The sequence below is a fragment of the Neodiprion virginianus genome, chromosome 4 (assembly GCF_021901495.1).
Source record: "Neodiprion virginianus isolate iyNeoVirg1 chromosome 4, iyNeoVirg1.1, whole genome shotgun sequence".
Lineage (NCBI taxonomy): Eukaryota > Metazoa > Arthropoda > Insecta > Hymenoptera > Diprionidae > Neodiprion > Neodiprion virginianus.
In genome coordinates this window covers 40,206,547-40,640,734 of record NC_060880.1, presented here as the reverse complement: position 1 = coordinate 40,640,734, position 434,188 = coordinate 40,206,547, and the positions used below count along the sequence as shown (strand labels likewise).

Here is a 434,188-nt window from a genome sequence, read left to right as displayed (position 1 = left end):
TTGTATCCACATCAAGGCTTCTTCGAGGTTCAGTCCAGTGAAAGAGAACGGGCATCAGTCAGCCATTACACCTGGAACTGGTATCTCTTCCTGCGGTGTCGGCCGCACCAATGAAACACTTTCACCTGCCATGACCCTAAACCCCCGTCTAAGTGTACCTGATCAGTTGAAACCAATGGGAAAGCCCACGGAAAGATAGCAATGGAGTCGGCTAATCGTTGTCGTTTAGACACCGTAGACCTCCTAATCGTGAAACGCAATCGAGGCGCCGAAACCGTCATTGGCATTTGACAATTCAGTCGCGATTTTAGTCAACTATCGTGCGATTACAGGTGTATAATTGTTGTGATAGGTGAAGATGGCGGTCAAGAGGAGGAAGTTAAAATTAAAAAGGGAAAAGGTAAAAATGACACAGGAGCACTGGAACAAGGAGATGATCTTGAGGCGTCGGTGACAACCGACGATTACACCTATACTTAATTAAGCAATATTTTACAACGCAATCAGCGTGCAATCTGCGGGCGTATCCACGTGGTGTTGACACAGGAGGGCTGCGTGTTGTTCGTTTATTGAGGATATAAATTTTACGAGGCCACGTGTTTGGTAAACATCGGTTTATAAACACTCCCACCTATCGGCCCACTCGCAATCGGCCCAACGTACCAACGGTTACTGACTCACTTTCTCTCTCTCTCTCTCTCTCTCTCGTCGATCGTGACTTTTGCACGAATCGAGCCTTTCGGTTTCACTTCCTTCCTCCTGCTTCTCTCTTACAATTAATCCCTCCAGCTCCTTTGCAGATTTGGACTTTATTCGCTATAGTTGTTCGCATGTATATTCAGGTACCATTCTCACAACGTCCTCTCTTCATCCAGACATTCACTATGTACCATTATCGATTAAGAGATGGTCGCACTAACTTTCCATTTGAAATCAGTCGAGAAAAGTTTAATATCTAGCACGAACAACGGCCGTTCTTTACCAATATATTGTTAATTTGATTTATGTAATTTATCACGACCAGAACACGATTTTTCAGTCAATAAACTGTTCAATATAATCACTGTATCGAAAGGGGTATCCAGTTGGTATGTACGAAAGGTTTAAACGTCTACCGTGAGTGTATACATTACCTGATAAAACCGTGAATTCGTGTACCTCAATCAACGCATCGTCTGGTAGTTGGTCTGCAGTGAAACATTAAACAACTCTTGCAAAACTATTAAGACGACGATAAGAGAAACCCCGAGGGTGAGAAGTAACTTGCAAAATGCGTACGCGATACAGTGTAGATACGTGCATTACAATACCTTCGTATATTCACTTTATTCACGATATGGACGAACATGGAACGGAAAGGGGGAGGAGGTGGATTTAAAACAAACACCGAGAAGGCTACTATAATCCTTTCACGATAAATAATCTGAACTTTATTGTATACCCTTATCGCTAATTTATAAATGGCTGGCGGTTGCGATATTACATGTCGTATGAAAAATGTTTAATTTTTTTCTATATGTTCGTTATGTTGAATGTTTGTAAGTAACTGCATCTGACGCAGACAATAATAACTATTTAAACGATGAATGAAGACAAGAAACATTTCCTAGCATGCGTTTAACGGACGCGTCTATAACGATAACATAGATGATTGTGTTAGGTTTTACTAATGTTAACCCTTATATACTAACGATTTCAACTTAATTTAACGTTAACGATCATTCCAGCTGCGTCGTCATGTGCAGTATCTTTGATATTACGTTACATCACGTATAACAACATCGATATCTCAGTGTGATTGAAACGATTACGATGTGAATGACGTATTATATTCTATAAATTTACATTTATACTCCAACTTATCGTTAATCTAACAGTTTTCTATTCGGGATACGTCGGATATATACGAGATATGAAATCAGCCAAGGTGAAATTCACTGATTTTTATTTGATGTTAGGTAATTAGCCTTCCTTCTCCATAACAACACTGATACCCGACGATCCTCAGTATCAAACCCATTCTACTGCTCAAATATTATACATTCATATACAATAAATATACACACATTACACGTAACAGGATGACCACGGGCGAGTCGCATCTTCTCAACACCTGATTGGCCAAAAACTTGAAATTATCCCTCGAGTCTTTTTTACTTTTGATAAAACATAGGTGTCACGCCTCTTGGTTCTTTGGAATAGTAGAACTTATGTATAGATGGAAGACAATTCGTTTGGACCTAACCGTGTCGAAACTGACCAAGAAACTTTTCTTCGAATGAAACGGATCTGTTGATTACGTTTATAGGAAATGAGAACACAAATTTTCCGATAAATGTTCAATGATGTAGACTCACCGGGCACCGACTCAGGGATGCGAAGACGCGCACTTCAGGAAGAGCAAACGCAGTGCCACAGGCAGACATGATTTAAAGGACCTTTTCTCATCTGCAGGCCATACTAACTATCCTACAACTTATTACAATACGGACGAAGTGCATGTGCATTAGTGATATCTATTTCTTACGTTATGACTTACATGTATAGTGGTTACGTTGGGGTCTACAAGTTCACATGAAACACTTTTGACGGGACGGGAAGTCGACCCCGGTAAATCCCGAGGAGGAGACGCTCGACGACGTCGACGATCCCACCATGCTTCCGCCGACGCCGACCGTCCCGACGCCGCTAGACGTCCCCGTTGTACTGCCAGGCTCCTCCTTGACACAGACTACTGAAACACCGCAGGGTGAGAAAATTTATAAACAACATATTTATTTGTCTTTCATTCCATTTCCGAGTATCCAAAAACCGACGATTCAGAGACATGCTTTCCCAGAGTTCGTAGCATGTGTAGAAATTGGTGGTGTAAGAGCACTGAATCTAGTACGCTAGGATTTTTTCCATTAATGGGTACCTACCATCCGGCCAATAGGGAGGATATCTGGTGGACATGGGGTTGGAGGTCATCCCCGTGTCGTGCCTCCTGACGCAAGCGGTGAAGCTACTGCCGAATGAACCACCTCCAACGGATGATGGAGAATTTGTCCCGGCGCCTGGAACATCCAGGTAATTACCTTCGAGGATATCTAGTAACAGCTTTGATAGACGATCGAGGAATAAAGTGAGGGTCAACTGGATCGGGGTAAAGACTTACTCAGGGAGGAACTAAGCTGGCTGTATCCGTTCATCGTCGATATCTGCATTGATTGGACTGGCTGCAGTTGCGGCTGAAGCTATAAAACACAGAACGGATATTTTTTAGGTAAAAACGAGCGGGATGGAATTGAAGAAACGATGTGGTGGCGCGCGAGTAGCAAGGTTGGGATACGACGAGATGGTTCGAAATGGTGTATTCTATTGGGATTCAAGATGTGCCGCTAAGGTAAGCGTACCAGTTATTGACCCTGTCCCAATTATTGACCTTCTTTGGTTGTATCCGTTTGATTCTGATTGCAGTGCCTGACACTCTAGCGATTGGTTTTAGTCATCGAGAAATTCGCAATTTGTTTCGTCAATGTATAATTTCGGAAAATAAGATGGTCGATCATTGGGTCTCAACGTGTCAGTAACTGGTACACTTACCTTAAATGGTCACGACGAAGATAAGCGATATCCTACTTACCGCCTGGCAGGGGGAATACGATAGCTGAGGTTGTTGCAGACCCCACGCAGCACTGTAATCAGAGAAACGATGCTCGTAAGAAAATTTTCCTAATGATAAAACACTGCCGTCGGCTACAACGCACATTACTGTGACGAAATCGAACTCTGCCATTCAGTCCGGATAAACAATGATCCGAACCACTGAATCATATTGGTATGTATATATATTATGGATGTGATCACAGTATTCGAATTACAATTGCGTCCCGTCACTTCGGGTGATGAATGCGTAAAAGAACACGTTATCAATGATCACCTCAACAACACTTTCGAATGAACTTGGAGGACATTATATACGACATTCTGGTGCACCTTACCTTGGATCGTAACGCGTGTAGGCTGGTGGATACGAAGGGGGAGGATGAGCGAAAAGATTTCGCGTTGCATCTCCAACGTGAACGTGAGTAGGTGCGAAGGGTTCGCCAAAAAGGGTTTTATGGTAGGGTGCGCTACGGTAGGGTCGCTTCATTCTTCGTCGCCGTCGGTAATTCCCGTTCTCGAACATGTCTTCGTACTGAGGATCTGAAAGACATATTTTATCCTGATCAAGTCTTCCGATCAATGCGTTGATCCCAGTTCAAAGAGACCCTCGAATGACTTTTAATTTGATTGATTATGTCAAGATTTCGTTATTGAAGTTTTACAGACAGACATCAGACGACTGATCCATTTCCGAAGACCATCCCAAAGATCTTTGACTTTGAAGTTTGGTACATCGAACAAGCGAAAGAGACAAATTGAGTTCTCAATGAGAAGAACAAAAAAAAAAAAAAAAAGGTAAAAGAATAACGTCCGTCTTGAAGAGGAGATGATTTAACGGAGAGAAGATGGAAGCCGACTCGTGAGAGACGGATACAGCGAATGTCTGTGAAACAGGCATGAAGCAATTTTCTTGAATAAATGAAACTTCGAAATGACGGACGATGAAAGAGCGATTCGAAAGTTGAAAACGGCTGACGCAACACATACCCAGGGTCCAATAGTTTCCTTTCCTTTCGCCACCGCCCTCCCTTGGTACCTTTACGAAACACTCGTTGAGTGACAGATTGTGCCGAATGGAGTTCTGCCAGCCCTTCTTGTTTTTCTCAAAGTACGGAAACTTGGCTGTAATGTAGGCGTAAATCTCGCTGAGCGTCGCGCGTTTGTGAGCGCTGTGCTGAATGGCCATGGCGATAAGGGCGACGTAGCTGAAGGGGGGCTTCGTGCTGGTACCTGAGGCGGATCCGTTCGACCCCGAGACCGTCAGGGAGGCTTCGGATCCCGTCGTCGGGGTCGAGGGCGCGCTGGGCGTCGATACGTTGCTGTTCGTCGAGCTGAGCATGGCCCCGGTGGGCGAAGAGCCCTTCTCGTCGAGGTGATGATGGCTCGAGTGCATCGCAACCGCCCCCGACGTCGGGCTCGAATGGTTGTGCTGGCTGTTGGTGTGATGGTGGTGGTTATGGTGGTGCACGTGATGCCCGTGGTGCAGATTGTGACTCCCGGTGTGGTGGTGGTGGTGGTGGCTCTGAAGCCCCGGCAACGTACGGGACAAACTCGACCCCGAAGAATCGACCTCTTTGCCCGAACTTCCCATGCAACCGCTTGCCAAATCCGACACGAAACTGTTCACTGTCGACGGAGAGGATAATCGGGGTGAGGATCATATTGTATTTAAACATTTTTTAGAAAAAATTTTGATGCGAATGATGTTTCAGTCCTCGTGGGGGGGTTCATACGTGAAAAACAGGCATCGGCTGAAAAATTTGAAAATATGTATCGTAGGAACAAACAAGGTTGTAATAAGCGCTGGGTCGTCGTCAGAATGTTGAGAGTGAAGACATTTTATTTATTTGGTGTTCTTTGGGAAACATTTTATTGTACGGTGATTAATCAAAGATTGGATTAAACGGGAGGAAAAATCCGTTGACGCCTTTTGCGAATCGGATTGGCGACGAGGAGAAGAGACGTTACCTTTACATACGTTATACGAGGTTGAGAATAATCCCCTTAAAAAAATTCATTATATATCCCTGATTGATTAATTCGTGTCAGATTTTGGGTAGGGGTAAAAAACTAGAATTGCCGATTGATAAAAGGACTAGAATATCGAAAATTGTGTTCGTGTAGAATTTAAAAATGTGGAAAGTTCAAGCATGGAAAAATGAAAATATAGAAAGTTGAAGTACAGAAAAACAAAATATAGAAAGATCAAAACATGGAACAGCAAAATCGAGAATCTGTATACGATTTTATATTATCGAGAGAAATTCGGACGATTCTACAGTTTGGCATTTTATGTTCTGGCCTTTGAATTCTAACATTTTACTTCTCCATACTGCGACTTTCAACATTTATACATTCCATAAATCGAGTTTTCCGTTCTTTGAAAATTCGATATTTTTACCATTTCCATTCACCATTCCTATTCAATAACGTAGCTTAATAATTTGCGAATGTTTTTCACGGTATCCCAGATAATAATAACACTTTTCAATTTTCAATGAGAATATTTTCGGATTTCCAAAGAAACTTTGGCAAATTGTCAGGCTTTTTATTACACGTATGTACCTTGCTTTAAACGGTGTCGCAGCTTTGTTCGCATTTAACGCGAAAAAGAAAGTATAAAATAAGAAACGGTACAATATAGCCTGTATGACAGAATTCTCGCGTTTCCCGGAACTATTTAAGTATATGTAATAAATTGCTTTCTTTTATCTTATTTTCGTATAGTAATATAACATCTGCAGACACAAATGCAGCTGCGCCTCTTCGGAAAAAGGCGTCTTCGCGTCGCCTCGCCTTTTCGAAGACTGCCGCCATAAAGCTCAAAGCTCGTCCACCCCCCTATCACGCTGAAATTCAAGGTAGGTCGCTCGACTTCTCGCTATTTGCGTTTTGTTTTTCTTTTTCTCTTTAGCCGACTGTAACTTTTCCTCTAAACGGTTCCATTCAACGGTCCCGAGAACATGACAATGGCACCAACTGCGCACTTGTTTACCGCATTCACAACCTACTGTACGATTCGTGCCGTTGTACACACATGTACCTACACGTATTGGAACATGACTACGATCCTCGGTGGCATTTATCATATGAGACACGGAAGATTAAGCTGAGGATGGAAAGCGAATGCGCGTGGATGGAATCGCCCAAATCCTATTTAAAGAACTGGTTCCTCATATTTCAGGAGATGCCTTTGGGCGGGAAGATATTATGTTTCGATTTCCGTCATGTACCGGTGTGTTTTTCGTTCTCGGAAACGTGCAAATGTAACGAGTGACCTGAAACCAATTCGTTGAGTGTACTTTGAGTACGGCGAAAATTTTTTATGAAAAATCGAATTCTTTTTTGATACGCCGCCGTTTTGTTGAAAATTAATATTTTGCTTATTCCTTCGATCAAAGACCAGATAATACCTTACATCAACTCAATCTTTTTTGTTTTTTCATTTCGGATGATCCAGTCCAAAGGCATCTCGCTCACCGCAAGACGCCGTTTTTTTAGATGTGTTCCCGGAGATCGGTTATAACAGCTTTAAAAATCATTATTTTGGCAAATGAAAAATATCAGAACGAAGTTGAACGCTACCCCAAGATGTGTATAAATTTTTACATCAATAAATTTAACCGTCTCTTGATGAAAAATCTTTGAAAAATCAATCTTTTTCTCGGCCTCCTGACCAGGCATAACCCCTTAAGCGGCTTGTAGCTCGTTTTGAATGATCGATCGAGCGCGGCAGGGATACGGATATACGTTTTTGGACACCGTTTCTGAGAATCCTCCGTACGGCATAAACAATTGGGGTGGCTAACGGATACACAGGATTTTACACACCGCGTCTCAGAAGTCGTTGGCGTTCGGGCCCACCGACGGTGTTTGGCGTATTAGGTTTGTAAATTAGACGTTTGATACTTGAACGATAAGGAACTCGCCGCGGATACTTGAGCTCGATAACAAAAACAGACGCTAGGCAACACGCTGATTTCGACTCTTGATGATCGGGCCTTGAGCTCAGGACGCGAGGAGTAGAGGGAAAAAATTAGCGAATGAGAGAAAGCGAGACGAACATCTGAAACGAACGGAGGTATTAGGTACGAATTTATGAAAAAGATATTTGAAAAATTACATCACGTAAATTTTCTGAGAATTTTTATTTATTTTTTCTTGTTACCACCAGAGTTAACTTTCAATTTCTGTGTTGATTGTACGTATTTAGGTATCAATGGTAGTATTGATATTTAAGGCATATTCAGAGATACGTAAGTGCAAGAGAAAAAAATTGAACAGGAGTTTTGAAGAAATTAAAAAAAGATGTGACAAGTATTTTTGATTTATCTAGTCTCTTTACGTCTTGTTTAAAACTAATACTCTTCATTTTAAAACTAAGCTTTCAGTTTTATACCAATTATATTTTAATTTTTCATAAAAATAGTAAAAAAATCTGTAAATATGCATATCTTCCATAAGATTAAACGGGTATCTTTTAAAGTTCCCTCGATTGTCCGAGATAAAACAAAAAAGCAATTCTGCAGAGTCGAAACTCGATCGAGTCGCAGGATTGTGGAAAGATTAAATATCTCTGTGCAGTGGTTATTTTATTGGATCGTTATTTCTTCGTACGATTCACCGAGTGTTCGCTAATTTACGAAATATGGTAAATTCATGTCCGACTTACAGTGAAACGAGACTGCCGGATTGCTCGTCGTCAGTAGCGCTGCATTGCATAAAACGATTACGTATATTTCTTCAGTGATCCACTTATGGTGCGAACTCAGCAATACATATAATAATTATTGTAATTATAGCTGGCGTGTGTGCAGATGAGTTGTCGATGTACGTTGTATAATATGTGTAATTTATACGGCGCATATTGTTGTATAAACATTTATAACAATATATGTATACCTTCTGGAAGTCGATATCGCGCACTCTGCCCGATTTACTTATTGCCGGACCACATGACGACATCCTGCACTAAACTATAAAGAAGAACCGCACGTGGAGTGCGAGACATTAACACAGGTATGCAACAAAAAAATTGCGCAGCTTTTTTATACCGTTTCTAATGGATTTTTACTAACTGAAACCGGGAAGAATACTCGAAAAATTTCGTCACGTCAGGTTTTTACTCGAACTCGCGTTTGTAGTTTGATAAAGAAATTGTTTGTTTAATTTTATAAGTAATATGGTTTAGTTCGGTGTGATGAAATGGTAGTTTTTTCATTATTGTTATGCTTTTTTATGCAAACGCCTTGTATTCCGCAAGAATAATCTACGCGATGGAAGGAAACGGAAATCATTTTTGGACTCAGCACGATCGAAAACATGTTATTTACCAAAAACATCCCATTCAGCTGAAATAAGATATTTTTCTTCGTACCTGTGCAATCAACGAATTGCGCGGATGATTTCGAAAAATACTTTCGCAGAGCTGGTAAAATAGATTTGTACTCGGTGAGAAACATGTTCACCGCCTTATTTTCTCTTCACTATACTATACACAGGCACACCCACAACACTCTTCTCTCTTCTCTTTTTCTAAACTCATCGTCATCCCAGTGATGTTCGGTACGTTTTACGCTTTTACCAGCGTATAAACAAACGGTCTAAGCTCTACCTTCCTTCCAGTAAACACGACCTGTTCACTTCAGGACAAAAAAGATACAACAGAAACAGCAATTACGACTTGCTACTTCTCGTTCATCGACTCGAGCCGATGTAACATCGATTCCATTATCGCTGTAACACGTCTTCAGGCATGCTGTACTCCACGGGACAACAAGATCTGATCCTCAACTTCGAAAAACGAAGACTCGTCAACTGTTACCAAGTATTTGAAATTCTTTTTACGAAAACTGTTGATCGCTTTAAAAGTGTGTATTATAAAAAAAAAAAAATCTCCTGTAAAATTTTTGTAAATCTGATATTTACCACTTTATTGGCGAAAAAATGAAGACGGTTCTATCGCTGACAACGTGATAAATATTAGATTTACGAAAATTTGACAAGAGATCTTTTTTGTAGAGCATTAAATTTTCTACAAAATATCCGCAAGATTTTTTTATTTTTTTTTTTTTTTAGAGTCATCTCATTTGAGTAATCGGAGTAATATTTTCATGAATTATTCTTCAAAATTGGTTCTGATTTGCTCTCCAAGATCTGTCGAATCTGGTTGAATGAAAAAATAGTAAGAGCTGTAAAATCCTACATCGTCACCGGTGAGTTCGGAAAACAAATTGAATGCGTTGTATTACAATAATCTTGATAATTTTTTCGTATACCGTATGCGTGTATACAATTTAACCATGTTCAACACCGCCGCTAACTTGTTGAACAATACAATATCGCAAAGTTTGTTAAATATTCTCCTTGTATTTACAATACATACAAGTTATAATTGTATCGTAAAATAATTACATTATAAACTCGCGAAGTAAAACCGCGGATAAGACTCACGATATGTGCCTATTATATAATCGGCATATCATATTGTTTATAAAATTTGTTTTAACGGCGAAGGAAAATAAATGGAATAACGACAACAAACAAGTGATCAGTGTTGAAAAAATCAAAGCCGTTTGCGATATATCGGTCGATTTTCTCCGCACTTTTTCTTTAACAATAAACAAACGGTAAAAAAATGTGAAAAAAAACCGCGGTTATCGGTCTTGCAAAGATCAGGCTAAGAAGTCGCCCGAATCGAATCGAGCTGAACTTTAATAAGAAAACTTGACCGTGAGGTAGCGTGGCACCGTAATTATATTTCTTTGGTGAAACAAAGCACCGATCAGCGAAACCTGAGCTCTGCGTCCAACGTGACGTCATTTCACGTCACGTCACGTAAATTCCAGGTGCCGAGGCGAAAAGAGTCAGCTCGTATTGTCGTAATGGGTATACCACGAAAGACACCGACAGCTTGGAGTTTACATCATCGTCCGCGCACCGTTAGAAATTCGAAACGAAACGACGTAGCAATTATGCAGACTGCAGCTGATGGAGTCAGTCTAAAAATCGTTGAAATCGTTGCGATGCCGATATTTCCTGCATGTGTGAAATAACGGACTCGTTGTTTTAGTCGTATTGCATATTGAAATCTTCGGCCCTGATGTAGGAATGTATTATGGGAAGACGTTGAGCATTAATGTTGAAATACTGTCATCGTAATCTACGTAAATGTAATTATTTGAATCAAGGGGTAACACCACTCTAACCGCCGAAAAAATGGCACAACTTTGACGATTTATTTTGGGAGTATGGAAAAATTTTGTTGCAAAATGGTGGCGACATGGCCAATTTTTGAAAGTGCTTGTTTTTTTTAAACTCCTTCACGGAAACACGGATTTCTTATAAGGTGTAAGACCTGGAACGACAAAACAAAAAATTTTATAATCTATATACTACTGCCTATGGAACTGCGTAGTTTTTTTTTTTTTTTTTTTCAAAATTTGTAGAAATGGTGCACTTTTGAAAAAATGAATCGATTTTTGGTAAAAAAATATGCAGTAAATTGTTGATAAAACAAAAAGTTTTCATTAAATAAAAAGACGGCTACGCACTTCCACGGAGAATGTGATTGCGAAGCTACTGTCAAAATTTCAAATCGATCCAACGGTGTTCAAGTAATCCGTCCTCCAAAATCGAGAATTGAACCTTTTAAACATTGTTTTTTTTCACTACAGGACCAACTGGATATCGTTGTTATGACCCCAAAAATATTGTTTAAGCCCACAAAAACATTGAATTTCCCAAAATCTTAGAGTAGGATTACTCCTTAAATTGTTACAATAGCAGATTAAAATCGTTAATAGTTTTTCCTAATTAATTTTTTCCTTTTTCAATTTCTCTTACAATCAGTTCACAATTCAAGCCCATACAATGCTTCGCAACTCCGGACATATCTAATTGTGTGTTCGATTTGCAACATCGGTTAGTGTAATAATAATAATAATAATAATAATAATGTTCATGCGTCGAATCGTAAAGTATTTTGAAAGAATTCAGGGTGTAAAAATGATAAAACAAAAATAATTTATTACACGATTTGTATCTTGCAGATTCAATAAAATATACAAGAAATCACACGGTGAATTATAAAAATACGAATCATCGGATATGCTGGATCAAAAATGATACACCGTTGGAAAAATCACGGTGTCAATAAAAGTCCACACCGATTAGTGTAAAATTAAACATCGTCGGTGTAAATCGTTGGATTCTTGACACCAAGTGGTCTTAAAATCAGCACCAAAATCTCGTGGACTTCTATACAGTATTTTCGGTTATACATTCAACACCGCATTTCTTGTAACAATGTATATATCACTGTATAAATATAGTTGACAGTATGATTTATGAACTAGTGTTGCTGACGATTCGCGCCTTCGTAATTTATTAGGTAAATTTCTTGTACATATATTTCGTCGAATTTAAGTGATGAATTACTCGACAAATAACATGCTTAATTCTTTGAAAACGGATCTCACGATTCGACACACGAATATTTTCAGTAGACTCGACCTTGGGTTAAACGGTGAATATAACGAGATTAAAAAATGCTACAAGTACAAAGCAACTTCTGTATACGGAATATTCAAAACAATACAATACAATAATACTCCCCAGATGGATTGGACACGTTGGTGTCGCATGGCTTGCGTCTCCGATTGCGGTCAGGTGTGAGTTTGCAAACCGTTTCGTTCTCGCTATGCGAGAGGCAATAAGTACACTGTACAGGCTATCGTAACAAGTAGGTAGGTAGGTGTAAGTATTCGCGAGGCGTGAAGTCAAACACACCCACCATACCTATAATTATATCATATATATATATCATATATCACATATATATATATATATATATATATATATATATATATATATATATATATGTCTACGTACACTCATTTCAGATTATACCTTTTATCGCGTTGCTCGCTCCATGGCTGCTTACTCGACGTCCCAATCGCGACGACGAGGAGGAGGAGGAGGAGGAGGAAGAGGAGGAAGAGAGGAAGGATAAAAATATAATACGAGAGAGAGAATGAGAGAGTGAAGTACCAACGGCCGTAACGCGATAGGGCAAGAAGATGGTTCTGCGCCCTGCAGCTGTAATATAGCTGGCTCTAATCAATTAAGCACCGGAGATCGGATGGCACGTATTTCAGCAAGCCGATAGCTTTTCAGGGGGCAGCAAAAGCCGCGCGTGCGGTCTTACGACGTGCGCAATTAGCCTCCGACGATGCAGGGTGTGTGTTTAAAGGTGTTTTGTTTCTTTGCGAACGTACCGAGAGAACAAAAGAGCGGATTTTGTCCTCAAAACCGTGCTACCCAGGAGAGGATGGACATGTCGGGGGTTTTTTTTTTTTTTTTTTTTTTTTACTTTACGGAAACGGTGGAAGCTGGACTGTCCGCGGACTAAAATCTGCAACGTTTGAGAGTAAAAGAGTATAATTGACGTGGGTATTTTTTGAGAAAGAAAAAAAAAAACATGACGAATCCCTCTTTTTACCGCAGTTTCGAGTAAAACGCGCTGTTCTTCTTCTCTCGCAACGGTTTACCGCATATTGTACAGGTATGGATGCATGGGTCGATGATATCGCGATGCGCGGGATGGTGGAACGTGCTTGAAACGAGCCTCTCTCATGGCGATCTCGATTGGAATGCACAGCTGACTGCACCGATCAGTGTATTTCCATCCCTTCGGCATCACTTGCTGCGGAAGAAAATGTTGGAACTACTGCGTCGGACTCTGTGTATTTGATGAAAACCTGCAAGATGTGGCGAGAAATCCTGCACATTAGGGTGGTTCACTGTTCAACTTTTTTTTTGATTTTTTCAAGGTGCCACCCGAAATATTTGTGACATGTAGCGTAAAAAAAAAAAAAAAAAAATTATCGTAAAACCTGGAGGTAGGACGAAAATATTTAGAGGTCGCTACCAATCATGTAAGGTGTACACGTATAAATAAATAAAAAATATTACGTTAATTGGTGGCAACTTCTAAATATTTTCCTACCTCCTCCGGGTTTAGCGGCAAAAATTAATTTTTTCGGTATTTGTCACAAATTTTTCGAGTGATACCGTAAAACCAAAAAGTTTAAAAACGAACCACCGTAGTGCAAATCCCAGAGAATATCCGGAGGCATGATCGAGGCGAACAAGGGACCAGGAATACCGTTGCGTATTGACGATTGTTGTTCGGGACGCGGTTTTTGGTTCTGTACCTGTAAATGCCTCCGGCAGCCTCTTGACGAAGGGACCGCGCTGCATTTGCCGCGTAATGCGACACCGTCGCAAAATGCCAGTTAGTTCCTTTGCTCGTGGCTAACTTCGGGCTACAGAACAGCATCGCTGGCGAAAAGTTTTTTTCGACTTGCGAACCCGGTGTCAAGATTGTAAAACTATAGAGGATCGGTACAATCTTCGAATTCGCAAATCGGCCCAGCATTTATTTCAAATTCAAAATATTTTTGAGAAAATAATTGGTTATCCCGATTTTCGCTCTCTGTTTGCAAAAATAATTATAATAGGTAACACTGGTCAACTAAAATTCACTTTTTGTGTGTGACGTGAAAACTTTTAACTGATTATGTTAGGAACAAGGTTCAGTATAATGGAATTGATGTCAGAATATTTTTTTGTACGAATAGGTTTATTGTGATATGATATTTTGTAGTTTTTTCCAAAAATACAGTTTTTATGAACAAAAATGAGGTTGTAACGAGGAAAGTGTTCATTAATTTTGAAATACTTATGATCTACCCTCGTTGTAAAACCATATTTACTTTCATTCGATCTGGTCTAGCTTTTGTGTTACAGCTACTACGGGTAAAATTGAATGTTTCTCGTTTCGACTTGCCTTTTTTGATTCACGGTGTTTTGTTTCTTATAATAAATATCTGCAAGTTGATTACAATAAACGACAAATCACCCCGAATAAAAAAAGGTCAATACCAACGTGGAAAAATTAAAACTTTTTCAGATTAAAAAAACTAGTGTCTTCGCGATTGGTTTTCTGATTTTTTTCAAATTTCACCGGTGGCCAAAATATACTTGAAAAAAATTCGTTACCTTTTAGTGTCGACATAAACACGATGCTAAAAAATCATTAAAATCCAAGAAGTTCACGTACATACACGAACATGCCGTTAATTCGCCGCGGAATGCCCCGTATACACGTGTATCCTGTGTAAAACACAAACGCCAATGAGAGCTACCGATAAAACCGCGGCGTAAATAAAGACGAGCGATGCGCGTTAATAGCGAACGTCTCCGCGGCTGTAGGAATAAGCAGGGTGATGATCTATTTGCCGGCGAGGCGCCCGGCGTGTAACCCGGGTCATCGGGTGCAGGCGATAGGGTATCGGCCCGTATCTCCGGCACTGGCCAATCACAGCGCGGTATCTCGACCTCGGCGTGACGTCAGCGCAGGGGGGCCAACGCGTCACAGAATCGCCTTAACGCGAGCCGCGCGAATTTAAAACCCGCTATCCGTCGGCCGACGGACGGCGTAACGTCGCGGTAAAAAACCACGGCGATAAATCACGATTCAGTTTTTGTCGCTTCTTGTAATATATGTACATATTATCGTTATCATGTTTACTATAAGTGTATCATACGCGGATAAGGTATAATTATACACTGGGTGTGTGCGTCGTTTTCACGCGGTAATTCGCGGATTGTAAATAGCGTGCGTGTCGAAGAGATGCCGATTTGAATGAAGGGAACAACCTTATTTGCGGGGCACGTATAGTCAACTCTGCGATCACCGTGTTGCAGTATTTACATTTTTTCATTTTGCAATTTTTTTACTACATTATTATTCGCGATCAAATTTAATTGGTATAGGAAAAAGAAATAACGGTTAGAGACAAAAGGGTATAAGGGGTGGAGCTGGAGTTACGAATTTGAAAAACTCCGAATTATTTGGCGGCGAAACTTGAACGTAAAGTAAGGAAACTTTGAAGAAACGATAAAGTTTCGAATGGTCGGAAGCTCGACGGCTCAAAGTTCCGAAATGCAAGATTTCGAAAAGTAAAGTTCCGATAGAGAAAAATTGTCAAAATTAAAATACACTCACACAGCGTAGTTTGCTCGGCGAGTGGGTGTGAACAATGAAAAACCGAAAATCAGAATGACCAGGATTCCGAACGAAAAATATCGAAAATCCAGAACAAAGAAAGATCGAAGTCGTGAAATTCCGCCGAGCCAGAAATTCACGGAACTGAAAATCTTGGATCATTCGGAATTTCGATGTTTCAGATGTTTTAATCTTCTCATTCTCGCACTTTTGGAACTTTGACTCGTCGGAGTTACGCCCTTTCGGTGTTTTGTCGATTCGCAATTTTGCGCTTTCGGAACTTTGAGCCTCGGGCTTCGGACCACTCGAAACTTTGATGTTTCGTCAAAGTTTGATTTCTTTACTTCAAGTGTCGCAACCAAGAAATTCTGAATATGGCCTTTTAGGAACTTTTCAAATTCGTAATTTCAACCCTACCCCGGTATAAGTGCATGTTTGCTCAATTTGAGATATTAACGTTAAAAATGATTAAAGCTTTGAAAATGCCTCGCAAGGATGGGAGGACTTTTATACATTGGAATGTATTGAAAAATAGTACACTATTTTATACAAAAAATTCTGTTTGTTCGAATAATTGAATCATATTCACAATGCCTTGAACTTATACCCTTTTTACACCTTTTTGCACCAAGCGATTTCAACTTTTCAGTGACCGACTACAACAATGCTCACATAGATGACGCGGTCGAACTTTACCTGACACAAACGATTGTTTCTCTAATAGAGGACAGATATAAAGTACGAAACCCTGCTTAGCTCCGATTTTTCAAATTTATCACTTATAGACGGTTAGCAAAAATGTCCCAGCAATTCCACTAAAATTTGTGATTTAAGCATTTTTTAATGCATCACTAACGATAAATGAAAAAGAAAGTACAAATTAAATGTTAATACGACAATTTAAATATATAAATTATAGTAATTAGCGTCATATTTACGAACAGAAATTTAACAAATAATACCAATATAAACTAAACCTGCTGGTACATTATGTTTAGTTAAAGTTTTCTAACAGTGTACCCATTTTGGACTAGGCCTCTGAATCGCGGTGTAACAAAATCAATTGAAATATTATTTCAACGTTTTATAACGTTTTGATTATATTTTCTTTCGCTTATTTTCGAAAATTTTATGCAACTTCCTGGAATATTGAATTCAAATTTGTGTTCGTTGAACATTGAAGGTGGTGCAAAAAGGTTGGCAAACGATGAAACAAAATTTAGGCATGTTTCCAAAATGACTTGACGAGTTGCTAACTTTTCATAACAACATAGAAGTACGTTTGTCAAATAAACAAACCGAATGAATAGAAAATAAATAAACAAATAGATAAATAGATACGTGAATAAATAAATAATCAATTAATTAAATTAATTAATGAGTAAATAAATAAATAAATAAATAAATAAATAAATAAATAAATAAATAAATAAATAAATAAATATAATATCGTGCAATATGATTATTGCGTGGCACTCGCGTATCGCGGGATGTTTGTTACAACGAGAGAGAAATTGTGTGGCAATATCGCGGTCCGTGACGGATATGTATAGAATGGTACCGAGATACTGGTTCGCGGAATGAATGAATTTCCTAACCATCCTCGACATAAGCAGCTCTTTCCGTTTGTGCGTAAATCTACACATGATCCACTGGAATTGTCGTGAGTATAAATGTGAAATTTTATCCTTTTCAGTAGTTTAAGGGTACGGTAAAGCGACGAGGGAACTCTACGATAATTACGCGATTGCGTACCTCCTGAGTTTCAAAAAGTCACTCAATTTGAATCCAAGTTTTCGGAACACATCGAATCAGATCAATAAGTATATTCGTTCGTTGTATCAGTGTCGTTTCTGGATCAGCGAGATAGCAGATATTTCCATGAATCTAATCGTTCTAGAGTCCCAATCCGTTTCAGTGTACGTCATAATCAAAATCTTGTTGATTGTGTTGAAATATAAATTGAACGTCGATATTAGTTATATATATATATTCTGTTTATGTCCATAGGTAAGAGTAGGTATAGTACGTATGTGTGTGTGTAGGCTGAGCAATAGCGTACCGGCAGGTAGATCGCCCCAGTGCGTATTGCGGGTTAGCTCTGAACCCAGCGTTTGCTTGACAGCCAATATTTGTATTCAAAGTAATATTAGTAAAGATCCGGGTCTTAATCAAAAATAAACTGCAGTATAAACAAATACCCTGTGTACCTTTTTCATTTTACTTCCACAACCTATATCAGGTTATGGGCCCAGTTACGAAGGTTTAACGCGAAAAGTCAGTGATTAGCTCATCGACGCTTTATTCAAAAGTGAAAAACCAATATGGCAGCCAGTACGTCGTTGAGCGGGCTTCAGACAATCGAAAAGTTGAAAGGCCGCGAAAATTATGATGATTGGGCAGTGGCAATGGAAGCTTACTTGACCCACGAAGATTTGTGGGATTTTATTAATCCCGACAATGCAGCGGCAGTTCCTACCGACCCCCAGAAAGACAAGAAAACTCGCGCCAAAATCATCCTTGCGGTCGAGCGGCAGGTATATGGACACGTAAGAGATTTGAATACGGCCCGTGATGTGTGGTTGGCTCTAAAGAAAACCTATGCAGATACAGGAGTGACCAGGGGTCTGCAACTGATAAAGTTGGTTACAGACACGAAGCTCGAAAATTGTTCGTCCGAAGAAAATTATATTGATACAATTGTATCGGCCGCTCACCAGTTGAAGAGTATCGGCTTGGAGTTCCCGGACAAAGTAATAGGAGCAATTCTGTTGAATGGTCTTCCCGAAGTATACAAACCCATGGTCATGGCTCTGGAAAGTTCCAAGATTGATCTAACGACAGACTTGGTGAAGACAAAGATTTTACAAGATGTTAAGTGGTTTTCAACGGAACAAAACAATGACTTGGCATTCTTTTCGCGCGCAAACGCTGGATACAAACCAAACAGAGGTGGAAGAGGCGTTCAGAGAGGCAGATCATCATTAATCTGCTATAGATGTAACCGTCCTGGACATTACGCAAGAAATTGTCGTCGAGTTAGTGGTAATAGCAGCAACTGGAGTCAAAATAATAACAACAGCGGTAACAACAGGAGAGATGGGTCTGGTGCCATGGCAGCTCAAGGCGGTGATGAAGAAGACGAGTACGAAAGCGCCGAGATTGAGTATGCGAGTGTGTTGCTGATAGCGATGGGCACATGTAGTAGCGACTCATGGATGATAGACTCAGCTGCTTCGAGGCATATGTGTAGTAATAGAGGTATGTTCGAGAATATGCGTGATTCGAAAATCAAAATAATAATAGTAGCGAATAAACAGAAACTCAAGGTATGCGGAGAGGGCGATGTAAATCTGTATACGCACCATAATAATAAGAGAGTATTAATTAAGTTAAAGAATGTTTTGTATTCACCAGAGTTGGCTTCGAATTTATTATCCGTAGGTATAATGACAAAATCGGGTTGGAACATTGATTTCAAAGAGAAAGATTGTAAGATCTTTAATAAGCGTTCAGATATTGTTATTGTCGGAAATAAAAGTAAAAATGGTGTGTATGTCTTAGATATCAAGAATGATAAAATAAATAGTTCTAAATCTATTTTCAGTTGCCCTGCAGTAGTGAAGAAGGTTCAAAGTAAAGGGGAAAGTTTGGAATTATGGCATCGGAGAATGGCTCATTTAAATGTTGATGCTTTGAAAAAATTGTTAAGTAATTATGTAGATATTCAAGTAGTAAATGATAAAAATTTTTTCTGTGAGATTTGCCCAATGGCCAAGCATCCAAGACATTGTTTTAAATCCAGCTTCAATAGAGCCAGTAAAAAATTAGAGTTAATCCATTCAGACGTCTGCCAAGTTCCAACTTTGTCTTATGATGGATACAAATATTTTTTAACTTTTATAGATGATTACAGTCGAAAATCAGTAATTTATTTCCTTAAATCCAAAGATCAAGCTACTAATATGTTTTTGCAATTTAAATCTTTAGTTGAAAATGAAACGAGTAGTAAAATTATTAATCTAAGAATAGATAACGGTACTGAGTATTTAAATAAACAATTTAAGGATATTTGTATTAAAGCAGGAATAAATATTCAAACAACGATTCCAGGTAATCCTCAGCAAAACGGCCGAGCGGAAAGGCTAAATCGTACGTTACTAGATAAAGCTCGTTGCATGTTGATAGATGCGAATTTGTCAAGTAAATTTTGGAAAGATGCCGTAGCGACGGCCGCTTATTTATATAATAGGTCCCCTCACGCGGCACTTGAATGGAAAACTCCCGAAGAACTTTGGAGTTGTAAACTTCCGGACTTAACAAGCGTTAAAATTTTTGGTTGCAAAGCGTTCGCTCGAGTGCCGTCGGAGAAAAAGAAAAAATTAGATCCTCAATCTGTAGAATGTAAATTTATAGGTTATTGCCCGAGTCAAAGAGGTTTTAGACTTTGGGATATTGTAAACAAAAAAATTTTAGTAAGTAGGGATGTAATATTTGTTGAAAAATCTGTAAATTCTAAATGCTCTGTTGATAATGTTCAAAATAATTCTAAAAATATCGCTTTACTACCTATTCAAGAAAAGTCAGAAACGATTGATCAACCGAATCTCGAACGAAATCAAAATCGCGATAACGTGGACGAGATGGGTGCCAATGAACAGGCTAAACAACCGACTGAACCTGTGATTAGAAGAACATCTACTAGAGATAAAAAACGTCCAGCATATTTGCAAGATTACGTTACAAATTTTTCGTCGACGTCTAGTTCAAATCCATTTTCAGCGAATAGTACTTTAGAAACAAATCAATCAATTGATAGTAATAATTCTTTTGATGATTATCAAATGGTCCAAATCGATTCCACTCCTGCAACATACCGAGAAGCGATAGAGAGTCCTGAAAAATCTTCCTGGATCCAAGCGATGGATAAGGAGATGAGCTCGATAAATAAAAATAATACTTGGACACTTGTAGACTTGCCTATCGATCGAGAACCAATAACTTGCAAGTGGGTCTATAAGAAAAAGGTTGATGAAAGAGGTAATGCTTTCTGTAAAGCGAGACTCGTCGCTCGCGGTTTCGACCAAGTTCCAGGAATAGACTATAGCGAAACGTATTCGCCAGTAGTGCGCTATACGACTTTACGCGTGTTGTTCGCCTATGCAGCTAGAAAAGGTTTGGATATTCTTCATTTCGATGTGGAATCTGCATATCTTCACGGTGAGTTGGATGAAGAGATTTATTTAACTCAGCCGGAAGGCTATGAACAACAGGGTATTGAAGGAAAATTCTATCTATTAAACAAGGCACTCTACGGTTTAAAGCAAAGTGGCCGAGCATGGAATAAAAGGATAGATGGTGATTTAAAATTGATGAATATGACGCAGTCCAGGCAAGATCCATGCGTATATTTTTATATCGATGAAAATGTCATTTTAATTACAGTTATTTATGTCGACGACATTCTTACGTTCACAAATAGTATACATTGCGTAAAAACTCTCTTTGATAATTTATCTAAGAAATATCCCATAAAGAATTTAGGTGAAGCGAAGAGATTCCTAGGAGTAAATGTAAGTCGCGATAAAGAAAACGGTTGGATAAGCTTAGATCAAATGCATTATGTAGAATCCCTTTTGCACAAGTTCGGCATGAGTGATTGTAATTCAGTGTCGACTCCAATCGAAACAACAGATTTTCCTGCACCAAGACAAAAGGATACGCGAAAGCCAGCAAACATACCTTATCAATCAGCGGTTGGTAGTCTCATGTATTTATTACAATGGACAAGGCCTGACCTTGCATACGCTATTGGTGCTGTTAGTAAATTTAATTCCAATTATACCGAAGAGCATTGGGAATTAGTCAAACGAATTTTTAGATACCTAAAGGGCACAGCATCATACAGACTGTATTATTTCAAATCAGGGAATCAGGATTTGTTTGGCTATAGCGATGCTAGCTATAATCAAAGTCTGCAAGATCCAAGACCAGTCGTGGCTTATGTTTTTATTATGCAAGGAGGCGCAGTCAGCTGGCGTTCCACAAGAAAAACTTTAACCAGTATTTCGTCGGAAGAAGCAGAATTTGTAGCAATGTCAGACGCAACCCAAGAAATCATTTGGTTGAGAGAATTGACCATTGAATTAAACATCATATCAAATAGTCCTATCCATTTAAAATCTGATTGTCGACCAGCGATTGATCATATCAAAAACGCGAATTATAGTTGTAAAACTAAACACATAAATGTAAGAATGTCTTTTGTCAGAGATCATGTACTTCAAAAAACTATCACATTAGATTTTGTCCCAACGAACGAAATGGTAGCTGATGCGATAACAAAAGCTGTAAGAATTAATAAATTAAATTTTTTCATCACCCATACAGGTTTATATAATACTTTTTTGTAATATATATATATATTTCTTCTTGTAAGTGGAGTTCAATTTAGGGGCAAGTGTTGAAATATAAATTGAACGTCGATATTAGTTATATATATATATTCTGTTTATGTCCATAGGTAAGAGTAGGTATAGTACGTATGTGTGTGTGTAGGCTGAGCAATAGCGTACCGGCAGGTAGATCGCCCCAGTGCGTATTGCGGGTTAGCTCTGAACCCAGCGTTTGCTTGACAGCCAATATTTGTATTCAAAGTAATATTAGTAAAGATCCGGGTCTTAATCAAAAATAAACTGCAGTATAAACAAATACCCTGTGTACCTTTTTCATTTTACTTCCACAACCTATATCAGATTGTAACAAGAATATACACATGCATGTAAGTCACGTGCGCTGTATCGTACGTATGTTACAAATTCATTTGGAAACTAGCGCATATAGGTATGTCGTGTATACATAATACCCACTTGAACTCGCGTGAATGTAAATAATGGTAAACAAGAGCACAGTTTAAGGGCGATCGGATATTATTACGTCAAGAGATGACGATCTATGAAAAGACCGAGAGTAGGGTTATTACACATATATAACATAAATACTTTAATACAGATACCAGTGTAATCTGACATATTATTATGATCTATGCGACAATTGATACGTTTTTAGTCCTCCACGCTGTGAACAGCCAGTTGACCCAAATTTACGTAATGTTGTGAACCAAATAACTGCAGCGCGATGCTTGTGTGCACGCAGACTGCGATTAGAGGGATCGAGCGAAGAGAGACGAAGATTAAAAGATGAGAAAAAAATGTGCCGGGTTAGGGGGAGAAGGATGCAAAAGGATCGCCCTCGAGGCTCTGAAAGCTGGCGCGAGACGATCCGTCAACGTCGTCGGCAAGTCAAAATACTCGAGAGTCAGACTGCAGTCTCCTCCCAGATTAACCCGGACCCAAGTTATAAGAAGACGCGTTCACTTTTACGCAGGTTTCGCCTACAACCTAGGGCGTGATTGCTGATGCTTAGAAATTTGAAATTTTTGATTTGAAATAAAAAACAAGGGCAAGAAACAATAAAAATGATGAACAACTTCTGTTGCGTTAATAAGTTACACGGCGATACAAAGGCAAGCATTTGTCACAAAATAGAGGGATGCAATATGCAAGGAACTTGTGGCGTGTTTATGACCACCGGACTCAAGCCCCTTGTTTGTACCGCCTCGTGCATCGGATTATTTGGGGTTGATTTTGCATCAACGTGCCCCGAAAAGGCGGCACGCACGCCTGGAACAACACGCGGTTCCTCCTTCTCAGTTTTGCCCCGATTTCGCAAGGGTTGTGTCAACAAACTCGCGGCTTGAAGTCAAAATCTTCGATTTCCTGCGCCACAACCCCCCGAAGCTAATTGTAAAATAAATTGAGGGAACACGGGACGGATGAGAGGGGCGAGTCGAAAAATAAAGTTCACAAATAAACGGGGAAAACGTGACCGTCGACTGATTTGAAAATTGTCAAATTAATACACGTTATCTTTTACACTGCGGTGCAGGAAGTCAGTTTTGAAGAGTATATATATATACTGAAGTAGATAACAGAAGTATATTAAACCCGCGATTTTGCTGCGTATAAGAAAACAATTTCATCTACCGATGTAGGAGAATTTTTCTTTGTCAGACGGTGTCTAATTATCGAAGCTGCGATCACAACCAGTGCTGCCATATCTACAGTAGAATTGTATTTTTCTAGTACATTTCAACCGTTTTTAATACATACACAGCTACAGTTTTATGATTATTAGTACATTTAGTACGCTTTGATGATTTTCGATACAATTTTTGACACGCGGTTTTTCTAGGCAACATTGACTTTCCAACTAACACCACATCGATGTAGTAACATGCTGCTTATGCCAATGTAATATCCTACAATTCCCTATAGAACACACTGTAATGGTCGTACATTTCCCTCCATGCGGTTCAACATCATAACCTGAGCATCTAGACGGTATGTAACCTAGACGAGGCATGAACCTGCCGAAAGAGACCTTTCACTGACAAGTGCGAAGAAAACAATGAAGGCACTGCCTGGCAGCAAAAAAACATAACCTCACAATAGTTGAACTCCAGTCGGTACATTCTACTAGCTATTTGGTACATGTTGTATTTTTGCTCCTAGAGTTGCTACATTCTCAATTACCAGAGTGGCAACACTGATCACGAATCGGGCATGGTCGAAAGGTGTGTATGTAATACATCACCGTGCTACGCGCGAGGCTCGTATCTCCCGGCATTCTCGTGGAACGATTAGCGAACAATAACACGATGAAACGCGACACCGTCTTCGCCTCGGTTCGTTCTACCTCTCTTTTAATCTCCGGCTCCTATCGCAGCTCCACTCGTTTTCAATTCGTGCGAGATAACTGCGTCTTTGCATCTCAACCTCGCCGTTCGAACTAAATTATTCACCTTGGACTGACCTTCGGACCAATAAAGCGATCCTCGCTGACCAAGCTTGAACCTTGAAATGAACCACGAAAGTCTTTCATCGAGGATGAATAATCTTTTTTCGAACGAACTTTGCCACTCAACCATCAACCAGGACTCCGAAGGGACATTTCCAGAATGAATAAGCTTCAAGTTGTATTTCGAGTTCAGGCGAAGAAACACTTGTCGCTGACACGTGTACAACAGCCAGGGTGAGACACTCCGACACTTCAAAGCTGTGTCGGGGTGTCTCAGCCCATAATGGTTAAAAGGAACGATACATCAGGATGGTCATCATTGCAGAAGTGTTATGCAAAAGTCAAAGTTTCCATACGTCATGGCGTCACCGTGAATCAAGAACTGTAAAGTAAATAGAAGGAGGTCACTCTTTAATGGACGACGTGTTCAAAATGTGGTCAAATTTCTTAGGCAAATAAGGGTACATAGAATAACCGACCTGGCGCTGATGGATATACTAAACTGAATGTAAAGTTTGCTAAATATGTATATCAGTGTTAGTTACACGTATGGAGTGTATAGAGTTATATAGTTACACGTACGGAAAACTTACGTTTGACAGCGCCACCCTTATTTCCACCAAAAATGAGCTTTCTTTTTATAACCCTAAGATGCTCCTCCTTCGTACACTCCGTATCAAGGACATGCAAGCCTCGGATACCGGACGGAACTAGAGCTTTGATCCCCAATAGGGAATTTGCATGTTTTTTAATTTTAATTTTATTCGAAAGTAGAATGAAAAGTAATGAATTCCCCAAGACAGTTTTTTTTACGAGCCATATTAACGCCAGAAAATTATTTTTCGTCCTCTAAATTTTCTCGGCAAATTTGAATCGGCAGCCATTTTGCTGGACCCCTCTATCAGCGCTGCCAGGTGTCACGTTCGGGAACTATGCTCGGCTGTAAACACTGTCTGCTTCAAGCAAGCCGGAATCCTAACTTTATTATACACCATGTAAATGTAGTTTGCATCGCACCAAGCCTTCCGTTTTAATACATTATTTGGCACTCGGATAAATATCTTTTCTGGAGTTGAACTTGTTGTATTTTTACAAGATGGTACAAAACAATACATGTACGAATCTAAATTTGGTTGCGGAGCTGATGGATCCATTGTTGTCTTTTTATTTTAACCAAACTAGAAGTTTGGTTAACGCCACCTATGCTTCAGAGCTTCAAATATTAATATTGCAGGTTAGGATTCCGGCTTGCTTGGAGCAGACGGTGTTTACAGCCGAGCACAGTCCCCGAACTTGTCACCTGGCAGCGCTGATAGAGGGGTCCAGTAAAATAGTTGCCGGTTCAAATTTACCGAGAAAAATTAGTGTAAAAGAAAAAATTATTGCAGCGTTAATGTTGCTCGAAAAAAGAAGCTGTCTTGGGAAATTCATTATTTTTCATCCTACTTTCGAGTCGAATAGAGGAATATAGAGATTTCAGATGCATGCAGGTTCCCTATTGTGTTCATGTAATACAACGGATCGGTCTGTTTTAGGGGAAAGTAGACTACAGGGTACCAACTAATTCATCCATCGCTCACCCTATTATTTCCTATCGATCAGTGATAGGATTTATCTGATGGTACGATATTGGGTTTGTCATTTTGCAATGCGTCATCCGCTGGCAAAAAAACAGACTAAGGCAATCAGGCTGACAGCTGACCGTTGACCGTGTTTTTTCTTGTGTAGATACCAGAACAGGTGTATTATTCATTATATTTAACTAATTCATGTGACACGAATAATTTAAAATCCCAGGAGTTACGATTTGCTTCCATTAAAATAGAAAACTTAGGTTATGTGGTGATAAAATGGCGCCGACAACCAGTCTCTGAGGTTACGAGGACATTTTCAATAGCTTGTTTTTCCCTAAAACGTGGTCCAAGCTTTCGAATGGTTGGTCGAGTTTTTCACCGTTTCAGTTTTCGAACCCTTCGACCCCCGGTATTTTAGTTCTCGCGTCCTGTTCCAGGATCCTGGATCAACGGGATGGGGGCTCGGGGTTTGATCGAGAGCGTGCTCGTGCAACTCGACGGTCTGAGAGGCCTGAACCAAAAGCGCAGCCTCCGGCTGTTTATCACCCTCGCCCCGCCGCACCGTATTCAGTATTATTAGAACAGCTTTTACCCGGCTCTTTAGAGCATTGCGACTTAAGAGGCCGCCTCCTTCTCTCCGCAGCCCTTCCTCACGGCGTCGCGTCGTTACCGCCTAGCTGGGATAACCAGATATGTAGAAGAGAAAGTGCTACTTCTCCTTACCGAAAGTCATAATTCTGCATCCCCCTCTCGAATACTTGATAGAAAAAGTTTCCCACCCCTTCCGAATCGTTCGAATCATGGATAAAGTTTGAATTCAGTCTTTACAATTGCGAAAACACTCCGGCACTATGTTGTCGTGACCTTAAGGATCCCGTGTTGCTGATGGTATGTTTATTTATTGTTCATACAATTTAAGTGCAAGCTGATTTCCGGTGCAGGGAAATTTCCTGCGGACGCATTTGTGCCGCATATGAGAGGATGATCACCACTCGTTTCTCGAAAGAAATATGTGCGGAAACACTTCAAGTCCGCCGAAGCCTCTTCAAGTGCTACTCGGATGGCCGTTTTAACCGTTTGTACACTCTGATGGATGCAGCATGATATAATTGAGCGAGCAGCGAAGGGAGATTTTTATACCAGTAATGTAACGAATATTCGCATATTTCTTGACATTCGCATTTGCAACCATATTCGCAAAAATCGTTCGAATATTTTGCGAATTAAACCGTCACAAATGCTTTATACTTTCCTCATAAAAATGGCGAACGTAATTCGTAATTAAACAAGACAAGAAACATTAGTTTCATAATAATCTTCACGTTTGAATCACACTCTAACCTCAAAATTAATTTGTTTCCATTATCAATTTGTCGTTGAATAATCAAACAAATAATCGGTTCAGTTCGGATCAGCTCGGCAAGTTCCGCAAAAAAATGCAAGCGGTGCTAATGTGTGCGTGCGACCTGCACTGTGTACCTGTCAGTCAATCGATCGTCGAGCTTCCGTCATAGAGAAATGGCGCCAGATTTAAAAATGTATATTCACATTAGCGAATTTCGATGACAAATATTCTCATCCGCATTTTCATCCGCGAATGCTCAAAAATTGGCATTCGTCACGTCACTGTTATGTTGTACCGGTTTACCTTGGTGAAGCGGCGGAAGCGCCGAGGTGGGAGACAACTGGAAGGGTTCCTGCTTTATCTTGAGAGAGTGCGGGGATTCCTGGCCGTGCAGAACACTCGCGCTGAGACCAGCGCCTCCCAAATTCCCGCCGCCCTGTTGCAGCTCCTTGAAAATGAAGAGTAAAGTTAACGGAGGAGAAGTTAGACGGTAGAGTAAACGATCAAGTTTGAGCATAAACGTGTGAATAATATAAAAACAAAAGAAAAAAAAAAAAAAAGAAAATAAAATCGCGGTTGGATTTCGCGGGGTGAAGAAACTCGATGTAATTAACGGCTTTTCTAGTCCATCGGAAAATAAGCAGGATGCAGGTGCAAGTCTGTGTGTTGAGAGTTTGTGAAAACAGTTTTGGCGGAGCTCGGTATGTTTGAAGTCTCGTCTCGGCGAGCTTACAAACAAAAGCTACGTGTTGTGACAGCGCATTATGCCAACGAAAACTTACGGTCTTGCTAGATCGTTAATTTGCGATCCGCTTTACGGCCGCTCCTTCAAAACACCAAAAATCAAATTGCTGCAAGAATTAGCATAACAATAATTCGAGTTCTAAAATCAAACCACAATAAGCAGGTTGTATAGAAGTGGAAAATGATAATTGCAACGCATCATAGTGAAATGTGACCAGGAATTCAACGAGACTCCAAGAAGTTGAAATATCGCGGTGATCATATTCGGCTTATCCTTGCTGGGAATACGATTTGGCTAATCGAGTACGTTTGCTCGGATCATGGTCAGAATTAGCCGTAATTTGTTGCCGCCGAGAAGATATCTGCGCACGCTGCCGTGCAGCTGGAAATTCGCCCGGATTATATACTTCGCCGCTTGTATTCGCGTGCTAAGTATTTTTAGCGGCAAGAAATATTAATCGCTTAGCAGTGCGATACGCGAGCTTTTACACGTGCCGCGATCTCGTTTAAACTTTCGAGCATGGCTATCGCTCAGCCTCAGGCCCCGGTTTTTCCTACCGATGATACAGATATTATATGCCTGGCGATACACTTTTACCTCTAGCCTTAATTGCTAAACACGGTGTTAAGCCTGAATTAAGAAGTATCAAAGTCGTAATTGATCAGGAAGCTTAACATAAAATACACAGGTCTGCGACTAAACGACTGCACAGATTTTGTATACTGTTTGTCATAGATTTTCACTCACTGAAACCAGGAAAAATACTCAAAAAGTTTCATCGCGTCAGGTTTTTATTTGAACCCGTGTTAGTAGCTTCATTCAAAGTGAAACTCCCGTTTAACTCGAAATCTGGTATCCTATTCCTGATTCTAAAAATCCTAGCAAAAGTGATTTCTTACTTTCATTCAATACGTATCAGAGTGAGACTCGAGAATAAATACAAACAGGGAAACGGAAAATGGAAAGCCGAGGCGTCTTCGGAGAAGACTCAAAGAGAAGAAGAATATGTTTCATAAGCAAAAAGAATGAATACGGAGTTTTGAGCACATTTCATGAGGAAATTGTTTGTTTAATTTCATAAGAAATGTTGTTTAGTTCGTTGTAACGAAATGGTAATTTTTTCATTATTGATATACTTTTTTATACAAAAACCTTGTATTTTGCAAGAATACCGTACGTGATGGAGGGAAATGGAGGTCATTTTTGGCTTCAGCGCACTCGAAAACATAATATTTACATAAAACATCCGATGCAGCTGAAATAAAATATTCTTTTGCAGGCCCGTGATATTTTCAGCACCATTTTTCCCAGTTTCAACTCTCGCATTCCGTCAACTCAATTTCCAACGAATCTAGCCGACTTGTAATTTGAAAGTTTCGTTAAACTCCAAGAGAATCCGACATACCCGCATTGTAATCAACACACGCGTGTCGGTCCCTGAGATCGTTGTGGATCGTTGATAATCAGCCAGTTCTTCGGATATATATAGTGCGCCTTTCCGAAGTCGACACTTGTTGCCACGGTTTATCATCCGCGTTTATTACATCGCCACTTTATCCTACGTAAATTTATACAACGCCGTTTTAACATGTATATCAGTGTGTACCGCGTTCGTATAAATCGATGTAACTTATCGCTATTATCGTTATTTTGGCACGCCGCATCTCATCCGTACGCGGACACGTTCGTTATATTATGTATAAAGATATAATAGTTTCGTTTCTCACCGCTCAATTTTTATCCTTATGGAGTATAATTTTACTGTATATCTCATAGATGCAGAAATAAGAAAAAAACTCCGCAACACACCATTTTCCCTATAATTGGATGTAATTAATTGCGTAGTACCAGGATTATCGCATTATTTACTCCGAGTAATTTAGATTTTTTTTTTCCCCCTTATACTCCGACAAAAGAATATTAAAAAGTATAAGTGCGGGTTGTAGATTATCGATCGTTATGAATAATTACCGATCAATTTCCCTACGATACAAGTTTCAAGAATTATTTCTTATCGCGTTCGAATTTTCCGCCAAACGCTACACGTATGGATATATTATCGTGATTGTATTACTTGTAAATAAACCAATCGAAAACTCCGGAGAACTGGAAAATTACAATTTTATACAACCTGATCGAGTTGAGACTTGTAAAATAATTGGGAATCTATTGTCACACGTATATCAATAAGGTATTTATTATACGATAATTTTCAGAATGAATATTGTACAATACCAGCGATAATAATATTAAACTTGTAATAGAAAAGTAGTTCAAGGTTCGTTTCCTCCCCCCTCCCCTCCACCCCCCCTCTCATACACGCGATATTTATTCTCCTTTTTTCCCTTTTCTATCATTCCCTCTTATCTTTACCGAAGAGTAACTAGCGTTACTGCAGCGCTCGTTTACGCTGCTTCAACATCGCCATCCGTGTCAAGGCTTTAGGTTATTCTAATACGTCTAAATAGCTGCACGCTTCGACTCAGAAATCGGTACGAAAATCGTGGGCGCATTGCAGAAAATAATCATTTTAGTACGCACAAGGAGGACAAATGTTCTACGATTGTAGAAATGGGGCGGGGTTGAAGTTCCGAATTTGAGAAAATTAAAATGTACTCACACGGTGTAGTTTACTCAACTAGTGGGTGTGAGAAATGAGAAAAATCGGAAATCAGAATAACCAGGATTCCGAACGTAAAAATATCGAAATCCCAAAACAAAGAAAGATCAAAGTGGTGCAATTTCACCCAGACAGAAATTCACGGGACTGAAAATATTGAATCATTCCTAATTTCGATCTTTCAAATTTTTAAATTTTCCATTTTCCGCACTTTCGGAACTTTGACTTGGCGAAACATTTCGTCCTTTCGAAACATTGATGTTTGATGCCTTTACTTCAAGTTTCGCGACTGAAATATCAAGAATTTAGCGCTCTCGAAGCTTTTCAAATTCGTAATTTCATCCCCGCCCCAAAGAAATGAGGTGAAATGAGAAAATGTCGCGTGCAAACTCACCCCGGCAACCGGAATCAGGTGGGACACCATCCTCGTCCTGTCGGCGACCGAATGCAGTCCGTAGTTCATAAATATTGCATTGACGCGGTGCTGATGAACAACGTCGCCCCAGTAAGCAGCCAGGCCCTCCACTGCAAACGATTCCTCTCGCACCCTTGCAGATATGCCTTTCTATTTCCTCCGTCTCCTCCTCCTCCTCTCCTTAGTATTTCCACCCTTATGCAAGTAACTTTTCCACACGCGCACCAAAGTTCTTCTTCACACTTTCTAGCGGCGTGTTTATTCGTACAAAAATGATACACTCGAAATTTCAATTTTCATCTTCGGCGTTAAACACTTGAAACTTTTCACCCTGACGACGTAGGATTAAAGAAATAAAATGCAGACCGATAATTCCCACGATTTTTAATCCAGTCGACAACTCGGAGGCAGCAAAATTCTTCTTCTACTGACTGATTGTTTAACAATTATCAATTGCAATACATTCGCACCATTATTCAGATCATGTGGAATAAAAATGATCGCACAACTCCGGCTCGTTGCTCTGTTTTAACAGACTTGCGCCGTTTTCACGTCTCGTACGGAGCACGTGATGAATTCGGGAATGTATGAAGACCTGTCGATGATCCTTGGGCAGAGATTTGGACCGGATGATTAGCTGCAGCCTCCGGAAATGGAATCTTCGCATACGCTTCGCGAAACGTAGAGATTTAATTCTCTGAGCCAGTTTACGTTTCATTTGCACAATTCGTTTTCCTTCGGTGCTCTTCTAGTTTCCTCGAAGTTTAAAAAGATGTCCGCAATCCTGCAGCTCAGTTTCGATCTTCGCGTCCGCGTCTTTCGCCAGTCTGAAACACGGGGAACAAAAAGAAAAAATTATCCTGTGATTTATTGAAAAATAAGCTAATCGTCGTGATTTTTTTTTTTTTTTTTTATCTCTCCGCGGATATCGCGTTTTCGGTATAATATCAAATTACCATATTTCACGCGCAACATAACTGACTCATGATTTACAACACGAGTTATAATTGCTGCTACGGTTATACAGTCATGCTGCACAGCTTTCTCGTAAAATTTTTTTACAGCTCAATTCACTGTGTATTATATTAGGGTGGAAAAGAAGACGTTTAAAAAGTTCCAAACGTCCGCGATAACCGCGGGGCGGTTATATTTTTACTATCTTTATTACACGTGTTATTCAAATTTATGCGCCGATGCTTCGGTAAGCTCTGCGCTTCTGTAAAAAAACATCATAATTATACGTTACAAATTAATATAAAAACTCGTTGTAGCCGAAGTTATATCGATTCTAAAATGAGGTTTTGAAAAAAATGTGATTATGTGAACATTCTTCGAACATTCGTACAGCGACGTATTTTTCCAAATACTTTGTTTCGAGTTAGAAGATCGAAAAAAAAACATGAAATCTGTCATAATTTAGACGTCAAGTTTGGCGGAAAAACTCACGAGATTGATACCATTTAATAGGCATTACAGATATCGAAAATTGGAAAGAATAGTACAGGCTCCAGTAAAAACCGTAAAACAAAACCAAGTCTCTAACTCGATATAAAAACGCATGTGTAAAGGCGGGAAATTTGAAATGTGCGCAGTTAGAATGCGCAGAAGTGATTACACGTGAGACCGAGGTAATAAATCGTTTTGACCTTTCCGACGACCAAAATTTTTCTAAGCATACTATATAGGTATGTGCCTGATATATTAGGGTGTGCATAAAAAAAAAAAACAGCCTACAAACATTGAATCATCTCAAATATTTCTCAATCGATTAGAGTTAGGAACATTGTATTTCGGTATTTTTTTACAGAGCGTGAAATTTCCTATAAGGATCTGTATTTACGATTAGATATTTTATAAGTCAAGGTGTTTGCGAAAAGAAAAAAAAAACAATCTCCGATATTTTTTCTTTCACGTGTTATTTAAATGGATAATGGATAAATACTAAAATAGGCACCTCTAAATAATAACATTAAGAGCTCATATTCGGCGTGTAAGATATTTTATTTGAGATACTCTACCGAAATATCGAAGCGCGTTTAAAAAAATATATACATATACATATACGTATAAAAATTGGATAACGGATTCGAACTGCGATCTCCAAAGACAGTTTTACCGCTGTGTCGAACAAATTACAGTCGTTGCAGTGTTATGAGCATCGGTATGGTTATGATAGGTTTAAGGCACGCATCGGGAGAAAGGGATTCCCCGGGGATTCCTGGTTCCTTGGAAGTTCGAGGGGCAAAGGGAAGCCGAGGACTGCAGAGCTTCAAGCCGTTGCGGCGGGGGTTGAAGATATCACGGGGCGGCGATTCAGACAGCGCGTGTATGTATCGAAACGTGGGTTTAATGTGTTTTAAATGACAGTGACACACGGCTCGGGGCTCCCGGGTTTCTGTCGCTGCACGTCGAAAAAGCGCCGCCGCTGCAATCCCAATGACAAGTATCCAACAGCTGAGCACTTAGACGCTCGAAGGGGAAGAAAGGGGAAGCCGCGCTGCTCCCGAGGGAGACGTCGACACTTCCGCCGGCCTGTTGCACCGTCGCGACGCTTTCTGTTCCCGCACCGGCCCGTCGGACTCGTAAATTTATCCCCCAACTAGCCCTGATTATATCCAAAACTCGTTGTTCGATATTAATCGAGACAAATTTTAACGCAGACTTTTTAACCGCCGGCTATGGTTGTTGGAAATCTTGTGAGTCATATACCCTGGTGAAAATTTATACCACGAAGAATTTTCACCGAAATCGTAACATTTGGTATTATATTTTGTTTTTTAAATTGTAGAATTGAAAAATTTTTTTTACTGAAAAAAGTACAATTTTCATGAAACTCTACAAGTTTTTGTGAGAAACTACGCATATTTACCTACTATTTTCTACGAAAACAATTTTTTGCATGAAAACTTTTACCAAATGTTCCAATCCTCTAACGATTCCTAGAAAATCGTGGAAATCATTTTCACCAGGGGACTCACAGATTTATGTAATTTTTTACACCAGACAGTTACGTTGGCAACACAGATAAGTCTACAGCGCCACAGTCGGCCGAGCGCGAAACTAACTCGATCTCAATAAACGTAACGTAACCCCTGACCGTCGAATCTAACCTAAAAATACAAAATTCGACGGTTATGTGTTAGGTTAGGTTTAGAAATATTGAGCCTGTTTCGCGGTTGATCGCTTGTGGCGCTGCGGGCTGAATCTGCGTTGCCAACCTAACCGACTTGTCCATGAAATTACATGACTCAGAAGCACGGACCCCACTTCTACGATCATTAAGCACATAGCTTGATCCCAGGGAAAAAAAAAATCATATCTACGCGGATCTAACGCATGAGATCTATGTAGATCTAGAGTTTGAAATAGATCTACGTACATCTGCATTATGCACTCTACTACCGGGCTAAAAATCTTTCGTATATAATCATGCGTACTAAAATTATGTATGAATATTGATGAAATATATGGCTGTTAAGCAATTTGCGGGAATTGAAAAAATTTTAAAAAATAAAACCAGATACCCAAGGCTGAGATTTAAGTTGATAAAATTTAATAAAATCGATCTAAATACTGTATATACGCGGTTCGAAAAATTTTCCCTCTCGGGAATACAACGAAAAGTTTTGCTTACAAACAATAATTACTCGTCATGTAACTATAGATGTCATACCGTCAGTGGATACACATAATGGATATTCGTGTATGTAACTCCGATACTCGGTCTCATTCAAAGCCTAAATGCTTCCGAAATCACGTGTCGTATGCAGACCTAGACGCGTTATAAAATTTACGAGGATAGGTCGAGGCATGGCAGGGATGCCAAAACTAACGCGACCCCGCACGTCTAATAAACTTCTACAAACGACGGGGGCGAAAGCGGAAAAAAAGTGAACAAAAATTAGACGCCGGTTATAAAAGTTTTCGGATTATACAGATAGGAATGTTTTTCAGAGTTTATTACTATATTACGTCTTACCGAGAGAGTCCAACCTTATTATTATTATATTAAATATAAACTTATCTGATAGGGGGGAGGATTTTTAATACCGATCACTCCTACGATACAAATCGGCAGTAATAATACAGATCTGCAAAAAAGTATTTTATTTGAGCGGTATGGGATGTTTTTCGTAAATATTAAGTTTTCGAGTGCGATGTATCCACAAATTACTTCCATTTCACTCCATCACGTACAGTATTCTTGCAAAATACAAGGTGTTCGCATGAATAAAACATAACATTAAGGAAAAAACCACCATTTTATTACGATGAACTAAACAATATATTTTTTCAAATTAAACAAACAATTTTTTCATGGAACGTACTTAACATTCCGTGTTTATGCTTTTTGCTTATGAAACCTTGTCTTCTTCTCTTTGATTCTTCACCGAACAGCTTCCGCTTTCCATTTTCTGTTTTCCTGTTTGGATTTATTCTCGAGTCACACAAATTGCCGTTGCATAGGATTTTCAGAATCAATAATATGATACCAGATTTCGAGTTAAACGACAGTTTCACTCTGAATGAAACTACAAACACGAGTTCAAGTAAAAACCTAACGTGATGAAATTTTTCGTGTATTCTTCTCGTTTTCAGCGTATTCATGTTTCAGGTATAAAAAACCTATGCAGATTTTGGTGTCAGACCTGTTTAATTCTTCTCGCTTTGGCTGTGACGAATGAATCGTGAAATCCAACCGGTGCGACGGCTGCACTGCCGCAAAAATCAAATCCAAGATACGCTGCACATGCAATGCATTTGATGATTTACGCGATGTGAAAGAAACTGAAATCGTTAAATTTCAACTAGCGTAAAGCCAAAGTTGATAATAAAGTCGAGAATAAATACAAACGGGGAAACAGAAAATGGAAAGCGGAACCGTCTTCGGAGAAGTATCAAAGATAAGAGGAAAAGTTCTCATAAGCAAACAGAATGAGCACGGAATGTTAAGCACATTTCATGAAGAAATTGTTCGTTTAATCTTATAAGTAATATCGTTTAGTTCTTTATAATTAAATGGAATGGAAATGGAAGTCATTTTTGGCTTCAGCGCACTCGAAAACGCAATATTCACCAAAAACCATCCCGCGCAGCTGAAAAAAAAATTATTTTTCTGCAGACCCGTGTTATATACGACGGTGAACTTCGCCGAGCTCTGCAGAATCTCGAACAAAGCAATGCGAACCAATGTATACCTATAATGGGTACATGCATACCGAGTCTGGTGTCGGGTTGCATACAGTGCCGAGATGCAAAGGGTCACCTGAACAATTTAATATTGCAATACAGTAGAACCTCCATTATTCGAACCGATTGGGACCGAGACTAGTTCGGATAATCGAAACGTGGGTTTTTTGGGACGAGATCAGAAACAACACCTTTTCGCATAAGAACAGTACATTACATACATGTATATTAAAATTTGACACACATATTAACGTTGAAATATAGGTATATATATACATATGTGTGTATTTTAAACACCTGCAAAAGGTCGAATGCCTTTTTTTATTTATATATATATATTTTTTTTTTTTAAAATCGTCAATTTTTTGTTGACGAATGGCTGTAACGCGTTTTTGCATGCCCGTGATTCTCGCAAATAAACATTGTTGCTCACGGCGTTGGCAGCGAGCAACAATGCATCTTTCGCGCCAATGTTCGGATAAACAAAGTCATCGTTCGTATGATCGAGGTTCGGATAATCGAGGTTCTACTGTAACGTCTTACTCTTCGCGAATACGAAGCCCCTGTTTTCACGCACTCGAAGAGTATCGGCGGCCAGAGAATTGCGGTTCAAAAAAAAAAAACGGCTCGGACAATTTTCACAATTTCATCACCACTGCACTCGGCCGAAGAACGATGTATATAAATACTGTAATCTGTATAATGAAAAATACCGTCAAGCCGAACAAAATAATGCCGTTAAATTGCAAAGTATAAAAAATAACAAAATTACACGGTACTTAACCCGAATTCCGTTTAGCGGTTCGACGCTGATCGACCGTCGCTTAGCGGAATTTTCATTACAGATCTAACACTGATCGTTGAAGAAAAAAATTCGACTTTTTCAACATTCGTGAACGTACTTGGTATATCATTAAACGCGTTTGATTAATCCGTTCAATTCGTTTGTTGCACGAGCCACGACGATTATGACAAACGATCGATCCGACGATTCGCGGCCGTCGCGCGACGAGAAGTCAGATCACACGTCTCGATCTTTAGCCGCGCGTGGTTCTCGATCGGTAAGTACAAAGGGCGAGAAAAGTTATAGTTATCGATCAAGAATTACCTGGATATAAGATATCCGGCGAGTCATGGCAGCTGGCACAGCCAGAAAATCCTCGATCCTTTTTTCAGCCGTTGTTAATATTTGGACGGAGAACAGAAGCTAGAGGACAATTCTCGTCCCGCGAAGCACTAAATATTCACTTCAAAAAATCCCTGTTCCCAAAACTTTTCCCTTCGACACGAATTACTGCCAAGGTATAATAATAATAATGATAATGATGACGATGATAATAAAATAATAATAATGCGAACCGCTGCGCACCAACAACGAGCACAATATTAACCGAGTACGTAAAAACTTTGCCTGTAATACACTGTGCGCAGAATTGTGTAATCGATTATCGCGTGTAATTTTTCCTGATTTATCGCGACGTGTTTTCGAATTTGATTATCGTTTAGGAAAATTTCAGGTGAGCGCCGGAAGTGTTCGCCGCAGCGACGGCGGCGCGCGAATTCGAAAAGCGCGGCTTCCTCGAGAGTGGAAAAAGGTCGGAACGGGACGCAAACAACCGGCGTCAATTCTAACTCGGCGAAGATTGCGAGTCGAGGTCGCGGTAGCCGCAAGCATCGAGAACCGGCGGAACAGCGTGGGGGATTTTACGTGGCGGAGGAGAGGATGCTTCGGGGCGGAGCTTAGTTCTTCGACATCTCGTCCCCACCGAGGAGAAGTCGGAATCGGGAGAGGCGAAGCGACGCGTGCTTGCTTCGACGTCTCGTTCTCTTGGTGAAAGTAATTCTATCAATTTCCGCGAATATTTCTAGGATTTTTTTGGGAAACTTCTGTGCAAAAGCGCAGATTTTGGAAGGATTCATAAGTTTTAAACTTGTGATTTTCGATGTTTGTCGTAGTTTTTCGCAGATCGTAATATTTGAGATTTAACAGATACGGTTCGGACGTAGAAACGAATTTTCCTGGGAAACCTGCTGAAAATAATTCTGGCAATTTCGATGAATATTTATATGAATTTTTCAGAAAATTTTTATGCAAAAGCGCAGATTTTGGAAGGATTCATAAGTTTTAAACTTGTGATTTTCGATGTTTGTCGTAGTTTTTCGTAGATCGTAATATTTGAGATTTAACAGATACGGTTCGGACGTAGAACCGAATTTTCCTGGGAAACCTGCTGAAAATAATTCTGGCAATTTCGATGAATATTTATATGAATTTTTCAGGAAGTTTTTACGCAAAAGCGCAGATTTTGGAAGGATTCATAGTTTTTAAACTCAAGATTTTCGACGTTTGTCGTAGTTTTTCGTAGATTGTAATGAATGAGATTGAATAAACAACGTTCGGATGTAGAACCGAGCTTTGCTAGGAACCCTGCTGAAATTAATTCCATGAATTTCTATGAATATTTCTAAGAATTTTTCAGGAAATTTCTATGCCTAAAGTGAAGGATTTCGGCAGATTCATAGTTTTTGAACATTTATTTGGTAACAATTCGTGCTTTTTCGTAGATTATAATACTTAAGGTTATGTTTAAGATTATAATCTACGATAAAGCTACGAATTGTTACGAAATATAGAGATCCGAATCAGTAAAGATCCGTAAAAGCTGTTGTAGAATTTCATGGAATTATTCTCACTGGAGTCCTTGGTTTAATAGAATAACATGAACGTAAGTTTTCTCAAAACTCACCTACTAAGATAAGGTGAGTTCAAAAATAAATGTCAGATCCTCTAAATCCGTCTAGATCATGGAAACTCTGAATCAGAAAATGAGAAGATCATTATCCGGACTTGGATCCCAGTTTTGCCAGGAGCTTAAGTTTTCTGCAACAAGTTTTCCTTGTGAGAGAGATGCGACATCTAGCGGCGGTTCAAAAATAGTATTTCGTACTTTCTCGTACATGTTCCTAATCTTACCGATCTAAAGTGAATTCTAAAATTGTTGATCATCGCAACAATTCGTGAAAATTCGTACAATATTGTACAAGATGTCTAAATTTCCCTAAAAATTCGTCGAAAATTCGTTGCAAAGTAATTTTTTCGCGTACAACGTGAACGTTTACATTTTCCTCGAAGAAGCTGTGATAACGAATTAATTGGTTTTATTAATTGGTACGGAGCCCCATAAGAAGGATAACAATCACGTCGATGTGTACAAATATCAGAAATTTAATGTACGTATTAGGCAAAAGTTTGAATAATTCGCCGCTGTTGCAAGACTTTCGGAAAGTGTTAAGCTTTTTTAAATTCAGGTGGTCGGGCCATTTTGCAATCGGAAGTGCAGAGGGTAATATGTATGTTTAAACAGGTTAATATACAAACAGTACAAATTTCGTGCGAATCGGTAAGGAACTTTTCCTGCATACATATGTATATTGCATACGTACGAGCATTCGGATTATTATACGAAGGTTACTTCGTCTTAAAAATATTTAAGTCAAGTGCTAAAATAATGTAGGAAATTAACTTGAAAAGATAACCGCTGTTTTCAGCTTCGCAAAAGAATTTTAAGAAATTCGCAGTTCAAAATTGCGCGTCGTATAACTTTAAATTTACTACTTTTCAACTTTGAATTACGCAAGCGTTGAATGAAAGTGGGAAAATGAACGAAATCTGGATCAGTGGATCAATTAGCTCGAGCAAAATGCGGTCACCGATATAATTAGGTAATACAGTAAATTGTTGTATATGTATGGTAGTAATTTATTGCAGAGGTATATACACATATATATATATATATATATATAGATAAAAGTCAACGCCTGCATTTATGCAGAAATCGTTGTATATATTATTTAACACCGAGGGATCCACGTGTCCGTTTTACATACACCGTTAAATTTTGTACACATGGCAGTATTTTAAGTGGGTATATTGTTCGGACACGGAACAGTGAATTCACCGTAAATTTACCGTTCATTCAATTCGGAAATACAATAAATTTACCTGCACAGAATTTTGGTAAATTGAAGTTACTTTTTCTGGTATTTTTCTCATAAATTTTAGTAAAATCAAAAATATTCATCGCAATGATTATCAACATAAATTTTCGCAACAGTTGCAAGAAAATATAGCAACGGTGATCGTAATGAAAAAGAATAGCAACGGATACTAGAAAACTAATTTTCATTTTCAACCTAGAACTATATTTTTCGATTGTGGTAAAAAATGAAAATAGTTAAGGACCGAGCGGTAACCGGAACTGAAAATTTCTCTCAGTGCAAAGTCTTTTGTACGGTAAATACACAATAATTTTTAACCGTGTGCATGTAATACCCTATATTATATACTTATATGATGTAATTAAGCGGCAATCGATACAAGCACACACGTACAAGCCGCAAGCAGGTTATATATTGTATATTATACATATATATATAGTAATATTGCTTACGGATGCAGTTGGCGCATAAAATTCCGGCGAATTGAAGTTGCGCTTATTGTGCAACGAGTGTTTTCATTGGTAAATATACCTACGCGGCGCGGTACCCAGAATTTTGCAGAAAATTATTCAGGTCAAGAACGATTCGCTTTCGGTCTTTTGCATCGTGTACCTACTCCTGCAATCACATTATTACATGCCCATCGCGCCGATGGAATAAATTGCACAACGAAGTTCCGCGTGTTGTGCCTAAAACGATTAGTAATAACTACGAATGACGCAAACGATAAGCCGACGAAATTGAACCGCGCAAAGTAGATGCGATAATCGCGTTTCATTTCGACGGAATTCGTTCTTTCCTATCAATATCCGCACGCAGGCTTTACAGGAACCATTCCATACGTATAAATCGGGTCTTCCCTGCAACAGGGGTGAAAAAATTTTCGGATGAAACGAGCGGATTTGCAGCGACTCGGATACAACTGATTGTGAAATTAGAGATTCGAGCTACGGGGGTTGTGGGAATTACTATATCGAGAACCGGTTCGGATGGAGAAAGTGGGGAACGGAAACGGACGCCATGATGGGGCGGCGGCAAACTCGCCTCGGTTCCCAGGATTGGACGCACCTCCGATGCCCTCGACGACGGATTCGAAGCGACGCCTGCCTGCCCGCCCCCGCGACGCCCGGCGTCCAACTTTTCCCGATCCAATTCGCTTGGGTTCATCGGATATGGAACGACGCGGTTCGATCGCTGTAAAGATGCTCGATACGCGTAGCTTTATGGTGCTCCTTGCTTACTTCGAGAGAAATTTTTATTTCCGGTTACTTTGAATAATTAAAAAACAATTGTCAAATTTTCGTCACATTTTTACCTCAACCGTAAGATCGTAGAGCTTTGCGATCGAAGTTTTTTACGGAAATAATTAAAGAATAACTTTTTTTTTTTTGTTCAGTATATATTTTGTTGCGAGAGTTATAATGTTGGAATGAAATTCACGTCATCGTATCAGGCAAACTAGACGAATTGGACTTTCTCGGGATCACAAGAAAACTTGGATTTCGAGGGTGTGCAATTCGTCGAGATTGCCTGATACGATGATGTGAATTTTTTTTGAGATAGCATCACTAATTATCACTAACACACAACAGTTAAAAATTTTTTTTCAACGTTATTGCTCGTACAATAAAATAGATACTGAGAAAAAAAAATATTTTTTTCATAGTAAACTTCGATCACAAAGCGGACTATCTTAAGAGTTGAGGTAAAAGTCTAAAAAAATCAGTCTTTGAAATGTTTGAAGTTGATTTTTGTGTCATTGTCAACGTATTCGTTTGGGATAAATCATAGCGAATTATAGTCTCAAGTTTACATACATATGTATACATGTGTATGTATGTAACGCATTCTGAAGATACATTATGCTGACAGAAGATAGAGAATTTTTTTTACAGTAAATCCTATGGTGTTCTGATTGTGTTTTACGAGTTCCATCAGATCCAAATTCGTCGGAACAGGATTTCGAAAATTTATTTTACGAGTTGAAGGTTCTTGTTTGCGAATATTGTACAGTCGCTAAAATACTAACAAAGAAACTTGCCGATCAGGTAGGTCCCTAACTTCGATATTTTGCAAAACTTTATTGCAGCACAAATGTTTCGGATCAGTTTAATTTCGACACATGCTTCTATCATCTTGATGAGACACCTTGTCCAACGAGAGTTACTAGAATTTATGCGCAAAATATACATATCGCATGAAACATCTTATTATTGACGTGCATTGCTCTAGGAAAGTCGGTTTGATGAGTTCTGACTTGGAAGTAGGAAGAAAAATGGACAGTACTGAAGTCATTTATACTCTGCGATTCGAAAAATTACGAATCACTGCACCGAGATCTATAAATTCCTCTAAATTATCCGATTACTTGATCATTCGTCAGCCGTGTAAACAATCGTTTGTTCTCTTTCTAAAATTTTTATTGGACAAACAATTTAATATATATTTTATAATGACCGTTTCCTATAACGAGATTGTTAATACACTTTCTAAACTTGTATTTTAGGATAATGACGAGTGTGAGTCAGTTCGAAAGGCGATAGTTTGGCAGTGCAGGGTTGAAAATGTTGACTGCAGAACAACGATCAGCTGAGGATCTGATTGCCTCTTCAGGCTTGACGTAAAAAAAAAAAAAGTAACAAGAGTGCAGATCGGCAAGCGTCAAGAGAAGGTAGAGAAGGAACCTGTACAATCGATATCTTATACCAAATATTCTTGGAAATGTTTTCAAAATATGTTATCCGGCACCTTGTCGCGGAACTCGAGGTTGTTGATTCGGTTTCGCGGATTGTAAGTAGCCGGACGATCAAACTACGAAACGAACTTACAGATGGTTGACATAAGACACCGACATCCCACACCGTGTTTACTATACCTACTAGAGTCAGATTCCTCCTGACAACGTACGTCATTGTAGTAAACTCTCATGGATTCTCAACCCTGGCATAACTGAAATATATTGCAGATTTATTTGAAATAACCTTGAATAATTTTGGAGAAATTTTTTCGCAACTTTTGCAAAGGCTTGTTTGAACTTCACGGAAGTATTTTCACCAGGGTTCCTGGTACAGTTGGTAACATGAACATTGTTAACGCGAACGTAAGTTTTTTCCTAAGGCTCGGCTGTTGAGATAAGGTGAGTTCACGAGTAAATGTCAGATTCCCCAAATCCGTTTAGATCATAGGTTCTCACGATCGGCAAATGAGAAGATTATTCTCCGGACACGGAACCGAGTTTTGCCAGGAAGTTAAATTGTCTGCAATAACTTTTCCTTGTGAGAGAGATGCGACATCTAGCGGTGGTTCAAAAATAATATTTCGTACTTTCTCGTACATGTTCGTAATCTTACCGATCTAAATTGAATTCTAAAATTGTCGATCGTCGAAATTATACGTGAAAATTCATACTCCTTTATCAGAATACCTGAAGTTTACGAAAAGTTGTACTTTTCAACATTTCGAATTCCAAACTTAGATATTCGCAGATCGTCCTACTTTCGTCTGCTTAATAGAACGAACCTATTCCGTTCGACTACGGTGGTAGTTTTTCGTAGACTTTCTATTTTATTTTCTCTAAATGTATGCGGAACTGTTTGAAATTTTTTTTTGATGTACAGTACAAATTAGTTACCAACCTTCAGATGATGAATCTCTAATCTTATTTGAGGGGGGCATCAAATAACTATCGTTTGACTACGATTTTTTTAAACAACATAATTTGTCATTTATAGTTTATAGTAAACGTAATTGGTACATACATGTATGTACGTACATTAGGGTGGTCCTCATTTAAAATGTTGACGAATTTATTCCGGATCACCGCACCAAATCAACTATAAATAATTCGAAAACAATTCACAATTTTTTTCAGATTTTTATATCAACTGTAACCCATGCCTGTAAGAGAAAGGATTTCCGAAATTTAAAATACACGTGTTTCGGACACGTTCTTAGTATATATTTTACTGTAAGAGTAATAATGTTAGAAAAAATCCATGAATGTGAGGTTCTAATGAGCATTAGTGCTACTATCTGAGAAAAAATTCACATCATCATACCAGGTAATATAGAAAATTGTATTTTTTATAAATAAAAACAAAAAGTCAAACTTCTAGGGTGTGCAATTCGTCGAGATTGGTTGGTACGATGATGTGAATTTTTTCTCAGATAGCAGCACTAATACTCACTAAATCTTCGCAATTACAGATTGATTCGAACATCGTCACTCTTACGATAAATTACATGCTGAGAATGTATCTGAAACAGGTGTATTTTAAATGGCGATATCCCTCCATTTACAGGCACGGGTTAGAATTGATATAAAAATCTGAAAGAATTAGGAAAATGGTTTTTGAATTACTTATAGTTGATTTGGGGGGTGGTCTGAAAAAAAATCGTCAACACCCTAAGTAAGGATCACCCTAACGTACACGTAGTAGGGAAATTTCGATTCGTCATTTGATACGTAAATATTATGCGCAGTGGTAGAATATGGCGATAGGCAGCAAGTCAGCGGCCAAGCCGGATATTTTTCAACACGGTCGGATAACTTGAGAGCTCGCAGATTGTTGACAAAAAAGCTGCAGTTACCCTCGGCAATGTTGGCAAGAACGAGGGGCATTGTTAGTCTCGCACAATGAGCGTGTTTTCCAACATGGCCACTCGATTGTTCGATTGTTTCTCTCCACCTTATATTTAACTTTATTGTTTATACGCTTCTGCACTCTCGGTTCATGCACGCACCAAGCCATTGTGTTTTACCCATACGGCAGCTTCAATCCGAACCTCTCATCTTTCTTGCCCATTTCTTATCCGTTCTGCAACCCTTTTCCTGAGATCATTATTTTCATTTTTTATTATAGCGTGTAATACGGGATTGAAAAGAATTCAGCAAGTGATCGACGCTACCTTTTACTTGATTGTTTTACGGTGAATTTTGCGAAATTGATGGATTTGATCGGCTTTTCACACCTTCTTACTCATGTTATTCAGAAAAATTACATTTCCCAGCGTTATTTATTCCTCCAGACTGAACCACTTATACCGGTAACCTATAATAAGCATGAAACGAAACACGATAAATAAACGCTGACAAAAAATTCGCCAGTGTTTAATACCCTGTTTAAAAACTGCCCTAAAGTGTTATTATTGCAATGCATTAGCTTGGCATGTAGTTCAAACAGACAACCGCAAGTTTCATAACATACTATATGTATCCCAACTTGATAAATCATTTAGCGGTATACGTGTACAAATATATTTTGACCCGTACACTTTGTTCCATCCATCCTTCCGCAATTTTTTTAAATGCTTGCTTGATTTTGTTTCGACTTACAGTTTTACGCGCATTATTTCCACGCGAACGCCAGTGTATTGATTGGAATGAAATCATTAAATTATAATTCTTGGTTACCGGTTAAAAGGTCAACGAAACCGCGTGATACTAATTCCTTTCGAAATTTCATGTTTAAATTGTTCGTCTTCTGGTGTAATGGATTTGATACCCTACGGGATACACTTTTTTGTAAATCCAAGACCAAGAGCTACCGCATGGGTTTGAAAGTCGACGTGTAAGGCAATATCGTTCGATGGTCGGTCATTCGAGGAGAACCAAGAGCAAGAGCATTGTTAGCTGCTCGAATGCTCGATGTGGGTGTGGGTTTCATAAACGTGGCGACCTAAACAGCGGCGCCTTAATTTACGAGCGTTTTTAGCTAAGGCGGTCGTGCCGTATTAAGTTTTCGGTTTTAACTGCGGCATGTTCCGACTCGGGAGTCTAACGGAGACGGGATTAAGAAGAGTATAAAACGCGTACGTTGTACAAGAAAAATATAATGTATAATCCGCGTACATTATAATGCATTATATAAAAAACGTTGTAAGAGTTAAAAAATTATACCCTGGACTAGGGAACACTGACTTGAAATATTGTAGTAGTTTGTCTTGGTTCACAGCGTTCAACCGTACGAAGACTTCTATAAAATATTTCATATTTCAGTAGATAGTAGAATGTTTTCCGAAATCATGTGACGGTTCGATGGCTGTACAATTTGGAAAGATCTGCGTGTAAAACCTTTCGCTGCAGCGAATTTATAATCCTCTAGTATAATCGCGCCTAATATAAGTACCATGGGAACAAACGAAGAACCATAAAATAGCGATAAAAAAAAATTACGTAGGGCAAAGAACAAAGAAGAGGATGAAGACGGGGTGAGAGAAAATATACATGGAGAAGGAGGATAAAGAGAGAACTCAGGACTCGGAAACGTAACGAGAGCGGCAGGACTATCACATTTTTAAATCAAAACAACTTTTTGCCGCGTTCGCGAAGTCTGATCACACGCTTACTTTTTACTCTCGAGCTGAACTTTGTTCCCAGCTTTTGAGTGGAAAAGTTTTTTTCTTGTCTTATTTTTGCAGGATCTAATAGAGGTCAGTTTCTAAAATAAATATTATACCTAGAGTCGTCTCTGACATGGACAGTCCGGCAAAGAAAAAATCTCAGTGACGTCTAAAAATACTTATCGAATAGACTTTGTAAGGAGCATCTTTGTAGATATTGATTCCAATATAATAAACAATAGATTTCGAGTACCGCCATTGCAATTTTTTTAAAACATCGTGAATTCAGCGGCAAAATGAGCTAAACGAGAAACTAACTTTCTTAATTTCCAAGATTTGGGTTATAAATGAAGATGTTAGCCAAGATTGTTTAGTAGCGTAACGTCCTCTGTGATTTCTGCGCGGGTCAGTTGGTAAAGGAAAAATCATCACTGTCGATCATGCCGGTACTCCAGAGTGCATCCTGACCGGCTCTCCTCTCTCAAGAGAGTCTTCCGACTCTGTGGAACTGTAGTTACTGAATGAATACCGTTCGTCAGTTACTGACCACAGTAGCCTTCGCTGCAAGATTTCCGAATAATCGAAAATGGCCATGCTGTGTAAAATTTTGTGAATCGTTGGTCAATCAGATGCATTTATTCAAGATTGGTTTCAGGAATCTGTAAGCTCGTCTACTTTGTCGGCATTGCAGTTATTCAGTAGCGCCACCTGTGCAGGAATTGTGAAACTCGGTATACCCGGCAGGCCCGGTCTCCGAATATTTCCGATTTCGTAACCTACGATACTCAGCAGAAGACTTGGAGATAGATAATACTTCTAGTGCCGTAAGAAATACTTGGGCTAATTGTAATTTTGAAAAGTTCAAAATGGATGACGACGGCGATCAAGATAATGTGATCGAAGAAGATTTTTACACTTTTCTGAACGTACCAAGAAATGTAAGAATTGATCATTTTACGTCTCCCAAGTCCTCGCTGGAGGCGAATCAATCTCTGCTCAAACCCCCACGTGATTTTCAGATTTATTGCATCAACCCGGGTAGTTTTACATATTTTCACTGGAATTTAAATTCTGAATTGAAATTAAAGCAGTCCTGATAACTTTTGGTGCTAATATACAATTAGGAATTTTTTTTTGAAATTTTAAACGTTTGACCGTTTATTCACGAAAACAACTCAGGCATTCCAAGCACCTGCAATTAAAAGCCATAAGAATATTTAAAATGCAATGTTTCAAAGCTTGAGATTTTCTGTATGGGATAAAGTTTGCATTCATTTTACAGAATTTAGTATATAACAAGAATAATCACTCAAATTTTATTTCGTTGATGACCAGATCTTGAGATATGATTTTCATTGATCGTAAAAAAGGAATGCCTTGTTTAATTTTCTCGGATTTAATATGTAATATTCTCAGGCAACTGCCGAGGAAATCAATAATGCGTATCGCAGACAAAGCAGGCTTTATCATCCCGACAAGCACGTCGATCCAGTCCTGAAAAGAGAAGCCGAAACTCTCTTTACTCGTACGAAAAAAGCGTACGAAGGTCAGTGCTGCATATTATGATATTCTTAAATTACAAACAATTTAAAGAGAAGCAGTGGATAAAATTCCAGTGATGTATAGTTAAAATAAAATTGATATTAAAAAACATTCTACATTTTTAAAATAGTGCTCAGCGATGCGCATCAAAGAGCAATTTACGATTCCCTTGGTACGCGTGGTCTGGAAACTGAAGGTTGGGAAATAGTCCAAAGAGCTAAAACGCCCCAAGAAATAAGAGAAGAGTATGAACGTTTGGCGCGAGAAAGAGAGGAAAGGAGGCTTCAACAACGGACAAACCCAAAAGGAAATGTCACAGTCAACATCAATGCTACGGATATATTTAACAGATATGACGACGAATACGACGACATGTTTGTACTTACTTGAACATATTCACATTACTTATTAATTATCATTCATTTCACTTAACATCCTTCCATTTTCAACAGCAGTGACCGAATATTTCCAACAATCGAGGTCAGTGGGATGTCGTTCAGCCAGTCTATCGAGGCTCCTCTCACCCTTAGAGATACGGTGACTATGTCGGGCCAGCTGGGTACACAGAATGGGACAGGAACAGGGTCTGTGAATGTTTCGGCAAGACGATTAATATCATCAAAGGGTTGGCTTGAGTTGGATGTTGGTGCGGGTAATGGGCCGATGTTATCTCTCAAGGGGTTCAGAACGTTAACAAAAAGGCTGTTCTGCAATGGCGCCACTATTCTCCAGTTCACGGCTCATGGGATAAGGCCCGGTCTTGTAGGAAGTGAGTCGATCAACTAGCGATACCCCAGTTATTTCACCCGTGTTATTTTCGATAATTCCGCGTAGGAATGAGGGTTTATTGTATGAGAATTGTTGTTTACTCGCAGCCTTAGCAATGCAATTGGATAAGCATGCCGTTGGATATCTCACGTACAGAGCTGGAATACAAAGCGCGATGAGCACAATGATTGTGAGAGACACGTCTATGTCTCATACATCATTTACAATGCAGTTTGGGATGGTTCACTCTTACATCAGTCTCAGTTATACCTATAAAATGGAAGAAAGACAGCTGAAACTACGTGGATGTGTTAAGTAAATGTCTATTCCTATTGTTCATTCATACGCTACATTCATTACATGTGATACTTTTTTTGATAATGTCCAATGATGCAATGAACTGATCCATACAGAATTGATAATTTTACAGAGCTGGTACCTTTGGGGCTTTTCTCGAGTACGGTGCTGAAAAAAAAGTGTCCCAGCACAGCTCTCTGTCAGCCTCTGTCTCAGTTGGCGTACCTACTGGAGTGATATTGAAAATAAAGCTGAGTCGAGCGTCACAAACATATTCATTTCCCATACATTTGTGCGAGGAAGTTGTACCTGCTCCAGTTTTTTACGCAACTGTAGTCCCGTTGATAACTTGGACTGTGATTAAAAAGCTAATTATAGATCCTGTTGTCCGAGAGCAAAAAGAACGAGACAAAGAGAAGCAGAAGGAATTGAACAAGACTAGGATGCTCGAAAAGCAACGCGAAGCCAAATCAGCTATAGATCTCATGAAGGCAACTTTTAGCAGAATTAGATCAGAGGAGGAAGCCAAACGAGGGCTTGTCATTACTAAAGCACTTTACGGAAGATTTGTCTACCCACAAGAACGCGCTCCAAGGGATGACGACAATGGGCCCAGAGACGAAGTCATAGATGTTACTATTCCTCTTCAATGTTTAGTCAAAGACTCTAAACTTGTACTACACAACGCGTCCAAGGTAACATTTCGGTTTACTCTCGTTTGCCTGACAAACTTCGATAAGAAAAGAACAAACTATGACGATAATTAAGCCTGAAATTGAAATACAAGGCCCATAATCGTGCTAACAAAAAATGTCACTGCTACAGAGTCAGCTACCAGGATTCTACGATCCTTGTGTTGGAGAGGACAAACAGCTCTTGTTGCAATACTTATTCCACGCTCAAACACATGAGTGTATTATAAAAGATGCTGAGCCTCTCAGAATACCCAAACAATGTGAGTTAAAATAAGTTATGTTAACATGAAAGTATTTTCTCTTCTTTGTCCTACGTAGACAACTATTGTCACTGAAAAAAATAACAAATTTTTTTTCTACAGCGCACAGAGTGAACACCACATGACGCAAAAGACTCCAACGCAGAGTCAAAAAAAGTGACTGTAAAGCTGGGTGGTAATGCACGTTAGTTTCTTGACATTTTGTTGATACTGACAGTTCAATTTGCGAGAAACAGAGTAGCGTCATTGAATATTTAGTAACGATTCATTAGTAACGCCTTGTATTATAATTCAACGTTCCTTTATTCAATTCGAAGATCTAATCTTATATTTGACGTTTACAAGCCTGGAAGATTAATTTTTTCTAATTTCGCTAGAGACAACTAACTTTGTTCACTGGCATATGAGGCGATGAAATAATATAAATTGTACTTCCATGAATGAATTGATCTTTCATCAAATTTTTATGCATATTTTACATAGTCATCACTTGTTCCCGAGTAAATGAATAGGAAAATATTTTTAGAAACTGTTAGCTTTAAATTCACACCAATGTGTGACAATTGCAGTGCTGTATAGTTGATCAACGACGCACGCGATTATGGAACACAAACTTCAGTTCACATTGCAGGACATTGGTGTGTAAATTCTATAAATAGTTCTTTAGAGCAAGTTATAACGCATACATTGTTAGACTGCCACCAGGCAGAATGTTATGAAAGGAACACTTGTTACTATACAAAAACGACTGTTTCTTGAAATGAAAATACATAATTGTTAAAACATCAATCGATGCTGCATTGATGCCACATTGGCGGTGAGTGCATCATATATTTATAGACAAATTAATATTTTACCGTCACATTTCATTGGTAATTGTAATAGCTGATTAAGAAGTCAAGCAGAGGTCGGTGCTTGTTCCAAGTACTAGAATATTCTCAAAGACGAACTCCGAGACTAACATTTTTTTCTGGTAAAGTATCAGGAAAAAAGATTACCTTCGATAATCTTTACATGAGGCTAGTTATGCTAAACGAGTACGTTTCTCCAAAATCAATTATCTATGTTCATTCTGTTAGGATCATCAGTTATTGAAAAGGCCTGATTTGCATCTAAAATTTTATGAATCATGTGCAGCTCGTCATCCTTGCTTTTCATCTTTGAAACCGGTGTCCATGACTGATCATGCTCCAATCTGTAAGATCCTTTGTAGGAATGTGGCGGACCGTCTCCACCCCATTCCTGGGAAAAAAAATTAGTTTAATTTAGACTACCAAATTAAATGAAATACAAACGATTAATAGAATCACAGTTCTTATAGAAATGCCATCAATCTTTGAAGTGAGGAAGTTTGTCCTACCTCTGGACTTAGCATAGAGAAATATGTCTGTTCAGATTCTCTCATATAAACGTGGTAAATGTGTCCTGGTTGCTTTCGAAAATTACAAGCTGCGTGATGCAAGTACGTATGCTGTTTCGCCTCCAATAAAACATTCTCGGCTTGCTTTTGAAGAAACTTCATTTGCTCAGCGATTATTTGTAACTTGTTGCAGGCGTTAGCCTTGACAAAATTGTCCGCCTGTTAATAACGTACATAAATTATTACACAGAATCTTGATCGTATTCTAATTAGCGCCTTTTTTTGAATAATGTATCTTTAACATCGATGTGAAATGTAGTAAATATTCACTATTGTAATGCTGGATATATTTTGCAAAGCAAAATGATTCAACAACAAATTATGATGATATGACACGCATAGATTAAATTACCTTTTGTATCTCCAGAGCGAGCATCACTAAATCATTCGGTGCTTTTTTTGCAATAGCCGATGGATTAACCAATGTAACTCCTTGAGGCGTAACATTTCGTTCCACAAGACGAACTGCACAGTAAAGAATGACGCAGCTATAGAAAATATGATTCCCATGACTTGAAAAAACATATTTTTATATTATATATTACTGATGGAATTGATGTCATGTAAATATTTGCATACCTTTGGACGATGGAATGTTACTATAATTTTCTAGCTCCATCGCGGCGTGAACACGTTTCATGCGTTCAGCGGAATATAAAAATAGAAAAGGTCATATAGAGTGATAATAACTATTGTGATTATTGTTCACGAAATAATTAAAAGCAAAAGTGGCGCGATAAATACGCAAAATTAACATGTGAAAAAAAAAAACAATTTCCGGCCGCAAGTTCTCAGCGACTGATTTTTACCGCATGTGCTGAAAATCTTAACCTCAAATGAAAATATCTGTACGATCTGTACTGAACGCACTCGCGTATTTCATAAAATGTCGGGGCCTTCCAACCACTGATTCCAACTAAGATGTGACAAATCTTATCTAAGGATTCGTCGAACAACTCTTATTTTCATATATTCACTACGGATAAGTAATTATTTTGTGCTTGAGTCATCGGTAACGTCTTCATTCCCCCGATCGGTAATGTCATGGTCGTCTGTTAAAGTGCTAAGTGCAGAAGTGCTTCCAGAGATTCGAGATGCGTTGATCCGCCGCCAACTTCACTCACTACCCACGAGCGACACTCAGTGTCGCCAATTTAGTGATTTTGTCGTTAGTCTGGAGCGTCTGGAGTTTTCGAAGGTTTCTCTCTGCTTACTGTACTGCAAGAGAGAGGGATTGCAATATTTATTTACATCTAAATTAACCTTTTTCATCTATCCACGATAATCTTACCCTCTAGAAATAATTTCATGCTACTAAAGCCACAACTTGTAACCGTTTTTACGAGAAATCGAAACATCGTTCGTTACTAGAGAAATTGCAGCGGCTCAGATTTAACGAAATCTGAATTACGGAAATGGCAGAAGGTTACGGACGAGACACACCTCCGATATATTCGGGAACTAACGAAGAACCTCGATCAGCTGGGCAACCTTTATCCGATTTTCTACTGCAACTTGAAGATTATACTCCGACTGTACGTAAGTCGCTGTATGATATTGGAAGAAGTTATATCTTTGTAAAACGAGCAGTTTATTTCAGGTTCCAGATGCGATCAGCGCTCACTATCTCCATACAGCTGGTTTCAACACGACTGATCCAAGAATGTAAGAGTAAAACGAGAATTATTCGTTAGATATTTTATTATTTATTGGTTTGTAATTGCTCATGGAACAATTCTATTCTCTTTGTTTTAGTGTCAGGTTAGTTTCCTTAGCGGCTCAAAAGTTCATCTCTGAAATAGCTAACGATGCGTTACAGCACTGTAAGACGAGGGGAGCAAATCAAAATACTAAGACGAAAGGAAAAGATCGCCGCTACACGTTAACAATGGAAGACCTGACACCAGCTGTTGCTGAATATGGCATAGTGGTCAAGAAGCCGCACTATTTTGTCTGATTTATAATAATGAGTCCCTTTATCAGAGAGAAACTTAATTCTACACTGTATCTGAATGACTTCTCAAAGGTGTGGATTTCTAAAAAAATTCTTTCATGCAGTTTGCTTAAGCTCAAATGATTCACTCTTAAATAGCCGGTTGCACAGATCTGGAAAGAAGAACGTTTTATTGTTACTATTCTTTGTAACAACTTAAAATCCCTTTGAATAAACTGTCTTAAAATATAAGAGTCTCTTTCTTACCCTTTAGACACAATTGCAAAGAGAAATTAATTCCATTCAGATTTATAGTACTACAAATCGATACGATGAAAATAATAGCTGTTTTCGATTTCAAAACATATTCCGTAAATCTGTCGGTATCAGTTGAAACTTTCTTAAATTTTTCCTAATTTTTACAGCCAGCTTTAACCATATATGGCTTTAATCAGAAGTCGGTTAAGTCAAACAGTCGGAATGGTAACATAACTTGGTCGGTTGAGATGAATGTCTGTGTTGGAAAGTAATATATCAGACTGATATTTTCGTCACAGTTGTAACCTACATTAGGACATAAGTAAGTGGAAGGATTAAAATTGATGATATAATCTGTCAAAAAAAAATTGATAAACAAACCGGAGTTGGGTTGAAATGAGTTCCTATGTCTGGGTTTATTTTACTTGCCACATTTCGAAAACAAAAGAGTTGAAGAACTCGGTAACGACTCGGTATTCAAAGGTCAACCAATCTGCAGTTTTTTCTTCAAAACTTTCGTTTAGGCAAATAAAAGGTACTTTTTAAAAGCAGGAAGCAAAAGATCTTCCGAGGTCTTCCACTTTCGTACAAGTGGCGCCTTGTACGGGGATTTGGGTTTGGCTTTAAATCTCTGATCACGTGACAAAAAACACTACGCATGCGTTCAGCGTTCTATCTCAAAAAACCCATCGGCCATATTGGTGTGTTGTTTCATTCGCCCAATAATTCCGAACCCCAATAAGGTATTTCAATAATTTATATAGCAAACTAGACGCTACTGGCAGTGAAATATTGCAACAAAAGCATTGGTGACAAACTTTTATCAAAGAATATGATGATCCGGTGGCATATCGTGATTTCTACAATCGAAAAAAGTTTGGTTAATATTGCCACCTTGGCTGCTGTGGGATACTACATGCATACATACCTACGTAGATTCTGCTCCGTCAAAAAATATGTCGTAAATAAACGGGAAGAATATTTCTGTTCTCGCGTCTTTCGATTCTGGTATTCGTTCCTTTCCGCGCAACGATATCGCAGTTTCATTTTCCGCTGCTCGACACTTTCGTGACGCTAATTTCGGCTCCTCTACGTTCTCCAGTCTGTTGCATCTATTGTATATTCTAGGTATATTCTAAATCATCTGTTTCGTGTTCTAATTCATGAATCCTTTCAAACTCGAAATCATCCCAATACGCGAATTACTCGAGCTTTAACCGCGTTATCGAATGTCCAGGGTGTAAGTAAAACAGAAATTGAATAAAAATTCTCAAAACGTGAAGTAACAGTTAAATATTATATTTTTACAATCCGGATAAAGACTGTTTATTATTTATTATTTACTATTGTATTTTTTCTTTGCTGAACGTTTGTGCCAAACAAATACATGTATTCATGCTACTTTATCTAATTTTTCAGCTAACTTTGCGAGATGACGGAATCAATGAGATTTGGTCCAGAGTGGTAAGTTATTCCCTAAAAAAATTTCGCTGGCGTTATGATTTGGTAGCAGATTTTATCGTTCAGAATCTAAATTTTCATTAACATTTTGAGATACTATCATTTATACAATTTTAAGAAATAAATTCTGCAAACAGATTCTTTGGCATTTAAAAAATTTTGGTAATCTTGTGATTGGTATTTGAGAAATCTAAGTGAAAAATTTCATTTTGAAGCGATGGTTTTATAACTATAAATGAATCTTTCAGTTACCATTGTCTGACATTTGCTTTCATTTATATGATGATTTTTAGATAACACTATACTTTGTCATTATTGAAAAGCCGAAAGTAAAGGTATTTACTCATCATAAAAAGATAGTGCATTTCACACTTGACATTTTTACTATGCAAAGTCAGTTGGAGACCTGAAAAGTACTTTAAAATCCACTTCCACTAAAAACTAATAAAGCATAAAAAATTCGTAAGATACTCTGAAATTTTTAAATATTTACAATCAAAATTTTTGTGTACCATGAAAGACAACACCATCAAGTGAAAAAGTATATTCTGTCATTTGCGTAACAAAACGAGTTTCTTTTTTTCTTTACTCTTTTAGTCGCATCATTACGAACAACTGAATCTGAAAAATAATAAATAAAGTAGCTAAGGGATTAAAAGAGGAAGAAAGAATTGAATCTGGCACAATTTTATAATATATGTAGCGCATAAGTTATAGTTATCAATGTCTGCATGGTAAGCTATTCTCTGTTTCCCTGTTTTTTCCTTTCCTCACATCTCTCTGACAAAACTTTGCCATTGTACAGGTTGCGCAACTTGTCAGGAGACGGTTGCAATACCAGCGGAGGAGGGGGAGGGCCTAGTATCCTGACCACCCCTCGTTACCAGCTAGCTGAGCATAGATACGGTCGAGAAGAGATGCTAGCTCTGTTTGACCGGAATTATAAAGCACCCGAACCACTCGCTTCTTTTCCTGCCCTCTACATTATACAAGCTCAACAACCTCTGGCACTCACACCAATGACAGAAGAAGAGGCGGTAAATGTGGTTGTTATTACTATCATCATATTTTTGATAATTTCTGCCCGTTCCGCACATATACCTACTTTATTTCCTGCTCATCTTTTCTGTCCCAATGACTCGTTTCCTGTTAGAATCTCTTCTCGAAATTGAGAATCAGAAATGAAAAAAAAGTAAACACTAAGGTTACACACCATGCCAATGCATCTCATTGCAATATGCTTACTAGGAATATTTGCTTTGCTATCATTTTTGAAAATCTATCTTCGCTATGTTGTGTCTTTTGGAATGTACAAGTACAACTTGAATCGGTCTGATGGTTATATCTTTAGAAAAAATTTTACAAGTAAGCAACTAAACTTTACGGGTAAATAGTAGAATCTTCGTATAACTTTAACTTATGTTTCATTCAAAGTAAAACCTGGATTCATTATAATAAATAAAAGTAGATCTATTAACTTTTTTCATTATAGAAAAATGGTGATAATTATGGAAAATGTATATACATATATATGCGCACATTTTCCATATTTATCAACATGTTTCTGCAATGCAAAAAGTCAATATATCTACTGAATATATATACACCCATGCACACACACACACACACACACAGACGCACACACACGCGCACGCACGCACACGCGCACGCACGCACGCACGCACACACGCACACACACACACCATATACTATGAAATATTGCTGTGCTTGTGGAAAATTTGATAAAATCATTTACAGAAAACATCGGAATGAATTGTTCAAAAAAAAAAAAAAAATAACAACAATGATACATGGCGATAAATGGTAAGAAATGTAATGTTCAATGAGATTGAATTTGGTAAAAAGAATTCTTCTAATGCATATAATGATGTGTGACGTAATATTTAACATTCCATTTGCGTATATATACGATGCTAAATATTTTCAAACTCGATATGACCTTGAACTTTGAATCACGGTATTTGTATTTGAGCAAACAAAATGTAGGTTGGATAAAATTGAAATTACGATTTTATGGATAGTGCTACATGGCTTGGAAGATGTAAGAATACTTTTATTTCGAATAGATCGATATTTGACTAAAATGTAAGTAGAGATAGAATGCGATTCAATATGTGCACATACATATATTTTTGTATCGTCTTGTATTAGTGTCGTATCTTATATTGGGAACTGTGTCATTCTTGGTCGTGTTCTAAAAATATACAGCCACTCTCTGGAGCCCTTGCGCCAAACTTCCTGGCTTGTATAAGCCTCTGCACTTCAATTGCTTGGCCTTCCCTTGTCGTGAAAAAGATTCATTTCTATTGCGGTAATCGATATGTCCGTAGCCGAAGTTGATCAATTTTTATTCTGTAGCAACGAAGCGTTTGTAAGTTTATTACATAAAATCAGTGATAATGTGATAGTGAACCGCTGACTGCTACCGTTAAAGAGTTCACAGTTCTATATCGAAGACTCAGTATTATTAGAAACTTCTGCAACATACAGAGCTATAGGAAAAAATATTCAAATCGACTTTTTGAGACTATTCTATTTAAATACTTCATTGCAACAAAATCCTACTCAGTCTTACTCGGCCCCTTGTCGCTACTGGATCATGTTTCTGGATTAAAGAGTTTAAAAAACATAGGAACAAAACAAAAGTATATTATTAATCGCTTTCTCCAAAAAAAAGAAAAAAAATATTGCGTACATTCTACTCAACTCCGGTAGACTATCATGCAGCTAACAAAACCAATACCGAAAGTAAACCCTTTCGTTATTCTCACATTCTTTACCCGATTACCAAAATAGTGTTGGAATGCTCTGATAGACTGTATCCGTCATTTCAGCGCTCCTGGAATAGTGGTTTAACAAACAATGGGGGCAGAGGGAGAGGGGGCAGCGTTGATCGTGGAGGACGGGGCAGAGGTGGGAGAGGTGGCATTTATCCGACTCATTACTCCCGAGGAGCCATCTTTGACGAGCCAGGCGATGGACCGAGAATTGAGCCACAACCTTTTCCGGTAGATCTCAGTTTTATTCTTAACAGAATAAATGAAGGTGTGTGACAGTTCGGTAGCTGTGAACAAATGCCAATGATAAGAGAATTTAATATCAAGTGTTTGCAACCTTCTAAGCTTCGAAGCAGTTTCATGCCACCGTTGATCTCAATTCTCAGGGGAGAACTAGACCGTTCGACAGATCACAGAGTGAACGAGGTTGGTCGGAGAGAAATGGCGGACCTGAACCTGGAGATTGGAATGGTTCTACTAGTCCCAGAAAAGAATTGGGACGAGGTGGAGGCGGCGGGTCATTCGTGGAAGGGAACTGGCGACGGCAGCGTGCTGGCGAAGACGACGATGGATGGAGAGTGGCTTCTAGTAATCGTGGTGAAAAATGGGGTCAGTAGATATCTTATGCATTCAAATAGATTTCTGCAGTTCAAAATATTGTTCAAATTGATTAACGTTTTTGTATTTACTTGCGCTTGAACAAAATTGTGTACATCTGGAGTTATCTAATTATTTTCAACATATTTAATAACACGCGATAACAGTATTCATGTCTTATCTAATTTCGTTATCAGTTTTTCGATGATAATCTCTACGGAACTGTGTTATATTGACACCTTTGAACCTAATTGCAACACAAAAAGTAACATAGATCATACTAGGCTTTCGACCGCCAAGACTCACACTTTCTCAGTTTTACTCACTTATTTACCGATAATTATATTTTACTATTTTTTACTTCCAAGAACAAAAAAACTTTACTTTTTTTTGTCGCTTGTATCGAAAACCGTACTTATCGTTTTAAAATTTTATACTGTTACTAATTACACTGCCATTGGGAAATTAGTATTTAGTGTGTGAAGAAAAAACAAAAATATAGATTTCAATTTCACTGTCTTAATACTCTCTATTCAAACACCACATTTTAGCGTTACTTTTTGTTTTTAAGAACCAGCTGAGAGTTCTGTGTCTGTAAGTATCAATCAAATCATAGCACTTGACAGACCAGAATACTGTATTGGGAAGGAAATCCTGCTCTTTGGTACAGCATCGCATTACAAAATTTGATCAATAAATAATGCTTCCAATACTCCTAAGAGTAACGCTTTCTTTTGAAATGTTCCGGAGGATCTTAGAAAAAGATTAGAACAGAGTCCAACAATTCTGGTTTACAGGTCGACTTGTGATCATGTAAACAAAGTAGATAAAAATAAATCATTTAATTACAATTTCAGTTAGAAGCAGTTGGCGTGATGGCGGTGGCTCGGAGAGGGGCGATCGACTGGAACGACCTGATGGCGTGGAGGGAGAAGAGGTGAGAAGTGGTACACGTTGGGAGCACAGGGCTAGCCACAGGTCCTCTCACGAATTATCTCATCATCCACCGACTCGAACTCTTCGGACTTGGGAACCTAACCATCACGACAACCATGACAACCTACCTGAGTGGTAATTATCAAGATATTCAAAATTATTCGGGGACTTGTTTCTTTGTTTCTGTATGAGACCAGCCAAGTAATTTGCAAAAAAAGCTCCTATCTGTGATGACTACTTAGCCAAAACTTAACATTCGGTTACCGGTTTGCAATTCTGCAAACTCAGTACCTTGAGTGTTATGACTACAAAAGTAAACGAGAGCGATTCATTCTGTCTGAGATTATGGAACTTGGCAGTGTTGTTATAAACTGAATACGATATAAAAATAATTCACAATTTGCATGGTTTGCTTGGGTCTGGCGCAAAATGTCAACGTTTGTCTTCGGATCATTAAATGAAATGACTGTTATTTGAAATGTGCAATTATAATGAACATTGTACTTGAAGGTTTTTCATATCGTAAAGTAAATATCATCGAAGAGTAAAATTAGGAAAGCTTTGTGATAGCAATTTGCCCTTAATAAATCGGTCCTAATGCAGCCTCATTTAGAAATGATGAAGGTCTTACTCTTGCAGGGCAACGGAGAATCCTAGCGAGAGCGGCGGAAGCTTCGACGCGTCGGGAGCATTTCACGGAGGGATGTATTCGGACGACGACGAAGACGGAATAATTAGCGCTGGGGGTAATCGAGAATCGAGGATCCGTCACATGTCAGAAGGAAATAATTTAAGCAATTCTAAACCATCCTCAAAACCCTTGCCTATTAACCACGGACAAACTCCCCAAACTTCCAATCGTCGTGCTAACATAAATGCCAGTAGTACTGGGATTAGAGAGCGACCAAAATCCCTTCAACCTTTTGAGGACAAAGAGAGTCCTGAGGTGCAGGATAAACGTAGCGTATCACCCTCAAAACCACTGCCTACTCAAAGTAATACTCCGTTGAAGGGTTCATCGCCTGTGGTTAACTCGTTACCAAGAAAAGTTCAAAGTGCCACCAATTTAGACAAAGTTTCGGACAAGAATCCAGTTATGCAAAATACACGAAACTCTAACAAAATTCCTGGGGATACACCACTGGCCAAAGAGGCTAGAACGGACAATACGATAAACGAATCATCCGTTGTGGGTAACAATGACAAGCCAGTCTTACATTCCGGTTTAAAAAAGAGTAAAAGTACTTTAGGAATGATGTCTGTCACTAATGTTAGACAAAAGTCTGAGGACGATTTAGATAGGATGAAGGAAGAGGCAGACGCGTTAGTGGCTAAACTAATGGCTGATGAAGAAACCCACAAAGATCAACGATCCAATGTTCCACCTTCGGCGAACAACCCAGTTCCCGGTATCGCGTCGGCCACTCAAGAGAAATGGTTCTACCGAGACCCTCAAGGTGAAGTTCAGGGACCATTTTTGGCTAGCGAAATGTCGGAATGGTTAAAAGCTGGATACTTTAACGTTAATCTACTTGTAAGAAGAGCCTGCGACGAAAGGTATTCCATGCTCGGTGATCTCATCAAAATGTGGGGCAGAATACCATTCATACCTGGTCCACCCGTACCTCCTTTAAAGGTATTTAGAACTGGCTTTAAAAATTTTTGCTCTCATACATGACACGTGATAGCGACAGTATTAACAATTGATAGCGAGCGACGTTGCACTTTGGCCAATACAATTTACGTCGAATTTCACGTAGGTAACGGAACCAGTCGCAATTCCAGTACCCGTCGCAATTCCTGGTGCCCTTCCGAAAGCTGGAATGGAGGATCCGTCGGTCCTGTATCAGTACCAACAAATGTGTTTGCTTCAAAATCAACTGCTTTTTCGACACGTGCGCTCAGCAGTTATAAACAAGCTGTCACAGTCTGAACAATGGACTTCCATGAGTCCTGCAGACCAAAACCAATTAATACTCCAACACATGCTGCAGCAACCTGAGATGGCAGAAATATCCCCAATGACTGTTAATCCATTTGTACCTACGCTCACTGCCCAACCAGCAAATCCCATAATGCAATTATTCACACAGATGCAACAGGTAATGACGATTAATTTTCCAAATTGCGTTATAAATATACAAAACTTGATGAATCCACAAATGCCCACATTTCAAATGTTCAGGCAAAAACTCAATCTGAGAATCACCTCCCGCCAACTATGCATCCGACGACGCCAACCCATCCCGGAACGATAGACACCGTCCAACAACTTATGCAACAAATGAGAGGCATACAAAATTTACACGGCATTCAGCAGCCCAGCATGACACCTACCCCTGCCAGCACGCCTGAAGATAATCCCATCAAATCGTTGCTGCGACAGCTCAATGTTAATGGACACCCACAAGCCACACAAATCGAGTCTGTCTGGCCTCATCCCCCCCCACCGCAAATAGCACCACCTCAATTTGGCAATCCGAATTGGCAATCCCAGGTGAGGAACAAGTTATGCCCAAGCGAATTTGCTAAGTGGAATTCGAATTGTTTCGCTGTTAGCGGAAATGGACGTTTCTTTATCTCTGTAATGAATTTCAGATGGGCCCTATTCCTGCCATGCCCCCTGGCCAATTGCCTAATTCACTTTGGGATCTACATACTAAAGAAATGAAGACTGAACAACAGATACTAGTGAGTAAAGTCTACATAAGGTAATGAAAATTGGTAACAAAAAAACTCCCTGGTTAACTATCACTTCACAAGTGCGCATGTTTTTTTGTTTTATTTTCCTTTAAACTGCTGACGATTTGGCGTTTGTATCAATTCACCGAATGAATAATATGAACTTTTAGGTAGGTAGGTTTTTACACAGGCTCTATGAATATGTACATGAGACAAGTGTTGTCTTTGGTTAGTGATTTGCAGTGAAGCTCTAGCAGAGATGACTTCAATTTATTGTTTTGCATAACGATTTTCATTTTTGAAATGTACTGTCAAACTGAGGTCACACTAAGTGTAACTACCACGTGTTTCAGGAGGAGCAAAAACTTAAAATACAAGAGGAGAAAAAGAAAGCGCAACTCAAGAAACAGGAAGAATTGAAAAGACAAGCGGATGAAGAAAGTGCTAAGAGGAAACAAGACGAGGAGGCAGAGAAAGCAAGATTGGCTGAAGAGGCGGCAAAGCGTACGGAAGAGGAGAGAAAAAAGAAAGAAGAAGAGAAGAAACGAAAGGAGGAAGAGAAGCGCAAGCAAGAGGAGGAACTGAAGAAGAAGGAGGAGAAAAAGCGCAAAGAGGAGGAGAGAAAGCGGGAGGAAAAGAGAAAACAAGATGAGGAAAATAACCGTAAGAAACAGGAGGAAGAGAAGAGAAAGAGGGAAGAGGCTAAGAGACAAGAAGAGAAACAGAGAAAGGAGAAAGAGAAGAGAAAAAAGTTGGAAGAAGAACAAAAACGTGAAGAAGAAGAACGAATTAAGTACGATAGCCGTTTATAATCGAACTAGATTTAATTAGAAGTTCTAATTTATGCAGAATTCCCGAATGAAATTGACTCGTAAGTTAGTCAATTTAAGTGGTTATGATTATTGTAGGAAAGAGGAGGAGGCCCGCAGAAAGACAGAAGCCGAAGAGCAAGCAAAGCGAGCCGAGCAACGGAGGCGGGAAGCAGAGGCACTTAGAAAATTGCAAGAGCGCAGCAAGGCTCCTTGGGCTCAGACTCCTCACGCTCCAGCTCCATCTTCTCACGCGTCACTTGCTGAGATACAAAGGCTTGAACGAGAAAAGAAGGCTGTAAGTTTTTTCATTTTATGTCTCTGCATAAAACTCTTTACCACATAATTCGTGGAAAGTAGTGTTTACGATTTGTGCGAATATGTATGTTTACTACCTTTCTTACTTTCTGCTGTTTACAGGAAGAATTAAGGGTACAGCAACTGATGCAACAACAAATGGCCCAGCAAAGAACTGCAGAAGTGGCCCAGGATGCAGCAATGGCAGAAATATCGAAAGGTCTGCAACTGAAATGGGCAGAAAAAGCAGCTCCGGTCTCAAAGCCAGTGGTAAAAAGTTTAGCGCAGATTCAACAAGAAGAGCAAGAGCGTCTCGCCAAGGTAAAAGTAGCTGTTGTGGCAAATTGTTTTTTTTTTTTTTTTTTTTTTTAAAGCAGCTGCCATTACATACTAAACTGTTTAAATTTGGAGTATTTTGGAACTTTACAGCAATCTATAAATTACGGAATTTGGATCTATCGGGACCAGCTAATCTTGCGAGGTTTAAATTCTCTTGATTTTCCGAAATATTACGTAGAATTAAGTCATTTCTGTATTTCAGCAGCAAGAAAGGGAAAGACAGGAAAAGGCTGCGCAAAAGGAACCGGTAGTGCCACTACAAAGCGCCGGTATCTGGGGCACTGCTGCCCAGTCTTTGAACTGGAACAGTGCTACGAACGCTAACAACCAGGCCTGGTCTAATAGCACGAATACTACCACTGGCGGTTTCTGGGATGATCCTATATCAGCGAAGATGAATCCAACACCAAAACACTCCGCTAAACAATTGGCAACCATCAAAGCCCCTGTAAATACCGTTCAGCAACCTCAACAACCACAACAACAGCAGCAGCAACAAAATAACAAACCCACCAAAAGTAAAAACAAAAAAGAAGGGGAATTGGTCAAGAAAATCTTCGAACAAAATACTGCCAAGCCAGACGACTTCACTCAGTGGTGTAACAAAGCCTTGGGCGGCCTTCAGGCGTCTGTTGATAGTAAGTTTTCTAATAGAATTACTAATTCCGTAGTTATATTATTTGTTCACGAGGCCCCGAATATCACGTGCATTATAATTGATGTTGTCATCCCAGTGAAAATTAGTAACAGGGATGTTGCAACATGGAAAAATATTGAAAATTATACCAAAACCAGGAACCTGGCGAACTTTACGATTTACACGGCGTATTAGTGGTTTGACAGTCTAAGTAGAGAACAATACGTTACTTTTGCTAGCTGGGAAAAGTCAGGCAAGTTTCAAAATACCTCTGTGAATTTTATAAGATTTTATACCTTTTCACAGATCTCGGTTACGTTAACATTGCGTAGATAATTTTTATATAGTGAAAGAAAAATTTGTGATTCTTATAGACTGATGTGTATCGAAGGATTTTTTCAGCAATACAATCTTACTACAGCAGCCTAGAGCTGAATCACAATCTTTTAAATGCCCTCCAGTAAAAATTTTGTAATCAAGAAACATCGCCTCACTAAAAATTATTCAATATAATACTTTCTGAAAAAATTCATAATAATAATAATACTTTCTGAAAAAATTCTATCGAAAGACACAGCGGATAAGAAATATCGCTGTTTAAAATATCTCGCATGGACTAATCATGGTGCTTAAGACAAAAAAATTAATTTTGAAAAAACAAGCAGTATTGAACGTTATTAACTCCCCCAATTTTGCATCACTAATAGCAATGGGCTGTCCTGGAAATAAGAATCGGTAATCCGTGTAAGATTCACCATGAGAGTGTTCGTTCTGTTTGGAAGCAGTTTCGTCTCACAGACACTTCGTCTTAGAAGTCTTTATCACAGGTGAAATACGAAGTTCCTCCACATGAATTATCGCGAGAATTGGACCATTTTATAACGTCTTACTCAGCCTCACCATCAGGCAATCCAGTGGTTAAAACTTCAGATACGAAACCCAGATTCGAAGTTTGGACAGCATTTTATTTGCATTTACTTTTAAGGAATAAGAAAAAATTTAGTATACCATTTACTCTGGGTGAAACCAAGAATTAATAATTACCTAACCAGAATTAAAAACATGATGTAAATTCTAGAATTATTCTTGTGTATTGATCTTGAAATTGATTCTAACAGTGTTAATGAATAAGACGGGGACACAAAACGCTAAAATAATAATCTAATTTGTTTAATCGCTTATGAATTGTCAAATTTGTTCTTGCTAATTGTTCAAATATGTTTATTTAAAAGAAAAATCATTTTGAACATGCTTAGTTCCGACATTCGTTGGCTTCTTACGAGACATCGAGTCAGCTTACGAGGTGAAGGAATACGTTAGATTGTACCTGGGTGACAATAAGCAGTGCAGCGAATTTGCGAAACAATTTCTCGAGAAGCGTAGCAAGTGGAGATCTGCTCAACGTCCTCATCCTCAAGCTGATGATCTCTGCAAGCCTGCTCCTGCTGTCAACCCTAACGCGACAGCGACCGAATTTCAGGAAGTCAAGGTATATTCTTGGCTTATTGATTGGTATTAAAAATTACTTTAAAATTAACCATACAATTCTATTTCTATTCAATGTTTCCCTGTTGAAAACTAATATTCGCTTCTCGTTCCTGCTTTAACTACATGCTAACATGTCCACAAGTGTATGAAATTGTCCATATACATTTTGTAGGGAAAAGCAAAAAAGCCAAAAAAAGGAAAAATGTACAAAGTGGACAGCACGATCCTTGGTTTTAGCGTCACTGCTGCACCGGATCGCATCAATGTTGGTGATCGCGACTACGGAGAGGGCGTTTGAATACGACGTCATCTGAAATCTGCTAATTATCAATTTTATACAACTTGAGAGGAAATTATGCCGCACCTACAATTGTTCAGCAGACCGTTATTTATTTATTAGGTCCATCCAGTCGGCTTCTAGAGCATTCGTTAAAAAATATTTCGATTTATGTATAAATTAAAAAGGAAAGTTTTCTACGAAATTGATATGAGATTTTTGAAAAACGTCTCGGGTGATTTTATGTTTTTAACGAAAGTTTTAGAAACATTCATTCAACGTTGTGCAGCCTCGTTTTCTCTGTAGTTGATATGTTCAGCTTGTATGAAAAAATACTTCTTGGGACAAAAGTGGATGTTGTAAAAACTGAGGAAAGTAAAGAAAAAAAAAAACGGTAGTGTGAAATTATGTCTTCTGAAAATATTGTAATCTTACGCAAACAGTTTCTTAAATCTATCAGTTCTTACTTATTGTACACTTGACGACTTGGATATAACTCTTGGATACGATTATTCCATTAAATATCGCTTACAGATATATAAATACATCGGGGGGGTTATTTTTTTCTACTTTACAGTTCAAAGCGCAGAATAAGAACGACCTTTTCGGTTAGCATAATATTCTTCTGATCTTTGATACCTATAATTTATGAATCACTAAATCATTTCGTCTACTTGAACTTTCTTTGTACATTTTTTAAAAAATGGATTGTCCCATTGAAATGTATAAGAAAATACTCAATTTTTCGAAATCCTCGTTTCAAAGTAGCTGAGTTTTCGTCTTTTGAAAATGCTACGATTTTAGAAAATCTCTCTAACAGCACCTTGCAAGTTTTTTATTTCCGAATAAGTTGATGACTCATGAATTGCGTCCCAAAAAATAATTTCTAGATTTTCTATGGTCGTTTAAGTTGTGATTTGCAAAATTGCACATTTTTCTAAACGTATTTTCTGCGTATGAAACTCATTTAGACGAATGTGCCCCTTTTGAGAATTTCACAGCTGCCAAATGTGAGTATACCCATTCGTGGAATATCTTAAGAAACGGTTGAAAACTCTTCATATCTGTAAATTAAAAGATGTGACTTTGTTTGACTATGATGGTTGAATGATACACATGAAAAATACAGTAAAATATATTGACTGCGGTGTATTATAACATATATGTATTTGTGACCTTTTCACGATCAATTCCCGACTGTCCGTGCTTATTTTCGTATCCGAGACACACAAATTTGAACAGATTGAAAAGGATTTGATACCTGATTTGACCAATGTCATTAAGAGCATGAAACACAACTCTGACAAGCTTTGATAAGGATAATAGCGCCGTCAGTTTCGATCGTTCATAATAATGTAAATGTTGTTAACCGAGGGTTGACGGACTCCAACTAACGTGTGAAGCAGCGAGAAAAATGTCGCTTTAGGAGGAAGTCCGATGGCTCTTATCTGAAAGATTTATATATAACTAGGAATTGTAAAATAATACAGTGATGATTAAAGAAGCGAAAAAAAACCAGAATGATTGATATTGTATTATTACTATTACAATTGTATCTAACGTACAACATAATAAAATAAACATTACTATATTTTCAATTCAGACTTTTTATTTTTTTTTCGGCTATAGTTGTTTTAATTATGTACTAAAAAATTCGGACGAAGTTGGATTCGGTTGCTTTCATTTCGATTCGTTTATTTTTTAAATGTTTCAAACACTTTTAAACAATATCAAATGTTGCTTTTAGAATCATCAAATGAATAAATTGTAAGATAAGTCATTAATCATAGCTGGGAGTGCTAAAAAACCTGTTATGTAGATCGACGTATATCGTAAAAACTTGTGAATATTCTTACTGTGTTTAGAAATTTTCTTAGGCAATTCTCTTCGACATAGGTGACTATTCCACCATATAGCTTGGATGTGTAAATACGCGATTCACGATTTGCTTCTAGCATATTGTTACAAGTTGATTTTAGAGAGGATGTTTTTGTACTAAATTATGTAAACGCACTGTAACCGATCAGCGTTTCAACTGATGTATAGTAAGAGAAAATAAGCTCGTGAAAATGTATGAGGGAAATTGTCTTGGATCGATTATTCTTCTCACATTTTTCAAAAAATTATTCGGAAAAAGTGACACGAAAAACGAAACGGTTTTAACATATTGAAATAACATTATAGTGTTCTTGATACGAATTACAGAATTTTTAAATTTTTTAAAAACTTTTTACACCCAAAAATTTGTACGTGTTAGGAAATGTTACTACATCTTATTACTGATAGTATTACTAATATTACTATTACGTACATAGCATACGTATGATAATCTGCATTAAATGTGACACGTATTGTGAAACATATTTCGATACGTTATAGTGAAATTTTTGCGCAACCACTACATCTTGTAAGAAATATCCTCTCCCAAAATTCATTACAATTCACATTATCTACTCGCATTGTTGACAGTAAAATTTTCACAAATTCTAACTATGAATTGAACATGCTGATTGGAAATAGTAGTAACGTGTGGAATAGATTAGAAATTGAACACACAATAGGAAGTTTTGTAGTACGTACATAAAATTTTTGTAGCATTTTCGATGTCCAGTGGATTTCAGTGGTAGATACGTTATTTCCAACGTACTTACGTAAAGGTGATAATACGAGTTTATTATAATCACAATGTAATGCTGATAAACAGAGAGGCAATTTCAGTGAACCCAGAGTCAAGTGTATTTGTAATTTCGTATGAATTCTTGTGATGTATAATTCATTATCCATCGTTATGCATGAAGTGTTATATCGAGCTGTGAGTGTTCGGAAGAGCTGTACTCACCGCCAGCTGTTTCATACGCATAAAATACATGCGGGTAATTGGCGATCCAAAGATATACCTATGTATATTTAATTTATCGTTGACTGGTTGTTCTTAAGTGACCAATTAATCATATCGACAATGTAGGTCTACTGTTACACAAATTTTTCTAGGTAAAATACAAATATCCATGACAAAAGTGGAAAAAAAAAGAATATCTTTGGTAGTTGAATCTATTTCGAAAGGTCATCTCCTGGTAAAAAGAAGAAGAGGAAGAAAAATTGTATTCGATACAGGACAATTTTTTTTATTTAGATATTAAATGTTGTGTTATAGTTGCCTGAAAGGTATAAATTACCGAGTTGTGAGATATAAATTAGTAGTAATAATAATAATAATAATAATAATATGCAATGAAATTGCATACACCAGAGAGCAAGTATCAACGGAACTGTGAGTTGATTCGTGTGAGAGTCTGCGATGTTGATGCTGTGCACGTTATAAATATTATAAATAATTGCTGATTCTCATGACTTGTATATAATAATAAAAAAAAAAACAAAAACAAAAAAACCTACCAAATCAATGTAAATGGTTTTAAGTAATCTGTTATACCAGTGATGGAATAAAGTTCACGTTTTCTCAAATATATTTCAATAGCAAATCGGATTCAGCATGGAAAAAATTACCACTGAGAGGTGGTTCTCTGATTTCGACACGAGAGCTGAAGCATAATAAATATTCTAATTTTTGTAAGGGGTGATAAGCAATAATTAGGTATTTAGGTTTCGATTAAAATATTGCTTTTAATTATAATTACATGACGTATACATGTATTTATTATTTGTACCTTAGAATCTCACGAATTTTGAAAATTCGCCGAGACTTTATAGACTTCTTAACACGTCAACAAAGTTATTTGTCTCTTATAGTAAAAATAAGCTATTGTTAATTGTACGTAGAATATCCAGACATTATAAAATTATATTCATTATATTCATGTATCATATTCATCTCATTCATTGTTATGTTGTTATATAATAATACCATCCCTATGTATAAACCTTTACACTACAAGCTGGTTGTCAAGTTATGTGTAAAACTGTAATTGACTAGCGTTCTGTGAATCGGTGGGGCAAAGTTTCCTCGTCGACACCAGACCCAAGTGAACGACAACAATGAGCTTCTACTGTATAAAGAAATTGAATTAGAAAATCTTTAGCTGCTTTGAATTTGTACAAAGAATTTCTCTGGTTTTCTTAATAGTTCACGTTGACCGATGATTAATAATATCGCATTAAAGGGGTTGGTAGCAAAGCGCCGGTAATCATATTTCACGATACATTTTCTTGCTCATATTCTGTTTGCGCCGAATTTCATGGCATTCTGGAAAACTTGTGATGTGCGTTTCAGCTGCCCAAAAGCTAAGTTTATTCGATATGGTATGATCGTCAGAGCGCATACACATGCATGCACACCCTGTTTACATTCATATCATATCACAAAATAGTAATACAGACTGTTATAATAGTGAGACTACCTTATGCACACAGTTGATTTAATTTTGAAGGAAGGTGTTCAAAGTCTGATCCCTTCATAGATTCATAGTTGAACTTTGTATTTTCTTTACACAATTATCAAAATAAAAGTAACAGAAACATCCTTCAGGCTTGTTTGAAAATAAAAGTATTAAATTATAGTTACAAAATACTGTAAAATCTACTTACAAGTTGGTATAACACAATAAAGTTCATCAAATACAAGCGCTTAATAAATACTGTAATAGTTTGGCGCTTCGCAAATGACCAGTATTGTGTTTCAATAAATATTTGAATGAGAAATACTGAAAATAATCGAGTGTCACACTATTATGGTGTCACACACAAGTGACTATTAAATGTTACACATGATATGGTCTTATGAATAATTTGTTCGACAAAAACTTTGTATGTTCACTTCAACAATTATTGGTACGTATTAACAACATAGACACTATGCATTATTCATTATTTTGTATCACAATTACATAAGCTGCACATATTCTTGTTACCACACATTCTGTGTAAAAAAAAAGGGAGAACAAGAAACTTTAAATTATATATTCCTGTTTCTGAATTCTTCTGCAAATGCTCAAAATCATTACCTAACTCACTATACAACATAGTTTTCTGTACTTCACTCATTGTCTAAATCAAGTCAATTGTACAAATAAATTAATCTAGTAGCTATAAAAAACAAAAATAAGAATCATTCTTTAAACTTGTAATTGAAGCAATGCCTCTGATATTCCAGAATTTAGCCACAAAATTCATATTATCAAAATTCACTGTAGACTACATTATACGAACATGTATCGCCAAAATGACTGTAAGGAACGAAGAATGATTAGCAGTAGTCAAATTTGCTATAAAAAAAAAAAAGAACGAACAGTAAATGTATTCCTAAAACTATTTGTTGAATTTGTTTTTGGAAATAATTTAAATGAAAACAACATTGCAAGATACAAAAAGTCCAATTACATAAAGCGAGTAAAGTTTCGCAATAAAATTCAAGAACTCTTATGCAATCCTTCAACCTTTACAAAATCTTTAACATCGCCAAGTAACATTACAAAACCTTTTTTTCGCGATGAGCTAAAAATATCAAATATAAAATTTCAGACAAATATGCAAAACAATTCAGGCAATAGGAACTATACTTCGTTTCTTTTTTTTTTTTTTTTTAAGGCTTAGCATGGTTCTGAAATCTGGATACTTCGGTAATAAACTTGATAAGGCGAACGTTTACAAGTATAGAAATTTGTAATTTCTTTGGTAAACAATGGACACAACAATCAGTGTAAGCATACTGATTTTTAAGAATCAGAACATAATACTAGCGTCATGAATTGCTGCCTCTCTTCTTCCTTGGCACTTTGGTGTGAACATGTGGTTCGTTCTGTGATTGTCCGTAGTCTCGCGCCAAGTCGATGTACTAAAAAAAATGTATATATTGCATACGTGGTAACTGATACTTTTTTGGCACATGTTAAGTGACTGATGAACATACCTTTTTAGGCACAAGATACTCCAGAATGTAGAGAATAATATAGCACAATGAAACAACTAGCAAATATGGCCAGACACCGGTTGGAATGTAGCTGCTCAGCTGTTGTCCAAGATTTTTCTGCTTCTCTTTTTCAACCAGCCCGTATACAACTTCCGTCCGTCTGGTAACGTCGAACCAGTTATAAAATGAAGCTATTTGCTTGTGCGCCTTGAAAGGACACATCTGTTTGCCAGTGACATAATCAGCTATCGCAGAATCAATGCCTTGTACCAAAGCAGGCACTGTTGGGTCCACCAAATATATCAAGTCGGGTGGTAAAACTTCTGGTATTCCTCCCACTCGTGTGGAAACAACTTGTAATCTTGAAGAAATTAAAGAAAACATTAACTTCCAATCTGAAAACTTGGCACAAGTAAATCTTTCGAAGGTTGCTTTACCCGCAAGAAGCAGCTTCCACGATTGCCATACAGTAGGCTTCTGTTAGGCTGGTGTTCAAAAATATGTGCCCTTTGTTTAAAACATGTCTCACTTGCGAATGTTCGAGACTACCGAGCAGCGTAACTCGGTGTTGGAGTAAATTCCGTTCTCTAATCTCTTCTATCAGCCACCGTTTTGGCCCGTCGCCTCCAATCAGGAACTGTACATTTTCATACTTTGCACAAATTTCGGGAATAATATGGGCTAGGAGATCCACCCCTTTTCGATAGACTAGCCGGGATACTATAACTATTGTAACTGCAAAAAAAGCTTTGATTCACTGCATGTGCAAGAAATTGAAAGATTCAAATAACCACCTTGCATAAAAGCATCTTGCAACTTGTATGAAGCCAAAGTGTTTTCATCTCTCGAGTGAAGTATCTAACAGCAAAGCGGACTAATGAATGAAGCAGCTAGACATTGCTTGTTATAATATCGAAAAATATATTCACTAAAATCATTGTTCCTCTTGCTAACGTCAGGTGTAAATAGCGCAGTGTCAACTGCGTTTGGAATGACTGACACCCTCTCTATTTGTACTTTTGCTCTTAATACGGTATTTTCTTTTCCAGTGTGCGATACGCATATGCAGTGATTGCAATCTGACAGTGATATCTCTATGAATTTGTTGGTCAGGATAGCAGATGCGTCAGCAAAACCAAATAATGAATGGTCTGTGAATACAGTCTAGAACAGAATTCGTACAACAGATTTAACATAATTCAAACTGTTTTCATTGCTAATTTCATTTATTGCTTTTCCAGGCCTCTCAGTTACGTGACATAGTATGTCCGACGAATATCTCAAGACACCTGGAAATGCGACCGCAGTTTACCTTCAGTCCCATCAGCCTCCCTATCAACATCCCTTCATGGGCTAAGGCAGAGAATGCCGAATGCCCATGGATTATTTGGATCTGTTCCCGTATGAAGATGTATCTGATCAATGGGAGAGAACATATCATGGTGGGCAGCACACATTGATTGTAAAATACTTTTATTGGCAAGTAGTAGACCTGAAATGTATAAAAAGTAATATATTCAATGGTAGTGGTGAGTGGGAACACAAAAAGTTGATTTAACACTACAATAAGAAGTTACTCGTAGATTTTGATGAACTGAGTGACTTGAAACAGTGTTTTTTCTATATTTTTGCAGAGGAATTAGACCCTGAATGAGCATCCAGGATTAAAAACAAAAAATTTGATCACAGGGCAAAGAAGAGTATGTACTTTCAAGCCATTCGTCATGTACCGTATTCCTACTCTATCACCATAAGAGTGCGTCAGCACTACGACTTTGTGTCCTCGACCCAATAGGCACTGGGACAAATTGAATATGTGCTCTTCCACCCCACCCATGTTCGGATAAAAGAAGTCGGAGACCATACTGAAAGAAAATATCACGTTATGGCATTGTAACTTGCTAAAATATGAATAGATAAGTTCATTCCAAATGTTATCTCAGTTTGCTGTAGTCAAGGTAGGGTATGTTGCAAAAACAAGATGGATAACGAGTTCAAATAAAGGAAACAGATGTCACTTCGTAATTACAAGTCATTTGCAAATAATTGATATAGTTCAGCTTGACGATAAACTTTCACTTTGCTTTTGTATCGGAATTTATAGGTTAGAATAGTCGAAAGCAGTGGGCATCGATATAAGGATATTTTTACAAATAGAATTAATGCTCACCATATCTTATGCCGGGTTTGTCCCATCTTGACATCTGAAACCGAGTTGTTTTCTTTACACAATTACCTCGATTTAACCTGTTTCACCACCCCCGTGTTTATCAACGAGTATCATTGTGGATTTTGACCAGATTATTGCAGACGATAACTGCCAAACTGAATTCCCTCAATTGGCTGATGACGTGATGACGTTCGGTGCGATAGGTGAAATGAAGCCTTTTCATTGGCTTGAAATGATAAACCCCTCCTACAAGGTGGGACCTGGTACATCAGAACCAATCATTCGGGCGTATTTTTCTCGTCGCTAGCTGTCGCTAGCACCGAGTGTCATCCTATATGCTTCGATTAATCGAGTTCCAAAAAATAATCGAACATGACTCAATTGAATCGGTAAATATTAATCGATTAATCGATTATTTCGTATTTTTTTTTTTTTTTTTTTTGAAACGATGCATATGAAACCAAAATGTTGTAAGTGAAAATATTCATATACGCCTTTCACTTATTATATCAAGTAGGTGCTGGGTAAGTAAGACAATGCCAATTGTTGATACTTTAATCATATAGATTGATATTGTATTGTAAGGTTTCTCTTTGTATTGTATCATTCATATGGGAGTAAAAATCAAAAACCGATTGTAAGGAAGAACAATCGAGTCGGTCGATTAATCGAGTTTAAGAAATAATCGATTATACTCGATTAATCGGGAAAAAATGATCGATTATTTTTACGATGGTTTGGTTGGATTTGGTACGCGAGACGACGTGATTGGATATCGGATACGGGGACCTCGGGGTACGAGGCCCTGCTGCTGCTGCTGTTGTGTGTACATACACAAATGGCCGTAATGTTTCACCAAAGATGCGGGGAGCGTGTTAATTTAATAAATGACAACTGTACCGCCGTCCGAAATTTCTCTGTATATAATTACGGGCTCGTATTAAGCTCCGAACCGCTCAAGGATGACGAACTCTTCGAAGTTCGCATCGATAAAAAGGTAACGATGTGCACCACTCGACACGTTATGCTGCAGTTCTCCATGCTCGTACCTGTCGCCCACTGCATCTACTCGCCGAACTGTCAAATCTCCGGGATTTAGAGGTTTTCATCACGCTTTCGTCGCCCATGATTTTTGTGGACAAACCTTGGTTTTCCCATCCGTATCTTTCACGCAGTTTCTTAATTGTAACGCCGTTTCCTGCATTTCCCGTGCTTGCATAATGCCCTCCTCAACTAGGCAAGACAATATTCTTCGCTTCGTTACTTGTCTATCAACATATCGTTTCTACTCTTTCTTTGCCTATTTGTTTCTTCACGCTAATTTCTTTCAGATGGTATCGTGGAGCGGAAGCATTGAAATCGGAGTGACATCATGTGATCCGGAGAGTATGGAGTTACCGGCATGTGCCAATAAGCTTAGACTTGGATCATGGATAATGTCAGGTTCTGGGATTATTCGTGACGGACAACCAATTGTAGAACTGTACGGGACAGATCTTGAAACGTTAGAGGAAGGAGATTTTCTTGGTGTGATGAGGACCTCAAATGTTAGTCTTAACTGTGTATTTGGTTCATTTCTCTTTTTCTTGTCGATGACTTTTTTATGTGTAGCACCGAATCTTGAACCGAGCAGAATATGAAAAGGCCAAAATGTAGAATCATCTAACTGTTTGAACTTATTCTTTTTCTTCACCTACTTTATCATTAAAAATTGATTAACTACACACATTTTAAGAGGATATGTTAAGAGGATTTTGTTACCAAACAAGAATTTTAATAACAAAATTAGATAGTAATTGACGATTCATCGTATTTTCATTATACTTATTTCAAAGTTTGAGATCAAAAGAACAAAGTAGGACAGCATTTTCTTCAAATTTCATCACTGGCTTCGTCTTGTGCACCAATTCTCTACGAATAGATGCACAAAAAAAAAGATAACTTAAATTTTATTGGATAATACAACTAGCTTAATCATTTAACAAGGTACGCACCTTTCATGAATTGCTTTTCCACTTGGAAATTACATTTAGAATTGTCTGATTTCCATGCATCCGTCACTTGTATGTTACATGAATAAACTTTAACATCTCTTGGAATGGAAGAATTATATTCCAATTAGGATTTTATAAAGTGATAAAAATAATGCAATGTTTCTTCAATACTGTCTCTGTCATTTTTGAGAATCGTTCAATAATAAACTCCCAACCGTCAATGTTTGTCAAAAATTGACCAGAGAAGATTTAATGAACTCCATTATTTTTTGATATTTATAATCCAGTCATTGAAATTATGACGACACATTTTAAAATTGAACAAACTGAAATTCATGTATTTGAAACAATTATTAGTCAAATAAATATTTTGTTTCATTTTCAGAGCGAACTAGTGTTCTATGTAAATGGAATGTCTCAAGGTGTAGCAGCTACAAATATCCCTTCACGAGTATTTGCAGTAATTGATATGTACGGTAACTGCGTCCAAGTAAGCGTCTCTCAGCCGAGGCCAACACTTTCCATAACAGACGTAACAAATGAGACAGAAATCAACAATGATCACGCACTTGCACAGACGTCAAATTCTTCAACGACAAACTTAGTTACCAATCTGAACGTTAACGTTAATGTAAATATCAACCTACCTAAGAATCCAAGCGCAGCTGCTATACGGGAGGACAGATTAAGGTTCCATGAGCGAGTCGGAACCCTCATTAAATTGTCTAACAATGCTAGAACGGCAGAGAGACGAAGACCACTTGATGAATTTAATAACGGTGTTGTAATGACGCACAGAGCATTAAGAGATAACGAGCTTTTTGAGGTAAGACTTTTCACACCTTGGCTTACCGCGATCTAATATTTTAAGTTTTCAAGTTGAAAAAGTATTTGATGTGTCATACACTGTGTTGAGTTATACTTTGCCTCAGCGAATCGATTGATTCATTAGCTTGAAGTTTGTAGTAAGGAATGTTTGCAATCTAAACAAATTTTTCAAATGTGAACCAGATTCGAATAGACAGATTAGTGGACAAATGGTCAGGAAGTATCGAAGTAGGTGTTACTACTCACAGTCCGACAGCACTAGAATTTCCCGCAACGATGACCAACATGCGATCTGGAACAACTATGATGTCTGGCTGTGGAATTCTGACCAATGGCAAGGGTACTCAGCGTGAGTACGGAGAGTTCAATTTAGACGAGTTGAGAGTAAGTTTAAATCCATGGCATAAAATGAATTCAGTGGAGCAAGGTATTGCTTGCAAAGTTTGATATGGATTCCATATTACAGGAGGGTGACAGGGTGGGAATGATTAGGCGAAGTAACGGAAACCTTCATTACCTTATAAATGGTTTGGATCAAGGTATCGCCGCCAAGGTTCCTTCGGGTATTTGGGGTGTTATAGATCTTTACGGGATGACTGTTAAAGTAACCATCGTCGACCGGGATGAGAGAGAAGAACAAAATTTAGTCACTAGACGAAACACTCTGCATCTACAGGGATTAAATGGCGAAGGTAAAGTTCTTCTATTTTTCAGCATACTTTTTCTATCGACTGCTTCATCATTGTGTACTTTAATGGTAATTAAACTATATCCAGTTTTCCTTATGACAAAGTAAACTTATCCTTTCATTTATCTGTAGAAATGATAGACGATGATGCGATAGATAGACTGATGTTTCACGTTTGTTGTGGGACACATGCGGATGTAATTAATAATGGAAGAACTGCTCATAGACCCAAGTAAGCGTATAAAATGAACAATAGTATGATTTCTCAGTGATGTTGCGAAACAAGAAAGGAAAAGAAAAATTTATTAATCCAGATCTATAATGGCATGAGAACAAACCATCGTATTAATAAAAATACGTTTGCAGCGCTCTGGATGATTTCAACAATGGTGTTGTACTGACTTCTCGACCGTTGCGTCCAAATGAATTATTTGAAGTTAAGTTAGACAAGATAGTTACAAAGTGGGCTGGATCGATTGAAATTGGTGTCACTACTCATTCTCCGACTGAATTAGAATTTCCTTTCACAATGACTAATGTAAGGTATGTTGTCTGTAAAGAAGAATTAACTTCTACATACTTATTACTATATTCTATTCTTCCACTGCTGGGAGTGCAAAGTGCACCGTTTTAAATCAAATATACAAATTTCATTTGATGGTACAAAATCGTTACTTTCAGGTCTGGTACATGGATGATGACGGGACAAGGCGTGATGCATAATGGCACAACGATCATAGATAAATATGGACAAAATCTGGATCAGTTACAAGTCGGCGATCGTGTCGGGGTAATGAGAAACGACGATGGTTTGTTACACTTTTATATAAATGGAGCTGATCTTGGCACAGCTGCCACAGGAGTGCCAGAAAGAGTTTACGGGGTTATCGATTTATATGGGCAGGCAGCTCAAGCAACCATAGTCGATGGCACAGATTTTTATAGCCCGACAACAAATAATTCCAGCTTTAGCAACACAACGTTATACAGGTTTGTTCAAGCAACCATATTACCTAATTGCAGGCACCTATTGTCATCTACAGAAATGCTTATAAGTAAATTTAAGTTTACATTTCACACATACATTGTAAACAAAACTGTACCAAAGTTTTTGGACTCACTATTTGCATTTATTACTTTAGTGACTAATAATTGATCTTCTAACAGTGATTTACGATTTCATCATATACATGGAAAAAATGCACGAATAATGAACAATGGCTTGACAGCTGCTAGGCCTCGTGCTTTAGGAGAGTTTAACGAAGCAATTGTTATTGCCAATAGGGCGTTACGCGATGGTGAAATGTTCGAAGTCTCTATTGATAAAATGGTTGATCGATGGTCAGGTGCGATTGAAGCAGGTATGCAAAACGGATTCACGATTTTGACTAAAACTTGCACCCATAAGAAGCTTCCTGTAACTCTTCATGAATTCTTTACGCATCCTCAATAAATATCTGTTGACGTTATGATTTAATTGACAAATTTACAGGTGTAACAGCAATAAGACCAGATGAACTTGAATTTCCCTCAACAATGACAGACATAGATCACGATACGTGGATGTTATCCGGTCCGAACGTAATGCGAGACGGTGTAACATTGCGCAATAATTATGCTTGCAACTTAGATACACTCGTAGAAGGAAATCGTATCGGTATAATGAGGCATGCCGATACGAGCTTACGCTATTACTTGGATGGAGTAGATCAGGGAATCGCATGCACTGGACTACCACTACATGTATATCCCGTTATTGATCTCTATGGTCGATGTGCGCAAGTAAGTAATCTAAATATTCTAAGATAAGTTTTACAATTGTAATGTTGTACGTGAAATTTATTTTCTAACATCAGTAAAAATTTTTTAGGTAACTATCGTCTTGCCTGAGCGCAGAGACACGGCGACACAGCAATATTTACCATCCGAGAATAGTACGAGCCAGCAGCCTACCTCGGTAATTCAACCCCAAGCCCAGGTCGAGATAATTCACAAATTTCACGAGTCTGTCGGTGCAAATATTCAGCTGAATTCAGATCGAACTGTCGCTGCTCGTTGCCGAGAATATTGTAATGCAATATTGCTCAGCGAATGTCCCTTGGAAAGTAATGAAATTTTCGAAATTTCAATCCAAGAAGTTGCTCAAGAGTGGTGCGGCTCGTTGAGAATCGGTGTAATGACCAACAACAATGGGAATTGGTTTACTTCGATGAACTTAGTTCCTGGCATGACTTCTATACCAGAGGATTCTTGGTATTTAATCGGTGAGTATAGGAAACTTGTAGGAAATCTTGATGAAATTCAATACTACATTTAAATTGCTCTAATTATTATTAAAGGGAACCAAGTTCGACACAAGGGATACGTTTTGTCTTCAAATTACTGTCCGAGTCTGGACTGGCTTCGATCTGGTGATAAAATTGGTGTGAAACGAACGCATGATGGAAACTTGAAGTTTTATATAAATGGCGAAGATATGGGAGTAGCTGCTACAAATATTCCCGAGGCAGTGTATGTCGTCATAGAATTATTTGGCAGTACTCTTGCCGTCTGTGCAACAAGTAGTAAACAGCAAAACATAATCATATCGCCAAATGCTAGCCTCAGACTACAAGACTCCTTAGAATTACTCTTGGATCCAATGCCACCAATTATGAGAAAGTGAGTAGACAAATATATCTTCACCGAAATTGTCCTATAGTCAGAGTGTTCTCAAATCTGGTTGATATCGAAGTATTTGTTTCATGCAAGTAGACATTTCACCTATCACTTGTTCAATGTATTCAAATAGTGATGCCGGGATGGATACCTCGATAGACGTTTCGGAGGGAAAGCTATTGAACGAAATGGTACTCACGCCGACACAGCCGATTACCACGTCCACCGGTGATTCGGATTGGAATTATGAGTTCCACGAAAATCGTGGAAGAAATATTGAACTTGAAAAAAAAACTACAGCTCGAAGAGTCGCCAGCTATAATCAAGGTAAGATTAAACAAGATAGATCTATTACTCGTATTGATAGGCAAACTTCGATCAACTCCGTTAATCGACTGTTAATCAATCATTGTCTTGTTAATATTTAGGTGTAGTAATGTCTCATCGCCCGCTAGTCAAAGGAAAACCGTTTCAAGTGAGAGTGGAAAAATTGAATGATCGCTGGGTATCGGGCATGCTATGCGGAGTGACTTGCATCTCTCCAGACAAAGTCAGTTTTCCATTAACTGCTCTAGGCTTCAAAAAACATTCCTGGATCATGTGTGGCGATTGGATATCGCATAACGGTGTGAAAGTAAGAGGAGAATTCCGAAATTGAGCGTAATCAAACTTGCAATTCTTGTTCATAGATTGATTGAACAATTTTCCGTTTCAGGTAATAACGAGGTATGGAATGAATTTAGAAAACCTTCAGGTAGGAAGTATCGTAAGTTTATTGATAGACGAAGACTCAAGACTGCACTTATACATAAATGGTTCCGATCAAGGCATCGCAGCTACAGATTTACCTCCTTATGTTTACGCTGTCATAGACTTGTACGGCCAATGTGAACAAGTTTCCATAATTGGGCCAATTTCAGAGGCAGCGTCGTATGGTAATAACAATACAAATAACATGGCTATCTTAACAACCGTTGAACAACCAGAAACGGAGATAGAGGACATAGAGAATTCCAGAGAAAAGGCTGACTTGGAATGCCATGAAAAAGAAAATGCCATTCCTGCGACACCCTCGAACTTGTCGTTGAATATTCCAAGTCAGAGTAATCTTCATCCGGCAGAGAACGAGAGCGCTGTCAACATACTCAGCCCGATTTCATCTCAGAGCAACAATGATTCAGGTTTAGGGATTAACACGATTCAGAGCAAACCAGGCATGTCGAGCAGCATCAACTCGGAAAGTAATAATTTAGAATCCTGTCCAGAAATAAGCAGCGAAGCGAAGACCAATCAGTTAGAAAATAGTAAGGTAAAGAATAACGCCGTTAATGCGAATAATGCAAATGAAATTAAAGCGGCGCCGAATCACTGTGTTCAAAATATTGAGAATCTCACAAATGATGAAAATAATGATGGTGAAAGTAACGGCGTTACGAATATGCTCAGTATTACTAACGAATGTACAAACGTAGAAATAAACAATGCAACGAATATTAATATTAAAAATGGATGCGCCGCAAACTGTAGCCACATGTCTAATTTAAGCACCGCCATCACTTCTACAAATGCCAATAACGCAATAAATGAAAGCATCGCTTCCAACAGTTCGAACCAGAATAACGTGTCCAACAACGCCTTGAGTATGTCACAGAACAGCGTTACACCAACCTCTCAAAACCATCTCTCGTCAAGTTCCCAAGTTAACGTGTCGATGAGTTCCCAAGACAGTAACGCAAATCAAAATCGTAATAATCAAACGCAAAACAATATTGTAACGAATTCATTTGTCGCTAACACGCATAACGAAACTCATCATGTTGTTCACAATTCATCTTCATTTTCATCCTTACCAATCACATCTCTGCCGTCCAGTCCACTAGCGGTGCACATCACTTCGGCGAAGAAATGCGAGTACCTGAAGGCCTGCCTTAGGTTTAAAAAATCCCTCGTATTACCAGAGGAATTTTTTACTGGTGAAGACATTTCATGCTATTGCAGTTCGTGTTTTAAAGCCGAAGGCGACGGAGTGATATGCAGGAAAGGAGAACCACCTTCCGAATTTGCCTTTCCAGTTGGATGGGTCAGATTTCCACTAAAGCCAACCATCAATGCCATCCAAATACCACAGAACACTCTGGATAAATGGCATGTCGCCTTCTACGGGACACGATTAGATGCTGTTAGGTGAGAAGCACATCTCAATCTATTCATTCAGCTGTAGAACTTTTAATGATCTATCAAAAGCCTGTGAGTCCTGTACGATATCGCCGGGTGTGATCTGATTTTCTAACGTTTTTGTTTTAAGCTTGTATTTTCAAAACTGCAACAACTCTCAGACATGCGATAAAAGTTATTCTCGACAACTCATTTCTAATGTAAATTTGTTAATTCTTTTTAGGTGGATACTGGATAGGGGAGAGCTGCTGACCAAAGAGCAATTAGACACAAGCAATCTAACTACGACTATAAATAGCGATGATCAAAATCCTCAAGTTGTTTTTTCACCAAATATTAAATACGCCGCTTCCAAGGAATTTGCAAGCAAATACGCGTGAGTATACAGCATTACTTGCAAGAATGTCACGGGCAAATTCAACTGCGTAGAAAAAGATATCACCGTGCCGTGTTGATTTATTGTAGGTACATTGATACGCAATCGAATAAAAAACTGAACGCAACCACTGCATTCCAACTACTGGTCAGGCCCGGTTCCTATACAATGGGCCCAGGAAAAGATTGTTCCGAGCCACAGTTGGAATCGACAGAATGGGCAACCAAGGAGGGAGGTGCCACAGTGATCATAGCATTTCTTGTACACCTTGACGGATTTTAGAAACGGAAAGAATATTTCTATCTGATTTGTTATCATTTATTTATTTCATTTTCTGTCAATTTACGTTTGTTGTATATATATATATCATACATCCTCTATGCTTCTGCATTTTGTTCTTTGCATTATTTTTGTAATTAAAGGGTTTCTCGTTGCTGTTAATCCTTTTTAAAAAGTGGACGGTATATTTTGATACTCCCAGCTGAACCGTTACTCTTTAAAAGTTCATATGAAAAACTATAATCAGCTAATTTATCTTCATGTCACCCATTGATCGACGACAAAAATGAAAAATTGTATAATATTGAACAGTCAGTGCAACTAAAAGTTTCTTTTTGAAAAAAAGGAAAGAATTTCAGACAAAGCTTTCGTTAACTTTTGATAATTTTCTGAGAAAAGTAAACATTTTCGAATTTTTCTTTCCAAGCTTCTTATAAATTTGATGTTGTACTGGATTTCTTTACGAAATGCCGGATATAGTACATAATTGTACATTCAAAATTTCGTTATTGATTTATGCAAGTATTGTATGTACTGCAGTAATAATCTTTACTGATTTATTATATTGATATCGACAAAAATTATACATATAATACTGATGCTTGAAAACATTGTACATAATATAATATAATACGTCTTTTGGAGTTCTGAGAAGCCTACTTATCTGTTAATATTTACGCATTTTCTGTGATACCTATACATATACGTTATTTACATTATATACATAAATTTTACTGCATTTTAGCACAACATGTTGGCCAACTTCCGTTATCATCACACCATCGAGTTACTTAAAGCTGTATTTTTACTCATGACTGCGATAGGAATACCTTGTTTTCTGTCTACTTGTTTAATTACCATTATTTTATTACTTTATTATCGATATTGATTTCTACAGTTTGCTAGAGTAATTATTCCAAATTTAGTTTTACACCTTATCATTACGTGTATATGCATGTGAAATTTAATCTTCACTTGAGATGGCCTGCAAATTTTTTTAGATATTAATTGAAAGACTTATACAATTTAATTAGCGATATATTTAGACACTATACTAATTTGAATAGACTTGTGAAAGATATAGGTATGTAGCATAGATCACATCTAGTCATTACAAGTATGTATCAGAAATTGAAAAATTCATTCAAGCCATGGCAATTGCATGTACGTTTACATATTTCTCGGTGGATTTAATTCAATTGAAGATGAAAAACGCAAAATAGGACAAAGTCGCTCGTCACACGTCTACTTTGTATTGAAATATTTAATGGTCGTTAGCGATTGCCTTGGCTAGATCCGCCCTTAATTATATTTATGTGTAGTGATTAGAAGAAAATATTATGCAAGAAAAGAAAATTAATAATTTATAGGATAGAACCAGACATTGTCGATTTCCGTGCATACTATTAGTGCCGGAGTGCATTTAACAAGTGTTTACAATATGTCTATTCGATTTCGGCACAGATCTATGTTTCAGAAAGTGGCGTAATACCAAAAATAAATTCGGCGTATGAAAATGGTTTTAGTTTGATATTCAAAATTAGTACTCGTAATCCTCATGAAATTAATTTAATTTTAACAGAATATGCCTAAATCGGATTGACAGTTACAATAGAACCTCGATCGTCGGAACTATGGCTCACTTCATTTCAAGGTTTTGTTATCGGAACGAAGACTTGATATTTTTTTAATAAACAATCACTCTGCTAGGAAAAAAAGTGGATACGGCCCATTCGCAGTCCCATGTCGAAATTATTAATATTTTATTCAATTTCGCACGTAAGGTTAGTTGGAATGATGCGAAGTGTGCTAAAGCAACACATTATGCGTGTGAAGGTGGCATAAAAATATTTGCGTTATGTTTATAATATTCTTTATCATGCAGCATCATTTGATATGACATTACTGTTCCATTAATTGAACTAGGCTCAGTCCTGATCGATTCGAGTAATCGAGGTTCTACTGTAACTATATAAACAAAAAATACTTTGAACAAGCCGTTTTATGGTCCAAATATAATAAAATTAATATTTTTCGGAATTAGATGAATAGTTGTTACATTTACCGGCTAATAGAAAAGTACTAGAAGAAATGACAGAGGTCAACGTTGTTGACACAAAATAAAAAACGTCAGAATTATTGTTTTAGTTAGATAATCGATTTTCAGGAAATGACAATTCAATTTATAAATTAGTGCAAATGCTTAATCCGGTATTGTTTCTAATATTGGAATCGAACATAAATTCAGCTCGCATTGATTTATATCATAGATAAAAAAAATTGTAGGTACATTGCTTAGGGGAATATATAAATTATTGTTCACCGTTATAGTGATTATGTGATATTATTGCAGAATATTATACCATTCGCATACAACTCACGGCATGTATGTATGTACGTATGCTGAATACACTATATGTATGGATAAAATTATTTAAATTCAATTTTTGGAATATCGCTGATGGGGAGAAAAAGGTAAAGATAAACAAAGACGGGGATATTTTTCCATAAGCTGACAAAACACAGAGTTCTATTATTATACGTGTCAGAAAATATTAGTTCGTGACTATGTCACGGCTGAATAAGATATATATTATGGTCGATATTAAATACGGAACTAGGAATATAATACAATTTTATAAATGAACGTGTGATTTGTAAAAAGTACATACGGATTGTATTGGAATATACTCGGGTCGTGTTAAGTTTAAGATTCATTCATAAAAAAAAAGTATCCCCCAATTAGAAATTTGATAATTATTAAATGGTTTGACAATTGGGATCATTATAGTCTTGATTTGTTGTTGTTATACTTATATATTGTTAATGAAATGTGATCGTTGATGTAATAGCTATATCTTGTGACCATTATTATTATTTATTATTATTATTATTATTATTATTATTATTATCGTCATCTTTGAAAAAGAAAAACTACTCTGATACCGATATAAAGGCCATGTCATTATTATACTGATTTGAACAACGCATTTGCATCGCTACATAGATATACCTAGTTCGTAATTCTATAAACAGCACTTATGTAACAATATGACACAATGATAGTTGGTATTCAGTAATAATGACGACCATTTCATCAATAACAAATTGTATAATAAAAGTTATTACAAGGGATACCGTAAAGTATTAAATCCGTCGTCGTATTTAATGGGATTACCTTAGGTCGGATATACGAGCAGGTATAAAAAGATCAAATTCAGCTGCCCGCATGCTTGTCTAGAAAAAGATGTTTGTTTAGTACGTAAATTATATCATATGCGTGTAACACTGATCGATCAAATGCCCGCTATTTATTTTGCGTTATTTGTAGAAAAATGCTACGTATGTACGATCTATTTTATTTTTTGTTTTTATGTATTTATTTTTTTTTTTTCGACTGCCATGGCGACGGCTAAAATAGTAATTTGTTCTATAACAACATTATGTATGCTACAATTGAAAGGAAAGATGGGAAAAAGGTGAAGATTATTCATCATGAACGTAAAGTTAATAATTCGAAACTTATTTATCTCGGATCGAAAAACTAATTTAATATTTCGGTCATGTGACGAATAATTTTTACTTTCTTAGTTTATATACAATACATTCTACTAATTATGTAATGATCGGAAACACGTCGATTTAATTGATTCATCACAAAATACTGACTACGAAATATCCTTTCAGGGTGAAGATCAGGGGATGATGCGATAGTAAAAATAGACGAAAATAAGAATCTGACATCTTGTGGGTAAAAGTCGTTCGGATCGAAATTTTTTTACACCCAAACTCTGACGTGCTGATCCCAAGAGCAGCTCGCTATGGCCATTCCACTTCCGGCAACGCTCAGCGATGTCACTCTGTTATCGTGTCCCGCCAAAACGCCTGTGAATATTACATTCATATTAATTAAGAATATTTTTTATTTTCGTGCCAATGATGCAAATTTCATATTCTGTTCGAATCCAACGTGCGGGAAGTCGCCATCTGGTGGCAAAAGGTGCACTACTCCAAGTGAGTCGTATTTAACAACTAAATTCGTTTTTTCGAATATTCCTCACCCCGCATCATTTCAACGTCACAAAACAAACGAGTAACAACTTGCACGAGTTAATCTGTACCCTGATATTTGTGTGATATGGTTAAAATGATCAGCTGAGAACCCAAGAAAGTTTCCGCGCTTTTTCACTCGAATCTGTGTTCTCTTTATTTGAAACTCGTTAAATTGTTATACGTGTGAAATTTTTCTTTTTTCTTTTCTTACCGTTGTGTTGAACCTTCAGGGTGTCCCATATGTGAATGGAATTGTCGTCGCTACCGCAGAATATGAACCTCCCACTCAGCGATAATCCGCAAGACGTGAAACCCGGATTAGTGTTTGGCGGTTTGAACGTTGCTAATTGTTGGTCCGAACGGAAGTCCCAAAGACGCGCAGTCTTGTCCTCGGATGCCGTCGCGAAGGCCTGTCCAGACGGATGGTACTGAAAATTCGTCACATGTTTAAGTATTTCAAGTATAAAAAACATCAGACCTAACAATTCTACCATCGTAGCATATTTGCTACAATGTCGAAACCAGAGCTATTTTTATAAATACCTTCTTCAATTTCAATTTAGATATCCTGGAATAATTTGAAAAATAGTAATGCACTCTGAAGAAAGTTTTCACTGAATAATTTAATTTCAAAAACTTTTCTATTTAGGCGCGTAACAAACATCTTGATTGAGAAAAATGATTTTTTTTTTAACGGAAAAGAGGCTTGGTCGTTAAACGGTTAAGAACTCGATAGTTTATTTGTTATCTAACCATTTTTCTTCGTTCACAACTAGACTCGTTCTTGCGAATGGTACATAGTATACTTACGCAAACGGAATTAACGTCAGCCTCGTGACCGAAGAAAGTTTGTCTCGCTTTTTCTTCCCGCATATCCCATAACTTGCAAGTTTTATCAACAGATCCGGTAACGTATGTCTGACCATCGGGTGCCAGGCTTATGCTAACCACGTCACCGTTATGGGCATTGAAATCTGTTGTCTTCTTTCCTGCTTCCAGATCCCACATACATCTGTAAAATACATTTATCATCGTTGTTGTATAATTTGACGGACGTTAATTGGTGATGTATATTTAGTTACTGTGTGATTACATTTTCATGTCCCCTGATCCAGTGATGATGGTTTTGTCGTCGAGAAATCTACAAGATGAAAGAAAACCTTCGTAGCCGAGAAGCTCGCGAACGATTTTCGCGGCCCCGGTAGCGTCGCGATTGTTGACGTCGTAAACGGTGCACATGTTGTCCATTCCTCCACAGGCTACGTAGTTACCCGAGGGTGCAAAAGCCACGGACATTACCCACGCAGAGCGCAACGGAATTACCTGCACCTTGTTTCCGGTCCAGGTATCCCATATTATCAATTTTCCATCCAACGATCCCGTCACGCAATGTCTTAGCGTTGCAAGGTGAGTGGAAGTCATAATAGGAGAAATATTTACGAAAATATTACGACGTGTGTTACTAATTACGCAGGTCAACGAGAAAAATGATTATTTTTTTGAGTTTCTATTGACAATGAGATGAATAAATTTCGATTCTATACATGGAATAGTAACCAAAACCTTTATTTGTTACTCATAAAGTTTGTTTTTGTCATTTTTACATTGATTAATAAGTCGTGACGTTTTTGGTTGATAGATAATACGGGTGCCTATTCGGAGGAAAGACGAAAACGTTTTCACCAAGATGTGATGGACTTTATCGTTATTAACGTTATCAGGGGCGGTATAATGAGGGCACGATGGAAGATTACGTTTGGGCTTTGATCCGAGAAAGTTCTTACGAAAATGGAAGTATGAAAAATATTCTTTTTTAAACTTTGTTTATCACTCTTTTACATTTTCAGTTTATTATTAATCATTACTTTTGAATGAAAGTTATTTAAATGCAAAACTGAAGTTTCTTTAATTGTTTTTAACAATAAGTGTTTGAGAAAATAGGTAATTTTTCTTAAAGTCCGAAACATCGTTCTGGTTTTCACAAAAACAAACTTTATCTAATAAAACTATTTGTTAATTTATTAGTTACGTATAAGAAATCAAAATTTCACATCTAGAACCCAAACCGAAAATTCGTGTTGACCGGTGTTATAATCATCGATTTCACTGTTATGACATTCGGTCAACTAATTATACTCATAATATTCGCAGAGAAATTTTTTTCACCGACTGACCTGCTGTCTCCACTGAAATGGACAGAATTGACCTTGTTGATGTGACCTTTAAGCAGCTTCTTTGTGGTCAGCTTTACTTTTGGAGCGTCCGCCAATCCGCTGCAAGTCTCTTCTAGAGTTGCGTCTTGCTGTTTTTTTTGGTCTTCCTGCAGCGTATGAGAGGATGAGGAACCGTGTTTTTGAAGTGGTGCAGGTATAATTTTGAAGCGTATGATTGACGTAATAAAGGGTGAGTGATAAACTTTTTTTTTTTTTGTGCAACCTACTTTGCATTTGTTGATCAAGTCCTCGAGTTCTTGCTTCAGTTTTGTAGTCTCTGCGTCATCTTTGCCCATTTTTTTAACGTTTCACAAATAAACTTTATGTAAAGCGACTTCTCTGAGGCACGTAAAAACTCGACTCGTTGGATTTGAAGAAATTGAAGAAGGACGGTCTGATGATTAACAGAGACTGACCGACAGTTTTTGCTGGAATGCGAAAGAAACCTCAGCAGAACTGCTGCTCTAGTAATCACATTAAACCTCGGGCTTGATCTTGTTTGCTTGGCATTAGCCCGATACCAGCCGGTATTCTTAATTTAATTATTCTCTTATTATAAAAATTCTATAACGTGAAACCGCGATTCGGGCAAACAGCCAATCGAAAATAGGCCAGATTTCGCTATGCAGCCCCAATGAGAAACCCAAATTTCGATTTGTACCGACCTTCAGTATTGAAAATAGGGCAAACGGAAGCCATGCTGCACCCGTCGATGCCTTCATTTAACTTTCCCTACCACAGTATTGGGGAAAAATTACTGCACGGTGTTTTTGCAATTTATACAGTTTAGCTACAAACCGCTCGTCTAATGCACCGATTAATTGTTATGTTTGATAAAGATCTATGCGACTAAAATGATTGTCTTAAGGGGGGTAAGAACAGCTTGGCCGGTCTAAAATCGTACCTATTTTTAGAAGTTTTTTGTTTAAAGAAAATTAAAACACTTATATGCGCCATGTCGCCATTTTGTTATTAATTTCGAAACAAAAATTCTAAAATGTTCTTGAAACTATAAATAATAAATCCCTCAAACTCGAATTGCTATCAGTGTTTTCATTTTCTTTACAAAAAAAAACTCCTAAAAATAGGTATGATTTTAGGTACGATGTGGTGAAATTTTTACCACCGAATCAAATGTATCTTGCTCTGATGGAGCGTCAATTATACGCATTGATCCGTGAAATCCTCGCCGTTCAACGACGTTTGGTTTTGGTTTTGCTACGATTTTAGCGGAAACTAGGTACGCTATTTCTTGCATTATTAACAAAACGTTCCCTTCCACCTATTCTATTACAACTTTCACGTGCTTGATTCTTGACGTTTAAACGATCGAATTTCTCCGTAATGCCGTTATTGTTGTTTCGGGTTTCGACGAGTGCGCTGCATCTAGAAGCAAAGTTTAAGCGTGACAACGGTTTGAGTCTCATTTAAAAAACGAATGATACATTTACCGTGTAAAAGTATCCAAGTATTTTTGTGAAAGAATCTTAAAATCAAGGGTGTTTAATTTTGGCAAGATTCGAACACGTTGTTTCTAATTTACGCTTGCTTTTACTCGCTGTAAGAAAACATGGGGGAAACCGTAAGAAAAATATTTCAACCAACAAATTGTAGGTGCAACTTGAGCGCCTATTTTAGCCTTTGCTTTTTACTACTGGGATTCACGGTTTCCTGGGTTGACGGCAAAGATCCTGAAGTATATACTGACGCCTGTGCGATTAAAGTGCAACGTTCGCGAAACATGTACCTGAGCAACTACTCGAAACATCCTGGCTGCGAATGTGATATCAGTTCAAAAATTGCCGCCCGAATGTATACCCAAAACCAAAGATGTAGAAGCACGGCGGACGTCGATGTCAATGGTACGCGTGCAATCCGTCGGTGTTTTTTCACATCACTAAAATATTATATGGGGGGAGGGGTGATCAAAATTAGACAAATATGTCATTAGAAAATTTTATTAACCGTTACTTACATGCTAAATTCGTACAATAGATGTATGCCTGCAGTGTCGCAACTTATTCGATAAAAATGCTCATCTGATTCGAACTTATTTGAGTTATATATTTATAATTTCATTCTACGCATACGTGCAGATGAAGGGCGCGTGTTCGTTCCTCGACAATCTCACATATTTTGACACTCTGCGTGAGAAAGATCTTCGATCAAAAAAAAAGCAAACTTAAATGTCAATAATTGTAGCCGGGAAGCAGATCAATTTTCTTAAATGAGTTAATGATTGATTAGCCGATCAAGATTGTATCATCGCTTTTATGCAGAAAACTAAGAGCATGCGCGCGGGACTGCGTCTACGCGTCTTAACGTCTACTGTAAACCAGACTTTAAGCCGAACATGCTTTGTGGCCGAATGTTTGTAAGACGAGTAATAGTTCTGTTGCCCGAGATGCGTGGTTCTTCGTAGAGTAAACACGGCACGCAAGGAATAACCAGCTGAAGTCAGAGATGAATCTGATTGTAGCAAGTAGTCTCTCGTGGTACGTGAATCTCAGTCGGAGCTACATGCCGGTCGAAATCGCAGTGGTCCGGTGTTCGTTGTGAACAGCATATTATCTTATGCACGTTTCTCGAAAAAGTCATTATTGAAATTTAAAGGAAAATGACCACGCTGCTCCAGTTCGTACTCCTATTTTATTTCCTTCTGGGTGCGGTCAGCTCGGCCGAAAAAGACGACGGTAAATTAATCGCACTTTCATTTGTATTACCGAATATTAATTGTAATGCAATTATCGAATCGCGACTATTCCATCGCTTATCCTGATCCCATTCCACAGAAGTTATGCGGCCTGGATTCTCGATACGTGCAACTCTAACAACAAACAGAATCTTGAACAGTTTCGAAAAATTTAGGAATAAATTGTAAAGCACTAATTGTTAAATATACTCAACTATTTTGATTCGTCTGTCGCGCTTAAGTCAAAGACTTATGAGGTTGAAGTTAATAGTTACGTTACTTTAACGAAACATTGGGAAAAAATCACTACTTTCTTATTTTTACAATGATTTTTAACAAACTAAAATTGAAAAATATGAGTAGGTCTTGTTTTATTACGGTTTACTGAATTTCAAACTGTTCCAAAATTGCGACATAACGGTTCTTCCTCACCATGAAATGATACAAGACTTGCGACTATTGTAATGAGCGCTTATCGTTTGATCGGAAAATTTGAATAGTTTATCAACGAGGATTATCGTTTTTTTCGGAAATTCCATGTTTACGGTATCTTACTTATTATACATGTATCAAACTCTATATCATTTGACGCGAAAGTATCTGGACGCAGTCATCTAGAACTCGAATTTTCTCGTCGTTTTTGCGATCGATCACCGAGAAATTCGTGCAGCCACACAATGAATCAGTAATTCGTCGTGCGCGACCTACTCGTTTCCGGATTAAGAAAGTGAAATCGAAAGCGAGGAAACCAATTTCTAATACATAACAGAACAATCGAACGAGCGTGAAGTACGATTTTGCCCAAAAAGAAAAACAGATTTTTTGCGAATCTACAGGTGTTCGTAAGTCTTTCACTCTCGTCGGTTGCAAGTTTTGAACTCCTTGCGGGTATCTACGTGAAGCTAAAATATCCAAGTATTTCTCATTTCCTGATTTTGTACTCCATAGAAAAATCATTTTTCACATCATTATCGTGGGCTCGGTTCAAAAGTCGACACTGTCTGATTATACTAATGACCGAAATACTGTTACGCGCGTAGATTAGTAATCGGACCGTAAAGTTGATTGATCTTTTCTGAAATAATCTTGTGGCTGTTTCTTCAAATATCTCATTTCCTATGCTATACCTCGACAATCTCTCTTTCGAATCTGCGGTTTTATCATTCAAAATTACGATTGTCGTGCCTTGATATTTCGCCTCCTAAGTATACGCCGTTCGCTCCGAGCAGCAAGAAATGATTGCCGATACGATTTTACGCATTACTCGACTCGAGCTTCGATTCCCCTAATATTACATCAAGTTTTATAAAATTATGGGGCTACAGAAAGGTGATGCTGGAACGTTCTCGCGCCATTCACGAACATCTTCTCGCTTTCGACGTGTACACCAGACACAGCATAATGTAATCTTTCAATTCTTCCGGTCGTGATGCGCGATGCATAAGAGATAAAGAAATACACGCAGAGCGCAGATAACTCAATTCATTCAAGAAGGATCCTCCGATAGCCAAAATCTGAATACTTTCGGTATTCGTATCTATACCGCTAATTATTAAAAGAATTAAATGCAATTTGCTGTGTTTTCGAATTCATCGTATAAAATATCCGTAGCCCTGCTAGCATCATCAATTCGCTTCACCATTGACTTGGCATTCTTTCGTTTTCAAAGTACTTTCGCTGACTCGTAAATCGTAGGCGTAGTAATCTGCATTCGCATTATACAAGGTTGAAGTTAGTAACGTTATCGTAACGAAACATCGGGGATAAAAAATCACTATTTTCCTGATTTTAAAACGCTTTTAAAGGAACTAGGATTTCTAAATATGAGTGTGTTTTGTTTTATAACGATTTACTGAATTTCAAATAATTCGAAAATCGTGAAGTAACCGTTTTTCCTCGGCAAGAATCGTTACGATAACGTTACTAACTTCGATATGATCACATTATAGCTACCAGTTAATGTCAGCGTACCTTGTAGTTGGAATTAAGACGCGTGTCGATATAAGTAATCACAATATATGTGTAAGGAAAGCGCCGGGACGCAGAACGGCGCTGAGTCGTTCGGCGTTTGAACCGAGTCACAAGAGAGCCGCTGTATTCTTTCGCGGGATGACATAACGTTCACCACGTTTACAATATTATTCCTCCGCGTCTCGGTGCCCGGATGACGTCAGCATGCATTCTGGTCTTTGCATCAATAATTAACTGTTTTACCCTTTATGACGTGTAGCTCTTACAGCTCTGCGATTATCGCCATGCAGTTGATTGATGTAATAAATCGAATATAGTTTATCCCCTGTACATACGATATATAATTGTATAATTTTGGCATTATAATCCTGTACTTATATTACATGTTATCCACGTTACATATAATTGTTATATAGACACTATTCGTACGGTTGTTGTAATTCTAATTACCCTTAGTTGAAATAAACGTCTAGATTCGCATAGCAAAAATAGAAAACCATATTGAAAAGTACAGAAGCTTACACGATTTCAATGCAAATTTGTACGTTTCAATAGCATTTCTTCTACTTTCTATCCTAGTCTATATACGAAATTTTATAAAGGGATATGGTTAGTTATGTTAAAACATAGGGTAGATACAGTAATATATCTTGGACACTTTTATCAATCATACATCATACTTTGTTCGCATTGCGTATAATACATACAATCACGACAAATCCGATAAATGTACGCGAACTATTTGAATATACAGTAATAATTACTGCAATCATGTTATACATACGATAATTTATTCATAAACTATAAATATTTACAAGTTTATCAACAATTTCTTATCCCCGATAACTGAATGAATATCCGTGCGTGGACTTACATCTACTATCATATTAATGTCCTCCTACACAAAATGCACGTGGATTTATATAGCTTGTGCATGTGCTGTTGTTGTTGTTATTATTATTATTACTATTGTTATTATTGTCATTTCACTGAGGGTACATCTCAATCGTGATGCAATTACATTATTACAGCATCTGTTTTATTGAGTCGTTCACGACATTATGTCGTATTCGATTTTGTAAAAGTTCCCGACTAAACTTTCATACCTAGTAGGACACGCAAAATTGAATTTACCATATCGACAAGTTTTTTACTTTAACATATTTTAATCTATTCTTTCAGATGTCCTTGTATTTACTGTGGCAACCAATGAGACTGATGGTTACAAGAGGTATATTCGATCAGCCGTTGTCAACGGCTTTCGAGACAAGATCCATGTGCTTGGATTAGGTGAAACATGGAAAGGAGGCGATGTACATCGCACTGTCGGTGGAGGATTTAAGGTCAATTTATTTAAGGAACAGCTGCGCCCTTACAAGGATGATAAGGATAAAATAATTTTATTTACGGACGGGTAATTGTCAATGAAATTAAACAATTTACTCACCCTGTTAACAAACAAACGAATCAATCATCCAGCATATTATTTCCAGGTATGACGTTATATTTCTCAGTAGTCTTGAAGCTATCGTGGAAAAATTCAGGACATTTGGTGCCAGAGTTCTCTTTTCTGCGGAGGAGTATTGCTGGCCTGATAAATCCGCCGAGTCAAGATATCCAAGTGTGGGTCGTGGTAAACGGTACTTAAATTCTGGTGGATTTATTGGCTACGCATCAGATATTTACGCAATTTTAACCAGCTCCAAGCTCAGCGACGGAGATGACGATCAAAGGTTTTATACCGAATTGTACCTAGATCGTGACTTCAGGGAAAAACATCAAATGAAATTGGATCACAGATCAGAAATATTCCAGAATCTGTTCGGTGGAGTTGGTGAGCGTCGAACTTAGCATTGTAACATTAGCTATCGTGAGAAACAAGCAAAAGACAGAATAATTGAAATGTTGAAAAATTATTCATCTAAATTATATTTCAGCTGACGTTGAGCTGAGATTCAAAGGAAATGACGCTTATCTACAGAACGTAGCTTACAACACTGTGCCGCTTATTCTTCATGGGAATGGTCGCAGTAAATTGGTATTAAATGCTCTTGGTAATTACTTAGCAAATGCTTGGAGTCCCGAAGAAGGATGTTTAAACTGTTGGGACGAAATGATCGAATTAGACAAGGCAAAGGTGGAGAATTATCCTGTGATAATGATCTCTATATTCTTGGCCAACCCAACACCGTTTTTAGAGGAGTTTCTTGAGAAAATTTATAAACAGGCCTACCCTAAGTCTAAGCTTCATTTGTTCATATACAACAATGTTCCTTATCATTCCGAACTTATTAACGAGTTCGTTGAATCTTACGCACACGAGTACAAAAGCGTAAAACAAATATTACCACAAGATGATATATCCGAAGTCAGAGCTAGAGATTTCGCTTTGTAAGTATGCATAAAATATCTCACTTCCAATATTCAATACTTTTTAATCTCTTTTTATTCGCTAAATTTATATTGATTTGCAAATGTAAGGGAATCACAAATTTAATTTACATTCAACTTATTTTTTGAAGAACCCGAATTTGCGAATTGACGAAAACAACCAATGATATTGTCGAGGCTCAATTTAAAATCTTACAGAGTTATTTTTAGTAAAGTAAAATGAGACACAAATTTTGATAAGAATAAATGTTCTATTTTGCCATTTATGTGAAGAGATAAAGTATTTAAGTGCAATTTATTTTCTGGAATAGTGAACACTGCCTGCTTAAAAAATGTTCTGGATTACTTTCAATCGACTCGGAAGCTCACTTGGACAACCAGAATGCATTGAAATTATTGGTAGAACAACAGCGAGGAATAGTAGCGCCGCTACTCGTCAGGCCTTACAAAGCTTGGAGCAACTTTTGGGGCGCTCTTACAGACGATGGCTTTTATGCCAGAAGTTCGGATTACATGGAAATCGTACAGAACGAACGAAGGTAAGACTCTCAATATACACACATTTGATTGTAGACGTGATAGAGGTGATGAAGAGGAAAGAGGAGATAAAGAATTACGTCAATAGGAAATAAAATTTGATTAATTGGACAAGGGATGAAAATTAATCCTCGTACGTTAATATTGTTAGAAACTACGATACATTTGTATTTTTGCCACATTCTGCATACCGGTGAAGATCATTGAAAATATTTTCTTCAACGTAAAACGTGACGAGCAAGTGACACATTACATAATTCCACCTTACCCAAAACTTTAATCAAATGCAATAGAAAAGTCAGTCTTGAAGGATCGTCTGTCGATACTATACATGTTATCTGCTGTGCATTCGTAAACCCCGGCATCCATTTGCGTTGCTGGATCGATTTCCAGTTTTGATTTTACTCTGTCAGTTCCTGTTCGCCATTCGTGTATCTAAAAGTAGAAAAGTGTTGAACGAATAAAAATTTTCACTCTAACTTCAGTCGTCGTATTAATGTATAGAAGATGACAACTTCTTTATACTAACGTTCATGTATAGGTGAGTGTAAATTTCTGTACCATCCTTGAACCATGTAATGTGGGGGCGCGGAGTACCTCGAGCGGAACATACAAATGCGATTTTATGCCCCAAAACGTATTCATAGTCAAAATGCGATGACGATAAGATTTTGGCACCCTGAAATAACGACATTATGATCAATTCTTACTGCTGACGTCGAATATACTAATGGCAGAGTATGCATCGATCCGATCGCTGTTGTGCTCGACAGCCTGTCAATTTGAGTGCGGATATATTCTAATACGCACATTGTTGTTGTTATAATATTCATCACTTTCTCGATCTCGGTATTTTCCGGTGATCGGCAGTCCAATTTGAACTCGCGATTTACTTCTGCCTCTTCCTCGACCTCTTCTTGCAGATATTTCATAACAATGTAGAAAAATGATTGCTAGTAATATTACAGCTTTTGAATAATTCATTGTATCCTGTAAAGTGATAATCGTAAGTTGAATGTTTTATAAGTGGCAGATTGCCGAATAAATTAACAGGATAAAGAAAATGGAAAATTACAATGGGCAAAAAGCAGTTTAAAAAATCCTATAATACGAGAGCAATTAATCATTATAGCAAACTCTCACCCGCTTAGGTTGAATGTTACGATATTTTTTACACCACTTTAAAGCAAATAGTTAGTGGGTCGGTAAATATCTACTCACTGTGCCAAAGAAACGTTTAGCGGTGGTACAGAACAGCAATGCAACTGACAGCCACTCACCTACTCATTACTCCCCTAGTGTCCTCTCCTATCTATTACATACGTATTCCAGATAGTATCTAACTATATTATGTGCATAATCTCTGCTTTGGTCTTGCATAACATTCTTCTCAATTAATAATCATGGTAAAATTGAATGCGGCAGCGAAATTGACCGTGTTCATTAATTCAGAATTGGTGAAATGATCTCTCGTTACTGGGGGAAGAAAACTTTTGTCTACCCTAACTTTGAATCGCTCGATATTGCTCTAGGATATATCATTTTTCAATTACATATTCCATGACATTGTATTTTACAAAAATTTTGACTACTTTGTACGAATTGTTCGTCGCGGAACAAAAAATTGTTCTGGAAAATAACTGAAACAAATCGTCGGCAGCTATACTCGCTCAACTGTTCAAGTTGTAATGATATCATCCTCATCCAGGCCAATTATTTGTTAATAACATAGGAATAGGGGGACCTATCGAGCAACAGGAATTGGTGTGTCCTATAGCTACCGTTTGTAGAACTTGGAATTGTGAGAATAAATATTGATAGGATTATTTTTGTTTTTTACAGTAACTGCTTGAATTCTCAATGTCAATAAGGTCAAGAGAATAAAGTAACAATTGTTTGATTACAGTTTTAATTATTTAAAAGTAAACAAATGCAGCTGGTTTATAGTATTTGCAGTACCATATTTTTGAATTGTTTGAATAACGTACATTACATATAATTTTTGAATTTGAATTATGTTAACAGAGTTTAATCACATTAACCACAGAAAATACAAATTAACTGTAAATCAGATGAAACACTTTAAACACGAATAATCTAGTAATTGGAACGAATCAGTCTTACAAAATTCAATCATTCTCCACACGTCGCAATTCTGTATGCGCGTCTATCTCACGTAGGGCAATTTTTCTTCATTGTGCGAATTTTGAAACAATATGTATTTTGCCTCTTGGGTCACTGTAATGCAGAAATAATTTATTTTCTTCTCTTATACATAAATTTACTGTTTTTGAATATAAGCCAAAATGTACGTACAGATTCAGGAACAGAATGGAATATCGTCATTTGTACACATGTGTATGTATAATAATATATATAACTAAAATGACTAGGTTCCAAGAAGTATCGAAGTGAGCTATAAATTTCGAAAAGCATTGTCTCGGCGATATTCACAAATCTTTTTCACATAAATTGGCTTATACTCAATAAATAAATATATTTAGTAGGTGATCATAACATAGTCTGTTCTGAATCCACGTCTGTCAACGGCATACTGATTATCCGCTTGGCATTCGTAGTAACCGGCATCTTTCTGTGTCGTAGGATCAATTTCCATTTTTGACTTCATCGTGTCATTCCCCATTGGCCATTCGTGCACCTTAATCGGGATTCAGAAACAAATTACTCGTCAAAAACAACATTTTTCAAATAAACTCTCGCCTTATACAAACGCTCAGATATAATACAGCATAATAATTGGACAACGTATACTAACAGATCAAAAATTACATTAGATTGTAAGATTATGCATACTACTGGGAAGAAAAAAAAGGTTCAAGTTACCTGGAAGAATTTGTGGTGATAGAGCTCGATACCATCTTTGAACCAAGTTATTTCTGGCCTTGGGAAACCCCTCGCCATGCAAAAGAAAGTTATTTTTCTTCCCAGCATGTAGTCCAGCTCGAAATGCGAAGCCTTCACAATTTTAGCCCCCTAAAATTCGAGCAGATTACTATTGTTCAAGATATTGCAACTTAGCTACTAGAAAATACCCACATCTTTGTTCTCGTAATAATTAGTACTGGCGGTGTTTTGGTGTGGAATTAGGATTGGCATACGCGAACCGTACAATCTTCCACGTCCCCTGCCGCCCCTTCTTCCACCACCACCTTTCGCCGCGTTCAAGCCTGGAGTACAGGCTGTCATCAATAGGAATAAATGGATCAACCACCATTTCCTCATTTGACTGCTGTAATTTGAATTACACAACTAAGTAATTCATTACGATAACTGATGTTGAATTTGAAATTGCTTCACTCCCCGACGTAAACATATTTTACCACCTTTACCAGTAACTGTTCTCGGAAAATATTATTATTAATTACATACACTCTTCAACTTCAAGTTCATAAAGTTTTATTTATTCAGCAGCATGCTTGATCGCATTTCAGAAGGAATATCCTATCGTAACAAGATATGAAAATTTTTTAAATTAATGGAATTAAGGGAACAATTAACCGTATGTAAATAATAATCAGATATACCGGAGATTTCCTTACCAGAAAATTTGGATACTTTTAAGCAGACTGTATGTTAATCCCTTTGGAGAAAGGTTCTCTCCGCCTCTCCAGCCAAAAATATGAATGAACCAGGCGCGATAGACTCGCGGTCACCGGAGTGTCAAGAGTTATGAATCTCAATTGGATAATTATGTATTAGTTATCACCAGTAACTCCATTGGCCAATCACGGTATCAGGGCTGCTGCCCGCCAAAACATTAAATAACGTCCTGTGAAAAACAGAGTAATAGCTGTCTGTACTTCTCCATATAAAAGCACTCTATGATCGCACGCACACACTGTTTATGACTATTTCTATTTTAAATCATATGGAAAACAAGCCTTGCAGATCCTCAGAATTTATGTCATGAGCATCCATCGCACGATCTCAACGAGTCTGTTGCCAGATTTTTTGAGGAACAACTTCAAAAGTAAATACTTTGACAGGGATTTTTTGTACGTTTTCAGAGGCTTGTGGAACGTACCATTTGTCAGCAACTGCTACCTGATAAATGCTTCGCTTATAAATAATAAGGAGACGCGGCCATCATACTCCGTGGGAGATTTGGACGTGAGCATGTCCTTCGCTTACAGCAACAGGGAGAAAGATATCTTCATGTATGTTAGCAACAGGGTTGAATTCGGGCATCTAGTTAGTCCTGATAACTTTGATACCAAGCTGACGAACCCAGACCTATATCAAATATTCGATAACAAATTAGACTGGCAAAAGAGATACATTCATGAGAATTACACGGAAAATTTCAATCCCAATAAGACTCCAATCCAGGTAACACCAAAATTCTTCATGCTAGTATTTTTCGATCAATTATAATCAAGATTAAAACATATTTCATTTAAACGTCTATTACGTCTAAACGTCTGAGGGTCAATTTGCTCTTCGAGTGAATAACTTGTACTCTTTTCTACTAATCAATTCTGTTTGTTTCACATAGCCCTGTCCCGATGTATTCTGGTTTCCAATTGTTACGACTCGATTTACAAAAGAACTGATCGAAATAATGGAAGCATTTGGTCAATGGTCCGATGGTACAAATTCTGTAAGTTAAATCAGCTATTTATTTTACAATTACGTAAATAATATACTTACAATACTAGATTTATTCAATTTCCAGTATGCGAAAGTGAAGTTTACTTTCATTTTTCACTGATTATTGTTCTTGTATAAACTTTAGGATCCCAGATTATCAGGTGGTTATGAAAATGTACCGACAAGGGACATTCACACAAATCAAGTGAACCTTGAACCCCAATGGCTGTACTTCCTTAAGGAATATGTCAGGCCGTTACAGGAACTCGCCTTTACAGGATACTTCCACGACGTAAGAATACGTTTAACATGTTACATATTTTTAGGACCCACGACTCGATGGGGGTTACGAGGCTGTGCCGACACGTGACATTCACGCAAGTCAAGTTGGTCTTGACGAGACGTGGCTAGAGTTTCTTAAGGAATATGTCAGTCCCCTCCAGAAAATGGTTTATCTGGGATATGAGGATTACGTAAGCGATAGGATATTAGGGACTTGCGGTTTTGGTTCTACTGGTGAAATGGATTCTGGGCTTCTTTGTTAATTGTGATTTAGTAGCTAGTTACGCATAGAATTCAAAGATTTTACTTTGTAGGCACTTGTAGGATTAGTGAAAAACCTGGCACATGCACTCTATTGAAGCACCATTCCCTCTTTAGTGAATCTAATTACATTTTATCATGTAATATACAGCCACCGAGGTCCCTGATGAATTTCATGGTCAGATATCGTCCCGACGAGCAGCCGTCACTGCGTCCTCATCACGATTCTTCAACTTACACAATTAACATTGCTCTGAATAGAGCAGGAATCGATTACGAGGGAGGTGGCTGCAGATTCATTCGTTACAACTGTTCCGTAACAGACACAAAGCCTGGATGGATGTTGATGCATCCTGGAAGACTCACGCATTATCACGAAGGTTTGCTGGTAACTAAAGGTACAAGATATATTATGATATCTTTCGTCGATCCTTGAACATATCGAATTTCTATCATTATTAATTACGAAGTATGATTATTCACACCTATGGAAAAGATCTGGGAAAATGATGATATTAAAGGAAAACTGTTTTTCTGTTCGTGATAGTAACTAATTAAACCTTCGATTCTCAAGTATATCATCCTGGATGAGCAACGAATGGTATAGAAAAATATACGATTAATTATTTGATAGCTAAATAAAACGTGAAGAAAATACTCCACCTACGAATTGATATTACGGTAATAATATCAAGTATAAACTTGACCAGTCTCAATATATTATTTTTATATTTATATGCATTTTGTATCAAAATCTACAAATCTATTGACCCAAATAATTATACAATACAGACGTATATTGTAAATATTAAAGACACCAATAAAACTAAACCGAAGGATGCGAAATTTGGTTTTTTATAGTTCAAGTTGGGTGTCTGTTGAACCTACTTTTGTAAGAGAAATGAATACACTAGTGAGTATAAATAATCGTTTATATTTTCGGAAATCCTAGTATGATACAATTATCACTAAAGATTTTCAATCCTTAAAGTAGACACAGCAATGCAAGACCAATGTGAAGCATAATGCGTGTTTCAAGAATGCACATTTTTCAACTCAACATAAGCTCACGAACCAGCAACTGGTGTTGAAAATTTTATTACTTTTGAACTATCAACACCACTTGACTGGCCCTATGACAGAATTTCGATTGCAGCATAATTCGTCTGTATGAGTGCAAGTTATTTATAGACATATAATATGCAGTGCTGTTTTAAGTTCAAAAAAATAACTGAATACTATCAAATTTTTGGGATGATCATTATCAGTTCGATGTAAGTAATGAAGGAATGAGTCACCTGTTTTACGAGTTGATTAATTTCTCCGAGTCAATATCAATTAACTTCACTCGATAGACTAGATATGAAATGAGTATATTGGACGAATGAATGCTGCTATCAAAGCTCCGTGTCTTTTCTGTGTTTCATCTTGACGTCTGTCAAAGCAAGGTTTAGGTTTTTTTCAATCTACATGTTTTAACATTCTCGCATTAGCCAATACTATTACAATATTAGGAACATTTACAAAACCAGACGACACAGCGTGTAATGCAATAAAATTGACTGTATGTATTTCATGATATTTACGTAGTAAAAAATACATTGCAGGCCATCGCCAAATCACTTTTCAAATTAATTTGATGTTCAAATTGATGGTTATGACATTGAGTCAAATTAATTTGAAACCTATCACATGACATGATAACGTTCCTTCTGTAGCACATCGTGTGTTCGATAATTTTAGAATTATTTTCGATGCTAGTAGCAGCACTGACAAGTATGATGTATAGTATGTAAATGCAAAATTTCAAATTCGCAATTATCATTTAATTTAACTAAATATTATGTACAGTTCATTGGGTTAGTTAGAAAAACGGAATTTTACACTTTTGTTAATAACATTGTTAGTAACCAGCCCGTTTCAGTTCGTTCAATTGGTGAGCTAACTTTTCTTCCTTAGTTCGCCGTGCCTGTCCAAGCTTTCGACATTCTACGTAAGTGCTCAAAAAACGTTCGACATCAATTTTTCTGTTCAAAAAATCTTCCGCAATCGCTTCACTCTTTTCATGGCTTTCGTCAGCCGCATGTTTTAAGCAGTTCTTTATGTGATCTGGCGTGAACACTTCTGATAATTTATTGTACTTCTGATTAAGCTGGTCATATCTAGCTTTTAGAATCGTTACTCTTTCCGCTTTCTCTGCTACTTGATTTCTAAGTTCTTCGAGTTCAGATTCCTTCAGCAGATTTCCCCCTGAGTAACAATTCGACAGGTTATTAATATTGACAGTCTTTAATCCAAATACCTATAAGATATACCATTAACTGTATTATTCATTCCAACTTACTGGCTGTATTTTCGACCCAATCGATGGCGTCTTCTACTGTGGTATTGAGATCCTTAATCTGGGAATGCTTTTCCAAAAACTCGTCTAATCTATCGACATTGTCACCGAGTTTTTGCAGTTCCTCTGTACTCAGATCGTTTAATTCTGGAAATTCCGAGCACTGAGGTGTTTTTGACCTGACGTTAGTCTGCGCCGTTTGTCCATAATTCGTGCCGCCATAATGCGAGTTGAGGTAAGGGGTGTTGGCATATTGATTGGAGGAATAACACGGAGCTTTAGTACTGTGCAAAGAATTGCTGGTAGAACTCGGCGAATAAGTAGAAAGATGTGAAGTCGAAGCAAAGGACTTAGCTTGACTCTCTATCGCATATGTGTTACCCGAGTTTTTGTAGTTATAATTGTAACCTGTGTTGTTCGTGTTTGTACTTGACGACGAATATTGCGGGTAGTGGGTGTTGTAATAAGAATTATACGAAGTCGACGGTATCTCAGGGTATTGTTGTTGCAGGGCATAGGACGGCGATACTCTATCATTCAAATCTGTAACAGTATTGTTTTTAAAGTTTCACAATTTATCACTGCCTTTAAAGATTAGACTACTTCATTTACTTTTGGCCTTTTTCTACACTATAAATAGAGACCTTTATCATACATGCATTGTTTGTTAATCTAATCAGTGCTTTAACGCTATTGTTTTTGATTAGGTACCAAAGAGTTGAATTGAAAGGGTAACAGTGGTGAATGCATTCATGCAACGCAAATTCGTAACTTAGATTCCAAATTGGTGCTAAGACATGTACACAAACCTCTGTGGCATACGGAAGAGACCGGCGGTGGACTATCTTCGATAAGCTTTGGTGGGTTTTTACTGAACTCTCTAATGATGGCTTGGACGACCCTGCCAAGGTCGCTGTGTACCGTAAACTGGATAAGAGACAAAAACAGTTTAATTGTATTCAAAGCTTAATTCTTAATATATTAGATGTAAAAGTAGCAGTTTATAATTTACATTTAATAGTCCCGGAGCATTGACGATTTCATTGTGCTCGTTGCACCATGGATGATTTATCGGAGGAGATACTCTGAGAACAGGTTTTTCTAGGGGAAATTCAGGCGAGAGCGAGACCATGATAGCCATTCGCTTATCCCCTGCATCAAACTGAACTTGGTACTCCACATCCTCTCTCAGTTCGACTACGCTGAAAATTCGCAATCTCAACAATTATCCCAACAACTTCAACCAAGGTTAAATATATATTTAGACTTTTATTCAATGAACTGAACTCAGCATGTGCTGATAGGCGAACTGATTACTTTAAGCAAACATTTTCGCTTATGATTAAACAATACAAGCTATGTGGACACAAAAAGATATTGATGATAAAATTCAATAATTCCACATACGAAAGAACAGGGACTAGAATTGAGAAAATCGGATCCAATGCATGGATAGACTTTTTTGATCTAAAAACGAAATTCAGTGGTTTGACATTACTACTCGTGGTCTATCCCTATGAAATTTTTAATGCCTATAAATATAGTTGGACTGCTGAGAGAACCTTTTGTTTGGGTTTCAGTTACTTTTTATTTAATTATTTTCAACCATTTTTCATAGGAGGTATGTCTATCAGGATAAGATCAATTTACAAAGAAACGGAATTAGAACAAGTTGAGCTAGATGCTGCAATATAATTCATAGTTGAAATCGATTGATGAATTGAAAATTTTTTAGCCAATTACTGAAACAATGAATCAATTGGAATGACGACTGGCAGGTAGGTGGGGACATGAAATATTATGGGAATTAAGCGATACTCGGAAAATGATATGACGAAGGAAATGGAAGTGTTGGAATAAAGTTATTTGGGTAGTGATGGCAATATATCGTAATAAGAGGTTGCATTATATTGTTAACAAAACGTAGCGGATGATCAAAAAAAAATAATAGATGAGGTTAACCCGAGGTTACTTTATTTATCTAGTCAAGTTTTCTCTTACTTGTCGTTAAAAATTTTCAGGGTGTCAATTTGCCGCTTTCTCTTAACAGAGGCATTCTCATTTTCTCCACGGAATATTCGCGATAACATTTAAATGCTTTGATATCGGATAAATCATTCGCTTATCCGTCAATCCCACTGTCAAAACCGTCAAACCAACCATCCGGAACATATGTTTTGTAATGGTGACCAACTTCACCCCATTAGGGTCTGTCGAATATCGATATACACGTTTCGAGTTTCATGACATCAGGAGATATGGTTGACATTGGTTGACAAGGTTTCTCTCTGGTTGACAATGGTTGAGAGCAGAGATCATCTCTGCTTTTAACAGCGTGCTTCAGGGGGCTGGTTTACAGTCTGTTTACAGGTCTGTTACTCTGGCGGACGCATTTTCGTCCCGTTCTGCGCCGACCATACTAAGGCCATTTAGTAAATTATCCCGAATGTGATTGGTTCAAAATCCAGGATGGCCTTCATATGGTCGGTTCTTGGAGATTGGTTCTTGGAGATGGCTGCGCAGAAGCGCACCTTATGTCTCGAAATCACGGTTGCGGAGTTGGCGGCGTTCAAACGATCCAAACACAAACCAAAACATAACCTCACGAGAAGGTGATCACAATCAGCGAATGAACATTTTGAAACACATATACAGAAATTATATTCCGTGTATGGACAATATTGGTTGAGCACCATACAACAGTTATGCCAGTTTTTCAGGAATCATGTGCTGAGGTAAGTCGTCTACATAACCGTTTACGTATTCGAATGTGCATGACGGTTTTGTTACAAATTTATTATTCCATAAGAGAAAAGTGTGAAGTTGATCGTTATATCAGAAGATGTTCTACTTATATAAATTAGAAAATACCAAAAAACCCATTTTTTATTGCCATAGCAAATACAGGCGCAGACGATAATAATTATCCATCCAGGATCGATGAATCTTCGCATGGGGCGAGCCTCTGATCTGAATCCCAATGTTCTCCTCAATGCTGTCGCGAGAAAGAGGCTCCAAGGAGGATTGGAATACAAAGATCCCATTCTTCCATCTCAGGTTCCTAAAGTAAGTTATCAGCTCTGAAACGAATTACTAGAGTTAAGTTTATTTGTGCAAATTAAAATTTTGCCTTGATTACATCGTAAAAATGCTGTTTACATTCAAAGAGGCTTCGTGTCTTTTGTTCCTCCTTGTTATATAACAATTTCTGTGACATCAACTAAAACTTCGCCTATCAATGTTGAATTAGAAATTAATGAATTAAATGTACATTATTGATTGTGTAGAATGTATTGATAACAGCCTCGACTTTACACTGTCTTGAATATATCTGTTATTTTGGAGCTATAAATTACTACCAAGACTATCAATAATCTATTCAGTATAAGCGTTGTCCATTTTTTTGTAGACGAAAGAGCTCACGCAAGCAATGGAAGAATCTCGCCTTCAAGTTTCTCACACTTTACAATCCTGTTTGCAATCTGATGGAAGAAGAAGGTACGCAACACCTCCACAGCAAATAGCTGCTTTCAATCGAAGATCGAATCCGGAAACCCTCTCACCGTCCGGTGGAGAATGGATAAAAACTGATGAAGAAGTGGTTGTGGGTGATGATATACTATCCCTCAATCCAGAGGCAGATTTCAATATTCATTTCCCATACAAGAGAGGTGAATTAAATGTTCACTCGGGACCCGGAGGAAGTCTTAGAGCTGTTTTAGCAAATCTAAAGATAATCTGGGAACATGTTTTAACGAAAAAAATGAACGTCCTCTTGAAAGACCTACGCCATTATCGAGCAGTGCTCGTTGTACCCGATATTTACAACAGACATTACTTGAAAGAACTGACAACCCTTCTGTTGTGTGAAATGGGCTTCGGAGGATGTTTTCTGTTACAGGTTCTTATAATTTCAGTTTGGCATATGATATGAAAACCCATTTATGTACGATTTTACGACTACTCAGAAGTTATTTCATCATTTAAGAGCTTCCAAATGTTGCTAGGATCACGTAGCGGCTACGTTTGGCGCTGGTTTAGGATATGCTTGCGTTGTTGATGTTGGAGATCAGAAAACTTCAGTCTCCTGTGTAGAAGATGGAATTTCTCACAGAAATACACGAGTACGGATGGACTTTGGAGGCGCAGATATTACACAAACGTTCTTCTGGCTATTACAAAAGTGTGCATTTCCATATAAAACTTGCAATGCATCTAACAGACTCGATGCATTGCTTCTAGACCAATTGAAAAAGGACTTTTGTCACGTCGATTTGAATGTCTGTGGATCCCAAGAGAAGACATTCATTGTTCGACAACCTCAAATCCCAACCGAGAAGTACACATTGCAGGTAATATGCAAAAAAATGTTGGAAGAATGTATCATGTTATTGTTGTTTGCATGGTTAAAATTCCTTCTGAACAAATATTTAATCATTCCATAAATCACATTATAGGTTGGCGATGAATGCCTGGTGGCACCTTTGAGTTTATTTCAACCAGAGTTGTTTAAAGTTACTGGAATGCACACTGTTCATACACAAAAACGCTCGATGGGAGATCCAGAAGATCCGCATGATGAAAATTATTTACGAGAGACAAGCGTAAGCAAGTTGAAATGTCATATATATTGACGTGATTTGCTTGGCACAAATTGCAAGAATGTTTGAAGATAAGAGCCAATTTTCAAATAAAGTATAGAGTAGTACCATCCATTTACAAAATGTCTGTTTCAACATATTCACCTTATTTAGAGACGCGGAGCAAAGGAGAATTTGGAGCAGACATTAGAGCTGCCTGAGGAAGTTGCTACACCAGCTGTGACAGGCGAGGAAGAGGTAGTCGTTGATGCCGTTGATTCAGCACCCATCAGTTTGGGAATTCGCGACTTAGATACCCCACGCGATTTCGTTGTTGGTCCCCAGCAACTATTAGGGCTCGATCACGCTGTTCTGCAAAGTATCGATCGATGTCGTACGTCTATAAGTACTTGCCATAAAGCATATCTAGCAATTGATTTTTTTCAAAATAATACCAGTGTCTTTAATTTATCGAAAAATTTCATTTGCAGCGACTGATGACTTGAAACGTAAAATGTACAGCTGCATATTGGTCGTTGGATCCGGAATGAAGTTCCAGGGAATAGGAATGTGGCTGCATAACAGAATATCCTTGCAAATTCCGTACATGTACAGGGCTGGTGAGTTACATTACAAACATTTGTCTTCGAATTTCAACATTCGGTTTCAATAATTGTTATTCTTTTGTAGAGCAACTGGACATTATAACACAACCCAAGGAAATGGATCCAGGGATGACAGCCTGGAAGGGTGCAGCAATATTGAGTTGTTTAGAATCAGCACAAGAGTTATGGATTGGTCGTCAAGAGTGGGAGCAAATTGGTGTCAGAATTTTAAGAGAGAGAGCCCCATTTATGTGGTGAAAACTTGTTACTGACCAATGGAGTTCGTTCTGGTAGAAAAAGTACCAAAACACGACATCCATACATCAGCTGAACAGTTATTCTGTTTGGATTCAACTAATTTGATTGAGTCTGTGATAAACATATTCGTTTTTATAAAACGTTGTAAATATTTACGCTAAGTTTATGTAAGCCTTCCACTTGTTACTGACCACTAGTTGTGTATAAATATTTGACATGCTAGGTTTACCCTTCATACTTTTTTGTTGGAGTAATATTGGAATACGTAGGGATTGCAATTCTCTATAATTATGACTATAGTAATATTTGTTAGATCTAAGAAGTGAACGTTACTGGCCATTTGAGTTAAGCGAAAATTTTGTATTTAAACTTTTGTGTTGAGTTGGAATATATACCAATGTATCAGGGGTTAATCGAAGATGAAAATAATTTAAGATCACATACAGGTCAATAAGCCTAACTTTATTTTCATCATATCGATGACGTACAATTAAATCTGCTTCAAGCAGAAAATTAGCCGCATCTGCAACTTCAGGTAATAAATCTACATATACGTTGTCACCGCTGGAAAAATACGCAGAACACAATTCCTGAAACGTATAAAATCAGTATTATTCTTTCATGGTTAGATAATAAACTATATTGACATTATTTGATAAAGTTGAGAATATTACTGCTAAAAAATTCTTCACATGGTCATTATCTGGAAAGATCTCTGCTACGACTTGTTGCTGTAATATAAAAAAATCGTCATTACTTGATAATACATCTGTGAGAGTTACAGAATGACTAATCTATTAGAAATTATGCTCACCGTTTCCTGTTTAACTTCCTTAAATATCTGCTGTGTTATACGAAGTTCTTCTGCCCAAGTTTTACTGGCTATGATGTTATTGGCTGCTAAACAGGAATTTTTCATTTTTTCAATACCTTGCTTCTTTTCCTTCAATCTGCAATTTTATAATTGATATTCTGTCTAATATATTTTATACATACATATGACACCCTATTGAAATATTGAAAACCTGAGTGAAATTGAAAAGACTGTAAAGCAGCCTACCGGCTAATTTCTTTCTCCGTACGTTCTAGGTTTTCAGTGAGAATTTTAACTTGTTCTTGCGCATTCTGGACTTCTTGAGTTAATGCTGCAACAGTGGTTGAAACCATATCCAAAGTATTTGGAATGGGATAATCGTCAGGTTTATCATTGGATATCTGTTTTATGAAACTCGATACGTATTGACGGCGTTTTTCTGAGATTCTCGATTCATCGATCGAATCGAAAAGCTTGTTATTTATTTGCACATCGTACAATTGTTCTAATTCCTGATCTCGTTCCGATTTCAAATCCATCAATACTCCCAACGTATCTTCCAAAGTAAAATCCTGGGGGTTTGCATTGTGTAATGAGAAATCCAACGAGCTACTTGATTCATCCTGCAGCAGTACAAGTAAATTCATGATAATAAGTATATAATTCCGCTTTGTATTAAAGTTGTGGATAGTCAAACGCAGCAGCATTTCTAAGATATTCAATTATTATAATTCACTATAGCGTGGTTATGGTAAAAATATTATGGAATTGTATTGTTGTGCGTTCCATTTTCGGTTGCTGTGCGCTTACATTCTGAAAACACACGCTTTAGTTCGTTGCAATGTGGTTAGTAAGGTTATTTAATGAGTAATTTCATACCATGGCTTTATATGCGATCCTGTCAATCTAACGATTAATCTGGCGTATTCAATAATTTAACAATAAGTAAATTGGAGTAGCGTTATACAACTTGTGCGGTGTTCCCGCCAAATACACGCCAAATACGCATGGCGCACACATTAAAACGGAACATTGAACGGAACATGGTCTTCTAGCCGTGATCTGACTGAACATTTTTGAACACGATACGCCATGAAACGATAGTATGGCGATAGGTCGAAATAGGTCGCTGTTTGGGCGATCTTTGCGGGCACGCTTGCAAGTGACAAAAAAATAAGATAAAATAGGGCTTTTGAATTGAGAGAGAAGGAGGTAGATTTTTCCAAGCACTATTAACGATTTTTCCCAATTATGGCTTCCCCGAAAGTGGATTGGGCCAAATATACCGACGAGCAAGAAAGCCTTGCCTCCAAGGTAACGTACGAATATTTTCAATAACTCCGGCATAACCTAAAAACCCATTATTTTGCTTGACAAAGATTTTGTTCCGAAACCCGGCGAAGTAAACTTTCGCAACTAATGCATTTCTCCTGCAAATGCTTTTGATAATATTGTCTTTCGTACAAAATAGTTTCACAATGGGTATTCGCAATGTTTTATTCGCACAATTCCATGAGTCTGTTGCATATGAACTATTTTTTGTCACTTTGTACTTTATACTTCGCCCATCCGGTCATCCAAGTATACAATTATTAACCACGATTCTAAATGCTTGAACTAGTAGGTGTGAAGGTCCGACGCACAAACCTTAGCTAATATCTGATGACAATCTAGCCGCTCAGTTGCCAGAGCTTCAGTGTCATACGAATATGCAAACTAAAGTGCTAAATGTTAAAGGAACTGACAATTTCACTGTTGAGTAATTTTACTTCTTGTCAGTTACTTGGAATAAAATGCTTTTTTTCTCTTAGCTTTATTTTATATATTAATCTTATTTTTACTTATCATCAAGGTGACAAATTTGGGTATATCCCAGCCTACTACAACACCACAGGATGGAAGCGAATCGTCGAAAAGCGATGAAACCGAGGATCAGATATCACCAGCAGAAAAATCACTGCTGCAGAAGATTATCAGAAAAGGGCTGGTTGAGACCACCAAGGATCTAGAGATTCAACGAAAAGATCCTACATCCCCTTTGTACAGCATTAAGACCTTCGAAGCACTCCATTTGTTAGTATTGTTTGGTATCCATCTCTTACATGTTGCAGTTGAGAATATGTACTGCGTAGTAAAGTCGATTCTCACTATTAGAGTAGGTATAATGTCAAATGCCAAACTACCATGTTGAGTAGTTATACTCGCATACATGATACCGCAAATAACTGGTAACTTGTGGTTTTTCAGGAAGCCAGCACTCTTGAAAGGAGTTTACGCAATGGGGTTCAACGCGCCTTCAAAAATTCAGGAGACTGCTCTTCCAACACTACTTGCAGACCCGTAAGTTTCGATAAGTAGTCTAAACATGCGAACTGGTTTTTCAATGGAATAAAGAATTGATCAAGTTTTTCTTATGTTTCTTAGACCACAAAACATGATTGCGCAATCACAGTCCGGTACCGGCAAGACTGCAGCCTTTGTTCTAGCTATGCTAAGCCGAGTAGACCCCAACAAGGACTATCCCCAAGTTCTCTGTCTATCACCTACGTATGAATTGGCCATTCAAACTGGCGAAGTTGCAGCAAAGATGTCTCAATTTTGTCCAGAAATTAAGCTGAAATATGCTGTTCGAGGAGAAGAAAGTAATTTAGAATCTAGTATATTCTTGTTTCAACTTGGTCAGTGAATCTGCTAGTTACATGAAATCTCTACATTTTTATTTCAGTTGCTCGAGGTACGAAAATCACCGACCATATAATAATTGGAACTCCGGGAAAAGTTCTGGATTGGGCTATAAAGTTCAGATTTTTCGACCTGAGAAAAATCTCGGTCTTTGTTTTGGACGAGGCAGATGTAATGATTGCCACTCAAGGACACCAGGATCAATGCATCCGGATCCACAAGTAAGATGACTAGCCAGACCTAAAAGACATTCCATCTATTATTTTGACTAAATTTATTAGCAGAATTCTCTCTTGTATATTTTAGGTTGCTGCCTCGCACTTGTCAGATGATGTTTTTCTCTGCGACGTATGAAACGGCAGTGATGGAATTTGCTGAGATAATCGTGAGCAATCCGTTGATAATACGTTTACTGAAAGAGGAGGAAAGTCTGGACAACATCAAACAGTACTACGTCAAGTGCAAGAACATGGACGAAAAGTACACAGCTATCACCAATATTTATGGCGTGATCACCATTGGACAAGCTATCATTTTCTGTCACGTAAATACATTGTGTACACATTTGCATTTCACTTTTTTTTACGTTGGTTATGTACTATCTTTTCTAATCATGTTCCTCTCTTATCAAGAAATATTCACTCGACAATTAACTTCAGCTAAAATATTCTATATAAATATTCTCAAATTTAAATATATACTTGTATAAGTTTGTATTTCATGCAGACGAGAAAAACAGCCGGCTGGCTAGCAGAAAAGATGAGTAAAGATGGTCACGCTGTGGCAGTTTTATCTGGTGACCTGACTGTCGAGCAACGCATTGCTGTTTTAGACAGGTTTCGAGCGGGTCTTGAAAAGGTTCTCATCACCACAAATGTCTTGGCTAGAGGTAAGAAAATAGAAACGCCCTGAAAGTCGTCATATGTATTGCTTTTGATCATGGTAAGACTTTGTTTCATGTGAAAAATTGGTTTTCAATGTTCAGGAATTGATGTTGAGCAAGTAACAATCGTTGTGAACTTCGACCTACCAATTGACCAAGACCGCCAAGCAGATTGTGCAACTTATCTGCACAGGATCGGGCGCACGGGCAGATTCGGAAAATCTGGTATCGCCATCAATCTAGTGGATTCATCGCACGCGATGCAAGTCTGTCAAGATATAGAGAAACACTTTGGAAAAAAGATACACTATTTGGATGCAGAAGATGCGGAGGAAATTGAAAAAATCGGTGCATAAAATATAGAATTACGTGTATAAGGTGTAATAGCTCATAAATATTATCCTACTTGAAAGACTATGGTCGAAACTTTTACACTTTGATATCAGGACGGTACTTTGTTATAATTTGAGACTATTGAATGGTGAGGAATGTTTCAATTTTACCATTATAACATAACTATAGGTTACAAAAGGATTTCTAAACAGTAAATACTTACGATACGGCGATGTAACGTCACGGGCAACGTTTAATTTTGTGATAAGTTAGTTACGCTATAATTCAAACAGTTGATTCAGTTGATTGTGTGATATGTTGTGCGATACGAATATTGTAGGTGTATTGCACACACGTACGGGACATTAGGTTTATATTATTTATATTGTTTTTCCAAGTTATTACACTGATGTATTAAAATTTGAAAAACAAGCTGTGCTCCGGAATTATCGTTTTGTAAAAGTTATTCCAGCCTTAGCATGTCGGATCTTGCAAGCGATATCATAAATTTATTTACATGAAGTGTGAATTCCGAATAAAAGAATAAAGATATGTTTCGTAAACAATGTTTATTCCTGAGTTTTTTGAACAACAAATCAGTTACGATGAACAATGGGTCTACAACCCACAAGTAGTATTCGAGTAAATTAAAGGCACCAAAGATTTCTATGATTTTTACGTCTGAATTTGAAATGCAATAGATTCTTATCCACTGTACCATGCGTTTTCATGGATGCGTACCATAAGGTCTAATCTGAGCATGTACTCTAAATTGAACCCTGAGGAATGCAAAAGCAAAACCAACAAGAGCGTAGGACCAACGGCAGAGGAATATTACGTTTATCGGTTGTAACTCTTGAAACGTGCTGAATCGTTATACATGTAAAGCATTGAAATGAATCAAGTATCGACATCTTTTTTATTATTGTTTATTGTCCAGAAGAAACGCCCTGGACACAACGAAATATTTTTAGTATGAACTATGCATTATGGTAATAAAAACGTATGAAAAGGCATCTTAATTGTGTACGAGTGCACGATTCTGGAACAACGAGAATGAATTAGACTTTCTTACCTTGAAAAACTGCTACCATTTTATTCGATTTCCTTCTCACTTCTTCATTTTCTCAGTTTGTTCACACTTCCTCGATCAACAATCGTAGATTTTTCAATTCTTAGGATAAAAACCACGATTCATTTCAGCGAATGATCCAATTATGTCTTATCAGTCGTAGTTTATTGAAGGAAATGAATGACAAAATCATTGTTAAATTTGACAATGACACGATTTTCTTTATTCGTTGTATGTAAGGTGTGTTTTTAGTATTGATGACAGATGCGCATCAACAATGCAATGTAGTGGTTATTAATTGATTATTTTATTATATATTACTTACAAACATTTACAAATGTAACAAGTCAATTCATATTTGGCGTATATGATAGTCGGAAAAAATTACAATGCATATAATCATTATTAATTATACGATAGAAACAACAAATCAATACGAATATGAGCAAAATAAGCGAAAAGAAAAACCTTCTCTGCTTATTACGTAATGTTCGATCGCTTATTAATATTTAGCTAATTACTTGAAACTCACAGGTTCGTGTGAATACCTGCAATAATCTTCCGATAGCTTGATGTCTCGACATAAAGTGTTTACCAATAAATAAACGGAATATAATTAAATACAATGGTTGGGGATTGGCCGTGTTTCGAGGAGCAAACAGGCATGCACCAGAAATTAGCTTTGTACAAGTTAAATATCAATGAATAACGAGTGTCTAAATTGAAATATTTTACAATTTTCATACAGAGAACCAAATTAATCAAATACCCATATTTTTTAGGTAGCTATTATTATACATATTAATACGCCGGATTTGTTCATCAATATTTGTTACAACTGCAGTCAACTTCTTCAAGTTGATGATTATGTTATCAACGATCTTAACGATTCAACGCCGATTGATACAGAGGGAAATTTCTGATAACGACGAATAACGATCAGAGAAACATGAAACATAAAACGTTCAGCTATGATCCTCAAAGTGAAAAATGAATGATTGTGCACTACGTATAGGCCTTTCAAATAAAATTAATCTTACTACGCTTGTACGTATGTATAATACGTTATTGTAAGTTCGGTGACGGTGTTCGTTTTTTCAAAAAGAAATAAATTCAATGTTTTGACAATGTCAAATGCTTCGTTCTCGTTCTCCACTATGAAAAAAGACTTTGAAATGTAAATTAATTGTAAATAATATAAATCTCGAGACTTGGATAGCTTTAGATTTTGTCCTTTTTTCGATTCGTCGTACAAGTTTAAGCGCTTTTAAGTTGCTCAGGATTTATAATGAAACATACGTATTGTACATATAATAATTTGACAATTTTGTGTAACGTAACCGAATTGCATAACATTGCTAATAGTATTATAAATACCAAAATTAATAACGGTTGTAACAAATACTTTAAATCGTTAAAAGATGTTTAAAAATGTAAAATATGAATTTTCATTCGAATTAAACTTCTTACCTAAAAACGTTTTTAAATTCTGTAACCAGTATACTTGATTATATATTATCATGCGATTCATTGCATGTAATTAAAATGGCCTTTGAGAATTGAGCTAAAAATTTGCCTACATATATTTCTTATCCGTTTTTGTTTTTTCGTTTTTCTTTTTTTTTTTTAAAGTTTTTTTAATTAATTTTTTTATCTTTATTATTATTTTGCTAAAAATTAATTTCGAGTAATTAATTGTTCTATGAAAATTTCATTCATATACATGTTATGTGTTTTTATGTATAATACAAATTAGTGCATTCAACGACAGTTAATAATTCTGTATATTCATGATACGTGATACTTGCGATTTCGCGGTGTGAAACTCTGATGTATACATAGTATAACTATACTTAATTTACCCGAAATGACGAAAGTTCATCCGGTAAATCTGCAGATTTCACACATATATTAATTCGTCATTAAACATACATAATCAATAAATTCGACGAGCGATCTCAATCATACATACGTGTAGGGTAATTATATATTATTATAATACTTGCTGCGTTTCGGTTGTTACTTTTATTGAGCAAATGCAGTTTTGCCTATTTATACGCAATTTATTGTTTGACGCTCCCAGGACGACTCGTCATGAATTATAGATATCGTGTGATCGATCATGGTTTGCAATAGAAGTGTACGTGCTGGATGACAAATGTTATTTAAAGTCTAGCGATTAAAGAAAAAGAATAAAAGAAAAAAAAGAAATAAATTAAACGGCTACAATATTGTTATTGTTTAAAAAGTATTTACAAGCTTTACTAGCTATGACAAAACCATCATGAATTGTTCTTTATCCCACGTGTTCGTACAATTTCCATGCCTCATTCCACATTTGACAACTGTTATGAAAACGAAGACAACGCCTAAGTTTATATTACGATACAGTTAAAGCTAAATTTTCACTTTCTTTACTCATCAAATTTATTTATTAGTTAGGAAAATTTTCAATTTTTTCCCTATTGCCTTTGAGTAGATCCGACAGCAATAGTAATTAAGCTCATCGCCAAGATGCTTGGCTGTAGACCACGTTATTAAACAGTTGGAACTGATCTCTCTGACGATGAATTCTTTCGCAGAGTTCTTCTGTTATCCAAGATGATTTTCAACCTCCAGGTAGCAATAGTCAGAGAAATTTTACTGATTTATTTTCGAAGAAATGCTGTGAAAGATTTTATACTATAATACATGTATGTAAGTCCGGTTTGGCAAAATTTTTTCTCAAACGATTCGACGCACCCACAACGGTTTTCACGTAGTAGTCGTAAGTCTTTTCAAACAATCAGTAACGCACAAGTTAATAATATATTTCAATTTGCATGAAAAATGCATGTGTAAACCTAAAGCGCGCTCAGTCATCAATTGTAATATGTAAATGTATATTATAAAGTCGCGATTTTGACAGTGTAATCTATATGTATAATTTGTTTTTATATCAATATTTATAATATTTATCTTAATTGTCCTTAATTTAATATAATTATGTTCTCTATAACATAAAAAAAAAAAAATCGCGAATGTATCAGCAGTTTGTGATAACAGCTATAGAAGAACTTCGATAAACAAAAGAACAAAATTAAAACAAAAATATAGAATAATATTCTTGGCACAATAGGACTAACAAATGACGGTCAATATACTTAAGTGTATAGGTTTTCATAAAACTGCCGAAGAATTCTTTTCGATACATCGAAAGTGTGGTGTGTATAGATTTATAGGTATATATGTATATAATATATCTATAACTCTCGAATTGCGGTTGCGAGTTCACCGATCTATAATTTTTTTTTTTTTTATTTATTACCTAAATAAATATTTTTTTTCAAATATTACCTAACTGCGGATCAATTTTTTTTTCGTTTTTCATTCTTCTTCTTTTTTTGAATTTACTTAAGTCAGTGGGATTTACTTTATCAAATATCTTCTTCTTTTTTTTTTCTTTTTTTTTAATAACTTTTAATAAATGTATAGAGTAATAATTGTAAACTTTTAATAAAATCTGTATATTTTTTTTTCTCTCATTTCTTTATTTTTTTTTTTTTTTTCTATTCCTACCGAAGTGAGATTGTTGTTGAAATTAAATGTTGCGGATGTAGACAGAGTTTTTATCTTTTCTTTTAAATGTTTCATCATTACCTCGCAGCTCAGGTTGCGCAGTTATTATTTTATACGTCAACAAATACAATGAAGTCATTAAGTAATGTAGCATCTTCTAAACGTTCGTACCTTAAACTCAAATCACAATTAAGAAATGTACGAAAATTATACGCGGTTATTGTAATTTTTATTTATTTGAAAGCTGAACAAAATGTAATCTTTCTTTGATGCGTCAATGTTACGAGCAAGTCCATTCGCTTTAGCACTTGGAGAAATATTCTTGTAAGTATCCTCGTTGATATTAAGACACGGTATCATGAACTCATATGGGATAATGTTTTAAAAGAATCAACTCGTTAATATGAAACACGTTCTTTTCTGTTCATGACATATATTGTATCATATGTATCTAATAATATAACAGCCAAAACCGAGCAATATCTCTTTGCGATGGTTTACACTAAACACCTTACGTTTTTTTTTTCTTTTTTGTTATTTTTTTGACTTCTTTTAAATTCGTTATTTAGAGTTACGATTACTGTGTATATTAAATATTTCTAACTTGTTTCAATTTCATTATTAAGCATGATCTGCTAATTTCTAGGGTAATTATAGAATTCTTGTGTATAATGTGTATGTGCTTTTATTATTTACGTGAGGAGTGTTTTGTATAATTAACATCAATATCAATTTGATATCGGAATTATTGATCGCGTATTTCAACGTGTTGGCTCATTATATATGTATAATATATATATTTATGTATTTATTATATTTATATATCATTGCATCAATTCCAAATCTTGAATCTCAGTATCCAGTCGTCTCTTTCAATTTTAATAATACTTCGCAATATCAGCTCGATCGCCATCGTAATGTAAACGCTTATCTCGTTTTATAAATTTAAAATACTCGTGCACAATTTTAATGTTATACTCGTAATAAAAATCGCAAGTCGACTATTTGGCATTCACCCAACTGTCAATATAATATTGCCTCATGCATTTCCACTCCGATTCTCACACACAAGTTTTACGCCTCATTGTCAGTTTGAACAGCGTACAGCCATATTTCTCAACAGCGCGATGCCTAGTAATAAGCACATGAGATATATACATATAAGTAAAAAATCAACTAATCATTGTTCCATAGATTTGAAAATTTACCTTCACGACCACAGTGTTCTGAATTAAAACCTTGGCACGGTAATATATTCAGTCATTGTTTTCCGCGGTATGGTTACCTGAAGATAACGGATACAGTGCGTTCCAGTTATCAATCTCCACTATTTTACATCGCCGTGTCAAAGAAGATCCGAGATAAGACATTTTTCACAGCTCAAGACACTTTGAACCAAGCGTTGGGAAACAGTTTCAACCGATATCTAGGACACGTATACATATGTTACATACGCGTGTACATAAATATATATAAATTTATATAAATAAATAAATAAGGACAACAACGTTGCCTCGTCGTTAACTGCAGGACTACCATATTTTTCTTAAAAGAGAAACACAACATTATCACGCGAGAGAATTATTTAGTATAGCGATGTTAACTTGCAGCTGCTCCTCCCGAGAGTATACATTCAAGATTCTTTTCGAACGGAAATATCATATTTCTCGGTCACAGAATGTCTGTCTCGTAAATCTTGTTTGTTGTTGTCTGATTAGCAGATGCATTCGGTGCCGGAGCGGTGCTCAATTCTGGTCGGGTCGCCAGACTGGTGAGCGAGCCAGAACTAGCGGTGCTCAACCCAAGACCCATCTTAGCTAACAGATTACTTTCGGAGCCGGTTTTCTTGAGAAGATCAGGAGGCGCCGGTGGGACTGTCGTCAATCCCGATGCATTTCTCTGCAGTTGTTGCAGCCTGGCGTATTGTTCTTGAAGCGCTTTTTGTTTTCTAAGGAGCTCTTGGTGGCGTTGTTCCAATTGTTCCTGCCTCCCCTTTTTGTTCTGCAAGCCCTCCTGGGAATTAATACTTTCGCAAGAGCTAGAATTGCTCGCCGATAATATGTTATTGGGAGCCATTGACGGAGGCTGTTCACCTTCATTCGCATTCGACGGCAGTGCCATAGGTGGTTTTCCGCTCTCCTTCAAGTTGCTCCGTCCTCTGCGCAACGTACCCGTAGGATTTCTCGGTGGCAATTGAGGACTCGTCGGACTTGCAAGAGGGGATCTTGAACTAGTTCTCGGAGGCGGCGGTGGAGGAACTCGTCTCGCAGTAGCCAGCTGAAGTAGTTCGGCGTTTCTTTCCGGCACTGGAGGCTTCTGAGATGGTGGCATCGAGCTGTCGGATACTTGTAGCCTGGCTATGGGCGGAGAGGTATCCGTGTCGGAACTGGAAGGATAGGAGTGTAGCCTCCTGAGGGTACTCGTGTGTCCAGGGGTCGTAGCGATGGATAAATTCGTCGACGAATCTATGCTGCCTTTCCTACCGATGTCCGACATGCTGGGGGTATGGCTCATCTGCGATATCTGGCTCGCCGATCGTCCGATATCGGTTAAATTTGGGGTAAAGCCGATGCTGGACGTTTGGCTAAGCTGCGACGCCGGCCTCGAAAATGTTTGGAGTTCATCTAGCAGAGCGTCGAGTGCGTTCTCCGGACGCTGCTGATAGGAGGCGGATGAGTCGAGAGCGTTGGACCCTCCCCCGACGACGCCCGCTGCCCCCATGACAGTGCGTTCCGCTGGCGTAGGGGTAGTTGTCTGTTTCACAAAAATCCAAAACGTTTTCCAATTTTTTCATACAAGAAAACTTATTATAACGATAAATCTGCATTAGCCTTCATTTTATTTGATCATTTTTATTTACCACCGTTAGAGGCAAAACATTTCAACAATTTGTCAGTTTCAATATATATATATACATATATATATATATATATATATTGATAATAACTTTTTGTAATTTTATCCTCCTGTAATAGATTTAATTGTTACTTTGAACCAGTGCAAAACATATTATCGAAGATGTGCCTCGCTCTCTACTATCAGCAAACTTTTTACTACATATTTTGCCCCTGAGGTAATTTGTGTTTGCGATAAATAAAAGACTACGTTTTAAGGCAATTAATTTAGTGCTTATTCTTAGCAAGTTTCTCAAATATATTTTGCTTCGTGAAGTGAAATATTGACAACATCTTTTATGTATCGCGGATTTTTTTGTTTTTGTTATATGGCAACATTTTAATGACCATGCAAGAACAAATTGTGTGCAAACGCACATGCATCAAAAACGGAGGCAGAGTTAGAGAAATTAGATAAATTGTGAAATTAATGGTTTGCTTATATCGAAAGGAATGGAGAAAAAAAAATAAAATAAAACAAAAAAAAACTATGCATGGAAAAAAAAATCGGTTAGATAGTTACCTGTGGTACGTTATCATGTTTTGTGTGTTGTGCGTGTTACAAGTCAGTACTCATATGGTGCTCTTTTACTTTTGGCATCGATTGTGGTCCGGTATTAGTCAACTTAAAAAATGAAAAACCAAAAAACCAAAATTAGAATAACTCGAGTCGTTTTTAAAATATAATTGTAAATCCCCAATTTTCTATATTCAGTCATATTAAATTCAGCCCTACAATATTGTCAGTCGGTGGTTTTGTGAGGAATTAGGGGTTCTCATTTCCAGGGCATTAATGAAAGACGCACGATATAGTAATTAGCACACTTGTTAAATTTGCCTGGATTGAATCATTTCAACCGAGCGAATTACTAAATTGTTCTTCATCCTGACCTGCAATGTATAATTAAAATACGAGGTCAAAGATTAGATGCTATTATCTTGATAATTTGAATATCATAATCTCGCTGATCTTATAACAAAACATAAAGTAGATAAGAGGTGAATTTGAATAGACGCATTGTATTAGTAGCAAAGAAGCCTGAAGACAGATGAAACTTAATTATAAATAGATGTGAATTGTCGAACAAGTGCGACGGATCAGATAATATTGAAAGAGTCTTCATTGATACCCTGTAAACATTGTTAGAACGAAACCAATATTCCTGTCATTAACTTTTACATGCTTTCGATACGAAAGATTTGCATGAAAAACAGAATGATAGATATTATACGTTCATGCCGAGGTAATAACGAACTATCACTTTTTCACAACACAACAAAGAATACTAATTCTAGGTAGAAAATACGACATGCTGTAACAGACATGCGCAAAGTTCGTCAATAACTGAATTAAATTGAAAAAAAAAGATTAATTAAAAAAAAAAATATTAAAAAAAAAAAAAAAAATTTGCCAACATAAAATGCATAGACAAAACCTTCAGTCCAATCCTTATAGTAAGGCAGTAGTTATGGAATTAGAGAGAGAGAAAAAAAGGAGTATATAGTACATATTAATCGAAATGAAAGTGTTACGATGTATAAATACATATGCATACGAGTATATGCGTATGTATTATACAATTAATTATGTGAAATAACTATTACTTGTTGTTTGCGACAGTTACTTGAAAGACGAAAATTTTTATATATATATATACTGCGTAAATAAAAACTGACAAACTAATATACAGGTAGGTTTGTAATTATATATAAGAGTAAAATATACACAAGAGTTACAAGGAAAATTAAGTGACAGTAGTAGTACATAGATACTAACTGTAAATAAATGAACCACAGAGAGTGGATTATGGTGAAATAACTGAGACATGAGAAGCTATAAAAGAAACTTAAGGAAATAATAAAAATCATACAGGGAAATCAATCAATTAACTTTACAAGATCAATTAAATTATTAATCATTAATCATTAATCACAATAATTTATACTATTACTCTACAGCTTTACAGTATTTATTCATATAATAATGTAGAATAGTTAGATACGTTTTCTTTTTGTAACAATTAGGGTGTGAACAGCAAGAAATATCATCGTTGGTCTACTTTTTTACCCGATGGCAAACGACGTTATTTCCATTAGCCACCCATTTGATACTTTCATGTTAATCATCAAGGTTGTATAATACGTCTAGTTAATAATGCCAATTTTTTCTTTCTTATTATTGTCTTTTTTTTTGGTTTGTCAATGAGAGCACAGATATACAGAATGGATAGAAGAGAAGGAGGAATACGTAGTTTCGGTATGAGAGATTAAAACGCATCAATAATAATTGATAATGTAATAATAATAATGGGATTTTTGCCATTAACTTGGGAAATCCAATGTAAACCTTTAACGTCCTGGCACCTTACTATAAGAAGTGGATTGGAGCGTGTGTCTTAGTGAAAGAGCATAATATAATGTATACTGATTTTTGGTGGTGGAGGTTCTTCTGGATTGCTAAATGTGATAATATTATGAAGAATGTAAGAGATAATGGATATGCGCATAGAACTGCACACCCCATTATCCAAGTTCCAGCGATCAGTGACAATCCAGAACGACCCCATTTTCGGTTGATCGATAACAATGCTAGGTTATAGAAATCAGGTAAAGAATCGCCAACTAGCAAATTAATATCATAGAAGTAATAAAGGTGTGTGTAAAAAAAGTGTTGTAAGTTGTATATAAACGCACGCACTGATCAAGATGTAACAGTTGACAGCGAAATGGAAGAGATAAATTGTGTTTTTTTTTTTTTGTTGTAAACAGGCCAACCAGGAGAGATAGCAAAAAATTGAAGATGTTGCAAAGTATAGAATTTTGGTTTCTTTTTCTTATAGACATATATAAAGTATTGCGTGAAAGTAGATTATAAATAGCGAACATTTTTACCAAGAAATTTTATATGCACATTGGAAAAAAACTTTGAATCCAAGAATCAGCGCAAATGTTGCCATTTAATAAGTGTTTATCGCTAAATTCGACAAGTAGCTTCACAGTTCGACTGTTCCGTAATGCAATGTGTTACTATTCTAGTTATTCAGACAGTTTTTATTCAAACGGCAGCATTCGTCGCTGCGATATGATAAAATGCTTGTGTTCAGTAAACGAACTTTTCAGTATATATATATGTAGTAAAGCGATATCGAGAGGATATTAATTGATACAAAAGTTGAAACATTATTTGATTATTGGATAAATTGATAAGAAACAAGAAAGACCTTTAGAAAAGAAATTTCGGAACAAGCAGGAATAATAAATGTAAAGATATGAAAATAACTGCAGCATGTGTAATGTACAATTTATTGTAAAAAATGACTCAAATCATTCTGTTAAATGGGAGATGATGCTTAAGCTGATAATTTTTTTACTCGGACAGTCAAATTTCAATTACGGACTTGACATTATATTCACAGCATTAGTTGCAAGTAAAGGAAATATTAAGTACGGTTCAATTTGTAATTTAAGCGTTTGTTTCGTGTTTTTTTTTTTTTTTCATTGGAAATAATGACGGAAGCTGATTCGTCTTTTTTTTTTTTTTTGAGCAACAGTAAAAATAATCAGACAACTACAGCTGAAGCTGATATTAATTTGCGATGTGCGACGAAGTAATTAAATCGAAGAGGTTCGAAAGTTCTTTGAAGTCAATTCTGTAACGTATACTGCGAACTGGATTCAACCCATTAGCCAGAATGGTTTGTATATATGAGCTTACGAACGATGAATCATGATTTCGTATATGATTTATGAATCAGACATATCGAATGATGAGAAGTATATATATAATATATATAAAGAGTAGTATAGAGTAATAATAATAAATTAATATGAATTATTAAAGATTACTCGTGACTGGTCTGTATGGCCTCCTTGAAGTTAGTACTCCACATCCAGCCATACTACAAAAATTAACAAACGTTCATGTACCTCGTTTGTCTGCCATAATTGGATTGATTCGAGTTTATTAAATTATTACACACGTTAAGGTTTCTTTAACAATCCGGTATATGTATATATAATATTGTTTCATTACATCTCTGCATCATATAATTGCCATATTATACTGTAATACAGGCTGATCGATGATCGCAGCAATAGTGATTTTGCGTTATACAAAAGCGCTGTTGCTGTTGTTTTTGCTGCTGCTGCTGCCGACGATTAGGTCTTAGAATGTATTACATAGATTAAATTTTCAGGGGGGGGGGGGGGGGCACAACTAACACAGACTGATTTGACAAAACATCCGGCTTGCTAGTCCGCAGTAATTAGTAATTACTCAAAATCGTTTTCAATGTAACAGAATCTGTACTTTTAACGTTGATTGATCTGAGGGAATTATATTTTTTTCAAACAATAAGCACCTAGACACAAATATTCTCTCTTACACTCAGATTTATCAATATGACAAAACAATTGATACAACATTAATGACGATGAATATCGTTTGAGGTATGTATTATATTCAGAGTAGAGATAAGTTCCTTTCAATTAATACTAAATTTGATCGATGAAATATTTTGTCAAATCAAGGGCTCTCAGATAGCAAAAGCGGTCCCGTTATAAATACGATGGTCAAGAACTTTGAACGACTTTACGATGTCTTGGAGACATGAAATCTGTTTTGGGCGTCATAAAACGGGGCGGAATATCATGTGAAATCGTTGGCAGGACATTTTCTGATATTTTGCTATCTGAGCCAGGCGTAACATGTCTATTCTATCGGGGAGACAGCAAACACTGAAACTGGTACTCAGAGGTATGAGGGTGGGAAAGTTGACCGAGACACAAGTTGCAGGAATTATCGAGACACCAACTCCACTGGGTAATAATGAAAAAATAAGGTCTTGTATATTCTCTCCCGATATGTGGAGGTGTGTAAAAAAAAATCCTTAGATAGTATAACTGATGCAGAAAAGGTGTGAACGTTCATCGCAATTATTGTTTACGAATAACTTTTTGACCTAGAGCCAAGTACGCTACAATGTATAATATAAATAAGAACGGCTCCATTACGATATTAGTCACCTGTACACCAAACGTCAGTAATTTCTGGATTTTCAATTTCAATTGTGTATTCTACAGGGTTTGCTCATCTGCTGCAGATTAGATTAAATTAAGTGGTAGCAGGTTCATATTTACATGTAAACGCTATTATTCAGGATAGGCTTTACATATATTTAATGGCGGGGCTAAGCGGCAGCCAGGTAATTAAATAAGATTTGAAGTAAAACATAATGTTAAAATCTAAATTTGAATGTAACGGATAATATAACTGTGCGTAATGTGCCCAATCTTTGCGATTTGATCTAATGGGGAGGGAAATGAAAATAAAAAATTCTTAATCACAGGGGATTTCATCTAAAAAGGTTTACATTAGATTTCGTATTTATGTATTATTTATGTTAAATAAGATAAAGTGCTAAATAATGCATGGGATAAAATTAAACTCAATCAATACACTATGAAGTTACTCGTCGTTTAGTTTTAAATTAACCAAGTATGAGGTAATAAACGTTCCATCAGAATCATAATTCAAATATTACCGAATATTTAATAAAAATGATTCAAGTACATATACATCTGATCCTAGTCTAACAGAATTATTATCTTTACGGGTTGCAGAGGTTCGATATATAATTCCTGCTTGTATGCGTCGCTTATTCATACCATAGATAATTTACACGCTTTGTCCAATTGCATAGAATAACAATATCTCCAATGTAAACCAAGCATTTTTTTCTTTTTCGCACTTTCTTCCCTTTCGTCGTGACGGATTTGAACTTGTTACGTTACTCGCAAGCAACAAAGACAGTGAGAAAAGTTACAGGAAAATTCACCTTTAACTACTCATTTTACGAGTTACACTTTCAGGAAACTAGCTAGAGCTTACGAAATTTCTAATATTGGTAAATGCCAGGTGTTACATTGTGATACAAAATAGATACGGATCGGATTTACCCGCATTTTTACTTTTTTTTGTTCATAATTTAGATGCGAATCGTCGCGTAATATTTAATAAGGTATCATGCGAAAATAATCGGGGATCTCCTCATGATTACATTACGATAGTTTGTTTTATACGAATGTTGAAACTAGAAACGTGGATTAAATATGGATTCTGATGTATTGTACTGACAAAGACAAAGAACACACGTACGAAACGGAAATTTGGTTCCATTATTAATACTTCGGTTCAGGCTTATTATTATAATATGATCAACAGCTAAGCAGGGTGAAACAATCAGTGCTTCAGGCGGACTACTTCGGAAATGAAATGAAATGAAATCTGCGATTATGAAGATTACTGTACAATTTTGTAAGTATTGGGATATGCTATAAGAAAAGAATTATGGCTGGGAAAAGTTTGATACAACTTTCCTCATAATTTTCATTCAGTGATATGAAAGAGACAAGTTTCGTATTTTTGATTATTGCGAAAGTAGCCTTTAAAATTGTTGTAAAACTTGATGATCTAGGGTGCGATATTAATTGCAACTGCACGCGGCATTTTTGGCCGATATTTCGATAATATACGACGACTATAACATTGGTAAAACGAGTATAATATATTGCTACGATTTTTACGGTTAAATTTTGATTAAAATTTAAGTTGATTGATGTGATGATAAGAATCCCAAGCGTGACAATGATAATAAAAATGTTCTCATATTTAACGATATGCGAGATACCTAATATTAGGTGTGTATAAAAGTTATGCGTGTAAGACGAAACGTAAAACATATACCTACTTGAAGAAGAATTACTTACGTATTAATAACTGTTTTAAAATACGCGATAATAATTATTGATTTATAGCATTATTTTGTACGTGATAATCATAAAACACGGTGACAATATACTTATTTACAATATAATATTAATGTGTCTACATAACTTTATCTGAAGCATCTTCATTAGATAATTATTAGTGAATAATTAAGTGTTACGCAAGCTATCGGAGACAGGATCATCATCATGCAACAAGGTTCTTGCACACAAGGAATTAGCGAGGCGTTGGGTGTGAATAGTGGGTTTTTAGGATAGCAAGCAGGGCTTTCGATTACCTTAGAATGTTGCCCCGATGTTGGTGTTATTGGCGGGGTTTCTTCAGCCTCCGCGCTCGCTGCGTTCGGTAATCGCTGCTCCTGCACCGACGCCAAGCTGGAGGGAAATGCAAGACATTCATTTTCACTCTGAAATTTCACCCTCAAGTATCCGTCAATTATTCTGCAATCGCTGAATGTTTTGTTACTAATGTTCAGAACAGAAGAATTCGTCAGCTGTATTATAGGAAAATGTATTAGTTGGAGGAAATGCAAAGAGATTTATGGGAAACATGGTTGTAAACAATTCTCCTACCGTTTGAGCGTGACGAGGGTTCCTGTAAGCTTCTTACAGCGCCTGAGTGCAGATTCTAGTCGTTCTGGTTCTTCCTTTAGGAACTTTTCTTCGCGTACAACTTTTTCCATTTCGGAACTCAGGAGGCCCTTCATGCCTTCCTGGAGACTCGGGAAGCGGACTTTTAGATCTGCCACTGTTTTACTAGAGCGTTGCAATGAAAAAAATATACGTATGTCAGTACAGCTGTCTCTGTTACGTCGTAATCAGACACAGAAATTTTGTAAGACAAAAAAACATAACAACGGAAACAAAAAGAGAAATAGCAGAAAAGTTCAGGAATATTATCAATTTTTGAGTAAACTCTGTTCAGGAAAAGTATCGGAGAGATGTTGATGAATCTTCACGTTAGATTACACAAATGTGATTTAACAGAACGATTACGCTCAGCTCACAAAACCTATCGCAATAGAATATCTGACGAATGATTACCTTTTTCCTAATTTATATTCAATAAATGCAGAACAGTACCTGGATTTGTTCAGTATAAGCGCCATATTTTCTACATCGGACATGTTTACTCTAGTTTTTCGGTTTATGACATTGCCCCGGAGCTCCTCTACTGTGCTCTCTAGCTCGCTGTGAACATTTAATTCAATTGAATGTATTTTGTATCCGCGTGAATTTAAATATACATATATTTGTAACTGATTACACGCATGACGCAACTCGTCTCGTGTAATTCAATATGCGCACTCACGTGAGATCTTTTTCCAGCCTAATCATTTCTTGCTTGTAGAGGTCTTCTTCGCGGTTCAATCTTGCTTTTTCTGTGTCTCCGGCAGCCCAAGCAGCGTCGCCGCCGGACAGCAGCACAGCCCTGGAAGAAGCGAGGCACTTGTAATGCAAAGATAATAAATTCACGCGGATTGAAATCAATAATGAATTACCTGATGGTGATAAATGTATCCCTGATAGTCTCTCTGACTGTGTGCGCTTGAGCTTGGGACATGCGTCTAAGGTTTCGAACTTCTTGGCGTAGATCCTTTGCTTTTTTCTGCAGACCTCTAAGTTGATTATACATTTCAGGAGTGAGAGTCAAGTCTCTATAAACGTATTGACCAGCTGCCAGAGTAGCTGGTTTTGGCGGTGGCGTCGGCTTATGCCTTTCCCGTTCTGTAAATATATTTTTAAAAGGCAGTGAGATATGGGAACATTGTAAATTTCAATTCGCTACAAGAAGCAATTATTATCCCGTAAATTGTCTGCATTGTAAACCGTTTTGAAGTGCAGCATCAATTGACTGTTATTAATTGTTTGTAAAATTCAAGTTTTCATCTCGTATAGTCATTGGAACGATATTTCGTGACAGTATAGACAAAAGCCCCGAGCATCCAGGAAGCATAAGAGAATGAATATGCATCAATTTGCAGAAATCCATTTTATACACATTCGAACTATTCCGATGGGTAATCGGTACCATTTGTAGCTCTATAGTTGTGAATTTTCTAGAAGTATTAAGGTGAAAGCAAACACTTGATCACGGATTTTTCTGCAGTCTTGGCGCAAGTCCCTGGCAGCTTAATTATTGTTTGAAGATGAATAGTGACGAGTGTTGATACAAAATGTTGAATGACGATAAATCAAAATGATGCTGTAACAAATTTGGTAAATACATGTTACCTTGTGATGACATCCTTGGCAGTGTGGATGATTTTATAGCTGGTTTTGTAGGCTTTGTGTCCGCTAGTGTGGTAGCATTGCACACAATCATACAACAGTGTGTTAAATATAAAATACAATTTACAATTGGCCGCGCGCAGTGCCACAACAAAATTTAATACATTTCAAAGGTTTTATACATAGTCATTTGTAGCATTTAATACGATTTCGATTACTACGGTTATGCAATAAGTGGAAAGTAGCAGATATTTGGAGAAATGAATCCATCCTCTTTAGTTAAAAAAGGAAAATATCTTTACCGATGATGGAAGGCTAACCGCAGGGATGGGAAAACTTGAACACAGGTTCCGAATAATGATTTGCTACTTTCCCATTGAAATGAAGGTGATTTAGACTAGTTAGCGATGAAAAGCCGGTCAGTTTTTTTACCTGCGTGTTGCGGGGAATGTTGTTTAGGAGAGTTCATATCTGGTGGCTCGTCACTGAAGGAGACTGACTTTTCAAATGACACCGACTTGTCTGGAATAAATTTTGAAGACTATTTTCTTTGGGAATCTTTCTCTTGCGCATTTTGCGATGGTTGATTATTCAATATAAAATCAACAACATCCATATTGTGCTTTGATTAATGTGCCATAAGATTATGAATCAAAGAAAAAAATCAGGTGTATGTCGACGTAGATAAGCTGCAAGATGATCATGCAAAAAAAAAAAAAAAAACAAATGTATAACGAAAGAAAATCGATGTAATCAATGATCAATGAAAATGTTGAATTGTGCATTGTTCACATTGACGGTACGACAATTATGTCTGTAGTAACAGGATTTTTTAATTGTGGATTATAAGTCGTATAAGAATAAATCGATGCAAAGAAAAATTAGCTGTTTCTATTGCGTGGAAATTATATTAACTGGAAGAAAGAAACAAAATTTGAAACTCTGTCTGAAATTATACCATCGTCATGCTCAAGTAGAGGGCGTAATTCAATTAATTAAATAACATATCGAAACATGAACACATATATTTAAGCTGAACAGATCGGGGGGGTGGGAGGAAAAAAGTTGAAAAAAATGTTTGGATTTGGAAGAATGATCATGCTTACGCAGAAAAATTTTGTAAGCGAACCTTTGCCTAATTTTGGCGGCTTAACATCAGTCCTTAAGTATGAGTCATCTGTAATGCGATGTGAGACACACTTATTGACAAAAATACATGACGGTGATACTAATACGTATGTAATAAGGTAGCTATGATGATGATAAAGATATGGTGACAGAACAGGGTCTTAGAGATTAGAGACACACCTGGCAATGAGGCGGAGCTGGAGCTAGAATGTTTGTCGAACTCGTCTCCTGCGCCTGGTGTGCGTTAGTGGGAATAATAAAGCAGTTGTACAGCAGGGTATTAAGAAGGCTTCGCCCAAAGAGCCACACTATCGTACGCTGGGCAGTTATAGAGTGACAAATAAAAATATACCGTGTGTTAATGCCTCAGCTTAGTTAAGTTCAGCTCTTGGGAAGCTGAATATTTTATAGCGAGGAAATTCCGTATCAATTATTACAGGCTGTGGAAATATCTAAGATATGCTATTAAATTAAATTGTGATCTGATTCGAGATTTAAAATGTCAATATTTCATTTATGTACCTCTATCACATTCCCCTGTATTACTGAATTTCACATCGGCAAGTAATCACGACGAAATGCGTTCTAGATTGTACAGTAAAATTTTTTCATACATATGTCACTCGGTGTATCTACACGTCGATTATCGTTAACATTTTTTGTTTTCGTTTCTAACTTTCTCACGTGCATGGTAAACAATGTTTGTATAATTTATATATTGAATTGCTTTGTGCTCAAGATGTGTAGAAGCGGCCATTGTCATTTTAAAATGCAAGCCAGGAGATATCATCTCACTAATTATGAGCTACTACTAATTACGAGTGTCTAATCTTGATATTGCAATGAGTGGGGTAGATTCAAATTATTCAACATGCTTTCTCATTCATCATCTTTCGCTTCGACGATCACTTTGAAAGGATCGCGAGACTCGTGAAAAATTATCTTTGTTATCAGTTTTGTCAACAACTTTGCGCTATAGTAATAGTAATAGTAATAGTTATAGTATGTATCGATACGAAATGATATCGAACGGACCCATACCTGCTGTTCTGTAGGGATCGCGAGGCGCGGGGACCTGCAAATAGTCCCTCGGCGAGGGGCTGGCGTGTGGAGCATGAGTCAAAGCTTTCTGCACAAGTCCGGTCAAATTAGCGAGTTGTCGTTCCATGTGCTCCACCCTTATCCTGTTGAAAATCGGACGTTGACTTACATAATTGCCTTTGCATAAAATGGCGGAAAACCTATTTTGTACATGCGTTTTCAAGTCACGTTGTAGCATCGTCCATGAATATTTTTTAACAATAAATTGTAGAACTGTAGCAAATTTAAGGCATCGATCCGGGCAGTCATTATCACATTACATTACGTACAAATGCTTATAGTGGTACATGTGTGATTACATGTACGATGCACATAGATATATTTTTGCAAGCTGGCTAAGCACACACTAAAGATGCAAACTCCCTCTTTTTCCATGTAGGCTAATCAAGGTTTCGCTAAAGTTTCATACGTTTCGATTCATTGATGGTCGACGACGCACCTACACTTTGTAAGCTTCCAGATGATTTTTGCCAATTAATTTTACGCAATTTGGGAAAAGAACAACGTCTATAATGCACAACAGGCAAAGTTAAATTAAGTTCGCTGTGGAGTTACTTTGCGTAATTGGTTTTGCGATTTTTTTGTCGATGTTACGTGTATGCGTCGTCATATATTGTGAATAATAAGGAGGTAATTATTAACAGTAAAAAATAAATCCCATGCCATCTTCGAACGAAAAAAAAAGAAATAAACCAACACAAGAGCAAAGCAAGACTATGCTTTTTTTTTGACGTAATAGAACAAGTAGAGGTAAATGTTAATATTATGCAACAGGCACAGACATCATAGGCATTGCATATAATGAGGTCATTTGTAAGAATCATTGTACCGGGTAGCGTCGTAAGGCTGTCCACCGGGGGTCAGAGCAGGTGCCCCGGGGGGAAATGGGGATCGTGGGGGGCCAGTCGGAGGGCGACCAGGTGGCTTCACACCGTAAAGGCTGTAAGAATCCTCCAACAGCTCCGTATCGCTGCACCACCCACAACAAACACACATCCATACTATCAGCTATCAAGAGTTCCAGAAGTAATCCGTTTTCGCTAATATTATGATCATCCAGGTGATGCAGAAAACTACTGGAGGTGATGGCTGTTGTTTCTTTTTTTTTTCTTCTTTCTTATTTGATCCTTTACCACCACGATTACGCGAGGGATATAGGATTAGATCTCGATATTATTCGTCGAAAATCTACTCGATTGTTGGATAAAAATAACGTCTTGCATATTTACTTCGGGATCCGATTACAGTAAGTTAATTTTGCCAATTTTCTAATTCTGAAAGAATTACTGGAGTGGTTTTAGCGAGTGTTTCGATCCTCATGCATGTTTACTTTGTCTTTCTGAACACTTCGAACCCAGAGTAATAACGCCGTGGCTAACTTGGAGCGTGCAATTTTTGGGTGAAGCGAAAGCGAAAAGGTATGTGCATATGCATGCCTCGTATAGCCATACCGGACAGTTTTAATCAATGAACTTCAATACTAAAACAATGCGTCTGATATCGACGGTTGATTAAACATTTAAAGCCACTCGGCGCGGTGTGTTGTGCGTTATATGATGATAATCCAGTATATAATGCTGTTTACTGTCAGTAAAATTGTGGTTAGCAGAAATTCGCATCAGCCTACCTAGCTTCTTCGTCAATAACTGGTGTTACGGTTCCAGAATACTGGGAGTAGTATGGGTCTTCATAGCTGCTACCTGTGCTGTACGGCCCCGCCGAATACCTTCCAGATCCAGCACCGACTACACCGGTCCTCTCCGGACTACTCATGTATCCGCTTTCTCCATGGAGTCGATCTGCAGAAATATTTCATAATAGTAGTAAGAGGATGTTATTCGTTTTCTGATGGGTTGTTAATATTGATAAATTTCAACTATTTGTTTCCTCTCGATTTATTTTTAACCAGGTTTGTTGAAAGTGTCCGATTATGTACCAATTTTTGGCACTGTGGTATTGATTATAAGTATTTTTGAAAGTTTCAGATACTAGTTGTCCAAATACCGATGACTTTTACCTGTATCCCATTTGCCTGTTGATACGTGCCATGTCCGTGTACATGTTTAACGAAAGAATAATATGTTTGTTCAAACGTGTATTGAGTAATTATATCTAGGTATCGAATTATCTAAACGAAAAGCATGTACAGGAATTTTGGAAGACTTACAAAAAAATCTACGTTAACAAGTGTGTAAATATCACTACTGTCTATATTTATATATTTTTACCGACACCAAAACAATAATAATCATGATGTAAATAATATCCATTGTGAACGTGCACAAAAAATAATAATGAATAAATTCCAATTATCACACAATGATATTGTATACAATATACCAACAAATCATGAAGAATCAATTGAATGTATGAATTTTTTATATCAAATTATAACGTATGTCCTGATCGTTGAAGATGATATAAGATTTATTATATTAAATCGCGAATCTAATTTCTCGTTCTTTGTCAGATTGTTTCCTCATTTGAGCAAAAGTCAAAGACGGCAATTATACGGGATCTTAAATCCTATTAGTCGTTTGAAAATATCTTTTGGCAATATAAATTATACCCTGTTACACTATTACTGGCTGTTAATGTAGGTTGGCCAAGGAGATGAAGCTGTGCATGGTTTTCAGAATGTATTGAATTAAGTTGCTTGTAGCCTGTCCTTTGCCATCGGGATACAAATAAAAACTGGATAATATTAATTCATCATAGTCGCAGACAGCGATAACTCATTTCCAATATCGAGCTTTGATTATAGATTATATTAGTGATCTGATGGGAATAGCATATCGGTAATTGAAATGTTAATTTTAATGGGCGTTAAGTCATAGGAACACTTCAAGCCGGTCGCTGTCCTAGGCTAAGGATTTCACTGACCTGGTATACTATAGAGGGAGACCGAGCTGTCTCTAGAGAAGCGTGCGGAGCCCCCAAGGCTGCCGAGGGGACTCTTACCACATTGGTAGCTGCGAAGCGGCTTTGCAGGTGGCACTCCGCCTCCACCTAGCCAACCCATCAAAACCAAAACCATTGTATCCAATAACCGTCACCCAAAGCTCAGTTATTTTCAATATCAGGACGGCTACATTCTGGTTAGTCAAGGATTTGTTACATCACAATCTGCTTTCCTTATAGGCGTATACTTCTCAATCAATATTGTCATCGCCAAGAAAATGTCTGGCGTAGCCATAGATTTATATTGAAATTATGAACCTGGCACAACGGTTTTCACAACAAATTTTATCCAAGAATTCTGCAACCTGTACTAGAATTAAAAAAAATATCAAGCCTTACGGGAGAAATTCCGTAATTTCTTGCGGTAGATTATTTTGAAATGAGAATTTGGTATTTTTAACGAATCAAGATACACAAATTGTTGATGAATGTCGGAGTAGCCACATATGGCACGGTTTGTGGAAAAATATGTAGTTTAGATGGCTTCAAAGTTCTTACGTACAAGGTATATGTACAAATTTAAAACTCAAAATTATAATATACAGCTCAATGTTAGGGAAACAGCGGTGTCTAGGGATAATTTTAAAACAATATTGTTGATTCTTTATTCTAGACGTTGGCAGTCAATCGTAGGCAACCCTTACACACACGTACGTGCAAATTTTCAAAGTCGGATTCTCATTTTCTAAGTTCTCTGTGCAATTGGAATTTTAATGAAATTATCCTTGCCGCAATTTTGTTGCTTGTAAAATGTCGTTCATTGGCTGTTGAGCGCTGATAATGTAGTAATAGTGAAAATAAAGTCCGAAGCGGATCGCGATGGCGGCCATGTTGACTTTTGTGCCAGTATTTGAGTTCGTTTTTGAAATATTTGACGAACCTTGTTTCTTGTTCATAACGTTCGTCAAGTTTTCATTTAAATATTTAATTTCACTTCGTGTCACCAAGTTTTGAACAATGTGTATTTGTGTTTGTGGGAAATTGAGTACATGGTTCACTCGGAATGAACCAAATGGTCCAGAATTCAGGTTTAAGATTGCTATACGATGTTCAATGAGAATTCTAAAACCGACTTTTCAGGTGATCCTTTCATGTCGCGGTTAATGGCCTGCAAATTATGATGTAAGTATGGGGCATATGAACGAGAAAAAAAAATGGCAATAAACCTAAACATATGTTTAACATCGCGCGCTAGAAACTGAAAAAAAAGTCTAAATAAAATAAAAACAAGCGGGTATATTCCTCATATTTTTTTTATTTCTAGTGAACCTGCTCAACGTAAGGTTACATCCGATTACCAGGCATGCGTTTTGGGTCGTTTCATGCAAAACTGACTAGAATTAATTAACCAACTCGATCTACATAGGCACAAGACAGTAATTATCAGTAATAAAATGTTACGACTAATTTAGTTGCAACGTTTAGTATAACGGCGTTATTCGTGTTGGAACAAATCATTTAGATAGGCAATCACGCGTATTACGTTAATTGAAACCGTTATGAAATTCAGCTGAAAAGTGTTAAAATTCTTGCGTGTACCGCGTGTAGTGGATTAACACTCCTTTTGTTTCTACAAAATCACGTATGTACGTACAAAGCTACATCATCTTTACGTAAGTGCAGAAGTAGGTAACTTCAGCTGAGTTACGCGTCATAACGAAAAGAGTTCGTTATAGTTAACGTATTGAGGTCAACATCAAAACCGACGGAACATCAATCACTTCAATTTTGTGCTCTAATTGCACAGTGGGCTTTATATCGCAGTCTAAATGGCGTAAATAGGATTAACTTGACGTCAAAATAGTCTAGAAATTTCTCAAGAATTACTACAGACGCGATAAAGTGAATCATCATGCAGTTGAGAAAAAAAAAATTTTTACGATCTATTACGAAGTTTAAATTAAATTTTTCTACATCTTTGTTAATAGCTCAGAACAACTGCAAAGTTGGATGTTTGAATTTTTTTACATCCAATTAAAGTTAAGTAATTGCACTAAAGATAGTGTTTTGGGGTTTACAGCGGCAATAAGGTGACCGTACAATATCCTCGTTTCCAAATGAAACCGCGATAAAAATTATTGATAACGTCATACTCGGTGTAAATTCGTACGGAATTAACTGGGTGTAATAAGTGCCGCCGCATTAATTGCGTCACGAGTCTGTATTTCTCACCACCGTAATATAAATTGCCTTACATGATCAGCCTCCGTAATTTTCGACTGTATAAAAATTAGGTGTTCGTAAAACACGTCATGCACACCGAATTGTTACCTTACACGTGGATTTAGGAACCCGCAATGAAACGATCAAGACCGTCACTTGATCATTGTGTAGCCTGAAATACCGAGCGGTCTAATTAGACCTTTCATTGAAAGTTTCAACAACCATCCCACCTGCCAAGATCAAACAAATTAGCGTAACGGTGTTGGTGAACCATCAATCTTTGCCACGGTTAGTCAACGGTTAATTATATTGTGCGTTTCAGTTTAGTTCAGCTAATTGGCGAATTACCGGCGTTAGCAAGGTCGATAAATCGTTAAATGTATAGCATATTACACGAACAATAAGATTGTTTATAAGCTATTATCGAACATAACTATCAAGAAAGAATACCCGTTCAATTGCGCAAAACTAGTTCAACGCCGTTACGGAACGAATTTCTAGTGAAAGTTAACGCTCAACTGCGCATGCGTAAGATGTTGAAATCCAGTTGGTGGTTCATTTGGCCAACGGGATGCGAGAAACGTGGCGACTGCGCACTAGAACGGTTTACCTCAACCCCTGAATTCAGCGTTGCCAACCTCTCAGATGGATATTTCTTTAAATGGCGTCAAAACCATTCTTTATATTTATTATTTAGATAGCCCCACAATAATTTTTCATATTTCTCAGTCTCAGTGATGTTTGACCGCATTGAAACTCAATAAGTACAGAAATACATAATATATTTCATCTTTTCGCTTTATAACATGGACCATTTTCATCGAAATATATAATGATAATTACCGATCGAGCTAACACAGAATTATATTCTTGAATCTGAATTGTAAGTATAAAGATATGAGAAACTTTTATTTAAATAATGTATCTTTATTTTTAATATTTAGGACCACCAGCTTGTCAAATAGGTGCGTTTGAAAATTGCAGACGATAACTAATTGGTGCATATTTTCTCAGGAACCTTACAATGGATTGATTTTTAGTCTGCTGTATCGATTTCACAGACCATATTTATTAATTTTGCTACCGGTTTTGAAATTTCGTCAGAAATTTTCAGACTTTCTTCATATTCCGGCTTAAATGACAAAATTTCTGATTAAAAAAACATCTTTTTCTCTTTCTTTGAACGGACTCTACTATCTTTAGATCCGAAGAAATTTCATTAGGGTTGGCAACGATGCGGTATTGATATAAGGTTTTTCGGCGGGTTCGTTACGTCAATTTTCCGAGTAAACATGATTGTATGATGTTTCGAGACGTTTTCTTTTTTTTTTTTCTTTTTTTAAAAGCTGCCAGAAACGAAACGGTGTTGACTATTATAATTGCTACACGTCATGGCAAATGTCATACAATCCGCATGCACGCACCATGGTTGTAATAATAATAAAATATAAATAATAAAACAGCAATATATGTACGTCGAAGCTTAGCTGCCAGCAACAAGATCACAAACGGCCTGTAATTTAATCCAAAATACGCGGATAATTATACCTGGAGTTCCTAGGGCCTTCGACTGCGTTGAATTCGCATTGGGGCCTGAGACAGCTGAAGAAGCAGCAGGGCTGTAGGCCCTCAGCAAGGGTCCCCCACGAGGCAGAGTGCTGCTGCCCCCCATGTAGTAGCCCCCGTTACCGGAAGTAGAATTTTTCGCAGTCTGAAACAAAGGAGGATAAATAAATGGCAGGTTAATTTGAAGTGACCGATTCCCAGAGAGATCGATGAATGGAATGCAGCTTTTTCTCTCCGCAAGGCTGCGTGCATGTAAAGCAACACGTTGTAAACAAATTATCATTCCAGATGTGATTATCGAAATAGAACTAATTTGGTAACAGGATGTGGAATTTCGGAGGTGTGGTCCGTGTTCCCGCAATTTCGTGCGTATAACAAACCTTGACGAATAATAAGTACCCGGCTAATGTTTCACTAATTTCATAATCGTCAGTTCTGACGAGTCAAGGATTAATATCACGGTTGTGATTTGAGTTTATTGATAGGTTAATCATTGACATTCTAGGTCAGACTTGTCATTAGTTACTAAAATTGACTTATTCCCACATTCCATCAGTCAGTCACTGTATGCATCCATCTGTAAGTAGTTCGCAATTGTTCAAAGTTATTACGAAGAAGAATTATTATACTTTCAACCAATCAATAATCTGTTACATGATTTGTTGACTGATCTCGGCATAATTTTAATGGGCTGATAAAAAGGTAATCCGGGAAACGCGTGCTAACTTTCCATGCTTCAAGTATACACGCATTAATTCACAGTGTTTGCGTTGCTGGCCTCAGACACGCGACTTACGTTCACTTGTTGTACGATACATTAGTTAATTAATACGTAGTCAGGGTCAGGGAGCAATTCAACGCGATAAAATCACGCCTGTGTATCAATAATAATTTGTCAACGTTAACAGCTCAAGCATATGATCGTTGTTGATGCTGCTCGACGATAAATCATACAGAAACACGAATACGAGTGATACTGGAGGGTAATAATTTATTTTCTGAAAGATTGATATTAATAAATATGTGGTGGTATATGAATTATTGGTTCCCGTTATTCAAACTATTCGAAATCCATCGCAGCACACTGGAGATTTGACGTATATGCTATTAGTTAATTACATAAGAGTAAGCAGTTCCACTACCTAATATATTATTCACCGTACTTTCTAACTCCCGCATTGAATAACTCCCAATCGCGCTAAAAAAATTTTTGTAGAATAAAATATACTTAGTGTAAATCCGGGTCAAAAACTCTTCTGAAGTTTTCCTTATTATTCATCGACGTCTGGCTTTTGTATTGCAATTTGCGATCATATCGCGTGGGCCTGAGACAATTTCTCACGCCAATGACGAACGCATTTTCTATTCAGATGAAATCTAAACTATTGTGCCACGTCGGTTAAGTTTTGCAATAAATTCGAGGCAGCATAATACGTATTCCTGGATAATGTTCTGATGGTTTGTTGCGCAAAAGTCAGTAGATCACGCGACTAATTGCGAGTCGACGATCTCCGAAAGCAAAAAAATTCCATCCCGGAGCGTGTTTCTTCTTTTTTAATGCGCCGATTTTTACCGAGTTCAGCATTGAAAATATTGAGCAATCGTTGAACTTGATAATAAACTTGGAAACATACGTTCGCAAGTGACGTTTGTTATGCCCTCGAAAGTCGAAATGGAAGACAAGTCTGGTATTTTGGGTTTGCATTTTACAGGTCGATCTATACAGGCTCGTCAACGCTTTCGTCTCTTACTCGAAACTTGGCTAATTGGTTTTTCCCCTTTTGCACTTCGTCAACCCTCCGCACTATGACCTGAGTCATAATTCGATCTTATGATCGCGGCACTGCATAGCTCAAGGGGTACATTATTTGCGATGCAATAACTCCTCGCGCAAGTAACGACCCACCCTTCGGGATTGAATTAGACCCAGAAAGCCTTTACTAAAATTCTCCATCAACATCTTTAAAAATATTTAAGCAAGTCAGCAGAGTTGTCGAGTTCCTTCGAATATTGACGGTACGGAATCTACGATCTTCGCGTTACAACAATGCTTTCGAAGCTTTCACAGCTACAGAATAATCTCAACGAGTGTCGAGAATGCTAAGACTAATAGAATGCGCGGAACGAAACGATTATGCAAAGTAATGTCACGTTCAGTAACTCTGAGACCAACAACTGGCGTAAGAAGTATACTGGATATGCACCCATCGGCATCATCATTTCACACCACTTCATAAAAGGTCGTTTCTCCAAAGTCAGACTCTTGCAGACAGTCGATGTAGACACACTCACATTACCATTTAGTTTTCTGTTAAATGACAGGACCATTCGGAAGAGCTGGAAGAGCTTGGCTCGCAACCAAAGTTGTCCACTTGACAAGCTTTCAATGTTACTCGTCAAATTATTATATATTATCAGCAAATATCATCTCGTTCAAATTTTCTCCTTATTTTTTTTTCACCATAGCACGTTTATAAGGCGAAGTGGTCGAACCCCACCACTCAAGTCGTTGGTCATCCCCGGCGAGATAGTCGCGGCTAATCCACGAAGTCTCGAACCTTGGAGTGTCAGACATGGCCTAGACTGTCGAGGTTGAACCACTCCTGTCTTAAAATTGAGCCGTTTAGTTGAAGAATAGCTCCGTTATTCGACGGAGGTGAAAATCGGGTGCTCCGAGTTAGTGCGTTCACGTGATCGCGGCTCTACTCGTCGTATGAACGAACGAATCCATTCATCGTGTCCGTTTGCCCCCCGAGAAGAAAGCTGCACTGCGCATATATTGAGATTTGAAAGGTGAGATTATCCAGACAAATTGCATACCTTTTGGAATCGGAATCCACGGTTATTGATCAATATTTAATAGAGTTCAGTGTCATTGTCGCGCGGTCGGATATCTTTCTATCTGCATTCGCGACACCTCTCGATTCCATTGTCAATGTTCTCCGGTCGTTGATACTAGCTACCCGGTCGTACTCTGAATCCTGTTTCACGTTTCAATAATTATTTTTAACTCCGCAGTTGACGTATTCGGTAAATATCATTCCAACAGAGAAACTATTATCATGTTTATTCTCTCTCTGACATACACGCTTGTACATATTTTTTATCTGCAACCTGTCAGTTTTAGCGATATTATAAGTATCATTAACCATTGACCGTGGAGCAGAAACGACGAAGATGTTGTACTTGCAAACGAATTTTAAATAAGTGTAATGATGTATTAAATTTGACCAGGAAATAAGATTATTATTATTATTATTATTATTATTATTATTATTATTATTATTTTTATTATTATTCTTGTTTTTTACCATTACTTACAACAGTAATCTAAATTCTAATAATCCTAACACGAAAAATATTAGGCTACAAGTATATAAGGAGCAGGAAAAACGGCTCAACCATTGCGAAAATCGTATGTGGATAAATTTTTTATCACTTATTTCTTGTCTCTCGGCGAAACTGTGTAAGTGTAATTGATAAACATGAAAAAAAAGAATACGCTGCAACGATTTTGTCGGATTGAAGTGCGTTCGTCAATCTTTAAAACGGTCCATTTATTTTGTGCTTTCATTATATTATTGTTACAAGTTACATATTTTTCTGAGAATTACGGAATATGGAGAGGAGATTTGGATGTTATAAGACAGATCAACCGAGCGTGAATAAAAATTAAGGTATAAAAGTTGACGGCTGATTGATGCGGATTATGTGACCTGACGTTTTGCTAATTCTCTGGCGTCATGCTCGCGAGTTTAAAACTCCCGCCGAATCGGGACGGCTTGATTTTAGCGCGAAAATGATTTTACCGACAGAGAATAGGAATATTATTGGAAGTTGGAAAGGAGCGGCAAGTTCAAAATTTTAAACAGTATTCGAAATAAAAAACACAGAATTACAATAGAAATTGTTTACTCGGCTAGGCGGAAGCGTCGTCATAGTTATATTATACTTTCTAACTGTATATAACAGAGAATAATAACGAGCCCGCGACGTTGCGTGAGTAGATAATTTTTGTTTCGAGAGCAAGAGCAAGGCTCGTTCAATTCAAGGACGAAGAGCAAAGTTTCGGAAGACCGTATAATCCAGGGTGTTACGCTTACGAGATCAAGCGGATAAAATTTCACTTTTTTCACGCTAATATGAGCTCCGCGGGGCATTCGGGTTTCATATAATTACACAATGTACGGCCCGCTGCATGCGGTCCCAGATTACCGGTTACCAGAACTTTACGTAGGTATGTATGTATGCACGAGTTGTTTGTACGAGCAGGCGGCTTGCCAATTTAACGCTCTTGTTAGGAAGGCGTAATTACGATCGGCTCAATCGTGACGGAGAACCGAAGTCTGTTGCGATCGGTGCCAATTATCAAATGATATAAACTACTATTCGCACAAATAGAACCCTTTGTGGATATACCGCCGTTTTAGAATTTCGTCACTCAGTTCGATTACAAATGTTGCAAAAACTTTTCGACATAATTATGGGGCATTCCACGTCAAGTCAGTAATCGGTCGACCGTTAAAATTTTTTAATTCGACCACAAGGATTATTCCTACGTTAGTACGATCCCTGAACGCCTTCCAACAAAAATTTCAGTTGATACAAGTGATAGAAAATATTTGAAACTTTTTTTTGGAAGCTTTTAAGGGATCGCAGCAACGTAGGAAAAATCCCCTTTTACGTACCCTGGTTTTTCTCACCGAAACACGGTAATTTGAAACAATGTTTGTCATTTCTTCCGTGAGGCGGAGCGTTCCGATGATCGATAACCTCGTGATGAAGGGTCACCGCGTATATTCGCATACTCCCAAAGCGATACATTCAGGTTATTGCAAATCGATTACTTCCGTCCACTGATCTGTTGATGTCAGACCGATATTGCAATCTGGTCGAATCGATCGCCGTTTACAGGCATGTAATCACTCGGCCGTTGCAGCAGGTCTCGATTCCGCAGCCTCCGGCACTTTAGCCGCGAGTTATCGATTACGGCTTGGGACACGTCCCGCTTAAGTGGCTAATTTGCGATTAGAACGCCTCGATCTTGCCTTGTTCGATATACGCGTATCCCTTGTCATTCAAACTATTTCGGCAAGTATTTTCCACACCGAAATCGAAAACCGATCGAATCAGTGTCGAAGCAGCGTAATGGTGCAACAAAAAAAAAGAAAAAAAAAAGTTGGAAATCAGCTGCATAACCCGGCACTCTGTAATAAAAATAAACAACAACACGGAGAAGAACGTATAAGTATGTGTGCCTTCGGTTCGTTTTACTCGCAACTGGTTTTCACGCGAATCGAAGGTGCGAGTGAACCAACGGTGAAAAGTGGACTCACTTCAGACGCAGTGTGAAAACGTCTCTCGTTAAAGTAGGTAAACTTTCGTTTTTGGAAGACGGTTGAAACGGTATTTAAAAAAGTTTAAAACATTGTTTCATTTTTGTCAAAACAACGTATAACAGTCGTAGATATTAACGCGCGTTTGTATCGTAGACGGCATTTCGTCGTCGTTTACGATCAGAGACTGGGTCGAGGTGTTTAAGAGAGATTTAGAAAAAAGTTGCGTAATGTAGCAAAGGGTCGCGGCTTGATCGAACTGGGAAAGAAATCGCGCAGTATTACAGGCGTGAATCGAACAAGAGGAAACAGCAATGTCGAGTTGTTTTGCACCCGCGTTGCGCGAGAATCAAGCGGCTTTTCCGTGTTCCGAAACTGAACCTGGAATTCATCTGGCCCACTTTCGCCAACTTCGGAGGATTTGAAAATCCGTAAGAGATGTAAAGTCCCCGGTATTCGCCTCATTTCAACCCAATAAATCCTGACTAATTAGGGAAATTGCACAATCGTATACTGCAAGAGGTTCGCGATATATCACAAGATTTGGAAAGTTTAGGCGGATCGATTAGGTTTCAAGAATTATCCGGTACATAATACATTGACTTTCTTTTTCTCCTCTTTTATGTCAAAACATTTCACCGCGCCTTCATTTCTTTGTGCCAAAAATATGTCTGCGAATTTCGAACAGAGGAAGAAATTTACCTGCAGCGGTTCACAAAGAAAAAGATCGAAGCGATTAATTTATACTGGTTAAAAAATTGTCTCCAGATCCCAAATTGTATCCCGGACAGTTAGTTGATCATAAAAATCTGTCAGCGTTAGCAGGAAGAAATGTGAATAAAAAACTTGAAATAACATTGAGTCTAATTTTGATCCCCAAAGGTACTAGGGTGCTTATTTTTTTTAATGGTACCACTGTAAAAAATTTTTTATAAAACCTGGAGGAGGTAGGAAAATATTTAGAAGTCGTTGCCAATTATTGTAATATTTTTCATTTATTTTAGCATTTATCACAAACTTTTCGCATGGCACTTTGAAAAAAAAGTTAGAAAAAGAACCGTTCTAATGAGTAAGAATTTCGACATCAACGTACACACGATTTGACCTACGACCCCTGTCGACCTCCCCCCAGTTCCCACGACCCCAATTCGGCCACGCCTTATAAAATTGCTCAATTTTCGAATCGATGGGATATTATCGAAAATCAAGGCGCCGTGATCAAATTCCGTCGATCGGTTTCTGACCACGGTCATTTTTCAAGGTCCGATAGTAAATGATCATCAGACGGGCTTCGCAGAGCTCTCGTAACCTTAGAAATTTGATCCCATACCAAAGAATTGTTAGGTTCGCAATTCGTTGGGGAGTTGTAAATCTCTTCGGTAAACCGTGAGACCGGAAACCGGCGCCTCGAGTTGCCGCAATTGACAAATCGACCAACATCCGATCCCGATTCGTAACATCCACCTCCTTAACATCCGTCATTCCAGACGTATTCACCATATCGTGACCGTGTCTCAGTTTTCAACTCAGTGTTCCAACAGGTGATCAACGGTTAACTTATGGACCGAATGACGGAGAGCGGAAATAATTGGCTGGCCTGACGTAACGTTCCGGAAAAGGAGTTGACGTGCCTCGAGAGTGAAACGAGAATATCCAGCGAAGATAAACAAGGCTTGGTTCGTGCGTTGCATACGTAAAAAAAAAGAACTGGGACGTGAATCCGACTTGAACAGGACTAAAAATAAAACAAGGCCTTTGGATCCTGATTACGAAACGACACTGAGATAAATTCCATCGATTATTCTATAGAACCATCAACGAGGTGGACGATGACCACTCGCGAGTGGATATACATTATATATCAATTATGAAGTAGATGTTGACATATCGCCGTTGGTTTGTGCAAATATAAGGAAACGAATCTGGCGAAAATATAACGTCATAAATAAATCGGCGAGTTCAAATAAGAAGAAGGAAGAAAAAAAGATAGACTTATTTTCACTGTAGACTTTCTAGGCAATAGAGAATTGGTGATATTCGGCGATACACCGGGAGTTCCGGCCGCGATTATAACAGCCGACTCTCGAGCCCAGTTTTATTCCAAACTTGATTGGCCACGAGTGTTAACGGTGCTTCGTGTCGTCGATCGGCAATATTTAAAGTGGACAAAGGATCGAATCAACAGTGTAAAAATGCGAAAGTTTAGTATCGCCGGTTGGCTTCTGCGGTTGCAGACCTTGATCGTGATCGTCTCCTATCCAGCCGCGGGACAATTCGACCACGTTTCCAGCCCGTCGGTAATCACCGACGTTTTCACGGTTGGCCTGACGAAGCGACAAACGCCTATGCACAAGGTGCTCTTCACCCAGAGGGGATACATACAGGTGAGCTGTTTGATATTCGTACGACGAAAAAGAAATAGCGGGAAATCCGTCGACGATGATGAGAGTAACTGCAGCGAGAGAGCCGACTGGGCATTATTCTTCGCACGATTTGAACGGAGTTGTGAAATTTGAATGACACCCACGTGTGTACTCGGTATACACGGAGAATACGGGTGACGATTTTTATCTTTATAGATGTGGACTTGGTGTTTTGAAACGAAGCGAGAATCGTGCCCATCTACTCGAAACTCATTAATTGACTGTGCGAGGGCGTTTATCTGATTCAAAATACGCAACGGCTTATCCTTCTTATCTCCGGTCGAGTAAAAACGTTCATTACTCTCGCACGCTGAATTTTTCAGTGTAACAAAAGAATCCATTTGTTTTGTAACGCGATATCGAGGTACGAAAAGTACATAACTCAAATAATTTCATTCAGCAGTAATTATCTCCATCTGACATTTACGTGTTGACGATTTTGTATACTTTCATTGTATAAAGTAAACCAATTGTAATGTAATTGCAGTTCTTACGCTGGGAGCTTCCGGTACCAGAAATCGAAGAATTTACCTTTTGTTTGTGGGTCAAGTCCTTCAACTTGACGTACGCTCATTCGATATTTTCGTACTCAAGTAAGTGGTAAAATATATAACACATGTATTATTGGTTACTGTGAGTCACTAATCGCAAAGCCTACCAGCCGTTCGAATGGAAAACGAGTCGCAGCGGAAAAAACGCGTCGAGACAAGAGCAAAAGAAAGAAAAGAAAAAAATGATAGTATCAGGACTTAACGGTATTTGATTAGCTCTCCTTTAGCTCTATCGTTAATTCAAAAAGAGCAATTTGCCTGCGTCGAGTAAGCGGTGGTACAGTTAGACAGCTGAGCTCATGAGCTTAGCGAGGAATTAGAGGGGGCCAAAACTAGATGACGAGATTTGCTCTAAGGTGATTAAAGAGAAGTAACTTACGCTCTGTTTCCAAGCCCTGACCTCGCGTGGGAGTCGGGCAGTATGTGGTAACAGTACCTTTTAAGTCCGGCTCGAAATTGCTTAATATAAGTGCAGCCTTGACTGACAATGGGCACGAACAAAAGGCCAGTCAAACATTTTTGGAGCACGGAGTTCGCGTTGTTGCAATTTCGTGAATCATTGACGAGGAAGGTATCGCGGGTCGGTATCTCCGATTTAATTTATTTTGTAATATGTTATAGTTGACTAAAAACTAACAATAAGTGATACGTATTTTTTTTTATCCGTCATTAAACACTTTAAGAGGGTGAAACCACCCGTCAAAGTAAGGCATGTCAAGAAGCGATTTGGCAGTTTCTTGGATTGTTTAAAAAATATTATGTTCTTTTAGGTGAAGCTGCCAAATCGTCCCTTGACAAGCCTTACTTTGGAAGGTGGTTTCACTCCCTTAAGGGTTTTAATCGCAGATAAAAGAAAAATACCAGTCGCTTGGTTTTTAGTCTATTGTAACATATTGCAAAAGAAATGAAATCGGATAGATCGACCTGAGATACCCTTCCTTGCGAGAAGCATATTTATCTCCTCACTGTGTACACCTTGTATTTTCTCCGTCAAAACAGAGGACGAGTCAGAGCGGCTGGTGCGTTCTTGGATATCGCCGTTTGGTCGCAGCATCCACCTCGAGGTCGGGGGAGTCGAGATAATGGCGCATCCCACCCGCTTCGAGGAGCACCGATGGTACCACGTCTGTCAGAGCTGGGATAACCAGATCGGACGGTACGCGGTCTGGATCGATGGGCAGAAGGCGACCGAGGGCCAAGCCATTGAGGTCAGCAGACTCTCCGTCCATTCGGGTTAAGCTCTTCCTCCTTCGAGTCGTCGTTTTAGAACCCGGCGAACTTAGATCCTTACAGATCAGGGATCAAAGGATCAGTCGAGTGCGATGGTGCACTTCAGATCCGAAACTTTGACGCCGAGGCGTTAGGAGAAAAGCTTCGCCCCGCAGTTCCGAAGGGTCAGTTAACTGTCTCGGGATGCTTTTCGTCCTGATCTCTGTAGGCGTAAAAGTTGGTCGGGTTCGCAGACGTTCCCAAGAATCAATCTCTCGCTCAGCTGGTTGGTAAACTGGCATGACTTGGCAGTGTTTGTACCGACTGCGACAATGTCGGAAGTCCCATCATCGGATGATCTGGAAGTATAATGTTTTTCTGTTTTCGTAGCTGGCCGGTCGTGTGATACCCAGCGGCGGTGACATAGTCGTGGGTCAGGAGTACACCGACTTCGACAAGGGACTGGAAGAGGGAATCGAGGGCGCGGTGGTGGGCTTCAATCTTCTCCTGGTCTCGGCTTTCGACAGACTGAAGGGTTTTCACAACGGGCGAGACTCGATCCTGTCGTCTTCGGGTTATAGAATTGACGCAGAATCGTTGAACTCGAATTTCGCATTCAAGAGAAGTCCGGAAATCAATCACTTCCGGCGGACCGGAGGAACCGGTCAGACGCTGACCGCAAAACCGGCGGCAAACCGGTTTATCGACTATCCGAAGAAAATCGTCAACGAAAGACGCGAGGGGGCTTTCGAAAGCACTTTGAGGGAGTATCTCGGAGATCAGGGAGGGTTTGGTGGGACCCTCGTGAAGACGGGCGACGAGCAACGGCCAGTTCTGGCAGTGAAAATTGTTCACAGGAGTAAAAGGGACACGAGGCAAACGATGCGGAGACGAACAAAGCGACGTGGAGGAAAAGAGCCTCTCGGCTTACAGCTGATGCACTTGACTTATAGTCACTGCGAGATCGGCAGAGGTAGTCCCTTCATCGGAGGATCAAAGATGTTGATATCCTGGACCAGGACACCGGTCAAGGTTTTCGGAGGCGCGATTGTGAAAAACGCGAAGAGCTCCTGCGGGAACTTTTAACACGACAAACCCAAAGGTGTTTTTGCAGCTACCTCAAGAAATCGGCAATCATTTTCAGGCAATTGGAATAGTCAGATGATCGCTTTGACCGTTATAGTGGATGTAGTATTTATACCAGTGAACATTAGATTCTTTGCTTCTTTGTGCATCCTTAACGATGCCATAGATTTTGTACGCCTTGATAATTTATACTTCGTTATTTGAAAAACGATACTTTACATATTTGACGAATTGTTGTAAATAGTTAATTAAGGAATATAATTATTCTTGTACTTAGCATGTCAAACAGTACTAATATCTTAGCTGTAATAAAAGATTTTATACGAAGACTCCGTTGGTAGTAGTTAATTAATACAATCCACAAAATCCGGTTTCTTTTCATCGCATGCAGCATCGAATCTGTGACAAATTTGTATCCAATCCCAGTTCTGCGAAAAATAAGAAAAACTCTGTGGAGTTTTCTTGATAGTTGGAAGACGGTATGAAGTTTGATATTTCGTACCAAAAAAGTGTAAGGTTAGTATTTAGAGAATTTTCCTTTACATTTTACTACGACATCGAAAATGTGGATTGTTCATGATATGCGAAAACGATTTGCATCGCTCCGGTTCCCTTGAATTCCTCCATCGACATTGTACATATAATCATCACAGTGGGACACGTATGGTTATTTAATTACAGACAGTTTGATACTTACTGGTTTAACGCCGAGTTTCACGTACGCGCCTGTCGTCATGAACCAGTGACTCAAGTTTATGCAATCGACGTGTAAAGAAAGTGTTTTATTTACGGAACAAGCGGGCATTGTCCTTATATCATCGAGCCTTTCTCGTTAGTTTGCCAATACTTTTCACACCCGTTCTTTTCGCTGTTACAGGCCGATTGCTTGCCTTCGTTGGCTCATCTCAAGAGTTTATTGAGTTATATTTGATAATCATTACGCGGACAAGTGCGCAATCACTTTAATTAACACAGTTTGTGTTCTTTTTTTAACTAACGTAAGGTCCAGTGTAAACGAGGACTACATATTGGAGAATGGTAAAAGTATGATCTAAACGCCCCAAAAACACCATTGGTGCAAAAACCTTTTGCCAAGTACATTAAAAATGTCATTATCCACAAAAATTTTACTTTTTCTGATCAAAAATGTATGCGCATAATCATTGCATACAAAAAAATATTCAAACCAGATGATACCGCCAAGTACATGTTTGTTAATTCACAATAATAGTATGATTGAAACTTGACCCGTAGCCTCCACATTTTTCTCTGGAATCACACTGCTGCCACACTGGGATCAGACTGACCCCAAACTTATTCAATTATAAATGACAATTAAGTATGAATAAAAAACATAACAACTCGTGCATTGATGAAAATGCATAAAAAAAAAAAAAAAAATTCAATTAGTGCGTGGTACTTGAGGAATAAATCAAATTCTATTATCATCGTTTCATGTATGCATCATGCCTTGAAAGGGGCTCGCGAATTATCACTTACTAATTTAATTTTTTTTTTTTAGAATTTCATCAAGGTATGAGTTGTTTTATTTTTTATTCATATTTAATTGTCACTTGTAATTGGATAAATTTGGGGTCAGTCCGTCGTGTGACAGAATAATTTTTTGAGTTGAATCAATTTAAATGAATTCATGTAATCCAACTTAATTATGGTGTTTCAAATTTTTTCTTTTCCGATTCGGATAAATTTCTTTAATTCCAGTTGATTCGTTTCGATTTACGAATTTCAATTTTTTTTGTGGATAATTCTCGATGATTTAATTTAATTCAAGTGACTCCAAAAAATACAATTCATTCTTTTGTATTTCTTGTTAATTTAAATTAACCTCCGTTAATTCGTGTAATTTTATTTTTATTTCAATTGAATTATTTTTTCCAAATAAATTTTAATCAACATGACTTAATTTTCTAATTCACTTATTTATCAGTTAATACCGATTACTTCATTACATTTTGCACTAACCAAGTCAATTCGCAATTATTTTTTGGTAAATTTGGACACAAGGATCAAACATATCCAACCAAAAAAGGTCAATAACTGGGACTATCACCTTGCAGAATCTCAAAGCAACGAATTATTCTACAATCGAACCGATTACCGCTTCGACAAAACGAAAGAAAAAAGTTACGGACGATTTAGTGGACCGGATCGCGTAGTCACAACAAGAACCATGAACTAGAATCTCGATGTCTGGGACCAAATTTTTTAAACCCAGTGACGGGCGGATCGTCATCAATATAAATTGAGGCAAAAAGTTATGACGGAATTCCGCAAAGTCGTGAAAATTCTTTGTGGGTCAAGTCTGTTGAGTCAATGGCTTGAAGAACACTTCTGGCCATTGCGAAATCCCGTCAGTTTCTTTCGTGAATTTATTTTCGTATTAAATATTCATTTCAGAATTTAAAACACCTTTCAACTCCGGCATTGGCCGCCAGCACGAACCTTGGCCATTATTTACATGTTCCAACCTGACCATCTAAACTTTCCAGAGCCAATCCAAGATCACGGTAAAGGTCAAACCGAACGTCGAGTCAGCGTCGAATCTTCACTCGGCGAAAGATCGGAACTTGAAACGAGAGGAAGCGGGTAGTGCTGTTAGTTTCGTAACGGATTTAAGCAGTCAGGAAGAAGTCGTGAGAAAGGTTTTCCACACGCGAAATGCTTCTTAACGGTCAATATTTTTCCCCAAAGACTCCGATAAACGTGAAACAGTTTTTACCGAGGAAAATGATAAACGGGCACATTCCTACGAGCACTCAACGCCATTCGAGTCTGCCGATGCGGAAACGGGAGTGAAAATTCGTTGAAGAGATGCTAATCGATGGGCGAGAAAGTGCTCGTAGATCGTATACATAAAGATGCATGACATGAGCAAGAATATTAATACCTGTACTTAATGCTTGTTGGAATCGCTTGCCTGTAAAGTAGACAGCTTACCTCGCAACTATGAGCAATGTCTTTAACAGTCGACTTGTTGTTCAGACTTCACTTCACGCTCCTCTGCATTTGCCCGAGAAGTTTGCCGTGAATTTTTCTTCTCCACGCGTTATTCCAAGGGAAAGAAATTTACCGACCAAACGATTTCACAGATATTTTTTTTCATCCAGACCAAGGACAGGGACAGTTTTCTTTTTTTTTTTTTTTTTGGTTTTTTCTTTTTTATAAAAACCTTAAAATTTTTTGATTTATTTTTATCGACACTATGTTCCGTAGGTTGATAATACGTTGCGACGTAACATCCGGCAGAGCGGAGCTTCGATTTTCACTCACTTTGATTTCGGACAAAGTGGAGGAAGTGAATAACTCTGGGATGTCCGGGGTAGAGTCGAGTAATCTGAAGCAGCCAATGAATCTCTCGAAAAGACAAAAGATGCGCACTTCCGTTCAAAAGATTGGGGGCTGGTTGTTTTGGAGTTTCGGACGTTGTAACGGTGGAAGGAGCGCCGGACGCAACGGCGATTATGAATCCAATTTGCGTGACAAAGACAGTGAGAAAGAGATGGAGAGTGAGAGGGGGGGAGGGGAGTAAGATAAAAACAGCTGAAACAGCTGGACCTGATTGTGAAATATATGTATATAATATATTTGGAAGCGTCGAATAAAAACAAGTTTAGAACGGATGATCGAGTCTCTGAATATCGTGATTAAACTCCGATCCATTCGGCGAGTGGGGACGGATGATCGAACGATCAATTAATATCGTGGAAAAAGCCAAAAGATCCACTTTCTCCCGACGCTCTGCGATTATTGGGTTGTCATTTTCTTCGACTCGTCTTCGAAGATAATTCTCACGACGTGACAATCGCTGTCGCATACTTGTCGCTACGTTGACATTGTCCTTGAGAATATATCCCGGCGCTGGATGAAGAACTTGACATCGTTGCAAGGGTCGAAGTAACGTCCTATAGAGCGATGGTTCGTCATGGGCGATGACCCGTCCATCTCTTATTATGCGGTCATGGGGATAGGCCTCAATTTCACCGCAAGATGTTGCAGTCTGGTGGCCGGATGACTTTCACCAAAAAACATACCTCCGATTTATGGCACCTTCTTGTATACCGAACGTGCAATTTTGTTTTCGTGAATCTTGGATGAGATTCCTAACGAAAATTCTATCTTCCGAATGGCTGGAATTTGTGAGGTTTTGGAAATATATTGCAGCTCTCGTTCGGGTGTAAAACGCTATTAACCTACCATGGAACTAGTAATTGTGGGCACACTTACAGAGCATGTCAGGTAATTCTTAAATATTTATGCAGGATCCACGATTCTCTGAAATAATTGCTTGGGAATTGAAGAAATCGTTTCTTCGATCAGCCCAATTTATTATTTTTTTTTTTTTTTGGGCCGATAAAGGATAAAGAGAATTTAGAAATCATCGCCTATGCGAACAACACTGAATTCCATCAGCACGATTATAGAGTTTCACCAACTTCTGAATGCAGCTTTTTAACGACCGCAACTTGCTCTCGGCTGCGAGTCGAGCCAACGATTCTCAACGGATCATATTATTGGCCGTCTATGATTATTAATCGCGGATATCTCGTGGTAAAGATGTCGGTTCAAGTTTTTCGAAAACGAAAGGTCACCGGTTGTGATCCGATCATTGCCGAACGTAAATAATTCAGTTACCAAGACTCACCGCGTACGTTTTCGATTCGACTTCCAAACCAAGATCATGTTCCACCCGTTCTCACTCTGTCTTATCTGGGGGATTTGAATTTCTGAGATTCGCGAATTGCGAAAAGCTTTGCTCGATTGCTTCTCTATCGTCTCTTCAACCCTCTCGACGAATCCCTTAAGACTGGAAATAAAATCGAAGCTACAAAAGCATCGAGACGAAAATTACCGACTAATCGTCAGCCTCGCAGGCCTGTAAAGTGGCTCTGGATATACGTCGAAACATCATTAATAACAGTTAGGGTATACTCATAGATATTAGTTTACATAATCCACGGTTACGACGTCATTAAACCGTCCCGTGAACTGATCGGACCGATAAAATCGTCGGAGAGCGATTAATCGTGGTTGTTTTTATTTTTTTCACTCCCAACTGTCTTATCCAGATCTGACGATCTCGCAACGACTCGACGGTTGTCATCGAGCTCATCGCCGACGCGTGCGAATGTTGAAACCGGCCTTAAATAAATTGCCCTGAAAGCTAGCTGAGCTGGTCGAGTTCTGTGTAAGTCGCAGGTGTACGTACAACGCATAAATATCGATTATCAAAGTGTCAAGCGTTTGACTGCAGGCGGTTATAACGTGCCGGCATACACGCGAGAATGAATAAATCGATACAGGCGAACACGCGTTTCGGTCCGTTATGCAACGCAAAGAAAGTTACGCGTGCACGAAACCGGGTTAAAAACGAACGGTTTGTCCGCGGGGTTTGAAGTTGAGCAACAAATTCAACCGCTCAGTTTCAGCGCCAAGCCAAGTGCATAATTTGACAGGTGCATTTAACGTCGAGTCAATGCGCGAATGAAAATCTGACGATACGCTGGAGGTACGAAGAGTCAGAGCATCTAACTACAGTTGTGTCGTTATTGCGTGAGAACGGAATTTTTATGGTGGATGTATTTATCGGTTAGCCGAGAATCGATCATCACGTGATGAGAATCGCGTATCAGAGTCACGATTAATTACCGGATCGTACGGAAAGAATTGAACGAGTACATACACGACTCCAAGATCTCGGTGTTTTCAACGTCGTGCGGTTTATGACGAGAAGAGACTGTGAAGGCGATCGATCAAACGTGAATGAAATGTTTAATCGTCGAACCGTGAGTCAGAGCAAAGTAGTAGAAGTTTTTCCGTAAAGGGGATACGTAAAAGCCGAGGGCTCGGGGTTGCGAAACTTTTTCAACGACCGTGGCAAACTCTTTTACCGAAGCAATTCGGGGATCGGACGTGGGATGAAGATATTAAGACACCGCAGTCAAGTACCATCTGTAAACGAAAATGCGATCGCTTCGTTGGTAGTTTTTGTTTCACGAGTTAAAAAAATGAAAGAAAAAGCAAAATTTCAATTTTTTTTCGCGTATACAGATTAGTTAAGCGATCATGATTATCCTAGTTCACGCTACAGATATAGGTATGATAAAGATGCTGGAAAAATTTTAGGAGAATCGGTCAAGTACTTTTTGAGATATATAACGTCTACACTTTTTGTTACATACGATCCTATCAGGCAGCATACATTAGGTTATATTTGATATTTCGTCTGTATGATAAAATTCATATAGTTTGTTTAAATGCCGATAAATAAAGCGTGAAAATGACGAGAAATTTTATTTCAATAGTTTGTCTTAAAAAAATATTGAAAAAACCTTCAAAGAAACAGCCTTTACACTAGACGACCCCCTTAAGTGAGAACTTACAACGCGTTAAAACCGAGATACGACTTGAAGGAGATAAATGGTCTTACGTTTTTCACAGCGTATATCCCCTGGCGAAAGGGACAGTATTTCTGCGGAGGCGGACCGAAGTTCGAGCCTTTCTCATTCGGCCGCCTCAGAAACCGGTAATTGAAATGTTTGGAGCTCGGAGTGAGAATGAAGCAATTAAACTAGGAGCCAGAAGAAAGAATTCTAATCATTTTTCAACGACCCTTTTCCGGACTCTTCAGAGTAAACGAAAATTTTTTGCCGTTTTTGACAAGAGTCAGAGGATAGCAAAGTGTCCAAAGTTTTTGGGCAAGAAAATTACACGATCATAAAGCTTGTTCCGATTTTAACTCCGGCCTTTCGTTCGCCGTTTGGTATTTTGTTGCTTTGCAGTTCGTTACACGACTCGAGCCTCCGGGAAACGAGAGTGTTATATTTATTAAATTATACGGATAGAGTACGAGCTGTGCGGTGATTGTTCCTTACACTGTACGATTCGCAAAAGAGAGTAAATCAAGCCTGAAGTCAATGCGAGAAGCAAATCGGAGCGACGAGATGCTTGCGAGTCGTGAGTACAGGAAAAAGTGAAAGCCTCTTGGGAGTTTGATGTGTACGCGTGTACGCACAGTCGACACAGCGAATGGATGATCGCCTAATCCGATCAACGTGTTCGTCAACGTAGCTCGAATTAATACAATTTTGTTATTTAATCAGAGGATAATAAAACAGGGCAGCGCCTCGAAAAAGTAAAAAGGAAAAAAAAAAATGAAATGGAGAGAAAGAAGATACGCAAAAAAGTTATTTTAACCAAAGTGGCGCAATGTTGGGGAACTGTGACTGAACATTTTTTTTTCTGATCGAATAATAATGCCGATAAATACGAAATGCTAGTGTTTGAATATCGAGATCCGCGATGAAACTGGTTTCAACGACCCGTTTGGCGGCCGGTTTGGAGTTCCGCTGCGTTTCTGGTGCATGAATATCAAGTGCAAGGTAACGTCAAGTTGTTAAGGCTTGGCGGTGTGGAATTACTACGGGTTGCTTATACAGCGTAGGCAAATATCGCGATCGCGGTTAAATTCAATTTTGCTACGACGCGGCGCAGTTCGTTAATAAAATGAACAAAGGCGTTAGCATCGGTTTGACTTATTCACCGAAATTCTTTTTTACGTTCTAACAAGGAAGGTATCACAGGTCGATGTTTCCGATTTCATTTCTTCTGTAATATGTTACAGTAGACTGAAAACTAAGTGACAGATATTTATTTATTTATTTTTTTCATCTGCCAGTAAACATTCAGAGGGAGTGAAACCCCATCCTTCAAAGTAAGGCAGGTCAAGGGGCGATTTGGCAGTTTCTTTTTATTATTTTTTAATTGAGAAAATGACATTTTTCATTTCTTGTTGTGAGAAAACTTTTCCAGTTGCATTGGTTAAAAAGTATTTCACGTTCTTGTGAGTTCAACGTGCCTTAATTGGAGGGTGGTTTTACCCTCTTCAAGTGTTTGATGGCAAATAAAAAAAAAAAAAAAAAGACGTGTCGTTTAGTTCTTAGTCTACTGTAACATATTACAAAAGAAATTGAATCGGAGAGATCGACCTGTGACAACTTCCTTGTCAGTCATCGGTTCGCGGAAACTGGACTTTCGATCTCACCAAGTGAGTTGAAAAATCACGGCAATTAAGCGTTTTAAGTGCAGAAATCGCAACGACCGCAGGCTCTTGAATCAGGATGCGAGAGATCGAAATTCCGCGTACATAGTTGCGATATTTTTACCGTTATAAAAATCTCGTCGAACTAGTTGCAAAACATTTTCAAGCTGGATTAATTAATCAATGTTCGTCAGCGCTGGGTTACTCAACAATTTATAAGGGAAACGGTTTTTATCTACATCGAATTCTCGAGCTTTGTAGAGCAAACGAACGTTGCGTCAAGTTGTTGTATTTTTTCAATCCAATTTTTCGAATCTTTCAGTTCGTTCGAGGATGTAAAATCCGTGTGTAAATTGTGGATATAAAATCCGTGTATATATCCAAGATGGACATACGTAACGGGATATCGACTATCATTGTCAGTTGGAAAGGTGATAAACGATAGAGGAAAAAGTGACTCGAGAAAATACTCACCTCGTCCGCAACAAGTAGTACAAAAATATCGACACGTGGTTGATAAGACTCACCTGAAAATAGAGAGAGAAAGAGCAATCAGAATTTTGCGAGAAATTCGCTGACATCTGGATCGGCAACGGGATTAAATTAAAATGCGGTTTTTCGTGACACTGCGCGTTATATTGACATTTTTTACAATGAAACTGAGCAAAAACGGGTAAAAAGTTTACAGACATCTTTGACACACGTCAGTTTACGTAATCGACAAAATTACATATTCCTCGGCTGGATATTGAGGCCTGATCAATCTGCTCTGTTACGTGATAGTCTCGTGATACAATTTAAATATTATTTTCCACATCGATTAGATAATAAGAGGTAACGCGAGTCGGTTAGATATACGTAAGAATTTCAGGCATTGCGTAAAGAATTGCAACGATCGAAATACGATCGGCGAGACATTGACGTGAGATTTAAAAATAATTTTAATTCCGCAGGGGAATCGATACCTAACAGTGGAAAACTTGATTCCGTTCCTCGTATCGCCTTCGAGTTTGCGAGCGTAACACAAAATTATAATCGGTTTATCATTATCAGCCTTGCAATTGACAAGGCTATTCGATCCCCGAGGGGAATTTTGCCGATTGGCTAATTCAGCCGCCTGAATTGCCATTGGACAAAGGAAGCGAAAATCGCGTCGATAGCCACGTGCGTGGATTGGAGGACAATGCGATATTGATAAATTGTTCGAGTTTTAAAAAATGGTGAAACGGGCGTAAAAGAATCGTTAGAACCGAAGTAGAATCGGTCCGATACTTTTATCGGTCTGTTCGTTGAACGTCGAATTGTTTGGGGTTGGGCAACAATCCTCGATGCAGGTCAGCTTTTGAGCTACGACAATGTGGCGCCGAGATACGGTTGCATATCGTAATTCAGAAATGGTTCATACCTATAAATATACCCGCCTGTCTACCTTGCGAAACATGTACCTCAAAATCCACGCATGGTTTCTTTCGAGCTGATACGCGGTTACGCCAAGTGCCAATCACAACGGCTGTATATGTATATAAATCCGTTCCAACGCAAGCACGAAGAATTTTTTCCACTTCGTCAATCACGGACGAAGTTCAATTATTCGATATGGCGAAGAGCCTCTGAGACAAAGACGCAACCCGATGAAATGCTGAGACTTTTTTATTCTTGGTCAATAAATTGTGGAAACTGATTATATTTCTTTGCTCTTTTTTTCTTATCTCATCACATTTCATAATCTCAGAAGAACGTGGCGAAGGATCGATCGAGTCGTTGTCTTTGTCGCGACGGATCGTTGTAATAATTAGGTACACGGGTACCGGACAAAGATTTCCGTGGCTCGATTACCCGATTGCCGATTCTCGCGGTAATCGAATCCCCTTCACAAGGCTTATAGTGGTTAATTTGACGCCTCGGGTGAAAAAGGCACTCCAAAGTTTTCAGTAAATCGAGGCGGAACAGTGACGCGATCGGATCTATCGCGTCGTCGAGGAAACTGGGAATTAGTTTGCACGGTCAGGGTAGAAAGAAGTTGGAAATCCGCGTCCGTATTTGACTAATAAATCAGCCATGTGCCGGCTGTTGTTTAACCTTCGGCCGACAAACGGGAGCGCAAACTCTTTGATTCCGCCTTCCGCGGTCGGGGTGGATAAAAAACGAAACTACGGGTACCAAAGTGAACGAAAAATATGTCTGGGAGCGGCTTTCCTCGTCACGGACATGGTGGGGGTCACCTAACGCAGGCCTGAGAAATACAACTTTTAATTTCCCCCCAAAAGCAGTAATGCTTTTTTTTTTAAGGTATTTAGGTATGTTGAATTAAAATGTAGCGCTAGTTTTTTTTACACTACATCGAGATTTATTCTTATGCCAGATACGCGTATTTACAGATTTTTTTTTAACAATTTTTATGGGAAAAAATATATATAATGAATACAAAACTGAATGCTTAGGTATAAAATGAACAGCATTAGTTTTAAACAAGACCTTAAGAGACTGGATGAATCAAAAAGACTTGTCATGTCTTTTTCCATTTTCTTCAAAAACCTTGTTTAATCTTTTTCTCTTTTAGTTACGCAGCTTTAGATATGCTTAAAATCTTCGTAAACAACACGTAGTGAGGGTAGATGAATATTTAAATATCAACACAGTCATTGATACACATAATTAACACAGAAATTGGATGTCAATTCTAGCAGTACTAAGAAAACAGAAAAAAAAACACCCAGAAAATTGACGTTATGGAATTTTTTCAATATATTTTTTCCATACATCCGTACCTAATACCTACAGAAATTGCTACTCGGTATTGCAAAGGGAAACCATATCAGGCCTGTCTAATCAGTGACACTTTCAAAAATCAAGATATCGAACAGTTCATCGATCTTCGTCATTTTACTTTCGCATGTTTAATATTTCGATATGTCGGCCGTTGCAAGTTTTTACCCCGATCCACGGACATTCCCGCGAGCGATTGATCATCTATAGTCGAACTTTTTCCTCCGGGGAGGGAATTAAATCCACGCGCAGGGTGTTCCTCGAGACTCCGACGATGATCGAGGGTTCCAATCGATTCCCAGGGTTGGATAAACAACCGGTACAATTATACGCGATAAGACCTTGCAACGGCTTTCGATTTCGTTCGGCGTGCCGAGTGACTCTCGGTAACTCGACAACTCCACATCGCGTTTTTCGAAACGCTGATCTTATAACAGCGTTAATTCCGCTCCAATTTAATCCCGATTATATCGCGTGGCTCTCGGCCGTTGTCATCAGCGGTTCGCCTTCGCCTTCGAGACTCACCGAGCACGAGCTACCGAAGTGAAAGCATTTGCCTGTACGTAGTTACTCGGAGGAACTCGACGCACCGTCCAAAGTTGTTCCATCCGATGGAATAATCAGCCCATGTTCGATTTGCAGCCTCGAATGTGTGCTGTAACAGTTTTTTTTTTTTTTTTCTTTTTCTCTTCAGGAAATATCGATCGATAGTCATTTGCAAGTAATTATGCGAATGGAATGCGGTTCTCACCAGTCTCCGGGCTTATTTATGTTGACAAAGTTAGCAGCGTTACCGTAACGATGCATGTTTGAGAAAAACCGCTACTCATAATCTTTATTAATGTCCGAGATTTTGGGTAAACCAGTTTAAAAAAAAAAAAATAAATGTACTTCAATTAAGTTAGGCCAATTCCTTGAAAGTCATTTTTGAATTGTGCGATACTGATGCTTTTCCACACCAGGGAAACAGAGTAGGTAATATTTCCGCAGGGACGAGGATCCAATCTTTTGGCTTTGGTGGAATTGAAACAGTTACATAATTACCGCCGCATTTTGGGTTCACAGAAACGATCGGTGGTTTTATTCTCTTCGCGGTTAACGTTCACTTCTGGGAACCTTCGCCCGTCAGCGTCAACCTAATAATTAATTTACGCTATAAAAATTCCGGTTTTACTAGCCGACGGAGAATGCAGAATTGAAGATTGCAGGCTGCTGCTGGACCCCAAGGGTGGGTGGTAGGAGTAAATGAGAAAGGAGGGTGGAGTGGAGTGGAATGGAGTGGGCCGTTCGAAAGGAGGAGGGAGAAAGAGGTGTTCTCTGCTCTCCGAAGGAGCTTACGAGGCGTATGCTTAGCGAGGAGAATAGACAGTTGTATTTTCGTCCGGACATCGCGAGGACCTATCCTTAATATCGTATCGTGCTTACGTATTCATCGCCGACGTCGGTCTTGCGCCAATTATCAATCCGGGGTAAGTTTCACGCCTTGTTGTTCGACGATCCGAAACAAGAATTTTCCCCTTCCTTCGTTGGGGTGTTTTTTTTTATTTTTTTTATTTTTATTTTTTTTATTTCTTCGTCATTCAAAATTTCGTGTGAAGGGTTCGAGTCGGGAGTTTTTACATTTTCACGTTACGTCGGGGATTAAATAACAATTGGAACAACACTGAGTGGGGTAATTTATTTCTGGGGCGTAATAATAACGGTAATTGTTTTCGGTGTTCTTGTAACTCTAGGCTTGTATGGCAATTATGGAATATTTATGGTAATTATTATTATTATTATTATTATTATTTGTTTTGATATCGAGTTTCATAGACGGTGAAAGCCGAGCTTGATTTTGTTATAAAATGGCAAAGTGAGAGTAGAACAATACGTATAGGTAATGATGATACCTAATACCAAAACCTTGGGGTATCCGGTGTACTAATTAACGATTGAATAAATTAGAGCCGCGTGCGAAGAACCGGAATATAACGAAGCGGAAGGAGGACTTTTTTTTCTTCGAGTTTAGTTGAAATATTTTCGACCAAAATTTCGATTTTCGAATCACAAATGTGACAATCTACGAACGATCAGCAAGATTGTCTATCAATAAAATAGTATCGACGTAAAATTGTAAAATTTGAGGGAATGATTCGACGTGCGAGCCAATTATAAACGAGTTTCATGAACCGTTGCGATGTTTACTCGAGTAAACCGCCCGATAACCCGGTGGAGGAAATTTGCTTTGTACATCGACTATCGATTTGTATGAGTTGCCGGATGTTCGCGCTCTCGAACTCCCTGCAGGTATGTACAATGTACATATGAAATCACGTTCCTTCGATCGATCGGAACGCCATTACGCCTCTGACAAATAAATACGTGCCGCGGGGTGTAAAGCAAATTTCAAACGGTTATTTGGCACCGAAATAAACGGGGTGCTCTCCCTCCCACCCCCGCCTTTAAATTCACACATCGAATCGAGCGTTCATTCGTAGACAACGGGGAGGATTCAGTTTGCAAGCGGAGATCTTGAATGGGGCGGATACGGGACGAGTTATGAGAAAAATTTCCATTGTATCTGCAGGATCTTCCGTAACAGCTCGACGGAGTAAACTATGAATATCTGTCGCCTTTGTTCACGGTTCGCACATTTCTCACTGCTCTGGCATTATTATAACTGCATGATTACAGGCCGTTTAATCTATATCTATAATAAATCGAGCGTGAGATGCGCGAGAAAATAAAGGAAAAGTAAATGGATAAAAAATTAAAAAAAAAAGAGAACCGGCAGTTACGCACGTATGTATCTATATGATGGTAAAAAAAGCCGGGTTCGGTTATCTTCTCAAATATCATATCAAGATTGCGCGCCGAAAGTAACCCGGGCTTCGTTTCTCGATTCGCACTTCCGCCAGGCTCTTGGTTACGCAATACTTTTTGTCCTTTTGCGAAAACGAAAGTAAAGTGTTCTCAGTTGTACGTCGTAGACACTCGGATCGGAAATAAAAAATGACAGACCGTGAAGTTGGTGTGAAAATTTCTTGAAATATTTTTCTCACAATTTCAATGTCGTTTATCGACAATTTTTGAATTTTTTCTAAATTTCTTATACATTCTTTGACACGTATAGTTGCTATTTTAACATCGTCGAGTTTCTCTCGGCACCTACACAGAAGAAGAAGAAGATCCGAATGAGAATCCCGTCCGAAACGATCGTCTACATATCTATCTATGTAAATTCCTCTGAACGGTGTTGTGAATATCCAGAGAAAGTGTTGAGTTTTGTACGCAGCGTGGACGAGAAATTTATAGCGCGTTTCAAGATTTGATTATCTCGACATAGCGTATATACGTCGGCGCATTTTCAAAACACTATTCATCATCGCTCAAGATGCTTTGATAACCTTTCGCCCGTTCATGGTAGTAACAATTTCCGCGGGTATAAAGTGATTCGATATACCTGCGGTCCATAAAATACGAATTTAATCCAGTATACTCGGAGTTTTTGCCTTTCTCATGAATATTTTCCTCGTCAATACCGCAGTTTCGTTTATGTATGCGTACAACGTGTATTCCTAAGGTGAAATTCGTGCGGTGAGATGAATCTACGGACGCAGTTATTCCCGAAATAAAATACCACTCTCAAAGTTGATTGTAGCACGCGTGTGATAATTAGCGCAAGGCAATTTAACGGCCGAATCGAGGATCCGGTAAGTAAACTGACACGGCCGTAAACTGACGGTAAAGGACAGGAAGTGAGAAGAAAGGTGGAGACACTGCAGGAGAAAGAGCGTTGTAATCACCGACGATTAGATTGGTAAAAAGTAAATGACGAAATGAAATATCCATTAGCATGAGAATAAAAGTAGAGCGAGACAGAAAGAGAGAGAGAGAGAGAGGGAGAGAGAGACGGAGATTGGAAGAGGGAAAGCATGATAGCGGAGTCGCAGGTATGATGCAAATGACGCAAGTAATCAGGCAGCCGAGTCGACTGAATTGTAGCCTGTTCGTGCCTTATAAGCGGTCTATATACACGCTAAATTCAATGAGCAACGCTCGGTTTGGTTACTATAACTCAAGTTTTTCCTCGGGTTACGATACGACGCGACAACGAAGTTGCGTTAAGTGAGATTTCACGCACCCCGAACCCATTGCGCAATAACACCATTGACTGCTTCAATTAGTTGCGTGTGAACTGCATAGTTGCAGCAGACACCTGTCTGTCTTTGCGTGAGCTGGAAATTTCGCAAATATATGATTGTGATACGATGTGAAGGCGAAGGGAAAAAGGAAAATAGAAAGAAACTTGAAAAGAAGCGTGTAATACTAGGGTGGTTGATTGTTTGATTTGTTTTTTTTTTTTTTTAAATTGCCTCTAGCAAAATTTGAGACAAACGATGAAAAAAAAAAAAAAAGAATTGTAATCAAACCTGGTAGAGGTGGAATAATATTTAGAGGACGCTACCGATAATGGTATTATTTTTTGGTTTTTTTTTTTTTTTGTGTACACCTTACGGACTTATATATGTATAATTGTTTGTTCTTTTTGTATCGTGGTTCGATTAATCGTTCGTCAATCAACAGCAAACTACGCCTAACAATTCCGCATTAACGGCTGATTTCGTCTTTTATCCGAAAGATTAATCGTCTCGGAGAAATTTGGATAACAGTTTTCTTTTTGTAACGAAAGAGAAGTATCACATCACCTTAACGTTCCTGTTTCGTTTTCAGTATTGATTTTTAAGAACAATGATTAATTGGATCGCGATGCGAAAAAAATAAACTAATATATTTATATAAGTACGCGAGGTGTACACGTAAAAATAAATGAGAAATATTACAATAATTTTTAGCGACCTCTAAATATTTTCCTACCTCCTCCAGGTTTTACGACGAGTTTTTTTTTGAATATTTGTCACAAATTTTTCGAGTAGCAACTCAAAAAAAAAAAGAAGTTACGAAATGAACCATCCTAATGTATCAGGGTTCGCACGCATTTTGCAATTCGAAATTCCCGGTAACTTTTCCCTGAGTTTTTCCAGTTTTTCCCGTGCGTACTGTTCGCGTTCTCGCGTCTTTCACATGCATTTTTAATGACACGTTTCTTGCCAAGTTGTGCAAATTGCGGATGAAAATATTATTTCCGATTCTGTATGGACAAGCAGGTGGCTTGTGACTCAGCGAATTGGCGGGCACTGTATTTACGGAACGGTTTCCACGCAACTCAGAGCGTAAAATCTTGCAGACATACCTGCAGGTTTTCAAAGATGGAAAGCGATCGTCGATACCCGATCGGCAAGAAGGTTATCCAGTCGTTGCATGATCCGAGCAAAGACTTTCCTCTGTAACAGGAGCTAACTTAGTAGATTTTCTAATCGCGAAACCGGCCGCTTTGCTAATCCGTATAATAATAAGATAATAAGAATTTTCTGTAAGTATGCTGGAAACGGATAACTGGGAGAAAATGCGGCTCTGATTTCTGTAGCCTGTAATTTGGTGTCAATCCAACTTCCGAGTCGACGACAACGATTTAAACGCGACAATTTTTTACATCATTGTCCGGCAAAGAAAATTCAAAGGTACATGTATAAGAATCTTTTTTTTTCTTTTTTGGACATAACGGTTACCGTCAGGTGAAATTTATCGTTGATCCTTTCAGTCGCACATTTTTTCACCAAGCATTTTTTGCCCGCATTTTGTTACTCGCGGGATTTTGGGGTCGCTGATCACGAATCTGAAGTCTGAATTTGATGATTTCCGAATCTGAGATGTTGAATCCAATATGGCGGATATAAAATCGAAAAAAAAACAAGCATGATTCGATGATTCAGGGCGAAACTTGTTACGCGGGGGTTTTTGGGGTTATACGAAGTAACGATGATATTTTCGATGTGAGGCGCCGTGTATTCCACTGTGACTGAAAGGGTTAATACTTGTCACGCTTCGCTTTTCAGATCCGCTCCGCATCTGGATCAACATGAAAAGGAACAGGATGCTGTTTCTCATGTGCGCCCTCTTCTCCGGCTCAATGGCCATATCCAATTCCTGGACTCCGGTCGTTCCGTCTCACGGAGGCGGAGGCATTCTGCAGCAGGAAGCTGCGATCTACAACAACGAGTCACCCTTTCTCCAATATCCCCTGAGCCAGGACTCTGAGCCAGTTTCGCATCCCTTGGCCCAGCAGGAACAGGACCAGTGCGCCTTGTACAAGGTCTCGATGAATCAACAGCTCTACTTCGAGGTAAGCGTCACTTTTCCGACGATCCTCGTGACGCGAGGAACGCAAGGTCTGAAACTGCTTCGACTTATTTTAGGGATGAAAAGATCGATACGTGATAATTGATTTTCCGGGCAACTAATTTATTTTCATGCCATCACCAGCTAAAGGACAAGTTCAGAGTTGCTTCTTCTTTGTTAACGCGCGAAATGACCGCACGGCTTTGTTCCGATGTATAGTTAATTAGTATTCGCGGTTGGTTCAACTTTGGGGTGACAATGCGACGCTTCTATTCAAATAATTGGGTGAATCTGTTGCGAGACCTCTTCCATCGGCATTTCGCAAGGATTTAATAAATGTATCTACGTTTGGTGCGTGAGAATTACCACAGCGAGATATCGACTCGCCAGATGGATCATTGAAGGAAAATGATTGACGATACGTCACACATAGGTATATTCGATTCTCGGTGCGTCGAAGACGAGATTGTCCGAAGAAGCAAATTACAGTATTACGAATCCGTGCAGTTAATATTATACCTCTTGACTTAACGTCACGCGCAAAACGTAGACTTATCCATCTTTCCATCTTGCGTAACGAAATTCCGTGATTCACACGAGCTCGTATATCCTGCAGTGCTGCAGCCTACGCAAAACGAGACCTCTTTTTCTTCTCGTATCTCGATTTAGGTCAGGCTTCTCTTGCTCGCCCGGTTTCGCCACACCCGTTATTCAGACAAAGGATTAGATCCATGTTCACTTTAGACTCGTGGTAAATTTTTTAAACACAAGTATCTGTATTTTCCAAACAACGTACCATCGTATTTTGGACACTCTTTTGCACCGAAGTGATTGAACAACCTGAGCAGTCGTTATTGAGAGTGACCTAGTCTTTATACAGTCCTCGGATTTTACTACCACATAAAAGTAACGGCTTGATCACCGAAAGTGCTGCAATCAAGTTTAGGGACAAGAAATATATTTCATTGAAGCAATACAGCTACCGGACGGTATTACCTGGAACGTACAATGACGCGCATAATTTAAGCACGTCTCGAAGATGTTGCTTGTTTTTGTAAACGAATCCCCATTTTTCTAACTATGGTGTAATTGAATGATTTGACGCGTCTTTTGCAGGGTTTGAAGATATTTTTTACAAGAAACTCGAGCGAGACTTCTCGGCCGGGATAATAATAACAACAATAAGAAAACACGCATAATCGACGCACGTCGAAAACGAAAGTTGAACAACAACGGAACGTTTGAAATCCTGACATGGATTTATGTCCCGTTTCATGTTATTCTGCGATGCTTTCGATGTAACTTAAAAGTGCATAGACAGGTACTGCAAAAGTAAGAGTTTAGAATTAAGGCAGTGGTCGCTTTGTGTGTTCGGCTTGGAATCGGCGAAGATTCGAAGAGCTCGACGCGAAACGGATGGCAAAAAGCCAGCTGTTAATGAAAGTCGGAGAAAACACAGGCCATCACACCTATGCGGTCGACCCGTCGTACGTCGTACGGAAACAACTCCTGCGTGCTTTGCAAAACGATAAATATATCCGACTAGGTTCCTACATGTATAATGCATCAACGTGCGTGCCCGTCGCTTTAAACGTTGGGAGTGAAATCCAGCTATGAAAACCGTAATTTCGTTTACTGCAGAGTAAAACACGACGGTTTAAAAGTCTTTGAGGGATAGATTAGATCGTCATGGGCGAGCGGTAGAATTTCTTATCGAGAAAACCTGGTGCCGTAATTTAATTTCGAAATAGTTACATACTTCGTCGCGATTGCGAAGAATTTTTTAAAACTAAACGATGAACCAATCGTGACTGCAAATGACACTGACGCGCGTACAGTTTCGTTATCGGTGTACCAAAAACGAGGTTAAAAAGGAACGTGTCGCTTGGCACAAGTGACCTGAACTCGTCGTTCAACTAATTAGCCAATTTGTTAGTGCAGCCGAATACACGGTGTTATTATAGCTAAAAGCAAATCACTTGTGCAAGCGGATTAAGAATTTTATTTTTGGAGGTTATACTTGAGACGCGCGAGATGCAGGTTGGCCAACCGTCATCCTCGAAACATTCTTTTTTTAGAGAGGCACCGTGTGCGATCTACGTCCCGTTTAACCTTATACGAAACCGTAGCCCATCAATCACTCGGTGGCTGCACGCGTGAAACGTGAACGCGAGCGATCGTAAATAATTTGAAAACATACCCACCGAGGCGTTTGAAATATGGGACTAACGGAATGAAGTATGAAGTAGAATCCATGCGGAGCCACCGTCAAGGCTTATGCATCGTAAATTCGTATAATCGGCTCAGTTACACTGGTTCTTCTCGTGCATTCCATACATTTATCCGATTCGGGGAGGATAGATATGAGATTATTGCCAAGGCCAAGTCCTTGTGTATCACGGTATAGCACACGTGGCGTGACGAGGCATCAACTGGGCTCGTGTAAAATCAGCGGTGAAAACGTTCAGCTAGAGAAGAGAAAAAGTTAGCCCTCGATAAAAGAGAGAAGGAAAAAAAATACATAAATAAATAAACAACAACCAAGAAAAAAACAGAAAAAATAACGGCATACGAGGCGAAAGTCCGTTCCCGGCTAGATCGATAGTAAATCAGGGAAATTTTAGTAGAATTTACCAGGCATTTCTGACCGTGGGACGAGAGGCTGACGATAAGTATTAATGTACACATACTTCGTTTACTCCGTGTGTATGGGTTGTAAGGAAGAAATTGCAGGAGTTCCAGAATAAGCAGGTAGGCACATCGTAATTTGCGCTGACGTGATTCTCCTTGTACGGGTATAATGGCGTAAAGGTATACAGGATGGAACGAGGCAAGTGCTCGTTGCACGCTGCCGGGCATCAAGCGTGTGTTCGCGTAATCACAAGTCTCACTTTCTTTCTCAAGTTCAACGCTCGCTTCCGGAATCCACGAAGCTTCTTCCATCTCTTTTGACTTACTTCTCGCAGCCCGTTGATATTCCTCAATGAAACAGGCGATAATTAAGCCTTATTGCAGTCATAATTAATAACCAGTGACTAATACACGAGGCAGCCATATACGACTGTGCGTTATATTAACGCTAATTATTTGAGAACTAAATGTTCGTCAAATTGATTGAACGCTTTCCGATGGCTTCATGATTCACCTGATGACCGCGTAGATGAGAATTATGCAAAACACAAGGAGCTCCCGACCCTCGCGGCGGTTTCAGCACTCGCCTTGCAATTACACAATCAAGTGGGTAAAAAATTATACCGGAATACAACATATAAACTCGGCCAACCGAACGATTATAATCACGCGATCCTCCTCAGCGGCTATAGGCATGTTGATTACGAGTAGTAGGAGAAATGTTCACTACACACTTGAATGTAACAAACGAAACACAACACGCGACAGTTTTTTCCCCCCCTTTATTTTTCAATTCTTTTTTTTCAACACCATTTCTTGGCCAACGTACGACGTTAATGCTAATCGGAATACTAGACATAGGCCGCCTTATAAACTCGTAAAGCACGCACATTAACGGCAATGCGCAACCTTAACGATACGGTTTTACAATTAACGAACGAACCGTGGCAATAAGTCACGTGAGCACGTGCAGTCAGTAAATTTCGCAAGGTAAATTCTCGGTTCTTTGAATTTTTTCGAAACTGAAATCATGGTTGAATTGTTCTTGCCGTAATTATCTGTGGCGAGTTATGTCACTCGATTACTAGAAAATCCCGAAACAAACTGTACAGTAAGAATTAAATTCGAAGCGCGCAAAGGGTAGCCATGTTGATTTTCCAACAGATGTTGAAAAATTCAGATTTCAGGAACGACGGAAATGAACCGTCGACAGAAATTTTGCATTGCTATTCAGTGTTCAGCAGTAAAGACTGTGAATGAAGTAATTCGTTTGGATTCTAACAATTTTATTTCATCTGTTTGCAGTATATCCACTACAAAATCGATCTACCAGACATGAAAGAGTTCACGTTGTGCGCATGGACGAAATTCCACAACCACACCAACGACCATCCGATCTTTTCCTACGCAGGTATGATTATCGTCTAAACAAAATATCGTTGTAAACTATTTGCATGTTGGAAGTGCCAACATTTCATGTATCTAAAAGCTACCGAATGTCAATGGAAACGGTTTTCCGTCCTTCTAAGTATATCTAAAAGAATTTCACGAGATAAACGGTCTAAATTCAAATAAGATTCAACGGGACGCGTCATTTGCAATGCGTCTAGGTTCATACACGTCTGAGCGTGTAATGAAATGCGGTTTGTTGCTACTGGAAAGTGTTTCCTCTTAGGTAAACGTTACAGCCGAAAGACACGTGCTCAATACTCATGCGTCAAGCGTCAAGTTACCAGGACGGTTCCCGGCAGCAGCAAGCTGCCTAAAATAGTGAAAGAGTAAACACGGCAAATGGCATGATTCGGTATTCTCGCATGGGATAAATCTCCATAATGTGTTATACAACGAGTTCCCAACAGTTTCTGCAATCCGTGCATAAATTATACGTCACGTATGTACCTACTTGCAATGATATATTTGAGCATGAAAAAATAAAAAAATAAACAAAAAAAAAAATGAGAAAATTGCAAGGAAGGGGTGATGTTAGAATGTGAACGAAGAGAGGTGCAATAGCAAAATTGAAAGCTCGTCAAGGCCGCGTTTTACTGTGACACTATAAGCTTGTTTTTTCAAACAAGCTGGTCATTCTCGGGGCTGGCCCGGAACGGGGGATTTTCTACTTCGTCGTGAGTCGTTAGAGCTTATAACGCTGTACCTACGCGTATCCGGGTTCTTTTGAAATTAATCGTTTCGGACGATTTATTTTCAGATTAATGGTCACGGCCAAGCGCGGTAAAAAGGTTCGGACACAACTTAGAACTCCAGGGTTTCAGAAAAAGAATGACCATCCTACGCGGAGATATTACATAAATATAATTCAGTTTACGGGCTATTAGACAAACGCCGCTGGGGTAGTTGAATGATAAAAACATGTATATTATGCACAGGCAATATTCACACAATTTCAATTTAATTATAGATACACGTGTAGCTCGAGCCGGTTAATTATCGATCGTTAATATAGTTAGGCACAAGACATGTATAATTAACGATTAAACGTCGACGTTGCAGGCTGCGGCCTCCTTCGAGATTATCGTTGGAGTGAAATTTAACGCATGCACCATAGGGACATAGGTACATGCGGTTATATCCCTCGGCTGGAACTAACTAACGAGTGAAATTGTATCCGCATTTTTTCCGGCGCTTGTTATTACCATTTTATTTAATAAATTGGCAAGGCTTGTTTTGCTCTGTTTTGTTTTTAGAAATTCTCGTTTTACCGAGAGTTTCGTCTACTCCTGTCTGATACTTTGATTTGGAGGAGAGCGACGGTAACATAAAAGAAAGCAAGTCTCGTAACTAAATTCCACGGAGAGTTGAATATATGCGCAGAAATGGAACCGATACTAATCAACGAAAACTAATATCGGTTGAACATGAATTTGACATGGAGAGAGTCGCGAGTCTTCAAACTTGTCACCGAGAACTTCCCTTCAATTTCATACACATACTTTGCATAAAAATCTGTCATGATGAATTGTCGCACGCCTTTTCATTTCTCTGGATCACCAATGGCTGCGAGCAGTGTAGGAACAGCACGAAACCAAGCATACATCATGCGTTCCACTCGAGAGTTAATATAGCATACAGAGTACCTATACAGCGTTTTTGTGCGACAGTAGAAAGTTGTTCACTATGCACGGTCCATTATATTCATTCTTTGTCGCAGCACTTTTTTCCATCCAAGTTGTATATATTTTTTTTTTTTGTCGTAACACTTCAGCTTGTTGTCAGCAGTGAAGGGAGTGGGTATAAACATGATTGATTCCGAGATAATCTTTACATGCACGAGGATTACGAGCGTTCGAATGAAAGTCCGTTATAAATTACAGTCGATGGTCAGCCACGCGGTATACTGATCTGGATCGCGAACACTGCGAGGAGTTCGTACTTCATGATGAACATAGACGGTCACAATTTGTTCCGACTGAACTATCCTCTCAGATTGAACAAGTGGTATCACAGTTGCCAGAGCTGGAACGGTGTCACCGGCGAGTGGCAAATATGGGTAAACGACGAACGCGTTGGACGAGGATTCAACAACAGGGTAAGTCGAAGTTGTAAGCCCCACTTCATTTGATCCAAGTAGAAGCTAACGAAACTTTTGTACGTAAAGTTGGTAGGGCACGTCATCAAAGGAGGTGGAATCGCTATTTCCGGACAGGAACAGCGCCAACTTGGTGGTGGATTTCTGGAGGGTGCTGATGCACCGGAAGGTGGGTTGAGAGGACATCGATTTAACTCAATTGAATTTAACGAACCGAAGTCGCAATCGGCGAACTCTTTCGTTTGGCCTGACATTGAGGGTTCAAACAAGAAATGCATTCCCTGGCAAATGTTTTTTTCAATAGTGTTAAAGTTCCAAAACTGAGCGATGACCGGTTTAATGGTTTCACCGTTCGCAGGGTCCGGTGGATTTTTGGGTGAGCTGACGATGCTTCAGCTTTACAGCGTCGCTCTGACGGCCGGAAAGGCGCACAAGGATCACAAACATCATCACGCCCATCACTGGGAGCACGATACTAGCAACAACACCCCGAGACCGACGACTCAGGCGCCAGTTACCGGACGGCCGCTTCCCCAGAGCCCGTTCCTCACCGCAGGGCAAATAAACCACCAGGTAGGGGTTGATTTTAGACTTCAGAGAGGCCTGATGGCCGGAACTCCCTGTTAACGGTGGCTAAAGTGCAAGCATAAAGGTGTCGGCTTTATTTGACAGGTGAAAATCAATACCGGAACGCCACTTCAGATCAATCAGAACGGAGTGACCTTGAGGCATCCGAACATCGTTCAGTCGCAGACATCCTTCCAGCCACTTCCTCCTGTAAATCAGGATGCGGCTGGAGTTTCCGGCGGTTTTGCTTCCGCCCTGGACGCATCCCAGCTCCGTAGGACCACTCAGTATTTCGGTAATCAAATCCCGCAGGTCGCCCAACTTTCTCAAATTCAGGCACAACCGGAAGCTGGATTTTCTTACGTCGACGAACAGTATCCGACGATTTATAAACGGGCGGCGAAAGTGAGCAACGAGGAATCGGAAGGGACGAGATTCGAGGACATTCAGAAGACTGTCGCTAAAAGGGAGGCTCAAATCCCCGACGACAAGGTGAGTGAATAATTTTTATACGAGAGCGAAAATGTTCGGTCTTTAACGCTGCATCGAAGTGTCGATAAATTTCGATTTCGATTTAATTGGGAAAGCTGAAATCCGCGAGGAGTTTTTATACAGGATCTAAAAAAACAAGATTGTCGCAGCTTGATATACGAGGAGAGAGAGAGAGAGAGAGAGCGAAAAAAAACTTGTTCGCATAACGGATAACAAGATTCGTTTGAGGAATTCACAGCCGTGTTATAATGAAGTCTTTTTCTCCCTCTTTTGAAAGGTCTCCTTTGTCACGGCGAAAGGCGAGGCGAGTCTCTCGCCGTCATCAACGTCGACGGTTCGAAAGGCGCTACGAAAACGCGATTCCGAAAAGAGGAAGCGAGGTCTGATTCAGCTGGCTGACGGATCGATTTTAGACGATGCTTTGCTCGGCGATCAGGGATTGGAGAATAATTATTTCTCCGGGTTAACGAGCTTTGGGATTCAGCTTCCGGTTCACCACACCAAAGACGAGGAGCGCGAACCGGCCGAAGGCGAAGTCAGACAGGTGATGAACGTTTGCGACGGTTGCGCCGATGATCCCTTCGAGAAGGTCCTAATCCTTGGTTGGAGATCGGTGCCGAAAAAGCTCTACTCCGGCGCTCTGTATCTGCCCGCTGCCCAGACGTGCAAAGCATTCTAGATCCTTTTGCAATTTGACGACAGTTCTTCCCTAGATTTCCTTATTCTCATCGTCAGAAGATTAATACAAGAGAGAAGAAAGAAAGAGGGCAATAAAAATGGGGTCCGAAGAATGGAACGGGAAGTCGAAAGATATTAGATGTTTCTCAATATGCTCTCTCGATTCATTGCGAGCGAAAACCTCGAGATAAAGACAAACGGAGAAGGTAGTTAATCAATACTTTCGCCAAAAACTTCCGTTACACCTGACGAGTGACTTTTTGATGTCGAGAATATATATTAATACTCATAAAAGTTCGCGATGACGTTTTTTACCACTGTTATAAATTTTCGTCACTGAAATATTCTCTGTCGAGAAAAAAAAAAAAAAAAAAACAATAAAAAACAACGAAAAGAAAAAAGAAAACAGACGTCGCCGCGGACCGCAAGCTCAAAAATCAATAGTTATTATTTATATGAATTATTATCGTTCATCATCCGCCGTTTTATATTGTGTAAAGATAATTATATCATACTTCGAGTCATGCGCACGAATAATCATCCATCTATGCAATTGTAACCAGTGTAATATAAGATAATTCATGAATAAATTTATATGTACATGTTACCAGAGTCGTCGCAGTGCGACCACGCGTAATCATTTTTGCCGAAAGCCTCAACTCCGAGGTGACTTTTACGTTTCTGAGCTGACGTTTCGACAAAAATCGAGATGCTTCGTTGCGTTTTCATTCAGTATCAATACCGTACCGAAGAGCCCGTCACACCGGATGTCCGATTAGCGAGTCGAGGGTTCTCCAAATTTTAAGTAGACAACTACTCAACATCGAAGAGAGCCCCTGACATTGCGTGTCTTCGGTTAGAGTTTCCGACGAGCAAAACTTTGCCGTCCCAAAATCTTCCCCGTTTACTCTAAACAACGAATAATTTTCGACACGAGGCCATTCTATTACCCTAATTATTCACCCACCTTGCTTTTGTGGATGTGCTGATGCTGGTACTCGCTGTCAAACTCCGGCTCGCTGAAGTAGCTCTGATCCTCCCAGTGGGGCGGGAGTCCTCCCCCACCTCCAGGAGCTCCCAGAGGTCCCGGCATCCCGGCGACCCCGTCGGTGCTCTCGAACAGTCGAAGAACGCTCCTGTCTCTGATGTCTCTGAGGTGTGACCTGGAGGAATAAACGCGTTCCGACGTTTAGACGGGGCTTTTCCTCATCCCGTCTTCGTTTCTAAGTCACGTACAGCAGTACTCACCGCATGTCTTCCAGCTCGTAGAACATGTCCTTGTTGCTATCGTGGATGTAGACCTTGACCAGCGGACTGTCGAGATACTCCATCGTCAGCTGCTTGGGAAAGCTCCTGACGAAGAGAGCTTTCACTGTATCTATGCTCGTTATCTCGTTCGGAAGCAGGGCTCGCTTTGTCTCGTTCCTGTACTGCAGGAAGACCAGTCCTAGGGATGCGCCCACAGAAATTCATTGTTTTGTCAGAGATCAAACATCTCGGTATCGCTTCGGGTCACTACGCATACTCAAGGGACTACACTACGACCGGAAGACAGGGCGAATCCGAGTCCAGCGGTTGGGAAATCAAGAGAGAGAGCAACCGGCAGTGTCTGCTTGTTTTCAGGGGGAGTAAACAAGAAGGACTTTAATGAGTAGAGTATTTTAATGAAATCGAGACCGTTGTCAATCCGTACAAACCCGTTACCCTCACCGGGCCACGAAGCTTTCCAAAATTTCAGTCAACGTATCGCATGAATTAAAGGACGCGTAAGTAATACGATCGATCGTAAGTTACCTAGTGGACGCTCCAGGGTCTTGCTTGGTGTTCTGACGACGGGGAGACTGCTTCGCTGTTTCCCACCTCGACGGAATCCTGTGCTGGACGTTTCCACCTCGGACATGATGCCCGGGTCGTCGTCGAAGAGCATGGCCGTTGACGGGGGAGGATATCCTCGTGGCAGAGGCGACTGAAAAAGCCGATCGTCAAGAATGCAACGCTCGTGAAATGCAAAGAAGCGTGAAAAAGATAAAATTTTTGGAATTGAACAAAGTGTAGTTCAGTTTTATCCTGATAATTCTATGAAAGTGTCGGGGTTCAAGGTATTTTACAAAATTTGGATTTTAGGACTTCACTATCTTATATTCGAATGCACTTTATAACTTTTGGCAGTTGATTATTGCTGCTACCTTCAGCCTTGTGGACAAAATTTATCCGAATATTGGTATAAAGAGTCTTGGAAATATTCGACATACACGTAAAGAAAAATTTGCACAGCATCAGTAAATTGTCCAAAATTCTTTGACAAGTGTTACGTGCACCGTTTGTTTCACAAATATTTATTTGACTAAGAATCGGAAATTAACTCGAAGGAATTGTAAATATAAGGAAATTAAGGCATTCTATAATTAGTAAAAAGATCGTAGAACCTCAGGGTTACCTTTCTCTGGCGCGACTTGGTCCCCATCTGTTAGCGTGGATCACGAAAACACACACAAATAAATTGGTTAGAGTTTGCATTAGCAGAGAGGCGGTGATCAAAGCTTGACAAAACATACGCGGAGTTAGAGTGAGCGTGAGGAAATCACAAACGGGAACTTTCAAGCCGTAGTTAAATCGAAGTTTAATGTTACCCCCATATGTACATTAATAAATTGAAATGTCTCTTCGTAAAAAATCCATAAAAAATTGCTTTCTTTCAGCCTCCTCACTAGATATGACCACATAAAGTCGTTTCAACGGCTGTCGTACCTTAAATTATTTTAACTGCTATCGCAATTGAGCCGAAGCGAAGCTGTGTGCACACAGGTTTTACGAATGTCACATCATAAAACTGGGCCATTCTCGTATTCGCTGGCGCGAAATTTCCCAGCCGCTGAATAATTGCATAATTGCTGAATTGTGTCATCCGTATAATTTCAGATCCCGTTCAGGGATTCGCGTTAATATCGTTACAACGCCCGGGCAAAGTTTTCTAAAAATTGTCTAAACGAAAACTCGAAGTTATTCGATTCGAAGAATCAGAGCTATTAAACCGGCGCAGGGTGACTCTTCCAACTCCTTTCCATAACGCGCTTAGCATGTTTCGTACCGTAAAAGATGTCGGAGCGTGCGGAGGATCACAGATGGTTTAAGTTTATTTAGCTTTGCGGGTAAACATTCTACCTCCTCGAAGCGCCGACTTCTGCATGATAAGTATAAATCAGCCCTGCGCGTTTCTCGCCTCCGCCCTCCTGGACGCACCGTGCAACCTGCACTGCACGGGGTTGCAGGTAATGAGATTTCCGCCCAGCTTCACTTTCCTCGTCCAACAGTTTGACCCACTTAACATGCTCGATTGCTCGATTATCGACGAGCCATATTATGCCTGGAGGGCTGAACCAATCACATTGCGAACAATCTCTTCTCGCCTTCCTTTACGTGCGCTTTTCATCACAGATACTTGGACGTCGGGCTCGTCGGAATTGTAATTTAACAAACCGGGGTATAAAAATTTTCAATCCAATGAACGCGGGAGGTGAGAAAATCGGACGATGCGAATTCCGCATCGAAGAATATCTAAGAGTAAAAAAAATTGTAAAGTAGAAAAAAAGCAAAGATACAAAAAAGAAAAAAAAAAAAAAAACTGATGGGAATAAATTGAGAGCTGAAAGTGTCTTTCGTGGCTTCTTTTCGCCCCAGTGAATGCTAGGGTGAACGGTAACCCAGTTTTCCTTCGTTGAATTTCATTTGTCGGAGTAAAGTAGTGTAGAAATGAGAAGATAAAAAGAGACATGGGTATATACATATTTTTCTCCGTCGCAGTTTTCTGGATAATGTATGGAGACCGGTGAATCGAGTGTAAACATGAGAGAAAAAAATATTTGTTTCTCGTTTGTCAGCCGAGAATTTTATGCACGGAGGAAATATTTCAGTGTGTACGGAGTTTAGAAAGAGTTTAGTTACGTAAATTATATACCCATATCTACGACTGTGAAATGAATTTTGTTCACAAGTTTTAGTTTAATTAAATCAACTCGCGCGGAAGGATGCGATGGAATTGCTGTTGGTTTAAATTGCGAAATTCTGTAAATACTTTTAGACAGCTTAGCGTATGTTCAAAACAAGCATTAATATGATAAATTTAAACAGTTAATTTTTCTCTCTATTTATTCCCCCCTGTATTGGCTACGACAGTTTATGGATGAAAAATGAATAACCAGTTCTTGCTGAAAGCGCGGATTAAAGAATTTCGGCGGAGGAATATCGGATGTGCAGGGTTTAAAATTACACGTAGATACCCGGAATAATGAAATGAAGATGGCGTTACGTTTTCGGTTATGGTAGATTGAAGACCAGAAGGTCAGAGTTTGCTCACCAAGCGAATACGAAAATGTTTTCCCAGAATGATTTATTTATATATCTATACTCATCCGAGAAGCATCCCAAACCTACGTTTCGTGGTTCGAAAATCTGAACGCGAGCTTTCTGTAATCCCGTCGGTTATATTACTACGCGAAATAATTAAGTCATGCTATTTAATTTGCTAAACATCAGGGATATTCTAATTGTGCTAATTAAGGAGTAACACGACTCTACGATTTTGCAAATTTCAATTGTTTTTTAGGCTTAAGCAATATTTTAGGATCATAAAAACGATAGTCAGTTGGTCCTACGGTGAAAGAAAATGCGAAAAGTGAAAATGCTCCAATTTGAAGAGACCAAAAATTTCACGGATTTAAGTACTCGTGAAACTTTAAATGCATTTTTCTTGAAATCACTTTTTTCAAATTGAAAAAAAAAAAAAACCCTACGCAGTTCGATAGGTAATATAGTATATAGATTATAAAAAATCTTCATTTTTTGTTCCAGGTCCTACACATTACGAGAAATCCGTCCTCCGGTGAAGGAGTTTTAAAAAAAGGCATACTTCAATATGTGTCAAATAAATCATCCGAATAAAATCCTATTCCTCTTTCCATACTCCGCAAATAAATGGTAAAAGTTAGGACTTTTTTCGGCCATTATTCGTGGTGTTGCCACTTAAATCAAAACACAGTCTTACACTTAACGAGAGTTGAAAAATGGTGAACGTTTTCGACGATTCGTCAGGTCAACGTTATACCGACTTGAACGTAATTTTTTCTAATAGTGAACATGATGTTGCAGCGTGAATAAAGGATAAGGAGTGTAAATTGTTTTCGACCAATTTATCGTACCTCGAGGTCCATGGTGGTCGCGTGTCGATTCGAGGGCCCGTATTGGCCGTGAGGTGGAGGCAGATGATGAGGATGAAGCGGGTGAAGCTGAGAGTTGAACTGCTGGTGATGGAGGGACGGCTGATGGTCGCCGCTGAGAGTGTGGCGACGAGGTTCGTCTCGCGAACGGCCGCCGCCGCCTCCGCCGCCCCCTCGGGCGACGCCTCCGCCGACCCCGGCGACGCCGAGACGCCTGCCGCCGCCTCCCGAACCCGGAAGGTCACCGGCACCTCCCTCACCTTCGCCCCTTCCGGAACCACCTGTAAAATCGAGACGTCGTTAGCTCGCAGAGCCGCGAGGTGAGAAGACAGCGAAGGCGCTGCCGATCAGCGAGTAAATCCTTCTGGAAATTGGCAGGATTTTCAATATGTTACGGTACACATCCTCCCGATCAAAGGTTGTCATGGACACATGAACACAAGATACAGGCTTCGGAAGAAAGGTGTAGAGTTTTTTTGATATCCGCGGATTTCGTGATTTTCATGAATTATAAAGCTTCAAGGGTACTTGAGATCAAACAAATCACTCGAAAAACTGCACGGTTGATTCTCAAAGATAGGCAGGAAGCTGTGACTGATTCCATCGATGCATCGATTTCATCCATTAACTCGCTGGTTTACCGGAAGGAGGTGCAACGTCGGATTTTGCGTGAAGAACGAGACCCTCCAACTCTCGCAATAACAGACTTGTTCTGTTTTTCACGCGTCTGCGGAGTCTCTGTGAATCGGCTGCGCAGTTTTTGAGTGACATATTTGATTGAAGCTTTGTAATTCATGAAAATCAAGAAATTCATTGATGTAAAAAATCTGGACACCTCTCTTCCGAAGCCTGTATCTCGGAAACTAGTGATTTTTGAGACTTGTTTTCATGACAACTTCTTCGTCTAATTTGCGATTGCTACTCATTTATTTCTTTATCTACTTAGACTAGAAAATTTATCCGGAATTTTGTGCGATTGAAAAGGTTATCAAGATCAGTGATGTATGAAGGTCGTTCATTTATACAGCTGCAAGAATTTGGAAGATCGTATTTTGAAAAAGCATAACCATTGTTATAAATTTCACGCTCAGGAAAATGTCTGGCAGTTGGAAAACTGTTCACTAAATTCTTGGGTTAACCACGTTAGTTTTTCACTGTATGGAAAACCGAATATTTGTCATAAGCAAATTGATTGATCAATGACTTGTTGTTGAAGAAAACAAATCGTTCGTTGATTCCAAGATAGGTGTAATGTTGTATTCCAACGAATGTTTTGTTCGGTCAAATACGGTAATTTCGTAGAATTCGTTTCAAATGTATTTGGTTTTATACCTGACGACATTATATGTACAAGTAAATAATTTACACGAGCCAAACATCACATTCTTAACGTAAATAAAACATCCATTCGATTTCGAATGGTTCAATCAATTTCGGTAAAATAAACGCATTAAACCGTAACGTTTAATTCGAGATTAAACGAACAAGTTGTGTTGTACCATAAGAATAAAGAGATGATCGCTCATAATTAAAGGTTGTAAAGTGATGGGAATATCCGCGAATCCTTCCACCTACACGTATAAAGATTCGAAAGTAATAAAAAAAAAGAACTTCAAAAATAAACACCGAATAAATATGCCGGTGGTATAACTACGTCGACACTTCCGGTTGTAAAATGAAACCACGCGTTAGTTACACTGACGGTAAGCTGCACTTTAGCCGACTTATGGAAGACAGACTTTAGGCTAGTGAGCAGCTCGGCCTATTTGGCAGAAGGCTTACCCAGTCGTCCAGAAATAAACCCTTCGCGGAAGGAGAATACTGAAATAGGTTTGTCGATCGTGTGTTGACTGGTTTGTTTACGCCATTCCTATATTTACTTGTAATGCTCTGCCGGTTTGTAGATACCTACATGCCCAAGTTCAACCCCCGGAAACTGAGAACAGCAATAAAGTCATCGGGCAGACAGAGACAAGCCAGAAAGAAAGTAATAACTTTGCGAAGGTTGGTTTGCTCAAGGAAGTTGATCGTGGTCAAGGCAACTAAAAGGACAAAACATTTTGAGGAAGTTTCTGTTTCTGTTTCCGATCATATTCTGTCGCAGCTTCAAGCACCAAGTTTAAATATTTTTCTGTAAAAAATCTTCCCAGAGTTTGACATCTGATCAATTTCGGTACACTTTTAAAATAAAGTGTGAATTTGTGACCAGAGTTGGGTGCCGGAAACAGCAGGAACGTTGACTTAATCTAGACTTGACAGATTCGGTGTCAGTAAAGAAGAACAGCCACCACCGATTCTGGTTCTAAAAATAAGCGACTTACTCCGCTCCTGACGTCTATACGGTTCAGATGATAGCATACGGGTTAAACACACCAAGAGGCACTGGATTTAGGAGTTTGAGGGTCAGAGTATCAGCAGCAACTCCAAGAACCCTCCCGATTTCATTACCGATCGAGTCAAGATTCAGATGCGCAAATGACGGCAATTGACCTCTCGAGCCATGGAGAGTGAGTGAGATTCACGAGTTTGAGACGTTTGGAAAGCGAGGAGCAATCCATTCCCGGCAGAATGGAAGTTCCTGACGATTGCGCGAGGGATGACGTTCGATCGATTAGCCTGACCAAGAAGCTGCGGGTAGATAAAATCAACCTCCTTGACGAATCCAGGAACGACTCTCAAGTGTATCTCTTCTACAGTTGCCACATGTCGATCAGTCGTTGACCCCAATAGTCGACGATTGCTTCGTTTGATTGCTTGGAATGAAAAAAGAGCTATCTGCAAGGAAGCGCCAATTCGAGAAACACAATCATGGTCCGAAATTGTTGCATATAGAAGTTTTTTTTTCTTCCGCAATTCCCTTTCATGTCCTAGCGTTTCACCACCGAATGAACACCCCTGCAATCGCGGCCCTCTAATCTCGGCCTCGAAATACGTCTGGTCGTTTGTCATTTCCTGGTAGGTATCAAGTTTTAGGCGAGGAACACGTCAAAAGGTGAAAATTTGAGTACCTACGGAGAGTAAATCAAGTTTTCAACACCCTGGATGAAATTCGGTCAACCTATTCCGAGGCTAATTCCAGGCGGGCGTTAGCCGATAATTTCCGGCGCTCATCTCGTTAAAAATGAGCGTTAATTAAACGAGCATGTGCCAGCTATTCATGCAAGCGGGGTCACAACAATGCAGGGGAACAGAAGGCTCGACTCGACTGGCGTTGGTATCGGGGCTGCTGACCTACTTCTGGCATCGCATTCAGGGTAATATTAGATCGCATAGATCCAGTATCATCAAGCCATTGAAAATACTCTGGTCAGCGTAGCAGCTGATCCGACTGGTCTAATATTAGAGAAGACAGTGTGACGTGAAACCCGCACGTCGCACTAAAATATAAAACTGAAATCGTCGTGAAATCATCGCCAAGCCTTCGCAATTTTCTGAGGAGTGAAAAATGTTCCAGCTATGTTCTGACCCGTCTATCTCACAGGTTCCTTTGGTGTTTCTCCTCTTCATACTCGGGGCGTGGATTAACCAGTCCAAGAAAAGTAATCGCGGCTTGGTTTTGTTTTTTTCATCTCCATTGCCTGCAACGTTTTAATCTTTCAAGTTTCAGGGCAGAGCCGAGGATCGAGCATGGCGCATTCCGCACGGTGCCTGAAGGGCGTGAAAAATATAAATATACCTACACCGTTCCTTTTCCATCTCGCTCTCCGGGCCACAAGCCTCTCTCTAGCGGCTCTTCTCGCATTTTTCACTTGAGATAAGGCGATAGAAAATTGATTGCGTTTTACGATCCACCAATCCCTTCTCATCCTCCTTCCCATCCACCCCAGAAAGTTCTGCGGGCCTGCGTGTGCTCTGTTCCTAATAACGATTCTCGGGTTGAATCAAGTTCAGTGTGTGGATTCTTAAAACTTATTTACGATCCTCTTGCGTCATCGTCGTACGTTTCATCGATTACCGAATTACGAGGGAATTGCTCCACCCACCGCGTACCGTTTTACATATTCCTTACTTTTCGACCCGTTCCATCTTTTCGTAGAATGTAATAAACGATGTGCTGCGGTGAGCGATTTACCGCCTGGCGCTTTCAAAAAAATGGCGGTGGATTAAACTAACAGCTTTCGCATGATCGTGCGGGTGAACGTCTGCTAAAGTGATTTAAAAATATCGTTCGCACTTGTAAATATCTGGTAATTGTTTTGTAAAGAGAGCTTCCTGGATTGTACATTCGGGTGAAAAACTGCTGAAAACTTTTTTTTTCTCTGAAACCATTACCGCGTAAGCTCGCCTTCAAGATTTAGCTATAAGCATATAAACGCCAAGAGGGCGTTCTTCACGGTCTTCGGAATGAATCACAAGTCAGAAAGTATTTCAGTTCGATCGTTGAGTTTATTTAAGTTTTAAGATCGGACGCAGGCATGTAAAATGCAAGGTATTCACGCGGATTTAGAACTAGTTCGCAACGTACGGTTAGGTACTATGCGAGGCATTCCATACCACTGCAACCTGGGTCTGACCCCTGACCTCATGGATTGGGCCCGCGACTTTGTATATGATTGCTCTCACTTTGGAAGGTACTCATTTTTTTTTAAAGATTTTTTCGATTCGACTTGTATTTTTTATGGTTTTTTAAAAGGATTTTATTGATCCGACACAATTCAAAAGTCTGAAAAAATTAAGTGGCGATCATCAATAAAATCGTTTTAAAAAATTATAGAAAATTCAAATAAAGTTAAAAAATCTAAAGCAAGAAACCGAGTGCTTTTCAAAGTTAGAACAATCATATAAAAAAATCGCAGGCTCAATCCGAGAGGTCAACGGTCAGACCCAGGTCGAAGTGGTATGGAAGGCCCCATACATATACGCTGTAAAAATGCTTAAGGTGGAATTCCCGGACCGATGCATAAGCCGGACGAAGCTCTCTGTGAGGTTCTAAAGCGCATTGCGAAGAAGGAGCGGCCCGTGGCTTCTTGTCAGATTGAATTTCTTTTCCATGCAAGGCGTTGAGCGGTAATTACAGTTTCCGCTTTCATCTCAGAATCAATTCCAGTATACTTTTCTCCCTGAACTCGTTCTCACCCTACTCGAGAGGGATGTGATTCGCCAAGGTGGATCAGTGCAGTGCAGCTGAGGCAACGGGTACGTATCGTTGGGTTCGTCGAACCGTGACTAACGCAAATTCGAATAATTGCTGTGCTAAGAAGATTAACGAATTAACAGACGGCAAAGACAAACGCAAAATCCGGAAGGCAAATCCTAATCAACTCGGACCAGTAGCTACGCCGAGTCAATCAAGCTGCCGTCGTAATGAACCTCGTGTTTGCACATACTGCCACAATTCCACATATGTATGTCAATTTACTGCGTTCACGTATGACATGGATGACACTGAGCCCAGACACTGCTCGATCTAGTCATGTTGCTAATGAATCTGCATAACTGCTAGGCAATAAGTTGACTGATAAGCGCAAATTACAGCAAAAATTGTAGTACTTGAGGTTTTTGTAAGGCTCGAGACGCACACTGATCAACTGAAAAGTTACAAACTAAGGTAAGTGTACCAGTTATAGACACATTGAGATCCAATTATTGATACTTTGTTTTTGAAAAATTAAAAGTTGACGGTACAATTTGGGAACTTCTCGACGACTAAAACCAATTGCTGTAGGGTTAGACACTGAAAATTTATTTTTTGGTAATTTTAGAACTAAGGATCAAACAGATGCATCCAAAAAAGATAAATAATTGGGATTGGGTCAATAAGTGGTGCATTTACCTTGGGGGATTTTTGTAGATAGTTATACCTTTCCTCCGATTCAAACTTTGCCAAGACAATGAAATATAATCAGTGAAGGCAAATCCTGTTAGAGGATCGAAAGTTAACCGGGACTGTTATCAATCGGATCGTGGTCCTGGGATAAGTTCTCCTTGATTCATAAATGCGTGGTTTCGTCTCTCTCAATAAGACTTGAACCGTAAGTAGGTTTAGTCTTGGAATTTTTTACTCTCGGGGTGCAAAGTTGAATTCTGCGAATCGAGTATGAGTAAGACTCGATTTCATGCCAACGATATAGTTCGGAGGATCGTTTAACCTAAGCATAGTCACATCTCTACGTGTATGCGAAGAACCTTGCGGCCCTTCTGAAAAATGAATTCCACACTGGGCCTCCTCTTTCTCACAAAAGAAGATAAGACGCAACCGTTAAAGTGTATATATACGAACGTGTACATAATCATCGATAACGCTTATCGAACCAGCTCTACGGCACAGACTATTCACTATTCCATGCGAGTGATCGAACAGGCGATAGAGACGAGAATTGAAAAGTGGTTCGGTTCATGATCTGGACGTACGTATAGTGAAACGCTTTTCAGATATCGGACTATTATATGATCGGAGCTACAAGCAGAAATATGCGCAGATAAACAACCAAGAATTTTACTGTTTCAGAGAAAATTATCCGATATGTCTGCGTCTTCTATGATTTGAACCACTTGATGACACCGGTACAAGAATCATGAGGGTGAAAAGTCAGGTTGTCTAAAGCTTAACTCGGTTTGTTCTCGTTATTTTTACCACATTCAACGAGAAGCATCTCAGGCAACTTTGCACTCTTCTTTAATATACACGCCGTGTTCGTATTGTACACAACGTGACGTTGGGTATTGAAGAAGTGTCGAAATCTGCACCGTCAAGGTCACGACAGAATTTTCCCTCTGCATCTGTTCGAGCCGCATGCATATGCCAACTACGCGAATTCAGCATCTGGATGACAACCAGTATAAACAAAGCAGTCTTGGGTCATAGCCGATGATCGTCAGCACTCCTCGTTATAAGAGAACCAAGGGTAAGTTCTCTTATAACCAGATAGTACTGTAGAAAAATATATTCAATCGGTTAGTCTGAGTGAGAATAATGGTGAGGTTCTCCTCTTCGTCGTTTAAATCAATGTCGATGGCCATGCGTCGGATAGTAGGAGAGCCGAATTGATATTGGCTTGGTTCCCGCAAAATTTGAATGGGCAATACGGTCGACGGCCCGTTTCCCTGCAGAGTATACATATTGCATTAGATGCAGAATGCGCGTCTTCCAGCAGTTCAATTCCGATTCTTCCTGTTATTTGCAGAACCGTTACCGTCAGAGCGTCAAAAGCTGCACCGTGTGACGCGTTGGCAAAGCGAGGTACGCGGTTTTTACTCGTTTCCCAAATTGTCGTTAAGGGTGCTATAATTAGATCGGCAATTCACCGTCAACAAAACCTAGACGTTGCGATCAGCGCTGCTCGGTTCTTGGACCACTCCGTGTAACAAGCACCAACGAAGAAAGGTCACTGGCACGATGAGTCAGGCAATTACACATGCACGCTTTGCTGAGAATCCCGGTTAATATTCCTCCAGTTAAACGATCACAAGTTATACCACTTACGCTCGAACGTACAGCTGCTCTCCCGCAGTTTTACGGACCATCAAGTTTCAGGTCGTAGTGGATCGACTATCCCTGAAATACGGATGAGACTTTATCTCCAACGATAAGATATATCCCGATTCAATTCACTATCCGCACCGACTCGCGGCCCGATTCTCCTCGTCATCGAGCTTTGAGCATCACCAGCCGCGCATTTTTCATCCTTACACTGACGGGGTCACTGCGGCCGGAGAAGAGCTCTGCTGATAAAAATGGGTAAAAAACCGTAGTGGAAGAAACACTTCTTCCTGCCTTGTGCTCTTCGTACACGCTTCGTCACCGTTTCCTGTCCTGCCCGTATCTCCTCTTCGGTGAGACGATTGGACTCGAAAGACGTTCATGGTAGGTAATGCAACAATCTGTACCAGACGTTTTACCGAATCAGCGGGAACCTTTCTCCTCGACTTTGCTGCGGTGGCGTGAAAGGACGTCCTTTCTTTCTCCACATGAAGGAGGTAGGGTGAATATTCGGATCCCTTTTATCCCGGCGAGAGTTGATGTCGGGTATCACATATGCCTGGTTACAAGTGTTGTGTCCACACGGAACACAGGTCGAGTTGTCGTGGCGCATTCGGTCTGGGACAAAGCGAGGCTAGCACACCCTCTGTGCAAACGCGGTGCTCCGGAAGATTGCTTTTCCGGATGCCACGAGGGCTCAATAGAATTATAATAACAACAATCACACTCTCAAGCATCATCCAGATACTTTATTCATGGAGGAGTGCGCGTCTCGCCGGTATGTCCGAGACGCGACGGCCAGTTGTTACTCCTCTCTGTGAGAAAAACGTGGCATATGGCTGATGCTGCGTATTAATCTACCTAACAAGCCAACGCCGCCGCCTCGGTGAGGGCGCGGTCGACGTTAAACAATTGTCCGAATCCCCCTCGAAAGAGGTGCTGGCTCTTGCGACGGTTGCTCCGCACGTCGTCCTGCCGCGTTCATTCGATCGTTTAAGTATTGTCGGATTCGGCTGGGACATCGGGGGGAATTCTAATTGGACTATTGTTTTCGAACTGACACTAAATTGTCTCAATGGGCCTTGCAACGCGCTTATCGATTCGGTTGATTCAGTGCAGCAGTTTCTCTCTCTCTCTCTCTCGGCTTTTCAGCCCTCCTGCCACTTCCGACTTCACTCCAGCAGAATTCTGCCTCTACAGCTATAACGATATATTGACTATCGACTATCGGCGCGTCTAACGTCAATGACACATAAATCGACATTCCCTGACGTTTCCCGATTTTCCAGACGCGAATAGACATTTTCCAGAACTTGTTTCAACCTAACTTTACTAAAGAAAAAAACAAAAAACAAACTCACTTTCTTTTCATGGAAATTAGTTAACAATTAGACGTTGGATAACGTTTTCATCGTAAGTTAAAATACTTGGTACAATTTTTCTTTCACTTAAATTTTGCTTAAGCTCGATTATCGAATACACATCAATAGACACTTCAATTTTAAGAAACTAACGGGAGATTAGGATTAGCCATTGTTTCGAAACATGAAGGTGGAAACATTAAACTTAGAGTATCAACTGTTTTTAGTAATTGTTTATATTTTTCACAAATTTTACACAGTGGTCAGCAGCAATTCATAGATTCTTAAAATTTCTCCGAAAACCATATTTTTCGTCGCTTATACCCTTTTCACACTAACCTCCTCAATTGTTTCAGCGAGAATAATTTTCTACGTTTCAAAAAATCGTTCACTAGCGAGGAAGAAAAAAAAAAAATTCTGGCAAATGCCCGAATTCCCTGACATTTTCCGGTTCTTTCAGACGCGTGCAAATTTCCTGACAATTTCCGCTTTTCCAGATTTCTGAGAAGTACCTACTCGATTTACCGTTCGTTAAACTAATTGTAGAAAAATAATACTCAAATGTATTTACATGCCTGGCAGAAACATTTCAAATCTCTCTTTATATGCTTTATTTTATAACGAATTCATAATTATCATTTTTTCCGACCATGAGGTGGGACGACAATTTGAATGAGGAAGAAGAAAGGGACATCCAGCGACTGCCGAATTATTCATGTATACGTAAAATGTATATGTAAAATGGTTCTTTGCAGTGGAATAAATTTTCACGACTGAGGACTAAAAAGTGTTTGGTGTTTTTATTTTAATTTTCCCCGAGATTCGCAGAGTGGCTGAACTAAACCCACTCACATCTCTCTTTCACATTCCTTTCATAATTCCTCAGAATTTTAGTGTCAAACTTTTTGTTTTCCTTTCCTTACTCTTTCCTCAAGTCAAGTTAAATTTGTGTACCGAAAAAGGAAGGCCGAAAAAAAAAGAACAGCAAGTTGGCTGTAAAACGGAACTGGACGTGACTGAAATCGGGGGGTGAAAATTAAGAGCATAGAACGAACCGTAAAGTTGGTACCACTTGCAACGGAACGAATCAATTTACCGAAGGTTTGAAAATACACTCGGTTGTATGAAAGCCCGTTTAAAGTGGCAATGACATATAGAGTTCAATTGTTCACACCGAATAATAGTTTCAGCTGCACCGGCACGAAATTCTCGGCATAAAACCGTTGGGGGAAATAAATCGCAAGACACGAGAGGAAACCGGGGACTTCGAAGCGGGAGTCGAATGGAAGGAGAAAGAAATCCACTCGCGTTAAAGTGATTACCAAATCTTTTGAAAGGCAAGGTAAAACGTATAATATACGGGTATAAAAAGCAAACTTTCTATTAACTTCAATTTTCCTTCCGTAGGATTCGACTGTTTAATTTTGTTGAATCACAGATTTCTGATTCGGTTGGTAAAAGCAGCAGGTGATCAGGAATTTCCGGTGCCTCGCAAAATCTGAAGAAGCTTATTTTTATTCAAACTGTTTTAAACTCGGGAAATTCGATGGGGCGAAAAAAGTAAACGTAAAACACGAAATATCCGGGCTGACATTTGGGAGAGAAAACCTCGTACGTCGGGCGAAACGAGGCGAGACGAATTTGCTGGTTCGACGGGACGGTTCGAGGGAGGGAAACTTGAAGGGACCGAATTATTGGATGAAAATCAAGGGTGAAGCCACGGGGCGGCTGGCAAATTGAAATGACGAGAGAGAGAGAGAGAGAGAGAGAGACACAAGATTCTGTTAGTTCTCCTGCTGCAATCGCCGTCAGAGAAGAAACAGGCGTACGGTTTTTTAAATCTCCATTAAACCTTTTCTTTTTTACAACTTGTAAGAAATAGTCACGCACGTGAGAAAAATGAAGCATTGAATTCGAGAAGATTATTGTATTTTTAGATTATTGCGGTAGGTTGAAAAAAAAAAAAAATCAGGATTCAACTGGCGTTTTTCCGTTTCCCTCAGAAATGTATATTGAATGTAAAATTAGCGTGAGTCTTAAAAGTCCGCAGTTTATAATTACTCGGATATTTCGCCGCTTACAACGATCTCTTTGCTCGCTTGCTCCGAGAAACGAGGATGTCGATAAGGGCTTGCTGCGCGAACTCAAAGGACGAGTGATGGACGCTGAAGAGATGCTATTTATTGTTGCCGGTACGATTTACAACCCTCGATAACGGAGGAACTTATTTCGGACGCTTTGCAACGTCGTCGAAGGAAACCGAGATACGTTTTATCAGAACTGAAGTTCCAGAGGCTTCGTAAGGCACGTGTGATTCTTGAAAGCGTGTTTTTCACAGGATAGCGGTAATTGTTTGAAAAAAATCCACTCCCTTTTGCTTACTTCACTAGTAATATTTATTTCCAGTTTTCTTTTGCATTCGATTTATAATCAATTTGCACGGAGTTAAGAATAAATTGACGAGGAGAGCGATATTCCTTGTTCGAATATCAATACAACATTTTACCAACTCGCAATCAGTTTGTCATTATATTTGTCGCGGCTTTCTGAATTTATCAGCACTTTGAAATTTTTCAAATTCAATTATTCAACGAGAATCGGAGTAATATTTATATTTATATAAAATTTGTATTCATTTATGGCATAAAGTTGACAGTTTGAGATTTAATCGTTCATGGATTTTTAGTAATAAAATTAAAATAAAACACATGTATTATCTATAATTCTATATATATCTATTTCTCACAGAGAGAGTCTCGAAGGTAGAAAAATCGTTACGCCGAAGATGCTTCTCGTGAAATATTTATACACACATTTATATACTGCAGGGAGTAAAAGCGTCGGGGATAGACATGATTCTATCAATACTTATAGGTCAGTACCACCGTCGGAAGAAGTGTAGACACATATAATATAATCGATCGCTGTGATAGATCATTAGTAATTCAAACGGTTTCGACGAAAAAGGCGAACGCTGCTACGGCTCGTCCGCTCTAAGCTACGCTGTAATCGTTCAAATTAAAACTCAAGGTGTATAAGGAAGAGAAAATCGAACCTACAATATTTTGCTCAGGAGTGAAGGAATCACCATTTTTTAACAAATATTCGAACAAAATTTAATACCGAATTTATTCATTCGATTCACCTCATGTTTGACTATGAACCATATTTTAAACCAGATACCAAATACGATGAATTAGTAAAACTGTGACGTAGGTTTGAATTATACACCTTCGTCAAATTCGATAATATAGAGTGGAAAATTAGCTGATGTCAGTCTTACAAGTCTGATAATTTTTATCTTTACTTGCGATATTTCGGTATCAAACAGTACACGATATATGCAAAATGATACCCTAAAAAGGCAAAGAGCGAAACGTAATGAGGCTGAAGTTAGTAACGTTAACGTGACGGACCATTGAGAGGAATGATTACTATTTTGCAAGCTTACAGTGGCTCTGAAGTACTCAAGTCTTCAAAATCCTCCCTGCAAGTCTGAAATAACGATTTTTCCCAAAAAGTAGATCACTACGATAACGTCGCAAGCTTCAGCCGCATGAAAAGTAAGCAAGTCAGCAAACAAACATAACAAGCAGACAAAAATAAGCGGGAAGAATGAAAGGAGAAGGCGGAAAAAAGCGTGGAACACAAGTGAGGCACAAGATGGAAGAAAGGAATCGGTCCTCGATTGGCAGTTTGCCACCCTCGCGAAATCGGGATGTGAATTACGACCCCGAGGAGGGAGTCGAAGGGCATGACGTATCGCTGAGCGAAGGCATTCGGATCAGTCAGACCACGGCTACAGCCACAGCCACAATTACTCGCAAATTATCGGCAGGAACAACCCGAGCAGCGAGTCCCCTTTCCTTCCCGTTGCGAATAAAATCCGCTCTCGAGCCTTGGGAAGGTCTCCGAATTATTTTACCCCCGTGTCCCCGGGGGTCGCAGGCCTGGGTCGAAATCGGAGCGGGTCGTCACCCTTAGCGCTACACGCATCCATCCATCCATCCACGCGCGAGAAAGAAGACCGCGAAATTCCATCGAAGAAATTCGAGGATCGTGAGCTGATTTTTTTTTTTCGTTTTTTTACCCCAGCTTTCATCCGCGCAATCTCCACCTTGCCCTGTGGTTCTTTTTTTTTTGCCTCATTTTCTTTCATCTTCATTCATTGCCGAATAATGAGAGAAATACATACACTGTGTGATTTTTGACGGACGACAATTTTTGGTTTTGCAATTAGTAGTACTATTACAGACTTCAACGTTCATCTTGTTCCATATAATAATCAATTAATTAAACATGGTTGCGAATTGATAGGTGTCTATATACTATATATGTGTATAGTAAAGTTGTTTATATACTCACATTGAAAGGGAAGAGGGTGGTTTATTCCAGTGATAATAAGTAGTAATCTAAGAGTACCGTCGTGAAATAGAAGCCGTCGAAACGAATCGACGAATCGAAACAAACAATTTTAAGGAAGAAAGAAAGAAAGAAAGAAAGAAAGAAACTAACAGCTCCGAGTATCGGGGATCGAGGTTCAAACGAGCGACACTTGTGCCTGCGATGATGATCCACTGACCGGAAACGCGATTATAATTCCACCGAGGAGAGAAGAACCGAACTACCGAGCGGAAAGCAGCCGCGTGCACTGCCGCCGCCGGGTAGAGAGTGAAAAAAAAAGCACCTCACGGTTTTATAATCAATATTAGTCAGGCTAAGATCCGTCTGGTGTCGCTGCCGGTATCGGGAAAATATCGTCTGCTATCGAAGCTCTCCACGAGATGGGTTCCGGAAGAGCGAGCGTCGCCGGTTATACTTGTTCGACGATTAAAAAACTATCCCCGATTCCCTCGAGTCGTTGTTCCCTCCACCGCGATTTTTTTCCTCCATTCTATTCAGTTTTACTCCGTTCTTCCGCCCGAGCGTTTTCCTCCTCGAATCCTTTCCGCGTTTCTCGGGGCGACGCGACGCTGGGTGTGGCGGCCTCGGACTTTAAAAACACACCCGAGTACCGCCGGCGTCCGCCAGAGGCTGATTCCGCGAGGCGCTGGCGACATCTGACACCGGAGCTTTCAACCGACGTCGCCCTTCGACACCTGGTTAAATATTGACCAGCCGGGCGAGACTCGCGCCCTTCGCCACTCGGCCGGGTTCACTTTTCACGACAAAACATGTTCGAACCAGTCGGAGCTTTTCACTCGCTTGCACGCGATTCCTGAAGGTTGCCTCCGCGTGGGGGAACGTCGAGTAGTGAAGGACTGTGCGTGTCGGACGGCCCGTGGAGTGGATACGGTCACAGAGGCGGTTTATTGCAGGGTGTTTAATTATCGATCGAGAGTCAAGGGGGCTGCTGAGTTCGAAGTCACGTCTTTTTCAAATTTTATTTACAACAAATTGTCGTGTATTCAGTACCTTCGCTGAGAATCGAGTTCATTTACTTTCAACGAACGTATATATTTGGATGCGGGGTAATAAGTGTTTCCTTATTGTTATTATCCAATTTTACTTGGGCGAAATCATGATCGATAGAATTTTGTTAATGTTTAGCAAATCGTATTTGGTTGAACTGAAATTTTTTAATACATAATGACGAAAAATTTATTTCCAAATATACGTTTGTTCGCAGTAAATAAACTCTTTTCTCAGTGGACTTCCAATATAAATATATTTGTGTGATACGATAGTTCTTCTGAGAATGCGCAAAAAATAAAGGAAAACATTTAAATAAACAACCAGAGTTAATACATTGATTTTTCATTTCAAGTCACTTTAAAATGGTTAAAAATCTCGCAGACTTGGTTCAATGAACTCTCATGGTAGTTTCTTTCGGAGAGGAAACTATTTTCCACAAATCAATAAAATACATTTTTTTTTTTAAACTCGATTCAATTTCACGATGTATTGATCAAAACTAATATTAGTGTCATATTGAAAAATTAAATCATCCACGATACCAAGGTGATGAGAATAAATATTTTGCTGAGATTGTAGAGCATTAGGGTCTTCTAAATAAAGTGAGTAATTGCAAAAAGAAATCTAACAAAAGTATAGAACTATGTTTTTTGTCGTTTTAGAACGAACTTGAAATGACACATGGATATTTAAGCTCTGGTTTATATCATTTTATTGTTTAGTTTTCGTGAATTTTTAGAAAAACCAACGTGGTTTACGAACACCTTATTTTGAAAGATACTCAATGTGCGATTATCTCGTGATGAAATTGATAAGAAATGATTAATTTTAATGCGCCAATATCTTTAAGTAGGAAGAAACAACACCTTATTAATCCTAATTTATCATTGATATTTTTGAAGCTCCAATCGTGTTATTTCATAAGTTTACGGGTCTGAATGGAAAACAAAATAAAAATTACATATCAGCAAAGATTCAGCACATTCGCCTTTGAAGCTTCCAATATCTCCGGTACCAAAACGTGCAAACCATTTGAACTTTTGCACAATTGATTTGATTATTTTTTCGATCAACATCGGACATTGTCGAAGAAATTTATTTCGGTAAATTCTTTCTTAAGCCACAGAATTTTTCCTACTTACAAGTAAGAATAAACGCTTTTCGAGATGCTTTCGTTTCAGATATGCTGAAATTTAATATATTGAAGTAACAACTTGGCAATTGTTCATGCGAGTTTTTTTTTCAAATCTATGTGAAACATGTTTGTAACCTACTCCAACATTTCAAAAAATTCAAAATTGACCGTCATATCACGCAAGAAGAATAGTTTGCGATCGAGAATTTGAAAAAATAAATCTCTTCCTAACTAACAATAAGTTGCTTCCACGGCATGTGCTGCAGGACCAGAGTATAAATAATGCTATCGCGTGGAGTCGCGAGAGTAAAAAAAGGGACAAGCAATCCGTGGCACGTGTACATTTACCATATATTACGCACATGCGGTGCGCTGTGAGTAATACAAAAAATTTATAGGTCCCGCATGATAGGCGGCATCCGCATATTTCGACGTATTAAATAAAACCGGGTGCCTAACGTCCATAAATCCGATAAAACGTCGGGATAAGCTTGACAATATTGTCTTGTTTTTAGCCGGTGCGAAAAGACTAGGAGAGAAGAACCGCGGTGCATAGATCATCATGCGAGAAAAGTTTTCATTACGCACACCGACATATTATATGAATACGCATAGGTAGAGGTACTACGGAGAAAAGTTGTTCTCATAAACAACACACTTTAATCTAGTATAGAAATTTTATCCACATAAACTAAATCTATGAAATTTACAAGTAACAATTTGGTTCAAATCATATTATTCTCATCACTTTCTTCCCTCTCGTCAATTTTTATCACTAAAGAAAAAGAGGTAAAACAGTACGTCTGTAATGTTGTCCATAACCGATCTCTTTCCGTGCGTAAGATTCGTTGATTTTTCATCTCTCTCCATATTTCGTGGTCGTTGATTTAATCTGATTCAATTTTACGAAGAGCAATGTTTAATTCGTTTAGTGTTGATCTTGCGATTCTTTCGATCGAACAAATACTTTCGTTCGGTCATTGTTTCGACTGGACTTTAAGGATGGTGAAATTAAGCAAGTTTACTTCTAGACCCGTCGAAATCTGAGATGGTAAGGAAGTCCGCATCCTCCCGAGGTACACGCGTGTCACATCGACAGAGCACGCGAAGCGTAGAAAAGCTCAACGAGAGATGGCGGCACGCTGTCATTCATTCATCATCCCTGCAACCGGACACCGGGTCCGGATATTACGCTACTCTCTGCCCCAGGATCTCGGAGACTGGAACGGAAGTCGCGATCCCGCCTCCGAAGCGCGAACGAACGGTTCTGATTGAGCAGGATTCCGGGATTCGAGGAATTCGGGAGTCAAAGGTGATCAAGAGAGCTGAAAAATGCCGAGGAAACTTGAACGGATAGCGGAGATTCCAATGTAGAAAACGATTTTCCTTACCTTCAGACGGTAAGGCGAGACATGGGCTGAGCGATAATGAGCATAAATTTCTTCTCACGGCGAGGGAAATTTAAGCTGCTGCTAGAATTGCAACCGTGCGAATGTACCGTGAATACGTGAAGAATTCTAAGGAGCAGTCGAGCTTCCGATACGGAAAACAATTTTCTTTACCATCAGACGGTAAGGCGAGACACGAACCGATCGATAATGAGCATAAATTTCTTCTCACGTGGAGTGAAATTTGATCTGCTGCCGTAATTGCGAGCACACGAATGTACCGCGAATACACGAAGCTCCTGCATACTAGTAGGGCAGGTTTAGCTCGGTGCCGGAAATTACACGCAAAGTGGTAAATCACGGGGATGATGTTATTGATTGCATCGGCGGTAGACAATTTTGGGCTGGCGGTAACCGAAGCGAGCATAAACGGAAGTGGAAGTGTAAGAGGAGAGTGGCCGTGTGCAGCTTTGAGGAAGAGTTCGAACTTCGGATTCTCTCGTGATTTACATCGCGCGGTGTGTAAACTTCCCACGGGGCGTGATACACAGCCCTGTCAAATCAGCTAGACTTTGACGCGAGATCAGCCCACCGTGATATAACGTATTATGCGGAACGGCCGAAAAACTCACTCGACATTTTTCATCAATATCCGAAAAAACCGAGAGCCCAACTTAGTTTTCTTATTCCATACTTGAAATTCCGACGGGTTCTGCCCTCAAGTCGTTTTCACCCGACGCTTCGAACTTTGAGAATTCAAATCAGGCTCTCGGTCAGTCATGGAAAAACTTGGATAATTCTTTGCGAGACTGAACTTGTAAAATTCATCCGAAATTAGATGAAATTGTTTGATTCAAATATTGACTTTGGTTCTGGTTAAATCTTTTGTATGAAATTCAATTTTCGGGTTTACAAAAGAAGGTTCCTCTCTGTTTCTCCTGATTTTCCAAAGGAATTTCAAGTGCCCCTATCATTGATACCGACGATTTCTAGATTTTCCATCCTCAAAGGACGAAATTCCGCGACAAAGCAAAGGCGAGGCGAGGTGACACAGAGGCCAGAGTGCAGGAAGGAATTCATAGCGTTCGGAGGAAGGGATTATCGAGGGGGATGTAAGGGCTCGTGGATGTCGCACGGTATCAATTACCTACCTGAGAGGGGGCGAAATTTAACCCTCGAAACCCTGCAACGACCTCGCTGATTCGAGGGGTTAAGTTAAGCTCATAATAAGTAAGTTCCTACGCGTATACACATGCATATAGGCACGTGTATGTTTTCTTGAAAAATAAAAAAATAAGGAAAAAAAAGGGTAGCCGTAGTTGTTAGTTACACTAAACATTGCGACACTCGACACCCTGCAGACGGCTCGACGACTTATCCCCACTTTTCGTCGCGACGATATCGATAAAATATTCCGATTCCGTTTCACTGACGCGTGTCATTTCATAATTTCTATGACTGGAATGATTGAATAGGTCTGAAGTTGCGTTCGAATTTCCGCTTGGGTCCTAATTCATGGTTCATTACTTGGATGAAATTGAGAGGAAGAAAATGAAGAGGTACGAAATAAAAGAAGCGGGAAAAGTCAATTGGACTAAAAGCACCCCCGCTTTATGCTCTCCGCTATTCCCGGTGTTTGCAAAATTTTGATCATTTTAAGCAAACAATATTTAATATTCCCGCGAAAAACTCGAGAGATTGTGCGAAATTGCTTGGCCGATTTTTTTGAAAATCTGACCAGCTCCGAGTTTGAACGAAGACAATTAAAGTGGGCAAAGTTTCCCGTAATATTGTCAGACAAATAAATTAACATTTCTATAAATAATTCAGGAACGAGCAGCCCGGGGAAATTCGTTAAAAATGATGAAAATCCGTTTATACGTTCTGTGGAAATGACCGGAGATGATTTTTCGTACCTTAAAACGTCGAGATCCAGCAAAAGCTTGAATTTTAATTTCCGGAGTGATTAAGTACAGCAACTTCCCGTCTTGTCCGAATACAGTTCATAAGCGATAAGTTAACAGGCATGTAAGTTGGGAACGTTGAACGACCGGCTGCAGGAAGTGAAACGGTAATTTTCGAAGTTAATATCCAAGCTTCTTCCGCGGTTTTAGTCCGCGAGGTTTTACGACGAAAAAAAATGAAAGAGAAGATGAAAAAAGCGGAGATAAGTGAAAGACACCAAAAAACCCGGAAGCGCGAGCTTCCTTTCCTGACAATAAAAACGACGAAGGCCATAAATCGATAGTCGATTAAATTCGCGTGGGAAAAAGATAGAATAAAAACAAAAAAAAAAAATTTACCGAGTTGTTTTTTCTCCCTCTCTGTTGCATCTCTCCCTTATTCATTCTCTTCACCAGAATTTACACAGCTACGTCCGTTGGGTAAAATGTCAGCGTTTCACCTGCGGATTTCGTCCGGCGTTACTGGTGGTGCAAACTCGGTCGGTTTTTCCGTCAATTCCAAACCATTTGCTATTGAATTAGTTCCGACCGAACGGTGAACACTGTTTATTCGATAAAACACGCCTCGGCAGATTTGAAAAGCCCGTAATTCGCGGTGAGGATAATAATCGAAGGAGTTTAAGTGAAACGAGCGTGGGTAAAATAAAACGAGCACAATCGCTTTGGCGAACCGTGAAAGCTGTGTACAGAAATGATAATTTTAATGTTATTAAAGTTGATTATCACGTGTTACATCCCGAGTGAACGAATGTAATCAATAAAGTGCTATACATTCGTTAGATCCGTCTTTCAATGATCCTTTGAAATGATCGATATAGAATAGGAGACGAGAGGCGGTTGACAAAGTATAAATTCGAAAGTCGTAGATGTCTGAAATCAAAGCGATAAAGTAAACGGGGCAACAAGCCAAAGAAGGGATCCAGAAGCCTGACAACGGCTCGTTTTGCGGTAAGATCGCCGGGATGAAAAATCAACGGTCGATTCGCGGTGTAACAAGCAGAAATCGAATCACGAATCGGGTAGGCGGTATGCAATTCGAATCGCAGGCGTGATTCACGTCGTCGCGTCGTCTAGCTTATATATATATATATATATATATATATATATATATATATATATATATATATATATATATATATATATAAATATATATGTATGTATACACATAGTAATATATATATATATATATTTTCACCCTCGTCGCGACGAAGAAACGCGAAAATGCGGAAAGCGGCAAATATTCCGGCAAGGGATGCGGGCTCGAGAAATTGATTAAAATTATCAGGCGTAATAAACGGCATGGCACGGGGTCCAATAATTTTTACACCTCGTAACCCCGAGTCCCTCAATTCCCCGGCTGACGTGCAGGTTTGCCGATTAATAAGACCGTCTATTCCCCGTTTTTAATTATAATTTTCACCCTTTTCGCCCTTCGCCCTCTGTGATTAGGGCCTTCATCTTACAGCCCTGCGGCCGTAGCGATAAGCAGATGTTCCTCCGTCTCGCCCTCACTTCCGGATTAACCGCGAATTCTTTATCCGAGGGTGTGAGAAGCCGGCGTTAGCCATAATCTTACCGGGCCGTAAAACGAGAGCAGCCCACGGACGAGGTAAATGAAGAAAAATAACCGCGCGAGGAAGGCGGAACGAAAAACAAGGAGGGAATAATCGCCACCCGGAGTCTAGACGACGTTTCTGCAGTCTAACGAGCTCAAATTTCTCACACGCCTAATCCCCCATGGATCAAGCTCAGCCTCTCCTAATCGCGATGCGTCTGCGGTTCTACGAATTTCTCAAAACCCATCAAATTTACACTTAAATGCGAGGGAAGAAACGAAGGACGGAATTGCGGAATAATCCGATGTTATCTCTTCCTGTTTAATATAATTAACCCTTTGAAGCATATATATTTTTCCTTGCAGTCAAGTTCCTTGAAACTGGTATGTAAAGGTTCTCAAGGTCACCGATTTCGAAGATGGCGTCGGATCTGAGTTACAAAATTCAAAAATTCGAACCGAAAATTGATCGGAATGGCTCGAAAATGCACACTCAGGGGTTTTTTGGGCCTCCAAATACGACCCCGAAAATCCCCAAGTAACAAATTTCAAGCGAATAGGATCTATTTTTAAATATTTAGTCCGCCATATTGCATCTGCTATTTTGAATTTCAAAATTTTTACGTAAGATTCGTTTTTAGCGACCGAAAAACCCCAAGATTACCGAGTTCCACTTTTTTAGTCCCCCCATGAACCTTCCGACAATTACATTTATTCTCTAAACACAAGCATTTTCAACACTTCGTTTATTTATATCGCTCACTATAGTTGCAAAATCATCATGATCCCTTTTAAAACATGAAAATCAACATCTTAGGATTCTTGTTATGCAAAAAAAAAAAAAATTGAATGTAAATTTGGAACAACCGATTCAAAAAAGGTGTCTCATATGAGACGGTGTGTCGCAAAGGGTTTGAGCGTTTTTGCATACGACGTGAATATGAGCTTTTCTTTTTTCACTTCACTCACCCGTGTCGTTCGATTGCCGTCCTTTGCCATCGGGGTTCCACTCTTCTTCTGTAACAGAAAAAAACAGAAAAAAAAATGTTTAGAGATCATTCGGACACACATTTCTGGATCTAGATGGTAAATTGAGATAAACGTTGATGTTGTTTTTGTTTTTTTTTTGTTTTTTACTGTACTGCACGTCTCGTACACCGTAAGAAATCCGACTTCGAGTCCCCAACTTTTTCTTCGCTCCCCCCCCCCCCCCCCCCCCCCCATCACCATCCCCTTCAGGCAAACGGTTCAATTCACAAGCAGAAAATCGTGAAACTTTAGTGCAGGACGCGGGTGCAATGTAAACGCTTGAGATACATTAAACTCTGCTAATTGTCGGTTTTCAAAGACACTGCGTAACTCGTTTAATACTGAGTTTTTACCTTACGGAAAGAAAAATTAACGGTCTGAACCGTCTGGAAGGTACTTTACAAACGGGCGTGTTTAATTAAGAAACGAAGCAGCGCCGTCGGTAAAATACACCGTTTCGAAAGCAAAAAGTATCGGGATTAAATCTAACCAGCTAGCTCTGCACGAGTCTTAACCAGTTGAGGTTTTCGATCCTGGCTGTTTTGCTTTTCCGCTTTTTCCAAATCATTCCCAAATTCCGCTGGAAAATTCTCGAATTTGTTAAATTCGTTCCGTCGCTACCGACAGATGTTGAAAAATGCGGTTACTGATCGAGCGAATAGATCGAAAGCAGGACATTCCCTCTGGCCCGCTCTACAATTGCTAAAAAAAATGTGAGATTCCTCTACATTCAACCGATCGAAACAAGTTCCCGCGGGAAATTTCCCTCGGCATGCTGCAATATCTGCAGCAGCATTGTTCCGGGAAGCGTTGAAACTTGCGATTCTCGCACGAGGGAAATCCGAACGAATAATTTTTTAAATTATACCAGTTTCGATTACTCTATACATACATACACATATCTATCAGAGTGTTTCAAATGAAAATAATTTTCGATTTTTCTACGAGCAGATGAAGAAAATTTTTTCTCCCAGTGTCCAGTCTTTTCGAGGCTTATTTTTATACTGGGACCAAGCATATTCCTTCATCTGCTTGTAGGAAAATTGAAATTTTTCTTTCATTTGAAACACCAGAATATGCATACATGTGCTACATAAGTTTAAAATATTGTTGGATTGTAGCAAAAGACGTGATACAAGTATCTCATTGTTGTGATTACAGTTGTCAATACTAGATTTTCTGGCTATCACAACACGTTAATGTTGTCCGTTTGTCAAGTTTGCATTTTCCCAGTCGAAAAAAGTTTCAGCTTCACTTTGTTGTTGCACAAACGTCGAATTAAAATTAAAAAAAAAAAAGAAAAGAATTTAGTAACCCAATATTATTGCAAAGAATCATATTTTTTTTTTTTTTTCTTGTTTATGAGGAAGGAAATGAAAAATAATTAAAGACTGTATCTAGTAACTTATAGACTACTAAGAATTATTCTGAACGTAGAGCGATGAAAAGCTGAAATTAAAAGATTATCGAGGCGTGCAACTTATATGGGTTCGTTAAAAGCTCGCGGTGATTATCGGACGTGAAGGCGAAGGGCTCGGAGGGAAGTAGGCTACGTTAAAGGGCGAAATAGGCACAGATTGACGGTGCATCGGACGTGTACGGGGAAAAGTGATGGCTTGTACGAAAAGAGGAGATAAAAATGACGAATTGTAAGGGAAAATTCCCGGTTCCGTTCTCGGTCCCGAAATATGCGACAAAAGAAAATCTCTCTAATGGCGGATATCATATCTGCCGCGCATCTTTTTTAAGGGATCAATTCGGTTCCTGCGGGAATAAATTTCTCGAAAAAAGATATTACTACATTTTATTCGCTGTTGACGTGAATCCGAGTCCTCGTTATTCCGCGGCATGCTCTTCTCTCTCTCTCAAACGCTGTAAGATATAAGCTGAGACACCTGCTTTTTTATCAACTTTCATGCGATGAAGTGGAATTATTTGAACACTGGTGACCATTTTTCTATAATCGAGTTATAGATTATTCAACCGTACAGTCAAATATCCCATAAATAATTACATCGAATCACGACATTCGTTCAATACAATACATCGAATGCTCGAACAAATATTCAGGGATCAAGCAATTCGCTAATATTAAATGAAAATTTGTCCGATACAGCAATGTGCTTAACAGTTGATTAAAATTTTCCCCGATCACATTTTATCCTCTGGACGATCTCGTTCTCGTTTCCATTAACCGTTACGAAACCGAGACGAAGAGGCAAACCGGAAAAGGTTTACTCAGAGCACCGTGGAGAATAACTTGATACAAGTGAATAGGAGAGGTGCGTGAAGCTGGGTTGTTCCCCGATATGCAAGGAAGGCAAGCAGGCAGGCAGGCAGAGGAACGTGATCCGGTTAAATAACCGGAATCAAGTTACAGGAACGCGGCTTGGCGCAGCGATTGTTTCGTATTAATTACCTGAAGGGTCAGAATCGGAGCCGGGCGTAGGACTGGCATCCACGCTATGCCTAGAGCCTTGGCAACACTCGCTGCACTTGCTGCACATTTTTTATCTTTTATTATTTTGTCAGTCTACACACGCCTCGGGTTTTCTCACCTCACGGTAAAAACCAGCTCGACGTTTGATCTCAGCAGAGTTTCCGCCAGTTTCTAAAAATTTATTTTTCTTTCGATTTTAGATCGTTGAATAAATATCGTTATTTTGATTTTGTACCACAAATTAATCACCAGTTTATTGTAATCGATTAGACTGCTAATTTTTTCACCACAGTTTATTGTCACTTGATTACTTTCTTCGTGTTTATTATACTTATGCAGTCTTTATTAACGTTACATTAGTTTTTACAATGATTCATTGCTTTTGTTCGGAGTTTTGCCTGGAAATGGGAAAGAAAAGACGGGAAGAAGTTAGAAAAGAACTACTCTCCTGGAATCGCAGATGCACTAATCCATATTACCATAGGTGCACAAAGTATCCGGTGACTAATTGGACTAGAAGTAAAAAAGTAGAGTCGAGTTCGCCCGCAGCGTGATGTGGAATGGAAATGGAAGCGGATCCCGGTAGTGTTGACGCGAAACGTCATAGAAAAGTAATATACACAATCCCCTGAGGATAGCAGCCAGCCTGCAAACACGGCCTTTTATTTTTGCACACATGAATGCGTGCAGCTGCTGCTTTTTGATGAAAAAATAAGGAAGACTCGGTTGCCGAGAATCAACGGGAGAGAAAATGCCTCGCGTTTGTCTTTAATTGAACTTAAAGTTGTCCGTAACGCAATATTCTCTAGAGTTTCCTAAGCTGCATAATTTTTATCGTCACTCGCGAATTGAGAGTAGGTAGTTAGCCATGAGTGGGAAGAAAGGAAAACGGCAAAACGTGTCGATGAAAATATACTCCTATTTATTGTTAGATGAAAAAGATTCGGCATGTCGAGATCAACGGATAAATAGGGACTGATTTAGATCGGTGGTGAAAAGGCACGGAGTGATCGTTTCGTAAAATTACCTGTACCTGTGGGTACGTGTGGTTAGATATTTTTCGATCAGGGTATTTTCTACGATATTCAGCGTTGACGTTACAACGACAGGATGAAAATGTGGATCGCTGCCGCGTGAGTTACTCGTCCGATACTCTTCGAATGATCGCTATAAAGCGTCGAATTGCGGTATCGGGAAAACTGATCATTGAACAGAATTATGGAGTTCGTAAAAAAGTAAAAATTCTCTAAAGGGGGATTCTAGCCAGAGGGAAAAACGGTGAACGTCTTCCGTGTTTGAACGAGAAACTGACACGGTCATCGAACAAGGCCAGGGCCAGCAGAGGGCTTTGAACTAATTGCAATTACGCTTAAGCGAAAAGTCACTCGGCATTAGACGACGGTCAATGGGCTTCTGACCCGTGGAAGAGCAGCTAGCCTGACCTGGCACGACGGAACGGAAAAACGAAGCAATAAAGGAACGAAGGAATAATGGAACGAAGGAATAAAGGAACTAAGCAACGAAACAACGAAGCAACGAAGGAACGAAGGAAAGAAGGAACGATCGAATTAAGGAACGATGGAACGAAAGTAGTCAGGAAGGAACGAAGAAATAAAAGAACGAAGGAATGAACGAACGAAGGAACGAAGGAACGAAGTAACGAAGGAATGCAGGAACACAGGAACGAAGCTTCGCTTCAACTGTAGAGTTCGCAATTCGCTTCATTTGCCAAATATACACAGGGGCGAATCTCGATTGTTCGCCTTTGGCGATACGCAAGCTTTTGCCGACCCAACCATCCCCAGCTAAAACGTACTTTATATGCGTGTACTGGTAATGTAACGAACGTAAATTTTCAAGTAATCGAGAATGCGGATACCGATATGAATATTTGTCATCGATATTCGCCAATGCGAATACAAATTTTGAAATCTGGTGACATTTCTCTATGGCTTAAAGTCGACAATTGATTAACTGACAGGTACATCATGCAAGTCGTAGGCGCACATTAGCGCTGTTTGCATCTTGATTCGAACTAATCTCGAATGTTTGTTTGATTATATAACAAAAAATTGATAGCAGAAACAAATTAATTTTGAGGTTAGAGTGTGAGTCAAACGTGAGGAGAAACTTTTGTAATAAAAATTTATTATCAAACTAACGTTTTTTTGTATTATTTCATATTATTTTCTCAATTTTTATGAGCAGAATATGAAGTATTTGTGACAATCACATTCGTAAAATATTCGCACGATTTTTCCGAATGTGGAAGCGAATGTCATGAAATATGCGAATGTGAACGCGAACATCACTGGTCTGGAAACCCGTGGAGGATCCGACCGCAAATATTTTCAAATGGTTTTTGTGGCAAAACTATTAGACACAGCCATATGCTTTCCCAAACTTTTTTCCAGAGGTTATCGAGACCTTGGAAACTCTTGAGCATAACTTTCCTCCGTCTGTAAGAGTTTAGTCAGCGTTCGCTTAAGCGTGTCATCTCGTTCTGACTTGGCTTACAAATATCGTTGTGACACCAAATCTATTAAGCTGGTTGCAAAGAAATATTGCCTAAAACCTAGCCAGACCTTCTTTCTAGCTACCCTTAGTAAAAAAAAAAAAAACGAATCCAAATCGATTCAGTAGTTCTGGAGTTGTAAACGAACATACGGACAGACAGACAGAGAAAGGTTGAGTTTTATAAATGTATGTATAATAGAGGAGAAAAAAAGCAGAGGGAGAAAATAAACGCTAGGAGAAAAATGTTTCCGACGATTTGCAGGGATTTAATTTATTGTAATGAAAAATTAGGTAATTTTTTATTTCGAATCGGACCGACTATACGAATTATTCTTCGAAAAGAAAACAAAATTTTTGACATTTCTCTGACTTTGTTAAAACTAAAATATTCACAGTCGGGATCGGGCGCATAAAATTTTTTTCTGAGGATCACAGAGCCATTTTTTGAAATTAAATTCAACTCGATTCTTCTACACGTTTAAAAGGTCCGTTTTGTCGCGTTTTTGTTTCGACGCATGTTTGACCAGGCTGTACGTCCATAAAGCAATTCATTCCACGTTTTCACCTTTCGCTGTATTCGCCTGACGATAATGTTTCAGGGTAAGATTGAAAAAAAAAAGAAAGAAAATAATTCTGAAACTCATTCTTTTCTTTTACACATAACTAAAAATCTATCGGTGAATTCGTTTACAAATGATCGCGACGAGAACAGAAAGAATCAATAATAAAATGTTCGACAATTAATAACTCGGGTGAATGTATAATAAGTAATTAATTAATTAATTAATTAATTAATAACTCTCATGTCAGTAACCGCGCGTGGGAGTCGCGACTGCCGGATCCAATGATCGCCTTGAAGTTGGCCTCCCACGTTTGAAATCTCCCTTAGCTGCGGTTATCCCAAACACGTAGAATATACATACACGTATATTATACCTATCCTAGATTTCCAAATTTCCAAAGCTTCTATTTAAGCTCCCCTAGGGATGCTTCGGCGGCTTTGCCCCGCCCGGCTGCAGAACTGTTAACTAAACGACCGATAGCCGGAATGCGGGGGTCGATAAAGCTCCCGTTCAACCCACGGCTATTTGAATCTATCAGCGAACGGTCATCCGCCAATTTGGTCGTTCCATCCATCCATCCAGCCAATCGCTTTGGCGAGATGGTCAATGGTACGGATTTTATAGGATCGTTCCGCAGCATTTCGAAGCTTTTCGTTGAGAAAAATTTGCAACTGAACGTAACCGTCCGCGAAAATTGGAAAAGGGAGTTACAAAATGGGGTGTTAAAACTGTTTTAAAAAAATTTATACGGAGCAAATGGATCTTCGAAAGCAGTATTCGTCGTAAATTGCAAATCAAATATTATACGTCAAACTGCCGTCGCAAGAAACATCGCGCTGAAGAATAAAAAGGTGACAAGATTTGAAATGGGTAGAAAAAAAAAAAATAAATAAATATTATTATGCGCGGAGATAACTTGTCAATCTGGAATTGGATCGTCGTGACAAGCGACGAGAAATGTTCAGCCACGCCATATTCTATGTAATACTGAATATTTGCATACCGCAATCGCAGGTCATTCAACGTATTGCAAAAGTATAAACTTTGCGTCATGAAAGTATTTTCTCATAGTTCGCAGCCACACAGCGGAAAGAGTTGGAATCGCAAAGAATCGGTGGATCCTCTTTTGCGAAAATTTTCACCCATGACGGGTGAATTCCGAAAGTTTGATTAAAGCGAATATTTCAGGTTGAATACTTCGAGTCCTGGATCAACGGCGGCAGTTTTAATCCTGATCCGATAATGCAACTCGTCCTTCGACTGAAAAAGGAGCGGCCAAGTTATTCCGCGCCTGCAGCTCGATACGGCTCATTTCTATTATCCTTTTGTCAATGAGAACTCGGATGACGGGACAAGAGAGAATTAATTAAACTTTCCGAGTTGAACTGTTTGACACCGAGCCTTTCAATATAATTCACCCCACGAATGAACGGCGTATTGGCTTCGCGGCCCGGGAACGTTCAACATTATTGGAGAGTGCGAAACGAAGCGAAATTGAACCACTCTCGCAAATTGTTCATTTTCCGATCCTCCGTTTTCTCTCCTTTTCAGTTTTATGCCACACTTTTCCGACATTTTTGTCCTCAATTTCTCGACAGCTTCATCGGCTCAGACCGTGTACACGCTTAATAATTGAAGAATTGCAGTACTATCCGACTCGTATCTTGTTTATTAATTCAGTCGATTCGCGTCGAATCGATAGCCTCAATCCAGTAAAATCATCGGGCTTCAACAGTTGCAGAAAAAACCCCTCTTCCGCAAAGTTACAATCCCGAAACATTGGAATCGGACCAACATTTCAACATGGAATGCCATTTTCCTAAAGAAAAAAAAAAAAAAAGAAGAAAAAACAACCGATCACGGGCGACACTGTATAATTAATTCGACCGTTAAAAGTCTGCAAATCTCGGTTAAATTGGTAACAATAAAATTCTCGTTGCAAAAGGGACCGGGAGGGTGGTAAAAACGAAGGAAAAGCTCAAGCTTAGGCGGTGAAATCTTTTCCAAACGACGCCGGCAAGACGTACGGAGCTCCGTTGAAGTCAACGCAGCTCAGCTTTTGTCGTATAGTCGTCATGACTTTGGTGAAAAAGGTGAAAATAGTGGTGAAAAGAATCGCGCATAATATGCTACCTACCGCACGTCGAGCAGCGGGTTATTTGTACGGGTGTAAGTAGGTTAAGTCCGTCGAGGCCGTCCCGTCGCGAATTGAGGTTTAATTAACATTATTAAAGCATTTCTAATTAGAGAACCTTGCAAGATTGCCCCCCTCCTCCCTCCCTCCCTCCCTCTCTCTCTCTCTCTCTCTCTCTCTCTCTCTCTTTCTCTCGACGTCAAGCTCTGCCGAGCTAATATTTACTATCATAACGTAACGGGGGACGAACTTTTGTTGTTTCTCGACAACAGTTTACGTGTAGGTACCTATGCATATGCATCCGCGCGTTTTCCTGAACATTAGCTTACAGGAGGCGGTGGATCCGCAGGTGCGCGACGCCTCGGAAGCAGGAGGAGGGCGTATCTTCCTTAGGGAACTTAGCAAACAAGACGCGTATGAATATATGTATATATGTAACTCGGTTATTGTACATTATGTACTATGCCCCACGGACTTCTTCAAGTTTCCCTGCTTGCTCGGGAAAAGGAAAACGTCCGCGAGTCTTGTTACGGGGTTTGAGGATCATCGGTTAGTCCTTCTTAGTTTACCGATCGCTGTTCGATTACGGTTGGTAAGGCAGACCGCGAATTTACTAGTGTTTTTGCATTTCCAGCGATGCCAGTAAATTTTCAAAAATCCTCGATCAAATAATGCAAATCAGTAACTATACGATCGGGTGATATTTCTCATAATCTGACTGAAAATAATCGGAGTTCAATGGATTTGAAGCGTTTCGGAACACCGCTGGACTACGCGAGGAAAGGAACGTTGATAATTCCGGTCGCAGCATCACCGACAATTAAGGGCGTCGGTAAAACAGGTGATGGATATAGATCATGGCGTCATAGACTGCGTTTCCTATACGTGCTGCGAGTGCAGAGAGAGAGAGAGAGAGAGGTGGTGTAAATGGAAGATGCATCGTCCGTCGCACAGCGTACGTCGTACGTGCCTTGAGCCCGGGATTCTATCCTTCGCCGCGAAATGTACACGCCTTTATGGGAAGCGGGTGGCTTTGAGAAAGTGTGTGCAAGTATTATACGTGGTATGTACATGTGTACATATCGGTTAACACGGCGTACATTCTACGCCCACAGCTAGGATCGTAATTTCTCAAGCGAGAACCTGTACCGACATTATATACCTATAGGTATATGCCTACGTGTGTGTGTGTAACATCTACACTTTGCGCCTCGCCTACTTAGCTCGAATTCCCAAGCTTTTCACTCAATTTTACAGCGAAATTTACCGTCGCTCTGCATTCTGCACAAATCACGTTACAGGTATACATGAGCGTAATCGTCTGCTTGCACTTGCTGACGGAATTGTTTATGATTATGTGTACAATAACGTTGTTGTGTATACTGTACCGAGATTGATGATGGGGTCAAATTTTACTTTCGTTATTAATTTTCCTCGTGGTTTGTAATTAGTAATTAGCACAATATTCACCACGAAAAGGATGAGGTATATGGTATGCGTTTAGAAGGCGCTCAAATTTTTTCTTGTCAAGGTTTTCGAGAAAAGCCTGTGTTATGTATAACCCTGACTTACAGGGACGAAATTTTTGGCATTTTCATCCTGAAGATGCTGACAGGTCGAAGCAAGCAAACGCGTTGACGGTGGATCGAGGCGCATTGGCTTGTCCTAATTTATTTGAGGTGGCGTGGCTTTCTACGTGTTCTAGATTTCGGAATAATGTTCGAAATTTATTCGACATCACGGTTCCGTCCGTGTTACATGAGAATAGCATCCCTTTAAAGTTGCACGGTACTGTGCAAAGCTGCTTCTAGCGGAGATTCATCCATGAGCAAACACCGGAGAGCAGAGGTACAAACGTAGAACGTCCAACGATTGAAAGGTCACAATATTGAAAATTTATAGAACAATTCAAAACGTTTTGTGCCGAATTTTTACTTCTCTTTTTATTAGACGTCGCACGGTTGAAAAATAAAGACAAGTAAGCACACAGAAATTGTAGGTTGATTTTTGCATTCCCATGTTTTTCTCTACTTCTACGTTTATATTTTGCATATAGATTTTAGCCATTTTTTAATACTGCCAATTTGATTTCCGCGTGTTTGAAAATTCCCCCTTGTATCAGCTCACTTTTCGATATCCGCTCACAATCAGACTCCTCGAAACAACTTCAAGCAGAACGCATCGCTGATTGCTGTTCAATTTTTTCCTCAAACGTCGTTTCGAAGTATTTCAAACACCGTTTGGCTCGGCTGTAGAGGCCAAGAAAGAAAAACCTTCGTTAAACTTGCAGGAGATGTTCGTTGAGCCGACCGAGGTCTATTCATTACTTCTCCCCGCAGCGCGAAGAGCTTGTGAAAACGAAGCATACAATAAACAAAAAGAATCCAATTCGAAGACTGTACACGGAGAGAAAAATCTGCTGTTACTATAATCGCGATGTAAAAGACACCTGATGCGGTTTTTACCGTGCTGCATCAGAAAAATGCGTCGTCACATTTTAAATTTTGAGCTGCCGAAATACATAGTTTCTAAGCAAGGTAGTAATCTTTTTCATAAAAACCCATAATTTTTCTAACATGCATCAATAAAAACTGCATCGGGTGTCTTTTACATTGCGATTAGTAACAGCAGGGTAATTTTTCTCAGATTTTTCTCTCTGTGTATGGGAAAAAGCTAACCCGAATCTGAAAGGCTCGCAATAAATAAAATTCGAATGCAGCGTAGATCGGATGTGAGTCAATCTCGTTGTCGGGGTTCCAGGCCGACATGAGCAGCGTCTTTTTAGAAGCATCTTCCTCGTCGAAATTAGAAACAAGACTATCGGGATTGTTCGAAAAGCTCGACACGTGTGGTAATGCATGGCGTTCGAGGGGCTGACAAGACCGGGATAGATTTTGCCCCGACGTCTCCTTTTCATCCCCGGGGATTCGGGGAGGATGGCGCGTGGACCGTTGCATTATTTACCAGGTTCGCCTTCGCGAAAGCTCCGCGCAAGCTCCAAGGTAACCCGGAAGAAGCCAGGGCTCGGTGCTGCCTTGCAGCACTCCACTATTTCAAACTGTGTTTCAAACTGCTTCCTATTCGAGGCTCGATCCCGCGTCAACATTCGGCTAAAGTGTAAATGTTTAACTAGCGCCTGATGACCCGGTCGTGGCGAACCCGCCTCGGGATCGTAGGAGAGCCAATTTAACCCAGCTATAATAATACGATGCTTCCGCGAGGTCCAGAATTTTCGAAACAAGGAAAAGCCACGCGGCACAAGAACATTTTTTTTCAAAGTATAAAGAAATAAGGGACGCTATTGTGATTATCCCAGAAAATGAAAGTTGGGTTTTTACTGGATTCCGACGTCTCAAGGTCAATATGAAAGTCAATGTTATTTTGAACATGGAAGAATGATAATCAACGAATTTGATAACGAATATAACAATGCATAAAACACAATGAAGAAAAAAAAATTGAAATTTACATTTAAAATTTTTTATCCTCTACTTATATTTGGCCAATATGCGGGGATTGGTGAAAATTTGCTCAGCTATCGCAAAGGTAGCTGCTTAGGAAGCAATGTTTAATTTATACATTTTTCTCTCTTTCCATCTCGTCATTCCGTAACAACTCGGGACCGTTCAATTACCGAGCTATATTTTTATCTCAAATCCTCGCCTCGGGATGAATAAATTGACGACAAATTTCACCGGCGTATTAGCGGCTGTTTTTGGGGACTCCTTCCTCCTTAAATGGCGATTAAAACGCGGAGCAATTCAGTTATTCGAGTCAGCAACACCGACGGCATTTTCCTACATCTAAGAAGCTTCACGCGGTAGTTTCATTGGCTGGGCGATCTGACGAGGATCAACGGAGAAATCAGCCCACGGCGTTTCGACAAGGACCAACTCCTTGGAACCCTCGAAACTCCCGAGAGATACGGTTGGTTGTATCGACTGAACGATCCTTAGCTGGAAGAGGAGAGGAGATAAAAGAATATAAAAGTAAAAAAAAGTTAAGAGGTGAAGTAGACGAAGAATTGGCTTATGGTTTGCGAGCGACGAATACCTGCAAGACATCGGTATACAAAAAACGTGCACAATGTATGGCACGAAATGTATAACGATACGACAACGAAGATCCAATTAAAAGATTTCTTTTTTGATGGATTGAAGCTTACATACATATACGTAGATATCAAGAAGAAGAAGAAGAAGAAGAAGGAGGAAAAGAAAAAGTCCCGTCACGCAATGCTTGACGGCAGAGGAGAAAGGACGAAATAATCCTGGTGGAACGGATAATTTTAACAAGATTTTGTTGAAAGAAATATCATGTTTCGAATCGGTTACCGAACGCCCGCACCACATTACGGAAAGGAAGACAAGCAGTGAGGGATCCTTTCACTCGGTTAAATTACCGCATCCAGAGTTGCAAGTTTCAATGCCGAATCGTGCCGGCGGTTCGTTAAAGGTAAAAAGCCAAAAAAATAGAGGAAAAAAAAAATATGGAAATGAAGATAAAAGAAAAGGGAAAAAAGAAATTCGGAAAAAGCAAAAGCGCGGAGAGAAAGGGAGAGCACTTTGATCCGGACGTTTCACACCCCTGAAGCAAACTTCGCAGCACCTCTGGCTAAATAAGGTTTTACTGACTCGGGTGAATCCGAGGTGGTGTGCAAAGATAAAACGAGCAAGATTATTCCGGCAGAGTGTTTTTCAAGCCCTCCCCCAACCACGAAAGTTTTTCACCACTAATTCTTTTCTCCGGTCCGCGCGCGTTATTTCGTTATTATGTACAATCCTCGACTGTAACGGCTGCGGTTGTTCAATACACGAAGCCGACAACAGGGATTGACGATAAAGGTTGACGAAAGCCTTTTTTCTCTCCGCAGGGTATCCTGGATCACCCTCTCCGCACATATTTCTCTACAAGATGCCTGTAGGAGCCGGAGGAAAGGCCAAATCGACCCGGACCAGGGGCGTAAATGGGATCTGTTTGAAGACCATTAGTCGAGTACAACTTTGAGGGCGAAGGACTGCGCAGCCTTGCTCCTCTTTTTCGCAACATTCTGTACAGGACATGTATATTATACACTTCCACGCTCCCAGAAAGCACATCTCACGCGACTTCTAACGATGAAATCACCACACGAAACTCGACTGCTGGCTACCATTAGTTTATAATTAGCAACGAGGAGCTAATCACGTAATAGTTATAGTTGTGGCAACGAGCCGCGAAGCCACGAGTCTGACCGTGTTGCAAAACATATTGAATTTCGCAACAGAATACAGTGAAACTCCTCTTAACGGAGAGTGTAAAAGTCTCCGGCACCAAAATTTACACGTTAACGTTGTTCTGAATAACGGGCACTCCTCAATGAGAGAGAATATTTTTAGTCCTGAAGGTGTCCGATATTGGGAAGTCTCACTGTAAACAAGTGAAATTTCAACGGAGTTACGACGAAGCAGCTAGAAAATGGGAGTAGTAAAAGTCTTGGGCTGCACGTTTTCGCACTCTGACAAGGCGATCGGTCTTCATCAGAGCTGGTCTCACTTCAACCGGTGGTGAAAAAAGACGACGAAGAAGAAGCTCGCGTATCTATCCCATCGGTTTTCGAGACGTGTAAGTTGGTCAGAATGTTCTCGATGTTACGGTTCCACGAAAACGGCGGACCATTCGGTTCGTCAAGTCAGGGTGGCCTCCCCAAAACCGAGTGGAGATAAGCAAACTGGGTTGCCGATAGGCGTGTATGCGAAGAGCAAAGGAAACTCCCCGTTCCATTCATTCCCCAGTCACCGCATCCTCTCTCCCATGGAGTGGATCCTAAAGAAACATCGATCAGGTTCTAGCTTTCGTTAAGCTCGGGCAACAAGAATCGACGAAAAATCGACGTCCTCTTCGTCTCGGACTAAGGATAAGGGATGAGAGGAACATTGTGGACCAAGTAATTGCCGTGTATCCCTTCTGCCTGGATCACGATCGACGGAGAAAAGAACGGACCACCTTCTTATGTCTCAGGGATAATTTCCTCTCTCTCTGTTTTATCGGTTATCATTATCCAGGGAATACGACCCAGCGATTCAGACGAAATACAAGAATTCTGCTCAACGCGCTGAATCAAGGTACCAGTTATTGACCCTGTCCCAATTATTGACCTTTTTCTGGTTGTATCAGTTTGATCCTTAGTTGTAAAATTATCAAATAATAAATTTGTAGCGTTTAGCCTTCCGGCAATTGGGTTTAGTCATCGAGAAATTAAGAATTAGTGCCGTCAATTTATAATTTTGGAAAATTGAAGGGTCAATGATTGGGTCTAAACGTGTCGATAACTGGTACACTTACCTTAAATGATCTGATAAAATGCGATCGCGTTATCAGTTGGCATGTATCGATATTCGCTCGTTTCTATTTCGGAGCATTCGTCGTTTCTCCGGAAGCCAATGAAAGCCGGAAAAAAGGTCCGTGAGAGCCATGACCTATTTTCGTGGTAGGAGATGAAGCTTCAAGTTACGTTCGCTTCTCCTACACGGAAAAAAAAATTCTGTTCGGCGAGCTGTATTCTACAGCTCCAGTAACTATACGCACTCTACGGTCTATCTTGTAGTTACAGCAACTATATATTAGTCAGCTCTGATAGCTGCAAGTTGTTCAGCTCTCACAGCTGAATGGTTTTGCTCTAAGAGCTGTAAGTTGCGCTGTGCTCTGGTGCGTTGACATATTTCATAACCTTCAAATTTCATGAGTATGATTTAAATACAGTTGATAGATAATTGTTTAAATAGTCCATTCAAATATGTAAATGACACTGAATAAATAATGATAATAATGATGAAAAATAATACTAATAGCAATATAATTGTACTATTTAATAATAAGCGCTGTGAGCGGAGCCGAAAAATTCTGGTCTAGCTCTTCGAACGAAGCTGTTTAGCTGAGAGAGCTGAACAACGTACAGCTAGGACAGCTGACTAACAGTCAGTTATACGAACCATGCAGTGCTCTTCCAATAACAGAACGTTTAGTTCGACGAACTGTTTACAAGTAACTATCTAATATTTAGTTCCACGAGCTGAATTTTTTTTTCCGTGTATCGTCGAATAGCGGAGCGTCATTTTACTTGGTGATTCGGTCGACGAATGAAAAACAAAGAAGAAGAAGAAGAATCAAAAGGACATGAGAATGAAAGGATCTCTATCCGCAACATTTGCGTCCTCTTACATGCAACTTCGGGTCGATTTAGCCCGATGCGATATCAAATCCGGATGAACCGTGATAATCGACGCTCGAATATTCCGCCGCAGGCTGCAAGACTAATTCTCATAGAAACCCGAGTCACGTAACTTTCTCCCCACTACTTAAGGCGGGGGTCTTATATCTTAACCATATCATTCATTCCAGCCCCAACTTTCCTAGTCCTTACGCATCATGCCATCAGGAGCAGAGCGCGATTCTCTCGATTCTCCGAGCTCGAGACAAATTGGTCGCGTAATTTCAAGAGAAATAAGAAAGGAGACGAGGCGAGCAGCAAACAAGACGCTTCTCTAAACAGGTTGAATAAAAGCGTTTCTTTAACAAATCCGGCACACGTGTCACGAGCTTTCATGATTGTTTGTTCCTTTCTTTTTTATTTTATTTTATTTTTCTTTTTGGCGGAAAAAGAAAATCTAATCACGCATATGTACGTGATATAAAACATTCAAATCTCGACAGCTGTAACGCGAGACTAAATATTCAAAAGCTCAATTAGGAAGTGAGGCAAATAATTCCAGCAGGGCGGACAATTACTTCTTGTACCGTTAACGTTTCTTTCTTTCTTTCTTGTCGTGTTTCTTTGAATAATTTACTCTCTTGGTGATTTTTCTTTCTTTCTTTTTTCTTTTTTTTTTTCTTTCTCTTCTTTCATCCCGTACCTGGAAGCGACAGGAAGAGCAGGTGAATTGTGCAACTGAAGCGGGCGACTGTTTCGTTTCCAGGAAGAAGAAGCCGTAGGTCAGTGTGGCAACGGAAGCTATTACGGAGCTTACCTACACGTTTTCGTTTCGCTCTCGTCGTACAACACACACAGGTATGTATATATATATATAGAGTGTATATAAATGGTTTATACATTATGTACAAGTGTATATAGAGTTTAGAGGAGAGTCGCGACCCGCGCTGTATGAGTTATTGCTCGAGGGGTCAAAGGTCACCGGTTTTACCCCCGCTGATACGGGTATAGCACGTTTGCCAGCTTGCTTCACCGCACACTCGATGCAAGCAATATTACGATACGTGGTATTCATATTCATATACATATATATATATAGGTATATTGAGTTTTAATTTAGTTTGTAAAATGACAACATCGAATAATTTGCAGTCATGTTCGGTCTGTAATCGCACTTGTTGTGTATAATTAATAATATATACCGAAGAACTCGAGATTCGGATAGTTTAGCGATATTTTTGAGTAATTGGTACAGAATTTTTTACGAACCAAGGTGATCATTCGGTTCTCATGCTATCGTTCATCGGACATTGGGATATATCGTATAGTTGTATAATGAAAATATCGTTATATTTCAACTTTTGCATCAAGTGTTTGAAATTTCGGAGAGAAAGAACAAGAGTGTTTTCTCGCAGAGAAAATTTAATCGGACAATTTGACAGCGGAATTCTCAACTTCATTCGCAACCCAGAAAAAATCTTAAGGCCTTTGAGGCATCCGCGATTGGATTCTGAACAAGACGCAGCTTCATCATCCCGGTTAGACAGATGCCAATTCTCTTGTTGAGCAAAAAAATTTCTTCTAACAGATCAATTTATTTCTGTGTCTGATGATTAATTATTAGAATATCGATTTTGCATTTGTGCATCAAGGACGTTAAATCGACGACGACAATTAATCACTCCAAATACGCAGGCGCAAAAAAATTAAAAATAAAAAATAAACACAGATGCGTAATAATAATATACATGATATATGTGACGCGTAAAAAATGCGACGTTATAGTTTCATCTCGCAATCTCGATCATTTCTGATATGCCTATATTTTTTTCTTTTATAATTTTCTTCTCGTCAAGGATTTCAACAGGAGTTGCGGAAAACACTGGACGGCGAACACTTCCTCCACACTTAAATAACGAATGGTTCACTTTCAGACACGCCGATACCTCGATGACCGTCGCGTCTTTATTATCTGCAGGCGACCAGCGCCCCTCGTCACCTTCGACGCGTAGCGACGTCGAGTCTTCCTAGCAGACTGCCCGCCCTTTTGGTCTCGGCGAGCACTGCGGCTCCCCCCCCCCCCCCCCCCACCCCCCTCCACCCCCACCCCCACGCCCACTCTTGACGTTGCACGCCAGCGCCGTAAAGCGAGACCCGACGGCGAGCGGTGTAAGTTGGGGATTCCTCGGAATATACGCGACACCTGCACGGGGTTGCCTCCTCTGCCTTCCCCCCCCCCCCCCTCCCCCTTCCAGGACCCTTCATCCCTCTTATGGCTTCTGCTCGTTTTACCCTTTGCACCGAGCTTCGTTAATTTCCCGGTTTCAGAGTTGCGAATTTCATTTTATTATCGTGCAGGGATACTCTGTTATATCGAATTCGCTTCTTCTTCGGTGGGAAAAATTTATTTACATAAACGCGAGCACGTTTTACTTTTACACGATTTTCCCACGAGTGTTTTGCGTGAACGGAGTATCCGTTTCTACGACGGTAGAGTGAGTCGGCGAATTCGCATGCGCGAAGTATTGAAAAAACCAGTTTCAAGTCCTGGAAGTTAAAAGTGGTTTTTTCTGTACACCGCGCATGCGCAGTCGCGAAACAATCGGACATCGCGCGACCCTAACCTCAATTTCGCGCTTCGTGAAAAAACGCGCGACATAATCCTGTTGTACGGGGAATCGCGTGCGACAAGGAGGCAAAGGTCTTTTCGCCTCGCGTAATTGCAATATTCGTCCTCGGCTCACCTACGACTCGCATTGCAAACTTACGCTCGGTCCGAAAAGACCGAGTTTTCCTCCTTGTTACACAATGTACTATTCATACAGGTCAAGATTTCCATGCAGTCGGAAACAATGTTCGGACTAAGTACCGAACAAATGTTGCTCAGGTTTATTTAGTCAAGTTGAATAAAAGAGATTTCCTGTTCCCTAAATTTGGTGAAATGACCAGAAAAAACTAAATAATTACAACGGATTTGAACGGAAATAGCTTAGTTATCAATAACTTTTTATGCATCGTACCAACGGAAGAACTAACTTGTCTAACATCGTGTCTCACACTGACCTATTTCGATGAGAATTCGTGGTTTTTAAATCTTTTCCGTACCGAGGCGATAGTTTCCCGATCAAACTTATCAGAATTTAATTCAGCGCTTACTTCTAAGCTTCCGTTGCGTGATTCTTTTAATTTGACACGTTTACGAATAAACTGTACACCCGATAAATCTCACTTAAATCTATCTATTTATCCAGTGACGGTAACTTGAACTCGAAAAAAATTGAAGATGAATTTTTATCAGACTCGATTAGTACAAAAATAATTGAGGTTTGTTTACCCAGCGTTTTTTTTTCCCTCTTCGCCGCTATTTCAATCGTCTTTTTCTGTTATATTTATCTCCAGGTTTGATATTTCGCGGAATACATCAAGCTTCTCAATAACGATCAAAAAATATCGATAACGAGGGATTAGCGAGTATTAAAACTCTCTGTCAGTGTAAACCAGAGTCAGTGGAACGCTTTTGACGTCATTTGGAATCCCGAAAATCTTTTAAATCGTTTAATTTTTTGCCAGAAGTCATCTACAATTCGTTTGGGGATCTTTCGCAATCGTCTAACAATATCGTCCTTAGCTGCGGTAGATATCGCATCTGCGACGATAAAAAATAAACACAGAGCAATAATAATAATAATCAGTCCCCATAAAGTCGAACGAACTTTGACCGTTTAAAAAAAAATCGAGGACCCTATTAACTGATATATCGCTGCTTGGTTTGCGATCTGTACCGAAGAGCTTTTCGGCGCTGCGAAAATTAGAAGCTTTCATCACCGCGATTTATATTACTTTCGCGGTTAAGGAATGTCGTTTTTCCTCAATTTAGTTTTCCCCTCATTCCGAAACTGGTACTGGATGATAGGATCCCGACAATTTTTGGAATCGCAGGCTGGTGATTGGGGCGAGCAATTAGATCGATTTAATTGAAATCCAAGCGAGGGGTTGACTCGCGGGAATTGCGGATTCACCCTCCGAAATCATCTGACCAAACTTTGGTGCCATTCACAGTTTCGCCACTTTGAAACTCGCAAGTTGACCAGGTTATCCAGGCACCCAATAAACCAGCTATTTTCAACTTCGTTCGCTGGCAAACAACCATACTACGAATAAAGTAATACCAATTTTGCAGGAATATTCTGTATCGAAAATTGTCCCCGTAATACGATGGAAATATTGGGAATTTACTTTGTTGCGTCGACCTGTATTGCAGCGCTGCAGAGAACAATCGAAAAAGTGCAATTTAATCGAGAGGTGAATTGAAAATTTGGCTACCTAATAAACGTCGAGAGACTCGAGCAGCTCTTGCAAATGTCTGGTATAAACGATAATCGATGGGGAGGTCGATCGCCGAAGGGTAATATACCCCAGCAGGTCTTCGGGGTGAGAAGCAGTTGGGGTTCATTTTCTTCTCGAGCCCTGCACGTGCATCGGAGTTTATAAAATCATCCCCTGCACTGAACAAGTTTTTCAATTTCTAAGGTGAGGGTGAAAATGTATAAATATCAAAGTATACGATAGAAAACCATAATATAGAAACGTCAGAGTGACTTAGAATATATCAGAATTTTGACGATTCTATGTTCTGATTTTCCGTACTTCATCGTTCTACATTTTGTTTGTTCTATAATATTTCAGTATCCTGTATTTGAAACATTGTACAAAACAGATTGTCAGGTTTTTATGAATTCTACAATGTGACTATTCTACTTGTCAGAATTTCTACATTTTTAATGATAAATTTTTCCAGGTGAGTACAAAGTTCAGATTACACCGATCACGACACAAATTTTGAGCCTGGGTTCTGGATGTGAAATTTTGATTCCTTCTGAATAATTGATGGATGAAAAAATATTTTTATTACATAAGTTTGTTTTTGTCGAAAATAGAACGATATTTCAGATTTTAAGAATAATTATCTATTTTCTCAAGCATTTACTGATACGAAATAACAAAGAAACTTCAGTTTTGCACTTGAATCACTTATATTCAAAAACAATCATTAATAATAAACTACAAATGTGAAAAAATTGATAAACAAAGTTCAAGAATGAATATTTTTCTTACTTCTTCTATTTTCGTACAGACTTTCTCGTGTCAAACCCCAAACGTAATCTCTCATCATTCTCTCATTACACCGTCCCTGATAACGTTAATAGCGATAAAGTCGATCACATCTTGGTGAAAACGTGTTCGTTTTTCTTCCAAACAGGCACCCATATTATCCATCAACCAAAAACTTCACGACTTATTCATCGACGTAAAAATGACGAAAACAAACTTTATAAGCGACAAATAAAGCTTTGTTTTTTTTTCCACTTTAAATTTATTTATCCGAATAAAAAAAAAAAAAAAAAAATCTTTGTCGTTGACTTGTGTTATATGTGCCGGAAAAGGCAAGCTTCGGTGTTTTGTCGACTTTCCGACCAGTTTTTGCTGCGGGCTTTTTTGGCCGGCTCAATTTGCCCAGGCGGGGTAATAATTGGGAATTCGCCTTAGTGACAGACTTGTCGACGACGACGACGACGACGGCAACGTTCTTGCCAGGGAACGAGGAGGAGGCGGGATCCTCGAGACGTCGAGACTCACTTCCTGGGGAATGCGCCGTCACTCACCCCTGTATCCCCCGCCTATCCAGCAGCCCCTCTTGCAGCTTGTAGAACGTGCGAACATTATAACATTTTTTACGCTTAATAAAAACTCCCTGCAGGAGCCGAGGAAACCGACAATTATTATACACGCGTGAATTAACGTCGCGCACAGACGACGACGATTTTGTACTTTAATAATGTAATTGATACGTAACATGCGTGACGAATTGAAATATTCGCTACGTTGCAATACGCATAATTTCAAAAATACAATCCGATAAAAAATATCTGTAACTCCGCAGGTCGAATTTAGCTTGGACAAGTTGTAATTGGTTCATTTATTACCGCTTATGATATTTCGCTACCCCGAAATGTTTTCTTTCTTTCTTCTTTTTTTTGTTTTTCATCACACAGCGCAGAAATTTTTCGTGCTCAGTATAAGTATCACATATTATACGAACTGTGAAATAAATTATATTATGTCAGGGTGTAACGAGACACGGACAAACTGTTTCGGTGAAAAAATTTCGTGAAGAAGCTTGAAATAGAAAAATAAGCCGGACGATAAGAAGAATAAAGATAAAACCTGTTTCAACCGTGGCAGATAGACGTCTACGGTACTCAGGTGAAATCCAGTTGGAAAAATAAATCGGAAAAAAGGATGAAGAAGATAGGAAGAGATGTAAAAATAAGAAAAGAGGGGGCGAGCTTTTTCCTGCTCTCGGTCTGATTTTAGCGTCAACTAACTCTCACATCGGCGTTGCACTTGGTGCTCGTAAATTTTCTCGCTGCGAGGGAATATCGTAGTAGTAGTAGCTGCGGAGGAAGAGGAAAAGGAGAATGACGACGAGGAGGGGGTGAAGAAAGAGGCGCGGAATGGGGTGTCGGTGCGTAAGTGGCGCTGTGACGTCACTACGCGTATAAGGATTCCATTACGCCCGGAGGCAAACGAGGGAAGAAACACCGAGGCTGTACATTTTTTCGCGAGATAAGGGAAAGGGAGAAGTGTTACGTAGGAAGAAGCGAGAGAGCAATAGAAAAAAAAAAAAAAAAAAAAACTTCGACGACGTGAATTTCGAAATAAAATTTGCCGGTTAATTCTTTTTCCTTTTTTTCGCTCTAGTGCAGAAATCGAATTTTGTCGATGAGGGTATATCCGAGAATTCTCTGGTTTTTGTACAACATAATGCGAGGGAAAAAAAAAACGAAAAAACGAAAACACAACGCCAGCGTGTCATTTTCCAAAAATCGAAAAAATTGCAAGTCAATTCCGTAACTCAAGATGAATGAGATTTTAAAACAATTTCATACGATTCGTTATATTCTATTTTAATTAAAGGCTTTATCAGTTGAAATTTACTCCAATCGATAGAATCATTCTACACCATAATACCAACTGTGTGACGTAATTCCAATTTAGAGGTATATTTTTCTCTCTCGACAACCAAACGTTTGAAGATTCGACTGTGTGGATATCTGCGTATAAAAAATAATTTCTTTGTTATACAGGTACCGGGGCAGAGAATAATATGCAAAATTATTGGAAAAAAGTAATGCGGTAGAAAATTTATTTAAAAACAAAAAAAAAACAAGGGGAAAAAGATGTTTATCCACGTTTAAAAATCTACGAAAGTCTTCGCGCCCAAGATCGCCGTTAGTAGGGGAAAAACGAAGGGCGACATTTGAGTTTTCGTATTTCTGGCGTCAGCCATTTTACTCGAGGACATCAAAACTCGGTGGTGGTGGTCCCTGATCCGGCGAATAACGAAGAAAACTAACAACGCGATGGGCAGAGAGATTTCCAGAGTGGTTCCTACGGCTGCAGAGATTCTCGAGCGCGTTTGGTATTAACTCGAAAGTTGGATGCGGGCCAACTTCCGCCGGTGGATTGGGTATCTCTTCCTTCTCCATTCTCGCCTTTCTCGCTCTACGCCTTCCGCCCACTTTTGTCCGATTCTTTGCTTCTTGGTCCGCGCCCAACGCGTGCAGCCGACAACGCAGAGAACGAAGAAACGCAACGAACGTAAAATATTAAATGTTCCCATACGTGTTTAGTACCGTGTATACAACGTACGTGTAACGTGATCCAGAGGAAATGCGGACGCCGAAAGGTTCCCTGGCACGGCATCCGCACGACACCCTGTTTAAGGATGTATAATAATGCGGTGAACAGTCAGCTCGAAAAACTCGAGAAACCGAGAGGTAATGAAAGAATCCTACGAAAAGTCTCACAAATCTTATCTAGTTACGTTCAAAATTCAACTTGATTATCTTCATCAACCCTTTCAGGGGCATATTTATTTACTCAACATATTTATAAAATCATAGGTGATCTATAGAGTTTCGGGGTCGCTGACTACGGTTCTGGAGATCGATTCTGTAATTTCACTTTTCACGTTTCCCACAATCCAAGCATTCTGATTGGTTGACTAAAATTTGCAAACGAATCGTAATGCTTGGATGGTAGGAAATGTGAAAAGTGAAATTACAGAATCGATCCCCTGAAGTAAGAATTACGAAATTGAAAATGGCGGTTTCAATATGGTCACTGCGTTGGGCTAACTTTGCGTTTTTTGCGTAATTTACAAAAAAAAAAAAAATGAAATTTCCTTTTCCGAAACTTCCAAATTTTTTTTTTTTTAAACTAGTGTACGGACAGTTCCGAACAAATATGTATATTATAAAAGTGTACATGAAGAATATATAAAAAAAAATTTCAAAGCCTCAGCTATATATATTACAAAAAAAAAAAAAAAAATGGTTTTTGTTAGACAAAAACGAGCTGTTTCACGATATTTTTTTATAAAAAAAACATACAAATAAATAAATTCTTGCAATTTTGCATAAAATTTCAATGACTCAGGCACCCAAGAGCCTAAAAACTGTTTATGCGCATATAAAAAGTGCAAAAATATACACGTATACGTCCCACTGCCCTTCAAAGGATTAAACTTCTGTTTCCTTGTTTTTTTTGTTTTGTTTTTACAAATTTTTGGCTTGACTGTACGTCCCGTGCGTCCTTAATGCTCCTCGCCTACTCGGCGCCAACGAAGGACGGTGTTTCTTTCTCTTTTTCGGCAAAATCGCAATACGAAGTGCCCGTTAGTAGATTTGTCAAGCAGAACAACTTCGTATTGGTGAGAAAAAAAAAAAGAAAAAACAAACGCATTTCACGAATGACAAGTTTGTTTTCCATCGTACGACCATTTTCAAAAACACATGCTGTACGATTAGCGAAATCTGTAACGTCTGAGGTGAACTCTCCGCGTGCAAGACGAAATTTTCGTAGACTAGTCAAATTAGTGTCTCTGATTTGAAAAGAAGACCGTCGTTTTGACGCTGAAAGGAGAAAAGGATCACGAAAGGACGGCGATCGAGTAAATTTCCCCGCTTTTCTTCCCAGCATCTTCAATACCGCTCCGGAAGTTTCGGTCGGCGTCAAAACTGGTAAGAATCGAACCAAGGCTGGAGTCACGTCTCGAGGCTCACGGGGGGCACCGACTTTCTACTTTTGGAAGCCAGGGGTGGAGGAGAGGAAGGCTCAGGGTCTGCGTCGTCGTAACTTTTATCGCGATTTGTCAAGCGAGCTGCAGCAGCCGAGCTTCGGTGCGACTTGAATGAAACTTTGGTGAAATAAATCCTCACACCCTCCGTGAAAATCGTCCTGTTAAATCGGTCGCGATGATGTAGATCTATACAACGCGTTACGGACTCAAGTGACTCGGCGTCTGTAACAGGCACACAAATTGCCGATAAATTTCCTGTCTATCTATCGTTCTCCTTATTATATTACACCTACTCTCGTCTGTTTCGTTTACGAAAAATCGGAGAAGAATCTTGTTGTTACATATTTCATAAATTTGGTAGAGTGGCCATCATCCTGAACAATCAAAGATCAACTTGCAAGTACGACTAGTCATGTTCCGATAAGACGAAGAAGAATTGAATTTTATCGACATCTTGTATTACGATGAATAGTTTTGGATGTAAAAAATAAAATGCCGTCAACAATCTGTAATCGATAACATAAATTGTGAATTGTATAAAGTCGTTTTATATTTTGTCCTAAATCGTGTTCGCGGGCTAAGATTTCCCATGATTAGAATCGAGTCACTTGATGCTTCCAAGATGAAAATTGATTATTATTCGGGTTAAAGTAACGTTTTTTCCGAATGGATGACAGGATGAGTGGTTTATGCTCAAGAGTAATAGCTTGGGAGGGTTTTAAAGCTGGGACGGTATAATGCATACCCATTTTTACGAGTTTTATTTTTTTTTTTTCTCAAGAAAATGAAGTCACTTGAAGCAATTTCAAGAACAGTATACAATTTTTTCATTAAGATAATTAAGAAAATGGCGGCACAGCGCATATAAGTAGCAAACGACTCCGAATTCGACGGTTTTTGCGGTGGCGCATTTCATGACATCACTGTCCAAGCTTGTACCTGATAGAAGAATTTCTTGAGTTAAAAGAACCTTCTCGGGTTCAAGCTCGTAGTCCAAATATTGAAAATTTTTTCTTCAAATATATACGATTATGAACAAGAAATTTCATTTGTCGACTACAAAATTGTAAAAAAAACTTTATAAAATTTTGTGACGTGAAATTCAAAAATCTAGTTTGTTTCTAAATTTCTTCTTCTTCCAAAGAAAGGAATCTACGCCACCACATCGAGAACGTGGTCGTTCGCTACTTACATGCGCGATTCCACCATGTTGTTATTTACTTCAATGTAATAACTCTACAATGTTCTTGAAAATATAAATTACAAAGCCCTCAAACTCAAATTGCTTTAAGTGTTTCCAAAAATTCCTAAAATTAGGGATTATTTTATTCCGTTCAAGCTGTTTCCCCCCCCTTTAAGGGTGGAATGACGGTGACCGTAAGTAACCGAATCATCCTGAATTTCGAGTCAACCTTCGTCTTTATTTTTCCGCATCTTTATTCCTGTCTAATCGTAGATAACGCGGGTTGTTTCCCGTTCGGCAAGCAACGATAATTGGAAGATGGTTTCCCGTATCTATTCGGGTCTGCAGTGTTCCTCCTCCTCTTTCGCTGCTGCAGAAATCGCAGCGATTGTTATCGCCCTTTTTATTTCTCCTGCTCTTGTTTCTGTCATATATCCGCTCGGTCGTATGAGAAAACGAGAAAAATTCCGTGCAGGACCGGAGGCGGAAATCAGACATACATGAAAGGAGAGGATTCTATGAAGCACTGCATGTCTGCTCGACCAGGTTTAAGCCTTGTGTCATTTTCAGTTTGATATAAGAATTTTTTGAAACCCGATTGAAAAAAGTGACAAATTTATTTTCTCATTCTACATAATTTTATCATGCTTGATAATGTGAATTTCAAAATACCTGGCGAAACTGTGAAAAAATATTTAAATATTCGTGACTCAAAACCGGCCGTACGAAAAAATGTGAAATAAAATAATCGGGGATTTTACGACCTGTTTAAGTTTCAACTTATACAAAAATGGTGAGGTCGAATACTGGTCGACTTGGCACGGAATGCCTCATATGCGGAGGAAAGCCGTCGTTTCGTCCCGAAAAACTAGGGATTCACCGAAGCCCCGAGCCTTGCGAGAATTGCAACCAGAAATTGGTAATCCTCGCGGAAATTCGCGGAGATTAATCAATCCTCCGACCCATCTGCACATCGTGTACGTTATATACATGTATAAAATATATCTACGTGTATACAGGCATATACATACGTGCGGACGTAGATATTGAGGGTGGTCTGGGCGTATCGAGTTTTTTGGATCTGGCGAAAATTTCAGTTTGTTATATTTACATACCTGAAGCGTTAACGATGACGAGGACGAACAGAATTTCCGGAGTAAAGTTTTCGACAAACTTTTATAATGGAATAAAGCTTCTATCAGTATGTAGGTATGAGGCAGGCATGTTGTAGTTATAATGTAGGCGGGAAAGTGCGGGTAACGCGAATGAGAGAGCCGGAACGCGGAAATAATGCAAAGTTGAAATTAAGTTCTTCGACTTGCAACGAGAGAAAAATATACATACACAAGACTCTCCGTAATTTCATGCTCGTCGACCCAATTTTTTATAGAAGTTTTTACGGACGTATTTCATTATCGTCACTCCTCTATACTCTAGCCAGATAGTAATATACGATTATAATTGTCAATGGACAGGAGAACCGCAGGGATATGGCGTAATATCAGAAATATCAAAGGAGTCGAAACGGGGAGCGATATTATAAAAATAAAGAAACAAGGCAAAAGCACTGCGGCTGACAATCGAAGCTGAAGTTTATTAAACCAGCGTCTATAGATAACTTCGGGAAATTTATCTGTACAGAGTCAGAAGTCGGATCGAGGATGGCGCTCGTGCAGCCAGGCAACAATAACAGAACCGAGAAGCATTCATCCCGGTAGACAAAAGTTCGTTTTGTGCTCGGCTGTAGCAGCTGAGTGAAAATAGGTATAACAGGTTGAACCTCGCGGGTAATGCAAGTAAAACTTTTCCCGCGTCTCGAACTGCGCAGTCACGAAAAATTGACAATAGCGGCAAAGAAAGCCGCAGTTAATCTCCTGAGCAGCCTGCAGGGAGAAATGAGGGAATCAAACCCCACCAACTGTAATGCAGACTGAATAAATACTCCCGAGGGATTTGAAGAATGTGAGGGGGGTGGGGAGCGGGGGGCAAAAAAGTTGCCAAGTAATTTCGTGGAATTAAAAACTGTACAAATTGAACCGCCGTTCGAGAGCCGATCCCCTCCTGACCTCCATCGCTGACCGAAATGGAACTTGGTTTATCTAGGATGAGGAGCTCGGCTCGAAACAAACTGACATCACGGGTCGCGGCTTGCCGTTTGCACTGGTGACCCAATTCTTTCACAGTGCGGAAAAGCTTCGAATCAGTTCTTGGCTACGGCAGGCAATAAGACGAAGAGTATACTCGTATTCGAAAAGCATGATCGGATCGCGAAACGTGGCGTGGAATTTGAAAATTATAGAAATTTAGAATTGGGTTTCGAATCCTGTTGGAAATTGAGGATTAATTAATCAATAAAAACTCAGTCTAATTCTTGGATGTCTGGAATGCTTATCGAATTGCTTGATTATTTATTGATTCGCAAGCTGCAGAAATTGACGTGAAACAAAAATTAAATCGTGTCTTTTTTGGCCACCCTAGTCGGAAGTCATGGATTTGATTAGAATGGAGTTAAAAGACCCGCTAGACACCTCTGTGTCAGTTTAACAGGTGGCCGGATCGGGGTTAGGACCGATAAGCTTCGGAGAAGATAGAGTGATGAAAAAGCATTGAAACTGACGAGGGTCAAGACGTTTGGACTGCAGTAAAAACGTGATCATTTTTTCTTCACGATGGGACAGGTTGAGTGATAAAATGAAAAAAGGTACCTACAAGAAAAATCGAGAAGCCATTCTTTCGCAGCATAAAATCAAGGAAACAAACCAAAGCAGAAAAAGGAAAGACGCAGACGTCGCACTTCCGCCAATTACAGCTGCTCGAACGAGAGCCTGAACAAAAGCATCCGACTGACTCTTCTGCAGCTCGAGAATTATCGTGTCGTGCAGGGATTCTGGATGACGCCTACTTCTGCACGGCCGTGTCTCATATAGCGAGCGGGCGCATCGACGCTGAACTCGCGACTCCGGGTTCCTGGATGGCGGGCTGGGAGGTCGATAGCTGGTGGGCGTGGCTCGGCCGCGAGCCCCAGCGTCACGTGACCGCCGAACCTCGCCGAGCGCCGGCGAGCTGACCCGAGTCTGCGCCGAGTTGGTTGCGCACTCGTCGAAAACGCGCACTATGCGCGCATTCCGGAGAGCAACGCGGGGTAGACTGCAGGTACAAACTTCGCGCGGCGGAGTTATGAACTATCAAATCAAGATGCTCCGGCGAGATATTTGCGATTAAGTTCAGGGGTCTTACATTAAATTCGGAGGAACTGGACTCCTGCAAATGAAACACATGTTGTATCCTTCCCGAAAAAAAAATGTCGGACTTTGTCCTCTCATATATTTAGCTCACTTTAAATATCGTAGATTGAAACTTGAGGATTTACTACACACGATAATACATAAAAGCACTTCATCTACGGTCGTTATTGTTATAGATGCAAATGAATGTTTTATGAGTTTGAATCAAATTTTCCACATTTTTTGCCTTTGTGGTTACTGTGTAATCCGCAATAATTTCTCGTTTGAAATGGAGCCTTGATGTAGATCCCAAATGGGCGAGCGGCTTCGGTTCGCTGAAAATAAAGTTTAAATGGGGAAATAATAGGAAAGAAAAAGGTTGGAAAAAGTAGTCTGGTATAGGCACATATGCACAGCCTACAGGTGTGCAATTCCCGGCAGGTAATATAACGCTTTGAATGCGTTTTAACGGGGTCAGAGTTTTGCATATACGTCTGTATGTTATATTTACGTACCGAACAGTGTGTGCTATGCATACTTGCAAACTAAAACGGGTGCGCTGCATCATTGCGCTTGACATGTTATTTTATTCTCTCAGAGCAAATGTGTACAACGATCTGTCGAACCGATAGATTTAACCCGTCCAAATAGCTATTCGTGTCAGTATCAGGTATATGTAATATGGTCACTGAAATTTCATTCGCAGTAGCTAGATATATGTCGGTTTTGATTTTTCAGAACAATTGCGCTTATACAGTAAATGAAGTTGAGGTGAATCACGTCTGTTGTAGAACCTAACCGAACTTCAATACTTTTAGTTGATTTCATTGGATGATAAACCCACGATGAGTATTTATGAAATTGATTTATTCGTAAAAGCGAGAAGAATAAAAATACTGAATTTATGAACAAGAGCTGGGATTTAGAATTTCATCTCTAATCGCTTTTGATGGTAAAAAATCCAGCAGATTCGTTTGAGTTACTTCACGATGATTTATGTGTTTGAGATAACGATTTTTCACAGATTAACTAACCCAATTTTTTAATTTTAATACAACCAATTTCTATAATTGCTTATTGTTGATTAAAATCAATACTAGGGCAACCTTTGAATATTGAACATTCAACGACATCAACGTGATAAAGTAAAAGTGACTTAGTGAGATTGTGACAAATAGTTTTCTGAGCAAAATTAGTCACTGCAAAGTGAGATCAAACGAATATATTACACTCACAAGCATTTTAAATCGATCGAAATAGAAAAATCGATATTTGGGATTTTGGTTAAAATTTTAGAATTTGTTATTCCTGAATTTGTTTAAAAATTGAACGTGGTTTAAGAATGTATAAATTTGTTGTATACCTACTCAACGAACGTGTTACGTTGCACAATAAAATTATTCAAAGAATGTATTGATTCATCATTCACCACATTTCTCAATCTAAAACTACCACATACAGCAGAAGCAATTTTCTGAAGCAGGGAAAACTTTTTTGCAGATATTGTTTGATAACTCCTGAAAGTAAGCCTTATATTGGCTGCGTAAAAATGCCACGGTTTGTTCGGTCAAGTAGAATATTCAGCACTAGTCAGACCCGCGTGGCTGTGCGGAGCCGCTGAATCTAGTGAAAAATGATGATTCGTATTCGGACAGCAGTAGTAGCGGCCGAGCTGTCAGACAGATGAACAGCAGTAGAAGCAGAGCGACAGGCGCGCGCCCTGCTTGTCAGACTCTAGTAGTTGCGTTCAGTGAGAGTCAGACGAAAATTGCAGTCGGCAGGCGGACGCCCACAGCCCGTTTACGTCATTTTATATGGCGTATCAGATTTCCTGACGTTTATAGATTTCACTTTTCTCCACGATACTTTTCAAACCATTGAATTCAACTACTTTTATACATACTTATCGATCAAGGTAATTGAAGTATCATTTTTTTAAGGTCTTATTGGACGGATATTCCTATACAAAAGCGAGTCTCGGTGAGAATATTGAACACTGCGCGATGAGATAAAAATCTAATGAAAATCAATCATAAACAAGTTGCTAAGATAAGTCGTTTTGAATAATAATAATGCCAAAAAGTTGTTTATAAACTGTTTAAACAAAAATTCGTGTTACAAATATGTAGTGAAATTTTCTTAATTTTATGTCAAATGAATTCATTCTGTATGAAATAAACAAATTTCACTAGAGATTTCTGATACAAATTTTTGTTTAAGCAATTCATTGACAACTTTTCGGCATTATTATTATTGTTCAAAACGAATTATTTTATCAACTTGGTTATGATTGATTTTTTTCAGATTTTTATCTCATCGCGAAGTGTTCAATATTCTCACTGAAACCCACTTTTGGTTGGGAACATCCGTCTAATAAGGCCTTAAAGAGTAAATACAAATATTCTCTTTACAGGCATTGATTTTTATAACTGTGAACTGTTCAATTCCAAAAAAAAAATACATTCTCTTCCTATTATCCAGCAATGAATCACAATGGTATAAATTATGAAATGTATTGAAGTAATTTGACGTTCCAGGGTCCCACAGATTTTGACATATTCCACCTTATTTTTACCTTACTCGTTAATAAATGAATCCATCAGAATGATGGACTTTGTCAAAACATCGATTTACATATGTCACAATGATTTTTCCTTCTCTGTATATAAAACTTCCCTTTCTCCGTAGCATAAAATTCTTGAACTTTTCCAGGATTCTAACTTCCAAGGCTCCGACGAATTTATTCAGTGACATGTGTGGTGAAATATGAAAATTCGCAGTAGGCCAAGAACCAGTAGTGAAAGCAGAGTTTGGTCAGCCGTTCATCTCGCGTCGCGTTGAAAGCTATGCTTCGAACTACCGGCGCCCGGCAGCGGTGCCGTCGGTAATGTAGGTGTCCTGTATTTACCACAAGAGGGATCTACCTTACCGATCCGCCTGCTGGCAGTTTCTAACGCGTACCTACTTCTTGTTCTTGCGGTATTTCGTCGCGACAGCGAAACGACTCCTCTGGGGATTCGTTGTTTATTACCATTGGGGTGATCCTCGGCTTCTTGCCAGCGTGCATCAGCGCTGTTCCGTGTAAAATATTCAACCGGAAAAACGATGCGCACACCTCTCCCGACCCAAGCTTGGCCCAACCCTTTTTCGTGGGAATAACGGGTCCGAGTCAAAACATTCTTGAAACATTTTTGAGTCCATCAACGTCTCAACGAGCGGACGAATGTATCACAGAACTTTACGGGTTTGAGGATTTAATTCACAAGGGTAAATCCATCGCGAGTGAACCGCGCTGAGGATGAACGCGAGGAAATTCACCGTGAAAGAGATTTCGTACTTCGTATACCGTAATTCTTCCACGACACGCAGCGTCCGAATTTCCACGTTAATTCTCATTGTTAGAGAATAAAATTGATGGGCAAATAGAGTAACAATAGAAAGGCGACACACAAAAGAAAATACGACCGTACAGAACGCGGTTGGGTTCTTTTTTTCCGATTTGATATTCCCTGCAGCCTGTGAGGTATCAACGGAGATAATGAATATTTTTCTACTTTAATTCTGCAGCGCTGTTTTGGTAGATTCCGTAGTTGTTATTTATTTTTCCAAGAAAAAGCTTGAGTAAAATCATCACAGAATCGTGTCACGCTGATCAACTGCTCCGTCGATTTAGCATGTTTCACAGTGAAATTAGATTTGATAGGGGTTCGATAGATCTGTTCGAAAACTTTTTAACCCCGATTCCGCACAATGGATCTCAAACTGAAACGTGTTCTTCGAAGATCCATATGTTTCTTGAAAATCAGGAACCAACCTTGTTTGCCGTAATCACATGGCTCAGTTTCGTTCAAATTCAACCCTTGGCGCTATTGGCAGTTGCTAAAGGTTCATTCAAGGATATGATTCAGTTAACAGCATTATCAATCATTACCGGAAAGGTAAGAACGTGTCAAGTGAGGTGGACGAAGTTTGTTTGTCGTAGAAAATAACATCACATGGTCGATGTTCGATGAACGCATCGGTGACAAAATTGTTTACAGGCACGTGCGTAGATGCTTGCCATCAAAAGGATCGTGGATTTCAGGTTAATTACAGTCTGAGGCTAAAGGCGTAGCCGTGCAGGATTCGTAGACAATCTGCTTGGTGGGCGCACTCGAACCTACGTATAGCCTGCGAACTGACTGGGATTAGGAAAACAAGTTTACCGCCTCCATAACAGGCAGCTGTGCTCTGATGCGGAAATGTTTTCGCGAGGCTGGTAGCTTCTGCTTCAGGGGCGGATCGCCTAGCTCCTTAATCTCGTGACTTCTGGCCTCGCCTAACTTCCTATTCATCCTAATTGAAAATGTTCATCGAAACTTTCCGCGTATATCCCCGGCGTGCTTTCACCCTTGAGTTAGTTTTACCGTCACTTATAGTTTCGTCGAATATATACATATATATATACATATATATACGGGGCATTTCATCACGAATCGGCAAAGACCGGTCAATGATATTTTAGCTGTTATGTAATATTTCCCATAACATTTCACTTTCTGAACTATCGAGTCCCATGATATTTGAGGATTTTTTTCACCGTGCGTATTTGAGATATAATCACATTTTGTACACCCTAAAACAAACGCTCGTTTGAGAAACGATATTTTGAAGCATTACTCGAAAACGACGATTTCGTAACAGCGAAACTAAAATAATTGGATTCCAATGAGAATAATCGATTTTTTCGGATATAAAAGATTGCAGAAATAGTTTAGTGAATCTAAAATCTAGAAGATAGGTCATAATATTTAATTAATCTACATTATTTTCGAAATTGATATTTTAAATCTTGGTTCTCATCCATGTTAAATGTAATGAATAATAAATTTTCTTGGGAACTTGGACAGAATTGATCAGATTCAATTTATCAAAATTTGCAACGTTTCGTTGGTTTTATTTATTTTCCAACTTCATCAGGCAAGCTGTAACAAATATACATAAACTTTAAAATTAAGTTGCATAAAACAATAGACATGATACATGTAAGTTACAAATTCAGAAATAATAAACTAAACAAAATTACAAAATATTTACTTTTGAGGTTAAATCATCGTTAAAATCCTCTGGTCCATAACATCAAGTCAAAAATATGTTTAAATAAGACTAGACAGATATATACATTTTTTTTTTTTAATAAAATTATAAATTATTGTGCCAATAAATCAATTTAAATAAAATAAAATGGACAAATATGATGGACAAATACACATGTCAATACACATGTTTTGTTTAGTTTATTATTTCTGAATTTGTAACTTACATGTATCATGTCTATTGTTTTATGCAACTTAATTTTAAAGTTTATGTATATTTGTTACAGCTTGCCTGATGAAGTTGGAAAATAAATAAAACCAACGAAACGTTGCAAATTTTGATAAATTGAATCTGATCAATTCTGTCCAAGTTCCCAAGAAAATTTATTATTCATTGATATTTTACTTCTATGAATTTTCTATCTTCGAATAGCGCTCCAGTATTTCGTTCCACTTTTTTTAAAATAATTTTCTTAAATTTCCTCAGATTTTACGTAGTGGATGTTTTTGAGTCAACAAGTTTAATTATACTTCATAACCACTTGATGGTCGGAATCTAAAAAATAAAATGGTACTTTGGTTTTAAACAGTCATTATTCTGCACAATTTTTTTGGACAAAATCTAAACCCAAGTCGATCCATTTTGATCGTGATATCATGGAATGCCCCGTACACAATAAACGTTGAAAAATGGTGAAAGGGAGACCCGAAATATTACCGTATCGAATTGACCTCGGCGAAATTTCACTTACTAACTAAATTCCATTACCTCATTCTTTCCCACCGAAAATCCTCTTGCAGGTTGCGCAAGTTTCGTCACCCTAATTGAATAAAAATCGATACTCTTCCGCGTTCCCTCATTAGTGCCCCAAAAAACTCATCCCTACGTTCCGCCCCGCCGCCCACAAACTCATCGGAGACCATGGGGTGAGTCGACGCTGACAAATGGGTAAAATCGGACGACACTAAAGAAGATCATTTGCTTATTTCCTATGTCCGCGAAACTATCGTCGTAAATGAAAAAATCAGGATGGCCGCAAATTTTTGGGGAAAAAAAGTTCCATGACGTTTCCAGACTTTCCAGGACCTAGCATCTAGTTTTCCCTGACATTTTCCCACTTCTAGTAAGTTACTACTGCATACTCTGTTCATATTCAATTTGATTTGAAGAAAAATATAATTTACAAAAAATCAGTTTAAGCCAATTTGTTTTCTCCATGAAAAAAAGTAAACTTCTTACCTGAATAAATCATTTCTAAATCCCTTGATAGAAAACTCGTATTTTTTAGTTTTTTCCGTGACCAAATAAAAAATCGCCAGCCAATATCAGGTTTTCAAAAAGATCACCGGCACCTACAATGATCTGAGAAATACTTAAATTTTTGAAAACGCAATAAGTACACATTTTCTCCCCATACGTTCCGCAAATGCCGACTCCCCGCACCGCAATATTCCCTCCACGATGTTCCGTTTACCCCGTGACGCAAGCAGGTTGCGAAATGGAGCAGAAACTACGTGTGGGATGCAAAAGAGGGAGAATCGAGCGTCGATGTTCCCGCAGGATCGCGCCGCGACTTTACGCCGACAACCTTGTAAACCAGGAGTGAAGAGGAGCTTCGGGAAGCCGAGGATCATCGAGGAGAACGCGGTTCGTATCGTGTTTCAGGTGCACCAGGATACGCGAAAGCAAATCGGAAGCGTAGGGTGGTTTCCTTTCCGCGTGTACGCGGCCTGATTACCCGATACTACAAACATCCGGCTTCTGCTTGACGGGCTCGATCAATTACACTTTAGAGTTCTTAGGTGAGGTTGAAGTTGGTAACGTTAGCATGACAAAACGTTGGGAGAAGCAAAATGAGCAAGCAAGATTGTCCTATTTCACGCTATAGGAATAGGTATAATTGAGATGCTGTAAAAATTTGAGCAGAATCGATCCAGTGCTTTTTTAGATATCACGTCTACACTTTTTTTTTACACACGTTCCTATCAGGCAGTATGCATTATAAATACTTCGTCTCCGAAAAATTCATAAAGTTTGTTTAAATATCAATAAATATAATGTGAAAATTTTCAGAAATTGTATTTCAATGGTTGGCGTTAAAAAAAAAAAAAAGAAAAAATACCCCAAAAACCTTTGAAAAACAGCATCAACAAACTCAGATTTTGTAAATTCAACTTCTTCAGTTATTTAAAAAGTGCAAAACAGTAATTTTCGTTGCAATGTTTCGATAAATTAACGTTACTAACTTCAGCCTCGTGTTCTTACTCTTATCTTCTCTCCACTTCATCCCAATTCATTTTCAGAATTATGCTTTCTGTGATCGAAATATCGAGGGTAATTCTTGCCGGACATTTTCGAATGACCTCCAGGAGCTTCAGGCTCGATTCTTCGCCTCGTTTCAGCGATAAATCTTGCTATCACCGTACAAATGAATATTCGCGCGGTATAATACGGGGGATAAAAATGTTTCTCTCGTTGTCGAGGATTTGAAATTTCACAAAGCCTGTTATTGTTATAATATACTGCGCCATACAGCAACAACGCGGCGGATGTGTATGAAACATTTACCGGGGAAGAAAGCACTTTGGAAAATTATATCCCAGGGGAGGAGAACATTTAAATATTTAGGCAGATTTCACTCCTTCTTCTCCTCACCTGGCAACGGCCGCACACTCCAGGTGAAGCGGAAAACGTATTTCGTAAATACATCAGGCCTGATCCTCGTTTTCGGCCCGGGCTTCCAAACTCCGCAAGAATTAATTTCTCAACATATATACATATACGTACAAACACGGTCGTATTATAGCCATGCCTTGTACGATAAAAAAAAAAAAAAAAAAAATATACACGGATATTATTCTATGCAGCTGATGAAGAGGCGCGAAAATTTGACGCACTATTAAAGGCAAATATATGCTTAGAATGTATACCTACATGATACGAACAAGGTCAATTGTATTTAGACGAGACGAGATTTTATTTTTCATTTCCATTATTCATCCAATTCTCTTAAAAGAATCGTTTCCGCGTTTTCTTTGCAAGTTTCGATCTTGCGACGTTGTGAATGCTAGCAATTCAACTTTTCCAAGTTTGCTTAATGAAACACAGCGAACGAGTTTCTTTTTGGACCGTTACCTGCGAGCCGACTTCTCCCCTTCTTTTTCCTCCTCCGCCCTCTCACCCACTGTACAGGGAGGCTTTCGATGGCAAAACGAGAAGAAAAGAGACGAGTAAAAAAGGGGAAAAGCTTTGTTGAAGAATTTGAATAATATAGCCTCACAACATGCAGCGAGGAATATTCATTATTCGAAACTATAATACCGCGTATAAAACTATCTCGAGTTTGTTCGAGTTTCGCAAAAATTTCACCGTCTAACTATCGGTAAGATTCGATTTTTTTTTTCAAAGATAAGGTTACAAGAATCACGATTGAAATATTTGACACATGAAATCATAACATATTGCATGCATTGTAATTGAAGTAAAAAATGAGGAGATAAACAAATTACAACAAGAAAGAAAAATCGATTGGTATAAATAAAGCAGTCCTAAGGCTTCGAGCTATTCTCGTTATGCACGAAGATAAGAATTTTTTACAGATAGATTTAAACGTTGGAAAAAAATGAGCGATTTCGGTCAAAATTTGATAACTTTTCAGTTGAACGAGGTAACACGGTAAGAATCGAAGTTTAAATTTTCGCAAACAACTCGTAAATAGCTCAACCAATCTTAAGATTCATAGAAATCTATTGATTCGTTGTCCAGCCATCGTAGGACAAAAATTGAATCGCACTCTAACCTCAAAATTGATTTGTTTTCGTTACTACTTTGTCATTAAATAACCGCACAAGCAATCGGCTTGGTTCGGATCAGCTCGGCAATTTCCGGTACAAGATGCAAACGGCGGTTAATGTGTGCCTGCTACTTGCATGGTGTACCTGTCAGTCAATCAATCGTCGACTTCTAGCCATAGAGAAGTGGCGCCAGATTTAAAAATGCATATACGCGTTCGCGAATACTTAAAAATTTACATCACTAGTAACTTCTAGCAAAAATTGCGTCATGGTATAAACGATCGGGGCAACGATGCAGGTGAAAGGACATTGTGGTCATGAACATCCATCGAATGACGTTGCGCCGAGGCAGCGACAAAGTTTCTGGGTGGTCTACTCCGCGAAAATAGAACGAGCTTTCCGCCACGTGGGCATTATGGGTACCGCGTCATTGCAGAGTGGTGCTTCATTAGTCTCTTGTTTTGAACCTCCCTCAAAAACTTTGCCCTGACGCACCAGGAAGGGTGCGTCTCACTTTTAGGGTTAAATTTAACGCCCGACTAATTTCCAACACCATCGGCACGCCGTGGCGAAACATCACCATTCCACGAACGCGGTATGGAAAATATCGGTTATTCAAATTCCGGAGTATGGAGGGTTGGTACTTTACCGGCAATTTGCGGGTTCGTAGAAAAACTACGCCCTACTCCATAAACCGAGGACAGGAAGTAACGGAGAGTTTGTTGCAATCGCTTTCGTGCAATGCGTTTTCCGAGTTTTCAGGACATCAAGGACATCAAGCGATAGGCGATACTGATTGATATTTCAAAGGGATACGTAATTTACGGGTTTTTTCGATTTTTTCATTACGACGTCCATTCGAAGGCCGATCATCGAGTATCCGTCAGAGGCAGATCGCAGATTCTGCTTCACCCTCGCAATCGCATCGACATCCATTTCGGTCACGTACTAGTAATTCGCATTTTCACCGATTCTTTGAAGTATCTCAGTTATTGGAAATTGAGGTAGGTGCCTTATTGTTAGGGTGGTCATTGATAGGGTTGTTTTTTTTTTTTTTCTAATTTAATGCTTAAACACTTTTAAATTGATGAAATAAAAAATCCCTCAACATTCGATCTCTCTATATAAACTCTAAGACAGTTGATAGATACTTTGATCACAATGCAGACTATCTCAGAGTTGATATAAAGAACTAAAATTTTCGGGAAAGTTTTGTCGATTTAATTTCAATCAACTTCAAAGCGTTTAAACCCCTGAGACTATAGAAATTCAAAAACATCTCTGTCAAGTCAAAAAGACAGAATGAACAAAGTGCAGAAGGAGATAAACCAGAATAAGGGATAATCACCGATTCCTCTTTTTCTTCGTTCTGTTTCGTCTTACGGGTTCCTTTTCAAATGGTAAAAATCAGCAGCTAATAGATAACGCAGGACATCAAAGTACATGAAATCGAAACGAACGAAGCTTTTATTTCTCCATTATACAGCCGAGGCTACAGTGCAAAGGAAGAGGGGTGGTTTTCTTGATTAGCTCCATGTTTCGTCCGGTTTTCCCACGCGCGTGTAGTGTAGAAACCCCGAGGCGTTATACCTGTACCTACGTTATACCTTGCTAAATGTTTTAATCATTTAATTCCGCACCGCTTTCTTGCAGGGGTTCTTTTCCACTTCTTGCATTCCCACATCCCTTGATAGCACTTTCTCTTCCCTTGAGCTTTTACCATTCTTCATATCTCCCCTACATCAGAGCTTAAGAATTTAAGGATCTATCAGGTGTACAGTCAGACAGGAAATAATGTCCAAGCGAAAGAAGCGCAAAGTGCAACCTAGGTTAGCGAAGTCGAAATATGTTTACGCCATCAAAAATCCGTATCTGATTATTTTTCCGAAATTTATTTGCGAAAGAAATAAGCTATTGCACAGGTCTGCAACAAAAAACGGCACAGTTATTTTTATACTGTCTCTTGTAGATTTTTGCTCACCGAAATCGGGAAAAATAATCAAAAAGTTTCATCGCGTCAGGTATTTTCTTGAACTCGCGTTTGTAGTTTCATTCTGTGTAAAGCTCCCGTTTAACTCGAAACCTGGTATCTTATTTTTGATTTTGAAAATCCTATGCAAAATTGATTTCTTCTGCTCATGTAAAATGTATTAGAGTGCGACTCAAGAATAAATACAAACAGGGAAACAGAAAATGGAAAACAGAAGCGTGTCCGGAGAAGTATCAAAGGGAAAAAGAAAAGATTTCATGGGCGAAAAGAATGAACACGAAATGTTAAGTACATTTCATAAAGAAATTGCTTGTTTAATTTTATAAGAAATATTGTAATGAACTGGTAGTTTTTTTCATTATTGCTATGCTTTTTTCATGCAAACACCTTGTATTTACCTTGAAAACGTAATACTTACCAAAAACATTCCATGCAGATGTAATAAAATATTTTTTGCAAGCCTGTATTAAATTCGTTAAAATCGGACGAGTTAAAAAAAAAAATTTCACTGACAAACGCTGGTCTATAATTTTCCAATTCACCTGAGATTATAATTAAACTATCGCGCTGAAAATTCACGGTTTTCACTTGTCTTATATGCAGAAGTGATATTTTTGCTTTGCCGCTTATCAGAGCTTGATTCAATTATTACACGTAAGCCTGTGTATAGCAATGTTTCTCTTTTGACACTTTCTCGACTGGAATGTACACCTGATATGTATCAGCACTAGAGGATCATTAGAATTGATGTAATGAATAAGAGCATTCGAAAAAAGCGAAGTTAAGGAAAAAAACGTAACAGTTGAGCTCGTCAATCACGCCCACGTTCGTATTTTCTCTGAAAATTGAGTCCCGGAACTGTGAATGCCAAAGATTTACTCAAATAGATAGATGGACCGGAATTTCGGGTGGTATCGGATTCAATGAAACAACGACGAGCAGAACTTGATCAACAATCGCTCGAATTCGGCAAAACCCTGATAAATATAAACAGAAGTTAGAACGTAACTCGCGACGGATGATCAAGAGATAATTGCGTTGGCTTTTAATCATCGTTCCACTTTCTAAGAATTACGGAATATCTTTGCCATAAATAGATCGATGAACGCAGAACCGCGTTTTTCAGGGAACTGAAGCAAGGAAAAAGTTATGGCAGATGATTTTCATTCGTCAATTTTCAAGCCATTGCCAGTATCACTAACAATAATAATAACAATGACAACAATAATAACAGCACAATTATCGAAAATGCAGAAAAATCTCCGCGAGTAACAACAGTTTCAGGAAAATTGATACTCTGATCGAACGAACAGTTTTTGATACTCGACTTGCAGAGCAGAAATAGCACATGTAAACAAATGCTCGAACTTTGTACTTTTCCACAAAAAAAGAAAAGTATTTTTTGCCAATCTGCCATGAAAATCCGAATGCCAATTTTTACCCAAACTTGATACACATAAAAATATTTGACAGATTTATTTTAAAATTTTTCTTGTTTTTCCCGGTACACCATATTGGATCCGCCATTTTGAAGTTTCGAATTTCGAGTTCAGACTCGTAATCAGCGTCCCGAAAAGTCGATGTTTGCAAAATTTCAAGTGAAATCACATGTAAGGAAAAAATGTACGCACGAAAAGGTTAACCGAAGACGACTAAAACAAACTTTCGGCATAAAAAGAAGAGCCTGGAAAAATCTAGCGATTTCTTGAATGAGGCAGTTGCCTTTGTTTTCCATCCTCTGCCATCGAGGTTTGTTTTAGTACCCTCTTTTTTCCATTTCACTTTTACTATATCCATGTACATATATTCGTGGAAATTTTAGGTATGCCGGATTTGACTCTGAATGTTCACACATTGGTTTTTATCTCTTTCTCACCTCCTTTCGGGATGGAATTACAAGGATAAAAAAAAAAAAATCAATAAAGAAAATTAGGAAAAGTGTCACGGGGAGAAACGCGTGGGAATGAAAAAATAAAAGGTCTAGAGAAAAATATAAAAAAAAAAAGAAAAAAAAAAATTAATATAAATTGGACAATTGAATCGTAAAGGAGACTTTGCTCCGCGTAATGTTACCCGAGGCATCGGGCTTAACTCGGGATATTTTCGCGGAAGCCCCCCGGCGGGGCTCGAGTGAAATTTCGGGGAAAAAAATACCGGTATAACCAACGAAAATAGACCTGTAGCCAATTCGGGGAAAGAGTCGTGGGCATCAAATATTTAAGACAGGTGGCAAACCCCTCCCCTCCCTCCTCTTCCCTTTCGTTCCCGCGGGAGAAGCTCGTACGGAAAACGACTGGTCGTCGAAAGTATCTATTCTCCATGTTTCGACCCGGGGTTTTTTACTCCCACACCCTCCGCGGTTTTTTTGTAAAAATACGTGAAGGCAGGCACATACGTACGTACGTACATACATTATATATATACATGTAAGGGCGATGGTCGTATAAAACGCGCGTGTAATATGCAATACTCAAAGGGTTGACGCCCACCGCAGCAGATACTTTTCGGAAAGAGAGATTAGCATGCAGAGTCCTTCCCTAAGACTTGGTTCGCAAACATTTTCGGGCCGATTGATGTGTTCGATTTCGCATTTATTGGAAACAGCGCGGAGGTGGTGGGTTCATTTTTTGGATCAATAATTCGACGATATTTTTAAGAGTAAAAAAAAATATAACCATCCGATAGGTAACTTATTAACCGAAAATAATGTCCTTATTGGGACAAGTCATTTTCATTTTCTTCTTTACAATTGTCTTCTTGACAATGAAAAAAAAAAAAATATATGGAAGATCGTTCGAATTGTGTATTACAGGTCTCAGGACTTTTTTTTTTAACCGTCTTTGATCATCTCGGCAAATATTCAAATGATACCCATGCGTACATAATACAAACATAATTGACGGACATATGTTATAATGTAAGACAATTTCTCTTACCGTCTAGCGAAACGCAGTGTCTCCACACAAACATTCGCATTATTATTATTATTAGTATTGTTATTAATATGTTTTCAATTCTCTTGCACGATACAAATACGTGTATATAAATTTTTCAAAGCGGTAGTTGCGTGTAATATTTTTAGCAGGTATACTTGAATTCTAACAGCGCGTTAATACCATTTAACAGGTCGACTGATATCACAGTATTTATACATGGGTATACGTATTAAACAATTAATCGATTTAGGTTGTTATTTTATACATTAAGTAAGTTACACGGCAAAGCTTTGATAGTATTATTATTATTACTATTATTTCACTTACTAATTATTATTTATCACTTACTCGTAGATCATTTGATTTATAAATTGGTCCCCGGGACGAAATTCGCACCATTTAAACGATATTACGTATTACGTAATGTTAACTTATTTATATATTATCTACACGGATTGAGCATTTATTCAGGTATGTGTGTTTTCGGAGAACCTTAAGCTATACATATATACTTATGATACAATCTCAATTATTATATCATCAATTATTACGCGTTACACGATTATTATACAACCGATCTGTGATGAATATATACATACATATATATATTTACGATAAAATAAACGTTCCATCAACTGTTAAAATGTAGATGTATTATAAATATATATACAGATATAATTATATGTTATATATACATATATATATATATTAAATTTGCAATATTACTTTAGTTACGATATACAAGTATGTATAATTTGTTTTCACTTCAACGTTCGTTTCCTTTTGCTTGCATATTGTTATTTTATTTAAATTCATTATTCACCAAAATTCCACGCGACTCACTGGGCGTTGAATGACGAGATAGCACTTCTATAATTCACAATTTGACAATTCGCATTCGTAGTTTACGCGTATCACACTTTCTCGCGTATCAATTTCCCGCCATACACGAATTACGTGCAAATGCACGCGCGCGAATTATAGAACAGCCATATAGCTGGCGAAATAAAAATTATCGATATGTGTGCAACAGACGTAAAATGTACACAAGGCGTTGCTAGATAATGAAAAGAACAAGAACAAAATTAATAATAATAATCAAACAGGAATCGTCGATGTTGAAACGAGGTCGATTAAACAGGCGGAGAGATTTACTCCCGGATATCGCGCCGGACGAACAATAACTAATTAATCACAAATTGCACCGTAGCTTCTGCACAACAACAACTTACTCGACGCTTTGTTCATTTTTAAAAATATTTCTCTTCTTTACATAGTTAGAAGATATAAATATATATTTACTACGTGTATAAAATTTTCACCGTTCTTCACAAGACTCTATATTCGTTTACTCCAGTTCGTACGTGTTTCTTTATAATACGTTATACTCTACGTCGTATAGTTCAAAATTCCCATGCCTGTAAGTATATGCAGAAGAAAGGATATTAAGAGCGACTATCGGAACAAATTGGTACTGTTTGAAAAAAAAAAAAAAATATATATATATATATATATATATATATCTTTCGGTCCGATATCGTCGATCCCGTTAATTGTCTTAATTGTTCTCATCCCCGTCAAAAAAGGGTCACCTCGAGAACACTGCGTGTAAACAACGAGAAAAAAAAAAGGCGGAACAGAACTGCAGCGATGATATAAAGTATAATTGTGCGAAAAAATGAGGCAGGAGAACGCTTTCACCGATCCATCATACTCCGAGATGAGATGAAGAGGCGGAATAGGATTACTTAAGGGGGATGAGAGAAGCGTTAAAACTGACGTTACCACGCGTTAAAATTGACGGTCGGACGCGCGCAAACATACACGTATGCATGTATGTATATTTACATATACATGCGATATACATGCGTACATACGTATATACATATATGTGGGTGCGTGTACGTGTATATGTACAAGTATGCAGGAGGGTTAAAACGATAATGATCTGTCGCGGTGGGGTGTTTTGTTGGTACTGTGTGTCCCAACAGAAGGGTGGTTATGCCACGGTGTCGCCGCGTAGCGTCGCGTCGTCCGCGCATGCCTCGAGGAGGACTCAGCTCAGGCTGTGCTGCCCTGGTCCCTGGCCGCCCCATCCACGCCCTCCGAAAGACACCCTTCCTCGGCATCCCTGCACCATCCTCGCCGTCAGGCTCTATCATCGAAATGCATTTTTTTGTCCCCCGGGCAGTTGGGTTAAGTAGGTACTCCTGTATACCCCGATGCGCGGCTGAGTTCAGTCAAGTTTACAACCGGCTATGGGAACGAAGGTCGTAGTTTTTGCTGCTTTTCAATTACCGATAAACATATTCTTTTCGTCGCAGGTTTAATTCAAACAACCGCGGGGATGATTTTCGTCTCGTGATATTGTTGTACCGGTGTATTGTTGCGAAGGGTGAAATCACCCTTTTGTAATCATCTGGCAGTCATCGTAGATAAAATGTGCATCAAGCTTTCATGTGTTAAAGTAAAAGTAAGGTCGCTGCGCCAGGAAACATTATTGTGAAAACAGTCTTGTTTCAGAGTTTGAACCGTAAACGCGCATTTTGACATTTGATCATTTTTTCAAACACATAATTTTGCTTAATAAGCTCATGGAACATAATTATTTTTTTCTGTAACGCCTAGTCCGTTATAGTACCTATTATAAAACGGGGATTCAAACGCGTGGTATACCTCGTTAATTTGTGAAAGGACAGTTTGTAAAAAATGGGGATTAGGTTGACATCGGTAAGGTTAATATAGCGGAATGTTCGAAGATAATCATATTTCATAACTTCGGAATCTATTTTAAGCAATTCAATTTGCAATGGATAATAAGTTTGTTTATACTACTGTACTGCGGTTTACCAAATTTTAGTCAATTTACCAAATGTGAAAGAAATGTTTCGTTGATTCCAACGTGGGTAAATATGCTTTCACTAGATGACACGAATTCTAGTTGTTTTGAACAATTTTTTTTTTTGCTCACCAAATTCAATGTCTGATTAAAAAGAAGAAAACTACGACATTTTTGGATAAGTCAATAAATCCTTTTTATGTGCGTGAAGTGGCAGAGTAACGAATTTTTCTAAAACGTGTCGTTATAATAACGTTCAAGAATTCAATAACCTAAATGAATATGCTAAAGTCACTTGATTACTGAGGAAATTGAAAACTGACTTGTGAAAATTGTGTACCTGCATTGAATGTCGCAATCATTCGTAATTGGAGCGGACGGATATTTAACGGACTCTTCCGAGTATTTTAGCATTTGTCAAACAAATCCTGGTACAAATCTTGAAAGTACTTTTGATGGTTCTAAAAGATTCTTAACAGGGCTTTGAGAAATGTGAATTGACGATACTTGGAAAAACAAATAGAAATGATGGAATGTCCACTTATCGACAGAATTATTTCAACTTGATTATTCTTTCAAAAGGTTAAAAATATACTACAATATAACAGCGAGACAAATTTCCTGGTATTTGAATAAGAAAACTTAGCAATTCTTTATGTTGACGGTCGGCTTTTACCGTTCGCATGGAATGAAAAATCGAACAGCTCTCACTGGTTGAAAGGCTCTTTTGCGATGTTTATATCGACACAATTCTACAAACCTCTGTGCAAACATATTCACGAAGTTTTGCAGAAACGTGTCCGTGTACCCTAAATATCCCATAATTCCCGCAGCCTCAACCCAAAGGCTGTCCCTTGAGTGTTGAACGCAACGTCCGCAGAGTTAACACAGAAAGCACATTAGCAGTCAGATTTGTAAATAAATATTCGTCGACACGTCCCGAGATTGGAACTCGTCGCGACCACACGCCCGTCGTCAAGGGTCATTTAATTCGATAGTAGGTACCTAAGCAGGCCATGCGATTGATGGATTGCGGAAAAAGGGAGGTTGAGAATCCCAACCAATTTTAGTTAGCGTGTATAGTTGAAGTTAGAACTGTCTCCCGGCCTCGCTGAGAGTCAGTTTTAATTACTGAGTCGGTACACTTCTACCATCTCAGTGGAATCCTAGCGTTGGAAAGCATATCGAAAATTTATAGAGTCAGCCATTACCGATAACAAACCGAGGAATCATTAAACGTATAACGAAGTGGTCCGAGGAGGAAGCTGATCGCGAGAACCTGGCCTCGAAGGTGGGGTTCGATGAAAAATATACGAGGCTCTTCTCCACTGGTTGTTCTTCTTGTGATGGTTTCGAGCCCCAATGGGCAACTAGCCCAGGCTTCTCCTTTCCTCTTGTCTCCCTATCCTCGAATCGACTTGAAGAAGCAGGCGCCCTCTCCTGCGATTCCAAATCAACTGGGAAAATAATGGCCCCAGCAGGTATCAGACCCGGCTCTAAAAGCACTGGGACAGAACGAAGGTGGTCCTCGCCGAAACCTAAGGGCGCGGCACTTAAAATCTGTCGGATGATATTCAACTTTTGAACTTTCAAAGTACAGTACAACCACGTTTATCCGGGGTAACAAGGGGAGGGCATAACCTCGGATGAGTGAAATCTGGGATGATACGGAAAACATTACAATCAAAGCCATTACGATATTCTCCCCTTGGCTCCGGAATCGGAACTCTCACGTTTGTATCTCCCAATGTACTTAGAAATTGCAAGAATGTTTCACAAGTCTATACGTGTTCAAACAATGTAGCGACGCAAAACTATTTTGTACATTTAAGGCAAAACGGATTATTCCGTTTTGTCCAAGATCCTCCGTATTATCCGAAGATACACCTCGGCCAATGCAAAGTGCTGGAATGAGATGGGCGTTTCGGATGATGCGGGAACATCGGTTGATCGAAGGTTGGATAAGCGAGGTTCTACTGTACAGATTTCGGTTCGGTTTTTATTTTTTCCTTCACTTCTTTGAAATTTGGCTCCACTACAATCTCAGGACGCTCCCAGATGTATGTGGGATGTATGTGTTCCAAATGAACCTGAACAAGGTTTGACCATGACCCCCATCGAATGGATCGCCAACTTATTTCCCACTTGTACTCCACCAAATATACATTTTCTGATTCTTCAGATTTTTTACACCTGTCGTATGGGAGTAGGTATTTTAGATCTCATCTTCCATGACTCGAAAACTGTGCATTTCAGAAAAAGTTGTAAACGGGGAAAAAATTGCGTTTTTTTCTAAATTGGTCGAAAATAATTATTTTACAATTTTATGGAGATCGGAAGTAACCGTTTTCAATGAAAAACGCAAAAAATCGGGTTTTCTCCAAAACTGCGTTTTCGAAAAATTTTTAACTTTTTGTGAATTTTACTCAATGTGTAAATCGAGTATCACCTCTTATTGATCAATTCTTTTTTTCTAATTTATCTGTTTCAAAAAATTTCAATTTCTAACATGTAATCTGATAGAACTGTAAGCAGTTGCTGCAAGACCAACTGCAGTGCAAATTTTACGTGACCTAGAGTTTGATTAAGCACGTGACATAATTATGCATAAAGCTTTCGAATGTAACGTTCAAATTTAAGTCCCTGAACTGGGGGTAACAATCCTCTGGTCAACAGATGCAGGTGTTGTTTTTCGAGTTTACACGAGATTTGTGTTCATTTCATTGGTCTAATTACAGAAAACACATTGCGTAATATTTCAATGGCAAGTTTCAGTTGTAGGATTGAATTTAATGGCTACGAGAAATTTTTTTCGTAAAGTGAAAATATAGAAAAGAAGAGAGAAAATGGTAAAGCAAGCTCTTCATGTGGTTTATAACCACGCGTTTGATATCCTAGCAATACCGATCGATTCGGAGAGGAAATTTCAAGAATTTCGTTTTCTATGTTACTGACAGGGATCGGGTAACGACCGCCGTTGACAACCGATATCGGTAAAACAGGGTGATACGGGGCGATCAATTTCTCCAGAGGATAAAAATGTTTGGGAGCGTCAAAGTAAGAAGCAATTACGATGAAAATGTGCTACCATCAGGGAGTTACCGTGACTTCTTAAATGAATTTCAATTACGTCTTTATAAAAGACTCGGGTAATCTGTGCCGATTAAATTTCGGGTCAATCGGTATTTGAGTACAAAAAATTTAACTTTGACAGTTTGTATAACTGATGGACAATTAATCACTGTTTCATTAGATGGTGTACGAATTATGTCGGCAGAGGGGAGGGGGGGGGGGGGGGGTGGTAGCTTAATTCATTGTTTTATCCCCGTTTCTATAAACTTGAGGGAAGATTATAACACCGGAGAACGGTACTTTAGTCCTTGTCTATCTATATGGGCGGCACTTGTTCCGCATTATAGTGGTCCGGTCCATTGTCTGAATTGCATTAGCGCAAATCGCCTAGAAAAAATTCGTTGAATCACCGCTAATGACGCCTCTGTCAAGGAGCCGCTTGACCGTTCTTGAAACTACGATTTTTTTCCGGTCTCTCTATTTATTCAAAGATATTGATTGATTTCTTCTCACCTTCTCGTCCAAACTTCCGCTTCTTTTTGCTGCCACTCCCGCTCCCAGATGAACTCTTGCCGGAACTTTTGTCCTTGCTTTTCCACCGGATAAGCATCTTTCGAGTAAAATTCGTTGATCAATATTCCTACCGTATCATTTCAGCGACAATCTAGACCACCGTAACCGTCATTAGAACACCCTTCTCAATCCTTATCCCGCACGCTGTTTTCAAAACACTTTCATATCGTCGCTGTGACAACTGTCATAGTCAAACTGATCATCGTATAATTAGTCTGAAACTAGAAATCAAAGTTCACGTTTCGATCAACTTTACGGACGAGAAATTTCGCACTCGGCATCAAGGAGGGAGCATAAGGTAAGAAAAACTCTTGAAAATTGTCAATCATCCGCCGCAGAGCGTAATTAGGTCGTTGATACTCTCGTAACAAAGATGAAAAATGGTGCCAAGCGGGAGACGGATAAGGAGAAGAGACACTTGAAGTGACCGTAAGAAGATTAGTTGATATCAGGGTAAGCTTAACACCGTTAATGGGTTAAAAATGTTCAAATTTTGTTTCTACGAGGGAATAGAATCCGCGGACAGAATAGCGCAGCGCTTACGCCGCCATCTCCCAGCCGTGGCCTCAACGAACGCCTCGCCCCTCAAGGAAGGACTGAATGAAGGTGGATCAGGACTGAATGGGGGCTCGAATCGACCTCAAGCATCTACACGGAGTCTCAGGATTAAAATTCGCTCGAGGAGGGGAAATTAGATCATATTTTTTTTTTTGAATAGAGAAACTAGGTTTCAATTTCTGGAGGATTCACCACCTCTGATAAGATGGCGAGGAATACGCCTGAATCGTTATTGCCGCGTGTAAAAACAATCCGTTGTTGTAATGCAATCAAGGTTGTGAATATTCATTAAGATTAATGTTTATTAACTCCAGACGCCAATAACTATTTTCGAGTTCACGACCGATATATTGAAAACTGTGGTGCACTAATTAGATTGATAAGAATAGGAGTAAATACAAAATCGCTGCTCCTTTCCGCGGTGCAGTTTCCTCTCATTGTACACAGCTTCGTTGATTATTAAGAAGTGAGGAACGGGGCGTGATGCTCGATTCTTTAAATTAATCAGCTCTTGATTAACCAATATCTCCGAATCTGAGATTTCGGGGATGTCGTCACTGAGCATTGACTGAATCACTCATCGCCACTTACTGTAACCAGTCTTGGATTTAAAGGAATAACGTTCAAACTGTTCCAATCACCCTGTAAAATATAACCGTGAGGATACGGAGGGAGAGTGTGAGAGATGAAAGGGCGAGAGTTGGGCTGTGGTTTGGGGTGGGATGGAGGTCGGTGATTGTTCTGGGGAGCGATATAGTGGGGTGGGAACATTGTGCGTAATCTTTTGATCCTAATTTATAGCTTTAAATGTCCGTGGTTAATGCATATCGTATCCAGAGAAAAAAAAAACAATTTCAAGCAGAGAATTTTTATCAATCTTGACGTCTCGGTCTCCGATCGGCTCAGCTTTAGTCTATTCCAATTAACCTGATAGGGCAATGATCGAAATCAAACTTGTTAAACGCAGTTAGGTTTACCAGGTACTATTTATGATTCTACCGCTCTGGCCAGAAAATATCTATTGTCACCGGTCAAACCCTTAATTATTTTGATATTCAATGTAATCACGAGAATGGCAGAACTGTCTCCGTTAGCACGTGATTCCCGACTTCATCAAAAACCATTAATCATAGAAAGGCAGCCTGAGCACTAGTTATAACCGTGTTTAGTAAGGCAAATGCGATTGCCCAAACAAGAGCAGAGAAAGCTGAAGAGACTAGTTCGAGAATCAACTCGACGTTTTCACTCGTCACAGAATGCACTGTCAGTAGGTGAATCAGAAAGTGAAATGAACCTCATCTCGTCAGCTGGTACCATTTGTTAGACTGAAGACGAATCCTTATTCGAATGACCGTGAATCTCGAGACACTCGACAAAGATAACATCTCGAGAAAGTGACACTCGACCCCGGAAATCAGGATGCAAATCGCGACTGTGTTGGGGGTGGTTGCGAGTTTCTCATCAAGTAGTGATTGCTACTTGAATTGATTGGCACTTCAACAGCGAGGGGATGGGAAAAAAGTCAACTGAGAAACACAAGCATGAAACCGAAAGCAAATCCTCAACGGGGCTACACGAAATAGCTCGTATGAGACACGAAAATTGAACGAAGAGACCGAAGTGGACGGATTTACGGAGGTGCGAAATTACCCCGTCTATAAATAAGTCACGCGTCATTCTCGAATCCTCTCACTTATAGTTTTTCACCACTGAGCGCGAAATGGAGGAATCCTAACGCGCGGTCGGACTCGATCGTCGCTTCTAACGAGTAAAAATATCGCGGCCGTTTCACAGACATTTCGCGGTAAGCTTTACGATGACCGGAGGACAGCAGCACCGGGTCCAGGAGGAACTTTTCGAGAGCGCGAGGTGCGCGCCGCGTCGTGCCGGTGCTTGTAGAAGCCGTATCCCGGTCCGTGACGTCACGGGAGTCGGGGATCGATCCCCGAACATCCTCGTGCCTACTAACCGTTCACCAGACATAGCCTCTCCTACCTGGACCAACCTATTCTCTCCTCGGATAACATTTGCTCGAAGATTCGCGCGGGCGCGGACCAAAGCAAAGCCTTGTCTATACCAAGTAATTTTCACATTTTGCTTTTTCATACACCACAATATTCCTGCCTTGTATCGCTGATCTGAATTTTTTCATTCTATTTTCTAAACTCTTTTATTTGTTTCCTCACAAGTACTACTTGGTTACCAATGAGTTCAGCTACAAACTAAAAATTGAGAATACGAGAAGGAGAACAAACTTGTATCATCAAAAAAGCACTTTGAGCTGAATGAGCTTGTTTTTGCCGATTCATGGAATGATCTGCCATGTTGGATAGAGTTGATTTTTCTTTAGCTCATTTGTCCGTCTACCAAATGGTGCGATTGACTATGGCAGCGTGAAAAATACCTAGCCGAGTGTTCGGACACCCCATGGATAGATGGATGAACCTGCATAAGTTGTCTGTAAGTGTGTGTATCCTCGATGCAAAAGCGCACGATCGTATGGTGTGTATATTAGATGTTACATAAGCAAACTGCAAAGGTTCTTTGAAGAAAAAGGTATATCTACTGTGCAAGCTCTTCGCGCCTAGCGCTCCTTCGTGCCCCCCTTTTCAGCACCCTAGAAGCCGCCAGGTGGAGATATACAGTGGCGTAGGCATCTTTGACTTTTAACATTGCAGCTATACCAGAATCGAATTTTTGATTCGTCATTTTGTCCAGCAAATTGACCGGCAATCAGCAATCAGTAGTCACAATCATAATCGAGGGAGAATGAGATTTGTTCGAAAAAAAAAATGAGTACTTGAGTACTGCATGCAGTAACACAAACTAAATGTTCAGGTGCTAGAGCTTTTGTCGAATGCCGCATGTCTCGAAGTTCAATCTGAACAGTGATCGGAATTTCTTGTCAACTCATGGTCGAGAGGGCTGTGTTTTTCACTGTGCTCTCGACAACCAGGTTGACCTTTCTCTAGAGGCGCTCAGAGGGATGAGTGAGCTGCCAAGTGGCAAGATCCAAGAGGCAAGCGTTGTGTATCTAGATACTTTTCAACTATATTGGAAATGCTTTTGAGATGCGGTGTAAAGAATGCCCGTTAAGAGTCGAGCTTACACTTAGAGCCGCGGCCAAAAAGTATTCATGAAAAGAGAAGTAGAAACTGCTATTTGCACGAGATCAAGTTTCATATGAGTAACGAAAAATACAAATGGTTAAAAGGTTGCAATCCAGTTTTTTTGCAATGCCAGATATCGAATGATCAAAGATGTGTGAATCAGCAGGAATAATTTGTCATGCGAATCCAAGAGAAACAGAGAATGGAAGCTGGGCGAATCACAGAACAAATATTTACGATAGAGAGATTTGGCCGTCAGTGTTCATCCTAAGGGCCAAAGTCACTCGGAAATGTTTGGACCAGGGCCATCCGGTTGTTAGGTGAGGTGTTGCTCATTGCTATGGTTTACTTGTATGTGTTGGCACGCCGTTGAAGGTAATGAAGCAGGGCAAGAAGGAGCGAGCGCATGTGATGCCCAGGGGTGCGGTGGAGGAGAGTACCGCGACAGTCTGTTTGCGCCTTGTTTAGCTTGCAAGGTGCAAGAGGAGCTTCCAGACGCTTGGGCAAGAAGCTCATTGGAATGCGGTGGCATACGCTGCCACCGTGTTTGCACAGTGATACGTAAATTGTGCAGGGAAACATGAGGTAAATACGGGATGAAACGATACTTCGATATCGGCTGCATTTACCGTTGATTCTACACTAGCTCAATGTTTTAAGCAAAGAGTCATCTACTCATTGTTCTGTGCATACAACCACTTTGTGATTGCAACATTTAGTAGCATGTAATTATCTGTGGTCTTCATTTTTGACCGTGAACATTTTTCATATTCCGGTTTTTGATTAGCTATCGCTTAAACTCTAATCGAAAAACGAATAAAACTTCAAAGGCACGGTTCGAGCTCGACTTCGATTTCGTATTTGTAGTTTTATAAATAGACACAGTATCCGAATGCTGCAAAAATGAGAGATAAAAGAAAACTCACCGTTTCGGCGTCTGAGTATCCGTTGAATTTCGCTGGCTTCACTTCCGCTCTCGCTTTCGCTGACAGCTGGCCATCTGCGTTGATTAATACCGTATTTACCACGAGCATCTGGAGGATAGTCGACCTTGGAGTTGGCTGGGCTTACTCTGGGTTGATCTCTGACGCTGTTGCTCCGCCGTAGAAATCTTAGTGGTTGTCGTGGTGGGGGCGGTAAAGGTCTGTCGGCATCGTATTCTGCCGCGTTTGTGTCAAAGGAGGCACGCGTTTTGGAATTGGGATAAAACGATTCGCCGGTCTGAGATATCGAGCGGGCCAAGACGTTTCCGTATACGTTCGCGTTCGAGTTGTTCTGATTCTCCACATCGTGAAGAAACACCGAGTCACTTTCCGATGTTGTCGAGGCTCTATCGAGCCGGTGTTGTCTCGTCGGAGGTTCGGGTGCCATACCATGTTTCGTGGGCCAGATACCAGTGCCGATATCAGTGTTGGTGGTTTGATTCGAAAAGCTGACTCTTTTCTGCCCGGTTCCATAGTCGACAGAATTGCTGGAATTGCTGATTAAACTCCCCCTTTTAAAAATCGGCGGCGGTTTCTTGTCACCTTCGTTATCTTCTTCGTATATCGGCGGTGTCTCGGGCTTGCGCAAAGCCGCAACGCTACTTCTCTCCCTGCCCCCTCTCAAAAAGCCGCCGTCATCAGTCTCCGACTTTCTGGGTAGACTGAGACTACGGCGTTCATCACCCCTCGCGAATAGGGGCGAGGCACTCTTCGACCTGGGCGGCGGATTTCGCTTCAAATCCCTATGTCCGGTGTAAATTTCGCGGTTATCAAAATCCTTTTCTTGATGAACAGGCTGTGGCCTGACAACGAGAACTGGCTGGTTCTGACCCTTTTGTCCCATTATTGGCGGCTTGTTAATTACTGTCGCTTTCGGCTGCTGAATTTTACTCCGCCAGTAAATATTCTCCGATATTTCAGCGGGGGAGCCTTGAGAATATTCGTTTGGATGATTCGGGTTAGGAGTACTCGTGGATGGAGCTATGACAGTAGAAGGCGAGGTCGGGGGACTTTGAAGTTTCCTACGCCAGTAAAGGGGGTCGTTTCTTTCGTCACGAACATTTTGCTCATATATTTTCCGCTGCTGTTCTTCATCCAGCTTCTTAAGCTGCTGCCAGTAGATCGCCTCTCGCATTTTGGGATGATCGATCCTGGGCTCGGCTTGTCGCGAGCCAGTCGACGGAGACGAGTTTGACTTCCTTTGAGACTCAAGGGCCTTCTGCTGCCAGTAAAAAGCCTCCAAATGCTGCATGGTCTGTTTCTTCGAAGGCGAAGGTTGCCTGTTAGTTCCAGGGGAATAAACAGGCTCTGAACCCAACGTTTGCCTAGCGGAATATATGGACTGTTGACTCTCTGACAAACTCTCTGATGCAGTCGAATACATAGGTAGTTGGGATCTTGGCACCGACCTTTGCTCGGGAGTACCTTGCCTCGAACTTTGAATTGGAGATATGAATTGACTGTCCGGAGTCTTCGGCGAAGGAACTCCGCTTTTCTGGTCATCTCCGTCGCTGTAAGCTTCCTGTCTCTTTGCAGGCGAAAGAGCACGTTGTCCGTAGATGTGCGTCCTAGACGGCGAAACTGTTCTCTGCCCGTAAACCGGCTCCGGTCTTTGAATTCTGACAGGATGGGCCGGGAGTTGTATCTGATCATCACTCAGCGATCCGCTAGGAATCACCACGGGAGAAGTTGTTCTACTATCGGTTGCATCGTAGACTGCCAAATCCGAAACTCCAGATGCGACAGTGGCTTGTACTATGATGGTTGGAGAGTCGGTCATGGGCACAGGGGACGCCGGGTAATCAGTAATCTTAGCATTGGTCGGACGCCGGATTTGCGGTTCGTAGAATGCGTCTCTCTTCGGGGAGGCTATAAGAATCTGCTCACTCGGTTGGGAGCGTCGCGAGGCCATTGGGACGTAGGGCCCGCTTACGGGGCCTCGTTGCCTAGTCTCGTTCATGCGAGGCGAGGTCGTCGGTGTCCTGAGGTGGTCAGACTCTTTGCCAGCAGTTCCGGTGCTCGGGGACATGGGCCTGGCAAGCGGAGAAAGCGGTGGCCTGGCTTGGACGGCGGGAGAATTCGGGGCTGATCGGGAACCGGAATTGTTCAATGGCAGGACGTTAAGAGGTGACGCCATCCTCTGCGTCGGAGAAGCCGCGGCTTGTTCAGATCCGCAGTGGGATCGCGTAGCGGTTGACTGGGGTGAAGCCGGCGAGTGATTTCGCACTGGAGACATCGTCCGGCTCCTGGGAGATGAGTCCAAGCTTCTAGCGGGCGAATTTAGATTCGGTGATCTTGAGGTCGGCGTGTTCTCAGCGTAAGCATTGAGCTTTTCAAGATTAGCTGATAGTGGAATGTTCGGTGAGCCTCTGCGCACGTAGATTGGCTCTGGAGTGTTAGAAGTGGCGTGGAGTGGAAGGACGGTGAGAGGCCCTGGTTTCAAGTTCCTGGAAATCGTTGGCGCACGGTCATCGTACGTCACCGGTGACCTGGCTCTGTCCAGCGGGTTTCTTGCTCGCTCTGGCGTCAAGGTGACGTCATAGACCAGGTCCATCTGGTTGGCAGTTTTAACGCCAGGTGAGACAACCGGGTACGGAATTTGTGGGGACTGGCGATTGTTTTCGTATATCTGTTCTCTCTTCTCGGTCAAGCTGTCGTTCGGAGACGTCTGCACGCTGGTTTGTGGTGAGCTTAGGTAGTACTCGCCACTTTTTGAACTACTCGGTGAGAACTCACTCTTCTGGCTGGAGTTCGGCGTGTAACTCGAATCCGCGTAGTCACCGGACTTCTGACTCGAGCTCGGTGAGTACTTTGGTGAGCGTCTCACAAGCGGAGCCTTCTGATTTTGGTTTATGACCGGCTGACGAGTGATCTTGACCTGCGCCGATACTGGGGTTAGATTGAAGCCTGAGTCAATGCTATGATTTCTTTTCTGCTCAGACTTGTCCAAGTTGCTTGTATCGTCGTAGAGCCGACCGACGTCCTGCTGATGGTTCTGCACTTGGCGAGGATACTGCGCGCGCGAGTAACTTTCGGCGTCAGGATGTCGTTCGGGATAATTATGAAGTCCGTGGTGATTTTCGTAGTCTGAAAACTCGACCTTTTGAGGTATTGCCGGAAGTGGTCTGTCCACCGGATGCACGGCTCTCGGTCTGATGAGAAACCGCTCGTTTGGTGGTGCTGAGATTCTGCCGGATGGCCCATGGTTCCTGAAGAATTTTGCTTGACTCGCCGGCTCCTGAAGACTATGTTTTCTCTCCAGGCTGCATTTCGGGTCGGCTGTTGGCCTTTGCTTGAGTTTTCGCATGTCCGGGGAACCACTTATGATATTTTGATCGATCCACTTATCCTCAGGTGCGATCGAGCTCAATGATGAATTGGCAGTGTAGAATCGTTGGTTCCTGCTATTTCGTGGCATATTGATCCGATCAGCTTGCAGAAAATGGTCCGGAGTGCTCGTCGTTAGGCCCTGTTCTGGGAATAATTCCTGCTTTATTTCATTTAATCGTTCCTCGATTATGGAACTGTTCAAACTCGTGTTTAGCTTCACATTTCGCTTGATGTCTTCGTTGAGGTTCATCGTGTCGGGGGATCGTGTGTAGTTTCCGTTTTGCTGGTACTGGCCAAACTGTTTCTCCTCCCGCTTCTTTCGCTCTTTTTGCTCCTTCTTGTACTCTTTGCGCGAGTCCTTCGGCGAGAAGAGACCTGGAAGTAGCCGACGCAGCCCTTTGCGTTTTTTCTCATCTTTCGGGGGTTTCGACGTACCAGCGTCCATTGTGAAGGTTTTGATGAAGTCCGCGTAGCCGTCTTTATCGAAAATTTGACGATCGAAAGTTGTGACTTTATTGGGTAGTCGATCTTGTACGCCGATTTCGGTAACTTCTTTGTGCGCAACCTTTTTATTGATAGATTGATCTACTTCAGGATGTAGCTGCGAATTGACATTGTTATTCTCGTTGTCGTCAAGTTCTTCAACGGCCTCAGAGACGTTTTCGTTTTTCACGTTTTTCAAACGTTCTAAGATTTTGCCGATGGTCGTATCCTTGATGTTTAATGGCACCAGTTTGTCTGAGGTAGTATGCTTCGGAGTGCTGGAATGGTTGCTCGTAACTGTTGACGAAGAAGAATTCTTCAGCGTGCTATCTTTCGATTCATTGGACTCTTCGTTCTTTGCAATCACCGCATCGACATCACCGTCGATGTCCTTGATCCTGTCCTCGACACAAGAGTTCGAGCCAACCGTACTGTTAGTGTCTTCGATAACCTCCTCGGAGTTTGATTTGACTGAAGATTTTTTAGCCACCCCAGGAAGTTCCTCCGATCGTTTTCTTATCTCTTCGATAAACTTTGCATTGTTGTCGTCTACCAAGTCTTCGTGGGAAGATATGCTGCCGAGTTCTTCGATGTACGAAGATTTGGACGATTCCGACGAGTTGAGATCGAGATGATCCTCGAGAAATTCACCTGACCATCTTTTCTCAATTTCTGAGACAGTTTTACTGTATCGTCTTTTTTCAGTTTCGTATTTGCCTTGAGTTGTTTCAGATTTCGAGCAAAGTTCAGCTTTTTCAGTGTCAGAAACGTAATCCAAATCCGTTTCCAATACCCGTTTTTCCTCGATCTTAAGCTGCTTGTCAAAATTATGCTTCTTTAAAAATTCCTCGTCAAACTTCTCGCGGCTCACGTTTTCATTAAGATCCAAGTTTTTTACCAGACGACTTTGAACCCCAAAAGATTGGGAGTTCGAAAGTCGTTGCTTGTAGGTTGCAGAGGTCGCGGCGTTTATCTTCGTTCGCAAACCCTGTTGGAGCTCTTCGATTTTTGACTGACTTTTTCGTAGATGGGCCTGTGCTGCTAAATAAGCCGCGTTAGCTTCCGCGGTATCATTCGTCGAACATATCTCCTTGACCAGTCCATCAACCGACTTGGGCCTCTGAGGCAGAGACGTGTCTACGCCTGAGGTAGATTTCGGATTAGAAAGTTTCGAACCTTTTGAGTTCCTGGTGGCAGCTGATTTCGCGGCATCTGTAATCGCGATCCGAGTTCCTGAGCTCAAAACTTTCGTCACTGGTGAAGTGGGGGCCGAAGAAATAGATCCTGAAGAGGCTCCTGAGCCGACGGCAGAAGCTTGCCGCTTTACTTTCGGTTTCGCCGGCACCTTGGGTGGAACTTTAGAAACTTTCGGCGGGCTCGAGAGTCTCGGGTTTCTGATTTCTTTGTTAATACTAGTAATGGAAGAACTTTTGGTCAGCTTGATCGGGTTGCTTCGCTTCTCTACTAGCGACGAGACGCTGCCACTTTTTCTTGCCTTCAACACTGGTAATTGAGAATTTCTTTGCCCAGAATTCAGCTTCGTTTTCGAACGCGAAAGACCATTGAGTAGCGACCCCTTAGCTGTGGTCTTCGACTTTTCAGACTTCTCTCCCTTTTCATTGGTGTTTTTCAAAATCACCTTAGCCCCAATCACAGCCTTATTCTCGCTCTTGGAGGCAGAGCTTTTTCTCAAACTTGCGGTCTCTGTCAACAGGTCTTCTCTCGGACCATCTTCCGCAAATACTATTTTTTCGATGGTTACTTTATCTACGAAATCAACTCTCACCCCGGCATTCGGCTGAACAATCTCTTCTCGATTATCAACTGACACTTCTCTCTCTTCTGTGCTCGTCGTTGAGGTATCCTTACCCTCAGGCATGGGCGAATCCTCCATACTCGCACCGTGGCGTTTTCCTCAGGGTCGCCTGTAAATACAAAGAGACATCATTGTACGACAATTTCTTCGGGTTCTCTATCGATTGTCGAAAAAAATAAATAAATAAATAAAGTTCTTCACTCTATCATTTTACTCGTCATCTCTCGTTCAGTTATTCGTACAATTGCATGGTGCAGCGAGTTGCATTACCGACAGCGTTCTGAGAACCAGGCGGCAAACGAACGGGTCAGGGCCACGTTAACAAGTTCAGGACCGAAAATGAATTAGAATGTAAATACGCATGTATTTTACAAAGTAAAAGTATGTTTCGCAAGGAGTTGGAAGTAGGTAGATAGCTTCGAGGCCAAGATAAGTATTGGCCCGTTCTATTGTGACAAAGTGGCGTCGAGTGAAACTGACATTCGATCCATCCGTCCGTCGGGATCTCTGCTGCATGTGCCGATACGGGATACGTTTGTATGTACCTACGCGAAATCACGCAGTAGAAGGTAAACGACCCCTGCATGATCTCAGACACTCCTACGTGGCTCCATCTGTGGGAACAACCGAGAAGCCCGCTGCTCTACCAGCGAATCACCGGTACAAATCAGACACGTGAAACAAATACGAGAGAGCAATTACGCTCAATTGACCTTGCGCCAGCGATGAGCGGTTTTTGTCTCTTCGTTGATAATTAAACTCCAGCTGCTCCAGCTTGACATATCGCATGATTCAAAATCCGATTGTAGATCCATCCTGATAATTAATAATCACCGTCGCTCTTAGATGGATTAGAATTTAGCTATTTGAAGAATCTCCAGCACCGATTTCTGTTTTTTTTCAATATCTGAAATCTAATGCGATCAAAGTCAGACTTTATCGTTAAATTTCCGAAGTTATTGAATCATCGCTCATTCATTTATCGGTCTTTGGTTAGATGGAACCTACTAATATGTTTCATTATAAAATTTTCTACACAATCTCATTTCGCGAACGTTTCAATTAGACATTTTGTCCCTCTCATCGTAGTATTCATTGCAAGCCTATATGCTGTATCATGTTTACATAAGCATACGTGTGTAGATGCCTAGATGTATGTATATGTATAATGTATTCCTCGTGAACGTGTTATCTCTAGTGCGTGGTTTCTGTCAGCCTTTTTCTGAACTCAGATTATCGTCGGATATTTATTTCTCATAAAAGAATGAAATAAATGTGTTATAAAATGCGTGCAGCGTATCTCCTACGATGCGAGAACTCAACGTAATACCACAATATTGAATCCATCGATCTGATAATCTTCATTAATAAAAGCATTGGTACAATGGAGAGTTTGTTCAATTCCTCGAAATCGACCCACTGCCACTCAGTGCATTACACGCTGACTACCGTTAATCTGATTAAATTCTACTGGGCTGAGCTAACCATCAAGTAAATAAGCCATACGCATAATGTAAGGCTTCATTTCTCCTGCAGGCACGGCGTCATTTTCATCATCTAAATTTCTCCACTTAAAACCGGAATTATCACGGTACTACGCCTCTTCTAACATGACAGATGAACACTCTCGGTAGCGCACCTCACTTTCTGTAAGAGTACAGTATTAAGTGTTCGTCCATATATGTCTGAACATGATTTTAAATCCATTCTCAGAAATAAAGATAAGAAATAATGAATTGTTAGTACTCCTATAACCACAGATATCGATTCGAACTATTTTTCCGGGAATCATTTCTGTTCTACGAGTACATAGACACGACTTATGCTATATTTTTACACGAGAATCGATTGAGGAATTATGGTGAAATTATTTATTTTCACGAATATTTTTCAATGCAAGAAATTCTTCGAACTGGAAGGATGTAGTTGGGAAAAAATCTGTCGTGTCTATCTCTCTCGTTTCCTCTTTCATCATAGCGATGAGCTTATGAAGTGTGGTCACTCGTTCTGCGTCCAGTCAAGCACGCAATATTCGCTCGTAGTTCGATTGCAATTAAGCGGACGATTGCTTCTGAAAAAGTAGATACAGGATGAAGCTGTGCTACACCGACAAAGAGTTCGAACAAATTTACCACTGCTCGACGATCATGGTTGTGTGTAGATGCATGAAGATCTCTTTGACAATTGCACAACACGAACTGTGCGCATTTGTGGGGTGTTCGTTTCCTTCGAGAGAGTGCTGATCTTATTCATACTTGCGACACTTGCAGAGGACGCGATGCCTACATCCAACAGATTCAAGCACTATACGTCAGACAAAGGATCCACAGTTTCTTGAATAAATCAAACCATTATCGGATTATACCACGTAGTTGCCTACAGCCCACAGACTGCGCCTATAAATCAGCCGGTATTAATAATAATTCACACTGTCATGCGGCCAAACTCGCGGTGCGATTGAACCTGATATTAAAGTTTGCACCAACAAATAGCTGAAATACCGAAGCCATGATGCGAAGGTTTGAATTTTTTCTCAACCTGTTCTCATCCGCCGTTGCAACCTCTTCTTATTTTCTCTTGTCTCACCGGTCGACGTTATTTTAGAGAGGAACGCAATCATAAAGAAAGGAGGCGCGCGATTAACGGTACATCGCGTATCCCAGACGCTGCTTGCGGTTCGTCCACGTGTATGGGACGCGTTGTAATCGGGGAGTTCATGAAGGTGGACAAAAGGCGAGATGGACAGAGAGAAACAGACGCGGCGTGGACAGATTAGAAAGCATTGCGTCACCGCAAGCGTAGCTCTATAGCTGCCGCCCAACGTTGTGCCGCGTTACACCTTATAGATGGTGACGTTGACATTGCCGGTGCAGGTTACTTTGTTTGCTGGGAGCCGATCTGATCGTGACAAGACGATAGCGGGACTGGTGAAGGTAATTTGAACACGGTAAATACTTGGCTGCGAGGTCCGTTTTTCTCTCCGTTTCTTTTTCTTTCCTTGGATTTTTCACAGAAGGTTAAAATTGCGTCTGCTGGCAGAAACAGAGAAAAGTATATAGAGCGAGAGAGAGAGGACAAAGTGGCTGGAAACTGAATATCTATTGTTAAATATAGGTACGCACACGCATGCGGTACCACCTACCGAACGATCACCCCGAAAACCGAAAATGATTTTGACGGAACCGTTGAGACGACCGTTTTATGAAGCCACTGAAGCTGGTACGTGACTTAAACGGTGCAAGAGACCGAGCCTGTACGATATATGGGTAATAAAGCAACAACGATTTTACGGACTACAGTAGCCCATGGTAAAATTTTAGCTTCGACAAAAAACTTGGTTCTTGTTATACTTGGTGTACAGTCAAGGGGAACAGTTTTGTCGAGGATTATGAGTAAGTCTCACTTCACCTTATAATATTACTAATATAAGTTGAATCAATTCTAATACTCCCTTCGACGAAGTCGGAATATTCTCGAGCGAAAGTGAATCTATAATTTCAGTAATTGCAGTAATGGGTTCACCTAAATCTTAGTAGACAAGAATAAAAATGAAAAAAAAGAAATCGAGACTACCTATAATGTGCTCCATAAGTCATCGAAACGAAGATTGTATTGTTTTCAAAATGATTCCTATCTAACAGTCGAGTACAAGAGTACGCTAAGGAGTAAGAAATGAAAAGACTGATTTGCTTTCAACTAAAATGTGTTCAAGCCGATCAATCCTACTGTTCAAGTTTAACATAAAGTACTTGCGAAGGACCAAACGAATTGTGACAGTATAATCTTCAAAGTGCTCTTTCGAACGAGTTCTTAATTCCTGAGAAGAATAATAAAAATTTACTTCCATAATCACATTGAAATTCAACGAATTGCAACTCAACAATCAATACAATTCTAAGCGCAATTCACTGATTTTTTAGTTAAAACTACAGGGATTGCTTGACTGTTAGAGTGGTCTGACCAATGATAACAGTTGAGGTACGTTACCCCTTTGATGAATATCGCTCCAACTGACAGCAATATGACTTATGGTTAGTCCGTAGTCAAAAGTTTTTCATTCACTGGGTTAGACGACTCCGCAAAGTAGGAATAAGAATTGACCGTGGGATGCCAAAATGAAACCGGAAGCATGAGAGTTATCAGGTTGACGGATCTTCAAAGTGTTGAAAAAAAACTCATCGTAAATGATTATGATGCGTCAAAAGTGTAATCACGTCTTTTTGCCAAAGTTCCAGCGACACGGCGTATCACTAAGACTTCAGACGGTGTAGTTAACAAATGAATCTGATTTCAGTACCTCGTCGATCAGGATGGATGGCAGGACGACGATGTCAGTCGACGATTGACCAAATAATCCTCAACAGCATTATCTTCAGGAGTGAGACAACCTACACCAGAGCACTTCAAACCGAAAAAACTCAAAATCGGCCGAACAGAAACTCTCGTCCTGCTGTCGATTTCACAGACTTGGCTGACCGCACATCATACAACGTTAAATTACAGCACACCACCGTACACAGCGAGGAGCCCGAACACAATACCGCAAGGCAGGGCACGCACGCGAGAATGAGAGCCGAGTCTCCTCTTGAGTATCCTCCACTCCTGCTGCAAGTCAGTCAGTCAGTCAGTATGGATGGGCGGACGTAGACTCTCACCGAACCTCCAACGCAAATGAGCCCACATGCATACATCACAAGCGCATTGGCAGCAGGGCTCCGTCTCCTCCAGTCCATGAGACAAAGTTACGAGCACACGCGTGAAAATGCGGAAAGCGTTGAACAGAACCGTGAAGAGTGCTGGTCCCGCGTCGGGTTGAATAAGACTGATAAGAACTGGCGTCGTCACAGGTGAACCCCCACCTCTCCATGCCCCCTTCCAGAGATTCCAACTCCCTCCATCGCGTTCACTCGCCTCTCACCTCTCAGGTGGTTTGATGCAGGCATACGTGAACCCCTATCAATCCGTGTAGCTGTTGCTGTTGCTGTTACTGCTGCTGCTGCTGCATGCTCTTGCACTATCATGAACATCGTATAAGTAGTACATATTTATAGTCTGCCTGTGTTTATGTTCCCGCGTCTGGTTCGTTACTTCATTGTCCGTGTGCCGTTGCACCGTTGTAGCGTTACACAATGTGTGAAGCTGACTGACCCTGTGCCGATTGGGGCAGAGAAACAATGACGGGCAATCTTGTCCGTCTTCCCTTTTTTCTGATTAAACTCATCTTTTACTTACATCCAGAAACGATGTATCCCCAGTTTCGTTGATGCGATATTTTGTAACGATTTCCGAAACTCGCTTTACCTAATTAACTTCTGGAATAACATAAACTGACGAGGAAATAATTCTTTCGGTACAGATTAAGAGGTGGGTGACCCGACTGTACGTGCGTGGAAATGACGTGGACTTGACTTTTAACATGATATGTAACTTCAGAAAATGTGTCTATATATTTTACGAATCTACTATATGTAACAGGGAACGATGAAGTTGTCTTGTGCGGCGTTTATCATCTCGTCTTTGGCCTTATCATATACCTTATGTCGACTATCACGGTTATCATGGTAAAACGCATAATTGTTTCGTTAGTTGTAATTGGTCTGGAGATGATAAAAAGCATTGTGAGCGATAAAACTAAGTCGAATAGGATGTCAAAAAATTTGTTTTTCATGTACTCTTCAATTGTGATGATGGATGTTGGTCATGGTTGGAACGACTATAATTTGAATGGATTGTAGGCAACAAACCCACAATTCACATTTCCATATTACACCGATATTTACTGATTATACGGTTAGAAAGGCGAATGATATAAAGAATACTATCATAAATTCATTGCAAGGCAAACTGCGTATTATGTAACGGACTGAAATAAACGTTGATGAGTCCGGCGTATAAAAATGCACGTGTAGAATACTTTACTACATGAGCGAAACACGGCGGGGAAGTCTCGGCCAAGGTTCTAGAGGTTAATTATGAAAAAAGGCACATCGACGTTCCATGCGTTGATCTGTATCAGGAATTCCGAGTTGGTTCAAAACCGAATAGACCGAAAGATACCGTGTTGTCGGAATTACTTCAAATCAACGCCATAATCACAATTGAAATCAATATAATGTGAAAAAAAAAAGTAAATCTAACCTCGTTCAACGAATGCTACATTCTCGGTCTAATTGTAACACTAATTTTTTTTTTCTTCCTAATCCGGTGCAATTGATGAGGATGTAAACATTGAATAACATTAAGAATGGTGAATCTATGGTACAGCAAACACTAACGTTTTTTCATATAAAACTTTGCATTCGGAAAACTTGAAAGAATCAAGTTTGGAGTGTGCACGTTGCGAGGAAAGTATAATATATCCTGCAAATTTACCCAGATAAATTCTTTACTTTGAGGTAAGCATCATGTCACGATAAGGAGACATGTGCCTCATTCTATCTGGCTAGCGTAACGTGATTGTATAGGCACAAACATACACATCGATACGGATGGCTCTTGATAACGATAACTTATCGGAATGAAACGAAGGTAGGCATCTGTTATTTTAACTGTGACGTACACTACGTGAAAATAAATACGCACATCGTGCGTAGAATGGTTAACGTAAGAAGAATTCGTCCACGACAAGGCTAAACCTCAAGAAAAGCTTGATCGCGCGACAGAAAAAAAAATTGAGATGTTCATATTCGAGGAGCTTCTAGATCAGAGAGGTGAGGAAGTTTGAAATTGTAGGCTACCAAATAAAAAACGTAATTATATAAGAAGGAAAAAGCTAAAGGAATACTGAAAAGCTTTTTTCCGAAGATAGCTACTGCAGGAAAATTGTTGTTGACTCGGCAGACACTTAAGAATCATTTCTTACAAGAGTTGTGAAAGACAATTACAGCAGCGCGGTGTATCAGATGCGGGGATTATTGATGCATTGATTGGCCAAAAATTGAGGTTAAATAAATGTCGATATAATGATTACAGAGCACGCCCACGGAGATTTTATTCAATCTTAGCATCAAGCAGTTGGTTTTTATTTTTTTCGACCGTACTGCGGATAGCCACCGGATTAAATTAACGTTCGAACGGTATCGACCATGGAATGGTAAAAGTCGGATGTTGTTTCGGCTTGAGAAACTAAGCAAAAAGTCGTGAAAGAGAGAAGTCGATATATTTTCCTGTTCAAACAGTGGGTGTGACGATATGTCGAAGAGACGGCTTTAATTTCGGTAAATGTATAACGGAGCAGGCATCAGTATGCATGTAGAACTCGGTCACAATTGGATGGATCAGAGTCTGGCCATCGAAGCCCCTTCTCTCTTCTGTGTCATCGCGTGAAGCTTTGTCACTCCTTTTTGAGTGGTGCAGTTTTTCAGTAAGTCACGACTCAGGGGAGCTACGAATCACGACATCTTTCATACCGGTCTTTCGGCTCAACGCTGAATACACGGGGCCGACGTCCGGTCGCATCGTCAGGGAAAAAAAGAGAATCAAGAAAGTGAGAAACTGTGACGCCGAAAACGCGCCGACGTTTACTCTCGTCTGATATCCGTAAGGACGAAGAACGGAGAGAAACAGAGATGCGAAACGGTTTCAATGATTAGTGAAATGCACGTAACTGTATGGACATCAAAAACAAGGTGCAACACCAGGGTTTCTACGTTACACATGGCGTGTCGGATTTCGCTAGCCCAGCGAGTCTCGATTTCTACAAGATTCATTCTATATTCCATCACATTACAGCCATGATCACGTGACTGACGCATGACGGCTGCAGTTTGTTACCTAACCATCACCTCGCGATTCCCCGTAACCATCAGGTTTCATCAAATTTTGTGTACAAACCCTAGTGGAGAAATTTTTCTGTGAAGCTTCAGTCTCTGGCTATTCTATATGTATATCCGGCGGTTCACAGGTGATCATTGAACGCTTCAGTAAAAGTGCAAGATGGTCTTGAATGACAGCCTCATCTTCTTTCTCTTTCTTCGAGCCAAGAAGAGAGCGCAAGCAGGAAGCTTTGAGTTTGTAGACGGAACGGGTTAACCTGACTTGAACTTCTCCAGTGCATTTCTCTTCGTTCCTCTGTGTTCTTTCGCTGAGTCATCGAAGGAGCTGAAAGAGCTGTGGTATACAACTCGTGATTGAAACTATTTCTCGTTCAACGTCGTAGTGAATTGAACCAGAGGACTGGAACGCGGTTCCAGCATATAACATGGAAGAAACCCCGGCGAATGAAGAAGAAGTATAAAGTCCGTCAAAGAATAAAGAAATAATATTTTTATCACTTTCGGCTAAGATTACATATGTGAGAAGCTCACGGCCATCATGTAACAAGTCAGACTTTATTCTTTTTTTCTTTAATCAACGGGATTTCACATCCGATCGTTGCATCGAATTAATTAATTTTTGTCTGTTTTATTCTGGCTTAGAACGCTAATCGTTATACAAAATTTGCCAGTAAATTTAGAATTTTCCTGTACATTTCTTTCTTCTTCAATTCAAAAGTTATTCAACTTCCTTCGTGACCAGAGTCGAATAGGGATATTAAAATAGTTATTTCGAAATATATCTCAGCTAAGTTTTACGGATCTTCTTTGGTTTATCCTTATCAATGTTCGGTATCAATAAAGAATGCTTCAATCCAGCAACTCCAATGCGTTCAAATCTCAATTCTGCAGATCGCTTTGAAACCCAATACTTTAAAAGTATAGTTGTGTGGCAGAGTGGTTTGGACCTCTGGTGGTGTGTATGCGATCAGAATGAGCGATACCTCATACTGTAGTACCAAATTTGAAATTGTCCACGTCTCTAGATGGTATACCGAGTAGAAACGGTCGGCTTTATTTGAATTTTATCCTTTATCGCATCAATCTATCGATTCATCTCTTATACTTATACGTGGTATGAAACTCTTCCGCATCGGTGGCGTGCAAGAAATATTTTCCAAGCGTTCTTCTCGTGCTGGTTGGTATTCCGATCACGGCTGGTCTTTGTGCAGTGTTGATGGCACGTGAAGTTACGAGATTGCCAGGTTAGAAAGGCTTACCTACGAACAGAAGTTCGGCTAGGGAAGTTTTGTTGTAGTACATATGTAGGAGCGCTAAGCGAGACAAACGCGATTATACTGAGTGGAGCATTACAACGCAGCTACACACTTGACCGTCATTGTTAGCGATACCTCGTCAAATGGTGAAATAGAAATATTGGCAGAATTTAAAATTACAATATGAGTAACACCAATTGTATACTTGCTCAGTACGGTTTGATTGAGAAAGAAATGGGAAAAACGAAGAAAAACTGCTTCTATACTAAATGGGAAAATCTATGGGATATTCGCAGAAAGACACGATACGTGCAAACTGAAAAACCACACATAACCGTCTCAAGAATACGAGATAATTACTACAGTATCGAAAGGCAGAAAAGAATGAGTTTCCTTAGGAGAAGCAACGCGGTGAAAAAAGAGCAGAGAAATAAATCTACGATCGAGATTAGTTCAGAGACGAGAGCTACTCGAGATGTTTGTTCAATTATTCATTAAACCTGACCCTGAACTTGGTTGCTCTTTAGTTACGCTCGACCTCGATGACAGAAGGGAATGGCTCTTCTTCTTGAACAAAGCTTCGTCGAAGAAAAGGAAAAAAGTGAATGTGGAGATAGTATTACAACTGCCACGTGGCTTGAAGAAGAAAAGAGGCCTCGGTTTCACGCTGCGATTCTGATCTACGATACGAGGTTGGGCGTATAATGCATTTCACAGATACTTTGCATATTTTGTTTACGGTTATACAGCGAGAATAATGGTCAACAGCACTGTAGGGATTAATCTTGTGCATAAACTAGCATTCATATATGGATCCTCGAGATTAATACAACTGTCTTCAATTTCCTTCCTACTTCTCTATCTCGATCTTTCCTTATCTTTCCCTCGCTAGTTTTATTTTCATCTCTGCGGGAAGTGGAGAAATCAACTGACAGACCGACGATGATAACGAAACTCAGGATTCACGGTTGGGCGTCGTTGGTAAAGTAGAGCAGAGCACCGAGCTCTGAAGATCGTTGATCCTGACAGTCAATTAGGCGGCAAAATTAATCTAGAACGAACAAGGAGTCTCAAAAACGTCTGTAATACGATGTAGAATTCATCGTATACACAATAGCACTGGCATAATATAACGCAGTAGACATTTTACTTTTCTGGAGGTTATGAAAAGAGATCTAGACTTTTAATTACTCTTTTGGCAATTGATCTTGAAAGCTGCAAAGTTTGCAAGCAGAATCTCAAGAACAGAATGAATTTACTTCAGGGTTTCATCTGTTTTTAGATGAATGTGAATTCCAAAGTTGGTTATTCGATTAAACTTGTGCATAACGTGATTCAACGGCGTGTATTCAGAAGGAGGGCGTTTCCAGAGTCGTAAAACCAGATACAGCGAAAGAATCAATTTACATTTTTCAAAAATCTAACCGCGGTGCTTCAGTCCCGTTGTTATTGCTGTATGCTGACTATAACCGGCAGGGAGTGACTATTCTTATCGACGCAGTTCTGCATGAATTGGCTCTTCAGTCGGTCGTTGCAGCGAGCTGGGGCGCACTGAATGGACGTCATAAACACGACGTTCACGACGTACACATACGTGCGTTGTATGTACACTCTGGAAGATAGTAAATGGTTCATAGAAACTGCTCGACAGTTTCACGATACGCGGAATAATCATGCAGCAACGCGCTCCACTTTTCGAACAAAAGAACGACGATAACAAATCCAAGAACTTTATGTACTCTCTCTGTAATCCTTTGAATTACACAAATTCGAATGGTCGGTGCAGGTGCGGAAGTCATAATAGTGTAAAGTAAATAGTGTTATATCGTATAAGCACCATAATTCCACAATGGTTATTGCAGGGATATAAATATAGAGAATTATTTACACAATGGTAAGATTGGATATACCGTGTAATTACGTAAGATCATGCAGATTGAATCAGAGACATACCGAGGCGATTACGTTTTAACACAGTTTTCGCTACCGCAGAATGTCCATAAGCTGATTAATGGATCTCGCATAACATCGTCGAAGACTTAATAGAATAGAAAGGCATTTCAAAACTTTGGTTTTAGACAGAAGCCCTAGTTGACTTCGGAATGTTATTATTTTTTAACGCTGGATATTCACGATGCAGTACTAAAGTATTTTCGTTCACTGTTTCTCTTTGCTTCGCTTATCTTGATATTCTTTTTTTTTAGTACTTGGACTGAAGTTGCTTTGTTCGAACAGTTTCCAAGAAGTTTGTCGGCTTTCACAAATGAAACAAAACCTAACACAAACAGTTCGTTCCCTTTTCTCAGACGCTGGCTGACGTCATAATTGTCAAGACAACAATTTGGGCTCGGTCGTCTGACAAGGTTCCGGATAACCGGGCCAGCAAGTCAAAATCTCGGTTAATATTCATGGGCCAAGAGACCGTGAAATGGATGCAAACAATTCTCAGAAAATATGCCAAGACACCTCTCGATCATTGTACTTCCAAGAACACTGAAAGGTGAATATGGATCGCGGTACGATGCAATGCTTCCACCGAAGAAACACTTGCGGGTGGATCCGAAGCCTGAAACATCCGGTGACAGCTGGACGGTTGTGACATTTCAAAGTCTGAGCTTGGTGACTCGTTTATGCTGTGTATAAATTACAAGTTGTCACGCATTCGATTGTTCGCGCGCTTGTGGAGCGCCAGACTTGTACGAAAAGATACGTAATCCTGCCGCGTCAGTTACTGTGTAGATACACTTAGAATACTATTGATACAGTTGGCCGATAATTGGTGGTTCGGAGTTCGTTCATTTGGCATGGCATGGAAGACCCGATCGATGAGGATAAATTGTTGAGAACACGGACACCAGCTACTCATCGTCGCGACTACTATTCGATTGGTAAGAGAGGAAAGTGGTAACCAAATATGAAGGAATTGTTGTTTAGAACTTGTCGATGATTTAGATCATGCATATAAGGATCTTCGAAAAAGGTATTATAAGATCGGCTAGATTTTTGAATTTCGATCCCAAAGTCTGATTATAACATTTTTTAAATAATTATTTGAATCAAAAACGAAATTTTTTCTTCATAATCGTATATATTTGAAAAAAAGAATTTTTTTAACATTTGGATTACGAACTCGAGCCCGAAAAGGTGTATAACTCCAGAATTTTTTTCTGTCTTACAAGTTGGAAAGTGACGTCAGGAGATGCACCACCAGAAATACCCTCGAGTTCGGGGTCGTTCGCTACTCATATGCACCATGCCACCATTTTGTTATTAATTTCACTGAAAAAATTCTAAAACGTTCTTGAAACTATAAATAATAAAGCCCTTGAGCTCGAATTGCTCTGTGTTTACATTTTCTTAAAAAAAAAAAAACTTCTCAAAATAGGTAAGATTTTAGACCGTCCAAGCTGTGCCTTCCTTCCTCCTAAATACTCAAACGACGATTGCAATGGTACCCGCAGCGCGAGTATCGAACGAATCTGAACTACCTGAGCCTCCTCTACCTTGGTGACACAAAGAAGGTCTAGAACCTGTCTGGAAGATAATAATCCAATTCGTGGAGGAAGTTCAATTTTCTTAGAAACGTGTATTTAGAAACGACGTTTTGGTCAAGCACCCGCCAACCATCTTCAAGTTAATCCTAACAACTTTTTGCCCTAGGTGTCGCTAGTCACGCCATTTGGGAAGGAAATCTTATTACTAAACTACCATGGTCTCTAATTTGTGAACAACAACTGGAAGATATCAACACCCTCCAACTGCTGCGAACCGCACGAATAGAGAGAAAACAGGTATACGTTGTTCCCACGACAATAGCTAAGCAAGTCTAAACCAGGAACTTGCTGGAACCCGCCGAGGCATAATGCCCAAGCTCGTCGTTTGAATATATTATTACGAACCGCAACTATCGATTCTACGCGTCAAACTCTATTAATCTCGACGATCTTCTCCGAGGTCGTATAGCTTTATGTTGCAGAAGAGGTACTGTAGACGATACCTGTCTTCTCGAGTGAAAAGTCATTGACCTTAATTTGGGTTTGAAGTAATCCTTGGATAAATCGTCGTGGTCAGGAGTTTGGTCAAGACACGACTCGAACTAGGCAAATTGTATCAAAATTCGCATCCAAATGATTCGCGTGGGAAGTTGGTTGGAAGCTGGGATTATGATGAAATTTTCCAGCGATGAGAACAGGTCTCATCCTGCCCGTCCGCTCGTTCGTGATCCTTTGTCCACAAAGATTTGACCTGCATACCGCTCGCCAGATGTTTCACTAGCTCCTTCTTTTCCTTTTTCCCCAGTTTTCCTTTCAAGAAAATTACCCGGTCCAACTCTCGGAAATTCGTGCAAGGTTTTGTCCCGTTCACACAAGATGTCTCGTATAACATGCTACATCCAAGGATCATATTCTTCCCACTTCATTCATCATTTTGAGAATTGGTCACTGGTTAATTTTTTAGGTTCTCAGTAATCCTGTCTAAAGCTTTCATTTAGATTGCAAAGAATTCGTGTATTTCGGAAAAAAATTGAATGCCATCCAATCTTTCCTGCTCATTTCAATTCTTGACTTTGCTTAGGCTGGAAATCGAGAATTTGTCTATCTGCACAAACAATTCATGTATTTTCGCTCCCATGAAAATGTAGTGATTTCTTTTCAACACACGCAGTGTCGAAAATGGACTCGGTAGCCTTACAGATGCGGTGATGAAGTGGTTTGATTTAAATCCGGCGAACAGAAGAACCGGCGTAAAGAAGCGCACGTGTACTCCGAGCGCGCTGCGTGTCTTGCGCGTCGTTCGTGTATATGAAAATCACTGCGCAGCAAAACGGTGACTATTTTTGGCCGCCCTTTCCCGACTTCTGCCCATATGGCAGTCATGTCACGATTTATGTAAACGCAGCTTCCGCGCGCTTCCATCTTCACTTTGCTTTCTTTTATACCCTCGTGCAGCTAACTTCCGATACCTTTAAAAAATATTAATATCGGGCCACCGTTGTACAAGCGCGCGACTTCTAGATCTTATGCATGAAAAATTATATCTAACCAGGGTACGAAATTAACCGACTCACGTTATAAAACCATTGATTCATCCTTTATCAGAGATCAGATAGACTTGTATCGCGGATCAATGTTTCCTGTCCTCAAATCTTGGTTGTAGAATTTTTTCAATGTATAAAAAATCTCGTGAATTTCAGCTGGCTTAGAAAACCGTTTTAACAGCGAAGGCTGTTCATACTTTTCTGAAAAAGTTCACACATATTTTCAGTTGATGTCATAATTTATCGTTCCTCGCACATTTCTTTACCGAAATGATGAACAATCTTTCGAAATATCCGTGCATCAAAAATTGACCACGTTATACAAAAAGTAGAAGTAATAACCGCGTTGACCGAACGACGACGGGGATAGGAAGGCTTTTCATTTTCAGTCCAACACGGAGTCTCGGTATGTGTGCAGTTATGGGAAAGGGAGGGTTGTGTTATGGGCACGTATACACCATAGCATGCTTGCCAGCCCAACACCTGCCGGGTAGTTGGTCCAAAATTCTAGCACCCGAATTATGGCACGGGACTAATGGTGCCCGAGAAGGAGGGATGGCTACCTGCACATTATGGCCAGGGTCCTTAGGGAGCGACGAAACTGCGGCCATCAGACCTTGGTGGCTCGGTTCATGAAAGAGTTAACACGTTATTTACGAAGTGGGCAGGATAATTAACGCATATCTATACGACACAGTCGGTCGTGGCGTTGATTTCAGCCAGCGCGACGACCTACCGCCAGCTTTTAGATCTTTCGGACAACCGTCGTGTATCGCAGGTGGCAAGACATTAGGCACGGAGTGACAGAATACAAGATAATTATTGCAGGTATCATACCTGGCCTAGTGCAGGTATAAATCGTCCGACGGTTTAGACGTGGTCTCGGCTAGACGAACATAATACGAAACAAGTGGAAAAAATCGACTTGGCTAAGAGGATCATACCCAGGACTTTATGGGGGATATGGAAGAAAAAGATTTTTATTTGCATGAAAAACTTGAGAGCAGGTCGTCTGATTTCACAAAAAATTTTATCATTTTTAATTTAGGCAGTGCCGCGTTAATTGAGATGAAAATAACATGAATGGAAGAAAAAACAAAATCTAAAAATCGGTTGAATACCTAGAAGGAAACCTAAATTTTTATATCAAGGCTGGTTATAATAACCACAGAGAAGCGCAAGTTGAAACGAGGCTACAGATCAAATTCGGTCGGATTTAAAGAGCACTATTTTCTCCAAATTATACGGATTTTTATTGCAATTATTATTGAAAAATGTAATATTTCAGATCGACGAAAATAATATCAGTTTACTTTTCAGCGGCCGTTATGAAAGTTAACGATAGTTGTAAAATTATGAAGAGAACAAATATCGCAACACTTTTCATCACAATTGATAATTATGATAATTGATCTGATTTCAAATGATGTTAGAATCTTCTTCGAAAAGAAGCTTCCAGTCTTTGAACCCATAGCAACATCAACGTCTATTTCCTCAATGACAAGTTTGCCAAATTTTCGCTAAGCCAAATTGTTCCAACGTACCCATTGTATTACCGACAACGAATCCGCGAGTTATAATAAGAAGTTGTTCACGAGGCGTTGAGGAGCCTCCAGCACCTCTTTCACTATGGATATCCCTTTGTGAATGGGGGAGCGACGAATCGATCCCCGGGGAAGCCCGAAAGAAGCGAAGCTTGCGAGAAGGTGCGCCGATCTTCTTGGTTCGCTATTTCGGTCCGCGTGTAGGTCGACAGAGTTTCCCTAGGCTGCACGCGTCGAATTGTTCTCTTTATAAAGCGCCTTTGCCTGCCGTCTCTACGTCTTCAGTTCCAGCCTCCAGACCGGGGAGAAAGCATTATTTCCGTCGTAGGTGGCGGAGGCCCGAAGTCTTTTATTAACGATTCCGTCCCTTCCTTTAGCTCTGAGAAAAGCTGCGGTACGGACTATTGGATACACGCAGTCTAGTATTTAGTATTTGCAGCACGAAGCAGACGAATAAATAGATAATAATGGCGTGATACGAAGGGTCGAGTTACAAAGGCGAAAAGGACGCGAAATCCTCTTCGTCCTGGGAACCATTTTAGCGAGACAACATTCTTTTTTGTCGCGATGATGAATAATTATTAGAGATTTGCTGATGTTGTGAGATAACGTATAGGTTGTGGAATGAAAAAAAAAAAAAAGGATCGCGGTTCTGTTTGTTGATTACCTCGTTCTCGTTCTCAAGATGAAACACGAGCAGCTCACTGCTATCATATTATTACGTATCACATACGGGCATTGCGAGAATGTAGGTGTAGGATAGAAATACAGACTCGCGTGGTTTGGTAATTCGCGCCAACGCAACGCTTTCGGGAAGCAAAATGTGAATATGTGACGGACATCAATCGCCTATATTCGACTTGATAGAAATTCTCGACGCACAAACGCTCTGGCAGGATGTTTAAACGGATAAAAAGAAAAAAAAGACCTTACTGTACCTATATTTAAGTATATCTCAGAGATGTGCTGTAATAAACTCACAGGACACAAAACCGGCCCAAAAGCTCCAGGATATACCGGAGCTACAGTCAGGTTAAAAATATGTGACAAGAATAAGATTCGAAGTATGCAATTAAAGCTAAACAAGTTCAATCTAAGAGTATGAAAAAGATTTTAAATGACAAACAACAGTTACGGATTTTTTTGTAAGAGACTGTTCATCATAGTGTCTTCTACGATGTTGTTGATACACCGAAGTGTGGAGAATTGAATTTCAGTGTTTTAAAAACTTTTTCCTGTGTCACGGTACTTTCTCAATTATTTACGTAACAGCGGATTAGCTTCTTCGGTACTTTTCAAACCTTCGTTTCATCATCAAAGTCTCCAGTAATAAATCCGTACAAAATTCAAGGACATTTCCAGGACATTTTCAGGTTATTAAAGAACATTAAGAATAGAATATTTCCAGGATACAAGAAAAAATCAAGTATAGTTTCCAGGACTTTTGAAAGACACGGAAAATTCAAGGACATTTCCAGGACAAATAGGCACCATGATCACGTTTCATTTAAAAAAAAATTTATAACGACTGTACGACCCGAGCACTGAATAGAATTCGCGAAGTGTACCTCGATACAGGTACAGCAACACGTCGGAAGGTCAGGTATGAGCAAGGAGCAAAGAAGGCCCCTTGGAGCGGAGAAGCAGCCTCCGCCTACGGACGACGAAGACTCGAAGAATCGCATTGTGCTGCGTGCGCAAAGAAAACAGTGAGCCAGACGAGTCTCACGTTTGTGCTCTAACACAGGTGACGATATATATACGTCGACAAATCGATCGATCGTTGCGATCCGGTTCCGCAAGTTGCCGATCAAAAGTTTAGCGTAAAACTTACAACGAGTGTCTCAAATGTCGAAGCCTTCGGCTCGCTGTCATCCTACAGCTGTGAAATATGTGGCGCTTTTTTTCTCTCGTTGCTTTAGCTTTAGGTTTTTGGTTCATTCGTCAATTGTTGCCGAGAGATAAAATAAAGTACAGGATGTTATTACACATGTGCGACGAGTACTTGTGTACACTTCTCATATACGTTTGGGCGTATAGACCTACCACCCACTGTCTATATGCTTTACAGACATTGTTTGATCAGGTTTGTACCGTTAAATGGTCGTTAATTATTCAGCCTCTCTGTTTGTTTTTCATTATTCCGACAATTATCGGGCTGTAAGGCGAGTTTCCGTAAGCCGTGATGTCAATGCAAACAACCTTCACCCTTCGCTTATTTCGCGGCTCCTTATTGTTTTACCGTAATAATCATCCTTTTTTTTCGACTGTTCTATTTTTCCCCTCTTAATTTCTGTACCAGCGACCATCAACCCATCGCTACGCAGTTGGTGCCTTTTAAAACCTAATAAGGATTTATACATCGCGCCAAATATTATTAAATAATAAGCGTACTCATTCGATCGTATCTCATTTTAGATAATTTGAATGGTCATGAAATCGCAGATGGTGCTCAAATTTGTAAGAAGAATCATTTTTCGTAACTTTTGGAGTTTTTGAAATTGAGCAAACCGTAACATAGCGAAGACATGCTCAAATTTTGCACACTGAGTTCCTTCAAAATCATCCTAAATCTGCAGAGTAGTAGTTTGTCCGTCAATGTTTTGTCCAGTCACCAACTTCAATCTTGTAATTATTGAACATATTGATTGTATGAGAAATCGGGAGAGCGAGGATCGCGTTATGTTTGTTTCTAATTCTTTGATATTAGGGATCGAAGGAAAGTTTAGAAACCTCGATGCTTGTAGCACGTGATCCGAGCTTGACATGACCGTACGTTTTATTTACAATTCAAGTCGTGTAGTGTAGCTCCGATAAGAGGTTGAAACTGACCATCGCCAACCGGCTCGCATATCAATTCATTAATGACCGATACATGCAACGCATCTTCGACTTCCCGATGCTACGACTGTTTTTTTTCCCCCTTCTTGTTTTAGTTTTCGTCTAAATGAGTATTTTTCTACCCTTCTGCTCTCTTATCTCCACACGCGAAGTAATCTATCTTCTTTCTGGTCCTCATTACGTCTATATTTCATTCTTGCGTTATCGAAAATGAGATACTTAATCACATCTCCTCCGTGGGTTAGTAATTAAAAGATTACCCCACGATGACACTTTCATGCTGTCACGAAAGTATCGGGATCACCATGTGTGCAGCAGGTCAAAGTGAAGTTGAAAACTACTTGATCTGCAGATCCCGAGGAATACAACACGGTGTACGAAACAAGCGTATGGTTTGATGAACAGTCTCATCCAATTTCACCGTGCGGTGAAAAAGTAGCCTCAAGGTACGAGAGACAAACAAAAACATATACGGAAGCAGAGAAGGGCATACAGCAAGCTGTTCTTGATGCCAATATAATAAACACCCGGTATCACAGCCTAACGGGATACATCAACCCCAGAGGGTTGTGCCTGAGTGTATAAACAAGACCCCATAACACCCTAACTCATAGGGGTCTTAATTGTGAGTCGCGGTAAGTAAATCACAAGAGTATACTGGTTAGATGCTAAGAGCAGCTCACCATTGTTCTGCCGGCGGCGACGATCCGAAGACGAAGAAAACAAATCTCTGTCAGGGTAAGAGGGGGTAAGGGTATCTCCTCGGTCACAAAACTCTGGTTAATAATCACAGAAATCACAGAGCACACGTCATCTTGTAGCGGTTCGTCGGCCGTTTACCGTGACTTCGAGCCGCGGCGGCGAAGCGACGTTGCGCTGACTTCCGACATTCGAAGTTCGAACGCGGCTGGAGAGTTGTGTGAACTCAAAGCGTAGAATCTTGGCGCGCTGTTCCGCTGAGCCGAGCGACTGCTGCTACACGGCGACGCAACAAGTGACTGACGACGTCACGAACGGCTCGGTAGTTCTCCGATTTCCCGTCGGCGCCACCCGCCGACAACTCCTTTGTCGCATTCTGTACACCGCAGCCCAAACCACCAACCTCCAACCTCCAGCCACGGATTCGAAGAATGCCTGCTGCGCCGTTGAGATTCCCCTCGATCCTCTATAACCGGCTGGCTGAGGCGAGAAGATCTCGAGGCTGAAGGTGCTGGATCAGTTATGCCAAGCTGCTCAGAGATCTCGACACCGAGGCTGATTTTTCTCGGATATCAGATCTCACCTTTATCGTCTGATATGCCGCGCGGAATTGTTCATAACAGATTGATTACATAGCCAATAGAAATATAACTTTTAATTTTACCTTAAAATCATAATACTTTTTTTTTAGGTATTTAGGTATGTTGAATTGAAATATAGCGCTGGTTTTTTTTTTACAGCGTATGGACATATCTTTTTATGCGGGATGCGCATATTTACAGATTTTTTAACAATTTTTATAAAAAATAATGTATCACGAATGTAAAACTGAATGTTTAGTTATCAAGTGAACAGCATTCGTTTTAAACAAGACTTAAGAGATTAGATAAATCAAAAAGACTTGTGATATCTTTTTCTAATTTCTTCAAAACTTCCGTTCAATCTTTTTCTCTTTTACTTACGTAGCTCTAAGTATGCTTAAAATCCTCATAAACAATAATTAGTGAGGATAGATGAATATTTAAATATCAACACTACCATTGATACGTATATTTACCGCAGAAATTGGAAGTTACCTCTAGTAGTACTAAGAAAACAGAAAAAAAATTGTCAGAAAATTTACAAGATAGAATTTAAAAATTTTTCTTTTTAAACAACCATACCGATTACTTACGGAAATTACTATTCAGTTTTGTCAAGGAAAAACTATCGCAGGCCTGTGTTATTAGATTCGATTTCTTTCATTTCAATTTAAGAGCGACCCAAAATTGTACACATTTTCATCATTCTGTCGATTTAAATTGAGTTGTTGGCAAATCAGTGCTATTTTACTGCAGAAGCTATAAATTTTTTGCAAACTAATCATTTCAAGGCTGCTGTCTTGCCTCATTTTTCTTCAACTTCGTGGTATAACCGAATGGGGATAAGTACGTATTTTATAATCAGAATCCGAATCTTCGCGTTCCATTTACTGATCTTTTCGAACCCCTAAAGTGGCTTACTTCAAAATAGGACTCAGTTCCTTATCTTCCGGTAACGTTCGACCAATGAAAAACCATGTATTAAAAATAATTTGAAGATCTTATAAAATTGTCTCAGAACAGAGCCCGCTAGCGAACGAATTATAAATTTTTACTTTTTGAAAATGTTTCTGATCACTGAATATTATATTATCGATCATAATCTACGTTGGTGGAGTAATGATAGGTATATATAATTTCAATATTGAAAATCAGGAAGAAAATTATTTTCAACTCCTTTCCGCTCATGTGCTTTCAATTCTCAACAAAATGTGACCCAAGCGTGTAGTAACACGCCATGATTTGAATATTACTTTCATCATGCTCGGGTATCAATATCGATCGCCTTTCTTTCAAATAAACAAACTTGAAATCAATTCCATCGCCTGTGATATTAGTTGTTATGCAAGTTCTTACGCGTTAATCGAATATCAATACAGGCCGTACGTATTATACAACACTGTTCTGTGTGGCTTGTACATAGGTGTGTACGTAAATACACACATACATACATACATACAGTCAAGATAGCAGCGTTATATACTTCATTATTATAGGTATATTGTAATATACAGTAACTTTCGCTGCAAGCTGTGCGTATAGGTCCAACATATGAATACTGTTAGACGCAACTGACTGTATTTACCAGACGGTTCCTGCCAATCTCACTCGCTCCGAATACCCGTAATCAACCCTTCGTCGGCTTTCAAGAACTTGCGCTTCGAAACCGTTTGTACACCTTCAATAATCGACTGCATCTACTCAGGACTCATACTTTGTTAAATGGTATGAACTGTTGAAGAACATTCTGCAAGAGAATCGTAGCATCTTCATGGTCATGAAATAAATAACCGTAATATAAAATTGACTAGGATTTAGAAAATGTTAGTGCAACTGTACAGGCATTGAGCTCGGAAACAAACAACAGGTACCGATTAATCAACTTCTTATATACGACAATTTTAAGTTATTTGCTGAGGAAATTTTTTTTTTGGTTGAATTCGTTAGAACAAATTCAAAACTAAATCTAAATTTTTAAGACACTTGGAAAGATATCAAAACCATAACTGAACCGACTTTGACCAAAGATATCGCTCGATTACTGCTGGAGTAAATGCGTCCATGCCTTATTTTCTGAAAATGGCGAAACAATATTTCAAAACACAATATTTTCGATAGCTATTTACAATCCCGATAAATTTGGCGTTCGTTTGTAGCCCTCGCTACTTGGCCAGAGAAATTGAACCTGACCTTATTGAAGTACCGTGTGTGTGGACCGGCCACTCCCTGGCAAACGGAGAGACTCACGGACAGCTGGACAGGGCGAAATAAGCAAGGAGAGCCAGAATCGAGGACTTTCTTTTCGGGGCCCGCAGATAAATCTGATGAGAATACCGGCGTTCATTGCTGGGTATGTCGGACTCGCAGATAACAATTCGTGTTATACGGCTGATAATTTAAATCTCCATCAGCTTCGAAGCTGCGATTCAATTGGTCGTGGCAATTCGGCTCCCGTCAGGAATGGCGCCTGAGAGGTCCACCTCGGTAGGAATGCGGTCCCGTTGAATTTAAGGCAAAGCAACCCAGAGGCTGTTCTGCTAAGGATTACGCAAACGGTGCCGTGCTGACATACCACGGCAGTTGCCACTTCTGTAGATGTAGCGACTCATGCACGTGTGACACAGGCAAGTCCCAGCATTCCCGGGACCCAAAGACGCCTTGCGTCATGGAGAGCAATTAAATAGGGACGCATTTGTTCGCTACGCCCAACGCCTCTGACCCCATCATCCCCCTTGCCATAGCGAGTCTTTTTTGCAAAAAAAGAAAAACAAAAAAAATGATTTCCCTTCGTTGGAGGTATTATCAAGGCATCGTCGTTACAGTGTCCCGACAAGTTTCAGGCAGTATTCACCGACGCTCCAGCGAAGCTTTCCAAGAAGAGATACAACGTCTGAAAACGTTTTTAGGACTACTCCGGTTTGATGAATTCAAATCAATTCAACAACTCGAGTCACTTTCGATCTTCCGAAAGTGTGCAGAATCGAAGTTGCAACTGGATTACCTGCGCGTTGACATTAAAAGACGGACTCGAGGAGATAAATTAACGAAAGAAAGTCGCGTGCAGCGCGTTATCGTGGTTTGCGAAATCGCGCGCTGTGCAGAATGGCAGGTTTTGGGAAAAGGTCATAATCGGGAGGCAGGATTGAACAGTTGGATGCACGCTACGTAGAATAACTCGCAACATATGCACACTTTCACACAAGACTTCTTGCCTTCAAGTCACATTGCCTCTGTTTAGCTCTAAGATTTTGCGGGTCCGCACTATCGGGCTTCGTTATTGGCAAAAATAAACGGTGGATGAGCTGCGCGAACACGCAGTCAGCATGAAATGTCGATAATTGTCACTTGAACATTAATACCTAGTCAAGAAAGCTACGTATTATATTCTTTCACCATGCGTCATCGGAACATCTTACGAGGGGTTAATCACTCGTAAAATCTGGTGTACACTTTTCCCGGGATCTTGTGAAATTTCGTGAAATCTTCTGAAATCTGAATCTTTCGAAATCTTCTGAAATCTGTTGAAATCTATGATATATTTTAAAATCCTTGTAATCTTCTGAAATCTTTAAAGTCTTCGGAAATCATCTGAAATCTTTCGAAATATTTTGAAACTTGTTGGAACCTTTTAAAATCTTTTGAAATCACTGAAGTCTTCTAAGATCTTTCTAATATTGAAATCAGGTACCTACATCAAATTGACGAGTGATTAACAACTTCTAATACCTACACCAGTGCCGAATAACTGACCTAAGGTTCCGTTTCGGCAGTGGAATTTTTTGTTTAAAAAGAACGTGACACATTTTCCCAACGTTGATCGTTAATTGATTTCTTACCAACAGCTTAGCAGTGCAGGTACGTCATGGAGAAGGATAATAATGGTACGCGTTACGCTGTGCATCTTATCCAACAACCTGCGTTGAAAAAATCCAAGGACGGATGGTACAACCTGTATACCCTGTCCTTGGAGGCTTTCCGCAATGGATTTATTCCAAAGATACATTTCGGTACTTTGAGCTGTTTAAGTATTAGTCGTATAACAGGGTACAAGTTATAAGGTTAGAAACGAAGAATTCGAGAGAACACCTTTGCATATTTTTCGGAATGGTTGGCAAGCAATTGACAGTGAATCAATTAACTGATATGATCGAATCAAGCTCTGACGCGTAGCGTAAGTCGGAACGTGCGCGGGGAAAAATATTGAAATTTTTAATAGTACGAGCATATGTATATCTAAGGTGTAACGAAACGAGAGACGCCGGCATTCTTGCCTTCAGCTAGGTGCGAGGTCGCAGCATTACTTTCACTGCCCGTTGTCGATCCGAGAAGCTCGTTGTCCAGTTGGATAATTTATTTCAGTTACAAAGGAACATGAACAAAAAAATGGAGAGAAAATAATAGAAACAAACCACGAACAGCGATTATCCTATCGTATGCCTGTTGAAATGTCAAGGTTTTCCATCGCTCGACTCTGTACGACATCCACGCGTTACGTCGGCCAAGTTGTAAAAGCGACAATAATACTATGCTTACTTGGGCCACGAATACTTTCGCTTTTTTCACAACAAATATGGGTGGAATTTGAATCCTGACTCTGACAATGATGAGTGCTGTACTTTCGAGAGTATTACTCACGCCTTGATCCGATCGGGGGCCGACGTAACGACACGAATTCTGGGCCCCCTTTGTTTTCGCTTTTCACCTATCATCCCGAAGCAGTCACACTTACTTTCATTTCGCATTGATACTTTTTCATTACTATTCTTTCGTGATATCTGCACTGATTCGATCCGTCGGGTACTATGATAATTTTCCCGGGTGTTTAACGCTTTCTTTATTACCTGCAAGCGTTGGATAAATCGTATCAGACAATTACAGACGCTAAATTTGTTCGGCTGTTGTAACGTAACCGAGTCATTGTCAACTTTTCATCAAAACTAATTAACTTACCTACCTTCCTTTTGTCTTCGAACAGCTTCCCTCTGGGTTGAGGCAGGTCGAAGTAGCCCCGCGTAATTGCTGAAGGAATTTTCAGCGATGGGTACGAACAAGGGTAGAACAAGCAAGACCAAAAACTAAGCTTTGAAAGGTTAAATACCCGAACATAAATAAATTAACCAAGTCAAGGAACGTTTTTTTTTTTTACCGGAATTGCTGAAAAATTGGATGATTTTTGTCTGTTGCTTAATGATAGTCATGAGGTCATAAGTGATTCGAAATAATAGAGAGAGGGAGAAAGAATTTGGAAAAGCAATACATGCTCAGCGTCGCTCGTAAAACAGCTTACAGATTTTGGCCAGTGTCGTAAAGAATCGTAAAACGACACTGTCTCGTTGATTATTGTTGGATTAGGGGAAAGCTTACATAATTGAAAGCTAATTGTTGGTGCAGCAGGAATAAATGGGCTTTTATTTATTTTACGAAACACCTTATCCCACCTAACAGACGATGTGCCCGATTCGTAAGAGTCAAATGTCCGAGACACGGAAGCCCGTTACAATCTATTGGCACAAACGATTACGTTGATCCTCGCGCATATGACAAAGTGCAAACTGAACGTAAAACAAAAATTGACAAATGCGTAATTCAGGTGTTTAGCTTATACTTACCGCTTGCAAGTTACACATAGGTAAGCTATGTCGGTGAAACTTCCTTTCTATTTTTCATGCAGGTATATATCGAGTTCAGACGATTATAAATTAGTGAAGTTTTCAGAATTCACAGGATAAAATTTTCTTGCCTAAGCCAAGGGCGTTTGGAAAATTCATAACCATAAACAATTTATGAACGGATTGTCATTGAGACTGAATTTAGAATGAAATATAAAGTGAAAAAAAAAAAAAAATGAAGAAAAGAAAACTTTGACCCAGTTCAATTATTCATCACATGTGACTTAAGGACATGATCAGAATCGAAGGCTAGCCGCTCGATCACACCTCCTAATTTCGCATTCGCTTCCGGTTTGGCGCAAAATTATTTCGAAAGACTACGAGACCACATGCTACGCCACACGACCAGGTAGTGAAATAATGATTATCAATAATTTCCAGACAAGCAATAACGATTTAATAAAAATTGAATCGTGCAGGCGGAGTTCAAGGTGTGGTAACAAATTCGACGAAGCGTTACTTTCGTAATCTATTACATTCAAGTGTACTTTACAATGCGCATGACGGTGTTCCATAGGTCAGGTTATATATACTACGATGGAAGCTTACGTGAAGACGCAAGAATAACTGCAACCTTTCTTCGCATCGTCGATAAATCTTTGATAAATTTATATGAACTGGAAAATGTTGCTTTGATAAGCAGGTCAGATAACTATAAAATTACTCAAAAACAACACTGTCCGATTAATTATCTTCGCTTCAAAGTTCAGTGTAACGAAATATTCTCCGAGGCACGTAATTTCCTTCTTACGAATTTCTCACAGCAAGAAAATACCTTCGCTATATTTTTTATGTAGCATAGTTCAAAAAGAATGTTGCAGAGTCTGTAACCACCGATTAAATCGTTTCATCAAATAAACCCTCGAACGAAACGATTGGGATTGTCAGTAAAGATGGTCAGAAAATCAGCTGCTACGCGTCCAAATGTTCAATTTTCGTTTCTTCCCGAACGCATCATCAAAGAGGAGCGTTTTGAGCCCTTGTACTTGCGCTCTGACAGGTCCACGTGCTCGTGAGTACCAGAGACGTGAAACGATGCAGTAGGCAAGGTGGTGGTCGTTGAGCTGTGCGCCGCTAGTCCCTCAGGATTGGAACGATCGTGTAACGAACAAGCTGCGAACGGAAACGTATGCGTGGTTGGTGCCAGAGTGAGAGTGGCATATATATAGAGGGAAGGGGGAACCAGCGGTGCACTTCGCAGTACACTGTCTCCGCGTCTGTAGTGTTTCCGACCATCGTACGTTCTTTGTTGCATCTATTCGACATCACCCTCTCGTCGATAGCGAAATCCGCGGGTCCTGCACATCTCCGGAGAACCTGCAGTTCTTGACTTCACCGAAACACACCGAAGCCCAAGATGAGGCTCCGCATTGTCACGTGAGTACATGGTCCCAAACCATCTGCAAGTAAACGTCCTTACGACAACTAAGCTCGTTGTGTTCCGAGTCCGTAAAAATCTGTGATTGATCAGTGCTGAGCTTCTACTATCGTAGTAATCTTCGATTGTTGTCTGGCGACGTTTTACCAAGGTGTCACGGTTGGATAATCATGGATTGTTTTTTCGCCCGGTATCTGGAGGCCAGTCGGTCAGTCAGATATTTTACCAGACTCCGTGCGCATTGCACCGCAGGATTCGAAAAGCGGCTACTTACGTAACGAACTATTTCTACTAGGGTTCTTTTACTTCTTTCATATTCGCGATTTGTTGTCTCCTTTTAATATCGGCCAATAATAAACTATGATAAACGAATACGTGGGTTCGAATGATATGGCGCTACAGTTCAGAATGTGAATGCACGATAGCAAGTAATTGGAAGGGAACCTGATCAAAACTACAAAAGTGAACGGCCATCGAGAGAAAACATATGGTGGCTGGTTGGTGGCTCGTGCAAAATGGAAAGTGCGTATTGGCAGAAAATTTAATCATTCGGTTTGAAATTGCCCGTTATAACTGTAGGCTAATTCGATTGCCGAAACAAGTATAGAAATTTTGATGATGGCACCGCTATTAAAATACTGAACAACGGGATAATTGAAACATATTCTTTGAGCCTTGCTTTCTATTTACAAATCCCCAAACCTCTCGCTTTCGTCAGAAATAAAATGATGTGATGCTGATGACCTGAAATAAAGTATTCAGAGCGTTCAATTTCACTTGTGAATTTTCTCAGCGTACCAGTGAATAATGACCCAGGAAATCACGGTTCCAAGATTTTTATACGAGCTAGTATAATTTGCTACATTGCTTCAAAATCGGTGCTTAGCTTCGAACGACCGCAAAGTAACAGGTTTACAATTATCGTTCATCAGCTCCGACGATATTCAAGTAAGAGTCTCAGCTACATTTACAGTGAAGGCTATTAAAAGATCGTGGTCAGTCAGACGACGATTACCCGGATTTGGCCGTAAATCTTTAGCCGAACAAATAATGATGCGGTTTCGCATAGTTTACAGGTTATATCATATGTTGCGTAAGATCGAAAAATTTCTTATAACGAGTAAGCGAAACGGCTAATTTGTACCACAATCTCTGATCTGTACGCAGCGGGATGAGCTGAATGCAATAACAATAAAATTTCGATGAATCACGCAACGAACTCTCCCTGGGTTCGAATAAACCAAAACTTGATCCGAAAAAATGAGCAAGGCCTTGTGCAATTATTCGACCACGTGGTATTATTTACGTATCGAGGCGAGAAACTAGCTCAAATCCGGTGCTTGGATTAAGTTTGGTTTTCTCGCATTGGTGAAGGGTTACCGGTTATGACAAGCGCCAAATGCTCACTTGATCGGGGTCAACCGAAAGTGTCTGAGATCAGCGTTATGCGCGAAAACACGCAACAGAGTTACTGGTTTGCCTGAATGATATGTACAACGGTGCAAAATGTCTTTGGAGACCAAGAAGAAGTCTCCGTAAAGCATTCTGCAGACAAGGGAGTCCGCAGGCCGCTAAATATTGGCACTGAGATGGTCTGATCGAGGCAGCTGAGCACCGTTGCCTGTTGATCCTGGTTACAAAACTGCTAAAGAAAAAATCTCTGATAATTGACTATGCTCTTAGTTCGCGATTGCATGTAATTATGATGCTTTCAGTTGAGGATTTAAGTTGTGGACAATGGCATGATGGCGTTTTGGTTAAGCAATATTAACACTTATTGGCTCAAGGATTCTGACGGCAGATCCTTTCCTCGGTATTGTTGAACCGACGACAGTCGAAAATCCCGATTGGCAAACCGTAAGGACTCAGCAGAAGGGGGAGGGTTCGCAGAGGGATATAAGTATGCTCTCTCGGTTACATAAACTTTCTTACAACCAATTGGCTCATCGCCAAGGGGCGCAACGTGACTTCGAGTTCATCGGATCGGCGCGATCTCCTTATTTCGTCGCTTATTGAACCTATTTGCTATTGCCTCGTGCACAGCACCTACTTACATTTCTCATTATCGCATGGTGCTCAGTTTTAAGTTCTTTCGAAAATACCTACTTTCGATTTCATTCGATGAATCTCTCAAAGGCCACCTCGAACCCGGCAGCGCTAAGCCGCCTCCAGAGATCCTCACTTTCACTGAGTCCCACTCGGGCCACGTTCAAGCTTCGCTTGGTCTTTCTTACCGCACCACGTTGTGGGTAATTGAAAAACGCGAGGCATGCTGGAGGTAAAAAAATGTATTGGTTTAGTTCGATTAAACAGTAAACAAAAACTATCGCATTGTTAAAAAGTTTTGTGGTAATTTAACCCTGCTTGAATTCCGTAATAGCGGGCCTACGACGTTCGCTGCAGCTGAAATCCACGTTTTTTGGTATAGATTGGTATGGAACATCACTTTCCTAGGTCTGGTATCGACATACTGGAAGAACGCATTTCTTTTTTCGGATACAGTATTTAAAATTCAATGGACGCGCTATACGACGCTTTTCAACATTCATACCGATCGGTTGATTAAAGGTTCGTTTTCAAAGTGGAAGGTATTTTATCTACACTATGCAGACGATAAGCGGATTGGAACTGACGGTGAGAACCAGAATGGATCGGATACATCGAACGAATTTCAGAATTGAAGAGATATGAAAAATGCCATAGTGCAGAAATCTGGGAACTGGTTATCTAAATTGAAGGTGAATATTTATAGCCGCAGTAACGTAGTTTCAGACGTGCCGCTTCGTAGAGGATAGGTGAGAAGTTATTATACCTGAGGTTGGAACTGGCGTTTTGGCTATTCAAATATAATTTGTTTTGACCACGTTCAGCTGCTCCTCATCGCATTCTAACTCAGAGACCTTGAAGCTAGACCACATTCTATTCGTTCTTTCGGAAAACGCATTGCTATTAGTGACTTGTCGTTTTCGTTTTCAAGACTCCAAATTTTCTGACATTCCACGCGACACAATGGAAGAAGCATCAAAGGCATCGTCAGGATTAGTGTGCACCAATGTGTGAATAAGATGCTAAAAATTCTTGTTGGAAAGTAAGGTATAAATGTAGAATGTCAAGGATATTTGGTTTCGACCAATCAGGAAACCAGCTACATTGATTCTTCGGATACCGAAGAGGTTTCTGAAGCGAGCAACATAAGTGAATCTTGGCTCCCGATGTTTGGGAAAATCGTATTAGACAAAGATCAAGCCAAACGAGTTCGGTGACATTCGTGATTTCTTCGTATCCTACGAACCGGAGAATCGCTCGGGGCTGCATAGTGCCGAGTTAGCTGGCAGAGAAAGTCAGTTTGGTACGTGAATGTCATAGGGCATAAGGAATCTGGTTTCTATGTGGTTACGAATCTACGGGTTCTTTGTAGTCTGTGAATAGCTTTGAAGAAGTCACGTTGGTCGAGACTGGGCCATGAATAATGCAGACAATTATGCAGAAGCAGTTGAGGAATATCGATACCCAAACATTTTGTACGCTCGTCCACGTCAGGAACGACGTAAAGAGTGTTTCAATTGTTTTTCTTCATTTATCCACATGTCATGAGACCATTTGTTTGATCCAACCCAGAGCGGGGTGTAGAAAAGCAATGTGCAAATGGGGTCGTTATAGGCTCAAGGACATCCAGTCAAAAAATCTAGTTTTTACAGTTTCTCATTTTTTATAACGGCACGACCACGATTGCATCTGTAATTGTCATGTTAGTTAGTCAATAAATTGAAATATACTCAGCCGAAAGTTCAGCCGCTATTTCAGCAGTTTTTGACGATTAAGTCCTAGTATACGCAACGTCAAACGTGATCATCTTGCTTGACATGTAAATGCCACTTGAAGAGTGATGAACAAACATATTTATTGCACCATGCATCAGCATAAGTCGTATACCGTAATACATAGATCGTGGCATCCGCACAGTTGTGTTTTTATGTGTAGGTCCATTTGCGGCGCTAGACATGCGCCGAGATTATAGGCTGCGATTCAATCTTCATAATTACAATGACACTAGCGGTATGATGGCACTGAGACGAGTTTTCCATTCGGCGTCAACTTCCAGGCATCGTCTAGCCTGTCTAAGGATCTTACCCAACGTCGCTATTCACCTCAGTTATACAAAACAGAGAATAAAAATTCTAGAAGTATAAGTATAGCCTTTCATACTGTATCAGTAAATGCTTCGCATCATGTTCCGTTGACAATGTACAAGTTTTCCAAAATTTTGAAGCCGACCGAATGCTCAGACACGCAATGAGTTTCGTCCATCAGAACACAGTCATGAACACCATTAACACATTTCGTGACATCGATTACAAGACTTACTCCCTTCCATGCTTGCTTCAGATTAATCGCTCTTTGCCTGATCGCCGCGTGTAACTGTGCCGATGAGGACTACGAGTACGATGACGAGCCTGCAGCAGCCCCAGTGGCTCCGGTAACTCCGGCGCCTGCGAGGAACGCAGGACGTCTGGCTCTCTTGACCAGAGGACGCGGTCCCACCGGGAGGAAACCTGCGCCGGTAATTATTCCGGGATCTGATTTTGTGTCATCCATTGTCACACTCTTCATGTATGGCATTTTCAGACCACCACAACGACCGCCAAGCCCGTTGAAGAATCCGTCGAAGAAGAGAAGAACCCTGAAGATTACGAGGCGGAGAATCAAGAGGCGGAAGAAGAGGTCCAGACCACGACAACCGAAGCTCCAAAGAAGGTTCGAGGAGGCGTCAGACCCTTCAGGTGAGCCACTGAAGAGCTCTTCAGGGTATTTCGGCTGATCAGCCATGGTTTTGACATGCTGTTAAAACAACACCTTTTACAACGGAACATTTCTTGAGTCATATATCGAAATTTCAGATCCAACGAGGACCTTCTTGCCGCTCTGAAGAGGAGAAGAGCCCAGGTCGTTAACACCAACAGCATTCGTGACTCTCCCGCGACAGAGTCCGCTGAGCCAACAACTCAACGGCCAAAGTGAGTTCGAGTGTTTTTTACTGACTGTGAGGTCATTTGCATCGATGAGTTTATAAGCTGTTACAGCGGAAGGTCTACTCTGAAGTTCACCAAAATATTAGTTTCCCAAAATGAACGGAAATATAGTTTTTCAGCGGCATCTTCAGTCGAAAGTCTTCTTTATAGAGATATAAATAACACCTCGAGATGTCGTTATCGATGACAAACAATCAGGGTGAAGACCGGGTGATTATTCTAACCTTTTACTTTCTTCAGGTCAATTTCTTCGAACAACAGTCGAAGCCGAGGTGGCCAAGCGGCAGACAGCGCGTCAAGGTCAAATCGAGGCAGATTCGGAGCCACACGAGCCACCGCCAAGCCCGTTCAAGAAGAGGTTGAGGAAGAAACCCAGCAGGAAGAAGTTGAAGTGAAGCCTAAGCCGTTCCGTAGAGGTTAAACAAGCGTGCAAGCAGCGTATTTCGTTGTTATAATCAATTTGCAATAACGAAGACAGAAGTTTGAAGCGAAAAGTCAGCCCCAAAGTACTGGTGGGGTGATGGCTTGACTGAAGCCTCTACATTTATCTTCTTTTTTTTTTATATACCTATTTTTGGTAATTGAAAATCCCCAACTGTTACATAAACTCTTCGTAAATGATTTTATTTTCTATAATAGATCTGACGTGTCGTATGAATTGTGATAGCAGTCAAAGTGGCAATCATCGAATACATGTATACTAAATAATGTACAATATATATAATTTTCGCGAAGTTACTTATCCCCCTTCGACTGAACCTTTAACTGAAAATACAAGGAATACAATGATGACCATAATCATTTAGGGAGTATACGAAGTATAGATTGCAAGTTATTTTTAAATGAACAAATGGAATAAAGAATTCAAAAAAAAATAATGTGTGTGTCAGCTCCGATGCACGACTGGAGTTTTTTACTCCTTACGAACGATAATTATGATATATATCGAATAGAAAAAGAGGGTAAATGAACGCATTTTCCAAAATGATAAGAGAAACAAACATATATCTGTAATTATTCGGATTATTTATATTACTTCAAAAATTTCCAAATTTTGAGTACATATTCGTAATAAGTGACCGCAACAACCCCTGAGTACCAACTTTCGTTCCCGTCAAACGACTTTTTACATTTTCGGTACGCCATATTGGATTCGCCATCTTGAATTTTCAACTTTTGAGTGCGGATTCATGATCAGCGACCTCGAAAACCCCTAGGTACGAACTTTCGCTCTTGTCAAACGACTTTTTGCGTTTCGGTCCGCCATATTGGATCCGCCATCTTGAATTTATAATTTTTGAGTGCGGGTTCGTAATCAGCGACCCTGAAAACCCCCGAGTGCCAACTTTCGCTTTCGTCAAACCACTTTTTGGGTTTTGGTCCACCATATTGGATCCGCCATATTGAATTTCTAACTTTTAAGTGCAAATTCGTAATTAGCGACCCTGAAAACCCCCGAGTACCAACTTTTGCTCTCGTCAAACGAGTTTTTGCACGTTTGGTCCGCCATATTGAATCCGCCATCTTGAATTTTCAAATTTTTAGTGCAGATTCGTAATCAGCGACCCCAAAAACCCCCGAGTACAAAATTCAAGTCGATAGTAAGTAAGGAAAAATGTCTGCCGCTAAGGGTTAATATAAGTAATATAAAATATTATATAAATATAAAATATATTAAATCAATTAATAAAAAATAATACAACACTAATTAAAAGATCTAGCTGTTCGTATTTGAAATGCATATTATTCATAAATGTAAACGATAAGCTTACCAATTAACCGTATCCATGTGTTTTTCGGATTCTTCTTCATTATCATCTAAATCAATTTCTTCCATATTTTCAAATATTTTGACGTGATAACGTCACGTCTTATAAATTCATACGCAGGCACACAACACACACGTACAAACATACGCACACATTCAACTCTCAGACCAGAAGTAGTGAACCATACAGTGAGACTACGAAGCACCGCACAAAGAGGAGACCCCGAGTATAGGATACGCTGTGTAATGTATTCCATTTCATTCTTTTGCACGTTCGATATATATGTTTGTCTCTTTCTATAACGCCTCAAGTTTTCGTGTTACACTTGATTTTACTCCTCATATAATTTCCATACCGGGCCCTATAACTTGAATCGTTTCTTAAGGCGTAAGCTCCAAAAAACAATTTTTTTCTACTTTTTAATCGTGCGATTTGTATGACGATAACTCGGTAATCTTGTGTAAATAGGAGACTACAGTAGTTTTCCTTCTTTGATTAACATAAAATATTGTACAAATGTAAATTAATGAAAATAAAAAAGTATGAAAAAAAATTCAAATTATCAATTACATCTTGATTTTTCTTACTCTACCTAAAATTGATGCGCGCATATGTGCTCAATATATATGAAAATACATATGTTAATTTTGTGAATTCAGGAAATCGAATTATCTCAAAATTTATCAGAGTTTAAGGAATGCCACAGCAACGGTAGAGGCAAAATTTTCTTCATAAGGCGAAAATTAATCCAACAAACTGAAACTATTCGCACAATTTTAGTTTCGCAGACAGTTTGAATTTATTATTTTATTGAATAATGAATAGTAAATGGTAAACTTTAAATGTTAATGTTTTCAAAACACTCAAAATCACACGATAATATATTTCCGACTACTATCTACGAGTTTGAAACGTTTCTAAGCACTTCACATTTACGTTTAGGCTCTTCGAGGACACGTCATTAATTCCGTGAAATCGATAATTACTGAATAAAGATGAATACAACGATTAATTTGATCGTTTTCCGTGGGCGATGCGAATCGAGGAACGTAATTTGAATAGACACGATTAGCGCCAGAATCCAGGCAAGCCGGCAGCCTTGAAGGCCGTGCAGGTTGCCAGAGGCTTGAAGACAGCTTCAGAGTATTCGAAAGCACCTTTGAACTTAGAATTGCACTTCAAAATCGTTAACAACTTGTGAATGTCCGAAACGGCAGACGGTATGCGATATCTGTAGGGCCAATTACCACGGCGACGCTAAAAGAGAGAAGAGCAGAGCCACGTAATATCTTAGATAACGCGCGTCTCTCCGAAGATAAATATGCAAAATTTATTAAACCCATTCCCGAGGCCCAGGTTGACCATTTTTATTTTCAATATAAACGGCTTTCAACTATCGCTTCGAGTTACTCAATAACCTCACAATCAGATTTGACGAATCACGGACCAATTTTTTCCGTTCGTCTCCGTTATCGTTTTTCGTTATTTCATTTGTTAAAGTTCATGGTGAGATCGATTAAGATCCTACGTATCCGGGAAACTATTGATTTTATTCTCTTCTTCTGTTTCTCCAGCTCGGTTCGAACATTTTTATTGAAAAGTTTTCTCTACAGATTATAAAATCGTCATATATTTATGTAACATCAATTTCAATTGTCATTATGAAGTGATTAATATAATCGAATAATAGATCCTCCTTTCTCTAATTCCATTAGAATTCCACTTAATGTCAAATCGAAAAAGCAATCTAATCCAGCTCGAGGCTTATATCGATGATGGGATGTTATCACATCACCACTAAAAAACGAATATTTCCTGGTTCTGGAATGAATTGAATCATTTATTCAACATTTACAATGATCCATGATTTTTAGAGAATCAATTTTCCAAGATCGTTTAATTTTTTCCTACCCTATTAATTGAAAATTTCAATTATTCGTTGATTTTTTCGAACACTTGCGAATTCGTTTAAAATTTTTGGCGTTTTCGAGAATTTCTTCAACTTTGAAAAATGGATCAAAAGTCCTGAATTTTTGGACAGGTTTTCATAAACGGTTATATATTACACTCGAGAAGTTTTAGAGACACGGAACGAATAGTTTCGCGAATAAATCGTTAGAAAATTTTGGAAAACGGAATTATTCAAAATCGGCAAAAATTCCAAAAAATTCGTAGGCGTTCAGAAAAATCAATGAGTTCGTTTTATATGAAACAAAACAAATTTTACTACAGATTTGTTCGGCAACTTTTTGGCATTATTATTATTCAAAACGAATTATCTTATCGACTCGGTTATGACGAAATTGCTTGCAGTTTTCTCTTTTTTATTTATTTATTTTTCAATTACATCGCGAAGCGTTCAATATTCTCACCGAGACTCAACTTCCGATTGAGAATATCCGTCCAACAAGACCTTAATCCCGGTTTCTGCGGAAAATTTCCTTCCCAAATCAACAAGACCCTTCCGCATTGGCATTTGCTTTATGATTTTTCGTTCTTAAATTTTCGTCATCCCGGTGCTCGAATCGTTGCCGTTGAAACGCCGCGAACTCGAATCACGCTGACGGAGAACGAAAGTAAGAGGAACGGAACGTGGTCGGCCTTGGCAAACGCGGAGAAGAACATTTCACTTATACATAAGGACTAGCCGCTATCGCGGTGAACATCGAGAGCTGCAGAATGCGATGAGCCCATGGGCTCACCATTCTATACCACCATTACATCTCACCACCATTATATTACCGGTAATGCGAGTGTAATGTTGGCACGGTGGCGCTGCTGCGGTGCAGCGAGTAACGAGCCGGAATTAGACCGGGGCGAATAAAGATTTTCTCTATCTGTGCCGCAGAGGATATAGGCGTACAGGGCATTCCGCGTCAACTCGACCGAGCTTTGACCTCGCCGTTTTCGATTTGTTGGAAATTTGTTGAAAAACTTTTGTTTTCTTATTGCTATCATTTGGAAATCGCTTCGATGATGGAATCGTTATTTTTTCAATTTCCTTTATCTCGGCACACTGGGCAATTTTATGTTTTAGAAAGTCTGAAAAAAGGTCTCGAATACATAATAATACCGACTACGCAAGAATAGTTTTAGACATTTTAAAATTACGTAGTTTAAGGTAGAATTAATTGTGTTTACTATTTCTGATCAATTGTACTTTTGACAATTTTTTTCGTTCTAATATCTATTTTACCTTTCTTATGATTTTAACATATTTGTTGTGGATTTGAAAATGATACGGAAATTTTCAAAGTTTTCAAAATTTTTTAAATCGAATTAATGTAATAAGAACTAAATGAAGACGCGAAAAAATAAAATAATAAAATTATGTCGTTGAACCGGTAAAACTCTTTTCTTTTTTTTTAGTAATTCTATTTTTTTAAATGTTTGGATCGACATGAGGTTACATTTTATTTCAAGAACTCGGTAAATACATATTGCTGAAGGTTATAAGACAGCTTGGATATCTATAAACCAAAAATGGTGGTAAAAAAATCAAAAATCTAGACTATTACAAAGAGGCATAAAAGAAAAATGATATTCTTCCGATTCTCCACTTGAAAAAATGGACGAATATAATCAAGAGTTTTAACGGAGGTGCTTAATTCACTTGAAAGTCATATTAGCGTCGTTAAACATACGCTTCCAACAATTTTTACAGACCAATATTTCCGTTGATTTCACAAGTTTCCCGCCACGAGCGTTGTTCAAAGTTCAAGAGCCGTGGATTTCCATTAATAATCGATTTCCACCGTTTCGTACCGATTTACATTCTGGTTACCGAATATTTTCACATATCAAGGGACTGACGCCAAAGAAATGAATAAATAAATAGAGACAGAGAGAGAAAGAGAAGGAGAAACAAGTCCTTTGCTCAAGCGATTCCGCGTATAAGTTTCAACCGCAGAAGGAAGTGTAACTTTGTAATGTGAAAAAGCAGCGAAGCATGACGGCGAGTCGGAGCTGAACGCCTGCAACCTCCAACCTGACCTTTCCGACGTCTCTGCCGGAGAACGAAGGAAAGACGGGGGATCGATCGAGGGATTACGAAATGACTCGGGGCTCAAAATATCGCGTGGCAACGACCGATCGCAAAGAAGAAAAAGAAGAAGAAGACGAAGAAGAAGAAGAAGAAGAAGAAGAAGAAGCCACCTGACCCAATTGCAGCTGAGAGCTATAAGCCGGCGTTAATTCGAAGACAAATTGCCGCAGCTGCGTTACCCAATCGCAATTTAAAAAACGGACGGGCGAAACAACGAGCAGACGAATAAAAATCCTCGTGCAGGAGTATTCGTGTCAGCGGGGCCCGAAGCTGCAGGTCCATCGACCAGCGCGTCGCGCAAGACTCGCGGTTTCTCTGACCTTTGGGCTAATGTCAACCTGATGTGCGGATGCTTGGCGAGGTATGAATCTCCGCTTGCAGGTTTCCTTGCGGCCTGCGGAATCTCTTTTTCCCGAGAAACCGGCCGGTTTCGAGGTGATCCTAGCGTTAGTTCCAAGGTCTCGAATATTTACCAGGGTTTCCAGTGCCTGACGTGCTTGACGAGGGTTCATCCTACTGTAACGTTTCGAAATATAGCTTGTTTTGGCGATTTTTTTTTTTTTTTCATTTTTCGATAGTTCAAATACCTACGCTAATCTAATTTATTTTTTAAGGTTGAAAATGATTTTGAAAACAAGGAGGCCCCATGGCGAACACGGTTGTGGCCGTAAATATTATCTGATACAAAATTTATTAAAAGATCATTAACAAGTATGAAAATCGCTATCGTGCTCTGGAAGTGTGTTTTTTTTTTAATCAAAATTGACAAAATTGTGGTGGTTTGAAAAAAAGTATCGAATTTAGTCTGTTTTTTCAAAAGCTTTTTGTTGAAAAAATATCAAGACTTCAAAAAAAAAAAAAAAAAAAAAAAAAAAAACTTCCATTGCAAGATGAAGAATGGCGTGAAGAATGTTGTGTTCAAATTTGAGACAGGTATCTTGGAAACTCTTTCTTTGAGAGTATTCACCGTTTTGAAAAACTACGTTTCGAGAAAACTGTAAAAAAATAATATGTAATATTTTTTCGACCTATCCCGCAAGTTGATTTTTTGTAAAATTTTCAAACACTGACCGAAGGTTAATAATCCGATCCTGGTTATTGATAAACTTCAACTTCAACTTGAAACTTCAAATCTAAAGAAAAAAATTAGTTATCAATTGTTATTTGAGGTCGTTAAACAAAAAAAATCTTTGAGAACAAAGGTATTCTCAACTTTCTACGCAATATTTTACTTCATCGATGATTTCAACAAGTTATGGGCTTCATTATGGACAATTATTTCCGTACAAATGGGAAAAATTATTCGTAATTTAAGAATAGTTTTTTTCTCTTTGCACTTTCCAGACACATTGTATGTCACGTGAGTAGAAGTGTAGTTTTCTGTCCAGCAAAGTCACGATCAGTGGCGTTAATTGGCAATTTAGGCAAAAAAATCGACGCAAATAGTAGCATGCGTCGAGAATAGTGGGAAATTAGTAGCATTAGTGGAAACCGGTAAAATTAAAGTGTCGCATCTTGCCCTGCGCAAATCAAAGTTGCGAAATTATAATTCGCGCGGTAATCGATTCGCCTCGATTTCATTCACGGTTTCCGTAACGCGTCTTGTAATATTAAAAACCGAAAGCCTGCCGCCTTGCCATAAGATCGTCAGTTGCGCCAGATGATCCCGAGGATAACCGCGACCTATAATAATCGAGCAACGAGCCGCGACTGATATCCGTATTATTTTGAGTCGCAGCTACCGCAGCGGCTGGAAGTATCGCGAGGATGTAACAAACGGCGGAAAGAAGCTGACTGCGAACCGGAAACTCGCCGAAAATCGTCGCGGGTACTCGAACAATGCGAGTTAGAAATAAAAATTCACGCAGTTGCGAAAAGAATATTTGTTTCTGCTCTTCCGACCTCTAATTGCGTTGTGCAAAATAATGATACAATTCCTCGGACTCGAGCAGTTGGGAAACAGGAATTGCGATTACAACGTGTGGTAACAACGCGGCTTCGATGTAAAACAGGCGAAATCGGAGGAAAATAACCTGACGCAAACACGTATATTGCGAAACTAGGAAACAATTATGAAAAGTTTGTTGGTTTTATGGGTCGCGGCACGTGTGCCGAGAATTGTCGTCTCGCCTGTTTTTTGACGTATGCGCATCTTCTCGTCGTACTTATTATTTCCCCACGAGTCAAATTGTGCAAGTTAACGCAAGCTAATTGCTCTTGAGACGCCGAAGGCGTGCAGGCATAAACGGGGTATAATTTCATAAGCGGATTGCATATCGGGTTTCATTTCGTTCGCTCTGCGCTACAAGAATAGCTGTGGATTTGTGTCAATTTTTGAATGGCAAAATTATGACGCAAAGAGCATTTTGCGGAGCAACTACTTTACGTGCTAAATAGAAATCGAGCAAGTCACGTATGAAAATTCTTGTTTTGTGAAACATCTTCAAATCATTCGAAAATTCATGTCGATTGAAAAGATTTGGAGTTTCTCTTTAACGCGTCTCTGGCAAAGATAAAATTGGTAAAAATTTTACGGTCGGGATCAGTTTCATTTAACAATAAATACTAATCATCACTCGGTGCAATAATTAGTCGGAATGATCACGTGCAACAAGAAGAATGTATGTCGATGTTCAAACACAGACTTGAAACAAATTTTCAATAGACATTCCAGAAATACAACAATCTGTTTATCAACTAGAATTAATAGTTTATAAAACTTTTCGGGAACCTAAATCTGCGGTCAATATGCAATATTTCCTTCATTATTTATGGGGTGAAATAAAAAACATCACTCTAACAGTCGAGAAAAAGGCTCAACTTTGATCGACGACTTATTTTGGGAGTGTGGAAAAAGGAATAGGATTTCTTTTCAAAGGGTTTACTTGGCGCATATTGAAGTATGGCAAAAAAGTTATTATCATTTTGATGAATAATGGCGGGTCCAGAACCAATCTTTGAAATCGTCTTTTTTTGAAACTCCTTCACGGGAGGACGGATTTCTCGTAAAGTATAAGATCTGACACGAAGAACCAAAAATTTTTATAATCTATACACTATTGCCTATGGAACTACGTAGGTTTAATTTTTTTAAATCATAATTTGTAGAAATAGTGCACGTTTAAAAAAATGAATCGATTTGTGGTCAAATAATGAGCAGCAAATTATTGATTAAAAAAAAAATGTTTCCATTAAATAAAAAAACGGCCACGCACTTTCATAGAGAATATGATTGTGAAGCTGGTGTCAAAATTTTAAATCGATCCATGCAACGGTATTCAAGTAATTCGTCCTCCCAGTTTGAAAAAAGTGCTTTCGAGAAAAATGCGTTTAAAGTTTTACAAGCGCTCAGCGTGCGCTCCAAAGCGCTGTAGTAAAATCGAGAATGGAAGTTTTAAAAAAAGAAAATGTTCATTACAGGACCAAGAGGATATTGTTGTTATGACACTAAAATACTGTTTGAAATAAAAAAAAAAAAGTAAAATCGAATTTACCAAAATCCTAGACTGATCCCTTAATCGCACATAAAAATGCGTATTTACATGAAAAGCTCAGAGGCAGGAAAGCGCAAGCTTCGTTCTACTTAATTGATATTATTTGTGAAAATTGGCGTGGTCAACGATTCGCCACGGTTGGGTATAAAATTAATGTCGCTAGTTGCGTGCATGATTATTGTATGCAACGTATCACACGATATATATATCTTAATATATATAAATCTCGTGTCACGATGTTTGTCCTCAATGGACTCCTAAACCACTTAACCGATTATAATAAAATACGCACACCATGTGCAGTTCGATCCAACTTGAGAGATAGGATAGTTTAAATCTCAAATTATAGTCGCAATTTTATTTTATTGCTAATTAATTGTCTGTTATTATTTGACAGTCACAATTATCTGTTAACTCCAAATGATTCTAACAGATGTCGATACCTTTCGACTGGGTTGAGTAAGTAATCAATAGATGGCGCTGCTATGGTAAATCTACGAACGTGTCATACCTATAAGCTACACTAGCAACCCATCCCAGCTTCGCACGGGCATATAATAATATAATAAAAGAAAATACACAATGTTTACAGTGAGTTTCTAGAAAAATAACATTTATATTATTACTTAATATTATTATATGCCCGTGCGAAGCCGGGTTGGGCTGCTAGTATATATATATATTTGCGTATATACATACACTCGTATATATAAACCTGTATTTATACCCGTATTCAAGACGAGTAAATGAGATATAATACTGTACACAGAGAATCGCAAAGCGCACGACGATGACTCGATGCGGGGGTGAGAAGTATAAGGGGAGGGAGAGATCCGAGGACTTTCACTCGGTCAGAAATCCTTACACACGCTTTCCCTGATAGCTGGATGTATGTAAGCATGTATACGGTGTGTTGCATACACAGACCAGAAGGAGTTGCTTACACGAACGTTTCTCGCCCGCGTCGCGCCGACCGAGGATTATCATAATTATCGAAAGACTGCAAAAACTTTTGGACGAACATCGCGTGCTGACAGCTTATATGCGTAGGTAGACAGAAAATCGCCTCGCATTAAATTCTCCTTGGGTAATGACAAGAAGGTTTCGGATAGTAGAATTTGAATTTATCCCGTAGGTACTTATGACTTGGAAAATCTTCTCCACATGCAACTAAAAACTGCCGAGTTTCTGCGTTCTTTTATTCCTGCACGATGATGAGCTTGCCAAACTATACCTAAACATAATTTGCGAATAACCAACGTGCAAACATGCTCTTACGACGCGAAAAAAGCTTCGGCCAATTTTACGCAACTGGAATGTCAGTAGTGGGTGGATCTGAACCTACGAAATCTTCGCTTTCTACTCGAAAATTTATCGTCACCTGAGGATAGTTATTGTGTCATAGGTACCGATGCGCAAATCGATACTGACAGTAAACAGTAAAGTTGGCATAAAAGTCCTATAAAAATACGTGTACCTACGTCGAATCTTTCTTCATAGGAAATAAAAATAGTAAGAATGATTGTGAATGTGGAAACGGCGGCTTTAAGAGCGTCTCGGCAGTCACCGTAGCAAAATATTTCAGCGGCGCATGATCCCAAGAGCAAATAAAAACCGCTTCGATTTCCAGCTCGCCGATCGAGATTGAACTAAACCTGCAACCGGGATCCCGATTCCCTGCGAAAGTTTGATAATGATCTCGTTATACGAGAATTTATGTACAGAAGCGATCTGAACAGGGAAAAGTACCGCTAAAACCGCTTATAATCGTGATCATTCCATTAAACGATATAATTTAGTCTTATTTTTAGACTGGAATAAACTTACAAAGTGATAAATCATTTCATCAAGTTGAGGAATGATTTACTGATATTATGTTGCCGAAGAAATGTCGTTTCAGACACCGTTACGTAAAGTAATTTTAAAAAATGAATGTTGCTGATCGATTGGAGAAAACGATGTGAAGTGATTAACGATTTCTTTACGTCGAATTAAATGAACTTAATCAGCGGGATCAAAGGAATCTTGATAGTTAAATATTGTATTAGTAGGTGTTAACTGAAAGCACAGTCGGCATAACGTATCGTCTAGACCGTCACTAAATTTACGAAGAACAAAGACTCCATGGGGTAGACAAGAAAAAGTAAAAAGAAATTGGAGCGACGATCCGGTTTCAAAATGAATTAGAGATCGTCGCATAAAACAAGGAGTGGAAGTTGTTCGGAAGCACGAAGAACGCGGATGAACAGAAACTTTTTTGAGTGAAGTAGAAACGACGACTATGGCACAGATATTGGCGCTTGTGTCTCGCAACGATCACTCATGATCGTTATGGTTATGCTCGAGGGACAAAAGTCGCAGAGGCAGCAACGCTGCAGTGGCCAGGTTGAGGAGTCGGAGGAGCGAGTGGCCGCCCATTCTTTCAATGTTAAGGTTACTACATCCGCGGTTCTCTCCTGCGTCGCGGCGAGCGAAGTGAGCGAGCGAGCGATCGGACGAGACAACGAGCCTCTTTACTATCCTCCATATCTGGGTCAGTTCGACATCCGGTTCTGTCGAGACTGGATCGCGATCCACTCCCGTCGCTTCTGGGCATGATTGAAAAGTTCGAGCAGATTCAGCGCCGCCGCTTGTGATGCAGCTTTTTGCGGCTACTTGTCTTCGCGCCGATCTCTCAATCGTTGGGGGCCTCAGGCTTTGACGGATTACGAATCGAAGACCCATCAGGCGAACGGTCCATCTGAGACAGTGTCTGAATAACGGAATTACGAAATCAAGACTGATGATTTTAAGTGGATGTGAGGTTAATCAAGTCGAATCAGGTGAAAACAATGATCGTGATGTATGGAGAAACGAGATAGTATCAACGGATTTGTTTGAAGAGAGGCCAGTTGTTGAGAACTTTTTAGAAATCGCACTATTTCTGATGCCGTTTTTGAAAACGAAATACATTGCCTAATTACATCACGTTTCAATGGGTCTTGTCTCATTGGGCTTGCGAATCGATTATCCGCGAGATTCCTGAACTTGAGCTTCTGCACTGCTGATGTAAAATCAATACAGGTTGCAGATGATAAACCAAGGTTTTATTTCATTTCGCTTTAACATTCGAAAACCTGTTCATCTTAGAATTAGCAAGAATCCATATTATTCACCGAAATTGGGCAAACTATACGAATTCGATGTGAAGCGTCTCAAAATGATGAACATTTCTGCGATCAAGTCTTATGATAATACTAACCAGAACTCAATTCACAATTAGTTTTCGATTCTCGTAACCTTTGTTTCTCAATTTTTCCGTTTTGTAAGTTTTCTGCCCGGACTGTACACTTGATACATCCTCATAATGTAGGCAGAAATGACATTTTATAGGATCCTTTCACTCTTCGAGAGACTCGCGAACTATGCAGAATTCATCACTGCCGTTCAAGGTCCGTTACTGTAGCTGCTGCGACCTTTGCAATTTTAACAATTCCAGTCGAAACGCAGATTTTCTTGAACTCTATGCAAAATGACGTATGCATCACGCGGTCGGCTGTTTTCATGCAGCCTTTATACGTGAACGATGTTCATATTCTGCACGACGATTCGCGGACCGGAATCCAAATCGCGCCATTGGGTGCATAATTTTCAATGCCAGTGTTGAATTTAGTCAGGCAAGATTCTGGACACGATTGGAGTTCGTAAGTTGAAACACGGAAGCGCTACGCTATAGAGCTAGGTGAACATGACGTCGCTTGCACGTTCGTGAATTGTGAACGTTGTTAGAAATCAGTGTCGAGTATAAGAAACCTAGATTTACTCCCGGTTGAGCCCGAAGCAACTCGCGTGCAGCTGCTATTCGTATTCTCGGATTTTAAAACTGCAAAGACTTTAAACTGGAAGTGATTTTTCTCCCAAGACGAAGAGCTTGAGGGTGGTTGACCACCTTAAGAAATTCACGGTTCTCGAATGAAAAAGTTGCGCCAGCGTTGATCTGTCGTTTTTGTGCAACGCCTCTTTGTTGCTTTGACGAAGCAATTGGTGATTAGAAGAAAGAGTTAAAAATCAGTAGAACGAATCGTATAATCCGTAGATAATTGAAAAGTAAACGAAAGAGGCTAGGTTCTTTATAATCAATTGTATTTATGCAGCCACAGGAATCGGCGGCGACGATGGGTATTTTTTTTTCAGCCGTTTGTTTTTCCTATAATTCTTTCTCAGCTCTGGTATATTTTGTTCTCTCTTTTTGTCGGCACGTGACAACAACGGGACAAAGAAAAAAAAGCGAAGAATTCTTTCCTCTCTCGCGATTTAAGATCTCGGAGTTTACGAGATGCTTTGCATAAATAGTTCTTTCATGCCATATCCTCCTAGCAGATTGAATTATGGATTAAAGGCGAGAGCATTCTTGGGCCTTTTTAAGCGTCCGGAATATGAAACTTGTCAAAAACGAAAACAACACAGTGTGCCTATTTCCGTTACACACAACCAGCCGTGGTGGTTTAGTCAAGGTCATTGAAACCCGTCCGGCTAACTTTCCTTGTTTGAGTATTCGAGCGAGCGACGATCAGTTCGCCTGCTATGCCAGCCTGCACGATCGTTTGTCACCTGAAATCCACCCGCGCAGAGAGAAAGTAAGTGCGAGACCGCGTAAAAGTTGGGTGCAACCATTATTACCCACTTCCGAGAAGCTTGGAAATGAATTTTCCAATCATTGAAAGAGGTCGATAAGGAAGTTCCAGCTCATTTCAATCTTCTCCGTCTTCCATATTTCGACATCCACGAATGAAAGTAAAAGTCCAATAACACAAGACACGCCGTCGCCAGACAGGCGCCAGAAATGTTCAACTCCTCCTTTTTTTCTATACAGAGACGAGGAGAAGGTGTTAAGTATAATCGTCTCAAAAATGAAGAGCTCAGTATTAACAAAATCTCGATGTTTTCAACTTTGGAGAATCATCTCCGGACATTTTCAGGACGACGCCTGGATATTTTATTAATTTTATGTCGATATCGATGCGGTTTCTTCCAGCTCCGAGCTGATTAAATTTTGAGCGGAGTCGGCTCAACTCTTTTTGAGTTATTGTCAAAAATCTTGAATCTTTATCCGACGTTAACTTGTAAACGGATGTATCGATTCAGATGTAAGTTAATCCATTATATTTTCGGTCAATATAACTGAGAACTGGCCGGATTTTGACAAGAATCGACCAAGTTTTTCAGGAATATAAAACTCTTCTATTTGGAACATCATTTAAAATTTCTTCACAAATGGTAATAACGGAAATTTGTAGGCAAGGAGGTTTTCACTTATAGATCGTGTGACAGTTGAGAGATTTCAATTGATTTGAAGTGACTTTAAGCGACTTCAAACTAACTGCTTTCCAAAGTGGTTTTCGATATCAAAAAGCGAATACCGCCTCGTTTGCAGAACCGTAACTAGTCCTTTTAGGGAAATCGATATTTCTTGTTTGTTTAGTCCAGTCTCTTCTTCCTTGCTCTTCAGACGAAGGCACAACAGTAAGAACGAGAGCGTACGTGTGTAGAGGGAGGAATTATAATAGAGATTCGAAGGAAGCCGCGGAGAAAGTGAAATTCAAATTCACTCTCTATGGACTTCACACGTTCGATCACGAGCGTGTGTAAATATCCATTATAAGGTAGCAGCTATCTGACGGTCGGATCACGCATGATCCGAATTTTCATGATACGATCCATGTACCCAGCGACCCGCCCACCGGCCCGACTCGCTTTATTACACTCTAAGTCTCCACCATGCCCGGGAGAAAATACCCATCACATAGTTCCAGCGCGTACGTGCCGCGTAACGCGAAGACGATACAGTGGCTGTTGTTCCTTTATGTCTTTTAGTCAATTTTCCATTCTTTCTTTAATTCAAAATATTTGTTTTTCCAGTGGTCTCGAGGCGATCGACAGTCGAAAGTGGTCACCTTCGGATGCCACATAACGCAGTGTTATTTTTCTCGTTCCAAGAAACAAGGAAACATAAAGACAATGAACATGCACATAATGTGCGTCAAAAATGCCGAGTCACGTATATTCGAGGACGTATTTTTCCCAAGTGCTTATTGCGAGTTGAAAACTTGTCTTCGATTCTAGTCTTGCGAATTGTGATGTGATAGGAAGGCAACGATGAGATCTTGTAATTGATTTCAAAACCGAGGTGACAACTTCTCGATTTCTTTTTGCCAAAATCGAACAATGCATGCTCTGTTTTTTGTCGAATTCAAACTTGTGCGATAAATGAATGAATCACTACTCGTAAAAAGACTACATACGTCATTTGAATCCAATAAAGTTGCGCAGTTTTCAAACAAGAGTTTACATATCAAATTTGAAAAATATATTGCCACTCTGAAAGAAAAGTCGCCGCTGGTTGCAAGCCTGGGGGCATGGTAAGACCCAAGGTCGACATTCCCGATGTGGAAGGGCGGCAGCAGCCGGAGCGCCAGAGAAGTGGGAAAAACGTAAAATTTTGAAAGTATGCAGGTTGAATGATTTGAATGCACGGCGAGTGCGCTGCGCTGTATTCTCGAAAGTGCATGACCAAACTTCGACAATTTCCCGAACAAAGTCGATCGATGCGTTGTCACGATCGGCGGTGCAATATTGTCCGCAGTTGCTGTAAATTCTGATCGTAAGTCTCTTCATGCGGTCGAAAAGCTCGTTAACACTCCGAGGAATCCTTGTCACCAAAATGCACCTTGAGGGGGAACCGAGACACGCCCCTGAAGTGAGATTCCTTGGTACCTTTGACCGCACCTTGAATACCTCGACACCACGCATTCGACTTTTGTCACCGCGGTGCACTGGAGGAGAGGATTGTTACCGGGAGTCGTTCCTCTTTGCGATGAGAGCAACGCAACGTGATCGACTGCAGAGCTGCTCGTGGCAGTTCCTGATCGCGCTTGGAAGCTTTCGTTGATCGAACAGCGCCATCGTTCATTGTCAATTCGACGGTGAGAGGTTTGTCTCGAATATTGCTAGCGTGCCCCGCGCTGAGAGTGACTCACGACTAAAGCTTGAGCTGCGGGTTACGGTTTTCCATCATTTAACAGCCTCTGCCCTCGCGGTAGCGGCGGCGATCGAGAGAGGAGAAAAAGGAACAAACCAGCGAAAGTCGATGACTGTGGCAGCCACGTCATTCTTTGTTTATTGTTTCCTGGGCCTGGCCAGGATTCGAGCGTGGTTTATAATCCTAGAATTGATAACCACCAACCGGAGTGAATTACGCAGGCTGGAAAAAAGTCTCATCATTAGACAGCAATTATTATTCCTCGGTTTCGTTCTGCACAGTTTGATTGATTTTTTTTCTTCTTCTTATCTTTCGCTTTACAGTGCTTACATTATAACCGGTTGCAACAAATCAGACGAGAACGAGTGATGTGAAATTACTAGGACTGCTCACTTGTTTGTCACGATACTATAACAGGCGTCGATTGCTATGGTTAGAAAAATGCACAGCAGCATAATTCCAAGCCATTTGACACTGGGGAATTTTTCTATCCGAGTCCTTGAGGCTGCAACCAAATACGCTATAGAATAACACGGAGAGTCCCTATAGGTAGACTTCCATCGAGTAAATTGCGTGAGCCTTGAAAGAATGAAGGGATTTCTTGCAAGAGTCTCAAGGGCGTCTCATCGCGTTCATATATAAATAATAAAAATAATGAAGAATTCGTTGAATTCCTATCTCGATGTGTGGGAAGGATTAATTTTTTTTCCTTTTCGTTTCAAACCGCAACTAGTCAGCCGAATAAATTCTCAATCATCAAAATATATGGAAGCGATTGCGAGAATAACCGAGCCAGACGAGCACGGTGCATTCGCAGCTTGCTCGTATTTGACCACCACGTCGAGATTGTCTGGTTCAAAAAGCGCCGAGAATGTCAGATGAAGAGACCGACGCAAATCATCGAAACAATCAAACTAGTAAACTTGACAGGTATCGTCGAGTCGAGTCACTCCAAGTCGTTCCGAATAAGTGAAAACTCCATTACTGTTCCACTGCAGTTTTTTCCGACCGAATTTCTTTCACCTTCAAAAAGAAGGTGAAAAAAGAGTGGCACAGAGCCGGCTAAACCCGACCCTGGATGTTTTTATTCTTTTCTGATCTTCACAGAATTTGTGACTATAAAACGAAAAGAAATCGGGCGAGCATGGTTCTTTGTTCAGAACATTCCTATTTCGCGACTGCAAAAAACTGTGGCTGGTCTTTTTTGGTCGTTGAACACAGCGAACAGGAACGCGAGAAAAGAGGCAAGGAGTTTTTAGATCGTCCCACCGGTGTCACCAGTTTTCACACCGCTCCTCTTTGTTTCGATTAGGTATTTTTGAGAGAAACTGCAATCGCTTAACTTTAACAACCCTACCCCATCAAATTGCCCAATCCTCTGATGTGCGTCATGGTACTCGCGATTGTCATTCGTCCACTCGACTCGTATCCGGTTAGACTTGGTGACTCAAATGAGATCAGTTACTGAACTGGTACAGAGCAGGGCAACAGCATAATTCACAACAGCGAGACCATCGGATGGCGGTTGCGTCACGGGCAATAGACAATCTGCTGCTGGATTAAATCATAAGAAGGTGAATACACGCCACGATGTGCTTATTAATCGCCAATACCAAGTCCGAGGCCTGAGTAAAAGGATCGACTGGTTGGGCTTTTAGTCGTCCTCGGCTGCAGAAACCTTGAGAGAGGGTAAAAACAAGAGTGAATCCGGATCCACTCGGTTCCTCATTGCCAGTCATGACTTATCCTTTCTTTTCTTTGTTTCATTCTTTCTTTTTTCACTCAAGGTGACTCGGGGCCCCCATCTTGTGCTCGGGCACGTTCTTTCGGGCAGATCAACGACCGACCTCATGCATCGCTGCCCAGCGACCTTATCGGGTCTTATTTCCCTACACTAATCATCCTTATTCGGCCAGTCTTTCGGCCTCTCGGCACTGACACTGGCCTGCAGCGGATACGATAGACGCGTTAATGAATTACAATTACGAGGTGAGTACAACTACCGATGATCGTTTGGAACTTCATATACCGTAAGCCACAGTGAGGCTTATAAGGCTTACGAGTGCTCGTAGTTGTCGCTGCAGCCAGTCGTCAAGAGGACATGCATGTGAAATTAAAGGTCACAGTTTCGAATTAATGAAAATCGCCAGTGAATTAATCTTTTCGTCTTCGTTCCTCAAATCTCTAATCAATTATGTTGCGAGAGAAAGACGGAAAACCATTGAGTTTGTGCAGTTTAATTAGAAGTTGGCAACCGTTATGTGAGGAGTGTATTGAAGCAAAAAAAGAAAAGAATCAAGCATACACGAGGAGTGATATCTTCGAGACACTCTTTTACGACACATCGATCAACTTAATTTACTTACAAGTTTACCTGTGCTGACATTTTGGAAGTAATTATTCTAAACATTTCAACCTTTCAGCTGGCTCGCTTCTCTGCGAATAGAATTTGAAACCGGTATTCCCGTACAGTCAATTCGTCTGTTTCAGATGTGTAAGAGAGATTTCACAGAATGATAGCTGAGGTTTGCCACGAAGTCGAAAATGACCAGTTCTCAAGTAATGGTGATTCGAGGTGGCCGCTAACGATGTTTTGAGTTGATATCTTTTCTTAGCACCTATAAAAACGGCGATTTATGAGCATAAATGAAAGTGATCCTTGGACAAAATTATGAAATTTATCAACTCGTGAATCAGGAGTTATGCCGTTGGAAAAGATTTCAAGCAATGACAGTGTTGAAAATTGCGATCACTTTTATTCAATTTTATTGTTTGGTAACCAAAATATAAAAAATAAACCCTTTTTCTTGAAAACCAGCAAGAATATTTTACCTTGACAGTCAATACCGACCTGCAAGGAGTTCAATGATGAAATGGTAATTGATGGTCTAATGACCTACCCTGAACCGCAGTCGCATTTTCATGGCTGACGACGTCACTAAAACGTATCGATAAAAAGCAGTTAAAAGGATTAAGATCGAAAGGTTCGAAGATTCGTGATAACGAAACAACAGTTGAAGTAAGATAGAATACTACGAGCAATGGAAAATGCAAAAACAGTATTACCAAGATGATGCAAAACTGAAAGTTACATAGTTCTTACAAGTAACAAGCTCTGTTGGATGTTGCCACTGCATTATAAGATGTTTCAGTCGTTAGTTCCACTCGATCTCACAACGTGTCTCTGTTTTTCTAGCCCCATTTCGCTAAGACGTTCAGACTCATACTGAGAATCTCTGATTCCAGGAGCAGCCTCGGTATTACGTAAATTAGTCACGTCACAGCGAATCTTGCAAGCCAGTCTAACGGCGTTCTGGTTACCCCGATCGAACTCTTACCGCATTAACTCTCACAGACCTTGACACCACGAGGGTCTACCACAGGCCAAATAACCTATGTCTGACTCACATCTAGTCAATTTCAGCAAATACAACTCGTATGAAACCTCGCGGCAACGTACTTCCTCAAAACGCCTTTCTGCTCTGGTTCTCTGCTTCACGATAAACTCCAAAAGGCCTTTCTAAAATTCTTGGATAAACGCCGCCTCTCATTATTTCCACCGCGATGTGCGTTGTACGATAGATGAAAATCATCGACTCCTGAAGAGTAACTTTTTAAAATTCTTTCGAATGACTGGAATCTATGGAAACTGTAACCCGAATCCCAAATGAACTCTCAACGAACTCCTGAGTAAGCATACCGCCCAGGGGTCAAGGACCGAGGTTTTTTCAAGCCAGTGTAATGTATGCGGACAAAGATTTATCATTTTCAAAAGAAGCGTACAAAAATAAACATCATATGAGGAAATTACAGAACTAGTTTCTGTGAACATCTTTATATGAGGCCTAATTTCGGTTCTTCTAAATTCACAGAGAAGCAACACATGAGACGTCTACTGCGGTAAGTTTGTCGATACCACTTATACCTAAAACGATTTTTATGTCGTTCGTCTGTAGTAAATCTCTCGGGAATCTCGACCATTCCACTGTACTTGCTGGTAACTTGCGTAAATCTTCGTGTAATTTGAATTCTCTGGAATTGGATCGAGTGCCGAGAATGCCGGGCTGCATCCAGTCGAGTAGACAGATTCCTCATAAGACAGCGTGCAGCCCGACTGGGGCCAGAGGTAAGGCGGCATCGAAGTTGCTGCAAACGGTCTCCAGAGGTGTCCGACACTCGGTACTCCGTTCTTCGAGGCTGGTGGGGTGTTGGTGGTCGACGTGGTGGGTGGCGTATAAGTAGGGGTCTGGCTTCGCGGCCGTCCTCATACCCTCACCGTGTCCTTCTGCGTCCGGCTGTCGCGATAAACTTGGCCACTTTGTGTTCACGACCTCCTTCTCCGCCTCCTAAATCTCGGGGGTCGCCGATCACCGAGACAAGCCGAATTTACCGAAGTAACACCGAGTGCGAGAGGGGCCGCCCGGATTCGGCGAGTGCTTTCGAAACAGCAATGCGGGCCAGTGACCAGTGACGTTAGATTGATTGAAGTGATTTTCTCGGTGCCACCGATCATTTAAACGTTAAACTTCGCTCAAAGTTCACTGACGAAGAATCGGGGCAGAATGAGGCCCGGAAATATCATGTGGCTGAAGAGTGCCGTCCTGTAAGTACCATCGGAATAATTTTTTAAGTCGGGTCAACTCTCGCAACTCCAAACTCGTTTTTACTCTTCACATTATGCCATATGCCAGGACTGTCTAATCCTAAGTTTAAAGTTTACGGCTGTCATCTCCGACCTCGTTACGCAACATTTTTAACTGGTATATACTCGCGGTATTGATGCAACAAACTCAACGAAAAAAAAAAAAGAAAAAGAAATCTGAGAATAAAATAGGACATAAAACAAAGCCGAGCGTACAAGCCTCGTTTCACTGATCGTCGTGATTCTGTTTTCTTCTGCAAGAGTACTGAAAAAATGGCGGAATTTCATGTCCTACGCGAGCGTTCAGTTCTTCCACGTCCGACTGCGAGACGGGAAAGCGCCTCTGGCTTGTAGAGAGACCCTGATTGTTTTTATTCGCATACACAAACCCCTCGTGAATGATGCAACCGACAAACAGCCACGCGATTGCTGATCGACAGCCTACGTATGTGCATAGAAATCTTTCACTCTCGGCTTGTCCTAAATCAGTTATCGTGCCTACAGTTCCAGCGAAGCTGTAACTTTTACCGCGTTGTAGGTACGTTCGTTGTCGTGCAAATAACCCGAGATGCCGCGGTGTTTCGTTTCATTTCGGCTTTTGTTTTATTTCTCTTTCAGCAATTCCCTCCCTATTATAGACTCATTGGCCCATCGGCATTCCGCAGTTTCGTTAATGCACTAGGCGCTTCTAATATACATAATCGTAAACACACAAGACTACCTGGGATTTGTGAATGTTTGCACATACCGACTGTTATAACTAATTATGTACACAAGCTAGCCATTACATATATACCTGCATAACTTGAAGTCGTTAAACTGTGCGTGTTTATATGCTTGTCAAATTTTACTTTCTAGAAAATATATATAAATATGTATAAATATTATATATATATGGAATGTTGCAACAGAGCGGACGATCATGTTTCAAAACAATTTACATAAATTTACAAACGTAGAGATTATGTAGCCCCGTGAGCTCGACCGAAACTTGTACGCGACATGAAAGACAATTTAATATCAATATATCACTACCTCCAAATTACCAAGAAATTTTACCCCAAAACACCATTTTATACGGCATATTTCGCGACTCTTTCTCAGCATGTCTACATCATATATTTTCAACGATCATCATATTTCGGTTGAACTCCTTTTAAAATTTAATTAATGTTTGAACAGTCCACTTAACCAATCGCGGTTGATTGTGGAGTTGCTTAATATGATGGGGCGGAGTAATGATTTCTAAAACCAGCAGCGTGCTGCAGATCAGTTGCAGCCTCTCGCTGGAAGACGAGCCTGACCACTTTCATAGCTTTAGAGAAAATAGAGGATCTAAACATATGTGTATGACTCGATTCCTGCAGTCCTCGTTGGCATGTTGCGTTAGGCTTGCTTGTCTTCGTGTGAGTCACGCGTCTCGAGGTCCACTTATTCTTATCCTCCTCCTCCTCACAGCCACACCGTAATATTGTCAGAGACATTTTCTTCTCCACCCTTCACCCACGTAACGTTGAAACGCGTGTAGGCAGTTGAAAAAAGACCAATCGCGTAAAATAAACCGTTATGTCTGCATTCAGTCATTAGGAAATTTATGCACAGAATGTTGGTTTCAAGTTTTCTTCAAGGACCACGACTGATGTACTCGTCGTTTGAACTTTCAATACCACTTCCACAAGCTGCAAATTTGCATTCCGATTTCACTGGATTTTATTCAATCACAAATGGAGTTTTCTACTATCTTTTATGCAGACTATCCTGTTTCTTCCCGGAGAAGACTTCAGATCAGCTTAGCCCAAGGATATAGAAGCTAAATGATCGATCATATCTGCGAATCGAATAACGGTACCTCAAACTTTCCTGTCACGTCACTGTTGACCACCCCATGGTGCCTACCTATTCTCTTTCTCTCCGTACTCGCAAAACTTATTTCCAATTCTCAGTTTCTCGGTACTTCAGCCCGTCACTACTACTAATACTGCTACTGCTGCTACTTTACTTCTACTTGTTCGCTACGCGACCATCGTACATGGGGTTCCCCTGGGGCAAATTGCGCCAGGGGTGGCTGGCTCGGTAGCCGGAGAAATGAGCTACGGTAACAAGGCACTTCGACATTCCGTGGCCACAGCTTTCGCAATAGTAACGTGCGCCGATTTGACATTCGACTGCCGAACGGTTGAAAGTATGGCCCGGGGGCTTGGCCATCCCTCCGAGGCCAGCCAGCGTCCCGATGAGGACCGGCAGCCGGTCGCCATCAGCTCACCACTAGGAAGGTGGATACAAAACTAGCGAAGCGGTAAAAGCTGATGAAAAATCACATTTGTAGGCATACGTACGTGTGTTTGCCTTTGAGATAGCCGTTAAAACATCTGTGGGCTGGTTAGAGGCGGTTTCTGCGGTGACGCTGCGCTGTGCGACTTGCGTAACCCGGTCCGCCGATAGACGTCTGCTGTATGCCCGGGCCGCGGCTGCTGGCTGCACCAACCAAGCCTCTGTAGTGTAGAAAACTACTTTCTCCGTATGATTTCTTCTCGATGAATTCCACGCGTGTATATTAATATACGAACGATCCGACACCACCTGTGGATATTTTACGCGCACACAAGAGAGAATTTCGCTCTTTGGTTATCGGGGAAATCAAGGATTTGCGCATCCACTCGTTCGAGCCACCTCAACTTGGTTCGAATGTATTCGAGATCATCCCCAACGCATCGTCTTAAACGCTCTCAAGTTCCAGATTCCCTCTATTTCTGTCGAGCAAACTGATGCTGTTAACTGACGTAGTGAGTTGATTATCTTCAGAATCAGCCATTCCATGTATAGAAAGCGCGCCTCTATCTTCAAGTTGGGCAATTAGGGTAGATTCCGAACTTCAATTTGCAACAAAATGGTTAAAGAAGGTTTTCAGTGCAAGAATGGAATCAGTTATTCACAGCATAATTTATTGTCGTATTCTTCGTACTTGAGCTGCACAGCGAACGCCATATCGTGTCGCGTAGCTGATTGGAGGAAGTTCTTTTATTCTGGTGTCATTGTGTAATACGTATAATTGTCTCGTGTCAAGGCGGATACACATTTGAATTACGATCGACTTGGCGACAATGGATTGTTCTGTAGTAGACTGCCGGTGAAACGAGAGTAAGGTCGGCTACCGGCGGATTGTTCGTTATCCGCATTCAGTGCGGTTTTATAGCAAGGACTCGACTCGTTCACGGAATGAATATTTCGAAGAAGCCAGTCCGCCACGCTGTCACGTCACAAGAACGTCACTTCCCTTGGCGAGAAGCAGGAGCCTTCGGTAACGTCGATCCCCGCCTTTTCCACCTTGATCCCAATCGAATACACCCATTTCAGGAGGACGGATCAAGGTCGAAGAAGCCCGCAGGGTCTACGCTCGAATTAATTTTCACATCTCCCGACTTCATTCCTATATATAATAAACCGTAATTGTTCTTGAATTATCGCCTACGTTAACGCGCTTATACTCCAGCTTTTTGAATAATTTATTTTTGCTCGGCACACAAGGTGGGTCTGGGATAATTGGCACTACCGGCATCGCGGATCAGAAAAGAAGAAAAATCATCGTGATTTATCACGACGCATCTCGCTCTTAATTACAACGAAGGCTTAACTTTCTACGGTTTTAATCTAGTTCTCTTTTTTTTAACTGATTTTGACGGTGAAAGTAACGTCTATAATAAATTCACAACGGTTTATCATGAGCCGATACAAAAATATTCAATTTTCTTGGCGTTTAGTATCGAGTTACATTACAACAATTATTAACATATCTACTCCTTGCTCATTGGATAGTATTCATTGGAACAAAATTCACCTGAAGCTGTACTCTTTTTATTCACTAGGTAAATATTTGCAGGAATTTTCACAATGAGTATTTAGAGAAACGCCAGTGAATCGTCGGACTTTCAATCACCACTTCATTCGTGTTTTTTAGGATATCTTCTTACAGAAAAACTGATTCTGCAAATTATCAATTCACCATTAAAAATAGGCGATTCCAGAGAACATCTTAACGCTCTTCAAATACTCGATTTTATTTTCCAGGGTGTATAGCGTGATAGCTGTAGTTCTGGGCGACGGTGATATCGTGACTCGAGCGCGACCCGGTCAGCAAGTTGTACATTACGACTCCATCCTCGGTCATTCGGCGCCGCTGAAGGCTCGAGTGACTCCCATAGAAGGTAAGTCCAGGAGCCCTGGCCTGTAAACCTGACAGCCCCAAAACCCTTGACCTGTGGTACAAATTGATTTTCTTCCAGACTTCGTAACCGCGCACAAGATCCCCGCAGAAATAGAGCAGCCCTCAGATGAGGACGATGAAGAAGATGCGGAGCTGGCAATGGAGGTAGAACTCGCTAAGGAAGTGATTCAGCGAGCGGTTCAGAGCCGCGACAAGCGAACGGATAAGAAGAAGGTAACTCAACAAACGTCGGAGCCTTACGAAGACGAGGTGAAGTCCAAAAAGAACGACCCTAAAAGGCAAGCTCGCATACAAATCGAGAATTTCAGTGACTCTGGCGTCCTGCCAGAGGATGGAGTCAAGAAGGTTGAAATCGTGAAAGCAAATTTCGGGGCTCAACGCGACTCTATAATCCCTGGAGTTGAAGTAAGGTAAGAATCCCGGAAGTTGCATGGCGGTGAAATCAACCATAATTCTATTAATCTTCTGTACTTATCAGCCCGGAGAACCCGACCACCATGATGCCGGTTCTAACCACCCCACGCGAGGTTCGTGCTTTTGACTTCGTGCCTGTCAACATCATCCGCGAGGACAGCAAAGACGCTTACACACCCTTCGCCGACCGGCACTTCGGCGACCTCAGTGACGTCAGCCTTGTACCCGCCGGATCAAATTCCCGCATCCAGGTAAGCCATTTGAGAGCAAAATGTAAACAACGAAAAAAATTCGAAGCCCATTAGTTTTCTCGACTCCTTAACGCTAACCTCTTTCCAACCCCTAAAATCAGGTGAAAAAAGGACCTAATGGCAAGGACTACGAGTACGAATACGTGTACTATTATTACGACGAAGAGGACGAAGGTAAAGCAGGTTCCCAGACAAACACTCAAGAAGGTCCGGCCAAGACGACGGCATCGCCAGTCTCAAGACGCGGTGCGTCGACCGGCAAAAACAAGTACTCGTCTATTGAACGTTCGACAACCGTCGAACCGGCCAGCAATGAGGTGATCCCAAGCCGCGCCAACGCGCGAAACAGACAGATCGCTGAGCCCGAAGAACCTGTACCGGAAGAAAGACTGCCCGCAAACACAAGATTCCCACCCAGGTAAATTGACGAAGAAACAATCAACACATTTAGCATTTTAGGAATGCTGAATTATTGTGATTCTGAGGTCACTGTCGAAAGCAATTATTCCTAGGTCAAGGTCGAATCACAACACAGGAACAACGGAGCCTAGCCGAGCGCGAGGTAATCGCCCACGACCTAGTCTGGACCTCGTTGATTCCAGCAGTTTTCGAACCCATCAGGAAGGACCGGAGTTCCCGCAAAACCTCCCCAAGGGGCCTCTAAGGTTCCTGGGAGTCACCCCAAATGAGGAACCAGAAGAAAAGCCTGCCCTCCGTACCCGCCAAAAAGCCTCCAAGGTCCCAGAAGCAGCACCCGTTGAGGAAACCTCTGAAGAAGCCGTTGTGCCGCAAAGACGGCGACCTGTTGCAGCCGCCAATCCCGAGGTAAGATAATCGAAAGCCACAGAACTTGGAGGAGAAATCGGTGCAACATGCATCTACTTTTTCAGGTCGAAGTTGAACTGAATAAAGATGAACAAACGACTGCAGTTGAGGAAAACAAAGAAGGAGGAGCCGAACTGATCGTTCCAGCTAGCAACTCGGCTCCCGCACCAGTGGAGGAAGAAGTTTACGAGGACTCTGTCAGCATGGAAAGCGCCTCAAAGGATCAGGATCACCCGGATGCGACGACAACCGAAGTTCCGACCACAGAAAACCCCTCAGCAATGGACAAAGTCGCCCTGGACCTTTACGCCTTCCTTCTTCAGGGTCAGAACAATGTAGTCGATGCCGCCACCGCCGAAAATAACGTCGAGGATGCGACCACCTTGTCGGAAGACGACAGTACCACTGACGTCCCGACGACAATGGAGGTCATCACAACCACCGCCGAGCCCACAACTACCACAACCACGACAGAACCAACAACAACAACAACAACAACAACAACAACAACAACAACAACAACCACAACCGAACCACCGACCACCACAACTCAACAGACGATTGGAAAAGGGAAATTCAGAAGACCAGGAGTACCTGGAGGCATTGGATCTAGGAACAGGTAGGTCCTGATTCAGGCGTGAAATGAACTTCACGGTTCGCCTTGAATTTGAAAAAAATTAAAGTTTACCTGAGACCCAACTCACCCTCAATCCTTCATTTGAAAACGTATCAGATTCAAGACCATTGGGTCTACGTCGACGACAACGGAGTCATCATCTTCGGCTGAGCAATCACCAGCACGTACTCGCGGCCGCTTCGGATCCACGAGCGGAGGTTTCAAGAGACCACGACCTGGACAACGGCAATCAGCTGAGGAGGAAGAAGTTCAGAAGCAAAGCAGTGGCTCGGTGAACGCCGAGAGACCCAGCCTTCCAAGTCGCAATAGATTCCGCGGACCTGGGCTTAGGTCTTCGACGACGACGGCCACCCCAGCCGTTTCTAGTTCACAAGAATCGTCGACTCCGGCCGCGGAAGTGACTCGCGGAGTGGTTCGTCCATCCTTGAACAGACTGAACCTGAACCGCAGACGCGGAAGACCAACGACAGCGGCACCCGCAACCAGCGAGGAGGCCCAAGAGTCAGGGGAAACTGCACAAACCAGCAGCCTGGAAGCTACCAGCACCACTGCGCGGTCCATCGTCAGACCGAGACTCCCTGGTACTGGACCAAGACCCCTCAGACCGGGACCAAGAATCAACCCTCGAGTAAGACCCGGGCTGCAGACAACCACCACGGCGGCACCCAGCACGGCAGAAGTCTCTGCTGAAGAACCCGATGGCGCTGGCACCGAAGAAGAATCTCACGAGGTGAGCTGCTCTCAGCTTCTATTCGCAAATCAACCTTTTCATCGCGTTTTGTACGGGAATCCACTTCGAACGGTTTCACTTTTATGCCAGCAGTGCAGCCGTTTGACGAGTTTTTCCATGAAATTGTTTGCCCAAAATTAACTATAATTCGAACGAGATACCATCTCTCGATGGGTACTCTTGTCATTACGAAAAGCAAAGCAGGTACCGATAATTCGCATTTCGAATCACGCAATCTGGCATCAACCGAAGACGATAATCGCGCAGTTACTTTCACTAATTGACCTTTTCAAATGTCATTCTACCTCGCCAGCTGTGCATGAACTTTTATATATACTGTACGGGCATATCGCATACCTACTTTCCGATGCGTAATATCAAGATTTCAAATAAATTAGTCACTTGCAAGGTTCACTTTGATCACGACTTTTTAAAGAAGTTCCCGTTACTTGGCTCTTGCCATTTTTGTTCGAACTTCTTATGAAAGCAGGTCACTTTCGAAGTATAGTGTCTCACTAATGAAATACGTCCTTTTAAACGCAATCAGAGCTGAAGATCTAGATAGTCAGAACTTATACTTACTTCATTGGATAATCGAAATAAACCATGATTCAAGATGAATAGATAAGTACTCAAGTTCGATTTCAAAATGATGATAAATTTGTTGCGTCTTTGTGTCTCATAATCTTGTCTCGTTATGACTTAAAACCCTACTCAATTGAACACCCGGTAAAATTTTCTGACCCTAAGGCCCCCGCGGAAACGAGTCCGCCGCAGCCTACGACACCCGAAAGCCCGCTAACGAGGCTGAGAAAGGGAAACAGAATACAGGTTCAACCGAAGGCTCCCCGAGTGGTCACGCAAGCTACGCCAAGGCGGTCGCCTCTTTTGCCCCGAAGAAGAACAACGGAGGCACCGACAACGGAAGCCGCCAGCGAGCAAGCCTCTGCAGAGGAGTCCGAAGATGCAGAGTCTCTGGTAACCGAAGAAGCGGAAACTGAATCCAGCACAGCCGCGAGCCAAAAACAAGAGGAAGTCAGGGGTCTCAGTGGGCTCCTGGCTCCGAGGCGTAGGATAGCACCTCGACGCCCTGGACAGCTCATCGCTAGAGAATAAGCGAAAGAAGGAGGTACTTCAACGCACCGCGAAGTACCATTTCCTAATTTATGACCCCTTGTGGCGTGAATCCGTTTTAGTATGGTACCGGAACCAGAGAGCTTACGATATCAAATGCGCATCTACCCATGCCTGATCGGTATCTCGAAGTAGATAGCTAAATCTGTCGAATATTTTTAGTTTTTTACTACGGAGTTTTTCTAATTACTTTTCATCTATAGTATACTTAGAGGTCCGATTCGTCTGTAGCTGTAGTTGTTTGCAGTGTATGCTCTCCGAATTTATCAAATTTTAATGAGGGTGGTAGGTACCATTGAAATACTCATGAAATGGATTTTAATGTTAATCATCTTTTTTCTTTTTCTTTCTTCTTTCCGTCCACCAGTATTTATACTTATATCACCGATTACGTTTTAGTAAAGTAAAAATTTTTCCGTCTGTATATCGCCATCGATGAGTGATTTCATCTTTTATTTTTTTTTATAATGCTATACATCATGCCAAACTGTTTTTACTGGTGTATACAAAATTCATAAATGATGAAAATAGCAAAAGAAAAAAAAAGGAAGAAGAATGAATAACGATGCTAATTTTAGTTACATATGAGTGTAATCACGATATTTGTAATAAACTAAACGTATCGACTTCATTGGCCCTTATTTTATACGCAGATTGAAAAACTACATGTAAAATGCATAGAGTAAAAAAACGAAAATACTAAATCTTTACTACGAAAAATAGTTGGGCCAATTTTTAATAGTGTGATCATTACAATACCTAATGTGTATATTTAATTCGACATGAAATGTGTGTGTACTCCTATTTAATTATTAATTTTTACAATTATTATATTGCATATGCACTGCTGTACTTAAACTAATTTTTAATCATACGCGTTTCAATTACACATAAAGTTCATGTTTTTGTTGCATTCTTTCTTTTTAGAAACCGCGCGACGCTGTCATGAACACCGTACGTTTTACCGTTGTACACTATTATTAATTGTAATGCCCCCAAAATCCTGTAAATATTTCGATAAAAAATATACGTAAAACAGTAAACTATGAAATTCTGTCATAACATGGAAACCAAGTTTATACCATTATTGTTAGGGTGTACCATATCATTTTAAAGACTGCTAGAGAAGGACTATTGGTGCATGAACATTTACTATAACAGGTTAGAAACATTTTGTATGCTTAACGACATTTTTTTAAACGAACTACACCTGTATAAGTTCATTGATACCTTCTCAGTTATACAAAAACATTTCAGAAATTGGCATGCAATTTGAGGTGACGTTACTTTATGCCATACCCGGAAAATTTCATTGAACAATTGAGTGAATGTAATTATGTCTGGTGAATCCACAACTTAAACAACAAAATTAGTAATTTCAAATTCACGTTATATAATTATCTGCGACCTAATTCCGTTTCCCAAATACCCAACAAGTACTGGTTTCCGGTCGCAATGCTCATTCCACTTACAGGAACGTGCAAAGTTTCTAGGGACATATAAGCGTTAACAAAATCGATGGCGAAAAAAAAATTATTTAATTGGAAGTCTAGCTTGGTTGTGATCGCAAAAGAGCCTTTCCACGCAGCTGATGAATCGAAGATTTTTGTAACAATTATTGCCGTTCCGCCACGTGAATCCCGGATAAAAATACCAGTAACCTAAACACATGCAACTCACCAAAAACATCGTTTCATAGAGAAGTTACTCGGATGTTACTCTCTGCTCAACTCTGAAAAAATAAAAAGAAAAAAAAAAAATTGGAAATTATTTACCACAGATCTGCAGGTTCGAAATTTATTATTACTGTTGTTTTTTCTTATATTGATCTACTCCAAGTTTCGCACAGGGAAATATTCGAAAACAAATGAATGGGTCTTAATTATTGAAGAAATATATTTACCTCCTCCAACAAGGTCAGTATCGGACCTTTGGAGCATGGATTTTGCTCGAACTCTTAGGCGTATTTCTTTGGCCTAAAATATAAAACCAGTGATTTGTAATTCCATCTTATAAGCTTCTCTTCACTCTGGATAAAATTGATAATATCAGTAATTTGGCAAGTAAAATGCTATGGAAAATGAAATCTGTTGTATAGTTTTACCTTAAACATCCATTTTTGTTGTTTTCCGTTGAAGTTTCCAAATGCATTACTATTATAGAGCTATAATGAAGTGTAAACTCCGAATTTTAGACGACCTGATTTATTGTAAACTGTGTGAAGAAAAGTCCAGTAGATATAAGTACGCATCAGTAGTACCATATTTTGAACCCAAGAAAAACTCTTAGAAGTTTAAGCAGAATCCATGATCCGAAGGTCTGATACTCTCTTGGTAAGTTGCTCCACAGATTAGGCATGTTTTTCGTACCAGCAATCCGGGTTCAACGTTGCTGTCACACTTTCAATACTGAAACAAAAACGGAATAAAACATTCAGTGATACAATTTATTAGAATATTACAGAGGCTTGTAGTGCATGAATAATTGAATTACAGACATAAATGATAACAGAGAGAACAAATAAGTGCTTGGTTATTGAATATGAGTACACAAAATAACTGAAAAGAAATTAATGCCATTTAAAATGTAAGAGTGAAATATATTGACAATTTAAAAGCTTGATGGTAGATAATGATCATCTCAATGACATTTTTGTCACTCTTCTCACTGATGTGTGATTGATTTAGTTACCACAGTGTTTTCACTTTATTCATTACAACTATATTCGTAAATTAAGGGGAGAAAGTAGAGTGTTGCCTGAGTAGAGTAAGCAGTGCAGGTTTGAGTTAATTAATTAATGAGGTTAATTCACATCAGATTATCAGTAACCACGGTCAAAAATGGTGCAACTAAGTCTACCCCTGCAATCAAGTAATAGGCAACATTTTGTTAATATTTTATTTTCAAAATCAATAAACGCAATTGAATCTTAAGTATTATTTCAATAATTGAAGCATACTGAAAGTTTTTACAAGTACCTGTAATATGAGCAATGAACAGCAAGAAATAATCCAAAACACATCTCTGGATGCTCGAATGATTACCGTTCCTCCTATCATCCACTCATACCCCGATCTTTTCATGCGTAGAAATGACGGTAAATCAAACCATGTGACATATAACTGCGTTGCAATAATTTTCAAACCATGATTCCGTCCGTCTCGCGTACGGTTTTGTTTATTTCGCATAAGTGTACTGATATTTAATTACAGACTATGTTAGTGCGTAAGCGGCCTGTGAACGTTAACATTTGAAGCAGGCAGAAGTGTGACTGAATATCCTCACAATCAGATAAAGATATAAATAAAAAATAAAAATCAACACCCCCGTGCAGAGGCATGAATTTTCTGAAGCAAAAGTTGCACATCTAACTCACCTTCAATACTTGCAACCTGTGCTAACTTCAAGTAATAACTCGCTCCAATTACTCTGGGCTGTTAGTTTAGCCAGATGTCAAGAATTCCAAAGACCCCTCGAGACTTGACAAATCTTTTCCCCTCGGTGGTTGAGATCAAATATGCCAGCACTAATGAAATTTGAAAAGTTGAAAACGTGACCCTTCTTCTTTCGCCGACTCTCCAACATTTGCGACGTTTGTCTACAAAGTCTGCAATCCGTGACTGGCGAAGCTTCCGCTCTTGACTAAGTGGGTAACGAAAGGTGAAGACTCCGTCTACCATCGACCGAAAAGAACACAGTCGGTAGGTCAACGCAGCTGTGTTACCGACAGTGTTTCGATATTGGCCGGCAGTGTCGCTGCAGCCAGTGGCAATCGTCGCGACAAAAGAGTGAAGAAAACGGCAGAGTGGTGAAATAAATGGAAAAATGAGAACAGCAGTGATGAAAAAGTACGCGAAAATGGCGAGGCGGACGAAGTCCGGACGATTTTAACAGTCAAAAGTCTAAATTAGCAGTGCACGATCGTCCACATCGTTGTTCAACATGTGAGATTGACCATCGAAGTGATTGATTTCGTGAGATAGAACCTAAATCAGAATCGGTGGTCGAGCGAAACTCGATGATAAAGGTAAGACGATTCGCTTTGTTTATGAAGATCAGCTGTGTCACAGCCTGGCGTACATTCGTGTGTTATTTACGGATTCCGTCCCTTCCCTCCCCGCCATCTAAGATCTATCGCACGTTCTATTTTCGTCGTACAAAGGTCATTTCTAAATTACGCGTTATCAGTCGACCTAATAATAAAAAATATGCGATAAATCATGCCACAAATTATCAGCCGCCAATAAATGCGCGTTGACGCAGATATTAAACTAAATTCTCGCCGAATTCCTCATCCTCATTTGTATTGCCAAGGTCTTTGGCCTCCTCACCTGCCGCAACACTTACTCGATCGGTCTCTTTGTTGTGACACACATACCTAAAAATATATTTAACAATATAAAACATTCGCGATGATGATTCGTCTTGTTCAGTTTTCTCTTTGTTTTCATTTCTTTCATACTCCTCGATGTAGCTCGTACGAATATGCTCTTTTGAAAATAAAGCGAGTTGCGCAGAGCGTAAGATTACGATGTGAATGTTGAGAGGAGCAAGAGATGCACAAACAAGGATGAAAGAAGAGGGATCGATACATTTAACAAAATGTATTCTAGATGCTTGGAGCGCACCTGTTGGCTAGTAGTTAAATGAGCTTAATAACATGAAAGAATGAAACGAGATACCGTTATTACCTGCCTGGAGCCAAGTCGCAGAGCCCAAACGGTAATCGTTACCAGTATTCATCGCTCGCTGCATAACATTATTATGTATTTATTTTTGTAGCTTTAATGCATGTGCTAGAATCTGCGCACCACTCGTTGTCTAGATGCTGAATAAATCGAGTCGATCGTCAATTTTCTACATTTTTCAAAGCAATCCATAATTGTTGTTTTATATGCAAATCTTATACAAAGTCTTCCGTGTCAAGTCTAAAGCACTATTGGTAGTAAATATTACATGACAGAGAATTTTAACGGCACACTTAAAATCGATAGATCATATTCACTATATTGAAAACTGATCCCCTCGTTGTCTCACTTTCTTTGACCTCTGACTCTGATTCTTCATCTGAACAGCTCGCCTATTTTGTACTAACGTAGATCCTTCAAGTAGGATTGAGTAGAGTGGATTAAAATACATGTTCGAAATACTAATTGAATAAATTTCAATCTTCTGATAAATACTGCGTAACTTTCTCGGCACTGTGTAGCCAGCAGATAGCGTCTTCAATAAAAACATGTCTGCAAATTAGCCAGTATCACCGATGAAGCTGAAGCTAGAGCTAGCTGGCAGAGTTAGCAGCTAAATGTTTTAAACTTTTTGGAAATCAAAAAATGTAGATCAGTTTTATCCGAATGAACATTAGAACGTTTAGCTGCTTATTCTGGCTGTTAGCTTCAGTCTCGAGTATCATCGTATACCAAAGTTATTATTTCACCCTACTTTGTTATTAAAAAAAAAATCACAGTTTCAACTTCTGAGCAAATATATTGACAATGGTTTACAGCTATTTTTTTGCCTCGCATTTGTTGCAATCTTATTTACTACTGGTAGTAATCTAAAAGTGCTACACTCTCCTCCCACGAACAAAGCTTTGAAAACGAATTAATTTTACATTTGAGAGGCGTCCATAAGTTGACAAATGACAGAAGACCCCATTTGTCAAAAGTTGTGCTCTAAACACGAGGCAGGCAAAGAATCGTGAGATTAGAAATAGCCTGTGTGTCTGTAAAAGTTGTTGATAACAGCTTTGTTTCGGTCTCATTTTTCACGTCACATGACTTTCGGGGAGTTCATCCTTACTATTAACTTATCACGTATGAATGTTACGGATCTTTGAAAAGATGTATTTATATCATCCAATTCATATGCGCTTTCCTCCTGATATTGGCAATGGCATTGAATTCCCATTTTGCAAGGAACGTAATCGAAAAAAGTTCACCTAATCATTCTGATTATAAATCAATATTCATTCACTATCATTATAGCCGTTTCAAATTACTCGTTACCTCCTTCATTCGCCGTATCATTTGCATCTTAGCAGTGTACCGAAAACTATCATCTTCTGTGAATATTCTGGTGTCTCGTGGTGTAATTTTAATTTACATATATCTGCCTACTTGTATTCGTGCTCGTTGGTAATTTTATGTATCTTTCAGTTTTTTCCTTATTTTGAATTTAAGAGGAATAAATCCATTCTAGAAAAATAATTTAATGCTGAAAATAAATTTCAGATGACAACAGTGCTGGATGGTAGGTATCAGCAGCTTGAGACGTATTCGGAAGGTGAAGATGAAGCGCGGGATGGGAACGGGGAAGAAACGCCGCAAGAATCGGGGGTCATGATACACGTCGTCCCCGAAGGCGGCAAGGCGAGATGGAATCACATAGAAGATCTGGACTCGTTCTTCACTAGAATGTATCATTACCACCAAAAGCATGGATTCGCTTGTATGATTCTTCAGGAGACTTTAGAACTTGGACAATTCATCTTTGTAGTTACGTTTTCAACTTTCCTTTTCCACTGCGTTGACTACTCAATTTTATTTAGGTAAGAAGTATGATTCAACGACATGAAATAATGTTTAAAGTTTTCTGTTTTTTTTTTAAGTAAGTTTGACCACAGTGCTTCATCACAAATACTCAATTGTTTCCATCAGCGGACCACAGGAAATTTGGTATTCCTTGCGAGAAACGCTAGGGCGTCCATAGTTTCAAAAACTTGAGCGGGCCATTTTCTCAATTCAATTATATATTTTCAGGGACAACATTACGAACAATACATCGCACAAAACATCGATAAACGATGCGATACACTCTCCAAGCGAATGTGCAGCATCCATGGGACTGATAACGTGGCTCTGCATTCTAGTCGCAGTAATCTTCTGGATGTTGCGTGCCGTCAAAGTATTATACCACCTGACACAATTCTGGGACATAAAGCAGTTTTTCAACACAGCACTGAAGATCGAAGATCGCGAATTGGACAATCTGACGTGGCACGAAGTCCAGAGGCGTGTTAGGGATGTTCAAATCGACCAACAGATGTGCATACATAAACGGGAGCTGTCGGAGCTAGATATATACCATAGAATTTTGAGATTCAAAAATTACATGGTAGCCATGATCAACAAATCACTCTTACCCGTCAGACTCAATTTCCCAATAATTGGAGAAGTCATATTTATGACACGGGGCCTAAAATACAATATGGAGCTGTTATTGTTCTGTAAGCATTCGAATAACTCACCTGCAACATTTCCCTATCAGAAAAGAAGAAGAAAAATAGATAAAATGCTTATCATTTTGTTCCATTTCCCTTGATTACAGGGGGGCCGTGGTCGCCTTTTGAAAACAATTGGCACCTCAAAGAAGACTACAAAAAATTGAACAAAAGACAGGAACTGGCAAGAACATTATCCAAGCACATACTCTGGGTCAGCGTTGTTAATTTCATCTTATGTCCATTAGTTTTTCTCTGGCAAATATTGTATTCCTTCTTCAACTACGGAGAGGTAAGAAGTTTCTTTAGTAAAAACTTTTCGATTCAGTATAAAATGCTTTCATATTTTGATACAATGACACCAGATGAACAACAGTGACTCATGTAATCAATGATACTTTTCACTGGCGCTAGTCAAAAAAGACTCATGAATTACTAACAACCTCGTTCTCTTCAACAGATAATCAAGAGGGAACCAGGCACTCTCGGATCTCGAACGTGGTCTCTTTACGGTCGCTTGTACCTTCGCCATTTCAACGAACTTGACCACGAGCTGAACGCGCGATTGAACCGTGCCTATCGTCCGGCGTCGAGGTATATGAGCATATTCACGTCGCCTGTGATGACAGTGATCGCAAAGAACGTTGCCTTCGTTGCCGGGAGCATACTTGCCGTGTTATTGATACTGACGATCTACGACGAGGACGTACTGACCGTCGAACACGTTTTAACGACAATGACTATGCTGGGTGCAATTGTTGCCGGCGCGAGGGCGTTCATACCTGACGAAAACCTCGTCTGGTGTCCCGAGCAACTCCTCACCGCAGTTTTGGCTCACACCCATTACAGACCTGACAGTTGGCGAGGACACGCTCACACTATGTCAACCAGAGCTCAAGTAGCTCAGCTTTTCCAATACAGAGCCGTACATTTGCTGGAAGAACTGTTGTCGCCGCTGTTCACACCGTTTATTCTCTGTTTTCAAATGAGACCACGAGCTCTGGACATCGTTGACTTCTACAGAAACTTTACCATCGAAGTTACCGGCGTCGGTGACGTCTGCAGCTTTGCTCAAATGGATGTTAGGAAGCACGGTAATCCCATGTGGCAGACCGCTCCTCAGACCCCTGGCATCGAGGAGCGTAATATCGGATTTGACAACAAGTACGGAGACCATCTCAACAAGATTCACGTTCCCATGTCCAATCAGTACACTCAGGCTGAAGACGGGAAGACGGAACTCTCTCTCATACATTTCACTCTTACTAATCCGGAGTGGAGACCTCCTAGTCACGCAGAAACTTTCGTCACTGGGCTTAGGGAAAGGGCCAAGAAAGATGCCAGCGACATTCCAAACGACATCAATCCGCTCTACAGCAGCTTGAACAGCTTGTCCAGTTTGGGGGCTGGGGTGAGTTGAAAGGACGTAACAATTTGGTATGCCAGATCTTGGCTACTATTTTCCAAGTTTTCATCTTAGAAAACGATCCAAAGAGAATACGTTATTAAATATTGTCCAACTTTGTATCCCCTGGGATGAACCAAACACGGATGTTTTTGAATTCCTCGACGTGGTAACGAAATACATGAAAGTCTTCTATTTTCAGTACAACAATTTAGTATCCAGCATAATACACGGCACGTTATTGAACCAGTGTCAAAACACCGTGTCTGGAGTAAACGCGAGTTTCATGACCCAGCCGGGAATGTCAAGTGCCTTCGGAGGTGCCGAGGATTCGCTGCACGACCCTAGATCCGATGCAGCGTCACCTGCTGTTTGTGGCGGCCTGAACAGAGCCGAGGGACCCCTCCACAACGACCGAGGTCTCCTTCACAGTCTTCATCAAGGACTGTCCAACCAGTCGCTCGGGGCTTCGGTATTTGGCTCCGGGCGCGATTTGTCGTCGGAAGTTACTGTTCCAGTGGAACTAACCGCTGCTGATATGTCTCTATCTACACTGTACCTGCACGAACTTCATCATAGACAAGTATGTGGCTTTTATTTACAGTGTTACGAGTCTAAAAATCGGCTATGCTCGTTGCGCGATTTTTGACTTCTCTACCACTGATTCTGGGACAAATAAAGTTAATATTACCAAGAATCAAAATACTTAGTGCCTAATATTCTCAGTATTCTAATCTCCATGGTTGTGAAGTTGCTAAAAAAAATATAGAGAAACATTGATTGAGAGATGAACATATTTTTTTTAACTATCAAAGTATTCTTTCAAAACTGTTCAAAAACAAAAGTAATAATAAAATTTGAAAAGTATTTGTATGCAACGGTTGGACAAATTTCTGCTAGATTTGCAAAAATACGAGACGATGTTCAAAGATTATTTGTGCCCAAAAATGTGTTTAATAATTATTTTTTATAAACACAATACATGATAAACATTTCACTCAATTCAGATTAAAAGACGAGGCTATCAAGAAATGGCAACCCGAAGTATATGGCAACGAAGCCCAGTTCAAGAATTGGCCACTCTTTCGGAAGTGAGACAGGAGAGAGCGCCTCTGCTACGTCACGTTGATTCTTCCGTGAGAAATTCAGGCCAGGATTCTTAGCACAATATTTAATTTCTCTTATAATACGCGCGCACGCCTGTGTGTATAATATTTACCACCATCTCAATGCAGATACGTCTAGTGTATATGTAGGCCACATATACATATATATATATATATATAACTATATATAACGTATAGAGCCGCGTTGTGTAATTAAAAACAAACAAAGAAGTGAAAGAAAATCTTGAGTATCATTTTTAAACGAACAAAACGATAATGTTTTTACCCACTTAACGATATACTGCATACAGTATGCAGGTTATATTTGCATTGAGCTGGTAAAATTGATTTCACCACATCACTTGGACACAACGATGACAAAATTTTACAGGCTCAAACGCCGCGTATGTATGTGAAAACAATTTTCAAAAATTTCAGACTTAAGATTACCTCGTAGATTATTTTCTATACATATTGTTCACTTTTGTTTTATTTTTTAGAAACGTTTGAAGAAATCGGCAGTCGAATTTTAAAGCAAGGAAGGAACAGAAAAAAAAACAAAAAATTACATTCTTTTATACACGCGTTTGCTTATTATTGCGCTTATTATTCTCAATATTGATATTATTTGCACAAAGGATTTATCCGATCATTGTTGGTTGCAAATATTATGCCTACGAATCGCAGCTGTGACTGGTTGTAAGATATTTATGTAAAACTTATAATAACGATCCGATTCCAAGCATTTTTCGACAATTATATCTACAAACTACGTTTTTGCGATGTGTAATATTACTACTGCTATTACTACTACTACTTTACTGTTACTACTACTACTACTACTACTACTACAACTGCTGCTACTACTACTACTACTACTACTACTGCTGCTGCTGCTACGACTACTATTACTACTATTAACGTATTGCTGTTAAGACCTAATCTTTCGTATATTCCTACATGCGTTTTGAAAGAGAACACCTATCTACGTTAGATGACATATTAATTTTTCTTAATTTTACAATGCCACGATTCTCTAGTCATGATAATAGTTAACGTTATACGTCACGTAATGTAAATGCCGAGCGATTTCATGAATGAGGGTACAAAAATACGATCCAGGCCCGCTGGTAAAGGAGCCGAGAGACAGGGAATCGAGCGGGAGGGTATCGCGGCTTATTATATATATGCTATGTATATAAAACTTGTTCAAATACTAATTTATACCGCGTACAGCATGCATGTAAAAATCAGCATTGATAATTTTTGACAGGAAACTGGAGGGGCAACGTGAATACGAATCGTCATATTTTATTGAAATAAAACGCCAACAAAAAAGTACGTTTTGAGCTATTTTCACAGAAGCGCTTGCTTTCTAGAAAAATATACCCCGTCCGATGTTTATTTAATTTTTAATTCTGACTTGAGTCACTTTAGACCCGGGAATTCGTAAGTAGCGGTACGATTTCTCACAGTTCTACCATCTGGGATAGATGCGAATGCGGATAGTAGAAGTAAATGAATTCATGAAACACGTGTGTGTTGGTTTATGTACACCTTCGATTTATCCACTGGTCTGGAAATACTAGACTATCCATACTTCTATTTATATTTTAAGGTTCGACATACTCTACTTAAAACTTGTTTGTTTTATTAAAAGAAAAAAACGTCAAATAATTTGTACAGACGATTTTATTATGCTACTGGTATTTTTTTCTTTGCTTCCGCTACAACGAGACTTGAAGACGGCGAAACTTACTTGTCACTAATTCAATATTTATAAGACGGCATGAATACTGTTCCGTTATTTTAGTCAAAATAATACGCTATTATCTTGTCGACTTGATAAGAAATGTGATTGTACAATGTAAATTAAAACTGTTTATCGGAAACAGTAACTCTATCGTCGATTATCATAGTAGGGATGTTTACAGTATATTAATCGAAGTGAAAGTGAATATCGCTTTCATGGTAAAAACATACGAAGCTATTTTCTAACCGAACGAATTCTCTGTATATCTATACGTATAGTATAATGATTTTTTGAAAACGACTTAACTGATGTAGTATGTAAAGTAGATAAAATAATGCAATAAGGGTTGTACACATATATTGTATAAGATTATATTATGTATAGATAAATAATACGTTTCGTAATAATACGGCTTTATATCTTCATCACATTATGCTTTTCTTCGATCCTTAAAATGAAAGTAATACGAAAAACGCTATCAAAAGCTATTATATTTTTTCGCATTTTTTATTCCTTTTTCGACATTTTTTAGGTGACAACGAAGCCAAGAACGGCATTGGAATCTTTTCACTGATAATTTTTTCCGTTGACTGATTCTTCGGGGATTTATTCACCGTAACATACTAATATCGTGCTAATTTATGATTCGCAACAATAAAAAAGCATCGCATATTATTTGGCACAAACCGAGCGGATGGTGAGCGTTGACGGACTGCAATGTAAATGAAACAAAATTAACACGTAACAACAACAACTGAAGTCGGAATAACGCGACGCGAGTCTCCCTTCGCGATATTGAAAAGCGACTACAGCTTTGGCCTACCTGAGAAAGGAAAATGGAGAATTTCCAAAATCTAAAACCGACCGACACGTCCAAGTACAATTTACGGTGTAACCGTAACATCAGCGAAAAAATGACCAAAAAAGATTTCGTCTACGACATACCGGCGCCGTTTCAACTCATGAGAAAGGTAAATGATTTCTCCGAATTTCACTCTACTTATAAGCAGTTAAGAAAGGGGGATGTTTTTTGTACAATTATCATCAAAGTTCAGTCCTATTGTAACAGCTTAAAATCTTATTCTTGTAGATGCAAAATATTTCCTTCGATCAAGTAATTCTTTGTTTCTTGCGCATGATGTATTTCTGCTTCTTGCTCTCTAACTTTACTTTCCCGGTCCATAATTACATAGAGTGAATTCCTAACGACTGCATGGTTCGTAGTCTGCTAAGATGCAATGCGCACGCGCAATAATCCGAGAGCGGCTGTTTGCCAAGTTGACCAACCGTCACAAATGTAACCTCATAAATTTTTCGTCAACTGTCAATACTTTCGGCGTTGCATGCATCGCGGCGAACGGTCGTCTAAATTTATAACGGTTGGTTGCCCTGGAAAACTGTCGCTCTCAAATTAAAGTACGTTCACGTTAAATTGTAACAGTTGACGGGCCATGTAGTCTATGGCGGGTAGAGGTGAGGAGAAGTATCTCATATGGGTTTTCAACTGAAAAAATGTCCGTCAAAAAGCGGTAAATAGTAGTTCAACAAGTCACCGGAATGGCGCTAATAAACAATCACGGTTCAATCTGATCGACGCATTTTTTTAGATGTGAAACTTTTGCTACAGCAACGCCATCTTAATTGTACTCTGTTTTATGGACACTTTCTATTAGTGATGTAACATATATTCGCCTATTTTTTAACATACGCAGGGCATCTGCATTCGCAAAAATTGCGCGAATATTTTTCGAATATGATTGTCACAAATACTTCATATTTTGCGTATAAAATTTGTGAAAATAATATTAAATAAGACAAAAAAAAAAAAACATTGGTTTGACAATGGACTTTTATTATAAAAATTTTTCTTCACGTTTGAATCACACTCTAACCTCCAAATTATTTTTTTCCGTTACCAATTTGTCGATAAATAATCGAACAAACAATCGGCTTGGTTCGGATCAGCTCCGCGATTTCCAGAATAAGATGCAAACGGCGCTAATGTGTGCCTGCGACTTGCATGATGCACCTGTCAGTCGATCGATCGTCAATTTTTAACCATAGAGAAATGGTGCCAAATTAAAAAATGCACATTCGCATTCGCGAATACTTAAAAATGTACATTCGTTAAATTGCTACTTTCTATACACGAAGATAGTCATCCTTACCTCTACTCTCCATAATGTAGTCGATCGGAATTCATTCCGTACATCTTTACGTTAAATTTCTGATGACGAGAGATAGAGCCAAATCAATATCGAAAATTCGATTAGTTGACTAAGAACGTCAGTCAATTCAACGGCTTACACATCAACGCACTAAATCATTACACAACGCTGCTGAAGTGTCAAAAACTCGAAACCGAAATAGCAGGGGTGATATCGTGTTACTCGAGGTAAATGTTTATGCATAAACATGTTCTTAAGTACAGGCATGTAAAACGAGCGCCAGTCTAAAAGCCGAACATTGTTCGGAGACTCGGAGGGTCTGCTGAAAAAATATGTGCTGGTATAAATTAGGGATAACAGGGAAGTCAACTTAGTATGCCGTTGCAAAACCAATCGATATTATACCACTTTCACAATTCCCTTTCCTCACCGCTGATAAAAATAATTGTCTACGGATAAGGACGAATAAAATAAAATTCCGCACCCTGCTTTGATGAAAAATTGCTATTTTTCACCAAGCAGTGAATTTATCGAATTTTTGCAAATATTGAAGTGTAATTTATTTCACCCGTTTTAACTTTTTTCAGGAAAAATGTTTACTGCCAGGATTGAAAAAACCGCGCAGTAATTTCAGATGTTTTATAACGCCGAGTGCGATTGCCGAAAATCAAGTAAGAGGTGCTGCAAAGAGTGCGACAAAGTTAAACAAGAATCCTGTCGGACTTTTGAGATTGATTCAGCCGCGGAACTTACAAATTACAAGTGGAAAAAGTTCGGGCCAACAATCCGGATTGGCAAGAATTCTTCAGAAACAGGAAATTGCAGGGGCCGATGAAGAGACCGAAATACGCCGGCAGATCGTCCTGCCAATTCAGCTTCGCAGGAAACTTGGATCAGATTCAAAACCACCTCGTTACGCGGTAATCCCGACCAATGAGGGACTCGAATTAATCAATGAATCCGCCGAGCCTCACGCTGATCAGGTTCGAATTGGGGACTCTGATGAACGAACCCTTCGAATTTACGAAATTTCAGCATCGCGTTCATTCAGAATTATCCGAATTTGGGTTCTCTCCGCAGAACCGTGAAGCATCTTCTCTTTCCCATAACATTTTACAAAATACTTTTTTTTTTAGCTTTTTTACGAGTATATAATATAGAAGCGTTAGCAATTTTTTCACTCAAATACTGGGTTTGATTTTTTCGAAATGAGCTCGTTATAAAATAAATACTATCTTATTAGATTCGAACATTTGGCGACACGTTCAACTGAATTTCGATCGAATTCATCGCATTTAGAAAAACTTACTAGCGTTTCAAGCTGCCTAGGTGGAACGTAGTGCCCGTTTAGACTTTATCGAAAAAGTTTACGCGTATACGTATAGGCATGAGGATGTGTTTGTCTAAACACGCTTGCGAGAAGCTGTACAGCTATAAGGTATAACAGAAGTTTAGCCACAGCAGTAAAATCTACGGGACAAATTTACGGCAAATTTACCCGCACGCGAAGCCGCGGTAGATTTCAAACTTTCAACGTTCGTTTATTTATCGCGTTTAACCCGTGTTTGTGGTGAAAAGTTGAGCGGATTGTTTTCATTCACTCAAAAACATGCGTGTTTTTCTCCCTTCAAATAATTTCAATAATAAATGCGTCACTGGTGAAATTTTTGACCACGGATTACGCGAATTACGACTAATAGTTGACAATACAAAAAAAAAGTAAAATTTAAATTCGCTCCGAAGTAGCGTATTATTAATGGTTTTGACTAACGTGAGCAGTGACTTTCAATTAACAAAGTTTACCAAGTACCAATTTTAGTCATCGATTGAGGGGTAAGTCGTGGAGATATAAGTGGGGGGGGGGGGGGGGGGGGGTAGAGGCTGGACGGTCTAAAATCATACTTTAAAGAAAATAACAACACTTAGAGCAGCTTTTTGATTGAAATTAATAACAAAATGGTGGCATGGCGCATATAAGTAGCGAACGACCACGTTTTCAATCCGGTGGCGCAAATTTCAACCGATCGACTTGAAACTTTGCCACAATCTTTAAAACTTGCTTATCGATTCGAGCTCGTGGCTGGATTTTTGAATTTCAATCGCAAAATTTTTTTATACAAACTTTTATAACGATTTTCTGGTCAAAATGTTACGGGATAGAGGGGGGTTGATTCGACGAGCGGTTATCGAACCACCTCTATACCCACCCAAGATGTTATTTGGGTAATTCAGGTCCGGTCTCGTAGTTGTCCTCGATCCAGGAATGATGGAAGGAGTGATAATGAGATGGAGAAGGTATACCTTTTGTCTGACAAAGGCTTTACTATAAATGAGAAATGTGTAATTGCGTAACCGAGCGAAGTCGATTAGGAATTCGTGAAATGATTATTTAGACTGGAACTGAGGTTGAACTTGCAAGTTGAAGTTGAAGTCGATTATACGAACGGAGGAATAGAAGTTGATTTGACGAAGGTTGGAAATAAAGTAGACTTGATAGAGGATGGAATAGAATTGTCTTTGATGGACGATTGGATACAAGTGTCTTGGGGCAAAGAGTACGAGTCGACCAAAAGTGCGAGAATTCAGAACAGTGGAGAATATAATTAGCAGAGTAACGGTGATAGCGAGTGGCGTGGGGCTGGATAGAAATAGGACATGATGGAAACTATAACGTTATCATGAGGAATGTGGAAGAGTTAGCAGGTAGAGACAAGAAGTGGTCGAAGAAGATGGGAAAGACGTGTGGCGGAACGCTGGACGTAATAGAAAAATTAAATATTTTGTTCATAACCTTACGTATTTGGAAAATTTTTTTTTTAACATTTGGTCTACGATTTCGAATCCAAAAAAATGCTGCTGACTTGAAAGAAAACTCCATGTGTTACAAGTTGGACAGTGATGTCAGAAGATGCACCATGCCACCATTTCGTTATTAATTTCAATGATTAAATTCTAGAATATTCTTGAAACTATAAATGATAAAACCCCCGATCTCAAATAGCACCAAGTATGTTCCTTTCCTTGAAAAAAACAACTTCTAAAAATAGGCATGATTTTAGTCCGCCCAAGCTGTACCCCCAGCTTAAATTCAAATTAACGAATAGGTGATTTTCATTTGTTCTTGGGTATCCCTGAAATCTCGTTTGCGGGTGATTAGGATCCCATCATCGAAACCTTCAGCTAACGATTATCCTTCCGTCCAGCAGATTCCGGAGCGCAAGATCCTGCGGTTCCAATGTAATTACTGCCAGGAGCGATTGGCGACGCGACTGTCTTTGTCCACCCACGTCAAGTACCATTGCGGCACCTACTGCACCACCTGTTTCTGGATCCTGAAACCGGAGGAAACGATGACGCAGCACTTCCAGATAGCACATCAGGTCCCAAATCCATCTGTCTCTGTTCCTCGCCGGTGAATTTTCCCCCACCTTCAACGCAGTTTCCAGCACATGTGGAATATCCTAACTTTAAGGATGCTTTGTTCAGAGTGTTATACGTGTTAATTATCTCGTATGATATTCCGGGCTTACTCTCAGAATAATTATCCATGAACCCTGGGTGTAACGTTGCCAACGTAACTACTCATACGTGCAGAAATTAAACACACAGCCCAGGGCCGGTCTTGTTCACAACGCATGCTGATGCCACTCATCCGCGTATCATGTAAAGTACCATTGAATACCTTTGAAGTCAACTTAACAATCCCACTTGGAACACTCTGTATATATAAGTTTAACCTTTGGCGATTAGTTCAAAATCACCGTTTCATTATTCCTAGTCGTTGTATATCCTTTACGCTGAATCGAGTAGAATATATATGCATGTATAAAAAATTGATCACAGTGCGGTAAACAGATCGTGATAATAATTTGGTAACTATTTGACTTTCCGCATCGTAAACTCGGCACGTGAATTAACCTTTAAGAGTTTAAATGTTAGTTTGTAAGTAAGTAATGTGTAAAGTGCTTGCAGAATTTTTAAATATTGTTTCAACGAACTTATACTTGTATGATTTTTTTCGACAACCTGTCATTCGGTTAACGATGCTTGTACACACTAGTGATGTAACGAATAATCCCATATTTTTTGACATTCGCGAAATCCGTGCGAATGTGACTGTCGCAAATACTTTATATTTTGCGTATACAATTTGTGAAAATAATATTAAATAAGACAAAAAAAAAAAAATAGTTTGTTGATGAGAATTTGTTATTAAAGTTTGTCTTTACGTTTGAATTACACTCTTACCTCAAAATTAATTTGTTTCCATTATCAATTTGTCGTTAAATGATCGAACATACAATCGACTCAGTTCGGATCAGCTTGGCAATTTCCGGAATAAGATGCAAGTGGCGCTAATTTGTGTATGCAGCTTGCATGTTGTACCAGTTACTCAATCAATCGTCGACTTTTAGCCGTAGAGAAATGGCGCCAGATTTAAAAATGTATACTCGCATCCGCATTCGCGTTAGCGAATACTGACAAACTTACATTCGTTACAATGCTAGTACACAGGTGCCGTTCGAGAAATACTTAAGGTAATTACAATTAAGAATTGATACTGCGTCGCTAATCTCCTTCCTGCTGTACACTCTGACAAAGTGTAAGCGATGCACTTTGTACGCAACGTGTACAAATAATCACTCTAATGTGTAACGTACCATGCCGAAATTACACGGAGTAATAATTTATTATACGCTCTACAGAGAGTTAACATTTCTGACCTGTCACGGCACCTCGCTTTGTACATCATCGGAGGTTCAGCGCAGAGATGAAGAACTGGAAATTAGCGAACGTTGTGAGAAGTGCGTGAGAATATGGAAAACAAGAAGACGAAATCAAGTCATGGATCGCGGACCATCCGAGACACGTAATCAAAACATTTATCAGGCCTGTGAACATATTTTACAAACAATAAAAGTGAGCCTGAAATTCAAACGGAGAGTCCTTCGTCCTTTGTGAATCGATTCGTGAGTTCCGGAGCCACGGTTCCGAGGATTCTCTTCACGTTTTCGGCGCAACCAGTAAACGTGACTTCTTGTCCTCTGACCGAGAGATCCTTCGCGAGAAGTTTGATGTTCTGCAACGAAAGGATGCTTGTGGTAATTGAGTCGGGAAAGGTCCACCGTCCACCATTCTTGTCATGTCTTGTCATGGTGAAAATTAGATACGAAATCAATCACACGGACCTTTGCAACCGTCGTATCGATCCTCTTCACGTTTTTACAATTGAATATTACGTCCGAGCTATTTTTCTCCGACAGCTTCATAATACCGTTCCGCAGATGCTCAGCCGCAGGGAAGGACACTGTCTCCTCGGGCATCACCTGGATGAACGTCTTTTCCTCGATCTGAAGATTCACGTAAATCAAACGATTTATCATCATAGAAAATTTATTAAGATACAGTGGAATTGAGTGTAACCCTTCATTGTTTGAATAAAAAATCAGGAATAGGATAAAAATAACGTTTAACGTTTTTTTTCTTAGTCGTGTTATTTGCTCCAATAGTGGAGTGGAAAAAGATAGTGGACGAAAGCGAAACAATATTCCCGTAGCAGTGTAATAGAAATGAACATGAGAAAATTCAAATAACACGATCTAAGGATGTCAGCAGCTTGAGAAATGGTTTGATAGCTAGGAAGTCAAAAATAATTAAACTCTGGTCGGGGAATCGTGTTAGATTTGTAACTCCAAAAATTGAACGGCACATTTCCAGTTGAAAAATCATTTACTCCATTGGTTGTTTTAACTGAGAATTTCATCCATTAGATTTTCTCATACCTGTTCGACCCTCATCTCAACTTCCGGTCTAGCCGAGTAATAGAACAATGGTACGAGATTGAGAACGATGCCTATGACGATGCCGAGTTCGAGGCCTAGGAAGACGCATGCGACGAGGGTTGCGATGAGGATTGCGAAGTCCACCTCTGAAGCAAACGAATGTCGACATAAACGACAAATGAACCGGAACTCCGGGCCCATCCAGGGCGAGAAAATGGGGGATATGGTAAAGGATATTTTGATGAAGTAGTAAAAATCCATCCTAAGACGAGGTTTGAGAGAAAGAATTTTGACCGAAGGTATAACAGCGCTACTCACTCTTAGCTTGCCACAGTAAGGCGTAGGTTGGGAAGTCCACCAGGTAGTACATGGCGCAGAGGATGACACCGGACAACGTTGCTCGAGGGATGAATCTGAAGGTGCCGGTAAGAAGACCGACTGCCAGGAGCACCAGGATGCCTAAGCGAAAGTAATTTCGTTATATTACGAAGGACTGAACAATGCTGGAAGTGGAAACGAATTTTACACCAGACTTAGTTTAGAAGATATGCCAAAATTGACTTTCGGCGGAAATTGCTTTCCGGACTGGAGTACATCCAGTTGGACGGTGCAAGGAAGTCGGTGAAGATTAAAAACTCACCCGTGAAAAGCCCTCCCAGTGGCGTTCTCACTCCTGAGGCGTAATTGACGGCAGTTCTTGTAAAGGACCCAGTGACCGGCATCGACCGAACGAAAGATCCACATATGTTGCACAACCCCAAGGCCAGCATTTCCTGGGTCGCGTCGAGGGACTTTCCCATGGCTGAAGAGAGACGAAGAAGAACCAACGTTAATGAAAATTACCTAGGTAGCATTTCTGACGATGAATAATCGAGTTAATCGATGAGCTCACAGAAAGCCTTGGCAATAGCGATGTGCTCGATGGTGGATATGATCGGCATGGTTACCACCGTCGTGCCCATCCCTGTCACCATGTCGACGAAGGTCAGCGTCTCGTTTCCAAACTCCGTTGAGAAGGGCGGCCAGGAAAGGGGTGGCAATCCTTGGCCCATACTCCCTGTGGAAGATGCCGACAGGGTGAAATTGATCTCGGGGATTCGAAGAGAGCGAGTCATCACTCACCTGTCAGCCGAAAGGGCTCCATGTCGTAGACGTAAAAAGCGTAAGCCAGCCCAGTGCCGAAAACAACGACAATCGCGTTTCGCCCCAGACCAATCATCCACATGACTTTTTGCCACGCAGTCCCGTTCCTTCGTCCCGGAAGATTCTGATTGCGATTTACGAGATATCATTACAGCGTTGCCCTCGGATTCGGGGTGCGTTTCATACCCGGCCAGAAATTGGCAAACGTAATATTAGACGGACGCTGCGCACCCTCGGGTACTATCGTATTAATCGTGCGAAATTAGAGGTACCTTAAGGCCGACCAGAACCCCGACGGTTCCGAACCCCAGGAGTGTGTCCCACCAGCCTATCTGGTCCAGATTTGTAAACACCGAGACGACGGAGTCGATGAACGAAGAACTCGGCCCGGGAATCCCCAAAATCGGCTTGAACTGAGACGAGGCAATTGTCACCGCCGCTCCGGAGGTGAAGCCAGTAATTACCGGGAGTGAAATGAAGTCCAGGAGAAATCCTTGGGAGAGAAATAATTACATCGGTATATCGATTGTCATTTCGTCAGAATTGATGCAAGTGCAAGTAGGACTACGTAAAGACTTCTTGCTTCTCTCCAAATTTCATGGTTCTAGGTCAACGGGAAGTATCCTGTAGGTTTTGACGAATGAGTTTGCAAGTATCAAAACATGTGGCCTAAATGGTCGTATCTTTTTATTGCGATGACTTGGAAGCTTGAATTTTTTACACCTCCACGGGGCCGTAAATCTTAGCATTTGGTATTAATTTAAAATTGATACGCCTACGCGTTCCTGAAAAAGGAGTCTTGACAGACGGACAAACGGACAACGACGTGATCCTGTAAGGATTCCATTTCTACCTTTTGAGGTACGGAAGCCTAAAAAGGACCTTTGATCCTTGCCTAATTGCAGGAACAACCCGACATCGATCAATACCCATACATCTCCACTGATAAAAAGAGCCGATGAATTTTAAAGCTTACAAGAATGTTTTTCCCGGACCGATATCGCCAAGCTGGTACCTCGGAGGAAAGGTGGAAGGTTGCGGCGAGGGAATCGACGGTATTTACGGCATCCAAAAAATGGTACAAGACACATCGACCGAATAGATAGAAGAGGCGAGAGGGGAAGTGATTTGTGGGAACGGGAAAGACGGATTCACTGTAAATATTTTCCACTTTTCTTCTTCTTCAGAAGCTGAAGGTAATTCTCTAGAGAATATTTTCATGAAACTCGAGTCAACTATCTCGCAGGGAGCGTTTCAGGTTTTGTCTGGCAAAGGATAACTCTGGACGAAGGAATTTCTGCGGAATTCTCGAGGCGTTAATCACTCATCGTCAGTGTGGGTATTTTAAACGAACTTCCGTACTCGACTTTGGTATTTGAAGAACTTGAATAGGTTCGTTAGGGTACAACTTTACGTGCCTTGGCGGAATTATTGATTCTACTGAACAATACAATTGCCAATACATATATTGGTGCACAGGCGTGACGACTTTATGGACGTTTTGTCAATCCCTCGGGCATTTTTTGTGCCTTGGTAGTAAATGTCGAACCTTTGCATCGTCGACTACATATTCTTTAACGTTTGAATGGTCTTAATCGAGAAAATGGATATCGAATATTAGTGATGAAGGAGAATTTCGAAACGGCAGTTCGGAAACAGACTGGTTGACTTCCTCGCTCTGTATTAGTCTTGAAATTTACGAAGTGAACGAGCTAAAAACATTGATCGAGGTCACGTAAATTTTTTAACCATACTCAGCTGTCGTCCATAAAAACTGGGGCTACTTATCTATCATTCAAAAGGGAAGATCAGTTCTCCGGAATCACTCGAGGGAAAAAAAAACACGTTTGTCTTACGCTTCGTTCGTTTTTCGACGTTTCGCTTCTGCTATTTCATTTTCGATCAATCATATTACCAGCCTTCACTTGCCACGCTACTGTAAAATCACGTGCTTGTCAGACTAGCTTGCTTCACACCCCGGTGACAAAAATTGTTATAAAAAAAAATCATCTTTTTCACAATACATCGACAGTTTACTTCCAAGAATCATGCAGTTCATATGGTAAAAAATTCAATTTACGTATACTAAAAAAAAAAAAAAAAATGTAACAGAAGTAAGAAAAAAAAATGGCTATTTTCACACAAAAATTCTTTGTTTTTTTTTTAATATCAATTTTAACTTCATTTAATTATCGACAAAAAAGTCTACACCCCAGGTGGCAAGTAAGGGTAAAATTTTTATTTATTTATACGTTCATTTTTTTGCTATTTACCTCAGAAAAGTAAGGAATCGTGAATTATTTCCAAATGACAGTGAGGTTAAAGGAAAAAAAAAAGTGATGTATTTTATGATAAAGAGTTCCGAATACGAGTCAAGGGCTGTGCAAGTGATAAAATTACACGTCATGAGTTTTACTAGATGTTTGCTTTCAATTTTCTCCAACATTTGTTTTTCGGTCCGCAATTATTGTCCGCTGTGGCAAGTTTTCACTCCCGTTTCTCGCTCTGCAGCGCAGCAAAGAGAATCGAGGAAATTTGTCTAATTGTAAGCTCGCAGACGAAGTTTGGATTGATTGATAAATGTGTTCCTGATTTTAGCCGAAGACACAGAACCGAAATTCTGTCCTTGGGTGGTTGACCGCGATCTCGTTAAACTTCCGTCCTTGTTTAGTCACGGACACCAAAACCTCACCTGTCTTGATTTGGGTACACGCTGCAGATGTTCAATAATCGAATGGGAATTAATTGGACCGCGTTCGACGAATCCTCGGAATCGTTCGTAATTGGCTTATAGCATCTCGTAATGGGGGCCGTAATACAGAAATAACTGTGTTGGCGTGGTGTAATTTGATTTTGCGGTATATAATATAATTGAGTGATTCGGTGAAGCTGTATTAAATTTCGTCGAAACTCGATATTCGAGCTTCGCCTATTTCCACAACGCAAAAAACCAATCGTCAACGATTTCGCGTTGCGCGCTTTTTTTCCCGCGTCTGGTGTGAGAATGATTTGTGCCGAATTTCGAATATCGTGTCAGTTCCGTTTCACTGTTCGTTTAGAAACCATTTGCTTACCCAAGTGAAAGATACCGAGGACGGTGATGATGCAGCCCTTTAGAAAGCAGATCAGAACCGCCATGTCAGCTCCGTAATTCGCGACCATCGACTGGACCATGAGGGCCATGATGGCGGTGGGTCCGATGGTGATGTTGGTGCAGGAACCGAAAAATATGTAGACGAACGAGGCCATGAACGCCGAGTAGAGGCCATACTGAAAGAGAAGCAGAGTCGTAAGGGTGTTACTTGACCTCGCGTGAGAAACGTTGCGGAAAAAAATCCGCTCTCAATGATAATACCTCGGGATTCAGACCGGCCACTATTCCGTACGCTATGCCTTGAGGGATTGCGGTCAGTCCGACTGTGATTCCGGCCAGCATATCCTGCAGGATCCATGTTGGCCTGTAACCCGGTGCCCAGGCGAGGATGGGCAGCCGCCGCTTACCGTATTTCGCTAATTGCGTCCATCCGAGCTTCACTGAAAGCGTCGAAGATGTTTGTGAGTTGGCTTCAGCCGCAGGGACATTGTTCCCTTGGAAAGCGGGTAAACAACGTGTTTCTGCTTTATCGAAGCGTTTTACCCTCTCCATACACTCGGGAAATCCCTACTTGGTTCGGTTGGGGAGGGGGAGGGTGAGAAAAATCAACTAACGCTCCCAAAGTGCTTCGAACTTGAGCGAAACACTGAGGGATGTGTTTTACCGAAGTGCCTTGGAACCTTTGCTCTTGAGTCCAATGCTCGTACGTCTCTATTCACCACCTGGCATATGTTTCGTCGAAATAAAGCCACAAGTTTGGTACCGTCGTCTGATGGATCGGACCTTATATCCGTGCACCCTTGTCCAAAGTTGAGGATGAACAAGTGTTTACGTGTGGCACGAACCTTCCGAGACGGAGATTCTTTACATCCTCTTCTGGACTTTCTCACTTTGGACCGAATCGCGACATCTCTACATTTTTTAGTTTCAGTTTAGAGTGGCAATAAAGTCTCGATGTTACCGGCACGAGGGTGCAATATATATATATATATAATGTCGCGGGGTTAAAAGTTCGGACAATCTTACTACCTGAAGGTTCGCCGGCATAAAAGAAGAACCATCACGGAGTGACCCGGCTTTTTTAAAACTTTTATTGTTATCTACGTTTCCCAGAGTTCCTTTATAATTTAATATTTCAAAGGCGACACGCTCGAACGAAGGATGTATAAACCTCGGGGGACAGACTGACAAAAAAATTCATCCAGCGTCTGCATTTCATTCTCGTTCCAGCCATTTATAAATAATCGTTTCCATCCTTCTAATGCTCTTCAAATAAACTTACACTCCTCGAATACACTGGTAAATATTTCAACCGATCGATTTCCTCCATATCATCGATTGACTATACAGTACAACTTAATTTTGAGTAAACGGTTCATCGTTTGTAAGGAAAGATTGAGGTAAAACACATTGAGGAGTTCAATTGTTGGTAATATTCACAGTAACTCGATCAGGTGAATGAAATCGGTTAATTGTTGACAATCAGTGTAATTTATCAATCAATCATAATTTCTAAATAAAGTTCTACTGCTTATAGTCGCGATGGTTTTCAATTTTACCGCAGTGTGTACGGACTGGTGATCAAAAATGACTGGCTCTATTGTCAGCAAGTATGGGCTGTGTGAAGAAAAAAGTGTAGCACACTCTTGTTTGGAGTGTAATTGAGCAATAAAAACAAAACCAGTATACTCACTTTCGCTGAATGTCCGGTTTGTTCTTCGACCGAAGTTGATACGCTCTTTGGGACGTAGTGACAACGGAGTTTCTGACCGGGTATCTAAGTCTATCTAAATCTTGTGACATGTTGCGTGATGGATGTGCGTTGCAATTAACGCGGAACCATGTAATAACCAATTGCGTAACCGTATCTGAGTCGCACCATCATTAATGCATCAATGCCGGAATCCCAATGCTGATAGTTAAGCCATCAGAAGGGTTGATCGTCGAGAACTTCACAGTATCAGTTTCTCTCCCAAACAAGTCGAACCAGATGACGTAAAGTGAATAACGATAACTCAATACAGCAATTACAGCTTTCGGTATCGACGAGGCGATCGAGAGAAATAATGTAGCCTTAATGCTTATCGGGGTTGCTTATCTCGTACAAAGAACAGCTTTTTCAAACGAACACTTATCAATACGTGTCTGTACGTCCAAAGGTTACGAAGATTGGAGCGATAATTCGCTAACGCTCACTACTGAAAATCAGTCAAAGTAGCTCAATTTCACACATTCATCAACTTGAAGAGGCAATCATCCGGTTGCTTGATCGTCGAGGAATCGCTTGTAGACAAAGGATACGTCGTCCTTGACCCTGTGCAGACATTCCTTATCCATCGTTCGACCCGGTGTCAAGAATGGCGAGAATCCCGACACTGGCATTGAAACTTTTAATCAGTTACCACCAAAGTCGAGGGAACTTCTGAAGGCGCAATTCAATTTCAATACCAACTCTCAATCCTCGAATTTAACACTCAAAGTTGCGTGCCAGAGTTGCGGAATCAACCGATCTGGAATCTGTTTAGAATTTCAATTTATCTATGGGATCTACGTATTACCTGGACTTTATTTTCATTTGGTTGGAAAAATCCATACAACCCAAAATGGAATTCGTCGTTACACGTACAGTGCCTAAAGAGTGAGACGGACCGTGAAACGTTGCTCTCTTAAAATCACAGCGTTCCGTTCTCCAGTTATTTCACCTGAACATAATTTTGCTGCTGTGCATGGTGGAACTTGCGGTCTAGGATAAATCCTTTGTGGAGTAGCGTTGGCGGTTAACGCAAAGCCGGAACGATAACGGATGCTGCAGCATCGGTTACCGATAAAATTTTAGTATTTAGGTGCGCTGCCTGCCTGCCTGCCTGCCGGCTGTTTGTGTTCCGAGCACTAGACGCACTGTAAGGTATACAAGGCAACCGCGTTTATATTACATGGCTTAATCGCACCCTTGACTCCGTAACCGCCAGCCTCCGCTTTGCTCGGAAACGCCGAATGCCAAGAACAACTAGGGTAAAGATCTTCCCAACTTCGGGAGGATGGAAATGGGACCTAGTTAACGTTATTAGAAACAAGCGTGGGACGAAGAGACCACCAAGGATAGAGGTGTATGCTTTACGTCGGTACCCATAGGTATGTACCACGAAAATGGTCGTAATGGTGTGATATTGAAATAGCAAACAGTGAAGGGAATATTTTTTTATTATGGTGTGATCGAACTTTTTTCGCATCACCCTCGGAACCAACTGCAAATAATTCAAAAACAATTAGTGATCAAAGTTTGTTATGGAAATAACACGGGAAGAACTTTTTTTCTCAATATATATTTCACTGTAAAAGTAATGATAGTGTTCGAAAAAATCTGTAACTGCGAGGTTTTAGTAGGCATCGGCGCTACTGTCCGAAAAAAAATTCACACCGTTAGTAGCACTGATACCGACTAAAACCTCACAGTTACAGATATTTTTCAACACTATTACTCTCACAATAAAATATATACCGAAAAAGAAATGTTTTCTCATTTTATTTCCACAAGAAACGTCGATCACAAAGCGGGCTGTCTTAGAGTTGAGGTAAGAATCTGAAAAACTTTGTTATCAAGTGTTTTTTGGTTATTTGAAGTTGATTTGGAGGATGGGGCCAAAAAAATTTATCAACAACCTGAATAAGGACCACCTTAATCTTTCTATTGAGGACGTTTTTGGGACTAGAATGTGGCGGTGAAGGAGTACCTATAGAAAAAATCCTAACCCACTTGTGCGGTATCGAAAACGATTCGATGGAAAAAAATAACAAAGAAAATGTATAGAAGAGACAATTTAATCAAGTTCCACGGTCACGCGATTTTTCCAGCTCAGCAGGTGTCTGGTGTTTGTTCGATGTTCAACGAGCACAGAAAGAGGGTATTATAATTTGTAATAATCCACCATTCAGCACCCCGTAATCCCGGCCATGCGATTAAGGATTCACAGGAAATTCTGAAGCTCTGAATGAACATCGGATTTTTAACTGCTACCCTTTAATCCTTTCAATTACACTGACAAGGTGCATTACATGATTATCTCGAATATTCCCGGCTCACACTCGGATTCGTTCACTTACCGCTGAATAATCTCCCCGCATTGTGCGTGAGCGGAAGTAACGTGACTCAATATAGCAACACGGTTATACTGGTATAAGGTAAGTGTACCATTTATTGAACTTTTTTGGGTGTATCAGTTTAATCCTTAGTTCTAAAATTACCAATAATTAAATTTGTAGTGTCCAAGCCTCTAGTAATTGGTTGTAGTCGTCAAGGAATTCACAATTTTTGCCAACAATTAATAATTTTGGAAAATAAAAGGGTCGATCGTTGGGTCTAAGCGTGTCGATAACTGGTACACGTATCTTACTGTACTACACGACAGGCATACTACGTTAATCGAATATGTTAAAGCAATCGATGTTGTCGCAAACCTGTTGCTTTCTATGATACGATGCTCCTGAATTGGTCTTACGAAATATAGAATGAACCAACCTACGGTGTCATTAAACGATTCGTAAACTTGGTGGTAAGGCGATTTTCGGAGCTTTGTCCACCGTTCGCTGATCTCGTAAAATGTGTCAGTGAGTTGTTGCAGTTGTACCTACAATCAGCAATTGCTGATGGTGTATGTTTGCACTTTACGATCGCATCGTTTGAACTCCCTTGTACACCTATGTGAAAAAGAAATTTCCTAACGCGTGCTGATCGTGCTGAGAAAGTTATTAAAGACGAACGTGAGATGGAAGAACGAAATTTAGACACGAACGAGGAGTCGTTGGACTTTTGGAAGGAACTTTCATCGCCCCCGATGTGCTTTTCCGACTACCTGATTTATATTACAGTTTGCAACCGGTTGGATATAATCTGAACGTGCATAATGAATGAGGATACTTTATCAAGTTCTGATGAAATCTCGAAGGAAAAAGCTGCAGCTCTCGGGAGTAAATTTTAACTCCGCAATTTCGTAACTAATGCGGAAGCATGCATCTGTTGCACAGTATGAGGAAAGTTTTGAGCCAGCTTTTTTCGTTGGGGAGCTTTTAGCGAGTTCTCGCACTATAGCTGGTGGACAGCATCCCCTCGTTGGGACCGTTAAGTAAGTTCGATCGCTGAGTAGCCGGACAGGCGAAGGACATTACCGATGCCAAATAATCCGGTGTCCAATCACTCTACAGGCTGCCCCTGAACATTCAGAAACTTGGAGCGAAACATACCTGCCAAGCTTAACGCGAGACGCGGACAGAGCAGCTTGTCTGCTCGGATTACAATGAGAGTTTGGTTCAACCATTTTCAACGTTCCTGCAGATGGAATGACAAGCGTCTGCACGCGAAGGACTGCAGTCGAATATTTGGAGCTTTTCCAAGTATTCATTTTCGAGGAATGCTGCGACTAACTGCCTGAACGATATTGGAATGACATTCCAAGTTTTTCAGAACAAAACGTTTTACGCAGCTCCTGTCTTTCGTGAGTTATATTTACACGTTAGGACTTTGAAACATCAGCCAATTGATGCTCCCGATCCCCGTGAATTGGTTTGTCTTTAAATCCGCGGGTTTAATCACTCATCCATTTCATGTAGATCTGATTTCAAGATTACAACGATTTCAAGAGATTTCAAAACATTACCAAGGGACTTCATGGAATTACAAAAGATTTATTCAAAGATAATTTTAGGGATTTCAAAAGATTTCAAAAGGTTTCAGGAATTTCAAAAGATTTCAAAGATTTCAAAAGTCTTCGACAAATTTCCAAAGATTTCAAGAGATTTCAGATAATTTCAGAAGACTAGAAGATATCAGGGATTTCAAAAGATCTCAGGGATTTCAAAGGATCTCAAAGGATTACAAGAGACTTCGTGGAATTACAAATAATTTTTTCATAAGAAAATTTCAGATATTTCATTGATTTCAAAAAATTTCAGAGACTTCAATAGATTTTACAAGATTTCCGGAAAAGTGTACACCATATATCACGTGTGTTTAACCCCTTGGTTAAACCTGTAAAAGAGCAGCACTCGTTATTTCTTTTCATGGATTCCGGAAAAAAAACCGAGCGTTTCAACAGCCCGCGTAACCCGTAGGAAAAATTCGTTATACTTTCAACTAAGCTGGAAACGTGATCGTAAAAATTGACGAGAGGTTGAACATCAATTAACCTTTACTGTCAATAAATTCGGCAAAAATTGACCGAACATCAAAAGGCTGAGCTTAACTTAGCCTAGCGACTGCTTGTACACATTGCCGTTATATCACAAATTATCTCCAGCAGGTTTTGAGCGCCAAAGCATCAGCTCAAAGCCCAGAGGATGAGCAGAAATGTTATTCATATCGTCGCGTTACGATGTTCACGAACGGTAAAAAACTAACCAAACCTTACGGCGTGTTGTGACAGTTAACAAGGTACTTCATCCAGAAACAACTCGGCCAGCACTGATCTGCAATCGCAAAATCGGAATATAACAAATTGCAGATCGGTGAAATTTACGACTTGTATACAGGGAAAATCTCTTGAAACTTGAAAATCAACCGCGCCTGCGAAATTGGCGACATCTTCCCGCAGCGATATTTTTGTCCGCGATGCAGGCGTGCCAACCTACACGAAATGTGTGCGTTTGAATTTTCATAGAGCATAAGCATTAAATTCCGACCGTTCTTTGAAGAATCAACTCTCCGACCCAATATCAAATGCTTCCCAAACCGTTCCGTGTCACTGTCTCAATTATTTGATATTCTAACCTCGAAAATTCGTATCAACCACATCGCCGCCAGAAAAAGTTTGACAGCTGAAAACTCGGGATGGCCAGCCTGCGCGCAGAATGGCGGATAAGACGCGCGCATGCGCAGATGATTTTCAAGTTTCAAAAGATTGTCCCGGTATTGTGCCCGACGTATTGTCGTGTGATATACGATTCGTTTTCGTTGCACGAACAGCAGGGAGATATCCTGCTGAAACAATCGCGATGCATTTGACACTCGCATTCAAGAAGCACAGCATGGAACTTATTGCGCTTAAATGCGTATCCATTTCTCGGCAGATCGCGTTCTTCCTTAGCATGAACAGAGCTACTTTTCTATCGTCTTCTTTTCTCGGCTGGATTATAATTTCTCCAGTTCTCTAGAGCTCTAAATAAGGGAGTGGATTCGGGTGATCGCTTTACGGTTACATGACGGCATGTGCAGTCCTCCAAGGATGAACGATATTGCACCGAGCCAGAATGCACGTTGCAGGTGGAAAACTACTCGGCATTTTTCTTCAAGAGCGTCCCGCGCGAACGTGCAGAGAATTTTTCTTCAGGTCAACGGCGGCTGAAGAAGTTTAAGACGACGGAAAATTGAAGGTGGACTTTCCCACGACTGGTGTTTCATTTTTCATCTCCTTCTTTACGGTGTTGATGATGAAAGAGAGGGTCGAGACTTCTTGCAGGAGTCTATCGACGACTCTTGAACGGTCTAAAGTCATACCTATTTTTAGGAGTTGTTTTTTTTTTCAAAGATAACGGAAACACTTGGAGCAATTTTAATTTAAGGGATTTATTGTTTACAGTTTCGAGAACATTTTAGAATTTTTTCACCGAAATTAATAACAAAATGGTGGCATGGCGCATGTGAGTAGCGAACGACTCCGAACTCGAGGGCTTTTGAGGTGACGCATCTCCTGACATCATCGAAAAACTTTCTTGAGTCAAAATACCTTTTCGGGTTCGAGCTCGTAGTCCGAATGTTGTAAAAAAAAAACTTTTTTTCATATATATACACCGATTATGCACTTACGTGCCACTACTCCAAATGCAGGAAATGATGGAAAAAGAAAGGGATCGGTTTTAAGGGAAGTAGACGATATAAATGGTACGGTTGGTTTATTATTGTTGACTCGGTAATTGAATTATAACCGTGGTCAGTGCGAAGGAGTCGGCTTGGAGAAAGGATTTCGATTGGCATGGAGAGATGTAATTATAAGTGACTAGGTTGGAAGCGAAGAGTTAAGAGAAGGTAGAAAACTCGTTGGTTGCAGTTCAGAAATGTACCTGCTGACTCGGTGAAGATAAGAAGAGGATGCGGGGTGTAAAGTGATTATAAGATTGTGGGTAAAGTATATGAGGTCTGGAGGATGTAACGTTTGAACCGCAGAAGTTAGTAATAAAATGTTAGGATTGAAATTGAAAAATCTAGCCACGAGATCGAATCGATAAACAAATTTTTAACATTGTGTCTAAATTTCAAGTCGATCGAATAAAAATTGACCGAGGAATCTTCGCCACCGAATTGGCCATGGCCAATGGCCATTCCGCCATTTTGTTATTAATTTCGGTAAAAAAAGTTCTAAAATGTTTTTCAGACTTTAAATAATAAAGCCCTCAAACTCAAATTGTTCTAATTGCAAGTGTATTCATTTTGTTGAAAAAAAAAACTTCGGAAAATAGGTAAGATTTTAGAACGTTCGCGCTTAATTCACACTTCAGAGGGATCTGACATTTTTTGTATCAGCTTTTTTCTTCGTTCTTCATTCTCCTTAAGGTCGTAATTCCCGCAAGCTTCGCGTGCGATACGGACGAATATTTTACCCCTGAGGACGATAACGAATGCACAAAGCGATGTTGAGCAAGAGTTAACCACCCGAATCCAGATATGGATTCATGGAATATCCGAGCAGGCTAAGTGTGCTCTATCCTGATTGAAACCGAGCTAAGTTGATCAATTATTCAAAGCCGTAACTAGCGATGCTTTACCTAAAGATTGATCGACTCCCGAGTGCCTCATCGTATCGTAAAATCACAACGGATCTCAGGACTTTTGCATTATACTCACAGGTAAGGTACAATTGCGAAGAAATTGTCACGATCCTAAATCACATTCTGATCTGCGAGGCTCAAGGCGTGCGCATAGTCGAAATGAAAGTCAATTTGCGGATGCGGAGGTGCGTTTATTCGTGGCAAAATAAATTTATAAATATCCTCGAAATTGCGTCGTCGATGCAGATCTTAGAAAAATGTGTGCTTTTTTCAACAGCTTCTTTACAGATGTTTTAAATTTGTTCCAGATTTTTTTATCAATATAAATATGACTAGCAACCCATCCCGGCTTCGCACGGGCATATAATAATATAATAAAAGAAAATACACAATGTTTACAGTGAGTTTCTAGAAAAATAACATTTATATTATTACTTAATATTATTATATGCCCGTGCGAAGCCGGGATGGGCTGCTAGTTATGCTGTTAAAATGTAGCTTATATGACACGTTCGTAGATTTACCATAGCAGCGCCATCTATTGATTACTTACTCAACCCAGTCGAAAGGTATCGACATCTGTTAGAATCATTTGGAGTTAACAGATAATTGTGACTGTCAAATAATAACAGACAAATAATTAGCAATAAATTAAAATTGCGACTATAATTTGAGATTTAAACTATCCTATCTCTCAAGTTGGATCGAACTGCACATGGTGTGCGTATTTTATTATAATCGGTCAAGTGGTTTAGGAGTCCATTGAGGACAAACATCGTGACACGAGATTTATATATATTAAGATATGGGTCTTATTGTATTCATATCAAGTAGCTCTAACCTAAGCTACGCGTAATATCTCTAAAAAAGTGTAACAACTATCGCATCTTATTGAGAACGATTAAATCAGTCTTCATGGATTTTTATACCCAGCAAGTTTTCGTAAGAGGCGTCGACGGGACGTTGAATTTTCGGAAAATTCGCGGCATATTTTTCAGTGTAAAATTTTCGAAAACTCATTCATTCCGTAGGCATGAAGGCAAGGGATATATTCGACGTAAGAGGATTTGTGGAAAAATGACGATGAAAATCGAGGTCCGAGGATAACGCGCTTTGCAGAAACGTCGAGCGTTTACGAATATTGAACCGATGCGAAATATCCAACCGCAAACTTTACATTTCACTGGAAAACAATGTTTGCTTCGGGGCAACGCGAGTTTCGAATTCGCCCAACGAGCAGCTTTAAGCATTGTTGTAACCGAGCGCTGGTTGAGCGCGTTTAGACAAAGAGCGACGTCGCTTTTCCGTAAAGCATTGAACCGATCGCAACAATCCGAGAGGAAATCCGGATCTCTTGTCAGTCCTTCCAACAACTGGAATATCCATTTTGTCCACTTTAAGACGCTCCAAATCCCTTCTTAACATCGCGCTCCGGTCCGGAACAGACATTTTAGACGGCTGTGACAAGCGGATTATCAAGATCTTCGCTTTTCTGTATCACCGTAGGTTCAATTGTTCTCGGCTAAACGAGGGAGCTGATTTTAATCGGGGTGAAATGAGTTTTATCTCATTAGCATAAAATTGGAATGAGACCAATTACGAGTCGAGTCGATTGAGCAGGAATTCGGAGCGAAAGCCGGCATAATTCTCAGACTCCTGTGTGAGCATAAACTCACCGTTAAAGTTGACATTAAGATCGTGTGATTCGTTCGATTAAGCGACGGTAATTAACCTGAATATAATCGATGCATCGACTGATCGAGTCCGCTGAAATAAACGAACACGACTAGATTGAATCGGTGAAAGTTAATCGATTAATCGATTGTTTCGTATTCTTGTAAAACGATGCGTATGAGACGAAAATTTCGTAAATTTCAATCTGTAGTCTTAAAAGCGGAAGAGTTTTTTAAATAATTTATAGTTTCATTTATAATATTTTTCGATTTCAGGTAAAAACGTTCATTTATCTTTCACTTGTTGTATCAAATACGTACTTGAGTAAGTAAGACAATGACAATAATTGATACTTTAATCGCATAAATCGATATCGTACCGCAACGTTCATGGAAGTAAAGAACAAAAACCGATTGTGAGAAACAATAATCGTGTAGGTCGATTGATCGAGTTTGAAATGTAATCGATTATGCTCGATTAATCGGAATGAAATAATACGTTTAATCGAAAATCGATTATTTTTTATCACTCTTACTCGGTTCGTGACACAACGTGAATCCAGAGATTTTTCAAAATCAATTACGCCTGGGATTTTTGAAAACGCATTTCACGACCCTTTCTTGATCAATTTCATCGTTTTGTAAAGTTCAGCCAGACTTGTGAACGAAGATTACATAATTTTGTTACAATCTTTAGCGGATCAAAGTTGATTATTGTCAGGGAACGTGATTGATTGACGTACGTCAATTCTTCGAATTATCCTTCTCGGATCACTAATTCTAAATTTGAAAAAAAAAAAAAAAAAATTACAAAAACACTTTCGTTCTTCGCGTAAAAACATTTCCACATCTAAAGGTAAATAATGCAAACAATTTAGCGACAAACAAAGGGCGTGCCTGTCAAATTTCATTAGGCCGGAATGGCGGTTAGTGGTAAAAAAGTAAGCTTTATTATCACATTGTTTTGATCCCATCTGGTAAACGGTTGAGAATTGGGTCAGTCGAACTGGAATTTACCTTTGTGCTGCGAGTTCGTAATCGGCAATTCTAAACGGCCCGTTCAAAGAATTGGTTCATCTCCTTTTTGCCACTGTGTGAAACAAACGGATTGAAATCGCGAAATTGTTCGGAAATTTTGTAACAAAAAATTTCTACCCAAATTTTAAGAATTCTTTTGATCCGACGGATCGACGGAACGAGGCTGAAGCTAACGGCCAAATGTGTTAAACTTTTTGTACACGATTCGAATAAGCCCGTCTAACTTAGATATAATTTAAACAATTCAGTAAACACAGGTAAAGGCTTGACCTCGGTTCTGTCGTTTGCGATCTTCGTCTGCATCGACTCTCGCTTTCAATTTTACGATAACGACTAAACGACTTGTGCGAATTGTGTATAGTTGGCTAAAACAAACTACAAAGTTTGACATGTATTTAATTTCTTAACAAAGCTCGCGCGTGCGTACAATTTATAAAAAGATAAAAACGAAAACATAATTTGCTGAAGAAGGAAGAAAAAGAAAATGAGATATGGAATTGAAACGACGAAACGAGACGAGAGATTTCGATTTCAATGACAAGTTATCATATATTTTTATTCGTATCCGTCAATCACTCTTTTATTTCATGATATTTGGGAAATTGATATCGAAACGTTTGATTAAATTTCCTCATCTTGTATTCCTTTTATTGCAAAATAAAAAAAGAAAGAATTATTTTATCTTAAGTATATTCATTATTGTAATAGAATAGATTATAGGTAATCGGTTACATTTGTGAATAAAAAAAAAAAAACAAAATGCGGTTCAGTCTAATCCTAATAATTCCATAAAAGTATCGGGTATTTGAAAGTACTTGACAAAATATTGACTTTTGGACTTCGCTGTATCACGGGAACGAATATCAGAAGGTTTGGCTTGCTAGCTTGAAAACCTGTTGAATTGAGATACTCGACGTATCCTCGGAATATCTGCGACAGTTTTTTTCTCTCTGCTCCGCGGACGCAACATTTTCTCGGTCCCGTTGCAACATTCCCCGGGAAACATTGCTGGAGGGGAAAAAAAAAAAAAAATGATAACGGTGGGTGAAAGGCGGACCGTTCGTCCCGAGCTTGCGAAATTGGGAAAACAAGCCCGGCACTTTTCGACGATCGGTGGCCACCACGTGACCCTGCGGCGTCGTTACGTCATCGCGCACAAGTGATTTTGTGCTTTTTGAAACGCGCCTGCGTCTCTCGACGTTCCCGCGGCGATGTTTCTGCCGATGAAGAAGAGAACTTGCCGCGAAGCGCATCGCAGTGCCACGCGAGGACGCCGCGCGGCCAAACCTGCAGGACTTTCAGGAGCCGATCCTTCCGGTGTGGAAAAGCATGAATGAATTCGGAGGCGGGAAAAATTTCGGGATAATTCCACCCCTTCCCTATTTTCTGGACGTTGTTTTTTTCTTTTCGCACTCTCGCGTCCCTATTTTTTAGTGAAACTCCCAGTGACAAGGGGGACGTTTTTTTTCTTCCCGGAACGTGTATTCCGCAGAGCGGTTTTAAAGGATGCGGAATTGAAGCTAAGCGACGCGCTTCTTAGATTGGGAAATAATACTGGACGATTTGTCTTACATTAAATTCGACCGCGCTTTTATGGGTGAAATTTAATCTAGCGCGGATCTGCGGACGAACGGTGTGAAAGTGTAGAGATGGAGAAAGGACCAGAGGAGTCCTTTTCGTCGCTCTGACAAACGCGGTGAGACGTGACGATAAAAATCTCGACGCCTAGCGATAGAGGCGATGAAATGCGGGCGGTAAACGATACAGTGAAAAAGCTTCAAGGTGCTCGATCCTGTAAAGGACTTCGGTCAGATAAAGGCGAAGAACTTTAGTGGGTAAGAACCAGCAGCTCAAGGATCGACTTACCGATTGTGAGTACTCGTTGCAATAGTTTTTTCAACTCGATTTTATCGTTAAATTTTGAAGCGAATCGCCGCTCGTTGACATTAAGGCGTAGCGTAAAGAGTTGAAAAATTTGTGACAAATGCTGGAAAAAAGATTGTCTTTGAAAATATGTTTAGAGGTTGTTACCGTTTATTGTGATATTTTTTATTTATTTTTATTTCTACGCCTTACGGACTTACGTATGTATAATAGTTTATTTTTTTCATACCCTGGTTCGATTAATTATCGTTGATAAAAATCTAGCTAGCGAAAAGAAAATATTCCTCCTTCGGTAGCAAAAATGTTGGCCAAATTTCTCGGAGATGATTAATATTTCGTATAAAAGACGATGACAGCCAAATTCGGAATTGTTACGCGCAGTTTGCTGTTGATTGGTGAACAATTAATCGGACCACGATGCAAGAAAATAAACTAACGTATACATAAGTCCGTAAGGTGTACGCATAAAAGTAAATAAAAAATATTACAATGATTGGTTGCGATCTCTAAATATTTTCCTACTTCCTCAACATTTTATGACGGTTAGTTTTTCGCTATTTCTGAAAAAACTTTTCGAGTGGCGCCTTGAGAAAAAGTACAAAGTTAAGAAATAAACCACCTGATCAAGATACGCCAATTAGCGATTCGACGACCTTACGCAAGGTTGCGATCGAGTTTATCGCGCGGTCCGTTAAACCTCCTTTACATGTCTCGATCATTATTCAAATGACGAAAAAGAATTGCAGACAAATTTACCCGGCTTGTAAGGTAGCCCAACAAAAATGTTATAGCAATAAGCCGAGCCAGATGTGTGAAGCGAAATTTATGTACCGGAGGAATAGCTCGTATAATCGCGTAATCGATCATTCGTGATTTGGGGATACAGGGTTGAATTTTTCCAAGTGTTTATTTTCGCAGAGGTAAAAAGTTGTCGTAGAACTGAACAAGGATAATTCGTTCATCGGTTACTAGATGTTTAAAAAACGCACAAGCTGACAGAGTTAAATCTAGTTAAATTAGAACTGTGCCTGTAACGTGGAAAACAAATGCAATTACACTGAGTTTCAATCGCAACCACCTTATTATTAACAACCTGTCGTAACTTAAGGAAAAAATTTTTTTAAACAGAAAATCGGTATAGTTTTGCTTTATTTTTTTTTTTTCGATTCTAATGAAAATCAATTCACACGATTTACAAATGAATAACCTGCAAATCGTCCGAAGACAGATTTTTTTTCTCAGTTCCTCAGTTGGTACGAAGAAAATATGTCGACACGTAAAATTGTTATAATTCACAAACGATAGGTTTACAAGATGCAGCAAAAAAAAAAAAAATAAATATAAATAAATAATAATCATAATAATAACTTCAACCTCAACGAAATTATCCTTTGGGTAAATAAATCGTCTGCAAAACTCGCGCCTGATTAGCTTTGAAAAAATCAGGGCCGAGCTTTTGAATCGGTCAGATTATTCAATTAATTTCCCTGCGTTGTAAGCTTGGAAAAAAATTCTTCACACCTCCGCACGGCTTTGAATAATCGATCGATCGGTCAAACTTCCGGTGATTCATCGACATTGGTTTGAAATACAAGAATGATATCGAGCAAGGAACGTGGAATTCGGTGGGAGGATTCACACGTTGATTATTTTCACGGACATCAGTTAATGACAAAAGCAACAATTCAACCCTGAGTTACGCGGATCGAGAGTCGTGGAGTAGCATTAAAATGCGTGGCAATAACCGCTGAATGTTTATTGATATTATTGCCATATACCCAGTGCTTGTAATATATTACATACGTGTCTAAAATTTATAGACGATATTAGGGTTTTTTTTTTTTATAATACCTGAGAAAATATTCACAGGCATAAGATATACAATATACATATACATGTATATGAATCGCAGATTTTATTCCGGCACTTGTTATTTACACAAGGTTTGAAAAAATAGTTGTACGCGATTTTCATTTTAAATAATTCCTCGCCGAGCCTATTCCGGTGTATTTTCCATCCGGCCGATTGGATCGCGAAATCAGCGATGATGTTTATTATTTTCTCTGAGAAAAAGAGACCGAAACTCATCTTTTCCAGCCAGAATAATATATTTCGATCTGCGGCGGCGTGAAAGAAAAATACCCGTTCCACGGTGGTGAACATAATTTTTATAAATTTTTTTTTTTTTTTTTTCTCACGCCACGCGTAAACGCCTCCGCGAAGAGCTTGTAAAATGTAAAATTTGCAGCGCGTAAATCATTCCCACAACTATGCGGGATTGACCGAAGACCGAGGACTGGTCCGGTTCAAGCACCGGGAAATCAGGTCCTCGTTTCCCGGCTGATGGATGTAGGGATTATTGTGTTCCCGGGGTGACAAGGATCTGCGCCAAAAAAAAAAAAAATCGGGAAAAAAAAAATCAAAAAACGAGACAAAACGAAACAAAAAAAATAGAGAGGAAAAAAGTTAGGGTGAGATGAAAATCCACGAAGCATTCCCGCGATTTGATAAAATTTACGAGCATCAAATTTTTGGCCAGAGAAAATCGCGAGGACCAAAATTGCGTTTCCATGTCTATGCGATGCCTGACGTTATTTTATTCCAGCATCCTTGGCATAAAGTTATTCCCACCGGCAATTTCGCAACTTTTAACGCTGACGTCTCCGACCCTCAGAAGAAATTATATCTGCGTGTTACGGCTCTTAATATGCCTCCAGAGGCTGTAGGAGCTCTGGGTTTTTTAAAAGTGTGATCCAACGGCGTGTCGATTGGCTGTTGAAGGGGTTGAAAAATTGGCCTCGAGCTGCGGAGAAGTGATACAGTCGGGCCCTCGAACCGCAGACACCATTTTTTTTTTTTTAATCCAAATTACACGGACTAAGTTGTTAACGACAATGTCTCTGCCATTAGGCCGCACACTTTCGGGATAATTAATCGCCGCGCGTCGCCGCCGCTCTTAGAGAAGTTTCGAAAAAAAAAAAAAAAAAAAAAAAAGGATGCCTTGCACTTTGAATAAACTTCGTTGCATTTACGGAGTGAAATTTTCGCGCAATTGTTTTGTGTACCGTCGAATATGGTCGTTGTTATCATTGTTTTCCCTCGTAAGTTTTTCGGACGCAAGTTTTTTGTTTCTGAGAGAAACTTTTTTGGACAAAGTATTTCGTCATTTTTATTTATACACCGTTTTAAGACCCTGTGGTACTATTTTTTTTTTTTTTTTTTGTTTTTTTTTCTTATGGGCCACTTTTGAGAGGGATGAAATTGCCTCGCCAAGTACGACGCTTCCTGCATTGATCAAAAGTTCAAAGTTCCGTTATTTTATCCGACGGATCTTGGATCTTGAAATTCAAGTCTGCGCAACGATTTCAGTTAATAATCCCAGAGTTAGTTTTTGGTTAATCAATCCTATTCGATTGGATTTTAAAAAGTTATTTAACCTTGGGATACAATTTATTTACAGTAAGAACAGTCCAGGGAAAAAATGACGATTAATATCATCGGTTAACGGTGTAAATGTTAACTGATCGTATCAGTGATTGAATGAAAAAAAAAAAAGAACTTTTTACCAAGTTTGAAGGAGCGAAATAAAATTTGTCTGTAATTGGCCTGAATTTTTCATGAGAAAAAATAAGAGAGAACCTGAATTCAGGATTGCGTGATAAACTTTAACCTTTGGAATATCGTGTAACTGCAAACTAAACAGTTTTATTGAAGATGAATCGATAAGCGGGAATAAGGACTGACCTAAAAGGACCATTATTTGTGAAAATAGGGGTTTTGGAAAGGAAGAGAAGAAATTGCCCGGATGATTTTTCTCAAAATCTGACCAATTCTGAGTTGAATGAAGTTGAATCAATGGATCCCTGAGTTTCATTCAAATCAGTCTATCTGTTTTTTTTTTAACTTCCATTTTCCTCCATCACGTACAGTATTCTTGCAAAATGAAAGGTGCTTGCACGAAAAAACCATGATTTTATTCCAACGGACTAAACAATATTTCTTACGAAATTAAACAAACAATTTCTCCACGAAATTTACTTAATATTCCGTGTTCGTTCTTTTTGCCTACGAAACCTTTTCTTCTTCCCTCATTAGATTCTTCTCCGAAGACGGTTCCGCTTTCCATTTTCCGTTTTCCTGTTTGTATAATTATTCTCGAGTCTCGCTCCGATACATATCAAACGAAAGTGAGAAACGACGTTTGCTTAGGACGTTCATAATCAAAAATATGATACCAGATTTCGATTTAAACGGGATTTTCACTCCGAATGAACACCACAAACACGAGTTGAAGAAAAAAACCTGACCCGATGGAACGTTTCGAGCATATTTCCCGGTTTCAGCGAGTGAAAATCTACAATAAACGGTATGAAAAACCTGCGCAGTTTTTTTCGTTGCAGACCTGTTGCCTTACAAAAACTTCCCCTCTTCTCCGAGCACCCAGAAGTAGGAAGTGTGGAAACGATTTAGTCGACGGGGCCAAACGACACGCATTTTCAATGTCAAGGTCAGGGTCAAGCTCGAGCGAAGGTCGAACCATAGGATCAATGTCCCGTCGTAAGGACGGCGAGGATGCGGCGTCGCGACGCCGGTTTCCCTAAATTCTACACCCGAATTTTATCGAGCCCCCAACAAATTGGGGCTTTCGATCAGTCTGCAGCCATTCGAATGCAGACCGCGCCTATAACGAGCCTTGACGCTTCTAACGAGCCGCCAAAGCTCGGTGGACGAAACTTAATATCAGCATGTTTTCATCGCGAGGCCAAAATCACGATCAGCGTACTCGGGATATTTTATTCGGCACGAAGCCGACCCTGGATAGATTTGAAAGGGAAGAAAAAAAAAAAAAAAAAAACAGCGTCTCTGCCGTTTACTTTAATCGTAGGAGGTCGATTTTAACACCCGTCATGTTCGAGTCTCGGTGAAGATGAACGAAGCATTTACTCGACGAAGCGATTCTTGCGGAGAAAAGTAACGAGAAGATTAGCCGGAATTTTTTTTCTTTCTTTTTTTCGGCCAAAGTATCGGCGGACACTTTCAATTCTCTGATAACAGAAGCTTGGCAATCCTCGCTTTCCTCGCGGATTTCGTGAAATTGAAATTGAACCGAAATTTCGCTTCAGATTTCACGGTACGGTTCGGAATTTTTATTCACACTTTATTTTCACCGTAATTGCATTGAAAGCGTACCAAATTCCCAGCGAAAAGACACTGAATTAAAAATTTTCGTCTCCGCCACTGGAAATAACGCTGAAATCGAAAGATTTCTTGCACCACTGAAGTTACATTGAATTCTAAATTCATACTTACGACTGAAGTTACACTTGAAGTCTGTTGAAATTAAATAATGTGGAAATGTTTGATTGAAAAAAAAAAGATAAAAAAAAAAAACATCTTACTAGTGATATTTTGGTGATACCAGGAGTGTAAAAATTTCTTAATATCACTGATTTTAGAATCCAATGGAAAAAAAACTCTCTAATAACACCGTGTTCATGCTGAACCTCTAAATCTTCGTGGAATTTTAATTTCGGAGCGGAAAATGTGTATAACCATCCATTGTTATTCGCGAATAATTATTAGGTCGGCCCTCAGGCCCGGGAAACAATTAAGAGGATATCCGAATGCAAATTTTACTCATCGGATTATACAGCTGGGATATGAAATTTGAATTCCTTAAGAGCGAGGCTGTGACAGTGATCGGGATGCTGCAACGGGAAAAATATATCCAAGGATGGTGGTAAGGGACGAGAATAATTGGTATCAAGTCAGGGGGTGATAATTATATTCTTTGAACGCGACGAGGTATCCGAACTGTGAGATAAAGCCCGAGGAGTGATTATTAATAGGTAAGAGATGCTCTCTCAATTATCAAATACGAAGGGATTGGCACAACAATCGCTGCGGAGAATCGCTTCGTGACATTTATACCTATGACGAAGAAAGGTTAATTGCGAAACGCTAGCTCGTCAATGTTATCAGACTAGATTCACCTTTTCAAAAACGTTTCAGATACATTTCAAGGCCGGTAAAAACAGTCTTGCGACGGAATGATTTGGAAGAAAAAAAAAAAAAAAACAGAAGTTTGAAATCGATAACTGATCGTTGATCAGATTCTGATAAGCTTTATTAAAAAACTTTCGCCTCGGTATGGAATAAAATTCTAAGCCGCGGAGTTTCATTGAAATAGTTCAGTGATTGATAACCCGTGACTTGGTCAGATTATCGAGCAATTTCGATGAATAATCGCTCATTTTGTTCGTCAATGAATCCTCGAAAAATTATTCTGCACAAGGATTTTCGATAACAGGTATAGATTTTAAAAATGAATTATTTTTCGCTGAATTTTATCGGACCTTAATAAAAATTTAAGTTCACGCTAATCGGGCGTATAATTTATTTACAACTGAAACAAGGCGGATCTCGTTTAAGTATATCTGTATCTGCATACATATTCGAAAAGGGACAGTTTCCTTGGATATCATTTGGTTTCCTTTTCCTTCGAATTGTAATAATTTCAAAATTAGACAAATCGTCCGGTATTTATTTAAAATTTCCCCGAATAATTTCAAAACGAATTTAAAGCACAGTTACCCCTGGAAGCCAATGAGATTTCGTTATCTACGCTTACCAGGGAATTCTCGGCATGATCAGTCGCATTGAACTCCAATCAAAAAAAAAAAAATTCAATTATACGGAAGAGTAGACGTAGCGAACGGAACGATTATCAACCGCGTTTCACTTCAGGGTGAACATTTTGTACACCCAATTGAAATTTTTCCAATCAGACGCACTCGAGTGGCGTGAACTCGTCCGTAATCAGGCCTAAATTTCTACGACAAATACTCTCCGACATTTCACTGTGTCGAATAATTTCTGCTTGTCACGTTTCCAGTGCTGTTTACACACGTATAAGTAAGTCTGGTATTCTACATTATCTGGATAATATTATCTGAAATAATCATCTCAGGTAAATGTACGCCATCTTTTATCTTACGAAGATTGAATCTGAGTCAAGTTCGTCTCTCATTTTCGTCTAGATAAATCTACCGACTATCTGTATGTTTTTTACGTTACAAAGATAAGATAAAATGACAAAAGAGACAAAACTCTGGATAAATAGTACAATGAAAACGTATTTCTGAAAGAAACTCTGCGTAATCTACAATCACTGAGTAAAAGGACCGCTTGAGACAAACAAAAAATTTTGTATTACTTGAAATGAACTTGACTTGATCCTAACCAACTCTACCGTTGTTCACGATAAAATTTCAACCGATTGTGGTTGATTCTACCGAATATTTGGCTGTCTCAAGAAAAAACAAATCGCAACAACAATATGTTTTTTTTCACCATGTCGAAATAAATATTTGATGAAATCGATAATTCTTTTTTCTCGGTACGTCAAAAATCTTCTGATTTTTATCGATATGTTTTTGATTCTCTAGATGAAAATTAGGATAATCTTATATTTCGTAGAAATAATTGTATGAGAAACTGTCTTTCATCTTATCTAGATGAATTTGGGTACACGAATGATCTTATCTTCATCTTGATAATAATACTCATTATCTTGTACAACTCTAAATGTAATCCAGATGTACGTGCCGAATGAAAATCGTTCCTCCGATGAGTTAGCAGCATGAGGAGTCTAATTAAACGAAGAACTTTTTTACAAAGTTACATACCAATTGTCTCAAATTAGCGTTGATCTCTGAAACGCAAATTTGTTTCAAATTTGTTTCAATTTTATTGATTTTTTTTCTTTTTATTTACACCGTGGCATCACTTTCAAGAGACAAGCGTTCAAACTTTCTGAAAGTTCGCTCATTTTTTAAATTCCGGATAATGCCGGAAAAATTTAATTTCTTCTCGGTCATTTTAAGTTTTATTGTAAAACGATTTTTTTTTCACTCTCTTTTTTTGATCGAATCAGAAAATTTTGAAATTAATACAAAACGCGAGGAACCTGAGAAAAGGAATCGCAAACACTTCTACAAACTCCATTTCCTAGAACGGAGGACTTCCGTCAGCGCTTCGTTGCTTGGTCCTAGTCGAATAAAACTAGAATTTTATTGAACTTAAGAAAACGAAAGCACCAGTTTTTAAGTCGATAACCCTGTTCACAGCCTCTGCTTGAAATTTTGATCGTTATCTCAGAATGGAAATGTCTCATTAGCATTGAATGTTTGATCGTTTGAATAAACGCGTTCAACTTGTTAGAGCATGCCGAGTGTTTTATTCATTCGATCCACAATATCTGTAGACCAATCGTCCCGCACTGACATATCTAAGAACATTGTTCACCAATCGCGACTCTTTAAACTCCCCCTGCATTTCATTCTTCATTCAAATCCCGACTCGGAGCAGAGAAGTGAGAATCGCTTCAGTCAACGGACAGAATACAACCATCTAAGACGTTAAACGGCAAAGACGAGAACAAAGTTAGACACTGAACAAAACAAACTTAGACAAAATGGCGGAACAACATTGTTCACAAATTCACGCAGATCAAGTAAAAATATACAACACTCATATTGAGAAAGGTCTGTCAATCGAACGTAAATCGAAATGACGCAGTGAACCGGAGAGACGCAAACTGCGTCTTTACTAAAATTTCAAATTAACTGACAAAAACCGATATTCTCTATTTAAGTTGCTTTGCGACGTATCTGGAGATACATCAAATTACACGATTTTCTATTCTTCGAAACACTTGGATGATTTTCATCGATTTATCAAACTTTACAATTCAGTTTCCACTTGTTCGTGAGTTTGGAAAAATTCCAAAAACATGAATTTCACCCCAACTTTTACACAATTGTCACAAAGCAGCAAAATTTTTTAAAACTTTGTTTCGCTATGCTGCAAACGCGAAAAATTAATTCGAAAACACGATTGCTCGGGAAGAAATAACAAAAATTTTCTTCCATCATGAGATCAATGTTGAAACAATTGTAACAAAAAAATGAAACTTTTATACGCATTTGAAAAATCTGCAAAAAAAGGGTTCAATCGTCACAAGGTTCGTATACTCGTATATTATTCAAAATGATTCGGTACAAAAATGTTTAAAAAATAAATCGGGGTCTCGGATGTGCTACTAAAAAAAAAAAAAAAAAAAAAAAAAAAAACAGCCCAACCAAAAATGGCAAGAGTCGCGTTTTGCCTCATATTACATATTGTTATGCAAATACACTGCAGTGCGCAATGTAACGACTGCATTACCGCGACGGGATATTTTTTAATTTTTTTTTTTTTGCCCATCTGTCGTGCTGGGAATTTATTTTTCGACTCCCGTATATCCGTCAGGTGGAAATTCATGCGGACGCAATATGCGCAGCTACAGGTGCGCTTGTTTCTCGCAGGATAAACGGGCCGCCTGCAACTATAACGAAGCGGCTTTCGTCGTTTTTGTTGTTCGCTGTATGGATGCTTTGATTTACGGCCCCCCATAGCCGCGACCGCAGCGAAAACTTGGCGAAGTTGTTACTGTGGCTATGCGATAATTACTAAAGTCGTCTCATTGCCACGACTCTCTCGAGTTTGTATAAGAACAGGGTATACATGCGTACGAATTAGGCGGTCCCGAATTCACGTGACGGTGGCGGAAAAGGGCGGAAAAGTTCTTTCGGCAAGTGATTCACTTTGAACTCGACGTGTTTACGAAAAAATTTTATGATAGTAAAGTATTTTTTTACGATTGGTTGATACTTACGTTACATGACACGCGGTTGAGAAACTAGAAGACGTGAGTCTGGTTGTAGTGAGGATATATTCGTAAGCTCAACTAAAATAACTACATAAAAACTATATAACGAGAGTTTTTCGTAAAAGGAGATGCTCGCAGCGCGCGCAGTTCAACTTGCTTAATTCTGATTGGCTGACCTTCGTGCTCGTAGCCTCGAGCAAACATTTGGTGACATAAAAAAAAAAAATTCCCTAGGATCAAGCGGTTGACAAGCAACAATTAACCATAACCTCTCGCCTGTAACGGGTACGTTCTGAAATTAGTTTCTAGAGCCGTCAGCAATATTTTATCTCTTTCGCGCAGCCGAGTTCGTGACTAGCTCTGCATCTGTCCTAGGGAGTTTCAGTACTGCCAGCTAGTTTCGGAACGCGTACTAAAAATCACCAGTTCACGGTTGACTAATTGCGGTTCTAAGGCTGTGTCGTAAGTACTTCTATCTTTACCGACCGAGCAAACTCCCACTTTTTCTTCCGATGTGAAATTAAAAAAAACGAACGGAAAGGGTTAAAACTTTGCCGGTGCATCGCTCTTTTCTAGTGGTATTCAGGAAACTTGCTCTGAGTGCGATTTCCCTAGTTTTCGATCGATAGTAAAAAATGAAAGTTTTGGGAACACCTACTCGGCGCAGCCATCAGTTTAAAAGCGCTATTACTCATCCGGCGTTTACTCGCTAATCGTCGAATGCACCGGGGATCAAACTTGTACACACAATGGAGTGAAAATCGATGGGAACGAGGGTGAAAACAAATTTAGGTATCGGCCGACCGCCGTTGGTGATCCTTTATTACTCTCGAGGGATTAATTAGCTCGTTTCGTCCGCTTTGAACGTAACTGATCGAGCTTCGAATTCGTTACACGAATTTTTCGTTCAGCTACCGAGTTTTGTCCAAGGTTCTGTAATCTGAGACCGACTAATTTAATTTGACAAAGATAAGCCCCGCGGGAAAAGCACTGATATGTATCACGATAGATTAGAAATCCTTAGAAAATACAAAAGGAGACGAGGACTTTTATCGCGGTTGGACAATTTTGTTTTTCTGCCATAACGGCGTCATCTCTTTCACAGCTAGATTCGAGTCGTCTTCGAGCAATGAGGATGCAGGTATAATTTATTTGGAAACTTTGCGAGGCTATTGTTTTCCAAAAACGCCGAAACCTCGAGCGAAAGATAAAAAATAGCCGTGTCGAATCGTATAAAATCTTATTCGTTAAAGAAATGTCTCGCTGTTTTTGTCAGTCCGCCATTTTGTATTTTCGAATTTCGAGTTCAGATTCGTAATCAGTAACCCGACAAACCATGTGACATAAAGTTTCATCAAAATGAAATGACTTTTTGAATTTATGTCCGCCATATCGAATCCGTAATTTTGGATTTTCGGAATACGAGTTCAGATTCTTAATCAACGACCCCAAAAGCCCATGCATGCAAAATATCAAGCGAATCGTATGCGAGGAAAAATTTATGCATGAAAGGGTTAACCGATGGGGGAGAAACTCTTCATATGCATGGTGAGCGACGCCAGGCGTCTGAGGATTCGAATTCATGTTGTATGAAACTCGATTAATCTTGGCGAGATTTGGAAGCAGTCGAGTGGCCAGGAGTCGGGGTCAGAGGTCAGTTTCCAATCACGGCGAACCAGGATTGAAGGAGATTCATTTCAGGATCCATCAAGCTAGGCGAGACTCGCTCCTTCCATTTCTCCATCCACCCGTCCGCACCTAACTTCAACCTATTAAATTCGTCCCACAAGGTGGACCGTTTTCGATAAGCGACTCAACGTCGCCTAGGGTCTTGTTTTCAACGGCCAGCTCGTTGATGTTGAACAAGCCGTTCTTAACGCTCAATTGAAGGATAAAGTGAAAGTTTTAGTTCAACTAATTTGTAGGTACGTAAAAAACTAAAATCAGCTTCGATTCCTCTGCAAAAATTGACAAAGAATAGGTAATGTTTTGCTATAAACGAAATCAAGAAAGAATGGTATAAAACCTTCGAATTTGTTGATAAATGATACGTTCTCTTGCTTTTTGTTACTCTTTTCTGTTCCCCCATGTTGAGAAAACGATGTTTTTACCCAATTCAACTTGATCAATCTATACATATACGTTGCAGTTGTTCAGTCTTGATACCGTAATTCCGTGATCTTTGATTCCGCGCGATAATCGAGTCTCCGATAATTTCGTTTAAAGATCCCAAATTCACGATCCCAAAAGTGTTTCACCTCGCATTTGCCCCTCCGGAAAATTCTTCCGTCGTTTCGACTACCTTAATGTTCTTTGGGACTTTCGGGTCGAGGCGGGAAAATTACCATTCAGGACATTATGCGCCTGGGTTTTTTCGCGCCTGCCTTTTATCCGACAGTGAGAAAAATTCTCGTAGCGTTATCTCTGGCTCCAAACGAGCATAACGCTACGTTACTTTCTAGAAAGAGATCGTTTCACGCTCTCGCCTCGGGTCGCAATTAGTTGATTGGCTCGTCGATTCGCGAATCAACGCGAACGACTACGGAGCGTGAAAAGAAACTAGAAAAGGGAGACGATTTCAACCTTTAGCTAGCACTTTGGGGTCGTTGGTGACTCAAGGGTCTCTAATCGAGATTTTGTTAACTTGCAAGTTTGAAAACATGACTGAGTTCAGTATTACAAAAGTGTCTCTTGATTCGGAATTATTTTTACTGTTTTCAAGATTTATTTGCAGAAAAAGTCATCATCTGGTGTTTTAAGCGATTGGAATTTTTTTTTTTTTTTTTTTGTGCAGTTATGCGTACTTATTTTTTCATTATTTTAAATATCGTATAATCTACCTTCGACTTTCCATTGTGACTTGTTACGAAAACAAGCTTTTCGAACAATTTCCGTGTCAAACGAAATTTTTTTTTCTAACAAATGAGTGCACATCTTTCACAGAAATGAGTATTTTTTTTTTTTTTTTTTCAGAGACCAAAAAATTTTCCTCCCATTTGTCAAAATAAATACCTTTTTTTGGCCGACATAATGAACCCGAATTTTTCTTAAAAGTACCATATTTTGACTGTATCTTGAAAATTAAAAAGTTGTTACTTTTTTTTTTTCTTTATAAAAAACGATATTTTTTATAATATTTTACCACCTTAAAATGGTTGATTATTGTTGCGACCTTTTTTATCTCGTAAAACACACTCAAGTAAATACCCAAAAAATAAATTCAAGTCAAAATATCGAATTGCTTCGTTACAGCAAGAAATTTTCTGTCGGAGTCTTCAACGACCCCAATGTGCGAGTAATGTAATACACCGGATAAAGGTGGCAGGTAAAGGTTGAGCAGGGCGCATCGATCTTCTTCAATCAACGTGATTCTGCCATATTAACAGCGTTAAACGTTAATATGAACCAGGAAGCGATCCGTCATTCGCAAATCATTCCGGCAGTCATCTACGACGGGACTCCGTGATGTATCATCACATCGCGTGAGCGTAATAAAAAACAGCGATGCGGAAAGAAAGTTGCTGAAAATTACGTCAGGGAGCGGACTGACGAAAATGAGAAAGGAGCTTGCAGGTCCTGAATAAAACATCCCGTCATCTTTTACGGAGCTCAAATTTTCCGGCTTTGGACCGCCCGAGTGAATTGTCTGCGTATCTTCATCGGCACGATGCGAAGAAAGCTTTTTCACGCATAGATTAGCCGCCGAGGATGCTGCGAGTTCTTCTTCTTCCTCTTGTAATTTCTTTTTTTCTCATACAACCCGTGTGCGTCTAATTTTCAACAATAACAATATTGGCGAGTAGCCAAAAAAGGCCTGCAGTAATTTCATTCCCGTTCAAAGGCAAAATGAGCTCGTCGAGAATTTTTCGCGTTCAGAGCTTTCTTCGCAATGATCGAGTCGCGTTCATAGATTCCGGAAAGACTCGCAGCGCGCTTTTTTTTTTTTTTTTTTTTTAAATCCACTTTCCGGTCGCTTTTAGGAAAAAAAAAAAACAGACGCTTCAAAGGCGCGTCTTGTTAGAAACGACTCGTGGGCGGTTTGGGTTCCGATTCTTTCATCGGCGGTTTTTATACTTCACGCTTGTTTCGATCTCGTTGAACGAATCGAATTCTCGTTTCGAATCGCAGGATCGCCGCGAGTCGGATGCGTCTGGATGTTTATTCGCTCGAGATCGTTATTCGGCGCCTGGAATTCTTCAGCGGGCCGAACAGTTTTAACCCCGGATTATAGAAAAACAAGTTTCACAAAAAAACTCGGACAGTTCATTGAATCGATGAAATTCCACGAAACCCTGAAAGTCAAAAAAGGAGGATAATCAGTTTCTCGATTTTCCCCTGACGGAAGATTCAAATCGCGTTGAAACTCAAGCACGAAGAAATACAGGTTTGAAAGTACAGTCGAAGGTTGGTTCAAGAGGAAAATTTCTGTAATCCGAAAAACAATTTAAAAACATCAAATTTACTTTGTCGACGCGTATTTTTGCTGTAACAAAAAGAAGAAAAAAAAAGGAACAAAAAAAATGTCGAGGATAAAATACTGAACGAGATAACTAATACGATAATTTACCGCTTAATCAAGCTCGAGTTTTCGTTCATTTGCTTTTTCATTTAATGTCAAACATTATTCACAGCTAGACAAATCGCCGGTAGCAAAAGAGAAAAAAAAACGAACCCCTGATTCAAATCGTGTAGATGCGATGATTTAAGCCGCTTACCGATCCCTCGGTGAGCGTTTTACGACGGTGTTAATAACCTCTCTGCAGAGCCGACAGAGTTTTCGGTTTTAACGAGCGTAATTAGCGGGCAATTTCTTGTTTGGACGAAGATGCGACATGATTAGCCTGGTGTGGATGACGGTTAGCCCTGTGATTCACGGCTCCGCATCCTTCACAGCCATAGTCAACGATACCAGGGCCGATCTGTTGATGTCCTTGCCGAGATTACAGCCGAGGGTGCCGCTGTAGGACGAAAGTTTCGGGATAACTTTTTAAGAGTGGAAAAACTTGCAGGGGTGATAAAATTAGCCACGATTGTAAATCCGTTGGGGAAAATGAGATGTGCGAGCTAAGTACCAGAGCGACCAAGTTTTTAAGCGTCGATTTTTATATTGTTCAACAACTGGCGACTGAGAATCCAGTGGGGAGGATTTTCACCTCACGAATCCGAACCGAATCGTACGTTTTATTATATTTTTTTTTTTTTATTTCCATCAACAATTCCTAATAATTCTCTTTTTTCTTGAGAAGGGGAAAAGTTATCGCAGACTTTAGTCACTCCGTAAATGAAATGTTCGGATTTTACTGCAGATCTCAAAGTTTTCCAACTACGATCAAATCCATCTCTGGATGTCTGAGTAGTTTCTTGTCCGTCGATATCTCGAAAGCCAATAAACGAATTTTTGTAATATCGGTCTTAATCAGTGTGGTTTTTTTCAACTCGGAGCTGATTAGATATCGAGCGAAATCGGCCGAGTTGTTTCCGAGTTATTTGCAAATGCGTACATTTTTTTTTCTACGACTATAAATCGAAACTGTATCGATCAATTTTGAGCACAATCAGTCTCCGAGTTATTATTTTATGTTTTTCTTTCTCTGCCGAAATAACAAAACCTTTTATCGAAAATTTTTATTCACGCAGAAGAAAAACACATTATAGGAACGATTTTTATTATGCATTTTACTACGACTTGTGCGAGTTTGCCGATAAATTTGTTTGAGCTTTGCAAGCCTAACTTTTTCTTTTAACAACAATAAATCACGAGAAAGCTCTTTGCTCGTGAATTAACCGGGACTATTAGAGTTTCGTTTCTGAATCCAGAAGCTGAAAGAGATTCTGAGAGTTAACGATCGGAAAAAAAGAAGCTCTCGAGAGCCAGTCGCATCGATTTTTCTCTCCAACGATACGTAAATCGTAAACACGAACAAGTAATCTTGGCGTAGGGTGAATTTTCAAGTATTTGCGGAATGCGGTTGATGGAAAAATAATTATTCGGCCGATAAAGCCGTCTGGCGTGAATCGATTGTGGTGTTCGATAATTTAATATTCGCAATGCAAAAAATACTTTCACATGTCTATGATATCTGCATTAAAGAGGGAAACTTCATCGACAGACCCGAAAACCTTGGAATTGGATTTGTGACCTGTCCAATTTACCACGTGGAAAATCAAGCCTGGTCAAAGCCTCGACGAATGTGATTGACGGATAACCGAGGGACATTAAAATTATGTGAATGATAATTATTCCGGCTGGCTTTGGTCAGAGAAATCGAAATCGCTCTTACAAAATTTATATATCAACAAAAGAAAGGCTTTCGATGTTATTTTTTAGTGCCCGAATGAGAGACATGAGCGAATGAAAATGATTGTTACCCAGGTGAACCGGAGGTCTGATACTCTCCTTGCGAATGAAAAAAAATTATTTTAGGTAACAAGAGCATGTTTTGCGCGTTTAAAAAAAAATCCAGATTGTATTTTAGAACTGGAGAAACAATTTAAAAAATCAGTAACAAAATCCCAGACGCGGTATGTATTGTAATAAATTTTCAACAGGTATGAAAATAGAGAAAACGATAAAAAAAAATAGAAAAAGGGTCCGACTCTGAATCTTGCGTGAAATTGTTTAATTCCGGAAACCACAAGTTTTTTGTTTTCTGTTTTTTTTTTTTTTTTCTTTTTTCTTGTTCTTTAAAAATCAATTTGGATGTTTTTGAGATGGGTTTAATAAATCACAGGGTAAAGGCGAGTGATGAAAAAAATGAAGACATTTTTCGAAAGCTTTTCAGGAATCGTACTAAGGTAGGAAAAATCCTTGATGATACTAAAAAATTTCATATTCAACCGTTTACTGAGTTGGCATGGAATGCCCCATATATATATATATGTGTGTGGTTGACCATGATATTTTTTAATTTCACCAAGAATTTTCCCTACGTTATCACGTCCCCTGAATATTATGTACAAATGTATTACGTGACAGCGACGCGGTGGAAAAAATATGAGGGAAGGTAATTCGATGTCTCATTTCGCCGTGATGATTGATATGTCATTTTGAAGCGTGAACCGGGATAAAGCGGAACACACGCAAATGTCGCGTTAAGTCGTCAATCGACTTTCCGGGTTTCAAACTGGGATGAGCGTAATCTTTGTCGAATACGTTCTGAACGAGATGGCTTTTCTCATTTGCGCGAAACTCCGATGACGGATCAACTCGGGGAATGAGAAAAGCAAAGGTCATCCGATATCAGGCTCTTCCTTTTTCTTCGATGGATTTTACTGAGACTGGTCGAACACTGGTTTTTTCATCGAGTAGAATTCGCAAACATCGCTTTTAGGGATATTAGAATATGTTCGGAGAACTCAAGATCCCCGGAATATTTTTACAGATTTATTACGATCACATTTTCATATTTCCGATGTAAAAGTGGCAGGGTATACTTCAAAATATCCGCTTTTAGAGACTGAAAAATAAATAGAAGGAATTAGTTTTTTAGGATTTTTTCATACGTGCAAGACTACAAATTTCGATATAAACGTGTTATAACGGAAGTAGGACCTGAGGATTCACATGAAGATGGATTTCACATCTTAGAGGATCAAAATTTTTTACACGAAAAATACTGTAACTAGTATCTTTTTCTATGGCAGGAAGTCGTGAAAATTCCAAGACAATGATTCAATTCGCAAAGGTGATAAAATTTATCAACGTGCTCGTCGTAAAATTGGAAAATTTTCGTATCCCGGTAGACAACCGAAGTATACTCAGATCGAAGCTTGAGCCCTTGTAATATTTAAAACATCGTCAATTCCATTACACAGGTCTGCAGTAAAAAAACTGCACAAGTTTTTTTTTTTTTTACACTGTTTCTAAAAAATACTCAAAAAGTTCCATCACATCAGGTTTTTTCTTGTATTCGTGTTTGTAGTTTTATTCAGAGTGAAACTCACGTTTGACTCGAAACCTGGTATCGTATTCCCGATTATAAAAATCCTACGCAAAAGTGATTTCTTACTTTTATTTAACATGTATTAAAGTCAGAATCGAGAATAAATACAAACAGGGAACCAGAAAATGGAAAGTGGAAGCTTGTTCGGAGAAGAATCAAATGGAAGAAGAAAAAGTTTTACAGGCAAAATGAATTAACAGAGAATGAAAAGGAATTACGTTTCATAAAATCATAGTTTTTTCATTATTGCTATGGCTTTTTTTTTGTGCAAACACCTTGTATTTTGCAAGAACACTGCACGTGATGGAGGGAAATGGAAGTAATTTTTGGATTCGGGACACTCGAAAGCACGATAATTACCAAAAAAAAATCCGACGCTTATTCGTCCGGTGAGGCAGAGATTCGTCTCGATATATATATACCCGGTGTTCATATCGGAGCATAGCATCATCTCGAAATTAGGAGACTCGGCAGGCAGCAGCGGCGGCTTGTCAAGATTGGATGAAAATTGACTCAGAGAATAAGACGAACGATCTTGGCCGGCTATTCCGACGGTCAGAGAAGCCCTTCGCTCAATCCTTCCACCCCTTAAGACGCGAGCCTAACAATCGGTCAAAGCCCGGGATGCATCTGCGTTAATCAACGTCGTTTAAGCTCGCGTTTTCTTCCCTGCAGTCAAGGGCGCAAGCTTCAAGCGCTGGATTAGCGTTTGAAAACTGAGGTATTACGCGTTATAAACCGCCGATAAAAACTCGCTCCGTTTAATCAAGTCTCGCTTAATTAAATTCTTATTTTATGCAAAAAGTTGTGGTTTAAATTTTCTTCAACTTCTTAAGTCGCGTTGAGTATAACTTTGTCACAGGCACACATGAATTTCCCTTGGAATAAATACATAAAAAATACAATATACGATGTACAATATTGCCGGGATGTTACGTTATAAACTATGAAATGCTAAAATTTCTGCGGCCGAGAAATCGCAGCTGCTTGCATTGCGACGTGTGTGAGGGAAGACTTTTTTACTACCTTGTGGACGTGGAGAAATTTCATGTTCAACTGAAATTTATAACTCGTACAGTCTGGCAGCGGAAAACTCGACTCTTTGAAGCTGCTGGGAAAAAGTTTTAACATCTTTCAAGTGTACAGAAAGATGAGATAAGTCCGACTGCGAGAGATTGATCAAGTTGATGTGGATGAAAACCACTTTCTTCCGCAATGTAGAGAATGAGAAAAGGATCAAAAGATCGATAAATTTTTTAATACATGTCGTATTCTGCTTTTTTTAATAATGGAATAGTAGATTATGTACCAAGGGAATAAAGTTGACTTTTATCCTTGTGTTACATAAAGCACTTTATTTCCCGCTCAACGGTGGCCGCAATATTTATTTGAAAATTGGGACTTTTAAGCCGGGCTCGTATTTCCCGCAAATGCGTTTTAGGCTAAATCTGCCACTTTCGTCCCGCTTTTGAGGTGAAAAAAGTTAACTTTACGGTTGAGTCGGGAATAAAAACAGTAACTTTCGACCTCTTTCAATAAGTCCTAGTTTATTTTGTTCGTTAATGGATTATCTCGAAGTTTTCTGAACACAAATACTCATTCATCGCTTTCAATTATTAAAATCAATACAGGCTTCGGATTATAAATCCAAGATGGTTTATTCAAAAACGCATATTTGTATTGTCACTTTCTTTTATGAAAAAAACATTTTCACACAAGCTGTTATTCATTGAACCCGAGCGATCTCAAATTGTGGATTTCAATAAAAATTCATAGTTTTTAATTATTTTCTAAACCAAGGAAATGATTTCCCAATGAATTCTAGAAGCTGTTCCTAAGTGTATTCGTTATCTGTTGTTTTTGTCTTTTTTTTTTTTGTTCACCCTACCAATTCGATACCGATTCCTCTTTGAGTGTAGCTTACAAACTCGATTCTCGTTATTTAATAATTCGGCAAATTTTCATTTCTCTTCAGCAAACATTGATGAGGAAATAATTTCAGTTGATCGTGGTAAGTATAGCCTGTGACGTGTTCTTCATGCATGGTAGTCACCGCGTAACCTTTAACCTTGTTTTTTCCATCGAGTTGGACATTTTTTCAATATAATACACACGCATATTCTCGGAGCACCGCGTTGTTCTTGACGTTTCATTTGAAGCAACCGTAAGAGCAATAGTACCTCCTTATGGGTATATAAACCGTATGCTCCTAAACTTACTTCGAATGGAACGAAAGAGGAGAAGGGTAAGCAATATCGAAGCTGAGGAGACGGGGTTGACGTTACGTGACTCCATTTGGCCTAAAAGAGAATTGAAATATTCAACGTTATTGCCGCTGAAACGAGGGCGAGTTTCGCTCGGAGTGAAAAATTTTACTTTTCTTTTTGTTCTGCTTGTTTCACTCTCGTCCTCCTCTTCTTTGCGCGTTTCGTAATAAGCGACGATCTATTGAATGAAGGTAAAAAAAAAAAACAACACAAGAAAATTGTTTAAAACAAAATACACCGGGTTCGATTGTGCGATCTGTTTCTGTCATTAATTAAGCGACATCACGAAGCGTTTCGGAAATATTATAGTACAGTGGCAAGATTGTTTTAAACGAAGATACGTGAACTGAAAAGTTTTACGACATTCCGCAACGAGTCGGAACTCGTTTGAAATCGACAGTCGAAGCTTTGTAAGCTACTTCTTTTCTCCTTTCTCGAGGGTAAATCTACAATTTTCTACCTATTGATAAGTTAAGCCTTTCAAAGGTCTCGAGGGCGTCGTAAAGGAAGAAGGTAATAGAATTACGTCTTGAACAGATAAAACCGTTCCTGGAAAAAAAATTGGTTTCCATGCAAGCATCTGAAGGAGAGGGAAAAAAAAATTGCCGTCCCGAAGCGTCCAGGATTTTCTAACTTTTCGTAAATGTTTGAATAATAAAATTCTATCACCTTGTTTTTTTTTTCATCTTTTACATTAATTATATTTACTTGTACACTTCTTTATAGCTTCGTATTATTCGATATTCTTAATTAGCAATTCACTTCGGAATGCAGCTACATCTCCGGTAATTAAAATTTACATTAAAAATTAAAACGCTAAGTAGAGTTCTGCCGGTATATCTCCTTGGACATGAATTTTTGTATAACGGATTCAGCTGAAAGACTGAAGCCAGCAATCTTTTCACATTTTCGTCACTCTAACGTTGACTTTGTGAAAAATGTTAAGCACGAAACCCTTTGAAATGTTGTTGCGAATTCTGCAGCGCTGCAATTTTATTACGAAGAATTCTAAAGTCACGCTCTTTCCAATTATAATACGTTGAATAGACTCGAATATACTAAATGGATTGAAAGCAAAGAAAAAAAAATGCAAAAGGCCAATTTGGAGGTCACAAATGCTCGCTTTCTACGAGGTTGAAGTTGGTAAAATTGGTAAAGACAAAATCAACTGGTTTCTTGATTTCAGAATGATTTTTCAAGTAACTAAAATTTCGAAATATGAAACATTCGAAAATGGCGAAATTGCGGTTTTTCCTCAGCCTGAATAGTTACGACAAAGTTACTAACTTTAATATTCTTTATCTCTGCTACTTCTCGGACGGATTGAAGGGTAAATCTATCCGCGGATCGTCAGGCAAACAACGTCGTGAGTGGTTTCGAGATTTGCCAACCTTCTGGAAAATAAAATAGAAAAATATACATCGTATACTTATGCAAAGAGGGGGGTGAAGTTTAAATATGTGTCGAGTTTGTTTGCTGAGAGGGAATTTCACCGCGGTGGAAAAACTATGCGGATGTTGAAAATTTACTTTCCGTGTTACGCGCGTTATTCGTCTGAAAAGTAACGACGACTTGATTGAAGCCGGTATTTTATTTTACTTTTTTTTATTCCTTCTCTTCAAAGTCCTTCTTTCGCGTATTCCTAAAATGCCGACATAACGGTTGGAAAATTGACTCTTGAAAACTTTACGGTTTGTTATACGATTCGTTTCTTCATACCGGATTACGTAATTCACTTTATTCTACTTTCTTTCGATTCTCCCCCCTACGTACTTTTTGTATATACATATGTATATAAGAAATGAAATACCGCAGGGGGATAATATTGATTCTATATTCGCATTTGAATGCGCTGCTCCGTTTATTCGAAGATCGTGTACCGACTCTTCAACTCTCTTACGCATCTCTCGCGGAATGATAATTTCCTTTCAACAATTCCAATCGCGATACGATATCACTGCACACACATGCGAATATTTCCCTGAGGAATGCCTGATTTTGTTGGAAGAACGTAAATTCGCGTCGATTTATCGATGTATCGGGTAATTTTTCATCCGAATAACGCGAGGTGGGAATTCGAGCGTAGAAAAAAGGCTCCGGAGGATCCCCGGTGACGTTTTAACCTCCCGATTTTCTACTTTCAGAGAGAAAAGGAAGTTATTTTCATCGCCAAGAAAATGAACGGTATAATTTTCACTAGATCTCGATGTTTCAAGACCTACCGAATCAAAAAACATTTGGATTTTTATGATAATTTATACTCGAAGGTTTCTTGCGTGGCTGATCACGAATCCGACGTCAGATTTCCGAAATCGAAAACGGCGAATCCAGTATAGTGGGAAGAAAATCTAAAAATATCCAGATTTTGGTAGAAATTAGTTGGGGGAGCTTTCTTGGGTCACTGATAATGAATCCAAGGTCATACTTTCAAAATTTGTAATGGTGAATCCATTAGTGGTTTAAGATTTTAAAAAACAAAAAAAAAATCGTCATATTTAAAACTGGAATAGTGTGACGTAGTAACATTTAAATACGATTTTTCCCCCCTTTCTTTTCTTTTTTTCCTCCATACGGATAAAATAATTTGCGAAATACCGTTGAGACGAAATCGAATTGAATCATCGACAGAAAATATTTAGCTAATAGAACTTTACGTGCCGAAGGATTTTCGATTCACGTTTCATGAAGGAGACGGTGTTTTTTATTTTCCAATTCGTTCTTATTGAACGTATTTTCTTTGTTTTATTTTCTCTTACTTTCGCTCAACAAATCCACACCTTGTTTCCTTTTTCATCGCGTTCGCGTACATCGCGTCAATCCTCGAGAAACGAATCAGCGATTTTCCTTTCCCCTTCAACTCTGCATATCAAAATCCTCTGGCCTCATCTGGGAATACAGACAATGCTTTTTTATCGTAAAGAAAAATGTTTCTCTAACCGAAAAAAATGGAGAATTCCCTCCACCAGTCTGTTTGATTCAATGTATAATACATATTCGTTTAAAAATAAAGTTTGAGATGAGTGACTTTGTATAAAAACTTTCTACGCAAAGTAAGTGTTCTTTTTTATTTTAATCTGAGTATTCGACGCAACGTCTTTCTCGGCCTTCCACGAGTAAATTATTATCATACGAACGCTCCGCTCTTTGTCGACTGCAAACTGCGCAATAATGAAACAATCGTGTCTAACGTCGCTAATTTCTCGAGGAAATTGTTTCGACGAGAGAAGATCACTGCTCTTGATCTGCTGTATATCTGCAAGGCCATGCTATTACCGACAAGCCTCGGGTATGAATGAAAATTGTATCCAAGCCGTGCGAAATATTAACCAAATTTTCCGTAAAAAACATCGGAAAACCTGAGAATGTTGAGACGAAAGTTTGAAAATCATTGTGTTAACGAAACAATTAATTATTGTAATTTCACCACGCTAAGAAGATATCGGAATTTTTTAAATTCTATGAAAAATCAAGTTTCAAAAGGTTTTTTAACTTCGGAGTTGAGCTTTCCCTCTTTTTTTTTGGTACTTTTCGTTCAAGTTTCACGCTGCTTTAGTTAAAATGAAACTGATTGTACTTTTTTTTTGTTCTGAAGGAAAAAGAAGTTTCCGCAGAATGCGGAAAATCTTATATTATTGAATTAAAAAAATTCCAAGTCTTTTCGACAGAACTTTGAATAGAGATAGTAGCCTGAGATATTGGCTAAAATTTTTTCCTCATTAATTTCGAGGCATTTCTTCCAATAGGTATAAAAAATTTGTTAATCGCCGTATCAAGAACTCGCACCTAAGTATGAATGCGTACAACAATAAGACAGTTTTTACCCGAAATTGTGAAAATATATCATTCATTCTTTATCAAACGAATGACCGCGACGCCTCGAGGAAAATGATATCTTCTTGTTTATCTTTTTTTTTCCCTTACTTTTCTTTTCTTCTCCTCTCTTCTCTTTGAATACAAAAAATCGAATCAGACGTCAGGGATGGCATGATAAAAGATGTAGGGACAAACGTCTGAGGTAATAACAGAAAGAAATGTATACATGTATACATATATATATATAAATATATATATATATATATATATATATATATATATGAATATAGGGATGATAAAACCGAGATAAAAAGTAACGGAAAGAAAAAAGGACTAACTCAACGTTTTACCAGCTCTTCGAAGCAGACAAATCTGTATGCCGGTGGTGCAGCTATCGAGGCAGAAGGCGACAGAATAAAAAGTGCGAAGCAATGGGTTAAGCAGCCCGAGGGCGATATGCTCGGCGTTTAACGGAGTCCAGTGTTGCCAACTTGCTGATTTCGTAGAGATTTATTTCGAGGAATAGCAAAAACTGGTGATTTTGACGTGCGATTTGGTGAATTCCCCTAGGAGTGGGGAAATAATTGCGAATAATAGTTTTATGCGGAGATTAGTCTTTGGACTTTTAAGGGACCGTGCTAGTGTAACAGATCGAAAAGTAGCTGATTTTCGACATTTTTTTTTCGATGGTTAAAATACGCTAATCGGTCTCTTTGTTTTTTGTGTCAAATTGAACCACTCGTGAAAAAGAGAACGTTTTTTTTACGATTTTCTCGTAACGCGGTTTTTCAAAATGGTGAACACTCTCAAAGGAAGAATTTTCCAGGTAGCCGTCTCAAATTTGGACACAGCATTCTTCACCACATTCTTTATTTTGCTATGGAAGCTTTTTTCTTTTAAATCTTCATGTTTTTTTTTTTTATAGAGAAAAACTGTCAAAAAATAGGCTCAATTTGATATTTTTTGTTCAAATCATCGCCATTTTGTGAATTTGGACGAAAAAAAATACTCCATAGCAAGATAGCACTTACATACTGATGAAGCTTTTTGTTTGTTTGTTGTTGTGAAAATTGTAAAGAAAATCAAAATGAACTCTTAAAAGTTTATTTTCTGTTCGTCATGAATGCTTTGATGTAACAAAAAAAAAGAAATTAGAATGATCAGCGTAATTTAACCTTGGAAAAAAAAATCTCGAATATCAGATACTTTTCGAACCTAACCTCCCTTCCCGTAATTCAAGTTTCAAGAAGTTTGCAAAAATCTGGTTCTAATGAAGTAGCTAGGCAAATAAAAGGGACAGACAATGTTTACAGCTGTTGATTAAAAAAAAAAAACCCCAAGCAATATAGGCATAGAATAAAGAGGAGTGAGATTGACTTCACCAGAATCCAAGGTCCTGTGCTTTTGAGGTAATATTTTAGACTGATATTTATTCCAGTGATTAAATGACACATAGATTAGCACTAAACAAAATCAAAGATTGCGAGTAATGGATTCATCATGAAATCGTTGATCAAATGATGGTTGGGAACTAGGAAGAATCTAGTGACTTTTAGTAGGATCCGTGAAACTCTCTAGTGAGACAATGACGATCTCTGTTGGCAACACTGTATCGACTTCTGCAGGTTGATCAGGCACATTCAGTATTCTGGCCGACTTCATGGCTTCCCTTATCGCCTCAATGGATTGCCACGAAAAAAGAAACTGCTAGGATATGCCCTGGAGGATTCGTTGAGGGAGGAGGTTGATCTCCCATGTTATCGCCGGATTGATGATCGCACGAAATTTCATAGTTATTTCGACAAAATTGAAAACATCTCACCGAGCTGCTAGTCGACGTGTTTGTTTTACAGTTAAATAATCCTAGATTTATGAAATTTGGTGAAGCCACGTTTAGGGATGCTATTTTTGTCAATAGGTTGTCAAAACTCTGGCGCCTTGAAATTGGATGAATTTTTTTTTTCAGATCATTTACATTACGCAGTATCCCAATTTTTTCGTATCGCCAGATTTTCGTAATCTCTTAATCTCTATCTTTTATGGGCCTGAATGATATAAATCGCGTGCCTAAAGGTAAAAGGGCATATCCCTACATGTTAGTAGGGATTTATGCTGAAAGGGCGTACAAAAAAATTTTTTTTTGCCAATCGGTTCAAAATCGTCTGAAACGCAAAGATCTGTAAAAAAAATTTTTTTGGCATCCTAATGCTAAAAGGGCGTATCTCAAGACATACGCCCTTTCACCTTTTAGAAAAATAATACTTAAAAGTAAAAGGGCGCATAAAGAAAAATTCTCATTTTGATACTAAATGTTGAAAAATAGTTTCACGAAACATGCACTAAAAAAAAATTTTTTTTATACCTAAGAAATTTTTCCTTATGGATAAAAAAATGATAAAAATAATAAAAAAATGATTCTTGGGATTAGAATATGGAAGTTTTTTAACTATAAGAATATAGTTTTCTGACTGTCAAAAAACTAGCCTTATAATAAAACGTGGTATTCTAAGGTTAAGAAAACCAATTTTTTTAAATCAAGAAAACTCGCGTAAAAAATTTAGTATTCTAGGTAGAAGTAATTTTTTTTTCAGTGTGTTAGACTGTAATATTTAACAGTTTAATACATAAAGTTTTTTTTATAGGCAACGGAAAAAGTAATTAACAAAAAACAGATTACTTAAAAATCAAGTAATCAATAAAACAATGTTAGATGATATTCAAATATTTTGAAATTTCCCGCCTAGGCGCCATATTGAATACTGCTACTGGTGCTGCTCCGAACAGCTGTTACGTCTTGATCCCGAGTCCAGTTGCAATATTTTTCAAAACATGTCAAATAATTTGTGTTAAATCGATTTATCAACTATTGCAATAATTAAATTTTGTCTTCATTATTTATATATTTATTAGCAACAAAATAATAATTATCATTTATTTTTATAGTATAATTGTATAAAATTAGTGACATTATTCGAAATTTGTGGCGTTATTTAAAAGTTAATGAAATTGTTTCAAATCAGTGACATTATTGGTGGTGTAAATAAATAATAATGAATAAGTCTAGTACCGAAACAATTAAAAAAAAATATTTTAACGATATTTCATCTAGTGACGATGAAAAAAATTATACGCCCTTTTACCTTTAGATTGCCAAAATTTCGAATTCTTAAAGGTGAAAGGGCGTATAATTAAAGACATACGCCCTTTCACCTTTGGAATTTTTTTTTTTGATTTTAAGCTTAGAATATATCAACCACTTGATTGGCAATAAAAAAAAAAATTATACGCCCTTTTACTTTTGCAAAGGTAAAAGGGCACATAGATTGGGATGCGCCCTTTTACCTTTAGTCACGCGAAATATTTGAGGTATTTAAACATATAGCCTGTACATACGCTGAGATCCTTAAGGGTTATATATCATGTAAAGTATGCAGCCCGGTCGTAAGATTATCACCCAGATTTGAAAACGAAAGAAATTGAAAACTGCGAATTTTTATCGAAATAGTTGAGCATTTGTCGAATTCTCATATTCGTAAGCTACAATTTTTTCTAATCGCACAGTAATTAATAACAAAACCCTTAAGAAGATATCGACTTTTCATTTCAAATCGCTTAAAAATCGTTAAGAGTCTGACAAGTTAGTTCGATTTCACTCTACGACGGCTCATTTCGTTCAACACTCTTATAATTTTCTTCAAATTCATTCAAGAGCGCTTTTTTTTATCGCCTAGGCATCGCTGAATATTCCATTCTGCAACATTGCACCGGCATAGGTCATGGTAAAAAAATTATAATATCCAGTCGATTAAAGAAAGAAAATGAAAGAAAAAGACGAAGAAAAAGAAACATGATCGTTCGCCGTTTCTGTCGTATCAGCGATAGCTGATTTCTACCATAGCGAGGTTTCAGAAAATAAGCACGAGTCAAGGCAGAGACGTTCCAAGCCAAATTTCCCAGTCCAAAACAGGCGAGATGGAGAAGAGTGGGAACAAATGGACCGCGTATTTATTCACGAATTGCGGTTCGCCGTGCCGCCGGAAACGCGAAGTGGTCCGAGGTCTGTAAGGGGACCTGATTTGAGGATAAAAAAGATTCTTAGCCCCCGTAATTTTCTTCTTACAAAAATTGGCATGGAAATTGAAGCAATTCAGTGCAATTTTTTTTTTTTTTTTTTTGTTTGATTAACCTGGATCCTCTGCGTTCGAAATTTAAATCTCAAATAGTTCTTTCTCATAATATCTTCTTGTTGTTAGGTGAATCTGAAACGTACGATTTTTGACACTAGACATTTATGTTGGCAACACGGAGAAACCTACAGCGCCACAGTCGGCCGAGCGCGAAACAAACTCAATCTGAATAAACATAACGTGACCCATGATCGTTGAATCTAACCTTAGAATTCCACAAGGATAATTACTCGTTAGATTGACACGTATTCTAAGGTTAGATTCAACGATCATGGGTCATGTTATGTTTATTGAGATTGAGTTTGTTTCGCACTCGGCCGACTGTGGCGCTGTAGGTTTCTCCGTGTTGCCAACATAATTGTCTAAGGTAAAGAATTAGCCGTATCTGATTCATTATCCCCAAGTGTACCTATGATTGGATTTCAAGTACAAAATACAACTAAAATCCGGTTCTTCTACGGAACTCGCTGCAGTTCATATTCAGAACCTCCGTCACCCAATCATACTTGTCATATTGTTTCAGAGAGTGTTGTTCCGGGCGTGAAAAATGGCGCTGGGATTGTACGCCGGTTACCGGAATCACTCGATGGCGAGCGATCCTGGACCGGAAATGAAATTTGACAACCGTTCGTTTGCCTGGAACGAATCCCTCAGCGAGGAATACATCTTTGACAGAACGGACGTCAGAGTAATCTTCATCACTCTTTACTCCATAGTATTCGCCTGCTGTTTTTTCGGTAAGCATGGCTACAAGGTACGTGTACCAGTTATTGGCACGATTAGACCCAATTATTGAACATTTTATTCTCCAAACTTGCAGTAAATTGTGAATTTGTCGATGAATAAAACCAATTGCTGCAGAGGGTTGGATGCTAAGAATTTATTTTTTGGTAATCTTGGAAGTAAAGATCAAACAGATACAACCAAAAACGGTCGATAATTGGGACAGAGTTGATAATTGGGACACTCACGTGAATCTAAAATTTCTTGCTCTTTTTTTCATGTCAATGTCGCTAGGCTTTTCACTCTGCCGAAAGGTTGTCAAGGTAATTTTAATCAACCGAATCACCAGCGGCAATTTTCAGACCATCAAAGGCTTGCGATATGACGCCATTATTCGAGAAACACGAATGAGAATCTGTCAATGTTTCGAAAATTCTTCGAAATCGTTAATTTTCCTCGCGGCGACTCGTGACTCGTTACTTGGAACGTTACAAGAACGAGACAATTCAGCGTCTCCTGCAATGGAAACTTGCTTTCCGGCAGAGTCGTACATACCTTCAGCTTCAGAGGAGACGATGAAAGAAACAAAACATTTTTTGTACGAACCCTATACTCGGGGTTAATTTTCGTTTCTTCTTCTGTCTCGTCAGAGGGATTAAGCGTGTTCAACCCCCGGCGATCAAAGCTTAAAATTCTGCTTCCAGCAAAGGGGGAAAGGGCGAAAAGCAAGAACGAACAATGCTTGTCTGGAGCCGTTTCACCTGAGGATGATGCATCCTTTGGGATGTAAAATAGAAAAAGGACGGGGGAAAAATGAACCGTCGCTTTTCGATCTGATTGTGAAGCAGACTTCGCGGTGTGCGTATAACGTGGTCCTGCTACATCACGAAAGGCACAAATATAATATTAACCCTCGAAGTAAAGCGGAAGCACCCATCCAGTCTTACGACCTTACCACCCGCCCTGCGATAAGCTGATGGCTTTCCTTACATCGAGCTTAAAGATGTATCAGGCTTAGTACAGTCCCGTAAAAACAATGTCCAAGTTAAGGCATCTACACGAATAAGTATAAAGTGAACAAGTGCGACCGAAGCTGATCAGGTTGAATGATGTTGAAACAGTGTCCTAGAAATACAATGAAACAAGGGGAAAGGACAGTGGATTTACGTTGAATGAGATCCGTATTAGTAAAGTATTTTTTCAGTGGATCCTAAAACCAGTGATATTAGACTGTTATTCCAGGTAATCACTCAAATTCCAATCAATTCTTCGGTGTGGTTGTGAAATTTTTCCACTCCGGTTTTACCAAAATTACACTTCGAAAATTCACTCTGGTATCACCGAAATATCACTAATAAGTTGTTTCTTTTTTTAAATTAAATGTTTCTTCATTATTTAATTTTAGTAGATTTCGAGTGTGATTTTAGTTACAGGTAGGAATTTGGAATTCAGTATAATTTCATCGGAGTAAGACATCTTTTCGATTTCAGTGTTATTTCTAGTGGTGGAGACGAGAATTTTTATTTCAGTGTTTTTTCGGTGGAACTTGGGTGCTTTAATGCAATTGCAATGAAAATATATTGGAAAAAATTATAAACCGTACCGTGAAATTTAATTGAAATTTCGGTTCAATTTCAGTTTCACGGAATCCGCCAGGGATTTTTGAAACTTCAAATTTGTTCAACTTTTTGATAGCAAAAAAATTTTTTTTAAAATCAATACAGGTTTCATACGTAATAGGTAAATTAATGCTTTATTTCAAACTATAAAACTTAACAGATCTGCTCCAGTCTTCGCTTATCGACGCTTTTGTTATCGGACTGTACACCAGATCCATCCAAAAATTCAGCTGCGTATCAACCGTCCGTCGATCTCATTTTTCATAGAGATTTTCAGATTTTACTACGCGTATACTTGAGGGTGAAATTAGGTGGTTCAACTTTTGACACGGTCCCATTTTTTTTTTTTTGGGTCGTCTATGTGTTCCAAATTTTTGATACCGGTATATACAATATAGGTACGTATTATCGCATCGACCTGTAAATTCGAGCAAAGTTGTAAATACTTGTACTTATTTATAGATACACAAAAAAAAAAATGAACAGCTTAAAAGCTCGTCTTCGACGGATATTTACTCCGTCGTATACCAGGTATGTCTACAACTTTTACCCAACTGCACGCGACATATATTTTTCTTTGGTGATAAAACCGACGAAGTGGTTATAACAAAACCGCAATCAAAATGTCCGAACCGACTACCGAACATGTAATATACAAGTTCTTCGCTGCCTGGTTTTTCTTCTATTTTTTCCTTACTTACAATACTTAGTTTATACGTCTTTTACGAGTTTCTTTCAGTCTTTACTTCTCGACGAAGAAGTTTTCTCCATCCAATTTCCAATGTCTTGCAAAAATTAAAAGTCTACGCGCAGATCGACGGGCGGTCATGCGAGTCAGAAACATTTCACAACCTCGAGGTCTGTCCCGTTGTTTATGCAAAAAGACGAGTAGAAAAAGAGAAGCAATGACACAGCGAGAAGCTGAGCGAATAATCGACGAAGTTTTAACCGCACGTCCTGCGCACTGTAAACTTATGGAGCTTTGATTCTGACCGGTAAAATCGAGAAAAAGATCGGGAATAAAATATTTGTCGATCACAGTTCCGTCAAGCTGCGATAAAGTGAATTCTGTCGTTTTTTGAAATTCAACGGAATGTCGGAGAAATTCCGTTTTATTGGTAATTCTGGAGCGGTAGTTCCGCAGGAAAATAGAAACGCAGCATCTGCTCGCCCGGGGCTTTTCAAAGCTATTAAGCCGAGCTTCAGGTTCTCCGACAACCCGAGTCTCTCATGGTGTGGAACATAATCGATTGGTATGCGGTGGGAGCGGGATAAGCGAGATTAAATTCATAGCGTCGGTATTGACTCGAATCTCTGGTGGGTATATTATTGTGTTCTCGGGGTACAGCGAGGGATAAAATAAACCCGAATCCTCCTGACATATATCGCTATTATTGCGGATTCGTGGGGTGGAAATAGATTAGTCGGGACGCGCCGAGTGTGCAAAAATTTGGGGGATGAAGGCGAAGAACCTTCGCTTCTGTATCCTGGCGAATTTAAATACCATCACAGAAACGAAGGAGGCACAATATCGGAGGATCGCGATGTCGGCCGATGGACGCGATTCTTTTATTTGTATTTTTCTTCAATCTCATCCCTAAGACACGGAAAATATCACACAGTGGCGAAGACCGCTAAGCTAAAAATAATCGATGAATCGATTATTTCGTGTTTTTTTGAAACGGTAAGATGAAACCAAAATTTCGTAAATTTCGGTATGCAGTCTTGATAGCGGAAATTTTTTTTACTGATTTGTAGTTCCATTTAAAATATATTTCACTTTCGGGGGAAAATATTAATTCATCTTTCGCTTATTATATCAAATATGTACTTAGACAATGATAATAAGTGATACTTTAATCACATTAACCTAAAATCGATCATTTTTGGTCATTCTTATGACGCAGAGTGAATTCCTAAGCAATGCATGATCGTCGTTTGTTAAAATTCAATGCGGATGCGTTACGAGCCGAGAGTAACTGTTTACCAGGGTAACCAACCACCGCAAATTTAGACGACAGTTCACCGCGATGTATATAACCTCAAAAATTAGTCTTTGAATACCGCGGAGATAACGACTTCTTGATTGACACGTCAACAAGTCATTATCCCCGTGGTATTCTAAGGTTAGATTCGACGGTCACGGGTTATGTTATGTTTATTGAGATTGAGTTACTTTCGCGCTCGGCCGACTGTGGCGCTGTAGGTTTCTCTGTGTTGCCAACGTAACTGTCTGGTGTAAAAAATTAGCCGTCTTAGATTCATTGTCCCCAAGTGTACGTACTATACCGACTGTGTACAGCGTCAAAATTTGTTTTTATTTCATAACGAGAAGTATATTTTTCAGTTATACCTAGTGAAAAATGAAAACTGTTAAGAAATGTATCCTAACCTCATAACGGAATACATCTCTCGACGTCAAATCGATTATAGCATGGCCACAAATGAAAACTTTTCGTTCCCCGTTTTCCGAAATAGGAATATATGGGTCATTCAGTGCCGACGCGACCAGCGTTTCATATAGTTTTTCTATTTCTCCAAATCGTTTCAGAGAATTCATGAAGTTTTTAGAGTCGTAAAATTTATCCTCTTATTTTATTTTTCTTCTCTAAATCCCGAAACCCTTGTCGTGGGACGGCGATTTTTTTTATTTCCTTTTTCAGTCCTTTTCTTGTATTTATTGAAACGGTTTTGAAGGGTTCGATCGACGTAAATGGACTTGAAAAATTGTTTTAGCGTTGTACATTTTTCGATTTTCAATACGAAATTCTTTGAGCTAATGTCGAAAAATAAGGAATTGAGAGAAAAACCGCAGAAATGATTTCTCAATATCCAACCAGCTCTAACGATAAGTTAAATCAATCCGTACTAACAACGGGCTGATTAGTCCCATTTAAACTAAATCAATCCATCCGTATCGTCGGATAAAGAATCGTAAATCTTTGTTCATAACTGACGAAAAATTTGTCCGATTTTGTTGAAAATTTAACGAGATTTGTATCGAGTCAGGAAGAACCGCTTCGATTGCGACAAAAATGAATTGAGGAATTTATTGAATTATTGTAGAGACAAATTGCCGAGCGAAAATTGATCCGATGATAAGACGTCGTTGGTCTGAAAATATTCGAAGGCTAGATGTATAGTACGAACTGAAATTTTCATTTTCGGGATGATTGCGCAGCTGATAAATCCACCTCCATTCTCTGAATACCGATAAGCGGGAATATAAAAGAGGACCGCTGACTGATTTCGAAAATTCTCCACGACTGGGTAAATCGCCGAGGGCAAAAACCCGCCCTCGGCGGATCACCGCCTGTATTTCTAAACTTGTTGGATCCGCCCCTAAAGTTGAACCGACCTGAATGCAGTAACGTCATGACCCAAGCCTCCCGGAGTCTCTCAGCTTTTTCCGTTGCCAAACGACCCAAGCTTTTCACCGGCTTTTACGCCCCGTTTTCGGCTGAGCAAAATCCGCATTAGCGCCTCATACAATATCGCAAGGGTGGACATATTCAATTTGGTTTGCGGACTTTGCGAGTAATATTTTCCATACCTAATATATGCATGCATTTTTATATGCATAACCCTTTCGTGCATACATTTTTTCTGACATGCGATTCACTTAAAATTCGGAAATCTGCGGGCTTTTGCGGTCGCTGATTACGAATTTGAACTCGAAATTCGAAAATTCAAAATGTGGATCCAATATGGCGGACAAACAAAAACAACGAGAGGAAAAGTTTTGAAAAAAATACTTTCAACGTTTTTGGTGTGTATTAAGTCTGGGTAAAAATTGGCATTCGGATTTTCATCGTAGATTAGCAGAAAAGGCAAAATACGAATTTTAACCATTTTTTTACAGGTGCTATTTTTTCAATGAATAAATAAATGAATTTCACGTGTTTTTAGACTTTCCTGAATCATGTGGAACCAAAAATTCGGCAGCTGTTACCATAAAAGTAGTTTAGTAAATAAAAAGCTGCAAAAAAGAAGAGTTTGGACGCTGATCGTCCTAGCGTGAATCAAAGGATTAATATAAATCCTGGTGCTGGTTTTACAATGAGAAGAACACTTTGATCGCCGCTTGCTCTTTACTGTGCAATGCGGGAAATTTATTGGAAGTCGGATGCAACGGAATTTTCGTAGCTTTACGTGTAATCAAGCAGCAGGAAGTTTTTATCCGTTTCATAAAATCCTTATCCAATAACATTCTGATAACAAACGTACGCCAGCAACGGCGAGATTTTCCGGAAGTAATAACATGCCGGAAATGATGAAAGATCTGGGCTTGCAAGCTTTGGGGATAATCTGGAATTAAGGGCGATCCTTTCAGGTATACAGATATCTGGAATGCCATTCGCCAAAGGCTCACTTATTAATTTCCCTCTAACTCAAGGCTGCTGGTGTGATAATGAATACAGAGGTACCAATTCATTAGGTATAATCAAACCGCACAGATTAGGGCATTTGGATATTCACACTTCGCACATTTAATTGCAAATACTAACGAGATCGTCTTTTGTTATGCCTGCGTATAGGCCGGAAATATGGATCGGGTAGTTTTTTATTTCATCTTTCTGTTCTTCGTTTTTTTTTTATTTGTTTTTATTCTTAACCTTTTTGTAGGAAAGAATGAATCTGGTGACACAGAAATATGATGCTTGTTATAGTGTTGTGAAAAATATTTGATTATTGGTTCGGTATTTTAAAACTGTTCTAACATTCTTTGTAAGTATGTAAGACTTTGTAACCAGTTGAAAAAAAAAAATGGAAGAATAAATGATGCAGTACAAAAACTGAATTTTTTTAATGATTTTTGAGGACTTGAAAAAAATGCAAGTCCATAAATATGCTTGAATTTTCGCTTGGAAAAAAAAATAAAAAAATCAGAGTTTTGTTGACCTTATTATCACTTTGAAAAAATGTATCCAAATGTAAAATTCTGCCGCCAAAACTTGGTCTCCGAAGTGATATCTCTCAAATTATACAATGAATTAGCTTCACGAGAATTGAAATTCTTGCCGAGCTGACTTTTTTTATAGGCACAAACTTGAACCGTTTTTCAGAACTGTAATATCTTCCTGATGCTTTGAGTACTCGGGGTGTAACGTTCACATTAAATTTCCAAGTTTCAGTTCAGTCTACAATGATTGTGAAATTTATCTGGAGATTTTATCTGATTTTATCGTCTCGCGTTTAAGGCTGGATCCCGTAAGATATCAATCGCAATATTTTTTCCATCCCAAAACCTATCTGTTAAGCCACAGTGGTTCAGCTGGTCCATCAATAAGGCTTTTGCGAATGACAAATGTCGCGAACGGTTCATTTTAATCCTCGACCCACGATTCGTCAAACTGTGTATGTAAAATTGTATTGGCGTTTGTCATACGGTTGACATATTATTAATTTGAAATACAGGAAAAGTTCCGAATGAGTAATATGCGAAAAATACAGTTACTAGATCACGTATTTTTTAACGATAAATCGTTAACGGTACGCGAGAAGCGATTTTGAAAATAAAATCGACCCAGAATGTGAATAAGACCGAAACAACTTGATTTAGCATTAGCGTTTTCTAAACTGATAAACATGAATGACACAACCTTTAGCTAACAAAAAATACCTAGAGCATAGAATTTAATCATTACCAATACGGACGATATAATAAAATTTTTCTGGGCAGACTAAAGTGTTCAACAAGTGCAACGCAATTTAATTAAGTTAATTGTTTTTTTCATTCTATTTTTCCTTTTTCTATTTGTTTTTACAGTACAAAGCATTGCTGCTTTGGAATAAAATGAACTTCTGAAAAACCTGGTGGACAGTGTACGTCAGTAGTCAGAAGTCCCCTGATTAATTCGTCCGACAGAAATGCGGGTGCAAAGTCAGAAAAAAATCTAGTTAAAAAAACTTTTCACCGTGAACTCGCTTTGTTTCGTTTTCGGTCGTCTTTTATCGCTGTGTAATTATACGTCACGGTACCTTAAGATAATAGAATTAACAAAGGTAATGCAAATTTTTGAAGCTAAGTCACCGTCGGAAAACTCGAAAATAAAAGTCTCGCTGATCTCGAGACTCCACCGAGACCCTTGAACCAGCAATCAAGAGGCGGCCGGGATACGTTATCAGATAATGTGGGACACTTGGGCCGGATTTGAAGGGTTCAAAAGGTTGGGTAGCTGCTCGTTATCAGGGTTCATTCCCATTTGCACGGTCAACAAGGATAGCAGAAGCGGCTGAAATCATACGGAATACCTTTATCAAGGCTCACGGTGAACGATAGGTGTCAATGGTGCTAAATGGGTTGCGAACACAAACTCGAAAGTGTGACTTAGGTGCAAAAGACCATGCAGAATGTTCCTCACCGTTATTTCCAGGTGACAAACTTTGTTCGTAAACATGCTGACGCGATCGTGATGAAATTTTGCAAATACCTTGCGGATCGCGCATGGACGATGATTTTTTTCCTTCGACAAGTTTGTTCGGACTCGTCGTTGTTTTTTTTTTTTTTTTTCTACTTTATTTGATATTTTGCAGCTGCTTCAACGTCGCTTCTTGAACGAATCAGCAGAATGTGTAATCACAGCGGCGAAAAGTTAACGAAATTTGTACAAACTTGTTGAACGAGTACAGTAATAAATTCAGCTGCTTGTCATACGTCGAGAGTAAATGTCGGTGGAACTTATTCTTAGCAGATTGATCGTCTAACTGCGCATGCGCGAGCTTCGACGTCTTTTCGTGCAGGCTTGACAACTCAAACTTCAGGTGTCAAACGCGGCTTGTAAAAGTTGTACCGATTTTTTTAGGTTAAGCTAACCTTAGGAACTTTTATCGTAAGCTGACTGGTGATCGATGATTTCTACGAGTCATCGTAACATCGTTTCGATTCAGACCTGCCTTGGAGACAAGAGTATCCCTGCAATACCATCCGGCCTACCAATAGAGTGGAATTGTTTTGCGCATGCGCAGTCGATCGCTCAACTTACCGAGTTTCACAATTTCCTCTCTCACAGTATAAATACAGATTGTCAATACTCGGCGCTATTTGAGCTTGATTCTAACCGAGATATTGGATGATCGGTACGTAAAGCATCAAAGTAAATTGACACGCGATTAATCGAGTCGGATCGATGTCTTGTCTCCGGCCAGAATCCGAAAGTAATTACAATTGTTAATCACTATACGGCGATTTAAAGCTCTGTAGTTTGCCAGAGAATTGCGCATGACTGACTGATGTGCAGTTTGATCATATTAGCAGGGACAATAAAACCAGTCGAGTAAACTGACATGTGAGTGAAACTCCAAAACTTTTCGATTCGGATATTTTTCATTATCAGAAAAGTTTCGTGAAACGAGTTTTTACTCATCTGTATGAAAAAAGTTGTTACGCAACGAGCTTTTCAGAGGACATCAAATTTTCAACGTTATTCGAAGTACTGGTATCTCCGAGAACCTAACGAACACAATCGAGTCTTTTAAAAACTTTTTGCAACTTTTTGAAATTGCTTTCAGAAACTTTATTGATACAGGTGAAATTTTCCGCAAAGCAAAAAATTTCGGCGTTTCAGTGACCCGGCCCCTTAAGGTTTAATTGAACCTTGGGGTAATCGAAAGCACAAATTCCGGGTTAGTATCGCCAGTGAAACTGTCACCTCTTGTTCATCACACCTGAGCCACTGAAACATGGATAAAATTTTTGTCCGACGAGATCGCCGTTGAAAAAAAAAAAAACCCGAGTCATCCAAGCACATCTGTCTGTCTTCTCAAGAACAAGCTCGGGAATAGTTCCCAAGCTTCGTTAAAGCACTGCGCCAATTACGCTGAGAGAAAAGTATCGTATCGGAAACAAAAAAAGAATAAAACAAATGTCCCCGACATTCGTTTAAGGTCAAGATAATTAGCCATCAAAAATGTCACCGTTGGTAATGAAAGTGGCAAAAACAGTCTTCTTTTGTGTAGATTAAACCGTGAATCGAGGCTGAAGACTGATACAAACTTTCATACCCCAATATAGGTACTTTTCCCTCAATTTATTCACCATCATCCGGTTCCATATTGCTTCCGCGTTGTGTAAACGAACGTTGTTCCACTTCCCGAAACTTACACAACGCTCGCCTTAATTAATCAATTGGCGCAAGTTGCGAGGTCGCTAACAGACTTCCGATTTTCCAGCTCCGCAGCTTTTCCCACATCACGTGACGTTCCACTCACGTTTCCAGCCAAGGTAAAACCTTTGAGAAGATAATCACGACCTTCATCCAAGGTGGGCAGACGAAATTCCGAGGTTCGCTAGTTGGTCAACTTTCTGACAAATGGGGAAAAAATTGGGCTCGGTCACGTTTTGATTGATTTCTTTCTCCCTTCGTCATTTTCGGCGCAACTTTTCTACCTACGAAATCTGTCTTTTATTTAACTTCAGGCTGACCACGGTTGACCTGCCGTTTAATTATCCGAGCTCAACTCTAGAGTGCCACGATAAATTTTGTCCGCGTTTGAACACCCGGCTGCGTTTTAATTACGTCGACTCAAACAGTTAAATATCAAGGTTCACCGAGCTGTGAAAAATTCCGATTGTATCAGATGTACAATTCAGTGAAAATAATCTCCAAACTGGAAGGATTTTTAAAACCGTAATGTATACGGGGTGTTCTACGTCAAATCAGCAGCCCATGTACCTCACCCCCTTCGATGCTGATCATTTTTTAGTACCGTGTTCTTACCGACGCAAAAGCGTCTTGGGAATATTTTAAGATTTTCCATTTCGAAATTGGTTTTTTTTTTCTTTTGTTTTTTTATTTACATCCCTAGATCTAAATAGATCGCAGAATCACATTATTTTCATAATTCCGTAATCTATTTAGATCTGGGCATAGAAAGAAAAACAAAAAACGAAACTTCAATTTCCACATCGAAAAACTAAAAACTTACGAAAAATCTTGTGGTACTTTAAGAATAACATTTCGAATCATAGAATCTGTGTGAATTTTTTCAGATTTAAAAAAATGCCGTTTTTGGAATTGGTTTTTCGATTTTTTACAAATTTCATCGGTGGTTAAAAATGAGAAAAAAAGATTCCGAGACCTTTTTAGGTCTGTATAAACATCATAATAAGAAATGATTAAAATCGAAAAGGGTGAGGTACATGGGCTGTTAATTTTATGTAAAATGCCCCATATTGTATACATGTTACAAAATTTTCCGACTACTTATGGAAGAATTGAGTTACAGGAATCGCGGCAAAAGTCGACTACATCCAGACGAGAATTACGTGAATAGGAAGTCACGTTTTAAAGACTTCCAAGTCAGGAGAAGTTATTAAGAGTAAGTTAGGAAGAAGGCACGGAACTCTTGTTCAAAGCCGTATCGCGAAAACGGAAATTGCATTTTCCTAAATCTGAAAAAGGGTATTTGTCTCGCTACCAAATTGAAGTTGGCAGCGGGTCGATGGGACGGGCGATGCTCAGCCGCAGGGGAAACCGAAACTTCGACACTGATTATCTAGAAAGTTGGCCAGTCAAAGAGGGCCGGGAATTTCAAGTCCAGCACAGCTCGAACGGCGCAACGAAAAATTGCTCCGACCTTTTTTGGGATCGGTCAAGCGTGTTGAAGATTATTACAGACAATCAGTGGATTAAAGCCTGCCCGAAATTGAAGGACACGCGAACTCGACGAGGCATTACTGACTTGTGCGATCGAATATTTCGATGTTTATCTCGATGGGAACGTCGATTTATATTACTTGTTAAGGAAAATTTATTTACCCTCGGACAATTCTGGTGCAATTCAACTTTGTCCAACGGTATTTCGCTTCGAGTGCTTTTAACGACGAGTCGTTCGACTTTCAAGTTCTTAATCTCTGACAATGACGGTAGAACCAGCTCGTTGTCAATTTGAAATAAAAAATCCCTGACTCCCGAATCCCAACTTGGCTGCATTTTTTTCCAGACGAGAAAGTCCTTTTCACGTCCTGAGAGGTGCTTTTTCTTTAAAAAAATACGCACTAAGTTTCATGAAATTAAATGAAATTAAACATTCCATAGTGATAGGCAAGTGGATTGTATAAACGAAAAATCAGAGATATCACGTTTCCAGCGAAAAAAGAATCTGGCGTGTGATCATTTGAGAAGCTTGGAAAGACTGAGGAATTTTTGCAGGGAAGTCATTTCCGAGTAAAAGGAGCTCCCCTTCTCATTGGAATCAGACAAACTGCACAAATTTTTCGGCGAAAAAGTACTTGAATAATTTAATCATTCTGACGCTGTTGGTTAAAAAGTGTTCAGTTGCTCTTTCGTTAATTTTAAACCTTTGTTTTCTTTTTTTTTCTTTTCTTTTTCATTTTCACGTTTGACAGATTTTCAATCTGACCGTGAAATTGCTGTTGAACTTGCCGGGTTATTTCGTGAAAATGTCTGACGAGTAATTGAACGGAGGGTAGCTGGTTAATCCGTCCGTATTTATGCAATTCGGGGTATATTTTGTCGAATGAGTTTTCACCCACGGTTGTTTTATTTTTTCTTCTCGTTCTTTTCTTTGCTTTTTGCTACACGGGCCAAATGAATTATCGTTTGTTATTTTTTAATTTCGCTCGTACAGCGATGAAAATTATTGTGGTTTTTTTTCGCACTTCTCGTTTTTCTTCGCGTCAACTATTTTACGTAACGCAATTATCCGTGGAAACTTAAACTGCGAATGGAAAATTAAATCCGAAGTTTGTTATTTTGCCACCAGGCAGAAACGACATTATTGTCATCCTCCGACTGGGATACAGTATTATTATATTTCAATGCATACTCCTATGGCGGCCATTAACGGCAAGGCTATAATTGAAGGCGAAGGTATGACACAAGGGGCTGAAAAACTTTCTGTGACCATCCGAGCGGATGAAACACTGTTCAACAGCCAGCAACGCGAGTGTTTCAAAAGATATCTTTGTGTACCTGACGAAAGGGTAAAGTTGCCATTCAAAATTTCGCCGACAGTTATCTCAGTCTTGAACTTAAGGATATACATTGTACTGGCTATACATTCTCAACCAAAAGTGAGTCACGTCGACAATATTGAATACTTTTGTGATGAGATAAAAATCGGAAGATAATCAACGACAATTAGTATAGTAAGAAAATTAAATTTCATTAATAACAATGCCCAAAGTTATCCACAAACTGTTCAAACAAAACAGTAGTCAACAAATTTTTAGGGAATGTTTGTTTTTTTTTTTGTCGTGTGAAATTAATACGTTAATTATTCTAAATACACATGAATTTTTAAAGAATTTTCTCATGATTTTGAAATTATCCTTTTCGAAAATTCGTAATTTTTAAAAATGGAAAAACACTCGCGAATTTTCGATATGTTTCGTAAAAACGTCGTACATTACAATTAAGAAGTTTTTGGGGCATTGGACGAATAGTTCTGTGAAAATACAGCGTTTCCCGATTCTCATCTTATCACAAAGTATTCAATATTGTCAACGAGACTCACTTTTTATTGAGAATGTATAGCCAGTACATCCTTAAGAGATGCTCTAAACCGGAAGTCGCGAATCGAAAGCCTCCTTTGTTTTATTCACTTCCGAAATTCAGTTATCGAATTGAGATTTGGTTTTTGTCGTGCTGTCTGGACAAGGCCAACTTATTGTCGGAGACTTTTTCCCCTTGTTCAAAGCTCGTTTTCAGGCCTTTACATGGAAATTCGGCAAATATTCTACAGGTTTTGTTTCTCGTGGGCGAAAGAAGAAGGCGAAAAAAAGTGGATTGGTGCCGTTGTGAAAAAATTGCAAGGCAAAGTGGGTATTTCAGGCTCAACGAAAATCGCAACCCAAACTCGGGATGCGAATAAACTGATCTATACATACAGTTGCAAGAAAAGGAAGAAAGTTTATTATACGGTAAACTTTGCACTTCAATCTTACTAGTATCTTCGCCAAACAAAAACTCCGCCGAATTTCGTACTGGGACAACAAGAACTTTGAATCTTAAAGGGACGGGGTAGGTAAACTCCAAACTCATTCGATTAAGATGAAATTTTCGTTATCGATAAAGTTTCACGAAGCATGTATTTTCCGGCCTGCTTGAATCGATTGTATTTAACATGTTGCCAGATATCGGTTGAAACAGTGTGAAATCTTGATGTATCCTACAGAAAGCTTCTTGCGTTGGAATGTTTTTTTTTTTTTTAATAAAAATATAAAACAATTCCATAGGCAGTTAATGATTTCACGATTATCTATCTGATTATGTAACTTTTTTGCAAAATAGTTGTAATGTAAACAAACAAAATCAATACACTGGGATTTCAGGTAGTTTCTTACCTAAAGTCTTTCTTCATCATGAAACTATTTTCCCTTTCCGATTTGTGTCAAGTGTATCAGGTGAGTGGCAAAATTTGATTGATAATAATAAGAATATAAATCGGATATAAAAATATATGTGAAATTATGATAAATTTTGATGAGAGGAATTCAAGGAGTTTTTCAAAACTACTAATTCGTAAATTACGTTATTGATAATTCGGATTTCGTGCAAATCGAAAGAGTTTCAATTCAAGTGTGATGTCCTTTTTACCAACCGAGTAAACAAAATTCAGTACGGGTGACGGAAAAATAAAAGAAGGAGTCTGCACTCTACTCGACGAAGCATCACCTCGAATCCCGTAAAAAGCGTTGACACGGATCAAAATCTCCAGGAAGGAGTAACGGAATCGCAGGAATCACGTCGTTAGGCGGCGTTAGTTTCAACCGCGACGTCATGTTACGTCGGAGCTGAACGTCACCGATGTTTCTGCCTACGGCCGTTAAGCTCCGTAAAATCGAGACGAGGTTCTTGAAGCTTCTCCAAGACGTTTCAGCGTTGGAATTGACTTCGACGGAGATTCGGTTTCTCGTTTCTTGGCATCAATTATGGTCTGAAGTAGTCCGGAGGCACCGCGTTTATTTCCCGCTCGACAGCTGCAGCATATCGTCTGGCTAACGAAATCAATTTCACCGACAAAATCACGACCAAAACGTGCTCCGTCGCAATTTCTCAAACATGCGAACGCCGCAGAATGTCGGGTTGCCTACCACTGAGGGGAACAAATATCGGTAATGCAGACCTACCGACTTATCGGTAAATATACCGCGTTTAAAATCCCCGCGAGTGAGCTGAAGCTGTGTGGCTTTGGCCAAGCAATTGTTTCGTTGTTTGTAATCTATGATAAAGCGTTCCGGAGTCACGTTAAAGCACTGAACTCTAGTGCGTTAAAGTTGACTTGACTCAAGTGATAATGACTCGGTGTGTCTGTTTTATCGATGTTTAATCCCCTTAGTGGTAGGCAATTCAACATACTGTGGAGTTCACTTGTAAGCATTGTTCGACAGCTTTTAAGCTTTTAAGGAAGTGCGAAAGCGTCTGCGCTCAATTCGATATGCACGCTCATTTTCTTTCATTCTGATCATCTGCGGATCGGAATAACGAGACGAATAAAGGAGCCGAGTCTCAATTTCAAAACGAATACCATGCGGGTGCTTTCTCTGAAATTTATAGCTGAACGCGTCCCGTTTTCTCGATTTCGCACACCTTCGGGGTGTTTTAGAATCTCGGAGATCCATCGCCGAGCGAGCTGGTTCGGGCTTTCCTACCTCAGAACAACAAACAAACGAAATTTCCGGACGACGGTGACTCGACTAGAAGCGCTTTGTCTTTTCGCCTCTGGGGGAAGAATTTTCAAACGATTAACTTCGCAGCTCATTCCTCTGTAAATTTTTTGATGCTTACCTTTATTTTATATTTGAAAGTTCGCACCAGTGTCCGTACACAGAAAATTCAAGTCCTATTCTGCCTTCACGTCTGAGTTATTCTTTCCATGCTGATTCGTTGCTGGTTTCTTGTTTTTTCACTTTCAATTCTAACGTTTTCCCATGTAATTCAATTTTATCAACCTCGTCAAAATTATTCCGTTCGGACATTGTTTCGAATAAGTTGTACGTCTGATGCATCCTTGATTTTAATTTCAACAGAATAAGCCACATTTTGTATAAAACAACGTTGTGCCATCGTTAGGTCAATCAAGTAAATGGAATTAGTGTTGGTTGCCGTGGTTTTCTTTCATGTTTTTGTTTCTGTCTGCTTTTTTTCAATGTAGTTAATTACCCAGTCACGCGTTACACCCTATGAACTTTTGAAACGCAACGAAGTGGGCAGGAGAATGTGGGTCGTGAAAGGGTAACCTAATTCTGTTAATAAGGTTTGTGTACTTGATACCCGCGAAGCCTCGTTTCGACTACTCAACACGCCCTGCGTATCGTGTCTCGGCTCATTGTTGCTGGGAGTTGAGGGAGATTTCCGATGCAGCGATAATCATTTAATTAATGTTTGACAAGCACGAGTTGAATATGAGGCATTCCAATCCAAACGGACCAAGCTTTGACCCTAACCATTGGCAACATTTTTTTTTTTTTTTATGTTTTTAAGTATGGTATGGAGTGTACAAAAAATTACATCGTTCACCGAGATTCAGATTTTTTGATATACTTAAAAAAATTTTAATCACTGATGGTGAGGGTCAGACGTAGGCAGCTTTGGAGTGGAATGCCTCGTATTTAAAGATGAATGACATGAAATAAATACGAGTGAACTCAAACAACACAAGCTTACATGTGTAGAATTTAAGAAAACACGATATAATCGTTATTTTCGAAATGAAAAATTAAACCCGGCTGTTTTTCGTACGATTCTAATATCCGTATCGATTTATTTTATTCACCATGTACAAAAGATCTCCGGATATGGAATCAAAGAAATTTTACAAACAATTATATTCCGGGTCTCGTTCATCCTTAGTTTCAATTTTCGTTAGCCAATTTTATCGTCGCGATAAAATTCGACCAGACTTTCGCTGTTGGGCATTATGTAAAATAGGACGCACATTTTTATCGCTGATAAATTGCATAATAATGTGCGATAACGCGATTGAGATATGAGTAAAAAACATTGGGGCGAAAAGAAGAAAATCGCGTTATTAGGGTAATTCGTGTTTTTGTAGCATTATCGAGACCGCAAAATCGTGGAAAAATTCCGCGTCGACGGCAGGTGGTGCTTGTTGAAATATTCAATTTTCCTTCAAACGATATATTAATAAGGCGATATCTCGAACGAGGCAACCGGCTGATCTTCTCTCATCTCCTCTCATGCCGCAGAAATTTCTTTTATAAAGAAATCGCGTCTCGGATTGTCTCTTCGATATATCTGCGCCGTTTTACCTCCGATGACGGATCATTCACGGAACGATGAACACGTGTTCGCCTTTAAATCCTAAGCCCCGGAATCCTTTCCTAAATCTCGTATATTCGGAAGACATCATGACGTGCAACCCAAGCAAGTATAAATCCGAACAACCCAAAGATATTTGGATCAGGATCGTCTATTTTCGCTAAATCGAAATTGTCGTATGTATTATTTTTCACTCGCTTCTTTTTGTGCAAATGATTATTTATTCCGAATACTCGCTATTCGCGAAGAAATTTATGTGAATAATATGCCTTGTATTTTATGAACGAATCGTATTCTCTTTCTGAACTTCTGCATACGGAGTCAGAAATATTAGCATACGAAGATTCACGGTCTTTTCTTGTTTTCGGCAAAAACTCGAGACTCGTTTTCTCCACTCACCGTGCAGACGGAATCACTTGCCGATTCGTATAACTTTGTTAAGTTCAATTTGAATTATCATGATTCATTATTCATAGAATTCTCGGAAAGTTTGATTTCCTGATTTTGAACTTAAGGAAGGAGGGCATTTCACAACATTTTTTATTCGTTATTTAAATATCTTCAAATTGTCTCGAAATGTTCCAAATTATAGACGTCAAAATTTCCATCATCCCTTTATCGCAATTTCTGTGTGTTCTGTATTTATTCTCTACACTTACTTCTTTTATTTTTCGACGTCTTACATCCGGCCTATCCTGAAAAAACAATTATCCTGTGCTTTAAATGAGATTACATTCTCATTCTATGTCCGTTTCAAAGGAAACTGATTTTGTATTTCATTTTTGATTGTTTCTCTGCTTTGAATACACAACAATCATCGTCTCAACGATATTATTACTCTCCTTCGCATTTTCTTCACCGTGCAGTTGTATTATACATACATTATTCTCAATTAACATTCTCCATTTGCTCTCGTTGCTCTAATTAGATTTCGTTGATAAATACCGCGAGTATATAGCAACAAAACTAGAACACATTGCGATAGTAAAGTAGTACACATTATTCCCCGAGTATGCACGTAAATATGAATACCCTGGATATTTTTTTTTTTTCACGTCGGTTCTATAATTTAATTCGTGGTCAGATACCTTCGTATTTAAATTAACCCAAGAGAGAACACAAGAATAAGAAACAAAATCATGTAACCGTCAATTTTGATTCGACGATTCTTCAGATCTTGTTCGAATTGTACCTAATATCGTACGAATCAAAGGGGATGAAGAAACAAAAAAAAAAAAAAAAAAGAGCAATAAAGGAAAAAGGTATCGTCGAGATGAAAAAGCTTCCGGGAAAAATGAATGAAGAACACCCACGTTTGATTTTTACACGGCTTGGCAATTGTTCCGAATTATACTTTCTCTGTGGGGAAATTTCGTGGAGAATAATGGCCACGTGAAGAGGCGGAAAATTGGTGAAATTAGGAAACGGTGGTGGAATATAAAGGAGAAAGAAATCGACGACGACGAAAAGAAAGAAGACGACAGTCGCGATAGCGAGACTTTGCTAATTCCTTTCGCCTGATTTCATATTGGCATTGGGGAAAATGTGTTCGACGACTTCGGGTGTCTCGGCCATTTACGACCGAGACGTTATCGTTATTGGTTAACCAATTCGCCCGTTTCGATTTCGCTGCGCGATTGGTTCCAACTGTCGCTGATGCTCGGTATTTCCATTTCCATTTCCTCGCCTAGAGTTCCGTCAAATCTTCGCGGTTAAGGTCATGCGGTACTTGTACCCTTACCGACCGAGTAGGTTCGCCTCTTTTTCTTTCTATATTAAATAAACAAACGAACGGAAAAGGTTCAAATTTTGACGATCAAATAGCGAAGAATTCGCACATTTTTTCTAGTTTGAATTAATGACGGCCCATTGACATTAGCTCGTCAGGAAATTATACACAAATTTATCAAATAAAATATCAGTTTACTTCGTGCAACCTCTGCTGATTACGTAATTACTCAAGCTTTCGGGAAAATTAAGGGCTGAATAAAAGCTAATTCAAGCTCATAGGATTTACATTGATGAAAAAAAAAAAAAATGATGAGCTTTGAAATTGAATACGCGGTACAGTTATTCAAAAAACAAGTTAAACAAAGGTTTGTAGATTCTCTCTTTCATTTCTCCTTATTTCTCGGACATTATTCTTATCTGTAATAATTCGACCGGATAAACATAAGCCTGATTTATTCAGTCCTTATCTCGCAATTTTTTTGTCGGATATTATTTTCTCCGACAAGACCTTGAGCAAAAATAGGGCTGAGATGAAATCCATGGATTACTGCAAATTAAATGCCGAGGAATTAATCTCACCGCGGGATTTTGCCGGGCGTGTTGAAATAATAATCCTGTTGCGAGGTTGTTAATTTTTTTCCTTTAATCTCAGCCGGCGAAACTTGCAATTGGAATTCACAGCTGAGGCAAAAGCTCGCATGGCGCGCATCTGTTACCCGACCTTCGTTATTCGGGCACGTTTCTCTGCCACGGAAGGTAATTAAAAACAATTCTACGGATCTCGAGGTTAAAAATAAATCATGGCTGATCGGTTGAGTCGCTGTGCGAACTAACGAAACTTTTTCTCCCCTGTTACGGAATCCCTGAGCGCGGTATAAAGGGAGGAAAAAAAAAATAATAATTAAAGAGAGAAAGGCTCGGCGTTCAACTTTTTCCAATTTCTATACCCGAATCCTCTGATTTTCCTTACGCAAGGCGTAATAAGAAGAATTTTGTTTCTTTTTCTTTTTCTTTTTTTTTTGTTTGTTTTCTTTGTTCGCACCCCTTGATAAATTGCAAACGAACTTACACTTTCCATAAAATTTTAGACGATATTAACTCACCGCTCTTTTGTGAAAAAAAAAAAAAAAAAATCAACAACTTCGCGGGGAAAAGAAAGGAAATGTCAATTACTGACTGCGTGATGCTGACGACGTAACAGCAACTCCGTCTCTCCGTTAAATTCTTACGTCATTGGCAATTAGCCGCGTTCCCGGAATGTATCGGCTCCCTTTAATTATCCCTTTGGCAATTACGAAACTCCGTCGTATTTCAATTCGACAAGGATGTTGCTAATTGAATAACGTCCGGTTATCGGGTGTCGGGCTAAATACTTTTGCTGCCAAAAGTTATCGTCGGTTAATTCCAAATTACACCGACTACGAGCCTCCAGTCTCTCGGAGGATTTCAATTTCCGTCTTTATGCGGGTGATGATATTTAGCTGTTAGATATTTCGACAAAGCAATTTATCTCAGCCTCGAGTGCTGCTGGAAAATTTTTTTTTCACCAGCCGAGTCGAGTGTTCAAAGATTGATGCAAAGAGAAAATTTTACCGTCTGCAGCTTCGGGAGCGTCGAAAAACAAATTGTAAGGATAATAATAATGAGAATCTTTTCCAGTCAATGAAGGTAAAACGTAGAATCTTCACCGAAGAACGCATCTGATGTGAAGTCTAGACAAAACAATTATGTCCAAACGAAAGGGTAACCAAGTAAAGACTGAGCTAAACTGAAATTGAGGGTAATTAAGTTTGATTATGTCAAAATGGTATCCCATCAATGTAGAGAAACGGGACAAAAACATCCAAACGATTTACTTTCATCAACTCCTTGGACTTTGTGTCACTCGACCTTTTTGTCTGAACGAAAAAAACCGGCAACTGTACAACTACAAGTTTCGATTAATCGTAGCTCATTTTTAATTCGCAAACCAATTTGTACTACAAACCATCTCATCCTAAATTTTGAACCTTAATTTATTTTTGTTCAGCTGTTCAATTTCCCGAAAATGTAACTCGTATGAAATCAGCACAGTTTGCAAGTAAAAAATAAACTTATAATGTTTTACGTCAAAATGCATGTATTCATCTTTTAAACAACTCAACGAACAAAATGAGTTATTGGTTACCGTAATTGGACCAACTATACTAATTTGACATAAAAAAAAGTGCCTAAAAATCGTAACTCACCACTGATTAATAATTACACTAAAGTGTTTTAATCTAAATTCACGATTTTCAAATTATTTTCTGTGCTGGAAAAAAATGAATGATCAGAGCTTGCTAATCATAAACGCAAGTATTTCATTTGCGAACCTGCGTTACTCCATTTTTCCGCATTCCAACTTTTCATAAAGGAATGTATGCATATTGCATATCTAATATATCCTCAATCTCGCGAGTCTGGCACCGCAGAATTTCCAAATCGTTACACGTATGTGGTACAAATATCTCTCGAGAGAGTTCATATACCTATCGCTCTGAAATATTCCTAAGGAACAAAAATTTTCAGTCACGTATCTCAAGTCTACGTGATGTCGCGCTTCGACTTGATCCCGGAGCCTCTCGAGACTTTCATCAATATTCATGTTTAATGCTCACTTGGAAAATTCCACTCACCATCGATTTCGTCCCGGAGAAACTGGGCCCAAAACTGCTGAACAAATTTCTTCCGGCGAAATCATTGTGTTTTATATGAATAATACATATATATATTCACACCTACACTAGGGTGGTCCTTCAAGAGGTTATTTTCAAATTTCGACCGGCTCACTCTCCAAATCGGTTCCGAATAATTCAAAAACAGTTCCCCAATTTTTTCGGATTTTTATCTCAACTCTAACCCGCATCTGTGAGAGGGTGGATTTCGCCATTCAATCCTTTTAGGGGCACTTTAAATCCACCGAACAGATTTGGACAAAATTTGGTATAGGGGCGGTTTCTTGGGTCGCTGATTACGAATCTGAACTCGAAATTTGAATATTCAAAATGGTGGATATAATACAGCGGACCAAAACCCAGTCATTCGATTTCGGTAAAACTCGATGCTTAGGATTTTTGAGGTTGCTAATTGCAAATTTGAACTGGATATTACGAAATTCAAATCATCCAGTGACTTTTGGGAATTTGGTCCACCTTATTGGATCCGCCATTTTGAATTTTGTAATTTCAAGTTCAAAAGTTCTCGAGTACCGAAATTCACCAAAATTGAGTGACTTTTTGGATTATCATCGACCGTATCAGATCCGCCATTTTTAATTTTCAAATTTTCATTTCAGACGTGCAATGAGCGACCTGAGAAACCCCTCTACGCCAAATTTTACCGAAATCCGTTGGGTAGATTTAATGCGCCCCTCAAGGGACTCCTTCTTTGGAGCAGGGGTTAGAGTTGAGATAAAAATCTAGGAAAATAAGGGGACTATTTTTGAATTACTTGGAAGTAGTTTGGGGAGTAAGCCGATTGAAATTCAAAAATGAGCTTTCTAAGGACCACCGTAATATACACCACAACTCACAGTCATATGGAAATATTCATTTCACGATATGAATATTTTTTTTCGTCTCTCCAAAGCGGCGGGGGCAGGGGAAGTTAACACGTTATTAACGTTGACTGGTGATTTTCCGCACCGCCTGAACCATACCGAGATAATGTGGGGGTATAAAGAGCGTGTAAAAAAGTGAAGAGGTGAGGCGAAACGAGAGTCAAAAACTCGTTATCCTCCCACCAAGAATAGCCGTCGTGTCTAGAGAGACAAAAAAAAAAAAAAAAAGAAAAAAGAAAACAAACGTATGAATTCCTTTATTTTTCTCTTTTTCAGTTTTTTTCATATTTTCATTTGCTACAGTAATGCATACTTGTGAAACGCTTACGGACGAAACTCCATACCTACACCGAGTAGGGTAAGAAAAATCGTATACACGTATAATATACTTTTCGCATTTACCACAGAGCACTTTCACCCTTGAAATGTTATTGGTGTGGAGATTTTATGGGGGATGAAATCCCCGGTATTCTTAGCGCTCAACGAGTGTTATACATACATATTTTTACGAAACGATGTTCAGGAAAAAAAAAAAAAAAAGGGTAAACCTCGATCTTGAATTTTTTTTTACCGTCGGGTGTAAATTTGGGATTCAAAAACGGTTTAGCCAACCTTGTTTGCCTTGAATTTTGAAAATTTAAAAAAAAAAATGAAACAACCCCAACACCGCAAATAACGTTGGTGGTAAATCCATCGTGCATTTTTTATACGAAGAAGCTTTCGCTCCCTTCCAGAAGGAATTTGATCCCAAGCATGGGGGCGAAGCTCGTTCTTGAAAACATTAAGGGATAAGTGCTCCATGATTTATTGGTGAAAGAATCTTCGAGCCACTCGAGTATGGACTGGCATTGTTATTTATTCATCGAATATGTGCATTATACTCAATTTTTTATCATATTTTTATGTAATTGTTCCTTATCTGGATGTCGAGCTGCAGATCGCAGATCAATCGACACTTATCAACGATTGAAGGAAGCGAGGAAAATTGAAATCCCATTATGGGCCCTTGGAGATGATCCGCAACGTTACGTCCGTCATCCATTCAAATTAACATCACGTCCTCACGTCCTGTGGCCGCTGCTTTCATAAATCAGTCATTTAATCTGAGCAGTTGATTCCGCGCCCGTTTCTCGGGTTGAAATTTATACGACTATATTATATATGAGAGGAATCCCATGGGCCTGAATTATTTCAAGGATCCATACCGCCTAAGGGGATTATCAAACCTTTTAGAAAAAGCCTGATGGATAACTCACGTAGGAAGCATCCTATTTCAACTCTATTAATTTTATAATAAATGTTGAAAAAATTCACAATTATTTTCGAATCGGTAAATAAAAATGTTCGAATCAAGTAGAAGGTTTAATTGATTACGAATTAAATTTTCTGGTAATATGATAAAACGATTTTTAAACAAAATAATTTCATTTGTTATACCTGACAAATGCAGTTTACTATAGAACCGAAATACGATTGTAGAATTCTTTGTTAAATAGTGGAAAAGGTTTGATCGTTCATTTTGAAAAACCCAAAATTTTCGTACCGCTGAAAAAAAGGAAAAAATAGACTAAATATTTGAACGTTTTCTGAGTATGTTGCAAGATGAATGTCAAGAATATTTGAATCTCCAGAGATTCTATTATCACCCGAAAAATTTTCAACCCGATGAAAAATGGTGAGATAAAAACTTGATCGAATCGCCAGGGAATGCTCCATATATTCCAGAGCTTTTTCCAGGATCTATAAGAAGTAATTTAAAATTGACGATGATCAATAGCCCGAATCGAGTTCGATAGAGGCTGAAAATCAGTTCGGTTCACTAACGACTTAATTTACTGCACCATGAAAAGATCTCGTTTTTCCAAAAGCAATCGCAACTTTACCGATTATGAATCGAACGAAAATCCTAAAAAACCAAAATCCGTTCTGCGTAAGCGTTGATGCAGAAGGTACATGATATTTTTTAAAGGAAAAAAGTAGAAATATAAAGTTTTGAGTAAGGAGTAGATAATTAGACGTAAATTATGACAGACATTGTCGAACTTTATAGCTGCCCTGATCCTCGCCATCTTCAAGATTGATTAAAATTAGTTCCGCTCGGTTCACGCCGACAAGTGACATATGCCGAACAAGGAAGACGAGAGAATATCATCTCATCCATTTCCGTCAAATCCATCAACAAAGTTCGCCAAGCGCTATTCCGGCACCCGCATATTTGGCAGAGTCGCCATCTTCATTATCATCCCGATACCTTTCAAACTCCCTGTATTCTCTCATAATTTTAATCAATCACTTTTCACGCAGCAAGTAATAAACCGGAAATGCGAATTTTTCCCCTTCTAATCGTTTTTCTTGCCGATATAAATTCACTCTCCGCGAAACGTAATTCCCGGAGCTTCCAGCCAGCCAGACAGCAGGAGCGTAACTAGGCGTTCAGGGGCCCGGGAGCAAGGACGCAGATCGGGCCCCCTGGGTAAATAATGAAACAAATTTTTATGCAGAATGCATCTAAAAATACAGTACGAAAACAAAAGAGCCAAACATCACGATTTCGAATCCGAATGAAATTGCGTCGTATTTTACTCCCTTTTCTTGGGGGCCCCCTTAACCCAAGGCCACAAATTCTTAGTTACGCCCCTGTCAGACAGACGCTCTTCGTGTGTCTACCCGTGATTATCGGCCTCGTTGCCGAGAATGGTTTCAGCTTTTCGTGATCACCGATCGGGTCATTTTTCGAGGCTGGACGTTAAATTCGGTGATCGATGCGGCCGGCTGATCGGCTGAGTAATTTCGTTCCGATAAAACCCCGAACTCACCCTCTTATTTCCTTTCAATGTCTTGCTTTATCACCATTCGAGTGGTTTGGACACTCTGCGGGTAACCGTTCTCGTCTCATCCCTTTCCTTTCGTATTTATTCAACGTCTGAAGTTCTATTAATGCCCGTCAAAATCGATTATAAATTACACCGATTTTCACCGGTGTGAACTGAACAAGTATTCGAGATAGTATAAATGAAATAGCTTGAATTACTTTGACTTTGGGATTACCGACTCGCCATGCGCCATCTGGTGGATTAAAATCAAACTGTTGCGCAACGAGGCTGACAGCTAACCTCAAACCGCGTTTGTACACTTGCGGCTGGTTGAACGAGTGCTTCAATTATCATGTGTCAATTAGTGATTTAGAAATAAAAAACTACGATTCGCATTAATGAAATCTAAGAATTTGGGTTACGCGGTGATAAGCCGAAGCCGAAAAATCATGCGGAACGGAAAACACAAGAAAAAAGAAAACGTAACGAATCGAAAGATGGATCAGTGATTTCGACGGCAGTATGGAAGAACCTAACATTTCAAATTGCGCCAGAAAAAGGTGACATCTCAAATTGTGAAACATGAACGTGACATCTCGACTGGGGTTAAATTTTTTTTAATGCGGCACCGAAATTTTGTGCGCATGAATTACGCGAAGCACTTTTTACCCAACAGATTCAATAATTTATTTAGCCTGCATAATGAGTTCGATTTTACGTGAAAGTTTCTGACCATTCTGTAAGCCCAATGTAGGGTTCTGTGTAAATATCATTTCAATTCCGCAATGAATATAATTTTTAATTTTCATTTCATAAATTGAAAAATTCAATGTAATTAACATATTGGAATTGAAGAATATTTGTTTGTTCGATGTTATGTGAAACTTTCTGGTTCCTCGTTACGAGGGCTATATAAATGCCATGAGAAAATGGTTGAAACAATTATGGAAGCTATTCGATAAAAATTCCAGTGCCGTATCAATGAGAAATTTGACCTTGGTCAATATGTGACGTTCTTCTTTCAAAATTTGAGATGTCACATTCTTTTTTCACAATTTGAGATGTCACGTTCTCACATACTGCCTTCGATTTTTCTGGCGGAATTGTATATTTGTTAAAGTCTTATTTCTCTCCCAATTCTATAACACAATTGTCATTCAGATGCAGTTCATTCGTGTTCTATTTTCGTGAAATTTCGCTAAAAACTTGTCAATTCTCGAAATGGGAAACCGTTGTCGTGTTTTTGTGAATTTAGACGGTCTGACAATGAATAAATTTCGTCGCGAAGCTCCTTTTATAGTAATCCCATTACCAGGATGAGGGATAGCCTTCGAGTTAACAGAGTGAACGTTTTAGCGGGCGATACGAGAAAGCGAGGCGGCAAGGCGTGTTACACATGTATATGCAAGATGCCTGTCTGCATATGTAAAACGTATTTACGGCACAACGTGCAGCCTGGAATTGCGTTTGAATTATAGAGCGTACGTAGAGGACTCTGAATGCACTTACCTCGTTTACCGTGAAAGAAAACAGGGATGACAATTCACCGAGACGTTATACCGAGCTAAGAATGACTAAAAATAATCGATTTTCGATTAAATCTATTATCTTTTACCAATTAATCTAGTACAATCGATTATTTTTCCTCACAATCAGTTTTTGTTTTTTACTCCCATGAACGTTACAATACGATATCAATTTACGTGATCAAAGTATCAATTATTGTCATTGTATTACTTACTAATTACTTATTTGATATATAACAATTGAAAGATAAGTGAATATTTTTAAAACTTGCGAAATTTTGGTTTCATATGAACCGTTTTAAAAAAATACGAAATTATCGATTAATCGATTCATTTTTACCGATTCAATCGAGTCGTGTTCGATTAATCGATGCACGATGATGGTGAAAACGTAAAAGAAGAATGGGGGAGGAGAATGAGAGAGATGATGTAACGAAAAAGCTCACGCACCGTGTTTCGAGCCGACTTTCCCGAGTGTTCTTGTAAAATTTTTCACCATCTCGTTTAACTTTATATTATCATACTTGTACAAACTTGTGAAAAGTTTAATCGAACTTTTTTCTTTCCAATAATTATCGTCCCGTTCTTTACCCTCCAGCTCATCCGCATTTAAACCGGATGAGGAGCTGTTATTATAATCACCCCAAAAGTTCACTTTTCACTAGCTCTCGACGTTTTACGGTACATGGAATATCATTAATATCATTTTTATGAACGACGTTCTGGTGTCTTAATCAATATTTGATTAGACAAGTTCCTCGGCTATTTTTCAAGACGTTAATGATGTTGTCTAACAAAAACTCGGTAGCCGTTGAACTGATTTGAATCAAACTTGGTCCACTAGTTTGGCTTCATTTAAATCGTTGTCAAACGTACAAAAATTTAACTGTCCAAAATTCTTAACAATTTTGCAAATAACGGGAAGTCTACTTTTCCTACTTGTCCCTCTGAATAATGGTTCGACACATCGCATCGTCTCCGTTCAAAGCCAGTTCCTCAGTCTCAGTAATTTTGTTGATGCATTTCTTGCGAGTTTCCTTTGCCGTTGCTGTAGAGCCAGTGAACGTCTTTTGCCAAAATTCTCCTAAAAGAGACGAGGAATGGGATTCTTGGAAAAGTTTCACAGATATTTGAAGGCTGAAATTTCGGTGGAAAATCGACCACCCGTCGGATTTAGAATGACGTTAAGAGTCAAACTGTAAATATTCTACGTCATCTCATTGTCAATCTCAATGACGGATATTTTCAAACTTGTTTGACTTCCCCAATTTAGTAAGAGAGGCAAGCTTAGGAGTAATACAGTGTAGGAAATTACCACCGTAAAATATGTGCGAAACTATATTTTAACGTTCAAACTTTTCGTGAATCTTCGAAGCAGATGAAGACTTTGTTTTTATCAGTGACTTTTGAACGCCCTAATAAAGCTCATATCTCCGATTAAATTTATAACGATGTGCTTGAAAATTTGAAACTTATAATACTTACGCAACTTTAATTAGTTACGATTATTAAACCATTCGACGCACACGTTACAGTTCCATGACTGTACGAATGTGTAGTGAAAGAAGAAAAAACAAAGAAAAAAAAAATAACAAACGAGAAGGAAATATGACTGCGCTGAATCAGAAAGTGGAAATTATGATTTCAAGTAATTCCGACTGATCACTTCGTCACTGAACCAAAGAATTATTTACTATTGAACCAATTAATGGCTTGGATATACAGAATATGTGGTTATTGGATGTATGAATGTACATAGTTCTTGGATCAGTCACTTCGCAAGCTCCGTTTGAAAAATGAGAAGAAGCGTCGGCAAAGCGCCGCGTTCACGGTTGAATTGGATTTAATGTACAATTAGTGATCAATCGAGTGAGATTGAGTAACCGGAGAAACGGGGATAATTACCGGGTGGAATAATCGCGCTACGTAACTTTTTCTAGGGCTTGGTGATGAAGGGCTGGAGCGTCGAGGGAAAGAAATACAGCTTTCAATTAAAAGTGAGAGGTGACGCGAAGATTCGCCGATTTCTGGTTCACCAAAAGTGTCGTTATTTACGCCCCGGAAAATTGCGGCGATGTGCCAATCACCCTTAGCCGTTGTTCGACCGAATTCTCGGACCCGCGTTGATCGAGCCGTAGACCCCAAACGCTCCGCGAGTCTTCGCTTCCAGGGACCAACCGTTCGACCATGAAACTGCGAAATCACTCAGCTCTGAAGATTGCGCGAACAGCAGGCTGAGATACTCGTAAAAACCAACTTTTTTCCACACCCACTTGAAAAGTTCGTCTTTCGAAGCCTGTGGAACGTGAGTAAAGTGTCGCATTGATGAATAGTGCGGTAAATCGACGTTGGCTCATGCGCACAACTGAACTGCGATGTTTCACATACTGTGGCTTTCTTTGGCGCATGCGCACTTTCGAATAACTCAATTCTGCGCACTGTGTCATTGAATGTAAGTTACCCATCTTCAATTTTACGCACCGTCAGTGACACCTTCGTTACTTCTCAAATCAATCTTTCCTTCACAGGTGTTGGAAAAAATGGTGTGTGTCATACGTGCGGACGGATGATACCTGACTCGTATAATTATACAACGCTCGTCTCGGTTCACCCTGAAAATTTCACAATCATCGGAAATCGCCCACTTTCCGCACCGGTAACACTAGGGGCCAACGATTTTCGATGGTTTTTTCGTATTGAAAATTCAGTGGACTTCGCTTATTTGATGACAAAGCTGCCATCTGCTGTTCAAATTTCAATGAATTTTATTTTAAAGTGATTAATTTCACTATTTTACTTTGATAAAACTAAGTTCACACAATTTTTGATGCGCCAGCGGCAGTCATCTGAAAAATATTGCTTTCGAGGTTTATGCGCAGCTTTCAGATGATGCTAGGAAACTGAGAATGGATGGAAATAAAGATGTTTAACGGCGATAGTACTTTAGCGTGCGGAAATTTACTCTGACATTAATAGAGTTACGTGAACTGGCGTGAAAAAATAAAAATGAAAGCCAATTGTCTACAAGTAGTCGACAGAATTTAATAATTACACCGTGAAAAGAATTTTTTACAGTCATAACTTTTCAGCTTCGTTACTGAAGAGAGGATATTTTTTTTCGCCGAAAAAGGGACTCCGCTAATTTAAATGAAACAAAACATCATTCTGATAGCCTGCTGCCCGCGAACCATATCGTAAAATAAAACATAGCGGTTGTCGACCGGTGTAATAATTAATTCAACCTCGTGAACACTGTCCGACTTTTGACTTTTATTATTGTCAAATTCGCACAGCGTTCACGATGTAAGTTTCAAACTAGAAGCTGGAAATGATTTTTCCCGTGTTTGTGTACATTGCAAAATTCAACTTCGCAAAGTCCAGTGCTTGAGGCGTGTGGGCTTGTTTTGCACGAGAGGATTATAAGCTGTAACTCAGAAAACTTTTCCAACGCTCACCTGCGAGTTGGGAAGGTTGTTTTATAATCGCAGATGATCACTGACCGAATAATGAAACACTGACTTACTCGTACAACATGTGGCTAAAGGTTTAATTAGAAACGCAAATTACGTTACGTTTGAAGGTACATTATAATTAAACCACAAAAGGAAGAAATTTTCACAGGACCCAATTATGAATTCAGTCTAATTTCTCAAGTTTCGATTATTCTTTTAAGGTAAGCACATTGTACTCCTTGGCTGGAGTAGTGTAAATAAAGGAGATAGATAATAAGTATATCATCGGATTTTATTGGCGACAATTTTTTCGACATGTGATCACATTATATTCCAACGCGATTAGCAAAGGCATGTACGTCACGTACGCGGAGGCACATATTTTGCTTGGGTGAATGTATTCCCTGGTTAATATTCCCACCGCGCCCATCGTTAGAGTGATGAATCCTGTAAAATATTTATAGCTCAAAGATTGATGAGAAAACAGTGCTTCATCGAGCGTATACAGTTGCCACAAGGCTGGACCCTTTAATTAGCTAATGGGCGTGCTAGTGATGCTTCACTACTAGTTTCCGTCCCAAACCCATCCCACCGCTGACACCAGTTTCACCGTTCCAAAGCGCAGCTTGCCAACGACTCTCGGGATCTAAGAAGCCCACATTTATCCCAAATTCGTTTCGATTAGCAGTGTTCCGAAGATTAATGATTGAGTCCAAGGTTCGGTAAACATCGTCTCTCCGTGTTTTCGACGCCAATTCTGTTTTTCACTGTTTGTTTTCTGTACTAACGGTATCCAGCCAGTTACTCCGCGAGATGTGATTAATTTGTCATGCGAAAATTACGCAACAAATATATATATTCATACGTTTATTCAAAATATAGAGAATTACGTTATAATTGATAACAAAAATCGTGAGTGCAGGCGTTAACGCTGTATTAAATTTACGTATAAGCAAAATTAGGCGTGCATTACGCCGGGAAGCAGTATTGAGACTGGCTACCCGGCCTCTCGCCGGGCTCAGCGACAGTGCATATAAAGTGCATATAATCGCATAATTTGAGCACTGCTACCGATAAGGAAGCCAAGCGCGCAAGGCGGGCTATGCTACACGATGAATTTCGCACTCATTTATGTGATCCCCGGCATGTTCCTACGAGAGGATATAGAACTGTTACATTTTATAACAAATGTTCCGGCTCTATCACAATGTTATTACGAAGCTAATATGCTCCCGTCTGACAGCTGCTAACAGAAAATCGGTCTAGCCGGTTATGGTGAGGTGTACCTTCTGTATAAAACAGCATTGACGAATGGCGGACAGCCGTGGCAAAAAATCTTATTTCGCTACGGGCGATATCGAAGGGTTGCGGAACGATTCTCAGGAACACTTCAACCCTGACCTTTGCCCCCCGGTATGAAAAGTCCTAGAAAGTTAACCATCCCGAGATTTCAAAGGAGTGTATCTAAAACTTGAGATTAATTCCATTCTCGCTGCTGTGAAAATCATCTGCACAGTACCAGGGGAAAAAGTCGTCATGCGATCAATAGAAAGTCGTTATTCCAGATCTATGAGGTCTTCGATATTCCATAATCTGCAACGACTGAATTTTAATATTTTCAATCGTACGTAGAGTCACGATCCCGGACTTTTGTCTTTTATCTCAAGTTAGCTGGGCTACAAAAGCCCAATCGAAATGGCAATAACTGGCAATATTGGATACACTTTTACCCAATGGACGTTGAAGTTCAAACTTGGAGATACATAAGTTTGTGCTCCGAACACTTACGGGAGAAAAGTTTACCGGCTTAGGTGAATCGTTCAGACGAAAGCCGTCAAGTTTCGGTAAATTATGTAATTGATATTGCATTTAGCTTGAGATAGCATTCACCCCGAAGTTGAAAAGTTTTCGGATATAATGTTCAAAGTTGTTCCGAACTGATTATCGAATAGCTTGTGCGAGGGATATAATTAGGTACAAGAGTAGACACGTCGTGTAACGTGTAATTACGTATACGCGATCTCGCAACGACACGTAGCACCGGAGCATTTGTGGAATCGAAATCGTTGCCCCGAAGTTTCACCGACGTGTACGGAATCTCGTAAATGGAAACCAGCGATGCGTCGAGAAGAGGTTTGAGAAGCAGCTATAAGGGAAGGTCTCGGTTTTTATTTCGACCGCAAATCGATACCTACGTCGGTAGGTATCGCCGTCCGGTACACAAAGCGGGAATTTATGCAGCGACGAAGCCGTTGTACGTAATTAGGTCCTTCCACCGGATGCTAAGATTCGCTGATCATGCAGAGCAAACGTATCGGAAACCAATCACGGCACCAATCAACGGTCGTACTGCAATATTATTCTGGGTTCGAACAGTGGGAATCGGAAGAGGATAAAAAAGTGATCGAGGATTAAAAATTCAGGACCTACCCTGTTCTCCGTATGGAATAATTTACAGACAAGTCCTGAGATTAATTCATTAGCGAGAAGAATAACATAATAATTCGTTGGAATAAATTATGGTGTAAAAAGTTTATCTAGCGATACACAAGTGCAAGCATATCAACAATCACGTATGTGGGACTGGGATTTCAATGCTCGCGGGAAAATTATTAATCAGTCACGTGTGCGTTTGTACGCGGATGATAATCTGATTAAGGTTGACAGCGAGTCCACCTTGTCTTCCTCAGAGACCTCTTGCGACGAGGCGGAGGTCGCAGAACGGAGAAATATTTCCAGTCCCAGTTGGGCTGGACGAGAGCTTGATATTACTGGGAAATCCTCGAGGAACGGATGAGGAAATCGGATGCGTCTGCAATCCTGCAATGAGGAGCTTTCGCGAGTGGTTTCGTGAAATTTGTTGTCTCCATGACAGGGCGTAGATTGCTTCTACTTATCATGCCTCTCGCGGTGTTTTGCGGAATACAGAACTTTGCATCCGGTTTATTATTTCTCACACTATTCCGACAGAAGCGAGATTTCACAGGGGTTGATAAGCATACGCGGTAGTTCAGGTACCTGTGAAAAATTCTTCGACCCACCCTTCGTTCATTTCTCTGAAATTAGTTTCTCTGTGCTTCCTATAAAAAAACTCTACGCAGTAGTCGCATTGTAATTTTCTTAGAGTTCCAAAACTCGAGCAGCTATGTATAATTTTCCATCTAAAGCAGACAAACAGTTTCCATGGACAATTCCTCTCGAAGATAATTTTCGTACCACTGCTCGAAAACTCTCCACTTTTAGACCGTATACTTTATGCGTCTACCCAGCTCGAGGGATGGTCTTTTCTATATTTGCCTACCAACTTAACTTACTCCTGAACATCAACAACGCCCTTCGCTCTGCCCAACGATTCGTGAAGATTACACGGTGTATACTGACCAAAAATTTACTGCGGAGGTAACCGAGGTCATTTATCTTCAAGTTTCACACAAGCAAAAAATCTTCTTTCTAGCCACAATGTACACCGTGATCGATTTTTTTTTTCCTCCTTCACCAGAGTATCATTTTTTCAGTAAACCAACGAGAGCAAAAACTTTCACCTACCCTTCCACGGGATGATGAGTTGATTGGTTTAATTATTTATAGCGTAAAAATCTTCTCAAATTACTGTAGTGGGCGAACAGAGTTCCCGCGTTAAGATTAACGGCAGCATAATTTATGAGGAATTTCTTATCGGCAGTAAAAATTGCCCACTCTTTTGTTTACGATCACTTACAATGTTACGAACTTTTTACGATACCCTAACATTTACGACAGAAAAATCCTCAGATCTTGATCTACTACCGCATTCCTTGCTTCTCTTCTACGATGCTCTTTCACCATACTTTATTTACTTCTTGCGATGAATCAGATACCCGTTGAAACAAAGCAGTCAAATCTGAATTAAAATATAATATTCAAGAATAATTTAAGGCCTTTGCTGGACCGCGGTACGCCAAACTGCATCCCAAAGTTTCCCGCACACCCGGCTGTTGGCTACTTCTTTTTTTCGCATCCTCTTCCATACATCCAATTACTTGGTCGGGATCAGTTCAAATTGTTACGAAAGTGTACAGACCGTCAGACTACCCAGAAATCTCTACTACCAAGGTGTTGTCACAGATATGGGTTACAATGCGGCACTTCGGATCCACATCCCAAGACCCTTTTCCGCTAACAATGTTGCCACAGCCGTTTCCCTGAGACCTGATTATGAGATTCGTATGTAGTAAACAAGTCAGGTATCATAATCTGCTGCTGGATAAGGCGACCAGACGACGACGGATGAACGACGCTGAGAAAAAGTTTCAGCCTGGGTTTTTTCTCATACTTTTTCAGTGCTTCTGTCTCTCGGTGAAAGCAACAGAAAGAACAGACAGAGAGTCAAGTAAGAAGAAAACATCGGTTAGGCTGCGGGATGTCGCATTAGAGGCAACGTCTCTTGATGGATTACTGTCAACCCTTCGTCATGACGGTCTCATTAGTATCATCCTGAGCCCGCAACGACGTTTCTAAAATCGTGCAGCTGCTATTACTTTCTTTCATTCTTCGGGAACGAGAGTTTGGACGAATACACCTTTCATTTTCAAGGAGTGAAGTTTTGTCCCATCCATCGACTTCCTTATTACACAAAGTATTCTGAGGCTTGGAATCGACTCGAAGAAATGAAATTCGTAATATACTTTTATTTTCGCATGCTCTAAATAAACGGCCACGTGCTCTCACTCTGCTCAATGTAAACACTGCCAGTGGCACTTTGCCTGAACAATTACGACACCTCTGTTGACAATATCTTAGCGCCAAAGTTCCGCTCCAGGCGAGAGGCTTCATTCCTATTCACAGGTGATGCATGACGAAACAGTTTCACACTCAAGCCACACCCTACGGATAAGCAACTCCGTTCATCATCTGCGCACATGCGGCTTGTGATTGATTCAGTATTCCCGGAAGATGAAAGTAGTCGAAGGATCTTACGATCCGTTCGAGTTCTTCCACGGATCTAATAAAAGCACCGATGAAAAGATCCTGTGCTCAAGAAATTCACTTCAGGCGTAACATTTGGTGGCAGCGGTGGGACGCTTGTTTTTCAAACTTGTCTTCTAGCTTTTCCTGCGATACGCTGCGTTGCGCGAATACTTTACACCCCGAGAATTCTCACCCTTATAGATAGGTTCGGGGCGGTGAAAGGGAGGTGGAAGGATGCGTGGAATCTTAATAAAGGCACGTTCGCTACACCGGCAGCGCGAGCCCCGGATACATCGATGCACGTAAAGCTCGACGTTCAAAGATCCGCCCTCAAAGCAGGCGAACTGCTCTACTCAAATTAGCATTTCTGGCACGTCGTGACGGCTAGGCGAGGAAACCGGGACAGTTGCTCCGGCAGTTGACCTTCACCGCCCAGAATCTGGGCTAAATTTTTCACTCCTGCTTTCCGGTTCCGTTTCTGCATTTGAGCAGGTGGGCTGGACAAAGATAGATCCTGGATGAATTTAATCACCCGATGGCGTCACGTTGAGTCGTCGAGTACTTATCTAACTATTGTGTTGTAACCTGAATGCAAAATAGTTAGACCAAGGTCCGATGGACGACTTAGACACAATTGTGTATGAGACGTCCTCTCTAAGTAACGAACATTACATGGCCGACGCCAAACGGCTTCAATAACCTACAAAGGTGAATTAACTACCACAGTTTTGAATGTGCTCTGTACAGGAAACTATCACGCGTTCTATCAGTCTACCTCCGATAAAACAAATTGCGCAAACAAAAAATGATTCACTATCGTACCAAGCATGGCTCTATAATTATCTGATGGAACGTGACGTTATACCGCTAATAGGTAAACCATAAACCATGTCGCAGCGTGTGCTGCTGCATTATGCGTCCATTGATTGTGTGCCCGTAACAAAAAAATTACTGCGACGCTTGTTTATCGCATCTGTGCCATGCACCATCCGCAACAGTTCGAGCTGATCTCCGCGGTTTGATTAACGGGGAAAATTTCGAGCCACCAGAGGATGAACCTCAGCGATAATTTTCCGGCACAGCTGGTATTCCTGATCGAATAATTACACATACTTGTTAGAATTAAATGTCCTTATGACGTCAGAGTCTGGTTGTCGGCGCCATTTTATCACCGGATAACCTTAGTTTTGAATTTTAATGGAGACAAATCGTAATTCTTGGGGTTTGAAATTACTCGTGTCACATAAATTAATCAAACGTAATCAATAATGTACCTGTTCTACTATCCACGCGCGAAAAAACACTGTTAGTGGTCAGTTGTCAGCCTGCTTGCAATAGTTTGATTTTTTGCCACCGGATAACCCATTGCAAAGTGATAATCCCAATAATTCGGAGGTAAGAAAAACGTTGGGAAATTTTCATAGTCGTAACTGCAGACTTGGAATTCAAACGAAAGTCGGCTAGCTGTAATAAATAATTCTTCTGGGATGGTATATGCTGGATTAAATTTAGCCAAAAAATTCCGACCATCAATATAATACGTCGGTTCGTGCTTATGAATTTTTTAAATATTCTCATCTAACTTTTTGTTTCAATAGAGCACGCCCTTCGTACTTCCCTCAATATTAGAGTCCGCATTGTTTATATACGGTTGAAAAGCTCGGTCTAAAAGAATAAAGTAAATATATTAAAATTACACGGTCCAAGGAACAAAAGCGAAGAGAACACCTGAGTGAACTTGTTTTTTTGTTTTTTGTTTCTATCGTTATCCAAGCTACATTATCGAGGGGTGAAAGTTTCCGCGGTGTAAATTTTGCGAATCTCATTTCAATTTATATTTGAATTTCAAAACACAGCAGCGAGGCTTCGCTCTCATTCATCTACCCGAAGAAAGGATCATATAGCGAAACTTTTTCAGCTTTTCGGCCAAGTTGGTATTAATCGCATAACCGATTTATTTGTTTTTCTTTTCTCACCAACATTATGCAGTGCGAAGTGGAACAGTTCTCTTGTTTTATATTTATTTTTTCACTCATTTATTTACACGTTCCCCTTGTGGAATATGATTTTCGCTGATGGATTTGTGCCTCGCGGAGAAAGTGAAATACATTTTTTTGGTCTCCATCTTCGTTTCTGCTTCGATAACTTTATTATTCTACGCACTAACTCAGTTCTCGAGTACGGTACTTACTTCGTTCATTACCCCTCCACCTCTGATGTAATCACCGTAAGACCATCTCATTATTCCTCGACCAATCACGCGTTGTCTGTTACCTTTCAGGGATTCACAATACAGCCGTTATTACCCTCTACTTCATATACCCATATATGTATATTTCCCGTTCGAACATCGCCGATAGCTTTTATGTAACCAAGTCGCGACGCGACGTTCAATCATCGTATAACCAGCCTGCTATGATCGGCGCACTTTGAATCACGTCTGAGAAAGCTGCCATAGAGGCACAATATGCAAAGTCAATTTACTCCGACGAGAGAATGCATGCAAGCCGAGAAACTTCTGCAAGATTCGTTTAACATCAATCTTAATTAAGTACAAGTATTTTCCCACCGTTTTTTCACTTTCCCTTTTTCTTTATAAACTTGGAACCCGCGGTGTGAAAACGGGAAATTCGACGGCTGGGCTCATGGCTAGTCCAACATCCGTGTCGCGTTCTTGCTTTGAATCAAAATATTATATTACACATTTTCGACCCCAGACAACCGGCAATACCCAAAATCTATAAGCAATTTCTGGCACCTGTTGACTTCGCATCAAATCTAACGACGTACTCTGCTTAAATTCTCGATAACCGTGGAATATCTCGGATTCGAGCCACTGATAAATTTGCCGAACGAAAGGAAGAATGGATTCAATTAAAGATGGGGTTGATGTTGGCGAAATTATACTCTTCGTTTCAAAATGAACAATAGCTTAGCTAGGTTTCATACATTCTGTAATCAACTTTTTATTCGTTCGTTATTAAATTCTGAGACGGTGTGATAATATCACATTGTACGTCGTTCGTTGGTGATATAATTAAGGCCCGAGGCGTGTTGTTGACATTTTTCGAGAAGCCGACGAAGGGCTGGCGGCCTATTATAAGGTACGCTTTTAGAACAGAAGTGTAAGAATATAGCCGTGCCTTCTAACGTTTTGATCGATCGATCGATTGAGAATACGTGGACGAAAAATTTTCTCCATACCAGATTCACAGCTATCCTGGTAGTGTGAGGAACAAAATTTGCGATTCCACGATCACCTGTCAAATTAGGCGAAAGATTTTCAAATAAGGTTGAACTACAAATACTATAATAAATAAGCTAAAATTAGATGTCAAATTTATTTTTGAAGTAAAATTGTTCGAGATTATAAAAATTTTTACAATTTTGTGTATAATTTAAGTGGATATTGAAAAATTGCAAACAAGGGGAATAATTTTTTAGCTAATAATGGGACTGCAGTTTAGATACGTAATTTTGTTTTTTACTAATAATCAGAATTGTTGTTGAAAATTCTAAAAAAAATTTCAAGATTACCGATTTTCAACGGTACTTAAACCAATATCTTGAAGGAAAATTCTAAATAAAATCAATCCAAGCTGCCAAGAAATACTTGTTTTGTGAAACTTTATTCGTCGTAGTTACAATTTCATGCCAATCGACAAAGTTTGAAGTTTCATTAACATGTCACCCCGAGTCTATAAGCTTACGAAATTTACCCTGCTCAAAAAGTTGAAAGATACATAAAAGATTCCTATACGATATTAAACGTAGAATATGAATAAAAAAAAAAAAAGGACGAAACGATATTCTGCATCAATATTTTGTCAAGGCTGTAACTCGGAGGAATATCATTTATTCATGTCGATAACAGACCAATACTAAAAAAATTGGGCGTCATATTTCCGTCCATCGTCACTCGAACTGTGCGGCCGAAGATTGAAAAGACGACACGGACCGTAAATAAAGCAAACGCATATGTATAGCGGTGTCAATAAATCCCAGGATTTTACCTGCGGGAAATAAATTAGAAATTTTTCATCCCCGACTGCGAGCGTAGCTGAAGATAGAAATTACAACGCTTAACAATGCCCATCAAGCCGCATCATGAGTTCAATTCAATTTCACTCCAAAGGCGAGACTGATGGGCGGGTAGAATTAGCAAGGTTCTTGCCGATCTCAAAACTTACGTAAAGCTCCTGACAAACTGACGTTTTTTATTACTCCCGCCGGCTGATCACAGGACGTTGATTTACGAGGCACGGAGAGCGGACAATTCTCTCCAAAGCATACAATTTTTCCGTCAATTGTGAAAAATGTATATTCGAACAAAGAAAGAGAAAGAGAGAAAATAACTGATCGGCAATTACTGAATTTCTTGGCGGGTAAAAAAATGAAACCCGTAAATATGCCCCCGAGGTGAATTACAAGACTGTTCGGTAAGAAGGAATTTTTTTTTTTTTTGTTTTCAGAGAGATTTCGAATTTCAATTTATTACCTTCTCCAGTGAAGCTTTGTCCTCGATGTTCGAATAAGACGAATAAGAATTGGCTCAAAACTTACGTTACATGGATACGCGTATTGTACATACCTATATACTTATGGATATAATTCAATTCGCTCTACGGTGAAAAAATTCATAAAAGAAGTATTTCGTAGTTACTCTCGAATAACGAGAGTTCGCTACGGGAAAAAATTTGCGAATTTATTAGGCCTGAATACCCTCGAGATGAGAATCTGGGCGGTATTTGGTTTTTCGACAGGCGTTGTAATACAAATAGAGGGTAACGGTACGTCAATTAATTGCTTTTATAATGCGGGAATATGTGCGTGAAAAACAGATATTACCTTTTATGCTACCTGAAGCCTGTAAACGTTGGCGAAACGGGCGAAATGAAAAATAGAGAAACATTTGGGTGGCCATTGGAGGGAAATTGTGGAAAAAAAAGTTGATGTTGTAACAGCATCACTGGTGTAGAATGAGATTTTAAAAATCCGATAGCCGTCCAACATTTTATACTAACAATTTCAGAGTCTCTTAACCAGATAATATATCGTGATTAGATCACAGCCCGGGAATGGTTACAGAAGTCAACACGAATTTTGAATCTGTATTCTAGATCTCAAATTTTGGTTTCTTCTATGTAATTAATAAATGAAGAAATAGTCTTGTTAAATGAAGTTTGTTTTTGTAGTAACCAGAACGATATTTCGGATTTTAAGTAAAATTGCCTATTTTCTCAAACATTTATTGTAAATAACAATCAAACAAACTTCATTTATGCGATTAAATCTCTATTGTTCAAAAATAATAATTAATAATAAACAACAAATGTAATGGAATTGACGAACAAAGTTTAAAAGTGAATATTTTTCGTATTTCTTCTATTTTCGTACGGGCTTTCTCGTATCAAACCCCAAACGTAATCTCCCATCATGTTCTCGTTATAGTGCCCCTCATAACGTTAATGATGATAAAGTTCATCACATCAGGGTGAAAACGTTTTCCTTGTTCTGAATAAGCACCCATATCAGCTATCAACCAAAAACTTGAAGCCCTATTTATCAACGTAAAAATGACAAAAGCAAACTTTATAAGTAAGAAATAAAGTTTTCGGTCATTATCCGTTGTACAAAATCGAAATTTTTTTTCGCTCACATGTGTCGTAGTAAAGTCTCATGTTAAGAAGAATTTTGGTCTATGATTCACCGCAGCTATGACAATATCAGAACGTACGAATGAAACTTTCAGTAAACATCATTGACCATATGGAATTTCGCACGGGAAATGAACAGGACAGTGAAAAGGAGCTTCTGGGGATATTAAAATGAATTTTAAAAACGCAGACCGAAGGTATTACAGTCCGTTTGATTTTGTGTTCGGGGATAGAAATACGAGTTTACATGACGCGAGCATGTTGCACGTGTTTTTTCGTGCGTGTTTTCCGTACACAAAGTACCCGTTTCTATGACAGTAGGGTAAGTCTGCGAATGCGCATGCGCGGACTGCTGAAAAGACCACTTTTATGTCCTAGAAGTAAAAAGTGGTCGCTTCTGTACCCCGCGCATGCGCTGTTGCGAACAAATCTGACATTGCGCGACCCTAACCTCAATTTCGTGCTTCGTGAGAAAAACGCGGAACACACTCTTGTTACACAAAGAGTCGCGTGCAACAAGGGGGAAACGGTCCTTTCGCATCGCGTATATCCAATATTCGTCTTCGCCTCATCTACGACTCGTATTGCAAACTTACGCCGGGCCCGAAAAGACCGAGTTTACCTCCTTTAGCAATTTACACGCTGCTTTTCAATATCGGAAAGAGATGCTTCCCTCTTCCGAAATCCTTGTACCACTGTCATAAATAACTCGACTCCGCAGGGTTTGCGCCCGTTATGTTTTATTAATTTTGAAAAAAATAAATACGACACTTTATTTCTTTTATCAGCTTTACCTTCACTCAACGTTTACACATATCGTTTACCGAACACCGACTGACACCTTTGTCTCTCCTCTTCCACTTTATATACCTTTTCTCTCTCTAGAACGTTCTCCTTCCAGCGCTTCCTATCTCTTGATTAGTCTTGCTCCCTGTCCTGCAATATGTACTGTTCCGTTACATCTTTACCAACCATCTCTCTACTCTACGTTACCTACCGATGTAACTGCTGCGGAAAACAGTTGCATTGCTGTCGTTTCACCAATTAATATACACGACAGAAGAGGTGGAGAGTTCAACGAACACGAGACGTGAAAATTGTCCTTTTCTCGTTCCAGGCAACCTGCTTGTCATCCTGGTGGTCTCCTTCTCGCGTCGACTCCGAAGTATAACGAATTTCTTCTTGGCAAATCTGGCAGTGGCCGACCTCTGCGTGGGAATATTCTGCGTCTACCAGACGCTGACGAACTACGTGGTGAACAGTTGGCTGCTCGGGGACTTCCTCTGCAAGGTCTACATGTTCGTCCACGCTCTCTCCTACACGGCGAGCATAATGATCCTGGTCGTCGTCTGCTCGGAACGATACCTGGCCATCGTCCACCCCATAAAATGCAGGGCGATGTTGACCAGGAGTCGGCTCCGCGTCGTCATAGGGTTGGTCTGGCTCCTGGCCGCTGTCTACGCCTCGCCCCGTTTCATCTACGTCGAGACAATCCGGAACCAGCTGCACACCGGCGGCGTCGACGTGATATGCATAGCCAACATGAAGAAGCACAACAAAAACGTCCTGGACGCCGTCAACGTCATCTTCCTCTACCTCCTGCCGCTCGTCGTCATGTGCTGCCTCTACACCAGGATCGGTGTTGGCCTCTGGAGGAGCGGTGCCGCCCTCGGCGGACCCGGACTTGTTGCCAGGGCGAGAAACGGCAGGGTCAACCACGTGCACACCTCTAGCAGGAACGTCCTCAGGGCCAGGCGAGGCGTCATAAGGTAATCGGTCGGTAAAGAGGACGCCTTTCGCGGTCAGTTGGAGAGGAGTGTTCAACTTGATCTTTGCGATCGCTGGTCCAAATTCAAAGGTTTTTTTTTCGTGCTCTTCGTCGTTTTATTCGTGAACCTCATTCCGCAGTCGGCACTCCAACATTATACACTTTGAACTCGGACGTTTGCTATGCACGGCATTCCGCAACCAAAAAACTGCACAGTTTCTTACAGATTTTTCCATCACGTAAGGTTTTTTCTTGAACTCGTGCCTGTAATTTTGTTCAGAGTGAAACTCACGTTTAACTCGAAATCTGGTATCATATTCTCGAATCTAAAAATCCTATGCAAAAGTGATTTCTTACTTTCATTTAATATGTATTAGGGTGAGGGTTGAGAATAAATACAAACATGGAAACAGATAACGGAAAACGGAAGCGTGCTCGGAGATGAATCAAAGATGAGAAGAAAAGGTTTCATGGGCAAAAAGTATAAGGACGGAACATTAAGTACTTTTCTTAAGAAATTGTTTGTTTAATTTTACAAATAATATTGTTTATTTCATTGTAATGAAATGGCGGTTTTTTCATTATTTTTATGCTGTTTTTTTTGTGCAAACACATTGTATTTTGCAAAAATACTGTACGTGATGGAGGAAAACGGAAGTCATTTTGGAATTCAACACAATCAAAAACGAAACATTTACCAAAAACATCCCATTGCAGCTGAAATAAAACATTTTTATGCAGACCTGTGATATCGAAAAAGCATGAGTTGATGAGTTACGCATCCATACAGAAAGAACAAAAAAAAACTTTGGTTTTCTTTCTTCCAGATCGCACTACACTTATTTTACAATGATAATTATTCAGTTGAATTTTCAAACAGTGAAAGGAAGAGTGAATTTATACCGGTTTGAAAGTTAATGTTGGCTTGCTGAACGCGAGTTATTTCTTCGGGTAGAATGAGCCAGGAATCTGAGGCTTGTTTACAGGTTGAATAGCGTGTGGATTAGGAACAGTTTATCGGAAACTATAACAATCGGGGCTTACACGCAATATTCACACGCTCCATTTCTGCGGTGTACGGGCATAATATACAATTTTGCACTGGCACAGAAATTTTCAGCATGACACACAATACAGGGACCGCCCAAAGTTCACCCCCTCGAGTATATTACACCGGATCTGTACCGTAAATTGGATCCCGGAAACCCCGCGGCAAGATACGACCCACCCATTGCCACCTCTCACGAGCTTAACTCTACTATATAATTACACGTCAATCTCTTACAAAATTTCCATTTCCGTCACGTTGAAACAAATTCGCGCGTTCAAAACTGACGGAGAGACGAGCCAAATACAAGTCTCGTTCATTTTCTTTATTCAAAGAACGGTGGATAAGGTGTCAAGTCAAAGGAAATCCTTTCGCGTGACCAAAATATGGATGCAGTTAATCTCGATCAATATTCCGATTAATGGATTGAATCTCGATGTACGAATGTTTTTCACGGATGGAAAAAAAGTCGTCAAAATCGAGCGTAGCCTTTGGGAGCGTCCATAAATTACGCCGTCGAATTTTAAGGGTTTTTGTTCCCCTCCCTCCCTCCGCCTATTCCTATTTAAGCGTGAAATACAATTTCTTGGCTCAAAATTTGTTAAAACAAGCATAATGAACGGAAGTAAATGGGGCAGTCCGTACCATTTCAACCTGGGTCGGACCCTTGACCTCTCAGATTTGGCCTACGATTTTTTGTATGATTGTTGTCACTTTAAAAGACACTCGATTATTTTTTATCTCCCCACTCCGGCTCTAGGCTTAAAGTTTTTTATATCTGATACACGATTTTTCAGATTTTTATACTGCCATGCCTCGATCAATAATATATAGGTTTTAAAAAATTGTATAAAATTCAAACCGTGTCGAGAAAAGCTTAAACAAAACAAAAACGAACGTCTTTCAGAGTGAGACCATTCGTATAAAAAAATTGCGAGTCAAACCGAGAGGTCAAGGGTCAGACCCAGGTCCAAATGGTGCGGACTGACCCATACGCATTACAGAAACTTAATCTGTTACCCTTTATTGGAGCCACACTAGTCCCGAGTCTCAGCACTTGAGCGAGACCGAACTAATAGAAATATTTTGTACACGTATGTTAATATCGCTTTTTCCATATGACGTCATAATTTCCATACCCCCCAAAAAACCTACGACGCAATTTACGGAGGCTCCCTCTGTCGTGATTGCAGAATGCTGATCGCAGTCGTTGTCATGTTCGCCGTCTGCAACTTGCCACAGCATGCAAGGATCGTCTGGCTTCACTGGGATCCGGATTATGACAGGACCTCGGACTTCAGCACGATCCTGACGGTCTCGACGTTCCTCATCTCCTACGCAAACTCCTGCCTGAATCCGCTCCTGTACGCGTTCCTCTCGCGTAACTTCAGGAAGGGGATGAGGGAGCTGGTGGTTTGCAACCCCCGGGGCCAGGGCAGCCGGCTTGGCATTACTGGCCGCAAGGAAAACGGCCACAACGCAAACCTGCCCCACAGTTCTGTCGTCAGATTGAGCTCGGCTCACGACAGTCCGAACACGACTCACACCACGCAGACCATCACGAGGCAAAACACATTCGGAAGGACTTCCTCGACCTGATTATAGGAGCCTCCGACGCGTATCCGTTTTATCTACATTTTCATCCGCGTGTAATTTAGGTGCTTAATCACATCTCTTTTAGGGGCTCTAAATTGATTCGGAATTTCATCGCTTTTGTTACGGTTAAACGGTGATGTGAGTGTCTCACTAAACTTGCGATATGCGTTCGCGCAAATAGCAGATCTTTTACGCGTCGTCGAAGCTTCGATGCAAAAGGTAACGGAACGATTGTTTGTCTTATTTCGCAAGGAATGTACTTTCGTCCATTTGAAGGAATACCTTGAGGCTGAACTTTATACACCCGCATTCTGTACGGAAGAAAAATCTTCGCATAAACTTTGTTGCCTGCAAGTTTCACCGTCCGAAAATTAACGAATTCCTTTACTCAAGATTCTACCTACCTGCAAATATGTGTACAAATTTTAAAACTCTGTTGGGTGATTTGTTCGGATCGTATAACTTTGTTGAAATATTTCAATAAGTATTGATTTGAGCCTATTTAAAAATGCTTCTGAAAAGCATTCAGATTCTGCGAGGAATCTCGAGGCTTCTGAAACTGAATCGTTGAGTGGGCTGTGAAATATTTACGTTGGCTTTATAATGTACAACGACTAAGAGTAGGTTATATAAGGGATGAGCTAAAGTTCGAAATTGTTTAATTTACTCCCCTGTTGAATAATTTGTATCGCTGTAAGTAATGTATATGTATAATAATATAGATATATATATAAGAGCATAGCTGTTAAGTTGTAAGACGTTTAAGATCCTTGATTTAAACAATTAAAGAGTACAAAATTCATTCGGTCGTCCAGAATTTTTGTTTCCAGTTGACTCGACTTACCGTCTCATCGCTTCATTTGAATCAAGAAAGCGAAACGCTGCAGTAAAAAAGCAAAAATCTACTCCTATTCCTCACCTTGATTGACTTTTAAGAAGAATTACGTGCAAGGCTTAAAGACTTAAACACTTAAAGGTTGGTGTAGGTCATTTTCTCGTTCAAATTCACGAAACATTATAGAGCTTGAAAAGAATTTCGGGCACATGTTTCACATGGAAAATAATCCCCTGCTCTTGCCAATTGAACGATAGTGAAAGTAAATCATCCTTGGCCGGAAAACCGAGGTTGCGATTAGAGAAATGTTTCGATGCTGGAGCCAGCTGAAATTGCAGGAAATGGTTACAATTAAAGTCTGCTATGTCTGTGATTTACGGCCCCACAAGGCTGCCTCGAT

General features: G+C 39.4%; 24 protein-coding genes and 1 long non-coding RNA gene across 65 annotated transcripts; 14 read left to right on the top strand and 11 right to left on the bottom strand.

The window, feature by feature from the left end:
* Nucleotides 1–1,408: 1,408 nt before the first annotated feature.
* On the bottom strand, nucleotides 1,409–38,116 carry LOC124302401 (forkhead box protein D1-like). 5 transcript variants are annotated; one of them, XM_046758557.1, is made up of 9 exons: nucleotides 37,578–38,116; nucleotides 31,259–32,106; nucleotides 27,803–27,947; nucleotides 4,636–5,274; nucleotides 3,984–4,188; nucleotides 3,626–3,677; nucleotides 3,158–3,236; nucleotides 2,922–3,089; nucleotides 1,409–2,734 (listed from the first exon to the last, which is right to left on the bottom strand). In XM_046758557.1, the coding sequence occupies exons 2-9, from the start codon at nucleotides 31,325–31,327 to the stop codon at nucleotides 2,571–2,573; spliced, it is 1,521 nt and encodes a 506-aa protein (XP_046614513.1). In that variant the 5' UTR covers nucleotides 31,328–32,106; nucleotides 37,578–38,116; the 3' UTR covers nucleotides 1,409–2,570. The 5 variants fall into 5 exon arrangements, with proteins under 5 accessions (XP_046614513.1, XP_046614514.1, XP_046614515.1 ...); XM_046758558.1 differs by having other exon boundaries at nucleotides 1,409–2,731; XM_046758559.1 differs by having other exon boundaries at nucleotides 2,922–3,077; nucleotides 37,578–38,115.
* A 9,440-nt stretch (nucleotides 38,117–47,556) lies between these two features.
* On the top strand, nucleotides 47,557–51,350 carry LOC124303929 (dnaJ homolog subfamily C member 11). 2 transcript variants are annotated; one of them, XM_046761777.1, is made up of 8 exons: nucleotides 47,557–47,748; nucleotides 48,227–48,356; nucleotides 48,483–48,726; nucleotides 48,808–49,121; nucleotides 49,228–49,435; nucleotides 49,551–50,112; nucleotides 50,243–50,372; nucleotides 50,475–51,350. In XM_046761777.1, the coding sequence occupies exons 1-8, from the start codon at nucleotides 47,677–47,679 to the stop codon at nucleotides 50,495–50,497; spliced, it is 1,683 nt and encodes a 560-aa protein (XP_046617733.1). In that variant the 5' UTR covers nucleotides 47,557–47,676; the 3' UTR covers nucleotides 50,498–51,350. The 2 variants fall into 2 exon arrangements, with proteins under 2 accessions (XP_046617733.1, XP_046617732.1); XM_046761776.1 differs by having other exon boundaries at nucleotides 47,558–47,748; nucleotides 48,805–49,121.
* On the bottom strand, nucleotides 51,147–52,820 carry LOC124303931 (uncharacterized protein C1orf50 homolog). Of its 2 annotated transcripts, none has more exons than XM_046761782.1 (4): nucleotides 52,663–52,820; nucleotides 52,145–52,257; nucleotides 51,733–51,951; nucleotides 51,147–51,614 (listed from the first exon to the last, which is right to left on the bottom strand). In XM_046761782.1, the coding sequence occupies exons 1-4, from the start codon at nucleotides 52,673–52,675 to the stop codon at nucleotides 51,426–51,428; spliced, it is 534 nt and encodes a 177-aa protein (XP_046617738.1). In that variant the 5' UTR covers nucleotides 52,676–52,820; the 3' UTR covers nucleotides 51,147–51,425. The 2 variants fall into 2 exon arrangements, with proteins under 2 accessions (XP_046617738.1, XP_046617737.1); XM_046761781.1 differs by lacking the exon at nucleotides 52,663–52,820 and adding an exon at nucleotides 52,372–52,625.
* A 154-nt stretch (nucleotides 52,821–52,974) lies between these two features.
* On the top strand, nucleotides 52,975–53,974 carry LOC124303932 (transcription initiation factor TFIID subunit 10-like). Of its 2 annotated transcripts, XM_046761785.1 has the most exons (4): nucleotides 52,975–53,327; nucleotides 53,393–53,457; nucleotides 53,548–53,553; nucleotides 53,612–53,747. In XM_046761785.1, the coding sequence occupies exons 1-4, from the start codon at nucleotides 53,208–53,210 to the stop codon at nucleotides 53,676–53,678; spliced, it is 258 nt and encodes an 85-aa protein (XP_046617741.1). In that variant the 5' UTR covers nucleotides 52,975–53,207; the 3' UTR covers nucleotides 53,679–53,747. The 2 variants fall into 2 exon arrangements, with proteins under 2 accessions (XP_046617741.1, XP_046617739.1); XM_046761783.1 differs by having other exon boundaries at nucleotides 52,989–53,327; nucleotides 53,548–53,974.
* A 566-nt stretch (nucleotides 53,975–54,540) lies between these two features.
* LOC124303928 (GRB10-interacting GYF protein 2-like) lies at nucleotides 54,541–67,902 on the top strand. Of its 5 annotated transcripts, none has more exons than XM_046761770.1 (16): nucleotides 54,541–54,726; nucleotides 55,403–55,447; nucleotides 56,250–56,481; nucleotides 58,300–58,510; nucleotides 58,588–58,851; nucleotides 59,697–59,910; nucleotides 60,400–61,411; nucleotides 61,536–61,877; nucleotides 61,961–62,272; nucleotides 62,374–62,466; nucleotides 62,811–63,250; nucleotides 63,366–63,564; nucleotides 63,687–63,884; nucleotides 64,105–64,540; nucleotides 65,796–66,028; nucleotides 66,200–67,902. In XM_046761770.1, the coding sequence occupies exons 2-16, from the start codon at nucleotides 55,416–55,418 to the stop codon at nucleotides 66,323–66,325; spliced, it is 4,344 nt and encodes a 1,447-aa protein (XP_046617726.1). In that variant the 5' UTR covers nucleotides 54,541–54,726; nucleotides 55,403–55,415; the 3' UTR covers nucleotides 66,326–67,902. The 5 variants fall into 5 exon arrangements, with proteins under 5 accessions (XP_046617726.1, XP_046617727.1, XP_046617728.1 ...); XM_046761771.1 differs by having other exon boundaries at nucleotides 54,543–54,726; nucleotides 56,250–56,490; nucleotides 58,300–58,473; nucleotides 58,629–58,851; XM_046761772.1 differs by having other exon boundaries at nucleotides 54,544–54,726; nucleotides 58,300–58,473; nucleotides 58,629–58,851.
* A 1,982-nt stretch (nucleotides 67,903–69,884) lies between these two features.
* Nucleotides 69,885–74,491, bottom strand: LOC124303930 (phosphatidylinositol N-acetylglucosaminyltransferase subunit A). 3 transcript variants are annotated; one of them, XM_046761778.1, is made up of 7 exons: nucleotides 74,341–74,491; nucleotides 73,879–74,035; nucleotides 73,483–73,662; nucleotides 73,100–73,334; nucleotides 72,608–72,905; nucleotides 72,171–72,531; nucleotides 69,885–72,095 (listed from the first exon to the last, which is right to left on the bottom strand). In XM_046761778.1, the coding sequence occupies exons 1-7, from the start codon at nucleotides 74,364–74,366 to the stop codon at nucleotides 72,003–72,005; spliced, it is 1,350 nt and encodes a 449-aa protein (XP_046617734.1). In that variant the 5' UTR covers nucleotides 74,367–74,491; the 3' UTR covers nucleotides 69,885–72,002. The 3 variants fall into 3 exon arrangements, with proteins under 3 accessions (XP_046617734.1, XP_046617736.1, XP_046617735.1); XM_046761780.1 differs by lacking the exon at nucleotides 74,341–74,491 and having other exon boundaries at nucleotides 73,901–74,036; XM_046761779.1 differs by lacking the exons at nucleotides 73,879–74,035; nucleotides 74,341–74,491 and adding an exon at nucleotides 73,748–73,856.
* A 595-nt stretch (nucleotides 74,492–75,086) lies between these two features.
* On the top strand, nucleotides 75,087–84,544 carry LOC124302730 (neuralized-like protein 4). Of its 2 annotated transcripts, XM_046759198.1 has the most exons (18): nucleotides 75,207–75,337; nucleotides 75,442–75,577; nucleotides 75,672–75,887; nucleotides 76,720–77,160; nucleotides 77,346–77,546; nucleotides 77,629–77,854; nucleotides 77,983–78,082; nucleotides 78,217–78,393; nucleotides 78,532–78,840; nucleotides 79,018–79,211; nucleotides 79,343–79,632; nucleotides 79,721–80,114; nucleotides 80,190–80,511; nucleotides 80,642–80,835; nucleotides 80,937–81,142; nucleotides 81,224–82,692; nucleotides 82,907–83,059; nucleotides 83,149–84,544. In XM_046759198.1, exons 3-18 carry the CDS (start codon nucleotides 75,672–75,674, stop codon nucleotides 83,339–83,341), a joined length of 5,085 nt encoding a protein of 1,694 aa, XP_046615154.1. In that variant the 5' UTR covers nucleotides 75,207–75,337; nucleotides 75,442–75,577; the 3' UTR covers nucleotides 83,342–84,544. The 2 variants fall into 2 exon arrangements, with proteins under 2 accessions (XP_046615153.1, XP_046615154.1); XM_046759197.1 differs by lacking the exon at nucleotides 75,442–75,577 and having other exon boundaries at nucleotides 75,087–75,337.
* Nucleotides 84,545–86,669: 2,125 nt separating this feature from the next.
* On the bottom strand, nucleotides 86,670–90,044 carry LOC124302738 (guanine nucleotide-binding protein subunit beta-2). The gene is made up of 6 exons (XM_046759212.1): nucleotides 89,832–90,044; nucleotides 89,566–89,711; nucleotides 88,485–88,784; nucleotides 88,202–88,403; nucleotides 87,603–87,819; nucleotides 86,670–87,223 (listed from the first exon to the last, which is right to left on the bottom strand). Exons 1-6 carry the CDS (start codon nucleotides 89,898–89,900, stop codon nucleotides 87,117–87,119), a joined length of 1,041 nt encoding a protein of 346 aa, XP_046615168.1. The 5' UTR covers nucleotides 89,901–90,044; the 3' UTR covers nucleotides 86,670–87,116.
* On the top strand, nucleotides 89,761–102,888 carry LOC124302731 (procollagen-lysine,2-oxoglutarate 5-dioxygenase). 5 transcript variants are annotated; one of them, XM_046759203.1, is made up of 10 exons: nucleotides 90,808–90,844; nucleotides 91,219–91,466; nucleotides 95,450–95,681; nucleotides 95,761–96,101; nucleotides 96,205–96,658; nucleotides 96,970–97,197; nucleotides 101,224–101,545; nucleotides 101,712–101,816; nucleotides 101,952–102,098; nucleotides 102,501–102,888. In XM_046759203.1, exons 2-10 carry the CDS (start codon nucleotides 91,346–91,348, stop codon nucleotides 102,783–102,785), a joined length of 2,235 nt encoding a protein of 744 aa, XP_046615159.1. In that variant the 5' UTR covers nucleotides 90,808–90,844; nucleotides 91,219–91,345; the 3' UTR covers nucleotides 102,786–102,888. The 5 variants fall into 5 exon arrangements, with proteins under 5 accessions (XP_046615158.1, XP_046615159.1, XP_046615156.1 ...); XM_046759202.1 differs by lacking the exons at nucleotides 90,808–90,844; nucleotides 91,219–91,466 and adding an exon at nucleotides 89,761–89,794; XM_046759200.1 differs by lacking the exons at nucleotides 90,808–90,844; nucleotides 101,952–102,098 and adding an exon at nucleotides 102,133–102,279 and having other exon boundaries at nucleotides 91,016–91,466.
* Nucleotides 97,314–98,554, bottom strand: LOC124302742 (immunoglobulin domain-containing protein oig-4-like). 2 transcript variants are annotated; one of them, XM_046759216.1, is made up of 4 exons: nucleotides 98,417–98,554; nucleotides 98,006–98,185; nucleotides 97,725–97,874; nucleotides 97,314–97,630 (listed from the first exon to the last, which is right to left on the bottom strand). In XM_046759216.1, the coding sequence occupies exons 2-4, from the start codon at nucleotides 98,177–98,179 to the stop codon at nucleotides 97,472–97,474; spliced, it is 483 nt and encodes a 160-aa protein (XP_046615172.1). In that variant the 5' UTR covers nucleotides 98,180–98,185; nucleotides 98,417–98,554; the 3' UTR covers nucleotides 97,314–97,471. The 2 variants fall into 2 exon arrangements, with proteins under 2 accessions (XP_046615172.1, XP_046615174.1); XM_046759218.1 differs by having other exon boundaries at nucleotides 98,339–98,450.
* Nucleotides 99,088–100,893, bottom strand: LOC124302741 (immunoglobulin domain-containing protein oig-4-like). Of its 2 annotated transcripts, XM_046759215.1 has the most exons (5): nucleotides 100,756–100,893; nucleotides 100,253–100,445; nucleotides 100,040–100,189; nucleotides 99,714–99,854; nucleotides 99,088–99,433 (listed from the first exon to the last, which is right to left on the bottom strand). In XM_046759215.1, exons 2-5 carry the CDS (start codon nucleotides 100,436–100,438, stop codon nucleotides 99,431–99,433), a joined length of 480 nt encoding a protein of 159 aa, XP_046615171.1. In that variant the 5' UTR covers nucleotides 100,439–100,445; nucleotides 100,756–100,893; the 3' UTR covers nucleotides 99,088–99,430. The 2 variants fall into 2 exon arrangements, with proteins under 2 accessions (XP_046615171.1, XP_046615170.1); XM_046759214.1 differs by lacking the exon at nucleotides 99,088–99,433 and having other exon boundaries at nucleotides 99,440–99,854.
* Nucleotides 102,889–103,267: 379 nt separating the features above from the next.
* On the bottom strand, nucleotides 103,268–107,000 carry LOC124302736 (vacuolar protein sorting-associated protein 37A). The gene is made up of 5 exons (XM_046759210.1): nucleotides 106,692–107,000; nucleotides 105,703–105,892; nucleotides 105,500–105,617; nucleotides 104,694–105,233; nucleotides 103,268–104,599 (listed from the first exon to the last, which is right to left on the bottom strand). Exons 1-5 carry the CDS (start codon nucleotides 106,778–106,780, stop codon nucleotides 104,253–104,255), a joined length of 1,284 nt encoding a protein of 427 aa, XP_046615166.1. The 5' UTR covers nucleotides 106,781–107,000; the 3' UTR covers nucleotides 103,268–104,252.
* Nucleotides 107,001–107,225: 225 nt separating this feature from the next.
* Nucleotides 107,226–110,425, top strand: LOC124302733 (actin-related protein 8). 2 transcript variants are annotated; one of them, XM_046759204.1, is made up of 8 exons: nucleotides 107,226–107,425; nucleotides 107,589–107,756; nucleotides 108,100–108,591; nucleotides 108,698–109,042; nucleotides 109,148–109,294; nucleotides 109,445–109,676; nucleotides 109,762–109,890; nucleotides 109,961–110,425. In XM_046759204.1, the coding sequence occupies exons 1-8, from the start codon at nucleotides 107,396–107,398 to the stop codon at nucleotides 110,131–110,133; spliced, it is 1,716 nt and encodes a 571-aa protein (XP_046615160.1). In that variant the 5' UTR covers nucleotides 107,226–107,395; the 3' UTR covers nucleotides 110,134–110,425. The 2 variants fall into 2 exon arrangements, with proteins under 2 accessions (XP_046615160.1, XP_046615162.1); XM_046759206.1 differs by having other exon boundaries at nucleotides 107,229–107,425; nucleotides 109,445–109,664.
* A 37-nt stretch (nucleotides 110,426–110,462) lies between these two features.
* LOC124302740 (uncharacterized) lies at nucleotides 110,463–112,002 on the bottom strand. The gene is made up of 5 exons (XM_046759213.1): nucleotides 111,827–112,002; nucleotides 111,194–111,570; nucleotides 110,948–111,083; nucleotides 110,808–110,864; nucleotides 110,463–110,723 (listed from the first exon to the last, which is right to left on the bottom strand). The coding sequence occupies exons 1-5, from the start codon at nucleotides 111,827–111,829 to the stop codon at nucleotides 110,463–110,465; spliced, it is 834 nt and encodes a 277-aa protein (XP_046615169.1). The 5' UTR covers nucleotides 111,830–112,002.
* Nucleotides 112,003–112,057: 55 nt separating this feature from the next.
* On the top strand, nucleotides 112,058–117,076 carry LOC124302735 (DEAD-box helicase Dbp80). 2 transcript variants are annotated; one of them, XM_046759208.1, is made up of 8 exons: nucleotides 112,058–112,261; nucleotides 112,800–113,020; nucleotides 113,195–113,287; nucleotides 113,372–113,589; nucleotides 113,673–113,850; nucleotides 113,936–114,173; nucleotides 114,356–114,518; nucleotides 114,615–117,076. In XM_046759208.1, the coding sequence occupies exons 1-8, from the start codon at nucleotides 112,199–112,201 to the stop codon at nucleotides 114,866–114,868; spliced, it is 1,428 nt and encodes a 475-aa protein (XP_046615164.1). In that variant the 5' UTR covers nucleotides 112,058–112,198; the 3' UTR covers nucleotides 114,869–117,076. The 2 variants fall into 2 exon arrangements, with proteins under 2 accessions (XP_046615164.1, XP_046615165.1); XM_046759209.1 differs by lacking the exon at nucleotides 112,058–112,261 and adding an exon at nucleotides 112,572–112,701.
* Nucleotides 117,077–119,407: 2,331 nt separating this feature from the next.
* Nucleotides 119,408–280,724, bottom strand: LOC124302728 (uncharacterized). 18 transcript variants are annotated; one of them, XM_046759192.1, is made up of 24 exons: nucleotides 280,446–280,724; nucleotides 255,623–261,417; nucleotides 202,294–202,341; nucleotides 181,069–181,367; nucleotides 178,311–178,337; nucleotides 177,668–177,839; nucleotides 177,122–177,332; nucleotides 176,841–177,036; nucleotides 140,289–140,451; nucleotides 136,500–136,625; nucleotides 135,244–135,415; nucleotides 134,446–134,595; nucleotides 133,557–133,699; nucleotides 132,696–132,749; nucleotides 132,517–132,564; nucleotides 131,820–131,909; nucleotides 131,391–131,453; nucleotides 130,658–130,883; nucleotides 130,468–130,587; nucleotides 130,239–130,346; nucleotides 129,729–129,911; nucleotides 129,434–129,620; nucleotides 126,216–126,268; nucleotides 121,962–122,229 (listed from the first exon to the last, which is right to left on the bottom strand). In XM_046759192.1, the coding sequence occupies exons 2-24, from the start codon at nucleotides 261,384–261,386 to the stop codon at nucleotides 122,100–122,102; spliced, it is 8,733 nt and encodes a 2,910-aa protein (XP_046615148.1). In that variant the 5' UTR covers nucleotides 261,387–261,417; nucleotides 280,446–280,724; the 3' UTR covers nucleotides 121,962–122,099. The 18 variants fall into 18 exon arrangements, with proteins under 18 accessions (XP_046615134.1, XP_046615141.1, XP_046615136.1 ...); XM_046759193.1 differs by having other exon boundaries at nucleotides 129,434–129,530; XM_046759194.1 differs by lacking the exon at nucleotides 126,216–126,268 and adding an exon at nucleotides 122,893–122,994 and having other exon boundaries at nucleotides 122,096–122,229.
* Nucleotides 142,880–151,240, top strand: LOC124302737 (uncharacterized). The gene is made up of 5 exons (XM_046759211.1): nucleotides 142,880–143,099; nucleotides 147,184–148,026; nucleotides 148,553–148,658; nucleotides 149,616–149,824; nucleotides 150,216–151,240. Exons 2-5 carry the CDS (start codon nucleotides 147,835–147,837, stop codon nucleotides 150,909–150,911), a joined length of 1,203 nt encoding a protein of 400 aa, XP_046615167.1. The 5' UTR covers nucleotides 142,880–143,099; nucleotides 147,184–147,834; the 3' UTR covers nucleotides 150,912–151,240.
* Nucleotides 163,075–176,480, top strand: LOC124302734 (uncharacterized). The gene is made up of 8 exons (XM_046759207.1): nucleotides 163,075–163,205; nucleotides 167,676–167,962; nucleotides 171,895–172,000; nucleotides 173,922–174,136; nucleotides 174,206–174,305; nucleotides 174,495–174,709; nucleotides 174,809–175,195; nucleotides 175,473–176,480. The coding sequence occupies exons 2-8, from the start codon at nucleotides 167,699–167,701 to the stop codon at nucleotides 175,872–175,874; spliced, it is 1,689 nt and encodes a 562-aa protein (XP_046615163.1). The 5' UTR covers nucleotides 163,075–163,205; nucleotides 167,676–167,698; the 3' UTR covers nucleotides 175,875–176,480.
* A 7,162-nt stretch (nucleotides 280,725–287,886) lies between the features above and the next one.
* LOC124302442 (uncharacterized) lies at nucleotides 287,887–293,853 on the top strand. Its single transcript, XM_046758637.1, has 5 exons — nucleotides 287,887–288,088; nucleotides 292,476–292,650; nucleotides 292,716–292,870; nucleotides 292,988–293,104; nucleotides 293,360–293,853. The coding sequence occupies exons 1-5, from the start codon at nucleotides 288,069–288,071 to the stop codon at nucleotides 293,538–293,540; spliced, it is 648 nt and encodes a 215-aa protein (XP_046614593.1). The 5' UTR covers nucleotides 287,887–288,068; the 3' UTR covers nucleotides 293,541–293,853.
* A 19,855-nt stretch (nucleotides 293,854–313,708) lies between these two features.
* LOC124302405 (mucin-5AC-like) lies at nucleotides 313,709–323,351 on the top strand. Its single transcript, XM_046758565.1, has 9 exons — nucleotides 313,709–314,048; nucleotides 318,153–318,289; nucleotides 318,368–318,719; nucleotides 318,788–318,974; nucleotides 319,076–319,392; nucleotides 319,487–319,799; nucleotides 319,865–320,418; nucleotides 320,533–321,166; nucleotides 321,917–323,351. Exons 1-9 carry the CDS (start codon nucleotides 314,008–314,010, stop codon nucleotides 322,280–322,282), a joined length of 2,901 nt encoding a protein of 966 aa, XP_046614521.1. The 5' UTR covers nucleotides 313,709–314,007; the 3' UTR covers nucleotides 322,283–323,351.
* Nucleotides 323,352–323,915: 564 nt separating this feature from the next.
* On the bottom strand, nucleotides 323,916–324,270 carry LOC124302406 (uncharacterized). The gene is made up of 2 exons (XR_006907702.1): nucleotides 324,204–324,270; nucleotides 323,916–324,032 (listed from the first exon to the last, which is right to left on the bottom strand). It is a non-coding gene; the product is annotated as an uncharacterized LOC124302406 (long non-coding RNA).
* A 1,822-nt stretch (nucleotides 324,271–326,092) lies between these two features.
* Nucleotides 326,093–334,193, top strand: LOC124302098 (autophagy-related protein 9A). 2 transcript variants are annotated; one of them, XM_046757888.1, is made up of 8 exons: nucleotides 326,093–326,327; nucleotides 326,914–327,022; nucleotides 328,534–328,850; nucleotides 329,062–329,528; nucleotides 329,630–329,814; nucleotides 329,983–330,933; nucleotides 331,130–331,510; nucleotides 331,935–334,193. In XM_046757888.1, the coding sequence occupies exons 2-8, from the start codon at nucleotides 326,969–326,971 to the stop codon at nucleotides 332,088–332,090; spliced, it is 2,511 nt and encodes an 836-aa protein (XP_046613844.1). In that variant the 5' UTR covers nucleotides 326,093–326,327; nucleotides 326,914–326,968; the 3' UTR covers nucleotides 332,091–334,193. The 2 variants fall into 2 exon arrangements, with proteins under 2 accessions (XP_046613844.1, XP_046613845.1); XM_046757889.1 differs by lacking the exon at nucleotides 326,914–327,022 and having other exon boundaries at nucleotides 326,094–326,327.
* Nucleotides 334,194–334,561: 368 nt separating this feature from the next.
* Nucleotides 334,562–339,946, top strand: LOC124302100 (uncharacterized). Its single transcript, XM_046757891.1, has 3 exons — nucleotides 334,562–334,757; nucleotides 336,794–336,937; nucleotides 339,161–339,946. The coding sequence occupies exons 1-3, from the start codon at nucleotides 334,623–334,625 to the stop codon at nucleotides 339,368–339,370; spliced, it is 489 nt and encodes a 162-aa protein (XP_046613847.1). The 5' UTR covers nucleotides 334,562–334,622; the 3' UTR covers nucleotides 339,371–339,946.
* Nucleotides 339,947–340,800: 854 nt separating this feature from the next.
* On the bottom strand, nucleotides 340,801–348,019 carry LOC124302099 (sodium-independent sulfate anion transporter-like). Its single transcript, XM_046757890.1, has 11 exons — nucleotides 347,668–348,019; nucleotides 346,236–346,414; nucleotides 345,955–346,150; nucleotides 343,153–343,373; nucleotides 342,860–343,004; nucleotides 342,630–342,794; nucleotides 342,378–342,539; nucleotides 342,056–342,196; nucleotides 341,738–341,883; nucleotides 341,144–341,305; nucleotides 340,801–341,034 (listed from the first exon to the last, which is right to left on the bottom strand). Coding segments are annotated over exons 1-11 (1,665 nt in total). The 5' UTR covers nucleotides 347,669–348,019; the 3' UTR covers nucleotides 340,801–340,887.
* A 10,699-nt stretch (nucleotides 348,020–358,718) lies between these two features.
* LOC124303564 (trissin receptor) lies at nucleotides 358,719–433,717 on the top strand. The gene is made up of 4 exons (XM_046760911.1): nucleotides 358,719–359,310; nucleotides 387,769–387,982; nucleotides 429,659–430,310; nucleotides 432,551–433,717. The coding sequence occupies exons 2-4, from the start codon at nucleotides 387,793–387,795 to the stop codon at nucleotides 432,954–432,956; spliced, it is 1,248 nt and encodes a 415-aa protein (XP_046616867.1). The 5' UTR covers nucleotides 358,719–359,310; nucleotides 387,769–387,792; the 3' UTR covers nucleotides 432,957–433,717.
* The last annotated feature ends 471 nt before the right edge of the window (nucleotides 433,718–434,188 follow it).

Coding starts and splice junctions, on each gene's coding strand:
- LOC124302742 (XM_046759216.1), bottom strand. CDS start 98,179: ATGAATTATTCAAAAGCTGTAATATTACTAGCAATCATTTTTCTACAT. Junction 97,875..98,005: donor AATATTATAACAACAACAAT/GTGCGTATTAGA, acceptor TCGTTATTTCAG/GGTGCCAAAATCTTATCGTC. Junction 97,631..97,724: donor ACACTCACCTATACATGAAC/GTTAGTATAAAG, acceptor TTCTACTTTTAG/ATACACGAATGGCGAACAGG.
- LOC124302405 (XM_046758565.1), top strand. CDS start 314,008: ATGAGGCCCGGAAATATCATGTGGCTGAAGAGTGCCGTCCT. Junction 319,800..319,864: donor TTGCAGCCGCCAATCCCGAG/GTAAGATAATCG, acceptor CTACTTTTTCAG/GTCGAAGTTGAACTGAATAA. Junction 321,167..321,916: donor CCGAAGAAGAATCTCACGAG/GTGAGCTGCTCT, acceptor TCTGACCCTAAG/GCCCCCGCGGAAACGAGTCC.
- LOC124302740 (XM_046759213.1), bottom strand. Junction 111,084..111,193: donor ACGGAGAAAGAAATTAGCCG/GTAGGCTGCTTT, acceptor ATAAAATTGCAG/ATTGAAGGAAAAGAAGCAAG. Junction 110,724..110,807: donor ATGTGAAGAATTTTTTAGCA/GTAATATTCTCA, acceptor TATACGTTTCAG/GAATTGTGTTCTGCGTATTT.
- LOC124302401 (XM_046758557.1), bottom strand. CDS start 31,327: ATGAACTACGGACTGCATTCGGTCGCCGACAGGACGAGGATGGTGTCC. Junction 3,090..3,157: donor CCAGCTTAGTTCCTCCCTGA/GTAAGTCTTTAC, acceptor AGCTGTTACTAG/ATATCCTCGAAGGTAATTAC. Junction 2,735..2,921: donor TCCTCCCTATTGGCCGGATG/GTAGGTACCCAT, acceptor GCGGTGTTTCAG/TAGTCTGTGTCAAGGAGGAG.
- LOC124302100 (XM_046757891.1), top strand. CDS start 334,623: ATGGAGAATTTCCAAAATCTAAAACCGACCGACACGTCCAAGTACAAT. Junction 334,758..336,793: donor CGTTTCAACTCATGAGAAAG/GTAAATGATTTC, acceptor GCCGATGAAGAG/ACCGAAATACGCCGGCAGAT. Junction 336,938..339,160: donor CCGAGCCTCACGCTGATCAG/GTTCGAATTGGG, acceptor TCCGTCCAGCAG/ATTCCGGAGCGCAAGATCCT.
- LOC124302733 (XM_046759204.1), top strand. CDS start 107,396: ATGCCAGTTTTTCAGGAATCATGTGCTGAG. Junction 109,043..109,147: donor CCGAGAAGTACACATTGCAG/GTAATATGCAAA, acceptor ATCACATTATAG/GTTGGCGATGAATGCCTGGT. Junction 109,891..109,960: donor TCCGTACATGTACAGGGCTG/GTGAGTTACATT, acceptor ATTCTTTTGTAG/AGCAACTGGACATTATAACA.
- LOC124303930 (XM_046761778.1), bottom strand. CDS start 74,366: ATGGGACAAACCCGGCATAAGATATG. Junction 72,906..73,099: donor CAAGAGGAACAATGATTTTA/GTGAATATATTT, acceptor CTTTTTTTGCAG/TTACAATAGTTATAGTATCC. Junction 72,532..72,607: donor GTGGAAGCTGCTTCTTGCGG/GTAAAGCAACCT, acceptor AATTTCTTCAAG/ATTACAAGTTGTTTCCACAC.
- LOC124302735 (XM_046759208.1), top strand. CDS start 112,199: ATGGCTTCCCCGAAAGTGGATTGGGCCAAATATACCGACGAGCAAGAA. Junction 112,262..112,799: donor AAGAAAGCCTTGCCTCCAAG/GTAACGTACGAA, acceptor CTTATCATCAAG/GTGACAAATTTGGGTATATC. Junction 114,519..114,614: donor CACAAATGTCTTGGCTAGAG/GTAAGAAAATAG, acceptor TTCAATGTTCAG/GAATTGATGTTGAGCAAGTA.
- LOC124303932 (XM_046761783.1), top strand. CDS start 53,208: ATGGCAGAAGGTTACGGACGAGACACACCTCCGATATATTCGGGAACT. Junction 53,328..53,392: donor TTGAAGATTATACTCCGACT/GTACGTAAGTCG, acceptor AGTTTATTTCAG/GTTCCAGATGCGATCAGCGC. Junction 53,458..53,547: donor AACACGACTGATCCAAGAAT/GTAAGAGTAAAA, acceptor TCTTTGTTTTAG/TGTCAGGTTAGTTTCCTTAG.
- LOC124302730 (XM_046759197.1), top strand. CDS start 75,179: ATGGCCGTAATGTTTCACCAAAGATGCGGGGAGCGTGTTAATTTAATA. Junction 77,547..77,628: donor TCAATTTAGACGAGTTGAGA/GTAAGTTTAAAT, acceptor TCCATATTACAG/GAGGGTGACAGGGTGGGAAT. Junction 80,512..80,641: donor ATGCCACCAATTATGAGAAA/GTGAGTAGACAA, acceptor GTATTCAAATAG/TGATGCCGGGATGGATACCT.
- LOC124302741 (XM_046759214.1), bottom strand. CDS start 100,438: ATGAGGAAATGGTGGTTGATCCATTTATTCCTATTGATGACAGCCTGT. Junction 100,190..100,252: donor ATTATTACGAGAACAAAGAT/GTGGGTATTTTC, acceptor CTCGAATTTTAG/GGGGCTAAAATTGTGAAGGC. Junction 99,855..100,039: donor ATCACCACAAATTCTTCCAG/GTAACTTGAACC, acceptor ATCCCGATTAAG/GTGCACGAATGGCCAATGGG.
- LOC124302737 (XM_046759211.1), top strand. CDS start 147,835: ATGCGAAAGTTTAGTATCGCCGGTTGGCTTCTGCGGTTGCAGACCTTG. Junction 148,659..149,615: donor TTCGATATTTTCGTACTCAA/GTAAGTGGTAAA, acceptor CCGTCAAAACAG/AGGACGAGTCAGAGCGGCTG. Junction 149,825..150,215: donor CCGAGGGCCAAGCCATTGAG/GTCAGCAGACTC, acceptor CTGTTTTCGTAG/CTGGCCGGTCGTGTGATACC.
- LOC124302442 (XM_046758637.1), top strand. CDS start 288,069: ATGAGGCTCCGCATTGTCAC. Junction 292,651..292,715: donor CCGGGAGGAAACCTGCGCCG/GTAATTATTCCG, acceptor TGGCATTTTCAG/ACCACCACAACGACCGCCAA. Junction 293,105..293,359: donor CCAACAACTCAACGGCCAAA/GTGAGTTCGAGT, acceptor TACTTTCTTCAG/GTCAATTTCTTCGAACAACA.
- LOC124303929 (XM_046761776.1), top strand. CDS start 47,677: ATGGATGACGACGGCGATCAAGATAATGTGATCGAAGAAGATTTTTAC. Junction 47,749..48,226: donor TTCTGAACGTACCAAGAAAT/GTAAGAATTGAT, acceptor TAATATTCTCAG/GCAACTGCCGAGGAAATCAA. Junction 50,113..50,242: donor TACTACACAACGCGTCCAAG/GTAACATTTCGG, acceptor TCACTGCTACAG/AGTCAGCTACCAGGATTCTA.
- LOC124302728 (XM_046759178.1), bottom strand. CDS start 261,386: ATGGAGGATTCGCCCATGCCTGAGGGTAAGGATACCTCAACGACGAGC. Junction 202,342..255,622: donor GATACTCAGACGCCGAAACG/GTGAGTTTTCTT, acceptor TTTCTGTTACAG/AAGAAGAGTGGAACCCCGAT. Junction 178,338..181,068: donor CGACCACCATGGACCTCGAG/GTACGATAAATT, acceptor CCACGCTAACAG/ATGGGGACCAAGTCGCGCCA.
- LOC124302099 (XM_046757890.1), bottom strand. Junction 346,151..346,235: donor TGGCCGGTCTGAATCCCGAG/GTATTATCATTG, acceptor CTTCTCTTTCAG/TATGGCCTCTACTCGGCGTT. Junction 342,197..342,377: donor ACTGGGAGGGCTTTTCACGG/GTGAGTTTTTAA, acceptor ACTTTCGCTTAG/GCATCCTGGTGCTCCTGGCA.
- LOC124302736 (XM_046759210.1), bottom strand. CDS start 106,780: ATGTTATCGCGAATATTCCGTGGAGAAAATGAGAATGCCTCTGTTAAG. Junction 105,893..106,691: donor CTGAAAATTTTTAACGACAA/GTAAGAGAAAAC, acceptor GCGAATTTTCAG/CGTAGTCGAACTGAGAGAGG. Junction 105,618..105,702: donor ATGCTCCGGGACTATTAAAT/GTAAATTATAAA, acceptor TCTCTTATCCAG/TTTACGGTACACAGCGACCT.
- LOC124302731 (XM_046759200.1), top strand. CDS start 91,175: ATGGGGGAAACCGTAAGAAAAATATTTCAACCAACAAATTGTAGGTGC. Junction 101,546..101,711: donor CCAATAAGACTCCAATCCAG/GTAACACCAAAA, acceptor TGTTTCACATAG/CCCTGTCCCGATGTATTCTG. Junction 101,817..102,132: donor GGTCCGATGGTACAAATTCT/GTAAGTTAAATC, acceptor ACATATTTTTAG/GACCCACGACTCGATGGGGG.
- LOC124303564 (XM_046760911.1), top strand. CDS start 387,793: ATGGCGCTGGGATTGTACGCCGGTTACCGGAATCACTCGATGGCGAGC. Junction 387,983..429,658: donor ATTCGCCTGCTGTTTTTTCG/GTAAGCATGGCT, acceptor TTCTCGTTCCAG/GCAACCTGCTTGTCATCCTG. Junction 430,311..432,550: donor GCCAGGCGAGGCGTCATAAG/GTAATCGGTCGG, acceptor TCGTGATTGCAG/AATGCTGATCGCAGTCGTTG.
- LOC124302098 (XM_046757888.1), top strand. CDS start 326,969: ATGAAACGAGATACCGTTATTACCTGCCTGGAGCCAAGTCGCAGAGCC. Junction 328,851..329,061: donor GACTACTCAATTTTATTTAG/GTAAGAAGTATG, acceptor ATATATTTTCAG/GGACAACATTACGAACAATA. Junction 329,815..329,982: donor CCTTCTTCAACTACGGAGAG/GTAAGAAGTTTC, acceptor TCTCTTCAACAG/ATAATCAAGAGGGAACCAGG.
- LOC124303931 (XM_046761781.1), bottom strand. CDS start 52,432: ATGAAACGTGTTCACGCCGCGATGGAGCTAGAAAATTATAGTAACATT. Junction 52,258..52,371: donor TAACATTCCATCGTCCAAAG/GTATGCAAATAT, acceptor TTTACTGTGCAG/TTCGTCTTGTGGAACGAAAT. Junction 51,615..51,732: donor TCTCTATGCTAAGTCCAGAG/GTAGGACAAACT, acceptor TTTTTTTCCCAG/GAATGGGGTGGAGACGGTCC.
- LOC124302734 (XM_046759207.1), top strand. CDS start 167,699: ATGAAAAGGAACAGGATGCTGTTTCTCATGTGCGCCCTCTTCTCCGGC. Junction 174,137..174,205: donor GACGAGGATTCAACAACAGG/GTAAGTCGAAGT, acceptor TTGTACGTAAAG/TTGGTAGGGCACGTCATCAA. Junction 174,306..174,494: donor GGGTGCTGATGCACCGGAAG/GTGGGTTGAGAG, acceptor CACCGTTCGCAG/GGTCCGGTGGATTTTTGGGT.
- LOC124302738 (XM_046759212.1), bottom strand. CDS start 89,900: ATGGGCAAAGATGACGCAGAGACTACAAAACTGAAGCAAGAACTCGAG. Junction 89,712..89,831: donor ACTTGATCAACAAATGCAAA/GTAGGTTGCACA, acceptor CATACGCTGCAG/GAAGACCAAAAAAAACAGCA. Junction 87,820..88,201: donor CTGACGTTAATTCCGTTTGC/GTAAGTATACTA, acceptor ACGAATTTTCAG/TACCATCCGTCTGGACAGGC.
- LOC124303928 (XM_046761770.1), top strand. CDS start 55,416: ATGACGGAATCAATGAGATTTGGTCCAGAGTG. Junction 59,911..60,399: donor CATGACAACCTACCTGAGTG/GTAATTATCAAG, acceptor GAAATGATGAAG/GTCTTACTCTTGCAGGGCAA. Junction 64,541..65,795: donor CCTTCAGGCGTCTGTTGATA/GTAAGTTTTCTA, acceptor GAACATGCTTAG/TTCCGACATTCGTTGGCTTC.